Here is a 576,716-nt window from a genome sequence, read left to right on the forward strand (position 1 = left end):
ACAGTAGATAGTTTGTCCTTAAGATATCTTTCAAAACTAGTATGTAAATTACTGTCAACTTTTTTTGGCAGATATTCCGGATGTTTTGGACCACACGGAGCTTCTAAGTGTTTATTCTTGTTTCTGTATTCAGAGATTATTCCTGGCAGTGCTTGTGGTCTCTTTGACCCACTGTCAATTTTTTAATTTTTGACTTCAGTTAGTGCTTCAATAAACATTCTCTAAGCATCTATAATGTATTGTTGGTCTTCTTTGAACCTAAAAGTACAAAGGTAAAAGTGGAGCTGACTAGTCAAGATTATGAGCATTTAGTGATAGCATAGCGGTAGGGCGTTTGCCTTGTGTGCAGCCATCCCAGCCGAGCCAGGTTCGTTTCCTCCACACCTCTCAGAGAGCCCAGCAAGCTACCGAGAGTATCTCGCCTGCATGGCAAAACCTGTTAAGCTTCCCGTGACACATTCAATATGCCAAACACAGTAACAACAAGACTCAAAAAATGGAGACGTTACTGGGCCTGCTCAAGCAAATCGATGAACTATGGGAGGACAGTGACAGTGACTGTGACCCTTGCACAATGAAAAATGGTTCCTTTGGGCACCATGAAAACAGTTTAATGCCTTAAAGCACTTGCCTGACAAATACAGTGTTCTGAGTTCAAACCTTGGTGCCATCTGAAGATGGACCAGTGGATAGTCATGTGGTCCTGAACCTTATCCCCAGTGCCTTGAATGCAGTGATCTGATCCTGATACTGACTGCCTCACTCTGAGGAGGAAATATCTTTTAAGGAGAAAAGGTAATACTTTACAAATAGATTTCTATCTATAGGTAAAAATACATATTTATACAATAAAATAGAGTATGTTAATAAAATGAAAGTAATTCATCTCTTCCCTTAACTAATTTTCAATAAATCATTTCAATAAGAATGTTTTCAATCACAAGTTGTTACTTGATCACTTGATCACTTGATCACTTGACATCCTGTTACTCATCGATTTGCTCGAGCAGGAGCCAGTAATATCTCCATTTGTCCCTGTCGCATGCTAGTGTAGCCCAATGGTGTCTGCTCGTTCTAGGAACACGAAGAGCCTCAAACCGATTGTTCAGGGTCTTGATGAAGAAGTCTGACTATCTCGTAGGCAGGTGGCCATGCAATCTTTTGACATCCCATGGAATTCAGTTGGTAACCGCTCTAGTCCAGCGGTCGTCTCCAAATCTCATTACGTGCCCAGCCCATCTGATTTTCGATGCCTTGGCAAACAAGACAGCGTCCCTGATTCTTTATTTTTCTTTTTGGGTCATACCAAGAAATGCTCAGGGGTTACTTCTGACTTTGCACTCCTGGAATTACTCCTGGCAGTGCTCAGGAGACATACGGGATGCCAGGTATCAAACCCGGGTCAGCTGCAGGCAAAGCAAATACCCTACCCACTGTGCTATCCCTCCATGCCACCCCCCCTCCCCGATTCTTGATCAAAGATCGGACTCTTTCTCTCACTTGAGTGAAGCGTGATACTCCAAGTATAGCTCTTTCGATTCCTCTTTAGGAGACCCGAATAGTGTGCTCATCCTGTTTCGTAGGGCCCAGGTCTCTGAGGCGTATGTTAATGCAGGAAGAACAGTGGAATTGAAGAGACGTGCCCAGAGCCAGAGGTTCTTCATCCTCTTAGCTATTTCTTCTATGCTCTTGAAGGTGGTCCAAGCTACTCTCTTCCTCCTGTGCAACTCAGGTGCCAGGTCATTCGTCATGTTGACTTCTCAACCTAGGTACAGTTAACTGTTGCATTCGGAGATGTTCATTCTGTTGAGAGCGAATGGAGCGTCAGGAACGAGACTGTTTCTCATAAACATTGTCTTTGTGATATTCAGCTGTATTCTGACCTTTCCACACTCACGGTTGAAGTCGGCCAACATTTGTGCCACTTGGCTAATATTTGATGTTATTAGAATGATATCATCAGTGAAGCGGAGGTGGTGTAGTTGTCGAGCATCTATCTTCACTTCCATTTCTTCCCATTCCAGTCTTCGCATGGCGTTCTCGAGGGTGGCACTAAAGAGTTCGGAGAAATGGTATCACTCTGCTGAACCCCTCTCTTGATACGGATGATCACTTCCTTGTAGAATGGTGAGATCATGGTAGTGAATTCGTAATACAGCTCACGGAGGATCCTGATGCATTGAGTTTGAATGCCCTGTTTGGCTAGGGCTTCGATGACCATTTCATTCTCAACAGAATCAAAGACCTTCTTTAAATCAATGAACGTTAGGCAGAGCGGCATCTTGAACTCCCAAGAAATCTCAAGGAGCTTGGTTATTGTGTGGATATGGTCAATTGTGCTGAATCCTTTTCAGAACCCAGCTTGCTCACATGGTTGTCCTTCATCTAGTGTTCTGCCAATCCTATTCAGGATGACTTGAGTGAACAACTTGTAGATGACAGACAACGAGCAGATCGGGCAATAGTTGCCAATGTCATGGATGTCTCCCTTCTTGTACAATAGTACAGTCCTGCTGGTTTTCCACTGGGACGGAACCTTGCATTCAGACAGATAGCGTGTGAAGAGCCAAGCCAGTATATTGATGAGTACCGATGCAGGTTCTTCAGGTGTTCGGATCTGACCCTTGTCTGGGTCAGGTGCTGTTCACTTCTTTACTGAGGAAATGGCGTGTCAGGTTTCGGAAGGGAAACATTGGGAACGACATATCGATCCTGCTGAATTTGGTATGTGGGCAGGTGGACGTGGCTATCAAAGGATCTGAGAAGTCATGGATGATCTTCTCCATTGCCCTTCTGGAAGATGTGCTAGATCCATCAGGACGTCAGATGGAAGTCATCTTAGTCTCATAGTTAGCGAAGGACAGGCAGGCATTGCGAATGCTTTTCCCGGCTTCTGCCACATCTGCTAGCAATGCTGCTCTTCTCTCTTCGAGGTCTTCCTTTATAGCTTCTCTACACTGCTTTGTGAGCTCAGATGTTCACTTGTGGTTGCCTGAGGCTCACGCCAAGCCACGTTGGCAAATGAGCTCAAGAGTTTTTGAAGACAGGGCTCTTTTTGTGGTGAAATGGTATCTCTCTCTGTCATTTATTTATCTCTTTCTCTGTGTCAGTGTTTCTCACATAATCTTGGAGGTGCTGAACCAGTTAATTGTATTCCCCATCAATGTTGTCAATGATGGCATCTTCCCATGTTGCAGCAATAGTGCCAAAGAGCTCCCAGTTGTTGGTTGTTCTGGGAGTTCTTTTTCTAAACTTTGCAGCTCTTTCTCCCCGCTCCATGAAGTAGAATTTTGCACGAATCAAACAGTGGTCTGATCCCATTTGGAATTTTGAGACAACAGAGACTTCGGTCAGGCAAAACCGTCGATTGAATATTATGTGGTCAATTTCATTGTGGAACCGTCCATGTCCATCGTTTAGATTCAACCTTCTGGAACTGTGAGTTACCATGGATGGTCTTGTCAACATGATGAACTCAGACAGTCTGTCGCCCTGTTCATTCCATTCTAGGCCATAAGTCCCGATGTGGAGTTCTTCGGCTGATCTTGGTCCTATCTTGGTATTCAAGTAACTGACAATGATCTTGTAGAAGGTGTGGTCTTCTTTATAGAACTTCTCCAGCTCCATGTAGAACTTCTCAATTTCTCCTTCATCATAATTGGATGTTGGTGCATAGACAATGAAGATAGAAACTGACAGAAGGTGAGCCACATCTATTCAAGTGTTATCATCCAATTCGGGTTATTAGGCATTCGAATGAATCAATTCTCATGGCCAAGTTCATGTTGATAAGGACACGGACACCACCGATGACTCTTGTTGCATGTTACAAGGAACAGTTCTTCTCCAGAGTCGAAGACAGCATGATGTGATTGATGCCTTCTCCTCTCTCAGACCAATGATGTCATACTTGATCTTTCGTGCTTGTACCATCAGGTCCTCGATGGATGCATCTGATGCCAGTGTATGTGCATTGAAAGTACAAACAGTCATTTTTGTCCTTCATTTTGGCATCCTAGTTCGGCCTTGAGATTTTATCAGCCTCTCCTTCCTCATCCTTCTTAACGCTGCCGTATTGGTAGCTCTTTCAGGGTCAGGGGAATGAGACCCATTGTGTTTACTGGTTTTGGCATATCAAATACGCCACGGATAGCTTGCCAGGCTCTACTGTGCAGGCGGAATATTCTCAGTAGCTTGCCAGGCTCTCCGAGAGGAATAGAGGCTTTTAGGGCAGCCTCTAATTGCCCTTGCAGGTGTTCCCATGGTTCAAACCATATTTGAATCCTATCAAGTATGGTGCGGTAATCTTGGAAGATGGGTGTTAAGTGTCTTATGATGTGTCTGGGTGGTGATGAGCTCGGTGACTGTAAGTCAAATGATTACCATGACCAATTCTTTACAAGTAGGTGAGGAACAGAACATGATGGAAACAGACACCTTCTATGGGAGCCAAGTGATGGATCCGGAAGAAAAGTACAAAATGAACCACAAGTGGCAAGGTGTCACTTTGATATTCAACCACCAGCAGTTCTACTGGTACCTTGGCATGCCCAAGCACCAGGGCACCTGCGCACACCAGGAAAATCTCTGACACAGGCTTCTAGAACTAGGTTTCGAGGTGAAATACTGTGACACCTCAGAGCAGAAGAAGTGCAATTAAAATGAATGATGAGTCAACCACCATCACATGGACAAGTTGTTACTAAGTAAAATAATTGACCCTTGCTGCTGAAAAAAAGGTATCATTACACATTTCCCAATTTGTCTCACTAAGTTTAGCTAAAAAATATCTCTGGGAAATACTTCATAAAACAAACCTAAGTCTGTGAATTCCCTAAAGTATTTTTATGCTACATATATCCAGATTTGGCTCTAAAAATGGCATTATCCTGGATACACCAGTGAATACAGATTTCCCTCTTTCCTACCTCCCCCAAAAAGCCTCAGGAAAGGAGCAGCCTAGTAAGACAGAACTTTCTAGAAAAGAAGTTTCTCTGGCCCAACAACACAAACAAAAATATGATAGAAATACACTTTGGCCTTATCTGAGTCAACAAATCATGCATGGAAAGCCTAGTCATTGGCCTTTGCCAGACCATGTAAATAAACCCTCCTTTCCTATGTTGGAGAAGCCTGGCAAAGGATCAGGACTTTCACAGTATTCAGTGATAATAGTCATCCCAATGCTTGTGTATAGAGGTCACTTTTGGGACCTGAATTTCACCTCAAAATAGCCACTACAAGGAGACCTATCCTACGCATTGGTGTGGTAAGCAAGAAGTCGGGATTTTCATCTTAGCACAGCAATATATACCTCCTGAGTTCCTATATTCTTATGCCTGTGAGCTCTGATGAGGAACCACTATCTCTCTCAGCTAGAATATGATATAAAACCTAGATAGGGACTTTACTTTTCACTCCAACCAGCTCTAATCAGCAGACTTTCTTCTTCAGCTATGAATAAATGCGAAATGAAGAAACTACTTTTTTTTTTTTATCATTCACTCTTCCACCACCACCAACTTGGCAATAATGTGGAATCCCAATTTCCACTTCAGGATAACCATCAAAAGATGGCAGAAAAAATGAAAAGATTTTAAGATTCACTATTGAAAAGTAGTATTATAGCCGAATATACAGAACATCCAGATTTTAATGAGAAATCGCTGTTTATACCAAGAGCATAGAGAACTAAGCTTGATAACACAAACAGCAGATATCAACATTGAGATGACAAAGATCATTAGAATTATCTGACAAGGATATTAATGGAACTCTGACAAAATTCTTCAACAAGCAATTATAAACATGCTCAAACAAATGAAAAAGAAATAGTATCAATGAAGAAAGTCTCTTCAAAGAAATAGCACATACTGGAAGCAAGTGTAAAGTTTAGGTATAAATATCTTCATATTTTTCTGTGGCTAATGAGATAGTTTAATAGTGCGTAGGATGCTTGCCTTGCACACAGCCTACCTGGCTTCAATTCCCGACATCCCATATCATTCCCTGAACACTACCAGAAGTAAGTCCTGAGTGCAGAGTCAAGTGTAAGCCCTGATCCTTGATGGTGGGCTAGCCCCAAAACAAAATAAAATTTTTGTATTTTGGGAATTTTTGAAATAAAATCATTGAAAAGTTTAAAACTCAGTCGATGGTTACAATAGTACAGTGAATAAAAGAAAATAGAATCAGCAAATTTATGAATAGTTCAATATGAATTATCTAATATATATACTAGAATATTAACTGATGAAAATAATCAGAATATCAGAATAGAGCTATAAAAGATTTGTAAAAATCATGGTCACAGTCACAGTCCTCCCGTTGTTCATCGATTTGTTCGAGCGGGCCCAGTAACATCTCCATCATGAGACTTGTTGTTACTGTGTTTGGCATATCAAATACATCACGGGTAGCTTGCCAGGCTCTGCCGCACGGGCGAAATACTCTTGGTAGCTTGCCGGGCTCTCCAAGAGCGGCGGAGGACTCGCACTCAGGTCGGCCATGTTGGCTGCTTGTAAGGCAAACGCCCTACCGCTGTGCTATCGCTCCAGCCCCTTGTTAAAAAATAATTACTGATAACTGAAAAAACTTTCAAATGTAAACAAATTAATTTAAATAGCTAAGTCAACCTCAAGGGCCAGAGCGCTAGCATAGCAGGTACGGCATTTGCCTTGCATGTGGAAGACCCAGGATAGATTTCTCCACCCCTCTCGGAGAGCCAAGCAAGCTACTGAGAGTATTCTGCGCGCACAGCAAAGCCTGGCAAGCTACCCGTGACATATTTGATATGCCAAAAAATAGTAACAACAAGTCTCACAATGGAGTCATTACTGGTTCCCACTCAAGCAAATCGATGGACAAAAGGAGGACAGTGCTACAGTGCTAAGTCAACCTCAAATAAAGTATAAACATAAGGGAATTTACAAGAAGACTCTTAATAATCAATTTTCTGATAAAGTATAGACAGAGAACTATGAAACTCAGCATAACTAATGAAACTTTATTGTCTGAGAAGGCTCAGCTGAAGTAATAGTATATTCCTCATAAGAAATGATATAGTAGAGAAGGAAGAGAAATCATTTCTCAGGTATTCAAAAGAAAGAACCTTCAGTCAGGAACAACATCTCCATCAAAAATATCCTTTAGGAATAAGGGGAAGATGTTAAAAAGTAAGTTAGAAAGCATTTTTCAGTAGGACAGCTGTGAGAATTTGTTACTTACAAAGTTATCCTAAACTTATACCTAGAACTGTTTTAAAAAGAAAGATTATAATGAAAGAAAACATTTAAGACATCAAGAAAGAGAAAGAGTCAAGAGGGGATATGGTGCCACCAGCAGGTCACACTGTATCTATAAGATGAATGCATCAGAAGCCTGATGGCACCTTCAAACTTCCAGATACCCCAAAATTGCTGCTGTGCCTTTGGCTAGACCCCCAAAACTTGGGCCAAAGTTTACTAAGAAAGTAAATGGCCACAAGTTAGGTATGTGGGAGACACACCCACAAACCACCTCCAGCTCAGCTATATAATTGGAGGCATGGCCTCTCTCATTCCTGATCAAACTGCATAATGGCCATGATCCCAGAGACTCAGAAACAAATCTCTGCTTTTGGCAGAAATGCGTCCGGTCCTTGCAGTAGGTTACTGGTGCTGGGCCGCCCAAGGTGGGAATAGGTTTTGTGCCTTGGCCTGTTCCCCCTGGCGGCCCAGTGGCCGTCATCCTCCAGAGGCCACTGGACAGTTAGGTTTGGGCCCACAGTGATGAGACACGTGGGGCCTCACGGGATGGGGGTGGAGCCGGCCCTTTCCACCCCATCAAAATGAGACCCTGAGTCACCACCCACGAATGGCCTCTCTGGCTGGATCAAGCCACTTAATGGCCATCATCCCAGAGACTTAGAAACAAATCATGGAACCCAGTGGCTTTTGGCAGAAATACATCCGGTCCTTGCAGTAGGTTACCAGCGATGGGCCACCCCAGGTGGGAATAGGTTTTGTGCCTTGGCCTGTTCCCCCTGGTGGCCCAGTGGCCGCCATCTTCCAGAGGATATTGGACAGTTAGTTTGGGCCCGCAGTGATGAAACACGCTGGGCATCACAGGATGTATGTGGAGCCGGCCCTTTCCTCCCCATCCCAATGAGACCCGGAGTCGCTGCCCACGAATGGCCTCTCTGTCTCCTGATCAAGCTGCTTAACGGCCATGATCCCAGAGACTTGGGAACAAATCTCGGAACCCAGCAGGTTTTGGCAAGAAATCCCTCCAAATTTAATTGTTAAAATTTTGGAATCACTTGGTCACTACTGCAGCCATGCAACATCATATGTTATTCATAACCAGCAATAGAAAACAAATTGTCTACTGTTGCCATTTTAACAGATTCTAGTATTGGGTTAATATCCCAAATAATAATGGTGGATTGGGTGTCAAAATATTGAATGTAATCAAAGTAGAGAGAGAGAGAGTAATGTGGAAATCTTCTGCCCCACAAGTAGGGGGAGGATGTGGGATGGAGGTATACTGGGGTTTTGGGGGGTGGAGAATGGGCACTGGTGAAGGTACAGGTGTTTCATTGTATGACCGAGACTTAGACCCAAAAGCTTTGTAGCTGCTTTCATGGTGATTCAATAAATAAAATTATAAAAAAATGAAAAAAAGTAAGGTGGAGTTCATGCTCAATTCAATCAGCCAATCAGTGACTGAATAAATAGCAGTACTCCTACATTTAAAAAAAAAAAAAAAGAGTCACTTTTCCCAACGGAATCTGTCACACAACTTATCCCTCTAAATATATGGGTAGTAAATATTGCTTTTTAATATTCTGTGCCTTTCTTCTTTGATCCGTAAGACTAATTTTTATGTGTTTTTATTCTTGTAGACATCTCATTTGTCCAGCCACAGTGAATGTGCTCTTTAAAAACGATTTATTTCCCACAGATGAGAAGAAAATCAGGGAATTCTATCAGCATTTCAAACTTACTATAGCAGTATTGATAATGCAGGCCAAATTCCAGTATTTCTCCTAGGTAGAGAGTTATTTTCTGTAATTAATTTATTGATTGAGTTCCTCTAAGAAATCTATGTCCTTGGTTTCTTTGTTTTAAATACAACTATGAACAGTTTAAGTGAAAGAGACAGAATCTATTTCTTATGACCAGATTCTATTGTTGTTTTTGATGTGTGTGTGTGTGTGTGTGTGTGTGTGTCTGTGTGTCTGTGTGTGTCTGTGTGTGTTGGGTGGGTGGGGTGGTGGTGTGAACTGAGGAAGGACAGAATAAGGAAGAAAAATAAGGATGGAACAAGGAAGAAAAATGAATTTTTTGTTTGTATACCTTACTTTGAGAAGAGAAAAATACTATGAGGAGTGAATAAAGAATGTATTTAAGGCCTTTATTCCATTTACAACTTTTTTTTTTATCACATTCATTGCTGTATTCTGGCACTGTGTTAAATCCTCAAGTAAAACCCGTCTTTATTAAACATTGTTCTTTTTCTCTCTGAGACAAAGATAGGTTTGATGAAAATATTTCTCACAATGGACTTGGATGAATGTTTATAAAAAGTGTTCGAACACAAAATTACATGCTATTAATTTTTTTGTTAATTTATTTTGCTTAGTTTTTGGGGACACACCTAGTGGTCACTTAAGGAAGTGGGGGATCATGCAACACCAGGACCAACCCCTTCCTGTAGGCAAAGCATGTGCTTTAGTCCTTTGTGATACATAGAACTCAGACTTTAAACACACATACACACACATTTTTGTTTGTTTATTTGTTTAAATCTGCAATGATGAGTGGTCAGAAAAGAGAGCAATTAGTATGCTTTATCTAGCTTAACCCATTAGTAGGTCTTTGTGTAGATTTTTATTTCTCCAGAACTGGAAACACACAGTTTGAACATATTTAGTTAAGCATGCACTCTAATTTTCTATTCATTGGTAAGCTCTATGACCTCAAACATTCATTTTAAAAAGTCTCACAATGGAGATGTTACTGGGCCCGCTTGAGAAAATCGATGAACAACGGGAGGACAGTGACAGTGACAGTGAATAAAATGTGACTTTCCCCTTAACGTTTCTTGTAGATTTGTAAGTCTTAAGGTAGATGAAATTCTTCTAAAAACAAAATGTAATTATAATTTCATGGATATTTTTTCTTTAGATTAAACTGGTTGTTCCTAAAGTACTTTCAAAATTAGTTTATTTGGTTTTTTTTTTTTCACTTAGACACTGATCAAAATCCAGAAAGTGGCTTCTAGAACTTTTTGTGGAAAATATTCCACTTATCAAAACATACTTATCTTAGAAGATGATTCCATGGTAAGTATACTATAGCCATTTTTTCTGCTAAAATATATGAGAACCAGGAATAAATCACAATTATTAAAATGTGTTTTTGCTAAAAACCAGGAGATAATCAGATACCACTTTGTTCTAAGAAATGAATTGGCATTTATATACACTATTTTATTATTACTTTCTCATGGGGCTGGAGTGATAGCACAGCGGGTAGGGCGTTCGCCTTACACGCGGCCAACATGGCCGACCCGAGTTCGATTCCTCCGCCCCTCTCGGAGAGCCCGGCAAGCTACTGAGAGTATTCGATATGCCAGACACAGTAACAACAAAGTCTCCAATGGAGACGTTACTGGGCCCGCTCGAGCAAATCGACGATCAATGGGAGGGCTTTTACCTTTACTTTCTCATAAGAAAAGAGGTAAATCTATCAATACTATTCTACATAAGGAAAAAATTGAGGCTACAGCAAACAAAATAAAAAATATTCTGTGGTATCTTTTTTGTTTTTCTTGTAGTCATACTCAACAGTGCTCAAATCTTTCTTCTAGCTCTGTGCTCAGGGATCAGTGTTCTGTGGACCTATTTGCGGTGCCAGGTATTGAACCAAGGTCAGCCTCATAGAAGAAAAGTGCTGTGACCCCTGTACTTTGTCTCTGGCCCTCATGATTACGATCACGATCGTCCTGTTGTGGGTCGATTGCCTCAAGCAGGCACCAGTAACGTCTCCTTCATCCTAGCCCTGAGATTTTAAAAAGTGCCATATTCAAGGCTCTTTCAGGGTTAGGAGAATGAGACCCATCCTTGTTATTGGTATTTGGCATATTGAGTATGCCACGGGGAGTTTCCCAGACTCTGCCATGTGGGCAGGTTACATTCGGTAGCCTGCCAGGTTGTCCAAAGTAAGAATGGAATAAAAAGATGTCGCGTGGCTGCAAACGCGGCTGCGTGCTTCTGGGAGCTGGGTTTTGTGGTCTCTGGGTCTTGGCTGTTGATGGGATTACACAGTGCTTGGGGGAAGTTGGTGGGTGTGACCCCTGCCTACTGGACAATGGAGGATCTGGGTGGAAGATGCCCAGCCCCGATCCGAACAGGCTTGGAGATCTCAGTCCCAGGACTCGCATGCCTTTGTTCCTCTGCCAGTACCTTCATGCGTGTGGAGAGTGATCTCAGCATGGTTGTGGCTGGTTCTGGAGGTCTTGGGCTGCCGGAGCTCTGTTCAGGGTGGGGAAGGAAACTCAACCCGCCCCCTCCAAGGGACCCCAGTGAGGACAGCCAGGCGTGGGGGCAGGAGACTCTGTGCTGTTTTCTTCCGGGAGCTGGGTTTTATAGTCTCTGGCCCTCAAATTAAGTTTTTTTTTAATATATTTGCATATATTTTTAATTTGGTTATGTCAACTGTTAAAGATGGGAATTGTGATGAATTAGGCAGGCATAATTAAAGCTCTATAAAACAAACATTATTCTTGATTCCACTGCCATTACTTTTCTTTTAAATACAGTGAGGGAGTATGATATAATATAGATGGCCTTAGATAGGATCTTGATTTCTGATGGGACAACATAAGTCAAATGTCAGATTTCTATTCTTTAGAGTAGGAAATATTTATGTATAATGACTTGTATGTTATTTATCTGTGGTTATAAATCTCATTCAGAGGAGACTAAGTATTTCTATTGAATGTTTCAGGAGCTGTGCTTTGATGTTGCTTGCATTATCCTAAGACCACAGACTTATTCAATTTTTTTAACTTTTTAAATTTTGGTTTTGGAGTCATACCTGGCCATGATGCTTAGTCACGCCTGGCTTTGCATTCAGGAATCACTTCTGGTGGTGCTCAGAGGACCATATGGGATGCTGGCAAAACCATTCTACCTGCTTAACTATCATTCCAGCTCTGAGAAAAGGGCTTATTTTGCTTATTTTTAAAGTGGTCATATTTTATGGTAATTAAAAAAGTGGAGAATATTTTGAACAACTATATGCCCAGAAATTTGATAACCTAGATCAAATTGACCAACTATTTGGAAGGCACAATCTGCCCAAACTCTTGTAAGAATAAAATGTGATCTGCACAGACCCATAACTATTAAAAATTAATAATTATTAATTTTTATAAACACCTCTAAATGAAGTACATAGGTGTAAATTTGATAAAATATCTGAAAATTTGTGTGGGAAAATTATGAGACACTGATAATAAAATCAAAGCCCTATATAATGAATGATAGACTCAATATTGTTAAGATATCAGTTATTCCCAATTTTATCTGTAGGTTCTCCCCAAGTTCCAGTAAATTCTTTAAAGACATGTGACTGATTTCAGAGTTTATTTGAAGAGCAAAGCACTCAGAATCACCAATATCAAAGGAGAAGAAGGAGTCATGCTCCTATTTTCAAGCTTTCTATAGAATAATAGTGGGTAAAATTATATGTTTTTAGAGAAAGAATGGATATGTTGAACAGAAAATATCAGAAATGGATTTCTGTATTCTAATAAGTTGATCTTTGTGGAAGGACTGAAGGCTGTATAATAATGGAACAAAGATAAACTCTTCAACAAATTGTGCTAAATGAATATCCACGTACCAAAAAAAAAAAGCCAAAATGAACCTAGACACAAATTAAATCCTCAAACAAAATTAACTGAAAATTAATCATCGCTTGATCATTTGATACCCCGTTACTCATCAATTTACTCAAGCGGATCCCAGAAACATTCATCCATTCATCCCTGTTGCGTGCTAGGGTAGCCTAATGGCATCTGCTCGTTCTAGGAATATGCAGAGCCTCAAACCGATCATTCAGGGTCTTGACGAAGAAGTCTGACCTTCTTGTAGGTGGGCATCCACGCGATCCTTTTTGCGCCCCGTGGAATCCAGTCAGTAATGGCTCTAGTCCAGTGGTTATCTCTAAACCTCATTACGTGTCCAGCCCATCTGATTTTTGATGCCTTGGCAAATGAGACAGCGTCCCTGATTCTTGAGCGTTGACAAAGATCAGAACCCCGGATTCCTACTCTCATTTGAGTGAAGCGTGATACTATAAGCATAGTTCTTTCAATTCTTCTTTGAGAGACCCGAATAGCATTCTCATCCAGTTTTCGTAGGGCCCAGGTCTCTTAGGCATATGTTAATGCAGGAAGAACAGTGGAATCGAAGAGATGTGCTCAGAGCTGGAGGTTCTTCGTCCTCTTAGTTATTTCTTCAATGCTCTTGAAGGCATTCCAAGCCGCTCTCTTCCTCCTGCATAACTTAGGTGCCAGGTAATTCATCATGTTGATTTCTCGACCTAGGTATATATAACTGTAGCATTTGGAGATGGTGGTTCCGTTGAGAGTGAATGGAACATCAGGAACAAGACTGTTTCTCATGAACATTGTCTTTGTGAGATTCAGTTGTAATCTGACCTTTCCACACTCACGGTCAAAGTTGGTCAGCATTTGTGCCGCTTGGCTGATATTTGGTGTTATTAGAACAATGTCACCAGCAAAGTGGAGGTGGTGTAGTTGGCGACCATCTATCTTCACTCCCATTCCTTCCCATTCCAGTCGTCACATGATGTTCTCGAGGGTGGCACTGAAGAGTTTTGGTGAAATGGTATCACCCTGCCAAACCCCGCTTTTGACATAGATGATTACTTCTTTGTAGAATGGTGAGATCGTGGTAGTGAATCCGTAATAGAGCTCACAGAGGATCCTGATGTATTGAGTTTGTATGCCCTGATTGGCTAGGGCTTCTATGACCACTTCTGTCTCAACAGAATCAAAGGCCTTCTTTAAATCAATGAATGTTAGACAGAGCGGCATCTTGAACTCTTGAGAAACTTCAGTGAGCTTAGTTATTGTGTGGATATGGTCGATGGTGCTGAATCATTTTCGGAACCCGGCTTGTTCACATGGTTGTCCTTCATCTAGTATTCTGCTAATCCTACTCATGATGACTCGAGTGAACAGTTTGTAGATGACAGACAATAGGCAGATTGGGAGATAGTTGCCAATGTCATGGATGTCTCCCTTCTTGTATAGTAGTACAGTCTTGCTGGTTTTCCATTGGGATGGAACCTTGCATTCAGACAGGTAGCGTGTGAAGAGCCGAGCCAGTGTATTGATGCATACTGACCGTAAGTTCTTCAGGTGTTCAGGTCTGATCTTGTCTGGGCCAGGTGCTCTTTGTTTCTTTACCGAGGAGATGGCATGTTTAATTTCGGAAGGGAGAACATTGGGAATGTCATATCCATCCTGAGGAATTTGGTATGTGGGCAAGTGGACGTGGCTATTAAAGATATCTGAGTAGAAGTCATGAATAATCTCCATTGCCCTTCTGGAAGATGTGATAGATTCATCAGGATGTCGGAGGTCAGTCATCTTGGTCTTGTAGTTGGTGAAGGACAGGCGGGCATTACGAATGCTCTTCCCGGCTTCTGCCTCATCTACCAGCACCATTGTTCTCCTGTCTTTGAGGTCATCCTTGATGGTTCTCTGCATTGTTTTGCCATCTCAGACGTTCACTTGCAGTTGCCTGAGGCATGTGCCAAGCCATGTTGGCGAATAAGTTCAAGAGCGTTAGAAGAAAGTCGGTTTTTTGTGGTTATCTCTCTCTTGGCATTCCTTGCACAATCATGGAGGTGCTGAATCATTTGATCATATTCCTCATCAATGTTGTCAATGACGGCATCTTCCCATGTTGCCACAACAGAGCCAAAGAGCTTCCAGTTGGTGGTTGTTCTGGGAGTCCTCTTCTTAAACCTTGCATTCTTTTCTCCTCGTTCTGTGAGGTAGAATTTTGCACGAAGAAGACGGTGGTCTGATCCCTTTTGGGATTTTGGGACAACAGCAACATCGGTTAGGCAAAAGCACCGATTGAATATGATGTGGTCTATTTCATTGTGGAACCGTCCATCGGGAGACTCCCATGTCCAACGTTTAGATTCAGCCTTTTGGAACTGTGAGTTACCATGGAAGGTTTTGGTTGACATGATGAACTCAGACAGTCACCCTGTTCATTTCATTCTAGGCCATGGGTCCCAATGTGGAGTTCTTCGGCTGATCTTCTTGGTCCTATCTTGGCATTAAAATCACCCACAATGATCTTGTAGGAGGTGTGGTCTTCTTTATAGAACTTCTCCAGCTCCATGTAGAACTTCTCAATTTCACCTTCATCATAATTGGATGTTGGTGCATAGACAATGAAGATAGAAACTGACATGCCTTTCTGTTCTTAGGGATTACTCCTCGCTCTTCTGGCAGGACTCAGAGGAACATATGCAGTGTCAGGCTTTGAGCCCAGCCTGACTGTGCAAGTCAAGCACCTTATCCCATACTATCACTCCAGTCATATATATATATATATATATATAGAGAGAGAGAGAGAGAGAGAGAGAGAGAGACAGAGAGAGAGATCTCAGTTTTCTCCTGTGTGTCTTCTACTCTCAACTGGATGTGAAAGTTGATTGGTAGAAGGCGATCTGACATCTTATCACAACTGCATCAATACTTATTTAATCTGTTTTGAATGGGTGAATTAAATGATGTTGAATATACTCAGTTTCTCCTCCTCCCCAACACTCACACACACACACACACACACACACACACACACACACACACGTGCGCGCGCGCACACACGGAGACACAAACAGAAGGGCAGAGCATTCCTTTTAACCCCCACTTTAAGATACACTTGGTCTCTTAGGCAAAATACTTTTTTATACTTTGGGGAACTGTGTTTTCCTCTTTTCCCAAATGTGACTATACAATCATCTTTTTTGTTGAGTCAGTAATATATACTTTATATTAATATCTTTAATATCTTTTTTGTGCCTTTTATCTTTAATGAAGTCATTTGTTTTTTAGAATAGAACATAATATAGATATTTTCCAGAAAAAATTCAAAGAAAAGGGGCATTAAAATGATAATATCAGTGTGTGACTACTTTATAGGTTAGCAGAAACACCTGTGTTTGTCATATTTGTCAATTTTAATGAATCCCTAAAACTCCACTTAATAATCTGTCACTGTTCTCCCGTTGTTCATCGATTTTCTCGAGCGAGCCCAGTAACATTGTGAGACTTGTTACTGTGTTTGGCATGTCAATACGTCACAGGTAGCTTGCCAGGCTTTGCTGTGCAGGTGAGATACTCTCGGTAGCTTGCCGGACTCTCCAAGAGGGATGGAGGAATCGAACTCGGGTAGGCCGTGTTGGCTGCATGCAAGGCAAATGCCCTGCCCGCTGTGCTATATTCATGAAAAAAAAATATGTATGAACTCCTCTTTTGTAACTAGAAAGCTATGTACTAACATTAAGCTAATCTTCTCCATGACCTCTGTCTCTTCAAATAAGATTAGCTGAATATGAAGTAGTTAGTAAATTCAATAATTCAGTATTTTCGACAATAGCTAATAGTAGAAAGGGTGTGAGGTCAGAGACAGAATGGTGCTCTATAAGCATGCCTTTTTTCCTACTGTCAAAAGAAACTACATGATGTCTAGTGTTTATAACCTAAATAAGGCAACTACTGCAACAACCCGTGTTCTCCCACTTACTTTATTTATATAAACAGCACCTAATTTATCCATGTTCTATCAGTTTTAATGTCACAAAGGGAAAAAACAAAGGGCAGTAGTGAAAGTGCTTATTTGATCTCTTCTAGTTAGACAACTGCTTTTCTTCTTTCTACCACAGAGGGGAGTGTTGGGATTATTTAAAGATACTTCTAGTTGTGAAAGTCACTTTTGTAGATGTATAGCAGATGATGTTGTAGTAATACAATGAGGAAAATATCAAATTATTTTTGTTTGATAGAAAATAAAAGTAACATGTGAGCCTGCTATGTTTAATATATTCAGGTGTAAAATAAGACTATACATATGTACATATATACATAGAGTGGTCATAACTTAGTTTTCAAGATTTTAAGTATGGTTTCTGATACCTAATTAAAACAACTATGTCCAAATTGTAGAATATATACTTTCCTAGCTAATTAATAGCTTAATGATATTAAATCTTTAAAAAATACTTTAGCTTTGAATTTTCTAAGTGTCACAATTTGTTCCTGAATATTTAATGTATCATTATATTCATATTTTATATTGATATTAGTAAAAATGCTATTCGTTTTTATCAGAGATAGTTTAATATATTAAGTTAAATGATGGTGGTAGAAGTTTAGATTTTCCCACTTGGATATATGTAACATCTTTTTTTAAATATAATTTTATTTATTCAATCACCATGAGAGCAGTTACAAAGCTTTCGTGTTTAAATCTTGGTCATACAATGAAACATCCATATCTTCTCCAGTGCCCATTTTCCACCACCAAAACCCCCAGTATATGCCCCATCCCACACCCTCCCCCTACCTGTGGGGCAGATGATTTCCACGTTACTCTCTCTCTCTACTTTGATCACATTCAATGTTTTGACACCTAAACCACCATTATTATTTGGCATTTTACCCCAACACTCATATCTGCCGAAAAGACAACAGTAGACAATTTGTTTTCTATTACTGGTTATGAATAACATATGATGTCACACGGCTGCAGTAGTGGCCATGCAATTTTGGAATTCTAAAATTTTAACAATTAAATGTGGAGGGATTTCTGCCAAAACCTGCTGGGTTCCGAGATTTGTTCCTGAGTCTCTTGGATCATGACCATTAAGTAGCTTGATCAGAAGCCAGAGAGGCTACTAGTGGGCGGCGACTCGGGGTCTCATTGGGACAGGGAGGAAAAGACCGGTCCACCCCCCTCCCGCGAGGCCCCGCATGTCTCATCACCGAGGGCCCAAACCTGATCGTCCAGTGGCCTCTGGAGGATGGCGGCCACCAGGGGGAACAGGCCAAGGCACAAAACCTATTCCTACCAGGGGTGGCCTGGCTCCAATAATGCACTTCAGGAACTGGATGCATTTCTGCCAAAAGCCATTGGGTTCCGAGATTTGTTTCTGAGTCTCTGGGATCATGGTATTAAGCAGCTTGATCAGGAGCCAGACAGGCCATTCATGGGTGGTGACTCGGGGTCTCGTTGGGGTGGGGAGGAAAGGGCTGGCTCCACTCCCATTCCGTGAGACCCCGTGTTTCTTATCACTGCAGGCCCAAACCTGACTGTCCAATGGCCCCTGGAAGATGGCAGCCACCAAGCTGCCAAGGGGGAGCAGGCTGAGGGACAACACCCTTTCCCCCCTGGAGTGGCATGGCATTGCAGGGACCGGACACATCTCTGCCAAAAGCTGCTTGGTTCCAAGATTTGTCTTTGAGTCTCTGGGATTATGGCCATTAAGCAGCTTGATCAAGAACCAGAGAGGCCTTGCCTCTAATTATATAGCTGAGCCAGACGTGGTTTGTGGGTGTGTCTCCCACATACCTAACTTTTGGCCATTTACTTTCTCAGTATACTTTGCCCCAAGTTTTTGGGGTCTGGCCAAAGGCACTGCAGCAATTTTGGGGTAGTAACAACAAAGTCTCCAATGGAGACGTTACTGGACCCGCTCGAGCAAATCGACGATCAACGGGAGGGCCTTTACCTTTACCTTTACCTGGAAGTCTGAAGGTGCCATCAGGCTGCTGATGCACTTGCCTCACAGGTACAGATTGACCTGCTAGTGGCACCATACCCCTGTAACATCTTTTTAGTCATAAAATCCATGTTTTTAAGAATGTTCTTTAATAGCATGATTTTTAATTTTAAATATTTTAAACTAAGTATTCTCTTGCCTAATTCCAAAGAGGGGAGTCAATTTGATTTATATTCTTTGTAAGACTGAATTTTGGACACTTGGATTTGTTCTGTCCTATCCCAAGATCTGCAGGACCATTGAGGAGGACATACCTTCTGTGTTTAGCATAGCAGGTACTAAACTTGAATTAAACTATGTAATTGAAGGGGTATATAATAATGTTTCTTTCATCTGTTACAGGCAGAGCTAGGTGCTCAAAATTATTGGAAATTCAGCATATTACAAAATTGAGCACAATTTGAAAAATGTTGTAGAATATAAATTAAGTATAATTTAACAATTGTCATAAATAATCACCCTACTTTCTAAATCATGAAATAAATAACAGAGAGATTGTGGTTCACATGATTTCTCTACTTAAACATAATTTTATATTTATGAAGGTTTATTCTCAAGTCATGATTCCTTACCTCAGCTCAGGTATAAGCCTTAGGGTTTTGAGCTACAAACCTTCAGGTACTTAGGGTTTTTTTCAGACTTGAAAGAAAGTCTTATGTACATATCATAGATCGTTAACATTAACTATGGATGCCAGAAATAAATTATTTTTTAAAAGTTTCCATAGAGGTTAAACCATTTTGATATTTCCACCAACAATGCATGAGGATTCCTTTTCCCTCTGTATCCACAGCAACAATGTGTGTCTGTCTCACTGGGATTAGTTGATATCTCATTGTTGTTGTTTTGTTTTGGGTTAATTTGTTTTTTTTTTTCATTTCCTTAATAACTCATGAGGAGTATTTTTTTCATTTACCTATTTTTCTTTTTTTAAGGAAGTATCTGTTCATCTATTTTCCTCATTGATGGGATTGTTTGGGGATTTTTTCTTTTGTTGTTAAATATTTATCTTCTACACGACCCAACAATTCTCCTTGGAATCTGCCCCAATGATCCCAAGATACTATTTTGAAAAGATGTGTGTGCTTCCATGTTTATTTCAGCACTATTCACATTAGTGAATATCTGGAAATGACCCAAGAACAGATGACTAGATAAAGAAACAATGGTAAATACACACAGTGGGCTGCTACTTAACTATAAGAAAAAAGGAAGCGACACTATTTGTCACTGTATCGAAGGAACTAGTGAGTATATTACTAAGTCAAATCAGTGAGGAGAGGACAAAGACAGAAAAATCTCACTCATATGTGGGATATAAAGAAACTTTATTAAGAAAGCACCAAAGACAATGGTACCTGAGAGGTGGTCCATAGAATGAAAGTTAACAGGGGATATGGGGAAACGATGGTAGAGGGCCTTGGGACATTGGTGATGAAAGGAAGTCAACATTCTGGTGATGAGTGTGGGATTGGAACATTGTATGCATAAAACTGTCATTAACAGTACTATAAATCACGTTGCCTTGATAAAAATTGAGGGAGAAATTTTTTTGTTTGCTTTTTGGGCCACACCTGGCTATGCACAGGGGTTACTCCTGGCTCTGCACTCAGGAATTACCCCTGGCGGTGCTCAAAGAACCATATGGGATGCTGGGAATTGAACTCAGGTCGGCTGCGTGCAAGGCAAATGCTGTACCCACTGTGCTATCACTCCCGCCCCTTGAGGGGAAAATTATTTTAATGTTTAACACAGTTTTATTACTTATTTTCTTATATTTTAATTTTCTTATATAATTTTATTATATTATATAATAATTTTGATATTTTAATTGACTAACAAGTCTCACAATGGAGACGTTACTGGTGCCCACTCGAGCAAATCGATGAACAAGGGGAGAACAGTGCTACAGTTGTACTAGTGACATCAGAAAACTCAACAATTTCCATGTTTGACAATAGGTTAGGTAAAAATCCAAGAAAAAACCCACCTTATCCTAATAGGGGTCAGGAATGTACCTCAAGGGGCTGGAGCACATGCTTTGCATGCTAGTGATCCCTGTTCAATCCCCATTACCAGGTTGTCTCTTGAGCACCACCAGAAGTGATTACCAAGCACTAAGCCAGGAGTAGTCCAAGCAGTGCTGGGTGTAGCCCAAAGTCCAAAAGAATAGCAACAAAAATTACAAACCTTGTTATGTCAAGTTATGATACTGATATCACTGTATCACTGTATCACAATGGATGATCCCATTGTTCATCGATTTGCTCGAGCCAGTGCCAGTGATGTCTGCATTAATCCCTGTCGCATGCTAGTGTAGCCTGATGGCGTATTGGGGGCTCTTTCAGGGTCAGGGGAATGAGGACAGTTGTTGTTACTGTTTTTGGCATATTTAGTACGCCACAGGTAGCTTGCTAGGCTCTCCGAGAGGGATGGAGGCTTTTAGAGCAGCCTCTTATCGCCTTCATATACTGAAAAAGATAAGAAAAACAACAAACTACCCAGTTTTCCCAGAAGAAATCAATTTGATGGTTCGATAAATGGTGCAATTCAAAATAATAGTAATTATACCCCCCTTTTTTTATCATGTTGAAATATTACCTTTGGAAATTTTCCCTAGTCCACATTGACTTAGTATTTTAGTGAGGTAAGCAAAATGGATAAACTTAACCAATATCATTGTATCTAAGCCATATTAATTGATTCTGAGCCTTGAAAGTGAATCAGTAGATACTGGGTCTTAGAGAAATGGTGATCATTGGAATCAAATGTTCACCAACAACACTAGGATGTTAGATTTAAAGATACATTGGTGAGTGTAAAGAGAGGGTGAATTGCCTTTACAGGACTTTGACCATCTATATACAGTGGCTAGAGATGTCCTTTTCTGTATGCCAAAAAATGATTAAAAATGAACGTGTTCTCTCGCTCCCCTTACCCCTTCACTCCAGCTCTATCCCCCAAATACACAACACATGCAACACCTCTGTGGATGCTGGGCTGCTGACTTGCATTGTGCTTACAGTGCAGGTCACTGAAATCAAGACTTCTAGGTAGCTATAGCGGAAGCGGGTGAAGGGATGTAGGCAAATTAATGTATCAGCAGGTAGGCCACCTGTTTTGCACGTAGTCTACCTGGGTTTGGTTCTCAATGCCACTTACAGGCCCCTGATTCTTGCCAGGAGTGAGTCCTTGAGCCCTGAGCACAGCTGGGTGTGACCCTTAAATAAAAATCATTAAGATATTATTAGAATAATTTAGCTATTATTGTTTCTACATAAACACTTTTTATGGTGTGCAGATCTTGGATTTGTTTCTAGAATTGTCAAAAAATTGATTCCAATCATTTCTTTCAAGATCAGGATTCTCATTGATTTTAATCAAAGAGGGATTTTTTTTTCACAGTCTTTGTCTTGCCAATTTTGATTCTCTAGGTATAATTTCAGTGTTCTCTGTGTGAAGGTATTGTGTGAAGTGCAAGAATAGTGCTGTCAAGGAAGTTCATGAACAAAGTGTGCTTGGAGAACATTAACACAAATATGGAAGGATTTGGAAGAGGCTAGGGTAAGGTAAAGGTAAAGGTAAAGGCCCTCCCGTTGATCGTCGATTTGCTCGAGCGGGCCCAGTAACGTCTCCATTGGAGACTTTGTTGTTACTGTGTCTGGCATATCGAATACTCTCGGTAGCTTGTCGGGCTCTCCGAGAGGGGTGGAGGAATCGAACTCGGGTCGGCCATGTTGGCCGCTTGTAAGGCGAACGCCCTACCCGCTGTGCTATCGCTCCAGCCCATATTCCTATTGTTTCCTTGAAGATGTGTACCCACTAATGAATTTTCTAGGTTTTCTCAGGTGCAGATCATTTCCCTTATTCTTTTTCATCTCTCAGTCAGCTTGAATATACTTCCTCAGATAGATTTTTCAGGCATTTCCTATCTACACTCACTCTGCCCTTACTGATTCTTTGTCTTGTCACCGTACTTCTTTCATGGGATTGCTTTTGGGGAGACCAGAGAGAGTTTGAGGTGTTGGGTCAACCCCAGTTCAGTCACTGACACTGCATATCATCTCCATGCAACACCAAAGCACAGAAGTAGCCTCCAAGTACTGGTAAGTGTTCCCCCTCCCAAATGCTCCGTCCCCAATTCAAGAATGTTCTGATCTTGTTTTGAGCAGTATTGGGTGTGCATGGTGGTAGTATGTGAGTGTGTGTGTGTGTGTGTGTGTGTGTGTGTGTGTGTGTGTTGCTTGGAGTGGCAGGGGTGTTAAAGGCAGGAGACATCCATGGAAATATCAGATCCATAATAGGAAGAAGTGATCCCTGGCCCCTGTACACTGTCAGGTAGGTGAAAACGAAAATGATTTTTACTTATTTACTGTGTCACTGTATCACTGTCATCCCATTGTTCATCGATTTACTCGAGCGAGCACCAGTAACGTCTCCATTTATCCCTGCCGTGAGATTTTAGCAGCCTTTTCTTACTCGTCTTTCCCAATGCTACCGTATTGGAGGCTCTTTCAGGATCAGGGGAATGAATACCTGTTATTGTTACTGTTTTTGGCATATTGAATATACCACGGATAACTTGCCAGGCTCTGCCATGCGGGTGAGACATTCTCGGTAGCTTGCTGGCCTCTCCGAGAGGCAAATATATCTATTTCCCTCTATGATTTGTTGCCTACTGTCTGAACCCCATCAAATATGGTGTGTTAATTATGGAAAATGGTTATGGAGTGTCTTATGATGTGTCCAGGAATATGTTCAATCATACGTGAGGCTCAGCCTGAGCACTTGGAAAGCAGCCCATAGCATGGAGGCAGTTGGGTAGTGGAGGTCACCTGCCAGGGCTGGGTCCCTTGGGGTGCGGAGGCTTCTCACCCATCCCCCTCTGGGGCACTCCAAGTGAAAACAGCCTGGCGTGGAGTCCGGTGACATGGTTATGGGGGCCTCATTTTATGCTCTGTTCCAGGAGAAGCAGCCGTGATTTTTACTTATTAGTATATTTATTTATCCTCTGCTGTGTAATCACAAAATAAATGTGATTGAGACAGTGATGGTGGTCTTGCCTGCCACGTGTGTTCAAAGGCCATGTGCCACTGCCCCACCTCAGCCTGCAGACACAGCCAAAGGAGGCATGAAGGAGGAAACAGGACCTCCAGGCTGATTAGTGATTAGTTGCCATTTATTTCATTCTCCCCACACGACTGTTGCAGTCTCATTAAGCTCCACACTCCAGTCTCATACTGCCCCTCATTCCAGTCTCCTCCAGTTCTCAGTGCTCTGTTTGGTCTTACTCCCAACCTTCAACCATTCCAGGTAGCAATTACACCAGGTCAGCTAGCACAATCAACATATGAAAGCCCTTCCTTCCTTCTAAGATAGGACAAAGATCTCCTGCAGCCAGCAGGAGATCCGCTCAAGGGAGAGCTACCACCTAGGGTTGTGTTTCTGCTTTCTGTAGTCCAACAACCATTTACACATTCATCTTGATTCTACTTCTTAATATTATTAGTCATTTTGTATGGACACAGTAAGAGATACATTACACTGGAAGGCTGACTCTCCTGGGGAACGTCTCGCTATAGATCTCAGATTACAGTGTTCAGGCTGAATTAGTCTTTCCTAACCCTAGCAGGGTCCTAATCCAGTTGTTACTCTTTGGATCATTTGTCCATGACCATATTCTTAATTTATATTTAAGTATTATGAAGCTTGGCCTGGCCTGTTTCAATGCTAGGGTACCTCACAGCTTGTACTGGATCCATCTAGCAATTCATCAGGACCATGCTTTTGGGGTGCTAGGAACTAAAGCAACTGAGGCATAAGTCAAGAAAACATGCTGAGGAGTGAACTATTCGGAGTGAATTAACTCCCAATTCACCAAAACATAATTTAACTGTCTTCCTGTGTCTATAAAAAAAAAGGGCATTGCTCTGAAGTAAACTATGCAAAAGGACATAAGGGAAGGAGAAAAGCAATATTTCACTTACAAATACAATATCAGAGATTTCCGAGGAATTTGACTTTACAGGTCATAGGTACTATTTAGGGGGAAATGGTGATTAACTGGTTGGGGAAGAGAGTACAGAGAAGAAGTTAAATATAAACAAAGAGTAATGGGAGTGCCTCAGGAGCACTGTGATGGGTGTAAGCCAATAAGCCTCAACTTCCTGCTGCCAAGTTAAATGGATAATGATAAATGATAACATTTCCCTAAGAATGTGTAAATTATCTTAACTTTATAAAGCATTTTCTTGCCTGCTTTATTTTAGCCCTTGATATTGAGTGTATATTATCAAATCACTCAGAGTCTGATAAAGAATAGATTGTTTTAATATAGAATTTTTAGGTATATTCCTGGAAATTAGTTTTAAATTTTAATTTGTGGATAATGGTATATTGTGTCTATTATCTGTCATAGCCTGAAAAAGTGCTGTGCCTACTAGAGTCAGATGACTTGAGCTTGAGTAGTTTCTGACACTTTTTCTTTTCTTTATTTATTTTTTATTAGTGAAACACCATGAGGTACAGTTATAGACTTACAAATTTTTGTGCTTGGGTTTCAGTTATACAATGTTCAAGTACCCATCCCTCCACCAGCGCCCATCCTCCACCACCGCGGGTCCCAGCATCCCTCCCACCCCCCCACCCCCAACCCACCCTGCTTCTGTGGCAGGGCATTCCCTTTTGTTCTCTCTCTCTCTCCATTTGGATCCTGTGGTTGGCAAGAGAGGCATTGAGTGGCAATCATGTTTGGTCTATAGTCTACTTTCAGCATGCTTCTCTCACCCTGGGAGGATCCTCACAACACCCTTTATTTGGTGCTCTCTTCTCTATCTGAGCTTCCTTTTCCTCTAGCACGTGTGGCTGGCCTCCAAGTCATGGAGCAAAATTCCTGGTACTAATCTCAGCCACCCCTGGGTCTTAGTCTCCCATTTTGTTACTTTATGTTCCCCAGATGAATGCAATCTTTCTGTGTCTATCCCACTCTTTCTGACTCATTTCGCTTAACATGATACTTTCCATGTAGTACCACTTGTATATAAATTTCATGACTTCATCTTTTCTAACAGCTACATAGTACTCCATTGTGAAATGTACCAGAGTTTCTTTAACCAGTCATCTGTTCTTGGGCACTCAGGTTTTTTCCAGATTCTGGCTATTGTAAAGAGTGCTGCAATGAACAAACAAATACAGATGGGTTTCTGATACTTTTTAATTGTATATCCTTTCACAAGTTCTTCAAGCCGCTTTCCTCTTTGGTAAGTAATAAGGTAATATTAATCTTACAAAATTACAAAGTGGATATAGACATAGAATGTATGAAGCAGATAGCACAATACAAGTCAGACCTTAATACTTTTATAATCTTAGCTATTTCCTAATTGAGAAAACTATATCTGTTGGTGAGTTTTTATAATCTCCCCTTATGAAGTTAGTAACTTATAAATTTGAGTTTTTCTATGGCCAAATACTAGTCAGTGTTGCTTTTTTAAAATAACATGGAGTTTTCAGAAAGACATTCAATTACAACAGTACTTGAATTACTTTTATACCAATTAGCTGTAATTTTAAAGGGACTGAAGTGCACCAAAATATAACATGAAGCTATTTATGTCTAACGTTATCCCTGAGGGATAGAAATAACAGTAACAATAATGCTAACAATCGGCATTTACTAAATTCCAGGCACTGTTCTAAGTGCTTTCCTTATTGACTTACTTAATCTTTGATTCATCCCTCCTAAATGTTGTTATTTACCCCCATTTTAAACAAGAGGAAAATGAAGTACCAATTAGGTAAGACCACACAGCTCATTAATGGGTGAATAATGATTTGAGCCAATGTTTGTCTGGCTCCAGAGTTGATAATTAATACAAATTAGCAAATCTCCTTGTTTCAAAATTTTACTAAGTATGCCTAAATTAGGATGCTTAGATTCAATTTCCTATTTAATTCTATTCCAGTTACTTCCATATAAACTTCCTATATCATACTCCTACTTAGGTGGCATGTCTACTCAGAAAATATTCCTGGAATAATAATATTTCTGTGCCTGAACCAGATACTGTGTCACTAATGGTCTGATTCACTTTTGTGTGCAGAGTAACAGACCTTTGCTTATCTTAAAAAAATCCTTAGTTTTTTTTGACGCCCTACTGAGGTCACGAGGTGCCCCCCATGAGTGGCTCTCCAGCACAGCCGTGGCTCCAGAAGCACAAAGACTTAATGCAGAACCCAGCAGCTTGCAGCAGAAAAGTGAATGGACTATGCATTAATCCATGGTACCATGCCTGCCCGGGAGGGCATGACCAAGACTTAAACCTGAAAGCTTTGTAACTTTTTCCCACAGTGATTCAATAAATAAATTTAAAAATTTTTTTAAAAAAATCCTTAGTTTTCTCTCTGCTACTGGCTGCATTTATAACAATAAATGAGGGTTAGGTTTGATACATTTGATACCTTTACGTATATATGTATATATATATATATATATATATATATATTTAATTCTTAAATTCATCACCTTTCTTTCTTTCTTTCTTTTTGGTCTGTTTTTGGGGCCACACCCATCAGTGCTCCCCTAACTCTACATTCAGGAATTACTCCTGGCTGTGCCAGGGATCTATCCCGGGTCAATAATATGTAAGGCAAATGCTCTCTCCCATGGACTATGGTTCTGGCCCCAGGACTTTTTTTCTTTTTGTTGGGTGGGAAGGATTGGGCCACACCCGACAGTGTTCAGGGCTTACCCCTGGCTCTGTGCTCAGGGAAAATTCTTTTTAACTACTCAGGGAGACCATATGTAGTGTCAGGAATCAAACCTGAAAGGCAAGTACCTTACCCATTTTACCATCTTTCCTGTCCTGGGACCTCATTTTTTTAACCAGAAAATATGATTTTCCTATTTCCAACAAAATTAAATTAGGGAGTGCTGTTGGCTCACAGCTGGCAGTGCTCAGGGGCCTCTTCCTGGCTCTGTTCAGGAATGACCTCTGACTGTGCTCAGAACCATGTGTGGTGTGGGGAATCAAACTAGACTATTGTGTGCAAGGCAAGAGAAGCACTCTTGCACTATCTGCACTATCTGCACTATCTGCACTATCTTTTGCACCTCCTGCACTATCTCACCAGCCCTACCCAACAGATTTTCTAAACAATATGTTATGAGTGTCAGGAAAATAAACGTTGCCAAATAAAACAACGGTGACAGATCATACACAACATAAAAGAGATCTAATGTGTGGTTTATGTGTAGAACCATCTTTACCTTTTGACAATTTCTTTTTCTGTCCAAGGATACCTAAACAGGTGGATCCAAATTTATCCAACTGATTGTCTCTATGTATGCATCCATCACCAGTCCTTCTATGTCTCACCAATCTCTCCGGAAGTTCAACTTCTCCTTCTCCACTGACTCCTTCCCTTATGTCTGTCATATCCTATTACTCTGCACTTAGCAACATCCAGTGGCTTCACATTTCGCTCAACATAAAATCTGAAACCTTCGTGTGAACTTGGAGGCTCCTTGTCATCTCAAAAATCGTATCTCTGCCACTCTCCCCATTGTTTATTTCACCACAGTCCCATTTGTTCATTCAATCATTCATTTGGAAAATATTCGCTGACTCCCTATTAAATGCCAAGGACTTTTTTTGAGAGTTTGGGATGTATAAAGAAAGGAATAACGATGATTTTTCTTTTTTGTGTGTGCTCACATTCTGGTGGGGGAGACATACATCAAAAATAAATGTGATAATAAATAAATTTCAAAAATATTTTTTGTGTGTGTACATGCACGCACAGTACACACAGATACACACTTAGTAGAGAGATTCAGGAATGCTGGGAATTGTGTATTAAAGTGGTGTGTTAGGCAAGTTCTTGATGGCAAAGTGATTTTTTTTTCATTATCAATAATTTTAGGTTTTTTAAAAATTTATTTATTTATTTATTTATTTATTTTTTATTAGTGAAACACCATGAGGTACTGTTATAAATTTACAAATTTTTGTGCTTGGGTTTCAGTTATACAATGATCAAGTACCCATCCCTCCATCAGCGCCCATCCTCCATTACCACGGGTCCCAGCAACCCTCTGACCCCCCGTCCCCCCCCATCCCACCCTGCCTCTGTGGCAGGGCATTCCCCCTTGTTCTCTCTCTCTTCTTTTGGGTCCTGTGTTTTGCAAGAGAGGCATTGAGTGTCAGTCATGTTTGGTCTATAGTCTACTTTCAGCATGCTTCTCCCGCCCTGGGAGGACCCTCACAAAAACCTGAGTGCCCGAGGGCAAAGCAATTTTTGAGAAAGGACTTGAAGAATAACCAAGAGTTTGAGAAGTGAGTATTCAGATTCCAGAGAAATAGCTATTTCTGCTGAGGCCACAGTGTGCAAGTATGGCCTTGTTCTTCATGTGATATCCCCTGAAATTACCATCATCAGTAGCATTTATGTGTCTTTTTTTTTTCCACAAACAGTTTAGAGTATTTAAACCAGGCGTAGAGGGAATAGCAGGGGTGTGGTGGATAGAGGAGGGAGAAGGTAGGGAAATAAGTGAAGAGAGAGGGAAGGAGGGGAGAGAAGGAATAACTTGACTTTCAGCCCCTATAGTTTGCCCTTCTCTCTTGACAGATGGATGTCTGGTCCTTTCTGGTTTCCATGGCCATAGACACTGTTAGGCCCTGGGCTTTCAGATGTTCTTTCCAGCTGACTGTCAGCCTCCAGCAGGTGTTTCAAGTGGAAAAGTTCACTGCACTTTAAGCTCAGCAGATAATCAGAGAAGGTTTATCTTCTCTCTGACCAGTGACTCACCTTTGGCAGTTGTCCCTCCATCCATTCTCCTTCCATGCAGTTTCCCATGAGCTGAGCTTTGTGCTTTCTATCTTTTTCTCCACATTAATCTCTCTGATTACTACTCCTGTAATTTATCTACTGTATATTGTGGAGTCAGCAGCCAAACGTAACTCTAGGTGATTTAGTAAAACCAAACAAAACCAAATGTATTTTATTAGGTTGTTTTAGGAAGCTTGGGCGGCCAGGCTTAGAGGGGATATGGCCTGAAATTAGGTTCCAAATTGGTGTGTACAGATTTGGTGTGGCGAGCCCAACACTGTCACCAGTGCCAATTACATTGTGGCCTCTGGCACAGGACACTGGATGACACTGTGTTTCCGGGAACTTAATCCTCCAAAATCACAGTTGCTGCCAGAGAAAATATTTTATTTCTTTATATATCACCATCCCTTTTCCCCAATTCCTTTTTAAAAAAGTTATCTTTAGATATTTTGAAGGTGAGTAATTAGAATTTATTTCAGGCTTATATTCCTATAATTTTTTTTGGTATGATTGACTAGCAATACTATAGAATTTTGTGTGTGCCAGTTAGTACCTCTGTATATGCATAATACTGCACTGCACCAATTAGTTCCATTGCCATCTCAGCACCAAAAAAACACTTATACCTACCCTCATTCCCTCCAGTAACTCCTTATTTTTCACTAAGTCTAGAAGTTACTTTTATTTAGTTTTGCCAGTTCAGTTATTTAGTTTCATTATTTTATAATGAATAAAACCACCCAGTAATTCTCTTTTACGTCCTTACTTCCTTTAACATAATTACCTCAAGTCCCATCTATTTGCTCCAATACCCACAACAGTGCATTTTTAATGTCCTAGTAATATTCCACCGAGTTATACCACATCTTTTTTATTCAGTCAGCTTTCAATGGAAGTTTAGGTGGCATTCATGTTTTGTTACTGTGAATAATGCTGTATGTTGTAGAAATTCCTACCAAAAGCCAGTGGAGAACCAAGCAAAGCAGCAGACCTTGAGAAGTGGGAAAACACTGTTATATTACACTAGGGAAACTATTTGAGCTCATGCTCTAGAACTGGACCAAATCAAGGGGAGAGCTCTGTTTTATAGAATATTTGATGTGGGAATGGGTATTTTCAGGCAGCTGGCAGGAGAGTACAGAAGCAGAAATTCTAAAGCATGTTATTGTGCAAAGCAGGTTCTGGACCACCTCCAGGACATGAGCGCAATTTGTATAAGTTCTCAGGTCACCAAGATTATAAATTATACCTATGACCATCTCAGGGGCATCCCAAATGCACGCTATGGTTATGCCATGTCTCCCAGACTCAGTTACCCTTTAGCAAGACCTTCTCTCTGGTGTTAGCATGCTTGGGTTGAGCCTGTTTGAAATATGGGCAGGGCCGTCTTTTCCTCATAAGTGAATATAGAGTCATAGGGACACAAATGGCCTCTTAATTCAGTGTTTCCATATTCACTGGATAAGTACTAGAAATGATATTGCTGGATTATATGGAACCCTACCATCTTTTTCAGTTTTCATATTGTTCTTATATTGCTCTTCATATTGTTCAACATATAGTTTGTTCTTCATATTCTTCTCAAACTCATATTGTTCTCTATAGAAGTTGCATTGACTAGTTTATGCTTTCTCCACATCTTCAACACTAATCCCCAATACATTTTAGTACTTGTTCAAAGAAATACAGATAGCCACAGATGATTGAAAAAGTGCTCATAGGAAAATTTTATCATAGGAAAATTCAAATGAGATGCATCACTGTAAACTACCTTCCAATTAGCTGCATTATAATGACCTTCACTAAGCCTGGTTTATTAGATCTGAATGGCAAAGTCTTATTTTTGTGGTAATGGCCAAGCCAACAGAGGCAAGGAAAATAAGAATCTCCCTGTGGGGCTGGAGTGATAGCACAGCGGGTAGGGCATTTGCCTTGCACGCGGCTGACCCGGGTTCGATTCCCAGCATCCCATATGGTCTCCTGAGCACCGCCAGGAGTGATTCTTGAGTGCAAAGCCAGGAGTAACCCCCATGCATTGCTGGGTGTGACCCAAAAGCCAAAAAAAAAAAAGAATCTCCCTGTTATCTGCTCTGTGATGTAGGCAAGAGTCTGTTGAAAGAATTCAAATATTGCATAATAAAACTAATACATATAAATAAATGTATGTAAAAAGTGTTTCAGGTGTGTGAAAATAAGCAATAAGTATATATTAATTATTCATAACATTTTATTAATGATCATCTGCCTGGTACTTATAACTTTTTCCCTCTAAGTATCTGTCTTGTACTCCCCTTGCACATCACGTGTGTAGTTCTTGTTTATTCCCAGATGAGGTTGCCCTTGCTCTCAGACACCATAAAAGCCAAAGTACAGTTGACTCTTCTTACCTTTCTCGCACAGATTTATACCTGTCTTCAGTATGCATCACTTTTTTTTAATTTATTTTTATTTATTTATTTATTTTTTTACAGTTGTAGATTTACAATTTTTTTTTTGTGCTTGGGTTTCAATTATACAATGATCAGATACCCATCCCTCCACCAGTGCCCGTTTTTCACCACCATGGATAATATTCCTCCCACCCCCATCACCCCATCCCCCCCTGCCTCTGTGGCAGGGCAATCCCCTGTGTTCTCTCTCTCCGTTTGGGTGTTGTGGTCTGCAAAAGAGGCATTGAGTGGCAAACATGTTCAGTCCATAGTCTACTTTCGACATGCATCTCCCCTCCTGGGAGGATCCTCCAAACATCCTTTATTTGGTGCTCCCTTCTCTATCTGAACTGCGCTTTCCTCTAGGATACCCGGCTGGCCTCTAAGTTATGGAGTAATCCTCCTGGTGCTGATCTCAGCTATTCTTGGGTATTAATCTCATATTTTGTTACTTTATATCCCCCAGATGAATGCAATCTTTCTATGTCTATCCCTCTCTTTCTGACTCATTTCACTTAGCATGATACTTTCCATATTGTACCACTTGTATGTAAATTTCATGACTTCATCTTTTCTAACAGCTACATAGTACTCCATTGTGTAGATGTACCAAAGTTTCTTTAACCAGTCATCTGTTCTTGGGCATTCAGGTTTCTTCCAGTTTCTGGCTATTGTAAAGAGTGCTGCAATGAACAAACAAGTGCAGATGTCACTTCGACTATACATTTTTGCCTCTCTGGGATATATTCCCAGGAGTGGTATTGCTGGGTCAAATGGGAGCTCAATTTCTAATTTTTTGAGAATCGTCCATACTGTTGTCCAGAAGGGCTGAACCAGTGGACATTCCCACCAACAGTGAAGGAGTGTCCCTTTCTCGCCACATCCACGCCAGCATCGGTTGCTTTTGTTCTTTTGAATGTGGGCCAGTCTCTGAGGTGTGAGATGGTATCTCATTGTGGTTTTGATCTGCATCTCTCTGATGATTAATGATGTAGAGCATTTTCTCATGTGCTTTTTTGCCATTCGGATTTCTTCTTTGAGAAAGTTTCTGTTCATTTAATTGCCCCATTTTTGGATGGGGTTGGATGTTTTCTTCTTGTGGAGTTTAACCAGTATTTTGTATATCCTGGATATCAACCCCTTGTCAGATGTGTATTCGGCGAATATCCTTTCCCATTCTGTAGACTGTCTTTGTATTTTGGTCACTGTTTCTTTTGAGGTGCAGAAGCTTCTTAGTTTAAGATAGTCCCATTTATCTATCTCTGTTTTCACTTCCTCGGCCAGTGGCATGGCATCTTTGAAGATACCATTAGCTTCAATGTCATGGAGGGTTTTGCCAACTTTATCTTCAATGTACCTTATGGTTTCTGGTCTGATGTTGAGGTCTTTAATCCATTTTGATCTTACTTTTGTACATGGTGTTAGGCAGAGTTCTGAGCCTATTTTTTTGCATGTAGCCGTCCAATGATGCCAACATAATTTATTAAAGAGGCTTTCCTTACTCCACTTCACATTACTTGCACCTTTATCAAAGATTAGATGATCATATGATTGAGGGGAGATGTCAGTGTATTCAGCCCTGTTCCATTGGTCTGCAGTTCTGCCTTTGTTCCAGTACCATGCTGTTTTAATTATTACTGCTTTGTAGTACAGTTTGAAGTTCGGGAGGTTGATTCCTCCCATTTTCTTTTTCCCAAGAATTGCTTTAGCTATTCGTGGGGGCTTATTGTTCCATATAAATTTCAGGAGTGTTTGCTCCATTTCTTTGAAGAATGTCATGGGTATCCTTATAGGGATTGCATTGAATTTATACAATGCTTTCGGTAGTATTGCCATTTTGACAATGTTAAGTCTCCCGACCCATGAGCAGGGGATATCTTTCCATTTCCTCATGTCCTCTTTTATTTCCTGAAGTAGCGTTTTGTAGTTTTCTTTGTACAGGTCCTTTACTTCCTTAGTTAAGCTGATTCCTAAGTACTTGATTTTCTGGGGCACAATTGTGAACGGGATTGTTTTCTTGAAGTATGCATCACTTTTTTAATAGTGCAGTATTTAACGAAAACATCTGTATGTTGACCAAAGACAAATGCTCCTCTTCTTTATTCTTTTAATTTAAAAATACACATAGTTACTAGTTCAATTTATTAAAAATGTTATTAGTTTATTTTGGGGGGAGTAAGGGGTTACCAGCTGTGCTCAGGGCTTTCTCCTGTCTCTGTACCTAGACATCACTACTGGTGGTAACCAGGGGCCCTTACGTGGAGCCCGGAGATCAGAGTGGGCCACATGCAAATCGATTGCCTTAATCTCTGTATTGTTTCTCTGACTCTCAAACTTAGTTTTATGTTTTGACAAAACAAGATGTTTACCTCAAAATTTCTACCTATATGATTTTACCTGCCCTCAATATAATGAATATTTTGCTATAATCTAAGAAGTTAAAAAAGCTATTTCTACACATTCAACTATTATACACTATACAAAATACACTGAATTCTGAGTATTCACAATTTCAATCTGTTTAAATATAATCTCATTACTCTATTATTATTATTTTAATCTGTTTAAATATAATCTCATTACTCTATTATTAGTATTTTACTTTTTTATTTTGAAGTATGGAAATACATACGTAGATGCTTCTTTTACTTTAAAATCCATTGTCCTTTGTAAAAGAAAGAAATAAAAGATTATTGAATCATAAAATTTTTAATCAGGATAGTATAAATGCCTTCTTTAAAGAAAGAAGAATCCGGAGAGAAAGTATCCGGAGTTCTGACATCTTTCGATGGTCAAGAATCAGGGATGCTGTCTTGTTTGCCAAGGTGTCGAAAATCAGATGGGCTGGACACATAATGAGATTTGGAGATGACCGCTAGACTAGAGCCATTACTGACTGGATTCTACGGGACATCAAAAGACCACATGGCCGCCCACCTACAAGATGGTCAGACTTCTTGGTCAAGACCCTGAATAATCGGTTTGAGGCTCTTCATGTTCCTAGAATGAACAGACGCCACTGGGCATCACTAGCACATGACAGGGACGATTGAAGACATTACTGGTGCCCGCTCAAGCAAATTGATGAGTAACGGGAAGTCAAGTGATCAAGTATAAATGCTTATATTTAGGGGCAACTGACCAAAATAATTTCAGGAATTTACATTTTTTCCAGTTTAAACTGTGTTATAAAGCAATTTTTTCTAATTCAGGACTCTGACTGCAGATGTTTAACTACCAGCAGTGGATCATTCTCTCTGAACCACAGACAAAAAACACAAACAAAAAACTGAATTTTTAAAAATTCAATTTTGAGTTTACATTGACTGTTTCCACTTATGGATTTGCACATTTCTCCCCTGTTTTACTCTATTTAAGAGAAAATTAATAAATATTTTATGCTAAATTTCAAGGGAACCTGATTTATTAATAGAAAAGCACATGTATAGAATTGACCACCGTCTTCCATAATGTTATGAATTATGTATGCATCATGAAAGGAACAGTACAAAAGAATTTCATTGGATTAAATTTAGGACTTTGTCTTATGAGTTTTAATTCTGCCACTCATTATTAATATGACTTTGGGTAAAAGAGAAAATTTGCTCAGAGCCAATCAATAATACCTTTTGGTTCCGTTGTGTCCTGAATGGGAACATACTGACCTGTCAAGCGGCAGATGCTATTACATGGTGATGCTGACTGAGTTGTACTCAGTATACACTGGTAAGAAAAGATTCTTTCTCTGCTCCTAATTATAAACACATTAAAAAAAAACTAGCAGAGTGATGAATGAAGTGCAGATCTTGTGTTAATGTGCTAAATAAATGCCATATTGTTTGCTTTGTTTTAATGTTTATCAGTTTTAATTTCATGGCATTTCAACGTTTTCACTTATTCTGAAAACCTGTAGTCATCTCTTGCCTGTATTATAGCTTATAAGCAATATTTTGCTACATGTTTGTGTCTCAATATTTTCTCGTCATCCAGTAGTAACTTTCTTGGAGGATTCCATGTCAAAGAATAACTGATATCTCTATATCCCTCCAGCTAATTGAAGCAGTTCACTTTTATTATCACTCTGCAACCTCAAGGACTTAATGGCTGATAGTTAAGCGGTGCCTGTTATACAATTTTAGCCCTTTCTCCAACTTTCACCCTTTCACTCGCCCTTTCTCAACACAATACAATGTCTTGCCCAAAAGACTAGAAAGAGATTGAATAACAGAATGAAAAATATTTGGCTAGAGTTATGAGCAGCAGAGTTTCTTATTTGTACTTATTCTTGGCCACACCTAGTGGTGCTTAGGACTTACTTCTGGCTCTGTGCTAGGCAATGCTCCTGGATAGGCTTGGAGGACAATACGAGATGCCAGGGATTGGACCAGATTAACCAAATGCAAGAATGTTGCCCTCCCTAAAAATACTATCTCTCTGGCCCCATTACTTATTTTATTTTATTTAAAAAGAATGGAAGATATATTAAATATCAACAGCACTTATTTCTTGGCTGCAAAATTTAAAATTTTTCTTTTCTTCACCTTTTAACTTTTTTTTATATTTCTAATAAAAATTCTGTTGGGACTTAATAAAGACAGAGAATACAGTCATTCCATTGACCTAAGGTTTGTTTCAGCTATATTTTATTCCCTTTCTCTGGAATTTTTTAAAATTTATTTTTTTATTGAGTCACCATGAGATACATAGTTACAAAGCTGAGCTGTTCATGATGGACTTTCAGTCCATGTTACAAAACCCATCTCTCCACTAGTATCCATTTCTTACACCAATGACCCTATTTTCCCTCCAGCTACCCCTTCCCCTAGCCCCTAGCCTGTCTCTATGGAGGACGCTTTTCTTCTCTCTCTCTCTCTCTCTCTCTCTCTCTCTCTCTCTCTCTCTCTCTCTCTCTCTCCTCCCTCCCTCCCTCCCTCCCTCTTCTTTCAGGCATTGTAGTTTGCAATACACATAATGAGGGCTTATCATGTCTGTTCCTTTACGTACTTTCAGCATGCAGTTCTTATCCAGAGCAATCATTTCAAACTATCTTTGACATAACAGTCCATTCTCTGTCCCCAACTGCCTTCTTTTCCAGCACTTGAGGCAGGCTTCCAACCATGCCAATCCTCCTGGCCCTTGTTCCTGCAGACTTTTATTAGTCTCATATTATGTTTATTTATATCCCACAAATGAGTGCAATCATTCTATGTCTGTCCCTCTCCTTTTTCATTCAGCATGATACTCTCCATGTCTATCCATTTATAAGCGAATTTCATGACTTCAGTTTTCTTAAGTGCTGTATAGTATTCCATTGTGTAGCTATACCATAGTTTCTTTAAACAGTCATCTGTTCTTGGGCACTCAGGTTGTTTCTAGATTCTGACTATTGTGAATAGTGCAGCAATAAACATAGAAATGCAGATGACATTTCTGTAGTATGTTTTTGGGTCCTCAGGGTATATTTCCAGAAGTGATATTGCAGGGACATCTGAATTTACTTATTTTTAAAAAAAATCTCCCATTATTTTTCTGACAATCACTGTCACTGTCACTATCCTTCCGTTGTTCATCAATTTGCTTGAGCGGGTCCAGTAACATCTCCATTGTGAGACTTCTTGTTACTGTGTTTGGCATATCGAATACGTCACTGGGAGCTTGTCAGGCTTTGCCATGTGGGCGAGATACTCTCGGTGGCTTACCAGGGTCTCTGAGAAGGGTGGAGGAATCGAACCGGGATGGGCCTGGTTGGCTGCATGCAAGGCAAATGCCCTACCCACCGTGCTATTGCTCCAGCCCTAACAATATGAAAATTCTGAAAATATGAAGTGAATATACAGTTTTGTGGGAAATATATGATACAGAAAATGTTTTCCATAGTCTTATTTTTCTTTGCTACCAGTATTTTAAATACTGCAGTGAACCCAGAAACTATTAATTTAAATCAGTGCTTCTCACAAGCTACTTTTCATTCATGAATCTTAAAGAACAGACACAGATTATATAAAGGTAAGTAAGACAGGACAGTTTATCTGAAAGTGGTATTTTCTACTCCAAATATGTCATCTTTGTTACCTTTCCCTTGTTTGTCTTATTGAATAACAAGTTCTTCTTAGAGTTCAGTCCAATCCACTAACCCAGATACATATAAAAGTCTTAAGCTTTTTCATAATCTCTGACCCCTGAGTGATTTCTTGGGGAGCTGCATTTAATCTGAAACTCTGTCTTTAATACTGGAAGTGTGTCTTGTGACACTATAACTGGTGATGTTTTGTGACATCACTCTATCCCCTATTTCCTTGCTTCAGCAAAGCTGAAAGAGATAACTCAGGTACATGTAGATCAATTGATATCTCTGTACAAATTTACATTCATGGAGACAAGTCCTTCCCTGGTGCTTCTCATTTTATGAAGTCTTTTACTATCTCACCCCACTTTTAATCTGCCTTTTTTCTATCTTCTACATTTTTCATTTTGACATACTTTTTTTTCCAAAGTTTTTTTGTTGGGGAATCATTCAGACATTTTGATAATCTTTCTTCCTCTTTAGAAACTACTTTTGTAAAGGTCTTAAGCTTGGTCTATATGTCTCCAGAGAACACAGCTCAGAAATTCAGAATTGTTATGCAGAGTTTATAAATAAAGGACATTTCTAAGTCAAAACTTATTTAATATTTTACTATCTGCTTGTATTTTTAGTCAATATCTCTCCCTTTTCCTTACTATAAATTGGTATATGTCCTTCATTGTAAAAATATTATAAATATAAAGCAGGTTTCATTTTATATTATAATAAGTAGAGAAGCTGATAACCTAGTTTTAATATATAAAAGAAATATTCATGAATATCAAAAGCTATTATTTCTTCAGAAGATACTTGGTGTTGTGGTATTAAACTTTTCCTGAAATGATATAATGTGGATTTTAGATATTTTTGAATATGTGCCTAATTGGAAAAGAGTGAGGAAAGTCAGCATGTTGATCCCCAATACTTTATCTTCTATTAGTTGTAATAACCTATTCTAAGTAAAGTTGCCTTCCTTGGTATTTTCTCAATCAATTTTATCACTGCTTTCTTCATATTCAATTTGTTGCCATGAATGTCAAAACTGAAGTTGCTGAGCAGAACCTACTTTCAAAAGATTATTGCTTGAATTTTATTTATTCTTTTAGTGGTATTAACTCAAGCACAAAGCACTGGTTATTGATTCCAGGAGAGAACTTTAATGCACATTGCATTTCCATATCACAGTCACCAAGAAAAAAAAAGAGCAGTCAAGCACTTATAAAGAGAGTAGATAGCTCATTCATCCAGGTACCCGTTCGGCGGCAGGGCCTGTTCCTGGGGCTGGGCATCTAACTAGATCCCCTGAAAACGGCTGGTTTTTACCCTTGGTCTGCAGGGGACAGGAATTGAGGCACACTGTACGAAACCAAAGCTGAACCATTCCGGGCACCCTCTCCTCATCATCCAGGTACCCACCCGGCTGCAGGGCCCCTTCCTGGAATGGTGGCCACTAACCAGCCACGAGTTATTCTCCTCCTACATATCCCATAAGAAGCATAAGTTACCCTCTTAGATGGAACTTTCACTAGATTACCTTAACCACGAGAAACACATTAGCCAATAATTCATTAAAACCATCTCAATTCATTCTGCATCTCAAGGAGAGTAGTTACAGTGAATGTGAATGTCTAAACCAGACAGCTCACAATGATAAAGCCACAGAGAAGCCCACCAAGCTTACTTCTTGAAGAGGCTAGCCCAGAAGACAACAACAGTAATGAACTGCTAGACAACCTCTCTGACAAGGAATTTAGGGAGCTAAAAGAAACAATGGAAAGCAATGCCAATAAAAGACAAGAGGATTTGAAGGTAGAAATGAGGAAAATGCAAAACAAACGGAAATGTCGACCTGAAAAACCTGGTACGCGTATTGAAAAACTCAGTTGAAGGTCTCAGCAGGAGAGTAACAGCTGCTGAGGACAGAACCAATAAGCTTGAAGATGAAGTCCAGAGACTCTCCAGGAAAGAGCAAGAAATGAAAAAGAGATTCACAATTCAGGAACAGATGACAAGAGAAGATAGTGATGAAGCCAAGAGGAGTAACATAAGAGTTATTGGAGTCCCATGGGGACAGGAAGAAAACCCTGATGAAGAAGAAACTGTCAAAGACATCATTGCTACAACGTTTCCAGAGCTGAAGAAATATGCGACCACATTCAGGAGGCCCAGAGGGTACCAGCTAGAAGAAATCCAAATAAAAATACCCCAAGACACATCCTGATCAAAATGAACTAAACTTTAGAGACAAAATTCTGAAAGCAGCAAGAAAGAAAGAAATTTCCTATAAAGGAGCATCCTTAAAATTCACAGCTTATTTGTCTGATGAAACCTTCATGGCCGAAAACAGTGGTGGGATATAGTGAAAAAACTCAATGAAATATATGCCTCACCAAAATAATTTACCCAGAGAGACTCTCATTCATAACAGAAGGAACAACACACAGTTTCACAGACAAACAACAGCTCAGGAACTTCATAGACTCAAAACCATGGTTACAAGAACAACTAAATGGACTACTTTAAGACAGGACAGGCCCCTCAAATACACCAAATTTCAACAGAAAAATGGGGCAAAACCCCATAACAATAATACCTTAACGTGAATGGGCTAAACACACCAATTAAAAGACACAGAGTGGCAGAATGGATTAGAAAATTGAACCCAACATTCTGCTGCCTGCAAGAAACACATCTCAATAGTCAAAGCAAACAGGGCTCAGAGGCAAAGGCTGGAAAACAATCCTACAGGCAAACAGCTCCCATAAAAAAGCTGGGTTAGTCATCCTAGTATCAGACCACATTGATTTCAGACTGAAGAAGGTCACAAGAGACAGTGAAGGATATATCTTATTGAGCAAGGGATCTGTACAACAGGATGAACTTACAATACTAAATGTATATGCACCCAATGAGGGACCAGCAAAGTACTTAAAACAACTACTCATGAACTTGGAGAAAGACATCTATAGCAACACAATACTAGTGGGAGAATTCAACACCACTTTATCACCTCTTGATAGATCAACCAGACTCAAGGCTAGCAAGGATATACTTCATCTGAGGGAAAAAATGGAAGAAAGAAACTTAGTAGATATATACAGGACACTTCATCCTCAAAAAAACTGAATACACATCCTTCTCAAGTGTGCATGGAACATTATCCAAGATAGACCACATGCTGAGACACAAAACATACCTCCATAAAATTAAGAAGATAGAGATTGTATCAACAATCTTCTCAGACCACAATAAAATAATCCATCATATCAACAAAAGAAAAGATAAAAACCATATGATCATATCAATAGATGCGGAGAAAGCATTTGACAAGATCCAGAACCCGATTATGATGAAAACCCTTGCCAAAATGGGTATAGAGGGAACTTTACTCAACATAGTTAAAGTCATCTACCACAAGCTATGGCAAGCATCATCCTCAATGAGGAAAAACTTCCCTCTAAGATCAGGGATGAGATAAGGATGCCCACTCTCTCCACTGCTGTTCAATATAGTACTGGAAGCACTTGCAATAGTGCTTAGGCAAGAAAAAGATATTAAGGGCATTCAGGTAGGAAAGGAAGAAATCAAGCTCTCACTATTCACAGATGATATGATACTATACTTAGAGAACCCTAAAACTTCTACCAAGAAACTCCTAGAGACAATAGACTTGTAAAGTGAAGTTGCAGGCTATAAAAACAATACTCAAAAGTCCATGACTTTCCTATATGCAAATAGCGAGAGAGAAGAAAGTGAGATGAAAAAAAAATCCCGCTCACAATTTTGCCCCAGAAAATCAAGTACCTAGGAATCAGCTTAACTAAGGAAGTAAAGGACCTGTACAAAGAAAACTACAAAATGCTACTTCAGGAAATAAAAGAGGACACGAGAAAAAGGAAAGATAAGCCCTTCTCATGGATCGGGAGAATTAACATTGTCAAAATGGCAATACTTTGCAAAGCATTGTACAAATTCAATATGATCCCTATAACGATACCCATGATATTCCTCAAATAAATGGAGCAAACACTCCTGAAATTCATATGGAACAATAAGCTCCCATGAATAGCTAAAGCAATTCTTGGGAAAAAGAAAATGGGAGGAATCAACCTCCCTAACTTCAAACTCTACTACAAAGCAGTAATAATTAAAACATCATGTTATTGGAACAAAGGCAGAGCTGTCGACCAATGGAACAGGGCTGAATATACTGACATCTCCCCCCAAACATGTGCTCATCTAATCTTTGACAATGGAGCAAGAAATGTGAAGTGGAGCAAGGAAGCCATCTTTAACAAATTGAACTGGCAAAACTGGACTGCTACATGCAAAAAAATGGGCTCAGATCTCTGCCTAACACCATGTACAAAAGTAAGATCAAAATGGATTAAAGACCTAAACATCAAACCGGAATCCATCAGGAACATTGAAGACAAAGTTGGCAAAACCCTGCAGGACATTGAAGCTAATGGTATCTTCAAAGATGTCACGCCACTGGCCGAGCAAGTGAAAACAGAGATAGACAAATGGGACTATCTTAAACAAGGAAGCTTCTGCACCTCAAAAGAAACAGTGACCAAAATACAAAGACAGTCTACAGAATGGGAAAGGATATTTGCTGAATACACATCTGACAAGGGGTTGATATCAAGTATAAGTACTGGTTAAACTCCACAAGAAGAAAACATCCAACCCCATCAAAAAATGGGGCGACGACAGGATGGGAGATGCATGCTAAAAGCAGACTGTAGACCAAACATGATTGTCACTCAGTTCCTCTTTTGCAAACCACAGCACCCAAAAGGAGAGAGAGACAAAATGGAGTGCCTTGCCACAGAGGCAGGGTGGGATGGGAGGATGGGGGGTGGGAGGGATACTGGGATTAGTGGTGGTGGAGAATTGGCACTGGTGGAGGGATAGGTACTCGATCATTGCATAACTGAAACCCAAGCACAAACATTTGTAAGTCTACAACTGTACCTCACGGTGTTTCACTAATAAAAATTTAAAAAAAAAAAACAACAACAACAAAGAGAGAAGATAGGGCATGATCAGTCCAGTAGTGGGCCAGGGCTAGCAGATTGTTCTCAAATTGCAAAACACAATAGTTATCCTGTATGTGTAAGAAATGTGCTGCCTAGGGAAAGGAGGCTTGTTCTCTACCCATAGAACAGTATAAATAGCCATCAAACTGACCTGATTTTCTATATTATAATGATTTAAAGTAATAATGAGATAACATGATAAAGAGATGAAAGAGAGTTCATCGTAACTGGAACAAGAGAAGATTGCCCTTATAGGAGAGTAAATCTGATATGGGATGTGAATGAAATCTTTTTCTTTTGGTAAGGACATATTCCAGGATCAATTTTATTCTTAAGCAGTTGAGTTGTGATCTTAACTTGTATCCAAACATAGGAATGTGCCTGTCTGGTAATTCTATTCTAAATTGTTCAGATGCCAAAAGGGCATAGCCATAGAGCAAAAGGGCTTAGCTAGAAAAAATCAGGAGAAGAGCTGATGTCTCAGAGATGATGGAGAATTTTGAAGGAAACTGGTGCCTAGAAGGGTAGAATAAAATACATGGATTAAGTAGAATATCCTTAAAATCTACAGTTCCTCGTTCTTCATGTCCAGGGATAATCTCTAGGCTTAATCTGCTTAATCTTTGTTTTCATCAGTCTGTATCTATCTACCACAATGCTTCAAGCTGCTTGTTTTTGAAAGCCATCTTTTTCATTTTACGTATGTTCTTCATATTCATTTTATTTCTTTTGTATTTAAAAATTGGGCTTGGGGCCTGGGAATGTATATCAGTAACAGAGTGTATGACTTGCATCCTTGAGGACCTGGGTTAGATTTCCTGCTGTCCCCACCTTGTACTGCACAATTCCTAGCACTGTAACATTAACAAGAGCAATAGTTAAATAGGGTTTTGATCAAATTTAGAAGTTAGAAATATGATACTTTATTATATATATATATACATATATGCACATGCACACACATTGACACTGGGGTGTAGGAACAGTGACTCATGAATATGCTTTAATTAACACAAATTGCAGTGCCAATATCCATGTGTTTTAAACAACTGCCTAAATAAAGAATAAAGAATAAAGAGCACCATATTCTTAGATGGAAGACTTAGCATCCTGAAAGTTAAGCCTTTTAAAATTAATATAAAATCAGTTTTAATGAGAATTCTACTGGTGCTGGGGGTATAGAAATTAACCAAATAAATTCAATATATAGAAGAATAAATAAAATTATTATATAAAAACAAATGAGTAAGGTTAGATAAAAATAAACTTCTTAAAACGCTGTTATAACAAAAGAGAATCATAATGGCACTGAGCAGTGAATCAGCATGAGAATTGTTTGCCCTTTTGCCAATACATAAGCAAATTAAACATTTTATTTCAAATATAAAAGTTACAGAGGAAAGTTATTGTAAATATTTTCTATATTTTAAATTTAGATAACATGTTTACAACTTTTCTTACAGTTGTATAGGCTAGTATACTATTCCATTGTGTATGTACAACACAGCTTCTTTATCCATTTGTCTGTGATTGCATTTGAATTGTTCCCATAAACTGACTACTGTACTAAGTGCTGCAATGAACATAGATATGCACATATCTATTAAAATAAAGGTTTTTGCATAATCACTCAGTCATATGGAAGCTCTTTTTTGACTTTTTGAGAAATCTCCATACCGTTTAAATTCACTGTCCTGTCCTGTCCTCCCAGTTGTTCATCGATTTGCTCGAGTGGGCCCAGTAACGTCTCCATCATGAGGCTTTGTTGTTACTGTGTTTGGCGTATCGAATACGTCACAGGTAGCTTGCCAGGCTTTGCCCTGCAGGCGAGATACTCTCGGTAGCTTGCCAGGCTCTCTGAGAGGGGCGGAGGAATCAAACTCGGGTCGACCGTGTTGGCTGCATGCAAGGCAACTGCCTACCCACTATGCTATTGCTCCAGCCCACCATTTCGGTTAGCACAAACTTATTGTATAATTTAATTTTGGGAAATGCTCTGTCTCCCATTTTTTCTTACAATGTCTTTAGCTATTTAGGTAGTGTTTTGAGTCCATACAAATCTTGGTAGAGTTTTTCCTAAGTTCTTAAAAAATGTTATCAGAATTTTGACTGAATGTCATTGAATCTGTATAATTCTTGGATTCTGATGGTCATTTGACTGTGCAAATTCTTTAAATACACAAAAGTGGAATATTTTTCAAGGTCAGTGTAGTGAACAAGGCATTTGCCTTGCATGCAGTTGACCTGAGTTTGATCCCCAGTATTCCATGTTTCCCTAAGTACCACCAGGACTATTTCCCAAAACATGCACAGCCAGGTGTGGCTCCCGAATTAACAACAGTTGGTGTCTTCTTTTTCCTCCAATAGTTACTAAATCTTTTACATCTTTTATAAAGTTGATTATTAGGATTTTGGACACTATTTTATTAGGGATCGACTCTTTTTTATTTTCTCTTCTGGTTAAACATTTGCATATAAAAACAGCAGACTATTGTGTGTTGCACTTTGATGTACAATTTATTGTTTTTAAGAGTTGGTTTTATTTTTAGTGGAGTCTTTAGGGTTTAGGGTCTTAGGGCTGGAGCGATAGCACAGCGGTAGGGCATTTGCCTTGCATGCAGCCAACTTGGCCCATCTGAGTTTGATTCCTCCGCCCCTCTCGGGGAGTCTGGCAAGCTACTGAGAGTATCTTGCCTGCACGGCAAAGCCTGGCAAGCTCCCCGTGACGTATTCGATGTGCCAAACACAGTAACAACAAGTCTCACAATGGAGACATTACTGGGCCCACTCAAGCAAATCAATGCACAACGGGATAAAATTGATGAACAACAGGAGGACAATGCTACAGTCCTTTAGGTCTTCTATGTATATCATGTCATTCGCTAATAGTGACAATTTAACTTCAGTTCCAATTTGAATCTATTTTTATTTCTATTTTACATAATTGATATGGTGATGGCTTCGAAGACTATAGAGAATAATAAAGGAGAAAGTGTATACATATCTTTGTCTTGTGCCTGGTGTCAAGGGCAAAGCTTTCAGTTTTTTGCTGTTGAATATGATGTCGGCTGTGGGTTTATTATTATGACTGTTCTCCTCTTCAGGTACATTTCTATTTTGTTGAGGTTTTATTTTTTTAGCACGAATTTATGTTAAATATTATCAGAAGATTTTCCATATATCAAATGACTTGGTCATAAGATTTTTAATCTTTCATTTTTTAATAAGGTATATGACATTAATTAATTTGTGTATACTGAGCCATCATTATATCCCTTAAATGAATCCATTTTGATAATGGTATATGAGTCTTTTGGTATATTGTTTATACATGTGTATGTGTGTGTGTGTGTGTGTGTGTGCATGTAACAATACATGTTGATATATATACATGTTGAGGATTTTTGCATTGGTGTTCATCAGGGATCTATTTCATCGATTTGCTTGAGCGGGCCCAGTAACATCTCCATCGTGAGACTTGTTGTTACCGTGTTTGGCATATTGAATACGTCATGGGGAACTTCCCAGGCTTTGCCGTGCAGGCGAGTTACTCTCAGTAGCTTACTGGGCTCACCTAGGGGGCAGAGGAATCGAACCCAGCTCCGCTGGGCTGGCTGAGTGCAAGGCAAACACCCTACCGCTGTGCTATCGCTCCAGCCCTCATCAGGGATATTTTTCTGTTATTTTTTTAGTAGTATTTTAGTTAATTTTTGGTATTAGAGTAATCTTTGTATAGTGGAAACTATTAAGAAGAATTTCTATTTCTTTGAATTCCTGCTTCTCTCTTGAAGAACTTGGGCAGTACGACAGTAAATGAGTTTTGGTAGAACTCAGTAGTAAACACATCTAAACATTAACTTTCATTATTGGAGAGATTTTTTTTAATTCCAGTTTCAGTTTTCTTATTCATTACTTATCTGCTCAAATTTGCTACTAACAATTCAGTATTGGGAAGTTATATGATTCGAAGAATTCATTTATTTTTTCCCCTAAGTTCTCCGGTTTATTGATGTAAGTTATTTGTAGTTATCTCCTATGATCTTTTGTACACAAGGTGTCTGTTATGATCCATTCCTTATTATCTCTCTATTAATATTGGTTTTATCTTCTTTTTTCCTATGTGCCCAGTTAATGATTTGTTGATTTTACTATTATTGCAGAAAAGTATCAAAACTATCAATATTTACAATGAATTAATATTCTAGAAATATAAAGCCATGGAGAGACTATACCTATTACGAATTTATAGAAAATAATAATGGACTAAAAATTTACTTTCATAGGTTTCCCATAGGTTTATGTCATGGACATCATGTGCTGTCATATATCTCTAGAATTTTCCAAAATTTCACATCTCTTTCACGCAACATATTAACGTGCAATAATGGTTATGTGTAATAGATATTTTTACTATATATATTTTTAGAATGAGACCCATCAGTGTTCAGGGGTGCTCAGGAATTACTCCTGAGTCTGTGCTCAAGGATCTCTTCTGAAAGTTCCAGCAATAGAGCACCAGTCAGCATATGCAAGGAAAGCATGTTAACTTCTGTACTCTGTCTCCAAAACCTTCACTAAGGGCATCTATCTTATTAGGAGTAAAAAGAGTAGTTTTTTAAAGTAAAATTGAGGATCTGAATCCTGATTTTAATTGAAACCTTTAAAGGGACCTGACATAATACTCTTACTATTTGTTTGATTGGATGAAATAAGTCCTGTTTTTCAGAAATGTTTTTCAGAAAGGCGGTGATAACTTATCTTTTTTTTAAGAGATTTTTTTTTTAATTTTTATTAGTGAGACACCATGAGGTACAGTTGTAGACTTACAAATTTTGTGCTTGGGTTTCAATTATACAATGATCAAGTACCCATCCCTCCACCAGTGCCCATTTCCCACCACCACGAATCCCAGTATCCCTCCCACCCCCATCCCCCCATTCCACCCTGCCTTTGTGGCAGGGCATTCCCCTTTGTTCTCTCCTGGGAATATATCCCAGAGAGGCAAAACAGTATGATCGATGTGACATTTGTACTTGTTTGTTCATTGCAGCACTCTTTACAATAGCCAGAATCTGGAAAAAAACCTGAGTGCCCGAGAACAGATGACTGGTTAAAGAAACTTTGGTACATCTACACAATGGAGTACTATGTAGCAGTTAGAAAAGATGAAGTCATGAAATTTACATACAAGTAGTACTACATGGAAAGTATCATGTTAAGCGAAATGAGTCAGAAAGAGAGGGATAGACATAGAAAGATAACTTATCTTTTAAACTCGTGTTCTTGCCTCCCTGAGTAAATCTCCAAATCTTGTGCCTTTCCACATGTGCTAGAGTTTTCTCTGAAATATCTGAATGATGTGGCAAGATGTAACTATCCTCTAGAAATCTGACCTGCTTGTTATTAGTCAATTTTACTATTTTTCCCTCTTGCTTTTGTGTGTATGTTTATGAATTATGAAAAATAATGTTTACTCCCTCAAGAAACCATATTTTCAGATTTTTACATTCACAGTCTCCTCCAGTTGTGCACAGAAGGATCAGGGCATTTTCCAAAACAGAAGAGGAAAACGGAGAGGAAGGGGAGAAAGGAGGAAAGCTAGAAATTATAAGACCAGCTTCTGTGGTGGTTTTATAATTTTTGTTTGTTTGTTTGTGGTTTACACCCAGCAATGCTCAGCAGCTATTCCCTGCTCTATGCTGGTGAATTCCCAGGGATGAGGAAGTCTGTTGGAGAGTCCTGAGATGCTAGTGATTAAATCTGGGTCTCCCACATGCAAAGCATGTGTTCAGCCCATTGAGCTACCTCTTGGGTTCCTTTGCTGATTTTTTTTTTTAATCTCAACTCTCTTATACAAGAAAACTCCTGTTTTATTCTTCATGGGTCACTATCTAGTGACCTCCCTATTACTCTGTTCTGCAAGATGTTTTTACTCCTTCTTAAAGCACTTATATTATTTTTCTCATAGTGTTTTGTTTTTTACCTTTTTATTTTATTTTTTAATTTTTATTTTTTAATTGAATCACTGTTGAGATACATAGTTACAAAACTCTTCATGTCTCAGTCATACAATGACCCAACACCCATCCCTCCACCAGTGTCCATTTCCTACCACCAATGACCCCGGTTATCCTCCCACCAACATCCCCCTTGCCTGCCTCCATGGCTCTGTGACAGACACCCCGTCCCCCACCCCTCTGGGCACTATATGGTCTGCAACACAGATCCTGAGAGGTTAGGGATTATCATATTTGTTCCTTTATCTCATGGCATTTTTATTTTACTAAATTTTGTGTAAACAATGTTCTTTTTTATGTAGTAACGATAATATGATTACAATAGTGTTTTATAATTTATAAAATTACTGTCCCTTCACCACCACCAAATTGCCCAGGACCCTCTTCCAGTGTCCTCATGTCTCTTCTACTCACCCTGACTCCCTCCCTCCCCCTCACACTAAGTAAATTTAAAGTTCAAAGGGGATGTTGTCATTGGATACCATCTATTCCTTTCTTTATTGAAACATTCTTGAATCTCCTCTATTCCTTAACATATGCTAAAATTTTTTTATTTAGACTATATTTTTTTCTATTTACATGTAATGGTTGTGGTGTGTACTGCGTCTCACTGATGTCAATGGAGTCTGATCTTGAGATTCACAACACCTGCAGAAGGGCCAGTTCCAAACATATGTAATCCATCCATTAGGGAAGAATAGGTTTAATTGTGCAGAATAATTACGTCCCTCATAATTTCCACCTTGTGAACACAACTTAGTTCTGTGTCCTTGTTTGCTAACCAATTCTTTCATCATTTCTTTTGCTCTCATTCTTGCTCACTTTGTTGCTGCTGGTCTACATCTTACTTCACATGTTTTGTTACTATCTCTTTAGGAATAGAAGGGGGGAAAACAAATTTGGAGAAGGGAAAAGCCGTTTATCCAGAATTTAGTTATTTTTCCTTTCCAAAAATTAAAGACTAGTTTCACAATATTTATTTTCAAATTTGAAAGAACAATTCGAGAAAGGTGCCTATTGTTTTTCTCACTTGGGAAAAAAGTCAAAAACAAACCTTCATCTTTTCATCTGACTAAAAATTTCCACAGATCTGTTGTCAACACATACTTTTGTTGTAGGATCTTTTGACATATGAAACTTATTGTAAATGATATGTTCTACAGCAGGACGTTTCATGAATTCTTTCTATTTGACATAGGTTATCTTTTATCTAGTGAGTGTAGGTTTCTTCTGAGATAAAAGCAGCAATTTAGTAAATATCAGAAAATATTTATGAAATAATTGAAGGTGTAATTTTTAGAAACAATTCTTATCATTGCTTCTCAAAGAAACCTCTCACAAAGTTTTTAAATTTCTTAAATGAGAGATAAAGGGAGGAATGTAGGATAGGTACCCTTTTCCCACCTCTGACACTTTTTATTTGGTATTTTATTTGCTTTTATTTGCTATTTTTCTTCAGCTTTCATACTCTAAAAATGACCTTTTCTTTGAGAGCATCTCTTGAGGTCTCTGCAAGAGAAAGTTGGCAAGAAAACTAGTTTTTTGTTCTTTTTCTGTTAAATTCTTCATCAATTTTGAATAGAAGTCTTTTACATGTCATATATTTTGTGAAAGCTATTATTTTCAAGACTATTGCTATTATAACTTCTTTAAGTATTGGTATAAGGAAATCACTAACTTTCATTATTTTATTTTTAAAAATTACTTTAAAATTTTGGGAGAAAATTTTGATGGAAATCATGTGAGAGCGTTCACACATCACTTTCATTATTTTAAGCTTTTATCTCATGCATTTTAAATCTTGGGTTCACTTCTTTTTACATATATCTGGCCTTTTTTTTTCTTTTTTGGGTCACACCTGGCAATGCACAGGGGTCACTCTTGGCTCTGCACTCAGGAGTTACTCCTGGCGGTGCTCAGGGGACCATATGGGATGCTGGGAATCGAACCCGGGTTGGCTGTGTGCAAGGCAAACGCCCTACCCGCTGTGCTATCTCTCCAGCCCCTATCTGACCTTTTGGATGTATCTTAATGCTTATTTTTTTTAACTTTTTGGGTTGGGTAGGAGTGATAGCACAGTGGTAGGGCTTTTGCCTTGAACATTCCCAGCCTGGCCAACCCAGGTTTGATTCCTCCACCCCTCTTGGAGAGCCCGGCAAGCTACTGAGAGTATCACGCCATGCCTGGTAAGCTCCCCATGACGTTTGCCAAACACAGTAACAAGAAGTCTCACGATGGAGACATTACTGGTGCCTGCTAGAGAAAATCGATGAACAACGGGAGGACAGTGCTACAGTGCAGTGCTACTTTTTGGGTCATACTTGGCGATGCACAGGGGTTATTCCTGGTGGTGCTCAGAAGACCATATGGCATGCTAGGAATCAAACCCGGGTCGGCTGCGTGCAAGGCAAACGCCTACTCTCTGTGCTGTCACTCCAACCCCAACATTAAATATTTTAAAGAAGCTACTGCATGAATGAAAAAGATAATCTCTGTGAAGGAAAGCCTACTTAATAGAATAGAACAGCAAACAGCTGAGAATAGTGCTTTGAAAGTAAAGAGGGAGAGGATGAAAAATATAAGGATAAAGAGAAGGCAAAAAAATACAAAACTATTGAAATCTTAGTAGGAGTTGAATATTGACGTCTCTTCATCTTTTCATACATTTTTTGATAGTGAGTATACCTGTCTTTTGTTTGAAAAATAAAGGCCTACTCGGTATTTAAGCCACCTTCCGATTTAACCTCCTCAGAGTAGTGTCTCAAGGATCTGAATAGAGACTCTCAAAAAGCTGTCAACCTTTCCAGTCTTGGGACTGTTAACTCAGGCCTTTTCACAATGGGAGTGAACTGACTCCCTACCCTTCTAGCTAGGCCCAGTAGCCTCTACACCTGACCTCCTCTGCCAAACAAGTGAACCCAGTTCCATAGCTTCTGAAGCACGTGCCATAGATGTAGCTAACTGACACCTCCTCCAAATTTCACACCACTAAGAGCACAGGAAATTTGATGGTGATGACACATAAAAGCAAACAAAGCTCAGTGACCACAAAGAGTAACACAGAAGATTCAACCGGCACCAACCAGCTTAGTAAATCCGCAGACAGTGGTGACTTTGGTAGCACTATTGTGAGGATGTTCAATGGATTCAAAGAAACTGCAGCACAGGTGGTCATCAAAGCATAAGTAAATATGAGTTAAAATGAGAAAACTATTACTATGGGGCTGGAGCAATTGTACAGTTGGAAGGGTGTTTGCCTTGCATGTGCCCAACCTGGGTTCGATTCCCAGCATCCCTCATGGTCCCTGAGCAGCACCAGGAGTAATTTCTGAGTGCAGAGCCAGGAGTAACCCTTGAGCATCCCCAGGTGTGACCCCCCCCCCCAAAAAAAAAGGAAAAGAAAAAATAAAGCTAATACAATTAGAAATGACAGAAATGAAGGACATGGTAGATGATATTAAAAATTCAGTAGAAGCTTTAGAGGTCAGATTAACAACAGCTGAGCAAAAAATCAAAGAACTCCAAGATGAGATGAAGGAAACAAGTATAATATAACAAAAGGTGGGAAATAATCTGAAAAATAAACAGCATACCAGAGAACTGTTAGATGAATTCGAGATGAAAAATTTAAGAATCATTAGAGTCCCTGAAGAATAGAAAGGCAAATTCTGTGAAGGAACAATAGAGAAATAATCAATAATAATTTCCCAGAATTGAAGAATATAAACAACCAAAGACAAGAGACCTGAAGGATTTCAATGGAAATAGACACAAGTCGGAAAACTCTAGACACATTGTACTCAAGTTGACAAAATAAAATTTAATAGCAGTGTATCACATTTTAGATGCCAGAGTTAAAAACTGATTTAAGTAAATGTGAATAGGCGTAAGATTATAATATGTTAGGTCATTTGAACTTCTTTATTTACATAGGCTAAAATCATTAGCAACCATAAATTATAACAAATTGATTTGTTTAATTTATTTTCTGATTAATTCTATTAGCCATTATTTTATAGCAAACAATATGAAATAAATTTGCTATGTGCCTGCTAAAGGAGCAAGCTTCTGTGTCTGGGGGAGTCGTGGTGGGAGGGAAACTGGGGACATCTGTGGGGGGAAGGTCACACTGGTGTGGGATCGGTGAAGGAACATTGTATGCCTGAAATAATTGAATTATGAACAAATTTGTATTGATGATGTTTTAATAAGTTTTTTTAAAGCCTGAATGGAATTTTTATATTATTTATTTTATTTAGTTATTTAGTTAGATGCTCTGTGTGTGTGTGTAGAGGGAACTTTAAATATAACTAAAATATCAGTGATTCTACTTGATTCCTGCTCTTTTAAGTCCAAGAGATCATTTTTATGATTAACTTTGGAATTTAAGACTCTTTCCTTTCTTTTGGGGTAAGTTCTATCCATTCTTTCAGGCTTAGTTGGTAGAAATTCCAGACCTCGATTAGAGAGGATAAGTGCCATTGACAGTTGAATCCTCTCTTATGAAACTTATACTTATTTATATCCAGATGTTATTTTGTGTCCTTATGTCAAACTCCTTTAAGAGGTGACTGTCTTTCTCTTTCCTTCTTTAAGGGTAAGTGATGAGACACAGTGAATGAGGGTAAGAGCTTTTGCTAGAGACAGATAAGCCTTAAAGGCTGCTCTGACACGTTTAAGCTTATCTCCTTGGACACATTAAACTTTCTGAGGCTTGGACGCTTTAAACACTCTGAGGCAGATAGTGATGAAGAATAAATGAAGTGATGTAAAGTATTTGTGATATTTGATGGCCTATAAATTAGTTCTTATTATTCTCGTCCTATAGGCTTGGACTAGCAGAGAGAAGCAAATTTATACTGAATGAATAAATGTCAGCAGTAATAGGAATTCAGTGCATTACATATTCTGAACAAATATAGTTCATCGTTACAGTATTATAATATGTTTGTCTTCTTGCCTGTGGAATTTCAAGTAATGTATACTATTCAAAAATAAAAAAAGAAAATGGTTATTTTGCTATTTCCAAATGCAAGAATCATTCTTTCTTTTATTTGGTTTAAAATATTCTAAGATTTGGTTTGACCTTTATTGAATTTATGCCAAGAGTTAAACAGATGGTTTCTGAATTTTACCCTAAATCACCCATAGCTTCTCCCTAGTTGTCTTCTGTATGAGTTGGTCTCCGTTAGGCTCTAGCCTGTTTAATGATTACTTTGGCATTCCTCCAAGTAGAAACTTCTAATTTTAGAATCAAAATGCGGGAAGAACAAACCACAGATGTGCATTGAACTATGCATAGTATGGGTACAGAACCATTTCTGAGTTATAAATAAGAAAGGTCTTTAACCTAGCGATGTTGTTTGAAAACTTACTATATTTCCTTTTCCATTTCTTTTTGTAACCCTAGAATTCTACCTTAATTTTCCCATCACACTACACTTTGAGAAACTAAAACTATATTTTTATCAAAACGTGTTTCCCAACGTAGTCTACATCTCAGAAATTTATTAAAATGTGATTAAAGAAGATGATTTTGGTGATAAAAACTTTATTAAATAGTTCATGCTTAATAAACAGAGAATTACAAAGTGGGCAGTGGAAGAAAACCAGAAACTTTTGTAGTCAAAGGAATAAAAGATAACAAAACCGAAGATACCTGACGGACAGGTCATGTAGCCATCTTGTTAGAGGTGCAAAGGAACAAGGAAAAAGAATAGAGCCTAGGGTTTACTTGGCATTGGGATTGATTAGCTGAATAAACCAAATTTATAAGGTCAAGCAAAACATTTTTAGGAATGGGAAAGTTAACTCAGTGGACTTCTTTGGCAGACTGGACAGGAAAATGCATCATGAACCTTAACAGTTATTTCAACAGTTTGTATATCACAATAAAATCTATTCTTTAAATTTAAAAAATAAAATAAAAATGAAAAAAGTCCAACATGATCATTTCCAGCTATTATCATTCTCAGCTATTATTGTCATAACCTTCTCTTCTCTATCTTACCTACCCTGAGCCCTGCACACACTTGTGATTAGTTCCAACCATTGATTAGTTCTCCTAAACCCTGGTGGAATATATATATATATATATATATATACATATATACATATATATATATATCCCAAATGAATGCAGTCATTCTATATCTGTCCCTTTCCTTTTGACTCATTTCACTCAGCATGATATTCTCCATGTCCATTTACTTATAGGAAAATTTCATGACTTTATTTTTCCTGACAGCTGAGTAGTATTCCATTGTGTAGAAGGATGGGTGTTGGAATACTGTATGATTGAAATTCAATCATGAATGGCTTTGTAATCCTTTAAAAATTTTTAAAAATTTTTTTTTAATTAAATGTTTTTGAGGCCAGAGAGATAGTACAACAGCTAAGTTGCTTGCCTTGCATGTACCTGTCCTGAGTTCAATCCCTGGAACTTCACATGATCGATCCCCCAAGCTGCACCACAAGTGATTCCTGAGCAAAAGCCATGAGTCAATCTTGAACACTTCTGAGTGTGGCCCAAAACAGAAGCAAACAAAAACCAAAAAAATTATTTTCAACTGAAATCAAGCCTTTTAATACTGTAACTTCTACAATATTTTTGTTTATTGCAATTTTCTTGTCTACTATGAATACTTAATTTTAAAAATTCAAAATCTCAGAAACTTAACCGGAGCCCGTAGTATTTCAAGATGAAAATTATACTTGTTTCATTTTGGAATTATGCAGATATAATATCAAAATAAATCCTGATCCATGGTAATTATACTAGATCAAGCAGGAAAATATTTATTTTCTATACCATATGGCTGTAGTAAAGTAAAATTTTTAAAATGGAGTAGTAAATTTGTTAAATGTGGAACCTCTAAACAGATTTTTAAAATCGATATTTCAAGTAAAACTCAAAATCTTAATTGAGGGCTGATTCTATTCTCAATAGTAGAATGAATGATTTGAACACATGTGCAAAATCCTGGGCTTACAACCTAGCACCACACACACAAAAAAATAAAATAAAAGGATTAAAAAAGTTAAAGGAATCTACATTGTAGATTACTGCTAATGTATTTATAACATCCATTTATCAATTATCACAGTTTAGTGGAGATTAATCTTGGTTTTAAAGATAAAGTGAAATTGGCCTGGCTCCAATCCCAGAGTTGTATGAATTTTGGTGGTAAGAGTGAGAGGTGCCACAGGAGGACAAGGGCTTATATATCAAGTAGCTTTGTCTTGGCTGTGGGTTCTTACACCTATTAATTTCTCAATTTTTATTCTCACTTTTGCATATTTTCACTATTTTCTACATTACATTGTCTTATTGAACCAGGATCTTTATTTTTCCCTAATGTTACCTTAAAAGTCTGTGTTAGCTGACTTTTAATTAAGATAAAAATCTGGAAACAACTTAAAATTGAGTACCTGACATAAAACTTAATAGTGTCCTGTTTTTAAGAATTTCATTTGGCCAATTTCACCCCAGAGAATTTTCCTTGGCATTCTACTAGGTAATCAGTCACATTTCCTACAGTTGGATCCTCTCTCTCCTCTTGGATTTCCAGTCTTGTCTTTATTTATTTATTTATTTGGAAAACACCAATAGCCCAAATTATCTTTCACTACCTATGCAGAGAGCTAACTCTCATTTGTCTCACCATGAGTATTTAGAGAAGCTCTGAAATCAGAATAGCTGGGCAGGTAAGTTTCTTTATAACCAGTATTATAAGGGCAGTGTCACAGAGGCAGTCCCAAGGCTTAATTATCCACTAGTTAGGTAGGTTCTACTACTACCCATTATAATACCTAGGCTAGTGGACCAGAAGATGAAATAACATTTGGCGTGTCTGTCTGTCTGTCTGTCTGTCTGTCTGTCTGTGTCTGTCTGTGTCTGTCTGTGTCTGTCTGTGTCTGTGAGTCTGTGTGTGTCTGTGTCTTTGTCTGTGTCTGTGTGTTGCTAGTGGTTGAACCCTATGCCTCACACGTGCAACACAAGTGCTTTACTAATGAGCTGTATCCCCAGTCTCAATATTTCTTTTGTGTGTGCTTTTCTTTTGCTTTGAAGGGCTTCTCCTTTAGGTACAATACATTTTCTAAGTGCCCTTTTGTTTGACACCTGGGAGATTTTTATTCCTTAGAGAAAATGTACCAGAGTAAATATAAAGTTGACTGAGACGCATCTTAGGAGAAAGTGGATGTAGTAAAAAGGGGAATTATAAAACTAGTACAGTGTCTTCTTAGACCAGAGTAAATATGGAATTTAGGTATCAGGGAAAGGGTCTACTTATTTAACATTGTCTTATCCGTGAGCCCTCTACATTTATGAATGTAATTTGAAGGCCATTCTGTATTATGAAGATGTTTCTTTCCTTGAAAGGTCGTTTATATTTTTCTGTGTAGAAGAATAATATTTTATAGGATTATTCAGATACTATGCTAAGTGCTGAGACCACTCTCCACACGCATGAAGGTACCAGCAGAGAAACAAAGGCATGCGGGTCCCGGGGCTGAGATATCCAAGCCTGCTCAGATCGGGGCTGAGCATCCTCCACCTATATCCTCCATCTTCAAGTAGGCAGGGGTCACACCCACCAACTGGCCCCCTGGGGCCATGTAATCCCATCAACAGCGAAGACCCAGAGACTATAAAACCCAGCTGCCAGAAGCTTATTATCTTATTATCTCATTCTTACTTTGGACAACATGGCAGGCTACCGAATGTATCCTGCCCACATGGCAGAGTCTGGCAAACTCCCCGTGGTGTATTTAATATGCCAAAAACCAGTAACAATGATAGTTCTCATTCTTCTGACCCCAAAAGAGCCTCGAATGTGGCACTTTTTATAATCTCAGGGCTAGGACGAAGGAGACGTTACTGGTGCCTGCTCAAGGCAATCGATGAACAACAGGATGATGGTGATCGTGACTGTGATGCTCAGTCTTGTTCCCCTGACTTGGTTATAAAATAAATCTGTGAAATAAAGACCCACAGATTTAATAGCACTTGTAGATTTCAAATGCTGAAATAAAATCTGGATTCCTGAGTTATGGGTGGTCAAGTGAGGAGCAGAGGAGAGGCTTGTTTCCTTGATGCCTCTTAGTCAAGAACTGATAAGCTTTTTTTCTGTAAATGACCAGATAGTAAACTTTTTAAGTTTTCAGGAACATAGTGTAATCACTACAACTCAGTTCTGTCACTATAATGTGTAAAACAGCTCCAGATAACTTGTAAACAAATGAGTGCTGCCATATTCCCATAAAACCTTATATATAGAAACAGATGGTAAGAAGAATTTGGCTTACAGGTCAAAGTTCAACAATCTAAGCTCTTAGCTATGGCATCATGTAGCAGAGAATAGGGCTTTATCTCTGTCTGCACAAATCAATGACCTCCAGAGCTTACACTGACATTCCTGTTACCATGAAGATAACAGCTTTGTAGCTATAAAAGTGATACTATTGGACTGTTCTGAAGTCTTGTTGATTAAAAATTCAATTATTCTTAACTGTTACATTTTTCAGTTTTCTAGCTCAGTTCTGTATAATTTTGGGACCAGGATAATTTAGGTATTTCCCTTTTGACAACTTTCATCTCCTTGTTCTGGTATTCTGTATACCACAGGTAGGTGAGATCAACTGGTATTTGTTTTTTTTCTTGCTTGCTTAACTAAGATCTCCTCCAGTTCCATCCAAGTTGCGTATGTACCATTTTCACTGTGTGAGATATCTTATTGTCATTTTGGTTTGGATTTACCTGAGAACAAGAAGTGATGAGAATTTTTTCATGTGCCTATTTGTTATTTGTTTCTCTTCTTCAGAGATGTGTTTATTCATTTCCTCTTCCCATTTTAAAATATGGTTTTTCTTGCTGTTGATCTTTGATCTTTGTGAGTTATTGCATATTTTGGATATTAAACTTTTATCTGATATGTTGAGAACAAATTGTTTTCTCCCATTCAGCTAGCCCATGTTATAGTTATATAACTATAGTTCTTATAGTTCTAGCCCATGTTTCTTTCACAGAAACTTTTTAATTTGATGCAGTTCCATTTGTTTTTTCTTTGTTTTGCTTTGCTTCTGTTCTCTTTGCCAAGAAAATCACATCATTAAAAACACCAAACCTTAGAGCACTCTGCCAATTTTTCCTGAATCTACTTTATAGAAGCTGATATGATCTCAAGATTTTTGGTCCATTTTGAAATGACAGCTCCTGGTTTCACTGACTCTGTAATGCTTTCTTGACTTCTGTTCTAATTTGCTTTACTTCCTTTTTTTTCTGCTAGCTCATTTACTGTTCCTTCTCCAAGTATTTAAGATATGTTTTTAGGTTGTTGGCTTGAGCTTTTTCTTCTTTCTTAATGTAGCCCTGTCTATGAATGTTCCTCGTAGTGTAACTTTTTCTGGGTTCCACAGTTTCTGATAGTTTAATTCTTAATTCTCATTAGTTTCAAGGCATCTTTTCATTTCTCTTTTGATTTCCTCTTTGATTAAGTTATTATTCAGCAGCATTTAGTTCAGCTTCCAAGTGTTAGAAGTTTTCCCACGTATTTTTTTTTACTTGCTTGTTTGATTTTGGTTTATCATTGACTTGTATGACTCTTTTCTATCCTTTCACTCTGAGCCTGTATTTATCCTGTGAATGTAGATGTGTTTCCTTTAAGCAGTAAACAGATGAAATTTGTTTCCTAATCATACAGTCCCTCTTTGCTTTTTGGTAGTAGAGTTTAGTTCATTGACAATCTGCGAGATTATTGACATAAATGGTTTTGTTGCCATTTTTCTCTGCCTGTGTGTTGGCCATTTGCTTCTTATAAGCAGCCTTCCAGTAATTCTTAAGGGGTTGGTTTAGTTATAGAAAATGTTTCCAGCTCTTGTTTGATGGAGAATATTTTTATCCCTCCCTCTAATCTAAATGGCAGCTTTGTAGGGAAGTGAACACGATTTGAAAGTTTTTTATTCCCCCATTCAAAACGTTTAATGTCATTCCATGTTTTTCTTGCTTGTGTGCTTTCTTATGGGGATGTTATGAGTCTTATACGATTTCTCTTATTTGAATTTTCTTTTCTCTTGATTCTTTAAGAAGTCTGTCTCTGGGTTTTGCCATTTTTATTACAATGTGTCTTGGTGGCGTTCTGTTTGAGTCTATGTTGTTTGGTACTCTTTGGACTTTTTAATCTCTACAGAAGTCTTTTCTGAAAGACTTGAGAAGTTCTGAGTTATTTTTCTTCCACCAATCATTCTTCCTTTTTTTCTTTTCCTATCCTGGCATTTCTATAATTATGAAATTATTCTTCTTGCTTTTATCAAGTAAGTACCTTATATTCTGTTTCATTCGTTTGCTTCTCCTTCCTTTTGCCACTTCATTATCAACGCTGACTTGTATTTGGACTTCAGGTTTGCTGGTGCAGTTTCCATTCAAAATTCTGCTACAACTGTTTGCTATTGTATTCTTTAACTCCTTCAATTCCATTTGTATAGATTCTTATACACTCTGAATCAATTCCTCTTTCAGTTGATTAAACCTCTCTTCCAGTGATTGCTTAATTTCCATTTCCAGTGATGGCTTGAATTTTATTGCTAGTGCAGAGAGTGTTGATTTGAGTTCCTCCTCTGCCAGGCTCAAGAATTTTGATGAACTTGAAGACTTGCCTGAACTTCTCTCTATCTTCCAGTGCACCTGAGTTTCTTTGTTTCCATTGTTCCTAGAGTTTTAAGAGTGCTGACAGTGGAGCTTTAGATTTTGGGTTACCTAAAAACTGATTTGATTAGTCATTTATATTAACAGGCTATTCTTATGCTTCGATCATTCAGACTACTTTTATTGCCGGGCATTTGAGTATGACAACACAGTATAAAGTCAGTTCTTCCCATTTAGTTGGCAGGCTGTTATTGGGATGGTTTTCTGTCACTGAATTAGAACTTTGTAGCTCCCCACTGCCTATAGAATATGTAGGCAGTTGTGGATGCATTGGTGTCCCTGCAATTCCAGGCTTCTGTGTGGCCACTAAGGCTTGCAGCGGGGGGTGGGGGGGTGGGGGGCAGGGGGCTTCTTTAGAAGGGACAACAGGGCTGAGAGGAAGGGCAGCTTCCCAGTTTCCTTCAGTGTATCTGGTTTGGAGGTTTTAAAATTTATATTAGCTGACACAAATCAATCCCTAGACTGGAGTTGGGCAGACCTAGATGCTAGCAGGGTACTGGAATTCCCAGTGCAAAGGTGCTCCAATAGACCATCCAAGAGGAAAGGCCCAGCCTATATTTTCAAGTGAATAAAACCTAGTGCTTTTTGGCATCAATATATCCATTCAAAATTTCTCCTTTATGTCTTATGGTTTGCCTACTATGGAGGTAACAATATGTTGACCTTTGTTCTCTTGAAGTGAGAGTTATAAAATTCATAATAAGAATGGTTTTTAATTCTTTGGTTTTCTTTCCTTCTTTAAATCCCATCCAGTGGTTCTTAAAGTAGTTTGCTCCTTCAGCCAGCAACAGAACCATCGCTGTCTCCTGTGACCTACCAGAAAGCCCACGTTAGAGCTACACTTTTGATCTGTTATATCAGAAACCTTGAGGGAGGTGTTCTGCATTCTAATGTTTAATAAACCTCTGAGGTGGTATTGACACCTGCCTTCATAATGTATGAGAACTACTGGTCTCACGTATACCGATTTTATAAGACATTTTTGACTTTTGTTTTGTTTAGTTTGGGGGCCACATCACAATGCTCAGGGGTTACTCCTGGCTGTGCACTCAGAAATTACTCCTGTAGGTACTCAAGTTACCACATGGGATGAAACCCAGGTCAACCACAGGGAAGGCAAGTGCCTTACCCTTTGTACTAGCTCTCCAACCCCTTAAGTCATTTCTTGAGTGTTTAAGGAGTTTTTTTACACTTGGAGCCAGAGAGCTAGTACAAGAGGTAAAATACTTCCCTTGCATGCAGCCGCTTCAGAAGCAGCCCTGATTTCCCCCATGGTACCACAAATGGCCCCTTGAGCACAACCAAGGGTCACTTCTGAACACAGAGCCAAGAGTTGTCACTGAGTACTGTGAGGTTGGCCCAGCCCCTCCCCCAAATAAATAATTAAAATATTGTTCATTCCCTCTCATAATTGTCTTTCAACACCTCTCCATTGCCTACAACTATTTTGGATAGCTTTCATTTATCCATCCAATAAACATACATCTAGTTTACCATATGTCAGGTCCATGGTGTCAGATACCTGGGGAACATAAAAAAATAAAAGAACAATATTATGAAACATGGGATTATGTCTTCCAGTTGTATTGGAGTGTATGGAATATTCTACCCTCAGCAATAAATGAGCACAGAATATTCCATGCATTAATAAGAGCTATTGAAGGAAACAAAATGGACCAATGTTTAAGTAGACTGGTCAGTGAAGGGCTATCTGAGGAGAATATATTTTAGCTAAATCCTAAGGATAAGAAGTAATCAGGCTTTCAAAACACTGGGAGGAAAAGAAATAAAAACGGAAGCCAGAGGGTAGTATAGCAGATAATGCACTTGCATGTAGCTTACCTGGATTTGATTTCCAGCCTTACAAATCGTCCCCAAGAAGTGATCCCTGACCATAGAGTTCTTAGTAAGCCCTCAACCAACTCTGGCCCCAAACAAAACAAAAAGGCAGAAAAATGAAGAGTAATTATAAGTCACGCTGAGTTTTTTGCCTTATGTTTGTTATAGTTTCAGGAGTTTTACATGCATTAACTCTTCTAAAATTCACAAAAACCCATTCAGGTAGATTATTTCAATATTCCCATTTTATAGGTGAGGAAATTATGGCACAAAGATATTTGATAATTTGAAAATATCACACAGGCTCCAGAATCCAGAGTGAGATGATATTAGTAGAACATATAAGGTTTTATTTTCCAGAGTAAGAATTCTAAATATCAATGATGTCTTTAATAAGATCTTTATAGGTCTTGATTGAGTCTGATATACATATGGATTGTAGAGGAGCCATAATGAAACTATTAATATAGACCAGGTAAGATATTGGTGCTGGAGCGATAGAACAGCGGTAGGGCATTTGCCTTGTGCACAGCCAACCCGACTGAGCCGGGTTCGATTCCTCCGCCCCTCTTGGAGATTCCGGCAAGCTACTGAGAGTATCTCGCCCGCACGGCAGAGCCTGGCAAGCTACCCATGATGTATCTGATATGCCAAACACAGTAACAACAAGTCTCAAAATGGAGATGTTACTGGGCCCGCTCGAGCAAATCAATGAACAACGGGAGGACAGGTAAGATATTATGTCAGCTTGGACCACAGTAGTAACTGTGGCAGTAGAATAATGCTAATGGAAGCAGGTACTATTTTTGTCCAAGAACAGGTTTTTTGATTATGTGTGAGTAAAAATAAATGGCCTAGTGGGGGGGGGGGTAGGGGGGGCTTGTCATAGATATATCATAGAAAGTGATTCCTAGCTTTTAAGCTTGAGTAAGTAGACAAATATTGCTGCCATTTTCTGTGATGGCCAAATCAGGACTGTGTTAAGGTGCCAGGGTCCTTCTTTCATCTTTATCCTCAGCTCTCGCACACTGCTGAGTATTTCTCAGTAAATAGCTATTAAATGAATGCAAAAATTTCCCATATCTGTTATCTGGTTAGTATTGAATATTTGCCTTACTTCAGTGGAGATTTCAAGAAAAATAAGTAATATTATTAACTAGGAAGCAAAAGCAGATCAGAAAATTGTGGTTTCTAAAGTCATAACTAAATTTAGACTAATAATAATGATAATAATGATAAATAGTAACTAACTTGTGCTAAACATTTACCAGATCTCCAAGTTTGTGTAGCATTCCCACATTAACAAATTAGAAACTCAGAATTTCTCATTTGAACACACTGTGGGCAAAACATATATCCTTCCTTTTGTTCAGTTTTGGGCTAGAGCGATAGCACAGCGGGTAGGGCATTCGCCTTACAAGCGGCCAACATGGCCAACCCGAGTTCGATTCCTCCTCCCCTCTCAGAGAGCCCGGCAAGCTACCGAGAGTATTCGATATGCCAAACACAGTAACAACAAAGTCTCCAATGGAGACGTTACTGGGCCCGCTGGAGCAAATCGACGATCAACGGGAGGGCCTTTACCTTTACCTTTACCTTTTGTTCAGTTTTATAATTACTCTTTTTAAAACACAAATATCTTTAGCTCTTCAATTTGTCCTGTAATCCTTGATCTTTGCTCTCTACTAAATGCCAAATAGGAGCGATAGCACAGAGGTAGGGCGTTCGCCTTACAAGCGGCCAACATGGCCGACCCAAGTTCGATTCCTCCGCCCCTCTCGGAGAGCCCGGCAAGCTACCGATAGTATTCGATATGCCAGACACAGTAACAACAAAGTCTCCAATGGAGACGTTACTGGGCCCGTTCGAGCAAATCGACGATCAACGGGAGGGCCTTTACCTTTTACCTTTACCTTAAATGCCAAATAAATATTTTTTCACTTGATTTATTAATGCTCTCTGTTGTGGACAAATATCTGTTATATTTTCAAATAAAATACTTCTAATTTTGACCAATTTTTAACAATATTTTTTCTGAGTTTGCTTAGAAAGTGTAGGTATTATTCCCCAAAAGTAAAAAGTAAGTAAAATTTGGGTGTCACTGGTTTTTCATGAAATATTAAGCTTGGCAAGCTCCCTGTGGCATATTCAGTATGCCAAAAACAGTAACAAGAGGACTCACAATGGAGACATTACTGGCGCCAACTCGAGCAAATAGATGAACAAAGGGAGGACAATACTACAGTGCAGTGCTCTTAAGATACCTTTCTGTTAGTAGTCATTCCTTTGGTTCTTGGTAGCTATCACTATCAACAACACTATCACCCCATTGTTCATCGATTTGCTTGAGCAGGTGCCAGTAATGTCTCCTTTCCTCCCTGTCATGTGCTAGTGTAGCCCAATGGAATATTGGGGGCTCTTTTAGGGTCAGGGGAATGAGGACCATCATTGTTACTTTTTTTGTCATATTGAGTATGCCACGGGTAGCTTGCCAGGCTCTGCCATGCGGGTGAGATACTCTCAGTAGCTTGCGGGGCTCTCCAAGAGGAACGGAGGCTTTTGGGGCAGCCTCTAATCACCCTTACAGGTGTTCCCAGTCAGGCATATATGCGGGCAGGATACTCTCAGTAGCCTGCCGGCTTCTCTGAGAGTGAGAACTTGAGAATAAGATATCATGTGGCCGCAAATGTGGCTGTGCCCTCTGGGAGCTTGATTTTACAGTCTCTGGATCCTGGCCGTTGTTGGGTTTACATGGCAGTTGGTGGGTGTAACTGTCTAGCTACTGGAAGATGGGGGATCTGGGTGGAGGAGGCCCAGTTCCAAACCAAGCAGGCTTGGAGATCTCAGCCCCAAGTCCCACACACCTGGGTTCCTCTGCCAGTTCCTTAATGCATAAGGCTCGTCTGAGCTTGTGGAGAGTGGTCTCAGCATGGTAGCTACTTGTATAAAACTGAGCCACCAAGCATCCAATCCATGTTCTGGTAATGCTCAGACTGATCAAAACTAGGATTTTATTTTTCTTAATAATTATCTTACTATAGTAGCACTGTAGCACTGTCTGAGGCTGGAGCGATAGTACAGTGGGTAAAATGTTTGCCTTGCATGCAGAACCCAGGAGACCCAGGTTCAATTTCTCTGTCCCTCTCGGAGAGCCCGGCAAGCTACTAAGAGTATCCTGCCCATACAGCAAAACCTGGCAAGCTCCCCATGACATATATGATGTGCCAAATACAGTAACAAGTCTCACAATGGAGACATTACTGGACCCACAAATTGATGAACAACGGGACAACAGTGACAGTGACAGTGACAGTAATAATCATCTTAGAAATACTCCATGGTCACTATATAATTATAAAAACTTGTCATGCTTCTTGTTGAATAGCTAATAATGGTGCTTGCTTGTCTAGAAAGTGCAGAAAGATATTCATTCATTGATATTCATTGTCCTCCCCTTGTTCATCAATTTGCTCAAGCAGGCCCAGTAACATCTCCATTTTGAGACTTGTTGTTACTGTGTTTTGGCATATTGAATACGTCACGGGTAGCTTGCCAGTCTTTGCCATGCGGGCGAGATACTCTCGGTAGCTTGCCTGGCTCTCTGAGAGGACGGAGGAATTGAACCCGGCTCGGCTGGGCTGGCTGCGCACAAGGCAAACGCCTTACTGCTGTACTATCGCTCCAGCCTGCAGAAAGATATTGTATGTTTAAAAAAAGTTTGGAAACACTGACATAAAGAGAAGTAACTTCCTATAAAAGATTTTAAAGTACTAAACTTTTCAGTTTGGGGCTAGAGCGATAGCACAGCGGGTAGGGCATTCGCCTTACAAGCGGCCAACATGGCCGACCCGAGTTCGATTCCTCCTCCCCTCTCGGAGAGCCCGGCAAGCTACCGAGAGTATTCGATATGCCAGACACAGTAACAACAAAGTCTCCAATGGAGACGTTACTGGGCCCGCTCGAGCAAATCGACGATCAACGGGAGGGCCTTTACTTTACTTTAATCTTCTGACATCTTGCGAATGTGCTCTAGGATACATTTGGGATAGAAATGTGTCTCTCTCTCTCTCTCTCTTTTTTTTTTTGCTTTTTGGGTCACACCTGGCAATGCTCAGGGGTTACTCCTGGTTCATGCACTCAGGAACTACTCCTGGCCGTGCTCAGGGGATCATATGGGATGGTGGGAATTGAACCCAGGTCAGGCTGCTTGCAAGGCAAATGCACTACCTGCTGTGCCATCACTCCAGCCCCTAGAAATGTGTCTCTTAATAAAAATATGTTAAGAGAAAGTGAAATTAGGTGGTTTTTGTTATTGTGTGAATGTTGAAGACTAATATTCTTTAACGTTTTTTTTTTTGTTTGTTTGGTTGGTTTGGTTTATTTTTGCTTTTGGGTCATAACTGGTGATGCACAGGGGTTACTCCTGTCTTTGCACTCAGGAATTACTCCTTGTGGTGCTCAGGGGACCATATGAAGTTTTGGAAATCGAACCCAGGTCGGCTGTGTGAAAGGCAAATGCCCTACCTGCTGTACTATGGCTCCAGCTATATTCTTTAATGTTAAAGAGTTAGATCATTTAAGCCTGTTGGGTCCCCTTACATGTATATGATCTGTCATTGCCCTAGATGAACTATAAGCATACCCAAACTGTTTAGGATGTAAAGGTGAAGAAGACATCTGATCCTTGAGGCCGGAGAGACAGTGGGTAAGGCATTTGCCTTGCATGTATCCAACTTGGGTGGCCTCCTATATGGTCCTCTGAGCACTGCCAGGAGTAATTCCTAAAAGCAAACAGGAGTAACTCCTGACCATTGTGGAGTGTGGCCTCAAAACAAAGAAAAACTAATAATCTTGTGATCCTTGTTAAATTTTTAGTGAGATGATATTCAGACAGGTTAGAATAATAGCGTATGGCTTTTCTTGTCTCCTTTCAATATTAGTTTAGATGTGAGTAAATAAGCCAAAAATTTTAATATAACAAAAGTTCTACATATCACTATTTTACTGTTGGAATTTTCACCCACCTCCCCTTGACCCAAGTCAGGAAGACTCGACATTCCCTCTTCTCTGAATTTTTGAGATTAATATTAATGAGTGTGTCTTAATGGGGCATGCTTTTCCTTTGGTTGGATATGAATGCTTTGAGCTTTAAACAATTCTAAACATTTCTATATCTCATGAACAGCCTAGTTTACCAGTGAACTATTTTTCTCTTATCTTCTAGGCTAAATGTTTTCCAAAGGTAATTCAAATTGTGGATTGACATGTGGGATTGCTTTAAAATACATCTCAGGGTGAAGCAATAATACAGCAGGTATGACATTTGCCTTGCATGGAGCTGACCCAGGTTCAATATTCAGTATACCATATAGTCCCCTAAACCCTACCAGGGGTGATCCCTGGGCATAGATACAGAAGTCCTCAGAATCACTGAGTGTGGCCCCCAAGTGAAAACAAACAAAAAAACCCAAAAAGTTAGATAGCCTCATCCAAAAGAAGACTTGCAACATTTTACAGTGAAACACTACTCAGCTACAAAAAAAGAAAAAAAAGACAATTATTTGTCATTCATAGTGAAGGAAGAGTTCAGGATAATAATGTAATTTATAGGAATCCAGGAGAGAAAAAGCAAATATTGGATGACTTACCTATGTGTACAATATAAAATTCTAAAACTGATGAACAGACAAAACTAAGCAAAATAACAAACCAGTAGATATTAAGTTTCTTAGTATGAGGAAGTAGAGGGATCAACACTCTGTGTGTGTGTGTGTGTGTGTGTGTGTGTGTGTGTGTGTGTAAAAATAAAGGAACAAGAAAATGCTAAAAAAAGAATTAAAAAATAAATAAATTCAGAGTAAAAAATGACCCCTACATTTCACTCTCACTCATTTCCATTATAATTGGGAAGCAAATGTGAAATTTACTTAAACTGATACTGTTGGCTTATTTTGGGGGATAAAAGGGAGGGTGCCCCCTCACCAAGTGGTGTTCAGGTCTTATTCCTGGCTCTTCACTCAGGGATCACTCCTGGTGGGCTGTGGGACTATAGAGGGTACTGGGGATCAAACCCACATCTGCCATGAACAAGGTGAGTGCCTTACATTGCTATATTATCTTTATGGCCCTGATAATGGTGCTTCCTTGTCTAGAAAATGAAGAAAGATATTGTTTTTTCTATTTTAAACTTTTTAAAATTTTATTTATTTTGTTTTTTCTATTTTAAACTTTTTTTTATTTCAAACTTTTTGTTGTCTTATTAAGCAAATAGCACAGCGGGTAGGGCGTTCGCCTTACAAGCGGCCAACATGGCCGACCCGAGTTCGATTCCTCCGCCCCTCTCGGAGAGCCCGGCAAGCTACCGAGAGTATTTGATATGCCAGACACAGGAACAACAAAGTCTCCAATGGAGACGTTACTGGGCCCGCTCGAGCAAATCGACGATCAACGGGAGGGTCTTTACCTTTACCTTTACCTATTAAGCAAATATTACCAAAACCAATTCAAAATCTGGCTTACTTTAAACAACTTTTAAAATGCAAGCACTTAAAAATTACTGAAATATCATTAACTAAATTGTTTGTAATTTGCTCAGAGACTTTGAACATATTTTGAGTGACAGAAAATTTCATCCCAGTCATTTCAGCTGCCTATAATCTAAATATGTGCCAAGATATACACGTTACATCTGGGACATTTATGTACCTCTAGAGGATAGTTCATCTAACCAGATATAATTCACTATCACTTTCCTAATGTTTTTTTCTGTAAAAATATGTAGAACACATTCATATATGTTTACATATATATAAAGTGGCTGGAGCGATAGCACAGCGGTAAGGCGTTTGCCTTGCACGCAGCCAACATGGCTGACCCGAGTTCGATTCCTCCGCCCCTCTCGGAGAGCCTGGCAAGCTACCGAGAGTATCTCACCCGCACGGCAGAGCCTGGCAAGCTCCCTGTGGTGTATTCGATATGCCAGACACAGTAACAACAAAGTCTCCAATGGAGACGTTACTGGGCCCGCTCGAGCAAATCGATGATCAACGGGAGGGCCTTTACTTTTTATATATAAAGTAGACCATGCAATAGCATCTCAGATCTTTCATTCTGTACTTTGATGCTGTTCTTTTACTGCCAGTTATATAAATGGAATGAAAATTTGAATAAGAATGAATTGAAAGGTTGTAAGATAGCTCAGAGGATGGGATTATACACCTGTCTGTCAAGCACAGGGTCTTGGGTTCAACCCTGGAATACCAGGTGTAACCCTTGTAGTCTCTAGCACTAATAGAGAGGTCAAAGAAGCCAAAGAAAACAAAACAGAAGAAGAAAGGATTGAGTAAAATTTGAACACCTTTATGATAGGTATTATTTCTGTCCAAGTTATTCTTTAGTCATAGGGCAGTGAGAACCAAGGCAGGATATCAGTTCATCATGTTACAATAACCAATGATAGTTTAATTTTATCTACCATATATTTTTATATGAACCAATGATAGTTTAATTTTATCTACCATATATTTTTATATGGTTAGGAAGAAAATTATAAGATTCAATTAAATTCAGAAATATAATAATATAATAATATTAACATTACTGTTAGAGGGTTAACCTTCATGAGTTAACATGAAATTAATTCCTATCCTCCTTAAACCCATCTTTTAAATTTTATTTTATTTTTATAAAGTAGTTCACAATATCTGATTACATTTAATATATGAACACCAATCCCACCAGTATTATACCTTCCCACTACCATATTTTGGATGTTTCTATCCCGAACCCCAACCCCTGCCCCAAAGCAGAACTGAAATAATTTATTTTGTATTATTTGTTATGAATAAACCACTGACAATGCTCCAAAAAACTTTCCTTAGAGGAGATTGTATGAAGATTGTTGTATTTTACCCAGAGGCTATTAAGCCCTTCTATAAGAGATTACTAATATGTTATGGGTTGAGCCTTGTGTTCATACATATACATATATATGCACATATATATCTGTAAAAATATATTAACCCTTTAAGATTGGTTGCCTTCTACATTAAACCCCATCAAACACAGAGTATGAGTGGTGTTAGGTATGAGATGTTGCGCGTTCCAGGGATAGGTTTACTCATGAGTGAGGCTCAGTCTGTGCATGTGGAGAGGATTCATGGGCATGGTGGAGGTAGAGTTCTAGAGGTTTTGGCTGCCCAGGCTAGGTCCGTTGAGGTGGGGAGGGCCCTCATCCACTTCCCTCTGGGGTGCCCCAAATGAAGCAATGTGGGGTTCGGTGGCATGGCTATGGCAGTGTCATTTTACGCCTTATTCCGAGAGAAAAGGACAATGTGTCTCTGGATCATGGCCATTGATGAGATTATCTGGCACCAACCAGAGATGGCTTGTGGGTGTAACTGCCAAGTTGCTGGAAATGTTGGAGGACATGGGAGAAGGTCACTCATTCCTGGTTCTGTTGAACCTGGAGTTTTCAGTAACAAGTCCTGCATACCTGGGTTTTCTGCAGATTCACTCATGGGTGAGGCTCAGCCTAAGCAGCCGTGAGCATGATGAATAAACCCATCGTTTATAAATATTTCTGAACAGGTAAAGAAAAGATGGAAGTGTTTGAGGATGACTTGAAAAATCTCCTTCTGATTAAACAGTGCATTATGAAAACCACTCATCTAAGAGACCATGATCTCATTGTTAGAAAAGTGTTGAAGTCACTTGAAATTTTGGCGAGTTTAAGTTTGGCTTAAAAATTATTAACTTTCAATAATAATTTTGGCCCCCCACGAGCGGCTCTCTGGCACGGCCACGGCCCCAGAAGCACAAGGACTTAATACAGAAATCCAGCGGCTTGGAGCAGAAAAGCGAATGGACTATGCATTAATCTGCGCCATCTTGCCTGCCCGGAGGGGAAAGGGTGTTGCCCCATTCGCCCTCTCCTCTCTGGAAAGAAAGATGGCGGCCGCATGGGAACCTTGTGGAGAGCAGGTATGAGCCGGGGGTGGGGCTTGACTGAAACCTCATGGGACGGGGGGGGGGGGGGGGGGGGAGGGGGGGAGGGGGGGCGCTCTGGCCTGTCCTTCACGCCCAACCGAGGTCACCAGTTGCCCCCCACGAGCGGCTCTCCAGCATGGCCACGGCCCCAGAAGCACAGAGATCAATCTCTTAATTATCTGACTCTCAGTAGAAATACTTGCAGGGTTAATAAATAAAATAGCAGAAATCCAAAACATCATTTAATTCTTGAACCCAGCTGTAGAAAGCAGATCATTTCACAATGCTTTTTCAGCATGGCTGAGTTTGGGGGGGGGTAAAGTCTAAATAATAATGGTGCAACTTTTATCCAAACAATGAAGCTAGTCAAAGTAGACAGAGTGTTAACTAGAATTCATCTACCCCACAGACATTGGGGCGGGGGGGGGGTTGGGGGGGGTTTATTGGGGTTATTCGTGATGAAAAATAAGTATTGGTAAAGGGAATTGTGATTGATATTCGCATGACTGAGACCTAAACTTGAAAGCTTTGTAATTTTTTCCACAGCGATTCAATAAATAAATAAATAAATTTATAAAAAAAAATAATAATAATTTTGAGTTGTGGTTTGCCATAAGAATTAGTATACTCCTATTTAAATCCAGCAAATGGGTTGGATTGTCTCGTCTCTGTTGAACCAACCGAAATTATTCTGAAGGAGTTCAGGGTGTAAGAAAAGTTATTTGAGACAAACTGAAAGGCAAATTCAAGCCACAAATTATGAGTATGGGAACAGAGATTAGGATTCCAGTAATAGTAACCAATTGCTTTATATGATTTCATGCAATCAAGTTTAAAGTACTTGTAATGCTTTTTAGAAGAGAAATCACTGTCACTGTATCACTATCATCCCATTGTTCATCTGTTTGCTCAAGTGGGCGCCAGTAACGTCTCCATTCATCCCAGCCCTGAGATTTTATCAGCCTCTCCTTACTCATCCTTTCCAATGGTGCTGTATTGGAGGCTCTTCCAGGGTCAGGAGAATGAGACTCATCTCAGAAAAGAAACACTGTAGCACTGTCCTCCTCTTGTTTATGGATTTGTGTGAGTCTCCATTGTGAGACTTGTTGTTACTGTTTTTGGCATATCGAATATGCCACGGGGAGTTTGCCAGGCTCTGCCGTGCGGGTGGGATACTCTCGGTAGCTTGCTGGACTCTCCGAGAGGAACAGAGGAATCGAATCCGGGTTGGCTGCGTGCAAGGCAAATGCCCTACCTGCTGTGCTATCACTCCAGGCCACTTAAATTTTTAAGTCAATGCTGGAAAATACCAAATAATTAGTGAAAAAGAGCTATCTCATGAGTTCAGTTTGGGTGTGTTTCTTTCAAAGCCCCTTTAATTTCACCTGGTTTTCAGGGAAGTAGTATTGCAAATGTAGCACTTAGATCACATTTCCTGGCATGAGGTCTTTAAGCAACTATAAAATCCCATTAAAATATAAAACTTTGATCAATATTCAAATAAAACAAATGTCATCAGTACTTCTGAAGTATTTGATATGAGATTCAATAGAACAGTAGTTAGTATTAGTGTTCAAGCCATATATGTGTATATATGATGTATCATAACACCAAAAGCAGGTAGTTATATATTTATATTCTATATATGAGTAAAATAATAATCATATTTAATCATTTTACCTTATTCATATTAAAATATAAATACACATAAATATACATACTCTAAATTCTCACTGAAGTGTATCTTAAACAAAATAAGTTTTGTATGAATTACAACTTTAAAAATTAGCATGCCCTTCTCTTCTCATAAACTACAAAAGTAAAATACTCATTAGAGCTTAGTACATACCGATAAAAATCTCAAGGATATTTTTATTCCAATTCATTTATATTTTGACTCAAAATTAAACAAATGTCTATGTGGATTTGAAATTCCTAGTTGATTAAAATTCATTACTAGTTAAAAAAATGAATTAAAAGTTACACAGTTCATAAACTGACTATACAGTTCATAATATGATTGTCTTTATAAAATGCCTTTTACTTCATGCAATCTATAAACCTAGTCACTATCATAGCATTGCCAACATGTCCACCAAGGATCAAACATAATCAAGTTGGCCAGAAACTGTTCAATGGTCAAAAAGTTTTTTCTGGTATCCCTGACAGAAACTGGATTTGGCTAAGTCTGGTCTGAGATCAGTTTATTCTCATGTTTATGAATTTTTAGGAAATAATAGTTCTATCATTCTTCTAAAAACATGTTTTAACCAATTAAGAGTGTCATTCTTTGACTCTAAGAATTAGAAGCTTTATTAAGGAAACCAAATTCTCTTGAGCCTAGAGTGATAGTATAATGGGTAGGGCATTTGCATTGCACACGACCAACTCAGGTTTATATGGAATCATAAATGATCTCAGATACTACGGAAATCCAAAGAAAGAAAAAGAAAATGAAGGTGTTTAATTATGACTTCACTTATGTGTGCAATATAAGAATAAAAATATGAATAAGTAAACTAAAAAGACAAACCACTAGTTATTGAGAAAAGAAGTAACATTATATTAGTAGAAGGAATGGGATGCAGAGACAAAGTGGTGAGCTGTAAAAATAAAAGAAAACAAAATATTCTTCCAGAAAACACTGATAATTGTTTTCTTTGGGTTTGGTACAATTTTAACTTCTTATTACAAGTATACAGATTTAATACAAATGTTGATATCGTTTCAATTTCTGACATAATAATAGTATCTATTAATAAAATACTACCATCAAAATTTTAAATGTCAGATTAATGGGTATAAGATCAATGAAATTAGTAATTACATTTTGTAGTTAGAAACATATTTTGTTTTGAAATTTTATAGAAGAGTTGACCAAAATGTATATGTAGCCTAAAAATATCTGAAGTGAAGAAGTGTCTGATGTTTTCTGAATGTTTATTTGTAAAGGTTTTATATGATAAATAACTTGTGGAATAATATGCTCATGATAGCATTCTTCATTACAAAAGTTACCAATATATAATTACTAAATTCATTATGTTTTAATGAGAGACCAAGTTGCCATTAGAGAGAAAATTATTCACAATGAGTGTATAATGTGAAGGTAAAAAACACCTCCTTAAAAATGTTAAAATAGATTAAAAATAAGATTCATTAAATTATTCAATAGGACAGGTACAAATACAATGACAGCAAAGTATAATATACTCTTCAATAAAAGTACTGAATGGAAGTTTATTCAAATGATACTGTCTTTTGTTTTTGTCAGTGTGCTTACATTATTTTGTAACTACTCCTTTATCTACGAATTTTCCAAAATTTTAATAAAGATGAATTTTTCTTATGTGAGAGGCTCTCATAATTTTCCTGCAAAGAGAGAGAGAGAGAGAGAAAGAGAGAGAGAGTGTGTTTGTGTGTGATTAGAATTGAAACCATCCAAGCTCTGGGCCAAGAGAGCTTGTATTTAAAAAACAATGTGCTTTGAGCATCCTTTTATAGATGCTTTGTGCTTATCTCTTCAAGATTTGACATTCTTGCACCCACTTAGTTCTCATCATCCTTGTTAAATTATAATGGAAAGTCCTGCCCTGTCTTCTCTCCCCTAGACTGCCCCATCTCCAAATGAGTAGATGAAGCTCACTGGATCTTATAAAGAAGTGAGTTGGCCAGTTTCATTTTTTTCTTACTTGAGAGATACAGCTATTTCAACACAGTGAAAAGTGGCTTTCCTTTGCTAATAATCTGTGTTCTGATCCTTGAACCACCTTTTCTCCTTCTTGTTCTTTTTAATCTGTCATGTAAAGAGTGATGGTACTGTTGTGTGCTCAGTGGATTCTTTTGATACAACCATCATCCACGTTCTTTTATATTAGTCACTAGCCCAGTCTTTGCTGCTGCAACGGGAATGTCCTCCAACTGCTTTGAAATCTGCAGTAGTCAGCAGTCTCTGAGTCATGGTCTAGGTCAAAACCACTAAAGAGGACTATGAGAAAGGCAGCTGTTGTCCTGACTGGAGGTCAGGACAGATCTTCCCCCAGCCCTACTTACAAATAGACACCAGGACCTTCCACAGCTGGCAGCCAATTTTAGGCTATAAGATAACAGGACTAAATATCTCCTAGGTCTCTGTACTTTAAAAATGCTAAGAGGTTATTAGCAAAAACCTCAGTTTCTACACAGGATTAGATCTAACACTTTCCAGCTCCCCGGTATAAAATTGTCAAACTCAAGCAATACATAATCTCCATTGGAGCCAATGGACATGTTGCTGGTTTTAAAAAGATAAAAGATGACAATTCTGCATACTCTATTCCATCCCAAAAGACATGCAAATGTTTGGACGTAAGGTGCTGATGCTCTAGATACATGAGATAAAAGTGTCGTTTCAGTGTTCTTGAAGATATTTCAGAATTATTCACGGTGAAATTGATGTAGCTTCTGTTCACCGACAAATGGAGTTAGTCATGAAATAATCTTCATTTCAGTAAAGCTGATAATTATGAGTTACTCATAATCCATGGAACAGTGCTTTGCCCTATAATTCCTGAACATAGTGATGTATCACTGTCACTGTATCACTGTCATCTGGTTGTTCATCGATTTACTTGAGCAGAAGCCAGCAACGTTTCCATTTGTCCCAGCCCTGAGATTCCAGCAGTCTCTCCTCACTCGCCCTTCCCAACGCTGCTGTATTAGAGGCTCTTTCAGGGTCAGGGGAATGAGACCCACCATTGTTACTGTTTTTGGCATATTGAATACACCACAGGTAGCTTGCCAGACTCTGCCCTGTGATGGTAATGTAAGGGTGATGTAACAGCTTTCTTTGGGTGGGGGAACAGTTTATGTCTTCTGAAAGACTGTTATAAGATGAATGGAGAAATGGAGAAATATCATGTAGACTTCACTACTCAGGAAACAATCCCACAACCTCTGCCACTTTAACACAAAACTAGCCAATAGGGAAACAGTACATGCTTGATCCTGTGTCTTCTTAACTAGTTGTCTTCATATTTTTTTCTACCCTAACAGCTGTTGCTGGAGTGAAAAATAAACACACTGTCCTTGCCCTGTCAGCCCTGACACTATGATGAGTGTCTGCAGGGACAGGAGTTGCAGTGCTCTTGCCCTTGATTCTACTATGACAATAGTCCTATCTCAGTGTTAGATTTTTTTTCTTTTCTAAAATCCGAGGACCCACTCTGGGTTCTCCATTGTCAAGATCACTGAATACAAAAATATCCATATCTACATGTTAGCATAGCATACTGCAAACCCAAAATCAAACATCAAAGCTGCATTAGAATTGACTTATATAGCCTATAAAATTCTCAGTTGTATATATTTTTCCATTCAATAAATCTATGTATGCATGCCACCTATGATGAGAATTAGAAATAATTATTTGCTTGAATTGGAAAATAGAAGTGATTTATGCACGAAGTTTTATTTTCTCACCTCTGATATAAAATGTGATGTCTTATCCATAAATGTAGTTGTAATATTTACTTTAATTGACCCAAACTCTTTTAAACAGATTTCCAAAATAACTTGGAACTTGTTTGCTTATTTTTAAATCACAGAATTATACTCTTCCTACTGGTGATTTGCTGGTGTTGTTTCCTTTTTGGTTACATAGAAATCCAGATAATTTTCCTGAATCAAAATTGTTTAATCCTGTAGCAATCTCTTTCAACATACATTGTCCCTTGATTTAAATTTCTCTTTCTTCCAGAAGTATAAATTCATATATTAATTTGAACTATTGCATTAAATAGTGATATTTCTTTGGTTACTCAGAGCCAAGTTCTGGCTACAAAGTACATTATATTACAAGATAAGATTTGTAATATAACTGGTACATCATTTTCAAATAAGGAAGTTTATGGAATACGCTCCCATTACAAAAATGCATCTGAAACCCTTACCAGTTGCATGTTAAAGTAAATAGGTGTGATTCTGAGAAAAGCCTTGCTTCAAGTTCTTTAGGCTACTTCTCCTGTTGCTGGTTCCAAGGAGTATAGAAAAATCACAGTAAGGTACATTGTGCTCTATTTTTAATTGAGGCCAAGGAGATAACTAAGCTGAATGGAATCTTAAGAGGTCATTTTGTCCATACTCTGCCTTTAGTTAAAACTGTCAAAAACGGCATCCAGATGTACTCACTCTGCATCTGAAGCTTCTTCGGTAGACAGAGTTGTCAGAGTCTGGTTACTAAATTTATTACCCAGGGAAATTTTATGATGGAGTCTGAGGCCTCATTATAAATATTCTTCCTTTTGGAGGTCAAGTTTTGTGGTTGATTTACATTATCTTTACAGTTACCACTTAACTGTAAAGATAAAACTGGATAAAAAAGGGTTTTAACTGTTTAAAACCCTTGCTGGATCCCATTCCAAAAACACATTTTTCCTGAAATTAGTAACAAGTTGGAAAAAATTGCCAACAACCTTGCAGCTTTACATGCAAAGGTTAGCTGTGCAAGGTCATTTTTAGCCTAGAGAAATGAAGTTAAGATTATTTATATAAGGCTTATTTGGAAAAAAATCATAAAAAATACTTTCTTCCCACAGGAACGCTGGGAAAAGGCAAATTTAGAGAAGCATGCTTTCTTGGACGGCTTCTTGGGATTTGGAGTGGGGAAGTGAATATGTCCCAGAAGGTCAGTACAACAGCTGGGCAATGTTAACTCAGTGCCTATAGAAAGAAAGCAGAAGGCTCACAGGGGGACAGCTTTGTCTTAATCACTCTTTTCTGTATCATCACAACTAGAAGGGAAATTCAGGAGATCACAGTTTGCTCGGTTGGCCAATCATATTGTGCAATGTCTTTATGGAATAGCTAGAGTGACTTTTGATTGGAGATTTCACGAGAGCTCAGTATTATAGTTGCAGCTATGGATGCCAAGCGATAGCACAGCGGTAGGGCGTTTGCCTTACAAGCGGTCAACATGGCCGACCCGAGTTCAATTCCTCCACCCCTCTCGGAGAGCCCGGCAAGCTACCGAGAGTATCTCGCCTGCACGGCAGAGCCTGGCAAGCTCCCCGTGACATATTCGATATGCCAGACACAGTAACAACAAAGTCTCATGACGGAGACATTACTGGGCCCGCTCGAGCAAATCGATGAACAACAGGAGGACCGTGATCCGTGATGGATGCCAAATGAAATTGGGGCTTATGTTTCAGTTTTCAGAGAAGGGTAATTCAAAATGGTTTGAGCTCTTCCTTTTAAAAAAAGTTCTGTTTTGTTTTGTGTTTAGTTGTGGGGACCTCTCAAGCACTGCTCGGGAATTCTGGGAGCTAATTCCTGTGATACTCAGTCTATTACTCAGTGTTTGGACTGACAAGAATGTGGTTGCATAGTGCTGAGACCTTCGGATCTTCACCAGCAGTGCTTGAATCCCTGAGTATTGCTCCATCTCTCCCAGGCTCTTGACTTATTATTATTATTATCACTATTATTATTAGATGAAAGAGAATGGACTGGGAATAATACTCAGCAGGAGAGTACTTACGTTGCTCATTTAAGGTTCTAGATTCAGTTCCTGGCACAACACAACCCAAGAACATCCTTTCCTAAATAAAAGAAGACAGATGCCTTTATGGAGCAGCAACATTCAACATTATTGTGGGCATCTGCTGTGGTTACAGAATACCTTTAATTTATTTCCCTGGCTTTTGTTTATTGCATAGTTTGGTTCCATAAAGACTTCCAGTGAATATTTTTAATGCTTCATTGAACCTAGCAGCCCAAACTCCTCTTTGTTGTAATGCTTTATTATAGCGTAAGTGTCCATCACTTAATAAAAGTTATTTATGCTTGTTCATCAGGCCTCAAGCTTGATTCTGTAAGTCTAATGAAGATCTAAGGGTAACATCTTTCCTACAACTGAGAAGGTCATTTTGATTTCACAAGAATTATGGAGTGAGAGTTTGGGCTGGGAAACTTGGTTTTGTTGTTTTTGTTGTTTGAATTTTAGGCCACACCTGAAAGTACTCAGGACTTACTCCTGACTCTACAATCAGGGTTCACTCCTGGCAGGGTTCAGGTGAACCAGGGATCAAACCCATGTGGGCCCCTCACAAGATAATCTCCCTTGTTTTCTGTCCCAGAGTTGGGAAATTTTGGAAAAGCTGTTGACATTTCCAAAAGCACTCACCAAATTGATTGATTTATGTTATACATTTATATATTGGGATTATATCAAGTCTGGCAAACTCCCCGTGGCGTACCCAATAGGCCAAATACCAGTAACAATGAAGGGTCTCATTCTCCTAACTCTGAAAGAGCCTTTAATATGGCACTTTTTAAAAAAAAAAATCTCAGGGCTAGGACGAAGGAGACGTTACTAGGGCCTGCTCGAGGCAACCGACAAATAACAGTATGGTTGTGGTTGTGGTTGTGATATAAAGTAGTGCTAGGGGCTATTCCAGATTTCTGCTCAGGGTCACTCCCAGCACTGCTCACTGCACTCCCATGCAGTGCTCTGGAACAAACTGGGGCCTCCTGCATGCAAAGCATGCCCTCCAGCTAATTGGAGTTGACTCTTCAGCCCTTCTGTCCACTTTCAAAATCCATTTAAGACACTAGAAAACCCGGCTTTTGTGCAGCAACTCATTGTTCTACAGGCCTAGATCTTTCTATCCTTCCATTCTGGCATCTTTGCATTGGCTTCTTATGTCCATAGTTTCCTTTCTAATCACCTTGTGAGTGTTGCAGCTGCTGACCTTGCAATCTCAATGCAAAGTTCAAGGTGGAGAGCAAAGGACTTTCTCTCTTTGAATTCTATGTCTTTTATTTGGGGGAAAAAATCATTCTCCAACATTTCTCACAGGTTCCTTCCTTCATATCATTGAAGATCGACTGGGGAGCATAGCAAATCTTACAAAGAGAAAAGGAATTGACAATACCTTGGTAAGGCAGATTACCCGCCCCCGCCCCGCCCCCCCAACCACCACCACCGAATAAAACCAGAGCTCTTTGGGGAAGGAAGAAGTAAGGAATAGGTGGCTGTTAGTGTGAAACAAATGATGTCTGTCACATGTTGTGAACCCTAATGCTATTGGCTAATCTGTAATACATGTAATCACAAAGGTCTGCCCTATGGCATTAATGCCGGCAATTCTCACTTGTTACATTGCTAAGTAAACCTGTGTATACTGCTGGAAAAAATCAAGAAGAAACTCTTTTGAGCATTGCCTTGTGCCAGGCCTTCTGCTATATAAACATAAAAACTAAGGTAGGATACTCAGGAAGAGAGACCCGGCATAACATTTACTCCCTTAATCTAATTTCATCACTGGTGATGGAGAGATGTTTGTAGCATCCTTGTAACAATCTTAATCAGTGACTTTGCAAATACTTTAACAGGGTATATTAGAAAAATTATTCTTTGAGTTAAGAAGACAGTTGTGCTCATTGTTTGAACAATCATGCAAGTTCGTATTTACAATTCCAGTCCTCCTTTGTCTGTGTTGTACAGTATCAGTATATTTTTTGCATTTTAAACCTCCACACCAAATGGTTTTAATTAGCCTTAGTCTACCACAGAGACAGTTTTCTCACTGTTTTAGAACACCAAGAGTAAACAAATGGATGCCTAGTGTTTCCCTGTAGACAACTGTTTGTCCTGGAATAGATTATTAACCTAAAATGGCCTATCCAACTGAATGGAGATTCTATTTTATGTTTCGGAGAGTCTCCTTTTTCTCTCCCTCTGGACATGAATAAGAAGGCATGAAGCCCTACTGTTAGTATCAGTGAGTTCAGGCAGAACAGAGTGCAGAGTCTGAAAACAGTAGAGATATAGAAAGAAAACATTACCAAATGGTTTTATATGGAACCATTGTTTCAATGAATCCTCAATTTTTGGACGTTTATCTACTTCCAGTTATGCCATGTTTCAATCTTTATAACATTTTATACATATATATGTATCTCTAGAATGTTCATTAAAAAATTTAAGTTGAAGGTTTCATCACTTAGAACTGAAAGCCTGAAACAAAACAAAACAAAACAAGGGGCTGGAGCGATAGCACAGCAGATAGGGCATTTGCCTTGCACGTGGCTGACCCGGGTTTGATCCCTAGCATCCCATACGGTCCCCCAAGCACTTCCAGGAGTGATTCCTGAGTGCATGAGCCAGAAGTAACCCCTATGCATCGCCAGGTGTGACCAAAAAGCAAAAAAACAAAAAACAAACAAACAAAAAAGCTTAACTGAAAGCCTGTTGACATCCTTACCCCAGATTCCAAAGTTGAGTATTATAATTGAATATCAGCTACCTGAGGTGCATAGATTAGCAAATAAAAATTAATAGTAGCAACAGAAATCAATCGGATTTGCCCTGTCTCCTTTCTTTCACTTTTTGAAAGCAGCTCTTAAACCAAGAATTAATTTATTTTTCCAGTGGTAGGGCATTTGCCTTGCATGCAGCCAATATGGCTGACCCGAGTTCGATTGCTCCGCCCCTCTCGGAGAGCCCAGCAAGCTACTGAGAGTATCTCGCCTGCACGGCAGAGCCTGGCAAGCTACCCGTGATATATTCAATATGCCTAACACAGTAACAACAAAGTCTCCAATGGAGACATTACTGGGCCCGCTCGAGCAAATCGATGAACAACGGGAGGACCGTGACCGTGACCGTGATCAATATTCTAAGCTAACTCTCATAAAAACAATTAATCTGACTTTTTTTGGGGGGGTCGCTGGCGGGAGAGTCAGGGTGCAGTATACTTTGATGATGGTACATGAAAAAGTAGGGTTCCCAAACCCCCTCTCAGTCTCCAGGGGGTACCACTGTCCTCCCATTGTTCATCGATTTGCTCGAGCAGGCACCAGTAACGTATCCATTGTGAGACTTGTTGTTACTGTTTTTGGCATACATATTGAATATGCTATGGGGAGCTTGTCAGGCTTTGCTGTGCGGGCGAGATACTCTCGGTAGCTTGCTAGGCTCTCCGAGAGGGGCGGAAGAATCAAACCTGGGTTGCCATGTCGGCCAGGTGGAAGGCAAATGCCCTACCCACTGTGCTATCGCTCCAGGGGGTGTGGGATGGAAATTTGAGGTCAGGAGATTCCCTGGGTGTTGGATGAGTGGGGGAAGGACTCTCGAACAGTCAAGCATCTCTCTCTCCCTCTTAGAGCTCTTGTTGGGGGTAATGATCCTGGGGCACTTACTCCTTGAAGGTTGTGTAGACCATGAGGTCCATCAGCCAGTTGCTGTAGTCAAACTCATTGTCCTACCAGGAAATAAGCTTGACAAAGTGGTCATTGAGGGCAGTGCCAGCCCCAACATCAAAGGGGAAGGAATGGTTGTCACATTCAAGTCACAGGATACAATCTGGTCCTCGGTGTAGCCAGTGTGCCCTTTGAGGGGTCCCTCCGGGGCCTGTTTCACCACTTTCTTGATGTCATCATCTTTGGCAGCTTTCTCCAGGCAGCACGTCAGATCCATGATGGACACATTGGGGGTGGGGACTATACTGGTCAATTTTTCTTTTAACTCCAGGATGATTCTGCCATAGCTGGTGTCATGGAGATGTGTTTTGGACTGCTTCTCAACTGTCAGACCAGAGTTTCCCAGAGGGGCCTTTCATGGTCTTCTGGGTGGCAGTGGTAGCTTAGACTGTGGTCATGAGCTCCTCCGTGATGCTTAAGTTGCCATTGAGGACCTTAGTCAGTAGAGGGTCAAGCAACTGGTGGTACAGGAGGCATTGCTGACAGTCTTGAGGGAGTTGTCAAACATCATCACAAACACGGGTGTGTTGGCAGAAGAGGCAGAAATGATCATCCTTTTGGCACCCCCTTTCAAGTGTGGCCCAGCTTCTCCATGGTAGTAAAGAGCCAGTGGACTGCATACCATACTCAGCACCAGCCTCGCCCTATTTGATGCTGGCAGGATCTCATTTCTGGAAGATGGGCATGGGCTTCCTGCTGCTGATGAACTTTCCATTCTTGGTCTTGACTGTGCCATTGAATTTGCAGTGAGTGGAATCATATTGGACTGGAGCGATAGCACAGCGGGTAGGGCATTTGCCTTGCATGCGGTCGGCCCGTGTTCAGTTCCTCTGCCCCTCTTGGAGAGCCTGGCAAGCTACCAAGAGTATCTCGTCTGCATGGCAAAGCTTGGCAAGCTCCCTGTGATGTATTCGATATTCCAAAAACAGTAACAACAAGTCTCACAATGGAGATGTTACTGGTGCCTGCTCAAGCAAATTGATGAACAACAGAGGGACGGTGCTATGGTGCTGCGGAATCATATTGGAGCATGTAGACCATGAAGCTGTGATCAATGAAAGGGTCATTGACAGTCACAATGCTTTTAACTTTTGCCATAGTTAAAAGCAGCCCTGGTAACCAGGAGGCCAATATGACCAAATTCTGTTCATTCTGACCATGTCTGATCATGTCTTGGGGACACAACTGGCACTGCACAAGAAGAGGCAGCTTCTATAGAACTGGGAGACTTTTTAAAGTTCCCTATTCATATATCCCCAATAGCAAAGAGTTTGTTATATTCATCTTTGTTCTGTTGGTTTTGGAGCTACACCTAGCAATATTCGGGATTTAATCCTGGTTCTATGTTCTGAGATCACTTCTGGTAACAATCAGGGGACTAGATGTGGTGCCAGGGATTGAACCAGAATTGGCTACATGCAAGATAATTCCCCCTACCTGCTGCATTATCTCTCCAGCCATTTTATATCCATCTTTGAAATTGGAATGGGAGTATTTTAAATGAAGAAATAGATTTAAAGAGAATTTAAACAAATGTTTTGCAACAAATTGTGTACTATGAGCCAATTTAAAGGATTTATTGATGACTAATGTTTCTAAGAAGGGGTTATAAAGATATTGCAGTATTTTTTTATGCCGGCAGGATTTTTATGAGTCTAAAAGTAATAAGCATAATGGAGAGACCACAATATTCCAATTCGATCAGCAGTATCTAACTTATTCACATTCTTGACACTGTTTCATATAGAGTCCTTGCGATATGCACAGCAGTATCCTATATGTAGTAAGCTTTCAGAGGAAAACTATAGCATGCTTTCAGCCCCCAAAAGACAATATATCAAAGAATGCAGAGTGAATAACAGGTGTTTAAATAGCTACCTGCAAAATTGGGTGAAAAATGCCCAAGAACCATGCTGGAGATTCAAGAGAGTCACGTACCTGGTCAGGGCGATCTGACATTCCAACGTACTGTAGAAAGTAAGTTTTGAAAGTTAATGAACTTCCAGGCTGAGGAAACAGAATGAACAAATGGTCCTTTAGTGCAGGGTTACTCTAATTAGGGAGTTATGATTTTACTGGTTGTGGAGCCAGATATAGGTGGTGCAGAGTAAAATTGAAAAGATACTTTGTATCCAATGGAAAGGGCCCTAAATATTTGCCTTACGAATTATTGCACAGTGCACAAGGCAGTAAGGAATGTTTAAAGGGTATTGAATAGATTGAGTTACAGTGGAACATATTTTAACTCAGATGGTCATACCAATATTCCACATGTGAGATGTGAAAAATAATTATATTTGAAAAATAATTAGAAATGGGAAAGTATTTAAGGATGACTGTAACTTTAAATATAGGTGGCTAGAAATCATAGGGAATAGAAAAAATTTCTCTGGAAGATTTTGAGTCTTAGGTATCTCAAAATAAAAACCACGTAGTCAAAATTCTGTAGATTAAAGATGGATGTTGAGGGGCTGGAGAGATAACACAGCGGGTAGGGCATTTGCCTTGCACGCGGCTGACCCAGGTTTGATTCCCAGCATTCCATATGGTCCCCTGAGCACCGCCAGGAGTAACTCCTGACTGCAGAGCCAGGAGTAACCCCTGTGGATCGCTGGGTGTGACCCAAAAAGCCAAAAAAAAAAAGAGAGAGAGAGAGAGATGGATGTTGAATAAATAAGTCAACTTTAAAACTCCATGGTAAGTTTTTATGATTATTTTTTTATTTTCTATAAGGCCCTGATTTTTCTGTTAACTTCAAAAAAAGTCAACCCATAAAATATTTTGTTTTTCAAACACAGACAAAATACGAAGTTATTCAACAAAGTGAGTGACTTCATTTGGACAATGGAGACTTAGATTTATCTTTACACTAGAAAAGTAATTCCACAAACCCAAATTGTAATCCCCAGAAAATTTCACTCTGTTTTACTTTGCATACCAGGAACCAATTTATTTTTTCAAGCGTCAAATACTCAGTGAATCAGAGAAAGTTATCTAATGGCTGGCAGTCAAAGTCTGTCATGAACACATAGTCTGTATCCTCACAGCTGTCACCCCTTGGAGACCAGGTCCCTGTGACAGTCCAAGTACCCCTCTTACAAGTGAGTACATAAAGTTTGGCCAAATTTATGAAATAAGTATTTGAGGATGCTGCCAGCATGGAATAACTGGACTTCCGCCAAGTCAAGTCAAGGGAGCTCTGAAAATACATTTGGCTGAAGAGCCCCTCTACTTGGCACCTCCTGTGACTGGGAAGCTACTATGTGTGCTGCACAAAACAGGCAGGAAAAAATAGCATAAACCTACCAGACTTCATACTGGTAGCAGGCAGAACTAAAAATGGAAAGTTTCATTATGGTGGACAGTCTTCTCTTAATTTATGAGTTTAACTGGAGGAAACATAGAAGATTTCTATTGTTAAGTGTGTATCTCTGAAAAGAGGTCACAGCACAAAGGCAAGTGCTTGCTCTACCCACCCAACCCACACGTCTGGGAATACACCCCAAAGCCAACAGCTTCATTTTCCTTGTTTCCCGTTCTTGGCAACAGGATGCCTCCTTGTGCTAATTGATTAAAAGGGTTAAAGGACAGTGGTAAACAATAGTCAAGGTCTTTGGCAACATTCTCCAGTTTAGAAAGGCACTTTTGGAGAAAAAGAAAATGCAATAAGAGTAAGACTACTATTCTTCAGAAAATAAAAGCAAGGCTGCTATTCTTGAGAAATTGGGAATAGATACTGTGATTTCTACTTGTCTGTGTGTATTTGACTCTCTTGTGTATCCCAGGACAATAATTAACCACCGGGTCATGAACTTATCTTAAACTACTAAGGAAAATCACAGTTGTTGGGAAATTAACTCAAAGCATAGCTTCGAGGCTAGGGAGATGGCTCTGAAGGAAATTGCACATGCTTTGCATGTAGGAGGCATGGGTTAGATCCCTGGCATCACATGGTACCCCAAGCACCAGCAGAAGTGATCCCTCAAGTTCTGAGCCATAGCTGTTTGCTCCCCAAAGCACTCAGGTGTTACCAAGAACCAAAGAAGAATTAAGCGATAGCACAGCAGTAGGGCGTTCGCCTTACAAGCGGCCAACATGGCCGACCCGAGTTCGATTCCTCCACCCCTCTCGGAGAGCCCGGCAAGCTACTGAGAGTACTCGATATGCCAGACACAGTAACAACAAAGTCTCCAATGGAGACGTTACTGGGCCCGCCCGAGCACAGTAAAACATTTAAAATAAATATATGTTTGATACAACACCTAAAAAAAAGGCAAAATACAGATCCAGCCAATAGTCAATGAGTCATAGTAGTCAATTAGTCATAGCAATTTCAACCTAACAAATAGCTCTTGAGTCTTTAGCACTTATGTGACTATTATTTTTTTAATAAATACTTATCAAGTATAACTATATATACTATTTGTCCCTTGAGAAGTTTATAATTAAACTCATTTTATTTAACATTGGATAATTCAAAGATGGATCATTTCTGAATTGTTTATAATGACTATAATGTAGTTGGGAATCTGAGACAATAGTAACATGTAAAGCAAGCCCTACTTACCAGGATAAAATGGTACATGTTAAATACCAGTTGATGAATAATCATAAATTTCACTGGAGTTCACAGGAAAATGGTATGAGAAACGATTTTAAGAGCTGGGTAGGAATAATCAATAAACAACTTAGAAGAGAAAACACCTTCTTGAGGGGCAATTATACCAAACATTGAGAGGAGAAAGAAATTCATTCTTTATACCAATATGTCAGTGACAGTGCGGTGCCTGCATGTCTGAGGTCTGTGACATCCTGCGCACATTCTAAGTTGACTGGAAAATATTATGTAATTTTACTGACAGAGCCCTATTGAGTTAAATGGTTTTGCACCATCTTGTATTGGAGAAATACTAGATGGAAATTTTCTCCTTTTTATGGAGAATAGCTGATTGCTTTTGAGGAGTGAGCAAGCTTAAAATCCCTGTGGAGTTCAGAAGTTTCAAATTCAATTTATTCTGATGAGTTTGTTATATAAACAATAACATCCCCCTCAACCATAGTAGTTAAATAAAATTGAGTAAGTTGCAATAGCACAGTGGTAGGGCATTTGCCTTGAGCGCAGCCAGCCTGGCCGAGCCGGGTTCGATTCCTCCACCCCTCTCAGGAAGCCCGGCAACCTACCAACCAAGAGTATCTCGCCAATATGCCAAACACGGTAACAACAAGCCTCACAATGGAGAGGACAGTGCTACAGTATTACTTTTATCACTATTTCCCAATATTTTTATTATGGTGTCCCTATGTCTGGCAAGTGTATAAAAATGGCGATGAATGAGGATTTCTTTTTAGCCATGCTTCCTTCCTCTTATTTATACTTTTTAGGGTCACATCCAGCAATGCTTGAGGTCTACTCCTGGCTTAGTGCTCAGGGATACATGCAGTGCTGGGGAGAGTACTCAATGCAGAGCATGTACTCAAGCCCTTTGAGCTTTCCCTCCAGTCCCACTCCTCTCTTCTTACTGCTTTGCTAAGGAGAAATGGTTCACTCAATGGAACACACAACCTTTGACAAAATTGCAGTCGTTGTTTTCCCACCCATTACATTTTGATAGCGCATCCTGTGTTTAAGCTTAAGTCTGTCAGGAACAGAAGCAGCAATTCAAGAGTGATTTGTGATACTTAGACCAATGGTCTAAGTCTAAAATAAAACAAGTTCATTTGGAGTCAAAATTTTCTTTTCCTTTTGTATTTAGAAAATAGACTCCAGCCCCTCTATTGTCCACAAAACAGCTGGGTAGCATTTTGATGGTGGAGAGAAAGAATGGATGTTTGTGCTGGGCATCTCCCACCTCACCCCTTTGTTTGAGGGTTTTCTCAAATAAATTAGATGTCTGCTATTCAGAAGGAGAGTCTAGGGCTACGGGAAAAAAGGTCTGGGATCAATGCCATACAATATCACAATATTGTCCATAAAGTATTATCTCCCCGTCACCTACTGCCTTCTCCTCCTTTTCTAAAAGCACTTTTTCAGGGTAGAGATGGTTATGTCATTTTGCAGGAATTTTCTGTACAACTCCTCCTGTTCTCCTCATTTTTGATGATTTTAAGGGTTTTTTTTTGCTGCTGCTGTTGTTATTTTGTTATTATTATTGTGTTTTAAGAGTGCTTTATGTATCTTGGAGATTAGGTCTTTGTCTGAAGTATGACATGTAAATATTTCTTTCAATCAGTGTGGTGTCTTTATTTTAGACTGTATTTTTCTTGCAGTGCAGAGGGTATTTTTAGGAACTCAGATTGGTAAAGAAGTCAAAATCTCACTATTTGCAGATGATATGATTTTGGACATGAAAGCCCTACAAACTCTACTAAAAAAGAATTAGCAGGCTGAAAAATAAACACACAGATATGTGCTGCATTCTTGCATACTAACAACAGTGTAGAAAAGAAAAAGAATTTTAATTAGAAAAAACTGTCTCTTTTAAAATTATATCCCCTCAAAAATAAAAAAAAATCTCAAGTATCTAGGACTCAATTTTTAAAAGATGGTGAAAGACCTATTTAGTAAAAAATTATAAATCATTTCTGAGGGAAATAAAAAAAAACACAAGAAAATGGAAACATTCATTTTCATGGATTGGAAAAATCAGTATCATTAACATATGATCCTACTCAAAGTAACCGATAGATGTACAGCAATTCCAGCAAAAATTTCTATGGTACTTTTTAAGGACATAGAACTAGTACTTCTAAAATTTGCATGTATCATAATACTCCCAAAATAGCTAATGCAAATCCCAAGTATAAAAAATGGGAGGCATCAGATTTTCACAATTTAATATTTACTACAAAGGTAGAGTAATCAAAAGTGCATGATATTAAAATAATGACACTCTCAGTAAATTAAATAGAATTGAACATCCAGAAATGAACTCTCGGGTGTATAGGTAGTTAATTATGACAGAAGGGTGAGGTGCATGTAGTGGAACAAGCATAATATCTTCAACAAATAGTGTTGGAAAAACTTAATAGACACGTGCAAAAAAAATAGGGTCCTTTCTCACTCCATATGCACTGTTAAATCTTGACCTCAAACCTGTTTCTGTAAAATGCTTGGTGGAAAAAAGGATTATCTTATGTGTACTGCAATCTTCATGCAAATTTCTATGGTATTTTTCAAGGACATACAGCAAGTATTTCTAAAATTTACATGTATCATAAAACTCCTAGAATAGCTAAAGCAAAACCTACATGGTCAAGAAACTTAGACTGTCCTTCAAAGTCTCTTTTCCAGATCAATAACTTCTTAAAGTGTGACCCCAAGACCACCAATACTAATAGTTTTAGAAACTTGCATACAAGGTGGTTGTTGGGCACTTTCCCAGATGAACTGCATCAGAAACTCTGGGGCTGGTGTCCAGAGACCTGTGATTTTGACAAGCCCTCCATGTAATTCTGACACATGCTTAAATTTGATAAGCTTCGATCTGGGTTTTATTGCCTCCGACCATCAAACAGATCTTATTTTTCCCAACAGGTTTCTTAAGGAATTTGGCTCTAGGATATATACTTTCCCTTAAAGTTTATCCATCATGCTTCAATGAAGGATGTCTGTGAAAGTATTCTGTATGCTGCCTTCTCTGAATTCCAGGACGAGATCATTCTATTTTCATAAGCTGCAGCTGGTAGCAACCAGGAATATACTTCAGAGCCCCTGTTCCTGGCAACAGTGGCACCTTTCCAGCCTGGAATGACACTTCCTGCAATGACTTTTAGTAGGAAAAGAGAGATTTTCTTTTTAAATGCTAGAAAGGGTTTGGTCACAAGATCAACACATTTACATGGAAAATCATGAATTTCCCATAATCTTGTTTCTCCTTTGGCATCCTTTGTTCCTTTCACTCTGTGACAATTCTTCTAAGCCTTTGGTCTTTCCCAGTGGCTTTACTCCTTATTGCCCTCTTTGTCCATTGTTGGGCTAGAGCGATAGCACAGTGGATAGGGCGTTTGCCTTGCAAGTGGCCAACATGGCCAACCCGAGTTCAATTTCTCCACCCCTCTCGGAGAGCCCGGCAAGCTACCGAGAGTATCTTGCCCACATGGCAAAGCCTGGCAAGCTACCTGTGACGTATTCAATATGCCAAACACAGTAACAATTGTCACAATGGAGACGTTACTGGGCCCGCTCGAGTAAATCGATGAACAACGGGAGGACAGGGACAGTGACAGTCCATTGTTACCTCTTAACTAAGTCTCCATGCCTGAGCATACGGTGTCATTATTGTTTCCTGATCCTTCTTTCTGGCCCAATTCCTTCTGTCTTCAATCCATTTTAATCACTACATACAAATTAGTTTTCCTTAAATCATCATTCTTGTCACTGTCTTGTGACAGCTCAGGTATCCCTACCTGCAGGCAGACTTTAAGTTTTCTGATGTCATTTGCAGCTTTCAGAACTTCTGAACATGATCCGAGTTGGTGTCTCCCAACAGTGCCCATAGATCCCTTTGCTCCTGATATCTCGTGGGTCTGCAATGCCCTCACTCAACATGCCAACATAGCGTCCGCACAGTCAGACTTTGTGTTCTGCCTGGTGTGGTGTTTCTTGAACATTTATCTACCAAAGGGGAAACTGGGCAAGTAGGAAGTACTTAGGCAGTTTTTAACATGTTTATATTGGAATGTGCTTTGTCAGTGTTATAACGTTGTTCCCGTAAGTGTAAAAAAAATAAATCTGGAATAAATAATATGCCTCATTGTTTTTCACTGTTTTGAAATGAGAAGTACTATGAAAACATTCCTAAAATGAACATAGCTCAGCTTGCTTTGGAATAGCTTCTGTGAAATTACTCACATATGAAACTCCTTGTCTTTGACACAAAAACCTTTTACCATCATAGGTGTATATGTATTAATTTTATTTAAGCATGGAAGAAGAATCAATAATATGACTTCCAAGTTTCTGACCTGTTGAACTAATTCATTTAGGGTTATAACCCTAACGAGAGCTCAAAATACCCCCCACAGAGATGCAATGGAAAAAAATAGCATAATTCCATTTCCAGTTTTATCTCCAGTTTTCAGTTTCTATTTTCATGTCTTAAACATTAGACAGTGACCTAATATGGGAGTGTATAATATTTTAATTACATTTTAGGTAATGTGGTTGTAACAGTGTTTTATTAGGTTTATGGTATTGATGCACAAAATTACTATCCCCCTCCCCCCACCACTACTACTGGAGTGCTTATGATGTTCCATCACTGTCCCTTTGTCACCTCTGGCCTGATCTTCATTCCTTTCACCCTTCCTCCCACTGGTTGGTTTTCAATTTTGTAATCCAAAACCATGGGTTTGTTATTGTTCAATACTGTCTATTCTCTTGTTTTGACTCTATCTTCCACAGATGAATGAGCTCAGCCAGTATTTGCCCTTCTCGCTCTGACTTATTTTGCTTCACGTGACACCCTCTGGTTCCATCTGCATTGGGACAAACTGCATGACCTCATCTTTTCTTACAGCTGCATGGTATTGCATTGTGTACATATACGATAGCTTCTTAAATGAATATCAATGCACTAAGGATTTGCCAATTTGTTTTGCTAAAGATGTGTGATTTAAAAAGAACTTAGAGACATTTGAGTGAAGAATAATAAAAGTCAGGGGAAAATGTTCTTCTATGGGGAATTTGAGATACCAATGGGGACTAATTACTAATGAGTAATAAGTTTTTATATCTGACAAAACTATTCAACAGAACTTTGTGTAATTAAAGGAATATTCTGAATATGTACTGACCAGGATGGTGCTGCTACTGTGGACATCATACTTGGAGGAGCACTGCCCTAGGAAATAGGGGGAAGTTCAACTTCATTTCAAATGTTTGGAAGATATTTTAAAAATGCTAGAAAAAGGTGCTATTTAAACTGATGGTGAAGCACAGAAATTAAGCTTTGCTATCTCATAAAGTATTTTGTGTTTTGATTTATCATTGATATAATATAATAAAGCTCGATATAATCAGGCTAATGTATGGAGGGATAAATAAAACTCTTGGGTGACATTTCAGTAAGAATTATCTAACTGCATAAGTGACACAGACTGTAGGATAACATTGGGTTTGTCCTTTCAGCCTTGCCACAGGGAACTTAGTTTACTTTAAAGCAATGTTCTTTCTGTATGAACACAGAAAGACAGTTAATATTATGCTTTGTAACTTGGGAGTTGATTGACTACGATATTATTTAGTCCTGGGCATCTTCTCTCTTGACTCAGTTGCCCTTAGTTCCTAGCACCCCCAAAAAAGGGTCCTGACAAGGGACTGAATGGACCCAGGGCAAGATGTGAGCTACCCTGGCATCAAAAAGGGCCAGGCCAAAGCACCACAATACTCAACTATAAGTTGAGAGCATGATCATGGACAAATGCTGTCATAATCCAAAAGTAATGATGAGACTAGGACCCTGCTGGGGTTAGGAAGACTAACCTGACCTGAGGACTGTGGTCTGTAATATATAGGAGATGTGCTCAGGAAAACCAAACTTTAAGTTGATATATCTCTTACTGTGCTCATACAGAATAACATTGCTAGAAATATTAGAAGTAGATTTACTACAACTATTCAAGTGAATTACTAGCTGAGGGGAACCAGCCACCACCATGCTGAGACCACTCTCCACAGGCATGAAGGTACCGGCAGAGGAACAAAGGCATGCAGGTCCGGGGGCTGAGATCTCCAAGCCTGCTCAGATCAGGGCTGAGCATCCTCCACCCAGATCCTCCATATTCCAGTAGGCAGGGGTCACACCCACCAACTGACCCCTGGAACCGTGTAATCCCATCAACGGCCAAGACCCAGAGACTATAAAACCTAGCTCCCGGAAGCATGCGGCCACATTTGCGGCCATGCGACCTCTTATTATCTCATTCTTACTTTGGACAAACTGGCAGGCTACTGAATGTAACCTGCCCACACGGCAGAGTCTGGCAAACTCCCCGTGGCATATCCAATATGCCAAATACCAGTAACAAGGATGGGTCTCATTCTCCTAACCCTGAATGAGCTTTGGTATGGCACTTTAAAAAAGAATCTCAGAGTTAGAACGAAGGAGACGTTACTGGGACCTGCTCGAGGCAATCGAAGAACAACAGGATGGTTGTGATGGTGATTGTGACTAGCTGAGGAAAGAAGAAAGCTACACACCTTGGATGGGATCCCGCCCTTAATCAGATCTCCTAGTAATCTAGAGTAATCTCTTTAGATGTGATTTTGTCCCTGAGTTAATCTCCTGAAGGAAGTGGTCTTACCCCTCATTGTTGATTTGTTAATGTTTGACCCACCTCTGTGTCACCACCCTATGTGATTGCTATATAAACTAAGACTGTAAGAGCCGAGGGGAAGAGAGTCAGAATCCAGGGTGTCAGAGTCAGAAGTGAGAGTGAGTCAGAATCCAGAGTGAAGGGCTCCAGAAAGAGAAGCAGAAGTGCTACAGAGAAAGAGAGATCGATTGAAAAAGACCAAAGGAGAGACTGCAGAGACAGAGTCAGAAATAGAGAGACAGACAGAAGCGAGCACAGTGGCACACATGGAAGCAGAGCACAAAGGAGGAACCATCCCAAACTGGTCCATACACAGGGGCTTGAGAGCACCGAATGCAGGCAGTGAGAGAGAGACCTCCAGAGAGCCTGCCGATAACTCACATCTTCCCATTCCATTGCTCGTGCATTTATATTTTTTTTACATCAGACAATATTATATTACTCACAAATAGGCACATTTCAGCACTTCCCCTTGCCTTATTTTTTGCACTTTTTTAAGTACAATTATCAGTGATGACGTACCCTATAGTGAAAGGGAAATCAATACACCTTTCATCAAGGTTCTCAGAAAGGACAGCCAGTTTCATTGTCAAAATGAGGATCAGGGAGATAGCTTAAAGGGCTGGAGCACGTGCTATTTTGGGAAGTGCAGGCTCAGTCCCTCACAATCTGGTCCCCCAAGTTTTTGCCACCAGGGGTTACTGTTTACCGTACTGACAAATAAGAAGCCATGTAATGAGAATTTTGAAACGCCAGCAAGACTTCCAGCACAAGAATGTCCTTTCTTTTCTTCTTTCTTTCTTCCTTCTTTCTTTCTTTCTTTCCTTTCTTTTTTTCTCTTTTCCTCAATCCAATAACTCTTATCAACATCTCAATACTAGTTATTTTTGTATGGACACAGTAAGAGATAACATTGAGGCTTGTAGGGAAGCTCTCCTGGGAACATCTTGCCACAGACTTGGACTACAGCGCTCAGGCCAGATTAATCATTCCTAACCCTAGCAGGGTCCGAATCTAATTATTACTTTTTGGATCATGACTGCATTTGTCCATGACCAAGCTCTTAACTTAGAGTTAAGCATTATGGCGATTTGGCCAGGCCCATCTCAATGCCAGGGTATCACATAGCTTACCGCTTGCTCTGGTTCCATCCAGTCCCTTGTCTTGACTCCGCTTTTGGAAGCACTAGGAAGAAAGGGCAGCTGAGGCTTAGGTGAGAGAACAGATGCCCAGGAGGAAAATGTCACTGAGAATCACATAACAAAAGCATGTCTTCTTGTGTCCTTACAAAAAGGACATTGGTCTGAATAAACTATGCAAAGGACCTAGGAAGAAGAGAAAAACAATATTTACAAGTCAACAGAGCACAAAGAAAATGTTACAAATAAACACAGAGGAATGGGAGCACTGTGATGAGAGCCACCCAATAAACCTAAACTACCTGAGGCTATGCAGGAAGAACAGAACAGTGTTATCCTACATCTCCCTTTTTTCTTTTTACAAAAACAAAATTTGAAACAGAGGAACAATTACAAATACAAAACAGTCTCATTAGTTGTAGTAAGATTTCAGTCCAACCCTGGACCCAGAGCAGTGCTTGTAGTAAAGCATCCAATTGTCCTGCACTGTCCAGGGGTGTTAAGAGTCACCAATGATGATGCTGTTGCAGGAACAATTCTTCAGGTTTGATCCAGACACTTCATGTCTTCAGAATGGGACTAAATGAGTTGTTCCTGTAACAGCATCAGTAGTAGTTGCAGTAATGAGTCCCAGAGGAGTAGCTATTAGGAGTCCAATAAATTTCAGGAAGCACTGGGTCATTCAGGGAGCACTGGAACAGGAGCACCACAACTTCTGGCAGGAGTACTTCAGTAGGAAAATGCAGCCATTCTCTGGTCAGTTTCATCAGCAATCATAGATGTGCAACCTAGCTTATGTTTGAGAAAAAACACTTTTTTAAAAAGTTATCAGAGGCTTTGAACATCAGGGTTTGGTCTCCATGCCTATGAGTAGAGAAAAGACAGAGGGAAGCTCCAATACAAATGGATATCCTAGAGAGAAATGAAAAGGTGTTCTTGTTGAAAGTCATTCTCCTTCAGGAATCTGTGAATTCCAAGGAAAGGATAAAAGTAAAGTAATGTTAATTCAAAATATGGAGGTTTGGCATTGTCCAATCGACAACCTGTAAAAACAGAGGTGCAAGGAATGCTGTAATGTGAACTAATAATGTGTTAAAGGAGCTAGAGGCCTTTGCTTCAGGTCCTCTGACACTGGCTCCTGTTCTTTCCCTTGTGACTTCCAGCTGAAATTGGTTTGGCGATGGCTTGGGGCTGGAATTTGAAGGGTTATGAGTCTCTGGTGGTCTGGAGTCCAAATCAGGTGTATGAATTCAACTTCTGATGAGATGTAACAGGACCCAAAGTTTCTCAGTGGGGTTATCCTTTGTTGAAACAGAAGCAGCTTCACACCCTGCCAAGGCCACAAGTTGCCCCCCACAAGTGGCTCTCTGGCACGGCCATGGCTCCAGAGGCAAAAGGACTTAATCCAGAGCCCAGCAGCTTGTGGCAGAAAAGTGAAGGGACTATGCATTAAACTACGGTGCCATGCCTCCCTGGGAGGGAAAGGGTATCTCTCCCTTCCACCTTTTTCGCCCCCAGCACCAAGGTGCCGCTGCCTCAGAGCTTATTGGAAAGCCAAGTATGAGCCGGTGGTGATGGGGCAACTGCAGCCTCATGGGAAGGGGGGCAGTACCGGTTCGTTCTTCACGCCCTACTGAGTCCACGAGTTGCCCCCCACAAGCGTCTCTCCAGCACGGCCATAGCACCAGACGCACAGAAACCAATCTCGTAATTATCTGGCTCTTGGCAGAAATCCCTCCAGACTTAATTAGTAAAATATCAGAAATGCAAAATCATGCAGCCACTATCGCGGTTATAGTAACCGTATTGGGGCAGGTAATATCCAAGTCTGCGTTTCCTGCCATCACTGGCTGCAGCGATTATACTGATTGGAGCTCTGAAACTCCACACTGGGGAGAGGGGCTGCAGCTGGGAACATCCCCTGATATTGCGGGACCTGGGGCTGGTGCCCTTGCAGGTTTCCCGAATTGGGGTCAACAGCTGCATCAAAATTGAAGCGACAATCTCTGGCCCAACGATTTCCCCTCTTACACCAGGGACAGGACCCAGGAGATGCAAGTCTGGCTCAGCAGTCTTTGGCCCAGTGGTTTCCCCTCTTACACCTGGGACAGGGCCCAGGAGGTGTTCTCACAGTAGCACATTTGGGAGGTGCTCTGCAGTCCTTACAAAAGTGGCCTGATTTTCCACAATTAAAACATCTTTTCTGAGCTTGTCTCTGTACAGTATAGGTCTCCAAAGCCTTCATCTGCACCTTATGTTTAACAGAACCAACATTCCTGCATGCTTTCAAATTCCTGATTATGTGGATTATGTAATTCTCTTTAACGGGTCTCAGAATGGCCTGGCAATCCTCATTAGCATTTTCAAAGGCCAATTGTTTAGTCAACAGCTCCCTAGTTTCCTTACGCTTTACCTGTATTTCAATGGCTTCCATGAACCTTCCCATGAAGTCTGCATAAGGTTCTGAGGCCCTCTGGACAATCTTTGTAAAACTTCCCTTAAATTCTACATCTGCTTCAATCCTCTCCCATGCATGAGGGCTGGTTCATGGACATGAGCAAAAACAGCACGAGGCAAGGTGATTTGCCTCTTTGGGTCGCACCATTTCTCTTCACCCATTAACATCTCATAAATCAATTTAATCCCTGGAAATTTTCGTCCAGCATGACCTAGGCCTTGAAGCTTTGCCTTGGCCTCATCACTGAACCATATCCTCTACTGCATGTACTAAGAACAGCTTAAGCACATCTTAGCAACCATGTGAAAATCTTGAGGTACCCAGTAAGCCTTTCTAGTCCAGTCTGTAAGATACTCCCTACAGTACGGAGCTGTAGGACTGTACGAGGCACAGGTCTTTTTGAAACGATGGAGAGAATCCATTCTTTTTTTTTTAATTTATTTATTTATTGAATCACTGTGGGAAAAGTTACAAAGCTTTCAGGTTTAGGTCTCAGTCATGCAAATATCAAACACATTTCCCTTTACCAATACTTATTTTTTACAATGAAGAACTCCAATAAAACCCCACCCCCCACCCCTCCCAGTCCCTGTGAGGCAGATGAAGTCTAGTTAGCACTCTATCTGCTTTGATTAGATTCATTGTTTCAATAAAAGATTCACCACTATTATTTAGAGTTTACCGCCCCCCAAATCAGACATGCTGAAAAAGCATTGTGAAGTGATTTGCTTTCTACAGCTGGGTTCAGGAATTAAATGTTGGTTTTGGATTTCTGCTATTTTACTTATTAACCCTGGAAGTATTTCTACTGAAAGTCAGATAATTAAGAAATTGGTTTCTGTGCTCTGTAGTCGTGGCTGTGCTGGAGAGCCGCTCTTGGGGGGCAACTGGTGACCTCGGTAGAGCGTGAAGGGCAGACCAAAACGCCCCCCTTCCCATGAGGTTTTAGTCGCCCCCACACCCCCGGCTCATACCTGCTGTCCACAAGGCTCCCATGCGGCCGCCATCTTTCTTTCCAGAGAGGAGAGGGCGAATGGGGCAACACCCTTTCCCCTCTGGGCAGACATGATGGCCTGGATTAACGCATAGTCCATTCACTTTTCTGCTCCAAGCTGCTGGGTTCTGCATTAAGTCCTTGTGCTTCTGGGGCTGTGGCCGTGCTGGAGAGCCGTTCATGGGGGGCAACTGGTGACCTCGGTAGGGCGTGAAGGACGGACCAGAACGCCCGCCTTCCCATGAGGTTTTAGTCGCTCCCGCTCCCCTGGCTCATGCCTGCTGTCCACAAGGCTCCCATGTGGCCGCCATCTTTCTTTCCAGAGAGGAGAGGGCGAATGGGGCAACACCCTTTCCCCTCCAGCAGATTTGATGGCCTGGATTAACGCATAGTCCTTTCACTTTTCTGCTCCAAGCTGTTGGGTTCTGCATTAAATCCTTGTGTTTCTGGGGCTGTGGCCGTGCTGGAGAGCCGCTCGTGGGGGGCAACTGGTGACCTCGGTAGGGCATGAAGGACGGACCGGAACGCCCCCCTTCCCATGAGGTTTTAGTCGCCCCCAAACCCCCGGCTCATACCTGCTATCCACAAGGCTCCCATGTGGCCGCCATCTTTCTTTCCAAAGAAGAGAGGGCGAATGGGGCAACACCCTTTCCCCTCTGGGCAGACATGATCTTTACAGCATACAGCCGAAGAGAAGGGCCACATGGAGGGCTGGCTCCACAGCCCCCGGAGAAAAAACCAGGTTCCAAAAAGAGCCGAGATCATCGGGAAGTCCCAGATGGGGTAGGTGCCGCATCCCGCCTCTCCCAGATGGAACCCCGGTGACCAGAAGCCTCTACAAGCATAGCTCGAGTATGCGGGAACTAGAACTTTTCCTCCAAACTGCGCGGCCGCGTACATCTCTCTATATACAAAGTCAATGGGAAGTAAATCACCCAACGTTTCTCCCTGAAAATCAGAGTTAAGTTTGGAGCATGGCCACAGCCCCAGAAACACAAGGACTTAATGCAGAACCCAGCAGCTTGGAGCAGAAAAGTGAATGGACTATGCGTTAATCCAGGCCATCATGTCTGCCCAGAGGGGAAAGGGTGTTGCCCCATTCGCCCTCTCTTCTCTGGAAAGAAGGATGGCGGCCGCGTGGGAGCCTTGTGGACAGCAGGTATGAGCCGGGGGTGTGGGGGCGACTAAAACCTCATGGGAAGGGGGCGTTCCGGTTCGTCCTTCACGGCCTACCGAGGCCACCAGTTGCCCCCCACCAGCGGCTCTCCAGCACGGCCACAGCCCCAGAAGCACAAGGACTTAATGCAGAACCCAGCAGCTTGGAGCAGAAAAGTGAACAAACTATGCGTTAATCGAGAATCCATTCTTAACCCGTGATAAGATGGAGGCTGCTTCTTCTCATCCTGGACTGGGCGATTGGGAGCATGTCCCGAGCAATCTGAAAGCTGCTCGGCTGAGTCACTATTGGACTCAGAATCTAAGGAAGTAGCAGCAGACTCATAATCCGCATCACTTTCATCTGATGCATTGCAAGTGGAGCTATATTCACCAACCTCAGAAATATTTTTACTACGAAAACCTTTTTGAGACTTAGGTACAGGAGGAGCTGAGGCCGTATTATCCCTAATATCCTCTTCCTCCTCAACTGTGCTTTTCCAAAACAGGAGAATAGAATTAACAATCTCCCATGCAACCCAGAATTCCATGGGGATCTTAGTCCCTTCCTTAGATGCCTTAAAGACATTTTTCTTAACTTCTTTCCAAATCTTGGTCTCTAGAGTCCCTTCATCCGGGAACCATGAGTTTAGTTCATAAACCACTTTAAAGCAGGACCGGAGCTGGTCTCTGGAAATGCAGTGTTCTAGGTCCCCTGTTCTGCGGGAGAGATACTGAATCAAATCCATAAATGGCTTGGTCCGTTCAGTCTGCCTTGAGAAACTATGAAAGATCTTGGGAAGGCCCAGAATCTGCCTGATCTCAGTGGGGGATTGCTGCTAGGATCCTAAATCCCATAAATAATCCTACTCTCCCACTCACTTTCTATTCTTACCTTTAGTTGGTAGCTCATGCTCGCTCAGGGAGAGGCCCCAAGGCTCTTCTCCTAGTCGCCTGGGTTCAGGGGGGCCCAGGCCACTCACCCAGCCTATGCAGGAAGTCTATGCAGGAAGGACAGAACAGTGTTATCCTACATGCAATGATTTAATGCTTATATTTATTTTAGTAGGTGTAAATTTAGGAGATCTAAAATGTAGATAATGACCCTCAAATTAAAAGTGTTTGTAGGAAATGTCAGGAGAGGGGTAGCAGAACATGTTCTGAGTACTCATGTCAAGTGCAAGGCGATTATTGAAATTGGAAATCCATCCCCATCCCCCATCACACACACACATATACACACAAACACACACAAGCATACACAAGCACACAGAAGCACGCACACAAAAACACACAAACACAGACACAAACACACAAGCACACACACAAACACACAACACACACACACACACACACAGACACACACTGAGCATATTTACCCTAGTAGAAAAAGAAAATCAATTTCTGGAATTCCCCGATTTAATTTAGTGACAGTCAGATGTTTCATTTTACCTCAGAAGGTTTTAAGAAATTGATTTAATTTCGATTCCCTCCCATTAAAAAGCGAAACTAAGGAAGTGCTAAAAAAATGTTCCAGAATCTATGATTCAGCTGCAGTGTCCAGATGCTGGGAATGGGGGCTCTTCCATTGTGGGCATTCATAGGAAGACTGCTTTCAGTGATCTTGCAAATGCAATCTTAATTTTGCTAACACCACTGGGTTTTATTTGTTCGATTGTTTGGGGTTTTTTTTTTCCATTTTATCTCTGAGTGATATTGGATCTTCAGAGAACTCATAAAAATCTATGCATCTACTTTCTAGAAAAGTGCATACCTCAAATACACACAAAATCGTGGATGTGATTTCAGGGAGTCCCAGGAACTCCACCAATTCTTGTTATCTACTCCTTTAAATAATCTCCTTGCTGTGAAGTCTGTTCTGTGCCCTGTTACATTCTTCCTTGGCAAGAGACTAATGATCCAAGTTAATCTGACCCCTTCTTTCATTACTCCTCATCTCACCCCAATCCTGTAGGTTACTAGAACAGGTTGTCATATTGTTTTTCTTTTTCATATTCCTATGTCTCAAGAAATATTTATATTATCTGCAATAAATTGACATATTCTTACCTTCACACCTATTTGTCCAGAACTTTTGGAACCCACAAATACCCTTTTGAAAATTATCTTAAGTGCACTGCAATAATAGTTCATACCACAAATACCACGTTGTCTTTTGGACATCTGTAATGTGTGGCATAAATTGTAAATGGGGTGCTATAACTTTGGTTCCCAAAATGTAGAAAACTTCATCTTTTCTTTAGGGTGTCATCTTTTGCCAAAGTGAAGAGTGGGTGGCAATAGCCTTGGGAAGTGCAAAACTGTCACAAGATTGCTACTAGAATAAGAGATTTGCTGCCTTTTCTGTCCCTTGAATGGAACACTAAAATTATATATGACATTATGTAATTCATCATGCAAACTCTCTCAGTTTTTCAAGCATGAAAGCTGTACCTTTCAGAGATAATTACAAGAAAAAATTATCTTAGGCCTAACCTGTTGGCTATGTCTCTTAGTTTTTATATTCTCCCTGCATTTTTGCTTTTAGAGTCCCAACACCTTGGTTGGTATCCAAAAGCCAGAAGGACAATGCTGAATTGAATTTTAACAAAGGAAATGATATCTGCAGGACTTGTGGAGAATGTATACTTTTTGGAGCTATTTCTCCCCTCAAATAGCCAAGGTGCATCCAGATTGGAGAATCACTAATGCTGCTTCTCTTTCTTTTAGGATGTAATCTATCTAAATCAGTCTAAATTAGTCAAAATTTCATTTGTCAGTGTGTGTTTGGTATTGCAAAACTAGATGAATTATCTGACAGCTCCCTCAATGATAGAGATCGAAATACCTGGTCCATGGAAGAGTTTTAAATAATATTCATTGAAGAAACCTTTCTTAAAGAGTTGAATTCCAGTTTCGAGCATAATTATATTAAAACTTTGAAAAGAAATAGTTTTTTAGTAGAAATCCTCTGAATGAAAATCTTAATATAGTAAAATTTACTGAGGGCAACATAAATTTCTGTTTTGGAAAATGCAAAAGTTAGACTTATCCCCACATTTTAAAATGATTCCTAGAGTATTTCTCTTTTTCTCAATATAATTCTTAAATAGCTATTGGAATTCTAAGGTTCTGATAATAATGACTTATTAAACATGTTTAATGCTAGAACTGCAAGTTAAATGAGACCTTTCTAAGACCTGTGACAAAAGAGAATCCTGTCTTACCTAAATTTATGCACTCAATTACACAAATGACAACAATTTCCTTATAGGACTTATTCAATAAATATGCATCGATTGACTTGTTTGTTCTTTAAAACAAAATAACTTATGATATTCGTAATTAGAGCTTAAGAGGTAATTTTGGTTAATGTATAGAAACACAGTAGAGTGTGTCAAGAAAGAAGTTGTTGAAATCTACTAAAGACATATGTCTGAAATCTGTGTTATAAAACCCAGAAAAGAAATCCCATCATCTTCAGAGGAAATATATGACATTAATAACAGAGTGATCAGTTGAGGTCATGATTTGATCTCTAATTTTTTTAAATGCTATTTGCCTCTTTTTATTTTCCTGTAAATAAGGTTTGTGGTGCATGCTGTCTGGATGATGTGCTCCTTGTGCTAGAACTGTCTGTGGGACTGATAATAATTGCTCAGTCATCTATTTCCTATCAGAGAACAGATGATTCTCTGGGAGGAAATGAAATACTTTGGAGTACATTGACTCCTCCAGATTGCTACAGTGGTTTTGAAGCTCAGCTAGCTGCTTGGAACTTAGATTAGTAAATCTAGGAGTCTCCAGACAAGGAGTTGAAGAAAAACGGTTTGGAAGCCCATTAAAAAAGAGGCAGGGTGGGATGGGGGGGATGGGGGATGGGAGGGATACTGGGATACATGTTGGTGGGAAATGGACACTGGTGGAGGGATGGGTGTTCAATCATTGTATAACTGAAACCCAAGCACAAAATTTGTAAGTCTACAACTGTACCTCATGGTGTCTCACTAATAAAAACAATCTTAAAGTTGCAGACGCTTCATGTAGGAGGTTTGGTTAATATGGCAGGTGTGTTCTCAGGGAAGATGTTGCCCCCAAACAGTCAAGGGCCACATGAAAATAGTGTTTGCATATCAGCTTCAGCTGTCTTGGCAGCCATTGAGGACTAGTGTTTATCTTCCCATTCTTGTTTTGTAAGGATTGTCCCCAGAGTATAGGAAAGAGAAGAGCAGGGAATGAAAGAAATTGAGGGGAAAAGGAAGAAGCTGAGAAAGGGAAGGAACATGAAAACTGGTAAGGGGCCTCGGTATACCGGTGGAGGGGAGGGGTAAAGCTATAAATACAAAGCACAGACTCAGCAACACTAAAAATAAAAAACAGGAGATCCAAACTACAACCACTAAACTTTAAAATGTGCCTGTCAATGTGGCAGGCGGTAGGTGTGGGGGAGGTAAATGAGAGATAAAAAGGGAACACTGATGGAGGGAAGTTGACACTGGTGGTGGGATTGATGCTAGAGTATTTAATGTCTAAAACTCAACTATCTATAACATGTAGTAATGGTTCTTTAATTAAATAAAAATTTTAAATTAAAAAAGAGAAGAGTGAACTTTTAAAAATGAGTGCAGTCAATCATTCCCTGTCTATCCCTCTTCTTCTGACTCATTTCACTCAGCTTGATACTCTCCATGTCCACCCATTTATAAATAAATTTCATAACTTAATTTTTATCTCTTTTGTGGGTTACTCAAAAATATAATATGAGACTAATACCCAAGGACAGTAAAAATAAGGGCCAAGAAGATTGGTTCATGGTTGGAAGCCTGAGTCAAGTGCTGAGAGAGAAGACAGTTGGGATCAAGAAGGGACCACTATGACAAAGATAGTTGGAAATGATCACTCTGGATAAGAACTGTGTGCTGAAAATAGCTAAAGGAACAAACAGGATAATCATTCAGTATCTGTATTGAAAATCGTAATGCCCAAAAGGAGAGAGAGAGAGAGAGAGAGACAGACAGACAGACAGACAGACAGACAGACAGACAGAGACAGACAGAAACAGAGAGACAGAGACAGAGAAAGGGAAAGAAAGTGTCTTCCACAGAGACAGGCTGGGGAAAGTGGGAGAGTGGAGGGTCTCAGGAAGGCAACTGGGGACATTGGTGGTGGTAAATGTACACTGGTGTAGGGATGGTATTGGAACACTGTATGACTGAAACAGTATGACCATGAACAGCTTTGTAACTGTGTATCTCATGGTGATTCAATTAAAAAAAAAGTAAAGTCAGAGGACATCTGTTGCCTTTTTTTTTTATAATTTATTTATTTATTTATTGAATCACTGTGGGGAAAGTTACAGAGCTTTCAGGTTTAGGTCTCAGTCATGCAAATATCAAACACATTTCCCTTTACCAATACTTATTTTTCACCACGAAGAACCCCAATAAGGCCCCACACCCCCAACCCTCCCAATGCCTGTGAGGCAGATGAATTCTAGTTAACACTCTATCTACTTTGACTAGATTCATTGTTTCGATAAAAGATGCACCATTATTATTTAGAGTTTACCCCCCCCCCCCCAAATCAGACATGCTGAAAAAGCATTGTGAACTGATTTGCTTTCCACAGCTGGGTTCAAGAATTAAATGATGGTCTAGCTCTTTTGACCAAGGTCATCTGTTGCCTTTTGAAATAATGAATGGCTATAGCCAGAGGAATGTACTTGGAAATCCTAGTTTTCCACTTCTTTTCCTAACTTAGAATTTTATATGATATATATATATATATCCAAAATATACATACAATTATATATACATATACATACAATTATATATACATATATATAAATATACCTGGTCAACCCAGGTTTGATTCCCCCCCCCCCCCCCAGAGAGCCCAGCAAGCTACCAAGAGTATCTCGCTCACACAGCAAGCTACCCGTGATGTATTTCCTATGCCAAACACAGTAACAAGCGTCACAATGGAGACGTTACTGGGCCTGCTCGAGCAAAATTGATGAACAATGGGAGGACAGTGACAGTGACAGTGACATGTATGTATATGTATATGCATATATATAATTTTATGTGTATTTCAGAGGGGTGGGTTTGGTTCCATATCCAGTGATGCTCTGGGTTATTCCTAGTTCCTATACTCAGAAATCACTGCTGGCATTGCTCCAGGGACCATATGAAATTCCGGGGATTGAATATGAGTCAGCTGCAGATGCCCTACCCGCTAACTATTGTTTCTGGCCCTAAACTTGTATATAATTTTGTTTTAAGTTGGGTCTTCTGGAAACCAGAGCCTGAAACAAAGACAATGCTCATTGAAGTTAGTTAGGCTGCAGAGATTTTAGGAGCAGATGCTTCCAAGGAACAGAAGTAAGGGCTGTGGGAAAAAATGCCAATATTTGAGTTATGTTATCAAGCGAGATGCGAAACTCAGTGGGCTTGATTTGATTGGGGCCTCCTGAAAAGCATATGCATCATCACCCCAAATTATCTCCCTGTTGGAGGCAGTGGGAACAAGTCTGGTCTAGCTCTTTTTAACCAAAGATTGTAAATTTTCCCCCAGAGGGCTTAAACTTGCTTCTCCTGGCTGTATTTTTTTTTAATTTAATTTTATTTTTATTAGTGAGACACCATGAGGTACAGTTGTAGACTTACACATTTTTGTGCTTGGGTTTCAGTTATACAATGATCGAGTACCCATCCCTCCATCAGTGCCCATTTCCTACCACCAAGAATCCCATTGTCCCTCCCACCCCCCATCCCCCCCTCCCACCTTTCCTCTGTGGCAGGGCATTCCCTTTTGTTCTCTCTCTCCTATTGGGTGTTGTGGTTTGCAAAAGAGGCAATGGGTGGCAATCATGTTCGGTCTATAGACTACTTTCAGCATGCTGGCTGTATTTGCGTAGGTTTCATAGCATCGGAGGTGATCTGAGTCTGAGAGTGCACGGAACCGTTGAGTGCCGCTAATATTAGAGTTGGACTAATAGGACGTGATACGGGGGCAACTGAGACAATAATTCCCTCCTCTTCAGGTACCATTAGACCTGCTCCTACCTTGCATTAGGTCAGATCCATTACCCAGTCCTCAGAGTGGTAGATGGCCAGGATCTTTACTTCCCACAGAAGAAACAAGGATTAATTTAAGAAGCTGATATTCCTATTGCGTGGAGGGGCTTGCTGTAGTTGAAGCCACACTGAATATTCATGTCACACATTTCCCTCACCCTCAGGCAACACTTAAACTTATTTAGGTTGCTGGCCTGCTGAAATAAACCAGACCTTATCTCTGGGGATTGGAGTCCTTAGGAGCCTTGCTTTTGTCAAGCTGTGATTACTGCAATTTCCTATTCCCATTATTGCAGACATGAAAGCAGCAGGAGGTGTCTCATCATGATCTTAGTTTTGGCAAACGGTTCCCTCTCTCCTTTGTGCAGCAACCTTACCTTCTGCTGGGAGCCAGGGTCAATTTCTCCCTATAGACCGGTCTGTCTTCCTTCTTTGACCCCTAGTCATGCAGCATGATGAGCACCCACCTCAAAAGAGACTTAAGTGGCAGTTACCATTTCAGGCTCAGTAGAAACCTTACTGTGCCACTTGGGAGACACATCCCCTTCTCCCATGGGAACCAGTGCCTCTAAGGATACAGGTAAAAGAAGTGCACATACCTCAAGTAGTTCTTTGCAAGTAATTGGAGAAAAGAGCAAGCCTATTTTAACCCCTGTGTTAAGACCTGTTTATTTTAGCTACCGGGCATTGTTTTTTTTTTTAATTTTTCAATTTTTTTTTTTTTTTGCTTTTTGGGTCACACTCGGCAATGTGCAGGGGTTAACTCCTGGTTCTGCACTCAGGAATTACTCCTGGCGGTGCTCAGGGGACCCTATGGGATGCTGGGAATTGAACCCGGGTCAGCCGCATGCAAGGCAAATGTCCTACCCGCTATGCTATCACTCCAGCCCCACCGGCCATTGTTTTAAATGGACTGAATGCATCAAACATAGAGGAGGATAGAATCATCTCCCCTAAGATGAAGTTGGTGGACCTTATGGGCGGCTTACGTGAGAAAGGGGCGAGAGAAATGGTCACTTGGTCACTTTTTCCCAATCTGCCTCTGCTACCCTGAGACCCAGGTGATTGTCTTGCCTCAAAGAGAAGAATTTCAGGAGTAGATGAGCAGTGAAGTAAAAACAGATTTTAATTGGAGTTTTTTAGGAAGGGGAAGGGAAAGAAAGAAAATGAGAGAGTAGAGAGTAATGCACTCAAGAGAGAGCATGGGCTTCTTCCAAAGGGGGAGAGAGCTCCTACACACATCACAGCATTAGGTATGAAAACATGAAAGTACACATCTCAAGAGGGGAGATGTGGACACCCATGTGCTTGGGTGCTACATGTTCTTGGATGCCACATGTACTGGGCCATGTGGGCACAAGCAGCACATTGGCTCAGGCACCATATGTGTGCACCTCCTTTGTCCAAGATGACTTTTATAGGGTTTTTCTAACCTGCCTCATCATGGTGCTTCTACCTAGGTAAAAGTCCATTGCTAGGTAGCTTGTCAAATGGGGGTGGGTAGTTGGGAGTGGTCAAGGGTTTTCTTTGAAATTCCTTTTCTGGCCTTTTGTTCCTGCTGAAGCTGCTCTCAGAGAGAGAGAGAGAGAGAGAGAGAGAGAGAGAGAGAGAGAGAGAGAGAGAGAGTGGGGGGGGAGGTTCAGCCTTCTCTGGGTCTGTTACTGATGCAAGGTGAAAGTCTTATCAGAACTTAGTGCCTGTTTTTTGCAAAGGCTTTTTTTTTGGCTTTTTGCAGCTCCAGGATTATTGATATTATTTCACAGGAAATTCATTGCCATTGCCTTGGGTGATGGGGGTCCTTTGTTTATATACCTGCCTGCCTACATCAAAGGGGGAATTTTATTTGCTTCCATAAGATTCGGATATATCTATGGATCTCACATTTATGGCCTATTATTGAACTACTTTTGTCTTAGAACTCTTGTATTCTTACATGATGTTCTGAAAGATCTATGTAAATAAAAGTAGGTGTCATGGATAAAGTCTCCTGCCCAAACAGTCCTTCCTATCAAGGGAAATGGGTGCAGTTTCTTCTTAGCTGTCCCTCTGAATGTCAAGCATTTTTTCTTAGTTTCCTAGTGTTACACAGTAGGATCTGCTTGGGCCAAAAGAAATTACACAGTGTGATCTGCTTGGGCCAAAAGAAATTAAATAAAAATGATAAATGTTAATCCCAAACCAGAACTTGGGCAGAGGGATAAAGTCTTTATTTCTCTTTTCCCCTATACCACAATAGGGTGGGTGGACAAGAAAGCAGCAAAATATAGGGCCTCTATCAATCTGTGTCCCCGAGGGAAAATGGAGGGATAAGTGTTCCTTGTCCAGTCTACACCACATGTACAGTGTAGGGACAGTGAGCCATTGCATAAACTAGCCCACCTAAATATTTTGGGAAATAAAATTCTGATTTTTCTTTTTGATGTTTTTATCTTCTTTTTTCTAATTTATTATTTATATACACAGTTCCAGCTTGCTACATACAAGCTACAAAAGTGTCAAAGAATTCTACAAAAATGACTTTATGAATATGCACTGCAATGTTTCTCTGGTTTGTTTTAAAAAACAAGCAAGTTGTGTTTTAGTCCCATTGAGGGAGCAAGACGAATGGAAAACACAAAATAAAGGGAAGGATAACACATTCCATGAGACTCAAACACAAAGAATAAAACCTGTTTCCATCCTTCTTTTCCCAATACCCGTGTGGGTTTCCAGGATCAAGAATTAAGATATGATTGGCACTGCAGCATGGCCAGTGCACCACAAGGTAGAAAGAAGAGAATTTCCCAGGGATCAAGGCTCTAGGTTCAGCAGTTTCCTTAGTGGAGGAAGAATAAAGTTTCTTTGACTTAGTCAGAAGCTGGTTGGCATAAGTCAAGGTTACTCTAGGTAGACTCTGCAGACTGAAGAGAGTCTCAGGATGGCCATCCAATCCATGCTGCTATCTGCTTTCTCCAAGAGCTCTTCTCTTCAGTGTGCAGTTATAAAGAACTTATCTGATTCTTCTCTTTATTTTCAAAGGTAAGAATATAGATGATCATGCTATCCAATCTGCATCTAGGTTACTGAGTTTCTACTTTCTTGACTCTAAAGACATAGAAGCCAACTAATAAGGCTGACTGTTCTTGTGAAAGTCAACTTGAAACATGGGTTGTGTTAGCAAAACTCTCTCTCCAGACTAGTTCATGGTTACCTTGCATCATGTGAGATGGGTTAGGATCATCTTGGACTTACAACAGAGAGATGGTTTGGATCTCCTTCTGGGACTGTCATGGCAGACCCATGCCAGGAGCCATTTCTTGGTAGCAATAAAAAACTCAGGTTCTCAAGGCAGCCTGGGATGGTAGTTCATAAGCCTCAGTAGAGAACCTTGCTCCTTCTCTTCAGTGCAATTCAAATCACACAGATCTGTTTTCCTCCTTGGTTTCTCCTCCCTTTCCAAACTTGGGAAGAAGTGACAATGGATGGGGAATAGCCCCAAGTAGTAAGTTCAAATGATAGCCTGGCCCTTTATCTCATAACAGCAAATCAGTTAAGTTGATTTCAACAGAGCCTTCATCACATTACATGTTTAATGAGCATAATATCATAATAATTCAGAAACTTATGTATGGAGATCCAAGAAGATAACACAGGGGTTAGGGCACATGCATGTGCTTACCTGGTTTGATCCCTGGCACTGCAAGGTCCTTTGAACACTTCAGCGTGTGACACTGGTACCTCTGAGCACCTCAAGTTGGCTCTGACCGTGCTGGGAAACATAGGACCCAAGTAACTCTGTGTCCTTAGACCTAGCATTAGACCACTGGCCAGTTGAACTCAGGTCTCTGAGCACCACTTGGGGACCTCCTTCCAAAACAGTTTATGTGTGGAGAAACTGGGTATTTATGTGCAAAAGAATAAAGTTGGACTCCCACTTCACAGCAGATGTGAGAATAATCTAAAAATAGATAAAACCTAAATCTAAGATTATATCTCTATTGCATTCATCTGGGGGATATAAAGTAACAAAGTATGAGATTAATACCCAAGAATAGCTGAGATCAGCACCAGGAGGATTACTCCATAACTTAGAGGCCAGCCAGGTATCCTAGAGGAAAGGGCAGTTCAGATAGAGAAGGGAGCACCAAATAAAGTATGTTTGGAGGATCCTCCCAGGAGGGGAGATGCATGTCGAAAGTAGACTATGGACTGAACATGTTTGCCACTCAATGCCTCTTTTGCAGACCACAACACCCAAAAGGAGAGAGAGAACACAGGGGATTGCCCTGCCACAGAGACAGGGGGGATGGGGGGATGGGGGTGGGAGGGATATTATCCATGGTGGTGGAAAATGGGCACTGGTGGAGGGATGGGTATCTGATCATTGTATAATTGAAACCAAAGCACAAAAAATTGTAAATCTACAACTTTAAAAAATAAAATAAAATAAAGGGAAAAAAAAAAGATTATATCTCTAAGACCTAAAACTATAAACTTCTTTTTTTTTCTTTTTATTTATTTATTTATTTATTTATTTATTTATTTTTTTACAGTTGTAGATTTACAATTTTTTTGTGCTTGGGTTTCAATTATACAATGATCAGATACCCATCCCTCCACCAGTGCCCGTTTTTCACCACCATGGATAATATCCCTCCCACCCCCATCCCCCCATCCCCCCCTGCCTCTGTGGCAGGGCAATCCCCTGTGTTCTCTCTCTCCGTTTGGGTGTTGTGGTCTGCAAAAGAGGCATTGAGTGGCAAACATGTTCAGTCCATAGTCTACTTTCGACATGCATCTCCCCTCCTGGGAGGATCCTCCAAACACCCTTTATTTGGTGTTCCCTTCTCTATCTGAGCTGCCCTTTCCTAGAGAATGCCCAACTGGCCACTAAGCTATGGAGTAATCCTCCTGGTGCTGATCTCAGCTATTCTTGGGTATCAATCTCATACTTTGTTACTTTATATCCCCCAGATGAATGCAATCTTTCTATGTCTATCCCTCTCTTTCTGACTCATTTCACTTAGCATGATACTTTCCATATTGTACCACTTGTATGTAAATTTCATGACTTCATCTTTTCTAAGAGCTACATAGTACTCCATTGTGTAGATGTACCAAAGTTTCTTTAACCAGTCATCTGTTCTTGGGCATTCAGGTTTCTTCCAGTTTCTGGCTATTGTAAAGAGTGCTGCAATGAACAAACAAGTGCAGATGTCACTTCGACTATACATTTTTGCCTCTCTGGGATATATTCCCAGGAGTGGTATTGCTGGGTCAAATGGGAGCTCAATTTCTAATTTTTTGAGAATCGTCCATACTGTTGTCCAGAAGGGCTGAACCAGTGTACATTCCCACCAACAGTGAAGGAGTGTCCCTTTCTCGCCACATCCACGCCAGCATTGGTTGCTTCTGTTCTTTTGAATGTGGGCCAGTCTCTGAGGTGTGAGATGGTATCTCATTGTGGTTTTGATCTGCATCTCTCTGATGATTAATGATGTAGAGCATTTTCTCATGTGCTTTTTTGCCATTCGGATTTCTTCTTTGAGAAAGTTTCTGTTCATTTCATTGCCCCATTTTTGGATGGGGTTGGATGTTTTCTTCTTGTGGAGTTTAACCAGTATTTTGTATATCCTGGATATCAACCCCTTAACTATAAACTTCTTAAAAGAAAACATTTTCATTGCCTTGAATTAAGTAATGGTTTCCTAGAGCTGGCTCTTAAAGCAGATCAACAAAATAGATCAACTGGACATCATCAATGCTTCAAACCTCTGAGCTTCAAAGGGCATCACCAGGAAGTTAAAGACAGTCCATGGGATGTTCTGTCTCAATGTTTGTGTTTCCCAAAATTCATATGTTGAAGAACTAATGCTCAGGGGGGATGTTATTAGGAGATGCGATTTGAGGAGATATTTAGGTTCATGAGATTATGACTGAGACTTGTGAACTTATCAGAGATCCTGGAGAGCACCTTGCCTCCTTTATACCATGTAAAGTCACAGTGAGAAGTCAGCAATCTCCAAGCAGAAATTGCAACTTCCTCAGAACTGGACCATGAGGCCATTCTGATCTAGGATATACAGCTTCCACAGTGCTGAGAAATAAGGTTCTGTGCTTTATAAACCACCAGTTTATAGTATCCTATTAGAGTAGTCAAAATGACAGCGTGAGAAAGATGACTTGCCAATCATATACCTGAATGAGATTTGTAGCTAAAACATATGAAGAGATAGTTCAACTCTATTATGCAACAGCAATAACCCAACTAAAAAGTAGGCAAAAAGTGCCAGAGAGATAGTATAATGGTTAAGGTGCTTGGCTTGCATGCAGCTGACCCTGGCTTGAGCCTCATCACTAATATGGTCTCTCAAGCAATGCCAGGAGACTGTGCATAGACCAGGAGTAACCTTGAACACAGCCACATGTGGACCAAATACCACCTTCTCAAGTTTTGGAGTGTTTTTGTTTTTTTTTTAAATTGGGCAGATAATCTAAATAGTTGTCTGAAGAAGATACATGAATTTTAGAAGAACCACTCATAAATTTAAAATGCTCAATAGATTAGCCATCAAGGAAATTTAAATCATAATAAATAGGAGAAAGTCTGATAAAATAACTCAAAAGCTAGAGTACATGATTTATATACGGAAGTGTGAGTTCAACTCCTGTCACCTTATTGTCCTTCAAGCACCACCAAAAGAGATGCTTGAACACCATAGGATGATCCAAAATCCAATGTATATATGAAATATAAATTCACACCCACTTGAGTAATAACATCGCCATTAGAAATAAAACAGGGGCCAGAAAGATAATATCATGGGTAGGAGGCTTGACTTGCACATAGTCAACCTGAGTTCAATCTCTGGCACACTATAAGGTCCTCCAAGGCTTCCAAGGAGTTACCTGTGAGCACAAAACCAAGAGTAAGCCTAAACAGTGATGGTTGTGGCCAAAAAATGCAACAAACCAGAGGCTTATCAACATAAGAATGGATAGGTAAAGAGTAGTATGTGGATACAATGAAATACTTGTCAAGCAAAATAAATGAAGAAATGAGAAGCGTTCAAAGTGTCTAAACTTTGAAATATTATTCCAGGTGAATGATACCAAACTCAAAGAACAACACATTACAGAATTCCTTTTACATTAAATACCGAACCAGGCAGATCTACAGAGAGAAAATTGATTAGCAATTGCCTAGGACTTTGGAGGAATGAAGTGATCGAGTGAGCTATGGCTAATTCGCATGGGAGAAGGGGGTTCTTAGAGGAAATAATCATGTTTTCAATTGTGATGGTGTTTGCACAACTCTGTAAATGTATTGGAAGTCACTAATTCTTATCCTGTAATTGTGTGAAGTGTGTAGTATGTCAATTATATCAATAAATCTGTTTTAAAAGATGGTTGTGAAGAACAAGAAGGTGATGGTATAACTCCTCAAACACAAAGCAGATGGCCAAAACTCCTATTTATAAAATGTTCTGTAACATATTATCATGCTGGATTCCAAGGTCTTATTCTTTTAAAAAAATAATAATCACCCTGGTTTACAAAAATGTTTTATAACACAGTTGCTACGGTCTTTGGATGTTCCAACAACAATCCCATCACCTGAAAGACATTCCCTCTACCATTGTCCCCGTTCTCCCAACCAAGCCTGCCCATTAGCAGGCATACAAAAATTTGCTTTATATTGCTTGTGACTAGAGGAATTATCAAAAATACTTCAGTAAAAAAATAATGGTGAAAATTGCTATATCTCACCATGGGGTTATTAAGTCTTTGAAGATTTGCTAAGATGTTCATTTCTAGTTGAGTCTTCCATGTTATTGTTTTTGTTTGTTAAATTTAGTTGACTTCTTTTATGGTACTTTCTTATCTAACTTGGTGTGGCCCTATGGAATTTCAGTACTATGGAATTTGGAGGCGTTTCACAGCAGAAAGTTCAGGATCTGTAGAACTGGGATGAGTCTGCAGAGATTCTTAGTGAAGCTGTGAAGTTAAGCATAGATGGCAGCATGGCAGCAACAGTGGCGTGTGGGTGCAGCTGCTGGGGCTTCAACAGGACAGGACTTGACCCACCCCCCTCTCATGGGTGCCTCAGAGATTTTTGGCCAAGGGACCAAGGTCCTGCACTTTTGCACCAACAGTAAATTCTATGTACATAATAAATTCTTCACCATAGCCTGAGTGTTGTTGCCTGGTGCAGAAAAATAAAGTGCTCCTGGTCGTTGGAGTTTCAAATATGTCTCTGGCATCACCACTATCGCCCCAAAGTAGACGGCTTTTTCTGTGGTTTCTGTGCCTTACCAGATTTATGGCTAGAACCCAGGAGCCTGTGTCATCTTCATCCCACACTACATTGGTCTCAGAGTTCTCCATTCTCCTAGAGATATGCAGGTATTAGCCATCTCACCCTTTGTCTATCTCAGCCCTTATAGTGGATATTCTTTCTAATTAGAAAGAACTTCTCTCTGTTCACTACTTCTTCAAGACATACTGTGGTGTTCCTGGCACTTAATTCTCCTTATTCTTCAAGAGTTAGCCTTCAGGGCTCATAGAATCCACAGCCTAACTAAATGATAAGTACAGAAATGGCCTAAATTTAACATTTTGCAGGAAATGATGAGATACCATTACAATCTTTTCTCCCAGTGTAATCAAAGAAGGAGTAAACAGAAGCATTAAATTGCTGAAGCAGAGCATTCTGAAAAATTTTCTGTCTTGACATGGTGATACCATAAGTTAAAGATAATGATACTGAATTAATGATAATTATAATAAGTGTGGATTGATTTTTTGCATTTGAACTTGTGTGAGTACCTTTCATGCTTCACCTTGCTTCTTTCAACAACAAATAAGAGCCATAGTCAATAAAGAAATATTGATTTTGATACTCATGTCCAAGAAACATGACAAACTCATTCATAAAATAAGCATCCTGGAATTTTTAACTGAGGTAAGACTACATAAATGCATGCATTTTCATTGCTTGCACTAATAGAAATATAGGCAATAGTATTTTATTTTTTCATTTATTTCCCCATCATAAGAAATGAAGGCAGAGTTTTCAGTAAAGAAAAACTCCAAAGGTCATGCGTTTCTTTGCATGTAGAGCAGTCATTCTCCCATTGAGAGAGTCAGAGGATAATAAAAGATCTCATTTCTAGACTGGATTGTTTTGCTTAGAGGGAAGCTGTAACCTGGTTGCCTCTCTGGGTCATCTTTCATGGTCTGATTTACTCCTCTGCAACATAGGAAGGCTGGCGTAGACAATAAGAACAGAAAAGCCCTCCACCAGCCTCCCATCTTCTAATGTTTTACACACATGGCTTTGCAATAAATAGTATGTTAGTAGATGGTCATTAAAGTCAGAATTTGTGAGATAAGTAAATAAGAGTTGTAGACTGTGATCTGTATCTTTTGTACAAGAAAGGGACAGACAGCCACAGAAGGAATTCAGACCCAGACCTACATCTTTTTCCTGGCTGCTGCATCTATTGGTTCTGGTATCCAGTTTTTCTAGTCTATAAAACAGGGAGAATTCTACTAGTCACATCACCCTTGTACTTAAACTGAATCACCTTGTCAGCTTTGTTACCTGTCAAGTGTCATACGTCTATGAGACACAATAATGATGGAAAGCATTTCTAAATGAACCTTGTGACATCATGCACTTCCCTGCAAACTGAAGTTAATATTCATTGCGGCTCTTGGAATTATTAGACCTAGGAAGCTTCTAGCTGTCATCCATTTCAGAAACCCAATTGTATTTTTTTACAGGAACTGTAAGAACTGTCTCTCTACTTTTCATGTCACAAATGTCCTTATTCTTATTGCAATTTTAGACAAACAAGTCTCTTATCTGAGACCCACTTATTTCACAGTCTCCGTGGACAGCTTGCTATGAACAACTTCAGTTCTTTTCTAAGCTGTTTCTGATGTTGCTATCTCCTCTGCTTTATCCCGTGAAATAGACCATAATGAATTCAGAAACTTCCTTTTCCATGAAAATGCTTTTTTTTTGGAAAATGATCTTTTAAAAGATACAAAATATAGAACACAGAAATGTTTGTCTAGCCCTCAACTTGCATTTGCAATGTTCTTCTCCCTTAATGTGTTCATTTTTAATGGACCAAAGGGAAAGGAAAGTATAAAATAAAATAAAAATAAGACACTATTCCACCATAGGTAAAAGAATAATATTTCTAAAGGAGTCCCAAACCATAAAAGAATTTGCAAGAATTTAATCATTGAAATTTTTCTGAACATTTTCTCTATCACATGTCAGGCAAAGTCACTTCATGAGATAACCAGAAACTGTGAGATTCTTTACTTGTTAATTTATCGCCTTAAGTGAACTACAAGAGTGTCAAATGCAGGGACAGAGAGAGAACGCTCTTCCTTTCAGATGTTTCTAATGAGGAATACACATATGAGCAAAAGGGTTAGACCAACAACACATACCTATGACAAAGTATGATGTAGGTATTAACATTCTCTCCACTTTTAAAAAGGAGTAAAGAGACACTGAAAGGTCAATAACTTTCTGTGACTATAAAAAAAAAGGCACTGTAACTTTTCTAAAGTCACAAGGGTTTTAGGTGGTAATCTAGGATTCAATGCTGGATTTTTAGCTCCAGGATCTGTGCGATACGCTCCCTCCTCCCCCACCCACATCTGTAGTCAGTGTTGGAAGTTTACCTCAAAGGAATGGATCATGTAGATATTTCAGAGATTCTTTCACAGCCTATCAAGTTTCCTCTATCTCTAAACATTAAATAAGCAACCAACTCTTTCCGTCATTTATAAGCTCCGAAATACCAGAAACATAAAAAAAAAAAGTTACAGTGCAGTGCTATCCATCAGGACTATGGTTTGGGAATTTTTAGTTCTTTAGCATTTTCCCTAAATGTTTTCGTCACTGCCATCATTGGGAGTAATGACAAATAATCAGAAAAAAAGATATAAACAATAATGAACAGTATTCATTTTATTTAACTTGTCAGCCATGGTCTCAAAATGCTTCAGTGATTTCACTTTGAAAATACTCTCACTGAAATCCGTGAACATTCCATTAATCCACAGGACCAATCTCTAGAGTTAATGTGCGATAGACGGAAATTGCAGTAGATTCTACAAATTTGTGATACATTTACAATAAAGCAGTCTCCAGTAGGCAATAACTAACATTTCTCATGTTTGGTAGTATACTTGGGGTAAAAATTCATTCAATCTTGACAGATTTTCTTTTTTTTTTTATTTTTATTAGTGAAACACCATGAGGTTCAGTTGTAGATTTACAAATGTTTTGTGCCTGGGTTTCAATTATATAATGATCAAACACCCATCCCTACAGCAGTGCCCATTTTCCACCACCATGGGTTCCAGTATCCCCCCCATCCCCCATCCCCCATCCCACCCTGCCTCTGTAGCAGGGTATTTCCTTTTGTTCTCTCTAGCTTTTGGGTGTTCACAGGTTTTCTTAAGCAACTAATTTCTATGTAAGATCACTCTTACTAGTATATCTCAGCTCACTATCTGCTTCCCCTTAAAATCCCTCATTTGTCATCCACACCAGTACACACACACACACACACACACACACACACACACACATGAATATATTGAAATGTAGAAAAAAGATCAAATTGCAGGACATCATAAACACAAAGAGAGCTGTAGTTACTGCTGCTTTCAAACTCCAAGAGTAGTTGAAGATTTGTGCCACTTAAAGGTGGGCATCCTGGCTTCACACCCTACCGGGGCCATGAGTTGCCCCCCACGAGTGGCTCTCTGGCAAGGCCATGGCCCCAGAGGCACACAAATCAATCTCCTAATTATCGGCTTTTAGCAGAAATCCTTCCAGACTTAATCAGGAAAATATCAGAAATTCAAAATCGTGTGGCCGCTATAGCGGCCGCACAACATCATCTGGTCTGCATAACCAGCAATAGAAAACAAATTATTTCACAATGCCTTTTCAGCAGTTCTGATTGTTGGGAAGAAATTCTAAATAATAATGGTGCATCTTTTGTCGAAATAATGAATGTGATCAAAGTAGAGAGAGAGTTAAGTAGAAATCATCTGCCTCACAGGCATTGGGAGGGGTGGGAAGGGGGGTATGTTGGGGTTCTTGGTGGTGAAAAATGTGCACTGGTGAAGGGACGGGTGTTTGATCATTGTATGACTGGGAATTAAACCTGAAAGTTTTGTAACTTTTCTCACAATGATTCAATAAATAAATTTTAAAAAATTTTAATAGGTGGGCATCCTGGTTACAGCTTCCCAAGCCTAGATGCGATTCTAGCATTTGTAAAGAGTGAAAGCTGTTTTTGGTGTGCAAATACTATCATCTTTCAAGCTGGAAAGACAGAAAGAGAAAGTGCAGGCCCTTGATTTTCATCTTTCCCTTTTATTCAGTGCCACTGTTTTCTATCTTGTTTTCCCTTGCTGAGCAAGGAAACTTCTGCAGTCTCATTTACAATCCCCAGAAACATGTTAAGCAGGTAATAGACTTTTACCTTCCTTGGGATCACAGCAACATTGCATTCTCCTCACTTCCTTGCAAGCACATGTGGTCACATGACTGAATTCTGAGCAACGGAATATGGACAGAAACCATAGATTCCACTTATAGACTAACCCATGAATAAACTTACACACACACACACACACACACACACACACACACACACACGATTCTGTCCTTTTCCTTATTCAGAGTTTCTTTGAAGGACTATGAGATCCTAAGGATAGTGGATCCCCAGAAAGATGAAGTTGGATCCCTGAAGGATTGTGTGGATAAGAGTCACCTTGTTTCAGTCAAACCCACATTAAAATGTAGACAGTAAATAGTAAATATTTACTGTGTTTAAAAAACACAAAATTTTTAAAATATTTTCAGTGTTAAAAAAAAGTGTGTTTATTGGTGTCAGCTGATAACCTACCCCATATGTTTATCTAAGAGCCAAATGATATCATTTCACAGATATGCTGCCCTTTGTGTCGGATTTAAGTATCAACAAAACTTGAAAATTATTTTTCTTATCATATCAGAAAGAACAAAAGTCAACTCACAAAAAGGTTGCTTTAGAGAATGAGTACCATAAAATGAAATGAAATAAACTTTAAACCAGTTAAAAGGAAGGATTTCAGCAGGGGTCACTTTTTCTGCTGGGAATGTCAAATACTGAACAATGAACACATTTAAAAGTGCATCATTTACATGTGTATCATAGAAGTTAAAAATTCTCTTTGTATTTCCTTCTTTCTTTCTTTCTTTCTTTCTTTCTTTCTTTCTTTCTTTCTTTTTGGAGGAGAGGTGTTTGGGTTTTTTGTTTGTTTGGTTTTTTTGTTTGTTTGTTTTGCTCTCAGACCCCACATATCTCAGGGTTTTCTTCTGGCTCTGTGATCAGGGATGTCCTCTGATGGGGTTTGGGGTCAGTATGTGGTGCCAGGAATTGAACCAGGCTTGGCAAATGTCTTTCCTGCTGTACTATCTCTCTAGCCCCTATTTTGAATTTCTTCTTGTTAATCACGAATCACGACCATCCTGTTATTCGTCGATTGCCTCAAGCAGGCCCCAGTAACGTCTCCTTCATCCTAGCCCTGAGATTTTTAAGAAAGTGCTATATTCAAGGCTCTTTAGGAGAATGAGACCCATCACAGTTACTGGTATTTGGCATATTGGGTACGCCACGGGGAGTTTGCCAGACTCTGCCATGTGGGCAGGTGACATTCGGTAGCCTGCCAGTTTGTCCAAAGTAGGAATGAGATAATAAGATGTCATAATAAGATTCTTGTTAATACAAATAGGAAAATGGTATAATGTAGACATGTTTACAATTCTTTATGTTCTATTTATAAGAGTTAACAACTAAATCCCAATAAGCTTGATTTTTTCTGATTCTGAGCTCCTTCAGAGAGTAGTTTTGTAGAGAATACAAAATATTGATTGTCACTGAGCATCCATTTTGTGCAAAAGCAATAGCTTAAACACTAGCCTCAAGCACTCAACATGGGCCAGAGAGGTAATACAGCAGGGAGAGAGAGTGCTTGCCTTGCATGCAGCAGAACAGGGTTTTAGAGTCCTGAGTAAACCTTGAGCACAGTACGATGTGGCTCCAAACCAAACCAACCACCCAAGCAGTCAAACAAAAATCGCAACACAAAGCAAGTTTGGGGAAAGGTCCCTAGAGTTACTTTTCATTTTGAATTTCCTTTTCTTTTCCTTAGCTTCTATTTTCTGATTCCTACACCTTTTTTTTTTTGGTCTTTAATGGTGGTACTTTTACCATTCCTTTGCCCCATCCATTTAATGACAAACAACACTTAAACTTGTTTCTTGGGAAGATAATAGACATCAGAAACATAGATGGCATAAACTTTAAAGTGTTGCAGGCATCTGCATATTGCCCTGATAAATCTTTGTACTGTAAGAAGATGCACAACCTACACCTCAAAAAGGTAACCTCAAAAAAAAAAACAAAAGTCACCTCAATGCATAAAGTCAGTTAGAATTCACATGGCTCAAAAATAGGACACAATATTCCCACTGACTTCATCTTTTTTTGTTGTTGTTGTTGTTGCTATTTTTGACTTTTCCTCCATTAAAAATTATTGATTTATACTAATATCACAAGAAGACTGTGAACATGGTAAGAAAATATTGTGGGTTTTGATTTCAGAACTTTGAAACTTCTATTCAGACACTATTTATATACTAATTAAATGTTTGGAGTTAGTTAGTTTCATAATCTCCATTTCATCATGCATTAAGATGATGTAATAGTGTTTACTCTAGAGAGTGGTTGTCAGGATTAAATGAGGTAATACACAAAAATGTTTCTACTCTTAGGCCATAAATAAGTAACAGTAAGCTACAGGAAAATAAGTCCTCTTTATAGAATTAGGTTAATTATTTGCTGATAATTCAAAATTTAAGCAGTAATTATGACTTAAAATACTATATCCCTCCAAATAATGTAAAACATTAATTTTAAAAATCCAAGTGTACAGGCAATTCAAGGAAAAAAGTGATATCTGTCTCAGTTATCTATTACATCTACTTAGAGTCAAAATTATTTTGAGCACATTTTAAGTCATTAGTAAATATTTGTTGAATGAATAAATACATATGTGAGACAGCATTTATTTATTTTATGTATGGTTGGCACTAAACTAGCTACAAAATTATGAATAATAACATTAATAAATCTTGTGTTTTAACTGTGAGCAATCAAGTAAGATGAGTTCAGATAGTGGTTAAGTGATCCGAGGAAACTTAAGCCAATTTATGTAATAGGACTTGGCTCAAGAAATGTAAAATCAGCAAAAATAACTTTTGATTCGATGTTTGAGAAATCCCAAATGATAAACAAAATCAGTTATGGGATAATCTAGGTTAACCAACAGTATTATTGATTTGTATTTGATTTGTATCAATAGAGCTCTATTTTGCTCAATTATTTTCTACGTTTCAAATTTATTTTTTAAATTTTTTTTCAGGTCCACAGACAGTGGTGTTCAGAGCTTTGTTAACGTCTGGGTCTGTGCTCGGGATCACTTTAGGAGGAGTTTGTGGTGGAGTGGGGGGAAAGAGGGGAGCATATGAGGTGCCAGGGTTGACTGTGTGCAAATAAGCGTTTTACCCACTATACTATCACCCTGCCTCTGTTTTGTTACGTTTTGAGCATTTTCTTCCAGTTATTAGTTAAAAGGTTTACCATTACAGAGGTAGCTCCCTTCACTAGATATATCAAAACGTGAAAATCCCTAAACTTTAGTGTCTCTGTGGAATTAATTTTGAAATTGCTGCCTTGGTGAATGTTGTCTTACGCATGTACCAGTTAACACAAGATGGTCACAGATTCATTCCTCCAATACGAGGGTCCGATTATCAAAGTCCTTGTTGATGAGCCCTTGAACAAAGGTATATTAAAGTCTTGGAGAAGTCCTAAAGTTGAGTAACATGTATAGCATTGATCCCAATATTTTTCTTCTTTTGATGCAGTAAATCAACATACAGGTTGTAAAATACTGTTAATATGTAAAAATAGAAATTCTGGGGAAAAGAGAAGGAAGAACATAATTTTTTACAGGCTTTGAAATTTTAAAATGAGATATTTACTTAGATTTAACAGAGGCTTAAGACCTGGATCTCAAATTTCTAAACATTGCCTTTCTAACTCCATTAAATGATAAAAGATTACCTTGTCTATTTTTCTTGCTACTGGAAGTTTGTTAAATTGTTTTGAATACAACTGGAGACATTGGTGGTAGGAAACTACACTGGTGAAGGGACAGGTGTTGTAACATTATATGACTGAAACCCAATCATGAAAAACTTTGTAACTGTGTATCTCACTGTGATTCATTTGAAAACTTGTTTTGATTTCACAGTGGGATTTATGTTATTTTCCTCTAGTTTTGCTTCAAGCTTGTTGAAAGATACAAGCAAGAAGACTGGATTTTTTTATGGCATGCTTTGATTCACTCTAAGAAGTAATTAGAATATGGTAGAGACTTTATAAGTTCTTACATGTGAACTTATTTCATGAGCTTATTTCATCATGTATGAAATTAGAGGTGGTATTAGGTAAATTATTTAGACTTGTGTAACTTTACTTTGGCCATTTGAAAGACCTGATTTTTGGAGGAAGAGTAAAAAGCTGAAATAAACAGTTGGAAGAAAGTAGTCATCCTGGTTTCTTTCCAAAATGTTTGCTTAGAGATAGTATGTCCTCCTTCTAAAAGTCTTTCAGACCTTTCCTGGAGATTCAATGTGTACATGTGTCAGGAGGGGGTGGGTGGGATATTTGATGTTTGTTCCCAAAATTACTACTCACCAATTGTTGATTCATTGAATCATTAGTCAACAAATAAAATTAGTGTCTTTTTTGTTTGATTTTGGGGGAAGCACACCCAATGGTGCTTAGGCACTATTCCTGGCTCTGTGCTCATACGTGTTCTCCCAGCGGGGTTCAGGGGACCATACGTGGTCCTGGGCGATTCAAAACAGGTTTGGCATTATTCCCCGCAAGTTTCTTTAGTACAATACTGTCTCTTCAACCCCAACCGTCCTATTTTGTATGAATCGTCTAGCAGAAACCATGTACCATTGGGCAATATTCTTAGCTGGAGCTTAATGGAATACTTGATTGCTTGATACAAACCAAGTTCATAAGAGAGGTGGCAAATCACTCCCTAGAAAATTCTACAGAATTTTTGTACTTCTGAAGTATAAAATCTCAACAAGTGGGTACCGGAGAGATATTACAGGGGTAAAGTTGTGTGCCTTAAAGAGCACATGGTCAGCTGAGTACTTCCAGTAACCCCCTGAGCATGGAGCTAGAGTGGCCTTGAACACCATGAGGTATAGCCCAACCACACCCGCAGCTAAAGTAAAACAAATTCTGCCTTCTTAAAAACATCTCAACGGTGATGACTGGATTCATCACATCAACTATGAAATGATCATTTTGGACAGCTCCAACTCTTGTTCCCACCATTTCAGAAGAAAGTCCACCTAGCTCTTAGAAGACTGCACTATTTCCTGTGGACCACACACAACCAAATGCAACTGCAATTTAACTTTAGGAATAGCTAATCAAATTAAAAACAACATTTTAGAAGATTATTTTTTATCAAAGCAAATGAGTTTAAGCCCTTTGTTCAGAGAACTACCATATCGCATGAATTGCCTCATGAGTCATTTTTTTAAAAAAATTTTATGTAGGAGTACTGCTATTTATTCAGTCACTGATTAGGCTGATTGAATTGTGCATGAACTCAGCCTTACTTTTTAAAAAAATTTTTTATAATTTTATTTATTGAATCACCATGAGAGCAGTTACAAAGTTTTCGGGTTTAAGTCTTGGTCATACAATGAAACACCCATACCTTCACCAGTGCTCACTATCCACCACTAAAATCCCCAATATACCCCCATCCCACATCCTCCCTCTACCTGTGGGGCAGATGATTTCCAATTTACTTTCTCTATACTTTGATTACACTCAACATTTCGACACCGCACCCACCATTATTATTTGTGATTTTACCCCAATAACTCAGATCTGCTGAAAAGGCAACAGTAGACAATTTGTTTTCTATTACTGGTTATGAATAACATGTGATGCTGTGTGGCTGCAGTAGTGGCCGTGTAATTTTGAAATTCAGAAATTTCAACAATTAAATCTGGAGGGATTTCTTGCCAAAACCTGCTAGGTTCCGAGATTTGTTCCTGAGTCTCTGGGATCATGGCCATTAAGCAGTTTGATCAGGAGCCAGAGAGGCCGTTCCTGGGTGGCGACTTGGGGTCTCATTGGGATGGGGAGGAAAGGGCGGTGACTCGTGATCTCGTTGGGATGGGAAGGAAAGGGCCGGCTCCACTCCCATCTCATGAGGCCCTGCATGTCTCATCACTTTGGGCCCAAAGTTGACTGTCCAGTGGCCTCTGGAGGATGGTGGTCACCGAGTCGCCAAGGGGGAGCAGGCGGAGGAATAGCACCCTTTCCCCCTGGGGTGGCCCGGGGACAGCAACCTACTAAGTGGTCTGGATGAACGATTTCTGCCAAAAGACGCTGGGTTTCAAGATTGTTTCTGAGTCTCTGGGATCATGGCAATTAAGTAGCTTGATCAGGAGCCAGAGAGGCTGTTCGTGGGTGGCGACTTGGGATCTCATTGGGACAGGGAGGAAAGGACTGGCTCCACCCCCATCCCGTGAGGTCCCGTGTGTCTCGTCACTGCTGGCCCAAACCTAACTGTCCAATGGCCTCTGGAAGATGGCAGCCACCGAGCCACCTAGGGGGAGCAGGTGAGGGGCAACACCCTTTTCCCCCTGGGGTTGCCTGGCGATAGCAACCTACTGCGTGGTCTGGAAGCATTTCTGCCAAAAGCCACTGGGTTTCAATATTTGTTTCTGAGTCTCTGGGATCATGGCCATTAAGCAGATTGATCAAGAGCCAGAGAGGCCGTTCATGGGCAGTGACTCGGGGTCTCATTGGAATGGGGAGGAAAGGGCCTGCTCCACCACCATCCCGTGAGGCCCTGCGTATCTCGTCACTTTGGTCCCAAACCTAACTGTCCAATGGCCTTTGAAAGATGGAATCCACCGAGCTACCAAGGGGGAGCAGGTGGAGGGACAACACCCTTTCCACCCTGGGGTGGCCTGGTAACAGTAACCTACTGAGCGGTCCACACGCATTTTTGCCAAAAGCTGCTAGGTTTCAAGATTTCTTTCTGAGTCTCAGGAATCATGACCATTAAGCAGTTCAATCAGGAACCAGAGAGGCCTTGCCTCCAATTATATAGCTGAGCCAGAGGTGGTTTGTGGGTGTGTCTCCCACATATCTAACTTTTGGCCATTTATGTTCTCGGTAAAGTTTGCCCCAAGTTTTTGGGGTCTGGCCAAAAATCATTTCACAGCAGCAATTTAGGGGTATCTGGAAGTCTGAAGGCGCTATGAGGCTGCTGATGCATTCACCTCACAGGTACAGATTGACCTGCTGGGGACACCATACCCCCTCATGAGTCATTCTTAACATTAACCCAAAGTTGTCTAGTGGCAAGTTTTCAGATTCAATCGTTCAATTTCATTCTTAATGCTGATATCAGATTTGTGTTATATAAAACTGAAATGTGGGACTGGAGCGATAGCTCAGCGGGTAGGGCGTCTGCCTTGCTCGCGGCCAACCTGGGTTTGATTTCCAGCATCCCATATGGTCCCCTGAGCACCACCAGGAGTAATTCCTGAGTGAAGAGCCAGGAGTAACTCTTGTGTATTGCCAGGTGTGACCAAAAAAGCAAAAAAAAAAAAAAACACCTCAAAAACTGGAATGCTAGTATTTTTAAGAAGGGTAGGAGTATATCCTGGGAAGTACTAATGTTTCCTAGTATATCCCTCTTTCTTCTAAGCTGCATTTCCTCCCATCAGAAAATGATAACAATTACTAATTACATTCTTTTCCATCAGAATATTCTAGGAAAAATACATCATGTTCAGATGAAAAAATTTCAGACTTATTAGCCTGGAATATGACTTATATAAGTTATAAAAATTGAGTACTGTGGGTTGCAGTATTGAACTAACACTTATCTAACGTTAAGTGCTCTTTGGATAATTCTCTCAGTTTTATTTTGCCTTTACGTAAAATGATACATTAATACATTACTTCGAAGGTATCTTCTAGTTTTAGTGTTATTCATAGTCCAAAATTCACAATATGTTCTGTTTTCTAATTTTTAATAAATAAGTACATTTATGTATAATAATAACTGTGGTAGCTCACAATAAATTGTTAGCAAAATAATTGCTTTAAATACTATTTCAGGGAATATTATAACTTTTCCGTGATTTGACTTCTTTTTTTTTATTAGTGAAACACCATGAGGTACAGTTGTAGACTTACAAACTTTCATGCTTGGGTTTCAGTTATACAATGATCGAGGTACCCATCCCTCCACCAGTGCCCATTCTCTACCACCAATGATCCCAGTAGCCTTCCCATCCCCCTACCACATCCCCCAACCCCACCCCTCCTCTGTGGCAGGGCATTCCCGTTTGCTCACTCTTTCCTTTAGGGTGTTGTAGTTTATAATAGAGGTATTGAGTGACCATCGTGTTCTGTCTATAGTCTACATTCAGCATGCATCTCACATCCAGAGCAAGTCATCCAAACAGCCTTTAATTGGTGTTCCCTTCTCTCTCTGAGCTGCGTTTTCCCCATGCATGTGTTGACAGCTTCCAAGCCAAGGAGCAGACCTCTTGGTACTTATCTCAACTATTCTTGGATGTTTGACTCCCATTCTGTTATTTTATACTCCCCAAATGAGTGGAGTTTTTCTATGTCTGTCCCTCTCTTTCTGGCTCATTTCACTTAGCATGATAATTTACATGTATATAAATTTCATGACTTCATCTTTTCTAATAGCTGCATAGTATTCCATTGTGTAGATGTACCAAAGTTTCTTTAACAAGTCATCTGTTCTTGGGCACTCAGGTTTTTTCCAAATATTGGCTATTATGAACTGTGCAACAATGAACATAGAAGTGCAGATGTCATTTTGACCGTACTTTTTGCCTCTCTGGGATATATTCCCAGGAGTGGTATTGCTGGGTCAAATGCAAGCTCAATTTCTAATTTTTTGAGAAGCGTTCATACTGTTTTCCAAAAGGACTGAGCCAGTCGACATTCCCACCAGCAGTGAAGGACGGTCCCTTTCTTACCACATCCGCGCCAACACCGTTTGCTATTGTTCTTCTGGATGCGGGCCAGTCTCTGTGGTGTGAGATGATATCTCATTGTTGTTTTTATCTGCATCTCCCTGATGATTAATGAGGTAGAGCATTTTCTCATGTGCCTTTTTGCCATTCTGATTTCTTCCTTGAGAAAGATTCTGTTCATTTTGTCACCCCATTTTTTGATGGGATTGGATGTTTTCTTCTTGTGCAGTTCAATCAATGTTTTGTATATCCTTGATATCAACCTCTTGTCAGATGGGTATTGGGCAAATATCTTTTCCCATTCTGTAGACTGCCTTTGTATATTGGTCACTGTTTCTTTTGAGGTGCAGAAGCTTCTTAGTTTAAGACAGTCCCATTTGTCTATCTCTCTTTTCACTTGCTTGGCTAATGGCATGTGATCTTTGAAGATACTGTTCGCTTCAATGTCGTGGAGGGTTTTGCCAAACTTGTCTTCAATGTACTTTATAGATTCCGGTCTGATATTGAGGTCTTTAATCCATTTTGATCTTACTTTTGTACATGGTGTTAGGCAGAGATATGAGTCCATTCTTTTGCATGTAGCTGTCCAGTTTTGCCAGCACAATTTATTAAAGAGGCTTTCCTTGCTCTGCTTCACATTTCTTGCTCCCTTATCAAGGACTAGATGATCATATGTTTGGGGGGAGATGTCAGTATATTCAACCCTGTTCCATCGGTCTGCAGCTCTGCCTTTGTTCCAGTACCACAGTGTTTTAATTATTACAGCTTTGGAGTAGAGTGTGAGGCTGGGGAGGTTGATTCATCCCATTTTCTTTTTTCCAAGAACTGCTTTAGCTATTCATAGTGTTTATCGTTCCATATGAATTTCAGGAATGTTTGCTCCATTTCTTTGAAGAATATCATGGGTTTCGTAATAGGGATCGCATTGAATTTGTACAGTGCTTTTGGGAGTATTGCCATATTGACAATGTTAATTCTCCCTATCCATGAGCAGGGGATATCATTCCATTTCCTCTTGTCCTCTTCTATTTTCTGAAGTAGAGTTTTGTAGTTTTCTTTATACAGGTCTTTTACCTCCTTAGTTAAGCTGAATCCTTGGTACTTGATTTTCTGGAACACAATTGTGAACGGGATTTTTTTTATGTTACTTTCTTCTCTCTCATTATTTGCATATAGGAAAGCCATGGACTCTTGGGTATTGATTTTATAGCTGGCAACATTACTATACAAGTCTATTGTTCCTAGGAGTCTCTTGGTAGAGGTTTTAGGGTTCTCTATGAATAGTATCATATCATTTGCGAATAGTGAGAGCTTGATTTATTCCTTTCTTACCTGAATCTCCTTATTTCTTGCTTGACCACTATTGCAAGTACTTCCAGTATATTGAACAGCAGTGGAGAAAGTGGGCATCCTTGTCTCGTCCCTGACCTTAGGGGGAAAGCTCTCAGTTTTTCCCCATTGAGGATGATGCTTGCCATAGGCTTGTGGTAGATGGCTTTAAGTATTTTGAGGAAAGTCCCTTCTATACCCATTTTGGCAAGGGTTTTCATCATAAACGGGTGCTGGATCTTGTCAAATGCTTTCTCTGCATCTATTGATATGATCATATGGTTTTTATCTTTTCTTTTGTTGATATGATGGTTTATGTTGATAGATTTCCGAATATTAAACCCACTTGCATTCCCGTGATGAATCTTACTTGGTCATAGTGTATGATGTTTTTGATGAGTTCTATTTGCTAGTATTTTTTTGAGAATCTTCACATCCGTGTTCATCAGGGATATAGGCCTGTAGTTTTCTTTTCTTGTGGTGTCTTTTTTTCCTTTTAGTGTTAGAGAGATATGAGCTTCATAGAAAGTGTTTGGGAGGGTTTTTATTTCTTCAATTTCCTGGAAAAGCTTGACAAGAACTGGCAATAGGTCCTCTTTAAATGTTTGGAAAAATTTGCTAATGACTCCATCGGACCTGGGCTTTTGTTTTGGGGGAGACTTTTGATTACAGTTTCAATTTCCTTGATATTAATAAGACTATTCAGGTATTCTAGGTCTTCTTGATTCAGTCTTGAGAGATTATAGGAATCCAGGAATTGATCCATTTCCTCTAGGTTCTCTTGTTTTGTGGAATACACATTTCAAAGTAGTTTTTGATGATCTTTTAAATTTCTTTGGTTTCTGTTGTGATATCCCCCTTCTCATTTCTGGTTCGGTTTATTAGGGTTCTTTCTTCTCTCTTTTTTTGGTGAGTCTTGCTAGTTCTTTATCTTTCTTGTTTATTTTCTTCAAGAACCAGCTCTTAGTTTCCTTGATCTTTCGGATTGTTTTTTGGGTTTCCATGTCATTGATTTCTGCTCTAAGTTTTATGATCTCTTTCCTTCTGCTTGGTTTGAGTCCTTTTGTTGGTCCTTTTCTAAGTTCTTGAGCTGTGAAGTCAAGTTGTTTATGTGGGCCCTTTCTTACTTCCTGATAAATGCCTGCAGAACTATAAATTTTTCTCTTAACATGACTTTAGCTGCATCTTATAGGTTATGGTACCTCATTTCTTCATTCTCATTTGTTTCCTGGTATCTTTTGATTTATTCCTTGATTTCTTTCCTGACCCACTCGTTGTTCAACATTGAGTTGTTTAATTTTCAGGTGTTTGATATGATTTTCTGCATCTGTACATAGTTGACTTCTATCTTCAATGCATCCTGGTTTGAGAAGATAGTTGATACAATGTCTATCTTCCTGATTGTCTTGGAGTATGCTTTGTGGCCTAGCACATGGTCTATTCTGTAAAATGTTCCATGTGCACTGGAAAAGCATGTGTATTCTTTTTTTCAGGAGTATAGAGTCCTGTATAGATGTATTAGTTCTCTGTCTTGTATTTCTTCCTTCAGAGCCATTATTTCCTTGCTGAGTTTTAATCTTCATGATCTATCCAGGGGTGATAAGGCAGTGTTGAAGTCTCCAACTACTATTGTAGTTGTCCTTCTTAAGGTCTGTTAGCAGTTGTTGTAGGTATTTGGCTGGTCCCTCATTGGGTGCATATACTTTTAGGAGTGTGATTTCTTCCTGCTGTACATTTCCCTTGATTAATAAAAAATGGCCTTCACCGTCCCTTCTAATTTTTTTCAACTTGAAATCTATGTTGTCGGATACTAGTAAGACCACTCCAGATTTTTTGAGGGGGTTGTTTGCTTGCACGGTTGTTTTCCATCCTTTGACTCTGAGTCTGTGTTCGTTCTCATTTTTCAGATGTGTTTCTTATAGGCAGCAGAATGTTGGGTTCTGTCTCTGAATCCATTTTGACACTCTGTGTCACTTAATAGGAAATATACCATTGACGTTGAGAGAGATTATTGTTATGGGGTTTTGTGCCATCTTTCTTTAAGGGTTTGTTGTGCTTGTAGGGGTTTGTCTTGTCTTACAGTGGCTCCTTTAACCCATCTTTAGGTTTGGTTTTGAGTCTATGACTTTCCTGAGCTGCTGTTTATCCAGAATATAGTGTACCATTCCTTCGAGTTTGAGTGAGAGTTTAGCCAGATAAAGTATTCTTGGTGAACTGTTCATTTCATTGAGTTTTTTCACTATATCCCACCATTGCTTTCGGGCTTGGAGGGTTTCCTCTGATAGGTCTGCTGTGAATCTGGGGGGTGCTCCTTTGTATGTGATTTCCTTCTTTGACCTTGCTGCTTTGACCTTGCTGCAGTATTGTGTCTCTATCCGTGGGATTCATCATTCTAACTAAGATATGTCTTGGAATGTTTTGTTAGGGTCTCTTTTAGCTGGCACCCTTTAGGGTCCGTGAATCTGGATGCCTGCATTGTTCAGCTCTGGGAATTTTTCAGCAATAATTTGTTTAACTGTGGCTTTTTCATTGAGACTGTTTCCCTGACCTTCTGGGACTCCAATGTTTCTAATGTTGTTCCTCTTGGAATCATCCCCTAGGATTCTGATTCGCTCTAGGGCTATTTTAAGGACTCTTTTTTTTTTCCCCCCTTTATTTTATTTTATTTTTTTTTAAAGTTGTAGATTTACAATTTTTTGTGCTTTGGTTTCAATTATACAATGATCAGATACCCATCCCTCCACCAGTGCCCATTTTCCACCACCATGGATAATATCCCTCCCACCCCCATCCCCCCATCCCCCCCCCCCCCCCCCCCCCCCCCCCCCCCCGTCTCTGTGGCAGGGCAATCCCCTGTGTTCTCTTGCCATTGTTTGTTGTTGCCTGTAGGCTTCCTGCAGCTCAACTTCTAGCTGTAGCCATTCTACTGTTGAGGGCACAAACTGAGCTTTTTATTTCATCTACTGAATCTTTTATTCATTACTTTTATGTGTGTAGTTTTCCATTTTCTGCTCTAATTTCTTCCTATATTTTCCCAATTGTTACTTTCATGTCCTCTTTTAATTTACTGGATATCTTTCTCACTGTTTCATTGAGTTCATTGAACATCTTCATTACTTCATCTCTGAATTCTTTATTAGAAAACTCCCTCAGGTGAGTACCACCTAATGAGGCTTCTGGTCTCTTTTCATCATCCTCTCCTCATGGTGGGGATTTGCCTTGTTTCTTCATGTTGGTGTGGTGGTATGGAGACGGAGATGTTACACGAGATTGCTGGGTATGAGTAATTACCTGTGACTGCGGCAGGCCCAGAATTAGGCCACGCCCACTTCTGTAGAGGCCACACCCCCTACAGGTACCTGGTGTGTGTGTGGGGGGGTACAACCTGGGGGAGGAGAAAGCCCCCCCCTCTGTGTTGGGGATGAACAGGAAGAGGTTCAGGGATGGGGGGCAGCTCAGGGTCCTAGAAGATGCCTGGGCGCCTGCGCAGGGAAATCAGAGTCCCGGGTTCGAATAATGACTGTCCTGGGGGAGAAGAAAGCCGGGCAGTGTGTTGGGGACAAACAGAAAGAGGCTCAGGGATGGAATATTTTCTAATTTTTGAAGTCTTTCAGGAATCTTTTAGGCTACTTTGCTGTCCTTTAGTCATTTCCTTTGTGCTATCGCCTTAACAGGAAGTGCAAGTCACTGTGCTCTATACAATCTGTTACTAATTACTAATGATGGTGGTGGTATTAGGAAGTGTGTATAATGATGGAAACAAATTTTTTTATTATAAAAAAAGAAAATCCACTAAAGGTAGAATCTTTAGTTCTAATCGTTGTTCTTTGTCTATACCTGCTTCAGGTATTATATTCATTCTGGTTCTTGGCAAACATAAAATTAATCATTAGTTGGTGACTATTTCCCCAATGAGAAAGTATCTCTTATCGTCTTCTGTGACCTGAATAAGTCAGGAATTACTAGAATAGCAAGAAAAGGACCTTTGTCTCTATAAACCTTCTCCAATTTTCTTCACACCAATGGCATCATATAATTATTGAGGTCTTTATATTCTGGCTAGAGTGAAAAGGCAGGTGTAAAGAAGTATACATAGACAAGAAGATCAAATCACATGTATGAAAATAAGTTTACAGAAATTCCTACAAAGGAGTGGCATTTTGGGCAAAATGATAAATGCTAAATCTTGAGGGGGGGAAAGGATGGGAATGGCAGATATAATAACGATTGAGGAAAGTCATTAGTGAAAAGATAATGTTAAATTTCAGTGGGTAGAGACACTGACTTCTCATTATCTTCTGGTCTTTAGAACCGATCTGTGCCAAACAGCAGTTTCTAGGACAAAGTACAATTCACTGGCAGACATCCAAGCATGAGAAACTTTCCTGAAACGAAATGGAAAAGGAATTCACACAGGAATGAAGAATGTTGTTTGAAATGAGAAAATCCAGTACTTAATTTGAAGTTCCCATAGCAGTTGCAACAGTTGCTAGTTCACTCTAGGCCAAGAGGATTGTTTTGGAGTCAGAGAGATCTTACTGGCTGCCCCAGTTTTGTAAAGATTAATAGTCACCACCTGGCCAAGCTGCAGGCCCAAGAAGTTGGCAGTTTTGAGAAATAAGTCCTGGTGGGAGCTGCCACTGATGATCTTGATGTTTGGTATCTTGGTCAAATACTCTTCACCAATTACAGCTACTGCAAAAACCTGAACCAACGTTGCTTAGGACATTAATTATTAACCAGTTCACACTACCACACAACCATCTTCCATGTTTTATTTTTAATGGAAGTATTTGTATTATTTTCCCATCCCTCTGCCATAATTCCAAAATTCCCCTTTTTTTGTTTGTTTGTGGGCCACACCTGGCTGTGCTCAGAGTTTGCTCCTTGCTCTGGCTCTGTACTCAGGGATCGCTCCTGGAAGAGCTCAGAAAACTTGTGATGCAGGGGTTGAATCCTGGTTGGCCACCGGATCCCAAATTATTTCTGATTCTCTCCCAAACAGATAATACTTTAACATTTCTTGTATACTCAAATACTTATCCTTTTAGGCTTTAACTTGAGGGAGGGAAATAAACAAGAAAAAATATTTGTCATAGAAAAATCCTAAAATATGGATAAGTAAAAAAAAAAGAAAGTTAAAGTAATATGCAATGCTGCCTGTAGAGAAAACATCTCTTTCTTAAAAGTAAAAAAGTATTTTATGAATGTTTTCATATTTTTCAATTATTATTTGTAAGTTTCCATTGCTTGATCACTTGATCACTTGACATGCTGTTACTCATCGATTTATCCCTGTCTTGTGCTAACGTAGCCCAATGACGTCTGCTCATTCTAGGAAGACAAAGAGCCTCAAACTGATCATTCAGGGTCTTGACGAAGAAGTCTGACCATCTCATAGGTGGGCAGCCACGCAATCTTTTGACATCCTGTGGAATCCAGTTGGTAACGGCTCTAGTCCAGTGGTCGTCTCCAAATCTCATTACGTGTCCAGCCCATCTGATTTTTGATGCCTTGGCAAATGAGACAGCGTCCCTGATCCTTGACCATCGACAGAGGTCGTAACTCTGGATTCTTTCTCTCATTTGAGTGAATCGTGATACTCCAAGCTTAGCTCTTTCGATTCCTCTTTGGGATATCTGGATTGTGTTCTCATCCTGATTTCGTAGGGCCCAGGTCTCTGAGGCGTATGTTAATGCAGGAGGAACAGTGGAATTGAAGAGAGGTGCCTGGAGCGGAGGTTCTTCGTCCTCTTAGCTATTTCTTCGATGCTCTTGAAGGCGTTCCAAGCCGCTCTCTTCCTCCTGCACAACTCAGATGCTAGGTCATTCGTCATGTTGACTTCTCAACCTAGGTACACATAATTATTGCATTCGGAGATGTTCGTTTTGTTGAGAGTGAATGGAATGTCAGGAACGAGACCTTTTCTTATAAACATTGTCTTTGTGAGATTTAGCTGTAGTCTGACCTTTCCACACTCACGGTCAAAATGAGCCAGCATTTGTGCTGCTTGGCTGATGTTTGGTGTTATAAGAACGATGTCATCAGCAAAGCGGAGGTGGTGTAGTTGCTGATCATCTATCTTCACTCCCATTGCTTCCCATTCCAGTCGTCACATGACGTTCTTGAGCACTAAAGAGTTTTGGTGAAATTGTATTACCCTGCCGAACCCCTCTCTTGATGTCAATGATCACCTCCCAGTAGAATGGTGAAATCCTGGTGGTGAATCCACAATAGAGCTCACGGAGGATCCTGATGTATTGACATTGAATGCCCTGTTTGGCTAGGGCCTCCATGACTGCTTCCGTCTCAACAGAATCAAAGGCCTTCTTTAAATCAATGAATGTTAGACAGAGCAGTATTTTGAACTCCCGAGAAACCTCAATGAGCTTGGTTATCGTGTGGATGTGGTCGATTATGCTAAATCCTTTTCGGAACCCTGCTTGCTTGCATAGTTGTCCTTCATCTAGTGTTCTGCCAATCCTATTCAGGATGACTCGAGTGAACATCTTGTAGATGACAGACAATAGGCAGATTGAGCGATAGTTGCCAATGTTGTGGATGTCTCCCTTCTTGTACAGTAGTACAGTCCTGCTGGTTTTCCATTGGGACAGAATCTTGCATTCAGACAGGTAGTGTGTGAAGTGCCGAGCTAGTGTATTGATGAGTACTGATGACAGGTTCTTCAGGTTTTCTGGTCTGACATTATCTGAGCCAGGTGTTGTTTGCTTCTTTACCGACGAAATGGCATGTCGGGTTTCAGAAGGGAGAACTTTGGGAATGACATATCCATCCTGCGGAATTTGCTATGTGGGCCGGTGGACGTGGCTATCGAAGAGATCTGAGTAGAAGTCATGGATGATCTTCTCCATTGCCCTTTTGGAAGATGTGATAGATCCATCAGGACGTCGGAGGGCAGTCATCTTGGACTTGTAGTTGGCAAAGGACAGCAGGTTTTCCCTGCTTCTGCTGCATCTGCCAGCACTTCTGCTCTTCTCTCTTTGAGGTCTTCCTTTATCGCTTCTCTGAACTGCTTTATGAGCTTGGTCATTCACTTGCCGTTGCCTGAGACTTGCGCCAAGCCACTTTGGCGAGTGAGCTCAAGAGTTTTCAAAGACAGGCATCTTTTTTGTGGCTATCTCTCTCTCGGCATTCTTCACACAATCATGGAGGTGCTGAATCATGGAATATCGTATTCCTCGTCAATGTTGTCAACGTTGTATCTTCCCATGTTGCTGCAATAGTGCCAAAGAGCTCCCAGTTGGTGGTCGTTCTGGGAGTTCTCTTCTTAAACTTTGCAGCCCTTTCTCCCAGCTACGTGAAGCAAAATTTTGCATGAAGGAGACAGTGGACCAATCCCATTTGGAATTTTGGAACAATAGCGACATCAGTCAGGCAAAACTGTCGATTAAATATGATGTGGTCAATTTCATTGTGGAACCATCCACTGGGAGACTCCCATGTCCAATGTTTAGATTCGGCCTTCTGGAATTGTGAGTTACCATGGTCGACATGATGAACTCAAACAGTCTCTCACCCTGTTCTTTCCATTCTAGGTCATGGGTCCCAATGTGGAGTTCTTCGGCTGATCTTCTTGGTCCTATCTTGGCATTAAAATCACCAACAATGATCTTGTAGAAGGTGTGGTCTTCTTTATAGAACTTCTCCAGCTCCATGTAGAACTTCTCAATTTCTCCTTCATCATAATTGGATGTTGGTGCGTAGACAACAAAGATAGAAACTGCCTGCAGTGAGCCACATCTATTCAAGTGTAATCGTCCAATTTGGGTTGTTAGGCATTGGAATGAATCACAGTTTATGGCCAAGTTCGTGTTGACAAGGACACTGAAAACACCGATGCTTCTTTTGTCACATGTTCTGAGGAAGAGTTCTTCACAAGTGTTGAAAGTGGCATGATGTGATTGATGACTTCTTGTTTCAGTCAGACCAATGATGTCATACTTGATCTTTTGCTCTTGTACCATCAGGTCCTTGATGGATGCACTCGATGCCAGCGTACGTGCATTGAAAGTACAGAGAGTCATTTTTGTCTTTCTTCATTGTGGCAGTGTTGGTCAGCCCTGAGATTTTATCAGCCTCTCCTTCCTCATCCTTCTTAATGCTGCCACATTGGTGTCTCTTTCAGGGTCAGGGGAATGAGATCCATTGTATTTACTGGTTTTGGCATATTGAATATGCCATGGATAGCTTGCCAGGTTCTGCCATGTGGGTGGAACACTCTCGGGGCTTGCCAGGCTCTCTAAGAGGGATAGAAGCTTTTATGGCAGCCTCTAATCATCCTTGCAGTGTTCCCATGGTTCAAACTTATTTCAATGCAATCAAATATGGTGTGGTAATCTTGTATTATGTTTTATGATGTGTCCGGAAAGCATCCTGGAGTGTATCAGTGGCCGGGTAGTGGAGGTAGTGGAGGTAATGGAAGCCTGCCCGGCTGCTGGAAACAGGCAGAGGATCTGTTTCCGGGTCCATTGAGCCTGGAGTCTGAGATCCAGAGTTCCGCTTCCCTCACTCTGTGGGGCTTCACTCGTGCGTGATTCTTGGACTGAGTGTCCCAAAAGCGTCCTGGAGTGTGTCGGCGGCAGGGTAGTGGAGGTAGTTGAGGTATGGGAGCAGGCAGAAGATCTCTGTTCCTGGATTCGTTGAGCCTGGAGTTTCCATATGAATGCATATACTTCTGTAGCTTTACTCTTAACTGTTCAAAGGACAGTTGAAGTTACTTCTTGGGAGTTGCTTAAACTCATTTCGTAATTTAAATATTCTTCAAAACTACTGAGCTTGCTCAAAAAATGCATTCAGGGGCTGGAGCGATAGCACAGCGGATAGGGCGTTTGCCTTGCATGCAGCCAACATGGCTGACCCAGGTTCAATTCCCAGCATCCTATATGGTCCCTTGAGCACCGCCGGAGTAATTCCTGAATGCATAAGCCAGGAGTAACCCCTGAGCATTGCCGGGTGTGACCCAAAAAGCAAAAAAAAAAAAAAAATGCATTCAACTGTAGATGCACCTAAATGTGAATCTCTTCTTCTTTATAAAGATAGATGACATTATCAATTATTATATAAACTCACTTATGGAACTAGAATAATGCTGACCATGATGTGTAAAGGTGATGCCATGGTGGAAGGTGATTTTTGAAAAATTCTTTGTATAAACAAAGTCTGAACATTTAGAAAACTCTATGCTAGTTTATTTCATTTTCACTTATCCTAAACCTGAGTCGATGTAGAATGTCTACTTTAAAGAGTATAAAATCAAAAAGAGTGTAAAATAAAAATCATTTTATTCTTGGAGATATATTTGTCCACATCTTCTTTGCTGTAAAGTCCTATAAATCTGCTGTGATTGTGAAGTTTTGAAAATCTCAGTTAGCTGTAGGTACCCAATTTTTCTGCATTAGTGGACCTGCTTGTTTAGTTTTGAGCTGAGGCCTCTTTACTGCCCTACATACTGATCTTGTTCTCACCACCATAGCTTAATATTGATAACCTTTTTTAAGTCTTTGGTAAGTCCTTCTCAAGTTCTTCTGCATCTGTCTTCTTTATCTGGAACCCCCTAGCTTTGAGAGAAAGTCTGGTACATAACAATGTGTCTACCTTTACTTTATAGATATATTTATTAGATAAGACATCTAATAAACATATATTTACACATAAACATATGTAAAATATCTGCATATTTATTTATATTTTCATATGTATATACACATGCAAATACACACATTTATGTATATTTACATATAAATTACATATCTGCATATCTAATAAACCTTGTGACTCCTTGTTGGCAACTTTGCATTTTAGTTTTCATTTATATTTTTCACAACAATGTTCATCCATTACATATTAATCACTTGGGAAATGCTTGGCTAGGGGAGGTTGCATACTGTTTCTGCCTGTTACTTCTGAGTTTTTAGGCCATAAAAAAGTTTCTTACTCTCTCTGTGTTCTGATTTTCTCTCTAGAGAAAAAGGCGAAAACACGAACACCATTAAGATGTCACAAAAGGAAAGGGGTCCATGTAAAAAGCACATGGGGAAAATTGCTTAAAATATAACGGAAAATTATCAGAGTTAACTAGTAGACCTGGTTCTTTTTTTTTTTTTTAATTTTTATTAGTGAGATACCATGACGTACAGTTGTAGACTTACAAAGTTTTTTGCTTGGGTTTCAATTATACAATGATTAAGTACCCATCCTTCCACCAGTGCCCATTTCCCAACACCATGGATCCCAGTTTCCCTCCCACCCCCCATCTCCACCATCCCACTCTGCCTGGGGTGGCAGGGCATTCCCTTTTGTTCTTTCTCTCCTTTTGGGTGTTGTGATTTGCAAAAGAGGCAATGAGCGGCAGTCATGTTTGGTCTATAGTATTCTTTCAGCGTCTCCCATTCTGGGAGGATCCTCCCAACACCTTTTATTTGGTGCTCTCTTCTCTATCTGATGTCAAAAGATCGCGTGGCCACCCACCTACCAGATGGTCAGACTTCTTCGTCAAGATCATGAACGATCAGTTTGAGGCCCTTCATGTTCCCGGAGCGAACAGATGCCATTGGGCTACACTAGCACGCGACAGGGACAAATGGAGACATTACTGGCGCCCGCTCGAGCAAATCGACGACTAACGGGAAGTTAAGTGAATCACTTAAGTGATAAGTGATTCTTTATCTGAGCTCCCTTTTCCCCTAGCATGTGTGGCTGGCATCGAAGCCATGGAACAAAATTCCTGGTACTAATCTCAGCCATTCTTGGGTGTTATAGACCTGGTTCTTTTGAAGCATGTTAAAATGTGAGGCAAACTCTAAAATAATTATAAAACTAACAGATATTTTCCACTACTCATAAAAGTAATATATATACATACATATATACTCATATTTTCATGTTTCAAAGAGGACACATATGTAACTTTCATACTATAGCCCATTGCCTGCTCCCAAGACTGGAAATAGATTTGATAATGGATTTCCTTTCCTACCGACCTCTACATGTGCACAGTATACACATATTTGCATCTGCATACAAAAACTCTTACTCTGAGTAATTTAAATTATTAGAGATTTTATGTAAGCTTGCAGATAAGCATAAATAATTTTTTTACTTACTATGCACTATGTATTTAACTAAATGAAGACTTGTTGTCTGCAAATAGCATTGTCACATATTTAAGATCCAAGGGAATTTTTCAATTGTATGTCTATATATATATATTTTTGCTCTTTGAGTCACACCTGGCCATGCACAGGGGTTACTCCTGGGTCTGCACTCAGGAATTATCCCTGGCGGTGCTCAGGGGACCATACAGGATGCTGGGAATCGAACCAGGGTTGGCCGCATGCAAGGCAGACGCCCTACCCGCTGTGCTATTGCTCCAACTCCTGTATGTATATGTTGATTACAATGAGATTTGTTCACACAGTATTCTAAATGATATTAAGTAAATTCTTAAGTAAGATACAGATACATTTTTCTCTCATATTAGAGAAGTTCCAAAATAGGCACAAGAGCACCACGAGTCTGTAAAGCTTCTTCCCCTGTAGCTCCACTATTATCAGCACAGACTTCAAATTCGCAGCCCAAGATGGTTATTTGAGTCCCCAAAAGATATCATATCCATGCAGCAGAAGGAGGAAATGTAGAAGAGGACTAGTTCTCCTTTTTAGGGGAATTCTTAAGTACCACACAATACTTCTACTTCTCTATAGTCGAAATTAAGTGCCTCAACTTACCTATCTAGAAGGACAAGTGGAAATGTGCTCCTTTTCTATTTACCTAGGTTAAAATCATAATCATATTGCTAAAAAATTATGCTAAAAATACCATTACTGTGTCCACAGTCAAATAATTTTGGTTTCTTTCTTTTTTCTTCTTTCTTTCTTTCTTTCTTTCTTTCTTTCTTTTTTTGGTATTTGTTTCACATCAAGCTGTGCTTAGGGATCACTCTTGGCAATACTCAGTAGCTGTATATCTTTTCAGGGATTGAACTAGGATTGACCATGTACAGGGTAAAGGCCCTGTACCCTATACACAATCTTTGTGATCCAACTTTGGAAAAACAAAATGCACTTTCTGAAGAAAGTGATATGAAAAAGGGAATCCTGTTTACAATCATGTCTCAGAAAATCAAGTACCTCGGAATCAGCTTAACTAAGGAGGTAAAGGACCTGTACAAAGAAAACTACAAAATGCTACTTCAAAAAATAAAAGAGGACACAACACTCCTGAAATTTATATGGAACAAGAAGCCCCCACGAATAACTAAAGCAATTCTCAGGAAATGAAAAGATGGGGGGTGCATCACTTTCCCCAGCTACAAAGCGGTAAAACTGAAAACAGCATGGTATTGGAACAAAAACAGATCTGAAGATCAGTGGAATAGGATTGAACATCCTTACACATACACTCAAATATATGAGCATATAATCTTTGATAAGGGAGTAAGAGATGTGAATTGGAGCAAGAAAAGTCTATTTAACAAATGGTGCTGACAAAACTGGACAGCTACGTGTAAAATAATTGGCTCAGACGTCTACCTAATACCATGCACAAAAGTCAGATCAAAACGGATTAAAGACCTCAACATCAGACCAGAATCCATAAGGTTCATTGAGGAAAAGGTTGGCAAAAACCTCTACGACATTGAAGCTAAAGGTATTTTCAAGGACAAAACTCCATTGACCAAACAAGTATAAACAGAGATAAACAAATGGGGCTATCTTAAACTAAGAAGTTTCTGTACCTCAAAAGAAACAGTGACCAGAATACAAAGACAGTCTACAGAATGGGAAAGGATATTCACCCAATTCCACTCCAATAAGGGGTTAATATCAAGGATATACAAGGGGCTAGTTGAATTCTGCAAGAAGAAAACACCCAATCCCATCAGAAAATGGGGCGATGAGATGAACAGAAACTTTTTCAAAGAAGAAATCCGAATGGCCAAAAGACACATGAAAAAATGCTCTTTATTACTGATTATCAGGGTGATGCAGATCAAAACAACTATAAGATATCTCACAACACAGAGATTGACACACATTCAGAAAAACAAAAACAACTGGTGTTGGTGTGGATGTGGGGAGAAAGGGTCTCTCCTTCACTGCTGGTGGGAATGCCAACTGGTTCGATCTTTTCGGAAAAAATATGGACATTTCTCAAAAAAACTAGAAATTGAGCTCCCATTTGATCCAGCAATACCACTGCTAGGAATATATCCTGGATATGCAAAAAAGTACAGTAGCCCTGTAGCACTGTCCTACCGTTGCTCGTCGATTTGCTCGAGCGGGCCCAGCAATGTCTCCATTGTGAGACTTGTTGTTACTGTTTTTTGGCATATAGAATATGCCACAGGTAGCTTTCCAGCCATTGCCATGCAGGTAGGATTCTCTCAGTAGCTATATGCACTTCCATGTTTATTGAAGCACTATTTACAATAGCTAGAATCTGGAAAAATCTCGAGTGCCTGAGAACAGACAACTGGTTAAAGAAACTTTGGTATATCTACACAATGGAATACTATGCAGCTGTTAGAAAAAATGAAGTCATGAAATTTGCATATAAGTGGATCAACATGGAGAATATCATGCTAAGTGAAATGAGTCAGAAAGAGAGGGACAGACATAAAAGGACTGCACTCATTTGTGGAATATAAAGTAACATAATAGAAGACTAACACCTAAGGACAGTTAAAATAAGGGTCAGGAGGACTGCCCCACGGCTTGATAGCCGATCTCATGCACTGGGAGAAAAGGTAGCTGGGATGGAGAGAGGGTCACTAAATAAAATGATGGTTGGCGGGATCACTTCGGGTAGTAAATGCATGTTCAAAGTGGACTTCGGACCAAACATGATGGCTACTTGTTACCTGTATTGCAAACCATAACACCTAAAAGGACAGAGAGAGTAAGAGGGAAAGAGGGATTGTGCCTGCTACAGAGGCAGGAGGTGGGAAGGGGTGGGGGTGAGGGGAGGAATACTGGAAACATTGGGTCTGGAGAATGGACACTAGTGGAGGGATGGGTACTTGAACATTGTTTGACTGAAACACAATCATGAAAGTCTGTAAGTCTGTAAATGTATCTCACGATGATTCATTAAAATAAAAAATAATAAATAAAATGTGAAATGCACTTTTTGAAGTTTCTCTTTGTAAAAATAAATACATATACATATTAATAGGAAAATTGGAATTTTTTAAATGCTTAGAGCACAAGTCACTTAATATACTAAATATATTAAATTTATATTAGTAATAATTTTAGGAAATATTGAAACTCAAAAATATATACTTAAGATATGATAGCTGAGAGACCCAAATACTTTCAAATAATTGGTATACTATCTTAAGCTTTTATTGAATGAAGTTAATTTGATTTTTGGTATAATATTTCTAAATTTAAAACATAGTGTAAAAATTGGTTTCCTTTAGTCCTGAATTAAATTCAAAATAAAAAAATGATGATAAGAAGGAAGGAAGGAAGGAAGGAAGGAAGGAAGGAAGGAAGGAAGGAAGGAAAGAAGGAAGGGAGGGAGGAAAGGAGGGAAGGAGAGTCAGAGGGATTAAGTGAAGGAAGAAAAAAGGTAGAAAGAAAGGGAGGGGGAGAATGAGAGGGAAGGAATGAGGGGATGAAAGAAATAAATGAATGATGAGAGGAAGGACATAAGGAGAAAGAATTACTTTCTGAATCAACACCTACTTTCATCAACTTTTGAATTTGGTATTTATCACCTTATTCTGGTGCAAGGAAGTGGAATCTGAGAGCATAAGAAAAATTTTTCTTTCTTTACATAAAACAGTCTTGATCACAGTGTTATTATATTTTACAATATAAACATTTAAAATCGCATAGAGAGCATTTTATAAGAATTGGGACACATTTCCAGATTAAAAAGAGCCTTGGACCTTTTTTTTCCAGCTAGTATTCTATGTTTCCTGAGATTCTTGGCAGAGATCTCACAGCAAATCAAAAGAAGACAAGAAGAATAATTAATGGATTCCATCTTATCAACAGACTACAAAAGAAGAAAATCACATAATCACGTCAATGGATGCAGAAAAAGTGTGTAACAAAAGCCAGAACTCATTCACAATGAAAACTCTCTGTGAACTAGGAATAGAGAATTTACTTTAATTGGTAAAAAATATACATAAAATAACACAAGTGACAGTATACTCAATGGTAAGAAACTCGATGTCTTCCCTCTAAGATCATGCGTAGTAGTAGAACATTTGCCTCACATTTATGAGGCATTGAGGTCCATCCCAAACTCCAATCTGTAAGAAGAGATGAAGAGACACTTTTCTAAAGAAGACACAGATGAATAACATATATAAGAATGCTCATCACCACATATTATCAGGCATATATATCACACAAAATCACAAATCATCCTGTTATTCGTTGATTGCCTCGAGCAGGCCCCAGTAACATCTCCTTCATCCTAGCCCTGAGATTATATTCAAGGCTATTTAGGAGAATGAGACCCATCATTGTTACTGGTATTTGGCATATTGGGTACGCCACGGGGAGTTTGCCAGACACTGCCGTGTGGGCAGCTACATTCAGTAGCCTGCCAGTTTGTCCAAAGTAGGAATAAGATAATGAAATGTCATAATAACATGTCGCGCGGCCGCGAATGGATCTGGGTGGAGGATGCTCGGCCCTGATCCAAGTAGGCTTGGAGATCTCGGCCCCGGAACCCGCGTGGCTTTGTCCCTCTGCCAGTACCTTCATGTGCGCGGAAAGTGGTCTCAGCATGGTGGTGGCTGGTCCTGGAGGTCTTCGGCTGCCAGAGCCCTGGTCGGGGCAGGGAGGAAAGCTCAACATATATATATATATATATATATATATATATATATATATATATATATATATCAGAACTACAATGGGCTCTTCACCTCATTTCTATGAAGATGGCTGATACCTCAATGATCAGAAATGAGTATTGTTTCTGTGATGTAAAACTGTTGTAAAAGGAAAGGAATCCTAATCAAGTTTTGGTGGAAATGGAGGTCCAGTTTCATTAGAAATAAGTGTGAAGGTTTCTTAAGATTGCTTTTAAAAATTGCCCTACAACCCAGAAATTGCAGTGCAAGTTATTCATCTTAAGAATATTAAGTGCTAATCCTAAAGGAGATAAAAGACATATGCATTTCTGTACAAGTCTATTGTTTCTAGGAGTTTCTTGGTAGAGGCTTTGGGTTCTCTAAATAAAGTATCATGTAATCTGCAAATAGTGAGAGCTTGATTTCTTCCTTTCCTATCTCGATGTCCTTAATATCATTTTCTTACCTAAGTACTTCCAGCACTATATTGAATAGAAGTGGTGAGAGTGGGGATCCTTGTTTTGTCCCTGATCTTAGGGGGAAGATTTTTAGTTTTTCCCCACTGAGGATAATGCTTGCCATGTGCTTGTGGTAGATGACTTTGACTATATTGAGGAAAGTTCCTTTAATTCCCATTTTGGTGAGAGTTTTCATCATAAACAGGTGCTGGATCTTATCAGATGCTTTCTCTGTGTCTATTGATATGATCATATCATTTATTTATCTTTTCTTTTATTGATAGGATGGATTATGTTGATTGACTTGTTTATGTTAAACCATCCTTGCATCCCTGGGATGAATCCCACTTGGTTGTGGTATATTTTGATGAGTTGCTGGATTCTATTTGCGAATATATGTTAAGGATCTTCACAACCATATTCATCGGGGATATCGGCCTGTAATTTTCTTTTTTTGTGGTGTCTCTGTTAGCTTTTGGTATTAGGGTTATGTGTGCCTCATAGTAACTGGGAGTGTTTCTATTTCTTTAATTTTCTGGAAAATCTTGAAAAGAACTGGCAATAGTTCCTCTTTAAATGTTTGGAAGAATTCACAAGTGAATCCATCTGGACCTGGGCTCTCATTTGACCCAGCAATACCACTTCTGGGAATATGTCCCGGAGATGCAAAAAAATACAGTAGAAATGACATCTGCACTTGTATGTTATAGCAGCACCTATTTACAATACCAAGAATCTGGGAAAAAATGAGTTTCCAGGAACATATTACTTGTTAAAGAAACTTTGGTACATATACACCATGGAATACTATGCAGCTGTTAGAAAAGATGAAATCATGAAATTTGTATATAAGTGGATAAACATGAAGAGTATAACGCTAAGTGAAATGAGTCAGAGAGAGAGGGACAGACATAGAATGACTGCACTCATTTGTGGAATTTAGAGTAACAGAATGGGAGACTAACACCCAAGGATAATAGAGTTAAGGGTATCATGCTAAGTGAAATGAGTCAGAGAGAGAGGGACAGCTTGGAAGCTGCCTCACATGATATGGGAAAAGGTAGCTGGGATAGAGAAGGGACTACTAAGTGAATGATGGTTGGAGGGCATGCTTGAGATGGGAGATGTGTGCTGAATGTAGACTATAGACAAAACATTATGGCCACTTACTACCTGCATTGCAAACTATAACACCCAAAAGGAGAGAGAAAGGAGAGTGAGAGAGAGAGAGAGACAGAGACAGAGAGAGTGAGAGAGAGAATAAAAGGGAATATACATGCCACAGAGGCGGTGGGGATGAGGGGGAGGGATTGAGTGGGGGTGACGGGAAGGATACTGGGAACATTGGTGGTGGAGAATGAGCACTAGTGGAAGAATGGGCACTCGATCATTGTATGGCTGAAATGTAATCACAAAAGTTTGTAACTCTGTAACTATATCTCACAGTGATTCATTAAAAAACATTTTTAAAAACGAACATGCATTCCTGTGTTCACAACAATATCACTTGATTGGAAAAAAGAAATTGGGCACAGAAGAAATATGTTTATAGAGGTGTCTGGGTCTGTTGTGAAGGGAAAGTCCTTTTCCCTTTAGCTACTAAATTCTTTGAAAACTCAGCCCATCTACATTCTATTCCTCTGCTGCATCTACATAAAGAGTCAGGCCAATCATATCTGAGTTTTCATTTCCTTCAGCCTAGAATGTCTCATTTCTAAGAGATATCAATTTGAATTTTAAGTTTCAAGTATACATTTTCTTGTTTAGCCTGGATATTACTAATTGTCAGATGCAATTAGACATATGCAATTAGACATATGCTTTGCTAATTTAATGATTACTTACATACAGATTTTTCTCTATTGTTTATATGAGTTCCATCCTCCATCGACGATCAAGGATCAAGGATGCTGCCTTGTTTGCCAAGGCATAGAAAATCAGATGGGCCGGTAAGGTCATGCGATTTTGAGACGACTGCTGGACTAGAGCCGTTACCGACTGGATTCCACAGGATGTTAAAAGAACACCTGGCCGCCCTCCTGCAAGATGGTCAGAGTTCTTCATCAAGACCCTGAAAAAACCAGACCTTGGTTTGATGCACTTTGTGTTCCTGGAGCAAGCAGAGGCCATTTTGAGATGTTACTGGTGCCCGCTCGAGCAAATCAACGAGCAATGGGATGATACAAGTGAGAAAAGAAGGACCATATTGGGTACCAGGATTGAACCTAGGTTGGCTGCATGCAAAGTAGGCTCCCTATTATAGCTTTCTGAACCCATAAAACCCTCAGTATTTTCAAGTCTCATCTATATGTCTATATCTGTTTCAGAAATAATAAGATACTAAATATTTTAAGTTTTAAAAATTCTGTTTCTCTCTCATCTTTATATGTATTTCATATATATTGTAATTTTCTATGAAAAGTGATATCTTACCGTACATGAGTTTGTACTGTACTTTTAATGACTGCAATATGATGAATGCTGTTTTATTCAATTAAATATTTACATGAACATTTTAAGATGTTCTAGAGTATTGAAAAGTAACCTAAGCAAAAGGGCACACTTGGCAGTTGAAAGTATCAAACATCTTTCATATGAGTCAGTAAAAGGAAAGGAAACATGATCAAAATGTAATTTTCTGCTCTAAATATTCAAACAGTAAAATTAGGAATGTCAAAAGACTGTATATAGAGCTTTTAACATCCTAAAAATAGTATTAGGAACATTTTAGAAATCAAGTTATGTTCTCCTTTTAGGAGGAATTTGATTATTTAATTTTATAAAATAAAGTATTAAATTATTTTCCCTCATTTTTTACTTCATGGATATTTATAGAGATAGAAATAGTTGTACTTTATTCCAGGAACAAGTAAGCTTTGAGCTAGTGCTTTGAATACTTTTACAAATTTAGTCAGGATCTGACAAAAGCAAATACACGCCTCTCTTTGGGAGCTTCACCCTAAGCCCAAGGCAGGCATGTTCTTGGCAGGTGGGAGCATAGATGATCACCCACCCTCAAAGACAGTGCTCTGGATGCCTTTTCTAGGGAAGATGAGCATGGTGCCATGCTAGGAAGCTGGGGATGAAGAGAGCAGCCTGTCTTGTCAATTCAATAATATAGAATTGAAGAACCAGGATCCAGGGTTCCAATCCTGCCACTTTACCAATTCTGTGAGATTTTAAGGTAAACCATTGTTGCATACATTTGTATTTTAGAATACCTTTTCCCCCTTCCACACTGTTATCTATTATTTCATGGATTTGTGATTCAACCGAAAGCATGCAATGTTTATATGAGAATATACGTCTAGACTATTCTCTTGTTCCTGTCTTACTCTGCACTGTAATTACCCATTATCTTGTCTTTCTAAGCAATAAAAACTCCATCATAACAATGAAAATAATAAATTCCTTTCTTGTCAACACAGAATCTCCTTTTTCGTCCGGCCGTCTGGAGCTTTCCTTGACTTCCATTTCACTGGTTGTAGGAGAAGCAGACAGTGTCTTGCTTTTCACATGCTAAATTTAAAAAGATAGCTAGCACCTGTCCGTTTAGTGTTTCTAAAGAAGCCTAACCTAAAAATGTCCATTTCTCTCAACTCTTTATCACATGACGTTGAGAAGCTTATCTAGGTTTCCCAGCAGCAAATACTTGGTAGTTTGTCACTTTGTCCAACAAAATATGGCTCTGCTCACAATGGAGCCTGGCCCACGCAGACCCATGCAGAACAACACGATATTATGGGACTGCTGGTGATCTGTTAAGGATTTTGTTTTGTTTTCTAGCTGCTGTGTCATGATCTTGGCTCTCATTGGGTCTGACTTCAGTAAAACCCCTGGATCTTTCAACAGAAACCTCTGCCAAGTCACAGCTCCTTCTCCAATATTTGTGGAATTGATAGTTTTAAAAATAACTCACATCTCCCTTGTAAAAGAAAAGCAATGCGCAGTCATTGAAGGAAATTCAGAGAACTCATCTCTATCATTTGATATTTTGATATGCCTAATTAGTAACAACTTAGCTATCCAAAGATAGTGATAATGAAGGCAGTATAATAGTGGTAATCAAAGGGAGTGGGGAAAAAATTCCAGCAAGGTCAGATAGTTGTGACTTTGATATATGGGCTTATTATTTTTTCTTGTTGCTTTGGGTTGTTTTTTTTGGGGGGGGGGCACATCTAGCAGTGCTCAGGCCTTATTCCCGGCTCCATGCTTAAGGATCATTGCTGGGATGCTCAGGGAACAACATGGGGTGCCAGAAATCAACCCAGGATTAGCCATAAAAGTGCCTGCTTAATGTCTGGCCCCAGGTATTGTAAATTTGTAAATAAGCCTAATCAAGTAACATTAGGGCCTGGATGGCCCTTTAGCCTTCTATCAATGACCATCATAATTTAGGTAGGGTTGCCTCTAACTCTAAAAAGTGATACTGGAACCAGACATTATGATGTAGCTTTATTTCCAATAGGCACTGTAAGTACAGAACTTTATGCGAAATCTCTTTTTATGTGTTAACACATAATTTGTATTGGCCAAAGGATGGGTCCTTGAGTTGCTTGCAGTGTTATCTCTCTTGTTTAAGACTTTCTTTCCACATGTCTGCTCTCAATAGCTCCATCCTCTCTGTATAACACCTCACAATGACTTTTTTCACCTAAGTTAACTCTTGATCTCTTTGCCCTAAATAACCACTGTAAACGGGCCCCCCACTAGTTGTCCCCTTTCTCTTGAATTCACTTCCAGTCCATCCTCTGCACATCTTCCACATTTTCACCACAGAGTCAGGCCATACTGGGTTATATCCCTGCCTGAACATCCCTTCATGTTTCACAAATTAGCTAAAGCATTTCTAACATGATTTGGTCCAGGAAAGGCTACTGTATCTATCACCACTCTCATGCTGTGACCAAGTTCAGCCTTTGGACACTAACCTAAGCCCAAACCTTAATCTGTGCTTCACTGACTTTAAAATATTGGTTGACCTCTTTAAAATTTATTTTCCTTAGATTGTATGTTGGAAATAATAATGTTTATACTATATAGTGGTAATAATAATATATGTAAAGCACCTGGAGAACTCACAGTTATAGTGATATGATTATACTGGGTTTAATAATCAGATGGTTATGCTAATTGGGTTTTAATAATTGGTAGATGCTTATATTCTGTCTAACTTGATAAGATAAAGTTTCTGCTTAAAATATAAACATTGAACAATGAAGAATAAGTAAATAAGTAAGAAGAATAAGTAAGTTAGTAAGATGACAAGTTATAAGCAGGCAACTTCTATCTTGTACAAGTTATAAGATATAACTCTACATACAAGTTATTCCTGTAAGTTTCTGGTAATATAAATAGGAAAGGACTTCAAACTGAGAAAGGGACAAGAGATCTTTTATTGGGGGACTCTTTCTCCAGTGTAATTCTTTATTTTTTGTGCTCCAAAGATGCTAAGATGAGGTACAGTATCTCGTCAAACTGACTTTGGCTTTAGCAATTGGTTACTAAACAGCTTGTTTTTTTAATATGTGGGAAACAAATTATTTAACCCATCTCTCTTGAAAATATTTTTTTCTTACTAGAGATTAGTTATCCAGTGACAGATCTTTCCCTGAACATATTACAAAGGCCTGGAAAGTCACTTGCTGTGTTGCAGCCTCTGCTCACTCATCTGCCCATTAGAAGCTCCATCAAGGCCTAAGTCAGGCAATGTTACATGGTCTTGGGTGTGTGGTAGTTGTCTGATCCAATAATTAACTAAGAAATAAATGATTGGGCAAATAAAAATTCAATGAAGAGAGATTAAAATGTATTTTACTTACCCCTTTCTTCTCCCTGCATTTTACTTGCTCCGTAACTCTGGAACATTGCCTTAATCTCTGGAACTTATTTTTACCTCCAATTTTGAGAATATTGGTGTCTGCCTCTCACTCTGTGTGACTACCAAATGTGTCTTCAAGTAAAAGAAAACCTGACTAAAACTGGTTAAAATGACGAGTACCTTTTATTATCTCACATAATCAGATCTCTAAAGAAAGTTGGTTCAGGAGCTTGTTGATACCTTGGATCTGAGAGAAGAGTTTATCTGGCTTCCGTCATGTCCGGGGCTACTTATCACTTCACATCATGAATACGTTCAATACAGGAAGCATAGAAAATGCTCTAGAAGTTTACAATTTTAGGTTCCACTGGCCAGACTTAAAATTGTAACCAGAGAAGTGGTTGTTATGATTGGTTTATGCCAATCAATACCATGGCTGATACTCCTTTAAACTCTTTGCAGCTCCAAATCTGAACAAAATGGGGTGTTGAACATTTAGGGAAAAGAGAAAATAGTTAATGGGATGGTAAAAATTGTAAATAATGGCTATTATTTGTTGAGTATTAGCTATGTTCCAAATACTATTCTAGAGATTTCACATTTATAAATTTCTATTACTAAGAAGTAGGTGCTATTAATCTTATTTTACACATTGAGAAATAGAGATTAAGTCATTTCTCATTGACATATAAAGAGCAAGTTGGCAAATGAAAGGACTGACTGACTACACCTGATTCAGGCTGACTGATTACAAAGTCAAAACCATTAACCCTTAATCTGTGCCACTTTCCTCCCTGGGGACTTGTACTCTTCCTGTTTGTCACAAATCTCTTCAGTCTCCAGAGCAAAGTTTCAGACAAATAAAATGAGTGTTTGATAAAGAATAGGAACTTGAGTATGATTACCAGAGCACATGCCCAGTGTATTATTTGTAATCACAACAATAAAAATAAAATTTTCTCATCGTAGGTCAGTGATTCTTATAATACCATCTTGTTTAGTTAGTTGATTATTGTATTAGCTATACAATTCTTTCACCTATTTTACAATGAACAATGGGGCTTATTGAAAGTTGACTGATTCTCCCAAAGGGTGAAAGTATGGGTTTGATCTCAGTTTCACTTTACCCTAAGTTTTATACACTAATGATTACACAGTCTATACTGTCACTGTCCTCTCATTGTTCATTGATTTTCTTGAGCGGGCTCAGTAACGTCTCCATTGTGAGACTTTGTTGTTACTGTGTTTGGCATATCAAATACCTCATGGGTAGCTTGCCAGGCTTTGCCGTGCAGGCAAGGTACTCTGGGTAGCTTGCGGGGCTCTCCGAGAGGGGCGGAGGAATCGAACTCGGGTCAGCCATGTTGACTGTGTGCAAGGCAAATGCCCTACCCGCTGTGCTATTGCTCCAGCCTATACAAATTAATGAATTATTAAAGCTTACATTTACATTGGTCAGGAATCACACAGTACCTCTACATGGAAGGAATTCCACCTCTAAAACATCAACCAGGTGGAGTGACTATTTAAGGAGGCAGAATTGTGAAACTAGATGAATTAATCCACTAGTTCACCTATCCATGGAAAATAAGGCTATTATGAAACAAGGATCCTTCATATCAGGAAGTGAAGCATCCTTCATACCTTGCTAGTGAGGTGTTATAACTGTACATCAAGAACATAAATGTTAACACTATTGTAAAAGTTGGGCTGGAGCGATAGCACAGTGGTAGGGCATTTGTCTTGCACACAGCCAGCCTGGCCAAGCCAGGCAAAGCCTGGCAAGCTAACTGTGACGTATTCAATATGCCAAACACAGTAACAACAAGTCACAAAACACAGTAACATGCCAAACACAATATGCCAAACACAGTAACAACAAGTCTCAAAACGTTACTGGGCCCGCTCCAGCAAATTGATGAACAACGGGAGGATATTGACAGTGATTGAAAAAGTGAAATTTCTTTTCACTTCAATTAAGACATTAATTACATTTTGTCCTATTCTTAAAATGTGACAAAACTCCTTGAAGGAAAAGTCATTTCTCATCTCTCTAGATTTTTCATCGTGCCTGAATTGACTTCATATTTATATAATCTAGAACTTTACATGGTATTTTAAAAATTTATTTATTTTGAAACGATTTTACATCTATTGAAACATTGCAAAGATAGTTCAGAGAACCCCTGTGTATTCTTGACTCAATTTGACAAGTTCTAACATTTTATAAAACCTCTGCTCATTTGTCCAGAGTAAGAAATTAAACAAATGGCAGAACTTATTCATATCTACCATCTTTTCCACTAATATCCTTTTCTATTCCAGAAGTAATCTATAATACCACATTGCATGTACAGCATTTCATTCAGAAAATTTTTTTATTACTTAAATGTCAAAATGTGTAGAAAGGGATTAATGTATGTATATAGAATTACTTTAGTAATAACAATAAAAATAATCGGAATTTAGCTGATCTCTTACTAAAAGACAGGCTTAATTCTAAGTACTATCTCAATTTCCTCCCCCACCTTCTAAAATTCTACGAGATGAGATAGATGAGTACTAAATTATAGACTCCATTTTACAGATAAGAATCTAAGCATCTGTATTATAAAAATGAATTTATTAAGAAGTTAAGAAAAGGGAGAAAAAGGTGTGCTACAAGAAATTTAAATACATTGCTGAAGAGTTTTGGGCACTTGAGTGCTAGTGAAGTGTGAAAACTATCCATCAAGAACATAAATGTTAACACTACTGTAAAATTTTTAATTTCAACAATAGAAAAATCAAAGAGAGTAAGGGAAATAACATTGATGTCACTTGGCTACTAAGTGTCATTATTCAAATAGAAACACATTCTTGAATTTTATTTATCAATGTAGTATTTGAGAGTAAACTGTAAAGATGTGAAAAGATTATTAGGTGGCTTGTTTTACAATTGAGTTGTGATAAAAGGTAAAACTGAAAGAATTTCTATTATTTCCATACATTTTGACAGAGTCTTCAATTTTTTTTAATCCACCTCTTCAGAATGAAAGAAGGGCATGGGCCAGAGAGACAGTACACCGGATAGTACACCGGTCTTTCATGCAGCCCACTCTGCATCAATAGCCAGTAGCCAAGTATGGTACCCTGATCTCTCATTGCCAGGAGAGATCCGTGAGCACAAAACCCACACTAAGGCCTGATTACAGCTGGAATGTTTCCCAAACCCACCCCTAGAAAAAAAAATTTTTTAAAGAAAGAAGGGCAGCATGTATGGGGCATGTGACTTGCATATAAATGAACTGAAGGTCCTGACAGCTAAACTCTTAAGCTCCATTCTTGTCTATGTACCAGAATGTTATGTCCAAAACTGGGATATAAATGATAAGTGAATGTGGTTGGTCATCATTTTCCCCATTAGAAACCTCAGCTCAAGGGCTCTCAGTCTGGAAGGGCAGAGGTGTTGAAAGAAAGAATAGAGGTGAACTGGCAGAGTACCATGGAGAGGCTCGAATAGCAGGCTGGCATCTGCCTGACACGGGATGTTCTAAATGTGTCTCAGTTACAGCTACTGAAGCTCCATTTAATTTACAATGAGGAGACTAAAAAAAATCAGCCATGAATAAAACAGAAAACCCAAAAATACACAAGACTATTCTTTGAATTCGAAATTTTTCTCTTTCCTCTTATTATTCAACACAAAAGTCTCTAGAACCACTTTTCATGTGAAAATTCCTATTGGAAGCCTAGAAATTTATTGTATAGGTTCATGGTTATTCTTAGTGGTTGATAAATGATTATGTACATAAACAGGCCCTTATGTATTTTTCTATGAACTATTGCCATGGGACCAGCAGATGTAACTGCGACAAAATGCAAAAACAGATTATAATGAAATCCGTCCATCTTTTCATTGTTTATTCAACAATAAAGACTCGGTTCCGATATGTGTCAATTATGGGCCACATCCACTTTACCTAGAAATGAATAATATATATGTAATTAAGTGATAAATTTTATGCTTTTTCTCCCCTGAAGGGATGATCTACATACAGGGCTTTACAAATGTCAATCACAATCTATTACTGCCTTAAACTAATCCTTTCATTTAAGATTCAAGAAAGATTAAGTCAGAAAGCACACTAATATATAAAATAGAATGGAATAGTGTTGAAAATAATTGAGTCTATCTTACCAAGAAAGTAAAAGTCTTCTTTTATGAAACTTTTGCATTTGCAATATAAATGTGTATGTATGTGTATATGTGTATTTGGGTGTGTTCATAAAATAAATTTCTCGGCATAAACTCCAGTGAATTAATATGAACTTCAATAGGAAAACAAAACTAGAAGTCAAAACTAGAAGTGGTGAGTCTTTGAAACAGAAGGACAGTTAGGAAAGAGTCTCCATGATGCTTGAGTTGAATCTTAAATATTGGTTTTCCACATTTGGATTATATGTAAAGGACAATCTGAACTAAAGAGAGCAAATTGGAAAAGGCAGAGGAGAACCAGCAGAGTGGTTTATTATGGGCACCACAAATTCTGCCTTTCTTTTGAAATTTGAGGAGTAAGATGTCTCTATGCATGTATCCAAGCACTATCAAGGAGGCCAGAAAAAACTTGATTCTGCATATACCTGAGAAAGTTTCTCAAATTCTCTATGCATACAAATCACCTAAGGGTCTTGTTAAAATGCTTACTCTAAGCCAGGTGGCCTGGGGTAGATTCTAACACTGTATTTCAACTGATGCTGATGCTACAGGTCCCGTGACTAATTTTTGAGAATCAGGGCCCTTTCATAGAAAAAAAATAACTATTTTCAGTGTTCTGATTTTGTCCTTTGGCTGTACATGACCCTTGGAATTTAACAATGTGTAGACAGGTTTCTGGTTTGTATGAAGACAGTGAGTTGTTGAATCAGGTAAAAATACTAACAGTTATGAAATATTACCATCTGGCAGTGCTGTTTACTGGAAATCTATAAAAGAAGACTCTGAAAAGTAAGCTGTTTCGTTTGTTTGGTTTTGGCTCACAGTTGGTGGTACCCAAATCTTACTCCTGCCTCTGCTCTCAGACATCATTGCTGCAAGGGCTTGTGGACCATGGGTTGCTGGGGCGAGAATCCAGTTCAGCTGGATGCAAAGCAAGTGCCCTACCTGGTATACTATGTCTCCAGCCCATGGAAGGCATTTTTATTCCCATGTATAGGCGAAGAACTTGAGTAAGTTCCTCATAAGTCATAGAACATGGCTGATGCTGGTGAGCTCCTGGATGACTTATGTGAAGTGGGGAGAAGAGAAGTGATGACCTTGAGAAGGGACACTGTCCTTTTCTCTCTGTTCACCTCTGCCACCTGGGAACAGCTAGGGAAATCTAGGACTGTGAGCCTTGCTCCTTGCAGGAAAGGAAAGTCACTCAGCCCCAAACCTTCCCAAGTCCTTTTGGGTTCTTGCCTTTCTCTCCGAAAAGAGTTTCAGGAGAGGACTAGCAGTGAAGTTTACAAAATAAACATCCTTTACAGTTTTATTTGGAAATATTAAGAAAGAGAGGGAGGGAAGGAGAGAAAGGAGGAAGGGAGGGAGGGATGGAGTGAGGGAGCAGTGCTTAAAGTGCTTCACAGTGCTTAAACTCAAGGAGCTATCATCCAAATGAATAAGGCACATTGGAATTAAGGAAAATAATTAATTTTTAAAAATAAAAACTGTAACATCAATTTTGATTCTTTTGTGGGGGGTGGAAGTGTGTTTGGGTTATACCCAGCTGTAAAAAGGGGTTGCCCCTGTCTCTCTCTACTCAGGGGTCACTTCTCAATAAAAGCTCAAGGAACCACATGCAGTGCTGGGGATGAAAACTGGGTTGGTCGTGTGCAAGGTAAACACCTTTAAACACCTCTCCTAAATCTTCAACTTCCAATTTTGATTCTTCTTAATTTGTTTTTTTTTTTTAAAAAATCAGATGCGATTTCGGGATTTTACTGTCAACTATGAAAAAGGTAGAAGAGCTGGCATACTGGTAAATATTTCACAAGGAAGTAGAAATAACTGTTTTATTGAATTCTAGAATCTTCAGCTGAAATAACTCAGAGACTTTATAAATCACTTTCTTTCCTTAATGAATGAAGAAACGGAGGCCCCCAAATCCTTTTGTAATGTCATACAGTTAATGTATCGACAAGAAAAAATAAGAAGTTAACTAATTCTCCCTTCTACCTTTCACCAGAAATTTAACTCATGACACTCATCCCTTATTCATTCTCAAATTATTATTTGAGGAAAAATTGGTGGTAGTTTCCCTGAAGTTGAAAATATAAGTTGTATAATATTTACAAAATTCATGTGTAGCTGAGAATGTCAGAGATAAGGGTAAAGCATAATTTATTATTGGTGGTATCTGTTATTGTTGATACCTGATCTGATTATCTGAAGACCTTAATCTTCACTCTTGTTAAGGTCTGTGGTAGATATCTAATTCTTGACTGCATAAATGAAAGGAACAAATGTTTCAGTATCCTTAAGTGATAATTTTGTTTTGAACTAAATTACTAGCAGCTACTCTGTATGTGTGTGTGTGTGTGTGTGTGTGTGTGTTTATGTGTGTGCTCTATAGGAGGAAGTACAAATTTGAACCAATTTATGTCCCCATTGTGGTCACACAGTCCAGTCTCACACAGAGTCACTATAGTCTCATAATCCCCTGTTCCAAGTTGGTAGGTCCCAGTCACATTTCCCATGGATGCCTTGTTGCCCATATGAATTGCTATTTCAGACGTAGTGTTCTAAATCAGGTTTTGCATTTTGGCAGAGAAGTGGAACCTTCTTTTCCAATATTACTTCTGTGGGAAAGTGTTTTCTGAATTCCAAACAACACTACTTACAAATACATTTTTGGACTGTAATCCATTTTTATATATTCTAAGAACTGCCTGTTCCAGGGCCCAAAAACCAAACCAAAATAAAACAGAAAATAACTTTCAATGTACAGCTAGATGGTGCCAACTGCAGGAATTTCTTCTGTTTATCTTATTCAAGAAATTTCATGAAATCTTTAGCCTATTTGGGTTTTCTTCCAGGAAGTGTTGGCTACGGGAATAGTTATCCCTGTGTGGGAGGGATTCAAGTACACAGTAAACACCCTTCTTTCCCTGTTTTACCCATCAACTTAGACATATGAAGTTAATCTGAAATAATTGGTGCCAACTAAGGCAATAAGGCAGGGTTCCATGTGTGAAGAATCAGTTGTTGGGCACAACTTTTTCTTAAACCACGATTCTTGTCTACTTCAGTTTTTAAAATACTGATTCTTGCAGACTCTGGTCAAGTAGATAAGGGATAGGATTATCCTTGTTTTTTTTTTTAACTATGGAAAATTGTAGTAAATTATTTTGAGTCAAAATATTTATTTATTGATTCACTGATCAACTCGTTCAACGATTCATTTATCATACTATCCAAATATTTGCCTTTTGCCATAGGGTACTGGGGAAGAAGAAAAACAAGACTTCATAAGAAAAAAGTGACAAGGGGGCTATTGATATTGTCTGCTGCAATGTGGGAGACTAGAATGCAAAATGCTCTACAGAAGCATTGGCTTAAGTGATCACAAGGCTTTGTGGTTGCTGTACTAATTTTCTTGTGCCAGATTTTTCAGCACCATCACTTATCAGTGTAAGACTTCTGTCAAATTGCTTATAATTATTGTGCCTCAATTCTTTTATACTATAACAGAAGCAATATTGTACCTCCTGGAAGGGCTCAACAGGTAATTAAGTAAGTCAATGTAGACAAAGTGCTTAGAATGATGTGCTCAATCTTTAGTGTGCATACATGTCCACTGTGTTAGTCTTACTAAGGCAAAGATTTCTTGGTTTCCACCTGAGTACCTGAATCAATAGATCTTGATGGTCATGGCAGTTTGCATTTCTAACAATCTTCCAGGTGATTCCAAATTTGCACAGGATAACTCTTTCACAATCTTTATCTTCGAGTATTATAATCTCCATCTGTTGCTATTACTTTCCATTAACATTTGATGGAGGGATTTGGATGGTCAATCACAGACACCCAGGCAAAGGAAACTTCTCATACAAAGCAGAAGGCACGCTACAGTCTGAGGGACAGGACATAGTGTGACCACAGAAGGCTTTGAACACATTTCAGTACTGTCATTCCCCTTTAATTGTGGAGATCTACTTCAAGACCCCCGGTGGATACCTGAAATTGTAATAGCATTGAACCCTGTATATTATTTTTATATACATCACTTATATCACTTGTTATCCTGTGACCATCGATTTGTTCAAGGGGGCACCAGTAACCTTTATGTATTTTTTATACATAATGGTTATTAAAGTTTAAAAATGCATTAGCCTTATTAAGAGATGAACAATAATAACTAATTATAAAATATAACAATTGTAATAAAATCTCATAAGTTATAGAAATGTGATCTTTGTTTCTCCCAAAATATCTGAATCATAACATTTTCAGACTGTGATTAATGTGGAAAGCAAAACCATGTCTAAAGGGGACACTGCATAGATATTATCTGAAAGTAACCAGAGAGTTAAATATCCGTCATTAGTCCATTAGCAGAAACTAATTATCATTGTGTTCTATCATCTTGTCAAATCCTGAAGTAACCTGACTCATATCTGGCAAAGTTTGATAGCCCTGTTTGGTGCTGCTTCTTCAAAAACTCACCCTACACTAGTGAGTCACAAGCGTCCTTGAGGGTTCCTACAGGAAACTTATCTTGCATGGGATATGTGAATCTGTAGCAACAGCCAGAATTAGTTTATTGGCATCTGCAGACTCACATGGTACCCTGGTACCCCAAAGCAACTAGATTTTACTTGCATACTCAATAAATTGCAATGACATTAGAAGGCTTCTAATATCGTATTTAGGTCCCTATCTGAATATTTTCCACAGCAAAAGATATATTTGTATGAACATTTTTCTATTCTGTGAACTTGTCAAAAGAGTACTTGAAAAAATCCATTCATCTTTCTTTTTCATTTTGTAATTGTTTTACTCCCATTTGAGACTATCAAGGAGTTGATGAGTTTTAGTTGACTAGACAGTTCTCATATGACATTCCCTTGCACATTTCTGTTTCTGTGAAGATAAGCCAGATGAGTGAAACTACCCTGTTTCTGTGTCTGTCACTCCACCAACACTTTACCTGTACAACTTTACATTCTTCAGACACTCCAAAGTCAAGTCAGAACTGACACAAGCGACAGTGGCTTTTATCCTGGCATGGTGAACGTGGGGCCACTGTGAAAACAGACTAAACTATTTTAGGCATGGCATGCTGTAACGAATGGAAAAAAAGAAATCAGAGACAGGCAGTTTTCCTCTGCCATCTGAGCAAAAATATGGTTGTGTCGGGTTATAATGAATAGAGAAAGAGAGAGAGAGAGAGAGGGAGAAGGAGAGCGAGAAAGAGAGAGATAAAGGGAGAGAGAGGGAGAGTGAGAGCTATATGGAGGGAAATTGATCTTTCTGCTACATCAAAAAGGAGAAGGGAGAAGGGTGTGGGTGGAGAAAAATCATTTCTAGGAGAAAATGTCCTGGTTTGTAGAGAAACTGAAAACTCAACTGAAAGCCTGTAATTGTCTTTACTTTGCTTTTCAAGTCTAGAATACTTTTGTGAGTGTGGGGTGTGAACACATGTAGATACAGGTGAAGGAGACAGTGGCAGTTAAGCAACCTGTGTAGGAGGACCCTATGTTTGAGTTAATGGTTTTCTGTCATCATCTTGAAATCTTGAAATCTTTCTTATTATTCAAGGGGCTCTACATTTTCATTTTCCACTAGACATCCTAAATTATGTAACTGGTATTGGAGACAAAGTCAGTTTCACTGATTTGGCATGGTTGAAATATGGCTTAAATTAAAAAAATTCTTAATCATTTTGTTTTTCTTCTTGATCATACCCAGTGGGACTTAGGACTGACCCCTGGCTCTGCACTCAGGGAATACTCCTTATGGGCATGGGAGACCACAAGGGGTGCTGGGGATTGAACCCAGGTTGTCCACGTGCAAGTCAAATATAGTATATAATATCCTATATACTATCTCTTTGGTGCCCTAATTCTTTTTTTTTTTTTTTGCTTTTTAGGTCATACCCAGCGATGCACAGGGGTTACTCTTGGCTCTGCACTCAGGAATTACCCCGGCGGTGCTCAGGGGACCATATGGGATGCTGGGAATCCAACCTGGGTTGGCCGCGTGCAAGGCAAACACCCTACCCACTGTGCTATCGCTCCAGCCCCAAATTCTTTATTTTTTAAAACAACTCTTTTTCAAGTATTCATCCTTTAGCTTATTTTAATTTGTTTCATTTCTGTTCATTTCTGTCCCTGTGGTTTTCTTTCATGGGAAGCCCTCATAGCTTCAAACATAACTTTAAACACGGTCACTTGACTTTTTCTGCCTCACTATAGAGGTCAGCAGATTTATTTCTATAAAAAGGAGATAACAAGTATCTTCACCTTTGCAGATCTTGAGGTGTTATTGCAACATCTCAGTTGCTATTATAGGAAAATAAACCATAAAGGGTACATCAAGGAATAAGTCTGACCATATTTCAATAAACCTTTATGTATATATACACGTAAAGGTAAAGGTAAAGGCCCTCCCGTTGTTCGTCGATTTGCTCGAGCGGGCCCAGTAACGTCTCCATTGGAGACTTTGTTGTTACTGTGTCTGGCATATCGAATACGTCATGGGGAGCTTGCCAGGCTCTTCCATGCGGGCGAGATACTCTCAGTAGCTTGCCGGGCTCTCCAAGAGGGGCGGAGGAATCGAACTCGGGTCGACCATGTTGGCTGCGTGCAAGGCAAACACCCTACTGCTGTGCTATCACTCCACATATATACATGTGGGGGGCATAATTTAGTGCTCTTCACCTTAGAGCTTTTCTCCTCTTTTTGATGATGATGACGATGATGATGGTGATGTAGCTGGGAAAGTAGATGACAATGATAATCGGCCTCTACTGCTGTTACTGATGCTGGCATTAATGACGGCTAAAATTTATAGACACCAGTCTTTGTGTCAAATACCTTATATGCACTGTCTTTCATTTTCATAAAAATATTTGGTATGATCCTGAATTTACAGTTGAGAAGACTGTAATTTAGAAGAAGACAGTGGCTGTTTTTTCAAAGACATCCTGCGAATAAATAGAGGAGATGAGATTCAAATTCTAGGTCTTCTTCTTCTGTTTATTTTCAGTGTTTCCAGTTTTACTCTTCTCATTCATCACTGGGAACTTGGCTCATATTTTCAATTCAATCCCTTTTTGTATGTTTTATTTTTTGGGGGGCAGGGGTCATACTCCTTGCTGTTTAGGACTTACTCCTGACTCAGCACTCATTATTCACTCCTGGAAGGCTCTAGAAACCTTATAGAGTGACAGAGATCAAACCCCAAGAGGTCATGTGCAATATAAGTGCCCTGCTCACTGTACTATTTTCCTGCCCCGGCCCCACCACCAGGTCCCATCCTGTTTGCTAGAACTCATCCAAGCTTTAAATCAGAGGGATGTTGTAAGAGGCTCTGTCTCATTGATAAAATCTTCTACCAAGCTTTCCTTAGGATCTCTGGAGCTTCCCAATTTGTAACTTCTTGACAGCAATGTGCTTTTTACTGTTATTTTTGTTTGCAGTATTATTTTGAGAGCACAACGAGTCTTTTGGACTGGATTTGGTCCAGTGGTAGAACCAACCTTTTATCCTTCTGCCCCACGTTTTCTCCTCCCTCCATGCCTAGTCAATCTTAAGGGGGAATCTTATTCTGGAGTCTGCCCCTCCTATCTTCCCTATATTATACATTAGAACATAGGATCAAAGCTGGTCCTTTTCAGAACTAGTGTGTGGTTCTTCCCATTAGCAACACCTGTCACCTTCTTATTTTATTCTATAAATTTATTTCATTTTTGAAAGCAGTTCTGCATTTCACTCTCACTAACACTTTCTCACACCACACCAGTATTAACAGAACTTTCCTTCTTTCAATACCTGTGGCACAGATCCATGATTTTTTTCCCTCTAGTTGTCTTGAGAAAAAAAAATTCTATTAAGAGTCCCTTGAAAGGATTCATATTACTCTTGTTTATTTTCTACTATGGAAAAGGTTGTGGACATTATTAGATACTAGATATTGCTGGTTATTATTAGGTATTTTGATGGGTTGGTTATCATGTGAGGTTGCTAAGGTGAGAGAGAGCTTATCCATCATAGTGACAATATCTCACTAGGGAAAAAGAGCAAGCCACCCTGACAGCTGTGAACTCCTAGGCCCAGATCAACTTGGTGCTGGTGTTTTGTTGACTATAAACAGCTCCACAAACATTCCAGGACCATGAGGAATTAAGGCAGAAGCAAGATCTTCTATAATTAAATCTAAACAAAGTGAAAAATGTGAACACAGTCCAAACTACAAAATTGACCAAACATTCCCTTATCTTGGATAATATGCATGACTGCTCTTTTTATTTTTTTACCTGTAGAAAGTATAGCCATGGTTCAGTAAGATTATTACACCCAAGCAAAAAAATTAGAACCCTTTTTAACAGTATTTGGTGTAGAACAAAACTCTGCTTCCTTGCACCATGACCCCGAATCTTAAGCTCAAATCCTGTAAGTCCCTGTTTCATGCCCCCTTGCCATCATACTTACTATCCCTATGGAATGAGTAATATCCAACTGGTTCAATTACTGGTGTGATCTTGGTGATCTTTGACTGGAGGACGTTGACAGCAGAGATTCCTTGGATTGTTAAAAATGCACTCAGTTGTCTTGAGTTGAAAATTTTTTTCCCCCAATATGCTATTTCTGGATGTCTCTAGAAGAGTTGAGAGCAACCCAATCTTAGAATAGAATCAGTCATCCTGTTCGCTGTAGTCGAACCCCCTCCACCCCATTTTAAGTACTGCCCTCCCTGCCCACCCCTCAATGAAAACAAAGTAATTCAGAATACTTAGAGAAAGTTTCTTTCCTTTCCAGTTCTGCAGTTTGACTCAGATTTTTGTGAATTCAAAACAACAAACATGGCAGCCTTTACTTTCAAATGAGAATTGGTCTGCCCCAGTTTATTTTATTTATAAATCTAGCTCATTTTTTATTTTTGGCCCTGAAAAGCACGGACTTCTATGTAAAGGAACATGCATCTTTCTTGCATGGCATTACAACTCATTTGAAATTTAGATAGACTACAAGGTTCTCTTTTTCTATGTAATAAAATGGTCTCAGGTATCAGGTATATATTTTCTTATGCACAGTAGACCCAAAGATCTCAGTTCTATTCTGACTCAATTTACTATGGCTAGGGAATCTATGTGTGCCTTAGATTCCTCATGTGTAAAATGGAAATAATATGAGTATTTGCTCGAGTGGGCCCAGTAACGTCTCCATTGGAGACTTTGTTGTTACTGTGTTTGGCATATTGAATACGTCACGGGGAGCTTGCCAGGCTCTGCCGTGCGTATTTATCTCATAAGGTATTAGGAGGATTGCACTCATATGTAAACTATGGAGACTAATAATTGGCACTTAAGTATATTGAATCTTCTTTTTATTTTGCCTTGCATGCGGCCAACCCGGCGGACTGGAGTTCGATTCCTCCACCCCTCTCGGAGAGCCCGGCAAGATACTGAAAGTATCTCACCTGCAAGGCAAAGCCTGGCAAGCTACTCGAGACGTATTCGATATGCCAAAAACAGTAACAACAAATGGAGACGTTACTGGGCCCGCTCGAGCAAACGCATGAACAACGGGAGGACAGTGCTACAGTGCTACAGTAGTAATTAGCATTCTGCAAATTTCCTCACAAATCCAAAGCCTTTAGCGATCTCCTAGTGACACAGTAAAAAGTTTGAAGTCCTTTCTGAAAAATCTGAGCATGATGAGACCAGAGTAATTGCACAGCAGGTAAGTAAGGCCATGTGAGACCTGACCTGGGTTCTATACCTGGAACCAAATATGGTCCTTTAAACCCTCCAGATGAACTCCTGAGCACAGAGTAAGGATAAGATCTGAGCATCACTGGGTGTGACCCAAAAGCAAACAAAAAATATATAAAAACAGTTATTTTTTAGAAAATTAAAAATTCTTCCAGGGTCACAAAATACTTTTAGATTTTTAAATCTAAACTGATAAATTAGATTTTTCTCTAAATCAGAAATTAAATTTAAATTAATGTAATTAGACAAATCTATAGGGAAGACATTTAATTGAAGACAAAGTAACAAAAAACATTTTTTTAAACAACTGAAAAATATTCCTTGAGAACAGGGACTTTATTGTATTAATTGCTTTGTCTCTAGCATTATCAATGAAATCTACCAGATACAAAAAAATTGTATCTAGCACATACCAGATGCAGAAAAGAATTTGTTTAAATAAATATTTGACACATAAAGACAAAATACTCAGATTATAATTTACTTCTGTTACTTAAATTACATAAAAACAAAGAGTTCTGATCTAATAAATCAGCAAAAATCAGTCAACTTTCCCCACAAGGCTTATATTTTCTGCTTATATTGTTAATGTTGAACTAAAATGCAGTAAGACTCAACTTAGAATAGGATGAAAGAGAAAAGGAGAAGTATGTTTATTCTGTAGGCATATCAAGAAAGAGTCAAGCTGGCACATAGAATGGGAGAAGATATTTGCAAACTATATACTTGATAGTGGACACGTAATGAGATTTGGAGATGACCGCTGGACTAGAGCCATTACCGACTGGATTCCACGGGATGTCAAAAGACCGCTTGGCTGCCCACCTACCAGATGGTCCGACTTCTTTGTGAAGATCCTGAACGATTGGTTTGAGGCTCTTCGTGTTCCTAGAATGAACAGACGCCATTGGGCTACACTAGCACGCGACAGGGACAAATGGAGATGTTGCTGGAGCCCACTTGAGCAAATTGATGATTAACGGAAAGTCAAGTGATCAAGTGATCAAGTGATACTTGATAGTAAGGGAACAATATACAGAATATGTCAACAACTCTTAAAACTCCATATAATGAGGGTAAAATATGCAATTGAAACATGGGATAAAGTCTGGAAAAATTCAATACTGATGCATAAATGTAACAAAATATATGCATAGTTTGAGAAAAACTACAAAATAGATGAAAAATCAAAGAAAAAACTAGATGAATGGCAATATTTTTCATAAGTATAGGTAAAAGACTCAACATGGTAAAATATCAGTTTTTCCAAATTGATGTATACATTCAATAAATACTACAGTCAAAACTCTAGCAAGTTATTTTCTGGGTAGCACTGTGGCACTGTCCTCCCATTGTTCATTGATTTTCTCGAGCGGGCCCAGTAACGTCTCCATCATGAGACTTGTTACTGTGGCATATTGAACACTTCACGGGTAGCTTGCCAGGCTTTGCCAAGAGGGCGAGATACTCTCGGGAGCTTGCTGGGCTTACCGAGAGGGATGGAGGAATCGAACCAGGCTGGGCCGGGCTGGCTACGTGCAAGGCAAATGCCCTACCGCTGTGCTAAAAAAAAAAAAAGTATACACATTAATGTTGTGATTGATCAGTCGTTCAGAGGCGCAGACATAAGTCAGGCCAGAAGAATGAATAATGAAACACAGAGGACCACAACTTTCTCTTGGCTCCGTGGCCCAGAGCAGGGAACCCCTTTGGGAGCCCCTTCTTATTTGCTCTCATATCGTCAAACACCTCCAGGGAACTCAGCAGAAGACAAAGAACTGAGACCAGGCAACGTGAAGGTACAGGGGCAGCATGTATCCAGGTCTACACTGTCCTGCCCTGCTCACAATGCTGTGATAGACAGGAGGGCTGTTTTCTAGTGCTGCCAGGGGTTCATGTCTGACCAAGGCAGATGGAAGAGCCTTGCTCAGCCTTTGCAGATCAGTCGGACTCACATGCTTCAGCTCGCTCACCTAATTCAAAGTGGGGTCCTGGTTCTACTTCCTACTTGCAGGGCAGTGTCCAAAGACTCATCCTCACGATCAGGATAGGCATCAACATCTTCCCCTGTTTTATTTACGGTGGATCACAGCCTGGGCTGCCTTATCTTGCTGGCTTTTAACTTTGTACCGCTGAAACTTAAAATAAAAGACCAGGGGGCTGGAGCGATAGAACAGCAGGAAGGGCATTTGCCTCGCATGAGGCTGACCCAGGTTCAATTCCCAGCACCCCATAGGGTCCCTCTAGCACCGCCAGGAGTGATTCCTGAGTGCAGAGCCAAGAGGAACCCCTGTGCATCGCTTGGTGTGACGGAGGAAAAAGAAAAAAAAAGACATTTGTCGATGGATACTAGCTAGCTGGTCCCTGAGTGATGTAACAGTTGGTATGTCATGAGCCAACTCAGTGTGCATTCCAGAGTCAATCTGTCTTCAAGCAGTCCACAAGTTCTCAGCATTTTCATGCCATTTCTGGACAAATTCCTCAGTCTAGGTTTCTTGTTTCAAGGTCACACCAGCAACCACTGTCACTGCAATGACCCCCTTAATTACAGTGATGAACAGACCCAGGAATCTCTTGGTCCACTGGGAGAGATGGACCATCAACTGTGGAAGCCTGCCTGTTCTCGGGTTGTCTTCCCACGGTCGATGGAGAGTCACGGGCATCCAGACACCCACTCAGGCCCTGTAATGTTACAAGATGTTTCTGGGTATTGACAAACTAATTCTAAAGTTTACACAAAGAAATGGGCTGGAGGAATAATACAGTGGGTAGGGCATTTGCCTTGCACGTGGCAGATCAACGTTTGATTCCTTCGTCCCTCTCGGAGAGCCAGGCAAGCTACCGAGAGTATCCTGCCCGCATGGAAGAGCCTAACAAATTCCCCGTAGTCCCCATGGCATATTCAATATGCCAAAAACAGTAACAACAACAAATCTCACAATGGAGACATTACTGGTGCCCACTCGAGCAAATCGAACAACGGGAGGACAATGCTGCATAAAGAAACAAAGGTAAAGGTAAAGGCCCTCCCGTTGATCGTCGATTTGCTCGAGCGGGCCCAGTAACGTCTCCATTGGAGACTTTGTTGTTACTGTGTCTGGCATATCGAATACTCTCGGTAGCTTGCCGGGCTCTCCGAGAGGGGCAGAGGAATCGAACTCGGGTCGGCCATGTTGGTCGCTTGTAAGGCGAACGCCCTACCCGCTGCCAAAACAATATTGAAGAACAAAAATTGAATTAGTGACTCTATCTGAATTCAAGGCCACAAAGGATGTTATTGGTGAAAAGCATAAATAAATAAATGTAAGTGAATAGAGATCTCAGAAACAGATCCATATAAATATCATCAACTGATCTTTGAGAAGGAAGAGGAGGTAGGGAGGGAGGAGAAGAAGAAGAAACTTAAACACCTCACAAAAAAGTAGCACTGTAGCATTGTCCTCCCATTGTTCATCTATTTGTTCGAGCGGGCACCAGTAACATCTCACAACAAATTATGAGACTTGTTGTTACTGTTTTTGGCATATCGAACACATCACAGGTAGCTTGCCAGGCTTTGCCATGTGGGCAAAGCTTGCTGGGCTCTCTGAGAGGGGAGGAGGAATCAAACCTGGGTTGGCTGCATGCAAGGCAAACGCCCTACCCGCTGTACTATCGCTCCAGCCCACACAAAAAAGTAAATGAAAATTTATCATAAACTTAAAAGTAGAACGCAGAGCTATAACACTCCTAAAAGGTATAAAGAAAACTTCGATGACTTTAGAAAGCATGATTTTCTTCGATAAAATACAAAGGGAACCACACAAAAAATTGATAGGTTGGACGATATTATGTTTTAAAAGATACAAATCTTTTTCTCTGCTCAAGATGATATCAAGAGAATGAGAAGTCAAACACAGGGTTGAAGAAATTGTTTCCAAAATATTTATTTGATGAAGAACTGTTATTCAAAATATAAAAGGAATTCTTAATGACAAAAACAACAGCAATAAGAAAAAAGGCAACACGGTTTTAAAAGGGCAAATAATATTCACAAATGCCTCACCAAAAAAGAAATAGAGATGACAAGCCCATAAAAAAGTCCTTTGGTAAGTAAACAAATAAAGAAATTATTTTCTATTCACACAATGGAATATTATTTCGTGTAAAAAAAAAAACCCAGAGCTATCAGATCCTGAAAATACATGAATGAAGCTTAAATGCATGAACTGTGAATAAAGCCGATATGAAAAGGTTATAAACTGGATGGCATTCTGGAAAAGACGAAGCTGTGGGTATTGAATTAAAACATTGTGGTTGCCATGAGTTTATGGGACTAGACGGATAAAAAGGAGGAGCATATATAACCTGAATGAAATTGGAGTATAGCATGCTGGGTAAAGAAAGCCAGTGGAAACACAAGCATAGAATGATCTCACTTACCTGTGATTGATAGAATAACTGGTCAAGGGAATGTAATTGGGGTATGTCTAGGTCACCCATGATCCCAGAGTATAGGGAGAAGGGGGATAGAGAGGGAGAGAAATCTGGAGGGCAAAGGAAACAGGTGAGAAAGGGAAGTGACAGGGGAACAAGGGTCGGGAACCTTGGGAATAATGGTAATATGGGGGAATACACAGCTAGATATCCAAAGCACAGACTTGACAACGTCAAAAACGTGTGATCCAAACCACAACATCAAACTTTAAAACATGCCTGTGAAGGTGATAGGCAGAGGCCAGGAGATAACCTGGGGACGCTGTTGGAGTGAAGCTGGCTCTGGTAGTGGGAGTGGTGCTAGAATATTATATGCCTAAACTCTACTATCAATAACTTTGTAAATCACAGTTCTTAAATAATTTTAAAAGACCAGAAGTCGAGTGGAGGATTGTGGATAACGCACCCCTGCTCTATGGTGCTGTATTAGTAGGTGGATACACTAACGTTTGGCAATATACACTTGCCAAAACTTAATAGTGAAGATCCCTTGAAAATTGGGACGTTGGTTGGTAATTGTGCGTCCATGAATTCTAAAAAATATACTATTCCAGTGGGGTAAGTTGGTAATCGGGAGACTATGTATGAGAAATCTCTGTGCCAGGAATCAATTTTTCTGTGAATATGAAACTCTGAAAAAAAATAGAATGTGTTTTAAAATGAAAACATCTACATCTGAGTGGTAAGAAAATTGGTCATGTTTATTTTGGGGGCATAATAGCTACAGTACACTGAGAGCTTAGCTTTGTAAAAAAAGTGCTTTGTGTATATTACTTCATATAAGTTTCATATTAAATCCGTGCTTTGCCATCTGAACAACATCTAAATATACACTATATTATTTTTGTTGTCAGGAATCTATATTTTGAAACATCTATCTACAAATGAGATTTTTTTAAAAGGACTGAAGGTGTTCTACATGGAAATGGGGAATTGGGGTGAATGACGTAGAATGGTCTCTTGCACATATTTGCAAGAATCTATAGAAAAGGAACTGGACTGTTGGCATTGCTTCCAAAAGTGAACTAGAACTAATGCAAAAGTATTCTGGAAGCTAATTTGGGTTGGGTATAAGGATGATCTTTGAGACAATTCTACTTAAAAAAAAAAAGTAACCCATCTACATCAATATTTATAAATTTCACACATCCAAAAGTTTCTAAGATGGGCATCTTAGGTCATTCTAAACTCTAAAATTTTGCACTTATCAGTATTAATGCAGATGAGGCAGTGAAAAGCCAAGGACTCCTTTTTAATCCCCACCTTTTTTTTTTTTTTTTTTTGGTTTATGGGCTCCACCCGGAGTCTACTTTAGTGTTAAAAAGAAAAAAAGAAGGAAAAGAGAAGTGAGTTTGAGGTGTAGCTCAACGGTGGAGGTTTTGACTTGAATTGTGAGGCCTGGGGTTTCAATACCCAGCACCAAAGGTGTGTGTGTGTGGCGGGGGGGGGGGGAGGGGGGGGGAGTGACTTTATTCAATCTCGGATAAAATAATGCGGTGTCCGGTGAATGGAGGCTGATTGTGACACTTTTTGCTCCAATGCAGTTGGTATTGCCGTCAGGAAACATACCTCTGGAACAACAATCTAGGGAGCAGAACGCAAAACCGAGTTCAGCCTGGGCTCCCCCAGGGCACTCAACCTTCCCTTCCAGCCCCCTCGTTTACTTTCTCTCTTCCCATCTCAAAGTTCTGCAGTCCCCCGAAGTTCTGCAATCCGAAGTTCTGCAGTCCCCGTTCCTGCCACCCACGCCCCCCCCCCCCCCCCACACATACACACACGTTTCCTCCCTGCTCCGAGGCGCTCAGAGGGAGAGACTTCAGCCGCATGCCGAGTTGGCCAAACGGTAACTGCACCTTCGCCGGGCTCACAGTTCCCGGTTTCGGGGGCCAGTAACTGCACCTTCCGCCGGGCTCACTGTTCCCGGTTTCGGGGGCCGGTAACTGCACCCCTGCCGGGCTCACAGTTCCCGGTTTCGGGGGTCCGGTAACTGCACCTCCGCCGGGCTCACAGGTCCCGGTTTCGGGGGTCCGGTAACTGCACCTCCGCCGGGCTCACAGTTCCCGGTTTCGGGGGCTACCGGTAACTGCACCTCCGCCGGGCTCACAGTTCCGGGTTTCGGGGGGCCGGTAACTGCACCCCGGCCGGGCTCACAGTTCCCGGTTTCGAGGGCTACCGGTAACTGCACCTCCGCCGGGCTCACAGTTCCCGGTTTCCGGGGCCGGTAACTGCATCCCCGGCCGCCCGCGCTCTCCCCCGGGGCCTTCCCACCCCGGGGAAAGCCCCTTCTGCGCCCCGGGCCGGCTGACCGGCCGGGGCAGCGCGCGCCGGGCACCCGCCACCAGGGGGCGCCAGCGCCCCCGCCCGACCCGCCGCAGGACCCTCTGGGGAGGGGCGTCGCGACGCTCCCTCAGCCCGCGCCGGCCGCTCGGGTCCTGTCACCTTGGGAAAAGTCTCCTCCGGAGGCGCCTCTCGCGCGGTGGCCCCCGCCGCCCCCCGTCTCCGCGGCGTCGCCCCCCGCGTCCCCCCGGAGCCTCCCGCAGCCCCCCAGCGCGCTCCGTCACCGCCGCCGGCCTCCGAGGGACCCTCGCGCCGCTTCCCGCACACTCGCTCGGGCGCGGGCCGCGACGCGGAGCCTCGGGGGTCCCCGGCGGGGTGGGTGGGGGTCGGCGCCGGAGAGGACCCGCGGCCGCTCGGGGCGCCCCGAGGGGGACGAGGTAAGAGCCGGCGCGCGCGCGGCCGGGGGCGCGGCCGGGGAGGACGCGGGGCGGCCCGCCTGCGGGGGAGGGGGGTGGGGACCGGAGCCGCGGGCGCGCCGCTGCTTTGTCCCGGGTAACTGTGACGGCGGCGACGGCGGTGGTGGTGGTGGTGGCGGCGGGAGCGGCCGAGCGACCCCCCGCGCCCGCCCCGACGCGCGCCCGCCCGCCCCGGCCACCAGGTGCGCCCGCCGCGCCCGCGCTCCCCGGCCGCCGCCCGAGCTGCCCAGGCGCATCGCGGACGCCCACCAGGTCGGTTATGTAACGGCGCCGGACCCGGGGCGGGGATCGCGGCGGCGGGGGTGGGGGGCAGCCCAGCGCCACCTGGCTAGAAGAAGGGAGGGGTCTCCTGACCTCGCGACCGGGTCCGAGAGCCCCCAGGTTGGCATCCTGGAGAAGGGGCGCGTGGCCAAGAGGAGCACCCCCCACCTTCCCCGCTGACCGCTGGCCCCGGGCTCGCTTCTCAGCAGCTGCAGCAGGTGGATCACTGGGTGGGTTGGGGGGGAGGTGGCACCGGGAATGCAGCCTTGGGTGGTCTCCTGGGCAGAGGTCAGGACGGGACTTTTTGGGGGAGGCAGCTGGGACGCCCCCAGGGTCCCAAGACAAAACGGATCTACGGCTTTTGTGGGCGCCTAAAGGAAAACGCTTGGGGTGAGGGGTTGAGGAGAGGGGTGGGGGGAAGGTGCTGGGAGGCACAGCGGGTTGGGAATTATCCCTGCCTGGGATTAGCGGGCTTGGGTCATCTAAAAATAACTTCAAGTTTTGAAAAGTGAAATAGACGGGAGCGAGCGTTAGTGTGCCCGAGTCCTGCGTGCGGGATGCTTTGCCCTAGAAGTCACCGGAGGGGATGGGCAAAACCCAGCTGCCTGATCCCTCCTCGGCTCCCTCCAGGTCTCTCTGGTTTCCAGGTTGCCTGGGTTAGACTTTTAGTTCATGATTTATTCTCCAAGCAGGCTCTCTTTTTCTTATTCCCGAATGAGCTATAGCAGGCTACCTGTTTTGAATCGCTCCCGTTTCCTACGTTGAATAATAGTGTTCAGTAGACCTCCAGCGAATCCGCTGCCAAAGTTTAATTTTTTTTTAAATTGAGGTAAACATAGATTTACAAAAGTGCACACATTAAATGTGATTTAGGGGTACAATGTGACTACTTCATTCCCACCACCGAATTGTTTTAGTAAAAGCAAAGGTTTCTGGACTCCTTTTAACTTGGTATTCATAGTTGGAGAGGAGAGGATGCTAGAAATTTCTAGCTTTCATTCCTCTGCTTTCAGCCAGAATGCCTCTTAACCTATCACAGAAGAGGCTTTAGGAAAAGTAGGGCACTTTTAATAATGCAACTCAACTTTCACACATATTTCATCAACTTTAAAACGCAGGACAAATGTATCACAGGTACAGGGCAACACTTGCTAACCGGCTTCCTCCAGTGTGGCAGCAAAATGAAGTTTAAAACACCCAAGAGCTGGAAAGGAGAAAGAAGCGGGTCGTGCTAACTGTAGAACAAGGCAGGAGAGTGAATATTTGGCTGCTTTTCAGTCCACCCATTGATTTTCTTTAGCCTCAGAGCTATTATCTTAAGAATAATCAGCCATTGAGTTGCAGTGGTCTAAACATGAATTGCACCTTGTTTTTTTAGATACACTGCAAACCACCTCTACATTTTTTGAGCACCTATTACCCCAATTCAGTTCATAGAATTTGGTGATGGAAAGAGGTTTTCAACTAAAACTTTAGGATTCCAAGAATCTTCAAAATGCTGTATGTGCAGGTCCTAACCAAAGCTAGGAGGATGTGACTCCTGTAATGAAGAGTTAAAAGGCATAAGTGGGAAGTTGAGAGCTTTGTCAATTCCAAGTGCACATCATGCTCTTAAAAATCACTTGCATAATCATTTGCAGCTCATCATATATTGCAGAAATTCACCTTATTGAGATCAACTTTAATAGTCATTGAGATCTCATTTTCTCTCTTTTGAACTTCTATGTCACCCATTCAGTTTATTCAATATTTATTTCTTAAGATTCTACTGTATGCTGTGTATGTGGGCTGGAGCGATAACACAGCGGTAGGGCGTTTGCCTTGTCTGGACGAGCCGGGTTCGATTCCTCCACCCCTCTCAGAGAGCCCAGCAAGCTACCGAGAGTATCTCGCCCACACGGCAAAGCCTGGCAAGCTACCCGTGACGTATTCAGTATGCAAAACACAGTAACAACAAGTCTCACGATGGAGACATTACTGGGCCTGCTTGAGCAAATCGATGAACAACCGGAGGACAGTGCTACAGATGCTACAGTGCTGTGTATGTCCAATGCCAGAGACTGAAAAAATGAGGCCTATGCCTTTTAGAAATCTATCATGGAGAAAAGGATTAAAACAATTAATAATGATCAGTGTGCTGAGTGTTTAATGGAGATAGGAACCTCTTTAGTGAGAGCTCAGGAAGAGAAGGGTGGAGGAACTCTGGAAGTGCTTTAGGAAAAGTTCACATTTGGCCTACATCCCAGTAGTTGTTGGGAGTTGTCTAGAGGATGAGCTTGTTGGTTCACATAGAAGAAAGGTCACATTCGAAGAACACGTAAGTGTTATGAAGCATAGGTGGCAGGAGATTTGGGGGATACTGGTAAGCTTGGGTTGTGAATATACACAAATGAGAAGAAGAAATCATGCAGCTCTTATGAGGAAATTATTTGATCTAACAAAAGTGACTTTGAGTAGGTGGGGGTGGCAAAGAGAGATGAGCTCATATTAGAAATTATTGAAGTAGTCTAGGCAGAAAGTAGAAGTGTGTCTGATGTAGGTAGTATGGGGAAGAAGGAAAGCTGCAGAGAGCTATTTCTAAAGGAGAATTAGTGGCAGTAGGAGGTAGTGCAGTGAAAGTTCTCAGTGGAAGTTTAGATGTATAAATAGATGATTATGCTTTTAACTGAACTGGGAAGTAAATGAGGAAGGGAGATTTGAAAATGATGTGGAATTTTGATTGTTCACTGGAAATTTACCTGTAATGTCAGGCATAGGTCAGCTTTGCACCTTCATGCGACTTTTATATAACATAGTATGCAAGTCCCAATCAGAGCTATTAGATAAGAAAAGAAGAAAAAAGAAAGCAAGCATAACTTTCTCTACATACCTATGACATAAAGAAAATGCAAAGACTTCATCAAAAACTTAACTAGTAAGCAAAGGTAGTAAAATTGTAGGAAATAAGGGGATAGAGCAATGGTACAGTAGGTGCTTTTCCTGCATGTGACTCAGCTGGGTTCAATCCCAGGCATCCCACATGGTCCCCTAAGCCCTCCAAGAGTGACTCCTGAGGGCATAGTCAGGAGTAATCCCAGAGCTTTCCTGAGTGCACCCTCCTGTGCCAAAAAGCCTATAGGAAATAAAATTGATATAGAAAATAACTTGCATTTCTATATGCTAAGAGTGAACTTTCGTGAATAGAAACTAACAAAAGCATTCTGTAATTGCATCAAAAAGAATAAAATGCTGACATAAATTTAGCAAGGAGTTAAAAAAATCTGTACATTGAAATAAGAAATCAGTGAATGAAATTGAAGGAGACAAAAAGTAATGGAAAGATACTGTAAACTGTCATACTAGAATAATTAATAGTAAAACTACCCAAACTACTCAAGGTAATATACAAATACCGTGCAATCCCTGTTAAAATTCCAATGATATTTATCAGAGAAAATGATTCTAAAATTTGTGCAACCATAGAATATCTCAAATAATCAAACATATTGAGAAAGAATAGAAACATAGTGTAAAAAATCTAAGCATGCAGAAGGTTGTGGGTTCGTGGGCTCTCTGGACGGCTCTGTCTCACTGCCCTCGTTCCGTGCTCCTGAGCTGCTGTGCATGGCCTGGATCAGGATGGCTGTTCTCTCTCTCAAGCTTGAGCCCCTCTCGCTCTGACTCTGGATCTCTGTCTGGGCCTATAGTCTTAGTTTATATAGCAATCATGTAAGGCTGTGACACGAAGGTGGGTTGAACATTAACAAATCAACAAATCAACAAAGAGAGGTAGGAGATTAATTCAAGGATAAAATCTCATCTACAGAGATTACTTCAGATTACTAGGAGATTCGCCCAAGGGTGGAATCCCAACAAGGCTGTGTTCTTCCCTCAGTTAGTAATCTACTTAAATAGTTGTAATAAATCTACTTCTAATATTTCTAGCAATGTCATTCTGTATGAGCACAGTAAGAGATATAAACTTAGTTTGGTTCTTCCTGAGAACATCTCACTGTACATTCCGCAGTCCTCAGGCCAGGTTAGTCTTCCTAGCCCCAGCGGGTCCTAGTCTCATTGTTACTTACTTTTGGATCATGACAGCATTTGTCCATGATCATGTCCTAAACTTATAGTTGAGTATCGTGGCTCTTTGGCCTGGCCCATTTCGATGCCAGGGTAGCTCACTGCTTGCCCTGGGTCCATTCAGTCCCTCGTCGGGACCCTGCTTTTGGGGTGCTAGGAACTAAGGGCAACTGAGTCAAGAAAGCAGATGCCCAGGAGTAAATATTATTCGGAGTCAATCAACTCCCAAGTTACAAAGCATAATATTAACTGTCTTCCTGCGTCCATACAGAAAGGACATTGCTTTAAGGTAAATTATTCAAAAGACATAAGGAGAGGAGAAAGGCAATATTAACTGATAATACAAGTTCAGTGCCCTGGGATGGGTGTGACCCAATAAACGTAAGCTACCTGAGGAAGGAAAAACAGTGTTATCCTACACCATAGAAATAAGAACCCTGTATTAAAAAGTTATAGCTATACTAACCAAAAAATTATAATGTTGGAATAAAAGAAGACATCTATCTAAATAGAACTGAATAGTGAGAACAGAAATAAGTCTATTCATGTATGTACTTGAGTAATTTATGACAAAGGACTCAAGAATATGATTCATTTACAACAAAGCTATGTAGGAAAAGGATAGTCTTGTCAGTTAAGGGTTCTTGGAAAACTAGGCAACCATATGCAAAAGACTGAAACTGGAGTATTATTTCACCCTAAACACTTAAATCAACCTAACACGAATTAAATTCTTGAGCACATAACCTTAAAGTTCCCTGAAGAAAACGTATTGAAGATCATTCAAATGATTCTTTGAATTTGTCACAAAAGCCACCGTTACAAAAACAAATGAGTAGGGAAACACTGGTGGAGGGAAGTTGACACTGGCTATGGGATTGGTGTTGAATTATTATATGCCTAACACCCAACTATCAATAACTTTGTAAATCACAGTTCTTTTATTAAGTAAAATTTATTAAAATAAAAATTATTAAAAATAAAAACCAAAAACAAGTCGGACCTCATCAAACTGAAAAAGCTCCTGTTCAGTATAAGAAAATACTAGATGAAAAGGCAGTGCATAAACTGAGATAAGAGATTTGCAGTTCTTTTATATGCACTGTAGCGCTGTCCTCCCATAGTTCATCTATTAGCTAGAGCCGGCATCAGTAATATCTCCATTGTGAGACTTGTTGTTACTGTTTTTGCCATATCGAATACACCACGGATAGCTTGCCAAGCTCTGCTGTGCGGGCGGGATACTCTTGGTAGCTTGCTGGCCTCTCCGAGAGGAACAGAGGAATCAAACCCAGGTTGGCCGTTTGTAAGGCAAATGCCCTACCGCTGTGCTATCGCTCCATCCCTCTTTTATATGATAAAGAGTTAATACCTAAATTATATAAAGAAATCAAATATGGGCCAGAGAAATCGTACAGGAACTTCGGGACTTACCTTGCATGTGACTGACTGCCAATAGATTCTTCGTCTTTTGAACTTCTCCAGAAGTGACCACTGCATGCAAAAGCAGAAGTAAGCCCTGAGTATTGCTAGATATAAACCAAAAAGCAAGAGTAAAATCCACTCAAATAACATACAAAAAAACAAACATTGTCCTCTCGTTGCTCATCAATTTGCTTGTGCGGGCCCAGTAAGATCTCCATTTTGAGACTTGTTACTGTTTTTGGCATATTGAATACATCATGGGTAGCTTGCCATATGGGCTGTATGGGCAAGGTACTCTCAGTAGCTTGCCGGGCTCTCTGAGGGGGCGGAGGAATCAAACCCAGTTCGGCCGGGCTGGCTGTGAGCAAGGCAAACGCCCTAATGCTGTGCTATCGCTCCAGCCTATTATCAAATAACATAATAGCAAAAAAAAAAAATCAACTAGAAATATACAGGGGCACTCAGCATGTGAATCAAGTGATAGAGCACAAGCCTAGTATGTGCGTGGTCCTGAATTTGATCACCAACTCCGATTACTATGGTACCCGATCACTGCTGGGTATGGCTCCTACATTTTTTTTTTAAATAAAAGCACATCAGGAGGGAGGATGTAGCTTCTGGTAGAACTTGTGTACGAGGTGTTTAAATCCCCCCCGCCCCCTCAGCCCCAAACACACTAAGTTGAACAAAATTGAATAAAGGAACCAAATGGACAACTGCCCCCCAGCGCTGTGTAATCCCATCAACAGCCAAGACCCAGAGACTATAAAACCCAGCTCCTGGAAGAGAACAGCGCAGTCTCCTGACCCCGTGCCTGGCTGTCCTCACAGGGGCCCCTTGGAGGAGGGCGGGTTGAGTTCCCCTACCTGCCCCGAGCAGAGCTCCGGCAGCTGAAAACCTCCAGAACCAGCCACAACCATGCTGAGACCACTCTCCACATGCATGAAGGTACCGGCAGAGGAACAAAGGCATGCGGGTCCCGGGGCTGAGATCTCCAAGCCTGCTCAGATTGGGTCTGAGCATCCTCCACCCAGATCCTCCGTCTTCCAGTAGGCAGGGGTCACACCCACCAACTTCCCCCCAGCACCATGTAATCCCATCAACGGCCAAGACCCAGAGACTATAAAACCCAGCTCCCGGAAGTGACATCTTATTATCTCATTCTTACTTTGGACAACCTGGCAGGCTACCAAAGGTATCCTGCCTGCATGGCAGAATACTTGAATAAAGGAACCAAATGGACAACTTCCCACCCACCAACTGCCCCCATGGCGTACCCAACATGCCAAATACCAGTAACAATGATGGGTCTCATTCTCCTAACCTTAAAAGAGCCTTGAATGTGGCACTTTTTAGCATCTCAGGGCTAGGACGAAGGAGACATTACTGGTGCCTGCTTGAGGCAATTGACGAACAACAGGATGATCGTGATCGTGATGACATATTCAACCATAAAAAGAAGGACGGGTTGCTCTGAGGCAAAGTGAATGAACTGAATGAATTATGTTCAGTGAGATAGATACATTATTTTTATGATTTTTATATGAGCAATATTTTTTTAGAAACCACCCAAATACATAGATATGGAGAAAGATTGATGGTTGACAGAGGTAGAGAGGATAAAGATGGATGGGTGTAATGGGTAAAAGAAGACAAAAAGTACAACTTCAATTTCTATCTATACATTCTGAGAATGTATAGCATGGTATCACTGTATCACTGTCATCCCAGTGTTCATCAATTTACTTGAGCAGGCACTAGTAAAGTCTCTATTCATCCCAGCTCTGAGATTTTAGCAGCTTCTCCTTATTCATTTTTCCCAATGGTTGGAGGCTTTTTCAGGGTATGAGGAATAAGATCTGTTATAGTTACTGGTTTTGCCATATGGAATACACCACAGGGAGCTTGCCAGGCTCTGCCTGTGCAGGCGGGATACTCTCGGTAGCTTGCCGGGCTCTCTCTATGATTTTTTGCCTACTGTCTGAACTCCATCAAACATGGTGTGGTAATTATGGAAAAGGGGTAGAAGTGTCTATTCGGCTGCGCCGTCTGGAAAGCAGCCTGGAGCATGTCCGCGGTTGGGTAGCGGGGGTTGGCTAGGTCCCTTGGGGCGGGGAGGGCTCTCACCTGCCCCCCCCCCCCCCCGGGGCACCCCTGTGAAAACAACCTGGTGTGGAGTCCGGTGGCATGGTTATGGGAGCCTCATTTTATACTCCCTTCTGGGAGGAGCAGCCGTGAGTTCTGGAGGGTGGTAGATGAGATTATCTGGTGCCTGCAAGGTGTGGCTTATGGGTGTGACCCCTAGGTCACCAGACACTGGGGAAAGCAGGCAGAGGATCTTTGCTCCTGGGTCCCATTGAGTCCAGAGTTCAAGGTCACAAAGTTCTGCATTACCTGTGTCCCATTGAGTCCAGAGTTCAAGGTCACAAAGTTCTGCATTACCTGTGTCCCATTGAGTCCAGAGTTCAAGGTCACAAAGTTCCGCATTACCTGTGTTCTGTGGGATTTCATTCCCACGTGTGGCTCGGCCCAAGTGTCCAGAAAGTGTCCTGGAGCATGGCAGAGATTGGGTAGTGGAGGTCAGCTGGGTCCCTTGGTGTCTGTAGGGCTCTTGCCCACTCCCCACTGGAGCACCCCAAGTGAAAACAGCCTGATGCGGAGTCTGGAGTATAACATGGCGTATAGCATAAAGTATAGCATGGTGACTATAATTAATAATACTGTATTGATGATTTTTTTTGTATTGATGATTTTTAAATTGATTAAAGTTGACTTTAAAAGTTCTTATCCACAAGAATAAGGAACTGTAACTATGTGAGGTGATAGACATTAATTGAACACTTTGTGGTGATTGTAGTTCAGACATATACTCCACCATTATGTTGTGCACTTTGTTCGTACCAATGCTGTTTATGTGAATTATATCTTAATAGAGCTTGCTGAGATTAAATGACAAAATACAGTCTTGTGAAAAATGTAAAATATTGTTTTTGAGCATTCAAATAAAAGTGGTTAGTTGGTGCTTTCATTTTTAAAGGTAATTTTTTCATTCTTGGTGCTGACATCTCATATTACATCCCTTCATTCCTGAGGCATTTGGGGGGGTTTCTTTTGGAGAAGCAGAAGAATTTTATAGCAGGAATTTTTTTCTAACCTTTCCCCCAAAGTGAAAGCATTAAGTGTCAGTAATATGAAGTAGTACTAGTTGTAAAATTGTGAAAATAATTTCAGAGACAACAATAAAAATGTGTACCATGCCAAACTAAATAAGTGCTTACTATGTACCAAGGCAAAGAAATGAAATATCTTGCATAAATTATTTGCATTGATTCTCATGAATATTTTATGGAGTAAACACAGTTGTTATCATCATATAATTGACAATAAAGTAAGTGCAAAGAGAGGATACTTGTTGAGACTACATAGAGAATAAGAGGTGCATACAGTGTTCAAATCCAGGCAGGCTAGCCAGCATTCTGAGTCATCTGTGTGAATTAACAAGATTACAATGATTCCTCCTATTTCTTCTGGAATGGGTTTTTATTCTACACTTAAGTATCTGCGCCTGAAGCTGTAAAAGCAAACAGGACTGAGTCAGGACTCCTGGCGCTCATCTGGGCACTGCACTGGATTTGTTGTGTCACCTCTACAAAGTCACATCCCCTCCCAGGCTCTTGATCACTTGATCACTTGATTACTTGACATCCTGTTACTCATCAATTTGCTTGAGTGGATGCCAGTAACATCTCCATTTGTCCCTGTTGCGTGCTAGTGTAGCCCAGTGATGTCTGCTCATTCTAGGAACACGAAGAGCTTCAAACCGATCTGTCAGGGACGAAGAAGTCTGACCATCTCATAGGTGGGCGGCCACGCGGTCTGTTGCGTCCTGTGGAATCCACCTGGTAATGGCTCTAGTCCAGTGGTCGTCTCCAAATCTCATTATGTGTCCAGACCATTTGATTTTCGACGCCTTGGCAAATGAGACAGCATCCCTTATTCTTGACCATCAGTGGAGGTCAGAACTCCGGATTCTTTCTCTCATTTGAGTGAAGCGTGATACTCTAAGCATAGCTCTTTGAGAGACCCGAATAGTATTCTCATCCTGTTTTCATAGGGCCCAGGTCTCTGAGGCGTATGTTAATGCAGGAAGAACAGTGGAATCAAAGAGATGTGCCCGGAGCCGGAGGTTCTTCATCCTCTTAGCTATTTCTTCAATGCTCTTTTTTTCCCATAATTTTATTTAGTTTTTCTTCTTATATTTATTTATTGAATCACTGTGGGAAAAGTTACAAAGCTTTCAGGTTTAAGTCTCGGACATACAATGATCACACACCTCTTTCTTCATCAGTACTCATTTTCAACCACCAAGAACCCCAATATACCCCCCTCCCACTCCTCCCAATTCCTGTGAGGCAGATGATTTCCACTTAGCTCTTCTCTACATTGATTACATTCATTATTTCAACAAAAGATGCACCATTATTGTTTAGAATTTCCACCCTAACAATCAGAATTGCTGAAAAGGCATTGTGAAATACTTTGTTTTCTAGAGCTGGTTATAAGACTCATATAATAATTTTGGATTTCTGCAAAGAGCCAGATAATTACGAGATTGGTTTCTGTGTGTCTGTGTTATGGCTGTGCTGGAGAGCTGCCGGTGGGGGGCAACTCGTGACCTTGGTAGGGCGTGAAGGATGAGCCGGTACTGCCCCCCTTCCCATGAGACTGCAATTGCCCCATCACCACTGGCTCATACCTGACTTTCCAATAAGCTCTGAGGCGGTGGCCACCTTGTTTCCAGGGGGGGGAAAAGGCGGAAGGGAGCAACACCCTTTCCCTCCCGGGGAGGCATGGCACCGTAGTTTAATGCATGGTCCATTCACTTTTCTGCTGCAAGCTGCCGGGCTCTGGATTAAGTCCTTTTAACTCTGGAGCCATGGCCATGCCAGAGAGCTGCTCATGGGGGGCAACTCGTGACCTCGGTAGGGCATGAAGGATGAGCCGGTTCTGTCCCCATTCCCATGAGACTGCAGTTGCCCTGTCACTTCCGGCTCATACCTGGCTTTCCAATAAGCTCTGAGGCGGCGGCCACCTTGTATGTGGTCCATATGCGTTTCTGCCAAAAGCTGCTGGGTTTGGAGATTTGTTTATGAGTCTCTGGGATCATGGCTGTTAATTAGCTTGATCAGGAGCCAGAGAGGCCATTTGTAGGCAGCGACTCGGGGTCTCGCAGGGATGGGGAGGAAAGGGCCAGTTCCACCCCCGTCTAGTGAGGCCCCGCATGTCTTGTCACTGCAGGCTCAAACCTGACCGTCCAGTGTCCTCTGGAGGATGGTGGTCACTGGTCCGCCAAGGGGAACAGGCCAAGGCATGAAACCTATTCCCACCTGGAGTGTCCCTGCACCCGTAACCTACTGCAGGAACAGGATGTATTTCTGCCAAAAGCCTTTGGGTTCCGAGATTCGTTTCTGAGTCTCTGGGATCATGGCCGTTAAGCAGTTCAATCAGGAACCAGAGAGGCCATTCCTCCAATTATATAGCTGAGCCGGAGGTGGTTTGTGGGTGTGTCTCCCACATACCTAACTTTTGGCCATTTACATTCTTGGTAAACTTTGCCCCAAGTTTTTGGGGTCTGGCCAAAGGCACAGCATCAATTTTGGGGTATCTGAAAGTCTGACGGTGCCATCAGACTGCTGATGCACTCGCCTCACAGGTACAAATTGACCTGCTGGTGGCACCATGCCCCTTTCTTCGACACTTTTGAAGACGTTCCAAACCGTTCTCTTCGTCCTGCGCAACTGAGGTGCCAGGTCATTTGTCATGTTGACTTCTCGACCTAGGTACACATAACTGTTGCATTAGGAGATGGTCATTTCATTGAGAGCGAATGGAATGTCAGGAATGAGACTTTCTCATAAACATTGTCTTTGTGAGATTCAGCTTTGGTCCAAGCTTTCCACACGCGTGGTCAAAGTTGGCCAGCATCTGTGCTGCTTGGCTAATGTTTGCTGTTATTAGAATGATGTCATCAGCAAAGCGGAGGTGGTGTAGTTGCAGACCGTCTATCTTCACTCCCATTCCTTCCAATCCAGTCGTTACATGACGTTTTCGAGGGTGGCACTGAAGAATTTTGGTGAAATGGTATCACCCTGCTGAACCCCTCTCTTGACATGGGTGATCACTTCTTTGTAGAATGGTGAGATCTTGGTAGTGAATCCTCAAAACAACTCATGGAGGATCCTGATGTATTGAGTCTGAATGCCCTGATTGACTAGGGCTTCGATGACTACTTCCATCTCAACAAGGCTCTACTCATTTAAAATCTGTAGATTAATAGGAGTAGAGGTTGACTACTTGACTTCCAGGATGTCTTAATTTTCTGGTGTCCTTCCATCCTGTTTTAAATATTACTGCTGGAACTGCAGAATTTGGTTAGAACCAGCCCAGTTCTGTCGCTTTTAGGAATACTTACTGAAAAATGAACTCAAAAAGATGAACTGTCCTGAATAGCCTGATATGAACTAGGTTCCAGTGAAGGTGCTGTTGATGTGCCTCATGTTGTGTGAGCACTGTTCAGGAGTGAAAAAGTCACGTGAGCACAAAAGTGGGGTCTATCTCTATAGACTATCTCAAAAGAGTCTATCTCTATAGACTCTTCTGTAAACTCTGATCAGTTTCTTTATTTCAGACGTGCCACTTAAATACTAGCAACTTGGTTTCCTCCTCCTTGGATTATTGGGATGATCACATGCGTTGTCAAGTTATTATGAGGAATGAGGTACTTAAGTAAGCAGGCACCACACCCAAGTTAACCTTATTGAAGATGTTCAGTAAGTGAGGGTAGAACAGTCATGCAGAAAGTCAGCTGAGTGTTTCTGAAACACATTTTCCTACTTCATACTTTCGATATATATTACCCATTCCTTCCTGGGCCTAGAAAGTGGCATAGGTTGAGGAGTTGAAAATGCACAGATCACTAAATACCTTTCAACATGTGAATTTCTCAGGAATTTATTAACAACTTACCTTCTTACACAGAAAGAAGCTCAACATTTTACCACAGTCTTGAACTCTTCTTTAGATAGAGTTTATATAGAGGTTAAGATTACCATAAGAAAATGATATTGCTTAGAGTTGGGAATCCAGGATTTCCTCAGTTATGGCATCAGACATACAAGGGATTTTCTGCTCTGTTTTTCTCTGTGCACACTCTGTTCCTGTCTGCATGTAGAGCTGTCTGCATTTGCCTATAAAATGTTCCATATTCTTTCTCCATTCTTTTATTGCTGACTGTCCATTGTCAAATGTTGTAGATTAAATTATGTTGAGATTTATTTTAAAGATAAAAGCTCTGATTGATAATACAGAGGTTTTGTGTGCATGCATGCATGCATGCGTATATGTGTGTGTGTGTGTGTGTGTGTATAGGAAAAACATGTTTTATTTGAAAGTTTTGAAGAAAGGATGAGAGAAAGAGAATAATGCGCTCAAGAGAGAATGTGGGCTTCTCCAGAGTGGAGAGCCCCAGTACACATCTGTTAAAGTATGAAGGTAAAAGTACACATCTGAGGAGGAGATATGTGGGTGATATACTCAAGTACCACTTGTGCTTGATAGCAATACATGGGCACAGGCAGCACATGCGCCTAGTACAGAGGTTTACCTTGCACATGGTCAACGCAGGTTTGATCCCTGCTACCACATATGGTTCCCTGGGCCCCACCAGGAATAACCCTCAAGCACAGAGTCAGGAATAAGCTCAATACTGCCTGGGGGTGGCAACAAAACCAAAAATAAGATAAAATAAAGATAGAAAAAGCCTTAAATGTATCAGAAGCAGTTTTTAAGTCCTGCTTAAAAGAGTACCTGATTATGAATTATACTTTCTAAAAGTTGAAAGTTTCCAAAAATAGCACAAACCTCCTGCAGTTTAAAGGTCCATAGAAAATATTCTCTACAGTTAGAAGCAAAGAGACTATACTCTCTTTGAGAGCTGCTTTATTATTAAATATGATTGATAGGTGCTGGTTACCAGAAAAATTATAAAGTTCTTTGGAGGATCGAGCCATTCCTTCATATCTGCTTATAATATTTGGAGCACCCTATGCAAAGCATGGGCATGATATGGAAAGGCCTAATTCCCACCCTGGTGCTGTCACTTTCTAACTATGTAATCTTGAGCTTCCCATTGACCTATCAGTCTTAGGAGCTGGTATTTATTGAATGCTGCCTTGTTCCAAGCACTGAGCTCAGCAGGCTATATGCATTGTCTTATTTAATCCTTACAACAACTCTGTCCTGTGGGTATTATCATCACTATGTACAGATGAGCATACCCTGGGAAACAGAGGGAATAAGTCACTCAGGGTCAGTCACTGAGTTGCAATTTTCTTATTTGTAAAATTAGGAAGATAATATCTGCTCTTCCCATCTTACAGAGTTGTGAGGTTGAAATGCAGTAAGTCTGTGACTATGCACTGAACACTGAAATGTTCTGTACAGATGTGATGGTTTGTCATGGTCAGACTCTCCCAAGATATTAGTTATATTTGGACCTGGTATAACACCGGGTCTATGAAGAGAGGGCGAACTTCTGTTCATAATATATTTATGAAATATAATCAGTTTATAATGTAAATAATGACAGTACAGCATCATTATCTTATTATTGTATATTATTCTCTGTATAATAATTATTACTATTATTTATATTATTATAGGGTGGGGTTGGTATAAGGGTTACATGAGATGGTGTATGTAACCTGCCGAGTACAGTGCATGAACCTGGGTAGCAAATGTTATTGCCCTTGTTTTAGGAGACCAGTTTTGTTCAAAGGCAACTTGTTTATTGTCAGTACCAAGAATTGAGTGGGAGGCTGAGCAGGTTTGGGAACTAGATTCTGCTGGTGAAGGGGTGAGGAAGAGACAATTTGCAGAGAAGAGGTATGCCACAGGAATGTTTCAGTAGAAACACAGAAGGCAGAACGTCGAAGTCAAAGGTGTAGGCACGAAGTGAATAAACCAGGATTGGTATCAGAAGTGAGCTACAGGTTAGACATGGATTTTGCTTGAGAAAGAAGTATTTTCCAGTGTCTGCAAGAGGTCTGTTCACTGTGCAGGAGAAATAGAACCATCTGTCCTGACTTTTTAATGGGTTCTTCTTTTGGATGTATGTGCTTTATAAAATTTGTGGTAAATACAAAATAGCATTGAAAGAGAACATTGAACTCACATTTGTTACCATAAGCAAATGATAATTACTATGGTAATTTTGTATATTTGCACTTGACCCTTTACATATGCATGGTTTTGTAGAATTAAGATCATACTCTAAACAAAGAGCTAAAATAATTTTATGTATAATCAGCTCTCGTTTGGGACTTTGTTTTTGTAACCACAGCGCATTTTTATACAGTATTTTACCAAATTTATTTACTCTCTCCCCAAATGTTAAACAGGTAGTTTTCAGTTATCCAAAATGCTATAAATAATACACCGGCAAATTCTGTTAGCATTATTTTCTTCATTTGGATTATTTTCCTAGAATAGTTTGTTAAAATTGGAATTATTGGTTCAAATAGATGGACCTTCTTTATATGTCCACATTACTTTTAATTGTTTTTCCAGAAGGTTGTGCTAATTAACGTTCCCACAAGAGATGCTTGAGAATGAAAATCTCACTGTACTGTTTGTAAGCATTCTTTTTAGTGAGATAGGAACTGGCTGAGCTCAGTGTTTATCACAGACAACCCTCACTCTGGAATTAGTCTGTTTAACAGTCTTTTAAAGTAGCTTTGGCTTTCTTTGCAAAAGAGGAGGATAATTGAGTGTGATAGATTGAACATGCATGTCTTCTTGCAGAGAAGTTGATTTTAGTGGATCCGCTTCTCTTCTGGTAGTTCTTTTCACAAGGATCCAGTATATGGATACTGCAGACTGTGTGAGGCCTGGCCACTGACCACTGCAGTGCAGTACTGAGCTGCTGAAATGGACTTAGATTAGATAGAATAAAGAACCCTTTGCTGAAGCTGAGAACTAGTTCAGGTTGTTTCTGACTTCTGAGTTCATCAAAACTGAGTCTTTTTGTTTGTTTTTAAATTTTTAAAAATTTTAATTTTTTTTCACACCTAGAGAGTGCTCAGGACTTTCTCAGGGCTCTTTGCTCAGGGTTTAGTCCTGACATGGTTCAGGGAATATTTGCAGTAGCAAAGATTAAACCCGGACCAGCCACATACAAGGCAAATGTCCTACCCACTGTACTTACTCTCTGGCCTGAGATTGAATTTTTAAATTCTCCAGAATACCAATGACAAGTGTGTATGTTTGATTTTACCTGGGTCATCTTCCACTGTTGTAGAAACCTTTGGGACAGTTTTGAGGGAATTATGTCTTTTATTTATAGGCAAACAGTTCTAAATAAATAACTAGTAACTTTGTACAGCAGTACCATACACTTTAACACAATTTATCCATGTTTTTTAAAAAAAGAGTAAAATAATTTTTAAAAATAAGATCTAGGATAATCCATTGGAATCTTACTTAAAATTATTTGTTGTTATGCATTTAAAATTATTTCAGCATTCAAATTATGTAAATTATATGAAGATAGTTATTTATATAATTTTGATTTGGGGCTACACTGATGGTGAGCTTGAGACTTTCTCCTGGCTTGAGGATTAAGGCTCCCTCTGGCAAGTGCTCATGGATCATTTCGTGATGAAACTCCAACATGCAAAGCATGTGCTTCTGCCAGTTGAGTTATCTCCCCAGGTCCTTGAATGATTTATTAAGGCAAAAAAGCTTATTTAAATAATTTCCTCCTATAAATTTATTGGGAAGGAAGGCTTAATTAATATAACTTATTATTTTGATTTCTATAATCATTAAAGTAATAAGCTCAGGAATGGGGTCTGGTCACGACAAACCAGTCTAATTTATTTTTCTCTCTTGAGGCTTAATAATTTCCCAGAAATTAATTATTTGATTATAGGTATTAGCTTATGAATTTTAAAATAGTAGTTTCAGAGAAATTAATGATAGTTAAAATAAAATTGTATTTTATTTACTTAACAACAAAGTCCCTTATATTTGACAAGTGAAAGCAAAACGCTAGCTCATGAATATATTGCTTTCCTGCTATAGTAATTACTTGTATTCACTTCGTCTTTCATGATGTGCAAACAGTTTTTTTTTTAAAGCTAAATTTCAGCCAAGGAATAGCTACTGACATAAATGTATTTATTTGGTATCTTTTATTTTCCTCTTTTTTTTTGTCTCTGATTTCTGTTCTACACACAGCTGTTGTTTAACATTAAACTTTAAAAATTGACGAGATGACATTTAGGTGAGTCACTGAATTGAATATATTTTCAGTCAGGTTTTCAAGGTGTACCTTCTGACCTTATGACTTAGCATCAGAGCTCATGGACGCTTAGTAAGGATATTTGGCTTGTACCCCAGATCTTGGGTTGGTTTCAGCCTCTTGAGATAGCCTGAATAGGGGAACTCTTCATTCTGTTATGTTGTCACCCTGCTAGGAGGTCAGGGGCATTCTGGAGGTCAAGGAAGGCGTTCATGGTCTCAATGGCTCCTGCGGACTGGTTTGGAAAGGCTGGTTTCAGGCGGATGTGAAATGAATGGCCAAAACCTAACAGCTCCCTTCTGCCTCCTGCCGTCCAAAGGACCTTGTTTCAAGCCCATAGCCTCTTCCTTTAGGCCATATGAGAATCTCTTAGATCACTAACTGGAAATAGAATGTGAAGAAATTCAGGATGTCTCCAGATGGGCTTTATTATGTACCTATAAAATCTATAGCTTACAGAGGACATGGTTGTTCCACAGGAACCCTGGAGGAAAAGCCAGATTTTGACTGTGTGACCCTCTGTACCTTCATACTTTTCTCTATTAATCTACATGCCTCCTGGAAGGCTTCAACAGCAACCTGCTTTTAGGATGCCTGCATTTTTCAACCTCAGGTGAATGGGCCTCAGGGTCTTCACAGGTGGCAGTCCCTAAGAGTCTCCTTATATGAATTATGTTTTTATTCTTTTTTTTTATTTTTGCTTTTTTGGATCACACCCAGTGATGCACAGGGGTTACTCCTGGCTCTGCACTCAGGAATTACTCCAGGCAATGCTCAGGGGACCAAATGGGATGCTGGGAATTGAACCCTAGTCGGCCGCCTCCAAAGCAAACGCTCTACCCGCTGTGCTATTGCTCTAGCCCCCTGTTTTTATTCTTTGAACTTTCTTTTAAAACCGTTTTATAAAGTATAGCTATCCTTGTCACAAAGACCTTTGTCTCAGGTGTGATCCACCAGACATATGCAATATTTTCAGTGTTTCTTTTCACCTTTTATTTAACCTCTTCCTCTTAGCTTCACAACTGCACCTGGCTTTTGACTTAAAATTCAAGCTGAGATACTCTGAGAAGGATATTTTATCTGAACAAAATTAGAAGCACCTTAATGGATATTTATGAAAACCAATCCCAGTTATTTTTATGACAGTATAAATTTCAAGGGTTTATCATATGGGGGAGAAAATCCGGAGAATAGTTAAGATGAGACATTTTCTAGTTGATATTTAGAAAGTGCTTTAAAATATATTTGGGAGCCCAGTGGGACTTTTTTCCCTAGTCCTTCATGCTAACACCCCTCCAGCTCCAATCCCCACCCCCAATCTACCGTAAATGATTCTATTTTCAGAGAAATGATTTGAAATTGCGGCAGAATCTTCTCTCTGATTGTTTTCAGGGAAGTTCTATTTAGATCTGTCCCCATTCTTCCTCTCATAAACTCTCATTTCATTGAGCCTAAGGCTTTGAAAAGCTCAAACAATATTTATCCCTTTCAAAAAGAATGGAAAAATAGATATAGATGTTTTTCTTCCTGGAGAAAAAGAACAGTCATGTTCAGATGGTAGAATATAAACACTTAGCTAAAGAATTCTTTTAATATTAAAAAAAAACAAGTGGTTATTTGTGGCCATCTATATTTTAGACCATCTACTAAAAGTGGTTTATTTTTTACTTGATGACAAAAATATCCCTGTAATAAGAATTCTTTAATGTTTTTTTATTCCATTTTAATTATTCCTCTTTTGATCAGGCTAGTTCTTGTGGTGAGTTTTCAAAAAAGTCAATAAAATCGTGTCTCTTTTTGTTTTTTGGTTTCTACTTCTAGAGATATTTGTATATATATCCTAGGCATTGTTTAAGTGAACAACTCTTATACCTCTTTATCATGCCTGTATTGATGCTGCTTTATTTTTAAGAAAATATGCTATTCTATGGCAAAGTTATTCTTACATTGTAGCATTTCTGTCACTCTTGTCTCTTGTCTGTCATGTCATTATAAATGCTTCCAAACACTTACATTTCTTTTCCCAATTGAAAATTGACTTGTATGGCTTCTTAGAGAACCCCAGGAGACTGATAGCAATAACTGAGTCATGGCTGTTGGAGACCAGATATTATTTCTTCAGCTTCCTATTCTAATAAATAATGAACTGCAAAATTGTTTATACATAAATAAGAAACAACACGAATAACAAAGAAGCAACTGCATGTAATTTTCAGCTATAAAAAACTTATGAAAATGCTATATATAAGTTTATTGTCATAAAGTTGCTTTGCTAGTGAGAAGCTGGTTAGAGCATAATGCCCTGGATTATAATGGAATGTTCTCTTGTTCTTGATTCCTTGAATCCTAGTCTTCCTTCAGTTCCATCTTTTCTAGATTTCCTCAATTTTTGCGTTCTCAAGAGAGCTATCGCTTTTTGTATTGAACCTGTTAAAGCTGTATTTATGGCCTTTTCTCAAAATTGGACCTTGTGCCACATCTGTATTACACAACAAAGAACTGTGTGCCTAGCATCAGTCTCTATTTCCTGCTGGCATACGTATTGAAGCCTCTGTCAAAAGCTCAGATTCATTTGAAATGCTTCTGACTTAGTAAAACAGTCCATCCTGCCCTCCGTTGTGGAGGTTCAGTGTGGAATAAGTGAACAGAAACAGTTGTGGGTATTTATTGCATATCTTGTTAGCATTTTCCACACGTTGAATCACACATGCTCCTCTCAACAGCTCTGGGAGGTAGATTCTATATTTATTCGTATTTTAATTAGATAAAGGAACTAATGTTTCAGGAGGTTAGGTAACTGGCTAAGACTTCACAAGGAGTACATCAGTTTGCAGTACTTCAGTTGAGTTGGGATTTGGAGGTTGAAAGGAAGGGGCACTAGAGTCCCTGGGGGATGGAGGTGGGTACACTGATGATGAGTGTGGTGTAGGAATTATGTGCATAAGAAAACATCAATACCAGCATTGTAAATCAGTTTTTCAAAGTCAGAGAATAAATATATGAACATCAAACATTTACAAATGAAGAGAAAAATAAAATCACTCCACAGTGGTAACTCTGCCTCCACAGCCCACCAGACCTTTTCAAAGTGGTGTTTGTAGATATGCTCACTGGGAGTAGAGGAATAGAACTTCTAACTGAGAACTTTAAATTTTTGTGTTTTTAAAAAATATTTCAGGGATTAGCATACTCTTGATCATTCAGGCCTCTGTCTCGTAAGAATCATATTGCACATAATTTTGACATGTGAATTTATGTTTTTTTTTTTTGCTTACATCCAATTTGTTCCAATGCTTCTTCAGTTGTTATGGACTTAAAGATGCATTTTTATGTAATTGACTTCAAGGAAAGGCGGTGCCACCTCACTGCTATGGGTCTACGAATGAAGAAATGTAGGAGGAGGATTCTAATATAAGGTGGGTGGCAGGAACAGTCTGAACTTAAAAACACCTGCATCACAGGTTTTCAGTATTAGAGTACTAAAGAAAATGAGGGTTCCTTTTAGAATATTGTCAAGATACACATTTGAATTGGATTAAATTTTTTAATTTGTGTTTGTTTAATTGCATAATTGGGGTTATGGTTGGGACAACTGAAAATATAAGAATTAGTGTTATATAATGCATATTTAAGCATTATTACAATAATTACAGTGTAAAAAATGAGAGCGAAGCAGTGTTTTCTTAAAAAAGCTCTCTGTACATTTTAAAAAAAAAATCTGACCTACCTTAACTTGTATACCCAATGATGGAAAATTTCTTCCCAAAGTGTACTTTTTGCCCTCCAGGAGTCTAACATGCCTCTATTCTAAGTCTTTCGTTAAGAAATATGTTATTGGCATTTCCTTTCAGTCTATAAATGGTACCTGGGAAGGTTAAAGTCTGACCTTGACTGAAACTTTCCATTGCTGTGGTTCTTCATATTTTTCGTTCTCCATTTTTGCACCACACCCGTCTGCATTCAGAGCTTATTCTTGACTCTGCACTCAGAGATCATTCCTGGTGGTGTTCGGGGGAACTTATGAAGAGTTGGGGATTGATTCAGGGTCAACTGCATGCAAAATAAATGCTTTAACTTCTCTACTGTCTCTCCAGTCCCTGCTGGATTTTTAAATCCACCTCAAACTGACCCAGTTGCTTTTGAAATCTTTGTCCCTCTGTGTTGTAATCCTGATGACCAAAAATTGTGTGTGGACAGCACAGATCATTTACTATCATTTTGTCATCACCACCATAAAGACTTGTGAATGTAGGCAAAGAAGTAGTACCAGCCCCACAAAGCATAAAAGATAATGACAGTGTATTGGGGTTTAAAAGATTTTTGGTTTGAAAAGCCTTTAAGTGTGTTGTCCAAAAGGACTGCATTATTATTTTGAGCAAAGAGAAGGAAAATTTTGTTAAATGAAGACACTCTGAGAAGAGGTAATATATGACAAAGTACTTACCCTTAGCTCTTTTTTTTTAATGTAGGAGTACTGCTATTTATTCAGCCACTGATTAGGCTGATTGAATTTGGCATGAACTCCACCTTTTTTTTTCATTTTTTATAATTTTATTTATTGAATCACTGTGAGAGCAGTTACAAAGCTTTCAGGTTTAAGTCTTGGTCATACAATGAAACACCTGCACCTTCCTTCACCAGTGCCCATTCTCCACCACCAAAAGTCCCAGTAAGCCCCCATCCCACACCTTCCCCCTACCTGTGGGGCAGATGACCTCCACATTACTCTCTCTCTACTTTGATTACATTCAATATTTTGACACCTGACCCACCATTATTATTTGGCATTTTACCCCAACACTAGATCTGCCAAAAAGGCAACAGTAGACAATTTGTTTTCTCTTGCTGGTTATGGATAATATATGATGTCAATTTTGAAATTCCAAAATTTTAACAAATAATCTGGAGGAATTTCTGCCAAAACCTGCTCGGTTCTGAGATTTTTTCTGAGTCTCTGGGATCATGTCCAATTAGTAGCTTGATCAGGAGCCAGAGAGGCCATTTGTGGGCAGTGACTGGGGGTCTTGTTGGAATGGGAAGGAAAGGGCCGGCTCCACCCCCATCCCGTAAGATCCCGCGTGTTTCATCACCTGATTGTCCAATGGCCTCTGGAGGATGGTGGCCACCGAGTCACCAAAGGGGAGCAGGCGGAGGTACAGCATCCTTGGGGTAGCCTGGCAACAGTAACCTACTGTGGGGTCTAGACACATTTCTGCCATTAGCCGCTGAGATTTGTTTCTGAGTCTCTGTGATCATGGCCGTTAAGCAGCTTGATCAGGAGCCAGAGAGGCCATTCATGGGCAGTGACTTGTGGTCTTGTTGGGACGGGTAGGAAAGGGCCGGCTCCACCCCCGGTGGAGTGTCTCATCACTGCGGGCCCAAACCTGACTGTCCAGTGGCCTCTGGAGGATGGCGGCCACCGAGCTACCAAGGGGGAGCAGGTGGAGGGACAGCACCCTTTCCCGCTGGGGTGGCCCGGCGACAGTAACCTACTGCTGGGTTTTGAGGTTTTTTTCTGAGTCTCTGTAATTATGGCCGTTAAGCAGCTTGATCAGGAGTCAGAAAGGCCGTTCATGGGTGGCGGCTCAGGGTCTTGTTGGGACAGGGAGGAAAGGAACCCTTAGCTGTTTAGAATGGCTTCTCACTGCTAAGAAGATTTTGGAACCCTAGAACAGAGGACAGTGAATTCTGATGGAAAAAAATGATGTGGTAACTTTCAGAGGCATGAGGACATACAGTGATTTAATGACCAGAGAGCTCTAGAAAGCTGGAGATAAAGACTAGGAGAAGACCAGTGGTAACCTTGGATCATTTGAGTATGGAATCTGTCGTCCTCTTAATTAAAATACACAAAGTTTTCCTACTTTATTCTTAAGTTCTGAACATAAATTTATTATTGTTTTTATTTTCCCCTCCACATTTTCTTTCTTTTAAATTTTTTTTGTTTGTTTATTGAATCACTGTAAGACCCTGTTCATGAGGGTCTCTTCATGATTAGGTTTCAGTCGTACAGTGTTCCAACACCCATACCTTCACCAGCACACTTTTGCCACCACTAGTGTCCCCAGGTTCCCTCACATCACCTCCCCCACCCCCATGCCCCAGCCCCTGCCTCTATGGCAGGTGCTTTTCTACTTCTTCTCTCTCTCTCTCTGTCTCTGTTTTTCTTTCGTTGTTATTGTTGCTGAAGTCACCAGGATCATCTCACATAATCGGTGTTTTCTCTAGCTTTACTTATAGTGTCACAGTGACACATGGCAATCCACCAGGCTTGCAGTTAGTAGGTAGGGCAGTGAGGTTCTCCTGTTTTCACAAAATGTATGGAAAAGAATCATCACTTCAGTGTGACTAATAAGCCTTTGTGTTGCTGTTATCTCTATCATGAATTTTCTTGGCAGCCTTCCAGGTGCAGAGGGCGTGCAGCGAAGGGGGCAGCCAGATAAGTAGATTTCCCCAAGAACCCAAGCTTTTCCCTCTCTCCATTTGGCATCAGTTTTCTAGTTTACATCATTAAGGGGCTGGGCAAAATTATCAGGAACAATCATGCCAGCTCTCTCATCCTTTGTATAGTCTGGTATTTCCAGCAGATTATTATATCATCCTTAGAGATTATGTTTCAGAATTACTTCTGGTTATTATTATTATTAATCATTATTAATGCTCATATTTAATCCAGGCTATTCTTAGGCAAGGGTTATAGAGCTTCTTTTGTCATCTCTAATGATAGAGGTAGTGAATAGCTTTTCAGGCCATAATTAGGAAGAATTTTGAAATACCAACTCATCAAACATTTCTGTGTTTATAGAGTTAACTGTTTTATGGTAAGAATTGTGGCCACTCCTCTCACAAAGGTTCTTAACAGTACTGTTTTCCTCACGTATACTTCCATCTTCAGGAAAGAAAAGTGGAGGGAATCTAACTTTCAACTAACTCTTCAGTGACTGTTTTTAGGCAGAAAAGAATGGAACTGATTTGGTAGGAACTGCTTTCCTACTTTTCCATGTTTCTGAGAACGTTACCTGACACATCTCTTTTTAGTAGATAATATTCATATTAGTAGGTGTCAATGATCTAGTTCATAGAACATATCAGGTGTTCTTAAATACTTTTACCCATAATGTATCTGACATTTGATAGTCACAATATCTTTGGCAGATGAAGAAACAGTCACAAATAGCTTAGATAACTGACCCAAGATTGCACAGCTAATAAATTGTACAGCTGGGGTTGAAGCCAGGCAGCAGTGTTTCAGCATTTGTGATTTTAACGCAGTGTGACTCTTGCTTTTATATATGTTACACAAAGACGGTCACAGACGATCATAGTCCTCCCGTTGTTCATTGATTTGCTCGAGCGGGCCCAGTAACATCTCCATTGTGAGACTTGTTGTTACTGTGTTTGGCATAGTGAATGCTTCACGGGTAGCTTGCCAGGCTTTGCTGTGCGGGCAAGATACTCTCGGTAGCTTGCCGGGCTCTCCGAGAGGGGCGGAGGAATCGAACTTGGGTCGGCCACATTGGCTACTTGCAAGGCAAACACCTTACCCGCTGTGCTATCGCTCCAGCCCAACACAAAGACATTACAGATTCATTTTTTCATATACTAGTGTTCATCCTTTTGTCCCATTTCTTAAAAAGTAGGAGTTTTGCTATTTATTCAGCCATTGATTAGCCTGATTGAATTGTTTTGTCCCAATTTTTTATTTCTTTGTGTAGATTAATATAATAATCTATAAGTTGATAGTCTGTTAGGAGCCCATACAGTCCTTCTATCATTACGTTTCAAAGCTACAGGGGGAGAAACAAAGATTATTTGAAAGTGGAAATGCTATTGAGTATGTTATGTAGCCATTGCCTACCTTGCCACTGCGGCCACTTCCTCTTCCTCCTCCTCCTCCTCCTCCTCTTCCTCTTCCTCCTCCTTCTCTTCCTCTTTCTCCTCCTCCTCCTTTTCCTCCTCCTTCTCTTCCTCCTCATCCTTCTTTTTCATCTTCTTTTCTTCTCTCCCTTCCCTCTTCTTCCCCTCCCCTTCCTCTTCCTTCCCTTCCCCTCCTCCTCCTCCTCCTTCCCTTCCTTCTTCTCCCTCCTCCTTCTCCTTCTCTTTCTGCCTGCAGCAATCATTATTCAAGTATAACTACTGAGTGCATGGTATGGGCAAAGTAAGGTGCAGGATCCCAAAGACCTTTCTTCTTAAGAAGTCATTTGTCCAGGCCAGGATGATAGTACAGTAGGTCAGGCAGTTGTCTTGCATGAGCCAACCCAGGTTGGATCCCTGGCACTGCATACGGTCCCCCAAGCACTACCAGGAGTAGTCCATGAGTGCAGAGCCAGAAGTAAGCCCTGAGTACCACCAGTTGTGACCCCAAAGCAAAACAAAACAACAGACAAACACAAAAAAGTCATGTAGTCTATGAATGGCAGGCAGGAACCAAATTTTGTGATATCATTAATCCCCCATGCCTGAACACCTTGCAAATTTACAAGCTCTCATAAAGTATTATTGAATTTTTGGATTAATTAGATAACTCTTGATGGTCTTCTCATTATGTTATTACTAATATTCACTTTGTGTTTTTTTTTCCCATATGCCAGTGTATGAACAAATATGTAGGCTTCTTTCCTTGCCACCCCCTTAGTTTGGCCTGGTGAGATGGAAAAAAGTGTTGAATCAAGGTTTAGAGGACCTTTATTCTATGCACAATTCTGCTATTCTACCTGTATGGTCTTGAGCAATTTTTTTGACCTCTTTAAGCCTCAGTATTCTACTCTGAAAAATGGAGTATTTTTTACCAAGTACTCTGAAAAATGGAGTATTTTTTACCAATCCATTATTTTCATTGATCTAGATACACAAATGTAATGTGACAATGAAAGCCAGTGTTTTCATTTTTGGTTTTTTAATTTGAAAGCTCAACACTCTCCTTTTGTATTAGGAAATTACATCATGGTTAATCTGAATGTATGTAGTCCCTGAACATTCCTCCATTAAGGGCCATATGAACCCTTGAAATTTTCCACTGGAAACTTTTTCTAGGGAGGAAGGGATAAAAGTAAACTCTATTCACCTCTTGGTTTGAAAGACCACTTGAATTGCATATCAGTTACAATTCTCTATGCATTAATAGAAATCCAACTCAAAGTCAGTTAGGCTTACAGAGAAACCTATTAATCACTTAAATCAAAAGTCAAGATAATTAGCAAAAAAGAATATTGACCTATGAATTCAATATAGATCATTAGGAATCTCTCTCTCTCTCTCTCTCTCTCTCTCTCTCTCCTCTTCTAATTTCTGTATGGATTTATACCCATTGTTTTAGTGATGAAAATATGATAATTCAGAACTCCAGATCTTAATTATCCCAGGTGAAAATCCAATGAAAACAATTTTTATTTGTAACCTTAATCCAGTGAAGAACTCAGAAAAGAACTGTTGGCTTTAGTTACATGTGTATCTCTAAGCCAATCATTGTGGTTGAGAGAATGAAATGAAAATGTAAGTTTGATCACTTCTCTGTGATATTATAAGGCTGCCTGGAAGGCCAAATGGTTTATCAACTTTGCTGATGACAGATAATGGGCACCATTGTTTTTTCATTATATATGAATGTTAACCCATTATCCATCCCTGTTCTTTAATGGTATAACTTATGTCATCTTGTTTCCTCTTTGGTTTCAAAATTTTAAAGGAAATTCATAATAATACCTACAAAATACTGAAAAATTAGAAGAGAAAACCTCTTGAGTGGTTGGTGATATACCTATTTGACTCTGAAAGCAGTGACAACAGACATAATGGCTCATTATTTGATTTGTTTTTTTATAGCAAGCACATGACATACACTCCATATTTGTTGAATGAATAAAGGTAACTCCTGACCTGTAGTACTAGCTCATGGAATTAAGTAGCCATTTATGTATTCAAAAATGAATGCGAAGGCCCGCAGCTCTCTCTTACCACCTGTATTAGGTGGTGTTGGGCCGCTTCCCCCATCCCGGGATGGCTGATGGCCGATGGCAACGGGTGGACAAAGGAGAAAATGAGGGCTAGGCTGATTGGTATCAGTTGCAGTTTATTCCAATCTTGTCTCCATTCTCTTCTGATTCCCCTTCCTCCGATCCTCCTTCATCCTTCTCTCTGGATCCTGCTCTCTCATTCTTCTACCCCCTTGTCTGCTTTTACAGCCTTAATTTTCTCTCCAATCATGTGGGGATTGGGGGTAGCAATTACACATAGGTGTTGTCAAACAATCAAGGAATGTAAGGTCCCTCCCTAATGGGAAGCTTCTTCCAGGACAAACTCTCATTCAGCAAGAAGACCTGCCTAAGGACAAAATACTGTCTATGAGTGTGTTTCTCCTTTTCCTAGTCCAACAACCATTTAAACATTCATCTTCATTTTACTTCTTAATAATAATAATAGTCATTTTGTATGGACACAGTAAGAGATAAATTAAGGTTATAGGATGGCTCTCCTGGGGGACATCTCACTATAGATCTCAGACTACAGTGTTCAGTCCAGATTAGTCTTTCCTAACCCAAGCAGGGTCCTAATCCAGTTGTTACTTTTTTGGATCATAACAGAATTTGTCCATGACCATGCTCTTAACTTACAGTTAAGTATTATGGCACTTGGCCTGGCCCATTTAGATGCTAGGATAGCTCACAGCTTGCCCTGGGTCCATCCAGTCCTTCATCTGGACCCTGCTTTGGGGATGCTAGAAACTAAGGGCAACTGAGCCTTAAGTCGAGAAAACAGATGCCCAGGAGTGAATATTATCAACTCCTGAGTTACAAAAGCATAGCATTAACTGCCTTCCTGTGTCTGTACATAAAAGGACATTGCTCTGAAGCAACTATGCAAAGTATATAAGCAATATTTCACTTTACAAGTCACAGATACTGCTTAGGAGAAAATAGTGATTAACTGGTTGGGGAAGAGAGCACAGAGAAGAGGTCACAGATAAATAGAGGAATGGGAGTGCCTTAGAAGCACTGTGATGGGTGTAACCAAATAAACCTAAACTCCTTGTGGCAAGGGAAACAGGACATACCAATGCTATTCTAAAATGTTTAGAGCTATGTAGCACTGTAGCACTGTCCTCGCATTGTTCATCAATTTGCTTGAGCGGGCACCAGTAACGTCTCCATTGTGAGATTTGTTGTTACTGTTTTTGGCATATTGAATACATCAAGGCTTTGCCATGCAGGCGGGATACTCTTGGTAGCTTGCCGGGCTCTTTGAGAGGGATGGAGGAATTGAACCCGGGTTGGCCGTGTGCAAGGCAAATGCCCTACCCACTGTGCTATTGCTCCATCCCATTTAGAGCTATATTCCCATAAAAAGAGTAATGGGGGTGCCTCAGGAGCATTGTGATGGGTATTATTCAGTAAACCTAAACTCTCTGTGTCAAGGGAAAAAGGACATGCCAGTGTCATCCTACAGCCATTATTTTCTTCTCAGAGCAGAAATAGCAATCATTAGATAATATAGAGTAGTATTCCCGTCACTTCATGTGACTATAGAAACCAACTAGAATGACGAGAAAAATGGTTATAGCAAAGTAGGTTCATGGCTAAAGTAAAAAGCATCCAGCTTACATTTGTTCTGCCTGTTTGTATAAAAGGGAAACCTTGAAAAGTCATCCATAACTTTCCTTTAAGTGCATTGACACTGGAGAAGTGTGTGGGGTGAAAACTACTTTTTCAGATACTTACTCTCATCTCCTTTCAGTATAAAGCACTCCACCCCATCCAAATAGGTTGAACAAATCACCGCCTACTTGATGCTAAAAATAAGTCAGCGATCTTTATTGTATAGAAGTTCTCCAGGGCAGAACATAACTTCATAACTTTTAAATAACAAGAAGTGTACTCAAATGAGAAGTTTTTACAGATGCAAAAGAGGTTTCTTTGGCATTCATTTAAAAATTATTTTATTTATTTTTATTGAATCACCATGAGATATACGTTTACAGAGTTGATCATGATTGGTTTTCAGTCATATAATGTTCCAACACCTGTCCCTTCACCAGTGTACACTTCCCACCACCATTGTCCCCAGATTCTTCCTTCCCACCACACCTTAGCCTGCCTCTAATGACAGACGTATTTCCTCTCTCTCTCTCTCTGTCTCTCTGTCTCTCTGTCTCTCTCTCTCTCCTCTTCTCTCTCTATCCTCTCTCTTTCTCTCTTTCCTTTTGGGCTTTATGGTTTGCAATACAGGTACTGAAAGGTTATCATGTAAATCCCTTTCCTCCTTTCAGTACTCAGTTCTTGTCCAGAGTAATCGTTTCCAATTATCATTGTCATAATGGTCTCTTCTCTGTCCTGACTGCTCTCCTCACCCCACTTGTGGCAAGCTTCCAACTACGGACCAGTCTCTTAGCCCTTGTTTCTACTGTCTTTGGGTATTAGTATTATATTATTTTTTTAAAATATTTCTCCCATTTCTCCATTTCTCTCTTTAATGGTTGTTAATAAATTTTGTAATCCAAAGTTCTTACTGGAGATTATCGCTTCCTTTTTTTCTCTTTCTATGTTTCCATAGATGAATGAAATCATCCAGTACTTTTTCTTCTCCTTCTGACTTATTTTGCTTAACTAGGACACTCTCTTGTTCCATCTACATTGCTGTGAACAACAAAATAAACCAAACAAACCAACAACTAAACTGCTTGTAGTTTAATGATGCTAAGTGCAGGGTGAAGGTGCTAAGGTCGAGAGCAGCACTGTACTTACTGTCCGGCAGCTTTGGATATTACTCAACTCCAAATAACAAAAAAAAAAAAATACTTTCTGAAGTTAGCTTGAAAAGTGCGTTAGCATCAACTTCAGTTAAGTTAAAGAATTTCAAATACGGATCTGGACCAAGAGGAAACATTTCCAAAGCTTCTGAGAGATTCTTATGAGGAGAACCTAAGCCATTTTATTCTAGTTTTTGTCACAACAACAACAGTGTCCCTATCCCCCCACACCCAGTAAATCCTTGGAAATCCTAAATAATGCCCCTCAAAACTAACTGCTTTGCAAAATCAGGATTTTGTAAAAGTAAGCCAGATATATTCACCTAGAGAAAAATAAGCTTTAACTTCCTCCTAAGGGTATAGCAGGGCGTAGGCATTTCACTTACAGAAAGTCTACACCTTCTGCTGCTTGTGTTCCTTTCTCAGCAACTCACCTCTTAATCCCTAGCCTTGTTCAGTTTATCTTTAGTGTCACCATCTTGATAGTGCTCATTTGAAAATTGTGGGGCTCCAGTATGGAAACAAGTTACCTCTTACTCTTCCACTTCCCCAACTTTCATACAGCGCAGATTCCATTGATTATTCTTCTTTACTGGAAATCTACTCTCTTAGTTTCTGTGGGCAGGTGTTTCTCCTAAATTTTCTTAAATGTCCCACTTTTCTTTCTCACAATTCAACTACCATTACCCTATTATCTCAGGCTACCCTTACAAATACAGTAGACAGAGTGACTTAGATAACAGAAATGTATGTATCTTACAGATTAGGAGGCTGACGCATCTCAGATCAAGAGGTGGTCAATTTGACTCCTAGTGAGGACTCTTTTCCTGGCTTGTAGACAAGCACATTCCAGCTGTGTCCTCACATGGCCTTTGTCAATGGGTGAAACAGAAAGAGAGAGAGGGAGACAAAGAGTGATGAGAGAGAGAAAGGGAGATGAAGAGTGATGAGAAAGACAAAACAAAAAAAATAAAAAGGGAAAAGAGAGGAGGGTATCATCTCAACAGTCCTATCTTAGAGCCCCACCTTATGCCCTCATTTACTATTAATTACACCCTATCAGTCTCACTTTCAAACTGGAGGTCAGGACTTCAACATATGAATTTAGCCTACAGATGGGGTCTGGAAAGATGTGGAGAGGTATGCACCATTATCACATGCCTGCAAAATTCTGTATATGTTCCAGCCTATAACCTTTTTACTCTTAGCTGAACTGTCTGGGAGTTTTGTTAAAATGACTTTCTTGATGAAGTGGACTTTTACCAATTAGATAGAAGCTGTGTTTCTGTCTCTGAGAGCTAATGTGAATATGAGCTCATCTTCCTCTTCCCCATGTGTTAGCCTGACGCCTGTGGTTTTACGAACATACCTGGAGCTCTTCCTTCTTCATGCATATCTGCTCAGTATTTTTCCCAGCCTGGAATGCTCTCTCCCTTCTATCCTTCTCACCACTCTGCATTTTCTTTAAATGTCTACTGCTCCCTCACCATCTATTTTCCAATTCCATCTGCTCCTGAATCACTTCCTTGTTCTACCATCCAGCTGAACTCCTTGTCCTTTGAATCCTCCAAGTACTGCCTACCCATCTCTTCTGATGCTCATCCCCTGCTGTCTCCATCCCTGTCCTTACATAATTTTGGTGCTGTTCTCTAGCACCTGCAAAGAAGTGGGTTTGGCTGCCCAACTCAACTAATAGGCATTAAGATCATTAGTTTCCACACAATAGATTCTTATTACACAGTTTGAAAGGAGAAATCTAAACATTATTTTGCAATACTGAAAAGTTGAAATATCTGTTTTATGAATTTCTCCTCCTTTTTCTCATGAGGAGTTGTTTAAAGAGTGCCCTTATAGATTGAAATTGCAGAGGAAAGCAGTTTAATCCCTGTGGATATTTTAAATAAATTATTCAGACCTAAATGGTAACCAGCTGTCTTTCATTAGCCACTATAAAAATAGTTCAGTGATTGATCTGACAACTATCAGGTTAAAAATACTCTAACTTAGTTTTAGGTAACAACATGTGGTTTCATCTATGAAAGTATTACGAAGAATCTAAAATGACTGAGCATATACTATATTAGTATCACCACTGGCATGTTTTATATTTTGTCGTGATATTTTATTTCTGTGAGACAGATAAGCCCTTTATGAATTATAGCTTATCTTTGAAAAAAACGTGAGCAAGAGAGGAAAATTTTCCAGGTAAGTAGCTAAACAATTCATTTCACTGAGTTTTGTTTTTTTAAGAGCGATAGCACAGCGGGTAGGGCGTTCGCCTTACAAGTGGCCATCATGGCCGACCCGAGTTCAATTCCTCCGCCCCTCTCGGAGAGCCCGGCAAGCTACCGAGAGTATTCGATATGCCAGACACAGTAACAACAAAGTCTCCAATGGAGACGTTACTGGGCCCGCTCGAGCAAATCGACGATCAACGGGAGGGCCTTTACCTTACTTTACTTGTTTTTTTAAATTGTGTGCTGGGTTCTGAGATATGTGTGTGTGAAATAATTATTAGTAGTGAGAAACTACAATAATTATTATAGAGTAGACCCTTAAATGATCATGATGGAAAATCAGTACTGGCAACAGAAAGAAAGAAAAGCATGTGTTTGGAAATTTGCAAATTAACAGGAGAAAACATATATATATATATATATATATACACACACACACATATATATCTGTGCATACCATTAAAAATAATTTAAAGACACAAAGGACCATGCATGCATGTAACTAATAAAACTTTTAAAAAAATGTGACTTCTAAGAGTTCTAAGCTGTGGAGCCTAGGAAAATCACTTTGCTGTTTAAGCAAAATGAATAATCATCTGGAAAACTGGAGATCTGAAATTTAAACTTAGACTTTTTAGGCAGTCCTGAGTCTAGTCCTATGATGCTTCTCTCTCTGGGATTTTTTAATTTTTGTTTTCTTTGGGTCATACCTGTCAGTAGTCATGCTCATGGCTCATGGCTCTGCACTCAGGGATAGCTCCCATTGAAGTTTAGGGACCATATGTGGTGTGAGAAATCAAACCCAGGTTGGCTCCGTGCAGGGCAAGCACCTAATCTGCCGTGCTAGATCCTGCACAAACTTTGGAGACACGATAGGAACAAAATAGACATATAGTTCTCATTTATAGAATTAACCAGAAAGAAGGCAATTAACCAATTACTATAAAACAAGATAGGAAATATGATGGAGGCATAGAACATGTTAGGGAAATTTATCTTGGAGATTCATTTTTTTCTATGACCCATATGTTGCCTGGCCAAGCACTAGGTAGTAAGGGTCACAGAGAGATTTCATAAGGTTTAAATACAGGAGCTGAGAAGGGACTGATGGTGAACATTTTTAGTCTTGGTAGGGTATCTAAGCCACATTTATTTGTCACAATGTTGTTTAAAGGAAATTCCCATATACCTGTCTTTAGAAGTTTGTACTTTATGTAAGGAGGCTATGTTGCTTTTAAAAGGTAGTTTACTCTTATGTTGTTTGGAGTTTGGAATGTGTTTACTCAGAGAAATATAATAAGTTATGACCAGGTCACCAGGCTGGCCTCAAAGGTTATTATATGCATGATGTACTTGAGATAAAGTATCAGATGCTTGGTATGAGAAATCTTATGAACTGTTTGTTACTGTGGGAAAATGTTCAGAATTCAGGTTGGATTACAAGCTAAACATGTAGTCTTCAGGAAAACAAGATTTTCTTTGCTCACCAAACAATGTGAAGGAGAGTTCCCTCAGACTCATGTAGCCAGATGAGGGGTAGAGACTCTACTGAAAGTAAGGGCTAGCAGGTAACAGGTGTGTGTGTGTGTGTGTGTGTGTGTGTGTGTGCGCGCGCTTAGTTGCTGATTGTCAGAAGTAATGACTAGTACTGTCTATTTGGGGGAGAAGTTAGGGAGGGGACTCCAAAACAGTGCTCACAGAATCTTGGGGTCACTCCCAAAAATACTTAGCCAACTGGGCCAGAGAGTTGGATATTAGGATTCGTGATGCTTGGGCAAGGATCTGTGCTCTGGCAAGGATCCAACTTGCATCTTTGTGCATGTAAAACATGTGCCTCTGACCCCCGAGGTATCTCTCTGATCCCTAGATGTACTGTTTATTTATTTATTTGGTTTGGGGCCACACCTAATGGTGTTCAGGGCTTACTACTGGACTTTCACTCAGAGATCACTCCTGGCAGTGCTCAGAGGATCCTATGTGGTACTAGGAATCGAACCTGGGTCAGTTACAAGCAAGGCAACTATTATACTATTGCTCTGCCCCCCCAAGCTTTCCTGTTTAAAATGCTTTACATATATTAGCTCCTTGAATCCTTACAAGACATCCATGACGTTCATGAGATACTCCATGGTTATTCATGTAAAATACTGACGGTGTTTCAGGGCTCAGAGCTTACACCTGTTCTTGATGTAACCCTCCACCCCCACCCCTCACCCATAGCACTAAGTTTCATTGGTCACACTCCCTCTTCTAGAACTCTGGATTCAGAGGGCCAGCTGCTTAGGGCATAAATGAGTAATAGACATCCTCAACTTAGCGTGTCCTAATACTAATTTATGCTTTCACCCCTCCAGACTTGCTCTCCTATAGTCTTTTGTATCATAGAAAAATGAAGATTAACTTCTATATTCCTAGGCCAAAACAGTATCCTTGAATCCTCCCTGACGTTCATATCCAACTAATCAGCAAATATTCCTTACAATATCCAGAATCTTCCTCTTCCCATGACTGTTCTCCTTCTGGTCTCCTTCTTCATCATCTCCTGCCAGAATACAGCCAGCAGTTTCCTAATTGGTTCGATCCATTTATCCTTGCTCTTCTGCTCTAGTCTCCAAACAAAAGAAGCAAAGGACATTATTTTAAAACATAAGGCAATTTATGAAACTCCCTTATTCAGAGTGCTCCAAAGACTTGCATCTCAGAGTAAAAAGCAAAGTGTTTTTCCATAGCCTGTAAGGTATTGCTCTTCATGCCCTCCTACTTTTCTGTGAACTTTTTTATTCCCTGGTTCCCTTCTTCACTCACTCAGTCACAGAAGCCTTGCTGTCTCTAGATGTCCCATGTTCCTCCTGCCACTGAGACTTCTTTCCTGCCAGTCTCTTTACCTCATTTGTTGTAAATGTTGCTGTTTACATTTAGGTTGTCATTTCCTCAGATATTCCCCTGGTCAGCCCCTTTCTATATGTTGAGAAACAGTTCTTAAATCCCTATAAAACAGCAAGTTCCCTGTACTACAGTCTTGTCACACAGGCTTTGATAGACCAGAAGTGTCCTGAGAAATATCGGAGGAATGCAAAGGAATTACCATAGGGGGAGTGGTTGGGGGTGGCATAATAAAAGCTGAGCTGTGTGTGTTGCAGACAGATTTCACTCTTTCCACACTTCAGCCAAGGGAAAACTATATTTCTCTGGTTAATTAGATTCGCTTTTTTGGTCTTTTCTAAAGATCCTACCCTAAGTACATTTTTAAATGTTACATTATTTAGCATTTGTTATAATTGCACCTTATAGGTGAAGAGGCCATTAACACCCTGTTTGGAAGAAGGTAATGAAAAAATAAATTTTAATAAGTTAGAAAATAAAAAAGGTGAGAAAACAAATGAACTTGTGGATGAAAGATACATTTTTACAACAAATCTCATTGAGTATCTGCTATGTGACAGACACGGTTATAGGGAAGTTAAAACGATTAGGTGACAATGTACAGAGATAAATGGCCAAGTGTCTCAAAAATACAAGATATCCAAAAGTGATGTTTCCCTCTTTGAGACTTCCAATCCCTGCTGTCAAATTTGGCTTTTGGAATTCAGTGGTGAACACTGATTTTTAAAAGTTTAATAAGAAGCATCTTTTTTGTTGACTCTCAAGATAAATATATGAAATGATGCTGGGTTTTTTAGAAGAGAAGGAAGGTGAAGTGGCTAGTGTTTTGCTCTAATGGGAACAGTTTGAAGTGTCACAATGGCATGTAGTTGAACTTGTGAAGAGCCTGCAAGCTTCATGGTAAAGCTGCAATGTTGATTGCTGTGGTACCTGCCATGATGAGGAAGGTTCATAAAGTTACAAGTGTTTCCATATGTTCTTTTAGAAAAGTATAGGTATGGTATATATTGCCCTCCTGATACATTATCTTTGACTTATGGCAGTGTAGAGGCAGGGAAAATGGTTGCCAATTCTTAAAAGGTGCAGTAACTAAACTCATTTGCTGCTCCTACATGTGGACTCCACTGGATTTGTCTTTTTCTTTAAAACACTCTGTAGCTTTTACTCCTAAACTTGACTAACAACACAGTTCTATCTTCATGAGCCTGATTCTTGGTCAGCTATGAAAAGGTAGTAGATGAGGCAAACCCTGAACCCGTTACGGTACTTAGTCCTTGTAGTAGGCCAGAACTTAGTGTATTTTTTTTCTAAGCTTTTAATTTTCTACAATAAAATCTATAAATAACATGTGGCACCAGATATTGGCAACGAATTATGGATCATTCTGAATTGTGACTCCAACAATGTGGAGGAAAACCACCAAGGTCTTACTGAGGCCTGGGTTGAACAGGTAAAGGGTAGTCAGGTTCATCTACAAGGGAGGAGAAATGCTCTTGTTTTCAATGTCCAAGTTTAATCAACTAATGTTTGTTCTCATGGAAACCAAACTTATTGCAATGGAAATCTTGAAGAAAGAGCAAGAAGTGGCTTTTCTCCTGGAGTGGGGAAACATTTTCAGTCAAATAAAAAGAAGGATTTTTAACGTAATTTAAAGTCATGAAGCACTAGGGGCAGTGACTTATCTTTCAGAGCAAGAATGAACTGCACCAGTAATAAATAATAAGAAAAGGAGGGTGAGAACACTCATTGTTCTATATTTAACACAGCAGGACACAATGAAAATGTGAGATTCAGGAAGTCACTCAGTTGAGGAAGTGGTAATCAAAGGTGAACAAGGCTCTTCTGGGACATTTACTAGAAAAGAAAGAGATAAAGAAAGAGACAGAAAGGAGTGAGAAAAGGAATAGCTCTGATAGAGGCTGGTGGTATTATATTCCATTTGTCTTGCCAGCACCATGCATCAGGAGCCATGCTGGGTGCCAGCCATTACAGGAAGAAGCAAGAATGCTCAACATATGGGAAAAGATGTAAAAACATCAATAAACGGCTTTGCTGTGCCAAACTTTGTAAATAACAACACATGTGAAGACAGGAGAGCAGAACTCTGGTGCTGGGCAACTCTCCCAGGGTGGGGAATGCTTATATGGTGTTAGCCTCAGATTGGGGGAAGGGTCAGACTTTCCTGGGGAATATCCTGATTATCTACTGATGGCATTTTTAAAAGAATTTTTTATTAAAAATTTTTTTAAACTTATTTGAATTCCAGAATTAAAATTGATTAGATAACAAAGCTCCAATATTAAAATCAATAATTAAAATCAAGAAATTAAAATCACATAAAAATCAATTTATGTAAAAATTATTATATCTGATCGCAGGGTTGTTAAGTCCTTGTCCAAGAATTTATTAATCTGCTTGTTGTCAGTTAAGTCATCTGTGTTATTGCCTTTGGTGGTTGAGTTTAGTTGGCTTTATTTTCCCATCTCATTTGGTGTGTTCCTACTGGAAATTCAGTATTGAATCAGGAGGTGTCACATGAATTTCAGGATATGATCTGGGTCAATGAGTTGACATTACTGTGACTTTGGGAGGTGAGCGTGACTGCTGGGGCTTCTGAATGTATGGAGGGTTAGGGGAAAAGTTAGCAACCCTGATTCCAGGAAACACCAGAGTTCTCAGTCAGGGCATTGAGGACCTGAAATTATTCACAGGTTGGTGTCTCAGCAGAGAATATTCATGAAGCAGTGGAGCCTTTGGCATGGCTGCAGTGGTGGGATGTGGGTATGGCTGCAGGGGCTTCAACTGGATGGGTACTCAGCCTACCTGCCCCCTGAGGGTGCCTCAGAGTTTTCAGCTATGGGGACCAATGTTTCTATGAATTTCAGCTGCTTGGCTTGACTGATGACATTTTTATCTTAGTGGGAAAATGGTGCTGAGAGGAAAGAGGACAGTAAGTACTCTTAGTGATGCAAGGATTATGGATTTAAGTGCTAAGTACTAGGCCTGACACTATGAAAGAGAAGTCCTGTTTTTCATCCTAAAGCTGAAATTTGAATCTATCTGACTTTAGAGTTTTTTTCGTTTTGCTCTTTAGTTTTGGGGCCACACTCAATGGTGGTGAGGGCTCACTCCTGACTTTTCACTCAGGGGAGCTTGAAGAACCATATTTGATGCTAGGGGTCAAAGACAGGTTGACTACATGCAAGGCAGGTACCTTACACACTATACCATTGCTGTGGTCCCAGACTTTTGAGTTTTTGCATGGCTCTCAGTGGGAACACATCCTCTTTTTAAATGCTGAAAAAATATAGAACCAATCCAGATAGTGTATGTTTACTTCTTTGGATGGGATTAAATTATGTAGCTCATATTATTCATCTGAATGCTGTAGAGTTGATAAGACCTGGCACAACTGGTACAGTTGTGATCTGCATACTGCCTGAATTATTCAGAGATGTTCAGTAACAAGCCCAAGGCCATTTAATACCAATTCCAAAACTCACATTTTACTTTCCAATACTCTATACCTCTTCACATGTAGACATTGGCAATTCTAGGAAAGAGACCAGTTCCTCTATGAAGCTCTAAGAAAGAACAAAGTCATGTAATTTGCAGAAACATGGATGAAACTACAGGATATCAGACGAAAGAAATAGATATAGAATGTACTCTCTCATACGTGGGACTTAACAATACTCAGCAAGGCAGCAACAAAGGGCCCAAGGAAACACAAAGGGAGAACTGATTCATGTAATTGAATTGGTGGGGTTGGGGCTTGTAAGATAGGGCTACTGGGGTCCTTGGGGGAGGGAGGTGTTTATACTGGTGATGGGTGTTGAAATAATGTGCATGAGAAGTCGTCATCAACAGTATTATAAATCCATAATCTTAATTAAAAATATTAAAGAGGGGCTGGAGCGATAGCACAGTGGAGAGGGCATTTGCCTTGCACGCAGCCAACATGGGTTCGATCCCTGGCATCCCATATGGTCCCCTGAGCACTGCCAGGAGTCATTCCTGAGTGCAGAGCTAGGAGTAACCCCTGAGCATCACTGGGTGTGACCCAAAAAACAACAAAAAATGCACTTTTAAAACATTTAAAAACAATATTAGTAAGAGATGAATTTCTGTGTCATATGAAAGGTAGTTTTGGTATTTCTCTGTGAAGAACCAATTTGGTCAATTCTAACAATAGTTAATATTTCCTGAGCACTCACATGTGTCCCAGGCAATGATCTGAATGCCTTACCTGTATTATCAAAGAGATCATCAAAGATACACATGCCTGTTATCTCTAGGAAATGGGATATAGAGAGGTTTTTTAACTCATCCAGCATCACACTGCTAGTTAGGTTTGAGAGATGAGAGTCAAATTCAAGACTCTTTAGGTTCAATTCAATACAAGAAACTTCAGAAGTTATCTTCCAGAGCATTCCTTTCTAGAAGCTATAGGGATTTTACAGGAGGGAAAGACAATCTCCGCCCTCAATATTGGGTGGAAGAAAAGAAGAAAAGAGAATGAGGAAAGGCAAAACAAAGTGTGAAATGTACAAACACAGGGCAATGGGTGTTCAGAGAGTTATCTTATCTGGGGCAGGGGTGCCTAGAACTGAGTGTGAAGGGTGGCTCCAGATGTGGCTTTATGAATGAAATGTTAACTGGTGACGATGGGGACTAGCCCAAAATTTTAGAAGTGAGGAAAACTTCAATATGTTGCTCAGGGCCACTTAGTTTTTCCTTCTGTCCAGAAAAAAGCCCTTACAACAAAATTAATACCTGGTAAATGTTTGCTGCTGCTATTTTCATTATTATTATTGAAAGATATGCAACTTCATACGGAGATTTGGGATTCTTAAATCTGCACTGGAAGACATCTTTTTTGTGACATTTATTGGTTTATGAGGCTGAAGATTTGATAGATTTTAAAGTAATAAGGATGTCTCATGTGGAAGTGGCATGAAAGCTTAACTGTATTTGAAACATAGTTTTGTTTGTTTGTTTGTTTGTTTGTTTGCTGCCAGGTGGGTTGGAGCAATAGCCTAGCGGGTAGGGCATTTGCCTTGCACGCGGCCGACCTGGCCGACCCGGGTTCTATTCCTCTGCCCCTCTTGGAGAGCCTGGCAAGCTACCAAGAGTATCTCGCCCGCATGGCAAAGCCTGGCAAGCTCCCCGTGACGTATTCGATACGCCAAACACAGTAACAACAATTCTCACAATGGAGACATAACTGGGCCCGCTCGAGCAAATCAATGAACAACGGGAGGACAGTGCGACAGTGATACAGTGCTCCAGTGCTGCCAGGTGTTGAACCCAGGATCCCATCAATGTGAGTCACGTGTTGCACCGTTGGCCTACATCTTTGGTGCCAAACTATATTTGAGGGGAGGCAGAAGCAGTTGCTATAGGGAAGTTTATTTATGTTTTTCCTTTCTACCCATCTTGGATGAAAAGAGGCTGACCGTTTTCTGCTCATCTTAGTAGAGGAAGTGTGACCTGTCTTTCTGACCCTCTAATGGATCCTGACCAGCTTCCCACTCCCAACCCCTCCAGGCAGTCTTCTTACCTGCCTTTTCTCTCTTACTGGAAATTCTGAATATCTCTGAGCCTTCTTGGCTGCATTTTCTTCAAAGATACAATGGCTCTCTGTGCTTTTGTTCCCTTTTCACTCCATTTCTCCACCAGCACTCAATTTCTCTCCAGCACTCTGTGCCCCATTAAAAAGCAGAAGGTGAGATGGCAAGATTAATCTTACCGCACTGCCATAGCAACCTTCACCTGCATTGCTGCTCACTTTTGAAGTGTCATCCTCCTGTGAAAAGTTATTTTGCATGTAATTGCTTGACACATCCTGAGGGTTGGAGCTCTCCTCAAGCTTCATTTTTACAATCTTGGAAGGATGGACTCCTGCTTCCAAAGGTGGCTGGTGAATCCACATTGCATAATGGTATAGGCATCTTGTGGTGGTGCAGAGTACCATATAGAGAGCTTCTCATTCTGCTTTCACTCTTCTGATTCTTAGGGAAAATAGAAACAGTGAGTCTGCGACTATATTATACAGGACCTGGTTTGAACTGTCAGTTCACAAATGATGGAGGTTTACATTTTTTAAATCAAATTCTCTTGACTTAACCTATCAAATTTCTAGACTGAGTTGATGGGTGAGAAACCCTTTTCTTTACTGCCCTGTTCCCTAACCTTCACGTCCACCTGCATTGTGGCTCTTTTCCTCCATTTGAATTTGGCCAAAGTGTGCCAGAGTAAGAGCTTATATAAATGTGAATAACAGCCTATATAAATGTGGTTATACTGACCTAGTTGTGAAAGGAATCAGAAAGCAAATGTTCACTAAAAAGTAAACTCTTGTGCAGGCACTAAAAAACTTAACTACAACACTGTTATTCCCTTAAGCAAATAGCCCTGTGCTTATACACAGGCCAGTTTTCAAACTATACTTTAAAAACTGCAGTTATAGAAAAGTCTTTAATCAGTTGCAATCTTTGATCAATTATTTTTCTGCAAGTCCACACGCAAAGTATGTTTTTACCAATAGAGTTGATGAGCTATACATGCTGGCACCAAAAGGTGAAGATATTTACATTACAGGAATGTTGCTCAGCATCCAGGAGATAGTTTTATAGCTGGAGCGCATATGTTGTATGCAGGAGTTTGAGGTTCAGTTGCCAGCACTACTTTATTCCCTGAGCACTGCCAGGTGCTACCTGGGAGCACTGAATGTGAACAAGTTCTGTAATACACCTGGAAATGGTACCCAAAACAAAAAATCATACCCACATGTATGTGCCATAATAGTTTACAGCTGCCATGGATATGCATAGAATTAATCATATATAGTTAAAGTCTGTGCTTTATTCAAGGAAATCCCTGCTCCAAAAACTTAACTCTTCTCTGAAATTTTCTGAAATAAATAGTTCACTCTTCATGAATTTTTTGTTTACCCTGTTTCTATAGTTAAATAACCTAGAAATTGCCAATTATTGATTTATCCTTGTTTCATAGCTAAATAACCTAGAAATTCTATATAGCTATATTCTATATATATTCTATAGTCTTTATATTCTATATATATTCTATATTCTGTATATTCTATATTCTACATTCTAATTATATATAGCTAAATAACATGTTTCTTTAGAGAAACAGATTGTCTTTTAAGAGCAATGATTTCCTTTCCTGAGTATGCATATACTCTGGTTCTGTGGGTGTGAACTTGTGCATTTAGTAAACTGTCTTAGAAACAATGCTGCTTTCTTTAGATTATGCCCGCAGTCTAATTCTTTGGTGGGCTGGGTGTTGGAGTACACTCCACTGTGCTCAGGGCTTATGCCTGGTTCTGTGCTCAGGGGACCGTATTGGTGCTAAGGATTGAGCCAGGGTTTGTGCAAAGCAAGCAAGTGAGCACCTTAAACCCTGTACTATCTCTCTGTCTCTGGACTCTGATTCTTAAGTGTATATTTTAATGAACAGCTTCCTGTGCTTTTTCCCCCTGTGATTCACTCTCAAATTCTTTCCTGTGATAGAGTCAAGAGCCTGGACCCCTGGGGCATGGCTAATAGCTTCAGTCCTTACCAGACTTTTCCTAGAATAAGAGAAAGATTCCAGGAGATCAGAGAAAGGGAACAAAGTGGTAATGTTTATTCCTTGGCATACTTTATAGTGTCACTATGGATTGATCAGCTCTTCCTCTAGAGATCTGTCCAAGGGCTCTCATCTTGCAGATCTGTGTCTCTTTTCTTCGTTCTTACCTCTTATACCTAGGATTAACACTAATCCAGGGTTGCACCCCCATCTTCTGTGGTTTCCCTATACTGTCCCTACTCTTTTGTAAATAGTGTCTTTATTAAACACTTTTCAAATTATCTGATTTGATGGTGCCATCTGTTTCCTGCTGGGATGCTAATACAATGCCTAAAGCTTTTACCTTCCAGGTGAGTGCTCCAGTGTTGTTTATCCTGTTTAATAAACCTTTGGGTCATTTTAGGTCATTCTGCGTAGAAACAGATTGCCGTTTCTTTAAGAGCAACATTCTCTCCTTCATACTATTTACCAAAAATGTGATGCTTCCTCTTTTTGGCTCTCTTCTCTTGCCGCCAGTCTATTGGAAACACATTTTCTTAATAATGTCAGTTTTATTTGTGAGAATGGAATACAAGTGCTCTCATTGATTGTCTCATCTGCATCTGATCCTGGGTAAATTTCAAGGTCTTCTTTTATTCCATATATGGGAAGATTATGTAAGATTTGCAAACCTCTTGGAAGACTAGGGACAATAAGCATAAGTATTACATCATTATGCTAGGAGGGCTTGTAGCCTTACTGCTATAAAATCCAGTGCAGAAACAGCCGATGAAAGCAACTTGCTTCCCATACCCGGGCTTCATAAAAATTCATAAGAATAGGTTTTCTCAGGGGAATTGAATTAATTGAATTATCATCCTGTGGGAGCTTAGGGTGGAAAAGTGGCTCTAGAAGGTGTCCTGAAGGGAACACGAATGAAAAATGTGGAAAATTTCCTTTGAAAACCATCAGTTGAAGACTGCATGATGATCTTGATTCTTTGAAAACGGATCCCAAATGGTATCAAGAATAGCATGACTTTCACACGGCTCAGCAGGTGTGAAAATTCTGCAGCTGAATTAAATAGGTTCTATTATATTTCAGAAAGAGCTCTAATGGATTTCTATGGAGCATAACCTAAGAATATCATGTCTCTCCTTTGTATCTCAGGATGGCTGGGATGGTTTGTTGTTACTAATATATGCTTCAATCCCTTATAAAATGGACAAAAATGAGGGAAAATGCATAGCCTGTCCCCAAGAGAATCTAGATAGCAAAATGCCAAAAGGATATATCAAAAGGACCTCACCAAAGTAGCAACGAAAGCTAAGGATATCATTTAATTAAAAAATGTTATTGTTATTCAAAGAAAATGATCTTCTAAGCTCATTTTGTCCTAAATATTATTAAAGAATCATTTAATTTTGGAGCTGAAGGGTTCAAATCTTTAAATGAGCTTTCTGTTCTTTTAAAATAAATTGAACTTGATTCATTTAACCTTATATTAAACTTAAAAATAGCTATAGGCATTTCTTCTCTGCTGCTTATTAATGAATCATTGCATTCATACTTTTGATCATTAATATTCAAGCTGATGTTGTCATCTTTAAGTTCTTCCAAACTAACAAATCTCCCATAATCCATTTACTTATTTTTCAATTGAAACTGAATTTGAACTCATAATGAATTATTCATTATTCATTTCCATTTATTTTGCTTCCTATTTATCCTACTCAGCTGGGTCATAACATAGAATTGAGGCATATTTTCCCTGTTTGTTATCTTTATTGCAAGACCTTAATTTGAAAAGCAAATAAATTGAATTTTCAACATTTTTTGGGACTACTTGCCCATGAGGTGCTGGGGGTCTTGGGTGGCAGCAGTGTTTGGTCTGATAGTGTGGCCTTCAGAATTCCGAGCTTGGACCCAGGAGTACTCCAGGGTCATCAGAGCTAAGGATGGCTTACTTTGCCTGGGCTCAAATTTAGAACCTCGTACATACCAAACATGCTCTGTCACTGAAACTATGTCCCTAGCTCTCCATTTTTGTAGTTTAAGGGAAAATCAATCCAAATTTAAGTTGTACTCTCCATGGAGGTGAAGATGAAATTATCAGTGCCCCACTGTCACTGTCACTGTCCTCCCGTTGTTCATCGATTTGTTCAAACGGGCCCAGTAACGTCTCCATTGTGACAATTGTTACTGTGTTTGGCATATCGAATACGTCACAGGCAGCTTGCCAGGCTTTGCTGTGTGGGCGAGATACTCTCAGTAGCTTGCCGGGCTCTCCGAGAGGGGTGGAGGAATTGAACTTGGGTCAACCATGTTGGCCGCTTACAAGGCAAATGCCCTACCTGCTGTGCTATCTCTCCAGCCCATCAATGCCCCACATTTTCCAAAGCAACCTTTGCACTTATCTTTTATTTTTAAAGGTCACTTATCACACTATTAATGGGAAGATTTTTTTTTATAATGATGCTGGTTTGAGCATTTTCATGGATGCTTGCAATTGCATTTTTTTTTGTCATGGCTTCCTACTACTTTTATTGGACATATAATTCCTCCTCCCTTTTTAGCTTCTGAGTCCCCTCTCCCTACAAAGACCAGTATAGAGCTTTCTAGATCAGAGTTCCTATGGGTAAATGCATGGCATCATGTTTTCACAAGATACATATCACTCTAGAATGGGGGAATTATTAAGGATTCTACAGTTCAGAAATTTAAATCTTATGCACATCGAGAACACTGCAACAACAGTTTATTTAATGGAAGCAGATTACTCTTTGAGATTCCTTCCTTTGTTTTTTTTTAAATAAAACTGCTATGGAAATAATAAATATGAAAACTAGGGAAGTTTGAAAATAAGAACCCACTGTGTAGAAACTCAGTAATCTCTAGATTACCTGAGTGTATTTGGATTGGGGAAGAGAATTTCTGAAGTTATTTAGTAATGGAAATTTTCAACCAGTGCTTTTTTTAAACTGATAGGCATCTTTAGGTTAAAGGTGGACGTTCTTCATACTATGAAGAACAACATCTTTAACAACAACATCTTCATTTTAGATCTTTTAATATTTGACCTATAAGTGCTATTTACTTCATGAAGATCTATGTGAAAAACATTTCCGCTTTTTAGAAAAGTCATCAAATAGTTGGGAATCTTTATTTCTCTGACTACATCAAAATGAACCAATCATCTATATTCACATTACCACTGAGACCATCTAAATAAATGTGTTTAGTTTGGAGGAGGACAGTGTTGTTCATTTCTGATTTTAATTAGTCTCCTTTATCTGACTAATATCTTTACCACCTCAGAGTCTCAAAGTACACTTATACCAAATATTCAAGATGAATCTCTACTTGTTTTTCCTACCATGTTCCTCTTCTTTAACTTGTTTTCAATGGGCCTCTAGATAGTAATCTCATTTTCATTCACCTATTGTTTTAGAAACTTTACAAGAAATCCGTATGCTTCATCTACTTTGATATTTACAAACAATTTGAAAGTCATGATGGTTTTTCCATTTTGAAAAACCACAGTTTAGAAGACACATAGCTTTCAGAAGGGCTAGAGCCCAAATATGGCCCTGGTACTATTTTCTAGTATCTTATGAAGATTTATCTTCTTACATCTAAAGAAAAATTGAGGGTCTATATTTTAAAAGTGGATAGTGATTTTTTCCAGGTTCATGTGATGATATGAAATTTTCTTTCCAAATGTCAAATAATAAAAATAATTTAATAAATTATGATAGTTTCATACACGAGGGAATTATAATGAAATATTTTCAAATAATTTGCAGTGATAAATGGAACTGCTCATCAGATATATCAATAGAATATTACACAGCAGGATCCCAATTTAAAATTATACATGTGTGGGACTGGAGCAATAGCACAGTGGGTAGGGCATTTGCCTTGCACGTGGCCGACCTGGGTTCGATTCCCAGCATCCCATATGGTCCCCTGAGCACTGCCAGGGATAATTCCTGAGTGCAGAGTGAGGACCAACCCCTGTGCATTGCCAGGCATGACCCCAAAAGCAATAAATAAATAAATAAATAAAATTATACATGTGTAAGAAACACTGAACCAAATAAACCATGTTAATTTTCTCTGCATAGAATTATATTTTACTTTCACCTTCATTCTTTTCACTATTCTGACTTATCAGGTTTTCTTCAGTGAAAGCATATACTTAAAAAACACTCAAATATTATTTTAATTATGCTTCTCAGATTTTTAATTTTAACTAGAGAAATTCTTTGACTGATTTTTGTGATTTCTACCTATAAAATTACCATTTGTAAGTCATTACATATCTTTTGTAAGTTATTAGGTAGATTATTTTGGTTATTACTATGGTCATGGTCCTCCCGTTGTTTATTGATTTGCTCGAGTGGGCCCAGTAACGTCTTCATCATGAGACCTGTTGTTACTGTGTTTGGCGTATCGAATACATCACGGGTAGCTTGCCAGGCTCTGCCGTGCGGGCGAGATACTCTCAGTAGCTTACCGGGCTTTCGGAGAGGGGCGGAAGAATCGAACCTGGCTTGGCCAGGCTGGCTGTGTGCAAGGCAAACGCCCTACCACAAATGCTTTTATAACTCATTTGCTAGATCCTTATTGCTGAAAGAAAATAAAAACTTTTTACTTATTCATTGATGCAGTCAAACATCATTATGAGGGCTTTCTATAGGTACTGGAGGGAAGATAAAATGAAGATAAACTGATAAAACTCTTTACTCTTCCATCTACTTGGTATAAATAAATCTGGCTTGAGATGATATTAGTGAAGCAATCATCAGTTGAATGAGGATCATTCAGAGAAGACTGTGAAGGTGCTCAGAGAGTATAAAGGAAAGACTCATTAGCCAATGAGAGGTTGGAAAGACTTCCAAAGGAGTTTCCTCTTGTGGTAAAGATGGCTTTTCTTTTGTGATGACTAACCTTCGATTTAGAAATAAGGATAGCACATGTAAATCTTTCAATGCTTCACTGACAAATGCTGTCTCAAGTCTGATAGAGATAATAATATTTTTATAGCTTACATCAAAACTTAGGCTATTTAAATATATTAAATTGAGTCCTGAGTGAGACTTCGAATTTGATCTAGTTAATTAATTTGTTCATCAGTATATGTTGATTTTTTTAAACTTAAGACATTCCCAAAAGACACCTTAAGAACACTTTGGGATCAGTTTTTATTAATTAAAGATTTTATAAATTAGAGGGGGCTGGAGCGATAGCACAGCGGGTAGGGCGTTCGCCTTACAAGCGGCCAACATGGCCGACCCGAGTTCGATTCCTCCGCCCCTCTCGGAGAGCCCGGCAAGCTACTGAGAGTATTCGATATGCCAGACACAGTAACAACAAAGTCTCCAATGGAGACGTTACTGGGCCCGCTCGAGCAAATCGACGATCAACGGGAGGGCCTTTACCTTTACCTTTTATAAATTAGAGGGAAAAATTAAAAGTAAAATAAAATTTAATGCGTAATACCTAAATTTTATATTACTAGATGATTATGACTTCATTATCAAAAGATCGGATCATGGACCATGGTCCTCCCATTGTTCATCGATTTGCTTGAGCGGGCCCAGTAACGTCTCTATCATGAGACTTTGTTGTTACTGTGTTTGACATATCGAATACATCACGGGTAGCTTGCCAGGCTTTGCTGTGAGGGCGAGATACTCTCGGTAGCTTGCTGGGCTCTCCGAGAGGGGCGGAGGAATCGAACCCGGGTTGGCCATGTTGGCCATGTTGGCTGCATGCAGGGCAAACGCCCTACCCGCTGTGCTATCGCTCCAGCCTTATCAAAAGATAATCTTATAAATATTGATGAAATAATATGATAAAATATTACTTTTTAAATACTCTTAGTAATATTTTTACCTGGAAATAATTAACACCTTTAATAATGATAAACAATGCTTGTTCCTGTTATATAAAACTATCTGAAGCAAAAAAATGAATATGAACAAAAATACACATAATATTTCTTTGCACTTTTTTCTTCTAATTAAAAAAAAATCACAGCTTGGATTAACCAGGGAGCAAAATAAGTATTAATGTAGATGCCTATTATTTAAAATAAATATTTTGTTTATTTAAACAAACAAAAGGTGAATTAAAGTTCTTTTAAAGCTTTAGAAAATGTTAATAGTTCTGTTTTATTTTATATAGAATAGCATTTTTATTTGTCACAATCAGAGTGATATTATTTCAGAGTAATTATCTCAAATTTTTAAATTTTTGACCCCTGTCCCAACTAGAACTCAAGATTTTGTATTTAATACATTATTTATGCTGCCATCACATGCTGCTTGGAACCTATGTGGGCTTTATTGCTAGGAGAAGTGAAAATGAAAAGCATAATCTCATAATTATGTTACCTTCAGAGTTCAAAATAGATGTAAACATAAGTTCCTACTTGTCTGGGGATGAACTTTGTGAGAGTAGAATAACGTTGATGGTGCTGACCTTTCCTTTCCTCTGAGGTCCTGCTTTACATTGAGGGAAATAGAATTTACTGAAGATAATCCAGCAGCCACATTGGAATTGACAGTCTGTCTGACCTGTATACCCAATAGCATGTCACCTTTTGGGCTTCAGTTATTGAGCTTTGAACAGACTAGTTTGATAGACATCATGATCACGACCATCCTGTTATTTGTCGATTGCCTCGAGCAGGCCCCAGTAACGTCTCCTTTGTCCTATCCCTGAGATTTTTAGAAAAGTGCCATATTCAAGGCTCTTTTGGGGTTAGGAGAATGAGACCCATCATTGTTACTGATATTTGGCATATTGGGTACGCCACGGGGAGTTTGCCAGACTTTGCCGTGTGGGCAGGCTACATTTGGTAGCCTGCCAGTTTGTCCAAAGTAGGAATGAGATAATGAGATGTCTTATTTGTGGCCACGCGCTTCCGGTAGCTGGGTTTTATAGTCCCTGGGTCTTGGCCGTTGATGGGATTACACAGCGCCAGGGGGCCAGTTGGTGGGTGTGACCCCTGCCTACTGGAATATGGAGGATCTGGGTGGAGGATGCTCAGCCCTGATCCGAGCAGGCTTGGAAATCTCAACCCCGGGACCCGCATACCTTTGTTCCTCTGCCGGTACCTTCGTGTGTGCGGAGAGTGGTCTCAGCATGGTGGTGGCTGGTTCTGGAGGTCTTTGACTGCAGGAGCCCTGGTCAGGGCGGGGAGGGAAACTCAACCTGCTCCCCTCCAAGGGGCCCCGGTGATGAGGACAGCCAGTCGCGGGGGCAGGAGACTCTGCGCTGTTCTCTTCTGGGAGCTGGGTTTTATAGTCTCTGAGTCTTGGCTGTTGATGGGATTACACTGCGCCAGGGGGCCAGTTGGTGGGTGTGACCCCCGCCTACTGGAATTTGGAGGATCTGGGTGGAGGTTGTTCAGCCCCGATTGATAGACATGAATGTAGATAAATAAACACTGTCCTCCCATTGTTCATCGATTTGCTCAAGCAGGCACCAGTAATGTCTCCATTGTGAGACTTGTTACTGATTTTAGCATATTAAACACGTCACGGGGAGCTTGCCAGGCTCTGCCGTGCAGGCAGGATACTCTCAGTAGCTTGCCGGGCTCTCCGAGAGGGACAGAAGAGTGGAACCTGGGTCGGCTGCATGCAGGGCAAATGCCCTACCCTCTGTGCTGTCGCTCCAACCCTTGAATGTAGATACAAAAGAAAAATATAGACTCTCTTTCCAAAGTATGTGGGTAGACTGACAAAATCTTCTGAGTTATGGACCAGCATCACAAAAATTGAATAGATCCCCAACTGACAGCAGTTGTTTAGAATTTCAGATGAAAGGGGTGTGAAAATAAATGATTGAACACTGCTGGATGATACTAATACTGGAGAGTTTCATGATGTGGAGACTCTATGGGCATGGATGTATATATCATGGATCAGGCCAGAAAGTATTTGTTTGTCAAATTTTAGGCTCACAAATTGCATCTTATTCCATATATTTAAATGTATCTATATCCATTTATTTTGGATAACTGTTAGAGTTATAGGACTTAGATAGTAATTAAGTAGATATTGTATAATTTAAAATGTATTTAAAAGTATTTAAAATCTATGTAAAATTTCATAAATAAGCACCTGAACTAATTTTTTATCTTCTAAACCTTTGTGGTTTTGTAGATTAGAACCTGGTAGTATATTCCCTGGCTTTGAATCCAGGACTTTCACTTATCACTGATCTTGTAAAAGTTACTGGTTTTTTTTTCATTTACATAATGTATCAACTTCATAGATTATTGTGGATATTAAATAGTTCCTTGGCTTTCCAAGTTAATATTAATATAATTTAGTATTAACTTCATATACTATTGTGGAAATTTAATAGTTAAGTTGCATATAAGTCATTTATAATAGTTTCTGAAACTCAATAAATGACAGGCATTAGTAGTATAACAGGGGTGGTGGTATTATTTAGTCATCTACCTTATCAAAACACTTTTCCACAAGCATTTTGTGCATTCAGTTATTATATGGAAACAAAGGATCAGAGAACTTGTAAAAATTTTTGAGATCCTATATATATATGTATATATATATATTTTTAAAGTGTGCAGTTGGGCTAGAGTCCTGTCCTCTAGCTCTTATACTTGTTGCTTTTTTTGTGTGTTGTTTTTTCTTTTTTAACTATAGTACAGACTGGATTCTTGCCCAGAAGCAGAGCTCTGTCGGAAATTATGACTTAGGGATCAAGAAAATAATGTGAACTTCCCTTCTCTGATAACTTCTGTTTCTCTCACTAAAAACACTCCTGCATTGCCCTTGCTAATCTCGAACCTCTGTCAGACTGTTTTAAGGACTAGTTTCTGTCCCTTTTTGTATCCCCAGGAATGAGAGGTGAATCTTACTTCATTGATATGAGGAACCCAGGACAGCAGGGGTACATCCCAGAAGATGGAGGACTTTTCTTGCTCTGTTGCATAGACAGAGATTGGGCTGTCACCCGGTGTTTTGCAGAGGAGGCCTTTCAAGCTATCACCGACTTCAATGACCTCCCCAACTCATTGTTCGCATGCAACGTTCACCAGTCAGTGTTTGAAGGAGAAGAGAGCAAGGTAAACTTTTTCTGCTTTCTACAGTTGGGCAGCTGTGGTATTATCTCAAAATATTGCCATTGCTATTTTGTGGTTGATGTTTTGGAAAATATTCAGTTGGTGCTATTCTTAGCATGCATAGCAGGAGAGATGCCTGTTCTATTATCAGCTAACTTTGGAAGCACTCATAATAAGGTTGTAGATAAGAGTGTGTTGAATTGCAGATGATTCTCTAGCAAGAAAATATCATATAATACATTATATGGTCTTCCATTCTGCCCAAACCATCATTAACCTTTCTCAAAACAGCACAGGCTTTCTTTCATCCTTGAACCCTCCTACAGTTTGATGAATGTTTTAAAATGGTGTCTTAAATTGTAACTCATGTCCCATAGCACTTATTTAGAAGGGTAAGTTGATTGGCCATCAAATCTTGCTTTGCTTACTGATAACATGATGGGTGGAATTACTCTGTGTGTGTTGTAAGAATTTGAACCAAAGTCATTCACTCTTTGATTTGGATGATTACTGAGTGAGGTTCTTGATGAATAAATGTTTTATAGAAAATAAAACTTCCTATTTTAAGATAAAAAATTGCGATTAAATTTCTTGGAAAGTTGAAGAAATTTCTGTTTGAAGATATTCCTAAAGTTCATGTCAGATTTTTTGATTCACTTTGTTGTAAGATGTGGACACTATTTTTAGAGCTATCTCCTTTTATCTAAACTAAGGTATGTGGTTCTCTGTGAAGTATCAGAGCTGGTTTATTGATAGTTTATCACAAAGTTGGGCTGTTTTTACCAATTACTGAAGTCCAACCTCTGTTGTACAAAGACCTTTTTTTTTTTTCATTTTATTAGTTTTGTAAGCAATCTTCACATCCTACAAAGGATTCAGATTAGAAATTACTTGAATCCACGTAAAGATACAGATTATTTTTTTCTTCATTTTGGGGCCAAACCTGGTGATGCACAGGGCTTACTCCTGGCTTTGTATACAGAAGTCATTTCTGACGGTGCTTGGGGTACCATATGGCTATTGAACTTGGGTCAGCTGTGTGTAGGCAAGTGCTCTATCCGCTGTATAATTTCCTTGGCCTCAAAGGTATTTTGTAATGACACAGTTTTGTAGTTGAACAATTGAAATGATAGGCAAAACAGCCTGACAACAAATGACCTTTAGTGCTGAGATGACTATTTGAAGCCACAAAATGGCTTCTTTAAAAGAAATTGGCTTTTTTCCCTCTTGAATCATAGTCAATTTGTGACTTGAATTCTTATTTATCCAGAAAAATTATTCTCCTGAAATCTTCTTGCCATTAAATATGAAACAAGATTCCATTTTTTCTCCTTCTATCATTGTTTAGCTAAATATAACCAATTAGAAAGATTTTTCTAAGGTGATTAAAGGGGTTTTGATTATTTTCTGATTGAATACTTCTCAGTAGATCGAAACAATAAGTCCTCAGAAGAAGCTAATCTCATTCAATAGTGCTGCACAGGAATGGCTGATCAATTGCACCAGAACTGGTTATAGAAAATGACAGAGCTTGAGGGGCTGGAGCAATAGCACAGTGGGTAGGGCGTTTGCCTTGCACGCGGCTGACCCGGTTTCAATTCCCAGCATCCCATATGGTCCCACAAGCACTGCCTGGAGTGATTCCTGAGTGCAAAGCCAGGAGTAACCTCTGAGCATTTCCGGGTGTGACCCAAAACGCAAAAAAAAAAAAAAGACAGAGCTTGGAAAGAAATTATGGGGAATCTGATCATGTCTGTTTTGGTATTCTGATCTGTGATTGAATGATAATTATAAAATATTCTAATTTAATTTGTATGCAAATTTTTCAGTTTGACAAATACTATTTTATTTTTAAATAACCTTGATAGAATACTGAGACAAAATCAACGTGATATATTTCAGTGGGGCCAGTTGCAAATGATTCACATGATGTATTATAGGTAATGATGTGAATTTTATTATTGGAAAGCAAGTTGAAAAAACTAAATGTCGCTGAAATAAGTTTAGCACTTTAAACGTTTTAAATCGGTCAGAAATTCCCCTTGGTATGATTCTATAAGCTCCACTAACAAAGAGTTTTTAAGCATGTTCTATAATGTGATCAAGATTCAGGCTTTATTCAATAATATTTACATGTTTAAAGATAACAAAGTAAGATGATCAGATACCAAATGAGTTAATAGTTATGATTTTCCCAAAGAACACCAATTCCAGGGACTCTAGAAATGTTTGGAGAGTCTTGCAGCTCACCATTTGCACTACAATTTTCTCACCAGTTCCAGACCTTTATAGTCTTCTCTTTACTTCCATGTCCTTGACTGTTTTAGTGAATTCATTTGGCTTGCTGGGCTGGAGCAATAGCACAGCGGGTAGGGCTTTTGCCTTGCATGCGGCCCACCTGGGTTTGACTCCTCCGCCCCTCTCGGAGAGCCTGGCAAGCTACTGAGAGTATCCCGCCCGCAGAGCAGAGCCTGGCAAGCTCCCTGTGGCATATTCCATATGCCAAAAACAGTAACAACAAGACTCACAATGGAGACGTTACTGGTGCCTGCTCAGCAAATTAATGAACAACGGGAGGACTGTGCTACAGTGCTACATTTGTCTCTAGGTCATTTTCTCAGGATTTACTTTCCACAGGACTCAGAGTCTATATATTGCTTTCCTAATGTCTGATGACATTTCCCCCCGCCACAAAGGTGGACATTTTAGGCACTGTTCTAAGTTGTGAGGAGATATTTTTAGGCAGAGGTAAAAGAAGAAACATTTTAAGCGCTTGCTTTTTCCTATAGGCAAGGCTGGCCATGGTGGTTGTATGAAATCTTTGGCTCTGGGAGGATGCATTCAGTAGCCAGCATAGAACTACATAAAGGAGCTTAAAGGAGCTAGAATCAGAAAGGAGGCCTACTAGTTACTGAAGAAGTTCAGGTGGGTAGGTAGTTCCAGAGGTAACTAGTATGGACAGAGTCCTTTCTTTTGTCTACTTCCCCCCGCCCCCAAACGTATTTCTAAACATTTTTCTAAATATTTTTAGGCGGGCTGGAGCAATAGCACAGCAGGTAGGGCGTTTGCCTTGCACGCAGCTGACCCGGGTTCGATTCCCATTATCCCATATGGTCTCCTGAGCACTGCTAGGACTGATTCCTCAGTGAAGAGCCAGGAGTAACCCCTGTGCATCGCCGGGTGTGACCCAAAAAAGCAAAAATAAATAAATAAATATTTTTAGGTTTTGTTAGCTTGTTTCATTGCAATTATTTTGATGTTTATTGAAGATTTCTGATTTGTCGTTAGTAATTCGTTAGCTGGTAAGGAATGAAGGCTTTCGCATTCTATCCTGAGTAAGTCTTGTAGCAGTTTCTTGTCAATTTCCAAGCAGTTAGAAACTTTTTTCTTGAGGCCCCTTGTTTTGTTTTTTTCATTTATTTGTTTAATTTTGGTGGGAATGGGGGGAGTGTTTTGGGAGATACTAAACATAATTTAAGCAACACTGCAGGATTATTAGTATCTTCTTGTAATGTTTGTTTTTGATAATCAAAATGATAAATATTCTGATATTCTCATTTCTGTTCTTCCATTTAAGTTCTATGTTACAACACCTAGAGAACATTTTAAAAACAGCATTGTTAGGGCCAGGATGTTCAGTGCAGTGTTCTGCTAGGCAGATTGCATTTTGGTTTGACACTTTTGCAAGGAGTGAGCACATACTTAAGTGTGGCTTGTTGTGGTCCAGATGGTTGGGATTTGTTTATATAACACAAAGAGGAACCAAAACTGGAGGAAACTGGCATCTGAAACCAATAAATGCAGATTGCTGTTTGCATGCTTCAGCTTAAAACATAAATATTTTTGTGATTAAACACATTTGAAACTGGGATTTTCACAGCATCCAACACCTAATTGTTTCTAGGGTACAATTCCCCTTGGCCTGCTCCCCTAGGTTTGACTTTCTGGATCCAGCTGAGCTGCAAAAGTTCTCTCGAGAGTGAAACTGGAGAGGCATCCATGGGCTGTGCTGTCTGTGCTGAAGATAGATCAGGCTTGTTCAAGCGGTATTTGGTCACTCACTGGGAGCTAAAGGAGAACAGTGATAGGACCAACATGAACTTTTGGATGATTCAGCTCAGTAAGGAGAAATCTGGAAAGTGACTTTATGATGGTCACTAGAAAGAATTTAAGACCTTAGAGATAAAACAGTGCTTAAGGCACTTGTCTTGCATGTTGCAAATACTGTTTTTTGATTCTCAGCACTGCATATGGTCCACTAATACCACAAGGAATGACGCCTGAGCAGAGCCAGGAGTAGCCTTGAGTACTATTGGATGTGACCCAGAATCCCCGAATAAGAGTTTTTTTCCATTTAAGAATAGTAATAACAATAATAAAAGTAGTAACAGCAGAACATAGAATATGTATGTATGTATGTGTGTATATATATATATATATATATATGTACATATATGGGCTGGGGCGATAACATAGTGGGTAAGGCGTTTGCCTTGCATGGGGCCAACCCGGGTTCGATTCATTGTCCCTCTCAGCCCAGCAAGATACCGAGAGTATCCTGCCTGCATGGCAGCATGGCAGAGCCTGGCAAGCTCGATATGCCAAAAACAGTAACAAGTCTCACAATGGAGACATTACTGGTGCCTGCTCAAGTAAATCGATGAACAACGGGAGGACAGTGGTACGGTGCTACAGTATATATACGTGTGTGTATCAGTCACATATGATGAGCTTTCAGAGCTTCATAAATATTAAGCCCTTGAACTTTTTAAAAAAATTTTTATTAGTGAAACACCATGAAGTACAGTTGTAGACTTACAAATTTTTGTGCTTGGGTTTCAATTATACAATGATCAAATACCCATCCCTCCACCAGTGCCCATTTTCCACCACCATGGATCCCAGTATCCCTTCCACGCCCATCCCCCCCATCCCACCCTGCCTCTGTGGCAGGGCATTCTCCCTTTTGTTCTCTCTCTCCTTTTGGGTGTTGTGGTCTGCAAAAGAGGCACTGAGTTAAGCCATTGACCTTTAATGAAATTCTTATGGAGAGATATATTTCTTCCCTCTCATTCCTGGGCACATGAAAAGGTTTTATACCCAGGATCCTTCAGACTTCCCAGTGAATAATACCACGTGATCTATGACACTTCCAGGCTAAACATTTAGTTGCCAATGTTTGACCCCGAAGAAGGTCTTTTCACTAGCCCAAGACAACAGATATTGTGCCACGTAGTGTCTGAGGAGGCAGTTTGGTTCCCAGAGGAAAATAACGAGAATCGAGTCCTGGCTACTCTATGACGAACATGTAAGTTGACAAGCAAAACAAAACCGTCTCTGTTTCTGTAAATCACTGACGCTTGGGATTTGTTATTAGAGAACTCTTATTACTGTTAGGTCAGTGTTTCCCAAAGTGCATGATGCTGCCTGCTGTGGGGTGCTGGAGAGATTGGAGGGTAGTAGTAACAATTGGGGGCACATTCTGTTTTTTGTGCTTAAAGAAGGTAGATGGGGGTGGCAATGCTGAGTGACTTTGTTTCTGAATAGGGGACAGTAGGCCAAATATGTTTGGGAACCTCTGATCTCGGTTGATACATAATTATCTTCATTTTTCAGATGAAGGCTCTGGGGCACAGAAAGCCTGTTCATGGTCTCACTGATACTGCATAATGGTTGAGCAGAGGTTCAGACATAGGCTGTCAAGCAACAGAGCCTGTGCATTTGTACAGTGGACAATACTGTCTGTCAATATGCAAGTAGTTATTAAAAATAGATATGCTATATGCTTCTGGGCATGCAGTGGTAAACAAGTTGGCAAAATCACTGAAATAAAGTCTGAGAGAAAGTTCTTTAAATTAAATAAACACAATAAATGTCCTTAATGATGCTGAATCAACAGGGAACTAACATATGCGTGACTACCATCACTGCCTTACATATACATAGATGTTCACAGGTATAATGTTTCATTGTTTTTGTTTTATTTTGTATTAATTTTGTTGATTTTTTTATTGGGTGGGGGAGCTACCCAGCTATGCTCAGGGCTTATTTTTGGCTCTGTGCTCAGGGCTTACTGCTGACAGGGCTCGGGACAATATGGGATGCTGAGGGTCAAACCTGGGTGAGCCATGTGTAAGGCGAGTTCCCTACCTGCTGTACTATATCTGGCCCCTGTATTGATTTTAAAATAAGTGACTTGCCCTCTACTAAAGAATGTATTGCATGATAATGAACACTAGATCAGAGATTTCACTCTCCTGAGCTCTTAGCCTTTTTACTTCTGATAAATGATCACCTGGAAACATAGACAAGGTTAGGGTTTCTAACATGGCAAGATTCACGTGTTTTTTTTTATTTACCCACTCTAAATATAAACCAACAATTTCTTCTACAGCTCAGCTGCAAAAATGGTGCTATACTCTTAACTCTGGCAGCAGAGGACACTCTCAAGGATTTTCAAAGTTAAATCTGATTATTTGTGTTGTTTACTTTATTTCATGTATAAGTTGCCTCTACTCCAGTTTCTATAATGTTCACTTTGTGTTTTATAACTGTAGGTAAACAGTTACTTTTCTGCAGACCTGACACGTGAGAAAGGAAATTCTCTTCATATCCCATTTTGAGACAAAACCTCTTTGATCTAATTTATTCAAAATCTAATGGAAACAGATAAGCAGTACGTAGTATGTATATTAATCCTTTTTTTTCTCCTGCCGAAATAGCCCCATCTTTTACTACTGGCGACTGTCTGAGATCTTGATGGGACATTATATAATGGGAGGCATATTTATCATATTATGTTTACAAATCTGAACTTTCTGAATCCCAAACATATCAGCCCCCAAGGATTTTGCAGCTTGTCATGCACCTGTAGAATAGATTAAAATGCACCCCCTATGCCATGCACATAAAGAATAAATACATTATTGAATTCTGGAGTGACACAAAAAGGAGTGGTGAAATATAACTATCCCATGGTGAAAGAACCATTTCTATAGGAAATAAAGGACATGCTGAAGTATGAGGAGCACATGTATGGAGACTCCCTGTGATCTTCCCTGTACTAAACTCAAATGCTTTTGACTCCTCTGAGTATCTACAGCATAAAATCTCTGCCCTTGACATGTTGTAACTGCCTCCATCCCATTCCTTGTACATCACTAGTTGTCTGGGCTAGGTCTGGAGGAGATTTTCCTAGAAAATCTTGGAAATAGCAATTACTGCACCAAAAATGTTCTCAGCACTCAGGGTCACTTCTGTTGTTAAACATTTTGATTTCATCTGCATTTTCTCTCTCTTTCTCTTACTCTCATTTTTTGGCCACACCCAGCATTGCTCAGGCTGACTCCTTACTCTGTTCTCAGAGATCATTCCTGGCAAACTGAGCAATCATATGTGGTGCCAGGGATAGAACCATGGTTGGTCATATACAGGGCTGTGTAAACTCAAAAAAGACAGCAGCAGTGGCTCTATCTCTCTCCATGCTGGTTCCCCCACCCCGGGGAGATCGATGGCAATGGGCAGGTGAAGGAAGGAAACGGAGGCCAGGCTGGTTAGTCTTAGTTGCAGTTTATTCCATTCCCATCTCCATTCTCCTCTGATTCTCCTGCTTCTTCCTCCCCCATGCTACTTCATTTTCCTCCACGATCCCCCTTCATTCTCCCTCTCGCTCTGGAATCTGGATCCCCTTTTTCCTTCTCCTTCTGGAGTCTGGATCCTGATCCCCTTTTTCCTCCTTCTCTGGACTCTCGATTGAGATCCCCCAGCCCACTCTTATAGTACAGTTAAATCCCAAAGCATGAGGGGTTGGGGTAACAATTACACATAGGTGTGGTCAACATCAATAGGGGTAAAGTTCTTTCCCTTGGGGAAAGCCACTGCTTCTAGGACAGATACTCTCTCAGTAGGATGACCCACCCTAGAATGGAATCCCATGAGTGTGTTTCTCCTCTCCTTGTCCAACAAACTTATAAGCATATATCGTTTTGTATGGATACAGTAAGAAATACCTTAAGCTTATAGAATTTCTCTCCTAGGACCATCTCAATCTCAGACTGTAGTGCTCAGGCCAGATAGGCTTTCCTATGCCTAGCAGGGTCCTAGTCTCATCGTTTCTTTTGGATTATGACAACATTTGTCCATGATCATACTCTTAACTTATAGTTAAGAATCATGGTACTTTGGCTTGGCCCATTTTGATGCTAGGGTAGCTCACAGCTTGCCCTGCGTCCATTCAGTTCTTCATCGGGACTCTGCTTTTGGGGTGCTAGGAACTAAGGGCAACTGAGGCTTAAGTCAAGAAAGCAGATGCCCGGGAGTGAATAATATCCAAAGCCAATTAAATCCTGAGTTACAAATAATTATATTAACTGTCTTCCTGTATCTATACAAAAAGGACATTGCATTAAAGTAAACTATTCATAAGACATAAGGAGAGGAGAAAGGCAGTATTAACTTACAATACAAGTTCAGTGTCCTAGAAGGATCTGACCTTACAAATTAACAGAGTCTATGCGTTTATCCAGGCAATCATGTCTGCCCGGAGGGGAAAGGGTGTTGCTCCCTTCCGCCCTCCTCCCTCTGGAAAGAAAGATGGCGGCCACATGGGAGCCTTGTGGACAGCAGGTATGAGCCGGGGCAGTGGGGGCGACAAAAACCTCATGGGTCGGGGGGGGCGTTCCGGTCCGTCCTTCACGCCCTACCGAGGTCACCAGTCACCCCCCGCGAGTGGCTCTCCAGCACGGCCATGGCCCCAGAAGCACAAGGACTTAATGCAGAACCCAGCAGCTTGGAGCATAAAAGTGAACGGACTATGCGTTGATCCAGCCCATCAAGTCTGCCGGAGGGGAAAGGGTGTTGCCCCATTCGCCCTCTCCTCTCTGGAAAGAAAGATGGCGGCCACATGGGAGCCTTGTGGACAGCAGGTATGAGCCGAGAGTGTGGGGGTGACTAAAACCTCATGGGAAGGGGGGCGTTTCGCTCCGCCCTTCACGCCCTACCGAGGCCACCGGTTGCCCCCCGCGAGCGGCTCTCCAGCACGGCCACGATTCCAGAACACAGAAACCAATTTCTTAACTATCTGACTTTCAGTAGAAATACTTCCAGGGTCAATAGGTAAAATAGCAGAAATCCAAAACCAACATTTAATTCTTGAACCCAGCTGTAGAAAGCAAATCACTTCACAATGCTTTTTCAGCATGTCTGATTTGGGGGGGGGGGGGGGTAATCTCTAAATAATAGTGGTGAATCTTATTGAAACAATGAATCTAATCAAAGCAGATAGGTGTTAACTAGAATTCATCTGCCTCACAGGGACGGGGAGGGGTGGGGGGTGGGGTTTTATTGGGGTTCTTCAGGGTAAAAGATAAGTATTGGTAAAGGGAAATGTGTTTGATATTTGCATGACTGAGACATAAACCTGAAAGTTTTGTAACCTTTCCCACAGTGATTCAATAAATAAATTAAAAAAAAAAAGGAAAAAAAAAACAAATTAACAGAGTCTGATTAGGTGGAAAGGCTGATTAACTGGTTGGGGAAGAGAGCAGAGAAAAGTGGTTGCAGATAAATGAAGGAATGGGAGTGACTCGGGAGCACTGTGATGGGTGTAACCCGATAAACCTAAGCTCCTTGTGGCAAGGGAGAAAGGACAAAGCAATGTCATCTTGCACAGGGCCAGTGCCCCACCCTCTGTACTATGGCTCCAGCCCCTCTCACTAACTCTCAATTCTTTGCAAGCAGACTAAGTTTTTGTTCTTCATATTTCTGGCAACTTTCTTGGGGCAGTAAATACTCAATAATCAAGGTATTGAATCTAGACCCATATTGTTACTAAATTAAGACTCAGAGTGATCACTAATAAGTTACAGCAAATAGGCTTCTTGGCTTCTTGAAATCCAATTCATTACCCACAGTGTTTCACTACTCCTAAATTTAATGAAAGAAACAGGTTTTAGAAATAAACCTAGTTATCCATCATCATAAACTTTCAACTGAAAGTAAGATGAGAGAACTTGGGTGATTCAGTAGCAAGAATCAAGGTAAATGTAACTGCATTAAACCCAAATCGATATAACTAGCACAGTTTCCTTATGTGAATTAATCTGTTTTATATGTTGATTTATATTTACATGAGTTTTAAATTTTTTAGAGGTGACTGGCATTTTTAAAAAGTCATCATTTTTTGAAGTGAATGGAAAAAAAAAGTACTGTGCACTAATAAATTGTGCCAGTGGGGCTCTGTGAGTGAAAAATTATGTCTTAAGAACATTTGTTTTGGTAACTAACCATAGAGAAGGAGGGAAGAGAGAGAGAGAGGAAAATAAAAATGCAGCAATGCAAGCTAAAAAACAGTGCTTTGGCAGACCTTAGAAAATATGTGATATGGAAGATTTAAGACTGGTTCAAAAATTCATGCAAAGTATATGTGGCAAATAATGAACAAGCATCTAATAATTTATTGTGGTCTATGAATATGAACCAAAAATTTTAAATGAAGAGAACTGTGGTCACCCGAGGTTAGGGAAATAATCATCAAGTGTTCCTTTTAAAAATTAAGTCAATCTCTCATTAAATCCCAGATATTTAAAATAATACTAGGAGGTTAATGGTTTTTCTTGGGCTGATCATCCTTTATAGGTGGAAGTGGCATTTACAGACTAGATTTTTTTTGTCTTTAAAGAATGCTTAAATTAAAAACAGGCAGCGTATACCTCCGTTCTTGGTGAGTATAGAGAAAACAGTGAGTTCTGTTTGCGCTTTGTCGGGATGATGACTGGAGACCGTAATTAGTCCTGCTGATCACTTGGGGCACCTGCTAGCTGAGAGGCCCAGCATGGGGCAGATTTGAAAGCTGCTGCAGGACATTCCCCTGGAACCTTAACCTTTCTTGAAGAGATGAAAATAATCCAAGGGCATTATTTAGTGTCTTACTTCCTCACAGCATTGAGTGATCCCCGTGGGGCTCAAGAGACTGACAAGCCACTTGAAATGTCCCACTTAACTACCTGGAAATAATTGAGGTAGTGGAAAGAATTAAGCCCAATGCATAAAGTGTTGAGAGTGTTTGGTTTCTATGCCAAAGAGGGGTTAAGTGTGTATTTTTGATGGCACCTGGGGAAAAGAGGCTGCCATGTTCCAATTAGTCTGGGCGGAGATTAAAGAGGGAAAGGGTGTGTTTTTTTACCTTTGAAAGATGAATTTGCAGGAAGTCACTGCATGTGCTTATCTTCAGAGCTCCTGCTAGCCTAGACAATGACTTTCTGAGTTATTAGAAAGAGCCCCAGTGGGCAGAAGCATCTGAGGGTGCACTGTGGCATGGAGGTGCTTAAGGCAGGTGCATTTAGTAAATGGTGCCTTGTCCTTTGGCTGAAAAGGGAAGGGGGTTCAGCCCTGAATAGTTGTGGGTGACTTGACAAGGGAGAGCAGGCTAAATTTGTCTTTACTCTCTTGTGCAAGAAACCCTGCCTACTCATGCAAGAGGGTTCCATCATTTCACCTGAAAAAGGTGTATCAATTCTAGTATAATTGCTGATTTCTGTTGCCTCAGAACGTTCCTTTGACAGACCTGTGACAAGGCAAGAGAGAGAGTACAGAGAGTAAGGCACTTGGCCTTGCATGCGACCAACCAATTCCTGTTCTAATCCCCAGCACCATTTATAATCCCCTGAACACTGCCATGAGTGATCCCTGAGGAGTAAGCGAGTTTTCCCTGAGTATAGCTAAGTGTTTGTCTCCTGTTGAGTTTTTTCATGACAACTCAACTCAACATGCAATATCATACATAAGAAGTAAGAAACAGAATGGTGGGGTATGGCACAGGCAGGTGCAGGCAGGATGTGGGTTGGCAGTTCGGTGGACCGGGAGTGGCTTCCCCAGACTCTTTCCAGGACAATGGGAGGACTTCCCTTCATCATCCAATCTCTCCCTGTAGGGCTCAGTCCCAGTCGTTATGGTCGTAGTCTTGGTTATCAGAATTCCATCATTCTAGTCTCCTCGCAGACCTCAAAGTCTCCAAAGTCTGTTTTCTTCCTCGTCTTCTTGTCTGCTCTTTGTTGTTGTGCTCTCTTTCTATCTTCTTCCTTCTTTCCTTCTATGTGTGCCGTTGTGCTCTTTTCTGTTTCTCTCTTCTGTCCAGTGCAGATTTTGTAATCTGACTTCTCCCAATCTTGTCACCTGGTAACTTTGTAACTTTGTCCCTTCTCTGTCTCCTGCTCTCTAGTCTCCTGCTGTTGTCTTCTTCTTCAGTCTGTGGTCTCTTCTTCTTCTGACTTCTTCTAAACCTGTGATCATGTAACTTTATGACAATGACCTTGTAACTTCCGGACAACCCTTCTGACCATCTGATCTCTCACCCCTTCTGACCACCCAAGCCCCTTGCAGCATAGTTTATATCATGTAGGGTGGGGACACAAAGATGGGGTTGAACATTAACAAATCAACAAAGAGAGGTAAGGCCACTCCTCCAGGAGATTAACTCAAGGACAAAATCTCATTTGAGGAGATTACTCAAGATTACTAGGAGATCCGTTCAAGGGCGGATTCAATTTTGAATTTTGAATTCAAAATTCAATGGAATCCGTTCAATTTCATTCAGGGTGTGTTGCTTTCTATTTTCCTCAGCTAGTAATCCACTTAAATAGTTGTAGTAAATTTACTTCTAATATTTCTAGCAATGTCATTTTGTATGAGCACATAAGAGATATCAAGCTTAGAGTTTGGTTCTTCCTGAGGACGTCTCACTCATATTCCACACCACACTCCTCAGGCCAGGTTAGTCTTTCTAACCCCAGCAGGGTCACTATTCAATTACTTTTTCTTTTGGGCCATGAAAGAGTTTGTCCATGACCGTGCTCTTAACTTATAGTTAAGTATTATGGCACTTGGTCTGGACCATTCCATACCAGGGTAGCTTACATCTTCCCCTGGGTCCCTCGTTGGAACCCTGCTCTTGTAGTGGTAGGAACTAAGGGCAGCTGAGGCTTAAGTCAAGTAAATACAGATGCCCAGGAGTAAATATTATTTTGGAGTCAATTAACTCCCATGTTATATAGCATAGCATCAACTGTCTTCCTGTGTCTATACAAAAAAGACGTTGCTAAATAAGCCCTACAAATGACATAAAGGAAAGAGAAAAGCAATATAGGATTATTAGTTGTGTCTCAGTTGCTCTGTTGTAGGAGTGGCTCAATAGGCCTTCAGCTCCCTGTGGGAGCAGCACCGAGAGAGAGAGAGAGAGAGAGAGAGAGAGAGAGAGAGAGAGACAGAGAGACAGAGAGACAGAGAGAAGAGAAGGAGAGATCTAGCCTAAGGGAAATATGGGGGGCGGAGGAATAGGTTCTATTAATCTTTTTTTTTTAGCTATCTTTGGGTTAAGGTGGACTGGGTTCCACTATGACTTTCTTTGCCTCCATAATTCTGGTGTCAGTTTGATGGTCCTGAAATTTTTGACCAACTCAGTTAATCAGAGAAAATCAGAGAACTTGAACTTTAAAATTCGCCAAGCTATCCTTCACAGCAGGCCTGACATTTAGCTCAATGCATGAGACCAGTGTAATAGAGATGAACCAGATAACATTTCCATTAATAACATGTGATATTTACTATATAATAGTTATTAGTATGCTGCATATATATTTCATTATCTGCCCACTTATAATTTTATGCAATTGTATGCAAATGGTGCCCAGTTATGCTCCATTACTTTTTAAACAAAATGGGTATACTCATTATACTTCTATCAGTGTTTTGAAGGTAGAACACATTGACCTAGATCTGTACTGGAATATATCTTATACTTTGTTCAAAAACTGATACTGTGATCCTTTCCCCAGATTGCAGTTTCAAATTATTTGATTCTTTGAATTAACTCCAAATTATTTTCTTTATTATTTATGAATTGAGCATACTACCTTATGTCATGGTCCAGTCTTAACTTTCTGGTATGTGGTTTTAAATATCTTGAAGGCAGTAGAGAAAGTTCATCATTAACGTGTATCCTACAATGTCTAACATAGCACCTACAGGGAGATAGAAGAGCTAGCCTGGAGAAGGGGCTTTGATGTCAGAAATGTTTGGGTCCAAATCCAGCTTTGACTGCAACTGCTTCTGTGGTCTTGCCTAGCTTACCTTCTTTGCATCTCACTTCGAAGACTATTCTAAGATGGAGCTAACCTGGGCTGCAGAAATAGTCCTGTGGGTAGGACACTTGCCATGCATGTGGTCAACCTCAGCACCACCAGAAGCCATGAGTAAAGCCGAGTACAATTGGGTGTGGTCCAAAAGCAAACCAAAAAATGAAAAATGAAGCACAAATTAATAAAATGGAGTTACCCAGGTTTTTATAGATCTGTTCAGTGAATAAGTGAGGTGAAATGAACAGAGAAGGTGACAGGGGTCTTGATCTTTGGAAATATTGGTTTCCTTCCTCTTGATCCTGGTTTCCTGCTATATCGTTTAAGACGGGGACTACCTCTGGTTCAAAAGAGAAAGAACTTTTCTAAAAACCAGGTGCTTTTCTGAAAACGTGGACCTAGATTGTGTATGTGTTGTGGCAGGTGGAATAAAGGCTTAGTCAGCTCTTGGTATAATCGGAAGGATGTTTCCCTTTTATATAGCAGCCTATGGTTCAAGAAGGTTTCATTTCAATCTTGGCCATGTGAAAAGTGTTTCTGTATTTGTTATAGGAAACATGTTGTTCCGTATTCCCCATACAAGTTTCCTGTGATGTATTTCTTTTAGAATGCAGTGCCAAGAAAGCTTTGTTTATTGTGGGAATTGTTATTTTTCTCACTGGAAGAATTCTATAGCTTATATATTTCTTTTTCTTCACTTTAAAAGATTCAAAGTTTTCAAAATTAAAAATCCCTCACAGTGTCTTTTTTTATTCTTATTTTGGTACTGTTTCTCATAAAATCTCTTAATTAATCACATGTGATATAAAATTTTTTCCAAGTTATCTGATCAAATTTTGTTCATATTTTTTTGTGAACAGCAACAATCATATTTCAGTAACTAAGAAGAATGGCCACATTTTACTTAAGGACACATTTTTCAGATGCTTTAAATTTTCCATTATGATTAGAAAAATACTTAACTAAATTAATAAGACTATTTTTTCAGAATAATGTGTTATACTAATTTTTGCCATAACACGTTATTCACAAGGATTATTTTTAAACTGTCACTGTCACTGTCCTCCCGTTGTTCATCGATTTGCTCGAGCGGGCCCAGTAACGTCTCCATTGGAGACTTTTGTTGTTACTGTGTTTGGCATATGGAATACATCACGGGTAGCTTGCTAGGCTTTGCCATGTGGGTGAGATACTCTTGGAAGCTTGCCGGGCTCTCCGAGAGGGGTGGAGGAATCGAACTCGGGTCAGACATGTTGGCTGCGTGCAAGGCAAACACCCTACCACTGTGCTATCACTCCAGCCCATTTTTAAACAAGGAAAGAAAAATTTAAATTGGCAAGCACAGTTTGCTACATGTATAAGGTGTAATCTGTATGTTTTTAAAAAAGTATCTGGACACTGTCTTAAGTTTGTCTCTTAAATCTATTGTCATAATATTAATTTGTGAGGAAATATATATACACTTACAATTTGAGTGCCTCTCTATTTACATTCATTCTCCTAATAAATCTGTTTGGAACTTTAAGCGCAAAATTATGTAATGATTATTAATTTTTTACTGTATTTCAATGCCTGACTCTTGATTTGTATTCTTTTCCTCAAATAGATTATTTTCCTCCTGGTAATATGCTCTCTCCAGTTGAAAGACTTGGAACAGCAGTCCACTTAAAATTTGTGCTGAGCAGATGAAGTTCAAGGCTTTGCGAGGAGGCTTATAAGAAGAAAGTAGTTTTTAGTTCTTCAAAGAGTTCCTTTTGAAAATTTCAGAGAAATGAGTCTTCAGTGTTAGAAATATGGCACTAATAACTAGCTTTCATGAAGTCTGTTTCTTACAGATAGTCCTGCTCTAAATGTGGAGGTCCAAAGGGCAGGAGCTCCATGATTTAGAAAAGGGGGCGGGGGAGGAGAATGTGAATGGAAATGGTTTCCCTGCCTTTGTCTTGCTTCCTGTTGGCAACAAGGCTCTTAGCAATGGCACAGTTTCCTTTTTCCTATGCGCATCTCTGAACTTTCATTTTTAAGCAAGGTTGGTCCCTTTTAAATGGCCTGTTCTTTTTTTTTTTTATCATTTTCTTTTATTAGTGAAACACCATGAGGTACAGTTATAGACTTCTAAATTTTTGTGCTTGGGTTTCAGTTTTACAATGATCAACTACCCATCCCTCCACCAGTGCCCATCCTCCCCCACCATGGGTCCCAGCATCCCTCCCACCTCCCATCCCCCCCATCCTACCCTGCCTCTGTGGCAGGGCATTCCCCCTTGTTCTCTCTCTCTTCTTTTGGGTACTGTGTTTTGCAAGAGAGGCATTGAGTGGCAATCATGTTTGGTCGATAGACTACTTTTAGCATGTCTCTCCCACCCTGGGAGGGTCCTCACAACACCCTTTATTTGGTGCTCTCTTCTCTATCTGAGCTTCCTTTTCACTTAGCACATGTGGCTGGCCTCCAAGTCATGGAGCAAAATTCCTGGTACTAATCTCAGCCATTCCTGGGTGTTAGTCTCACGTTTTGTTGTTTTATGTTCCCCAGATGAATGCAGTCTTTCTGTGTCTATCCCGCTCTTTCTGACTCATTTCGCTTAACATGATACTTTCCATGCAGTACCACTTGTATGTAAATTTCATAACTTCATCTTTTCTAACAGCTACATAGTACTCCATTGTGTAAATGTACCAAAGTTTCTTTAACCAGTCATCTGTTCTCAGGTAAATGGCTGTTCTTTTGACATCACTGGTATCACACTTTTGGGAGAATGTTTTGATTAGAGCAGAGTCTTTGTACTGAAAGTGGGTTTGAACTTGTGATTAAAAAAAAAAGCAGTTGTTTGTTTTTGTGAAAAGTCACAGAATCACAGTGATTGAGGTGGGTAACCAATCTGAGTGAAGTAATTCTGCTTAAAAGCAACATATCAGAGGCCAGAGAGATAGTATAGGGGTTAAAGCACTTCCCTCCATGTTGGAACACCCAACACCACACATGGTCCCCAGGACACCAACAGAAGTGATACCTGTACACAGAGCCAGAGGTAGTCCTTGAGCATCATAGGATATGGTCCATGCCCTCTCTCCCACATCCAGTTTAAAAATAAATACAATAATATATACACAATGCACAGATGAGAAATAAGTACGAAGTAAGAGGAATATTTTTTTTAACTTTGCAACTAACTCTTGAGAATTCTAGAAATGCAATGCATGCAAGATTATGCATTCCATAACAATTGTGCAAGATGCTGCAAGGCTATATTTTTGAAGAAAGAAACAGTTGTATGTGTAAAACCTAGTGTATTGAAGTAGATAGATTCAAAATTTTTAACTACTGCTTATAGTTAATGAGAGAGACCAGTTGTAGTTACTGGTTTTGGCATATCGAATACACAACGGATAGCTTGCCAGGCTCTTCCGTGTGGGCAGAATACTCTCGGTAGCTTGCCAGTCTTTCCAAGAGGGATAGAGGCTTTTGGGGCGACCTCTAATCACCCTTATAGTTACTGCACCCAAATGTTGAATTGAAAATCTATTTCATGCTTTTTTGCTTGCTGAATAGAACACACTGTCAGAACTAATAGTTGGGTTCTATGGTGTGAGGGTCAGGCTGTACCCAAGATTTTCCATGTGCTTAGAGCAGGTTTACTAAACTATTTGCACTGAGATCCCTTTTCAATCTCATTTAGTTCCTGCCATCCCCCTATCCTAGCCACTAGTCCCCTATTTCATACCATGGCCTCCCATTTAGGTGTTTTTCACCCTCGAGATATCCTGGGGGCCCTACAGGGGGTCATGTAACTGCTCATTGAGAAATGCTGGTCTAGAGAAGTGGATTCAACCTCTGGACTGCAGACTGGCACAGGGATGCAGGTATAAAATGGTTGAAAACTGGACATTCTCTGCTGTTAGCATCACAACCTGTGATATATGCTCTCTTGCTCTCTCTCTCACTCATGCACTCTCTTCTCCCTTCCCTGTCTCTCTCCCATTACATTATTATTTTTTTAAGTTGAAAATACTGGTCTAGAGTGTTTGGGAACGTGAAGGCTGTTCGCTGACTAAGAATTAAATTTTTCAGGTTTGACTTTTAAGTGCAAAAGCAATGGGATACAATTTTTTCCCCTTGTATTGACTTTGTGACTTTTTTTTTAAAAACACAACTATATCTTTGTAGCTTTATAAAATGTGTTAAAGATGTTAAATGACAAAACAAAGGACATTATCTTATGTCAAAACCCCAACTGTGAATAACTTTGTAATTCACAGTACTTGAATATAATTTTGAAAAACAAAATTGTCATTTTAAAAATTCCATTTTAGATATTATAACCCAAGATACAGTCATTTATATCTAAACTACATAATCTGTGTATACAAGGAAGGACAGTGACTTGTTAATAAACTAGCCAGAGGAAATAGTGCTATATTAATCAGGTTAATCAAGCCATTTAATTTAATTAGAGAAGTTTAATTTTCTGCTTTTTTAAAAAGAAAACAGAGTTAAAGGAAACTACACCCGAGACATAGATGGGGTGACTGCAGCATATTTTCATGGGCACATATAAAAGGAGAGAAGGGAATCTCTGGGATGTCTTTTAGTTCTTGGTTTTAAGCTCATTGAACTTTTGCTTCAAATGGACTCATCCTTCACCTTCAAATGTGCTGACTATGGTGACTTTGAAGACAAGACTTTTCTTGGGCTCATCTCTTCGGTGCTCAGCATGGTCCTGTCTCACAGACCTTTTTTGAAGGAACAACTTATGCAGAAAGATTACAGAAGAAAAGGACTGACTTAGACCAGGCAGGGGCTTCTTCCTGCTCAAGGAAACCAAGCCATGGTGACAGGCTTGGAACATTCTATATGTGACACGTGCTCTAATTTTTTCCCTTGGTGTGTGAATTTTCGCTTTGCTCAGAAGGTGAGCTGTGAGCTTGCTTATTTTAAAAAGCGCAACCTGTGAGCAGAAAGGGTGTTCTTTGACAACATTACATCATTGAAGCCTCTAGGTGTTGAGTCATCATTATTTTTAGGCAGCTCCATGCTTTTTTTGGTTGTTCTAAGAATAGCTCTTCTATCTGGACTCTACAGAAAGTCACCTCAATGAAGATCTTGTCACTGTTCCACAGTTGGAATGGAATGCATTTTAAATTTACAAATTAAGGAAAATTTTATTCTCAAATATTCTATGCCTCTTTAGGTTTCTATAATCAGTGTGATGGTTTTGTTAGGAGCTACCACTTGAAGTTGATCAGCTCTTTTGTCAGTTATAATTATTTTGTGAACAAGAACAGCAAAGTAAAAAGGGGTTTCTTATTGTCTGTTCTCACAACCAGGTTGATCTGTGAATACCTTGAGCAGTGACTTACTCAATTTTTAACATTTCAAGACATATTTCTATGCCTTATGCATTGAGGATTAGGTGCCTCTATATTCTCTCACATTAAAAAATGGACTAAGGGGTGCTACTATTGGCATCTAGCAGGATTACCTAAAAGTAGCCAAAAGAAATGTTTTTATAGTCTGTTAAACTAAATAAGCATATAAATAGTAAGCCATACTGGAACTTGATGACAGGGAAATAAAAAGAACTAAGCAAGTTCAGAAATGGAATTTGTGGGTCAATCTGGAGACTGGTTTTCCCATTGCTTCTTTAGAGTATATGCCCAAATATGATCAATTTATTTTATGTGGCACTTTTAATCCCATGGGAGTACTAATGGGTGGCTTGTAAGTGCAGCTATATGCTCTTCTAACTAAGCATTTATGAGCCACTCACTATGGCTTGGAATAAATGGAGGTCATTTAAAAGTATTTTATTGTGGTGTACCTATTGTTGATGGAGGTGACAGAGAGTCACACGATCTATGTCTTAAGTGTTGCTGAAAGGACTGGAGTGTAATGTGGTGGGTTTGCTTACAAGTGAATCCAGGGAAGACTAAGTGTTGCTTGAGCCATAGATAACAGGTCAGCTTGGCCATTCTTACAGCACATGGCAGTGAAGAAGAAAACTGGCTGGAGGGCCCCACAGCTCCCAGAGAATTATCCGGGCTCCATACAGAGCCGATATCACTGGGAGGTCCCAGATGGGGTAGGTGCTGTCTCCCTACCTTCTCCAGATGGAATCCCGGTGACCATGAGCTTCTACAATCATGGCTCTGGCATGTGGGTACCAGGACTATTTTCCGAACCGCAATGGGGCCGCCCCGGCTCCCAGGCAACCTGTGATTCCAGAAATCACACCCACAACCCGCCCCCAGTGCTATCTTACAGCACACAGCAGCGAAGAAGAAAACCGGCTGGAGGGCCCCATAGCTATCGGAGAATTCTCCAGGCTCCATACAGAGCTGATATCAACGGAGGTCCCAGATGGGGTAGGTACTGTCTTCCTGCCTTCTCCAGATGGAATCCTGGTGACCATGAGCTTCTACAAGCATGGCTCTGACTTGCGGGTACCAGGACGATTTTCCAAACATTTCCTGATATGCAAAGTGATCAATAAATGATCTACCATTTGTCCCTGAAAATCAGGCTTGAATAGTGGTGGAAAAATCTGAGCAAAAGATAATGCCCGACCGAAATACATCTGGACTGTGTATTTAACTATGGTGCTATGCTATGCTGTGGGAGGGGAAGGGTGTCTGTTCCTCCGTCGGTCCCCCTCTGTGGCGGCCACATGGTGGCCTGCATCTTTTAGAGCCTAATGAACAGCCAGGTATGAAACTGCATTGACAAGGCATGTGGGGCTTCATGGAATGGGGGTGGAATCGGCTCTGCTCCCCGCCATGACAGTGCTCTGAGTTGCCAACCTAAATGCCTCCTCTGGCTTTTGATCGACCATGAACCCATAGGCACACATCTCGGAACCCAGGGGCTTCTGGCAATAATCCCTCTAGATTTATTACTAAAATATCAGAAATCCAAATTCACATGGCCGCTATAGTGGCCACACGACATCATATACTCTTCATAATCAGCAATAGAAAACAAATTTTCTAATGATGTCTTTGTGGCAGATCTGAATGTTGGGGAAAATTTCAAATAACAGTGTTGGGTCTTTTGTCGTAATATTGAATGTGATCAACCTAGAGAGAGAGAGAAAGTGGAAATCTGCCACACAGGCAGAGGGTGGGTAGGAGGGGGGGGGTATACTGGGGTTCTTGGTGGTGTAAAATGTGCACTGGTGAAGGGACGGGTGTTTGATCGTTGTATGACCAACCAAGACTTGAACTGAAAGGCTTTGTGACTGTTCTCACGGTGATTCAATAAATAATAAATTAATTTAAAGAAAAAGAAAAAAGAAGGCTCACCTGCACGATGGTAGTCACTATGTGGGAACAAACAGAGTCACCAGCATTCTCTCACTGCTCAGTCTTAGGAAGATATTTGCAGGGTGACACCAGAGTGCTTTTAAGGGAAAAAACTGCATTTGCTTAGGAAGATAATTCTGAAGCAGGTTGAGATGAGGAAGGTGAGGTAGCCAGCGGATGGGCTACAAGAAAAAAAAAATAAGGGCCAGAGTTCTAGTGGGTAGGGTGTTGGCCTTGCAGGCAGCTGACGGAGTTTGATCCCAAGCATCCCATTTGGTTCCCCCAAGCACTGCTGGGAGTAATTCCTGAGTGCAGAGCCAGGAGTAACCCCTTGGCATCAATGGGTATAACCCAAGAAGACAAAAAAACAAAACAAAACAAAAAACAAAGGAAATAAACTGCCTCACACGGAAATACAGAAATTCTGTATTTCAGGTATTAGGGTAGGCTGGGACCATGGGACAGTGGACAGTGGATGAGAGAAGAGTGGAAATGGTGTGTGTGTGTGTGTGTGTGTGTGTGTGTGTGTGTGTGTGTGTGTGTCGGGGGGGTGGGGGAGGGGGAATCAGTGAGATACCAGGCGTGCAGTTTCCTCATTTATCAAAGACATTGGCAACAGCAGCACCCTGTAAAAAAAAAAAATAAAATAAACAGGTCAGTTTATCTCATTCTGCTTTTATTACCCCAGAGCTCACACTTCCTTCATATATGGCTCACATTGTAATGAGGAAATTGGTATGATAAGCAGTTAAGAGAGAGGTCTCTAGTGTCTACCAGTAAAGGTCAGAAACCCAGTTCCATTGCTTATTACATGTGTGACCATGGGCAGTTTATTTTACTTTTCCAAATCTCATGTCTTCACCTGTAAGACAGATCTAGTGATATGTATCTCCTAGACTTGCTGTGAAGATACATGATATAATTGACGACACCTTGACCATATAATTGTGAATGTTGGGCTGTCCAATACTTTATCACCCATCAATTTGATAATCTGCAAGTATTCTTGCAATACTTGCAATAAGTATTTTTCATTTTTCATGCCTATGGTTGTGTATAACTTACCAAAAGTATACCGCACTAGAATTCTAAATAAATAGTGGGCTAAATGACATAACTACCTTTTGAAACCTAAACAAATAGGCACTAGCCGAGAAGAGTTAATTCGTAGGCACTAGCCCAAAAATCAGTTTTCTCTCCCCAAGTTTCATGCCCTTGTTATACCATCAATTGCTTATTATATTTATTATTCTTACTCTCCTAACATTCATTAGACTGCTTCATTTTCTTTAATTTTAAAGTAAAGTTAAAAAGATTATTTATCAATTATCTTTGTATTGTTTAATGAGAAGTCCAATGTGTTTTGGACTTTGTTATCATATAAACAATATCCTTAAAAGTTTTCTGAAAAGACAAGTCCATTTGCCTTCATGATTTTCTTTCCATTTGGTCTAATTTTTTCAACAATATCCTGAGAAAGCTGGATTGGTCAACCAAGTCTTTGTGAGTAATAGGAGTCATTTGAAATTTTAATTTCAGGAAACAAAAGTCTACTGAATACAGAATATTTTTTTCTACTGGTGTTTCATCACTTGCTTGTAGAAAATTTTAAGTATGTGGTTAATTGTGACTCACAATTTAAGCAGGCCCAATTTGTTTAGAGGGAATTAACATTTACATTAGAAAGAGAAGGTAAATGAGAACAGAACCTTTTAAAATCTGAATGTGATGTGTTTTTTTCTTATTCATTTAGTACTTTAAGAATTTGCTTTGAAGATTCACATTTAATCTAAGCATATTTTTCTGAAGAAAATAGCACAGGAAACATAGCAAAATAAATAAATGAAAAGTGACATTTTTGGGGAAGAGAAAAATTACTAAAAAGATGTGAATGTATATGAATGACTTTATTATACTTTCAAAAGTTCTTTAAAATAATTGTCTAATTGTTAGAGAATCCTATATAATCGGTGTAGTATAGGTGACAGTTAATGCCATTTAAGGTAACCTTTAAATTTTCCTTTGGCACAGGTTGTCCTTCATGTAATAGTAATTATTGCCCCCTACAAAGTGTGAACCTTTATATTCTGATTTATAGAGAAATGTCATCATTAATAAATAACACATTGCAAACAATATGTTTAATTGAGAGACTTTTTGTTGCCAGTAAAAGGAATAATGTGAGAGACATAGAGAATCTTTAATGGTCTGTTCTAATTGGCAGCATTTTTCCAGCAGGAGTTCTTGATATTTTATGCTGCTGATTCCTGGTTGGTTCAACCCAAATAAAAATAGTATATTTAGTGAGATCACAGGTTTCTTCCTACTATTTTCCACCAGTTGTAGCAATCAAAAGTGTCTCCAGACTTTGTCAACCATCCCTTGGGGTGCAGAATTATACTGGTTGAAAAGCACTGGTCTAATTGATAGCTTCAAACCACAAATTAAATAAACTGCTGGGCATTTCTTAATATGAATTCTAGGATCTCATCTTATTAGATGAGGGTCTTCTGGGGTGAGTTCCTAGAAACATCACTTTAAAAAAGTTAAATCCCATTGTTGAGTAAAAATGTAATGTAAATCACAAATCTCTCTCTCTCTCTCTCTCTCTCTCTCTTTCTCTCTCTCTCATACACACACACACACACACACACACATATTCAGATTTTCAGTAACTTCATGAAGAAGAATGAAATCGAATTTTAAGCTGACATCCGAGTAATAAGTTTATAGCATAAAATAAATTTAAATGATTTTAAATTTAAAAAAATGTTAAATACAGTTTTGTTTTGTTTGTGCAACATCCAGCAATGTTCAGTGATGTTACTCCAGGCTCTGTACTCAGGGATCACTCCTGGAGGAGCTGGGGGTACCATATGGAGTGCCAGGGATCCAAACCAGGTTGGATTCATGCAAGACAAGAAAGAGTCTTACCTACTCTACTATTTCGCTAGCCTCTGTGTTCTGTTTTTAATATTTCATTCTGAGATTCTTTCTTAACAAGGAAGAAGAAAGCTTTCAATAATCTTTATAAACCTCCTTTTCATAGTGACATGGAGTACCCTCTGAATAGTCCTTCCTCTCTCTCTCAAAAAAAAGAAAACCAACAACAAAAAACACACTGCTCTGTAAGATCACGCTAGAGTGTTTATCCTTGGGTCACTTGAGACATGTTTTGAACTGCCTTTCTCTTCAGCTGCCACTATTACTGCTCCCACAACCAGAGGTTCTAACATTTTGGCCAATGAGGACTTTTTAATGCTTCTTTCACCCCTTTAATTTGACTTGTTAATTTGAAAAATTAATGAAATTTCAGAGATTTAATTTTATGCCTCTATGTCTGATATTTTTATTTGGGATCATTTTTTCACTCTATTACCACTGGATAAATTTCCCCAGCTATACCTGCTGTTTTTATTAGATGCATGGGGCTTGAAGAAAGGTCACACTGGAATATTTGCGTGTGTTGGAAATTTTTTAATAATGAAGAGAAAGCAAAGATCATGTGAGATTTGCATGCAAGTCTTGGGCTGGGGTTCTGAAGGTAGTGGTTTTATTAGTGCTGTTTTATAGTTATTACCCAGTCATAGGTATGTGGAAGTGGGCTCTGATGATTGGGAGCAGAATTTAACAACATGATTTGAAGTTGTCCATGGGAGTATTTACAGCATGGAAATGAGCAAGTTTTAGAAAACTGTTCTCTGTTCTCTCTCCTCCCCCCAACCTTGCAAACGTTTTTATTATCAAACCTCCTCTGACTCTAGTCCTCCCATCCTTCTCTCAGAACTACCCTTGTGATTACAGTGGGCCCATCTGGATAATCTAGGAAAACCTTCTCATTTTTCGGTCCTTAACTTAATATCTCTATGCAGTCTCCAATGTCAGGGAAGGCCACACATTCACAGGTTTTATAAATTAGGACGTGCACATCTCTGGGAGAGAGCATACCATTCTGTTTACCACAATCTGAAAGTCGTTAGTGAGCATACCACAGGATTCTATATTATACTTGGGTTATTTGGATTTGGAAATAGGGGCCAAGCTGAGGTATATGTGTGGTTTAAGATTGCTCCTCTATAAAATTTTCCTCTTAGCCTATGATTTTTAGCATGGGTAAAAGATTTGCTATTATATTATTTATTGCCCTTTATTTAATTTTATGACGAATAGAATTTTAGAAAGTTAGCTGCTAGAGAATATTCATTTGCACCATCTTAATTAGCAAGCCGGGGTAATTGATTTGTTTTTCTTAATAGTGAAGTGACCAGTATGTTTAAAGATTCCAGGATGATTTTCTTTAATAGTTGCAAAAAGCACTCATGTGTTTTCAGATTTATGACAATAAACATTGTCTTGATATTGATAAAGCAGAATGACATATATATCTTGGACTTTCTCATAATTAAATGGAGGAAAACGAGAATTAGATGAACCTGCTCTTGCAGCTTAGTTGTTTTAGTCACAAAAAAATTGTATTACTAATCATTTTAGTATATACTAATTACCTGATGATCACCTAACTGATTCAATGTACACATTCTCTAAATTGGCTGGGTTTTAGTTATTCTCATATCCCATGCATAGTATTTTTCTAAAGATATTGATATTGATTGTGCTTCACCTCTTGACAAAATAAAGTGCACCAGAGGATACATTTTACGTGTACATAAATGATTACGATGGATTAGTTTTCATAAGATGATCAATGCACAGTTAAAGTTTTTAGTACAACTTACATGTTCTCTTAAAGAAAATATTCTAAGATGCATTAGTAGCAAAGTGGACTAACAAAACCTGAGAGAATTTACTATTAGTTGTCTATCTTAATTTCACTTTTGTATCCAGATTTGGTTTTCCATTTGTCCAATTTGAACAGAGAGTCAGGAATTTCATATGTAAATGCACAGATGTAGCTTGTAACACAGTCAGTAAATACCTGCACTCCAGGCATGTGACTCAGTAATGCAGAGGTGAGGCTGAGGCTGAGTCCTATTCCCAGGACCACCCGACATATAATCCTCAACACTGCAATATCTGCAAAAGCATAAATAAATAATCACCAGATTATTTCCCCTCCTGTTAAGTACAATCAATAAAATTATTCTGAGATCATGGAAGAAGAAATTTCTTCTAATCTTCTAATATTAATCTCATTCTTCCTTTTTTTTTCTTTTTGGGTCACACCCGGCAATGCACAGGGATTATTCCTGGCTCTGCACTCAGGAATTACTCCTAGCGGCACTTGGGAACATATGGGATGCTGGGAATTGAACTCAGGTCGGCCACTTGCAAGGCAGACTCCTTACCTGCTGTGCTATTGCTCCAGCTCCACACATTTTTTCTTTTTAAGTCTGTCTGTTGAATAAGTATCAGGTTAAAACGAAAGGACACCAGGATATAGATACTTGTTATTGTTCTGCTTAGGTGCCTTCTTCATCGTGCACTCTTCTCGTAGCTTTAGAGAACAAAGTCTCTCACGAGTTACTGTGATCACCCCAAGAAATACATTTTATTTTTGAGTGGTTCTAATCCTTGAGAGTACCACAAGAAGCACATGATCACCCCCAGCATGCTTGCTGTTGAGTGCGAACCAGGACAAGGCAATAGCTCCTTTAAAATTTGTTTTTCCTTGAGTGAATTTATTAAAGATCAGTAGGTTATTAAATGATAATTTTGGTATACTGGTATTTTTTTTCAAAGGTTTTCATTAGCATATAGAAGCAAGAAGATTAAAAAAAAATAAGGGCCGTTTGACATAACTAAAATTTAACCCAGAAAATAAAAGTATATATATACGCACAAAGCTGTGAAGACAGTAAGTGAAAAGAAAATTCTTTGCTGTTGCTTGAACTTTCCGGCAGAAAGTTCTTCCAAGGTGCCTCCCCGTTTTCAGGATTCTCCCTTCTTTCATTCATTATTTATACCAGCCATCTTCTTTTCTGCCAGAGCTCATTTTCTTGATTGATGGCATCTGGAGCCTCTACACAAAAGTATTTTAAAGACTATATCAGGGAATTTTTTTTTTTCAGTTTTCTCCTCCCTCAATTTTTAATAACCCGTAGCATCTACAGTTAATAGCCTCCCTTGGTTTCCTTGTCTATTGTTTTCTATTTTATATTCTTGGTATACATGTGCTGGGTATTCACTACTGCCCATCTCTTTGAAGAAATCAACCTCCTATTTCACAACCAGAATGAAGAAAAGTGAAATCCCAACTAGTAGAAGAGAGGTAGAAGGGAAGTTTTAAACTAATCATGAAGACTAGAAGGACTCAAGGAAATTGCCCATGTGAGTGCATTTTATCTCTCCTATTCTTCTTATGTTCTGCTTTACTGTATCTCTGACAATTTTTTCCAAGCCTTTACTACACTCTTCTTTTAACTGTACACATTGTTATCTGTGATCTCAGTTATGTCTACTATGTGTGATCGCTCACAAGCTCAGTGAACTCAGCATGTTCAAAACTGAACTCTTGCTGCATCAATCCCTGCATTTATGGGCCAATCTTTTGTTCATCTATTTCTTCAAATCAGAAACTCTCCTCTTCTCCACCTTCATCATATTAACTCTCCCTCCTATGATTGGACCTTTTTCTTTTATATCTGGTTCAGGCTTCAGCTATCTCTCAACTGGATTATTCAGTTGCTTCTTTTCTGGTCTCTGACCATTTTACTCTTATTGTTCTTTTCTTCAATCCATCATGTTTGGTGAACCCACCAAAGTTTTTCCATTCTTTTAAGGAAAAAGGTCAGTATTCTCAGCAGCACCTGTAAGCCCCAGTTAGCACTTTCTCCTCACATCACAGTCTCCTGAGATCTCTTGTTCCAGCTATATTTGCCTTTCTTTCTTTCTTTCTTTCTTTCTTTCTTTCTTTCTTTCTTTCTTTCTTTCTTTCTGTCTGTCTGTCTTTCTTTCTTTCTTTCTTTCTTTCTTTCTTTCTTTCTCTTTCTCTCTCACTTTAAACCAGTTGAGTTGACCAATGAAACTGTTTTTGTAATACTGTTATTCTTTGATATTTAGCATCTTGTTCTTCTAAATGGGTAGTTTAGTTCTTCAGTAGTATTTAGCTTATAACATCTTGTACAATCATAATTTTTTCTACGATTTATGCTGTAAAGGTAAAGGCCCTCCTGTTGTTCGTCAATTTGCTCGAGCGGGCCCAGTAATGTCTCCATTCGAGACTTTGTTGTTACTGTGTTTGGCATATCGAATACGTCACGGGGAGCTTGCCAGGCTCTGCCGTGAGGGCAAGATACTCTCGGTAGCTTGCCGGGCTCTCCGAGAGGGGCGGAGGAATCGAACTCGGGTCGGCCATGTTGACTGCGTGCAAGGCAAGCGCCCTACCGCTGTGCTATCACTCCAGCCCCTGGAGTGAAGTATAATGAAGAATAATTTAATGATAGAAGAGACTAAAGAGATATCCCCAGACAGGAGATCTCAACCTATTTTGAAAAGAAATGGTGGTACCTGACTTAGAAGAATAGAGGGAACAATCAAAATGATAGTTGTATTTCCATGGGAAAATAATCTATAAAGTTCTGGGCTCTGGAACATCAGACCCGTGAAAGTTAAGAGAGAGTCTGCGTAGAAAGGGAAGAGAGAGTCTGCGTAGAAAGACATAGAAAGACACAGTAAGAGTTTAACTATTCTGTCCTGTCCTAACTCTGAACAAATCCAGTTCAATAATTACTTCCTAAAAATTCAATAATTACTTCCTAAAAATTGGAGAGTCTCTGGAAATTCTAAGCCAATTCCCTCAAGAAAATCACAAAAGCATTATTTATTTACTTATCATCATATGTTCAGTGAGCTCCCAACAACTTTCTAGCTTGAATTTGAGACTCTACAAACAGTAAATAAATCATACTACCATAATGGAGTTTATCTCCTATTAGAGAAAAGGAGATAATTAGAATGCATAAAGAAATAAGTAACAACCAAGAAGGTATGAAAAGTGGAAAAATGGAAAAAAAGAGAAAGAAATAAGTAACAACCAAGAAGGTAAATTCAGTGGTAATAAATGAAGTGAAAAAAAAAAGAATGGTTTTCAATGGGAATAAATGCTTCAAGTGATACGGTGGCACTTGGTGTCATTTTGATCTTTGATCAGGGAATAAAAATCTTCCAAAGAATCACTCCTCCCACTTTAGTCTCTACTCACAAGGGTTTTACCTATATCTCACTTACCAACACTGTCAGATGTAAAGTTACTGGAGAAGTGAACATGTATCAGAAGAATGGGCTGGTCAGGCCTAATTTAGCCCTATCAGAATTCTTCGTATGGCTAAATTGGAGCCTGAGAAAATTGTCATTTTTTGGCAATCAAGAGGGTGAGGTGGGAGAGAAAAGAATTTCTTCTGTGGAATCTGACAGTGTCTGCTACAGGCTTAACTTGAATCACATATCTTTAATAACCACACAATCCAGAAGGTACTACTATTCATGCACACTTACATTGGAAAATTAAAGAACAAGTTCAATAATTAGTTCAAGGTCAAGTTGTCACATGGACCTAGAAAATCTGTCTCTAATGCCCACGCACAAAAGCATTATTGCTCTACTGAGAGGATTAAATGGCAATTCTTATGGAGTGCCTGATGATACTAGAGCTAAGAAAAGATTTGATTGCATAAATTTCTGTACTAATACAATTAATATCCCTGTTTTTTTAATGTGGTTCATTATGTCAGTCTTTAAATAATGTTTAAGCATTAATCTAGGATTTCCAATTTGAATATTAAGATACTTTAAATTTGAATATTAAGATATTCAAAATGCTTAAAATGATTATCTTAAAAGGGGCTTAGGAAATCATCCAGGTGAGAGATTTGTTCCTTCATCTTCTCTATATCCTCCTTCTCTCTCTCTCTCTCTCTCTCTCTCTCTCTTTTAAAATTTTTGTTAGTGAAACACCATGAAGTACAGTTGTAGACTTACAAATTTTTGTGCTTGGGTTTCAGTTATACAATGATCAAGTACCCATCCCTCCACCAGTGCCCATTTTCCACCACCATGGATCCCAGTAGTCTCTCTCTTTTTTTGATATTTTCTGTCATCCTACATGGGAAGGGTAGTGTTTTATGTATTCTATTTAGACAAGTGAAGTAGCTTTTACAAGGCCAAATGGCTAATAAATGACATCAATAGGCTTGCTTACTCAAACTCTACCTTGCATTTCTTAGAAGTCTGCCCAAGTTCATATCCTATCTCTTATCTCTTATCCTTATTAATTATGTGGACTTGAGTAAATAACGTAACTTTTCTGTTCTTGATTTTTCTTATTAGAAAAGTAAATATATGGATTAACTGGAGCGATAGCACAGCGGTAGGGCGTTTGCCTTGCACGCAGCCAACCTGGCCGACCCGAGTTCGATTTCTCCGCCCCTCTCGGAGAGCCCGGCAAGCTACCGAGAGTATCTCGCCCGCAGGGCAGAGCCTGGCAAGCTCCCCGTGACGTATTCGATATGCCAGACACAGTAACAACGAAGTCTCCAATGGAGACGTTACTGGGCCCGCTCGAGCAAATCGATGATCAACGGTAGGGCCTTTCCTTTCCTTATGGATTAACTAACAATGAAAATTAAATGAGACTTTTTTAAAAAAGAACTTGAGCTGTTGATGTACTCAGTCGATATTTTTTTAAAAAAAAAGCATTGTTTCTGCTACCCACAGAAGGATATTGCTAATTTATTTTGTTTTTCCCTTCTGTTGTCTTCACTGATTTTACATTGGGGAGAAATTTTCATTTTTATTCCCTAAGCTTTAGAGGTCATTCATTTACTTTTATGTATTCAAGGCTGATGACAAACTGTAGCACTGCACTGTATCACTGTCATCCTGTTGTTGTTCATCGACTTGCTTAAACGGGGTCCAGTAACGTCTCCATTCGTCCCAGCCCTGAGATTTTAACAGCCTCTCCTCTTGTTCTTCCCAACTCTGCCATATTGGAGGCTCTATCAGGGTCAGGGGAATGAGACCTGTTATTGTTACTGTTTTTGGCATATCAAATACACCCCAGGTATTTCTCAAAGTATAGTCTTAAAACTCCTTGTGGGTGCCAAGATCCTGAGCAATCTTTTGGGTCCATAATACTAAAACACTTTGTCCCTTTCACTCTATTCTCTAACAAGTACTTAGTGAATCTTTCTAGAGTCTGCATGACTCTGTGTGGTAAAGTCTGAAGTACCTGTTCTTAAGGCTAAACAAAAGTCCTTTTGGGTCCTTTGTAATCTTTCAGACAGTAAAATTTTGCTGAGATCGTAACATTTAAGAATTCCCTTTATAGGGGCTGGAGTGATAGCACAGTGGGTAGGGCGTTTGCCTTGCACGCGGCCCGACCCGGGTTCAATTCCCAGCATCCCATATGGTCCCCTGAGCATGGCCAGGAGTAATTCCTGAGTGCATGAACCAGGAGTAACCCCTGTGCATCTCTGGGTGTGACCCAAAAAGCAAAAAAAAAAAAAAAAAAAGAATTCCCTTTATAGAAAAATAACAGAATGTAGCATATGCCAGTTAAAAGACTGGAAACTACACACAAGCCTTAGATGCTTGATTTTCTTTCCATCTTTTTTTCTTCTTCCCTTTTTTTTGAGATACCATGGTTTACAGCGTTGTTAATGATAGAGTTTCATTCATACAGTGTTCTAACACCACATCACCAGTATGTCAGTTTCTCTCCAGCAATATCCAGAAGTCCCCTCCCAAACCTCCCCACCCTTGGTAAACTCAGTTCTGCAGGTAAACTCTCAGGTTCTGTTCCCTTTTACCTTTTATTATTCCATTACTATGTTTTCTTACATCCCACATATGAGTGTAATAGGCTCCAGTTCCATTCATGTAAATGGAAAATTGCACCTTTTCATCTTTTCTTGTAGCTGGAAAGGGTTCCATTTTGTATATGTACTACAATTTATCCATTCACCTCTTGTTAGATATTTGGGTTGTTTCCAAGCTTTAAAATGCTGCTGCTGCTGCTTCTTCTTCTTCTTCTTCTTCTTCTTCTTCTTCTTCTTCTTCTTCTTCTTCTTCTTCTTCTTCTTCTTCTTCTTCTTCTTCTTCTTCTTCTTCTTTGGAAATAGAACTTTTTGTTTCTTTACATTTTATTTTAAGCATCATGATTCACAAAACTGTTACTGGCTTGGTTTCATGCATAAAAATTCCAGCACCCACATTCTTCGAGAGTGTCTTCTTTCCTCCACCTTGATCCCTGTACCACCTCCCGTACCCCCATTCTCCCCTGTGGTAGACTTCCTACTGGAAACCAGTTTTCAGTTTCTGTTTCATTGGCACATGTTTATTTATATCCCACATATGAGAATATGAGAGAGATCATTCTCTATATGTTCCTGTTCTTCTAACTAACTTTATTCAGCATGATATTCTCCAGGTACATCCACATAGCAGCAAATTGCATGATTTCATCTTTTTATAGCTGTGTAGTATTCCATTGTGTATATGTGTATATACAGAGTCTCCTGCCACTGCGCCTGGCTGTCCTCAACAGGGTCCCTTGAAGTGGGGTAGGTTGAGTTTCTCTCCCCGCCCCAAGCAGAGCCCTGTCTGCTGAATACCTCCAGAACCAGCCACAGCCATGCTTAAGATTATTCTCCACACGCTCGGACAAGCCTAATGCATGAAGGAACCGGCAGATGAACACAGGTGTGCGGGACCTGGGGCTGAGATCTCCAAGGCTGCTTGGATCGGGACTGGGCCTCCTCCACCCATTTCCCCCATCTTCCAGGAGCTAGGCGTTACACCCACTAACTTCCCCTGGCACCCGTGTAATCCCATCAACAGCCAAGACCCAGAGACTATAAAACCAAGCTTCCAGAAGAGTGCAGCTGCATTTGCAGCTGTTCTACTTCTTGTCTAGTTCTCACTCTTGGAGAACCCGTCAGGGTACTGAGAGTATCCTGCCTGCACGGCAGAGTCTGGCAAGCTCCCCGTGGCGTATTCGATGTGCCAAAACCCAGTAACAATGATGGGTCTCATTCCCCTGACCCTAAAAGAGCTTCCAATGTGGCACTTGCCCAAATATCAGGGCTAGGATGAATGGAGTCATTACTGGTGCCTGCTTGAGGAAATCGAACAACGGGATGACAGTGATACAGTGATATGTACCATAATTTCTTTTTCTGGTCCTCTGTTTTTGAAATTTTAGTATATTTCCACATGTTGGCTACTGTGACTGGTGCTGCGATAAACATAGGGGTATAAATGTCTTTTATAAGTAGAATTTTTGGGCCTTTGGTACAGATGCCAGAAGTGGAATTGCTCATTTCCTAGCTTTTCTTTTGTTTTCCTTTTTTATTTTATTTTATTTTTTTTTCCAAATGCTCATATCAGAGCAAGAGACATTGTACAGTAGGGCACTTGCCTTGCACATGGCTGAACTGGGTTCAATCTCCACCAACCAAGCATAGCCAGGAGTGATGCCTGAGCTCAAAGCCAGGAGTAAACCCTGAGCACAGCTAGGTGTGGCCCAAAACCAATAAATGGATAAAGGGAGGGAGGAAGGAAGAGAGATGAAATGCTTATAATGATTTCCCAACAAGGCTAGGCCACTTGACATTTTCACTAGTAGTGAATGAGGGTATTTTTTTCCCCACATCCCTACCAACACTGCTTGGTTTGTTCTTTGTGATGTGTATCAGTTTCACTAAGGTGAGATGATGTCAAAATTGTTTTGGTTTGTATTTCTCTGATAATTTGTGATGCTCAACATTTTTTTTTCATATACCTATGGGCTGGAGCGATAGCAAAGTGGTTAGGGCATTTGCCTTGCACGTGGCCGACTGGGCCGACCCGAGTTCGATTCCTCTGCCCCTCTCAGGGAGTCCAGCAAGCTACCTAGAGTATCTCGCCTGCATGGCAAAGCCTGGCAAGCTACCCGTGACGTATTTGATATATGCCAAACACAATAACAATAAGTCTCATAATGTTACTGGGCCCGCTTGAGCAAATCGATGAACAATGAGAGGACAGTGACAGTGACAGTGACCTATTCGCCAACAGTAAGTCATCTTTTAGCAAATTTCTATTTCTTTCTTTCTCTCCCTTTTTGATGGTGTTGTTTTTTTTCCTGTAAAGTGTTATCAGAGCTTTATATATTTTAAAGTGATTAATTATTGGTCAAATCAATGGTGGGTAAATATATTCTCCCAGTCTGTAGGGTGTCTTTTTATTCTGATCATTGTTTTCTTTTCAACTTGATTTTCACTGGCAATTTCACTACTTGATGTATATCATATAGTTGCTGGAGAATGGGCTCTGTGTCAGTGTCCGCATAAGAATCTCTATGAAGATTAGGACTCTGTGGGTGTTGTTTACTGCTCCATGTCCAGTGCTTATAACAGAATCCAGAATTTTGTCAATATACATTATTAAGTTAATGGATTTAAACCAAGATATTAAAAATCTTAGAAACTATTATGTGATGAATAGTTTGTATATATTATCAATACTCTTCCCAACAGTCTCTGGTTAAGAGGTTTCTTGTTATCTCCACTGATTCCACTTGCCAGAAGCGACATTACTTGCCTTGTGTCTTCTACAGAGAGACGTGGTAACTAAAGAACTGACTCATAATTTTGCTGATCTCATTCTCTCCACAGTATTATATCTGCTTCTGGCTGAGTTTAAGAATGTGTGTGAGGTGTGGTTATTATCACAAATCTAAGGAGTCCTGTCCGGATAAGTCAACTCATTCAAGGGGAAAGCAACAATAAACTCAAGGTAGAGAAGGCTTAAAATATCTAGTGTCAAGGTCAGGTGAGAAAAGAAATACTGGAAGCTGAAGGATAAACTGTGGCTATGACAAATCCACACAAATTGCTGGCTTATTTTAAGTTCTGAGTTTATGAAACAGAACTCCTGCATAGTTCAGAAGTGATGGCCACCGAAGAGAGGCTGTTCAGATTGGAATCCCAGGGCTGCAGAGATAGAGCAGAGGGTAGGACACTTTTCTTGCATGCAGTCAACCAGTGTTCGATTCCTGGCATCCCGTATGGTTTCCCAGGCATACCAAGAGTTATTTCTGAGTGCAGAGCTAAGAATAATCCCTGAACACTGCCCTGTGTGGCCTCTAAACAAACAAGCAAACAAACAAGCAAACAAAAAAAAAAATAGATTAGAGTCCCAGATAGTCCACTTGCTAGCTTTGAAACGTTAGCGAGTTGCTTAAGTTTTCTGCACTTTAGTTTTCTATGTAAAGTGAGGATGATAATATTCCTACCTTCTTCATAGGCCTATTTGAGATGAAATGAACTATTATGCATTGACTTTCTAGACAGCACCTTTCACTTAATATATTTCATGTACCTCTATGTATGAGCAAGCTTTTTATTCATTGGTGAATGTCTGAAAAGTTGATTGGGTGAAAAAGAGATGAATCCAAATTCCAAGAGAACTAAAGATAGGGCTGTAAGGAGGGTGGCACAGAGTGGATACAAGACAGACTCTGGAACCACACTTTGGTCTCCATTAGTTGTATAATCTTGGATTATTCATCTAACCTTTTAGCACTCTTTCCTCTGTAAAATAGAGAGGATGCATACTTAGCTCTCTGATTTTGGAAAGAAGTGAGTCAATGAATATAAACTGTTTAGATTAGCACTAAACCCTCTCAAGTACTTGGGTTCCTATTGGATAGTAAAATTATATTTTCAGTGATTGGGAAACAGAAATTTAGTTCCATTTCACTCTTCAATTATAGAAGTTGCAAAAGTCATGAATATTTAAGACAATACAATTTTTGAAGAGGCTAATTCAATAAGAAAAACTAATATTAGGTATCCAAAATTTTGTCCACAAGTGGGTTAAAAATTTTTAAAGAAGGAAACACTCTTTTAACAGGTTGCTGAAAGGAAGGGATGCTCCCCTTCAGATAATGACAGTAACACAAGGAAGAGGAAAGGTATAGACAAGAGCAGTGTGAAGAGGGTTCCCATTGATAGGGAGGTAGCAAGAACTACAGAACTAATGTATGATCATAAAAACACCACTTGGAGTCTCCGCATTTGGAAACACTCTCACTGTCACTGTCCTGTTGTTCATCGATTTGCTCGAGCGGGCCCAGTAACGTCTCCATTGTGACAATTGTTACTGTGTGTGGCATATCGAATACGTCATGGATAGCTTCCCAGGCTTTGCCATGCGGGTGAGATACTCTCAGTAGCTTGCCAGGCTCTCCGAGAGGAGTGGAGGAATTGAATTCGGGTTGGCCTTGTTGGCTGCTTGCAAGGCAAATGCCCTACCCGCTGTGCTATCGCTCCAGCCCATTTGGAAACAAAAGGGAAGAAATTAAATTGTGTTTTAAAGCATCATTCTAGGCTAACTCAGGGAATTTGCTTAAAATCTTCTGTAATATTAGGACTTTCTGGAATAAAATTAGGAATCCAGATAATCTAGCAGAGATGGAGATGTTTAAATCCTCCTCAGCTGAGCATTGGATGAAACATCTGGATATCCCTAGGAGCATAGGTCATCCCTACCAACTATTTTCCTGATAACTTCTGTAAGTCTGTGTGATCCAATAGCAAGGAATCCTTAACAAGAAGTTTTTTTTATCTTGACACAGACATTCTTCCTTGTGAAAAGTGTCCTTGAGAGCTTCAGTCATCCTCTTTACCTCCTCATGAGTACTTTATCAGTGGTACAGTGCTAATGTTCCTGTTATTCATCATGTTTTAAAATTAGCTTCTTAATCCTTTTAATATTTTCAACTACACTGCATTGAGGTAAGTACCCAGCCTGAACTCAGTTTTGGGCAGCCTTTGTAGAGTATATAAATAACAAGAATAGGTTGTTCCCATATCCTTGGCTTCTTCACTAAATTAAGTGCATTTACTCATTGATCTTATTTTTATTCTTGTTGGAATAAACCTGAACTTCCTTAAATAAGTTTGACTTTGAAAACTCAATGAATCGTTTTTTATCTCTGTGCATATAAGTATTGTAGCATTTTAAACATTTACCTGGAGATAATGTATTTTTTTGACTTTGTAAACATTATTTTTATTTTTTTTTACTCTAAAATATTTTTTTTCAATAGTAGCTATTGTAGTTATTTATTTATTTATTTATTTTTTAATAGTGAGGCACCATGAGGTACAGTTGTAGACTTACACATTTTTGTGCTTGGGTTTCGATTATACAATGATCAAACACCCATCCCTCTACCAGTGCGCATTTCCCACCACCACGGATCCCAGCATCCCCTCCCCCCCCAGCCCCCATCCCACCCTACCTCTGTGGCAGGGCATTTCCCTCTCTCTCCTTTTGAGTACCATGGTCTGCAAAAGAGGCATTGAGTGGCAATCATGCTTGGTCAACAGTCTACCCTCAGCATGCTCTCCCATCGTGGGCGGATCCTCCCAACACCCTTTATTTGGTGTTCCCTTCTCTTTCTGAGCTCCCCCTTCCCCTAACATGTGTGGTTGTCCTCCGGGTCATTGAGTAAAATTCCTGGTACTAATCTCTGCTATACTTGGGTGTTAGTTTCCTATTTTGTTACTTTATGTTCCCCAGATGAATGCAATCTTTCTATGTCTATCCCTTTCTTTCTGAGTCATTTCGCTTAACATGATACTTTCCATGTAGTACCACTTGTATGTAAACTTCATGACTTCGTCTTTTCTAACAGCTACATAGTACTCCATTGTGTAAATGTGCCAGAGTTTCTTCAACCAGTCATCTGTTCTCGGGCACTCAGGTTTTTTCCAGATTCTAGCTATTGTAAAGAGTGCTGCAATAAACAGACAATTGCAGATGTCACTTCGGCTATACTTTTTTGCCTCTCTGGGATATATTCCCAGGAGTGGTATTGCTGGGTCAAATGGTAGCTCAATTTCTAATTTCTTGAGAATCATCCATACTGTTTTCCAAAAGGGCTGAACCAGTCGGCATTCCCACCAACAGTGAAGGAGTGTCCCCTTTTCACCACATCTGCGCCAGCACCGGTTGCTTTTGTTCTTGTGGATATGGGCCAGTCTCTGTGATGTGGGGTGATACCTCATTGTGGTTTTGATCTGCATCTCCCTGATGATTAATGGTGTGGAACATTTTCTCATGTGTCTTTTAGCCATTCGGATTTCTTCTTTGTCAAAGTTTCTATTCATTTCATCTCCCCATTTTTTTGATGGGGTTGAATGTTTTCTTTTTGTGGAGTTGAACCAGTATTTTGTATATCCTTGAAATTAACCCCTTATCAGATGTGTAGTTGGCGAATATCCTTTCCCATGCAGTTGACTGTCTTTGTATTTTGGTCACTGTTTCTTTTGAGGTGCAGAAGCTTCTTAGTTTAAGATAGTCCCATTTATCTATCTCTGTTTTCACTTGCTTAGCCAGCGGTGTGACATCTTTGAAGACACTATTAGCTTCTATGTCATGAAGGGTTTTGCCAACATTTTCCTCAATGTATCTTATAGATTCCGGTCTGATGTTGAGGTCTTTAATCCACTTAGATCTTACTTTTGTACATGGAGTTAGACAGAGATCTGAACCCATTTTTTTTGCATATAGCCATCCAGTTTTGCCAGCATAATTTGTTAAAGAGGCTTTCCCTGCTCCACTTCACTTTTCTTGCCCCCTTATCGAAGATTAGATGCTCGTATGCTGGGGGGGGAGGGGACGTCAGTATATTCAACCCTGTTCCATTGGTCTACAGCTCTGCCTTTGTTCCAGTACCATGCTGTTTTAATTATTACTGCCTTGTAGTAGAGTTTGAAGTTAGGGAGGTTGATTGAGATAATGTCTTTTTACTATAAGCTTTCACTCAGTTTCTTTTCTTCTTACTAATTTTGCTTTCATCTTGACTTAGCTCTTACTTCCTCTTTCCAAATATTCATTCTTGGAAATCATATCTACTAACATCTCCATAGTTCTCATTAGGCAAATGACTTCTGAATCCTATACTTTGGTATTTAATTTTTTCCCATAAGTTAGTTACATCCATCATTCACTGAGCATTTATTGTGTTCCTGATAGTGTACTAATTAGGTGCTAAGGATATAAAGATGAGTGAATTTATTTTCCTTCCAGCAATCCTAATGCAGTGTAATTGAAGTGACACAGTCTGATTATGTGAACCCAATATGACAAGTGCTAAATAAGTGTATTAAGCAAATTACTTTAGAGCATGAAAAAAAAAGAACCAGTCTCTGGGAACATTCATAAAAAACTTCCTAGAAGAGAGAATGCGAGAGGTAATAGGTCTTGAGGATTCAATAGAAATCTATGGACGGTGCTACCTCCAAGCTTTCTTTTATTTGATATTCTGCTTCTCTGCACATTCAGTGTGCCAAAAGGCAAATTCTCCATCTTTCTCTATAAACTACCACCTACCCAACTTTTCTATTCTGTTCAAATATCCAGGTAATAATTTTAGACATCTTTGTTTCTTTTCTCTCTGAGCCTCCATTTTTCAACTTTCCCAAAAGTCAACTCTCAGTTAACACCCTGATCATCCTTGTCAAGATCACGATCACGATCGTGATGTTGTTCGTTGATTGACTTGAGCAAGCACCTTTGTCCTACCATGAGATTCTAAAAAGTGCCACATTCAAGGCTCTTTCAGGGTTAAGAGAATGAGACCCATCATTGTTACTGGTATTTGGCATATTGGGTACGCCACGAGGAGTTTGCCAGACTCTACTGTGTGGGCAGGTTGCATTCGGTAGCCTGCCAGGTTGTCCAAAGCAAGAATGAGATCATAAGATGTTGTGCGGCCGCAAATGTGGCCACGTGCTTCCAGGAGCTGGGTTTTATAGTCTCTGGGTCTTGGCCATTGGTGGGATTACAGGCCCTGGGGGACAGTTGGTGGGTGTGACCCCTGCCTACTGGAAGATGAAGGATCTGGGTGGAGGATGCCTAGCCCCAATCCAAGCAGGCTTGGAGATCTCAGCCCTGGGACCCGCATGCCTTTGTTCCTCTGCGGGTACCTTCATGCGTGTGAAGAGTGGTCTCAGCATGGTTGTGGCTGGTTCTGGAGGTCTTCGGCTGCTGGGGTTCTGGTTGGGGCGGGGAGGGAAACTCAATCTGTCCCCCTCCAAGGGGCCCAGGCGAGGACAGCCAGGCACGGGGGGCAGGAGTTTCTGCCTTGTCAAGATATTTTTTTTTCTTTTTGTGTCATACCCAGTGATGCTCCAAGCACTGCATTCAGGTGGTGCTTGGGGGACCTTATGGGATAGCTGGGGATCAAACCCAGGTTGACCTCATGCAAGGCAAACACCCTGCTTGCTGTACTACCAATCCAGCCCCTCCCTTGTCGAGATTCTTGCAGAGGATTTCCAGCCGATATGTCTCCCTGAGATTTCTTTAATCTGTCTTTTAAATCATTGTCCCATCAATCTTTATTCAAATACCAGTTTGGTTTTGGCCTTTACCTAATCAGTGACAACAAACTGACATTTGTCCATTATTTTTTGAGGTGATTTCCCTTAAGTTATCTCCTATCATGATAAAAATAGCCATAGGTGATAAATATTACTTTCCAGAATATTTCCTAAATTTACAATCCAGTGGTCTGTGAGTTCCTGGAAAGCAGAGAAGACATGTTATTCACATTAGCATGCTCAGCACAGTGCTGACCACAAAGGACAGCCAATGAATAGAGTGCTGGGCATTTGCTCCCTACAATGTCAGCACATATTTATGAGTCTGATAAAAATTATTTGAGCTGAAGACATTGAAATTGAATCATGAAAGGCAGTCCCCCATCCTTCAGTCCTGACACTGTTTCTGTACATGCTGCTCAGCAATCAAAGCAATGCTTCTTTATGCTGTGATAGCTGCTATTACCAGACAGCTCTTGAACCTCAAGATCTCTAATGGATTTATTTATTTATTTATTTATTTATTTTTTAGTGAAAGACACTTTATTGAAAACTGCTTAGGTACTTAAGTAAACAAGCTGAATGGCGTGTTTGTTTGTTTGCTTTTATTTTGGCTTCTAGTTTTTTTTTTTTTGAGCCACAACCAGCTGTGCACAGGGCTTACTCTTGATTCTGAGTTCTGGAATCACTCTTGGATGTGCTAGGGACCTATGAAGTGCTGGGTATTGAGCCTGGGTCAGCTATGTGCAAATTATGCTGTTTATCCAATGTGCTCTCTCCAGCTCTGTATTATTTTGATTTTAATAGTTTTCCCTTCTTTCTATGCCCTTGACTTCTTTTTATCGCTGATTTTTATTTTGGCTTTTTGGGTCACACCCGGCAATGCACAGGAGTTACTTCTGGTTCATGCACTCAGGAATTACTCTTGGTAGTGCTCGAGGGACCATATGGGATGCTGGGAACTGAACTCAGGTCGGCTGTGTGCAAGACAAATGCCCTACCCACTGTGCTATTGCCCCAGCCCCGTCCCTGATTTATTTTTGAATTTATTTATTATTGTTTTACATTATTATGAAATTTGAGGAGGTTAGCTTCATTCCAAACAATTAGAATTGTCACCTTGCTACCACCGAAGCCCTAATATATTCTTAACATTCAGTGCTATGTAGAGGTAGAGACACTCCTTGCAAATGGTTTTCCTTGATTATTGCAACAAGTGACTCTTTGCAGACTTTAGTTTGTATCACTCTGAAGCTCCAACTCAACTGAACTGCCTTAAGTGCTTTAAGTAGTGTTTTATATTATAAAGCTAATAGTCTATTTAAATGCCTTGGTTTGTTTAAAATTATGGGGGAGGGATCTGGAAGGATGCTACAGTGGGTAGGATGCTTGCCTATCACATGGTTGACCAGATGGTCCCCCAAAACACCACTAGAAGTTATTCCTGAGCATAGAGCCAGGAGTTACTTCCAAGTGTCATTGAGTGTGGCCAAAAAATAAATAAAGAATTTGGAGGATTCTGCGGCTTGATCTAGACTCTTTTATTGCCTCAATTTATGGAAAAGCTGATGTAGAAACAATAATATAAAGCAATTATAATATTGATCCTGTAAAATAAATTAAAAGTTATTATGTAAAATTTAGAAAAATTTAAGTTGTCAACTCATCTTTGTAGAATAATGAGATACTCTATTCATTTGACATGGACTAATTTGTATGAATGGACCAAACGAATTTTGGGAGTTGTTATTATTCCTATGAAACCCACAGGACATATATCTCCAGCATTTCAAAGGGCATTTTGCCAGCACAAAGAATATGATGAACCTCCAAACTATTTAGAAATGTCCTTGGTTTTGCAATAACAATTTCTATTCCTTAGCCAAAGGGCTGGAGCGATAGAGGAGTGGTAGGGCGTATGCCTTGTGTGAGGCCAACCCTACTGAGCCGGGTTCAATTTCTCCGCCCCTCTTGGATAGCCTGGCAAGATAAGGAGAGTGTCTCGCCCGCACGCCAAAGCCTGGAAAGCTACCGGTGGCATATTCGATATGTCAGACACTGTAACAAGTCTCACGATGGAGACGTTACTGGGTTTGTGAGCAAATCGATGAGCAAAGGGAGGACAGTGCTTACAATGCTATTCCTTAGCCAGAATGGTTTGGAGACATTAGAGTTTCTTTCTGGGAGCCCCTGCTGCCATCTGCTGGTTTTTATTTTCAGCAATCAACTTCTAAATGGGTAACAGTGGATGACAGAGCTTTTATTAGGTTGCTTTTTTCTGGGGGAAATATCATTTTGTAATTTAACTATGTTTTTAAAATAGAAATAAGTACCAAAGTAAAATTAGATTACAAAAATTTTTAGAAGGTATCTTTTTATAGAACTAGAACATAAATATGAGAGAAAAACAGGGCTTCATGCTGGAAATCAGAGGAAAGCCTAGCTTCCTGATAGAAGACATACTTTCACAGGCACAATTATCCCTAGGACATTGATAAAGATTTACAGAAAAGAAAGATGCAAACTCATCCTCTGTTTACATGGATGAGGAACAAATCTCTCTGGTTCATGGTGGTCTGAAGGTACTGGGTGATTGGAGAGAGGCAAGAAAATCTTTCCAAACCACAAGTTCTCAAAACTGACTGTCAGAATTCCAGGAAGGCTTATTCAAATAAAGATTGTTGGGTCTCATCCAGTGCTGAACTAAACAATGTTTAGCAATCGACTCACTGGGAAAACAGATCTTGATTTGTAGCAGTTGATAATTTCCATGAGGTAAAATGTTCCTACCAGGGCTAATTGCAAGCTACCAACATTATGTCACTAAAGATGGCACTAGGAAGAGAGGTGTTAGAACCTGCTTTCCTACAGCATGACCACCATCTACCTTCACAAGCGATAAAAAATCTCAGAAGAGGCCAAAATAATAAAATTATGAAGATACATTGAATGATGAAATCATAAATTGGATAGAGCAACTTGGTTAGAACTGAAGGATATTTCTGAACTTACGTCAGAAGAAGAACAAATACTGATGATCTCACTTACCTGTGGTATCTAAAATAACAGGATAAGAATGTAAGGTTATCAAAGGGGGATACTTAGATTAATCTGGACCCATGATTATAGAAATGAGAAGAACATGGAAGGGAATAAATTGAGGGGGGAGTAAGAAAGGTGGAAGAGATATAACGGATGGGAGCCAGGGACTTCAGACACATCTGTGTTATAGAGGTGTGGCATGTGTATATGTCTAAACACAGAGCCAACAATATTACAAGCATGAGACCCAAGCTACAATAACCAAACTTTAAAATGTGCCTATTAAGGAAACAGGTTGGTGGGTGGGAGAGAATAGGGACATTGGTGGAGGGAAGTCGACACTAATGGTGGGATTGCTGTTGAAACATTGTGTGCCTGAAGCTCTCTGATGAGTAACTCTGTATAAATCATGATGCCTTAATAGAAAGATCTTTTAAAGAAATACTGGTAAAACATAGATATTTCATTTAAAAGCATGAATTTTGTGTCTTTATCATTTCCACTTTTTAATTTTGTTATTATTGCAGTGCTGGGGATTGGGCATAGAACTTCACACACTCAAGGTAAGCACTGAAGTGCTGAGATACATTCCTGGCTTCATTTTTATTTTTAATGTAATTAACTTACATGAAAATTTCTAGGATTTAATTTTTGGTCATGGTTGTTTTAAACAACCATTAACTTGTGTGATTCCAATTATTAACAGTTGGTTCTCAGCATGGGTAGAGGCTGGCTCCATACATAGTTGATTCCACCCGAGTGACTCCAGTAGATTTAGGGATTCTGGGGTCGGATCCAAGAATTTGCATTTCTAGCATTCCTAGGTGATGATGACACTAGAGCTGTTCAGTAAACCATACTGAGAGAAACCACTGTGTTAGAACAGAATGCTAAAAAGTGACTGGCTATTTACTTTCATTGGGGAAGTTCTGTCAGATGATAACATTCTTTGGAGCTGAGCCCTAAACTATGAGTAAATTCTAACCTTAATTAAGCCAGAATCAAAAAGTACCATGCCAGGTTTGCCTTGAATAGGGACAGGCTTATTTCATCCATCATGCCAGTTGGGAAGGCCATCGTGGGATACAGACACAGACAGTTATTATGGGAGAGTGAAGGTGATCTAATTTCTGCATGGTTGTTCCTCCCTTCTTGTGAAGTGAGTCAGGTTCATTAGTTTTACACAATAGAGAGGTTCATATATTTGAGAAGTCAGCGAGTCCTTATGGAGTGATAGAAAATGACCCTAAGAAAGCATATTTAGAAATGCTCAGCAATAGAAGTGTTCATTTAAGATTTTTGGCTATGAATTTCAAGTGAGAGCAATTGGCAAGGTACTGTCATATTTCCAAATAACGCTAGGTTGCCAGGGTACAAGTGCTGAGGCAGTGAATGATGGGTGCGCCTGACACTGATGAGGAAAGAGAATTCTGCGTAATTATGGGTATTAGCGAGGCATGTTAGAGTGGTGGGACATAGAATCTAAGTTTTGAAGGCAATGAAAACCTTGGGTGACTTTGATTTTGCATAATGGAAAATGGGAACCTTAAGAATTGGAGAGGTACATGAAGTAGAATTATTGGTAGTCAGAGGGAAAAAATGCTTGATGTGTTTGCTTTAAAATCTCCAGCCGTTTTTTTTCAGATCTAGATATGAGAATAGGTGTCGGCCACCTATAGTTTTTAAGCTATTTTGTCAAGAAACTGATAAATTCTTATTATAATTTTATTTTTTGGAATTCAAAAAAAGAAAATAAGTTCTCTCACAGATCATTAATATCAAATGATATGCAATACAGCAATGGGATTTATGTGAGAGCACTGGAGTAGTGCCAGATGTGTGTTTCTGATCATTTAGACAGCTGTGTGGCTCAGGAAAAAAAATCACGGTATCCTTGGTTTTTTCATCAGGAAAATGGATTTTGCCATTTTTTCTGTGAAAGGTTGTAAAAGCGAATTATATATGTGTCTGTCTTGGCAACACGTAAAGCTCTTAGAAATTGATTTCTTTATTGTTCTAATTATTTAAGAATATTAATACATGGAAAGGAGTTTGTTTCTCTGAATTCCTGCCCCCGCCCTAGTGAATAGTGAGTGGAATAAGTTAGATTTACATCAGTATTTGGAATCTGAGAAAATGGGTCCATCAGTGCTTTAACTTAGCTCTTGTGAATGTTTGGGGATGAAGACCTGAGAAAAAATGGCAAGAAGATTGACAAGCAACCAAGTTGGAGAAGGATTCTTTCCCTGAAGCAATTGGTTATCATAAAAAATCGCTTCTTTCTCTTTACCCAGATTGATATGTTCCTCTGTAGGTTTAGTGGTGCTTAATTTTAATTTGAATTCATTTTTGTAACCTTTCTTCATCGATGTGTTTCTCTCTATTGCCTTTTTAATCAGGAGGCTTAGAAACAAATCACAGATCTTAAAACGAAAAATCTTATGTGAGAGTTCTTTGAGCTAAGATATGCAAATTAAACTAACAGTATGCTATCATTTTTAACACTCAAAAAGGCATAGTGGGCGAAAATAAAATGATAATACCCAATAGGGGAGAATGTGCAGTGAATCCTTGCTTGAAGGATTGTAAATTGCTACAATCTTTCTGAAAAACTACTTATTAATATACAGCAAGAGGGATAAAAATGCCCATGGTTTTCGACACAGCAATTCCCGATTTAAGCATATATTTTAAAAAGAGAGCAAAACAGTATTGAGCAAAGATTTAGGAATAAATATAACCATTATGACAAACAGAAAAATAAAGGGAGATAAACCAAAGTGTAAGAATAGGAGAATGGTTTGAACTGATGCTATATCTACTCAATGGTAAGAGATATGATATTAAATTTTTTTAAACAAGATATAAAATGGAAGATTTTGCAAGACACCAATCAGATACCATAAATAAGCACAGAATTTTTTTAAAAAACACTTATAATATTACGCATTGCTATTTTGGGACAGTGGAAAATCAAATAATTTTTATTTTGTAATCTTTTTCAGTCTACTTTCCCCAAATGCTTTACAGTCAACAATGTGTTCTTTTGATGTTAAAAATGAAAAATTAGGGGCCGGAGTGATAGCACAGTGGGTAGGGCATTTGCCTTGTACGTACTGACACGAGTTCGATTCCAGCATGCCATATGGTGCCCTGAGCACTGCCAGGAGCAATTCCTGAGTGCATGAACCAGTAGTAACCCCTGTGCATCACCAGGTATTACCCAAAAAGAAAAAAAAAGAAAAATAGAAGAATCTTATAACTTAAATTCTTCGCCCTCAGCACTTGGATTTCTTCCATGACTTCTCTTCTGGAAGTGCTCTTTTAGAAGTTATTAAAGCTTAAGTTGTCTGCCCTAGTGACCTCTAATCAGCTCTCAGCTTAATTTATCCACTTCATTTTACACAATCAGTTATTGCTTTATTCTTTTATCATAACAGCATAGTTTAGACATATCACTGTATCACTGTCATTGTCATCCCATTGTTCATTGATTTGCTCAAGCGGGCACCAGTAACGTCTCCATTCATCCCTGTCACATGCTAGTGTAGCCCGATGGCAGATTGGGGGCTCTTTCAGGGTCAGGGGAATGAGGACCATCATTGTTACTGTTTTTGGCATATCGAGTACGCCATGGGGAGCTTGCCAGGCTCTGCCGTGCCAGTGGGATACTCTCGGTGGCTTGCCAGGCTCTCCGAGAGGGATGGAGGCTTTTGGAGCAGCATCTAATCACCTTTACAGGTGTTCCCAGTCAGGCATATATTCGAGCAGGATACTTTTGGTAGCCTGCCAGGTTCTCTGAGAGTGAAAACTAGACAATAAGAGGTCACCAGGCCGCAAATGCAGCTTTGCACTTCTGGGAGTTTGGTTTTATAGTCTCTGGGTCTTGGCTGTTGGTGGGATTACATGACAGTTGGTGAGTAGAACTGTCTAGCTACTGGAAGATGGGGATCTGGGTGGAGGAGGCCCAGCCCCGTTTCGAGCAGGCTTGGAGATCTCAGCCCTGGGTCCTACACTCCTGGATTCCTTTGCTGGTTCCCTCATGCCTGAGGCTGGTCTGAACATGTGGAGAGTAGTCTTAGCATAGCTGAGGCTAGGTTCCAGAGGTTTTCAGCTGCCAGGACTCTGCTCGGAGCGGGAGGAAAACTCACCCTGTCCTCCTCCAAGGGGCCCCGGTGAGGACAGCCAGGCACGGGGGCAGGAGACTCTGCCATAAATAGACATAAATCACATAAAATAAAATATTCTCTTTTATTATTGTTTGCGGGGGCTCTCATGCATATAAAGAGCTCAGAAGACCCAGGGTTCACTCTTCATGGTGCTAGGACGGGGCCATATGGTACTAGAGATCAAACCAAGGTTCCTCAAATACAAAGCATGTGTCTTTGACTGCTGTGCAATTTCCCCAATCCAAGATGTATTCTTTGAATGTATACTGTCACCCCTTTATTATTGTAGTAATATTCATTTTAAATTTCTATAACTGTTGTAAACCCTGGTTTATTAATAAGTTAACTGATTACTTAATATTTTTGTCATTAAATGCCACCTGTGTGCCAGGCACAAGTTCTCCTGAGTTGCTCTACCCTTTCTTTTTAGTCTTCTTTGTCAGGTCCTCTTCCTCTGCTCTGTCTTCAATTGTCAGCTTCCTTGAAGCTCTCTTCTTTCACTCAATATTTTGAATCCCTTCATCTGCGATAGCGCAGCGGTAGGGTGTTTGCCTTGCACGCAGCCAACATGGCCGACCCGAGTTCGATTCCTCCTCCCCTCTCGGAGAGCCCGGCAAGCTACCAAGAGTATCTTGCCCACACGGCAGAGCCTGGCAAGCTCCCCGTGACGTATTCGATATGCCAAACACAGTAACAACAAAGTCTCCAATGGAGATGTTACTGGGCCCGCTCGAGCAAAAATTGACGAAAAATGGGAGGGCCTTTACCTTTACCTTTACCATCTCATGTACCACTAAAGCCTGAAAGTACATGGATCCACAGTCGAACTCATCTTCCTATTCAGTTTAATTCCTGATTCACTCTTTATCATTCTAAACTAATTAATGGTGTCACAGTCCTGCAAGACAATCGCATGGGTATTATGCAAAACTGACACTGAATAAATGCTTAGCATTGGTTATTAGTTCAACATACCCGTGATGTATTCAATATGCCAAACACAGTAACAACAAAGTCTCCAATAGAGACGTTACTGGGCCCGCTCGAGCAGATCGATGAACAACGGGAGAACAGTGACAGTGACTGTATTTGAATTTCTTAATTTATTTGTAATATACGATATTTATGATCCTACAGATTGGGAAATAATCCCTCACCTTCTTGACACTTTTTAATATCTCTGTTGTAAAATCCAATCACTTAATTATTTATTTGGGTGAGATTACTCTGACATCATGGTCTAATTTTCAAAGCCATGCTGAATGGAAAATAAAATCTAGGATTAGTCATCAAAATGATTCAGTCCCATCTCATCTGCCAATGATGTTAGGTGACACTTTTCTCATGGACGCAAACTTAATTCACTCTGCCAATAGTTTCAATGCGCAGTTTGGTGAGCTTTCAAAAATCTGTTCTGATCTATTATCATAAAGATTTTGTTTCCCTGGACCTTCTTATTTTAACATCTTCAGCTGGTGACAATGAGAAAAGGCGGGGACATTTGGTGCTCACTGGTGACAACACTGATTGAAATGATGCAACAACCCAGAATAAATATATATTTTAAAAATAATGTACTATTACATGTTTTTATATCCCCAAGTTTTTAAGTGCATACACACACGAACATAACACACATGTACTCTTGTTTACCCTAAAGACTTCCTTCAATTACACGTTTTTATTTATGTGTTTTAAATACATTCTAGTGAAGTAACATTGATGCAGAAAAGTGTAAATATTTGCATATTCTTTTTTTAAATTAATTTATTTATTTTGAATACCCATCCCTCCACCAGTGACCATTTCCCACCGCCATGGGTCCCATTACCCCTACCCCCACCCCCCCCACCCCCCATTCCACCCTGCCTCTGTGGCAGGGCATTCCCTTTTGTTCTCTCTCTCCTATTGGGTATTGTGGTTTGTATAAGAGTTAAGCCTGATTTTCAGGGAGAAACGTTGAATGATTTACTTTCTATTGATCATTTTATATATAGGGAGAAGTCGCGCGGCCACGTAAGTGGCCACGCGGTTTGGAGTAAAGGTCCTGGTTCTCGCATACTCGAGCTATGCTTGTAGAGGCTCATGGTCACCGGGGTTCCATCTGGAGGAGGCGGGATGCGGCACCTACCCCATCTGGGACTTCCCGGTGATCTCGGCTCTTTTTGGGACCTGGTGCTTTCTCTGGGAGCTGTGGAGCTGCCCAGTGACCTTTCTTCTCTGTGGCTGTGTGCTGTAAAGATGGCGCTGAGGGGCAGGTTATGGGCATGACTTCCGGAATCAGAGGTTACCTGGGAGCCGGGGTGGTCCCGGCAGTTTGGAGTAAAGTCCAAGTCCTGGTTCCCGCATCTTGAGCTATGCTTGTAGAGGCTCTTGGTCACCAGGGTTCCATCTGGAGAAGGCGAATATTTGCATATTCTGAGGCACAAGGTTACTACTCCATGCCTACCACAAAGTGCTGATGTTGCTCCACCACAGCCCTTGGGATCTTCTCAACCCATTCACTCTTCACCTTGGTAACCTCTTTCTGTGGCCAGAGCCTAACGGCTTATTTTCACTGGACAATATTTGTTCCCTTGCTTTGTTCCTTGGTATACAACATATGAGAGAGATTATCTGCTTTTGTGTTTCTTCTTCTAATTTACTTCAATGATATCATTCATTAAGCTATAATTCATCAGAGAAGAGGACTTTTAACTGCTTACAGGACTAGAGGGGATTTTCCATTTATAATTCTTAGCAGCAAATCTGTTTTTTCAAATTAACTGCTTGCATTTTGTAATATTATTAGCCTAATTAATATAGTCAAAACTGTTACTGTGTTTCCAGGATGTGCTTTATTCTCTAAAAGATATACACACTTCCACTTTTGTTTTTGTCTTGATTCAATTTGTCTGGAAAAGTCTTCCATTAGATCCTGCTTTTCCCCTCTTCTTTAAAAAAAATATAAAGTTTTAACTTTACTTCTACATACCATATTCTGAGATCAGTGAAAGTGATTTTCTTAATAAAAGTTAAATATATTTAGTGCCACTCAGTTTATTTTCTGAATCTTATTAGAACAACAGTTTTGATGAAGGAATAAGTTTTAGGAGAATCATTTTTAATATTAAGCAAAGGGATTAAAAGTAAGTGAAAAAATTCAGAAGACTGCACTGTTCTCGTCCGGGATCTGGATTTTATAGTCTCTGAGTCTTGGCCGCTGATGGGATTACATGGCGCCAGGGGGCCAGGTGGTGGGTGTGACACCCGCCTACTGGAATTTGGAGGATCTGGGTGGAAGATGCTCGACTCCAATCCGAGTAGGCTTGGAGGTCTCGGCCCCTGAACCTGCGTGGCTTTGTCCCTCTGCCAGTACCTTCATGTGTGCAGAGAGTGGTCTCAGCATGGTGGTGGCTGGTCCTGGAGGTCTTCGGCTGCCGGAGCCCTGGTCGGGGCGGGGAGGAAAGCTCAACCCGCTCCCCTCCAAGGGGCCCCGGGAAGGAACACCCAGGCGCGGGGGCAGAAGACTGCACTGTTCTCGTCCGGGATCTGGATTTTATAGTCTCTGAGTCTTGGCCGCTGATGGGATTACACGGCGCCAGGGAACCAGGTGGTGGGTGTGACTTCTGCCCCCGCGCCTAGGTGTTCCTTCCCGGGGCCCCTTGGAGGGGAGCGGGTTGAGCTTTCCTCCCCGCCCCGACCAGGGCTCTGTCAGCCGAAAACCTCCAGGACCAGCCACCACCATGCTGAGACCACTCTCCGCACACATCAAGGTACTGGCAGAGGGACAAAGCCACGCGGGTTCCGGGGCCGAGACCTCCAGCCTACTCGGATTGGAGTCGAGCATCTTCCACCCATATCCTCCAAATTCCAGTAGGCGGGTGTCACATCCACCACCTGGCCCCCTGGCGCCGTGTAATCCCATCAGCGGCCAAGACTCAGAGACTATAAAATCCAGATCCCGGAACCGTGCGGCCGCATTTGCGGCCGCTCAACATCTTATCAAAACTTTTTTTTATGACATCTTATTGTCTCCTTCCTACTTTGGACAAACTTGCAGGCTATTGAATATAGCCTGCCCACAGGGCAGAGTCTGGCAAACTCCCCGTGGCGTGCCAAATATGCCAAATACCAGTAACAATGATGGGTCTCACTCTCCTAAAGAGCCTTGAATATAATCTCAGGACTAGGATGAAGGAGACGGTACTGGGGCCTGCTCGAGGCAATCGACGAATAACAGGATGATGAAATGAAAAAAATGAATGAAATGAAAAAATTCAATTATAACTTATTCTTTGCCTATTTGGTGCTAAGTTAATTAGAAATTTGAAAAATAGGCATACCTGAACAGGATAAACAACAAGCTTCTTGATTATTTTATGGACTGAATTTGAATCTAGGGATAAACTATAATATTAGCCAAGAGTAGAGTGGAGACTAATTTTCTTTCCCATTGTGTAACCTCTTAAATTCTCACTGATAGTAAAGAATAAAGATAGTAAAGAATATGGGGACTCCCAGCAGGGAACTTAAAGGACATGTATTACTGACCAGCAAAGTTGCATAACATTAGATTCCTATCTAATTTCTTCCTTCATCAGTCTTTTTTATTTTGTTTGCTTTGTCTCAGCATAGATGAAATGTCTTATGCCACAAATGGCATGCTTTATCTTCTTCTTCTCTTCCCCTCCTCCTCCTCCTTTTTCTGCTACCACTTTAGAAAACAGTATACTGAAAAGCAACAACAGTAACTCTTATTTGAGGCAAAATTTAAGTTTATGTGCAAACACTTGTCTTCTACTACCTGCATTAAATAGACTCAGGATCTAGTGTCTCATTCTCAGTGTTATCCACAGATAATGACTAAAAAATTGATAAGGAATGAAAACAGCAAATTAAATAATTGCAGAACAAAAATCTGGAACATGAGCTACTAAAGAATAGTCATCTATGACCACATAATATAGGGGAAACAAAAAAAGTATGTATTATAACAGAAATAATTATAAGTACAAACAAAGCTGAACATCTGTTACAGACTAAGAGCATTACATATGTTATTTTTAACCTTCAAAGTAATAACAATGGAGTAGTATGCCTATTTTGTAGATAAGAACTCAGAAATATTATATGACTTTACCAAAGGTCTTTAAAAACAAAAAAGAGTAAATAGAAAGCCAAAAGCAACCTAAGAGATTTAGAACTGAGGCTGCACTTGGAAGAACTATAAAGCAGGCAATTTCTTTAAGTTGCTGCCATAAGTTTACCATTTTGATTAAAAAATATCACACTTAAAAATTCTTCTGTACTCCATGTATTTTAATTCTAGTAGTTCTGAAGTTCCTCAGTTAAGTACTCCTTTCCTTTTTATGACTTCAAGTCTTTTTTACGGCTTCACTGTTGTGATGCACCATCTTAAAATTTTCCTTCAGAATGGCCTTACCTTAACTCAGCTAATAAGCCTTTTCCTGAACAGTTGCTGGAGAAAAAAAAATCCATAACCAATTGACTCTCCTCACTTTACATTCAACCCAACAAACCACAAGTGGACATTTAATACTTCTTGGTATTTCTATTATAGTAGTTCACTTATTGACTCTTTAAAATGGTTGTTTCACACTTAAAATATTTTTTTCTCAAAAACCAGTCTAGATGCCAAACACTTCAATTGACAACATAGAAACAAGCATGAATACTCTCATCTTCCCACTACCAAGTCTACCCACCTGACTTCACATAAACCCATGATCATTGCCTTCCCTTCTTTTGCAGACTAAAGGTCTCTGCTTTAGGAAAGGTCCAATTCCTCATCTGTGTTCAGGGTTCCCACCTTCTTGCCCTCTAAAATTTTTGTACTTTCAGGGACCCCTTTCTTGAATTGTTTTATTTACTAGATTATCTTTATCAGTATGTAATATTCTATCCTTAACAAGACAAAAACTCTCTCTCATTCTTTCTCTGTCTCTGTCTCTCTCCCTAAAGAACAATTGGGGTTCTAGAGATTGTACCCACACCAGCTGCATGCAATGCAAGTATCTTACCCATTGCACGCTCTCTGGCCCCTGTTCATTACTTATAAAGCCCAACAATACCACCACTGTATGTAGAATACAATTCAGACTCTGATTATGCCATGCCAAACTTTCAAATCTTTTATTTTCAGTGAGATTAGCATGAACTGTAATAATGATACCTGTGTTTTGAATTATTTTTCGTTTATTATTGAGGTATTACTATTTCACATAGTTTTATGTTTAGGAGTGTTTTTCACACCTCTTCAGAAGTATGTTGTCACACCATGAACACTACCAAAATGTTGACATCCCTTCACCATCTTCTATTGGAATCCCTCACCACTGCACACCCTCCCCCCTGGCAATCTCGTTTCAGTAATTTCAACCCAATGATTAGGTTCCTTTTCTTCTTCTTAAATATGTTCCTTTGATTTTTTTTGTATTCCACATGTGAGTGAGATAATCTGAATTTTGTTTTTATTTAACTTATCTTGCTTAACATAACCCTCTCCAACTTGATCCTTAATGTGAAATTCAAGAATGAATCTTTTCTTACAACTGAGTTTTCATTGCATTGTTTATACCACATATTCTTTAGGTGGGAATGTTTACTTGTTCAATTTCTCTGGAAGTTTGTATGGAGGTTTTTCAAAATGCTGACAATGAAAATACTAGCAATCCCGTTCCCAGATACCAACCAAAACACTCAGCCTGTGCCGAGCACTGTAATAGGCACTGCATCTTCCGCTGTGACCTTCACTTACTGCCCAGATGCTGCTTCTTGTTATGTTTCCCAATTACTGTCACTTTTGTCCATGAACACGGACTTCAGTCTGCATTATTTTTCTAATATAAATATCCAACACAGATAACATAATTTTGATCATTGATTAAGAAGATGGCTGTTCATGACCTATATTGATCATGTCTTATATTATAACAATCTTTTCATTTAACTGTGTGAAGCCCATTAATTGAAACATTGATTCCACACCTATATCCAAAATGTAGTTCATCCCTGAACTAATGAACAAATAAAGAGAACCAATTTAAGCTTTCTGAATTTAAAACCTAATGAAGAGACCTTGTTTCCACTTATCATATAACCATGCATCTTTTGACTATTAAGAACTATCGTGACTTGAATTATGGTAAAGAACTAGAATCAGTGGAGGCTTGGAGACAGATTTGAACTGAAAATTCAGCTCGCCGTTTAGTAACTGTGGGGCCTTCTAAACGTTTCTTAATATCTGTTGGTCTTACCAATGTCAGGAGTGTTAGAATGTAGAAAAAGCTGAAAAAGTAAGTGTTCAATAAATTGTAACTAAGATTAAAATAAGAAACACCATTATTATTATTATTACAAATATTTTAAATTGGGCTAGAGAAATAGCACAACGGATAGGGCGTTTGCCTTGCATGCGGCTGACCCAGGTTCGATTCTTCCATTCCTCTCGGAGAGCCCAGCAAGCTACTGAGAGAATCCCGCCCGCATGACAGAGCCTGGTAAGCTCCCTGTGGCGTATTCGATATGCCAAAAACAGTAACAACAAGTCTCACAATGGAGACATTACTGGTGCCCACATAAGCAAATCGATGAACAATGAGAAGACAGTGCAGTGGTACAGTGCTACTTTAAGTTCTTTTATATTAATTTTAGCGGAAAAGGGACAATTATATCTATTTCTTCTATATATTGGACCTTGAAGATCTACAATAAATTGTAAGAGATCTTCAGGTGAGAAAGGGACTTCAGTTTATGATAAAGGAGTTGAGCGCATGAAATAAAGCAAGGAAAGTCTCTTGAACAAATGTTGTTCAAGAAAATTGGATAGTAATGTAAAAAAAAATTGGATCCGTATCTCACACCTTTCAAAAAATGGTAATTCAAAGTCTATCAAAGACCTAGAAAATAGACTGAAGTGGACTCTATAAAATACACTGAGGAAAACATAGTCAGAACTCTTCAGGATCTGAACTTCAAAGGTATTTTAAATGACTAGATTCATACTGGCAAGCTTCAAAAAACAAAACAAAAAAAGCAAGTGAGACTATGTGAAGTTTAAAAGCTTTTGAATGTCACCAACCAAGCGAGTGGAAGCAAAGATAAACAAGTGGGATTACATTAAACTTAAAAGTTCCTGCACCTCAAAGGAAATGATGACCAAAATACAAAGACAGCCCACAGTTGAGAAGGAAATATTTGCTTGCCACTCATCCTCTAAAGGATTAATATCCAGGATGCATAAAGTATTGGTAATACAGTACAATAAAAACTACATCTAACCCTATCAAAAAAGGGAAGAAGAGATGAATTGAAACTCCCTTAAAGAAGAAATACGCTTTATATCACTAATCTTCAGGGGAATGTAAATAAAAACAACAATGAGGAAGTCTAACACTCATAAAAAAGAACAAGAAGTGTTGGCAAGGATGTAGGTGAAAAAAAGACCCTCATTTACTGCTAGTGGGAATGTCAACTGATCCAATCTTTTGGGCAAATGATATTGTCATTCCTCACAGAAACTAGCAATTGATACAGCAATTTGACTTCTTGGAATATGGCTCAAGGGCCAAAAACTACAATGCAGGAAAAATATCTGCACCCCTTATTGTACTATTTATAATAGTCAAAAAACTGGAAACAACCCAAGTGCTCAAGAACAGATGACTGGATAAAGAAGCCATGGTATATACACAATACACTTGGTATATACACTTGATCATAAGAAAAATTGAAGTCATGGAATTTGCAGCTACATGGATGGATCCAGAGAGTATTATGTTTAGTGAAATCAATCAGAGGGAGAGAGAACAGACTCAAAATGACATCTCTCATATATGGGATATACAAAATACTTTTTAAGGGAACAACCAATGCCCACAGGCAATAAAAACGAAGAGCAGAAGAACTCTTTTATCAGTAGAAAGTTTCAACTAGGGTAAAGGTAGGAGATGGGGGAATAAACTAGGGAATGGAACACTAGGACAATGATCACGACAGTCACAATCATGACCATCCTGTTGTTCGTCGATTTCCTTGAGCAGGCCCCAGTAACGTCTCCTTCGTCCTAGCCCTGAGATTTTTTAAAATGTGCCATATTCAAGGCTCTTTCAGGGTTAGGAGAATGAGACCCATGATTGTTACTGGTATTTGGCATATTGGGTACGCCACGGGGAGTTTGCCAGACTCTGCTGTGTGGGCAGGCTACATTCAATAGCCTGCAAGTTTGTCCAAAGTAAGGATGAGATAATAAGATGTCGTGTGGCCGCAGAGTTTCCTACCCCTGTGCTAGGCTGTCCTCGCCGGGGCCCCTTGGAGGGGAACGGGTTGAGTTTCCCTCCCCGTCCCGACCAGGGCTCCGGCAGCCAAAGACCTCCAGAACCAGCCACCACCATGCTGAGACCACTCTCCACACGCATGAAGGTACTGGCAGAGGAACAAAGGCATGCGGGTCCCAGGGCTGAGATCTCCAAGCCTGCTTGGATTGGGGCTGAGCATGCTCCATCCAAATCCTCCATATTCCAGTAGGCAGGGATCACACCCACCAACTGACCCCCTGGCACCGTGTAATCCCATCAATGGCCAAGACCCAGGACAATGATGAAGGGGGAAATTATCTGCTGTAGTGGCAGACTGGGGGTGAGATGGAAGTGGACACCGGTGAAAGGATTGTTATTAGAACAATGTAAGCCTGAAACTTTATCTTGAATAACTTTGTAACTGTGTAATTCACAGTAATTCGATTAAAAAAATTTTTTTTAAGTTTTAGTATGGCAAGATCATACTAAAAGATCACAAGATAACACCAACTGCCAAGATCCAGAGACTATAAAACCAAGCTCCCGGAAGAGAATAACGCAGAGTCTCCTGCCCCTGCGCCTGGCTGTCCTCACCGGGGCCCCTTGGAGGGGGGCAGGTTGAGTTTTCCTCCCTACCCCAGCAGAGCCAAAAATTGACAAATAGTCTAAGACAGTATCATCCTTGTTAACCGTGGATATTTTTCAAATACCATGAATGTACTTTGCATTCTTCAAAGTTTTGTTTTATAAGAGGTTTTTTTACAAAAAAATAAGATAAGGTTTCAGTATATACTATTCTAAAGGCCCACTCTTTATCTGATATCTCACCTAGATTATATGTTCATGAAATATTTGAATATATTCGTAATAAATAGAGATCTGGGTTGCATAAACTGGTTTATTCCCAGAGAAATTTTCAGACATGCCTTTTTGCCTAGTGGCCAGAAGGTGGAGACATACCATATCTAATCCCCATAAGCTATTTCTTGTTCTGAATTTTACTCACCAAATTTTATTCAGCATTTTTAGCATGTCCTAATTAACTGCCCATAGAATGCAGTTGAAATTTACTTGAAACCATTTCTGTAGTTGAAATATATCACCTCAACTGATATTTCAAAGTATTAGTAGAAAAACATTTTGTAAAGTCTCACATGAAGAATATATTTAAATAGAATGTACACGAGGGAGTAAAATACTGACCTTGTTCCTAGAGCTGGACAGACTTTATATTGTGAAAGAAAGAATGAATGAATGAATGTGCAGTGCATAAGAACCAAATATTGAGGTGATAATTTAATTAATTTAAAAATCTAACACTTTCATGGGCTTAAACTGGAATTTACTTTATGTGGTCTCTACTCTCTTGATCATGTAGAATAAAAGTATATAATTGGGGTGTACATATCTGTAGCAAATGTTTTAAAATTAAATACCACCAAAAATCTATTGAATTTATGAATTTAACTTCTGGAGCGATAGCACAGCGGTAAGGCATTTGCGTTGCATGCAGCCAGCCTGGCCGAGCCAGGTTCGATTCCTCTGCCCCCCTCGGAGAGCCTGGCAAGCTACTGAGAGTATCTCGCCCGCACAGCAAAGCCTGGCAAGCTACCCGTGACGTATTCAATATGCCAAACACAGTAACAACAAGTCTCAAAATGGAGACATTACTGGGCCCGCTTGAACAGAAACAGTAACAACTTCTTTCAAAATTGATTAATATTTAAAGCCTAATATAGCACTGCACTGTAACACTATCCTCCCGTTGTTCATCAGTTTGCTCAAGTGGGCACCAGTAACGTCTCACAACAAATTGTGAGACTTGTTGTTACTGTTTCTGGAATATCGAATAGCTTGCCAGGCTTTGCCATGAGGGCGAGATACTCTAGGTGTTGCCTGCATGCAAGGCAAATGCCCTACCCACTGTGCTAGAGTTAATAAACCTTTGAATGATTAATAATATGAGATTTAATCCTGAATTATAACATTTCTCATTTCATTGTATAATCCTACTTTTATTGGATATGATTTTAAATTAGTGTGTTCATTTTTGCTTATATAATTGTATGTAAAATAGTTAATCTTTAGGACTCTGGGACCCAAGAAATTATTTAGGCTGTCCTTTTTTTAACATAAACATTCTTTACAAAGCTTTCACTATTTCCAGTATTTATGTGCTCTATTTCTAAAATCCTGAAGACAATTTTTTTCATTCAAATTATAAGGAAATTATATTTGTGAGAATAATTAAATATATTTTTTAAATTATTGTAGTTAAAGTAGCAAGTTTATAATGGTGTTAACATTTATGGTTCTGATTATGGTTTCTACACCTCAACACCCTCAAAGTGCCCAAGACCCTCCACAAAAATGCTTTTGTTACTAATAATCCGGTCGGGCATGTTGGCTGCGTGCAAGGCAAACGCCCTACCGCTGTGCTATTATAGGCTGGAGCGATAGCACAGCGGGTAGGGCGTTCGCCTTACAAGCGGCCAACATGGCCGACCCGAGTTCGATTCCTTCGCCCCTCTCGGAGAGCCCGGCAAGCTACCGAGAGTATTCGATATGCCAGACACAGTAACAACAAAGTCTCCAATGGAGACGTTACTGGGCCTGCTCGAGCAAATCGGCGATCAACAGGAGGGCCTTTACCTTTACCTTTACCTTACTAATAACCCACCTTTATTATCTCAGCCCTTCTGCTCAGTAATCTCAGTTTTGTATCAAGATTTAAAAGACATTTTAGTAGCATGTGGTCTGTACTATGGATTATCATGATTATATTTGTATCAAATTCCAAGATCCTAGAAAGTCTCGCAGGACCCAGGATTTCATGTGATGGTTGACCCATTCATAGCTCCCTGACTTCCTGGTGTGGCATTCAGTAGCAGCGTATGAGAACGAACATGATTACCAGGCACCTTTAGAAAGATCTTATTCCTTGACAAGCTCTTAGTCCATCTTTTTCATATTCCACATTACCTGGCTTTAGTGGAATGACTCTTTGAGTTCATTGGATTGATCACACAGAGAGGCCAAGACTCTGAGTTCCTTCTCCATGTGAACTACTCTAACTCTGGACGCTAGTAATACCCATTGATAGTGCCCAGCCAAAATCTGTTATCATTCCCAGAAATAGGAACGGTACTAGAACTTTAAAATGATATATTTATCCCTTTCAGCAGAATTTCCTATACACGAAGGGCAGCACATCTGGTTCTGCTTTTTAGTGGAGTAAAATCAGGCTAAAATGCTTAACTAATTTACCACCATCTTCCAAAGCAGGACAGAGAACCTGTGCCACTGTCTGAGCCGCTCACAGCTGGTACCATCTGTAGCAGGTTGCCACAAGCACCTGCAGACATTGCAGCTGCTTAGCCCCATATTGGATAACTCTAAACATGGAAACAGGTACCAAAGCAAAATAGTGGAGAGCAGAGCTGTCTGAGCTGCCTACGGGGAAGTAATGGGAACGTTGTCAAAGGCGTTTTGAAAGCCATCTCTTCAAGGCATCTGACAGAGCCCGTCTAGAAAAGAGAAAATGTTTTTTGATTCCAGAAGGAGTCTGGCCAGAAATTACCCTCAGAAGTTGTTTTATAAACAGCTTCCCTCCTGAGAAAACAATCACGGATTTTGAAAATCTCAATCTCAACAGACTGATGACTTTGAAAAATCAAAGCTGCTTCTTTCCAGATGGGCCATTTCAGAGTTGGCTAGTAAATTCCATTTCACTTCCCAGTTCTTGTGCAGTTCTTACATTTCTTCTTGTTCTTTATTTTTCCTTTCTCTTTATAGGCGTGCTTCTAAAGTTTTCCCCCTCTGGCAGGTTATACAATCAACCCATCTTTGTTGTTATCAGATAATGTTCAGTCATGCTGAGATTGTTAGGAAGCACCAGAGAGGTGAGGAGGGAACTTCAGCATTTGTGTAGATATGTGGCCGGGCCTTGTGCTTATCACACATTGATCGCTTGTTATAATGGAAATGGAAAGGGAACACTCTTTGGGAGACCTCCATTAGATTCACCCCTAGTCCTAGGCATTTGCATATCTAACAGGTTCCCTGGAGAAAAGGATTCTGATGCTGTATGTCTGGGGGCCACACCGGGATGACCACACCCTGTAGTCTGGTCTGTTGAATATATATGGTCACCTGAATAGCAACAAATAACAATTTCCTGATGCACAGCATAGTATATCAGCATATTCAAAATAAAAATGTGATAAAATTGCAGTTTTCCAATGGATTCCATTCCCCTGCACTACCTATGTTTTTAGAATCGAATCCTTCAAGGTCTAATACCCTCTACATAGTTGCACATACCAAGACGAACTATTTCAATCTTCTGAATCGAGTATTGGGTCAGTCTTGTTCTTGCTACCATTGAATGGTGTTCTTTGGCAGAGGATATTGTCTTAAGTGGTGCTTAGGAGGCCCAGGGCCCCCATCCAGAATTCTCAGCAAACCAAGCCATTGTTTTCAACATGAGTACCTAGAGGCTTGTGGTAATGGGTAGTACCTGGACCACTTTGTGCTCTTGAGGGTCTGCAGGGCTGTACCTGGCAGTGCTTTATGGGCCATGCCATGTAGTGCCAGAATCAGACCCTGGCCAGATGCATACTAGAACACCCTAATGGCTGTTCAAGCTTCTGGCCTGAATATGGGTTTTTCTTTTAATGGACTTTCTGCCTGAGTTTTCTTGGAATTATTCTTGAAGGTTGACATATAGCAGCTGTTTTGTTTTAGCTTTTTATAAGGGTTCACACCTAGCATGCTCTTTTACATGGGGTTTTCCTGGCCTAAGGTGATACTCTGGTGATGGTTTGCTACATCAGTTGGTTGGGATTAAGGAGCATGAGGTACCAGCCATGAAACAAAGCGTTTGGGGCATATCAGACATGTCTTCTACCACTTGAAATACTGCCCACAGACCTTGCTGCAGTTTTAAAGTGTTTCAAGTCATTATTTTTGCTCCCACTTCCACTCGGATATTTATATTTGAGTGGTTGTTACCTGACAGGAAATATGACATTAAAAAAGGAAAATAAATACTGCCCTTGCTCTTAACAACATTATATCAGGACCTAATTGCACTTATTTATTTACACCAAAGAGGTTTAAATGGAGTGTGCCCTGTACCTTTCTGCTGTTGACCGTTAACTTCCTTGGTACTTCTTCCCCTGTCTTCTCTTCCATCCCAGGTCAGTCTCTGGCTTCTTGACTAATGATAAGAAATGAGCAGAAATGGGCCATAACAAGCTTTCCTGAGATACAATGCTATCTCAGCCACAAGCTCTATGAGCTTAGGCTTTTAGAATCAGTTTAGAAAAAATATTTCTTAGCTAGAGATTATATAATCCTGTGTAGGCCTCTGGAATATTCCAAGAAGACCCCAGGTGAAAAACAAGCAAACATGAGACCACAATAGACTAGAGGGTCAAACAGTCGTACTTAGGGGCTGTAAGAAGAAACAAGGTTGGAAGGAGGCCATGGCCAAAAGAAGGCTGAGAAACAGTGATTTAGAGATCTCTGTCACCCTTATTACTCTGTGAAGGTCTTGGCAAGGAACCCAGTTGGGGAACACTTACTATTTGCTCTTGAGTTTCCTAGCATCTATCTAACTGTATGCCTAGTTTCAAATCAAAACACTATAAATTCTATTTGAGAAATCATCAGCTACTTGTCTGATTTTTTTTTTAAAAAATAAAATAATGAGACTAAAGCACAAGATGTCAGGGATTAAGTGCTGTTATTTACACTGAAATTTCCACAATATTTTGTAGTCAAACTACTCAAGAAAGTAGCCACTCTAAGTGGAAATTGTATCTTTCAAATTGTTCACAGCCAACTTACCTTACAGGGTTTGCTAAGAGCAGGGTGCTGAGACCTGTGAGTCATTTGTAACCATTAAAAGAAAGAGCTGACAGAAACATTTGCTTTAAATCGCCCAAAATCACAAACAGCTCTCCTTGGTCTCCCATCAAAATCATGAATGCTGTGAAGCCTGAATGATCAGTGAAGACTGAGCTAAAAGGTTTATTGCTTTGATAAACACATTTGAAGTCTTATAAAGAAATGAAAACAGACCAAAAAATAAATGTCTGCCAGAATTTAATGAGATTTGAAGGAAGAGCTTGAGAAAGATAGATATCCATTCTTTTGCATGGCGTATGCGTGGAAAACCTTTTACCCAAATCCCCCAAGCCTGTTATAAGATGGTAGTGTGAATTTTTGCAGATTACAATTTATTGACATAGGCCATCTTTTATTGCAAAACGAGTTGCAATCAACTATTGTTTAAAATTTGAAATGAGAGTGCAGTTGGTTTCCTTTAGAAGAACAAATGGCTCAAAACTTGAGAGAGTTCTTTTATTCTGGCATATGGAAACAGAAATAAGCCGTGGTCAATCTTATATGGGTTATTTACTTTTCTACAGAATTCCATAAGGGACCAGATAAAGCAATACAGTAAAGAAATCTGCTCAATAGCATGCATTTCAAGTTTCTAGTGCATTGCCTTTGCATATCTAGGCCATTGACTTTGGCTACATTGAGCATTGCAATTTTGTTTAGACAGGGCTAGAGAGTTAGTACAATGGGGAGGGCATTTGCAAGTGCTGTTTGGGAACCCCCCCTCTCCCGTTGTTCGTGGATTTGCTCGAGCGGGTCCAGTAACGTCTCCTTTGGAGACTTTGTTGTTACTGTGTCTGGCATATCGAATACTCTAGGTAGCTTGCCGGGCTCTCCGAGAGGGGCCGAGGAATCGAACTCGGGTCGGCCATGTTGGCCGCATGTAAGGCGAACGCCCTACCCGCTGTGTTATCGCTCAACCACTGATAGGTATACAAATCAAATATTTACTGATTATAAATGTAAACTTTTTGAGACTCTCACATTCAGTTGCTTGACTACATCAAGGGGTCACCCACAACACAGTTTAAAAAAAGCTATATCTTAGAGAATACAGCGACCCTATTTAAAAAAGTTTCCTCTTAAATTCGGAAAACAATTTTGCAATCTATGAAAGGTGTTAAAGAAGCAGGGAGATGATCAAATTCCCATAGTTTTAATGCTCAGTTTAGGAATGCATCTTGTCATCATTAATTTTATCTGTGGTTATTCATTATTAGGGATGTTTGAAACTATCTGACATACTGAGCATCTGACAAATTAGCCTCAAGACTTTGATTTGAAATGTGTAATTACTTTTCGATGTGCTATTTTATTTTGAGAGGAGTATACGAATTTGATTACATTTGTAAATTGATTTTGGATATTTAAGGGATCAGCCTTTGACACAGCTGCCACTTCTTCCAAGCTGCAACATTTTCTTCATCTTATTCTTGGAACTCTCCCTCATTCATTCTCTTCTTTCTCCTTTGCTTATTTTCCTATTCTTCATCTTGATTTGAAGTTCCAGGGACTTAGTTTTGGATCTACCCTCTCTTCTTCCTGACCCCATAGAATCATGATTTTAAATCCCGTAGAACATGATTTTAAAAAATATTACAAATCTTCCCGCCCCGCCGAGTTCCCCCCACGAGCGGCTCTCTGGCACGGCCATGGCCCCAGAGGCACACGGACCTAATTTGGAACCCAGCAGCTTTTGGCAGAAATGTGAATGGACTATGCATTAAGGTACTGCACTGTGCCACACCCCCACCCACCCCCGCCCCAGGAGGGAAAGGGTGCCTGTCTCTTCTGCCTTTTCCCCCGCAGCAGCATGGTGACCGCTGCCTAAGAGTTTATTGGAAAGCCAGGTATGAGCTGGCGGTGAGGGGCAACTGTGGCCTCATGGGATGGGGGGTGGAACCGGCATGTTCTTCCCGCCCCACTGAGACCACGAGTTGCCCCCCCCCCCAGCCCCATGAGCGGCTCTCTGGCACAACCATGGATCCAGCGGCACATAAACCAATCTCAGAGCTATGCAGCTTTTGGCAGAAATCCCTCCAGACTTAATTACTAAATATCAGAAATCCAATGGCATCATGTCGTCTTCATAACCAGCAATAGAAAACAAATTATTTCTCGATGCCTTTTCAGCAGGTCAGATTGTTGGGGTAAAATTCCAAATAATAATGGTTCATCATTTGTCGAAATAATGAATGTAATCAAAGTAAAGAGAGAGTTAAGTGTAAATCATCTGCCTCACAGGCATGGGGAAGAGTGGGATGGGGGGGTATATTGGGATTCTTGGTGGTGGAAAATATGCACTGGTGAAGGAATGGGTGTTTGAGAATTGCATGACTGAGACTTAAACCTGAAAGCTTTGTAACTGTTCTCATGGTGATTTAATAAATGAATTTTTAAAAAATTACAAATGGACTAGTGATTCTAAAATGCATGCATTGTCCTGGATCATTGCTTTGAACCACTGACTTAGATTTTTAGTCTTCCTTGACATCCTTACTTTTGACATGTCACTGCATGTCGAAATTTATTTGTCTAAAACAAAATTCATGATTTGTCCCCATCACTACCCTATCATCACCCTCTAGCAACTATTTTCTCAGTATTTCTCATCTAAAGAATCCAGTAACTCTTCTTTTTGATGTTTTAGGCTATAATAAACATTGAGGATTATTTTCTCACCTTAAAATACATACCCAGTCTATTAACAAATTTATGCAATGCTTCTTAAAAGTTTTTCCCAACACGTTTGACATCTCTGTTGCTTCTGCATTTGTCTAACTAAGAAGACATATTCTTTCACATGAATTATTGGCAAAATCTATTAATTGGTCTTTTTTTTGCCTTGATAGGCATGTGTGGAATACTTTCGTGAAGAAGGCAGATTTTGTCCGCTTTTTGCTCAAAATCATTAAATGGTGCCTTCCTATTTTATTAAAGATAAAAGCAAAATATCTATAGCCACTCTGAAGTCACATGTGATCTACTTTTTATATTTGAAATTTACAAGAAAGATTTTTTAAAAGAGGGCTTGAATAAAAATATCACAATATCTAAGGCACACAAGAACTTTCATCTATCTACTATGGTCCTGATAAATGTTTCTCTTGTAACTCATATCTCTGTAGCACTGTAACACTGCCCTCCCATTGTTCATCGATTTGCTCGAGTGGGCCCAGTAACCTCTCCGTTTTGAGACTTGTTGTTACTGTGTTTAGCATATTGAATACATCATGGGTAGCTTGCCAGGCATTGCCATGTGGGTGAGATACTCTTAGTAGCTTGCCAGGCACTCAGAGAGGGCCAGAGGAATCAAACTCAGCTCGGCTGGGCTGGCTGCATGCAAGGCAAACGCCCTACTGCTGTGCTATCGCTCCAGCCCAAATCATGTCTATAATAAATTTCCAAAATAAGCCCAACTATCCTAACTTTTGAGCCAGATTTTTATTCACTGGACTCTGTTCAATAAACATGACACTCAATGTTTTTATTTCTTTATCATGCTCAGTCACATTTTCAACTAAATTACAAATTTGGAACAGCATAGGCAATAATGAAAAGTGATTCAGAATGTATTCACCACATTTAGTTTACACAAATGCCAAATAATAGAAACTCCATTGGTGTCTCTAGGTCAAAATTTGTGTCTGCAGGCCTTGTTTTAGTACTTTTTTTTTTTTGTCTAGATTGCTACTGAAAAAATGGTGTTCTTCAAAGCTTTTGACCTCTGTCAAGGAATTAAACCTAATCACAATTAATCACATTGCAATAAACTTATCAGAGAAAAGAAGCATCAGCAATTATTATAGACCAATAAATTCTTTTGAGTAGATACTACTGGGCATGTACCCAAAGATGAGCCATGGAAGGTTGACTAGCTCATCTTTCAAATATTTGTCATCGTTCATGTCTCTTGATCTTTCATACTTGAAGTCACTGAGACTAAGAACATACATTTGCACAGCATTCATCTGAACATCCTATTGCTTGCCAGAGAATTGAAGCAAAAATTGTTAATATTAATATCAAAGTTTCTCTTTTGTTTAAAACATTTGCTGAGAGGGTGAAGTTAAAAATGTGTGTCAGAGACATTAAGGTAGTTTCTCATAGTTTTGTTTTTTTTTTTTTTGAGTCTTGGCTTTGAATCCATGGAATCATCTCCCAGTCCTCCCAATCCCCATTATTCATTCTGTCAGTACCCAAACCCCCAACAGTATACTAAATTTTGAAAATATTTTTGAAATATTGGAAATAACTTAGAGAACATTTGGTTTTGTCTCTGACTGATGAAATTTTTGATACCCTATTGCAAAATTAAAAAGGAACAACGTTACAAAATCTTAACCATATCTGGTTAATTTAGAGAATCTTTTATTCTGATAGACTATCATTCCTTTTTTACAGATCTATAAAAACTTGTTTATGAAAGATATTAATTATAGTTAGTAGGGTTTCTGTTAATATACTTAAAAATATAAAACCTTGCAGCCCTGTGTTGCCACCCACCAGTTTTCAGTTGCATTAATATAGGATATCAATATTTCTTGATATTATTGTTCCTGTTTTATCCCCTACTAAGCAGTTTCCCATAACAGCCCTAAAAGATGGTCACACAAATTTTTTTCTAATAATCAAATTCAGTGCTTACTGACATTCTATGCTCTATCAGCATGAAGTTCTTGCCTTTATGACTTACAGTCTAGTGAATAAATGAAACCATTCTAAGTGAATACCTTTAAGTTTGAAGGCAAGTGTGTGAGGGTTGACCCCATAAACAGTTTGACCCTTACATTCTCAGAAGCGATTCTTTGTTTACTTTTTATTTGTAGTCTTACTGTACTCCATCAAATGTTAGTTTCATGAGTTAAGAGACCTTTCCCCCACTATCTAAGACATTCCTAAAACAGAATACTTAGCCAATTAATCTAAAAAAAAAGTAGTTACAGCAGGTCCTAGAAAAATGTCATTTCACTTGACATCATTTTGCTGTAATATTTATTTTAAAAAAAATTCTGACTACTGTGAAGTTTGCATGTTATCCGTATGTCTACTAGGATTTCTTCAGGTACTCTAATTTCTTCTTATTTCCTAAAGAAGTGCAATTAGACTCATTGCAAAATCTCTATTGTTGTCTCTTGTTTCTGTCTGAGAAGTGTGTGTGTGTGTGTGTGTGTGTGTGTGTGTGTGTGTGTGTGTGCGCCACGCACACAATCTTGAGAGGGCATAGAGAAACCTTGCTATGGAAGGGTGTCTTGTACAGAGTCAGTGCCCATTGCTTTCTGCAATTTTTGAATTAGGCTTCAACTGGAATTAGAAGTTAGAAAATAAATGATAAAATTATTGTTTGAGATTAGGATAATTTTGGTATCTTCATTTAGAAGTTTGGTGATGTTTTTTGACCAGAATCATGCTATAGAAAATTAACGCTTATTTATATCAATTAGTAAATTGAGTTCTTCTACTTTACTTAGCTTAAAGTTTCAGTTTCCAGGAATCTGTTGATGATGTTAAGTTTTACTGTATTTGAAAATAACACACTCAAATATTTTTTCAGTATGACAAACCTAATAAATTTTCTACTTGTCAGCACTTCCAATATATAAAAATTTTAATATTTGAAGTCATATTTCATGTTTCCATGGAATCTTCTCTTCCAGACTCAGAAGAATTGGTTCATTGTTTGCTTCTTTATAATTGATTTTTCATGCATTTGTTGCTGATCCACTTTTGCACCAATTCCTAAGCATAAATTGAGTTCTTAAAGCATTATATATTTATTTTATTTATTATGCATCATGGTGAAACATAATTACAAAGTTGTTCATGATTGAGTTTCACCCATACAATATTCCAACACCCATTTCTTCACCAGTGTACATTTCCCACCACCCAAGTCCCCAATTTCCCGCCTGCCCACCTGCCACCACCCCCCCTCCCTCAGTCTGTCTCTGTGGCAGACACTTTTCTTCTGTCCTGTCTGTCTGTCTCTCTCTCTCTCTATCTCTTTTTCTCTCTCTGTCTCTTCTATTTTCCTTTCACACACAGTGGTTTGCAATACTGTTATTGAAAGGGTGTCATTTAAAGCACTGTAGCACTGTCCTCCCATTGTTCATCAATTTGCTCGAGTGGGCCCAATAACGTCTCCATTGTGAAACTTTGTTGTTACTGTGTTTGGCATATTGAATACCTCACGGGTAGCTTGCCAGGCTTTGTTGTGCAGGCGAGATACTCTTGGTAGCTTGCTGGGCTCTCCGAGAGGGGTGGAGGAATCAAACTTGGGTCAGCCAGGTTGCCTGCATGCAAAGCAAACGCCCTACAGCTGTGCTATTGCTTCAGCCCATCATTTAAAACTTAACCTTAAAACAAGACAGATTATCAAGAATCTTAACCAGAGCCAACTTTAGGTATCTATTTTTCTTTTAGAATATCAAAACATTTCTTACATAAGTATGCACTTTTGTTGGTTTGTTTTGGGGATACACATAGCAGTATACAGGACTGACTCCTGGATCTGCACCTAGGGATCACTCCTGGTGGGGATAGGGGAATGACTTTTTTTGGGTGTAATTTCATGATTTTAATCATTCTTCATGATAACTATGGTCACTGATGTTATGGAGCATGGTTAAAAGGCCTGAATGGCCATTTGCTCAGCACTTCTCTAAAATGTTCTTGATATTGTTTGTTTGACTCTCATGACTCCTCATATGCTGTTGGGCACTTTGCACACATTTTTCACTCATCCTTTTACAAGGTAACTGTTATTATCATAGTTTCACAATATATCAGGACACAAGGAGAGAAAGTAATATTCCCAAGATCAATATGCTTCTAAAATGACTCTTATTGCTCCAGGTTATAATTACACCATTCTCCTTTAATCTTCCTACTTCTTAGTTCTCTCTTTGAAGTCTCATACTCTGCTTCCAGCTCTCCCTTATACTGGTAATTTTAACAGAGAGAAGTTTAACGTAATTCAAAGAGACATCTGTCATGAACATTTGTAGTCATCACAGGTTATTTGTTTTTTAATTCTAGAGGTCAAAAATTGATCAAAACCCACCTTGAAACCATTTTAGAAGAAAATATAAAAGTTCTAAATGTCACACTCCTTAGAGAATCTACCTATAGCTATGTCTTATACAACATGTAAAAGAACTAAATTTTATATTCAGCGGCTCTGTTTCTGGATGTTGAATCTGTATTCTGGAAGCTTAAGTTTGGCAGGATTATTTTCCCACTTATACAGTGTACTTATTGTTCCATATGCCTATAAATGTTTACATAATAGTAACAGTTTTAGTAAGATGGTCACTAGGACCACTTCACACCATAGGTCATGTCACAGAATCTACCTTTGCTCTTCATCCTAAGAAATCTTCTGCTTCAATAACTTTTTTCTATGATACCAAATGCCTTAAAATTTCCTCTAATTTCTGTCATTGGATTTTAAACTCCTGTTCTTGTGATGTTAAGTCAACATTCCCTTCTAAATATTTTAACCGTATTTAGTTCAAAGAGAGTTGCCTAGCCAGATTTCAGTGTCTTGTTCTCAAATAACAATGCTATTCAACCAGGTGTGTAGACCTCCCTGGCCCGTTACCCATTCCGTGCATGTGCCCCAACCCGGAACCCCAACAGCAACACCTCCCAGCATCCTGTGAACTTGTAACCCACTTCCTCCACCAGGTGTGTGAACCTCCCTGGATGGTGACCCATTCCCCACGCATGTCCCAGCCTGGATCCCAGGCAGCAACACCTCCCAGCATCTTGTGGAACCTACAACTCAGCAGGGAGCATGGCCAGCAGGGTGGTGGCATTATTTTCCCCTTCCCCAGCACTCTGGACTCACATCTCAATATCCATCACCTAAGTCTATGGAGAATATCCTGGCTATCTCAAACACAATAGGCAATAGTCCACTAGCCTATTCCAATCACACCAAAATAACACAAGAAGCTGTACAAGCCTAATATCAAAGAAAACATCTGCTGAAGCTTCACTAGAGGCGTCACATAAGTCATAGGAGCACCAAGGAGGAAAGTAATATTCTAGAAGGGTAAAAAGGTGACCACCATTGACTGAGCTCATCCAGAATCCTTTCTTGCAGTGAGAGGGGTACACTGATAGTGAAGTGGAGGGTCCCACCTCCATACTACCACCACAACATGAAGAAACAGCGCAAGTCCCCACCACAAGGAGAGGATGAAGAAAAGAACCCAGAAGCCCAACAGGGATTAGCCACAAATACAATCTCTCTGATCAAGAATTCAGAGATGAAATGTTGAAGATGTTCAAAGACAGACAGCCAAGAAAATAAAGGAAGAAATGAGAGCAGAAAAAAGAAAGCTACAAAACAGAAGTGTCAGTAATAAAGGATTCAGTAGATGAAATAAAAACAAACTCAGTCAGTGCCCTCAACAATAGAATGAATAAAGTTGAAGACAAAATCAGTGAGCTTGAAGATGAGCAGAAAGCATACAGGCAACAACATATAATGGGAAAAGACCTCAAAGTAGCTCTAGGGCAAGTCAGAGACCTAGGAGATGATACCCAAGAGGAACAACGTAAGAATCATTGGAGTACCAGAAGGACAGGGAAGCAACCCCAATAAAATAGCAACAGTAAAAGATATCATTGCTGAGAAGTTTCCAGAGCTAGAGAATGCTCACATCCAGATCTGAGGAGCCCGAAAGGTACCAGCTAAAAGAGACCCTAATACAAAGACTCCAAGACATATCATAATCAGAATGATGGATTCCATAAATACTACAAACAGCAAGGTCAAAGAAGGAAATCACACACAAAGGAGTAAGTACCCCTTAGATTCACAGCAGGCTGATTAGAGGAAACCTTTCAAGCCCGAAGACAATGGTGGGATATAGTGAAAAAAAAAACCACTCAGTGAAATGAACACCTTACCAAGAATACTTTATCCAGCTAAACTCTCACTAAAACTCGAAGGAACGGTATACTACTTCATGGATAAACAACAGCTCAGGAACTTCATAGGCACAAAACCAACCTCAAAAGAAAGACTAAAGGGGCTCTGTATGGCAAGAAAAAATCCCTACAAGCACAAAAAACCTCTACAGAAAGATAGCATAAAACCCCATGACAATAATCCCTCTCAATGTCAATGGTCTAAATGCACTAATTAAGAGACACAGAATGGCAAAATGGATAAAAACACTGTATCCAACATTCTGCTGCCTACAAAAAAACACATCAGAACAGTCAGAGCAAACACAGACTCAAAGCCAAAGGATGGAAAACAATCCAGCAAGCCAACAGCTCCCTCAAAAAAGCCAGGGTGGCCATACTAGTATCTGACAACATAGATTTCAGGCTGAGAAAGATTAGAAGGGACAGCAAAGGCCATTTTTAATAGTCACAGGATATGCACAGCAGGAAGAAATCACACTCCTAAACATATATACACCCAAAGAGGGACCAGCTAAACACGTAAAATAACTGCTAATAGACTTTAAGGAGAACATTGGTAGCTTGAAGATGAGCTGCAGCAAGCAACACAATAGTAGTTGGAGACTTGAGCACTGCCTTGTTACCTCTGGATAGATCAATAAGATTAAAACTCAGCAAGGAAACACTGGCTTTGAAGGAAGAAATAGGAGAGGGCTAATAGATGTATACAGGGCTTTACATCCCCCCCCCCCCAATAAAAACGAATACACATTCTTTTCCAGTGCACATGGAACATTTTCTGAGATAGACTACGTGCTGTGTCTCAAAACATACCTCAATAGAATCAGGAAGATAGAAATTATATCAACTATCTTTTCAGACCACGATGCACTGAAGATAGAAGTTAATCACACTCAGATGGAAAGAACCAAATCAAACACCTGGAAATTAAATAACTCAATGTTGAACGATGAGTGGGTTAGGGAGGAAATCAAGGAAGAAATCAAAAGATACCTGGAAACAAATGAGAATGAAGGCACAAGCCATCAGAACCTCTGGGGACGCAGGTAACATCGTGTTAAGGGGGAAATTTATAGCTCTGCAAGCATTTCTCCGAAAGGAAGAAAGAACCCACATAAATAACTTTACTTCACAGCTCAAAATCTTAAAAAAGGACTGACAAAAGGAGCCCAAACCAGGCAGAAGGAAAGAAATAATCAAACTTAGAGCAGAAATTAATGACATGGAAACCAAAAAAAAAAAAAAAAACAATTAGAAAGATCAGTGAAACCAAGAGCTGGTTCTTTGAGAAAATAAACAAGCTAAAGGTATCTTCAATGATGAATTGCCACAGACTAAGCAAGTAGAAACAGAGATAAACAAATGGGACTATCTTTAAGAAGCTTCTGCACCTCAAGAGAAACTAAGAAGCTTCTGCATCTCAAAAGAAACAATGACCAAAATACAGACGGTCTACAGAATGGGAAAGGATATTCACCCAATACCCATCTGATAAGGGTTAATATCAAGGAAATACAAAGCACTGGTTTACAAGAAGAATACATCCAACCCCATCAGAAAATGGGGAATGAAATGAACAGAAACTTTCTCAAAGAAGAAATCCAAATGCCCCGAAGACACATGAGAAAATGCTCTTCATCAGTAATCATCAGGAAGATGTAGATATCTCACAACAGTGAGATACTATCTCACACCACAGTGAGTGGCACACATCCGAAAGAACAAAAGCAACCAGTGTTGGCATGGATGTGGGGAGAAAGGGACTCTCCTTTATTGCTGGTGGGAATGCTAACTGTTTCAGTCCTTTTGGAAAACAATATGGACGTTTCCCAAAAAATTAGAAATTGAGCTCTCATTTGACCCAGCAATACCACTTCTGGGAATATATCCTGGAGATGCAAAAAAGTACAGTAGAAATGATATATGCACTTGTATGTTTATTGCAGCACTATTTACAATAGCCAGAATCTGGAAAAATCCCAAGTGCCCAAAAGATGACTGGTTAAAGGAACTTTGATATATCTACACAATGGAATACTATGAAGCTATTAGAAAAAAATGAAGTCATAAAGTTTGCACTTTCCACATGCTCAGACGAACTTCACGCATGCAGGAACCAACAGAGGAACCCAGGTGTACAGGACTGGGGACTGAGATCTCCAAGCCTGCTAGGATCAGGACTGGGCCTTTTCCACTCAGATTCCCCATCTTCCAGTAACTAGAAAGTTACACTCACCAACTGCCCCCGCGTCGTGTAATCCTATCAATGGCCAAGATCCAGAGATTATATTTAAAAATTAACAATAAATAAAGTTTTTTTTTAAATCAATGCTATTCAATTATCTTTGTTTTTATCATTTCACTGGAGCGATAGCACAGCGGTAGGGCATTCGCCTTACAAGCGGCCAACATGGCCGACCCGAGTTCGATTCCTCCGCCCCTCTCGGAGAGCCCGGCAAGCTACCGAGAGTATTCGATATGCCAGACACAGTAACAACAAAGTCTCCAATGGAGACGTTACTGGGCCCGCTCGAGCAAATCGACGATCAACGGGAGGGCCTTTACCTTTTTACCTTTACCTTATCATTTCATAATACAGGATCATCATTAGGAGTTCTCTTTTTGCTGAAGAGATCATTCTTATTTACAAGTTTTCCACTGTTAGTTGCTTGTTTTCAACCGTGATCCCTGGATAGGAGTACTATATCAATTAGCAGTCAGTGAGGAAAATAGATCTCTTACTAGGTAGTATAACAGAAAGAATTTAATTCTCGAAACAAAAGAAAAGGTGTAAAAGAGCTGTGAGCCTTATAAGGCAAAAGCCAGGCCCCCTCATCATTCATAACTGAGGGCAGGGGAAGAGGTGGTATCCCCAGTATCGAGCAGTGAGGGCCATGCATAGTCAACAGGAGGCTGGTGGGAGTGAGTAGGGGATGGAGCCATTTCCAGGGATGTCTTCTAGATGTAAGATGGGAGATGTGTGAAGTAGACTCTCCGTACATCGTGCTTCTCATCTCCCACTGATGCGTCTGGAAGCTATGGACCCTGGAAAATAGTGCTGAGAGTCAGGAATCCAAAGAGAGGAGGGGAGGCAGTGATAAGCAAGATAATTTGATGTGCACACGGAGGCACATAGACAAAAAAAGGTATATGCGCACCGATTTTAATTAAAATTTTACTCGAGGGCCTAGGACAGCACCGAATTTAAGGCACTTGCCTCATGTGAGACTGGGCTGGGTTAGATCTCCTACACCGCATGGTTCCCAGAGCATTGCTAGGAACAGCCCGGAAGCTCCCAAGAGCCACCAGGACCCCCTGGAAATTTAAATTTAAATTCTGTGTGATTTGTGTTAACAATATTGCTAACAAGAGTTTAATGCATGTGTTGTTCCAAGCACCACAACCATCACTAGCATTTCCTCATCCCTTTCCCTCTGTCGCGAAGGTCTCTTCCATCCACCTCCCCAGCATAAACTCAGTTCTGTGGACGAACTTTACGTTTCTGTAGTTGTTGACCATCATTGTTCCCTTGCTGTGTATCTCTATCAGAGATCATCGTGTAGTCCATTTACTTCTGATGAACTTCACTCCGTACGATGCTTTCTATTTCCATGTATGTAGCTTCAAATTGCATGAGTTAATCTTTTCCCCCAGCTACATCATATTCCATTATATAAGTATCCCACAAATTCTTAATCTGTTCTTCCAGTCTTTAGGCTGAATGAGCAGAGAAGGGCCTCAAATGCAAATCACCCTACAAACAACCTCAGACTACCATCTAGTGGTGACAGAAAGAACTTCATGAGGCCATGTCTCAAATAGTTTTTTCTTTTCTTTTTTTTAAGGTTATTTTGTTCTCATCTGTTTGTTTTGCTTTAAAAAAAAATTTTTTTTATAAAATAGTTCCAAGAAGCAATTGAAATAAAAACTCCTCTCTCCAGTTTTTGTATGCAGATTATTATATTCATCTACAAACATCTTTTATTTTGATATAATATTCTAGACTGCTTTCTGTGTATTTTACTTAAGTAGTTTTAGGAGGCTACAGTATTTAGATCAATCATGAAGTGGGAAACTTTTGTTAAAAGAACCACCTAATTATGCACTTCAGGTTTCTAATTCATTTAGAGTTTGTTTGCTGGATATATATTGAATTGCTCATATGCTATGTATTTACTTTTGTGGAGTACACTTGTTTTCATTTTTCTGGAATTTGTGATCCTCTAACCAAGGGGAGAACATTATACCAACCTTACCCAGTATGGTTTCTTGGGCCTTGGATAATGTAATTTCCCTTACTTAGGAAGCACATGGAGGAACAATGTCACGTCATCATGTTTCAATTGGGGACTCTTATTGTGTGGGAAGTCCTGTTTTAGATATTTAACCAAGAATATCATGTAATATTCTCTGACTCATTTTGGGAAAGACACTAGTACTACATAGATATTTTAAAACATATTGCATAGATAGATATACAGATGTAATATATAGTGCTACACATTTATAAAGTATTATATATGTATATATTATATATATATATCTTAGAGATATGCAAGTCATCCCATCCATTACATGAATTCTTCAAGATGCAAGAGCTATTGGAAGGCAATCTGGTAACTTAAAGTTTCCTAATCACTACATTGCCATAGCCTTATAAACAAGTGGCAAATCCTGTTAGGCAGGATTTCAGGGGTCTCAGGCGATGCGTTTCAGAAAGAAATGAAAGAAATATTTGGTCTGAGAAGGAAATGTCTTGCCTGCTCCAGCCCCAGGCTTGGAATTCCAGTGGCCCAATCAGACTCCACACTAGCCTGAAGCTAGCCTGAATGGGTAAAGTCCTTGTTTTGTACACAGCCTACTCAGGTTTAATCCCCTGGATCCCATATGGTTCCCCTAAGCCCTGGCAAAAGTGATCCCTGAGCATAGAGTCAGGAGTAAGTCCTGAGCACAAAACCAAAAAAAAAAGAAGAAAAAGAAAAGAAAAACCACAAACAGAGACCTGCCTGAGGATTTAACTTCTGATGACCAAGCTAGATCCCCTCAGCAGAGAATTCAGCAGGATAAAAGGCCTGATAAAACTAGCACTGTAGCACTGTCCTCCTTTTGTTCATTGATTTGCTCGAGTGGGCACCAGTAATATCTCCATTGTGAAACTTGTTGTTACTGTTTTTAGCATATCAAATACAGGGAGCTTGCCTGCGGGTGGGATACTCTCAGTAGCTTGCCAAACTCTCTGAGAGGGACAGAGGAATTGAACCCAGGTCGGCCTCTTGCAAGGCAAACGCCCTACCCTCCTGTGCTATTGCTCCAGCCCCAAAGGATTTCTAGTTTTATTCTATGCATTTAGGGAGGACAGGGCTACAGAAATCCTTTATCTTTGACAAAGTCCTAGCTGGGACTCTTATCTACATAGATAGCCCCAAGCCAGGCACATGTGTATAAATCTTAAAAAAAATAAAAACAGACAAACAAACAAACAACAACAACCAAAAAGCCTCGAGGCACATTCTGTTTTAGAATCACCTGCAACCCAAGTTGGTTGGGGTCATGCTTCCTTTCCTTTGTTTGATGGCGCTCCTTCCTTCTCTCCGGAGGAGCCCACACTCTCTTGAGCACATTTTTTCTTCTTGCCCTTTGAATAAAATACTTTATCTCCCTATTTATCTCCTCAAAAAAAAATTTTTTTTTCTGTAAGTGTAGACAGTAAACCTGGGAACAGCCTAATGGACAAGTTGGGGCCAGAGAGATAACAGCTACAGTATGTTTCTTTCTTTGCATGCAGTCAACCAGGTTCAATCCCCAGCACCCTGTTGTTCCCCCAGTCCTGCCCCCAGTCCTGCCCAGGGTCATCCCCCAGTCCAGAGTCTGGAGTAACCCTTAAGCACCACAGGGTGTGGCCTGAAACCACTAAAAGAACTGACTTTTCTTTTAGACAGCTCCCTGAAAACTTGGTAGGGGCTGATTCCTACATACCTAGATCAAGTGTCACTTGATAGCTGCTTAGCTAGGCTGGTGGATCCTACTATCTACAACATACAGGTGCTTGTGGAAGAATTTTTTTATACAATCCTAGCCTATGGCACTTTCCTGGTGAGATCAAGGTGAAACAAAGCAGTTCAGGATCACGATCGGCCTGTTGTTCATCAATTGCCTCAAGCAGGCACCAGTAACGTCTCCTTCGTCCTAGCCCTGAGATTTTAAAACAGTGCCATTTCAAGGCTCTTTCAGTGTTAGGAGAATGAGACCCATCATTGTTACTGGTATTTGGCATATTGGGTACGCCATGGGGAGTTTGCCAGACTCTGCCATGTGGGCAGGTTACATTCGGTAGCCTGCCAGGTTGTCCAAAGTAAGAATGAGATAATAAGATGTTGTGCGGCCGCATTTGCAGCCGCACGCTTCCGGGAGCTGGGTTTTATAGTCAGCACTCTATTAAGATTAGGACTTTAGGGCTGGAGTGATAGCACAGTGGGTGGGGCATTTGCTTTGCACTTGGCTGACCCGGTTCGATTCCCAGCATCCCATATGGTCCCCAGAGCACCGCCCAAGTGCAGAGCCAGGAGTAACCCCTGTGCATCGCTGGATATGACTCAAAAAGGAAAAAAAAAGATTACGACCTCCTTGCTCACTGGCTTCTCATTCTTCCCCCCAGCCCCTTTAGAACAGATAATCCAATCACTCTAAACTCTCTTTATCTTGTTACACTTATTTCAGTCAAGCTTGAATTCATGGCTTTGCTAGGTAAGAAGCTAGGTAAGAAACAAAGTGTCAAAAATTGCTTGGCTAGGGAGAGTTTGCAAACTGTCACCTGTGATCAAGGTGAGGAGGCAGCAGTCAGGAACAGGATACAGTGACCTTGGTGGAGTTTAATCACTGGATTGTGACCATAGCAGAGAGAATTACTCTTGGGACTAAGCTTTCCCTACTGAGACTTTTTGTTTGATAATAATATTAAGCATTATAGGAAATAGAAATAACAGTCATTTCTAAAAGCAAATAAAACTGTCTGTGAGGGGAAACCAAAATATGTAACCAGGATTACTATATTCAGCATCAGTAAATACCCTGAAGTCCGATTCTGATGGTATTTCTGTTCTCCATTGGGTTTTTGGAAAAAAAGATAGTTAATCTCATTTGTTACTCAATTATTAATCCCACTCTTACTTTTAATACTCAGTTCCAAAAACTGAAAAGAAGTTGTTAGACAACTAACTAGAAGAGCAATATTTAGTCTGGAGCAGTTAAAGGGACTTTCCCAACTTGGCACAGTTCAGTAGTGTTAGAGCTGGGAGATCTTTTCATTATTATCATCCTTCTAGATGTCTCTCTATTCTTCGGAAAATACAAACAGCAGATCTGTTTTTGTAGCATTTTGTTAAATAGTTTCTGGAATGAGAAGTCATGGGCATACAAAAATGAATTTATATATGAATATTTCAGTCAGCATTGAACATTTCAATATTGTTATGCTTTAATGTAAGTTGATATGACAGGATCTCTAGAGATAGCAAATTTGAACTAGACAAAAGTTAAGTCTCCTACATAACATTTCTGTGGGCATAGATGTACCATTTTTGATTTTTGACTGGTTTGCTTTCTTTCAGTACATTTCATGGATCTATAATTAACTTTCATTAATTTCACTTAGTAATAGTATAATTTTATTTTTATTTCAAATAACTGATATATGTATGTAGTACCTTGTCACTGATTAAAGCTCTTTTATTGCTAAGCAAAGAAAGGTAGGTAGACCTGCAGCTTAAACGTCAAATTGTTTGTCGATTGCCTTAAGCAGGCCCCAGTAATGTCTCCTTCATCCTAGCCCTGAGATTTTTTGAAAAGTGCCATATTCAAGGCTCTTTCAGGGTTAGGAAAATGAGACCCATCATTGTTACTGGTATTTGACATATTGGGTACACCATGGGGAGTTTAAACGTCAAATTACTAAACAATATGTCTCTACTAGGTAGCCAGGTTCTGGCTATTCCTAAGATAGTGTTTATACTTGAAACTCTTTGGTGATCATTGTCACCTGCTGTGGGCTTCAGAATTACCTGGAGGGCTTGTTCAGCACTGTTTTCTGGCCTCTTCTCCAGAATGTCTGATTCGGAGGGTCTGAGAATTTGCCTTGCTAACACAGTCCCAGGTGAAGTTGTTTCTGGCCTGAGCTGTTTCTGACCAACCATACCACAGCTCTTCATCTTTGCCATAACATCTTTAGAACATTTGGGAGATAATCAATGTTTCAACCACAATACTAAAATTCAAAAAGCTCTGAACATAGAACATAAGCTCCCCCCCCCCCCCGCCCCCCGACAATCAGTGCAATCTCATTTGGCAGCAAAGCTGACCTGAACTACAGTGAGGCTATTTATAGTCTCTCTCTATCCCGTGGTGTGACTGATCATACAGTTTGCTGCAGAAATATTAATATTCTAGATCTGAGAGGATGCCCTGGACCTGTGTGTATGCTTATATGTGTGTGTACGTGTATGTGATAATAATCACATAATAATTCCTTTTAGAATCTGAAAAACTCTGAAATCCAAAATACATCAACAGCAAAGGATTTTCAGGGGACTATAAATTTACACTAAGCTGATGAAATGGGTTGTGTTCTTTTGGCACTGCAAAAAGTGCCATTTTTAGATAGCCTCAGAAATGTACACAGTTGAACCAGATATATAACTTTCTGGATATCTATTGGTAAGATTTTTCAAAAGCTTCTGTGCTTCAGCTGCTGAAATTCTGCTGCCTGCTGAACTGCAAGAAAAGGGGCCAGCAGTTTTCCCCAGTTAGCTAGGCAGATCCCAAGGACACGATGATCTGAAATGAATATTTGCTGAAGCTTAATTACATTGACTAGGAACACCATCAATAACAACAATCACACTTTTGACCGTACTCCCTATAATGCTTTGATTATATCTGGGAATGAGATGTCATTAAGGTTTCAGATCGGGGTTAGGAGGAAGCAGGGGAGCTTAGTACTTTTATTTAATGAATCAGACTTAAGGCATAGAACAATTATTCAAATCCCCCAAACATCATTTCATTTAAAGGAGAAAAGCTTCTTACAGCTATTATAAAAGCATAAAAAGCATAGGAAACACTAACACATCTTGTAACTGGATTATATGAAATTGCCTGAGCTAAATGAGTTAAATAGAAAGTCTATTTTAAACCCTTACAATTCATTTATCTGCAACTTCTAATTTTGTGTTCTATTCCTAGAATCATTAAGATGCACTGCCACCGAGCTGATGTAGTTGTGTTCCCTCGTCACGCTTTTCAGTAACTCCTGTCTCCTGATTAGTGCTTGGAAAACCCAAAACAGTTCATCAGTTTTAGAGACTGGGATTTGGTGTCCAGAGAGTGCCTGGAAATTGCCAGCCATTGGTTCCCAGGAATAAAGGGGCTCTTGGCTTCCTGTGTTTCAGGCCTACCAAGTTTTTTGTACTGACATAATCTGCTAGCACCTTTTAATTTCTTGAAGACCGATATATTTTTCTTTACTCACCTGCCTTCTATTTCTAGATCCATGCATGGTCCTCAACATGATTGTGAGAGTTTATTGTGTCCCCATTTGGCTGTAGTATTCCAGGAGGTCTGTTCTGTTCTGACTATTCCAGTATCTCTTCAAAGCCAATTCTATTCTTAAGAACGTCTATTCTGGGCCGGAGAGATAGTACAGCGGGTAGGGCATTTGCCTTGCACACAGCAGACCCGGGTTTGATCCCTGGCATCCCATATGGTGCAGAGCCAAGAGTAACCCCTGAGCATCACTGGGTGTGACCCAGAAAAAAAATAGAACTTCTATTCTGGGGATTGAGGATGTACTTCAAGTGCTAAAGCACATAATTTACATATGTGGGGCCCCAAGTTTGATTCCCAGGGAATTGCTGAATGAAGCCAGCACAACTAACAGAAGAAACTTTTATTCTGGATTCATAACTTTAATCAGGAACAAGATACTCTGGTGTTGAGCACTGTTTAAAAGGACTCCCACAGTACTGATCAGTGTTCTTTGTATTTGAGGACCACCCCAATCCATGTGACTTGCTTTTTGAGGGATGTGCAGTGTACGGCCTACACAATCACATGTGGCAACTCTGATTTTTTTAATAAAATATCCTACATTTTTTGAAAAATTAATTATACAGGGTTCTTTAAACCATCATCCCCCCACATTTTCCCAAAGATGTATCGGATTACGTAAATTCCTAAACACCCAACATTTTGAACTGGACAGGACCATTTTACCAGAAGAATAGATCTCAAATTTGCGCAGTAGAATTATGCTGATAATAACACCTACCACTTTCCAGGTGGCCTTGGGTCAGGTATTCATTAGCTTTGTTACAGCAGCTCTCTGCTCCTGTTTTCAGTGCCCAGCAATCTGCAAATTGTCATTCATCTTATTCCATCCCCTTCCTCATAAGAAGCTGTTCATAAGTGATAAGACTTGACTTATTTGCAAAGCAATCATGAAACCCTTGGCATCTGTGAGGCAAATCCTCAGCCTTTCTGAAACTACACCATGATTAGCAACTGAGTAGCCATCAATTTGATTGCAAGAGCTTAGCTAATCAATCATCAAATATTTAGTTAATGCATACTACACGCAAGCTGGTATGACAGATACCGGTGGAATGCATCTAATTATAGAAGCAGATGATCTGAGTGTTCATGCATTGCACATTTTAATCTTCTAACAAATTTAGGAGGTCACTGTCAGCATCCCTCTTTCACAGATGAGAGAACTGACATTTCAAGAGGATAGAGTGATCCCACGTCTCAGAATTTAAAAAGTGGTGATATGGGAGTAGAATTAAATAGTGCCCGCATACGGTTTGAACTCAGGTTTCTCTGAGTCTGAGTTGTGTGTTCTAGAAAAAAAGAAATCTGTACTCCTACCCTCCCTAACTACTGGGCTGGTCAGGGAGTATATGCCATCTGTATTACTTCTTCCTTAATAAACAGATATGATTTTAAAGAAATACTCCGCCCCTCTCGGAGAGCCCGGCAAGCTACCGAGAGTGTCTCGCCCGCAAGGCAGAGACTGGCAAGCTCCCCGTGACGTATTCGATATGCCAAACACAGTAACAACAAAGTCTCCAATGGAGACATTACTGGGCCCACTCGAGCAAATCGATGATCAACGGGAGGGCCTTTACCTTACCAATGCTTTACAACAAACAGGAAGTCAATTTCTTATATATGGCAATTAAATTGTAATGAGATGGCACATTTGGAGTGGCCTCAAGCAACATTCTGCCCCTTTTGCTAACTTCTGCCAAAAATAATCAGCTAGACCCCGGAAGTCATATCCTCAATCCACCCCCAGTGCCATCTTGCTGCACACAGCAGTCAAGAAACCTGACTGGTGGGCTCCAAAACACCCGGAGAATTTTCAGGCCCCCTTACCAACCTGCTATCACTGGGAGGTCCCAGAAGGGGCAGGTTCTGTCTCCCTGCCTTCTCCAGATAGAATCCCAGTGACCAAGAGCTTCTACAAGCATGGCTCCAGAATGTGGGCACCAGGACTATTCTCCCGAACCACCGAGGGGCACTGGACCAGGCAGTTCCTTCCTGGCTCCCAGTCAGCCCTGACCACTGAAGTCATGCCCTCAGCCTGCCCCTAGTGCTATCTTGCTGCACACAGCAGTCAAGAAAGCTGGCCGAAGGGCTCCACGATACCCGGATACTTTCTGGGCCCCATACCAAGCCTGTATTGCCGGGAAGTCCCAGATGGGGCAGGTGCTGTCTCCCCGCCTTCTCCAGATGGAATCACAGTGACCATGAGCTTCTACAAATATGGCTCCGGTATGTGGGCACGAGGGCTATTCCAAACCACGCTGCTGCTCACGCGACCACACAACCTTTCCTGATATGCAAAGTGAGCAATAGAAAGTAAATTATCTAGCATCAGCCCCTGGAAGGCAGGCTTGAATGGTGGTGGGAAAATTTGAGCAAAATAAAATGCATTAAACTATGGCACCATGCCACCCCAGGAGGGGAAGGGTGTTTGTCCCTCCACCTTTTCCTCCTGATGGCGGCAACACAGTGGCTACTATCTTTCAGAGCCTAATGGACAGCCAGGTATGAGACTGCAGTGACAAGGCACGTGGGGCCTCATGGGTTGGGGGGAGGGGGGGTGGTGGAACCGGCCCTACTCCCCGCCCTGACAAGGCCCCGAGTTGCTACCCATGAAGGCCTTCTCCTGCTCCTGAATGACCATGATCCCAGAGGCACACAAACCAATCTCAGAACCCAGTGGCTTTTGTCAGTAATCCCTCCAGACTTATTACTAGAATATCAGAAATCCAAAATTGCATGGCCACAATAGCAGCCAAGCGACATTATATGCTCCTCATAATCAGCAATAGAAAACAAATTATCTAATGATGTCTTTTTGGCAGGTCTGATTCTTGGGGAAATTTCCAAATAATTATGGTGGATCTTTTGTCGTAGTATTGAATGTGATCAACGTAGAGAGAGAGCAAAGTGGAAATCTGCCACACAGGCAGGGGGAGGGGTAGGAGGGGGGTATACTGGGGTTCTTGGTCGTGGAAAATGTGCACGAGTGAAGGGATGGGTGTTTGATCATTGTATGACCAACTGAGACTTAAATTGAAAGGCTTTGTGACTATTTTCACGACGATTCAATAAATAAAAAATCAAAAATATAATCAGCTGGGTTCTTGCTTTGAATGGCCTTCTTTGGTTAGTTGCTATTAAATAACTCTGTACAGCAAGTCCCTTGTTCTTTCACTCGGGGCTACACTTCACAGCTGAATCACCCTGGAAGTTCTACTGGGAATTAGGCTATTCTGATGCAGTCCAGTAAGGAAGGATTATGGAAGATTTTCTACTGCCAAGATGGGGCACGGCCCACTTTGAACATTTTCCAAGATAAAATTTTTTCCACTAGCCTCTTTGGAGAGATCTCTGGGGTCTTAATTAAGTCCTTGGGCAAGTTCTGGAGAAACAACCAGTCTTCCCCTTGAGCATCCTGGCAACTTTGTGGGTGGGTTCCCCTGAGCATTTAACCAGTGAAGACTGTGTTTCAGTCCCTGTTTTCAGGAGACAGTATCAATTCTATCTTCCTTTTATTTAGATCATATTCCTTGCTGAAAATCTAGTATGGGGCCTCCAGACTCCAGACATTCCTTGTGAATCTGTGACCTTGAAGAAATATTAGGGAATATAGACTGTAGAACAGAAACCCTTTAATTATGTCTTTATTTCAAAAGAGAATTTCAGAAGACAGAATTCTGGGACTGAAACTCTATTGTCTCCTCATAGAACTGCTTTTGCAGTTCTCATATTGTTCTGAGATAGAGTCCTAAAAATACTCTATCTTTCTCGAAGTATTTCTTGTCATGGAAGACTATATTTGACTTGTCATCGAATGCCCTACACAAATTTCCACATGAGAAACTGTTTTTAAAATTAAATTCTAGGGGAAATAAAAAAAAAAACAGTTAAGAATTTGTCTCTGTTGAAGATTTGGTCTGCTTTCTCCTTCCTGGCAAGACCTTGTCAATGTCATCTTTCCTGTTTGGCAGATCAAAGCCCAAGGGAGGCAACATCTTTGATGATCTGCTTTCCCAATATTTAGGTCTTAGTGCTTTTTTGTGACTTCATTATCTATATAGCAGGACATTTGGGGAAAAGAGAAGGGATAGATATTTTGGGGGAGGGGGACAGAATAGGAGAGATGCTCTCAAGAGGTGCTCAGGAAAACCAGAGGTTTCTCCCAGTTATTCTCCCTTACTTGGGCTAGTGTCTCTATGGGTAAGCCTTAAGATGTGGTACTACTCAGGTCCTGTGGTGTTGGGGATTGTCCTCATCACCCCAGCTATGTTTTGAAGTCTCCATAACTGTACCCAGTGGAACTTGGGGACTCATTTGGTGCTGGGGATCAAACTAGGTGAGCCACATGAAAGGCAAGTTTCTTAATCCTGTCCTATCTCTCTAACACTGAGACTTTTTTAAAAAGTTATTATTGATTGATTGATTGATTTCACTTTATTCCCCTTTCCTCTCCTTTTTTAAATTTTTGTAGTGGTAGTTGTAGTTGTGGTTTTGGCAAGAGGTCACACACGCATGGTTGCAATGTTTCACACAGTTTAGTTGTGATGTTAACATACACTTGGATGCAGTGCACAAGATATGACATACTTGGTTGTGGCTGGAACTCCACACATTAGAGGGGCTATAATAACACTTGAGTATTTGGGCTGTTGCCTGAGATTGAATTTGTACCTCAGATGTGCAAGCCCCTGAGATATCCCTGGGCCAAGGAATAGAATTATATAGTTCTAGAATGTTTATGTGTATAAAAATTATATAGAATTTTTTTTTCATCTGTCACCCCTGCACTAGGAATTATGCAGCCTGGGGAAGAGAATGTGATTTTCATGTGGATTTGATAATTCAAATCAAATTGTAGAAAATCAGAACTAATTATGTTGATATCACATTTTAAAAATTATTATCTACAATGGGTTAGAGCAACAGCACAGTGGATAGGGCATTTACCTTGCGAGTGGCTGACCTGGCCGACTCAGGTTCAATTCCTCCACCCTTCTCAGAGAGCCCAGCAAGCTACCGAGAGTATCTCTCCCACACGGCAAAGCCTGGCAAGCTACCTGTGATGTATCCGATATGCCAAACACAGTAACAAGTGTCAATGGAGACATTACTGGGCCCACTCAAGCAAATTGATGAACAGTGGGAGGACAGTGACAGTGATTATCTACAGTAACTTTCATGCTACAGTGGCAAATTGGATGGTTTTGACAGAGATGGTATAGTTTGCAAAGCCTGAAATATTTACTCTCTGGCCAGGGATAGCAAAAGTATGCAACACATAGAAGTATAAATATGGAGGTCTGTTTTTATAGAATGGCAGGTCAGCTGATGAAATTGGTGCCTGGGGCACAAAATTTGCTAAGAAGAGAGTAGAACACACTTTTGAGATTTTGGTAGGGTTGTGTTCAGGACATCAGTTTACAATTAACGGATCGCCACTGAAGGATTGTAAATAAAATAAATTCTTTAAATAGAAAAAAAAACACACAATCCTAGGGATAACAGGATCATACCTGGACTTGAGAAGAAAAGTATGCAGGCTGAGAGAGGGCAGGGTGGAATTAGGAGACCCAGTATGACAAAAAAGGCAGAAGATCAAGGCATACTGTTTTTTAAGCACAGAGTCAAGAATACCCCCTAAGCAATATGGGTATGGCCAAGAGGTTTATTTTTTTAATTTTATTGATTCACCATAAGATATAGTTACAAGCTTTCATGTCTGAGTTACAATCACACAATGATCAAACACCCATCCCTCCACCATTGCACATTCCCCACCACCAATATCCGCAGTATACTTCCATCTTTCCCACCCTCCTCCTGCCTCCATGGCAGACAATATTCCCATACTCTCTCTTTACTTCTGGGCATAATGGTTTGCAATACAGATACTGAGAGGTTTAACATGTTTGGTCCTTTATCTACTTTCAGCACACATCTCCCAACCCGACTGATTCCTCCAATCATCATTTTCTTAATGATCCCTTCTCTATTTCAGCTGTCCTCTCCCTGCCCGTGAGATAGGCTTCCAACTATGGAGCAATCTTCCTGACCCTTCTATCTACTGTCCTTGGGTATGGGTCTTACGTTATTTTATACGCCACAATTGAGTACAGTCCTTCTATATCTTTCTCTTTCTTTTTGACTAATTTCACATAGCATAATACTCTCCATGTGTATCCACTTATAAGCAAATTTCATGACTTCATCTCTCCTAACAGCTGCATAGTATTCCACTGTGTAGATGTACCAAAGTTTCTTTAACCAGTCGTCTGTTCTCAAGCACTTGGGTTGTTTCCAGATTTTGACTATTGTGAACAATGCTGCAATAAACATATAGGTACAGATGTCATTCCTACTATGCTTCTTTTTGCAGCCTCAAGATATATTTCCAGAAGTGGTATTGCGGGGTCATATAGAAACTCAATTTCTAGTTTTTGAAGGACTGTCTATATTGTTTTCCAAACAGCTGGACCAGTCGGCATTCCCACCAACAGTGAAAGGGCGTTCCTTTCTCCCCACATCCACGCCAGCACGCATTGCTTTTGTTCTTTTGGATGTGGACCAGTCTCCGTGGTGTGAGATGATATCTCATTGTTGTTTTGATTTGCATCTCCCTGATGATTAGCGATGTGGAGCATTTTTTCATGTGCCTTTAAAAAAATATATTTGGGTTACACCCAGCGATGCACAGGGGTTACTTCTGGCTCTGCACTCAGGAACTACTCCTGGCGGTGCATGGGGGACCATATGGGATGCTGGGAATCGAACCTGGGTCGGCCGCATGCAAGGCAAACAACCTACTTGCTGTGCTATTGCTCCAGCCCCTTTCATGTGCTTTTTTGGCCAAGATTTCTTAATGGGAAAAGTGAAGTGTTAATAATTGCTTCATTGTTTTTCACTGGCAAAGTTTAGGCTGCTTTGCTGTGTTAGATCTATAGGATCTAGGAAACACTTTTTATCAAATCTAGATTTGTAGGACTGAAAATGGTTTTGGGTGTTTCTGTATGTTGGACTCCTTTTGTCTATTAATATGTGCCACAAATATCAAGCATATATATATACATATGTAATTATATAGGAGACTGCAGGATAGAATACTAAAGTATTTTTTTTTAATTTTTTCTATTCAAGAGCTGGAACAGCATATAGAAATGTTAAAATAATGGTATAAGAGAGAACATGATTGTACAACATAAAAATTCAGAGCAGGGAGTGATTTTGGGGGCCTAAGATGAAAAGAATTTATTTATCAGGATTAATCAAGGAACGTATTCTGGTAAGAAGCATAACAGCTGGGAAATAAAAGGGTTCTGATGTGACAACAATAGGCAGATGTAGAGGAACTGTGGCAGATTTGGGAGTGTTCATGGAATCAGTAATGTAGTAAATGTGCCTTTTTTCCCTAATCTATGGGCTGGAGCGATAGCACAGCGGTAGGGCGTTCGCCTTACACGCGGCCAACATGGCCGACCCGAGTTCGATTCCTCCGCCCCTCTCGGAGAGCCCGGCAAGCTACCGAGAGTATTCGATATGCCAGACACAGTAACAACAAAGTCTCCAATGGAGACGTTACTGGGCCCGCTCGAGCAAATCGACGATCAACGGGAGGGCCTTTACCTTTTACCTTTACCTATGTGCTATACGGTGGAGAACTCACGTGAATTAGACATTATCCCTTCCCACAGACAGCTTACAGATGCAGAAAGGGGAACAAGCAAGGAAATAACTACAGCACATGTTGATAACTCTCAGTTTGGAGCAATCAAATGGCTTGCTTGGGCTTGCAGGTCATGTTGGGCCACATACTCCAAGCTTCAGTATCCTGCTGCATAAACCAACAGAATGCGACCTATTAATAGAATTGTTGCAAATTAAATAATAAAATGTATTTGAATATTTGGACAGAGAATGGCACAAATGAACTTCTCAGTACCTGGGTAGTTGTTGCTGTCGTGGTGATGACCTCTTTATTTCAACCCATCTGTTTTGTGTCTCCTGTTCTGGTTGACTCTTAAGAAATACAATTATTGTAATCTCCCACTAGTCTTGAGCATTATATTTTCCATGGGTAATAAGAAACACCTTGAGACATGTTTCCTAGGAGAGAATCCTTTCTTTGGTTATGTTCTGTGTACTTAGGTTAGTTTTGATTTAGGGTTGAAAGGGGTCTCTGTGGTTACATAGTCCAGCCTTGGTTCTGAGTCATGCATAGGATATATGGTTCAGTACATTTTGGTTTCTACTTGACACGTATTTATTGATGTTTCATTCTGTTTGCTGCTTCTGAAATTCAGCTGATCAAATCTACATCTGAATCATAGACCCAAATGTTATTTAGCCAGGGTTAGAGTGACATAAAAAAGGAACAGCTTTAATCATGGCAACTATATGAGATATTTTCCTTGTTCATTATCCAGGCTCATTTGATCCCTAAGTGAACAACACGTTTGAGGGAGATATTAGCATTTCTCACATTCAGTCCATATACCTTAGGGTTGGAGGAAACTGTCCTGATCCTGAGCTCCACCAAGCCTGATAACATAAGAATAGTCCTATATTGTCTTGTGAGTGATTGGCTCGCGAATGAGCATCCACGCTCTTGGGGGATGAATGGAGGTTAGTTAAACTGATTTGGAGGGGGCTGAAGCTATAATGTAGTACGCAGGGCATTTGCCTTGCTTGTGGCCAACCTGGATTCAGTCCCTGGCAGACCTGCCCTGCCAGGAGTGATTCCTAAGCATAGAGCCAGAAGTAGCCGGGTGTGGCCCAAAAACTAAAAGATTTTTAAAAATGTTTTCAATTGGCTTAAAGATATGGTCAAGTAGAATAACTAAAATCTAACACACAGTGACAGCTAAGGAAATCATACCTATGTTTACGTTTCCTAGGTGTCACCTGTGATGTTTCAAGTGATAAAATTTGAAATCTTGTGTAAAACACAGAGGAAAAACTGCTATAGTTTATTGATAGAAAGTCTGCCCATCTACACGTCTATACTTGCCCCTGTGGAAGTTGTATAACATAGCTGATGAATTTGGGGGGAAATTTAAAATCCTACTCTTTACTCCCTTTCTTTTCCTTTTTGATTTGGGCTTGCCAAAGGAAGCCTGGATTCTTTTCTATTCTCCATGTAACCTTACGGGGAAAATTCATTGCAGAAAAATTTCTTCTACCCAGCTTCCCCTGTAGTTTGATGAGTACATATATTCAGCTTCCTTTGGCTCTCACTAAGTTACTTAGCTCATACTCAGTTTCTGTGATTAATGAGAGTGATATTTTGGCTATCATCTTCACTAGTTTATCTTGTTCCCCAAGATGCTTATAACCTAGGTTATTTTGGGGAGGCCCAGTTGGATCATTCTCATTATAAATGGAAATTATAAGAAATCACTGTCCAGGGTGAAGCCATTGTAAAAACCAAGCACAACTAATGAAAATGATGGAACTAGTCTCAATTTACATATCTTCTTTTCCATTTTTTTATTAAAATCAATTCTTTATCACCCATATCATTTGGTCCCTTAAAAAGTTATGAAGAATACTAACATTTTCTCCAGAAATGTGTAATACACATTAAACAACAATAGTAATAGTATCAAACAGGAAGATAATTCAACTGGCTGGAGCACAGACTTTGCGTAGAGTCCCCTGTTTGATTTGCAGCATGTACCACGTGGTCCCTAGAGTACCACCAGCAGCAATCTCTAAGCACAGATTAGCACCAAACAAAACAAAGCTGAAATAATAACAAAACCATAATAATAATATCTGGGTATGCATGTATTCCTCCTCCATATCTATTCAAGTTCCCCTTTAGAGTTGAAGCAGGCAGATAATTAGGGAGGGCCCCTGGCAGTGAATTCCTGGGACTTAATAAAACCAAGATAAGAAGTTATTCTGTCACTAGTCCTAACGCATTATTACTGGACCCACTTTGTGGACACACGAACTGAGGTCTGACAAAACTCTAACTGGTACCATGGTTTTTTTTTTCATATCCCACAACTGAGTGCAAATATTCTCTTTGTCCCTCTCCTCTGACTTGTTTCACTTAGCATGATGCTCTTCATGTCCATCCATTTATAAGCAAATTTCATGACTTTATTTTTTTTCCTGGTGGTTGCATAGTATTTAATTCCAGAGAACAGCAGAATTAAATACAAGAGCCAGGAGGGTTGATCAGTGGTTGGAAGCCTGCATCAATTGCTGGGGGAGAAGGTAGTTGGGATGAAGAAGGGAACACTAAGACAATGATATTTGGAAATGATCACTTTGGATAAAAACTATGTGCTGAAAGTAGGTAAAGGAACAGCCATGATAACCTTTCAGTATCTGTATTGACAACCATAATGCCCAAAAGAAAAGACTCTAACTGGTACCAGCATAGGCCCATAGTCCCTTCTAGAGAGAAGTTCCAGCAGAAACAAAGGTCTGTGATAAAAACATGAAGAGAGACTCTTAGAAGTTTCAAACTCTTCTCCTTGATAACACCATAGCAAAGGACTCTTATCAAGTTAGAAAGCCCACATTGGGAGACAGCTTGTGAGAAAATATAAAACCAACTTGCTGGCCCACTTCTGAGATGTGTACTCTCAGCTTTCTCCCTCTCTGGAGAAGCCCGTGTTTGTCTCTTGAATGCATCTCTCTCTCTCTCTCTCTCTCTCTCTCTCTCTCTCTCTCTCTCTCTCTCTCTCTGTCTCTGTCTATCCCCCTCCCCCTCTCCTTCCCTCCTCATAATTTCTAAATAAAGCTGTTTTACTTCATTATTTGCTCATAAAGTTTTTTTTCTGTGAGAGTAAGACAATGAACCTAAAAAACCTGGGTAAGGTCTAGGATTGACTTTTCTACAAATAATTCCTCACTCCAGCCTGAGTTCACAGCTCTCAGAAAAATAAGGTGACAGGGATTATTTTCCATGCTGTGCAGAGCATATGACCTTCAGGTGAAGCTTGTCAGCTCTCTCCTGGAGCTGGTGAGATGTGAGGTCTGTACTGTGCGGAGCTCACAGTCAATTTTCATCAATCCCAGATTTCCCCTGTCACTTCCTGGTGACTAGGGTGGGTAGAGACGGAAATAGTAGACTCCATTATCAAGGCTGCTGTCTCTCTCTCTCTCTTTCTCTCTCTCTCTCTCTCTCTCTCTCTCTCTCTCTCTCTCTCTCTCTCTCTCAATAGTCACCTGCAACAGTCAACATGCCTCAGGATAGGGGGCACCAAATAAAGGGTTTTGGAAGGATTGTCCCAGGATGGAAGATGCATGCTGAAAGTAGACCATAGACCGAATATGATTGCCACTCAATGCCTCTTTTGCAAATCACAGCACCCAAAAGGAGAGTGAGAACAAAAGGGAATGCCCTACCACAGAGGCAGGGTGGGATTGGAGGGATGGGGGGTGGGAGGGATACTGGGATCAGTGGTGGTGAAGAATGGGCACTGGTGGAGGGATGGGTACTTGATCATTGTATAACTGAAACCCAAGCACAAAAATTTGTAAGTCTACAACTGTACCTCATGGTGTTTCAATAATAAAAAATTTTTAAAAAAGAGAGAGATCTTCTGTTACTATTGATAAGCTACCTAGCAGCACGAATTCAAATGAGGAATGTCCTGAGTTATTTTCAGATTTCTTACTGAGCAGTGAGTTTCAGAGAAGAATAAAGCCTGCCAAAGGCAATCATATGATGATGAGTGTGAATTTTGGTGGTGACCTAGGAAAGTCTGTCTAGTAAGAAGACAAGCATATATTTGGGAAGGAATCTGGCTGAGATTTGGGGGGGGGGAAACTAGAAAAGAGAAAGTTCAAGGTGTTGCTCAATAAAGACTAATAGAATCACTTATTATTGATCAAGAAGAAACTTTAATGAAAAAATTTCCTACCAAAACATAGACAATATTAAGGTATGTGCATTAAGGTATTAAGGCAGTATTAAGGATGTGTATATCCTTAAGAGTTCTGAAATGGTGTGTTGAGATGTTACCAGTCCAATAAGTAATGGGGAGAAATAGAATTAGTAGGACAGAGATGGAAAATTCTTCTTGGAGGGAAACTATGTCACATAGGCTCAATTTATTTTTATTGTTGTCCTGCCTATTTATTCCTTGCTGGGGACTACATCTGGATGACCTTTACCAGAATCCAGAAGATAAGGGATATGATGGTGTGTGTGTGTGTGTGTGTGTGTGTGTGTGTGTAGGAGGGTTGTGAATTTTATGGGAACGGCTTCCTCATTTATAAAGTTCTGTGATCTTGGTAGCTTCCTAATTCACATAACAGGGAAGAGAAAACTGGCGAAGAGAAGGAATATAAGAGGGAAACAGAAATCCAGACTAGAGAATCAGACAAACTGAAGAAATGAACAAGATTTGGAGTTAAAATGTTGCATATTGGTGCTGAGAAGGCACTGCCAGGCCTTGGACAAGGTGTGGACATTGGAATATGCCCTGAGATCTAGACCCATAGGGATCCATAGGGATCCAGAGAGATAGTAATCTTACTGTGGAAGAACAAAGTTTTAAGAGGTCTTTCATGGAAAAAATGGGTCTGCTCATGTTCTCGACTGAAATAAACAGCTCTTAAATTATATGTCTGGGTGCTATATGCAATTTAGAACAGATAATAAAGTTTGTGGGAGTCAGTTAAATTTGAAGAGGAATTTAGGAGAATGTGAGCCGAAATACATTTGTTTTAAATTATTACTTGCTTCATACACCCATTTCAGAATACTAGAATTAATTGCCAGCTATGCAAACAAAAATTGGAAATTATAACTTATGCAGAAAAGAGAAGACAAGCATATCAGCCTACATGGAGTTTGTTTTTATGATCTTATCATCTAAATTATATGTATTTCCAAAGTAAGGGAAACTGAATCAGCAAGAAAAATCTCCATCCTTAGTTTAAAAGATGATATTGCGAGATCATCTGTTACTGTTGATAAGCGACCCAGCAGTATGAATGCAAATGAGGAATGGCTCTGTCTTGACTGAAAATAATGGATCAGAATAATTTAATGATTTAGCTTGATCTTGAACTGACATTTCAAATTCATCTTAACCCGCCAAGTCTTTGAAGTTCCAGAGTGGCATAATATTAATACTAGGGCTTTCATGAGCTTTCTAAATAGGTCAGCATTTCATGTAATCATCAGACTGTCTCTGGATATTTAGGATATTTGTTGGTAAGAACAGGTGTTCTTTGAAACTTCTCCCTTACGTCCTTTTTTTTTAAATTTTTGGTATTACTAAGGTTTATTCTTTACCTGTCTTCCAGAATCAATAGGCAAGAATTATTTTATCAAATATTGAGACATATTCTTAAATTAAATAGGAAACTGACATGTTTTGTTATATGACAAGGTAATGATTCTTTGAATTTTTTAAAAATCTGTGGTGTGTGGACATTTTACAGTTTTTTAATTTATCATTTGTTTAAAGCATTAATGAATTTAAGGGGTTTATCTCAGTATAGCTATGTGTCAAATAATCACCAGAATTCTGTTGCTATCCTACCACACACACACACACACACACACACACACACACACACACACACACACACACACACATTTTTCCTCTAGTAAACAAAATAGTTCCCACTGAGTCTAGTTTCATTATTTGGGGGCAGCGGGGGTTGGGTGAGAGTATTTGGTTGCTTCTGGGTCACACTCAGTTTTAGGACTTATTTTTGATTCTGTGCTCAGGGGTAACTCCTGGAGGTGCTCCAGAGACCATATGCAGTTCCAGAGATCAAAGTCAGGTTTGATCACATGCAAAAGGAAAGCATTTTACTCTCTGTACTGTCTCTGTACTAATCAGCTCATTTTATTATGTTTTCCAATTAGTTTATTTTCATTATTTGTATTACAAAGGAATGAGGGAACTATTAAAGTCTGGTTTCTCATGGGAAGGGAGGCATTCCCGGCTCGTCCTTCACGCCCTACCGAGGTCACGAGAGTTGCGCCCCCCCCCCCCCCCCCAGTGGCTCTCCGGCACGGCCATGGCTCCAGAGCCACAGAAACCAATCTCATAATTATCTGACTCTCAGCAGGAATACTCCCAGGCTTAATAAGTAAAATACCAGAAATCCAAAATCGCGCGGCCGCAATAGCGGCCATGCGACATCATTGATTCTTGTAACCAGCTGTAGAAAACAAATTATTCCACAGTGCCTTTTCAGCAGGTCTGATTTGGGGGTGTAAACTCTAAATAATAATGGTGCATCTTTTGTCAAAACAATGAATCTCATCAAAGTAGATATAGTGTTAACTAGAATTCATCTGCCTCACGGGCATTGGGAGGGCTGGCAGGGGCGGGGTTCACTGGGGTTCTTGGTGGTGAAAAATAAGTATTGGTAAAGGGAAATGTGTTTGATGATTGCATGACTGAGACTTAAACCTGAAAGCTTTGTAACTTTTCCCACAGTGATACAATAAATAAATAAATAAATAAAGTCTGGTTTCACTGCTGTTTGGGATGGGTTAGTTGCATTGCAAGAGAGAGAGAGAGAGAGACAGAGACACAGAGAAAGAGACAGAGAGACAGAGACAGAGAGACAGAGAGAAAGAGAGAGATACAGCCAGTCAGTAGGGTATTTGCCTGGTTTGCCTTGCATGCTGTTTATCCTATCCGTTTCCAGCATCATATCTGCTATGTTGAGTGCCATACCAGGACTGATCCCTGAGTACAGAGCCAGCAGTAGTCCCTGAGCACAGGTGAATGTCCCCCCTCCAAGGGAAGGAAAAAAATAGGAGGGGTGTCAGTTGATCAAGAGATGAGGTGATTGTTAACGAAAGAGCTTTATTAGCAACAAACTAGAAGGTTTAGCAGGTTAGGAGGTAAAGGGCTTCTGTCCTAGAGAACCATCCTACCTGCATAGTCACAAGAAGCAGCTTAAAGTAAAGAATAGGGGGCTGGGGCTATACCACAGTGGGTTGGGTGCTTCCCTTGCACGTGGCTGACCAGGGTTCAATCCCCAGCATCCCATATGGGCCCCTGAACCCTGCTAGGAGTAATTCCTTAGTGCAAAATCAGGAGTAGCCCCTGAGCATTGCAGGGGTATGAGCCAAACTCCAACCCCCTAAAAAAAAAGTAAAGAATAGGAAAAGTCTGGTTTGTAGAAAGGGCAGATTGTAGACTGCTTGTTTACCAGGGTCATCAATAAATTCTTTCCTGGGCTGGGTCTTAGAATCTTAAGGATTCAGCCAATGTTATTTTCCCTGTATAAACCTATTCCTATTAGGCCAGTTCCACAATCCAGTAATTTTCTTTCACTCCCTTACTTCTATTTTCTTCATTATCTTACACTCCCTTACATTTCACTTAGTACAGTTACTTAAATTCCAGTTTTTTTTATCAGAAAATAGTTTAATAAAAGTCAATTTGTGATCATTGTTACATTTCACAATGGTGTTACTAAAACTATTGCTTCAAGACTTTTTTTTTAAATTTTTTCTAACTTTTTTTTTTGTAGATATACAATTTTTTGTGCTTGGGTTTCGATTATACAGTGATCAAATACCCATCCCTCCACCAGTGCCCATTTTCCACCACCATGGATAATATCCCTCCCACCCCCATCCCTCCCATATCACCCTGCCTCTGTGGCAGGGCAATCCCTTGTGTTCTCTCTCTCCTTTTGGGTGTTGTGGTCTGCAAAAGAGGCTTTGAGTGGCAAACATGTTCAGTCCCTAGTCTACTTTCAACATGCATATCCCCTCCTGGGAGGATCCTCCAAACACCCTAGAATTGATGGGAATGTCGACTGGTTCAACCCTTCTGGAAAACAGTATGAACGATTCTCAAAAAATTAGAAATTGAGCTCCCATTTGACCCAGCAATACCACTCCTGGGAATATATCCCAGAGAGGCAAAAATGTATAGTCGAAGTGACATCTGCACTTGTTTGTTCATTGCAGCACTGTTTACAATAACCAGAATCTGGAAGAAACCTGAATACCCAAGGACAGATGACTGGTCAAAGAAACTTTGCAACATCTACACAATGGAGTACTATGTAGCGGTTAGAAAAGAGGAAGTCATGAAATTTATATACAAGTGGTACAACATGGAAAGTATCATGCTAAGTGAAATGAGTCAGAAAGAGAGGGATAGACATAGAAAGATTGCATTCATCTGGGGAATATAAAGTAACAAAATATGAGATTAATACCCAAGAATAGCTGAGATCAGCACCAGGAGGATTACTCCATAGCTTAGAAATTCCAGCTTTTTTTTATCCCAAGTGAACCATTTGGGATAATGGTTCATTTGGGATGAAAACTAAATTAAAAAAAAAATCATCGTTTGGTTTTGAGACCACACCCGGTGGTGTTCAGGGCTTACTCCTGGAGGATTTGAGAGACCATGTGGGATGCCAGGGATAGAATCTGGATTGGCTAAATGCAAGGAAAGTGCCCTACCCATTGTTTTAGCTCTCTTGCCAGAATCTTTCTTTTTTTTTTTTTTTAATAGCAAAGTAGTTATTCTACTGAGTGTAAACCACTGCTTCCTTCTCATCTCTAGATGGGCTTTTAGATTGCTTCCTTATTTGGGCTGTTGTGAATAATGCTACTATAAACGTAGGGGTGCAAATCTTTTTGAATTAATGGTGTCCTACCCTTTGAATAAATGCCTAGGTATGGTTTCACTGGATCATAGTGGGAAAGAAAATTGCTAGGATGTTGGCATCTTGTGTTGACCCTCATGCTTGTCTTCCTAGAAAGAATAATTCAGGAGATCCGGAGCACAATAAAATGATAGAAATTTTATTTGAAAATAGAAAGGGGAATTAAAGTAAATCCCTGAGGCCACTGTAGTAGCTAGTCTAAGGGCAGGAAGCCTGACCCCGCTGTTCAGCATGGACTTCCACCTGACCATCACTTTCTTGGTTTCCCAATTTCTGTCTGTGTCTCTGATTTTTTGATCCACAGTTACAAAGTTATTCATGATTGAATTTCAGTCATCTAATGTTCCAACACCTGTCCCTTCACCAGTGCACATTTCCCACCGTCCTTCAGCAATGTATATTTCCCAGCAACAGTGTCACCAGTTTCTCTCCCATCACCATCACCACCACCCCTGCTTGTATCAGGACACACTAATTTTTTAAGGATCCTGACTTTTTTGGCATTTGGGGACTTTGAAATCCCACACTCCATGGTGCTCTGGTTCTAGACAGTTTTCCCTGACTGTGTCAGCATTCCAGACAGGCTCTGGGCAATTCCCTGTGACTAGGAGAGCATCTCTGCACTGCTCATATCTGACTGAACTGCCTATGTAGGCAGTCTCTATGGGCACTGTATGGACAATCACTGGAGACTCCCTGGGCCCCTACTTCATGTTCCCCACATTATGGGGAGGCAGCCATGAAGGTAACAGACAAGACTCTTGTCTTCTTATTGCTTACATGGTGATCATTTTCAGTTTAGGAGAGGAAGGGTCATTTTCTCTGTACCTTTCTGGGTTTTATCAAAACAAAAGTGGTAACTATTCCCCTACTACGTTACTTTATATCCTGCATATAAAGATCATTTTGGGATTCTGTGTCTGTCCCTCTCCCTGACTTGTCTCACTCGGTATGAAACTCTCCAGATCCATCCACATATCAGCAAATTGCATGACTTCATCTTTCCTTCCAGCTGAATAGTATTCCATTGTGTAGATATACCATATTTCTTTATCCAGTGGACTGCTATTGGGCACTTGGGTTGTTTTTTTCCTGTGGCATGTATTGGAAAACATTTGAACAAAAGAAAAGTACATGCAACAGGAATAAACAAAAAAGGTAATTTATATGTATGCATTATGTACGGGCTGGAGCTATAGCACAGTGGTAGGGCGTTTGTCTTGCACGCATCCGGCCTGGCTAAACCAGGTTTGATTCCTCCGCCCCTCTCAGAGAGCCCAGCAAGCTACCCAGAGTATCTCACCCACATGGCAAAGCTTGGCAAGCTACCCGTGATGTAATCAATATGCCAAACACAGTAACAAGAAGTCTCACAATGGAGACGTTACTGGGCCCGCTCGAGCAAATTGATGAACAACAGGAGGACAGTGCTACAGTGCTACCTTATGTATGGGCTGGACCGATAGCACAGCAGATAGGGCTTTTGCCGTTTGCCTGGTACACGGCCAACCTGGGACCAGGGTTCGATTCCTCCACCCCTCTCGGAGAGCCCGGCAAGCTACAGGGAGTATTGCGCCCCCACGGCAAAGCCTGGTAAACTCCCTGTGATGTATTTGATATCCCAAAAACAGTAACAAGTCTCAACAATAGAGACCTTATGGTGCCGTTGGAACAATGGAAAAACAGTGCTACAGTGTTACCTTATGTATACATAGGAGATACACCAGTAAAAATCAGTAAGTTCTCCCCAGTGTGAAAAGTTAAAGATGAAAGAATGTTCTTTGGGGGGCATAAACCATGGGGGGGAGTTACAGGGAGCACAGACACTGAGGCTAAGGGGCTAAGGTTATCAAGTGCCTTTCTTCGTTAGATTTCCTTCGGATTTACAGCCATCTCCTCTTCCTGATATGGGGAAGGAGGCACTTTCAAGTAGAGATTTATTTATTAGTGTAAATTTCTCTTCCAAAAGGGTAACTTCTCTTTTTCAGAGATCCTCCTGTGTCTGCTATTCCTCAAAACCAGTTAGCTCAAAATAATCCTTCCGCCAAAAAGGCATAACTTGGGTGACAAGTTCTGCAATCTTTTGTTTGATAAGAAATAAGTCAATATATGTAGTTGCTAAACTGTGACAAATGAGCAGAGTAGAGTCATAGGAGTGTCCATGGAGGATAAAGGAATGAGGGAAGAAGCCTGCAGGTTTGCTGCTTTAATATCTCTATCTCTGCATCCTCTCACGGTGTGTTCCAACTTACATCCAGTTGGAACAAATGGACTATTCTCAATAGCGTAAAATTTTACATTAATTATTTGAGTTGGGGTGGATAGTACAGGGGCTAAGACTTTTGCATTTTCTGCGGCCGGCCCTAGTTTGATACCCAGCAGCTCATTTGGTCTGTCCAAGCACTATCAAGAGTTATCTCTGAGCACGGAGCCAGGAGTTAGCCTTGAGCACCCCCAAAACCTCAATCCTCCCCCCTTCCCCCAATAATAATAAATTAGCAAAGGCTTTGATAGTATAGAAATTCCTAGCATCCCAGTTAAACAAAAAGTTGCATATTTTGAACTCTTATCTGTGAGGCAGGAATCATTCTAGGTCTGAGGAGGACACGAAAAAAAATTATCATAGGAATTTTGTTTGGCTGTGTATTTGTGGTGCTGTCTTTATTGAAGCTATGATCTTTGGTTAGTGTGGTCTGTTGATGTAGCTGCATCTGGAGGTTGAACTGGAGATAGGCCAACAAAGAGTCAAAAAGGAAAGAGTTTTATTTTCCATGGTTGACTCAAATGTTCTCTTCAAGAACACGTTCTCTGTGCCTGGTTTAGTTGCACAGAAGGCTTCGCCGAGATGACATTAGAGAACTGAGGGATTGTGGTTCATTTGGAGCAAGAGTGATCTGGGGAGAAAGAACAGGCTGCATACAGCCCTTACTACAGTCAATGAGACAGTCAATGAGACTGGTATGACAGTAGAAGAATGAGCAAGAGGGAAGAGGAAGTTCAGAAAGGTTGTTTCTTCTTGGAGGCAATCTACCAAGGGCTTCAGAAGTCATGGGGCCTCCCTGGTCCTTCAGGGCTCTTAGTTTGGGGGACACGGCAGAGGCACTGTGAGGGCACTGTTAGCAAGGGCTACAGGAAGGAACTGTCCAGTAGCTTCTTTGACATCAGTGCCCTCCATCTGCGCTAGAGAAAGAGAAATATATGTTATATGTATAACATATATAACATAGTATGTTATGATGCCAAAGCAAGTTTCTGTTGTCAGGCCGCCTTGGTCAGGAAGGAGAGGCTGAGCACGCAGCACAAGCCCTTCATCATTGTGAACCCAAGTGTGGGGATGGGTATTTGCCAAAAAGGCATATTTTGGGTGACACGTATTTGGGTTATTGAGTTAGAAACAGGCTGTGAGCACTGGGAAATCTGGAGTTTTAGCAAAGTATCCAACTTACCACAGCAAATCTTCTATATTAATTAAAAAGATTGGTTACATTTCCAGGCTTATCATTTTATGGAATATGTCATGGTCATGGTCCTCCCATTATTTATCGATTTGCTCGAGTGGGTCCAGTAACATCTCCATTGTGAGACTTGTTGTTATTGTGTTTTGGCATATCGAATACATCACGGGTAGCTTGCCAGGCTCTGCCGTGCAGGCGAGATACTCTTGGTAGCTTGCTGGGCTCTCCGAGAGGGGCAGAGGAATCGAACTCGGGTTGGCCATGTTGGCCGCTTGCAAGGCAAAACGCCTTACCCGCTGTGCTATTGCTCCAGCCCATGGAATATGTACTTAGACTATTTTTCAACCTAGTTTTAACAATTTATAGGTTTCTTTATCAATTATTTAATAAAAACCTTTTAATTTTATATTATAAAGCAATACAACATATACTTTCTTATTATAAATAATATATTTCATACATATTTTATAAATTATGTAGTGATTACATAACTATTTGTTTTTATAATAGACATAATTTTACTTTTCAAAGGCAAATTTTCATCTTACTATAGCTTTTCCTCTATAAACTTATTGATAAGCTCTCCAAAGGTAATAACCAAATGCCAAAATTAAATACAATCATGTTTCTTCACACTAGATAAGTCATTTCTTTGATTTGGGGTGGGGTGTGAAATCTTTAATGCATACATAACTAAGAAGAAATAAATTATGGATTGGACCCATCATCCTTTCAGCTAAGTACTCTTTCTCTATCTTTAGAATGTCTTTATTATTCTAGTTTCTTGTATTATTTAACTTTTTATTTTTAAAGAAAAATGGGCTTATAAATTTAAATTAACTTAATTGAAAATGTAAGGTTAAAATCATGTTTCTCTACAAAATCCCTAAAATATAGTACATTGTACTGTAGCCTAACACTATTAAAAACCATATCCCCTGCTAAATTACACAATGCACTTGTAATTGAACATTGAATTACAATCTGCAATGCACACAAGAAAAGAAAATTAAATACAGTGGCACATTCAGACACTGGTAGCATTCTTCACTATCTGAAAGTAAATGATAAATTCTCCATTTCTGTACCAAAAGAAGTAATGATTCTTGTAATAATTTGTTTCTTATTAATTTTCCATTTTTTGCTACTGGATTTATTTTTTCTTAGTGAGTTAATTAGTCTAATATTCATAAGGCATAATTATCACATGCCATTGAATAGAAAGTTAACACCATTTTTAAAGTGTCTAATTTTGGACTGGAGTGATAATATAAAAGGTAGGGAATTACTTTGCATATGACCAACCCTGGTTTGATCCCCAACATCCCATATGGTAGTTTTGGTCTCACCAGTAGAGATCTAAGCACAGAACAAAGAGCCAGGTGTAAGTCCTGAGCACTGTTGGTTGTAACCCAAAACCTCTGCCTGCAAAAGTGTCTATTTAAAAAAATTATCTTTTTTTCCGGCATCGTCGATTGCCTCGAGCAGGCCCCAGTAACGTCTCTTTCATCCTAGCCCTGAGATTATATTCACGGCTCTTTAGGAGAATGAGACCCATCATTGTTACTGGTATTTGGCATATTTGGTACGCCACGGGGAGTTTGCCAGACTCTGCCCTGTGGGCAGGCTACATTCGATAGCCTGCATAGAACAATACAAGTACTTTCTGCATTAAATAATAATTCAAAATATATTGGCAATGTTTCATATGTGATAGTGGGAGTGGGCTAATTCAGAAATTAATGGACTTTTCCATGTGTAGGCATGAGAGCAAGATGTCTTGAATATATTTTAGTGTGACAGAATGTATTTCTCCTATTTACTATGAAAATGCATACAAAAGAGAAAATTGATGCAATGTAATTAGCCTTCCCTTTGTGATTGGAAATTGTCAGCTGGGTTTGTAAATGTCATTCTGCCTTTCCAAAATAATTTAGATTTCCTTTCTGGAAGCCAAGTTATGACTATAGAGAGAAAAAACACAAAACAAAGCATTTTTCAAACTACTGGAATAATGCAGGCGCTTACAAAGGAAATGGCTTCCTGGTATGGTGAGTTTGTGATGATAGGGGTTCCCATCTTTTTGAAGATTTATTTGACTCATTATCTCATTGACTGGCATTCCTTACAGCAAATGTATGGTTTATCTTGTGAATGAAAGAAAAATTCTACTGTATTCACAATTTGCAGAAAATTCTTGAGACTCCGTTTCTTTTTCTAAAACAAATTTGTGTTGCTCAGATTATTTCCTCTTGAGCAGAAAAGGAAAAAAGTCGTTAATACCTCTTCCTGCCCTACCTCCCCAAATTTAAGTAGAAAGGCATTTATCTCCTATTACTGAAATGAGCTGAAGCAATCATGGCAGGAGTTTTGTCATTACCCTAATTGAAGTCTCTGGCAAATCTACTGCTCAAGTATGGTGGTTTTGCTAACCCTCAGCATCATCCCAGCACACTTTATATGATTCATCAGAGTCAGTTTGTGAGAGGAAACATAGTTCAAATTCCAAGAGGGTTTTCATCATAAAGGGGTGCTGGATCTTATCAAACGCTTTCTCTGCATCCCATTCACAGTTGTGCACCAGAAAATCAACTACCTAGGAATTAGCTTAACTAAGGAAGTAAGGGACCTGTACAAAGAAAACTACAAAACACTACTTCAGGAAATAAAAGAGGACATGAGAAAATGGAAAGATATCCCCTGCTCATGGATAGGGAGAATTAACATTGTCAAAATGGCAATACTCCCCAAAGCATTGTACAAATTCAATGCGATCCCTATAACAATACCCATGACATTCTTCAAAGAAATGGAGCAAACACTCCTGAAATTCATATGGAACAATAAGCACCCACAAAGAGCTAAAGCAATTCTTGGAAAAAAGAAAATAGGAGGAATCAACCTTTGTAACTTCAGACTCTACTACAAAGCAGTGTAATTAAAACAGCATGGTGCTGGAACAAAGACAGAGCTGCAGACCAATGAACAGGGTTGAATATACTGACATCTCCCCACAAATATATGATCATCTAATCTTTGATAAGGGAGCTAGAAATGTGAAGTGAAGCAAGGAAAGCCTCTTTAACAAATTTGTGCTGGCAAAACTGGATGGCTACATGCAAAAAAAAAGGGCTCAGATCTCTGCCTAACACCATGTACAAAAGTAAGATCAAAATGGATTAAAGACATCAACGTCAGACCGGAATCCATAAGGTACATTGAAGACAAGGTTGGCAAAATCCTCCGTGATTGAAGCTAATGGTATCTTCAAAGATGTCACACCACGGGCCAAGCAAGTGAAAACAGAAATAGACAAATGGGACTATCTTAAACTAAGAAGCTTCTACACCTCAGAAGAAACAGTGACCAAAATACAAAGACAGTCTACAGAATGGAAAAGGATATTAACCTAATACACAACCAACAAGGGGTTGATATCAAGGATATACAAAATACTGGTTGAACTCCACAAGAAGAAAAAATCAAACCCCTTCAAAAAATGGGGTGATGAAATGAACAAAAACTTTTCCAAAGAAGAAATCCGAATAGCTACAAGGCACATAAGAAAATGCTCTACATCATTAATCAACAGGGAGATGCACATCAAAACAGCAATGAGATATCATTTCACACCACAGAGACTGGCCCACAATCAAATGAATAAAAGCAACTGGTGTTGGCAGGATGTGGTGAGAAAGGGACCCTCCTTCATTGCTGGTGGGAATGCCGACTGGTTCAGCCCTTTTGGAAAACAGTATGGACGATTCTCAAAAAATTAGAAATTGAGCACCCATTTGACCCAGCAGTACCACTCCTGGGAATATATCCCAGAAAAGCAAAAAAATATAGTCGAAGTGGCATCTGCACTTGTTTGTTCATTGCAGCACTGTTTACAATAGCTAGCATCTAGAAAAAGCCTGAGTGCCTGAGAACAGATCACTGTTTAAAGAAACTTTGGTACATCTACACAATGGAGTACTGTGTAGCTGTTAGAAAAGATGAAGTCATGACATTTACATACAGGTGGTACTAAATGGAAAGTGTCATGCTCAGAGAAATGAGTCAGAAAGAAAGGGACAGACATAGAAAGATTGCATTTATCTGGGGAACATAAAGTAACAAAATAGGAGACTAACACCCAAGAATAGCTGAGATAAGTACCAGGAGGTTTACTCCATTGCTTGGAGGCCAGCCGCACACTCTTGGGGAAAAGGCACCTCAGATAGAGAAGGGAGCACCAAATAAAGGGTGTTGGGATGATCCTCCCAGGATGGAAGATGCATGCTGAAAGTAGACTCTAGACCAAACATGATTGCCACCCATTGCCTCTTTTGCAAACCACAGCACCCAAAAGGAGAGAGAGAACAAAAGGGAATGCCCTGCCACAGAGGCAGGGTGGGATTGGAGGAATGGGGGGTGGGAGGGATACTGGCATCAGTGGTGGCGGAGTATGGGCACTGGTGGAGGGATAGGTACTCGATCATTGTATAACTGAAACCCAAGCACAAAAATTTGTAAGTCCACAACTCATGATGTTTCACTAATAAAAATCCAAAATAATAATAATAATTATTATTATATATATGAAAAACCACTTAGCTCAGGGACAAACTTCTGACATCAGTTTTGCTAAGAATAGATAAAACTAATTTGAATATCACAAATTTAGGGGGGCACTCTGCTACAAGAAAAAATAGTCCTTTGGTGCTGGGAATGTGACTCAGTAGTAGCACACTTACAGTGCATGTGTGAGGTCCTGGGCTCAGTTTGTGACAGCAATCCTGAGCACAACCAGGAGCAACCCCCAAGCCCTGAGTCTAGAGTATCCCCCATGCACAACTGGGTATGGCCCCTTCTAAAATTTTGCCCTCAGTTTTGAGTAAAGCATGCTATAAGAAGTATTAACTTACCATGCTTGAAAAATCATAAAATTAACACTATTGTAAAACCACTTTATTTCAATAATAATGGCACCACAATCCTCTTATTGGGCTAGGGAGATAACTCTGTGGTATAAAGTCCCTACACAAGTGCCTGGGATCAATCTCCAGAACTTCACGGTCCCCTGAGCATCACTGGATGAAGCCCTGGTGGCTCCAGTTCACCGGAGCTCTGAGATTGTACATTGTAGCATCGGGCCATACTACCTGGTCAGATGTTTCAGTGACACTCGGCCCTGAGCACTGCTGGAGAGCATCCCCCATCCCTAGCTAGCACAAAACAAAACAAAAACAAAAGCATGATTCTCTTCTTTCATGACATTTGTATAAATATAATCTAGACTTTTTCTTAGAGTAAATTGATATAGTCAAGAGCCCCAAACAACATCAGTATAACTTCTGAATAGCTTATCTAATAGTTCAACTAGGTTTTCCTTTTCTAAAATATAGTTGATGATTGCTTAGGCCTAAATATTGGGCATCATGAAAACCTGGTATGAGTTGAAAGTCAAGGTGACCAAGCTGAAACCTGTACAGTTCAATTTATTCATTAAAAACACAACTTCTGTGAAGTGACTGAAATAATTCAGTTTCCCTATGTTCCTACAGATCTGGGCTTGTCTAGCCACTTCTTTCTGCTTCTTGTCTAAAGAGATTTCAGCTTATTTCAATTTGATTTCTATTGAAGATTTTCATTGGTTACAAGCAACTGTACTTTTTCTCATCCTTCCCTCAGATAGAGCTCTCAATGTCACTTCACTGTGTGCCTGCTGAACAGCCAGATTGATGGCTTCTTTAGGATGTCAGGGCTGCAATCCATATGGAAATGATGGAAGAATAGAGATGCTGGGAAATGTTGGCATTCGTTTGGAAGATGGCCTATCCTAAAAACACAGGTGTTTTAACATAAAACCTATTTCTGTGTACAATTGAATTGTTTTTCTGAAAGTATAAATCAGTTTTACACATAATTGAGGGGAGGGATCAGGCCTGTGAGTGTATCATCATTCACAGCCAACATTGTAAAGCGGACTGAAAAGTGCCCAAGTAATAGCGTAGTAATAAAGGCACTTACCTTGCATATGACTGACCAGGGTTTAATTCCCAGGACTATATATAATCCCCAGAGAACCAGCAGGAATGATTGCTGAGTGCAAAGCCAGAAATAAGCCCAGGATACAACCAAATGTGGGTCACCCTTCCCCAGCAAAAGAAAAATTATATATGTATATATATGTGTGTGTGTGTATACACACATATATACGCATCTATGTATATGTATACAATGTATATACATGTATGCATTTTTTCTCTGTTATCAATAGGCAAAACTATTTTCTCTGATTCTTTCCCACTATAATAAGGTGACAATCTACCAGCATGTACTAATTCAAACAAATGTTTTATTTGTCTATGATATCAGACAGATGTTGATTGAATACTTGAGAGCAAGATGCAACCATTTGTCTTGTATTTTATAATCCCAAGTTCTGCTTCCCTTTTACTCTCCATTTCTTAGACCAATGATATTTTCTTCAAAGATAAAAGGGTTCAAGCTGACTCTTGAACAACTGCATATTACTCATAGGAGGATGTTTTTCTACCTGTAATTCTGTATTCACAGATTCACCAACCATGAATGTCGGTTGGTTAAATATAAAGATTTGGAAACTACCATGTGGAACCAGAGAATAAAGAGGGTTTTTATAAATTATAAATGGAGTTTGGGATTTTGACTGCACAGGAAGTGAATACCTCTTATCACCACATTATCATGGGGCAACTACAGTTCTTTGGGAAGTTTTCCTTTTCTCTCATAATTTATGTCAAATTCTCTTTAAACCTGTATCTTCTAAGACCTTAATAGGAAAGTGGTTCATAAACCAGCAGGTTTTGCACCACCTGGGAGCTCCCTTGCAACTGAGGGATCAAAGGTCCTGTCTTAGAATCTGCATTTGAACAAGTTTCCTGGGGATTCTTATCCTACTAAAGTTTGAGAAGCTCTAGATTAGGAAAGCTAGGAATTTTCCAGTGTCACTGAATAAGTGAACCAAAGGGATAGGGTGTGTGTTAAGTGAGATATGTCAGAAAAAGTCTGGGTTTTGGAGACATACACATCCAGATTCAAATTTTGTCTCTCCAAGCTTTGAAAATTTGGACAAATAGCTGTCATTTGTAAGCTTTCATTTCATTATCTGTACATTCAACTTCTGTTATCAAACAGTTTTTAGGAGAATTAGACATAAGATATATTCACACAAAAATGGATATAGTAATCTTATCTGATGTTTAATACATATGTTTAATATTAATGTTAACATTAATGCTTAATATTATTCTCCATATCCATTCCCTACTATGTGCCATTTCCCAATTCTTGTTCATTCAGTCTTTGGAACATTCCAAAGCATTTAGAGCAGTGATTATGAAATTTTTGTGTTCAGCATGATTCATATGTAAAAAAAGATAGATGCCCAGAAAAAATATCCAATGACTCATAAAATATGAATAGCTGAAAGACTATAAGCAAATATATTGACAATTCTGACAGAATGAAAGTATTGATAAAACCTACATGTGCTCATTATCTCTACCTTCTATGACCTGAGTAACAAACAACTCTGAGCTCTAGATCAAGTGTTCACATAGATAAATGAAGTATGTCTTTTCTGTACCTTCACCTCTCAGGCCATCATCTCTGCATTTTAATGCGAGTAGGTGTACACCTTTATGGTTCAGAAGCTGCCTGTGGGATGATCCTAAAAGTTCTGTATAGGTATTTCTCTTCACCAGTCTATTTTTCCCAACAAAAAACGTACTTATTCTCAGTTCTCTTTTCTCTGGTGTAAAATTCTGGTGTTTATTATGATGTAGAACAATGAGATTTCTGAGAAAATATCTCTATACCAGCAGGAATCTCTCTTGAGTATGTTTTAGAAATGAAAATTCTTATGTCCTACTCTGTAACAAATGAATCGGAACCTCTGAAGATGAACCCAATAGTTCATTTTTCCTTCCTTCCTTCCTTCCTTCCTTCCTTCCTTCCTTCCTTCCTTCCTTCCTTCCTCCCTCCCTTTCTCCCTTCCTTTCTTTTCTTTCTTTCTCTTTTATTTTGAGCACCATGATTTACAAAGTTATTTATAATTGAGTTTCAGGCACAAAATGTTCTAATATCACTGTTTTCACCAGAGTCACTTACCCCCTTCCTCCCCCCACCCAATATTCTGTTTCCCTCCCATCACCCATCCTTCCAGTGTTGTAAGCAACTTTTCCTCCTCTCTTTTAGACTCTGTGGTTTACAATAGCAAAAAATCATTTTTTTTAACCTGTTGAGCTTCCCCCATCTTCCAGTAGGCAGTCGTCACACCCACCAACTGCCACCAGTGCCAGGTCCCATCAACGGCGAAGACCAGAGACTATAAAACCCAGCTCCCAGAAGCGTGTGGCCGCATTCGTGGCCATGCAACATCTTATTATCTCGTTCTTACTTTGGACAATCCGGCAGGCTACCAAATGTATCCTGCCCGAACAGCAGAGTCTGGCAAACTCCCCGTGGCATACTCAATATGCCAAATACCAGTAACAATGATGGGTCTCATTCTCCTAACCCTGAAAGAGCATTTCTCAGGTCTAGGATGAAGGAGACGTTACTGGTGCCTGCTCGAGGCAATTGATGAACAACAAGATGATCATGATCATGATTGTGATCTGTTGGGATGTCCCCTTTTTCATTTCTTATTCGGTTTATTAGGGTTCTCTCTCTATTTCTTTCTGAGTCTTGCTAGTGGTTTATCAATCTTATTTATTTTCTCAAAGAACCAGCTCTTGGTTTCATTGACCTTTCGGATTGTTTTATTTATTTTTTTGGTTTCCATGCCGTTAATTTCTGCTCTAAGTTTTATTATTTCTTTCCTTCAGCCAATTTTGGGTTCCTTTTGTTAGTCTTTTTCTAAGATCTTGAGCTGTGTGGTTAGGTTATCTAGGTAGGCCCTTTCTTCTTTCCTTAGGAATGCTTCCAAGGCTATAAATTTTCCTCTTAGCATGGCTTTAGCTGCATCCCATAGGTTCTGGTAACTCGTGTCTTCATTCTCATTTGTTTCCAGCTATCTTTTTATTTTGTCTTTGACTTTCTTCCTGACCCACTCATTGTTCAACATTGAGTTGTTTAATTCCCAGGTGTTTGATTTGTTTCTCGATGTCTTTGTGTGATTTGCTTCTATTTTGAGTGCATCGTGGTCTGAAAAGATTGTTGATACTATTTCTATCTTTCTGATTCTATTGAGGTATGTTTTGTGGCCTAGCACGTGGTCTATTTTGGAAAATATTCCGTGTGCACTGGAGAAGAATGTGTATTCTTTCTTTTGGGGGTGTAAAGCCCTGTGTAGGTCTGTTAGCCCTCTCTCTTCTATTTCTTCCTTCAAAGCAAATGTTTCCTTGTTGAGCTTTGTTCTTGTTGATCTATCCAGAGGTGATAAGGCGATGTTGAAGTCTCCAAATACTGTTGTGTTGCTAGCAATGTCCTCCTTAAAATATGTAAGCAATTGTTTTAAGTATTTAGCTGTTCACTCATTAGCTGTGTATACATTTAAGAGTGTGATTTCTTCCTACTGTATGTATCCTGTGATAAATAGAAAATGGCCTTCACTGTCCCTTCTAATCTTTTTCAACCTGAAATTTATGTTGTCGAATACTAGTATGGCCACCCCAGCTTTTTTGAGGGAGCTGTTTGCTTGCAGAATTATTTTCCATCCTTTAACTTTGAGTCTGTGTTTGCTCTGATTGTTCAGATGTGTTTCTTGTAGACAGCAGAATGTAGGTTTCAGTTTCTGGATCTATTTTGCCACTCTGTGTCTCTTGATTGGTGCATTTAGACCATTGACATTGAGAGAGATTATTGTCATGGGGTTTTGTGCCATCTTTTTGTAGGGGTTGGTTGTGTTTATAACTGTTTTTCTTCTTATCTTACAGGAGCCCCTTTAATCCTTCTTTTAGATTTGGTTTTGAGTCTTTGAAGTTCCTGAGCTGTTGTTTATCTACAAAATGGTGTATAGTTTCATAGAGTTTGAGTGAGAGTTTAGCTGGATAAAGTATTTTTGGTGAGGCGTTCAGTTCATTGAGTTTTTTCACTCTATCCCACCATTGTCTTCGGACTTGGAGGGTTTCCTCTGGTAGGTCTGCTGTAAATTGAAGAAGTGCTCCTTTGTATGTGATTTCCTTCTTTGACCTTGCTGCTTGCAGTATTGTGTCTCTGTCCACAGTATCCATCATTCTGACTATGATATGCCTTGGAATGTTTTTATTTGGGTCTCTTTTAGCTGGCACCCTTCTGGCTCCTTGGATCTGTATGTCTGCATTCTTTAACTATGGGAAGTTTTCAGCAATGATTTCTTTAACTGTGGCTTTTTCGTTGGGGTTGCCTCCCTGTTTGTCTGGCACTCCAATGATTCTAATATTGTTCCTCTTGGCATCATCCCCTAGGTCTCTGATTCTTCTTAGAGCTATTTTGAGGTCTTTTCCCATTGTTTGTTGTTCCCTATGCAATTTCTGTTGCTTATCTCTAAGCTCACTGATCCTGTCTTTAGCTGTATTCATCCTACTGCTGAGGGCACCTAGTGAGTTTTTAATTTCATCTACCGAATCCTTTGTGAGACTTCTTTTGTAGCTTTTTTATTTCTGCTCTCATTTCTTCCTGTATTTTCTCAACTATCCATTCTGCTGTTTCTTTCATTTCTTCCTTTAGTTTTCTGGATATCTCCTCCATTGATTCTTTGAGTAGTTCCTTGACCATCCTCTGCATTTCATCTTGGAATTCTTTATCAGAGAGAACATATTTGTGGATATAGGGCTCTTTTCTTCGTCCTCTCCTTGTAGTAGTGATTTGCTATGTTTCTTCATGTTGTTTTGGTTGTCTAGTGGAAAAACCCTGGAATTCACTAGCACTGTTCCCTCTTATTGTGGAAAGGATCCTGGATAAGGTTGGTCGATTATGATCACCTTTCTCCCTTTTTAGAGTCTGGCCTTCCTCTCAGGCATTACTCTTTTGCTTATGATGGGCATCTAGTGAAGCTTTGGAGGAGATATTCTTTTAATATTGGGCTTATATAGCTACTTGTGAACTGGTATTTTGTTACAATAGGAGTAGGCCAGTGGATAATTGTTGTATTTGAGGTGGCCAGGAATTTTCCCACAGAATTAGGTGATAAGGGCTGGGATAAAAGTCAAGAGTGGTAGCAGTAGCAAATGTAACTGAGGCTGCCCAAGGTGGAGAGGGCCACGCCCACTTCGAGGAGGTCACGCCCACTTTGAGGAGGCCATGCCCCCTACAGTGGTGGTCACGCCCTCAGCCCATCCAGATGCTAGTCCACATTCCTGTTGGGGAGGGGCAGCAACTGGTGGGCTGGCTCTCGCTGCAGAAGTGGAGGCAGTTGCCCAGGCCTGGGTCCCAGCAGAGGCTGGCTTTTGGGGTCCTGAGTTTGGGTGGGGTACGGCAAGCGGGAGCAGACCTGTTGGGGAGGGTCGGCGACTAGTTGGGCTGGCACTTACTGCGAAAGTGGAGGCAGGTGCCCCAGGCCTGGGTTTTGGGTGGGGGGGGGTCGCCAAGCGGGAGCCGACCTGTCAGAGAGGGGCAGCTACTAGTTGGGCTCTACTTTCTTGACTAATGAGAAAAACAAAAAGTGGAGATCTTATCTGAATAAGGGTTATTACAAGAAATAATCTTTCTACCTTAAAACAAATACACTATATGTCAGGGTTAATCTCTTCATGTTGTTACTCTCTGTCTTTTCATCATAAAGGTCTCGCTCCTCTCTCCATGAAACCTCAGACATTACTCTATTCCTGAGGTCAGGATCTATAGCCCCATTCTGCCTCTTGACTTTGGATTCACATGTTTATGTAGATTCTGCATCCTTTTGAGGTTAAATTTGGTGTTTCTCATTTATTTTGATGATAATTTTAATACGTGACCAGCTGGAGAAAAGCACAAGGTGATTCTTCCACCTCCCCATTAGTCTCTGCGTGATTTTGAAATGCTGATGCTTGAGAAGCAGTTGGATTAGAAAGAACCACTGAATGCTAGGGGCTGAAGACACAGCAGGAAATTCAACAGGTGGTTCCCAACCATCACCTCAGTGAGTCTCTCCTCTGGCTGCCTGTTTTTCCAGCAAGCTGGGTCTTTTGAAGATCCTGATTTAATTGACACGGCTATCACCTGGGCAGTGGGAGTCTCTCAAATCACTCAGATGGTCCTAAAATACAGCCTGAGCAAAGAACTAGTAGCCACGTTTCAGGTCTCCTAAAGGTTCTAACACTACCTGGGTCCAATACCTGTACACCTGACTCCAAATGTCCTGGATCCTATTGTTGTAAAACAATAGATCCTAGCCTCTATTGTTGTAAAAAGACCTTTGGGGTTGAGATGTGCACAGTAGTAGAACACAGGCCTTGCATGCGTGAGGCCTTGGGTTCAACCCCACACCCTACAAAACAGAAAAAGAAAGGCCTCTTCCCTGTTTTAGAGAGTAATTAGGAATCACTTATCAGATTTAATGCCTCCAGTTGAAATGTGAAAGAAAAACTCCAAATGTCTGTATTCAGAAGTTTTGTGTTGTTTCTGCTCTCCCGGGTATTTCCATTTCAGTGAGGATTGTATTTGGGGGTACTCACCCAAGGAGTTCCTTATCTACATCTACCTTGGCTCCAGACAGCATAACACAGAAAAACCCTTCTAAGGTATGTTCATGATCACTGATGGACAAGGAGCTTCCAAACATTCATTCATTATTGAAGCCTATTTTTCGTTACCTTAATAAATTCTGTTTTATCTCTGAGGATTTATAAAAGTTAAGAAAAGTATTGCTGCAGCAGGGTCAAATGTGGCTTGAAAATGCCACAACCATCATTTCTAGGACCACAAAAGTGCTTCTGCCTAGATAAATGTCATCCCAGACCTCAAGCAACACCAGGATTATCATGTTATTGAATTTTCTGTCTGTACCTCTAATTTGCATGTTGGAAAAATAAACTAAAGATTTTACACAAAAATCAGTTCTGAGGTGACCAGAAAGGTTTTTGCCCAGCTCACATTCAGCTGTGAAGAAAAGGAAAGAAAGCATTGTCAGGGATCTGGAAGAGACTCCAAGATGTCCCCACCCCCAAGTCTTTTCCTGCCCCAGGTGAAAATGGATCTTGTCTTTGGTCCTTTTATCCTCCTTTCCCCAGCAATTTGCAATTCCTGTAGCTAACCCTTGCCAGCATTCCATTCCCTGGTTCTGCAGTCCTTAAGAACAAGGGAAGCTGAGATAGAATAGTATGTACATAGCCCAAATTGAAATGCAGGCAACTCCTTGGAGATGCAGTGCATCCCCCTAAAATGCTGTTGTGAATCCCAAACCCCTGCTGCACCTGTTGCTTGATTTATCACCTCAAAAGGAAAGACTTAGCCATGTCCTTGAGTAGCATATATGCTAGGAATGCAGGGGATGTTTAACTTGACAGAAGAAATTAGTTCAGATTGGCTTGTGCCAGCATAAAACCCCAAAACTGATCCATCACTGAACTTTTCCACTCATTTTAACACTAAAATGCATACTCATGAGTGTTTAACCTGCTAGTGGTATATGCGTGCTTTGAAGAAGCATCCACGGACTGACCCTGCAATTCCAATTTCCTGAAACTCCAAATCTCCCTATCTAACATGGTTCCAGCTTCTGCCCCTACAATCTTTCTCTGGCTCTGGGAAACCAGCTCAGAAATCTGTTCTTTGCTGTTTCCCTTGTGTATGCACTTATAAATAATAAATAACACCGTGATTTTCTCTTTTGCCTTGTGATTATTTCTATTACTCTTAGAGACTAAGATCCTTGGGTCCTGTAACAAAGCCACAGTAGTTGAACATGTCAGCCTTGAGCATGTCAACCTGCCTGGGTTTCTGCTCCTGTCTTACCTAAATAGGAATAACATTAGCGAATCCATCAAGGGATGCTGAGAGGAAAAGTAATGAATATCAGTGTTAAGTGCTTCATGACTAGCAAATATGATAGTAGATGTTCTATTGTCATTATATATATTTAAGTCATTCACCAAATGTTCTTAACGTCTAACTTCTTAATGGTCTAGTTTTCATGCCATAAACTGTGATTCTTCTGTTAACTATCTCCATATTTTCACATATTTAACAGTGTACCCAGAAAGGGGCTACTTCCTTGAGTCCTCATCAAAGTCTCTTCTGGTGCAAAATTATAGGTCTACCCCTCTGAACACTGGGCTTGTCCTGAGGTTTTTTTCCTCAGATTGAATGACTAATCATCTTGGTTTGCCTGTGACAGATGGGTTCACTGAATGCAAGATCTTTGTTTTTAATATTAGGACAGTCCTGAACACACCTGAAAGTGTTTTACTCTACCTTGCACATGGCTATTCCCCAGCATCCACATGGTCCCCTGACAACTACCAGGAGTGATTCCTGAGAGCAGAACTAGGAGTAACTCTTTGCGTCACTGGGTATAACCACAAAATAAAACAAACCAAAAAGACTATATGAGTGAAAACTGGTCTCAGAAAGATACTGGGATGACTAGAATGTTCCACTTAACTAACTGTTGTACTTGAGTTAGTTCCTTACTTACAAGATAGGTTTCCCTTTCAGAGTTTGGGGTTTCTTCTTTGGTAATATGGGCAGAATATAGTATTCATGGTTGGGGTGGTAAGGGGGGTGGAAAGATGTATCTAAACAATAGGGAAACAGTGTCTCTGTTCCTCTATAAATGGTCCTTCCAAAGACATAAGGTGTGTTTGGGTGAAAAAGAAGACCCTGAGTTAGAATCCTATTTCTGCTATTTACTTCTTGCCCTTTAGATAATTCGCTCCCGTCTTGAGTTTCCATATTCTCATCAGTGACAGTGAGACTTTCAGCATCTGCCCTGCAAAGTTTTTCTAGCTCTTCAGAGGCATAGAGAGTTCATCCAGGGTTCTGGTCCAACCATGAGCTTCCCAGAAGGTATCTGTCCCTGGAAGCAATAGTTTCTCCTAGGAGACTTCTGTCCTGTAGAAAAGTTCTTATCCTTGGAATACATTAGAATCTTGAGGACATGTAAAGAGAGTAAAAGAAAAGAAGAGAAAGGAAAAGAAAATCAATGCTCTGACTTTACTTCAGATAATAAAATCCCCAGTGGTCTGGGATCATTTCTTAAAAATTTCCAGGGAGCTAGAGAAAGAGTCAGAGCTGACTCAAAGATCAGGACCAAGAGAGGGGAGTATCAGCTCCAGATCTGTACATGCTGAGAGAAGATAGAGAACTTCAACTTGGCCTTCCATATTTGTCATTTCCACTTGCTGAGCGGGGCAAGTGCGTGAATCAGAGCACAGACATGGATTCTTCTTTCGGTGCGTCCCACTTCACTTGGTTGCCAATGCAGTAGCTCAGTTTCTAAGAGTGCTTTGTAGAATACGGCTGTTGCCAGTAGGTGCATGGGGGAACTATAGAGGTGAGGTGTGTGTTACTGATGTCAGTGGGCTCCACAGGTGACTTATGTCTAGTGGGGAGGAGAAATCGGTCACTTTCTCCTGATCCGCCTCTGCCACCTGGGACCCAGGGTTACTGGGTTTTTGTCTCGCCTCCCAGAAAAGAATTTCAGGAGTAGACCAGCAGTGAAGTGAAACAGGTTTTATTCGGAGGTTTTGAAGGGAAGGAAGAAGAGAAAGTGGGGGAGTAGAGAGTAATGTATTCAAGAGAAAACCCGGGTTTCTCCAAGGGTGGAGAGAGTCCCTACATACATCCCAGCATTAGACAGGAAAGCGTAAAAGTACACATATCAAGAGAGGAGACGCGAGCAACACGTGTGCTCAGCAACACGTCGACCACATGGGTGCCAGCAGCACATGGGCTCAGGCAGCATATGTGCGCCCTTCTTTTGTTCAAGGTGGCCTTTATAGAGTAATTTCTCGGAATGTCTTGGTCCGCAATGTACTGAAGTCTTTTTTGGGCTGATTCACTAAAATTAATCAGATTAAGGGAGAGGTCTCTTAATCAGATTAAGGGTATTCGGGGAATTTCCTTCATGGGTCAGTGTCCAGTCTCCTGGGGGTCCATTGCTGGCACAAGGTGAGGGTCTTATCAGGTCTTATTTCCTGTTTTCTGCAAGGTTGGCTTTTGCAACTTCAGAGCTATTACTTCCCAGGAAATTTACTGCCATCACCTGGGGAGGGGCCTTCCCTAACTGCCTGCCTGTATACATCATTATTACCACCTTCCTGCTGTACCCCATTTCCCAAGGCCTTCCCTGTGGGGTGCCAGAGGAGGACAGGACTCACACAAGCCCAAAGGAGCTCCTGCAAGGTGTAAACAATACCTGACCTCACCCCACATTCCCAGGCTCATTGCCTATTCTTTTCATTATTTATTTCAGGTTAGCCTTGCAGGAAAGAAGCTCATGAGAAAATACTAAAGCAAAGAAATGTTATTTAAGAGAAAGAAGGCAGTGATCACAGATTCTAGAGTGAGCATGGGTTTCTCCAGAGAGATGTGTATACATAGCCCTAGTTGAAATGCAGGCAACTCCTTAAAAATGGAGTCCAACCCCCTAAAATTAAAGGAAAAATGCAGCAAATCTTGTGAGTTGTGAATGACTCTGAAATAGATGGAATATGCGTCTACTCTTTTCCAACGCTGATCTTATAAGGATTTTTCTGTTACCCCACCTTTGAATCCATTGCTAAGATGTCATTGCCAAGGCTTGCCTCCCAGCTTCAGGGTTATTATGTGGACCTTCCCTGCTTCTAGGATGACTCCTGTCTGTGTCATTTTGAACAGATGTTCTAAAACTATTCTTCAACTTTTCCTTTCCCAAGAAAGCTGGCCTGCTGGCCTCTCAGGTCAAGGCTAGACAGTTTCACATTGTTCCCCACTTTATTTACAAGTGGTTTGACCAGGAAACGTTCTTAGCTCTGCTTCTATAGACCTCCCTTTGTGAAATTATGAGTCTTTACAACTCTTCACTTATTTGCCTTCCTTAGAACTCTAAAAAGTAATTGATTAGTTTCATACATTACACAGCAGACAAGGGAAATGGTAATATTAGCAATTTTCCAAAGCTGAATTAATGACTGCCCACTTTGTGCCACTAGGCTTTGCATGATGTATTAACTAAGTCAAGACTCGGGGGGTTTTAAAATGTCTTAAGCTATAGCATGTAAGCTGAGTGATTTAATTGCATGGATTTAATTACATCCTCATAGCAGGGACTGGATCATAGATATGGTCATATCCAAACTTGTAGAAATGATGCTAAGGGGAAAAACACTAACCCAGGTGTCAGGTTTTCTCATCTGTGAGCCAACACCTCCTCATTTGCTGCTTCCCCCTCACTCTGTCATGGTTTTGCTAAGTCCTGCAGACTCTACTGCTGGGCTTCTAAGGCTTACTGAGGGTCTATGAACCGCATGTTTTTGCATGTTCCTATGGGAAGAGAAGCTTTCTAGTTTTGATCATAGGTTCAGTGATGTCTTTAATCCAAAATAGGTAAGTAAGTAGGGTCTTGGCCCTTTGAACTATAAGAAGATAAGATCACTTGTCAGGTGATCAAGAAGATAAAGGATTTACTAATTTCTTTACTGTGCCAATACCACCAAGTCACAAAAAGTGACTTTATTGTTGTTGGCTTTTTTTCTGCCAGAAGTAGATTATTTCATTCTGAAGTTCCCATAAGAAGCCAGAGCCTAAACTGGAGAGATAGTAGAGTGAGTAAGGCACTTACTGACAAGGGTTTCATCCCCAGAACCACATATGGTCTGAGCACTACAGACAGGAATGATTCCTGAGAATAGAGCCAGGAACAATCCGAAGCAACACAGGATGTAGAGGAAAAAAAAATCAGAGTCCAGAGCTCTATAAAAGCTTCAGTAAGATTTTGAGTAATTCTTCATTTCACATTTCTGTCTGTATATATTTTTAAAGGATGTAATTCTTATTTTACTATCAAAGCAGAAACTAAGTAAATTTCCAATTTATTTGAAGTTAAAGATTTAAAAAAAGAAGCTGGGACATAGCTTTTTCATTTGCTGTAGAAAACACTGTGCCAAAATTACATATATATCATCATCTTATATATGAGAAATCTTTGCGATTTCCCAGAATTTTAGAATATTCATGATAAACATTTAATTCATATTGGAATCAATAATTTATACTATAAAATTAAAATATGTTTTATTACTATTTAAGTGATTAGAAATATGAAAGGAGATTGAAAATCATATAAATATCATCAAAATAATTTTAAAAGATCAGTGACTGTCTTCCTTATCCTTATTTTGTGATATCTTTTTTAAAATTTTTTATTTATTTATTAGCCAAAGTTTCTTTTTTTTTTTTTTTTTGTGAAACACCATGAGGTACACTTGTAGATTTACAATTTTTTGTGCTTGGGTTTCGATTATACTTATCACTTAATCACTTAACTTCCCGTTAGTCGTCGATTTGCTCGAGCGGGCGCCAGTAACGTCTCCATTTGTCCCTGTCGCGTGCTAGTGTAGCCCAATGGCATCTCTTCGCTCCGGGAACATGGAGGGCCTCAAACCGATCGTTCATGATCTTGACAAAGAAGTCTGACCATCTGGTAGGTGGGCGGCCACGCGGTCTCTTGACATCCCGTGGAATCCAATCAGTAACAGCTCTAGTCCAACGGTCATCTTTAAATCTCATTACGTGACCAGCCCATCTGACTTTCGACACCTTGGCATATGAGACAGCGTCCCTGATCCTTGATCGTCGACGGATGTCAGAACTCCGGATTCGTTCTCTCATTTGAGTGAAACGTGATATTCCAAGCATAGCTCTTTCTATTCTTCTTTGGGAGACCTGAATGGCGTTCTCATCTTGTTTGCGTAGGGCCCAGGTCTCTGAGGCATATGTTAATGCAGGAAGAACAGTGGAATCAAAGAGATGTGCCCGGAGCCGGAGGTTCTTCGTCCTCTTAGCTATTTCTTCGACGTTCTTGAAGGCGTTCCAAGCCGCTCTCTTCCTCCTGCGCAGCTCGGGTGCCAGGTCATTTCTCATGTTGACCTCTCGACCTAGGTACACATAGCTGTTGCATTCGGAGATGGTCGTTCCATTGAGAGCGAATGGGGCGTCAGGAACAAGGCTGTTTCTCATAAACATTGTCTTCGTAAGATTCAGCTGTAGTCCTACCTTTCCACACTCACGATCAAAGTCGGCCAGCATTTGTGCCGCTTGGCTGATGTTTGGTGTTATTAAAACAATGTCATCAGCAAAGCGGAGGTGGTGTAGTTGCCGACCATCTATCTTTACTTCCATTCCTTCCCATTCCAGTCGTCGCATGATGTTCTCGAGGGTGGCACTGAATAGTTTCGGTGAAATGGTATCACCCTGCCGCACCCCTCTCTTGACATCAACGATCACTTCTTTGTAGAATGGTGAGATCCTGGTAGTGAATCCGCAATACAGCTCACGGAGGATCCTGATGTATTGGGCTTGAATGCCCTGATTGGCTAGGGCTTCAATGACTGCTTCCGTCTCAACAGAATCAAAGGCCTTCTTTAAATCAATGAACGTTAAGCAGAGCGGCATCTTGAACTCCCGAGAAACCTCAATGAGCTTGGTTACTGTGTGGATATGGTCGATGGTGCTGAATCCTTTGCGGAACCCTGCTTGCTCGCATGGTTGTCCTTCATCTAGTGTTCTGCCAATCCTATTCAGGATGACTCGAGTGAACAGCTTGTAGATGACAGACAATAGGCAGATCGGGCGATAGTTGCCAATGTCATGGATGTCTCCCTTCTTGAACAGTAGTACGGTCCTGCTGGTTTTCCATTGGGACGGAACCTTGCATTCAGACAGGTAGCGAGTGAAGAGCCGAGCCAGTGTATTGATGAGTACTGACGGCAGGTTCTTCAGGTGTTCAGGTCTGACCTTGTCTGGGCCGGGTGCTGTTTGCTTCTTTACCAACGAAATGGCGTGTCGGATTTTGGAAGGGAGAACGTTAGGAACGACATACCCATCCTGTGCAATTTGGTATGTCGGCAAGTGGACATGGCTATCGAAGAGATTTGAGTAGAAGTCATGGATAATCTTCTCCATTGCCGTTCTGGAGGATGTGATGGATCCATCAGGACGTCGGAGGGCAGTCATCTTGGTCTTATAGTTGGCGAAGGACAGGCGGGCCTTACGAATAGTTTTCCCGGCTTCTGCCGCATCTACCAGTACTTCTGCTCTTCTCTCTTTGAGGTCTTCCTTGATCGCATCTCTGCACTGCTTTGCAAGCTCGGACGTTAGCTTGCGGTTGCCTGAGGCATGCGCCAAACCACGCTGGCGAATTAGCTCAAGAGTTTTCGAAGATAGGCGACTTTTTGTGGCTATCTCTCTCTTGGCGTTCCTCGCACGTTCATGGAGGTGCTGAACCAGTCGATCATATTCCTCGTCAGTGTTGTCAACAATGGCATCTTCCCATGTTGCCGCAATAGTACCAAAGAGTTCCCAGTTGGTGGTCATTCTGGGAGTTCTCTTTTTGAACTTTGCAGCCCTTTCTCCCCGCTCTGTGAAGTAGAATTTTGCACGAAGGAGACGGTGGTCCGATCCCGTTCGAAATTTTGGGACAACAGCGACATCAGTCAGGCAAAACCGTCAATTGAATATGATGTGGTCTATTTCGTTGTGGAATCATCCACCGGGAGACTCCCATGTCCATCGTTTAGATTCTGCCTTCTGGAACTGTGAGTTACCATGAATGGTCTTGGTCGACATGATGAACTCAGACAGTCTCTCACCCTGTTCGTTCCATTCTAGGCCATGGGTCCCGATGTGAAGTTCTTCAGCTGATCTTCTCGGTCCTATCTTGGCATTAAAATCACCCACAATGATCTTGTAGAAGGTGTGGTCTTCTTTATACCTTTATGGTGCGTAGACAACGAAGATAGAAACTGCAGGCAGTGAGCCACATCTATTCAAATGTAAACGTCCGATTCGGGTTGTTAGGCATTCGAATGAATCAATGCTCTTGGCCAAGTTTGTGTTGACAAGGACACCGACGCCTCCAACACCTCCAACACTACTTCCACTACCCAGCCGTCGCCACACTCCAGAACGCTTTCCGGACCCGCGCAGCAGCTCCGGCCGAGACCCACGCACAACTGAAGACCCACAGAACAAGATAAGCGGAACTCTCTGAGACCTTGGACTCCAGGCTCGGCGGACCCAGGGACAGAGCTTCTCTGCTTGCTCCCACCACCACAGGTGACAAAGGGATTCTAATCAGGAGCCCCACCCTACCCTGCCCTGTCTGCTTCCATCAACCACCCAGGGATCGAATTGTGCACAGGAGACCCACCCTACCCAGATAAATACCCCACTGGCAGACTTCCACTCTCGACACTACTTCCACTACCCAGCCGTCGCCACACTCCAGGACGCTTTCCGGACCCCTTGCGGCCGCGCGACACATCATAAGACACTAAATACCCATCTTCTGGAATTGTCGTACCATATTTGATAGGGTTCAAATATGGTAACACCTACAAGGGTGATTAGAGGTCACCCCAAAAGCCTCTATACCTCTCGGAAAGACTGGCAAGCTACCGAGAGTATTCCGCCCGCACGGAAGAGCCTGGCAAGCTATCCGCTGTGTATTCGATATGCCAAAACCAGTAACTACAACTGGTCTCATTCACCTGACCCTGAAGGCTTCACCCACATGGCAGCACTGAGAAGGATGAGAAAGGAGAGGCCGACAAAATCTCAAGGCCGACCTAGGCTGCCACAACGAAGGAAGACAAAAATGATCGTCTGTACTTTCAATGCACGTACGCTAGCATCAGATGCATCCATCATTCGATTATACAATGATCAAATACCCATCCCTCCACCAGTGCCCATTTTCCACCACCATGGGTAATATCCCTCCCACCCCCATCTCCCTCATCCCCCCCTGACTCTGTGGCAGGGCAATCCCTTGTGTTCTCTCTTTCCTTTTGGGTGTTGTGGTCTGCAAAAGAGGCATTGAGTGGCAAACATGTTCAGTCCATAGTCTACTTTTGACATGCATCTCCCCTCCTGGGAGGATTCTCCAAACACCCTTTATTTGGTGCTCCCTTCTCTATGTGATATCTTTAAAGTAGACAGATTCCAGAGCCCCACCTGCAAAGCTTTTGGTTGAATTGGTCTAGCATATGACTAGTGCATCAACACTTCATTAACTTTTGTTTTGAAATAATAACAAAATCTCAGAATATTGCAAAGATAATACCTTCCACCCAGATATTTCCAGTGGTCAATCTCTCACACAGCTTCAACACCAAAGCCTAGACTCTGACCTTGGAATCATGTCAACTGAAAGATCACAGGCCTTACTTTGGTTTAAAAGACGTGAGGATTAGAACTTCAAAGAGTTTCCTAGTTAAGGTTTAGAACATCTTCCCTAAATGCCATTTTAGGTACATTTCAGCCATGATATGAATTGAATCACACACACACATACCATACATATTTTCAAATGTAGCCTAGACTCCTACATGTACATTCAAGCGCACGTAAAACTCTTAATAAAAGTGACTGACGTTTAGACTCAAACCTAAATGCCAGAAAATTGCACTTTATAATACTACAAAATATATCCACGTTTAGATCCTTTGTCAAATAAAAGATATCTATCATATCCAAGGAAGCAAATTAGAGTTTATGATCTCCAGAAACAATGTGGAATAATATAAGAAATGAAAAGAAGACTCCATGTGCTTCAAAAAATCATATACAGACACAATGTAAGCTTTAAAGTAATTTTTGAGATTTTCTACGTTCATAATGATATATATAAAACCTCCATGACATTTCCAAAAGAAAATTTGATGGAACCGAGGGGCAGAGCAATTGAACCTCTTGTGTCAGCTTGTGTAACTGTCCTGCTTTGTGTACAGGCCTCTGACATCAGTCCTGACAGGAAGGTGGGATAGGATGGAGGGAAAAAAGCCATTCTCAGAGACCTAGATATAAAAAATCATTCCCTCTCCTTTGTTTCATTTATTTGGCCACTTTTTAAACTTCATTTGCTATGGATTTGCAACAAACTGGGCAAAGTGACTTGAACAGATGACTTTTGTAAATTGTTGTTTTTTTTTTTATTGATTGAGGTTCTGTGATTTACCATACTGTTATTGAGGGCTTCCTATGGACATAATTTCAACACCATACCAATCACCATTTTCTACTCCAAGGAACCCTCCCTTTGAAACACCCACTCCCCTTGCTCTGCACCTGAATTGTTCAATTCTCAGTAGATCAGTTCTCTTGTGTTGTCTTTGGCTTTTTGTTGCTACCTTGCTGTGTATCTTACAGTTCATGTCACTGTCACTGTCACTGTCATCCCGTTGTTCATCAGATTGCTCAAGCTGGCGCCAGTAACATCTCCATTCATCCCTGTCACATGCTAGTGTAGCCTGATGACACACTGGGGGCTCTTTCAGGGTCGTGAATGAGGACCATCATTGTTACTGTTTTTGGCATATCGAGTACACCCCGGGTAGCTTGCCAGGTTCTGCCGTGTGGGTGGGACATTCTCAGTAGCTTGCTGGGCTCTTCAAGAGGGATAGAGGCTTTTGGGGCAGCCTCTAATCACCTTTACAGGTGTTCCCAGTCAGGCATATATGTGTGCATTATATTCTCGGTAGCCTGCTGGGTTCTCTGAGAGCAAAAACTAGTCAATAAGAGGTCATTTGTGGCTGCATGCTTCCGAGAGCTTGGTTTTATAGTCTTTGTATCTTGATTGTTGGTGGCCAAGTTCATACAGTTCATACAGTTCATGTATAATAGATTATTCTGTATTTATTCTTTTTATTTTGGACTGATTTACTCAGCATAATATGCTCTGGTTCCATCCATATTGCTGCAAATCGCGTGATTTTGTTGAACATATGATTACTGTAGACCAGCTGATTAAGGCACCATTGTTTCAGATGGTCATCCGCAAATACCTTTCCTATGACAAAATAAGGTTATTGGTTAATTACCTTGGCTTCAGAAATCCCATTAGGGTACTGCTCTTGGATTTCCTATACCCAAGTAGGAATGCCAGATGGTATTCATTGACATATGCCTTCATGCCTATGGCTTATGCTTTTGAGGGCCTATAGAAGTCCATTATAACCTCGGTTGGGGTAACACTACTTTCAAACAACATTATTTCATGACTAGAAATATTTTAATTACAGTATAATAGGGAGTATTTTATCCTTTCTAGAAGCCAAAGTGGAATAGCGGGAGGAGATAAGGAATAAAGTAAGCCCCAAGAACACACTTTCTGAGGACGTGATGAGGGACATCTAGAGTGCTGGTTATCACAGAAAAAATGTCACAAATCCTTCAACCCATTTCTGAACTTACACAACCCACCCTAACTCTAATTTAAAAAAAAAAAAACAATCTACACTGTCAGTGACCCGGTAAATTCACAGCTGCATGCAAGTCTATTTTACGTGGTTCATCCATCATTGCCAAAGGCATCCATTATCTAGGTGCCCATGAATCACTTCTTTTCCTGTCCATGAGCTGCCCTATTTTGTCACTGTGGCAGTATGTGCTGTTTATAAGGGGAACTATTAAATTTCTCACCTGTGTATCTTATGTGAGCTGCAGTTAGGAGATAAAGCCTCTTGGCATTGGGACATTGGTATGCTCGAGACTTTCAAGGACGTGACTTCCTTCAAATCCCTACAAAGAAATCACAGATTAGAATCAAATTGAAATGTCCACACTTGCTGCCTTTCTAGCTACTCTTCCTCAGCAAGCATGTTCCAGGCTCCAACCATTTTGACTAAATTGTCAGAACATTAGCAGGTTTGAGATATATAGTTAAAACTCAGAGATCACCAAGAAATGTCTGAAAGAGATTAGAAAGGACAGAATGAAAATTTATCAAATGTAAGAATGATGGAAACAATTGATTAAAAACTGGCAAAGGTATAAGAACTAAAGCAAGTGAAATAAATCTGAGGAGACTCTAGGAAAGATTTAGCATCTGTATTTGTTCTGGTAACTCCATTTCAAAGAAATGAACCAACGAATAAAACAGTTTTAGGTAGGATGTTGATCAGGTACCAGCCCATTTTGGTACATTGCATGTGTGAGATCTTTGGAGCCTCACGGATGCTTCAAGAGGGAGTGCTATTGCTGCCTGTGGGAAACAGAGGCATACAGAAGGACCAGCCCAAGAAGAAGTTAGTTATCACTCTCATCATGGGTCTTGGTAAACTGGATTGACTCCAGAGCTAGATGTATTGAGTTGACTTACAACTCTGCAGCTTAGCACCTACACAATAACTAGACTAGTGCCTGCTTCATAAACATTCCTGTATCTTATCCCACTCTGAGGGAGTATGGTCTTTCCGTATTCCATGCAGTGTTCATTGATTTCAAAGTAATTTCTCTTTGAAAAAACAAGAGCTGTTAAACTCAGTTTCTGTAGCTGCAATATTCATGTCTCTCATATTTGTGTCTTTGTTCATCCCATTATTCACCTCAGCATATAAAGAATATGATAAGTTTACCATCCCTATTTTTGGGGATGCAGATTTAAGTGCAAAAAAAAAAAGAAATCCCATGTAATCTCTAAATTATTTTCTTCCAGTGTGTCTCCTGGATCACTGGCTGGCCTCTGGCTCTGCAACCAGTGTGTTTGTATATCCCAGAACTAGGAGGAATGTCTTCCTTCTTCCTCTCTCCCCACAATACCAATACTTTTGTAGTACTTTGTACATAGTAAATGCCCAAAAGATAAGTTAAAAAATCACTTGTATCACTTGTCATCCCATTGATCATTGATTTGCTCGAGCAGGTGTCAGTAATGTCTCCATTCGTCCCTGTTGCATACTAGTGTAGCCCAATGGCATCTGCTTGCTCCAGGAATCTGAAGAGCCTCAAAACATTTGTTCAGGGTTTTGATGGAAAAATCTGACAATCTTGTAGGTGGGTGACCACGAATCCTTTTGACATCCCTTGGAATCCAGTCGGTAACAGCTCTAGTTCAGCAGTTGTCTCTAAATCACATTATGTGTCCAGCCCATCAGATTTTCGACACCTTGGCAAATGAGACAGCATCCCTGAGTGAAGCATGATACTCCAAGCATAGCTTTTTCAGTTCCTTTGTCGGATACCCGAATAGCCTTCTCATCCTGGTTTTGTAGGGCCCTGTTCTCTGAGGGGTATGTTAGTGCAGGAAGAATGGTGGAGTCGAAAAGATGTGCCCAGAGCCGGAGGTTCTTTGTCCTCTTAATAACATCTTTGACTCTCTTGAATGCATTCCACGCCACTCTTTTCCTCCTGTGCAGTTCAGGTGCCAGGTTGTTTGTCATGTTGAGTTCTCGACCTAGGTACACATAACTGCTGCACTCGGAGATGTTCATTTCGTTGAGAACAAATGGAACATCAGGAACTAGTCTGTTTCTCACGAACATTGTCTTCGTGAGATGTAGCTGCAGTCCGAACTTTCCACACTCACAGTCAAAGTTGGCCAGCATTTGTGCCGCTTGACTGATATTTGGTGTTACTAGAACAGTGTTATTAAAAAATAAGTTCAGAATTACGCAACAAGCAGACATTATGCAGAAAATGTTTATTAGTGACTCCAAATCCTTACATTTTTTAATATTTGTTCTGAATTAGCTGAATGGATCCAGATAAATAGTTCACTGATTGAGTCAGTTTTCAAAATTTTCAGAATTACATTGTGAAAAAGGATTCCTCATATTTGCTTTTGTAATATAAACATATTGTCAATACTCCTAATGCTGAGTAGCAAACAACTGGAAGACATGGTGGGACTCTTCAGTTACCAAAAGGGTGAAAGAACAGAGAAAATCATTTGGGAAAAGGATGGTTTACTGCCATCACCACCAATCCCTGCAGTCACTGGAAGACATTGTTAGCTGAACAGTCTATCCTGCAAGAGCTGAAAATGGCCTTAGACTCTTTGTAGACATAGTTCTCCACGTTGCCTTTTCTGCTTGACCCAATGTGCTCTTCTAGTGGTTTTGAATATTGGAGCCCAGAACTAGTCAATGACTTTTCCTAATCTATCCAAGGATAGATTCAGAGTTTGGGTAGGTTCAGAGTGTGTGTTCAGAAATTAATCCTGGCACACTCAGATATCAATCATTCCTGGTATACGACTTGGGAGACCATATGGCGTACTGTGTATCAAGCCTAAGTTGGACACATTCAAGCAAAAAGCATACTACCCACTGTACTCTCTCTATGACCCCTGTAAATTTTTTAATTTAGTTTTTATCTAGATAAAGTATTGGTTTTATAGAATTCCTGTTTGTATTTGTTTGAATTTAATAGATTATTTCAGTTCATGGGCCGGAGTGATAGCATAGCGGGTAGGGCGTTTACCTTTCATGCAGCTGACCCGGGTTTGATTCCTCAGCCCCTTTGGGAAAGACTGGCAAGCTACTAAGAGTATTCTGCCTGCATTGAAAAGCCTGGCAAGCTACATGTGACGTATTCAATATGCCAAAAACAGTAACAACAAGTTTCACAATGGAGACGTTACTGGTGCCCACTCGAGCAAATCAATAATCAACAGGAAAACAGTGCTGACAGTGGTGACATTTTAGTTCACATAAAACTATCAAAGTATATTAGAAGTTTTCCTAACACTTATCTCTAATTTATTCTTCTCCAACTATTACATATAAAATGTAAGAAGACATGGATCTCTTTTCTCATGTGAAGGGCCCACCACTTTAGGGGAATTAATTACTATAGGTTTCTTTCTTCTCAGCTCACTGAGGAATTTTTCCTTCACAATATGTGGTGATGTAGTTTGTGTGGCTTAGCCTTTTAAGAAGTTATATTCTTACATAAAATTTCTAGTTAAATGTAGAAAATTACAGAAAACATGACCTTTTATTTTTGTAATTTTCTACACTTAACTAGAAGTGGAAGTTTCTGTATATATTATTTATTTTTAAATGTTACCTTACAAAAATATTAGAAAGATTATTCTGAGTTACATTTTCCTGAGAGTTTACATTATTAAAAATTCAATTTATAATCTTCCAAAAATAACAGCACCAAAATTTAATGCATATTCTGGAACCATAATAATTAAAAGCTTCCTCTTTTTTTTTTTAATTATTCAACTGCTGGGATTCTATCTCTTTCTCCACTTGTATTCCATGCCAGGTATCCTGGAATGACCGCACAAAAAAATCTCCAACCAAATGCATATTTATTCTTTTGTAGAACATTTACCCTGAAGCTCATTTCTCCTTCACTTCTGATGCACTAAGCTGAGTCACCAAAAAGTAACCTGAAAATCTTGTTCACTGTTCCCTTGAGCCTTCTTGATAGCTAGTTTATTATGCTTGACATCCAGCTATCTGGAGCTACTCAAAAGATATATCTCGGGGGGGGGGGGTGGAGGGGGAAATGGCCATTTCTCAATGTTTTGAAAATTTTCAAAGGTACTACCATGATGTCCATTCCCAACCCAGACCCAATCTTTATGGTTCATTTAATAAACTTATCCATCTATGCCTGGATTTCCTATTTCTAGGTGATTCTTTACCACCTGTTTACCATCAGTTATAGTTTTTTATGTACTACTGCCCTGACTAAGAAAGGGAAAGTTAATGAAAGAAGATGAGAGTTACAAAGAAATTTTACTTTTCAGATGCCTTCCTTCCTTCTTATGCTGAGAATAGTTCGAGCTTCCAGGCAAATCATTTAATGTCCCTTCCTGCCATTTTTAGCCAGGTGAAACCTTAAATGAAGGTCATTAGCAATTCTCAACTTGACAAGGTCCAATCGCATGATTGTAGTGTGTTTCTATTTCTTATTTATGTTTTTTATGTATATTCATGATTATTTATTTATGTGAAATTTGTTGATATCTTGCCTACTATAATGTGTCTATAACTAATTCAACATTCTGAAAAAATCAACCTTGGCCAGAAAATATTTTCTGCTTTTATTTTCTTTCTTACTCTGTCTTGACACGTTAACCTTTATATTTAAAATAATAGCATAGCTCTCTACTCGTTGATTCATTTAAGACGTTTGAATTAAAATTCTGATATTTAATTTTCCACATACATGAACTGAATTCTCTTAATTCTGAGTATACCACTCATTTGTTCTTAATCTATATAAAATTGGATTTTGCATTCACAACACGAATACATCAACACATATCAATGAAGAGGCAAATTTGCTGTATATTTTTTAAAATCTCAGCTATGCTCTAAAATTTCAAACACTTACCAGAGAAAGGTTTATTTCCCATTTATGCAATACCCATTGGTAGTGAGAAGGATGGAGATTGAAGGAAACTGAAGTGTGCTTTATGCAGTCATTCAGAGACCGAGGCTTGAAAGTGGCTCTTCCATCTTCAAAGTTGGGTCTAAAGATAAATTTGAAAAGAGAAATGAGGTTTTACAAGGGATTATTTTTTATAGAACTATGTCTGAAAGTTACATTATTTATGCGGCTACTCCAATAGCCTAAAATCAGTTAAAGATCATTCTTATTCTGTAATTGTAGCTCTATAATCGAAAAATCAGTCTTCCAAAACAACCTTCTACTATGGAACGAACACAGACATATGGTATAACTTGAGTCTCTTTCCTTATACACACAAACACACAAGATCTTCATGGCTATGCTTCTTTGTTCTTCTGATATAAATGCCTAGGAATTTTAGAATTTAAGGAGTTAAGGAATCAGGTAGTAAGGTAGGAGACTTTATGCTAAGCACCATAGATTAAAGCAGATGGAACTCTCTAGGGTAGAAATAATACATTACTAAAGGGAAGTGAAAGGAAGGTATTAGTTGGTCTTGTCTTCCACTTATGCACTCTTCAATTAATATACCATATAGTATCGTGACTACTTGCTTTTCGCCAAATAACATAAGTGCAGAAGATGCAATAAAACATTTAAATCATAAAGTGGGATAAGAGCTATGAAGGATTTATTTGTTTTATGTATATGAAAGTAACATGCATTATTTTAGTGAAGCATAATGGTTTTCTACCCAAGTAGCATGAGAAATTCACAGCACAAAGTCTCAGAGGTAAACAACCCATTGCATTTCTACCTAACTATAATTCTTCGCATTTATACAGCTCAAATTCCAACTTGGCACTCCATTCTCCTGGACAGTAATAGAATCATAATTCCTCAGTAGATGCTCTCTCTGACCACCGATTGTTTGCAGGATGGAACAACAGTAGTGAAATTAGAGGAAGGAAGGTTAGGAAACTATTTGAGACTCTTCACTGGTTCTCTGATGGAATGAAATTTAACTTTCTACTTAAACCCACAAAGCTCTTTATGATCAGGTCTGTGCCTAACCATTATGTAGCATATTCCATAGATTCCCACCCTTAATGCTCTAACATTTGAAGGGGACAAATATGAAAAAGGATATATAAAGTTTATTCACAAGTTACTCTTATCACCAATGTAACAATTATTTTGTTTTGTATTTTTTAATTAAACTGTGATTTATAAATTTATTGATAATTGACCTTTAGGCATATATATCATCACCAATCCCACCACAATTGTCAACTTCCCTCCACCACTGTTCCCATATTTTCTTCCAATCCCAATAACTTCCCCATTCCCACCTGTAAGCTTTACAGGCATATTACAAAGTTTTAGTGGTTGCAGCTTAGACTAATATTGTCAGTTTTGTTGGATCTGCATTTTGGATATATGGCCATACCTCTCACCCATATCACCAGTATAATTGAAGCCCTGATGCCTGTTACCCATTACGTCTCTCCTACCCTTGATTTTTTTCCTTCTCTGTCCTTCTCTCTAACCACTAGGGTTTCCTCTTCTATCTAACACTCATTTTAGAGAAAGTCACCACTTTCTATGTGGAAAGCTATTACTGTCCACCTAGCAATACCTTTCATCGTGCTGCCTTCCCTACCTTTGATCTCCTTTGTCTGGAATCTCCAACCTACCCCTATCATCGGTGCACTCCCTATCCCTAGACTAGCATCTTAACAGTTAATTATTGTTAAATTCTGAACATGTGTCCCCATTGTCTCTCTCTCTGTCTGTGTCTCTGTCTCTCTCTCCCTCTCCCTTTTTCTCTCATTTATTTATTTCTTTATATTCCAATTGAACCCCTATCCATTGTGCATTTATAATTCAGTCTCCCTGTGCTTTTGGCAAGAGTTTGAAATCATCAAGTTCACAAAACATCTTCTAGTTCAATTCAACCTAGTTCATATATCTTCATAAGAATTTGATAGCTTCTGTACTTCACTGAGTGAAATATGCCCCTTCTTCACCCTAGTTGCACTCAAAGTCCTCATCTGTGTGGTCATGACCCTGCCTTGCAATCTTGTAGCTCACCATAAAGCTACTCTGACTTCCCTTTCCAACTAAATGAGCTCTACACTGGCCTTGAAACAGCTCTCTAAGCGGGCTCATAAGAATTTAATCCATCTTAGTTCTGGCCAATGTCCACAGCAAATGGATATCACTAATAATTCAAAAAGTCTTTATCAACACACGCACACACACACACACACACACACACACACACACACACACACACAGAGCTAAAGATTACTGAACAGAAGACAATATATTGAGAATCAATTATAAGGTGCCATATATCCAGGCTTCTAATTGTTCAATGAAATCTCTTGTTCACACAGTGAAACTTGAGAAAGAGCCGGCATTAACCCAATGTCCTTTTTCTTTACAGTTTTTCTTGATTTTGCCAGTAAGGCCCTCCCGTTGATCGTCGATTTGCTCGAGCGGGCCCAGTAACGTCTCCATTGGAGACTTTGTTGTTACTGTGTCTGGCATATCAAATACTCTCGGTAGCTTGCCGGGCTCTCCGAGAGGGGCGGAGGAATCGAACTCGGGTCGGCCATGTTGGCCGCTTGTAAAGGTGAACGCTCTACCCGCTGTGCTATCGCTCCAGCCCTAAGGTAAAGGCCCTCCCGTTGATCATCGGTTTGCTCGAGCGGGCCCAGTAACGTCTCCATTGGAGACTTTGTTGTTACTGTGTCTGGCATATCAAATACTCTCGGTAGCTTGCTGGGGTCTCTGAGAGGGGCAGAGGAATCGAACTCGGGTCGGCCATGTTGGCCGCTTGTAAGGCAAATGCCCTACCACTGTGCTATTTTGCCAGTAGATGGGATTTTTAAAAATCTCTATAAGAGACTCATCCAGGTACCCGCCCAGTGGCAGGGCCCCTTCCAGGGTCTGCGCGTCTAACTAGATTTCCTGAGAACAGTGGTTTTCATACTTGGTCTGTGGGGGATGGCAATTGAGGCACACTGCGCGAGCCCAAAGCTGAACTGTTCCACCACCCTCTGCTCACTCATCCAGGTACCCACCCGGTGGCAGAGCCCCTTCCCGGAGTTATTCTCCTGCTACATGTCCCGTAGGAACCAAAAGTTCCCTCTTATATGGAACTTTCACAAGGATAGCTTAATCACCAGAAACACATTAGCCAATAATTCATTAAGCCCATCTCAATTTATTCTACATCTTAAGCAGAATAGTAACAGTGAGCATGAAGGTCTAAACCACACAGGTCACAATGGTAAAGCAACGCAGAAACCTATCAAGCTTACTTATTGAAGAGGCTAGCCCAGAAGACACCAACAGTAATGAAGTGCTAGACAACCTCTCTGACAAAGAATTTAGAAAGGAGTTACTGAGGATGCTTAGGGAGCTAAAAGAAACAATGGAAAGCAATGCTAATAAAAGACAAGAGGATTTGAAGGTAGAAATGAGAAAAATGCAAATAAAATTACAAACGAAAATGTCAGACCTGAAAAACCTGGTAGGCGAATTGAAAAACTCAGTGGAAGGCCTCAGCAGCAGAGTAACAGCTGCTGAGGACAGAGTCAGTGAGCTCAAAGATGAAGTCCAGAGACTCTCCAGAAAAGAGCAGAAAATGGAAAAGAGACTCACAATTCGGGAACAGATGGCAAGAGAAGATCATGATGAAGCCAAGAGGGGTAACATAATAATTATTGGAGTCCCAGAAGGGCAGGAAGAAAACCCTGATGAAGAAGAAACTGCCAAAGACATCATTGCTATGACATTTCCAGAGCTGAAGAAAACATGTGACCACATTCAGGAGACCCAAAGCTAGAGGAAATCCGAATAAAAATATCCCAAGACATATCCTGATCAAAATGACCAAAACCTTAGATAGAGACAAAATTCTGAAAACAGCAAGATCAAAGAAAGAAATTTCCTATAAAGTAGCATCCTTAAGATTCACAGCTGATTTGTCTGATGAAACCCTCACAGCCTAGAAACAGTGGTGGGATATAGTGAAAAAAACTCAATGAAATAAATGCCTCACCAAAAATACTTTACCCAGCAAGACTCTCATTCATAACAGAAGGAACAACACAGTTTCACAGACAAACAACAGCTCAGGAATTTCAGAGACTCAAAACCATGGTTACAAGAACAACTAAATGGGCTAGTTGCTCTTAGACAAGATAGGCCCCTCAAATACACCAAATTTCAACAGAAAAATAGAACAAAACTCCATAACAATAATCTCTCTCAACGTCAACGGGCTAAAAGCACCAATTAAAAGACACAGAGTGGCAGGATGGATTAGAAAATTGAACCCAACATTCTGCTGGCTCCAAGAAACACATCTCAATAGTCAAAGCAAACACAGGCTCAGATCAAAGGTGGGAAAACATTCCTACAGGCAAATAACTCCCATAAAAAAGCTTGGGTAGCCATCCTAGTGTCAGACCACATTGATTTCAGAGTGAAGAAGTTCACAAGAGACAGTGAAGGCCATTTCTTATTGAGCAAGGGATCTGTACAACAGGAAGAACTTACAATACTAAATGTATATGCACCTAATGAGGGACCAACAAAGTATTTACAACAGCTACTCATTGACTTGGAGAAAGACATCAATGGCAACACAATACTAGTGGGAGACTTCAACACCGCCTTATCACCTCTTGATAGATCAACCAGACTCAAGCTTAGCAAGGACATACTTCATCTGAAAAAAAAAATGGAAGAAAAGGACTTAGTAGATATATACAGGACACTTTAGCCCTAAAAAAGATGAATACACATTCTTCTCAAGTGTGCATGGAACATTCTCCAAGGTAGACCACATGCTGAGGCACAAAACATACCTCCATAAAATTAAGAAGATAGAGATTGTATCAACAATCTTCTCAGATCACAATGCACTGAAATTAGAAGTAAATCACACACAAAAACAGAAAAATAAATCAAACACCTGGAAATTAAATAGTTCACTATTGGACAACGAGTGGCGTAGAAAGGAAATCAAAAGATTCCTGGAAACAAGCAAAAATGAGGACACGAGTTACCAAAACTTATGGGACACAGCAAAAGCTGTGTTAAGAGGAAAGTTTATAGCTCTACAAGCAGTCCTCAGGAAGGAGAAACGAGCCCACATAAGTAACTTAACCTCACAGCTTGAAAAATGACCAACAAAAAGAGCCCAGTCTGAACAGGAGGAAGGAAATAATAAAACTCAGAGCAGAGATTAACAAGATGGAAACACAAAAAGCAATCCTAAAGATCAATGAAACCAAGAGCTGGTTCTTCGAGAAAATAAAAAAGATTGATAAGCCTCTAGCAAAACTCACAAATAAGGGAGAGAGAAAACCCTAATAAACCGAATCAGAAATGAAAAGGGGCTCATTACAACAGAAACTACAGAAATTCAAAGGATCCCCAGGGAGTACTTTGAGAAGTTTTATGCCATGGAACACGAAAACCTCGAGGAAATGGATAAATTCCTAAATTCCTATAGCTTCCTAAGGCTGAAACAAGAAGAACTGGAATACCTGAACAGACCTATCACCATCAAGGAAATTGAAATGGTAATAAAAAGTCTCCCCAGGCACAAAAGTCCTGGCCCAGATGGATTCACTAGTGAATTCTTCCAAATCTTTAAAGAGGATTTACTGCCAAACCTCTTTAAGCTTTTCCGCAAAATTGAAATATCAAAAACACTTCCAAATAGTTTCTATGAAGCAAATATCACCCTGATACCAAAAGCAGACAGAGATACCACAAAGAGAATTAAAGGCCGATATCCCTGATGAACAGAGACGCAAAGATTCTCAACAAACTATTAGCAAATACAATCCAACAACTCATCAAAAAGTTCATACACCATGACCAAGTGGGATTCATCCCGGGGATGCAAGGGTGGTTTAACATTCGGAAATCAATCAACATAACCCATCATATCAACAAAAGAAAAGATAAAAACCATATGATCATATCAATAGATGCAGAGAAAGCATTTGACAAGCTCTAGCAGCCATTTATGATGAAAACCCTTGCCAAAATGGGTATAGAGGGAACTTTCTTCAATATAGTTAAAGCCATCTACCACAAGCCTACAGCAAGCATTATCCTGAATGGGGAAGAACGGAGAGCCTTCCCACTAAGATCAGGAATGAAACAAGGATGCCCACTCTCTCCACTGCTGTCCAATATAGTACTAGAAGTACTTGCAATAGTGGTTAGGCATGAAAAAGATACTAAGGGCATCCAGGTAGGAAAGAAAGAAATCAAGCTCTCACTATTCGTAAATGATATGATAGAGAACCTAAAACTTCTACCAAGAAACTCCTAGAAACAATAGACTTGTATAGTAAAGTTGCAGGCTATAAAATCAATACCCAAAAGCCTATTGCTTTCCTATACACAAAAAGTGAGAGGGAAGAAAGTGACATGAAAAAAAATCCCGTTCGCAATTATGCCCCAGAAAACCAAGTACCTAGGAATCAGCTTAACTAAGGAACTAAAGGACCTGTACAAAGAAAACTACAAAACACTACTTCAGGAAATAAAATAGAACACAAGAAAATGGAAAGGTATCCCCTACTCATGGATCAGGAGAATTAACATTGTCAAAATGGCAATACTGTCCAAAGCATTGTACAAATTCAATGTGATCCCTATAACGATACCCATGACATTCTTCAAAGAAATGGAGCAAACACTCCTGAAATTCTTATGGAACAATGAGCCCCCACAAATAGCTAAAGCAATTTTTGGAATAAGAAAATTGGAGGAATCAACCTTCCTAACTTCAAACTCTACTACAAAACAGTAATAATTAAAACAACATAGTACTGGAACAAAGGCAGAGCTGCAGACCAATGAACAGGGTTGAGTATACTGACATCTCCCCCCAAACATGATCCTCTAATCTTTGACAATGAAGCAAGAAATGTGAAGTGGAGCAAGGAAAGCCTCTTTAACAAATTATGCTGGCAAAATTGGATGGCTACATGCAAAAAAAATGGGCTCAGATCTCTGCCTAACACCATGTACAAAAGTAAGATCAAAATGGATTAAAGACCTCAACATAAGACTGGAATCCATAAGGTACATCGAAGACAAAGTTGGCAAAACCATCCATGACATTGAAGCTAATGGTATCTTCAAAAATGTCACACCACTGGTCAAGCAAGTGAAAACAGAGATAAACAAATGGGACTATCTTAAACTAAGAAGCTTCTGCATCTCAAAAGAAACGGTGACCAAAATACAAAGACAGTCTACAGAATGGGAAAGGATATTCACCCAATACACATCCGACAAGGGGTTGATATCAAGGATATACAAAATATTGGTTGAATTCCACAAGAAGAAAACATACAACCCCTTCAAAAAATGGGGTGACAAAATGAACAGAAACTTTCACAAAGAAGAAATCTGAATGGGAAAAAGGCACATGAGAAAATGGTCAACATCATTAATCATCAGGAAGATGCAGATCAAAACAACAATGAGATACCATCTCACACTACAGAGACTGGCCCACATCCAAAAGAAGAAAAGCAACCTGTGTTGGCACAGATGTGGCGAGAAATATCACTCCTGGGAATATATCCCAGAGAGGCAAAAAAGCATAGTCTAAGTGACATCTGCACTTGTTTTTTCATTGCAGCACTGTTTACAATAGCCAGAATCTGGAAAAATCCTGAGTGCCCGAGAACAGATGACTGGTTAAAGAAACTTTGGTACATCTACACAATGGAGTACTATGTAGCTGTTAGAAAAGATGAAGTCATGAAATTTACATACAAGTGGTACTACATGGAAAGTATCATGCTAAGCAAAATGAGTCAGAAAGAGAGGGATAGACATAGAAATATTTGCATTCATCTGGGGAACATAAAGTATCAGAATAGGAGACTAACACCCAAGAATAGCCAAGATAAGTACCAGGAGGTTCACTTCATGGCTTGGAGGCCAGCCGCACATGCTAGGGGAAAAGGCAGCTCAGATAGAGAAGGGAGCACCAAATAAAGGGTATCGGGAGGATCCTCCCAGGATGGGAGTGCTGAAAGTGGACTATAGACCGAACATGATTGCCACTCAATGCCTCTTTTGCAAACCAAAACACCCCAAAGGAGAGAGAGAGAACAAAAGGGAATGCCCTCCCACAGAGGCAGGGTGGCATGGGGGGGAGGGGGGAAGGGATACTGGAATCAGTGGTGGTGGAAAATGGGCATTGGTGGAGGGATGGGTACTCAATCATTGTATATTTGAAACCCAAGCACAAAAATTTGTAAGTCTACAACTCTACCTCATGGTGTTTCACTAATAAAATTTTTTTTAAAAAGCTCTATAAGAACCCATTCTTGTCATAGCACCATCTTCTCTTTGGCAATAAGACAAAATCTTAACTTGTCCTTTACTTTGCCTGATAACATTATCTCAATATAATCGCCATGTATTCACTTACATTTCTACAATGTCTCTAGTATTGCTCACTCATTGTCTAATTTGGTCCCTCATTGCCAGTGACTAATATAATTCAACAGAAAAATATGTTGCCAAATTGATTTCAAACCTCCTAAAATTCTTTTGAGATGTCAATTTCTTTCCATCACCCTCCTCCTCCAGCATGTGTTTCTTTCCAATTCCAGCCATCATATCACCACTAAAATTCATTCCTTAGTGCATATGTGTTTGGGTTTGTTCCTCCAATTCACTTTTAGAAGAAAAGTCACATTTAATTTATATTCCTCTATCACTCTCCTACTATTTGACTATGGGTAATTACTTCATCTCCAAATGGGAACAGTGGTAAAATTTAAATAATATGATATTCTGTCTCTTGGAGAGCCTGGTAAGCTACCGAGAGTATTTTGTCCGCACGGCAAAGCCTGGCAAGCTACCCGTGATGTATTCAATATGCCAAACACAGTAACAACAAAGTCTCACAATGGAGACGTTACTGGACCCACTCGAGCAAATTGATAAACAACGGGAGAACAGTGTTTTGCTTTGCTTTTGATATTCTCAGGGGTTAGAGATGGTTCAATGGACAGGACATTTATTTTGCATGTAGCTGACTTGGGTTCGATCACCAGCACCCCACAAGCACTGCTAGGAGGGATCCCTAGGTGCAGAGCCAGGAGTAAACTCTGACCACTACCAGATATGGCTAAACACCAAAAGGGGAAAAAAAAGACATTTTCAACAAAAATAGGTGTAGACCACCAGCAGATTTTTAGCGTAGTGTATAAAACTCTGAGGGTAGCCAGGGGATGGCCCTGACGGCTCTTCCCCTGGCTGCCCAGACTCTGGGAGACGAGGGCCAAGCCGTTGGATTGATCAGATGCTGTTTATTCCATTCTCATCCCCGTTCACTCCTGTCTCTCTCTCTCTCCTCTCCCAACCCCCAATCTGGATCCCCTTTCTCCTTCTGGCTTAGACTCTGGATCTGATCTCAATTCTGAGCCCACTCTTACAGTCTAGTTAAATCCCCAAAACCTAGGGGTTGGGGCTTACACATAGTTGTGGTCACAATCAATAGGGGTAAAGTTCTTTCCCTCAGGGGATGCTTCTTCTAGGACAGATTCTCTTTCAGCAGGAAAACTCACCCAAGGGCAGAATCCCATGGGTGTGTTTCTCCTCTCCTTGTTCCACAAACATAAGCATTCATATTAATCATTTTGTATGGACACAGTAAGAGATGCATTAAACTTATAGAATTGCTTTCCTGGGGTCATCTCGATCTCAGACTACAGTGCTCAAGCAAGATTAGTTTTTTCTATATCTAGCAGGGTCCTAGTTTCATCGTTACTTTTGGATCATGATAGCATTTGTCCATGATCAAACTCTTAACTTATACTTAAGAATCGTGGCACTTTGGCCAGGCCCATCTCAATGCTAGGGTAGCACATAGCTTACTGCTTGCCCTGGTTCCATCCAGTCCCTCATTGGGACCCTGCTTTTGGGGGTGCTAGGATGTGAGGGCAACTGAGGCTTAAGCTGAGAAAGCAGGTGCCCAGGAATGAATAATATTCGAAGCCAATTAAATCCCAAGGTACAAAAGCATAATATTAATTATTTTCTTGTGTCTATACAAAAGGACATTGCTTTAAAGTAAACTATTCAAAAGACATAAGGAGAGGAGAAAGGCAATATTAACTTACAATATAAATTCAGTGTCCTAGAAAGATCTGACCTTACAAATTAACAGAAACTGATTAGGGGAATAAGCTGATTAACTGGGGAAGAGAGCATAGAGAAGTGGTTACAGATAAACAAAAGAACAGGAGTGACTTGGGAGCACTTTGATGGGTCTGATCTGATAAACCTAAGCTCCTTGTGGCAAGGGAGAAAGGACAAAGCAATGTTATCCTACAGCATAGATAATTCCAAACTAGTCAAATAGTGCTAATTTAAAAAAAAAAAAAAAGAGGGGTCAGTAGGGAAGAGGTGGAAAGAAGGACCTGTGAAGAGATTTTCTTTGCAGAAAGCCACTCTGGAGCTCTACTGCTACCTCAAAAAGGGAAGCTTAGGAGGGCTCCTTCGGAGAGCCCGGCAAGCTACCGAGAGTATTCGATATGCCAGACACAGTAACAACAAAGTCTCCAATGGAGATGTTACTGGGCCCGCTCGAGCAAATCGACGATCAACGGGAGGGCCTTTACCTTTACCTTACCTAGGAGGGCTCCAGCTCTCTTACTAAAATCTTACAATGGTTAAAGGGAGTTTCCACAGGACCACTTAGAAATCTGAATATGTGGCTTGTAGCAATCAATATATTATTCTCTGTTACTTAACCTAGGTCTATGAATGTGTTACCAGATTGTACACACGTGGTTGTTAGTGACAGAAAAAGAAATCTAAATTAGTTTAGGGATAAGGGAGGCATTGATTAGGACATGCTAAAGTATTTAACACAGCCACAGGAGGATTTGAATGAGACCCTTGGAAGGACAGCGAGCCACTGGACCTCAGAGTGAGAATCTGAGAATTCCAGGATTTCCTTTCTTCTGTTTTCTTTGTTTCTTGAGGAATTTGACTTTCTAATAAAAACCATGGCCAGCAATGATCTTGGTCTTCTAGACTATAGGAGCCTGGCATTCATGTCCCAAATACAGTTTGGAAAAGCCTCACAAAAGTTCTGACTGCCTGACCACCCTAAAGAACGGGTAGTCAAAGCCACTCTCAGATGACTTGAGGGTGGAGGTGGAGAAGGGTTTCCTAAAGAAATCAATACTCAGAAAACAGGTACTGAGCAAACACCCTATTTATTTCCACCACTGCAATTTTTTAACTGTGTTAGTTTCTTAGGCACACATTGCCCAGTACATCTTTGGGACGAAGAGATAGAGCACTCAGGTATGGTGCTTTGCCTTGTGCAGGACTGACCTGGGTTCAATTCTTGAACCCTGCCAAGAGCGATCCCTGCCCATAGAGCCGGAAGTAAACTGAACACTGCCAGAAGTGCCCCTACACCCCCCTCAAAAAGAAAAATAAACAAAAAAAGGGGTATCGTCTGAGTTTGAAATGGATAAACATGGAAAAGGATATGTAAAGTGTATTCACAAGTTACTCTTATCGCCAATGTAACAGTTATTTTGTTTTTATTTTTTAATTAAACCGTGATTTCCACATTTATTGATAGTTGACCTGTAGGCATATAATATTTCAACACCAATCCACCACCATTGCCAACTTCCCTCCACCAGTGTTCCGATATTTCCTTCCAATCCCAACAACCTCCCCATCCCTGCCTGTCAGCTCGACAGGCACATTACAGAGTTTTAGTGGTTGCAGCTTAGATCTCATATTGTCAATTTTGTTGGGTCTGTGTTTTGGGTATATGGCCATACCACTCACCCATATCACCAGTATAACTGAAGCCCTGATGCCTTTCATTTTGTCATGAAAGATAAAAAGTAGGGGAAATGTTCCTAAAAGATAAATCAGGCAGGAGAGATAGCTTAGGAACTGGAGAGGAAGATATGGCAAAAAAGAAATGAAGATGACTTTTTTGGAGAACCCCACTCAAGGATTAGCTGCTGGATATTTGTGAAGTCTCAGCAGGTGCAAACTGGGTGACAGTGGGATGAGGACAATCCCTGAGTTTGATCAAGGATGTCGTAGCTGATGCTTAGCATAGAACCTCTGCAGAATGAGGACGTGTGCAGTTCTCTTCCAGGGTCACCCTCATTCCTATGGATTCCCCTCAAGTTCCACTAGCCCACAATTCACCATCGCCATTACCCAGAGATCCAAGGCACCTTCGTTTTCTTCAACCTCCCTTAACAATAAAACACTTTGTCCTTGTTCATGTCCTCAGGAATACCTGTTTTTAGGGGTCTGTTAGAGCAAAAGAATGCTATCCATTCAATTAATCATTCACACAGAATCACTGCATTCTCTCTGTGTAATTGACCATGTTGTAGACACTTGGAGATCCCACTCTATATAGCTCTTACATAGTGCCTGCCTTCAGGTGTGAGAGACAGAAGTTATTAAAATGAACATATAACATCATGATGATACATACGTGAAGTAAAACACTAAGCCAATCTTATCATAAGAAGCCTGTTATATGTAACAGTGTGACTGCTCATTCTCGCCAGGGCAGCCTTCAAGGTAGGCATTCCAGCAGAGACCCTAATGCTGTGGAGGAGTAAGCAGTGCAAGACTGGGACAAGTGACAGTCAATGAAAATTCAAATGCAAAATCCTTGCAATGAGATTGCGATTGTCAGGTGATGTCAGCCCTAAGTACCATGGAAGAAGTGTATATGGCTCTTGTCTGTGTAAACAACTACTCCATCTGTCTTCTACCTAATAAAAGTAATGCCAACTAAAGCACTGTGATGACTGTGTGTGTGTCTAGGACTTTTGGTGTGTTTATGTCAAAAAAAATTTTGAATGAGCAGGAGGAAAAACAGGAAGGCACTGGTTGGGTCAATACAGTTTACATAATGAAGAATCTTTATGTCATGTTAATGTTTTCACCCCTGATTCCACTCCCCAGGTCCTGGTAACTTCAGTTATATTGTCAGAAAACAAGGAAGTGGGATTCCTAATTGTGCCCATAATAACAGAAATGAAAGTAAATTGATTCAGTGAAACAACTGTATCTACCCACCAAATGACAAGTGCCCAATCCATGTAAAGCACATACAGTCGGATATAACTTTTCTCATAAACTGGTATGACTCCCATGGAAGAAAATGACTCTGTATAGTCAAATACCAGATATATTTGCCTGTTAACCAAGAAACTATAGTGTTCCAGAACCTGGCCAAAGAATACAGTGGCGGGGCCAGAGCAATAGTCTAGTGGGCAGGGTGAAGCACTTGCTTTGCACACAGCTAACCAGGGTTTGATCCCCAGCATCCCATATGGTCCCCTGAGCCGTTTCAGAAGTGACTCCTGAATGCAGAGCTGGAGTAACCCCTTAGTATCACAGGGTGTGGCCCCCAAGCCAAAACAAATAAACTACAAATGCAAAATAAGAAAAAAATATGCACTATGTCAGTAGTTGCTGTGTAATTCAATAGCAAAATGGGAGAAGACAGCTAAAAGTTCTGATCAACAAATAAGAATAAGAATGGGTAAATCCCAGTAGGGAAGTACATATAGAAAACTGTACTAAAAATGTTACCTATCAATGAATGGATAGGGAAGTAATATGCATTTACATATTTTAAATTAGAGGATAATAAACAATAAACATGACGTGACATTAACCTGTATAGAGGGAGGCACAGTGGAGGGTGAGTGGGAGACAGGGGGGAGATATAGTGGGAGATATAGAAGCGAGATATCTTTTATAAGTTTGAGGTTTTGATTTTTTTAACTTTGTAATATTGGTTACAATGATAAAAAAAATCAATTTAACAAGAAAGGCAATCTTGAAGAATAATCAAAAGAAAAATCAAACACATGGACCTAACTTATTATTCAATTGATAGAAAAGTTAAACTATTCTAAAAGACTATAAAACATAATAGTCTGAGGCCAGGGAGATGGTTTGCAAGTTTGGAGTACGTGCTTGCTCGAAGAACTCCAGGTTAATGTCTGGAACTGCATCATCCTCTAAGTACCACCAAAATCAACCCTGAGCACTGAACCCAGAGGAGCCCCAGAATACTGCTAGCTGGCGCCACCCCAAACTGATTACTTATCCCTAAAATAACCCAGAGTCATTTGTGCCTCCTGTATGGTATATACTATATGAATAAAAAACAGGTAGAAAATTTGATTGTTCCTGATAGCATTAATATTGAGAATCTGAGGCTACTGTGTGTGGTATGGGATAAAGCAAATGAACAATTATGTTGTTGGTAAGAACTGAGATAATGGGTTTCAAAGAAAGGAGGTGCATATGTAAGATCGATGACTTTAAGCAACAATGCTGTAGTCGTGAATTTGAACTGGAGTTATCAGCTTGAACTCATGTTTGCCAGATTTAAATATATCATATTTCCTAACACTTCCCTACTGAAAGGCTTTTAAAAAATCCAAGGAACACCTTGTAGTGTACAGATTTTGATTTATTATCTATAAGAATACTAAATGGAACTAGGATTCCTTGAAGAAATGAACGATTCCTTGTCAGGGACAGGAAGTGAAAAGATGAGCTTGGAACATCTTCTCAGGCCAAAAGATAACGGAGCCTGCAAAGACAATTGGGATTGTGTCAAAAAGACTTAGGAACCAACCTAATTAGACTCTAGTCAAAGGAAGTATCAACAAGATAAGGTAACAGTGGATTTAAGCCCATCACACATGTTTACTTGGAGAATTCATAATGATACTTAAAAGAACAAAGCCAGTCATCTTTGAAGAAGAAAGGGAAACAAGTCTCTTTTATATTAAAATGTATTTATTTATGTTTGGCTTAGGGGACATGACTGGCAGTCCTTTGGGATTACTCCAGCCTTGAGCTCAGAGGTCACTCTGGTGATATGATATGCAGTGGCAGGGATCAAACCTGACCTCCTGCCTGCACAGAATGTGTTCAGCCTCCTGAACGATCCTTCTGCCTCCTTTTACCCCCACCCCCACAAACCCTTTTAACCCCCACACACACCTTTTAAAACATTGCTCATACAGTTAAAGAATCAAATGTTTAATTTGCTTCCCTTCCAAAAATGTAGCTTAAGGTAAGTTGAAAGTATAGGAAAATTAGTTACCCCTACTAGAAGTGTTTCATGAACAAATGAAGAGGGATCATTACGCAACTTTTAATGTAACAATGTGCATAGGCATTAATTGTGAAAGATTGTGATTTGCACAAAAAATCCAGGCATTATATTCACTGTGCTGGAAGTATACAAACCATCTCTGAAGTGTTTTTGCCAAACCTGAATCCTTATCAAGCCTCTGGATTTAACAAGATCACAGAACAATCGGGCTGGAATGACAGCACAGTGGGTAGGGTGTTTGCCTTGCACGCAGCCAACATGGCCTACCCGAGTTCGATTCTTCCACCCCTCATCGATAGCCCTGCGGCAAGCTACCGAGAGTATCTCGCCCGCATGGCAAAGCCTGGCAAGCTACCCGTGGCATATTCAATATGCCAAATACAGTAACAACAAAGTCTCACAATGGAGACGTTACTGGGCCCGCTTGAGCAAATCGATGAACAATGGGAGGACAGTGACAGAAGAATCAATTAAATGATATTATGTAGAGGTCATCAAAAAAATCCAGAACAGGAAAAATTTTTTAATACCATGGTTACACCATCAATACAAACTATAAGGGAAAAAAGAAAAGAAATGAAAAGACGTGTCAACAGATTAAGAGACACCAGTAGGGTGAAGGATCCCTGTGTAAATAAATTGTCCTGCCAAGGAAGAAAAGAAGGAAGGGCTATGAACAGTAATAAGAGGACAATGAGGGGACTAGGAGAAAAGAGAACATTTGTAGTACAGTTGGAGTACTGCGAACACTGGCAGGATATTTGATGATAGCAAGAAAATCTGTGTTGCTTGGGAGGGATATCATAATAGGTACTGTGACTGCAAAAGCAGAAGCCCTTACTTTTTAGAGCAATCTAATGGAAGTTGTGTGTATGGGCTGATATGATGCCTGAGATCTACTGCAAAATCATCTGGAGTGAGTGCAGAAGTGAGTGAGACCTGGAGCAGTAGCTCTCTGTCTTAATGAGAGTTGCATGAGAATTACTTGGAGGGCTGGTTAAAATCCAAATACCATCATGACCTCAAGGGTCTTCCAAGGGGGCTAATTCCAAGAGGACAATTACTGGCTCCAAGTTACTTTGACATATGGCTGCTGGATGCATGAAGGCTCATTCTTATACTCTCCGCCTCTGAATATGTTTTCTGTGATAAGCATTAAAGAGCACATGTAAGTGATCCAGGAGGACACATAGAAAGAGCAAAGCCTTTCACAACCTGTAGTTGTAATGGAGACATCTGTGCTCATTAGCAAAATAGACCTGCTGCCTCCTCTGGGGCTGGAAGACATGCATCCTCTCCCACTCACTGGAGCTGAGTGCATTCACTAAGGTGTCAGACCTAGAGAAATGCCTGGCCTACAAGAAGCCGGGAAGTGACCTCCTTTAAGGCATCTTGTCACATCTCATGCCTTAATGTTGTCAGTCCCTGGAAGAGCAGAAGCCAGGACGAAGCTCTGTGCTCCTGTCAGCTGGGAAGGCCTGCAGAGGGCCTCAGGTGGAAGGTACTGGAGGTCAAAAGGTATCACTGAACTCATACCTTCTGTATCTCTATAACTCCCATCCACAGTGCCACCTCTGTTGTTCTGATCCCTCTACTTATGTTTTATTTTACTTGTTAAAATTTGGAGTTTTTTTATTCAAGGGGTGAGCCAGACCTGGTCTTCTTCCTCCATAAGAATATTTGCACCACAAAAACCAGCCAGTGTTACATATTGAGCTGAATTTTCAGAGACCTGAGACTCGAATTCCTACCAATATGTCACCACTGTGAAAACAAGGGGCACTATAGAGCCAGCTTTGAACAATGACAGACACTTGTCTTGAATGACAACTGAGATAGCAAGCAGTGGGAAGAGGTATTGGACTCTCTGGTGGTGATGAAGATGCAGTAACTATGTGTGTCAGTACCATAAATACTAGTGCTATTGTATCCATGTGACCTAAACTATAATTTAAAAGTTTTGTTTTAAAGTCTAAAAATGGTAGCGTTAAGTATGTCTGAGCTACAAGACGAAAGAACCGGATAACTAGTTTACGTAGATATGTAAAGAGAACTAAACAGAAAAGGGGGAGAGGAGTCTTGTTTTAAAGAATTAAAAAATATGATGAAAAGCTTCGTTATATCTTAAAATTTTTAAATCTTAAAAATATTATAAGAAACACTTGGTTTAGGGGCCAAGTATGTGACTAACATAGGTGAGGCCTTAAGTTTTATGATAATGATAATAGTAATATTATAAATGTCTCCATAGTAATAATTTAAACATTATTATTTAAACATCTATAATTGTGATAAAATATAAATAGTGTAGGATTTATCATCTTTGCCATTTTAAAGTATAAAATTTAGTAGCATTGGTTAACTTCAAGTTGATTTTAGAAAATGACCTAAAATAAAATTTGTGGGGGAGAGGAATCATCTTTTGTTTTTGTTTTACCTCTTAAATTCCTGTCACTAATATTCAGAATCATTTTCATCTTTGTGGGTCCTAGACATTTTAGTTAGATTTGTATAGCAACCCCTTTGTCTTTCTAAAAACCTTCGCCTCCCATGCCATGGGTGACCAGATAAGCAGGAGGAGTCTCCCAATCGTATAGGCTGGCTACCCCCAGTTCAAATGGAACCTCCAGTGTGCCTCGCCCTCTGTTCCCCGGTACCCTGCTTTGTTCTTTTTTCTAGACAGTTCTAGTTGGCTCCCCACATTGGAGTGTCCCTGCACCTGTCTGCCTGACTTTCAGGAGCAAGCAGAGGCCCATGTTCTCTGTCTCTGTCCCTGTCTCTGTCCTAATCACCTTCTCTGAAATTTAAGTCCTTTGGATGATAGATTTTGCTTGTTCATTGTTTTACTCTTAAAAGCATCTGGTACAAGGTTTTGCACATAGTCATCATTCGGTGGAATTCTGCGTGGATTTGACTTTATAGTCCCTACAGTGCTCTCCCCTCCCCCCTTTCTCCCTCTCTCCCTTTCTTTTCTTTCTCTTCATTCCCTGTCCTCTCCCCTACTTCTCTTACTTCCCACTCTCCCCTCCCCCTTTCTCTTTTGTTCTCTGTTTCTTTCCTCTCACTCATTCTCCCCCTCTTTTTCCTTTCTCTGTCTCTGTCTCTCTGTCTCTGTCTCTCTCTCTCTCTCTCTCTCTCCCCACCCTCAATCATATAGTTTCATCTGTCTAAATATTTGTATTTGTGGAGTGATTTCAGTTAGCATAGGAAAGGGCTTGTTGAAGCTGAATCCTAAACTCCAGTACAGTCCAATGAGGACCTACCACAGAACTTCTATCTTTAATCTGAAGTGTCACCTTTCTCATGAGCATATAAAATTGAAACACTCTATTCAATCATGTGTTTGAAGGTGACTGTGGCAAAGTCTGATGCTCTGACACCCACTGAAGTTGCAACTGCATTTCTACCTGAGATTGATTTTTCCAGCATGGGTCTGAGCTCTGCCGGGACCTTTATAACTAATGATCAGATCAAAGACAATTCTAGTAGTTTTCCTTTGCCTACTACCATTGTGAAAGAAGGCTATTCCTGTTTAGTTGATTTATTCATTAAACAATTTTTACCTACCGATGCCAGACACTCAGCTAAAGACTCAAGAATTATCCACAGTCCTGCCCTTCAGGGATTCACAATCAGGAAGAGATGAGAAAGCAATCGATATGTTCAAAGTCTCAGGCAAAATTGAGCCCTGAGGCTCAGACAATGACCCACTTCAGTGCATTTGCCCATCAGACTGCCATCTGTCCCCTCATGCTGCATGCTAAGCTTATGCCATCACTCCTTGTCGTGGCCGCTTTGGGCTCGAATGACCTTGGAGGCAGTCTGAAATCAAGCTTGGAAGGCTGCTTAGAAAAGTTACCAGTCGGCACTTTGTGCTTCAAATAGAATTTCACAAACCTCTAATTGTCTTTTCTAAGCAGGATGCCTGAATGACTGCTGTCCAGCTCCTAGTGACTCCAAGTACAGATTTCCATTCAGTCCATGCAGGACACCTTAGGGTGCCCGGAACATGGGTGGCTGCTCCTAGTGGCACAGGATCATAATTAGCACCAGCCAAGCAATGTGCGAAACGTCTCAACCTCCTGCTCCTCTCCGAGGCAGAAAATAGTCTCATCTTAACCTCAAGGGGCTCATCCGCAGAATTATCCCCCTTCCCCCAGCCCTCCTAAACAGAGCCTCTGGTGTCAGATTTTCCCCCCTGCTTTTTGCAAACATAAGCAGTCCGCTGAAACAACAGCTATGACTCAGTTCCTAGCGAACGAACGCTGCTGCCCGAATTGATTTAGTCTGAGTTCAGATTTAGCACATAATCATGTTCAATTTGCTCCGCTGCACTGCCTAGAGATAAAAGGCTTGGGGGGTTGGGGGGAGAATAGCTTCAGCTTGTGTCAGTCTTGGTGGTGATGTCATTGCCGTGAGAGAGCTGCCGGCCGTTCCGTACTCCGCTGTGCAGCCTCAGACGCGGCGGGCTGTGAGCAGCCGGAGCAGCTCAGGTGCTGAGCTCCTGCGAGCCCCAGGGCCAGGCAGTAGCCCCTGCTGTTCTGTTCACAGCAAACCCCCACCTAGAGGCTCCTTCCGTCCAGCGCAACTCAAGGGGCCTAACTCTTTGTTGAAAATTCAGGAGGGGGAATGCCAGCCCCTAGCATGGACTGTGATGTTTCCACTCTTGTTGCCTGCGTGGTGGACATCGAGGTCTTTACCAATCAGGAGGTTAAGGTATGCACCCACAGTCTTCTTTCTCCTCGTTGCTGTTTCTGAAGCTGTTTGTTTCTGCCTGGGGGGGGGGGGGGGGGGCGGGGGGGCTGCAGGAAACCCGACTTTGGTCCATAGTTTCTGGGCTTCTGGCTCTACACTAGAAATGCATGTGAGGAGTAATGCTATCTTAATTTGAATAAGTTAGACGACCCATGGACCTCTGCCCCTTATGTTACTTGTGAATGTGAGAAGGTCTGTCATTGTCTGGTATTTTTTTTGTTTGTTTGATTTGCCTTTTCTAGTAGGTGAACCTAGTTCGGTCCTTTCACTGTAGAAATGTTTTTGTGGTCTCCTATCTATGGCAATGAGACTTGGCCAGTCCTTAATGAGAACAGGGGCTTTGTATTAGTAATGAAATGAAGAAAGCACAGATAATAAATACTTTATTTAGGAACCCTCCCCCCCCCCCCGCCCCAATAATGGGGCAATAACTCTGACCTGTCACATATTCTGATGCGATGTGGTCTTCAAAGTGAACAAAAGCTGTTCTACAGATAGCAATTTCAATTTCTGCCTCCGTGGAAATCGAAGTTGAAGAGCATCTGCCTAAATTTTCTTTGTCGGGCAAAGGAAGCAAGTAATTTTTCCTGAGCAGTTTTTCCATAAAGAAAGTTCAGGCAGAAATAATTTCACCTCTTAAGTCAGTGTTCCACAGTAGGCATTTGATCCTCCCTGGCTGATGCCTGCATCCATTGTCTAATTATTCTGGGTAATTGCCCCCCCCCCCCCCACCATGGTCTTCATCCTCTTTTGTTCTTTCTTTTGGTTTTATATCATGGAACGATTCTATACTTATAAAATGGGAGTTTCGATTTCTTCTCTCATGTTTAATATAAGAACTAGAGGTTTTAATAAAGATTCTTCATATTTACACAGTTCTCTGTCACACACACACACACACACACACACACACAAACATACACAGAAGACAGTTGCCCCTGGTATGAGAGAAAGAGGAATTAATTACATTTTATATAATCAGAGCCCACCCTTATTGTAGTCTTTAAAAAGACCCTGAATTCTTTCTAGTTGCGTTGCTACTGCTCCCCAGGTAAAGATTTCTGTATTTGCCAACATAGCACATGGCTCTGTCATTCAAGATGTAGTTCTGAACACTCTCTTGAAGTCAGGAATCTGGTTTATTGTTGCTGCATATTTTAGATGTGTAGCCCTGAGTTTACCAATTCTCATGCCAATGTTAGGGAAGTGTCTACCACCTGTCATGTTGATGTACAGAAAATTAGAATTGCTAGGCACTGCTTGTGGTTTGTTCTTGAATGGAAACGTGTGTGCAGAAACGAACTGTCCTGACACTTGTGCCTGCCATAAGCATTCCAAAAACTTCCAATTTAAAACCAATTTAGAGTCCACTTTGAGTCATCTTTCAGCAACTATGGGAGCAAAATTAAATATACATAGAGTAAAGCTCTATAGATCCTTCTGTCCTCAATGATTCTTTGTTGTTTATCTGCTTTCTTTAAGAATATCTATGACAATAAAAATTTGAGGGGGTCCAAGACTTGATAGAAAGAAATTTTCATGATAGAACTGCAACATGCCAGATATTGTGTTTATTCATGGAATTTAAAACATGCTTATATGTTGCATTATTTATGATTTATAAAATAATCTACTTGTCCAATGGCCAGTATCTGAGTGAGAATGATGAATGGAATTAGGAAAAACAAAGTTTTTACTCCATCTGGTTGTACTTGAATGGTTTGGATGATGTCCTGAAGAAAGTTGCACTTGAACTTGAAGATGGGTCCATTTTGATACAGAAAGAGTGAGAACATGGGAGACAGGATTCCATTTTGTAGTCCAGTGAGTTAATGCATTTGACTGCAGTAGGATCTTTGAGAGAGATTGGAGGGGAAACAGAGGAAGAAAGTAGATCAAGGCCTGATTATGAAAGAGCTGATGCTGTGCAGTAGAAATTTATGAACTTTGGGGGAAGATTCCCATTAGAAAGATGTGTTGTCTTTCCTTACTACTAACTAGTCTCAACAATGAATTTGTTCCTCTGCAACAAATCACTTAAAATGTTTTAGTTTTTATCTAATTTATAATAAGGGTATAATACTAGTTCTTAACTCCCTGGCTTAATGGGAAATTAAATGAAATTATTCATTCAAGATAATTAACATAGTGCTGAACACATTAGTATTCAGTAAATGTTAGCTATTGCCCTCATTGTCATTGTCATTGTGATCTTTTCATACCATCTCTGAGGGTGATAGGTAACTTTTGCCAGTTAATTGAAATATCCTAACTCCAGCAGAGATTATAATGATGACCCAACATACAGAGTGTGTCCAGCAGAGAGAGAAAGAGAGACAGAGAGAGAGAGAGAGAGAGAGAGAGAGAGAGAGAGAGAGAGAGAGTATAGCAACTTAGAAAACATGGCCCTTCCTCTTAATTATTCGATAGAAAATACTATTGCTGTCATAAATTTTGTGCTTAATAAAATGAAGAAACATGAAAAATTAAAGCAGCCTTTTTCTCAACAAATTTCTTTGTTGAGAAAAATCTGTATGCTTCTTGCTCAAAAGCGAGCATTACTTATTGTCATGATGAGAAAGGTCAAAGTCAAATTCTGTCACCGAACACAGTCTCCCCAAAGGTAAAGTTCATTCACTGCCAATAACAGACTCATAGTGGCCAGGAGTTTCTTTCTTTTCAGTCTTTGATACTTATTATCAGAAAGAAGGAAGGCATCTAGTGAAGGTTTACCTTACCTAGTTGTATCCAGCTTCTTGATGTCAGGATTTTTGCATTTCATACCTTTCCTTCCTATTTGTAGAACCCTTGGGAAATCAGCTTCATCAGTGTGAAACAACCAGACAACATTCATCAACAATGCATGGTTTATTTGAAGAGGTGGAGGCAAATGCAAATCCTGTGTCTTATGATGTCTTAGCCTCATCCTTCACAGTGGATCTTAGCTGATAACACTGTAGGGAGTCTTCAGAATCCAATTTCTTAAATTTTGTCAAAGCTACTACTAAGTAGTAACAAAGAGAGGAATAAATCAAACAAATAACATTCTGCTCTATTTGTTTTCTCCAAAATTTCATTGGTGGTGTTGTGAACTCGGCTATTACAGAGCAGTATTCAGAGAGTTAAAATTTGAATCTTTAATAAAAAGTGATACGATGAGCTGTAGAATTGGGTGGGGAGGATTGTGAATGTGAAGCCCAGTGTTTGTGGGTCATTTCTAGTAGTGGTGGAGTATCATGGATTCTGGTAATAGAACTCAGAGCCTCACACATGCAAGACATGTGCTCAACCACTGAATTATAGCTGCAGTCCCATACTTTGTATTTTTGAGGATTCACCTTATAAAATAATTCATTTTAGAAATTATGGTTAACTTAATTTCTCTAATTCTCTCTTTTTGTTTTAGATCTCTTGACTCTTGCAGAAGAGAGAATTATAAACAGAAATTTGTTCCTCAAATATTTGTTCATGGCTTTGGAATCTTAGGGTTGCTGTAAGACTTATTTATCCTTCTAGAAGATCAGAGATTTTTCCTCTTGACTCATCCTATTTTTCTCTTCTCTGTTTTTGTGAAGATCTGAGTGGCCTTGGGAAAGTCTCTTAACTATTCTGGACATGTGGTATCTTGCTGTGGTATCTTGCTGTGGTATCTTGATTATTTTGTGTATATTTTCCTATTCACACAACAGTATGATATGACTAATAATCTTTGTTATGTGTGAATTTCACTCACACAAAAGACAAAAGAAAGCAGTATATTATGGTTACTTAATACAAAGGATTCTCTGTTGTTCAAGTCACAAATTTCAAATTAGTTGTTTTGTTTGAAAGAGTCACAGGAGAAGGGTCGAACAAAGTTTGTGATGTGTTTTTTACTTTGCTCTGAGGAGAGACAGCATAGGTGAATATGTGGGTATTGGGCTGATTTCAGAAACAAAGCGGGGCCCTTCTCTTGAGAGCTGGACAAACTGCTTGCCTATTTCATGAATGCTTTTTGCAAATGAAAACTAGAGAGAGGAACTTGCTGTGATTGTGACTTTATGTCTCTGCAGATATCTAAACTTCTTTCTGAACTTCACAAACCCTTGTGCTTACTTAATTACTGAAAGAGTTTGAGTGGCGCATAATTTAATTCTCAAAATCTGAAACTTTTTAGAGATTATTTATGGCAACTTCTAGGAAACAAAATGTTAACAGAAATGCTCATTATTAAGCAACTGTTATGTGAAGTAATATTTGTTACATTTCTCCTTCAGTTTAGTTCATGAAAACCAAGGGGAGTGGGAATGGGGTGACATGTTAGTAATAGCTTCTTACCGTCTAGCAAAACAAAAAATTGTTTTTGTCTGATAACAAAATGAGCTAGAATCAAGACCCTTTTGAAAATAAATGAATTGATGCAAAACTAAATATTAATTTGGATATTAATCCTGAAAGTGCTTTAAGAAACGTATCCTTATGTATGCAGTATTAAGTATTTTCTTTTCTCTGAAGAAGTAGTTAACTACTTCCACAGAGTGGGAAGTGATCATATGTAAGTGGTAGTTGCTCCCTGAGACACAGATTTTCGAGACACCTGAGAAAAACCAGCTACATTATTCCGCTAATAGCATTCCTAAACATGAAAGTTAACTACAGAATGCTTATTTGAAGTACTCTCTTTAAAGGGTTTTGTTGGAACTTTAAACTAACCTGAGCGTCAGTTTTGTTTTTTTAAAAAATCTAAAAACCCATTGTTCTCCTAAATACCCCTAGGATCCCAGGTTTTAATGTAAAATTCAGAGAGTTCCATGTGCATTCCACCTGTTAGAGTATGATTACCAACCACTTATAAAGGGCTTGCCAAGCTTACAATTAACAAGTAGAAAGAAAATGATACCTAGAACATTATTATCACTTTATAGGTTTAGGCAACAAGCTTAGTGGACATTGCAATTTGTGGTACATAGGCCAGCTTTCCAAGGGAGATCATAAACTTTCCAACCCACGCATGGCCCAGAATTTACACTTTATGTAAAGTAGACTGTATCCCTCCGCTGCTTTAGATCTAAACTGAATCAAACCAAGGCCTTTAAAACATTGAAGGATCAATCAGTCTTTTTCTTTTAAAAATTTTTTTTGCTGTGTTGGGGATCAAATCCAAAGTCTCACACACAGAGCCATAAGCTCTACCACTTAGTCACAGCCCAAGCCCTAAGAGATCATTTAACTGATTTTTTTGAAGTAGATAAAAACCTACACCCTCTCAATCTAGAAGGAAAAATTTATCTTAAAAGTATTTGAGTGCCAGAGGGATAATACAGTGGGAAAAGTGCTGGCCTTGCATGCATCAACCTGGATTTTAATCCCTGGCACCCTGGATGATGGTGTGTATGTAGGAGGGGGTACCAAGGCCACACTCGTAGCATCGTGGATACCAAGGAAGTTAGCCAAGGCCTTGAATGTGCAAGGCATGTGCTCTGCACTGAGGCCACCTTCCAGGGGCTCTTCACCTATATTTCATCAAAGAAGGAAGTGCTACATTTTTATTAATTGGTAATTAAAATCATTTTTCTTTTATCAATAAATATAATTTTGTGGCAATTCTAGGCATAGCGGTGTTTTGGCTTTTATTTTAAAATGTGATTTAAAATTTGATTATTCCATACAGTTGCAGGGGAGAGGAAATGTGCTGGGAAATGCAGCAGTTCAATAAGAATGAACTCAGGGGCTGGATCAAGAGTACAGCGGGTAGAGTGTTTGCCTAGCACACACTAGCCAACCCCAGTTCGATCCCTGGCATCCTATATGGTCCTCCAAGCACCGCCAGGAGTAATTCCTGAGTACAGAGCCAGGAGTAACCCCTGTGCATTGCCAGGTGTGAACCAAAAAGCCAAAACAAAAACAATAGACTCATACCACAACCATTGATTATGGGATCCTGTTCCTCTCTCTTTCCTACCTAACCAGACACTTTCATAACTGGGTGAAGGGGAGTATTTTAGTAATTGTAGGGCAGTGGTAGTAAAATAATAACTCTGTTTTACTGAAATAATGATTTGGGACAGTGCTTGAAATATAAAGAAGTTGGCTTTCTTATAGGAGAACATCAAAATAAGCAAGGCCACACAATTCATAATAGGTGACTGAAAGTGGAATTTGTGTTCATGATATAAGACAAGATCTGTTGGTGTATTATTATAGCCTATATCAGTAGAACTTCGAATAGGACTGATCTCATCTTCTGTGACTTCATTGCACCGTTAGGTATTGACTAATAAATCACCTTAGGCCACCTTTCCTAGAATTGGATACATAAGCCATGAGCAAACTTAATAATAGCAACAATATATTGAGCACTTACTGTTTGTCAAGCATTATACAAAGTGCTTTTATTCATTCATTCATTCATCAAATATGTATTGAGGCCATTTCATGTTCAAGGCCTCACACCAGTCTCTGGAGATACAGAGATTAATAGTCTGAGATGCAAATAGATGCAAAAGTCTATGCTCTGCCATTAGGCACTGCTAGGCTTTCTTCCATGCAGTTTTGCTCGTCAAAAAAGAGATGCAGTGTTGACCTCTAAAAAGACTTCCTTGGGGCTGGAGCAATAGCACAGCAGGTAGGGCGTTTGCCTTGCACGCAGCCGACCTAGATTAGATTCCCAGCATCCCATATGGTCCCCCGAGCACCGCCAGGAGTAATTCCTGAGTGGATGGAACGGGAGTAACTCCTGTGCATCGCAGGGTGTGACCCAAAAAGCAAAAATAAATAAATAAATAAAGACTTCCTTTGCTGACCTGGGTCCTGAGAGAAGGAAGCTAACTCAAACTCCCAGTTTGGAATTCTCTACTTAGTTTCTTGGCCACTATGTGACTTTAATGTATGTAGCCTTACCCCTCTCTGTGCCTGTTTGTTCAAATATATATATATATAATATATATGATTTATATATATATATATATATGATAGTGCCTACCTCATAAGTTCATTGTAAGGATTCAATTAAATTAAACAACAAATCAGCGTACAACACAATGGCTAACAGATGGAACATGCCTTTATTATCTTTATTATCTCCCTTCCTCTTCATCATCTTACTGCCCCTCATCATGGTGGACTTCCCTGACAGTTTTAACTTAGAACAGGCAGCCGTGACCTCCTCACGCAGTGACAGTCTGATGTCACAGAATGAGAATGGAAAGGGATTGGCTTTCCAGACAAGAAGCAGGGACTTTGCAGCCCTTTGGGAGATGAGGAGGGATAAAGGCCCAAGGAATTTATTGATGCTGAATGAGTTTATGGAAGGAGAGGCCGCCTGAATGAAGTCCCAGTCCATCGAACTTCAGAGACTAGTTGCTTGTATACTCAACTGTGGTGCTCACCATAGGCTATCTGTTTTACTTGCCATGCTTGTGCATATGCTCGCTTGGCATCCCATTTTAAAAAAGAGTGTGACCAAGAACAAAAGCAACCAGTCCTGGCGCAGATGTGGCGAGAAAGGGACACTCCTTCACTGCTGGTCGGAATGCCGACTGGTTCAGCCCTTTTGGAAAACAGTATGGACGATTCTCCAAAAATTAGAAATTGAGCTCCCATTTGACCCAGCAATACCACTCCTGGGATTATATCCCAGAGAGGCAAAAAATTATAGTCGAAGTAACATCTGCAGTTGTTTGTTCATTGCAGCACTCTTTACAATAGCCAGAATCTGGAAAAAACCTGAGTGCCCGAGAACAGATGACTGGTTAAAGAAACTTTGGTACATTTACACAATGGAGTACTATGTAGCTGTTAGAAAAGACAAGTCATGAAATTTACATACAAGTGGTACTACATGGAAAGTATCATGTTAAGAGAAATGACTCAGAAAGAGAGGGATAGACATAGAAAGATTGTGTTCATCTGGGGAACACAAAGTAACAAAATAGGAGACTAACACCCAAGAGTGGCTGAGATTAGTACCAGGAGTTTTGCCCCATGGCTTGGAGGCCAGCCACACATTCTAGGGGAAAAGGCATCTCAGATACAGAAGAGAGCACCAAATAAAGGGTGTTGGGAGGATCCTCCCAGGATAGGAGAAGCATGCTGAAAGTAGATTACAGACCAAACATGATTGTCACTCAATGCCTCTTTTGCAAACCACAACACCCAATAATAGAGGAGAACAAAAGGGAATGCCCTGCCACAGAGGCAGGGTGGGATGGGGGTGATGGGGTTGGGAGGGATACTGGGATCCGTGGTGGTGGGAAATGGGCACTGGTGGAGGGATGGGTATTTGATCATTGTATAATTGAAACCCAAGTACAAAAATTTGTAAGTCTACAACTGTACCTCATGATGTCTCACTAATAAATTTTTTTTAAAAAATTAAAAAATTAAAAAATGAAAGTGTGATGGTCACCCATATCCAGAGATGCACTGGAGATTACACACTCTTGAGGGGCTGGGAGTTTCCAGACAGCAGAACTACTGGGACTGAACACACTCCTCATGTGTGAACAGCGCCAGGGATTTAACTCATGGTTTCATGCTTTTTTTTTTTAATTTTAATTTTTGGGTCACACCTGGTGATACACAGGGGTTCCTCCTGGCTCTGCACTCAGGAATTACTCCTGGTGTTGCTCAGGGGACCATATGGGATGCTGGGAATCGAACCTGGGTTGGCCACGTGCAAGGCAAACACCTTACTCACTGTGCTATCGCTCCAGCCCCATGGCCCCATGCTTCCTAAGGCAGGCACTTTGCTGTTAAAACATCCTCAGGTCTCTCATGCCCAATTCTAATAAGCAGTCAGAAGTAGGTGAGCATGGCAGAATACAAAGAGTTTAAGACAAAACATCCATTCAGGAAAAGATAGGTTGTGTGCAAGACCTACTTCTTCAAATTACATTCGAAACATCTCTTTGAACAGGAATAGGAAATGGAGTTAAGACTATTTTCACCATCGTAATGCTAAACTATAATTGCAGTACTTTCAGTATTGACCTTCACTAGATATTTCTAGTTTGAAACTGTGCAGATGGGTGGAAATTAGATTAATTACTCAAGTTGAGCTAAATTCTCTTTGCTTAGTACATATTTTTCTAGAAAAGAAATGTTTCCTGCCATGCACATCTAACTCTAGCCGCCTATTAACTTGTATCATAAAATTAGTAAACAGTCTGTGGTATTAAAAACTAAGCCAAAAGTTTTACTATTTATTGCCTAATTGAATAACTTTTAGTTTGAATTATTAATGAGAGGGATAGTGCATGGCCTATTTCATGTTCTTACTTTGTAACAAAATGCTCTTTTTGTAGTGTTCAGCAAAATAATATTATATACTCAAATAACATTTATTATATCACTAACAGTAATCAGTCTTTTATGTATGTCTCAGAAGACTTGAACCCCCTTGCAATGATTGTGTCCTCATGTCACCCCTTTTGATGTGAAAAGTATACTCTCAAAAAATTTATGTTAGAAATGTTCTCCCAAACTATCAATAGAAGGATTAGAGTTTACTATATTTTACTTTACATCCTTCATGCCTAGTAGTTGAAGGAGGAAATAATAATCAACATGATACAAGAGGTCACAGACCAGAAAGTGGATCTTTGAGGCCAAAATATCTGAGTTCAGGGCTGGAGATATAGTCCAATGCTTAGACTGATTCTGTTGCCCCTGCTGATCCAGATGCAAACCCCGGCATCCCGTATGGTCCCCTGAGCAACTCCAGGAGTAATTCCTGAGTGCAGAGCCAGGAGTAAACCCTGAACATTGTCAGGTGTGACTCCAAACAAACAAAAATCTGAGTTCACATCAGAAAAAGATATGAATTTAGGTTAAAAGTGATTGGGATAGGGGTGATCACTGAGTTATTACTGATGCCAGTGTGTCACATTAGTGAGACATCTTGTTCATGCATTACACATTTAACAGACATGATGCGGTAGTGTTAGATGGTATGCTTTGCTTCAGTGATGTGCACCAGGAAAAAAATGAAGTCATGAAATTCACTTATAAATGTATGGACATGAAGAGTGACATGAGTGTCATGAGTCTGAAGGAGATGGAGAGACATAGAATGACTACTTATTTGTGGGATATAAAAAAAGAACATGAGACAAATACTCAAGGACAGTAGAAACAAGGGGCCAGGAGAACTGGTTCGTGGAAGTTTTCCACAAGTGGTGGTGGTTGGGGGGAAAGCAGTTAGAATAAAGAAGGAACCTCTATGACAATGATGGAAATGATCACTCTGGACAATAACTGAGTGATGAAATTAGGTAAAGGGACAAAAGTGATAACTTTTCAGTACCTGTATTGAAGACCATAATTCCCAAAAGAAGAGAGAGAGAGAGAGAGAGACAGAGAGACAGAGAGACAGAGAGACAGAGAGACAGAGAGAGAAAGAAAAAGAAAAGTGTAGCCATAGAGGCAGGATAGGGGTGGGACATGGCAGGAGGAAAACTAGGGATATTGGTGGTGGGAAATGGGAAATGTACAGTGAAGGGACAGGTGTTAGAATATTAAATGACTTAAATTCAATCAAGAACAACTTTGTAGCTGTGTATCTCACGGTGTTCAATTAAAATCAATAAGAAGAAGAATGGAACTGTGTTTCCTGCACTCTAGGATGTAGTAGTTTGGTTGAGGAGTGGGGTGGCAAGTAAATGCCTAGAGTTCAGAAATTGCTGTGATTTGAGTGAGCCCATTTATACTATAGAAACTATAGAAACCTATAAGAGGGTTGTCTGGGATGATGAATTACCCAAAAAGGTAATTCTTATTAATAGGTTTATTTAAGATTTGTTCATTGTAGCGCTCTTTACAATAGCCAGAATCTGGAAAAAACCTGAGTGCCCAAGAACAGATGACTGGTTAAAGAAACTTTGGTACATCTACACAATGGAGTACTATGTAGCTGTTAGAAAAGATGAAGTCATGAAATTTACATACAAGTGGTACTACATGGAAAGTATCATGCTAAGCGAAGTGAGTCAGAAAGAGAGAGATAGACATAGAAAGATTGTATTCATCTGGGGGACATAAAGTAACAAAATAGGAGATTAATACCCAAGAATAGCCAAGATCAGTACCAGGAGGATTACTCCATGACTTAGAGGCCAGCAGGGCATTTTACGGGAAAGGGCAGCTCAGATAGAGAAGGGAGCACCAAATAAAGGGTGTTTGGAGGATCCTCCCAGGATGGGAGATGCATGTTGAAAGTAGACTATGGACTGAACATGATTGCCACTCAGTGCCTCTTTTGCAGACCACAGTACCCAAAAGGAGAGAGAGAACAAAAGGGAATGCCCTGCCACAGAGGCAGGGTGGGATGGGGGTGATGGGGGTGGGAGGAATACTGGGATCCGTGGTGGTGGAAAATGGGCACTGGTGGAGGGATGGGTATTTGATCATTGTATAATCGAAACCCAAGCACAAAAATTTATAAGTCTACAACTATACCTCATGGTGTTTCACTAATAAAAATTAATAAATAAATAATGTATTTGACAGATGAAGGATGATGGAAGTAGAGGAAAGAGAAGAGCTGGCAGAAAGACAAAAATGCCAGGGAGAATGGAGAGTAATTATAAGCAGAATCCTATGTGAATATGGTATGATACAGAGGCCAGGACCATACTGTGAAGGAAAGAATGCTCCAATCCAATTCAGTTGTGCATTCTGAAACATTTTCAGCAGAGAAGTGATCCTTCCATCCACCGAGATTAATAGAATGGATTAAATTGATAAAATAGATTTCTGGTTGTAGTATGATCATGGCTTTTCTAAGGCTGCTGCTGCCCAGAGAAGGGAGAGGAAGGCATGGCTACGTTCAACTACAGGAGTGATGGCCTGAAAAACTCAGCTGGAGCATCTAAAGAATCTGGATTACACTGATTGTTATCATTACCTCTCTTTTCTTTATAAAGACGAAAAAAACCCAAAGCATGAAAGCAGTCATCTCAAAGATGTCATCAGGTTTCAGTTCAATAAGTCTCGGTGTTGTGGGGTGATTTTTGGAGTGGGGACAGAGAAGGACTGAAAGAGCACCTGTTGATGTGAATACTATGACAGGACATTCATGAAGTACAATCCATTCAGAGGCTTGTATTATTTTCTGGACCTTGGAATCTACAATCAGGAACCACACCTTGGTTCCGGCTGGGGTCTAACTAAGCCATTGGGTGAGGGGGAAAGCCCTTTAATCATAGGGTTTCCTTTGACCCTAGAATTTGCCCTAGTGCCTCTTTATATTTAAAATGCCTTAGAAATAGAAATTCAGTGGTGATAAACACTAGGCCTAAAATGTTCTGGGCCTTTTCTGAGAGCAGATGCACAGGCAAAAGTAACTGGCAATAGTTTTGCTGACATATTGGTCTTAGGGGCTCAAATTGCCTTAGTTTAGTATGCAAATCAAAGCACAGGACAAGATTACTGTTGCTTCCTTGTACTTGATTCCTACAATTCTGCCAGCAGTCTCACCTCAGTCACAGTAGCCGCAGAATGAAAGTTAACTGAGGAAAGTAAGGACTGCATGACTGTGTGGCTGGTCTTGTTTTCAATGGCAGTGGGATTGCCCAAGGGGCAGGTCAGGAGCCTCTGCCTATCAGGGCAGGCCCCTAGAACTGCCCAGATTACTTCCTCTCATTCAGCTGGACATAGCAGAGTCACATGGACCCTTTTGGGTGCAAGAAGGGCTAAGAATGTCCCCATGTTCCTGGTGTTCCTGTGTCCAGTTAAAAGTCAGTATTCTGTTATGAATAGAAGAGGAAGGTAGATGCTAAGACCAAGTACTACTCTTTAGTTCAGATGACAATGTACCCTTTAAGAAAATAACAGGTAAACAACTTGTCCTATAATTCATATCTGCTTAAAAGCAGCCCAGAAGGAGTTAACAAACCCTCAGAACATACTGCCTTAGGAGTTTATCTCAAGCTGGTAAGATGTGATATGGGGTTTGAAATGCATGGCAATGACCAACTACTCTCCAGCCTGGATTCATCACCCCAGGGGCCACCTCTCCAGACCACTTCCATGGCTTGACATTTTACTGTATTTCCACAGGGATGAACCTTCCCCCACTATTACCCTGCTTCTGTATTGCAACCATCCATGGAGATAGTTTTGACTATTTAAAAACAGATCTTGAGTAACTGATGGCAAGATCATCTCTCATCTGATGCAAAGATTGTTCAGATACCTAATAAAGACCTCAAGTACTGTTGAACAAGTCAGCAAATTTCTGTCCGTGTGGACACTAAAACAACTGAGGGCCTTTTCTGCCCTTCTTTGCTGCAGGGGGATCAGGTCTCTAGGCCACTTACATTAGGCAGGTAGTTTAATCTCTCCTGTATCCCATACAGATAAAAGACACTTCATAGAGAAGTGATGTGCTTGCAGAGGGAATGATTTTAGAACCACAACGACCAGGGCTAGAACTTTGAACCCAGCAATTACCGATTTTGCTATCTTGGAAGCCTATATTGACTTCACTGTTTTCTCATCTGTAAAGTGGATACATTAATGCTGTTGCATTATAAATTCGGCAGTGTAGCAAATGAAATTAGAATAGGCGTGAAGCACCTAGGCACCCAATAAATGGCTGTTATTTCTCTTGCCTCTTTCATTTACAAGCTTAAGTGATAAAAAAAAAAAACCCTACATCCAACTGGATCCAATATATGATTAAGCCCTGCAAAAGACATAACAATTTCTGATACATCGAAAATCACACATTAGCTTTATCCACAAAACACTGTCATTTTTCCCTGAAATTCACATAACTTTTGAGTAATAGTCATAAATGGGGTATCATTAATTTTGGTGTAAGAATAAAAAAATCTGTAAAGTCGCTCAGTGCTATAAAAATGACAACTCAATCAAATTCATCTATGAGGTGATTATATATATATATACATATATATATATCAGTTTCTTCCTTTAGTTCAACAGTGTGGCAAAAACCAAAATTGTTAGAAACATAGTGTTTATTTGCTCGTACTAAGGAACAATAGGCAAGCCAGCAATCTTGTTTTAGGTCAACTAAAATATTTCTTTGGAGAAAACATGAATCAGGCATTCTACATGTTTTATAAATAATTTAAAACAAATTTTTTTCTCTCCTGGATCTGTTAGACCAGGACAGTATGTGCTCTCATTCAATCATCTTTCCAATTTATATGATAGAATGGTAGATTTAAGCACAAAATGTTACAATGGCTCTGGAGGTATTCTGGCTCTAGATTCTTCCTCACGCATAAAAGTGAGGTATACTCAAAACTACTTTAAGCTCTTAGATTCTGAATGGTGCACTCCAATAAATCCTGAATGCCTCAGCTTCCCTTGACCCTTCTGCTTTGTCCTCCCACACATGGTTATTCTAGGCTATTATCATTATTCTGGCGTAGAATTCAAAAACATCTTTACTCATCGACTCCTTTATTGACTTCATCTTAAAGCAAAACCAAATCTTTCCATTTTTGACTGTATTAAAACTCAAATATGTATGCAAGTGCTTAACACATGAATAGAGTGAAAAACTAATTTCCAGTGTCTTTTCTAAGCTCTTTACTATCCCCATATCTTGTTTTTTGTTTGTCTATTGCACTTATACTTTAATAACTACATTATTCTACTTGGGTATTTTCTTTATTTTCTGTTGTCTCAATAGAGTGTAAGCTTCTCAGAGGCATAGCTGTTTTGTGTAGACGTGCACCCCCAATGTCACCCAGAAGAGGGGTACAACACATTTGTTGAATAACTTATGCAGCAATAAAGGAATCCCATTGCCTTTTGACCAAAGCTTTGAGGCATATTCTTCTTAACTGCAACCAGCAGTCCCTGGCTTCTCATTCAAGCCCTCTACTTAACCTCTAGCTAATACCAATTTAGCCCTGAAGCCTCAACTCACTGGATCTTTGAGAACTGCCAGCACCTTAGGTGAGTCTTGAGGGACAAGATTCTCCTCTCCTATTGCTCAATGTCTTGAGTATGTCTCAAGCATCATAATTATTATGCTATGCTTATAGATATTAATTCCACCAACCTCAGAGCTCTTTGAAAGCAGGAACCTTGTCTTTAGGTTTCTGTTCCCAGCACTCGGTGACTGGCATTTGATTCAATTCAATAGAGATAATTGATGACTTAAAGTATGTTATTTTGTAATTGGAAACTTGATCCTATAAAGGAAGGCATAAGCCTGCTCTGAATGGGTTTAAGGAATAGAAATTACCTTTGGGGGCTAGAAATATTTTATTCAGTCCATTTTTACTTAAAGTCTATAATATTTGGGGTTCTGTTCTAGATACAGGGAGATATCAGCCACCACCATCAAAAAAGGGGTAAAAAATGCTTGCTATGGAATATTCCAATGGAAGAGAGAGATGATAAGAGAAATGATAAATAAATAACATGAAATGCAAGCCAGAATAAGGAGATTAGGGGCAGGAATAAGGGAGATTAGAGGGTGGACTTCTTAAGGATATCATGCTCCTTGAGAAAATGGTATTTCAGCACAGATTTTAGAAGCCTTCCAGAAACATTTTCTGAGTTCCTCAGGAGCCAAGCAGTGAGTGGATTCCAAAATAGAACTCACACACGAGTGAGAAGACTGCCGTGTCAGCTAGAGAATGATAAATGCGAGAGAAGCTGAAATAAAAAGGGGTGTCGGTAAGCTAAGTCTAGAGAAAGAACTTATTTTTAAAATGCTATGTGAATGTCACTATTACCATTCTCATCTGTTTCTCTCTTGCGCCCTCCACTCCTTTTTTTCTGCATGCTTCATATTGAAAATCATCTATAGTGCTAGGAGACTAACCCAACAATGTGAACATTTCTTTGGAAGATTATCAGGAAGTTATCTGGGGCTTGGTGAACCCTGAGGTTGAAAGGAGATTGGCATTGTTCGAGAAGTGCTGATGTATCTTCTCCACAGAGTACTAGACACTTTACTTTTAGCTGAAATTCTGAAAGAAAAATGCACTGAGCATGCCAGGGGGGAAAGTATTTCAATCAAACTGTCTACTGACAGGTTTTGTGTTTTGATACTTTGGACAGGAACCAAACTGATCTTGGAGCCACAACATTTTCTGATGCGATTAAAATATTGCCTGCCTCTTACCCCATTACCTTTCATGTGTGTGTGTGTGGGGGGGGGGGGGGGGGATAGTTTTCACACAATGACCCGTTTCATAACATGCTGGATCCACCCACACTTCACATTCTTTTCTGCTTCTAAGAGTGACTGGAAGGGCTCTCTCTAAGTCATCTCAGCAGCACTTTCCCAGTACCTCAGCGAATTAAGAGTGGTGTCAGGTGTACAAAGTGGTGATCATAATAATAAAGACCTCCAGATAGAGAGCTTCTCCCTGCTTGTGGGAACCAGTGATTTCACATTTCCTGGACAATGTGCTTCTTACTATGTTACTCATCTGTTGAATTGGTTTAGCCAAGTTTAATGTCTTGATTAGCTCACGAACCTACAAATTTTGATCCTGTCTTAGCCCCTGTCCAATTGATGTCTAAGAACAGCATTTTCAACTCTGTGACTAACAGGAACTCACATTGATTCTGGAATCAATTATTCGTGTAGCCAACGTGTGTAGCTGATGGGTTGAATTTAATGCTTTATGATATCTTCCTTATAAGAGGAAAATATGAGTCTTCCTTTGAAGTTATAAATGTGTAAAATTAATCCACAGTGGAAATTTAATGAAGTAAAATCCAATCAAGCAAGAGTCCTTTTTCAATGTTCTTGCATTGGCTGTGTTTCTCAGAAAGCAGAATCTGAGATTAAAAACATAAATGCAAGTCCTTTTCAGGTGAGAGGAAGACAGGAAGCAGGGATGGGAGCCAGGTGAAGTGAATCAGGGAAAAGGGAAGGGACACACTGCAAAGTTGGTTCACACTCCTGCAGTGGAGATCAGTTACTGTATCCCACAGAAAACCGTAAACTAAAGGACACATGGTACAGGATCTTTCACCCAGGAAAAGAGGATCAGTCCATTGGCTCCCAATCTACTCTGAATCAAAATATCTGCCACAGAATAGCTCCATGCTCCTCCAAATGGTTTATGTATGCATTCCAAGTATAATTTGGGGAAGCTTGCTTCTGTGTCAGCAGTGAAGCCTGCAGTAGATCAAGAGAAGTGCAGAGTAAAGCAAGGCCTTGAGGTTGCAAATCACTTGAAGCTGATCAGAACCCCCACAGACCTGAATACTGTGGTCCTGGTTTGAATAAGAGCCAGATAGGTCCAAGAGACTATGATATGATGCACTGGAAGTATCCAGTACAAGCCCTGGATACTAATAACTTCTTAACTCTTTATTTGTATTCCACCTTGTCTAGAAAAAAGCAAAAAGTTATTTGCATATCTATTGTTTGTGCAGCACTTTGCTTGAGATTTCTGCTCTAAACCTAGGCAGGAAATTGCAGCAGCTGTTCAGTAAGGTCTGGGCTATTGCCTTATGAAAGCATTGGAATGGCATCAGCACTAGGCTTTATATAGGTTAGTTTTGACTCTTGGTATTATTTTCTTTCAAGGAGAAAGTCTCCCACCAACTCACTATAAGTCCTTGATTACTTCCTTCCTCCCACACACTACCGAGGCATCACAGAAGCTTCCACTTACTTCAGCACCACTGTCCTTCTTCCCCTCTGACCTCTTATCTTTCCTTTTCTTTGCCAGCAAAAACACTTAATTCATGGCATTTTCCAAGGCTGTCAACTGCGCAGTTTCTAAATGGATCCTGAGCTTCATGAATTGAAAGAGGCAAGACTGGTTTTAGACAAAGTTATCTTTAACAAGGTGAAGGGGATGGAAGTCATTCACCATTATAAAGTGATGGGTAAAATTGAACTTTATTCAAAATTAAGAAGTAATATTTATTAACAGCCATCATTCAGATTATAAAAAAGCCACAGTCTTATAGAAGATACTCAAATACTCTTATCAAAGCAGTCATTTCTGGTATATATATAATGTATATGTATATATATACATATATATATAGAGAGAGAGAGAGAGAGAGAGAGAAATCCTGAAGATCAGTCAGAGAAAAATAAACTAAGTTAAAAAGAAGAAAAATACTTGAACAGACATTTTATAAAGGAAATACTTAAATAGCCAGAACCATTACTCATCAGAGAAAGGCAAGTTAAAAGCACAATGAGATACTTTAACACAGCTAACAGCGAGGCTAAAAGCAAAAACACCAATGCCAAGGGTTAAGGACAATGTGAAACAACTGGAATTCATGTATTTCTATAAGAAGGAGAATTATTAAATTACCTTAGAAAACTATTTTCAGTGTGTTCTAGGACTAATTATATGTTTCTTTGAACATTTAATTCTCCTTCCTAAGAGAAATGAGTGCATGTGTCCTTCAGAAAACATGTATAAGAATGTACATAGTAACTTTATTTTTAAGTAGTCCCATAGGAGAAAATACCTAAATATCATATATCATACCAAGGTAATGGATTAATATGTCTGGATATATCTAGCAATGAAATTCTGTGTAGCATTATAAAACAATAAGCTATTATATGCAACATGGATAAATTAAAACTATAATGAAGAGGGAAAAAAAGAACAGTTTTAATAGTTATACACCAATTGTAATTGGCATGAAGTTTAGGAACAGACAGATTTGTCTATTTTGATAGGTGTCGGAATGATGGTTATCTTGCGAAGGGGAAAAGGTGGCCATTGTCTCATAAAGGGAAAGATGGAGCGTTCTAAGATCCTGGAAGCATTGTATCTGTAACTGGGAAATAGTGATGTTGATGTTTATACTGTAAAATAGAATTGGGCATATGAGAGTATGTTTATACAGTATATTACATAAAGGTTGAAAAGAGAAAGTTGATGGCCAATCCTGTTCCATTACCTTATTGTCAAGTGGGAAAGGACCACATTTAGATTGGAAATTACTAAAATAAATAGAGACTCAAGAAATTTCATCCTCAAGTTATAACTTGTCATTAATAAGCTAAGAGAGATAATAAGGCTTTTGCCTTGCACACAGCTGACCCAGGTTTTAATTTGAACATTTCTTATGGTTCCCCAATCCCTTCCAGGAGTGAACCCTGAGTACCACTGAGTGTGGCCACAAAACTTAGACAGATAATTAAGTGATGTAATTCTGGAAATTAACCAGTCTCCCATTCTACAAAGTGGCTGACTTTGGGGGATATCTTGTGTCCCCCACAGCACAGATTCCTGGTGGCCTGCCTGCTCACCTAAGGCCAATAGATGGGTGTGTGTACTCCAGCGAATGACACTGAAGACAGAACCCTAAACAGAATAAAGGACTGTGCTGAGAACTCTATTCTGTCTAGTAGGCTTTGCTGATAGATTGTATACTAGTCAGCCCTGCAGGCACCCAGTAAGTAGGCTGTTCCACCACCATAGTGTAGATGAATTTCTTTCAGGCTCTGACTAAATATTTTATCATGCCAGTAGAACACAAACAAACAAACAGACAGACAAGCAAAAAATTCTGTTCCTTGTAGTATAATGCAGGTGAAAGTGATACACTCTGTGGGGAAACGTCCTATGTTTGAAATCAGTACTAACACATCCTGTTTCTGGGTCTTTAGATCAGTATCATATGCCTCTGGACCTCAATTTTCTTATCAAAACAGGATCATCACCGTAAGTTCAGAGTTAGGGTTAAATGAGATGAAATATGTCAAAACTCTTAGTACAGCACCTCTCTTGTAACCAACAGTCAATAAGATGTAGCCATGCGCTATTAATTTAGCTACTGTCTGTAGGACCCACTTTCTATGCCCTAATGTTCAGGTGACACCATGTAATAGCTCCTTAAGTTTCATAAAGCAGTCAAGGTAGAAAGAACCGAGAAATGATGCTGTTAACATTGGATTTGTTAAGGTCCTTTTGAGTTGCAAACAATAGATGCCAAAAAGCTAGCTTAAGCACAAAGGGGCAATTTATTGAAAGGATGCTGAAGCATCTTATGTAACCTCAGGAAAAATACTAAACAATACTGCAGAATGGCAGAAATTGGGCCGCCCCATGGGCAATTGGGTTTGCAGCTCTTCTCCTGGGCCTCATCATTAATGAACTTAGCTCTAATGATTCCCAATACCAGGACTCAATACACCACTTGATATCTAATACATCATTCATACTTCACCAGGACAAAACAGAGCTGTAGGTGCTTCCCCCAAAACAAAGAAACAAAAACGAAATAAAACCCTATTCCTCTCACAATCTTCCCATTTGAAAAAGTTACATAATCAGCCACCTTGTCTCTCAGGCCATAAGCATTGTTGTTTTCACTACCCTAGACTGTCCAGGTGAGTACATTGTATTGATTTCACCTCCAAACTCCACTCACATCTCATCCCTCAAGTACTAGACCCATCATCTTCCTTCTGCGCACTGAAGTGATTTCCTAAGAGGATCCTCACTTCTCTACTTCCTTTCCATTAATCCAATTCCTAACCGAAAATCAAAATGGTTCAGCCAGAGTGATCTTTTGAAAAACGCAGATTTCATTGTGCACATGACCTCTGTATAATAAAATCTTCCAGTGGATCCCTGTTGCACCGAGAATAAAATCCAAATGCATCTTCCTGACCAACAAGGTCCTCCGTGATTTGATCTGTCTTTTAATTCTTCTTTCATTCCCCATTCTCTATGCTTCAGATCACACTCATATTCTCCTTATTTCTGTTCAGCTAGATTGTCCCTAGATTTTTCTACATGGTAGATTTTTTTTTTTATCATTTCCCAGGGTTGATTTTTCTCACCATCCAAATGGAAACTGCTGCTCTTCTTTCTTCATCATTTCTTAGCTCTTCACCATTGTTCTATTTACAGTGTGACCTAGCATCTTATATTTTCTAATATGTTATGATATGTATCTGACAATAAAATATAAGCATTAAGAGTAGAAGATGCTTGTCAATCGTCTTCAAAGAGCTGTTAAAGTGTATTCCCTTTATTAAGTACTCAGTAGATATTTGACAAATAAATGAAGGAATGAATGTATTAAATTAATATTAAATTTTTTTAATACTAGCTTGTTCCAATTGGGGGGTATAAGGATGGGGCTTTCAGTTTCTGTTTATCCATAAATCATTTACTCTACATTGCAGAGTGCAGGCCTGGGAAGACTCATCTGGAGACCTTGTGTATCTTTGCAGTGCTGACAATCATCCTAAAAGAACTTGATCTTTGTTTTACAAATGTAGTTTTTGAGGCCCAAAGTGAATAATGAGCATTTTCAGTTATTGAATCTTGTCAGTTTGTGTGAACAGAATGTGCTTTATCTATTCTTGTTGAAACATCACGACAGCACTGTCTTTCTAAACCGATAGTGTTAATTACATGTTGATAAATATTTTCCTTCATCTACACCTACTTGATTTCAATAAAGTGTTGAAAATTCATTTCCTCTTACAAGAAAGAAATATGGCCTAGATTTTCACTGTGGTACAAGATGTTTCAGCTTTCCCATGCCAGTTTTTTGTTTTGTTTTGTTTTGTTTTTTTTAGGCTTTTTGCTTTGTTTTGTTTTGTCTTGGCAGTTGTCATTTTTTAATATAGTCTTGCTGTCCCTTGATTGCAAAATACTAGTTCAGATAACTATCTGTTTCATTTTGTTTTGTTTTAATTAGGGCAGTACTAACTGGCAAACTCAGAACCATCTTCTTCTAGCTAAATAAAGTTCTAGAATATGGTTATTTAATAGTGACATATGTGCCTAATCAGTGACAAGAATTCAAATTTGTTTATAGTTTTTTTTAGAATTTATATATAGCTTCAAGCCTCAGTTTTCAGTTTACTAATTCTAGCTTAACTTCCTTCCAGAAAAATACATGCTATAACATATGCTTTCAAAGAACAAAATTAGAAAGTGTTAATAAATTTTATATAGCATCTGTATAGTATGAAATATGAAATGTATGAGATATTAAAAAAAAGTCTAAGGTATGAAATAAGATTAGTATAGCTTTATTCCCTATTCCCACTGATCAGAGATCTTACATTCTTGTTTAGGAGATTGAGATGAAAATACATTTAGATATGGTTATTATATTTTTAATGCATGCTTTTCAATTACTATAAAATAGCACAGCGGGTAGGGCGTTCGCCTTACAAGCGGCCAACATGGCCGACCCAAGTTCGATTCCTCCGCCCCTCTCGAGAGCCCGGCAAGCTACCGAGAGTATTCCATATGCCAAACACAGTAACAACAAAGTCTCCAATGGAGACGTTACTGGGCCCGCTTGAGCAAATCAACGATCAACGGGAGGCCCTTTACCTTTACCTTTACCTTTACCATTAAATTAGTTTTTTATTATGTTACAGTTTCTGAAGTTAAGTAAACAACCCATTTCATATACACAAATATGACTTTGTATTTGAAGTGGATCATTTGTTGAAGACATATAGATAGGTGTTGCTTTTTCACCACTCTGCTGATTTTTGTCTTTTAACTTATTTATTTAGATCATTTGTATTTAACGTATAGTATTGTTCGGAAAAGTCTGTTACATTTAAAATTGTTTTCTGTTCATTCCACTTGCTTTTACTCCCTTTCTCCTCTTTTCCTACCTACTTTTGGTTTAAATATTTTTAATTTTCCATTTTATCTTATTGACTTACTTTAAATCTTCTAAAATATTTCTGAGTTACTTTAGAATTTACAGTAAACATTTAGTCTATTTACATATGATAATTTCATATAATTAATTTCCTTTAATAATTTTTGTAAAATAGTGCTTATTATGATCAATTTATAGCCAACGAAAGTTTACATTTTCAGTTCCTGTCTTTATATTTTCTTTAACAGTTGTATTTATGTTAATGTTAATACTAGCATAACAATGGCATTGATTATGTGCCAGACCCTTATTGTGAGTTTTTTACTTATCTGCTTATTTGATCTAGGTAACAATGAGGCTAGCTCCTATTTATCTCCATTTTGTAGAGGAGAAACATGAGTCAGAAAAGTCAGATATTTAAGGCCTGGTCTTAAAGAACACATGGTAATCCAACTTTAATGTAGGATTCAAAAAACAGCATAAGAAGAGGGTCTTAGTTGCTAGTGTTTTCATGAAACAAAGGAGGAAGCAGTGTGTTCTGCTAACAGTAATGTGGTAGAACCACAATGGAATAACCCTGGGTAGAGAACACAGCACCCCTTTGTCATTGAATTGTACCTGTTTTTTATCTGTATTTAATTTGACTGTTGGTTTTATTTTGTTTGTTTGCTTGTTTGATGGGGAGCACACCTGGTTGTTCTTGGGGATTACTCATGGCTCTGCACTCAGGGATCATTCCTGGTGGCTGGGGGAACAATATGGCATGCTAAAGACTGAACCCTTGTCTACTATGTGCAAGGCAAGCACCCTATTGCTCCAGCATCTGAATGTTCATAGTTTTAAAAGTAATTTTATCAGAGTTTTAAGAGTAAGATGGTTATAACTAGTTCTGCATTCATACATATTTAAATAATAGTAAAAATAAAAGTGATTTAGTCAATACTAGAGATACTTGAAAACTATTTCCTGTGTAAATGGTGTGTGGACACTTCAGTTCAAAAGATAAATTGACCGTCTGAATGTGAAAGCATTGTTTCAGGTTTCTTGATATTGCTTAAGAATAAATTTGTGTTACTAACAAAATGCTTACTAACTTTTTTTATTGCAAGCTTCATGGAGAGATCCTTGAGAAGATGAATGAGATGCTAACATCTGTGAATGTTTTGTTCAGCAACTTTGCTTTGTGTTTTGACACATCATGAAATCATAAAAGAAGTTTTCTGTGGCCTCTGGAAACCAGTCTTAGAACAAACAACCACCAAATCTCTGAGGCTCACTTTTCTCATCAATAAAATAAGACTGAGACTTACCTTAAAAACTTACTATTATATGAAAATCCATAACTCATTAATCAAAATACAAAAAAGAAACGAGATGATGCATAAATATGTTCGAGTCAGGTGTCCAAATGGTACCATTATTATTTCTGTTGCTAAGAGCACTCCTGTATCACGTTCTCCATTTTGAACTCCAAGTCCTAAAAATGTTTGTATTAGAGAGACCAGTAATGATGTTCTTGAAGCCTTAGAGACTGATGGCATGACAGTGAAGATTCATATTTCACAGCTGAGCAATCCTTATTTCACAGGATACTTGCTTTCTTCTATAGATGGAATGTTTATGTCCCACACACATTCATATGTTGAAATCTAATCAGCGTTATGCTATTGTTTGGAAGTGAGGATCTTGGGAAATGCTTAGATGACAAGAGTGAACTCATCACTGATAGGATTAATACTCTCATAAACGTCCAAACAGACTAATAAAGTTGCTCTTTTAAATTGACTAACTTTTTATTTATTTTTTTAATTTTTATTAGTGAGACATCATGAGGTACAGTTGTAGACTTACAAATTTTTGTGCTTGGGTTTCAATTATACAATGATCAAATACCCATCCCTCCACCAGTGCCCATTTCCCACCACCACGGATCCCAGTATCCCTCCCACCCCCCATGCCCCCCCTCCCACCCTGCCTCTGTGGCAGGGCATTCCCTTTTGTTCTCTCTCTCCTTTTGGGTGTTGTGGTTTGCAAAAGAGGCAATGGGTGGCAATCATGTTTGGTCTATAATCTACTTTCAGCATGCATCTCCCATCCTAGGAGGATCCTCCCGACACCTTCTATTTGGTGCTCCCTTCTCTATCTGAGCTGCTTTTTCCCCTAGCATGTGTGGCTGGCCTCCAAGCCATGGAGTAAAATTGCTGGTACTAATCTCGGCCATTCTTGGGTGTTAGTAAATTGACTAACTTTTAAAGGGAAGCACCAGCTGTGTATTAACCAGCATGAAAGTTTTGACCTCTGAGAATATGAAGTTTTACCAAAACAAGAGAAGTATTTAAGTTAGTATAAGTCCCAGTAGTGTTGTATTGTAAAAATTGAGCCATTAGCAGCAAATATATATGCAAATATATATACATATATATCATATATATCATATATATATATATGTATATATCAGTAACCTAAAACAGACTTCTGGAATTAGGATATCTGTTTTGTAGAAAACACTGCTGCTCCCAGCCCAACAATATAATGTTTGATTTGTTGACTGTTGAATTGTTGACAAGATGCTGTTGTCCTACATTGAGTGGCATCTATAATACTCACATAAAATTAATTCAGTCTACAACTAGGAATGAATGTCAACTACATTGGGAAAGTATGTGAAATATCTAAGAGTATTGAAGGAAGAACATGTTATGTATTATTTTATTACTTTAGTCTGTTTAGTCCCTTGCAAAAGGATAATTGCGTTTTAGAAATTGTGACGTTGATTTCAGGCATAGAATGTCAACAAGCCGTAGGTTCCATGTTGTTATATAACTTCCATATATTAACAACTCCCTGTTGGTGAACAAGGGAGCCAAGAATAACTGACTGAAGCTTCCCAACCAGCCCTGTCCAAATTTTCAGCAGGCAAAATTGGTTGTAGGGTGCTGCATTTTTTTTTCCCTTTATTTTATTTTATTTTTTTTAAAGTTGTAGATTTACAATTTTTTGTGCTTTGGTTTCAATTATACAATGATCAGATACCCATCCCTCCACCAGTGCCCATTTTCCACCACCATGGATAATATCCCTCCCACCCCCATCCCCCCATCCCCCTGTCTCTGTGGCAGGGAAATCCCCTGTGTTCTCTCTCTCCTTTTGGGTGTTGTGGTCTGCAAAAGAGGCATTGAGTGGCAAACATGTTCAGTCCATAGTCTACTTTCGACATGCATCTCCCCTCCTGGGAGGATCCTCCAAATATCCTTTATTTGGTGCTCCCTTCTCTATCTGAACAGCCCTTACCTCTAGGATACCCGGCTGGCCTCTAAGTTATGGAGTAATCCTCCTGGTGCTGATCTCAGCTATTCTTGGGTATTAATCTCATACTTTGTTACTTTATATCCCCCAGATGAATGCAATCTTTCTATGTCTATCCCTCTCTTTCTGACTCATTTCGCTTAGCATGATACTTTCCATATTGTACCACTTGTAGCTGCATTTTTTATCTTCACTTGTCGTACCTTAATTCCCCATTGGGAAGGAAGTTATCAACTCGGATTATTTTGTTTTCTTATTTTTTTTGTTTTTATTTGCTTTGGAAAGGTCACACCTGGTGGTGCTCCTGGCTTACTCCTGGCTCTGTGCTCAGGGATCACACCCAGTGGGGTTCAGGGGACCATATGTGGTGCTAGGGATTGAAGCTGAGTTGACTGCATGCAAGATGAATGCTATAACCACTGTGCTATCACTCCAGCTCCACCCTCACTCCCAGATTATTCTTTTTCTATCCATCTCTCTTTAAGATGCTTTGGGGTTTCAAGAATTATGTGCAAATGATTTTCACAGAAAACTAGTGATTTTCACTAAAAAACTGGAATTTATTCTTTTTTTTAACTCCTATTATAGCAGGAAGTCTTGTTTTAAGTCTTGTTTCCCTCTTTTTAACTCCTGTTATAGCAGAAGCAGACTTGCCTCTGCTCCTTGTTTATTCTCTTTCTTCTCTCTCTCCCTCTCCATAAATAGCATAAATTAACAGAATGGATTTTTCTTATACACTCATATAATTAGGCTAGTATTTTTGACGTCCATCAAATAATGAAATCAATAGTGATAAAGGTTGTCATCTTTACTGACAGGTTCAGATTTAATTTGGCTCTTCCAGGAATCTGAAAAAAAATTATCCTATTCCTCTGCCTATTGAGAATCCTGCTACTTTTCACCTTTTTTTTTCCCCCCTCTCCATATTACAGTTTTTCCTTCTTGACTGATGTTACTGGTGCTGGACGGTGTGCTAATTGTCTTTTTAGGCAGACTTTGAGTTTATTAGCGCTTTTGCACCCTCCAGGAGAGGTAAAAGGTGGTTGGTTGTATAAAATCCTTTTGCCAGTCCTACATTAGAAAGCTGAACTCTTGATTATTCTTTTTCCGAGAATAACCCCACTCTCCCTCTTTTTCTCTGAAATGACAAGAGATTGTGTCTTCTCATCTCCAAAGCCTGGTGGAGCACATGCTGAGCCAATCAGTGTCTGCGGAGTCTATTGCACTGAAATCCATTTCTTGTGCAATTGGACGATGCCCCACTGGAGAGTTTGCTGAGAGTGGGCCAATTTCTACAGAGCCACGCTAGTTTAGGATCAGGTCTTGGAACACAATAAAGGGACCTTTCAAGTCGTATGGAGCCTTTATGAAAAAGTTCCCTTAGAGAGAGTTCATAAATAAGAAAAAAATAAATAAAAAGAACCAAAACATTGTTTTCAGTTTAAGGAAAGAAAATAAAGAGGGATTTTAGAGTGCATTTTGTGTAAGGCATCAGAATAAAATGGCAAGATTGGACCTGACTTCTTCAAGGCCAGCTTTTTTTTTCTTAAATTTTTATTAGTGAAACACCATGAGGTACAGTTTTAGACTTACAAATTTTGGGGTTTCAGTTATACAATGATCAAATACCCATCCCTCCACCAGTGCCCATTTCCCACCAACACCAGTACCAGTATCCCACCCCTCATCCCCCCATCTCGCCGTACCTCTGTGTCAGGGCATTCCCTTTTGTTCTCTCTCTCTCTCTCTCTCTCTCTCTCTCTCTCTCTCTCTCTCTCTCTCTCTCTCCTTTTGAGTGCTGTGATTTGCAATGAGACATTGAGTGGCAATCTTGTTCGGTCTATAGTCTACTTTCATCATGCATTTCCCATCCTGAGAGGAACCTCCCAACACCCTTTATTTGGTGCTCCCTTCTCTATCTGAGCTACCTTTTCCCCTAGCATGGCCTCAAAGTTCAAGGCCAGCTTTGAAATGTCTCTGTGACTGGCTACAGGGACAGTAAAAACAGAAACCGACAGTGCTGGGTATGTAGCTGTGACAGAGTGTGTCCCTCGTGTATGAGTTCCTGGGTTTGATCCTTGATAGTGGAAACCAAACCCAAACAGAACAAACCAGAAACTGTCAGTGGTTAAAAAAAAAACTGGAGGTGATATATCTGTTTTACTTGCATAGAAGTTATTTCAATTTTAGTGAATACTGACTTGTTTCCTAGCTAAAAATAGGCCTTAATCCTTTTGCCTTTTAGGGGCATAGGGGAAGTATTTTGCCCAGTGACTAGTTATTCCAGCATGGTCCCCTTGCCAGTGAATCATCTCAAAAGTTAACATTGTAGGACCAGAGGGAGTACCGCAGGAAGGTGCTTCCCTGGCACTCAGCCACCCAGTGTTCGATCCCCGGTACCACATGCAGTGGCATGAATGCTCCATCCCTGCGCACAGAGTCAGGAGTAAACCCTGAGCACTGCCAGCTCTGTTCCCCCCCCCCCAAAAAAAAATAAATATAAGAATTTTAAAATATGAAAATGATATTTGTTTATTCTGTACTTTTTTAAACCTTGAAAACACAATGAAGAAAATAAGTCTTGCATTCTTTCAAAACTCAGCTAGAACTGTTATTATATTGATGCATTTCCACTGAATAATAAGAAGGTATGTGGTTTCTTATAATTGCTGTTTGGAGCATGTTCCACATACCACTTTATTGTTTGATTTATTCATACAACACATAATGCACTATTCCATATCATTAAAATTATTTTTAAATCTAAATTTAATGACCACCTCGTAGTCTAGAAAATGAAACAAATGAGCCTTGATTTTGCCATTCTTTTAGTCTGGAGCATTTGGAATGTGTCCAATTTTTTAGTCATTTTAATTAACAGTAAATGATAAAGTTCATACTTGAATCTTTAGCTCTTCTCATTATTTCCTTGGGATCGATGAATTGTTAGAAGTAGAATTATTTTTTGACGTTTCTATACATTTTCATCCAATTGCTTCCCAGAAAAGAAGCAACAAATTATTTCTGCTGTAATGTTCTAGACTGAACTTCTCACTCAGTGCTTGCCAGAATTGAATTTCCACATTTAAGTAATATGCTTTATGACTCAAAATTGATAAATGAAACCTTGGTGTTTTCTAAATTAAATTGAATATATATTCATATATTTATTATCTAAACCTAGATATCTAACTTGCATATTTCAAAGGTTTAGTTAAATACTGTGTATTTGTATTTTAAGGTTCTATTTTAGTATTGTATTGCTATTGTTGGGCTGGAGCGATAGCACAGCGGCAGGGCATTTGCCTTGCATGCAGCTGACCCGGGTTCAATTCCTCCATCCCTCTTGGAGAGCCCAGCAAGCTACTGAGAGTATCCCGCCCACACAGCAGAGCCTGGCAAGTTCCCTGTGGCGTATTGGATATATCAAAAACAGTAACAAGTCTCACAATGGAGACATTACTGGTGCCCACTGGAGCAAAGCGATGAATAAGGAGAGGACAATGCAGTGATACATTGTTATTGTTGTTCCCATTATTCATTTAGAAAAATGAGTAGGAATTCTGAAATTCAGACTTTTTCTTTAAAAGTCTTTGCTTTACCATATAAGCTTCAAGGTAAAGTTAAAATCCCCTGGTCTGGCTCACAGTGCCCCCTATTATTTTGTCCTTGACCTTTTTTGCCTTTGCTGTGTCAAGATACAGACAGATATGCCATCAGCTATTCTGTGCTCTTTCAGTTCTCAGGATAGCAGTTTTGTTCTCTGTGCCTCATATCTTTCAACATGCCTTTTTGGTCTCCCCAAATAACCATTTTCCACCTGCTACCAGTTTTGCCAAGTAAACACCCACTAGCACTCTTACCCTTGGAAGAGTTGTTTCCCTGAGTAGGAACTGCTCTTGACTGAATAATCTGAATGATATGTCTGTCTTCCGTGCCCTTATGACTTTCTTTACAAACCTGATAATCCTCTTCACACTGTCTATTATGGAGTATGTTTGTCTTTCATGTTCACGAAGAAGGCAGGACTTTTATTTCTACCTTTCCAGGGTCTAATAATACCTAGCAGAGATCAAACAATGAAAGTTGAAGACACAGAAAGGAAAAATAAATGAGATGTTTAAGATATATCTAAAAAGAGTCATATTTGCCTTGGAAATTTTATGCCATTAATAAATTTAATTAAAACCATTAATTTTTTAGTATTATGATAATATATTCTGGTCCTACTTAGATAAGTCCATGGACTTAGATAAGTCCATGGAGATCCAGTGTTTGCTGATTTATTAAGGTCTCTGTCTGTAGAATGATAGTTACCATATATCTCAGAATCTTTACTTACCAATAAAATTATTTTAAAAGGTAACTCTTTGGCATGCACTTGATTATCTCTAACATTCATTTACTACTGAGCACAAAAAACTGGAAACTTTAAATTCATATGATCAGTCACCAGAAAATTTGTTTTCTGAGTTTGATCCCATGGAGAACATAGTGAGATACTAAGAGGCCTTAAAAAACAGAAGTGTGGCATGCTGAGTAGATGGGTAATTGGTCTAAAGCTTATTTGTTGAGTAATATTAATTTGGAAAAGATAAATTTATCTTTTGTGTAAGTCTATTTGGACTACTATAACCTAACAGTCTGAACGGGATGCTTCATAGGCAAACCTCTATTTCTCACAGTTCTGCAGGTTAGAAAGTCTGAGAGCATAGTGACAAGAGATCTGATAATTGAAGAAAACAGGCATTTTCATAGATAGCCATAATCTCTTTGTAACCTCACATAACGGGTCTAGCGACTTCTGTAGGACTATTTCATAAGACACTATTCTCATTCACGAGGGTTCTACCTAAACCATGTCCAAATGCCCCCCTTCTATTAGCATCACATTGGGCTTTTGATTTCAACATTAATTTTTTAGTAAGCACAAATAGTTTGATTATATTCATATTTTATCTAAGAATGCTTCTGTATCATTTAAGGTTCAATTTAATTACATGCTAAGATGAACAATGATAATTAAAGATCTCTAGCACTGCACTGTAGCACTGTCCTCCTGTTGGTCATCCATTTGCTCGAGCGGGCCCAGTAACGTCTCCATTGTGAGACTCGTTGTTGCTGTGTTTGGCATATTGAATACATCATGGGTAGCTTGCCAGGCTTTGGCGTGCAGGCGGAATACTCTCGGTAGCTTGCCGGGCTCTCCAAGAGGGGCGGAGGAATTGAACCCGGATCGGCCGAGTCGGCTGCGTGCAAGGCAAACTCCCTACCTTCTCTGCTATCATCACTCCAGCCAAAAAGGAAATTTTGCTCTGCTGTCAGGACAAGACAAAACTAAACAAGCAACTACAACAAGAAAACAGTACTCTAGAAGCGAGCCAGAGATTATGGTACAGTGGATACCATACTTGGCTGGTACATATACATGGCTGACGCAGGCACCCCACATGATCCTCCCAAGGCTGTCAGGAGCGATCCTTAAGCGCAGAGCCAGAAGTACGCCTGAACTCCACTGGGTGTGGCCCCAGAACAAAACAAAAGAGAATAACTCTCAAGAATCTATCCAAGGGATAGCATAATATGAACATCTTAAACGTTTTTGTCTTAGAGGAAATTGAAACAAATAATTGCGCGCCTATAATTTACTTTATCAGTTTGTTTAATGATTTGTGAATCAACCAATCACTTGAGTATAAAGTCAGCCAAGTTTGTTAGTGTCCAAAGTCTCACTTCTTGGTAATTTTACAACTTAACCTTTTATCTTCACATCCCTGTGGAACAGGAGAGAACTGATGTTAGTGTTATACCACTTGCCTAATGGACTATTTACAGTTTAAATATGTATGCAGTATGTTTCTTGGTGGGAAAGTTTCAGGAGACATTTGCCTTTTAAACCTTTTGTTTATTTATTTTGAATTTGGGGCCAGCAGTGCTCTGTGCTTACCCCAGGTTTATGATCCGTGATCACTCTTGGCAAGATTTCAAAGACCATAAATAGGGTATTATGAATCAAACCCAGGTCAGCTGCATGCAAGGCCTGCTCCTTACCTCCAATATTGTCTCTCTAGTACAATATTCTCAACCTTTTAATTCCAATTTTGGAGTCTAAGAATTATTTATTTACTTAGCAGTACTGGTACTTGAGCCCAGGACCGCATGCATGCAAGCGTTCTACCACTGAACGCTTGGCCCTGTGACACTTGAGACATCAATAAGCAGTTGTAAAGTTCAGAATTATGTGTGCCGGTTCTTGAATACCATCTCATTATTTACACCTTGTTCCTTTTGCAGGTGCTTGGAGACACCACACAATTCACGTCAAATTTTTTTCTCCAATCACTAGTGATTTCTAGTGCTTAAAGAAGGCATGTTTTCCACTGTGCAGTACACTTCTTTCTTAGGCATGCTTAGGGCAGAGCAATGCTGCTTTTTAGGGCCAGGTATATGCTTAGATGAATGATTTAAAAGACATCTACAAAGTTGGAAAACTGCAAAATATTTACTTTTTTTTACTCAATTGTTGACATTTTAAGAAATAAATAAAAGACCTCTTGTAAATATGCTCATTAAATTTATCGAGCCTATTTATTTCATCAGTAGATCCCTTCTTACTCTCTTCTACCCTTTTCTAGACCTTAGAAAGCTGCCTTTCACTTTCTCTGAACCTTTACCCAATCACTCGGGCTCATGGAACCTCAGCTCGTCTATTACAGTCTGTAAATAGTCCTGATCTTACTGTTTCTTTTTTTCTGTATGGAATTGTGTATAAGAGATTGTGAGAAAATAATATTGTTTGTGATAAAATAGTATATACAGTAACAACAAAGTCTCCAATGGAGACGTTACTGGGCCCGCTCGAGCAAATCGACGATCAACGGGAGGGCCTTTACCTTTACCTTTATATACTATATATAAGTATATATTATCTATAGATAATATATTATACATATATTATGCATATATAGCATAATTGTATATTATAGATAGTGATAAGATAGTATAATGCCAACTTATAACACCAGTATGTTCCATGAGTTTTAATCAGGATTCTAAACTCTAGCCAGAAACTTTGTTATTTCCTCAAATAATAGCACTTAAACCTATCATCATAGTCTTGTTACTATTTTTCCTCTTACTTTGACTTGGTAAAATATAATTCTCTCAGGCTTCTGTCTTTATATTTTTAGTCATATATCTTTCGTAGTACCTGTTAATTTGACAGCATCATATTAAAACTACTGTAATGACTCATTTCCCTCTATGTTTTTCCTGAATTTGTTAGGTAGATGTCTTTCCTTTTTTATTTTCATTTAGGCACAATGATTTGCTGAAAATTTAAATTTGATCTGAAACAATAATTCAGAGAAAATTTAGTAGTAACTGTGACAATTATGAGGAGGATAAAAAGTTTAAATAATGTTCAAATTCTCCAGAGATGCACATGTCTCTGAACAAGATAAACCAAGACTAGACAAAGGTCCCTTTTGTAAATTTCATACCAGTTAGTCTCTATATTTTCTCCTTCTCATTGCTTAACATCTTAGCACTAACTTAGCATACCTGTTTCATAAATATCATGACTGTTAATTCCATCTAAAAACTTCGAGTGTCTTTCTAATTCTGCATTCATTGTGAATGTCTCTGTTTTGTCAATGTCTCTATTTTTCCCACGTATTCCAAGAGAGTGGAATGGGTAAAATTATGTATTAGGTATAGGATTAAGCACTACATAGAGACACTGAAAAAATGCAGTTCCTTATGTAATCTTAAATGTATTTTGTCGGCATAACAGTTTAAAAATAGCTGGCAACTTGCGGTCAGTAGCTTTGCTTCACAGTGCTAGCCAAGGACTCTGACAGCAAACCCTGTCATATGAGGCTCCACTCTGCATCTAAAGTGGCTGAGTACTTCTGTTTCTTCTATTGCCTAGCCTAGAAGGGAAAAATATTTAAATAAAAGACACCAAGTTTATTTTAAAGTGCTGTTGAGAAGATGCATACATCCCTTATGTATGCATTCCCATAACCCAAACTTAAGTTATATGACCACACGAGATAAGGAGGAAATATAATATTTATATAAGGTCCTCAGCATCTGAACGCTAATCATTTAACATTATAATCTTTTAACACATTTTTAATCTTGCTGTGGGAATATAGAAGGAGAATATAGAGGGAACATAGAAGGCAAGTAAACTCAATACCTGCCTACTCCACTACTTACTGCCTATTTGTTGGAGCTTGGATTCCCAAATGGGAGGTATTCCTTATCAGTGATAAAGCTTTAGAGCTGAGAAACGCTACCAAAGTCATCACCATATTTGCTTATTTCTTTCAGATGCTTTATTCAATGGGCTGGAGCGATAGCACAGCGGGTAGGGCGTTCGCCTTACAAGTGGCCAACATGGCCGACCCGAGTTCAATTCCTCCGCCCCTCTCGGAGAGCCTGGCAAGCTACCGAGAGTATTCGATATGCCAGACATAGTAACAACAAAGTCTCCAATGGAGACGTTACTGGGCCCGCTCGAGCAAATCGAGCTTTATTCAATTGGATGGTTTTTATTGTTTCTTCATGGGTCTTTTTATAGGGTGTGCAGTTTCTCGCTACCCAGATTTTTTTTTTTTTACTGAAATGAGAATGGAAAGCAGAGACAGGGAACATTGTGGGCAGAAGATTTGACTGCATTCTTATTGGTTACAAAAAAACTCTTGGGAACGTATTCATCTTCCAAACATGAGTTAGACTTCCTATCTTTACAAAAAAAAAAACAGCAGTTTAGGAAACAATGGAAGAAAAATCATTAATAGTCTCAATTTGTATTGTACTTTGCCATTTGAAGAACACTTTCAAATTGAATGACTTCTGATTATTGTATTAATTCAATTTAAGTAGGGGGACAAATACTAATTATAAAGTTAAATTGAAATTTAATAATAGAAATTTATTCTGAAGTTCCATGCTCTGTTTAGAAAAAAGAAATACAGACTCCTAAACTAGGCCCCATGAGGAAATATCACAACCCAGCCTTATGATTTGGTTTGGAATATCCCCTAAATGGCTTAAATTTATGATAGCAGTAGTCTTTTAAATTTGCATATCCTGAAGGATCATGAATATTTCACTTCTGTGAATTCTCACCAGAAAAAAGTTAAATAAAAAAAGGAATCCATAATGGAAACCATGACTCTGACTTTGATCTTTAAATCACAAGACAGAACAATTTGTTCAGCTTTATCTAATATGGAAGATATGTGTGTATTGGAGGATGGGGGAGGAAAAGTTTGTATAAACTGAACCACAGTCTGTGTTTGTCTGATTCATTTTCTTCCACAGAGAACCCAGTCCAATAGCTGAAGCGGGTTCCATTAATGTCTGCATAACTAAACAGAAATTGAAGGTTGATTTGTTCTTCTAAAGGGCTAAGTGAAAACCTAGTTCTATCTTGATGCCAGCAAGGCCATAGAAACTTGGTGTTGCTAACTACAAAGTCACTCTTTTATTTTTAAATGTTTACAATGTAAAAAATTCAGTGGAACATTTTTGGTGAGTGATACTAAGAATTGTTCTCTTTTCATTTGCATACGGCCCTGAGCACAGAGCACCTGAGCATGGCCTAGGTGCCCTAAATCCCCCTTCCCACAAAGTACTGTGATAATGAGTATTTTTGTATTTCTATAGTCATGGTTTTCTTCTTATTGTTCAATTGGGCAAGTTAGAAGCCTTGATGCTGAATATGTTCTTTCTGTTAGCCTCCCTTTAAGAGAAAGTTTTTTTGGCCATAGGAAGGATCTTCCAGTTTCTACCATAGCATGATAAAAGGTTCAACCAACTATTTCTAGAAGATCACAGAGAATAAAGCGTGGTTATGATCTTAAAGTGTCCTTTCTAGATTTGAGGGAATGTCTACTCTTCTTCAGTCACACAGAGAAATTACTGGGATGTTTTCTAGATTCCCAGAATCCACGTATATGCTTTTAGCTTCTCAAAAGTTATGCTAGTTCTGTCATACCATTATGGAGGTACCATCTTGATTTTGATCACTTGATCACTTGATATCCCATTACTCATCAATTTGCTCGAGTGGGCGCCAGTAATGCCTCCATTCATCCCTGTTGCATGCTAGTGTAGCCTAATGGCATCTGCTCGTTCTGGGAACATGAAGAGCCTCAAATCAGTCATTCAGGATCTTGAAGAAGAAGTCTGACCATCTCGTAGGTGGGCGTCCACGCAATCTTTTGACAACCCATGGAATCCAGTCAGTAATGACTCTAGTCCAGTGGTTGTGTCTAAATCTCATTACGAGTCCAGCCGATCTAATTTTCGATGCCTTGGCAAACGAGACAGCGTCCCTGATTCTTGAGCGTTGATGGAGATAGGAACTCCAGATTCTTTGTCTCATCTGAGTGAAGCATGATACTCCAAGCATAGCTCTTTCAATTCCTCTTTGAGAGACCCGAATAGTATTCTCATCCTGTTTTCGTAGGGCCCAAGTCTCTGAGGCGTATGTTAATGCAGGAATAACAGTGGAATCAAAGAGATGTGCTCAGAGCTGGAGGTTCTTCATCCTCTTAGTTATTTCTTCAACGCTCTTGAAGGTGTTCCAAGCTACTCTCTTTCTCCTACACAACTCAGGTGCCAGGTCACTCGTCATGTTGACTTCTCGACCTAGGTACACATAACTGTTGATTCGGAGATGGTCATTCCATTTTAAAGTGAATGGAACGTCAGGAACAAGACTGTTTCTCATGAACATTGTCTTCATGAGATTCAGCTGTAGTTCGAACTTTCCTCACTCATGGTTGAAGTTGGTCAGCATTTGTGCCGTTTGGCTGATGTTTGGTGTTATTAGAATGATGTCATCAGCAAAGCAGAGGTGGTGTAGTTGTCAACCATCTATCTTCACTCCCATTCCTTCCCATTCCAGTCGTCACATGACGTTCTCGAGTTTCGGTGAAATAGTATCACCCTGCTGAACCTCTCTCTTGACATCCATGATCACTTCTTTGTAGAATGGTGAGATCCTGGTAGTGAAGGTAGTGAATCCGTAATACAGCTCACGGAGGACCCTGATGTATTGAGTTTGAACACCCTGATTGGCTAGGGCTTCGATGACCGCTTCCATTTCAACAGAATCAAAGACTTTCTTTAAAACAATTAACGTTAGACAGAGCGGCATCTTGAACTCCCGAGAAACCTCACTGAGCTTGGTTATCACATGGACATGGTCGATGGTGCTGAATCCTTTTCGGAATCCAGCTTGCTTGCATGGTTGTCCTTCATCTAGTGTTCTGCCAATCCTATTTAGGATGATTTGAGTGAATAGCTTGTAGACGACAGACAACAGGCAGATTGGGAGATAGTTGCCATTGTCGTGGATGTCTCCCTTCTTGTATAGTAGTATAGTCCTGCTGATTTTCCATTGGGACGGAACCTTGCATTCAGACAGATAGCGTGTGAAATGCTGAGCCAGTGCATTGATGAGTACTGATGGTAGGTTCTTCAGGTGTTCAGGTCTGACCTTGTCTGAGCCAGGTGCTCTTTTGTTTTTTTACCGACAAAATGGCATGTCATATTTTGGAAGGGAGAGCATTGAGAACAACATATCCATCCTACGGAATTTAGTATGAGGGCAGGTGGATGTGGCTATTAAAAAGATCTGAGTAGAAGTCATGAATAATCTTCTCCATTGCCCTTCTGGAAGATGTGATAGATCCATCAAGACATCGGAGGGCAGTCATCTTGGTCTTATAGTTGGTGAAGGACAGGCGGGCATTACGAATGCTTTTCCCGGCTTCTGCCACATCTACCAGCACTGCTGCTCTTCTCTCTTGAGGTCTTCCTTTATCGCTTCTCTGCACTGTTTTGCGAGCTCTGACGTTCGCTTGCAGTTGCCTGCAGCATGCATCAAGCCACGTTGGCAAATAAGCTCAAGAGTTTTCGAAGAAAGGCTTTTTTTGTGGTTATCTCTCTCGGCATTCCTTGCACAATCATGAAGGTGCTGAATCAGTCGATCATATTCCTCGACATTGTTGTCAATGACGCCATCTTCCCATGTTGCCGCAGCAGATCCAAAGAGCTCCCAGTTGGTGGTCGTTCTGGGAGTTCTCTTCTTAAACTTTGCAGCCCTTTCTCCCCACTCTGTGAAGTAGAATTTTTCACGAAAAAGACAGTGATCCGATCCCGTTTGGAATTTTGGGATAACAGCAACATCAGTCAGGCAAAACTGTCGATTGAATATGATGTGGTCAGTTTTGTTGTGAAAATGACCAACAGGAGATTCCCATGTCCAATGTTTAGATTCGGCCTTCTGGAACTGTGATTACCAAGGATGGTCTTGGTTGACATGATGAACTCAGACAGTCTGTCACCCTGTTTGTTCCATTCCATCATCTTGATTTTAATAAATGAAATTTCATAAATTATTCTTCTCATTTCTATCATATATTTTCTGCTGACTATGCTTAGAAAGTACACTGTTTTGTAAATATGCAACATTTGTGAATAAACATTTTATGCTTTTCAAGCAACAAAAAGAAATTCTTGATATACCATACCTACTTACAGTTGCTACTGATAACATTCTGTTTAGCAGGATTTCACACAATTTATCTTTAATTTCCACAAGAATCAGACAAGAAAATTACAGTTATAATTACAATTATAAAACAGTGACCCCAAAACTATTTTAGGTGAAGTCAAAAGTTTCTTTATGTGATAGCCAAAAACTGGGAAACCATATTACAAAATGTCTGCCTCCAGTGCTATCTCTAGAAACAGCATACAAGGAAGAGATTTTTCTTTTGTTTAATATATTTTTTATTTTAAATTTGTATTTATCTTGGTGATATATATATATATATATATGTATATGCAGAATCCCAGGCTCCACCCATGGAAGTAGAAAAGAGTTCAAATCTGCATGCATTTTTACATATACACTTACAAATTTTCAATGTTATTAAGATGATCATAAACAGATTCAGGGTTTCACTAGAGTTCCAATAGTGTGAACATATATGTTAGAGGTCTCCCCAGCTGAAATAATAAATATTTGAGAAGACTAGGCAAACACGTATTTATCAGTGAGTAGATGCCATAAGACAGAATACAGTCAAATACTGTGAGGTATATAATCTGATTTCAGTGTGAATAGATAAGAGAAAAATCAATGCGTTGGTGAATCAATAAACTTTTATGGAGAAAGGATGTGTTGAGATGCCTTTTTAAAGGCTGGCATTTAGTACTGACTCAATCCCATCATTTATAGGGATTACAGTGGCATTCTATTTTTTTAAGTAAACTGCAGTAAAAAATATTCCGTCAGCTTTTCAGAGCTTGCAGTATGTAACTAATATTGAAGTAGTGTAGGCTGTGGATTCATATAGGCACGAGTTTTCTCCACCTGGATGACTCACACAGAGCTTCATTCTGTGCATCAGCTTTGCGTCATTAGTGACTCAGGCTCCTCCCCCATCTAAATTTCAATTGCTCCATATCCTAGAGCTTCAGGGCTATTCAGGAATAGTCAAAATGCTAATGTCAGTTTTTCCTTTAACAAATGTCTGCTGCAAAAATTCTAACTTATCACTTCTGACTTAGGAAATTTTATTAAAATTGATTGTTTTTCTTCCACTGAGCATGTTTGAAGTCTGTCTTATAAATCACTCCATTCTAAACAGTTATTATATATTCTCTACCATCTGGATCGGGATTTTGCTTTTATTTATTTTGATTTGGTGGCCACACCCAGCAGTGCTTAGGGCTTACTCCTAGCTTTTTGCTCATGGATCACTCATGGCTGTGTTCGGGTGACCATAAGCAGTGGTACGGATCAAATGAGGGTTGGTGCATGCAAGGCAACCACATTAGCTGCTATACTGTTTCTCCACCCAAAGAAATTTTGGAGTGCTATTCAGGTCAGATCATTTACTACTGTTATTGGAAGAGCTCCATATTGCAAGAATGTCATTCTGCCAGAACTCAATGTCCTTATCCTGATCATATTTTCACCTTTGGGTTCAGTCCTCTTAAGTAAATATTCCAACATTTATTATAAATAAATCAAATTAATTACTTTACATACTATGGCTTAGAGTTTTTACATTTTACAATGGTATCTCTAGTTAATTCAATCTCACTTTTTCCTACATCCCTACTCCCACCTAAAATTTAGTCAATCACTTAACTCTCCCCAGGGAATTTGAATTTGAGTCAGATATCTTTTGGGACATGTAGATAACTTCTGCCTCAGATTCTGTCTGATTTGAAAGCTTATTAAAGCAAAATATAGCTGTAATTATTTCAGGTGCCATGCATTTCCTACAGACTATGGTAAAATCTTCTCTATCATCATCATCATCATCATCATCATCATCATCATCATCATCATCATCACCACCACTGACATCATTAAAATCAGCATCACCACTTCAACCACCATCACCAATAACACACTGATATCACTTCCACCACCATTACCATCACCACCACCATCCTCACAATTACCATTGTGACCATCACCATCATTAGCGCCTATATCCACTATCAATATCACTCTCAGTCATTGCTTCCACCCCCAGTATCACCACCTACATCACCACCACATCACTGCCATCATCAACACAGTTGCCACAAACACTGTCACTATCGCCATCACCTCCACCAGCACCATCCTCACTATTGTCATTATCACTACCACTACTACTATCATTACCACTACAGTCACCATCACTACCATTATTACTACAGGTAATCAGCATCATCCCACTAATATCACTAGCATTATTACCACAGGCATAACCACCATTGCCATTTACACCACTATCATCATCACTACATTGTTTTTATTTATTTATTTATTTATTTAATTTTTATTTGTGAAACACCATGGGGTACAGGTGTAGACTTACAAATTGTTGTGCTTGGGTTTCAATTATACAATGATAGAGTACCCATTCCTCCACCAGTGCCCATTTTCCACCACCACGGATCCCAGTATCCCTCCCACCCTACCATCTCCCCCATCCTACCCTGCCTCTGTGGCAGGGTATTGCCTTTTGTTCTCTCTCACCTTTGGGTGTTGTGGTTTGCAAAAGAGGCATTGAGTGGCAATCATGTTTGGTCTGTACTCTACTGTCAGCATGCTTCTCCCATCCTGGGAAGATCTTCCCAACACCCTTTATTTGGTGTTCCCTTCTCTGTCTGAGGTGCCTTTTCCCCTAGCATGTGTGGCTGGCCTCCAAGCCATGGAGCAAAATTCCTGGTACTAATCTCGGCCACTCTTGGGTGTTAGTCTCCTATTTTGTTACTTTTTTTTCCCCAGGGCTGGAGCGATAGCACAGCGGTAGGGCGTTTGCCTTGCACACAGCCAACATGGCCGACCCGAGTTCGATTCCTCCGCCCCTCTCGGAGAGCCCGGCAAGCTACCGAGATTATCTCGCCCGCATGGCAGAGCCTGGCAAGCTCCCGTGACGTATTCGATATGCCAGACACAGTAACAACAAAGTCTCCAATGGAGACGTTACTGGACCCGCTCGAGCAAATCGATGATCAACGGGAGGGCCTTCACGTTTTACTTTTATGTTCCCCAGATAAATGCAATCTTTCTATGTCTATCCCTCTCTTTCTGACCCATTTCGCTTAGCATGATACTTTCCATGTAGTACCACTTGTATGTAAATTTCATGACTTCATCTTTTCTAACTGCTACATGTACTCCATTGTGTAGATGTACCAAAGTTTCTTTAACCAGTCATCTGTTCTCGGGCACTCAGGTTTTTTCCAGATTCTGGTTATTGTAATCAGTGCTGCAATGAACAAACAAGTGCAGGTGTCATTTCGACTATACTTTTTTGCCTCTCTGGGATATCTTCCCAAGAGTGGTATTGCTGGGTCAAATGGGAGCTCAATTTCTAATTTTTTGAGAATCATCCATACTGTTTTCCAAAAGGGCTGAACCAGTCGGCATTCCCACCAGATTGAAGGAGGGTCCCTTTCTCACCACAGCACCGGTTTCTTGTTTTGATATACAGATGGTGTCTCTGAGACTTTCTTTGCTTTCAATTATTTTGGTAAAATCTTAGGAGTTAAGGGGTTCTCCCCTTTTGTTATTTAAAGTTCTGGACCACTTAACCTAGTTTTTGCAGTGAAGTTTAGATTCAATAACTACTAAGGTTCCTTTTAAATAGAGCATTCTGAGGTTTTATTTTACAGACTAAATATTTAGATAAAAGGGGAGACTCCTGCAAGAATTAGGCACTCATCTGTAGACTTTGGGAAAGAGTGTAATGATCTTTTGCATTGAAGTCCAGCAAGTGACTGAAAGCAATTCTCTTTCAGATTGATCTGTAGTCGTTATCTCATCAGTAAATCCCCACATAGAATTATTTATGGCATTGCCCTTGATTCATAAAAATGGATAGTTTCTAGAAGACTATAACTCAGTAGTCCACAGAGCAGACTTTGGTTTTATGACATAACATAGAAAGTAAACACAAACATTTCAGTTGATGAAGATGGAAGACTAATCTGCTCAAGAACCTAAAGAATTAAAACGCATCATTTACTCCTAACAGTTATGTGATCTATTGTTTTTAGATACTAGTAAACCACTGAAGAACAGTAGTTTTATTGCATGTTGGCTCTCTGACTGACTTCCTTTAGATAATAATATTTCAATCATTAGGGTAAATGTGAGTTATTTCTTCACGATAAATACCTTCAAATTGAAATTTCTTCAATTAAAACATCTTAATTGGGCAATTCAGGATTCTGCTAGGCATACGTTACTGACAAAATGAGAATATACAATGCTTGTCATGTCCTTTTTAAAATTTCTTGACATATAGTAAAAACTGATGAAAGATAACTCTAATTATCAATAAGTTAGATTCACTAATAAGAATAAACATAAACAGAATAAAATAACTTTTTAATATTACACTGCATTCTCTCCCTCGATGTCTTTGTGGAACATATGCCTAGCAAAGCTATTTTAAAGCTGTTACACACCACATCTGGGTCTTTCAACTCTCTTATTTAAAGAAAATTCTGATCTTCTCTTTCTCTGTTTTCATGAACAATCATAATTTTCTTATCCCCTGAATGAACTTGTTGAGGAATAGATAAAACATCCAAGTTCCCGAGCATCACCTGGGAATCTTGTTTAAAATACATATTCTATATTCTTTTACCACACAGTTTTGATTATTTAGTTTTATAGTATAATTTAAAGTTGGAGAAAAAGAAGCCTCCCATCTTCTTTAGTAATTTTTAAAGCTATTCAGAGAGGAAAGCAGTTATTAAGCTGCATAAATTTCAACAACATTTGATATGTCTTTAAAACATTGGCATAGTATTTTTATAAAGACTGCATTAAATCTATATAGTACTTTGGGTATATTGTCACTGAGCAGTGGGTGTCTTTCCACTTTTCTTGTGTATTAGCTTAGTTATTTTAGTAGCAGTTAACAATCTTCTTTGTATAAATTTTTTACCTCACTTTTAAAGTTGATTCTCATGCACTTGATTTTTTTTTGAGGTGCAGTTTTTAATGGGTCTTTCAGATCAATGGGATGGAATTGAGATTCTCAGGTGTATGGGCAACTAATCTTTGATGAAGGAGCAAGAAAATATGCAATATACCATGGAAAACTTCTTTGACAAATAATTTTGGAAAAACTGATCAGTCACATGTAAAAATTTTAACATTCACTCCTGTGTCACACCATACACAGTCAGTTCAAACTGGATTCACTGTATCACTGTATCACTGTCTTCCTGTTGTTCATCAATTACCTTGAGCAGGCCCCAATAACGTCTCCTTCGTCCTAGTCCTGAGATTTTAAAAAGTGCCATATTCAAGGCTCTTTCAGGGTCAGGAAAATGAGACCCATCATTGTTACTGGTTTTGGGCATATTGAATATGCCATGGAGAGTTTGCCAGACTCTGCCGTGTGGGCAGGATACTTTTGCCTGCCAAGTTTCTCCAGAGTAAAGAACTAGATGATAAGATGTCATGCAGCCGCAAATGTGGCCATGTGCTTCCGGGAGCAGGGTTTTATAGTCTCTGGGTCTTGGCCATCAATGGGATTACACAGCGTCTGGGACAGTTGGTGGGTGTAATGCCTACATACTGGAAGATGGGGATCTGGGTGGAGGAGGCCCCAGTCCCAATCTGAGCAGGCTTGGAGATCTACGCACTGGGTCCTGCACACCTGGGTTCCTCGGCCGGTTTCCTCATGCGTGAGGCTCATCCAAATGTGTGGAGAGTGGTCGTAAGCATGCTGTGGCTGGAACGGTAGGTCTTCAGCTGCCAGGGCTCTGCTCAGGGTGGGGAGGGAAACTCAACCCACCCTCTTCCAAGGGGCCCCAGTGAGGACAGCCAAGCACAGGGGCAGGAGATTCTGCATTTTTCTTTTCCGGGATCAGGGTTTTATGGTCTCTAGGTCTTGGCCGTCAATGGGATTACACAGCACCGGGGGCAGTTAGTGGGTTACACCCTCTAAACTGGATTAAATATCCTATATCAATTTGCAAATTATATTTCAGAAAGCATGGACAACTTTTCATAACACAGGATCTTGAGGTATCTTTAATGATTAAATACCTATGCAAAGATAAACAGACAGGACTACATTAAATTAAGAAGATTCTGCATTGCAAAAGAAATAGTGACCAGAATTAAAAAGACACACTTCAGACTGGGAGAAAATATTTGCCCACCACTCATCTGGCAAAAGTTTACTATCCAAGCTATCTAAATCATGTATAAAGCTTAACAACAGAAGAACAAGTGACTCCATCAAAAAACTTGGGAGAGGAAATAAATACATTATGTCAAAGGAGCCATGCAGATGGCCAATAGGTATATTAAAAAGTACTCTGTACCACTTAATATCAGTGAAATGCAAATTGAAAAGCAATGAGATATCACCTCACACTAATGAGACTGACACAATTCATAAAGAACATAAATAACCAATGTTGGTGTTGATGTAAAAAAAAAAGAAATCTGATGGTGACAGGATGTCAAGTGGCTCAAACTTTTTGAAGAGCAATATGGATACTTTCCCAAAAAATGATAATTAAGCTTCCATATGATTCAGTAATTACACTTCTAATATCTACTCCAAGGGCCAAAATAATCTATCCAGAAAAGAGTTCTGTGTTCATTACTGCACTATTCACAATAGTCAAAATTTGGAAATAACCCAAGTGTCCAAAAGAAGACTTTTATATATATATTTATATATATATTTTATATATATATTTATATATACTTTTATAAAAAGTATATATATATACTTTTATAAAAAGAGAAACTTTTATATATACATGATGGAATATTACATGACTGTAAGAAATGGTGAAATCATGCAATTTGCTATGTGGATGGATCTGGAGATTATCAAGATGCATGATCTAAATCAGAAGGAGAAGAATAGATTCAGAATAATCTCCCTCATATGTCAGTTATAAATAAACATTGTAAGGGAATAACAAATGTCTAAAGACAGTAGAACCTTAACACTAGTCTGCAGAACTGAGCTTACAATGGCTAGGGACACTGTGGTGCAGGGTGTGGTGTTGGAACATTGCATGCATTAGCCCTATCATTACTGAATAATAAATAACTCGATAAGTAAATTTTAAAAGGAAAAAATTGAACAGCCGTCCGAGGAATTTGTGGCAAGGAAACTCAAGGGATCCTCTTACATAGACCAATCATGGACACAAATCTGTGCACTTTGCTCTCAAGAGCCATGCTTTTAAACTTTGTCTATAAAGTCATACGTAGGGGCCAGAGAGAGACTACACATCAAATAAAGGGCGTGCTTTGCATGCTGACAAGTCAAGATCAGTCCCTGGCACCCTGATCCCTGCCAGGAGTGATCCTTGGGCACAGAGCCAGGAGTAAGCCCTGAACTTCACTGTGTGTGCCCCCAAAATAAAAGAAAATAAAGGCACATACCATAGTCTGAATATATGTGTAGGGCTGATATTAAACAGAACACACCTATTAAAATATCAAGCTTAGTCTCTGTTATTTCTAACGAGCTTCTGATTGTAGTCCTTGAGTGCTACTTCTCTTCTTATTTTTTCCAACTCAAATGCCAGCTACCTGACCTTTCATCAACCCCGACCACAGTGAGTTCTGTGGCCAGTTCTATCATCACTAACCAACCCCCACTACAACCCCCTGTCAACCAATGAGTAACTAAGAGTCTAGCAGAGTATGGGGCTTTCCATAGGGGATATAGCTGACATCTGGTTTAGAACTGGACTGTAATAAAGATGTTAAAGATGTTTGATATAGTCATTGAAAATGATTGATTTTAAAGAGAGAAAAATATGACAGTCCTGTTTCTGAATGAAAAAAAGTCATGTTATAACACAACCATTTATATACTTGGAAAAGTTTCTCTTTGCTCACAGAAATTGAAAGTACTTCTAATAATTTTCTGCTGCCTTGGAAAAAATTATTTTCAGGGTATAGAATTAAGGAATCCAGAATCCTCTTTAAATGTTCATTTGAACAGCATTAGTTCTCACTACTCCGGTTTATAATGATTAGTCACCTTGCCTTTATTGCCAAGTCCTGGTTATTACAGTATTGTCCAGAGATCTTCTGGCTAAGGGTTTTATCTTCCCTGGAATTGTCCAGGATATTTCCAATTTTTGTGTGTGGTAAAGAGAGTTTCAGTCATAGTACCTGAGTTCTGTGGCCAGTTCTATCACTAACCAACTTTGTGACCTTGATCAAGATTCTTAACCCCACTACCAGAATTTTTCATTGAGAAATATGTTGATAATAACTACTGATATATACTGAGTTCATTTTATTTGGGAACATTTTCATTACTCACCACAAATATTTTCATTAAACAGTCCCTTTTTGAGCAGTTACTGTTCATCAGATACATTTGGTACACTATTGTTGAATTCTGACAATAATTTTCTAAAGGAAATATTCTTATTAACATTTTCAGTAGGAATACTGAGAACTTCAAAGGATAAAGGACAAGTTCCCTGAGCAAGACAGGGAAGTGGCAAAGAAAACATTGAAGCTAATACATTCTTATAAATAAGGCTGTGTTAATAATCACCTGTATGCCTCTGCCTTTGATTTAGCAGGTACTAGAGGGCAAGTAGAATTTAGATAAGTGCAGGTGAGTATGAAAAAAAGTTTGATCAAATGCCTAGATGCAGACAAGCACTAAAATAATGGGAGGAATTCCCCCTGCCCCAGGAAAACATTTGGCAATATGTGGGGACAATTTTTACTGTCATGGTTTAGGTGTGCTGTTTGCAGCTGGTTAAAAGAAACTGGGACTGTCACTAAATATTCACCAATGCACAGGCAGCTACACAAAACAGTCATAAAGTTCTGAATGACCAGAGCTTCTAGTTTGAGAAACCTCTGTTTCTGTATCTGCAGAGGAGACAAATGAGCACTTTTAGGTGTTGCCTGGTTGCTTGAATACCTATATATTTCCACTGAATGCTATAAAATTTATCAGGTAATTATCAGAGGGTGTTACAGTGAGAAATAACATACCTTGCCTACAAGCATGACTCTGACTTTTATTTAATCAAGATTAATAGAAGATGGGCTAATTGGAAAGATCTTTTAACTTTGTGGGTTAACACATTTGTCAAGAAAACTTGTTACTTAACTAAGGAGAAAACAGATAAGTCCCTGTCTATACATTAGAATTAAAATTAACAGGAAGGATTTTAAAATAATATCAGTGCTCAGGACTTAACCTAAGAGATTCTGGTGAATGTGCATAAAAGTAAAACCTTTATAGTTCCAACACACGACCAAGGTTATTTGCTAAACTGGTTCAAGAGAGTTGATGAGTATAAATTGGACAAAACAGTATTTTTAAGGATGAGTTGACCATTAAAAGAAATGTTTCATATAAAATGCTTGCAACAGTCTTCCAGTGATGGTCTTTATCCGACTGTCAAGAAATTGCAGAGAACATAAATGAGATTCTGGAGAGATAGTAGAGTGGATAAGGCACCTGGTTTTGTATGTGGCCATCCTGCATTCAATCCCCTGTATCTCTATGGTCCCCTGAGCACTACCAGGAGTGATTCCTGAGTGGACAGCCTCTGAGTATGACCAAGTGTGGCTCAAGAACAAAACACAAAACACAAAATTTGAAAAATATTCTATACAACATCGAACTTATACACTTAAAACAGTGGTAGGGTGTTTGCCTTGCGGCAGCCAGCCAAGCCAAGCCGGGTTCGATTCCTCTGCTCCTCTTGGAGAGCCCGGCAAGCTACCGAGAGTATCTCGCCCGCAGGGCAAAGCCTGGCAAGCTACCCGTGACATATTTGATATGCCAAACACAGTAACAACGAGTCTCAAAATGGAGACGTTACTGGGCCCGGTCGAGTAAATTGATGAACAATGGGAGGACAGTGTTTTGTTTGTTTCTACACAACATCGAACTTATACACTTAAACAAATGTTAATGTCTCAAACTAAGGAATGTTTCTTCCAAACTCAAGAAACGTGATAACTGAATTCAACAAATGATGCAAGACATAAAGGATACTAATAGAACTATTGTAATTAATGAAAAGAAGTTTTTATTATGCTAATTTCCTAATTTTGGTAACTGTGCAGTGGTTATATCAAAGAATGTCCTAGGTTTTAAAACTTGGAAAGATGAAAAACATCTCAAACTTTTCGATATTAGAGTATAAGACAAATATAGTAAAATGTTAACATTTATAATGTGGATGAAAAGTTATGCAACATTTTGGGGTAGTATTCTGACCCTGCAGTTTTCCTGTGAAGTTGGAAATTTTGCCAAAATACATAATTAAGATAAAATAAAGTACTATATATTTTTTAAGTAAAGTACTATAAAGGATAATAGAAAATAATCCCATTTCCAGAGTCCTTTGTGACTATGAAATATATCCACTTTTCATTGATTACTTGGGTGACATCTCTTGTGCAAAAATAGAAAAGGAAGGGAGAGGAATGAAAATGGTTAAGAGTTGGTATGAAGGTTATAAAGTAGTTTCATTTATTTGTCTCTTGTTTTTCTCTTTTAACACTGAGAGAAATTCCATTGTGCCTTCTTAGTTAATGGGTTTTGGGTAATGCTGAATCATCTCCAGATGTCTCCTTCCTCAAACATCTAATGCTGAATCAAGTTCATCTAAGTCAGCACTTGTGGTAATCTAATCACCTAAGTGCTGCAACTACTTTTGACACTTTGTCTTATGAATACATTCTTCCTCTTAAAAGATATTCTTTAGGGCAAGGGGAAGTTTGTACTATACCCAGTAGTGCTCAGTGACTATTCTGAGCTTTGTGCTAAGGATTGACCCCTGGCACTGCTCAAGGTACCATCTATGATGCCTGGGATTCAAACAGAAGTTGGCCTGTTACAATTGACAAGTACTTCTACACTATCTCTCCACCCCTAAAAAAAATTTTGGCAGGATATAAGACAAAAAATGGTAGAAGTTTCTATATAGGAAGAGACATAGATTGAACAATCTATTGATATAATTTACAATTAAATATATTTTCTTTCTGAATCCATCTCACCTTGCCTAATTTAGTTCATTTTGGCTTCAATCAAATGTTTGGACAGCTACAAACATTCTACAACCTCTCAAAGCTTTGGAAATTGGATAGTTCAAGGCACAGATTCAGTTTCTGGTGAGGGTTTTCTGCATCATAGATAATCCTCTATTCTCTCTGCCTTCACATGGAAAAGTTAGAACTTTGGATTCTCTTTACAAGGGTCTAGAGACCTCACACTACAGTGCTCCTGCCTCCTGGTAGACCATATAACTGAATCCCTAACTGAATCCTGGTGGATCAGTTCTGTTGTAGCAGGGTACTACTATTATTCATGAGGGTTCTGCACTCAGGACTTAATCACTTTCTCAAAATCCCACCCCCTATTATCGTCTCATTAGTGGTTATGATTTCAACAAAAATTTTTAGAGGGACCAGACTTAATTAGTAAAATATCAGAAATCCAAAATCGCGCAGCCACAATCGCGGCCACACGACATCATTTGGCTCTCATAACCAGCTATAGAAAATAAATTATTTCACAGTGTGTTTTTAGCAGTTCTGATTGTTGGGCAGAAACTCTCAACAATAATGGTGCATCTTTTGTCGAAATAATGAATGTAATCAGAGTAGAGAGGGAGTTAAGTAGAAATTACCTGCCTCATAGGCAATGGGAGGGGTGGGAGGGGTTCTTGGTGGTGTAAAATAAGTACTGGTGAAGGAAAAAGTGTATGACTGAGACTTAAGCCTGAAAGCTTTGTAACTTTTCCCACAGTGATTCAATAAATAAATATAAAAAAATAATAAATAAAAAGTTAAAAAAAAAGAATTTTTAGAGGGACAAAGCCCTCAGTCCATGACACCCTCTTTGGCAGTTATGTAGAAAAAGTATATAGAGACTCTATTGTCTTTATAGAGAGTAAAACTCAAATTAGGGATCAGAAAGATATTTTAGGGGTTAAGACGGTTTTCCTGTGTGTGTAGCTGACCCAGTTCAATCTCCTGCACCAATATGATTCCCCTATAGGCTCAAGGGTGTGACCCCTAATCACAAAGCTTTATAACACTATTGAGCATGACACCCCGAAATAAAAGTAAATAAAAGTCTAGTTTTTTTAAAAGCAAGTGGAAAAGGTGAAGTAAATGAGAATTTTTAGTCCAAAGATGACTGAGTACTTTGAAGAAAATGATTTTTGAAAAACTGTTCATTGTGACCCAGAGGTAGGATGAATACACGTCTTTAGTTACTCAGTAGAGTCCTGGTAGCTGTCATACTTCCTACTATCTTCATTAGTACTTCCTTTGATGGGTTGGAGCGATGGCACAGCAGTAGAGCATTTGCCTAACGCACAGCCTGGCCAAGCCCGGTTCAATTTCTCTGCCCCTCTCAGAGAGCACCGCAAGCTACTGAGAGTATCTCGCCCGCACGGCAAAGCCTGGCAAGTTATCCGTGACATATTCGATATGCCAAACACAGTAACAACAAGTTTCACGATGGAGACGTTACTGGGCCTGCTCGAGCAAATCTATGAACAACGGGAGGACCGTGATCATGATTCCTTTGATACTCAGAAATGTTCCTATAATAATTTATAATATAATAAATGAACATATTTATAATAAATTCTCTACAGTCATCTCCCTATATAATGAGCTATTCCCTTTCTATAGAAGAATAACTAATATCGTGTAGTATTTTTCTGAGCTCATTAAATTTCCTAACAGGAAAATTAGGATGCTCCTCCCAGACGGGAGTATAAAAGGAGGCCCCCAGAACCATACCACCAGACTTCACTCCAGGCTGTAGGGCGGATGAGAGCCCTCCCTGTCCCAAGCGACTGAGCCCTGGCAGCTGACCTCCACTGCCCAACCACCACCATGCTCCATCCCACTTTCCGGACACATTATAAGACACTTCCTACCCATTTATGCCTCTCGTAGAGCCCAGCAAGCTACCAAGAGTATCCCGCCCACATGGGCAGAACCTGGCAAGATCCCTATGGCATATTCGATAGGCCAAATACAGTAACAACAATAGGTCTTACTCCCCTGACCCTGAAAGTGCCTCCAATCGCTGGGAAAAGACAAGTAAGAGGCTGCTAAAATCTCAGGACTGGGAGGAATAGAGACGTTACTGGCGCTGGCTCAAGTAATTCGACGATCAGCGGGATGACAGTAATACAGTGATAGAGTGAATGGAAAAATTCACCAGATATGAATAAACAACCAGGTGGAAATCTGAGCTTTTTTATTTGGCATTGAACAGGAACAGATAAACAAAAAGAAACTGAACATGTGTTACAAAGGAACAATAAACAATTTGAGAAAAGAAAGGCAATAGAGTAGGACAGTTTTGCTGATTTTTCTTTCCTCTTCAACCATTATTCTCAATTATCTGGGCCGGTGGTTGAGGGGGTAGGGGCTGAGGGGTGGTAAAAATAAGCTGTTTTGTCTTTGTCCTTCTAGACAAAGGCTTGCAATCCCTGCCTGCGTCTGTTTCTCATTTTCACAAAAGGGGTCCTAGAACTCAATGAAATTCACATCTAGTTTCCAGGAAAAAACGGAGGCATCTGTTGGAGGTAGAAAAACTCACAGTTTTTCTAGTTTTCCACCAACTTCTGTGTCTAGCTCATGAAAATGACATACACACTCACTGCTTTGTTCAGCTCATCTGGGTAGAAGTCTCCATCCAGATGAAATAAATTGTGCTTGATGTACAGCCAAAGCGATGATTTAACATAGTCCAGAGAGTTTTCAATGCCGTTTCAACTCCTATGCTCGAGCGTTAAAAAAAGTGTGACTGCAGTTTCAATTATTTATGAGAGTAAGGGATGGTGTCTTTCTAACACAAACAGGCTTTCCTGTTTCAAGTGTTTCCCCCAAAGCAGCATTTTATGGAAAAGACTGTACCTATAAGATCTAAAGGAGAGAAGATTTGATTGTGACTAGATTAGAATTTAAATACCTTCTTCCTGTTTCTGAGGGTAGATTGACAGGTCTCTTTTGATGGAGGAACATTGAAATCCTGTATCCACAGAGACCTTTGCTGTGACTCACGCTCCTGCGAATGAATTCCACTCCTGGTAGCTTTTCTCTCCTAAAAGATTGTGTTTTGGCCAAATCTCTCCTGCACTGGACACTGCTGAGTTCTATCAAGGAAGTCATATTTTATAAATTCTGGTCCGATCCTTTTAAGACATCTTGGATGATAGATTCAGACAGCCACTTCAATTTTACACATAAAACCTTGACCCAGTACATTTTTTTTTCTCTCACTTGAATCTTAACCTCAAAAAAGAGAAACTAATTCACTAAAATGACGACAGACTGACAGTGAATGCGGATCAGGCTTTCATTGTTACTTTTAGTAACCCCTTCCATATTTTGGAAAACTTTTAAATCCACTGGACCATTTTTGGTGTGTCATTTCCCTGGATAGAGTATGAAAAACCCACCAGGGCTTAATAGCAAATATTTCTCTAGCTGTGTGGCAAAGCGAGGCCTTAGTTCTGTGATCATTTCATAAGTGCTTTGTCTTCACGAATCTTTGACAACCTATTAAATCACGGCATTTATTTATTTATTTATTTATTTTTCTCAAGAATTCCAAAAGACTGAGGAGATAACTGAAAAAGGTGAAGTGTACACCTTCATCTTTTTGTATATTTTAATAGCATGCTTAATACCACGGCTCCCAGCACCACCGGGTATAAACTTGCTGCCACTCCTTGGTACCACACTCCCTAATGTGGCCCTACTTGAGCCTAGGTCCACCAGGCCCTAGAAGCACCACATTAGCAGACCTGAGAACCAAAGCATAAGCCCTAAACTCAGGACTAGGTATTTCTAGGAGTGGTTCCCAAAACAAAATGACATTTCTGATTTTTTTTCTTTTTTTTTTTTTTGCTGATAAGCCATTTTAAGACAACAGTGCTTCTCTGTACCATCTAATGGTTTAGACGAGGCCTCCATTTGAGAGAAAGTAGTGAAGTCAAAGGCAATTTTGATAAACTGTTTTTGTAATGTGACTGATTTCTCATCAGGAGCTCTGGAGGGACATAAAAGATACAAAATTTATGGGCCAATGATGCTGGGATATGAAAGCAATAATGCCCTTTATTTTTGTAGCCCAAAATAATAACTATTGTGAAACCCTAGTGTGATGATTGTAATAGCCTCATTTTTACCCCAATTAAGCTTTTCTTGTTCAGGGTTGTTTTATATTTTCCAGTCATTTATGTCTCCCTCCAAAACCGTGATGAATTTTAAAACACTACACATTGCTGAAGTATGAGATATAGATGTTGGTAGTAGGGGTTGGCCTTGTTGAAATTAAGCAACCAAATATCCACTACTCATCCCTGAATCTGTTTTGGCACAGAGCACCCACGTTCTTTCTGCTTTAACATCAACAGTCCCCAGTGATGGAATTTTTTCTTTTTTCCTGATTGCAAGATTTCCTTGGTTCTCCTGCCTGTAACTTCACTCCTTCTAGAAGAATACAACAAGCAATTGGTAGTTTTTTCATGACTCTCTGGAGTGACAGGAAATCTTCTAGGATGTTTTGGCCCTTTCTGCTGACAAGAGCACACATGTCCACTCTGCAGTTCCTGCACAAAACGGGTAGCAGACTTTGAGGGTTTCCTGCTTCCCTGGACACCCAATACTTGTACCTAGTACCTGGAGCGAGACACAAGTGCTATCCATTCTGTGATCTCTATATTAATTTGGGAATTCCCAGGATCTGACCTTCTCTTAAAGGTTTTCTCTAAGTTTGGAATGGTATACAAGACCTCTATTCTGTAGACTCTCTATTCTAAAGTTATATAAAGCATATAACTTTAGTGCTCTCTTTTCCAACTTTCTCTCTCTCTTTCTAATTTAGATCATTTTTAACTTTCTTGAAGTGGGAATGATCTACTGCAAATATTATTCCAAATATTTTATGTCAGTAGCTGTAGCTCAGCTCCTGAACTCAAAAGTCAAAGCTGACTTCTTTGTTTCCTGCTTCCACAGTTGAGAGAATATATGACCCACATTTGTGACCTGAATAGCGTAATGGGATTCAAAGACAGTCACTATCAGTTAATACACTTCCCAACAAATACAACCAACATTTCCCAAACAGAAGTTAAGCAGACCCTTTGTGTTTTTAAACATTTGCAGGTTGAATACCTTCTTGTCTGAACTAAGTTCTTCAAATCATAAATAAGATTAATCACAGAATCACAAATAAGATTAATCGTCAGATGACAAATAAGAATGTAGCAAACATGCTGCTGGAAAATAGATGATAAAATAAACCATAGTCCATATTTTGCTGACTGCATGATCCACAAGAAACTTCTGTGCTGTTTTATTCAACAAAAATTCTCATCATCCTTCTCAGCATTTTATGCATTCAGCTATTTGTAAAGCTGACTATAAGCTCACTTGGCCCTAAGAACCAAATGGAGTAGTTTGACTTGTTTACGAAAGAAATGCACAAGTTGTGGGTGTTTTCTTCTTTATCCACATTATTTCAGCTCTTTAGGGAGATGATCATGTGTCTACCATTAGTTTGTTAGACACAATTCCATTTAGAGAAAATTCCCATTGCATAGCTGGACACAATTTTTTAGCTGAGTCTATACTAATTGTTACCTGTGCTATAGTATAGAAGGAAGAAATAGCTTATGATTCCATTTATATCAATTTATATGTGTAAAATACATGCATTTTAAAATCCTATACAGATAGATTCCTTTATTTCCTTTAATTTTTATTAGTGAAACACCATGATATACAGTTGTAGACTTAAAAATTTTTGTGCTTGGGTTTCAGTTATACAATGATTGAGTACCCATCCCTCCACCAGTGCCCATTCCCCACCTCCAGTGCTCCCAGCATCCCTCCCACCTCCACCACACCCCCATCCCACCACACCCCTGTGGCAGGGCATTCCATTTTGTTCTCCTTTTGGGTGCTGTGGTTTGCAAAAGAGGCATTGAGTTGCAATCATGTTCGGTCTATAGTCTACTTTCAGCATGCATCTCTCTTCCTGGGAGGAATCTCCCTACACCCTTTACTTGGTGTTCCCCTCTCTATCTGAGCTGCCTTCTCCCCCAGCATGTGCGGCTGGCCTCCAAGCCATGGAGTGACCCTCCTGGTACTTATCTCGGCTATTCTTGGGTATTAGTCTCCCATTTTGTTACTTTATATTCCTCAGATGAATGCAATCTTTCTATGTCTGTCCCTCTCTTTCTGACTTATTTCACTTAGCATGATACTTTCCATGTAGTACCACTTGTATATAAATTTCATGACTTCTAGTTTCCTTTTTTAATGTAATCAAAGAAATAGGATGACTTTTAGTTATTAAAACTGGAACAAAGAAATTAACTTCAACAAATGAAATTATTAAAGCTCCTTAAGTCTTATTTTCTTTTCATCAAAAACATAGTAATAATATTAATAGTGCTTCCCCTATATTCATCAAAGGGTTGTATGATATGATTTTGGTAGACGATATATTTAATATAGAATATGTTTAAAAATAAACATATTTACATGAATGAAACAGAAGAGAAATTCTGAATTTCATGTCTTCAACTTTAATTAAAGGAAAAACACATGTTTTGAGGGAGATATCAGGGGTGCTCAGGCACTATTCCTGGCTCAGTGCTCAGAGGTTGTTCCTGGTTGTGTTCAGGAGCCATATGGTTCTGGGGGTTGAACTAAGTCTCCGGCACACAAAGCACGAATTCAGTTCATTGTGCTCATACTGGCCCCCAAATATTCTTTCATTTAAGTTTATCATTCCAGTGACTTCAGGAGGCAAAAGGGAAAAATAATGATTAGTATTATTAGGAAGTAGACTGACTACTGAGGAGAATAGTGTGTGGCATGAGCTTCTCATGTCCAGTGTTCTGGAATATTCTCCTTAAATAAACAATAACACAGTTTTGATAATAGATCTTTAAAAATAAGTAAAACATAACCATAACTACAAAGGCATAAAAACAAAGTATCCTAGATATTCTAAAACATCTGAAAACATTAGTAAAGTAAAAGTAAAGTAAAGGCCCTCCCATTGATCATCGATTTGCTCGAGCGGGCCCAGTAACGTCTCCATTGGAGACTTTGTTGTTACTGTGTCTGGCATATCGAATACGTCACGGGGAGCTTGCCAGGCTCTGTCGTGCAGGCGAGATACTCTCGGTAGCTTGCCGGGCTCTCCGAGAGGGTCGGAGGAATCGAACTCAGGTCGGCCATGTTGGCTGTGTGCAAGGCAAACACCCTACCCGCTGTGCTATCACTCCAGCCCTTCTAGGAACCCTTAAACTTTGAAACCCAAAACAGTTAAAATATGATGCTTTCTTTCCCCTGGGCCCCAAAACACTTTCTGGAAAAGACATTTGTATTCCATTGGTCACTGCAGCACTATCTCAATAGCAAAAGTTTGGATACAGCTGGAAGATCTATGAAGAGATGAGATAAGGAAACTGAAGAGTATTTATACAATGGAATATTACAATGGCTATAAAAGGGAAAAATCATGCAATTTGCTGCTATGTGTATGGAATTGGAGTAAAGTAAACCAGAAGAGGAATACAGAATGTTCTCCCTCCTATGGGTGACACAAAGAAACATAATATGAGGATAGCAAATGTTCAAAGACAACAGAATGAGAACTGGTCTTAGAACTGAGCTTACTAACATTGGGAGTATGGGAGTCTTTGGGAGGGCAAGTCAGGTTTGCTTAGAGTCATATATGCCTCTATAAAGTACCCAAGAAAACCCAAAGTTTATTTATAGCTCACCTGGATCTCACACCCATGCATCCCTAGGTGCTTTCATAACACCTGTGTGCCTGGCAAGTTGATTCCCCAGATTGATAAGACCTCCTCTACAGGCACTGGAGAAGTTGCTCAAAGGGCTGTGAGCAGTCCTTGCATGCAGAAGCCCAGGAACAGATCCCAACATTGCATAGTCCCCAGAGCTGGTGGGGCCTTGAACACTCCCATGTGTCACCCCAAAGCAAATTCCCCCATATTTACTCTATAGACACTGATGGTTTAGAATAAAGTAGGACGCCTGCATCACAACAAACGTTTGTGTCTATGAAACGAATGAAGTAACAGGAAAGACGTTCCAGCGTCATGTCTGACACAGCATTGGGGTATTAAATGACAAGTTCCCTTCTTTGTAATTGAAACATGGATTTTTTAATTCGTTTTATAAAACCTTAATGTTATTTCTTTAAAGGGAGTTATGAAGACATCCCTAGTTTAATCTAGTTTATTCAGTACCTGTGGACTTCCTGTTAGATTGAACCTCATGAAATTGACAATAGTTGATGGTTTCTAGGCCTTCATAAAATGCAATTCTGTGCGCTTCAACCTAATATTATCTCTGCAAGAGGCCCTGGAACCACCCTGCCCTGTGGAAAAATTATTTCCCCAAACCTGGGAAACCACATGAGTTCTGCAAAGTAGCTACCTACGGGCTCCTCTCTTTATTCATACTCTTTATTCACTAGCCTTTGCATTGGCTCTTAGACTGAAAGTATGAGAAAACAATCTTCAAAGTATCGAGAAGCCTTCTGTGGAGGCATGAGAGTCACCTGGGCTGTCAGAGGAAACTGGAAAGTTCCTGAGGGAACTTGAGGCCAAACAGTTTTCACCTCTGACTCCCGGGCAATTCTGTCCAACACAGGCCCTGAACCCATCCCAACATCTCCATTCCTGATTAATCCTAGAGTCTGCACTGAATGGTCTCTTCCCGCGGTCTGCATCATGCCACTGAAAGCTAAAGAGACCAGGAGTATTCTGGGTTTTTCTGGTCATGCTGGCATATCTGAAGGATGACATATCAGTCTCTGAAGTCATAACAGCTGAGTCCCCAAATAGAGAATGGCCAAGGAGAGTTGTAGAACTCCTTCTCAATAGCCAAGTCTCTTCTCTAAGGAGAGTCCTCATCCAATGATTGTCCCAAGGGCATTACACTCCTGAATCAGTAATGCATCTGAAGGATCATCCCCACTGCTACCATGGGTTGTTCGGAGGTCTTTGGGGACTCATCAGTTTAATATGATTTAAAATACAGTAATTCCCCCTTCTCCTGGCTTCCATTATTTGCATTAAATACATAACAAGAATTCAGTCCGGAAACATTATATATAGTAAGATGTTTTTATAAGACTGTAACATACTTTTAATTTCAATGTGTTGTTATAATTTCTCTATTTTATTATCGTTCATCTTTCATGTTCCTAATTTAAAAGTCAAGCTTTATTACAGATATATATGTGTAGGGTAAAAAAATCATAGTTTATATATGTGATGTGGTACCATCTATGTTGCAGGCCCCCGCTGGGGCTCTTGGGATGTAAGTCCTGTAATAAGAGGGAACTTCTGTCCACATGATGAATGCCATGTCTCAGAATGTTTATACCTATCACCTTTGTGTCAGCAGGGGGCACTCAAAGTCAGTTTCCCACAGAATAGGGCACTGTCATCCAAGAAGGATCCTATGAAACACATAAACTGAAATAACCCAAGACTGAGAGGAAAAGTATCTGAGACCACAGTAGAAATTTACTCAATGGAAAGTAGACCAGCATTTCCAAGGATTGTATTTTGCATGACTTGTAGATATTTGAGAGGATAATGCAAAGTAGATAATTAGAAACTTGAAAGTGTAACTTGAAAGTGTAACATTAATGAAATAATGGCAATATCTGTAAAAAGTCATTTAGAAATTCTAGGAAGAAACAGTGAGGCAAGAAGGGATTCTACAATGAGACAAGTTAAATTTGTACTATAAATGATGTGAAAGAAATACTGTTTTCCAGTATGGACGATTCTCAAAAAATTAGAAATTGAGCTCCCATTTGACCCAGCAATACCACTCCTGGGAATATATCCCAGAGAGGCAAAAATGTATAGTCGAAGTGACATCTGCACTTGTTTGTTCATTGCAGCACTCTTTACAATAGCCAGAAACTGGAAGAAACCTGAATGCCCAAGAACAGATGACTGGTTAAAGAAACTTTGGTACATCTACACAATGGAGTACTATGTAGCTGTTAGAAAAGATGAAGTCATGAAATTTACATACAAGTGGTACAATATGGAAAGTATCATGCTAAGCGAAATGAGTCAGAAAGAGAGGGATAGACATAGAAAGATTGCATTCATCTGGGGGATATAAAGTAACAAAGTATGAGATTAATACCCAAGAATAGCTGAGATCAGCACCAGGAGGATCACTCCATAACTTAGAGGCCAGCCGGGTATCCTAGAGGAAAGGGCAGTTCAGATAGAGAAGGGAGCACCAAATAAAGGATGTTTGGAGGATCCTCCCAGGAGGGGAGATGCATGTCGAAAGTAGACTATGGACTGAACATGTTTGCCACTCAATGCCTCTTTTGCAGACCACAACACCCAAAAGGAGAGAGAGAACACAGGGGATTGCCCTGCCACAGAGACGGGGGGATGGGGGGATGGGGGTGGGAGGGATATTATCCATGGTGGTGGAAAATGGGCACTGGTGGAGGGATGGGTATCTGATCATTGTATAATTGAAACCAAAGCACAAAAAATTGTAAATCTACAACTTTAAAAAAAAATAAAATAAAATAAAGGGAAAAAAAATACTGTTTTCTCAGAATACTGTTTTCTTGGTAACCAAACCCTCATAGGTCAAGAAATTTAAGAAGTAATAGTTCTCACACATATTTCTGATCCATTTATTTATGTTTTCCATACAATGTAGTGGCAGTTCTTCCTGAGGCAGCTTTTTTTTTTCTTATCTGTGCTTTTAGATGTTAAAGTAAAATGTTACTTTTACATTGAAAGTTCATCTTTTTCTGTGGCTTTTCCTACCAAGTAGACTCAAGTTTTTTTTTTTTTTTTTTTTTTTTTTTGCTTTTTGGGTCACATCTGGCGATGCACAGGGTTATTCCTGGCTCTGCACTCAGGAGTTACTCCTGGCGGTGCTCAGGGGACCATATGGGATTCTGGGAATCGAACCCAGGTCGACCACATGCAAGGCAAATGCCCTACCCGCTGTGCTAAAGGCTCAAGTATTTTTAATAAAAAATCTTCTATTAATATATCAGCATTAAATTCTGTTATTTTTCATAAGACACATGACTTAGACTTTATACCTAGAAACACAAACCTATTCTTCTTAAGACTTCTATTTAAAGCATTAGTAAAATACCTAAGGAGAATGATATTTCCTGATTTGAAGACTTTTGTTGAAAAACAAAAATTTTGTTTTTATCTACTTTTTAAAATGGAGCAAGTTACTCTGATATCCTTGCTAAGAATGTTGGTTCAAGTGGTTCTAGAGAGAAAATCTGATCACCTGGTATCTTTACTTTTGGGGAAGTAAATTGAATGACATCTGATGTTTGCATTCGCTTTGCAATGCTGAAGACAGCATCACTCATATAAATGATTGGCCTCAAATGTACTTGTTAAGAAACATACAACAGAAATAAATTGTTCTTGATATGTGTGTGGACTGGGAACACTCATGTCCTTTATAGATGTTCACATAAGATGCCCATTGGCAATTATCAATCAGCTGAGCCCAAAACTTAAAAATGCATTGGGGCTATCTGTTCTTGTTTACGGGAACCTTAGACATAATACCCCCGCCTACCCAGAGAGTTCTCTCTGTGGTTGGAAGAGAATGCAGTGAAAATAAAGTGTTAGTAGACAACAAAATAATAAAGTAAAAACAATGTAATGGTTGTAAGAACAAAAAACGAACAACAGGGGTAATTGCTAACCATGATTCTACAAATTTGTATTAATTAATTCAAAGAACTGAAAAACCGCTAATACCCAATGACAGCACTGATAATTCCCACCAGCACACTTACATGAATCAGTTGTTTCAGTGAGTCAGGAAGCTTTTGTCTCAAGCAATCCAACCCATGTCATCTAAGCTGGTACTTCTTAAAACTTAAATGGGATACCGATGATCTGTGGCTCTTGTGAAATGCAAAAATTTTAATCAATTGGTTTAGGAGCTTAGAGCCTGAGTTACTGCTTAATGAGAACCCCACGGAGGTGCTACTGCTGGTGGTGGTCTATAGTCCCCAGATTCTGTTGTCAGATTGGTCTGTGTGCTTAATGTAGTGTGTGCTTTAAAGGGTCTGGGAAGTGTTAGGTCATGATTATTTCTGAGAGGTTCAGGATTATTTGGGGGGGCTTGGGGGTGGTTGATCCATAAGCAGCAGTATTCAGGGCTTTCTCTTAGATCTGTGTTCATGGACCACTCCTGGAGGAGGCTTAGAAACCGTATGAGATGCCAGGGCCAAGTGCTTTGACCCCTGTTTATATCTCTAGCGTCCAGGAGTTAAGACTCCTGGTGTGCAATATGCCCAAGAGCTACAACAATAGTCAGCTTTGTTGAATACTTAACTGGATTTCTCTTAAAAACTCATTATTTGATTTAAAATTTTTACTCTGTAATTATTTCATTAGAAAGCAAGGATGCTTCTAACTTTTTTCTTCGGCCACAAATAAGGAGCACTGGTAAGGACTGTGGTTTGTTTGCATTTTGGGTTTGTTTGGTTGTTGTTTTTGTTTTGTTTGTTTGTTTGGTTGGTTGGTTGGTTGGTTGGTTAGTTGGTTTACTCCTGAAAGGGCTTACTCCTGACTACACTCAGGAATTACTCCTGGTGGTACTCAGGGTACCGTATGGGATTCAGGGGGAGTGAACCATGGTCCTCAGCATGTAAGGCAAGAACTCTACCTTCTGTACTATCTCTGTAGCCCTCTTTTGGGGGGTTGAGGGGGTGGGGCTCACAGAAAGGAGTGCTAGGACTTACTCTTACCCTGTACTCAGGGATCACTCTTGGTGAAGCTTGGGGGATACGGGGTGCCAGGGACCAAACCTCGGTAGGCCACGTGCAAGGCAAGCTACTACCTGTTCTACTATCGATCCAGTCCCAGGACTCTGTTTGACTTGCTGGGAAGATCTACTTGCAGGTGCAGTAACACTCCACACTGCAGGAACATAAAATTTTTTTTTAATGGGCTGAAGACCACAGTTTTAAAAATCACTTTAAATGGCTCCAGGGGGAATCCAGAGCAATAGTACAGCGAGTAAGGTACTTGCTTTTAATGTGGGGGACCCGGTTGGATCTCTGGCATCCCATATGGTGTACCTGCTCCACCCCTGCTTCTAGCTCCCCCACAAGCCCACCCGAGCCAAGACAGGAATAATTCCTTAATGCAGAGCCAGGAGTAACCCCTTAGTGCTGCCAGGTGTGGGCCAAAAACCAAATAAGTAAAATATTTTTTAAAATAAAGTACTCAAGGGATTAGCCAATTGCTGATTGCATAGCCTATTGTTGAGGGCAGGCCTGAGGTCACCACATAACAGATAGACTTGACTTGTAAAGTGTTCTAGCTTTGACAGTATTTTACAGTGATCCTTCTTGTCACAGATACTGATGACCAATAATAGGTTTCACTCAGTTTGTCTCTTTCTCTCCATATTTTTTTACCACCGATAGAATTGTCAGTTAAATGATCCTTCTTGGCTGGCAATAGTTGGCACTCATATCAGTCTTGGATTCAGATTCAATTAACCTGAACATTTATATATAACAAACACATATCTATGCACACATGAATGTGTACATAATGGAAGAAATGTAGTTTCATGATTACAATACAATTTATAGTTCTTCTAGTCTTATGTAAATCTCTCATTCTTTAATAAGAACAGCTTCTTTTCAGGATCAACCATTGTACATAGCTTGCACAAGTTTCTTCCCACTACTTTTGTTCTCTGACATATGCCTGCAAGATCCACATTGACGGAAGAGCCTCCCAAAAAAGTGCTTCTTCATTGGAGAAGATGCAATATAAGGGATGAAGTCAAATGAATCCAGCTTGTCTCTGATATATGTTGAATACCTGGAGGTTGAAACCGTAGCTTCATGAGCCAGATGGTATAGGGGTTAAGATATTTGTCTTACATGTGGCCTACCCCAGCTCAGTCTCCAGCGATATAAGGTCTCCACAGCACCACAGGGATCAACCTTCAATCCCAGATCCAGGAGTAGCCTCCAAACACTTCAAGATATGACCAAAACTCCAAAAATAAATAAATGACAGAAACTACAGGTACCAGACTATCTGGGGTGAAATTTGAATTATATTCCTGACTACCTGGCCACATTAGGAATATATATATATATTATATATATATAGTCAACACACACACATATATACATATATAATAACGCCATGATTTAACACCAGTCCTACTACAACCAGTATGACGTTCCCTATATCTATGTTCCCAGTTTCCCACCAAAATCTGCCCTTTAGCAGGCCACAAACAAATCTACTTCATATTGTTTGTAATAATACTTTAGCAAATGGAATTAACAAACTTAGATCAATATAGATAACTTTATGATAATTGTTGTATCTCACAGTGATGTTACTAAAGTCATTGTCTGAGAATTTATTGAGCTGGTTTGTGCTAGTTGAGCCTTAGATGTCATTGCTTTTTCTCATTGAGCTTGGTGTTCTTCTAGGCAACTTTCCCAGGAGATTTGCTGTGATCCTACTGGGCTGACAGTGCGATGAAATTTAGAGGTGTTGGTCCAGGAGTTTTAGAGCTGGGATGATTTGGCATCTTGATGAGATTCAGTTGTGGAGCTGGGCCATTTCCGGAGGGTGTCAGGTTTGGCTTTGGGCTGATGTGCCATCAGGCAGAAAGGAGAACTGCCTGCCCCCATTCTGTAAAGCCTCCAGAATTGTCAGCACCTAGACTGTCTCACATGGAAAGATTCAGCTGCTTGTTGTTCTTTTAGAGATTAGCAGTTTCTATGTCAGAGGGTGCTGGCTATGACTATTGGCTTCTGTGCCTTCAGGCAGAAAGGGAATCTGGCATTATGAATATACTTAATCTCACCCCATGGCTTCATCTGCCTCAGACATTTATTGTGAGGATGTGATGTGTTATCAGATGTAATGGGTTTTGAAAAGGTATCACATCTAAAACACTAGAACTGTGGCCATTATTAGTCCTACTTGCAGTCTTGATGTTTAAGTGAAGTTTTTAAGCACTGTGCAATTCTGTGATCCAAAGTTATACTCAGTGTTAGCTGCAACCATGGAATTAGTTTTGCTTTTAGTAACTTCAACCACAATAGGTGTTGAACATCATATTGCTGTTGGAAAGGCTAAGTGTCTTCTGCCCCAAATTTGTAATAGGTTGAAACAGTAATTTTTGTTTCAAAGCTCAAAGCGTCTGAACAAGAGAGACTCAACTTTATATAAGGTTTTATTAATACATACTTTCTTTTTATGCCATTGCATGAAGAATAGATGAAGCCTACCCTCAATAAAATAGAAAAGGTATAATTGTGAAGAGGAGAGTAATGGTAAGGAGGACCATCAGGAGCATTAAAAACTCTGTTTTCTTTCTAGCTTTAAAGAATGAGTCATGACTCTTTTGCAAACCACAACACCCAAAAGGAGAGAGAGAACAAAAGGGAATGCCCTGCCACAGAGGCAGGGTGCAATGGGGGTCGGGGGGGGGGGGGGGTTGGCGGGTGGGAGGGATACTGGAACCTGTGGTGGTGGAAAATGGACACTTGATCATTGTATAACTGAAACCCAAGCACAAAAATTTGTAAGTCTACAATTGTACCTCATGGTGTTTCACTAATAAAAATTTTTAAAAAATAATGAGTCATGAAAATAGCTTATATCTGCTTCTCAAAAGAATGCAGATGCCATTTCAGTTTCATGGGAAAAATAGGTTAAGGAGATCATGCTGCCTTTGGAAAGCTTACTTTGACCATATGCCAAATGGCAAAATGAATGTATTAAATTTTAAATCGCCTATCTTCAGAAGAATGTGATGTGAAACATATTTAGGAGTTAGCCCCTTAATTTAACATTAAACATACTAAAAATGTCCTCATCAATTATTGACAGCTCGATATTAAAACAGAGTTTTCATCTTAATCTTCAGAAGATAGAAGCCTAGCTATTTTTAGAATTACATTTCCCCCTACCACTTTCAGCTGCCACACAAGTGACATTCTGAAAAGAATTACCTTCCTAGATTGGTCTGCAGGTAGGTGAGTTATGTGTCCGCTCTGCATCAGCAGTCCGAGGTCCCATAGTCTCGAATTCAAATGCAGCACACTCAGTGAAGCATATTGTTATGAAAATTAATGTTGGGAAATACATTGGAAAAAAGGCCCGTGAATAATCTCAACTCTGTGTACACTTCCTACTATTCTGAGTTTTGTTTTGGTGGCAGTGTAGAGGATCAAACCTAAATCTCATACATAGAAAGTAAAAGTATTTGCTTTACCATTGAACCTCATCCCCAGACTGCCTTTGTTATTAAGTATTTAATAACATTTGAAAGTTCGTAGCAAGGCCATTTCTGAGAAAATGGAACTTAGGACCAACTATTTTTGTTTATTAGTGAATCACTGTGAGGTACAGTTACATACTTACAAACTTTCACTTGCCTTTCAGTCATACAATGATCCAGTACCCATCCCTCCACTAGTGCCCATTCTCCACTACCAATGATCCCAGTATCCCTCCCACCACCCCTACCCCACACCCCACACCCCTCCCTGCCTCAGTGGCAGGGCATTCCCTTTTGTTCTCTCTTTCCTTTTGGGTGTTGTAGTTTGCAATAGAGGCATTGAGTGGCCGTTGTGTTTGATCTATAGTCTACATTCGGCACTCATCTACCAATCCGAGAGGGTCCTCCAAACACCCTTTACTTGGTGTTCCCTCTCTATCTACGCTGTCTTTTCCCCCAGCATTTGAGGCCGGCTTCCAAGCCTTGGAGTAAACCTGAGGACCAATTATTTTTTGTCCTCATGGTCAAGCAAATGACTTTCCTAGAAGTGACTTCAGATTTGAGGAATATGAAAATTCTTTTTACAATGGTGGTCTCCTAACTGAAGCATAACGCTCATTCCAAAGGTTCTCACCATAACTCATATCATACATCAAAATTCTACCCATCTTTCCTAGATCATTTCGTCCCTAAAATCTTTAACACTTAACTCCATGCCCATACCCTCTCATGAATGTGAACTCTCTCTTTTTCTCTATCTTTCTCTATTATGAAAAAATTATGGGATGATTATAAATAACTGAAAGAAGGTGAAATTCAACTTAGATGGAAGGAAGATGTATGTTTTGGGGAAGAAAAGAGGTAATTAATGGTATATGAGAAACAGCATACACAATTTTACACAAGCTCTCCTATTATATTGTAGCTTGGAATGTCTGTTTTGGAGGTGGAGAGCATATGTGGCAGGACTCAGGGATGCCAGAAATGGGCCCATGGTTTCCACATGCAAGTGCACCAATGCTTTGATCCATCTTTACAGTCCCATTATAGAGTATCTTAATGTGTTTAAAGTTTATTTGTTGAATTTATATAAAGGTAGCTTTGAGAGAAGAAAGAATTTACCAACATATAAAGGGAAGAAAGAGAGGAGGAATGTTTCTAGCAATAACATTTTGCTCAGTTCATTATCAAGTGAATCTTTTTAAGAGTGTAAGCATCCTATATGGTGCCAAGTTGGCACTCAATAATGAATACTTGAGCAAATGTATTGCTGCCCCACAAGTTCCCATAGTCCAGTCAAAAGTGAAGCATTTACCTCAATGATAACTTGGTTATGAGATTATTATAAAGAAGGATTCCTCATATATGTGAGGATCATCATTCAATCCTTGGCACATATACCCTCAATAGATAGATATTAATAATATTCTAATTTTTATTTTAATTGATTCTATGATATATAATACTATTAATAATGGTTACTCATGCACATAGTTCTATCACAAATGTACCCTTCCCTCTCCCAAGGACTCCAACACCTTTTTCTCCCAACTTCTTAAACTGTGTGGATCACTTATCCATTTTAAAAGTTCAGGAAACAGAGGGGTCACAGACATAAGTTTCTCAGTCATACACAAATCCCAAATCCTGAACCAGGTGTGTGACTCTAAAATATTCCCTAGTAATGTGATTCTGTACTATTTCTCATTTCCTCTAATAGATCAATATCTAAATAACTTTTAAATGCAATCCTTGTCATCTTAGTACACTAGATAAACTATACAGGAGACTATGCATTTTATCAATTATGTGTGAACAACTGGAGCTGATGACAGGTACCAGCATTTGTACAGATTAATGATCAGAGAAGAGAAGTTGATGGCCCTCAGGAAGAAGGAGGAAGCTGACATTAACCCTCAGGAAAAGTTTCAAACCAAGGAAGCCATTTGATATTGTCAACTGGAATGTAACAACATCCTTGATCTGTGTTTATGAACATGCAGATATGTTTAATTCGGTGGCATATAACCAAAATCTTGCCTACTATTCAGTTTGCCTTGCCTTCCCTAAGTGGGGAATACACTCTTCTCCTGAGGAATTCAGAGACCCCTTAGAGCCTTACAGATGTCCTGGGCTGGCAGATAGCATGACAGTATCCCAAAATAGTACATTTCTCAGCAAATCCAGTCATCCCCATGAGGGCTGGGGGAAGTGCTGGGTGGGACAAGGTGAATCTTCAGTGCAGGTCCTGGCATAAGTTGCTAGGGAAATTTCACATACCCAAAGCGTGGGCAATTGTTGCAGGAAATCAAACCAAATAAGAGTAGGCATATAGATGGTTCTATCTGTGTATCCCTTTCAGACTACTTACATGAGAATTATCACCTATGAACGGCTGCTAGGACAGGTTCTTAATAAACCCCTTACTTACCTCTACTCAATTCACCAATGCTAGTACTCACAAAACAAATGTAAGTGTACTGGGATATATGTCACCATTTATGATATTCATCATACACAAAAATTTTGCAGATCAAGTTTCATTCTAGTCATTAAGATTTTCGGGGCAACGATCCTCATTAGCTTAGAATAATGTTATGTAATTGTTTAAGCTGTTCTGAAAACTTGGACTGCAGACTTTATGGTGATGCCCTGGAAGGTTTGCATGTTGGACATATTTCCAGAGTAGCAAATGAAGCATTTCTTGTTCACCTTATACATCCTTCATTTTATGAACCTCTCCCAAGACCCTAGTAGAGCATGGTCATCTATTTTTTGTAAATTTACAAAGGTTATTTTTTCTTAATGTTTTTCTTTCCATTCTAAAAACTCACCTTTATGTCTAATTTAGGTTTTGTGTGTTTTTGTTTTGTTTTGTTTTGTTTTTACTTACAGGAGGCTGTCAAGTTGTACAACCATTAGGTTCCACCATCCTTAGATACATTCCCCATTGAAGGATTATTCTTGTTTGGAGCTCCTGTATCTTTTCTTAATTTAGGATGCCTTTTCAGCAGATTTGGGATAAAATCCCAAATAACAATGGTGGGTTTGGTGTCTAAATATTGAATGTAATCAAAGTAGCGAGAGAGTAATGTGGAAATCGTCTGCCACACAGGTAGGGGGAGGGTGTGGGATACTGGGTTTTTTGGTGGTAGAAAATGTGCACTGGTGAAGGGTTGGGTGTTTCATCATTGTATGACCGAGACTTAAGCCAAAAACTTTGTAACTGCTCTCACGGTGCTTCAAATAAAAAAAATAAATAACTCCAGCTATATCACCCCATTCAAAATTTTAGAATTCCTGGAATGCATCACCATGACATCTCATACTTTACACCACTTATATACCAGGAGTAGCACACCACATAGGATCGGATGCAACAAATCTCAATTAAGAAAATGTTAACACTCTAGGTTCAACCTGTAACAACATGTTGGTAATCTCTTATACAAGGGCTTAATTGCTCCAGGGTCAGATGCAACAATCTTGACACATTTTTTTTTCAGGAAATCTTTTTTGATCATTTTAAGAAAATTATCCATAACAAGCAATACAAAAATAACTTATTTAGGGCCTGCTGTTGGGGAAGACTTGAGTGGTGGTTGGGAAAATTGGAAATAATGGTGGTGGAGTTGGTGTTGGAATATTGAATGTAATAAATCACTGTGAACAACTTTATAGAAACTTAAAAAAATTCTCTGCTGAGACAAGCTTGCCTTTTCAGGACAAAGCAGATCCTTTTACGGCTTGGGGTCTAGAGTTTAGGGTCTGAGCTCCAGCTCTTTGTCTTTCACAAGGATTTTGGTGAGAGGGATAAAGATTTCTTGTGCAAAGTATCATTTCTCAAATCAGCATGTGGCATGATGTCCGTCCACTTATTTTTAATCAGGGAAGATGGGTGGAGAGCCTTCTTTTCATAATGATTTTCTTATTTAGGTGGTAGCAGGACCACAAATAGAACAAAGCATCATTAGATAGAAGTCTGTGTGACCTAAGAAGCCTGACAGGTTAAAACCAGATAAAATCCTCATAAGCTGGTCTGGTTATTCCTTTCACATGAGAAATTTGCATTCAAAAAAGATTTCCTGAAAAAAAGTGTATCATAGCAGAGGTTTTGACAGGAGGTCCTTCTGAGCAGCCTATAAAATCTAGTATGAATCTTAAACACAGGATTTCCACAAGACTTGTCAGGGGTTTCTATTGAGAGGTGATAAACCTAATGAATTGTTTCATTCTTTGGCAGTTTCTTGGAGGTATTATCTGACAGATGAGAGCCTTGTTATTTTGAGAGATGCTGAATTTCTTATTAAGATAATTTATACCCAAAAGGATCATAAGTATAAAAATTGAAACATGCATAAAGGCTTGCAACACTTTTTTTTTTGAACGCAGATAAAAAGGCAGAAAGGACAAAGCCGTCTCTTTAATAAAAGGTGCCAGGAAAGCTGGCCAGGTACTTGCAAAAGAATGAAACTGAACCACTATCTTATACCCAATACAGAAATTTACTCTAAATGGATTAAAGATTTTTAAAAAATATTTTTATTAGTGAAACACCATGAGGTACAGTTGTAGACTTACAAATTTTTGTGCTTGGGTTTCCGTTGTACAATGATCGAGTACCCATCCCTCCACCAGTGCCCATTTTCCACCACCACTGATCCCAGTACCCCTCCCAACCCCCTAATCCCCTCATCCCACCCTGCTTCTGTGGCATGGCACTCCCTTTTGTTCTCCCTCTCCTTTTGGTGCTGTGGCCTGCAAAAGAGACATCGAGTGGCAACATGTTCGGTCTAGAGTCTAGTCTCAGTATGCTTCTCCCATCCTGGGGGGATCCTTCCAATACCCCCCATTTGGTGCTCCCTTCTACATCTGGACTGCCTTTACCCCTGGAGTGTGAAGCTGGCCTCCAAGCCATGGAATAAACCTCCTGGTATTTATCTCGGCTCTTCTTGGGTATTAGTCTCCTATTTTGTTCCTTTATGTTCCCCAGATGAATGCAATCTTTCTATGTCTATCCCTCTCTTTCTGATTCATTTCGCTTAGCATGATACTTTCCATGTAGTACCTCTTGTATGTAAATTTCATGACTTCATCCCTTCTGACAGTTACATAGTATTAAATGGATTAAAGATTTAAGGAAACTCCTAAACCAATGAAACTCCTAGAATAAAACATAGGTGGTAAGCTCCTTGGTTTTGCCCCTTGACTCTGGTTTCTGGGTGCCGTTTTAAACTTGACCCATATCAGGGCTGAGGCAATAGTACAGTGGGTAAGGTGCTTGTTTTGCATGCGGCCAATCTAAGTTCAATCGTTGGCATCCTGTGTGGTCCCCAAGCCTTCTAGGAGTGATTCCTGAGTGTAGAGCCAAGAGTAACCCCTGAGAACTGTTGGATGTGGCCCCAAAACAAAATAACAACAAAAAAATGACCCAAACCAAAGACAACAAAAGAAAAAATAAATTAACAAGTGGCACTATAGTAGAATGGCTTCAGCAAGGGCATTCAGAAATTCTATTATAAATATTATTATTTGTGCCCCACATTTAAGAAAGGTTCCCAAAATGGTTTATAAAGAACAAAACCGAGTGAACTAAAATAGAAGATAAGTTAAGGAAAATAAAGATAGATCTGTACATTGGAGGCAAGATGGAGATCTATCTACTCAGAAAAACTTAAGAGCTTCACGTGAATCTTGACTATCTGTCATAGCTGAGCCAGCATTTTGTTTCAACGGTAAAATGATGACAACAGTTTTACCATTCTTAGGCTCCAGAATATAAAGATAAGCCTCACTTTAAATGCAGTTGGATGGTCTCTCCAGGTCCTCAAGAAGAAGCTCTGGGTAGAGCAGCACCATTCTTTCAGTGTCAGGTGATTCTCCTGTCCAAAGCCACACCCTTTCCAGAAAGACCCTTTGGTGGCCACTACATTCGTCCCAAACCTGTTTCAGTTGAAAAGAGTTCCAAGTTTTTTCAGTTATGTTAATTGATCCCTCATACTTTACTCTACTTTTTCCTTGTCTACCTCTACAGAAATACATGTACATACACATGCCTAGTGCAATCATACCTGAAATGAAGCAGACATCTACTTAACTGCTTTCCTGTAGGAAAGATATACCATTGTTTTGACTGGCTTTATTAAAACTCAGTCCTCTGATTCACTCCTAGAGCTGCCTACGTTAGTTTCCTAGAACTGCTAAAACAAATATTACAAACCAAGTGACTTAAAACAACAGAAGTATATTGTCTCACAATTCTAAGGAGTAGAAGACTAAGATTCAAAGTATAAGTTCCTTCTGAAACCTTCAGGGGGTATCTTTCTTCACTATTCTTGGCTTTTAGTTATTTCTCTGTTCATCTGTGGCATTATTTCACTAGCACATGATTTTTTCTCCTCCATTTTTATGTGTTCTTCATATATATCTGTCTTCACATGGGGGGGTTTCTTTTCAGTACACCCACAATATTATAGTAGGTCTTCCATTATGAAACCACTGCATTATGACTTCAATTAATTATTCTCTTAGTATATTTATAAATATGATTTTATTCTGTGGTAATGCAAAATTTGACATTTGTCAAAATATCTTGTCATTTGATTTGTCCATATTGACTTTCTGCCTCTGACCAGAGTAGCTAAAGCACCTCAAATCCTCAGCCACCTTTTATCTTCAAGACTCTGAAGAAAATATCCTCCCCTTCTTCATCCCTGAGACTAAAGGAGCCAACTCTGGTATTACTTTTTCTATTTCCAAACATGTTCATCCTTACCTAACCACTTCTTCTCTCATACAGATAAATACCAACAACTCTTTATAAAGCCCTTATTCTTGTCTTAATTATTCATTATTCTTATCCATCATTTTCTGTCTTTTCTCTCTCCCGCAGTTTTATATGTTCAACCAATAAGTGTTTCCTTCATAATGGTGAGGAGTCTTGATCCTGAGTTTCCATGTAGTTCACATCCCAGCTCTTTCTTTCTTACTGACAAACTTTTTCCAACTCCTTCTCTATCTTATTCACTTCTTAATCAATATTTTATCTATATTTCATCTCTTTCAATAGGTTCTCTTTCAGCCAATAACTTAACGCTTCATCGAATAATAACACTTCTTAGATCTCCACTATGTGTTATTCTTAAGAAACTCACAATACCCTCCTTTGTCTCCATGTCTCCATGGTGACTGAATCCTCACTTTTTCTGAAATCCTGTCTGTAATACAGTAAATATTTTGGGAGGAGGCATACCTGTCAGTTCTCAGGGCTTACTCCTGGTCCTATGCTCAGGGATCATTCCTTTCAGGGCAAAGGAAACCATATGGGGTGTGCAGGATTGAACCCAGGTCAGCCACATGCAAGGCAAGCACCTCACCCACTTTTCTCTCTATCCAGTCCCAATGCAGAAATTCTTTAGGTCTTTGGGAGTTCTTTTTTTTTCTTTTTGGGTCATACCCAGTAATTCACAGGGGTTGCTCCTGGCTTTGCACTCAGGAATTACTCCTGGCAGTGCTCAGGGGACCATATGGGATGCTGGAAATAAAACCAGAGTCAGCAACATACAAGGCAAACGCCCTGCCCACTGTACTATCACTCCTGCCTCCAGCCTTTGGGAGTTCTTATTTTACATGAGGTCAAAAACACTTTCATAATAATACTAAGACATTTCTCATCATTTCAGTTGTGCTGATAGTTACTAATGCCAACTAATACTAAAGCACAATAGGTATAAATGATGGTTAAAATAGTGATTAAAACTGCTGGAACTTCGATTCAAGAAAATATCAATTTGGGGGCTGGAGAGATAGTACAGTAGGTAGAACACTTGCCCTGCATGCAGCCAATCCAGGTTCAATCTCCAATATTCCATATGGTCCCTATAGAACTGCTAGGAGTAATTTCTGAGTGCTGAGCCAGGAGTAATCCCTGAGCATCACTGGGGGTGTCTTCCCAAACAATAGGCAAAACATTGATGTTACTTTAAAATACTGTTAATAAGTCAGTCAACTATTAATTTTATTAGCCAACTACCCTTGAATAGATGCATATTTTCTAATCTGAATGGCAAAAGTAGATGTACACAAAAACACTTCTGTGCATACCAGAATTTGTTTGACTTGAGAACTCATTCTAAACTGTGCTATGTTGAAGTATACATTCATAGGACACTATCTTCACTTAAAATAATAACCAAAAAAAGGGGGGGGGCTGGAACGATAGCACAGCAGGCAGAGAATTTGCCTTGCACATGGCTGACCCGGGTTTGATTCTCAGCTTCCCATATGGTCCTCCAAGCACTGCCAGGAGTAATTCCTAAGTGCATGAGCCCAGAGTAACCCCTGTGCATCACTGGATGTGACCCAAAAGCCCCCCCAAAATGATAATAATAACCAAAACCTTTTAGTTATGTAGACTTTCATGCTTTGCAGATGTTTTCTCAAAAATGAGAGTATTACTTCAAGAAAAATAACTGTGTTTGTTGCCAGTGGTAAATAATGCCCTTTCAAATAAAAATTAGAATTTAGGAAAATATTCATCAATATGTATCTGACAGCTTTCCAGTCTCTGAAAACCTTTGGATAAAATAAATGGCAACCCAATTAATGCAGTTGTTTCTATTGTATAATGAAATGTGCAACATTTGGAAAAGCATCAGGGATCAGGGAACCAGTACTTTTCAGATGGCTCAATACTGTTACAGAATCATATTTGGGTAAAAAATCCATTAAAGGTACTGATTATATAAATGGAGTGAAATGTAATCAAATAAAAATGTTATTCCATTATACTTTTAAATTCAACAGTGTAGTGCACTTTAAGAAGTTGCCACTTGACAGTTTTATAAAGTATCAAGAAAAAATATTCACAATTATTTGAAAAGCTATTCAAATTCTCTTTCCCTTTTCCAACTCCCAATTTGAGGGATGCCAGCTTTCAGCTTTCCTTTTCACTCACAAGACAAAACAGTGTGGCATATAGCTAATGTGAGGTCTCAGATATCTTAAGTCAAAATTAGATGGACAAAATTTACAATGTTAACCTCAATAGTTCTTTTCCTTATTTTGGAAATGCTGTTTTGCATTAAAAGACTTTTTGCTCATAATGGCTTTATTACTGTTACTTTAAGATAGTTTCGTTAAGAAATATTTTCATTTCTCAGTTTCAATTTCTGGCACAGTAAACACTGGTTGGATGAAAACCCACAGTGATCTTTAGAAGCCTCTATAATTTTGAAGACTAAAGCAAGATTCTTAAACCAGTGTTCTGAGATCACCACTATAACATTTACTTAGAACCAGTGGCTATAGTAACTCTGGAGGAAAAGGAAGAATTTATTGGGCATGTGAGGTACCAGACTGGAAGAAATGAGCAGCCAGGGGACTACAAAATATGACTGCGAGCCTGGCGGGAGCCTGGCATCAGAGCCACACAAGATTTACTGGAATATCAGTGTGGGACTCCTGCAGCTTGCTCTGTGTGTTACCGTTCTACCTCATGGTGCATCCAGAAGTTAACTGGGTTCAGTGTGCTTCTAGCCAATTCTGTCTGATATCTTTGCCTTGGCAAATGAAATGTTTATCATGTCACTAATGGAAAACAAAGAGTGATGGCCAACAAGTCTCTAACTCTTGGCCTGCTGTCACCGTCATTACTACTTCTCACAGGCTTGTGCAGAATACAGACCAAGTAAATGTTGTTTATTTTGATTATTGTATGGAGTAAAAAACTGGTTCAGTGAGGTCGGGCTGAGCCCCAGATTTGTGAAATATCTCTTTTTTGCCTTATTGGCCTGAACATCAAAATTACTTCTGTCACTTGCCAAACATAGCTTGGTGATGGTAATTGCCTATAGCCCTCTTGGGGAACAGTGCAGAAAAATCTCAGTCATTGTTGACGTCTGCAAAAATTCACAACAGAGGAAATATCTTGCCCATCCCTTGTCACCAGTCACTTAAGCCTGCAGTCAGGACTCCTTGATGCCTTTCCATAATCCTGACTCTGCAGGTCAAACAGCTATAAACAAAAGTCTAGTTGAGTTTTATGTGATATAAAAAAAAAGATTTTAAATGAAATATTAAGTGAAAGACAAGGAATTATGATTCAAAGTGAAAGGTTATACAGTTACTGTCATTGTCCTCATATAAAGCCTTTGAGTGGAATCAGGAATTGGAACTTCCAAACTGGAACTGGAAAAACATCTTATAAAGAAGACCTTAGTATTTTGTCTTAAAATAAATAAATGTGGGGCTAGAGCAATAGCTCAGTGGGTAGAGCATTTGCCTTGCATACAACTGACCCGTGTTCATTTCCCAGCATCCCATATGGTCCCCTGAGCACCGCCATGGGTAATTCCTGAGTGCAGAGCCAGGAGTAGCCCCTGTGCATCGCCAGGTGTGACCCAAAAAGCAAAATAAATAAATAAATAAATAAATAAATGCATGTGTAAAATTCTTTATTGGGGGGCTAGAAAGACATTGCAGCAGGTAAGGCAGTTGTTTTGTATGCCACTGATTCAGGTCAACTCCGGCTCTTAGGCCAACTCAAGTAGCCCATATGACTCCCTGAACCCCACCAACTCTGACCCCTCAGTCCAGAACCAGAAGTAAACCCAGGACAGTGCCATTGTAAGCTACCCACCTTCATCTCAGTTTCGATTCGTTATTCGTCGATTGCCTCGAGCAGGCCCCAGTAACGTCTCTTTCATCCTAGCCCTGAGATTATATTCAAGGCTCTTTAGGAGAATGAGACCCATCATTGTTACTGGTATTTGGCATATTTGGTATGCCACGGGGAGTTTGCCAGACTCTGCCCTGTGGGCAGGCTACATTCGATAGCCTGCAAGTTTGTCCAAAGTAGGAATGAGATAATAAGATGTCATAAAAAGATGTCCTGATAAGATATCGCACTGCCGCAAATGCAGCCGCGCGGTTCCGGGATCTGGATTTTATAGTCTCTGAGTCTTGGCCGTTGATGGGATTACATGGTCCCAGGGGGCCAGGTGGTGGGTGTGACCCCCGCCTACTGGAATTTGGAGGATCTGGGTGGAAGATGCTTGACTCCAATCCGAGTAGGCTTGGAGATCTCAGCCCCAGAACCCGCGTGGCTTTGTCCCTCTGCCAGTACCTTCATGTGTGCGGAGAGTGGTCTCAGCATGGTGGTGGCTGGTCCTGGAGGCCTTCGGCTGCCGGAGCCCTGGTCGGGGCGGGGAGGAAAGCTCAACCCGCTCCCCTCCAAGGGGCCCCGGCGAGGAACAGCCAGGCACGGGGGCAGAAGACTGCAATGTTCTCATCCGGGAGCTGGATTTTATAGTCTCTGGGTCTTGGCCATTGATGGGATTATACGGCACCAGGGGGCCAGGTGGTGGGGTGTATAATAAATATACAAACCTACGACATTTTGCATATTTTCAATTTTTTTATATTTCAAAGCCTATTTATTGGTCTTCTACATATTTCAGAACCCATATGATACTGATTTTGTTACCATGTTTAACAAATACAAAGATAAAGTGATAAAAAATTATATGTGAGCAATGTTCTACTTTATTTTATATGAAGAATGATCAGTTTGTTTACTTGGCTATTTGATTTGTCAGATTTGGTATCATTCTCAAGATCAATGGATTTTTCTTCTGTTTGTTTTCATCAGGAAAAGTTTGAGGGACTGTTCCGGACTTACGATGACTGTGTGACGTTCCAGCTATTTAAGAGTTTCCGACGTGTGCGAATTAACTTCAGCAATCCCAAATCTGCAGCCCGAGCCAGGATAGAGCTTCATGAAACTCAGTTCAGAGGCAAAAAATTAAAACTCTACTTTGCACAGGTAAAGTGATTCCACACTCATTCCTTTGCTTATATTTATTTATCGTCTTTTTAAAATGTAAATGGACCCCTTTCTACATTCCAGTTGGGTTGTAGACTAGAGTTAGTTCACAGAGAAACAAACTTTACAATAATTCCCAGACAGGAGAAGCAGAGCATCAGGACCAGGGACAGATTGTGGGGGGTTAAGATCCTGAGCTCTAATCTGGGAAAGTCCAGTGACCTCAGTGGGCTGTACTTTCCTCATCTGAAAGATGGAGATGGTGATCATTGTCACTGTCACCCCGTTGTTCATCGATTTGCTCGAGCGGGCACCAGTAATGTCTCACAACAAATTGTGAGACTTGTCATTACTGTGTTTGGCATATCGAATACGTCACAGGTAGCTTGCCAGGCTTTGCCATGCAGGTGAGATCCTCTCGGTAGCTTGCCGGGCTCTTCAATATTAACCCATATTATTGTTATAATAATAACATGAATTGTTATGTGTTAAAAGGCCCAGGATTTGGTGATTAATTTTGTTTTATGCTATGAGGACCATCCCCAGCAATGCTCCAAAGCTAGCCATGCATGTATTTGGAACTTGAGTCTAGAGTATCATTACATACAAGTACATGCTCTGCTACTTGAGCCACATCCCTGGTCCTCTGAAGTATTTGGTAAAATCACTGTGAATGCCAGCTATTAATTGCAATAAAAATGCTCTTTCACATCTATTCCTAACCTTCCCGGTAGGAGTAGAATTAAAATTTAAAATATTGGATAGTTTTTGTAAACTGTATACCTTTCAGTTGAATCATGTTCGTGATAAAATTTGTAGGAAAGTAACTTGTAGAAAATAAATTTTGTGTTTTATTTTACCCAAAGGTAATGTCTGACTACTCCCTCCTCAAAATTTATATATATATGTCACTGTATATATGTTTGTATGTATGCATATGCATATATATGTGTATATATGTCACTTTTAGTGACCTATTATATGATTTAGAAAACATGAATGAGCAAAATGACCTAATTATAAGTGAAGTTAGTAGTGAAGGGGCTGGAGCGATAGCACAGCGGGTAGGGCGTTTGCCTTGCATGCAGCCAACATGGTCAACCCGGGTTCGATTCCCAGCATCCCATATGGTCCCCCGAGCACTGCCAGGAGTAATTCCTGAGTGCATGAGCCAGAAGTAACCCCTGAGCATCACCGGGTGTGACCCAAAAAGCAAAAAAAAAAATTAGCAGTAAAGAAGATAAGGGTTGCATGATTTGATTTATATGAATTATATAAAATAGTCAGATCCATATCATGAAAGAGCTAAGAGTTCAGAGAGAGGGGGAACCTCCTCTATTGAGAAAATTAGTAACTAATAAATGATCAAACAGTTTTAATTAAGCAAGATAAGCCAGCTTTAGAGATCTGCAGTACAGCATTGTACCTATAGTCAATAATAATATATTACCCACTTTAAAATTGTTGGGAGTTGAACATGTTAAATATTCTAACCAAAATAAAATAAAATAGAGAGTTCTGAAAGATAATACAGCAGGTAGGGCATTTTCCTTACATGTGACCAACCTGGGTTCCATCCCAGCATCCCACATGGTCCTCCAAGACCACCAGGATTGATTCCTGTGTGCAGAACTAGGAGTAAACCCTAAGCACTGCCAGGTGTGGCCAAAAAATAAAACAAGATAGAAGCTGAGATAAATATAAAATTAAAGAGTTAGTAATTAGTGCTCAAACCCTGCTGGGTCCAACCTGGGGAGTGGTACAAAAAGTGACCAATAGAGAGATAGTTTAGACAGAGCAAAGTCAGTTTATTGAAAGAGTCCACTTGTCAGATACAGTGGAGACCTCACAGAGAGACCTAGTATCATTAGGGGACACATTTCATCTGTGTTGCTTCAGAAGTGGAAAGATTCTGCTTTCCTTTTGTCCTGGAAGGGGGTGAGCAGGAGACATATCTCCAATTTGAGGAGAAAGTAAACTGCATTTAAAATATTCTAAGCCAACTGCATTAAGTGATATACAAATAATAATATGAATCAGCTATGAAATGTTCTAAGTCAATCAGAGAGATAATAGAATGTACGCAGAATAAGCTGATCCCACAAAGGGAACAGTGTGGTCAATTCTAGGAATTTGGGTAGCAAAGGCATAGAATGTATGCCTTGCTAGACACCCACTATTGATAAGGCAGGGGTGCCTAGGCCAGTTCGAGGAGCTGTGGGGCAGAGTGGAGCAATGTAGCCCTCCCGAGCCTTCTGGGCACAGTTGATTATCTTTGCAAGGAGAGTTTCCATCTGCCAAGCCATTGAAATGGGGGTGTATACTATGCATCTCTTTTAGGGGGCTTTTGCTAGACCACTTCAAGGAATGTGGCTGGAAAAATAGTTCAAGGGTTAAAGTGCTTGCCTTTCAATCACGAGCACCACATGGCCTCGCCAGCACAGAGCCAGGAGTGGCCCCCAGCACTGCTGCTTGTGGCCTAACCCGACTTACTCCCAAAGTAAACAAGGAACAGACTTAGTCCCACACTGTTGTTGACTTGTGTGACAAAAATGCAAACTTCCGTTTCTTCACCTCTTAGGGAACCCCACATGGTTTCCTTTGGAAGTTAAACATTTGAACCAGTAATTCTTTTCCTAGTTGGATATCTAAAAATAATTGACCACAGACTCAAAAAAAAAAACCAACTACACACATAGGGATAGCAGGTCTTTCAAAAGATGGAAAGGACCCAAATATCTATTGCTGGATGAGTAAAATAGCTTATCTATCCAATGGAATATTATTCAGCCACCAAAAAAAAAATCCAAGTACTGATATATACTGTAACATAGATGAACCTTGAAAACAAGACACTAAATGAAAGAAGTTAGATCTCAAAAGTCATATTTTCTATGTTTTCATTTGCATTAAATGTCTGTAGGAGGTAACAGCATAGAAAAAGAAAGTAGGTTAGTTGTTGTCAAAGTCTGACTTCTGGCAGAAATGATTATGGCCTTTTGATACTTTGTATTTAGAGAGTCGTGGTAAGTGTATTGGCAATGAATTGCACTTTAAAATGGTAAATGCCATGTTATATGATTATCGCAGAGAAAATAGAGAAAAGGAAAGGCAGGGAGGGAGAGCTGGGGACAGAGACACAGTGGGTGGGGGATAGGGGGGTGGAGTAAGCCCCAGTAGCACCTGGAAACTTGTTAGCAAAGCAAATTCCCAGCTCGTACCCCAAATCTGCTGACTCAGAAACTTCAGGAGTGGGATTCAGCAATCTGTGTTTTAGTACCTTGTCAGGTAATTGTGATGTATGCTAAAGACTGAAGTTCACATTTAAAGAATTAAATAAGATAATTGAGCACACAGGGTGGGGAAAGGAGTAATTATTATTATTATAGTCTGGTTCATTGGTTCATTTGTCACAGGATAGAAATGAGACCCGGGGGCAGAGTGATAGTATAGCTTAAGGTACTTGTCTTGCGTGCAACTGCCCCTGATCTCTAGCATCACAAAGTTCCCTCAAGAACCAGCAGAAGAGACAACCCCCCACCCCACCTCCAGCTCAGAGCCATGAGAATCCCCCATGTGTATGGCCCGAAAGGTGAGACTCTGGCTTAATACACCATTATGGCACAGCTGAGACCATAATGAATAATGTTTCTTTTTCTGTCCCGTTTTACAGGTTCAGACCCCAGAGACAGATGGAGACAAGCTGCATTTGGCTCCCCCACAGCCTGCCAAACAGTTTCTCATCTCGCCCCCTGCATCTCCTCCTGTTGGCTGGCAGCCCATCAGCGATGCCACCCCAGTTCTCAACTATGACCTTCTCTATGCTGTGGCCAAACTTGGACCAGGTGAGCTGGGTGACCCTTTCAGAACAAAAACAAAACATTTATCAGCACCTAGAAAGGTCATTCCGGATTAACCACCTTGGAATCTTGAGTTCCCAGTAACGTCTGCATTCCTAGTAGATTGACTGCTCTATGTGAACAATGAGAGGAGCAATAAAAGGAAACTTGTTAGCAAAGCAAATTCCCAGCTCGTACCCCAAATCTGCTGACTCAGAAACTTCAGGAATGGGATTCAGCAATCTGTGTTTTAGTACCTTTAAACAGGTCTGTACCTGTTTAAAGCACTTTAGGAATTGACACTCATATTGTCTCGGGCCATGCAACTTCTGGATTGCAGTGTAGCAATTTTAAGATTGCAAAGGGCTACCTGATTCTTAATGGATTACTCTGTGCCACAAGAAATTGTCTTCCCAGAATAAGCTAAAGGAACTCTACCATTTGTCGCAGGGTTTCTGCTATAATCCTATTCTACTGCTCCCACAGATATGCCCAGAAAATTTCTATTGCAATACTTTCTGTCCTCCAAAGGGAAGTGTCTAAAGTCCTCAAGAAGCTGGTCACAGGTGGCTTTAACTTCTGAAACATCGAAGGGCATTTTGTCTGTTGGTAGTATGTGTAGCGTGGACGCACTCAGTTTTCGTTGCAGTCCATTCCTTTGGAGCATGTAACTCCATCACACTTTATTCATTATTCTTCCTGTGGGTGGATATTTTGGGTGTCTTTTTCTTGCTATTACAATCAGTGCTATCATTAACACTCTTCTACGTACCTCTTAGGCACTTGTCCAAAAGCATCTTTACATGTTGTGCCTAGAGGTATGTTATATTCTTCAATTTCTTAAGATGCTTTTATCTTACTTGCCATGACACTTTGGCCATATTATAACAGGAGGGGAAATGGTGGGAAGTAGAGGGGTTAGGACCAGTTAGCTGTAAGGTTTTAGTTCATTTTAAGGACTAAAATGAGTCTGTCTGCCGGCGGTTTTTCCCTGGAGGTGGGGGCTTCAATGAATCATCCAGATGCTCTCAACACAAGCCAAGTCTTGTAAATCATTTCCCAGATTAATTCGGCATACTTCAGAATGAAGCAACACACACTCAAACAGACCCCATAAAATCAAGGAGCTTGAAGCTGCCAGTATTATTCCCCAGAAAGGGTATTAACTGCCCATTTGAACGTCTTCTTTTGGGCCAGCAAATGAAGCTTTTCATCTTCATTTGGCTAAGGAATCTAGAAGTTATTGGCCAACCTGGATTTTACAGGAGTGTAAACTGAGGCCCTGGGAAGGGGACCGATCTAGCAGTGACAGTTAAGGTGTGCAGTGCAGTAATGCAGTACTCTTTCTACTTCACTATTTATAGATGAGACCCAGCCTGCATTAGACTTTTTGCCCATCACATCTCTGATGTACTCCTTAGACTATAATCTAGGGGATGAAAATGACATTTTCCTTCTGAGGGGGATAGGAATCCATGCATAGACAGTGTTCACCCAGCAAGAGGCAAAGAGAGCAAATCTCACCAGTAACAATGCCGCAGGTACTGCCAAGACACGCGTGACCCCAGACTGACAGAGGCAGATAGGGAAGATTGAACGGAAGTTGAACCTCAGCGGGAATATTCACAGAGCCTGGCAGAAAGGACCCAGGAAAGAAGGAAATGGAATGTTCTTAAAGAGACTGGAAAAAAAAAATGGTTCATTTTAGAATTGTAAATATCTTTTCAACTATGTTTAAAAAGTGCGCCTAGAATTGGGTTGTGCTGCTGTCCTACGAATTTCTCCCTTCTAGGTCAAATACACTATCGGAGCGATAGCACAGCGGGTAGAGCGTTCGCCTTACACGCGGCCAACATGGCCGACCCGAGTTCGATTCCTCCACCCCTCTCGGACGTCAAATACATGGACTGTCTACTATTTTTATTTTTTTAGCTTTGTATTAGCACTTTTTTTAATTGAGTCACCATGAGATGGAGCTACGAAGCTGTTCATAGTCAGGTTTCAGTCATACATATTCTAATACCCATCCCTCCACCAGTGAACATTTCCCACCACCAGTGGTCCCCAGTTTCCCTCCCAGCCCCTGCACCACACCTCCCCCTCTCCCGCCCAGCCTGTCTCTATGGCAGGCACTTTCCTTCTTTCTGTCTCTATCTCTCTGTCTCTTTGACTCTCTTTCTCATCTACTCTTTTAAAGTGCCCTTCGCTGTGAGATAAAAACTATTACTATCCTATTTTACAGACCTGGAGATAGAACTATAGAGAGGTGATGGAACTTACCCCAGGTGACAGAGCTGGTTGGTCTGAGCCTCACTCTTCTGTCTATAATCAGCTATTTCTAGTGGCCTTCTATTAAAGAGACTGACTCTTTTGGTTAATTTTAGGCCTGCTATGCTGTGCATTGAGCAAAATAGTCATTTTAATTCTGAATTGGCAGTTTAATCAAACACCACTTTAACTTCTGTTGGGGTCCTGGCCAGTTGACTCCGGGACTGGATCATACTGGAATATGATCCCCCGGTTTCCGGACTTACTCCCTATAGGAGAGGGAGTGGAAAGGGGAGAAGCCTCTGCCCTGGCCCTCCTCGCACCCGCAGACTCCCACCACCACCAAGAAAGAACCATGGTTGGGGGGAGGCTGGTAGCCAATCAGCAATCCGTTTATTACCGCTCACACAGGGGCTTCTATACAGACATTTCAGGGGGCACTCCAAGAGAATCACATTTAGCTTGTCAGGCCCAATACAGATGCTAATTAATGATTTACATCTCCTGCTCTCAGGGCCAGGTGTATTAGCTCAAGTAGATGGTGACGGTTACATCCCTCATCCTCAACCAGAGTGCCTATGTGTGTTGAGTGCTGGAGCAAGTTCCTGGTCTTTCTTTCAGGGGCAAGGGATTTAGTCAGGACCAGGTCTTTCTTTCAGGGGCAGGGGATTTAGTCAAAATCTCAGGCCAGCAACTGAGAACAAACTTCCAGAAAGTTCCAGAAACTTCCAGAAAGCCCGAGCAAAGTCTGGCTAGTGTGCAAAAGAAAATCGGTGTGTGAGTGACTGTGAAGGGTCTCGTGCTTTTCAATGATCTTTGATTCTGAATTCCATGAAATCCTTGCAAATGTGATATATTTTCTAGAGTATCTTTCTCTCTTCGTCTCTTGCCAGCAATGTGAGGCTGTTCCTCTTTATTTGGTTATTCCTGGCAGCTTCTTTACCTGACACAGATGAATTATTTGTATGCAGTAATTGAAGTGAAATTACCACCAAGGTCATATTAGAGGCCCAGTCTCTTCAAACTTTTTCAGTTGCAAGGATAGGGGAACAGGACTGAGCACAGCACCCTCCACGTTCATCTCTCTACCTCCTTCCCCAAAGTGCCAAGGCAAGGAATTGTTCCTGTTCTCTGCACTTTTCACAAATGCTCACTTCTCCTTATTGGAATTTTCTGCTTCTGTACTAACCAACCATACCGTGTTTGTTTGTTTGTTTGTTTATTGGGGGGCTATACCCAGTGGTGTTCAGGGTCCATTTCTGGTTCGGTGCTCAGGGGTTGCTCTGTGCAATACATGGAAGACCATGTGTTGCCCAAGACCAAATCCAGACTTCCTTCATACAAAACATGCACTCAGTCCTTTTGAGTTAACTCTCTGCTCCTACTTTTTTGAGGAGAGAACAAATGTTTTATTTATTTTCTATTCCAGTCTGATAACACCTTATACATAGTAGATGCTCAATAAATATTGGATTAGTGCACGAATTAATCAGTTATTAGCCTGCCCACAGATAATTTCTTCACCAGCAAATTGTTGCTTCCTTAGGATTTTAAACAGACTGAGTCAGACTGCACTAAATTAATATTTTCTCAACAAGAGGACTTTCAGCATTTCTATCAGGAAAAATAATGATTTCATAAAATTCATTTTTAATCCTTAGGCAGAATCATTTCAGTAACAAATTGTAATGCCTTCCATGTTAATGGATGACTACCCCAGTTCCAGAAGTACAGAAACAAATTAGAATGAAAGCAGACAAAAACCAATCCAAAATGATCAAAGGATTGGAGTTTTGCTTCAGAGAACTGACTAATAATATTAAATTGGTAGAGCTGAGTGCCTGGGAAGAGATGCCAAAATACTAAGATGCTAAGAAATAGTGAGTCTGAAGAAAGTACATTAAGGAGCGCAAGATGGCATCAAGGCTGGGGCTCCTGCCTGGCTTATGGGACCTTTAACCCAACTAACTTCCCACAGAAGGTGTGGCATAGTGGCATGAGGACCCATTTCCAGAGGGACAGTGTGCACATAGACCTGGGCTCAGACAAGCAGGGCAAATCAGTCTCTCTCTCTCTCTCTCTCTCTCTCTCTCTCTCTCTCTCTCCCTCTCCTCTCTCCCTCCACCCTCTTCTCTCTCTCTGTCTCTCTGTCTCCCTGTATCTCTCTGTCTCTCTCTATATGTTTGGTGAGCAACTTGAACCCATGAACCACTGAGTTCCATCCAGGACACTGTGTCTCTGTTTTTTAAAAAAATTAACAATGCATAGATATCATCATATGATATCATATGAGATATCATGTCATCATCATCATATCATATATCATCCCAATAAGAATTCCCCATATTAAAAAAGATCAAAAGCAACAAGTGCTGGTGAGAGTCCGTATAAAGGAACCCTTATTCGTTGTTAGTGATTTGGCCTCTAGGGACAACAGTATGGAGAATTCTCAAATAATTCAAAATCAAATGTTATCTAGCATCTGCACTCCAAAGTATCTATTTGAAAAGTAAAAACACTAAATCAAAAAGGTATATGCATATCTGTATTTACTGCAGCATTATTTATAATAGCCGAGATCTAGAAACAATCATGTGCCAATGACAGAAAGAATACTAAATATTGTGTTGGGGGTGGGGGGGGTGGCTGGAGCAATAGCACAGTGGGTAGGGCGTTTGCCTTGCACGCGACTGACCCGGGTTCGATTCCCAGCATCCCATATGGTTCCCTGAGCACCACCAGGAGTAACTCCTGGTGCAGAGCCAGGAGTAACCCCTGTGCATCGCCAGGTGTGATCCAAAAAGCAAAAAAACAAAAAACAAAAACAAAAACTAAAACTAAAAGATTGTATTGGGGGCATTTGCCACTCTAGTGGTGAGTTCGGTATGATGTCTGTACTCTAGAACATTTAAATTTTTCCACTTTTATCCACCAATTTTACCTCGATGTAAAAAAATTTTTTTAAAGTAATGCAGGTGACCCTCTTCCAGAGAGGGACAACTCATGCCCCCTAGAACTTTTAGAAGGTCCTTGAAACAAACAAGGAGAGAAGAATACAATTACAACAGATCGATAGCACAGCGATAGGGCGTTTGCCTTACACGCAGCCAACATGGCCGACCCGAGTTCGATTCCTCCGCCCCTCTCGGAGAGCCCGGCAAGCTACCGAGAGTATTCGATATGCCAGACACAGTAACAACAAAGTCTCCAATGGAGATGTTACTGGGCCCGCTCGAGAAAATCAACGATCAACGGGAGGGCCTTTACCTTACCTTTACCTTACCACTGTAAATCCAGACTGTAGATTTCCTTTGACATGTTTTGAAATCCTTAACAAGGTGTTACAACATGAGATCGGGTTACATGTACCTAAAGAAGACCCTCAGCTCAATTTGTCATACAGCGAGAACAAGTTTACATTCTCTAAAATCTGAGAGACACAGTTTCAAATGCTCTTAGTCATTGTTCTCATGTCTGTTCTTCTGGTACCTAAAGTAGCCAGCAATGGATAAAATAGGAGGTGTGGGGATGAGGGTGACCAGTAAAACATATATCAAGGGCATACTCTGCAGCTGGCACTCTTCTCAACACTTTTATCATTTCATTTTGTGCTTACAATAATCTAGGATGCAGCTCCTGTTACTCTTGTCACCTTTATATCTGGGAATGTGGGGCACAAAGTGATGTAAGTAACTTCAAGTAGATAGAGATGTCCGTCTGTCACTGGCAGGAAGTATATAAGTTTCATCAAAGCAGCACCTTTACCCTTTGGAATGAAAGTCTGAGGACAGAAACAAGCTCTTGAATGGTACAATAAATTTATCCAGAAGAAATTCTAGATCCTTGTAAACACAAAATAGCTTACATGTTTTGTTCCTCCACAGTTTTTTTTTTCTCTGCTTATTGGCACCCACTGAAACAGTCACTACTTCAGTCCTCCAGTTAGTTTCCTGTAAGGTCCAGTATCCCTCTATGCAGAATCTGTCTTCCACTGCTCTATCAAAGGGCTATTATGGGCTCTATAAAACAGAGGATTTCGACGTTTATATTAGCATCATGCTTTATGGAAGCCCACTGTTTAACAGTGACCTACATAAAGTAAAATGGACTTTGACATGATGCACGGAACTAATCAACTACTTATTTTCATTTTATATGGTCTATTTTTCCTGATTCCAGAAAGGGCATGATTATGTGGGGTTCTTTGGTTTGGGTTTTTTGGGGGGTTGTTTGTTTTATTTTTTTTACATGAAACAAAATAGCAGAAACAAAAATGCAGTCCAGCAAAACAGATCTATTCCCATCAGCTAAAATGGCAAAATCGAGATGTTTCAGGAACTAAATGGGTGGTACCTCAGAGGTGGGATGTGAGATGCCTGCCTTTATTCTGCTCTCAAGATGGCTGTGGAAGGTCATATTCATTGTCACCTGAAGATGCCTGCAGGGAGCGATATGAAAAGTCATTGTCTAGTCCCTTTTTTTCCTCCTGCTATTTTTGGCTCTTGTTAGGGAGATCAATTTTAGTTAACTGCAGAGGAGGGCTTAAAATGGTGCTCAAGTTTCAAGTTGCCTACATCTGCTATATTTAGATATTTTTCCAAAATCTTCTGCATCAAAACATGCCATAATAAAGCAATTTTGCTGTTTTGCTGCTTGGTATACATTGTGTCCCCAAAATGGAAAATACATTTCATCAATTCATGTACCTTAGAAAGGAAAAAACATTTTCTATTCCAGGCTCATTGATTCAAAGATACAGAAAATTCCGGTTTTAAGACATAAACATCTTTATTTGGAGTACAAGTGCTATGACTATTATATAAGCTTCAGTTCTTGTTCAGCAGTTGCAATTTTCTGATCCCAGATAGGAAAAGCAAATAACACATCCAACCTCCAGCATTCCAAATAGAGCTCTCTATACACACCACCATGCCCCTTCCCCTCCAGAGACTTCGAGTTTTGATTCTAGAACACAGACTCATTATGTTCCATCTTCTTTCAAAGAAATTTTTTTCTGCCAACAAAAATTAAACGGAAGTAGCTTTTCTTAGCACATTTCCAAAATTATCTTAATCACAGTCGAGTGAGAAAAATACTACTTTTACTATTTCACACATAAAACATGCACATTGTAGAAAACTGGAATGGCCGTGGGACTGAAAATATAGGAGGCAGGTTGGTGGGCGTGGGCGCGCGGGGCTGGGCGCACAGGCTGGTGGTTCTCATTCCTTAATTCGGCCCGCGCAGACTGTCAGTACCCGTGAAGTCCTTTTGGTCATGACTCAGGAGAGAATTCTGTCTTGGAAGCAAACTTTTATTGAAATAGATCCCTTATTATAACTGTTAGGGAAGTATTCCCTCGACTCCCTCTCTCAGCCCCACACTTCCATCTTTAATCGAGGACCCCTTTCAATTTCCCCACTGTGATGTGGGCAAAAGTCTGAGGATGGTTGATAAAGAGTAAGAATCCCAGTTAGTCAAATGGACAACAATTTTTTTAAACTGACACACTTAGGCAAGGATGTGGGATGCACCTGAAATGTCTTTTCCATATCACCTCAATCACATTACTTTTTTTTTTTTTGCTTTTTTTGTGGAAGGGGGGGTCATACCCAGCGATGCACAGTGGTTATTCCTGGTTCGTGCACTCAGGAATTACTCCTGGCGGTGCTCCAGGGACCATATGGAATGCTGGGAATTGAACCTGCATTGGCCGCATGCAAGGCAAACGCCCTACTCATTGTACTATCGCTCCAACCCCAATCACATTAACTTTTGTTTGTTTCCTTTTGCTTTTGGCTTTGGGACTAAATCTCGGTGTTCAAGGCTTTTTCCTGACTCTGCTCTCGGGGATCATTCCTGACAAGGCTCAGGGGACCCTGTGAGGTACTAGAGAAGTGCCCTACCCACTATACTATCTCTCCAGCCCCCTCATCCCCCACCACCACATTCTTAAATGTCAGAATTGCTAGGAAGGTCACACTTGGGCACTCAGTACACCCCTGTGGAAAATTTGCTCTGTTTGTGGTGACTGAACCACTTACCTTGGACTTCTGCCCTTTGTTCTTCTCCCAGTGGTGACTTTCGCAATTGCAAGTAAGTAAGAACCGTGTAATACACAATGGCACACTGGACACTTAACACAATCCCTGGCACATAGTAACAATTAGATTCTACTTGGGTGTGTGATCATTCAGATCCAAAGAGGATTGTTTAGCCGTACATCCTCTAAGCCATGTTCCCTCTGCCATTACATGAATTAAGTTACATTACTGTCCCTGGAATAGTTTGTCTCCCAGCCAGGAAGAACATGTGTGTGTGTCTTTTGTTTGGGTGGAGGTTACTTCTATGAGCTGTTCTCTGAACTGCCAATAAAATATTAGGGTGGTTCTATTCTTTGCTTTATGCTTTGTCACCCAGGCTTAGAGGACATTTTTTTTTTAATAGAAGCAGCTGTTACACCAAGGAATCAGGCCAGAGCTGCTTTTCAATGGCTGTTCTCATTCTCAAGTCTACCTGTAGCTTTTTTTTTCTCTTTTTTTCCTCTTTTTTTTTCTTTTTTTTTTTTCTCCCAGCATTGAGTAAGAGTTCATGGAAACACAAAGGAATCAGAGAGGGAAAGCATTTCAGGGACTTTATTCTCTGGAAAAATTAAATTTTTTATCTTGAATCTCTTTTCTCACGTCTGCTTAGAAAATAAGTTCTTTCTCCACTCTCAGGTTGATCTTATAGACAAGCAACTACCAAATATCTATGATTTGCTAAGTTTTTAATGCTTCCCTCTTGTTCCGTGACTCTTCAGATGCAGGAGTAGCATTTGGATTGCTCTAAGGATCATTCCAACTCAGGGTGTGTGTTTGGACACAGGCTTTACCTTTCGTTAGCTACATGACTTTGAGCAACATTCATAACCTCTCTGTACCTTCAACTTCCCCAACAGTAAAATTGAATTGTCGTGAGCCCCAAATGGACTCAGCCTGTGAACTGTATGTCCATACCTGGACATTGAATGCTCAGTGTGCTTTGTGTTTATTGTTAATTGATCTTCATACCATGTATTAGTCTATTAAAACTATTAAAGTATAAGTGTCCATGTTAAGCTCTTAGCTCAGTATCTCTCAGTATATAGTGTAAAAGCTATTTTGAAATTGATAGCCCACTACATTGCAATACATTTGGTATCTTTCTTTTTCATTTTGGGTCACACTCAGCAGTGCTTTCTCCTGACTCTGCACTCAGGGATTACTCCTGGCAGGCTTGGAGAGCCATACGGGGTGCCAGGGATCGAACCTGGGTCTGCCACATGCAAGGCGAGCACTTTACCCACTGAATTATCACTGCAACCCCATATTTGGTTTCTCTTTACTTCACTTAAATACCAATATTCATAACCAGCCCAGTTCCTATGACAGTCATACCCTTCCCCACTTAAAAAAAAAAATTCCAATCTCATCGTATTTCCAGAGACCTCTAGGAGTATAGCACCCTTGCTTGAGAACTATACTAATTATGCTTTTGCAGTGTTTCTTTATCACCTGGTTCTCAAATGTCATCGTTGCCAGAGACACAGAAGCAAGGAACAGTATGCAGGGATCAGAGGTACAGTGTAGTAGTGGACAGTGGACAGAAAAGTCACTGGCTCTCTGCCCTCTTCCTGAATCTACACATTTGCACACACACACACACATGTGTGTTCGGTGCACACATCCACATATGTGACCCCAAATTCTTTCCTCCCTTTGGTAAGCTAAGGGAAGAAGCCAAGTTTTCTGGTAAATGCTTTACAGTTAAATTAAATGACATATCTTGAAGAGAGAGAGAGAGATTATAATAGGTGCTTGCCTTGCAAGTAGCCAACCCAGGTTCAATCCGTGGTACCATACTCAATCCCCTGAGTACCACCAGGAGTGATCCCTGAGAAAGGAGCCAGGAATGAACTCTGACCACCACTGAGTGAGGCCACAAAACCATTACATGAATGAATGAATGAATGAATGGCTTGTCTAGGTGCAACAAAGGGGTGCAACTTTTTGAAACTTCCTGAGTTTTTTCACTGTAACTCAGTCCTTTGATTGAGGGCCACTTTTCAGCCCATTATCCCTACCAAGACTGAGAGTTAAAGACTTAGTGAACACAAACACTGACCCATATATAGCACTGTATAGCACTGTCCTCCAGGTGTTCATCGATTGGCTCGAGCGGGCACCAGTAATGTCTCACAACAAATTGTGAGACTTGTTGTTACTGTGTTTGGCATATCGAATACATCACGGGGAGCTTGCCAAGCTTTGCCGTGCAAGTGAGATACTCTCGGTAGCATGCCAGGCTCTCCGAGAGGGGCAGAGGTATCGAACCGGGGTCCATGTAGTGAGAAGGAAATGTGAGTCATGCCTCACCCATTCCTCCCTCCAGCATGTCACTCCAGCTGTGACTCCCACTGCCCCAGATGTCAGAGAGTTGGTCCATTGCAGGCCCAACTCCACCGTGGAAAAGGGAGCCATAAACCAGGACTTGGAAGCTTGTGGGCCTTCCTGCCATGCCAAATTTGATCAAACACTGAAATAAAATCTAAATTCAAAGCACATTTTAACTCACTCTGAACTCTACTCACTGCTGTGTTCAGTCTCGGCAGCAAGTGGGCTGTTCAGTTAAACTAACACCCACAGAAACTCCATGTTAATTATTTCATTGCCCAGGACTGATGTTTGCTGCTTTCTTGTAAAAGACAAAAACCATGTTTACAATTATTTTAAAAGGAGGAAGAGAGGGTATGGCATATTTAAAATATGACCAAACTTGAAATGATTTTATACAAAAATGTTTATTCTTCTCCATTCGGGCTAATATTTAGCTCTCAACACACATAAGCCAGCGTACCGTCTGTGTTCAAGGCCCAGGAGGAGATGGCCTTGCCCTGACCTTAGTTAAGCCATCACCTGTTCTTCAAACACAGTAGCAATTAGTAACCGACACCTGCTTCTCCCCTGTTTGATTCGAGACTCGCTGAGAGTCAGATAAGAAAGAAGACAGATGCGATCAATAATGCCAGGTTTGTTTCAGATGAAAGGCGACAACTGAGTGTGTTTCAGTGGAGCAACAGCCAGGGCTTCTTAATGCTGACCTCCAGAACTGTGTAAATTTGCTCCCTCCTGCCACAGAGATGGCAAACATACTGCATCACACAGGGGAAGGTCTTTTTTTCTGTGCTTAGACCATCCATGAGCGAAGGGGTGTGAATGCTATAGCCATAGGATCCCTAGTTCAATCCCACTGCCAAGAGCAACCCCTTCCAAGTAATGAGCTTGGAATGGTCCCCAAACACCACCAAGTATTCCCAGGAAGGAAGGAAGCACCATGTATTCCAAGGAAGGAAGGGAGGGAGGGAGGAAGAAATACTTTAGTGTACTTTAGTACCATAGATGTTGATCAGTGATAGAGAAATTGCCTTGTGTGAGGTCCTATGCTTGACCTGTGACACAACCCACACAGACACAACTTGAACATGTAGGCCATGACCAAGAGCAGAGAAGGGCAAAGGACCTTCACAGGCAGGGATGGCTCAAGGAGAAAGGTGGAAGAAAGTGAGTTGAGTATTTCCAGTTCTTTTCCCAAATCTTCCCACCAGATGTTGCTCTTCTTCCAGGAGAGAAGAGTAAAAGAGAGTAGGGTCAGAAGCAAGAGCTCTGGAGCTCCCAGACATAGAAAAAAACCCTTGGAAAAGGTGAGATGCAACTCTCACAGAGCACCTGAGTGGAGAAAAAAATCAGCAAATGGCGATTTTAGTTACAACTTAATTCTAGTGACTTAGCTTGCTTTAAAACAAAGAGAATGTATATGATCTTATCTATCTGCTGCTACATAACAAACTATCCCCAAATATAAAAATCTTAAACTACACCACTTATTTTGCTCACAGACCCAGTCTTCGGGCAGAGCTCAAAGGACAACTGATCTGTACTCCTTGGGATGTAACTGGGCAGTTAAGCTGAGTCTGGCCAGTTTGTCTTCAAGATGGTTCATTTTGCAGGACTGACAAGTTGGTTTGCTTGCTAGCTGGGAGCTTATTTAGGCTGTGGGTCAGGAGTCCTAATCTCACTCCACACAAGTCACTTGGAATTCCTTACAACATGGAGGTGAGTTTCCAAGTGTAAATATCCTGCCGCAGCAACATTGAATATACGGCAATATTCGGACCTAATCAGAAGTCATACTGTTTACTCCTGCCGTTCTAAGTTAATCAAAGCAGTCCGACAGACTACAGAGAAAGATTAAATAGAACATGGTCTATCCTTCAGATATGGGGAGGCCATAGTCATTTAATAAAAGTTGTCAATTTCTTTAAAAATAAAACAGGATAAATAGATATTCTTCAAGTTATCATAGTTGAAAAACAAAATTTTGCACAAATTAAACCATAGGAGAAAAATTCTCATGTGAATATGGACTAGATATTACACAAATAATAGACCAGTTTGATTTTGTTTATTTATCACTGATATATTTTTTCCATGCACCCTAAATTGTGCAATCACCAAAGGAGTTGAAATCCTGAGTTCAATGACTCAGAACATAGATCATCAGATGAAACAACTAATGAATAATACAAAAAGGAATAGAATTAAGCAGTCTAGTAAGGGGTTCATATTCCTCAAAAGAATGATATCAGAGAACTTATTAAAAAAAAAAACACTAGAAGAGTTTCCTCCTTTAAAGGGAAGGAGGGCTCAAGATAGGGAGAGAGAGGAAAACAGAGAGAAATTTATGCATTGGGGAGACATTGGGTCAGAGGAAAGTCTCTTTTCATTTTTTCGGATGGAAACACAGGATGCTGATTTGAACTGTGGGAATCGGCTGGCTCTCATCCACTCGTTGTTACTATTTACAACAGTGACTCCACCAAGGATAAGCTCTCGGCAATTATTCAGCTGCTTAATTCTTTATTATAGGGTACAACTGGATTAGTTCATCATATTGAAAACCAGAAATTACTGAGGAAGCAGCACCAGCTAAAATATATTACCTTAAATAGTGGCATTTGGCATCCAGGGAGGGCATTCTAAAGTATGTGATAGGGCTTATTTCAAGTATCCCAGTAATGTGCATGTTACTCCCGTTCTGCTGATGAGGAAAATTGAGACTTAGGAATGTAAATAAATAAATGCTCCTCACTAGTCGGTGATAAGGTGGGGTCTCCAGATACTGTGTTTAAGAAGTTTATTCTGGCAGGCAGAATAGTGACCAAGAAACTGAGAGTAGGAGCCGGAGCAATAATATAGCAGGTAGGGAGTTTGCATCGCACACTGTTGAGTGGGGTTCGATCCCTGGCATCCCATATGATTCCCCCAAACACATCCAGGAGTGATTTCTGAGTTCATTGCCAGGACTAACCCCTGAGCATGGCCAGGTGTGACTCAAGAAGCCAAAAGAAGAAACTGAGAGTATTCAGCATGTGGTGATAACTGTGGATGGGTCATTACAAGCAAGGAGTGTGAAGGGAAAAATCTTTTTTTTTTTGGGAAAAATCTTTCTAAGCAACATCTAATAATGTTTTGTAACTGACTAACTATCATGAATGAGAGAGAAAAATTAAGAACGACAGATTGATACTTTTGCGCCTGGAAGACAGAAGAATGATAGACCCTCCGAGGGAAATATGATGGTTGGGAAGGAAACACAGACTCACAAGGGAAATAAATAACTCTTTGGTAGTTGTGTGAGTTATATAGGGATGTTAGTTGAGATGCAGGCATCAGATCAGGCCTGGGCGCATAGTTCCTGACAGAGCCAGGAATTGGGAGCTCATGCTACTCCAGAGAAAGAATCTTCCGAGACAGCCTATGTCTCAGCCCATGTCTCTTAACTGCTGTTAAGGCACTTGCTTTGCAGGTGACTGACCAAGAATCAACCCCAGACAGACCATATAGTTCCCCTGGACACTATTGGAAGTGATCCCTGAGTAGAGACACAGTAGTAAGCCCGGAAAACAACCAGGCCCAAAACGTAACAGAATAGAACAAAAATAATCTTCTGAGAAATTGAGTCATAGGTGCTGGGAGCATGCGGGGTGGAATGGGAGACCAAGCTTTAGCCTTGTGCTTGCTAGCATATTGTTTTATTATTCTTGAATAGGTCCACATCTATTTGTGGGACCACTCAATAGTCATACTCATCCTTAAGGTGGGGGGTTTAGGCCCCAAGGTTCTGGGGGCTCCCAGGGCTATGCCTAGCTGTGTGGGGCTAGGGGAATGGCTGAGTGGTACCAGAGACTCCAATCTGTGATGTACATGCTCCCCCACTTCAGTCTGCACTCCAGCTCCTTAGGAAGCCCTTCAGTCTTTGATTTTTTAAAAAAATTTCATTTCAGTCACCATGACTTATAATATTAATGCAGTATTGATAGGATTTTTCACAGCAAATGATCCCAGCACCACACCTTCCACCAGGTCAGCTTACCTCCACTTTGTCCCAGTGCTCCCAGCCCTGCCATCCTGCCCTTCCATTTCCCCCCACCCCATAGTGACATGCTTCCTATTAAAGACCAGGACTCAGTTTCTGTTGCTTTTGAGTACTTGTTGTTTCTTTACTATTTTACTTTATTCATCACATATGAATGGGACTGGAGCGATAGCACAGAGGCCACAGCGATAGCACAGCAGGTAGGGCGTTTACCTTGCACGTGGCGGACCCAGGTTCAATTCTTCCATCCCTCTCTGAGAGCCCGGCAAGCTTCCAAGCATACCCTGCCCTCACAGCAGAGCCTGGCAAAGCTCCCCGTGCCATATTCGATATGCCAAAAACAGTAACCGAGACTTGTTGTCTCACAGTGGAGACATTACTGGTGCCCGTTCGAGCAAATCAGTGAACAACGGGACAACAGTGCTACAGTGGTACATTACATATGAGAGAGATCTTTCTGCATCTGTTCCTCTCCTAACTTCACCCAGCATGATAGTCTGTAGATGCCCCCATTAACCAAAAATTGCACGGCTTTGTCTTATTTTTTATAGTTGAGCAATATTGCATTATGAGTATGTACTACATTATCTTTATCCAGTCATCTGTTATTGGATGCTTGGGCAGTTTCCATATTTGGCTCTTGTGAATAGTACTGCAATGAACATAGACGCAAATGCCTTTCTTGAAGAGAGTTTTTGGGCCACTGGGGTAAATGCCAAGAAATAGAATTACTGGATCATATGAGAGATCGATTTGCTCGAGCAGGCCCAGTAACGTCTCCATTGGAGACTTTGTTGTTACTGTGTTTGGCATATCGAACACTCTCGGTAGCTTGCCGGGCTCTCTGAGAGGGGCGGAGGAATCGAACTCGGGTCGGCCATGTTGGCCGCTTGTAAGGCGAACGCTATTGTGCTATTGTAGCACAGCGGTAGGGCGTTTGCCTTGCACGCGGCCAACATGGCCAACCCGAGTTCGATTCCTCCGCCCCTCTCAGAGAGCCCGGCAAGCTACCGAGAGTATCTCCCCCGCACGGCAGAGCCTGGCAAGCTCCCCGTGATGTATTCGATATGCCAGACACAGTAACAACAAAGTCTCCAATGGAGACGTTACTGGGCCCGCTTGAGCAAATCGACGAACAACGGGAGGGCCTTTACCTTTACCTTTATGAGAGATCAATTCCTTTTTTTTTTTTTAGTAGTAGTGCCAGTCTTTCCAGAAAGACTAACAGTTGACATTCCCACCAACAATGGTTGAGTTTTCCTTTTTTGCCATATCTCCACCAGCACTGGTTGTTTTTGATCTTTGTGATGTGTGTCAATACCTCTGATATTAAGTGGTATCTCGTTGTTGTTTTGATTTTCATTTCCCTCATGATGCGTGATGCCAAAGATTTTTTCATATGTACTTTAGCTACCTAAATTATCTCTTCGAGAAAGTTTCTGTTCATCACTTCCCCCAATTTTTGACCCTTTTCTTTTCTCTTGTAAAGTTCTAGCTGTTCCTTATATATCTTGGATATTAACCCTTGTCAGATAAGTAGTAGAGAAGTATTTTTCTCCCTGTCTGTGGGTGTTTCTATTCTTGTCATCATTTCTTTTGCCATGCAAATCTTCCTAGTTTGATGTAAGTCCCATTTGTTTTTGTTTCCTTTTGCTTGGCCAGTGACATAGAACCATTGAAGATGCCTCTAGATTCAATGTCATAGAGTTATACCATGTCTTTCTCAACATTATCCATGGAATCCAGTCTGATACCAACTTTGATCCATTTTAAATTGACTTTTATGCAGAATATTTGAAAGGGTCTGAGTTCATTACTTTACATGTGACTAATTAGTTTTCCAAGCACCATTTTATTAAAGATAAAATGAACAATATTTGTCTAAACCATTTTCTTGCTCCATTTCATACTTTTTACTTCTTTGTTGAAGATTAAATATCCATTTACCTGCTGCTGTCTCTCTATGCTTTCAAATCTTTTCCACTGACATGAGTTTATCCTTTTTTTTTTTTTTTTTTGCTTTTTGGGTTACTCCCAGCCGATGCTCAGGGGTTACTCCTGGCTCTGCACTCAGGAATAACTCCTGGCAGTGCTTGGGGGACCATATGGGATGCTGGGAATCGAACCCGGGTCAGCTGCATGCAAGGCAAATGCCCTCCTGCTGTGCTATTGCTCCAGCCCCAACATGAGTTTATCCTTATTACTGTACCACTGTTGTTACTGTACCACACTGTTCTGATTGCTACAGTTGTATAGTATAATTTAAAATTAGAGAGAGAAAAGCCTCTCATCTTCTTTTATCCTTAGTATTGCATTGGCTATTCTAGGAGTTTCATTATTTTATATAAATTTCACCCGTGTTTTATCTGTGTTTCACCAGTGTTTTATTGAGCTTTTCCAGGGAAAAGATGGAACACATAATTGGAGCCTTTCAAAATCAAAGACTGGGGCTGCATCAAATCCATATAATGCTTTGAGCAAGATTGCCTTTTTGACAACATGGATCCCTTCAATCCACGAGCAGGGAATGTGTTTCCATTTTCTTGTGTCCTCTTTTGGACACAAGAAAATGTTTGTTTAAAATGCCATGGCCACTTGACTAGAGAAAGAGAAAGCATTTGACAAGATTCTACAGTCAGTCATGATGAAAATTCTCAATAAAATGGGGTGGGGTTGAAGGAACTTTTCTTAACACAAAGTCATTTACTACAACCCCACAGTCACATCATACTCAGTAGTGAAAAACTAAAAGCCTTCTCTCGATGATCAGGCAGAAGACAAGGCTGTCCACTCTCGCTACTCCTATTCAATAGAATATTGAAGTACTGGTAATAGCAATTAGGTAAGAAAGAGATGTTAAGGGCATCCATATTGAAAAAGAAGTTGAACTCTCACTTTTTACAGATGATATGATACTTAGAAAAGACTATAATTAGAAAACCTTAAAGACTATAGAAAAGCTCCTAGAAATAATAGACATGTACAGGCTACACAATCAATGCACAGAAATCCGATTATTTTCTATATGCAGATAATTAAAGAGAGGAGAGAAAATTTTTTAAAATACCATTTATAATTGTGCCCAAGAAAGTCAAGTACCTAAGGAATCAGTTTAGCCAAAAGGTGAAAGGTTTTCTTTTAACAAAGAAAACTATCAATCACTGCTCAAAAAAAGAAAAGAGGATACAAGAATGAAAACATACTCCCTGTTCATGGATTGAAAAGATCCATATTGTCAAAAAAAGGCAGTCTTGCCCAAAGCATTATACAGATTTAATGCAGTCCCAGTCTTTGATTTTGAAAGGTATCAATCATGGGTTCCATCTTTTCCCTGGAAAAACTCGAGTAAGTACTTGTCCAAGGAGATGCTGAAGTTCAGAGAGGATTTCTCCTTCTTTCCATCTCAAAAAATTCCTAATGGGATGCTAAACAGGCTTAACTCTTCTTTAATGCACAATAGAGGTTTATAGCATTTCTCCACTCCTGTCTGTATTATACTCATTTTTACAAGCTGTGAATCATCACACTGATTATTTTAAAGACAATTCAGAAAGGGCCCACTCACAGCCCCTTATGCTAGAGGGAATATAATGGAGAACTTTCAGGGGTGCTGAACCAACACCACCCACTCAGTTTCCTGCTGTAATGCCAGACACACCTGTTCCACCCCCCCAACTCCCCCAAGTTCCTAGTAAGCTCAGGGACATAGCCTCATCACTCTGGAGAACAGGTTTTCCCTAGAGGGCCCCTTCACTTCCTCTAGACTGGCATGAATCAGGGCCTCATCACCACCTGACTCCATTCCCTGCAGGAAGGAGGAGGAGGCAGGTCTTTGGCCTCTAGTGAATGACTAAAGGTGTCTGTCAGTTCTTAGGCTTAAATGAGATTCATTTGGGACTCTGCACTAGAGGATACTGCATTTGCTCTTCTATTTCAGAAGGGCAACCCGAACCATGCTTTCCTTTCTGCCCCTAGGAGCAAGGACAGTTAGAGTCTAAACTCAAGGAACACAAGGGAGGTGGGCAACTCCCCAACTTGTCCTTTAAAAGCAAGGCTGCTTACATGATCTTTCTCACTGCTCAGGGGCTGGACCTGCCCACACCCCACACGCTGGGGGTGCAAACCCTTTGTCCATGACTGAGCCCTATTGGTCCCCACACTGGGTGACAGCATTGACGTCAGCCCCTTGTGATGAGGAATTAGCTAACACCTAGGAGGAGAGAGAGACCCCCCGAACACAAAGCTTAATCTAGCAAGACCAAAAGTATTTCGATTTATTTTGAGGACTCTGCAGCAGTTAAGCTTCACTAGATTTTATAGTAAGAACATTTCCCAAAATAGAACACTGAAATGTCAGAGGGAATGGGGTTACAGTCCAGACAGTGTCTCTCCTCCCAAGCAGTCCGACACTGCAAGTTGCACGTGACTGTTACCCCTCACCCTCACTGACCTCCATGCTTACCGCACCCCAGAACAGCCGAGGAAAGATCTACTTTTGAGGCAGTAACTGCTTTGCGTCTGAAACAATGTTCTTTGTCCAAACCAGGCAAAGAAATCATGTGAGGAAAAGGTTAAGCTCGTTGTGTATATAAAGCTAGCTTCTTTTCAACCAAAAAGCAAAGAGGTCTGGTCAGTGTCCTGGGTTCCCTGCTGTTACCCTACACCCCAAGCTCCATGATCTCCTGCTCCATCTGCTGTGAAAGATTCTTAAGTTGCCTCTGCAGACCACCAGGGCTTCAGCAATGCCTCCCAGCCCACTTCCCGGTACATGCTGGTCTCCATCGAAATGCAAAACTAAAAAACATCAAAACTTCAAAGAAGAAATCTTCGGAAAACTCCAGTTCACTAAAAGAGAAGCCAGGTTACTTTGATTATTCAGAAATAATTTCTTTCTGTCTCTTTTAAAGGATGCCTTCTCAAACTTATAAAATGTTTCTGAAGGAAAGAGAAATTTTACGAAGTCCTGGATATTGTGAACTCATTCCCCGTTTGCTATAGACCTGTAGAGACTAGCTGTTCTCCCAGAAAATGAAGAAAGAAAATAAGAAGGGAAGCACCTTGATGGGTTAGTGCTGAGGCTGACAGTGGGATTCTTGTTGGTTGGTTTTTAATACCTCCACCTTCTTTTCCCTCTATTAATGTTATTATAATGACCAGGGGTCTCAGGCATTTTTGAGTGTCCTTCCCTCCTCTACCTGCTCCATTATCCATTTCTAATGAGAAGTGATGATGCAGAATGGAAGGACCTATCATTGTGATAGAGCAGAACTGTGGGACCACAGACCCTTGCCCACTACCTTGGTCCTGGAATAGTGGCTGCTGGACCCAAAACACTGAGTAGTCCTGGTGATGTGCAGGACCAAGTGGATATAACTCAATCAGAATGCATAGAATTGGGTTCCCAAACTGTACAACTTTGTTGTTAATAAGCAGCTCCAGAAAGTTTTCAGCTGTTAACAAGCCACTACTTAAAACTGCTATTGGGACCAAAGAGATAGTACAGTGGGTAGGGCACTTGCCTTGCATATTTAACGTGGGTTCAATTCTTGATACTCTGTAGGGTCCCCTGAGCCCCCACCAGGAATGGTCCCTAAGCACAAACGTAGGAGTAAGACCTAACACTTACTAAGCACTGCCAGATGTGGCAAAAAAAAAAAACATAAAATAAAATTCTCTTGACCTGTTCTGTCCATCCTTCAGCAGAGCCTTTTAAACGAAACCAGATAAAGAGCCATAGCCGCACATTTTATCATTATATAGCCTCTTGAGCATCAGTGAACATCACTGAAACCTGGTGGTCCCCAAGTACTACCAGGGCAACCCTAGTTGTGTTGTCCAGCCCTGCACAGACAAAAAGTACCTGATTACTCGTTTATCACCAGACTCTCAGACCCATTACAGGAGCAAGTTTCACTTGGTTAGTGCTGAGGCTAGCAGTTGGATTCTTGTTGGTTGGCTTTTAATTTTTTCTTTTCCCTCTATTAATGTTGTTGTAATGACCAGGGGTCTTGGGGAACCCCCAGCAAAAATACCAGCCTCACATAAGTTTTTCTCCTTAGCCATAGCTGAAATGGTTCCCCTACCTTTGATAAAAGTGACTAAATACTTTAGGAAGATGGGAGCTGGCACAATTAAATGAACTCTATGTCACATCAGTTTTTCCACTTCAACTCCTAGAGTCAGATCAGAGTGACTTTGGAGCAGGGTAAAGCATAGTTGGTTGAGTGCTCGCTATCGATGTCTGCCCGTGGCAGGGAGAAGTAAGACCACAAGCCACAGTGTGAATGACATGCACAAGTATCTCTCTCTGGTTCTGCATCATGCCCCCTTGATTTTGTCACTGCCCTGAGTCCAAGAGATCCACATCCATCTGCTTATGCCAGGCATTTAGCCCTTGTTGACACCATCATCTCTAGCTACAACTCTATCAGACTCTCAATGCTAGAGTCTTCATGAACCAGGGAAATGCTGGCATTGACATACTCTATTTGTGTGAAGTATGCATTGCTTTTATCCAAATAAAACATCAGCATGTTCTCACAATAGCCAAAGTCTGGAAATGACCTGAGTGCCCAAGTACAGATGAATGAATAAAGAAACTAAGGCACATTTACACAATGGGATACTGTGCAGCTGTTAGGAAAAATGAAGTCATGAAATTTGTCTATAAATGGATGAACATGGAGAGCATCATTCTGAGTGGAATGAGTCAGAGAAAGAGGGACAGATATAGAATGGCTGCATTAATTTGTGATATACAAAATAGAAATATACACATAAATATTTATGTGTATATATTATACACATATATAATATTAGAAGACTAATATCCGTGACCAGGGAAAACAGAGGCTAGGAGGAGGACTGGTCAGTGTTTGGAATCAACCACAAGTATGTGTGGGGTGGAGAGTAAGAGATATATAGAAGGAAACAGTATAATAATAATAGCTGGAAATGATCACGTTGGAGAAGAACTGAGTGTTAAAGTAGGTAAAGGGATATTCCTCATAACCTTTCAGTATCTGCATTGCAAACCACAATGCCAAAAAGAAAGGGGGGCGGGAAAGGGAGAGAGAGAGGAAAAGTGCCTGCTGTAGAGGCAAGCTGGGGGGTACGGGGGGTAATGGGACAGAAACTGGGAACATTGGTGCTGAAAAAATGTACACTGTGGAGGTATGGGTATTGGAATACTGTATGACTGAAATCTAATAATGAACAGCTTTGTTAAGTGTCTATCTCATAGTGATTCAATTTAAAAAAAAATTTTAATCAGCATGTTGAAGAAGGTCCAAGAAAGATCTCTCTGACCCTTATGAGAAGAGTAACACTCATGCAGGGCATGACTATAGTCATTTACCATATAAAAATATAATAATCCAAAAATCTATTGCCTCATTTCTATTAGAATGCCGAGATCCAGGTTTGCACACAGCCATACTCCCTTGGAAGGTGCTGTTGATGAATCTGTTCCAGCCCACTGCCTGAGTTTCCTATAGTTTCTTATATTATGGTAGAATGATTTCAGTCTGCATGTAGTCTCATTCCCATTTTTACAAGAATGCCAGTCATTTTGACGAAAGCTTATCTTCATGACCTGATCTTAAGTTGATCCTCTGCCTAAATCCTATTTCTAAATAAGAGTAATGGTAATTGGGACTTTAGTACCTTTTATGACAGAGACGATTCAACTCCGAACAATAGCTGACACTGAATATTTACGCCCTTGCCCCATCTCCGAGACATGCTTTGTTGCCTATTGCATTATCAGAGCTCCTCATTCTTTAGATGTCAGCAACCATTGTACCTGGCAAGCTCATGTTTTCACCACTGATACTAAAGATTCTTTTGCTCTAGAACTGACAATACTTGCTCTTTCCATCCAGTCAAGCATCTAGGCATCTTCCACCATGGACAGAGGATGATTGGAACACTTCTGGGCTTAGTGTCTGACTTTGATCCTGGAGGGAGGGAAGAATCTAGGGGACTCTCAGGAAAAATGAGACTATATAAAATAAAGGTAGCTGGCCTGGTTAATATGAAAGTGTGTCTCTTGTATTTAGGGGTAACATAAAACCAGTTTGACCAAAAGAAATAGTGAATGGATGGAAGTAATGTTGTAAAATATTGGTGAGAATTGGTTCAGAGTTTTCTGTCACAGTCTAAGAAATTAGCACTTGATCTAATGAGACCTACGGAACGTCTGAGCTAGAGAATATTGGAAGTCATTGTTTTTATGTTTTCCTGTTGATGATGAAGAAGGAAAGAAGGAGTATACAATTAGAATGTCAACAGTGACTCACTGTGATATAACATGCTGTTTCTTGTTTCATTGTAACACCATTAGGTTCTTGAGAAGGAACAATATTTTTATGGTGCTTTGCAGTCATTCTGCCCAATAATTGGGCACATCATGGGAGATGCCCAGCAAGTGTTTCCTGAAGTGAAACTAAGTCAACTAAGAAGCCCGTTGACTAACAGTGATTTGACACTGTGAGGAACTGTTCAAGAACAATGGAATCTCGGGACTAGGGAGGGTAGGAAGAACCTTAATAGTCATCTCACCCAGTTACCCAGGAACCACTGCAAATCCCAGGTATTCCTTGAGCCCACTTTATTCCCCTGGGGTCAGGTCTTGGTCTTAGAAAAATACAGCTGGGAGAGAACTTAGAGACTGCCTTATTCAAGATATAAAGTACTCTGATTGGTCCAAGGTTACTCAGTAATAGACAGCGCTTCTGGAAAGTAGAAATAAAAGTGACAACTGCCAGATCCTTTCGGTCTTCACCCGGGTTCTCTGGAGAGCAGGACTTTGAATGCTGAGAACTGAGGGAGGTAAGTTGACTTTTTCAGGGGTGTTGAGTTGATAAGAACTGAGATACGACGAGAGCTCAGTCTCATCCCATTTTCCAGTGTCCATCTTTATCCCTGAGTGAGATATCCCAGCTTTCCTAAGACACTGTAAAATATTCTCAGTTGGCAAACCTCGTGGAAGAAAACTCTTCAGAAGTTCCTCTTGCTCTGACTCCCTCTTCTGCTTTTTCTTCTTGATTTTCAGGAGAGAAGTATGAGCTCCATGCAGGGACTGAGTCCACCCCAAGTGTTGTCGTGCATGTGTGTGACAGTGACATAGAGGAAGAAGAGGATCCAAAGACTTCTCCAAAGCCAAAAATCATCCAAACCCGGCGTCCCGGCCTGCCACCCTCTGTGTCCAACTGAGCTCGCCACTCAGCCTCGAGGATATCTGTCTCCTCTTTATCATGCTTTTATTTCCCCCTCCTGTTGTTTGTCAGAAAAAAAAATGCCTTTAAATCCCTGGGTGTTTGGTTGTTTGAGATTCCTTCCTTGTAATCAAGCCTCTCGGACAAAAGGGCTAGGAAAAGGTGATACGTTTCCTGATCATATCATACCCATCAAGTATAATCCATTATTTAGAAAGTTCTAGAGGAAAAAAAAGGTAGTATTTTCTTATTAAGCAATCAGTACAGCCTATATCTTCATTCTCTCATGTTGATCCAAGCCAGAGACATCCGTAACAAATAGCACCTGTGTTGTCTGTGAGCTGTTTCAGTCCCAGTTCTGACTGTGCGCTGTTTTTTCCTGGCCACTTCAGTAGGACCATAAGTAAACCTGACTTTGACTGCATGAGATACCCCTATCTGGTCTCACTCAGTCCTCTGCATCCCAACATTCCCAGGATATGCATGATCACCAGCATTTATTTTCATGATTTGAGGATGTACTATAACTCACAGATAGTCAGCATCCAGCCATGTCCTATCTAGGGTAGGAAAATTATCAGTATCATCCAGCTGAAGAAGTCTGGGTTTATTCACCATTTTGAGTCAATACTCCATAGTTCTGGTAAAATTCCTGGAGGCAAAACTGAGCTTGGCCCCAAAGATATTCCGTAGTAGATTTTGAACATCATTTCCATCTAGAACTTTCCCAGCCTCGTTGGGGAGGCTTGTCCAGGGTGACAGAGAGCGACTTCAGACGAACCTATTTATTACAAAAGTTTCATGGTGTCTGAACGATTGTTTTTTTCTCTTTGTATATTTGTACAAATGTTTCAGCTGTGCTTTTAAAATCTGGATGTTTTTTATTTAGTGATTGTTCAGCTGTTAACTGCTTAAAAGCATAATATGTGCATTGCTTATGAATGCATTCATATATTAATACATAAAGTGATAATATTATACTCTCTTATGGATAATGCTGAATTTTGAAAGGGCACAAAACTTCTCATGCCAATATATAAATGATTAGCCAATATCTTTACTATCAAGACCACTTGTTTTTAAATAAAGATGCAAGTGTCGGTTGTAGACAATTTGGATGAAGCTAAATCTCCAGAAAATAGAAGCTATTGAGCATACTAAAAGGGAAAGTATGAAAAATATCTGCCAGCCAACTCATGCAATGCCTATATTGCTCAAAAACTTATTTGTTTCCATTACATGTGATTTTTCTATTTCTCTAGCCCAAAGTGCATTACAGAAGATACACCTATAGAACCATTACCTTCTGCTATAGTGCCAGGCCTCATCTACTCCTGAACATTAAAAAAAAAAAAATTACTTTAGACGCAATTGCCAATTACGATCGAGTGGGAAAATATTTTCTTTACCCAAGCCTCAGAAAAACACACAGGAAAAATAACATAGCCAACTTATGGGAGGATTGTTGTGGTTTTTGACTAAGGTGTATGTTAGTTTTATCCGAAACTTAAAACGTAGACTGATCACTCAGAAATTAAAGTCCGTTCTACTGTGAATATAGCAATATAGTACTGGACACAGTACAGGTGAAACTGAGGACCGCATTGCTTGTAAACATCCTAAGTTTCCGTTTTTAAAAACATGAAGGCTCCTTTTAAAAATAAAATCTGAGGAGTGTATGATAAGCAAATGCTTTGGCTTTCCTTTGCTGTGGAAGTTTTTGAATTTTTCTTGACAAATGAAAGACTAGATTTTATATGGAGAAACTCTGCCCCCTAGTGGAAGTAATATTGTCCTCAATATTGAGAGCCACAACAGCCGCTTGCAGCCATTTTGTGCTGACTATAGTCTCTGGTGAGTCTTGACTTTTTAACCTACCCAGTATTTTCAGCCGGCGGCCTCTCAGGAAATCTCAGTGAGCAGAAAAGAAAATGATTGTTAACTGTTTTCTTCTATTTCAGGCCAAATTGAGTGGAAGTTGAAATCATCGTGTGTGTAGTTGTAAAATTAAAAAATAATAATAAGTGGTTGTATAGTGTAAATGATCAGCCTTGAAAAAAAAATTATCCAAAAGTGTCAATGATATTCTCTCTGAGATCAGGTCATTCTTCCATTAGGTGGGGTTTGGGGAAAGGTCCAGGAGCTTTTCTCAGGAAAGAAGAAACGCATAGGATTCTGAGTTGTTTCTGTGGAACCTCCTAGCACTGTGAAAGTCAGAATTGCCTCAGCATTTCCATGACGCACATTATGCAAACCTCTTTAGCACTATTTTAAGTTTGAAAAGTTTTAAAATGGAGGGGAAGGGGGAGATTTCCACCAACTGAATCATTTGTGCACGTGTATAGCTCAAAGAGCTTAGACTTCAAATATATCTGGTGAATGAATCCTCTGTGTGGTGTCATTTCTGTGTGGTCTACCTGAATTGAATTTTTCGGTGGGGTCATTGTGGAGGAAGGCTATTTAGCCTGTGGTGTTTCTAAGAAATGACCAGAAGCTGGTATTAACCTACTTGGGCTCTTCCTTAGAATGCCTACTGACAGACAAGTCTTGAAGAAAGCAGAAATTGAATAAGAGTTGGAAAATTGAGGCTTTGATAAGACACCGGAGGAACTCCCAGTGCCAAAATTTTACATCTGTGTTTTGATTCTCTTAGTTCTAGTTTCATCTCAAGAATACATTTCTAGAGGACAGTTTATTTATTTTTTGGTGTGTGTGTGTGTGTGTGTGTGTGTGTGTGTGTGTTTAGTGTTTTGTTTGTTTTTGGTCATCTCCCAAGACTCTACTCTTTAGTTCAAAACACCAGGAGAGATCTGAGACAGTTGAAAATTTCTTAGAAAATAAAATTTACGGTAGCACTGTCCTCTCATTGTTCATCAGTTTGCTCAAGCGGGCACCAGTCATGTCTTCATTGTGAGACTTCTTGTTACTGTTTTTGGCATATCAAATATGCCACAGGTAGCTTGCCAGGCTCTGCCTTGCGGGCTGGAAACTCTTGGTCACTCTCCAAGAGGGTTGGAGGAATCGAACCAAGGTTGACCAGAAGGCAAACGCCCTACCCGCTGTATTATAAAAGATTGATATGTTAAATTTCAAGATCAAAGCTATTGGGCTTTGGGTATGGATCAAAGGTAGAGTTTATGCCTTGCAGGTGTGAAGCCCTGGTTTCTGTCCCTGGCAGTTGTTGACCTTCAAAGTACTGCAAGTTATAGTTCTGGTCCCTGGTACCTCAAGATACACCCCAAACAGTAATGAAAACAACGATGAAAATTAATATTTATTTTGTAATTTTTATTAGTGAAACACCATGAAGTACAGTTACATACTTACAGATTTTCATGCTTGCCTTTCAGTCATACAATGATCAAGTACCCATCCCTCCACCAGTTCCCATTCTCCACCACCAATGATCCAAGTATCCCTCCCAACCCCCATTTCCCCATCCCACAGTGCTTTTGTGGCAGGGCATTCCCTTTTTTCCCTTTCTCCTTTTGGGTGTTTTGGTTTGCAAAAGAGGCATTGAGTGGCAGTCATGTTTGGTCTATAGTCTACTTTCAGCATGCATCTCCCATCCTGGGTGGATCCTCCCAACACCCTTTACTTGGTGCTCCCTTCTCTATCTGAGTTGCCTTTTCCCACAGCATGTGCAGCTGGCCTCCAAGCTGGCCTCCAGTGAACTTCCTGGTACTTATCTTGGCTATTCTTGGGTGTTAGTCTCCTATTTATTTTTTTACTTTATATTCCCCAGATGAATGTAATCTTTCTATGTCTGTCCCTTTCTTTCTGATTCATTTCACTTAGCATGATACTTTCCATGTAGTACCACTTTTATGTAAATTTTATGACTTCATCTTTTCTAGGGCTGGAGCGATAGCACAGCGGGTAGGGCGTTTGCCTTGCACGCAGCCAACATGGCCTACCTGAGTTTGATTCCTCCAACCCTCTCGGAGAGCCTCGCAAGCTACCGAGAATATCTTGCCCGCATGGCAAAGCCTAGCAAGCTACCTGTAACGTATTCGATATGCCAAACACAGTAACAACAAAGTCTCACGATGGAGACATTACTGGGCCCGCTCGAGCAAATTGATGAACAATGGGAGGACAGTGACATCTTTTCTAACAGCTGCATAGTACTCCATTGTGTAGATGTACCAAATTTTCTTTAGCCAGTCATCTGTTCTCGGGCACTCAGGTTTTTTCCAGATTCTGGCTATTGTAAAGAGTGCTGCAATGAACAAACAAAAATTGCAGATGTCACCTTGACTATACTTTTTTGCCTCTCTGGGATATATTCCCAGGAGTGGTATTGCTGGGTCAAATGAGAGCTCAATTTCTAATTTTTTGAGAATCGTCCAAAAGGGCTGAACCAGTCGGCATTCCCACCAGCAGTGAGGGAGGGTCCCTTTCTCCCCACATCCGCGCCAACACCGATTGCTTTTCTTCTTTTAGATGTGTGCCAGCCTCTGTGGTGTGAGATGGTATCTCATTGTTGTTTTGATCTGCAACTCCCTGATGATTAATGATGTAGAGCATTTTCTCATGTACCTTTTTGCCATTCGGGTTTCTTCTTTGTGAAAGTTTCTGTTCATTTCGTCGCCCCATTTTTTGATGGGGTTGGATGTTTTCTTCTTGTGGAGTTCAACCAGTACTTTGTATATCCTTGATATCAATCCCTTGTCGGACGTGTATTAGGTGAATATCCTTTCCCATTCTGTAGACTGTCTTTGTATTTAGGTCACTGTTTCTTTTGAGTTGCAGAAGCTTCTTAGTTTAAGATAGTCCCATTTATCTCTCTGTTTTCACTTGCTTGGCCAGTGGCATGTCATCTTTGAAGATACCATTAGCTTCAATGACATGGAGGGTTTTGCCAACCTTGTCTTCAATGTACCTTATGGATTCTGGTCTGATATTGAGGTCTTTAATCCATTTTGATCTTACTTTTGTACATGGTGTTAAGCAGAGATCTGAGCCCATTTTTTTTGCATGTAACCATCCAGTTTTGCCAGCACAATTTGTTAAAGAGGCTTTCGTTGCTCCACTTCACATTTCTTGCTACCTTGTCAAAGATTAGATGATCATATACTTGGGGGTGGGCGGGGGGGAGATGTCAGTATATTCAACCCTTTTCCATTGGTCTGCATCTCTGCCTTTGTTCCAGAACCATGCTATTGTAATTATTACTGCTATGTAGTAGAGTTTGAAGTTAGGGAGCTTGATTCCTCCCATTTTCTTTATCACAAGAATTGCTTTAGCTATTCGTGAGGGCTTATTGTTCCATATGAATTTCAGGAGTGTTCGCTCCATTTCTCTGAAGAATGTCATGGGTTATTGTTATAGGGATCACATTGAATTTGTACAATGCTTTGGGGAGTATTGCCATTTTGACAATATTAATTCTCCCGATCCATGAGCAGGGGATACCTTTCCATTTTCTTGTGTCCTCATTTATTTCCTGAAGTAGCGTTTTGTATTTTTTTTTGTACAGGTCTTTTACTTCCTTAGTTAAGCCGGTTCCTAGGTACTTGATTTTCTGGGGCACAATTGTGTACGGGATTGTTTTTTTATGTCACTTTCTTCTCTTTCACTATTTGCATATAGGAAAGCCATTGACTTTTGTGTATTGATTTTATAGCCTGCAACTTTACTACACAAGTCTGTTGTTTTCAGGAGTTTCTTGGTAAAGGTTTTAGGGTTCTCTAAGTATAGTATATCATCTGCAAATAGTGAGAGCTTTATTTCTTCCTTTCCTACCTGAATGCCCTTAATATCTTTTTTTTTTGCCTAACCGCTATTGCAAGTACTTTCAGTACTATATTGAGCAGCAGTGGAGAGAGTGGGCATCCTTGTCTTGTCTCTGATCTTAGAGGGAAGGCTCTCAGTTTATCTCCATTGAGGATGATGCTTGCCGTAGGCTGTTGGTAGTTGGCTTTAACTATATTGAGGAAAGTCCTTTCTATCCCCATTTTGGTGAGGGTTTTCATCATAAACAGGTGCTGGATCTTGTCAAATGCTTTCTTTGCATCTATTGATATGATAATATGGTTTTATCTTTTCTTTTGTTGATATGATGGATTATGTTGATTGATTCCCAAATGTTAAACCATCCTTGCATCCCCGGGATGAATCCCACTTGGTTATGGTGTATGATGTTTATGATGAGTTGTTGAATTCTATTTGCTTGTATTTTGTTAAGAATCTTTGCATGCGTGTTCATCAGGGATATGGGCCTGTAGTTTTCTTTTCTTGTGGTGTCTTTGTTTCCTTTTGGTATTAGAGAGATATGAGCTTGTAGGGTTTGTCTTGTCTTATAGTAGCCACTTTAGCCCTTCTTTTAGGTTTGGTTTTGAGTCTATGAAGTTCCTGAGCTGTTGTTTATCCACAAAATAGTGTACTGTTCCTTTGAGTTTGAGTGAGTTTAATCGTATAGAGTATTCTTGGTTAAGTGTTCATTTCAGTGAGTTGTTTTTTTGTTTTGTTTTGTTTTGTTTTTACTATTTCCCATCATTGCTTTCGGGCTTGAAGGGTTTCCTCTGATAGGTCTGCTGTGAATCTAAGGGGTGCTCCTTTGTATGTGATTTCCTTCTTTCACCTTGCTACTTGCAGTATTGTGTCTCTACCCGCGGCACTCATCATTCTAACTATGATATGTCTTGGAGTGTTTTTGTTAGGGTCTTTTTAGCTGGCACCCTTCGGGCTCCTTGAATCCGAATGGCTGCATTATCCAGCTCTGGGAACTTTTCAGCAGTGATTTGTTTAACCGGGACTTTTTCACTGGGATTTTTTCCCTGACCTTCTGATACTTCAATGATTCTAATGTTGTTCCTCTTGGAATCTTCTCCTAGAAATCTGATTCGCTCTATAGCTATTTTGAGGTCTCTTGCCATTATTTGTTGTTGCCTATAGCTTCCTGCAGCTGATCTTTCAGCTCACTGATTCTGTCTTCAGCTGTGGCCATTCTACTCTTGAGGGCAAAGACTGAGTTTTTTATTTCATCTACTGAATCTTTTATTTGTGACATTTTTGTGCATATCTTTCCAATTTCTGCTCTCGTTTCTTCCTGAATTTTCTCAATTGTCTGATCCATTGGTTCTTTCACGTCCTCCTTTAATTTACTGGATATCTCTCTCACTGTTTTATTGAGTTTATTGAACATATTCATTACTTCATATCTGAATTCTTTCTCAGAGAGGTCCCTTAGATGAGTAGCACCTACTGAGGCTTCTGGACTCTTTTCATCATCCTACCCTAGTGGTGGAGGTTTGCGTTGTTTCTTCATGTTGGTGTGGTATGGAGACAAATGTTACATGCGATTGCTGGGTATGAGTAAACTACCTGCGGCCATGTGAGCATCCACAGGCCCAAAATTAGGCCATGCCCACTTCTGAAGAGGCCACGCCCCCACGGGTACCTGGTGTATGGGGGGCGGGGGGGAAACAACCTGTGGGAGGAAGAAGACTGGGCACAGCGTTGGGGACAAACAGGAAGAGGCTCAGGGATGGTAAGTGTCCCAGGGTCCTAGAGGATGCCTGGGGTGCGTACGCGGAGAAAGCCAAGTCCTGGATTCAAGTAATGACTGACCTGGGGGAGGAAGAAGACTGGGCACAGCGTTGGGGATGAACAGGAAGAGGCTCAGGGATGGTGAACGAAAATTAATATTTGAAAGTGAGAGCTAATTATAGAATTATACCCATGGAAGACTAGAAAACCTGAAAAAGATATTTGCAATTACTATCATGGTTAAAATATCAAATATTAAAAGAATGCTTATAAATAAATAAGGCAAGTATAAACTCTTGTTTTTAAAATGGTCATAATACTTGTATGAAAATTTTATACATACAAGCAGTTCACATGCACACGTGTATGATATGGCCGCGTGGCCCACAAACATTAGAAAGATGTTCAGCACCAGTTCTCAGAGAAAGGCCATTAAACCTCAGAGATAGACCTCATACCTATCAGGATAGCTAAAATTAAGTTTAGGGTGGGGGGTGGGGAGAAAGCACAGTGAACAAGTTGGAGAGTAAGGGATGGGGCAGGAGTATAGACTCCAACTGCCATTTTTCAGCACTCTTTGGAAGAATTACAAGAGTCAAATATATGAAAGGGCAGTTCAGATAGAGAAGGGAGCACCAAATAAAGGATATTTGGAGGATCCTCCCGGGGGGGAGATGCATGTCGAAAGTAGACTATGGACTGAACATGTTTGCCACTCAATGCCTCTTTTGCAGACCACAACACCCAAAAGGAGAGAGAGAACACAGGGGATTGCCCTGCCACAGAGACAGGGGGGGATGGGGGGGATAGTAACCATGGTGGTGAAAAGTGGGCACTGGTGGAGGGATGGGTATCTGATCATTGTATAATTGAAACCCAGGCACAAAAAATTGTAAATCTACAACTGTAAAAAAAAATAAAATAAAGGGAAAAAAAAAATATATATATATGCCGGCCTGAACAACTCCATTCCAAGATGGCTACCCAGAAGTTAAGAGCCTTCACACTGTGTGAAGTATTTGAACACGAATATTCCCAGCAACATTGCTCAAAATAAACTATGAACTGGATGCAACCCTAATGTATTTTAACTATAGAATAGATAAACTGTGAGATATCTACACAAAAGAAATATAATAAAGCAATAAAATTTACTAAAACCTGCATGGATCTCAAAATTATGCCTTTGAGCAGAAAATTTCATGGAAGAAATAATATATGGCATATAACTCTATGGGGTTAGTCATCAAAACGAACCCCATAGGCATAGAAACTGTCACAGTGGTTTCCTTTTGAAGAATATTGACTGAGAGGGAGTACCTGGGATTCTGGACTGGCTTTACACATTCAACCTCTCCATTTAGAACCATGCAGAAAGTATATAGATGTAAAACTCACTTAAAATGTGTGAAATAGACTGGATCTAAATTATGCCTCCTCAAAATAAATGCACTGCAGTTAGGATAGAGAAAGGAGCTGTATAGTTAGAAACGATCACTCTGGACAAGAATTCAGTGTTGAAGGGGATAAACATGATAACCTTCCAGTTATCTGTACTGCAAACCATAATGTCCAAAAGGAGAGAGAAAGAGAGAGAGAGAGAGAGAGAGAGAAAGAGAGAGAGAGAGAGAGAGAGGAAAAGTGCCTGATACAGAGACAAACTGGGGACTGGAGGGTTGATGGGAGGGAAACTGGGACATTGGTGCTGGAAAATGTACTCTAGTGGAGGGATGGGAACATTATAGAACAGCAACCCAATCATGAACAACCTTGTAATTGTGTATCTCACTATGATTCAATTAAAACAATTTTTTTAGTTATTTATTGAATCACTGTGGGAAAGGTTACAAAGCTTTCAGGTTTAGGTCTCAGTCATGCAAATATCAAACACATTTCCCTTTACCAATACTTATTTTTTACCATGAAGAACCCCAATAAAACCCCACCCCCCACCCCTCCCCGTCCCTGTGAGGCAGATGAATTCTAGTTAACACTCTATCTGCTTTGATTAGATTCACTGTTTCAATAAAAGATTCACCACTATTATTTAGAGTTTACCCCCCCCCCCCAAATCAGACATGCTGAAAAAGCATTGTGAAGTGATTTGCTTTCTACAGCTGGGTTCAAGAATTAAATGTTGGTTTTGGATTTCTGCTATTTTACCTACTGACCCTGGAAGTATTTCTACTGAAAGTCAGATAGTTAAGAAATTGGTTTCTGTGTTCTGGAGTCGTGGCCGTGCTGGAGAGCCGCTCATGGCGGGCAACTGGTGGCCTAGGTAGGGCGTGAAGGGTGGACCGAAACGCCCCCCTTCCCATGAGGTTTTAGTCGCCCCCCACACCCCCAGCTCATACCTGCTGTCCACAAGGCTCCCATGCGGCCGCCATCTTTCTTTCCAGAGAGGAGAGGGCGAATGGGGCAACACCCTTTCCCCTCCGGCAGACTTGATGGCCTGGATTAACGCATAGTCCTTTCACTTTTCTGCTCCAAGCTGCCAGGTTCTGCATTAAGTCCTTGTGCTTCTGGGGCCGTGGCTGTGCTGGAGAGCCGCTCGCGGGGGGCAACTGGTGACCTCGGTAGGGCGTGAAGGACGGACCGGAACGCCCCCCGACCCATGAGGTTTTAGTCGCCCCCACACCCCCGGCTCATACCTACTGTCCACAAGGCTCCCATGTGGCCGCCATCTTTCTTTCCAGAGGGAGGAGGGCGGAAGGGAGCAACACCCTTTCCCCTCCGGGCAGACATGATGGCCTGGATTAACGCATAGTCCTTTCACTTTTCTGCTCCAAGCTGCTGGGTTCTGCATTAGGTCATTGTGCTTCTGGGGCTGTGGCCGTGCTGGAGAGCCGCTCGTGGGGGGCAACTGGTGACCTCGGTAGGGCGTGAAGGACGGACCGGAACGCCCCCCTTCCCATGAGGTAAAACAATTTTTTTAACGTACTATGGGGCTGGAGAGAGAGTACAGTGGTCCAAACTAAAGCCCAACCAGGAATAATACCTGAATGCAGAGTCAGAAGTAAACCCTGAGCACCACCAAGGAATCGCCCAAAAATGAAAAAAAAAAATACACAGTCCACCCCACCTTTAAAACAAATAATAAAAACAACAACAACCCAAGCACTAGGAGAATAGGAGGAAGGAGCCATTAGTTATGAAGAGGATTTAAAATATCTTTGTTCTTTATTTAAAATATGCAAATAAGAATTTCATAAAATACATAAAGGACATCAAAAGTAAAGAGAGATTATGGGGAAAATTGTCTGCCACCGAGGCACGGGGAGGGTTGGGATGAGTCGTAAATACTACGGACATTGGTGGTGGAAAATGCACTGGTGGAGGGATGGGTGTTCAATCATTGTATGACTGAAACTCAGACATGAAAGCTTTGTAACTATCTCACAGTTATTCAATTAAAAAGAGAGAAAGAACATGTGCACTGGGTGTGACATTTATTTAGGTGACACATATAAAGGACCTATTGTATACCTGCTATGGTTTCCAGTGAACATAGAGAATATTATCCTGCCATTTCAAACATAATGGTCTAGCGTGGGAAAGAGACAGTACACAAACAAGTGAGCAAACTCATCATTCCAAATTCTGATAGGTCTAGAGAAGAAAACCAAGGAGCCAGTACCAGGAGCCAGGAGAGAAGATAAATGTGGAGGATTATGTTCAAGAAAGGTCCTGCTAAGGAGGAAGCTGAACCAAAGGAAAGGCTTCCAGGTTCTAGAAGAGCTCTCCCAGCTCTAGAGAATAAAGCCTGGGGTTCGAAAAGTCTTTCTCATGATGAGGTAAGCTCCTGTGGTCATCGAGAAAGCTAAGGCAGAAGAAAAGCCATCTGCACTTCTATGTTCATTGCAGCACTATACCCAATAGCCACAATCTGGAAACAACCCAAGTGCCCAAGAACAGATGACTGGTTAAAGAGATGTTGGTACATCTCCACAATGGAATACTACACAGCTGTCAGGAAAAAAATGAACTCATGACATTCACTTATAAATGGATGGACATGGAGAGTATTATGCTGAGTGACATGAGTTAGAAGAAAAGAGACAGACAAGGACAGTTGTACTCATTTGTGGGATATAAAAAATGTAGTATGAGACTAATACCAAAAGACAGTAGAAATAAGGGCCAGGATGGTTGGTCCATGGTTTGAAGCCTGCCTAAAGTGCTGGGGAGGAAGGCAATTGGGATAAATAAGGGACCACTATGGCAATGATAGTTGGAAATGATCACTCTGGATAAGAATCACATGCTGAAAGGAGGTAAAGGACCAAACATGATTGCCTATCGTTCTCTGTATTGCATACCATAATGCCCAAAAGGAGACACACAAACACACACACACACACATACACACACGCAGAAGGGGGGTGGGAGGGAATGCCCTCCATAGAGACAGACTAGTGTATCTGAGGAGGGTGGAGTGACGAAAGGGATACGATGGACATTGGTGGTGGGAAATGTAAACACTGGTTGAAGGATGGGTGTTGGAACACTCTATGTCTGAAATCTGATCATGAACACCTTTGTAACTGTGTATGTCACAGTGATTCAATTAGAATAATAATTTTTTTAAAAAAGAAAGATAAGGCAGAGAGTGAAGATCAGCAGAACTGTAGATGAGGCAGGGAAAGCCGGACAAAGAGCCTCGACACCGTGAAGTCTTTTAGACCCGGCTAAGAAGGTTGAGATTCATTTTCAGGACAATGAGAAGGGTTTTTAGCAAGAGAATTAATTATATGTCATTCAGTTTTGACACCCTCTCCTCTAAAATAAGTTTTCTAAAAAAAAGTCAGAGCACTAAGTGCCCAGATACCAAGGTAGGGGGCTTTATTCCTGTGCATTTCAGGCTGGAAAGGAGTCTTGAATGGTTCAGTGGTCATTACCGCATCTCATCCTCCAAATGAATTCTAGCAACCCACGTCATTGTGCAGTGTTCCCATAGTTATAGAGAAGTTCTTAACTCCCCCTTCCTATTACTTTTCAAGTCATTTAGAAGCCCTTGGTGCAGGAAAGGGGGAACAGAGCAGGTGATAAAGAATGATAAGTCAGTGATTCAGGGAAATACTCATTTAGCTGCTGGTACAGAGTGTCCCTGCCAGAAGCCACCATACCGAGCGTCACTGAACACTTGGCAGACTTTCCTCTTACACTAATGCAATCTGAGAAAGGGAAATTTTCAAGCAAAAAAAATCTGTCAAAATCATTCATCTGCTCCTTTCCAAGATAATCTGGAGAAATGTTATTGGAGTTGATTTAGGAGCTTTTTATTTATCTAAAAGAAGCCATACTCTAGGTTGTGTGTATGTGTGTGTGCACACGCATGTTTGTGCGCATGTATGCATGCACACACACACACACACGTGTATGTGACTGTGAGTCTCTCTGTGTGTATATATGTATGCCTAAGAGCAGTTAGTATAAACTAGAAATAGAAACCCCAGAATAAGCTGAAATGATTGGATTACTTTGTGCTAGGAAATGCATTCTCTTTCACATTATTTTCTATTCTTTCTCAGTATTTGAATTTAAAAACATTTATGGTTGGGCCAGACTATGGCACCTCTTTGAATAGTTGTAATAGTGACATCATTGTTGATCCTCAGACCTTGGATTTCTCTTTGGGGGTCTCATGTATATAAGATATATGTGTATATATAGTATGTATACTTTATATCATATTAAATATAATATGCAATATTATATATACATACTATGAACAGTAAGTGTTATTGGTGCTCATGCCCATCCATAAAAAGAGAGAAATTAAGAAGAAAATTGTCTGCCATAGAGGGAGGGGGAGTGGTGGGATGGGGTGGGGGGAAGGGATACTGCAGACATTGGTGGTGGAAAATGTGCATTAGTGGTGGATGGGTATTCAATCTTTATGTGACTGAAACTCAAACATCAAAGCTTTGTAAGTGTAGCTTATGGTACCAGGAGGTTTGCTCCATGGCTTGGAGGCCAACCACATATGCTAGGGGGAAAGGGAGCTCAGATAGAGAAGGGAGCACCAAATAAAGGATGTTGGGAGGATCCTCCCAGGATGGGAGAAGCATGCTGAAAGTAGACTATAGACCGAACATGATTGCCACTCAATGCCTCTTTTGCAAACCACAGCACCCAAAAGGAGAGAGAGAACAAAAGAGAATGCCCTGTCACAGAGGCAGGGTGGGCTTGGGGGGGGGGGTGGGAGGGATACTGGGATCCGTGGTGGTGGGAAATGGGCACTGGTGGAGGGATGGGTATTTGATCATTGTATAATTGAAACCCAAGCACAAAAATTTGTAAGTCTACAACTGTACCTCATGGTGTCTCACTAATAATAATTTTTAAAAAATAGAAAAAAGAAATGTTATTGGTGCTGGTGCTAAATTCACAAATTTTTGTGCCACGTACCTGGATCCAAATCTTAGTTTGATTGCCTAGGAAAATTGGGGTCTTCTGAAACTTTCTTAATTTGGTTTGCCATCTGTGGAGAAGGAAGGACAGCAGGACCATTCTTATAGAGTGAGGAAGGATAGAAAGAGCAAACACATTAGTAGCTGCGTACCAAGGAGGCCATAATCAATGTTCTTTACAGACAAAGTGTAAACAAAGTGTTGGGGAACACTTGGCATTCATTCTTCCCTACATCCCTGTATTGGTGTGTGCATTAATCCCTTTGTCCATATATCATAGAATTTACTGAAAGCTTAAATTGTGGTAGATATTCTTTTAAGTTGTCCACATTCTATCAAATTCTCTCTTCTTTATACTTACTTCGTGATCCTGTGAGGAGGGTATCATATTCCCATTTCACATGTGAGGCAACTAAAACTCTGAGGTTATTCCAGAATCAAGTGCCCTGAGAGTTGGTTAGAAATGGAGGGTCTGCCACCCACCCCTGGCCAGTATACCAGAAACTGCATCTAACAGTTTCCTTTGTTTTCCCATCACTCCTATATAATTTCAAGTTAAAAAGCCCTTAAGATCAAGGACTAAATCATACCCTTAACAGAGCACATACTTTTAAAGGCATCTGTGTGTTACACTTCCCAACAAAGTATATAATTTTCCTCTTCCAGTAATTATTAGTTTTAACAAGTTTTCTTCTCTATACTTACCCACAGTCCATCCTTATCCACATTTTGGCCTTGTTGAAATACAGTAGCAAATATTGCCTCCTTATCCTAAGCTTAGATTAAGCTCTTCCAATGGTCTCCAGTTAAGAATACCTCTAAATAAGGTTCAGTGTGACTTCCAGAAATAATATCACACCAGGATCACAACAAAGATCTAGAAACAGCCAATTCTGCTAGTTCAAATGTACTGAACTGTAATATCCTTGTCCTGGGATTTTTTTTTTGTTTTTGCCACACCCAGCGATGTTAAGGGGTTACTCCTGGCTCTGCACTCAGGAATCACTCCTGACAGTTCTTGGGTGACATTATGGGATGCCAGGAATCAAATCCAGGCTGGCCATGTGCAAGGCAAATGCCTTTCTTGCTGTCCTGATCTCCAGCCCCAGTATCCTTGTCTTTATCTGGGTGTTAGATTGTCTTTATTTAGAGTTGCTGGCATGCATGATGCCAGGCATACCACCTGATTATCAGAAAACCTAGGTCTAGTAAAGCAATATCAGAAAACTCATACAGGTGGAGATTACTGTGGATATGGGGGACTTCATTTGAGAAGAACCTAAGAGGAATCCTGTGTCCTAGGTCAGTAAGTAAATCGAGTAGGAGTGGGCAAGATATGAAAGAAGTACCTTTCAACAGAAGAATGAGGTCCATTGAGTCAGTTCCATTATTATACTGACCACAGTTACAAACTTGCCCTCTGGTCAAACCCCAAGATTTGTTTGCTAAATAAAAGAGTTAATGGTGAGTACACCTAATGGCTTTTGGGAGCCCATCAGAATCTCTGAAAACATGTATGAGAAAAAAGTTTTTTCTTGAATTTTGACATAGTTTATTTTCCTATAGCTTCCCTGGTTGGGAAACATGAAAGGTAAATCTTCAAGATCTTGGATGTCTGACTATACACTTTTATACTCAGATGAGTTTTACCTCTTGGAGTTCCTTCAGGACTTTGAGGGAATCATTTCATTGCTTTCTAGCTTCTTCAAGTTCCAAGTCATTCAACTTCATAATTCTTTTGCAGGGGGGCGGGTGGGAGTGGCCATATCTGACAGTGTTCAGAGCACAGGACTGCTCTAGGGACCATGTGATGCCGGGGATTAAACCTTAATGCTCCCACATGCATTAGCCATGAGCCTTTTGAGCCATCTACCCTGTCCCTGATTCTATTTTTTTTTTTTTGCTTTGGGGTCACACTTGGTGATACTCAGATGTTACTTCTGGCTCTGCACTCAGGAATCACTCCTGGAAGTGCTCAGGGGACTATATGGAATGCTGGGGATCAAATGCAGGTCAGTTGCCTGCAAGGCAAATGCCCTCCCCAGTGAACTATTGCTCTGTTCCCTGTCCCTGATTATTAATTTATTACAAAACCTACATTTTCTGCCTGGAAACTTGTATTACTACTTTGTCCATCTATTGTGAAATTTCACATGCTGGGTCCTAGATCCTCGGAAGCTAGACACAGTTCACAGTTTTTATTTGTGGACATTTTTCTTGAACTAACTCTTGTAAGCATTCCTGTTTTCTAACTTTCTGCCCTCTATTTTGGGACATCTATTGTTTGAATCTTACATCACATGAAATTATCTTTTAACTCTTTTTTTTAAGTCTTTCTCTACAATATTCTCTCCCTTTACCACCAGGTTTTCTGGGAAATTTTTTCAACTTTCTCTTCCAAAACTTCTATTTAATTTTCCTCTCTATCAATAAATAAAGAATAAGAGTATTTTACAATCCTGAACTTTTCTATTTTATTGCCTCGTGTTCTTATTTTAATCTTGTTCAAATCTTCTTTTATCCTTATAGATAATTTTTTCTATTTCCTGCACACTGTCTCTTTTTCCTGTGTCCTCTTTTCCTCTTTATTTAATTCACTCTGCATCTTTCTCTGCCTCATGCATGAGAAGTGGTTGATTCTCAATAGATTTTGCTTCTAGTGTATGTTTGGAAATACCTTCGGCTGTTCTGTCACTGTCACTGTCCTCCTGTTGTTCATCGATTTGCTCGAGAGGGCCCAGTAACATCTCCATTGGAGACTTTGTTGTTACTGTGTTTGGCATATGGAATACATCATGGGTAGCTTGCCAGGCTCTGCCGTGCGGGCGAGATACTCTCGGTAGCTTGCCAGGCTCTCCGAGAGGGGCGGAGGAATCAAACTCGGGTCGGCCATGTTGGCCGTTTGTAAGGCAAACGCCCTACCGCTGTGCTATCGCTGTTCTGTTACAACTGCAAAAATTTTAAAGCTGCAACATAGGTGGGGGATCAGTCAGGGGTGCTACTAACCACCTAACAATGCACAGAACAACACAGGTCCAGCAAGAAAGAATTACCTGACCACAAATATCAGTTGTGTTATAGTGGAAAAACTATTAGAATTATATCCTAAATTTAACTTTATCCCCAATGCCTTGTTGGCTGTTTATTAGCAACCACAGTCAGATTCTTACCACTTAGGAGGCTCCTATGTGTCAACTTATTTCAGCAAAGCATGAAAGACAAAAGAATACGCATACTTTTATCAAGACAGAGGACACATTGTAAACCAATGGTGGAAATTATATCCATCACCTTTGTACCATCTTACTGATTTGTGCCAAGGTATCCCTGGGCACTAGGAGGATTCAGATAACTCAAGGTAGGTATGAGTTAAATACATGAGGATACAAATTTTGGGAAAGTAGGCATAATCAGGGACTACCTTAGAAGCTCCCTACCCAGTGTCATTGAGTAGTAATAAGGTACTCTGATCCATCATCTTTACACATTTGGATCCCTGGAAGAACTATGCATTACCTTCTTAAAAAGGTATTAAAAAGAAAAGGTAGGCGATGGCACAATAGAGATATACACATATAGATTATAAAAACAAATTAAATATCTGCGTAACCACTGTAAGTCAAGGGTCCTGTAAGGGTTGACCAGGTACAAAATACATTGTCGGCAATTGTCTACAATCTATTTAGACCCTCCAATACCTGACTGAAAAGTTATCTTGGGGCTTAATAAAGTATTAATTACACAGCAAGGAGATTGACTCCAGGGCTACAATGGCCACTAGCTTCCTTGGAATGAAACCAGCACCATATGTTGAAGTGAACATATTTGATTTATATTGAAACAAAGTAAAATATCACAAAAACTGGGGCTGGAGGACCAAGAGCAATGCAACAGGTAGGGCACATTCCCAGGGACCAGACCTGGTTCAATCTCTGATACAACATAAGGTCCCCCAAGCCCACTGGCCCACTGGAACTGTTACCCAAGCACAAAGTCAGGAGTATACCTTGAGCACAACTGGGTGTGGTCCCTGAACAACAAAAACATTAAAAAATGGGGTTGGAGAGAGAGTACTCATGCTGTACGGACTCCAGTTCATTCCCTGGTCTCTAAATACAATTTGGGAGAGGCCTTGGAGTCTCCTGAGTACCACCAGGATGGCCCAGAAATCCCTGGGACTACAGAGTCTAACCAGGACTGCAACAAGTATCCTTGGGTCCTGTCACTGAATTACCACTCCAGATGGGTGGCAATCACTGGGAGAGACCCCCAGGCATTCCAAAAACCATTTGGGAGATCTCTGACCCTCCCAAAAATCTAAAATTAACTTTACCTGTTTCATTATCTAGGGGCTACACCTGGCTTGCTCCTACTCTGTGCTTAGGGTTCATTCTTAGTGGTGGCTCAGAAGATCATATGCAGTGCTGAGGATCAACGTGGGGTTTGCCACACACAAGACAAACACCAAAGTCCTGTACTAACTCTCCGGCCCCATTGATTTCACCTCTTTCCTTAAAACAGTTACTAGAATTTTTTAAAAATGGTTTTATGCCGGATAATCAGTATATTTTTATAAGTGAGTACAATTCTGGAATATGATGGTACACCCAACTTCCTTTGCCAGAGGGAAAGAATTGCTATCTAAATAGAGTAAACACAAGATGTGAACAGAATGATTCAGGCAGAAAATCAGTGAAATTTTAATAAACAGAGTGCATCCTGAATTAGGTTTACAGAGTTGGAAAGTGGGGCAAAGGAGAGATTCTTGTTTTTTTTTTTTTATTAAATCACCATGAGGTAGAGCATTATAAAATTCTTCATGACTGCATTTCAGTCATACAATGTTCCAACACCCATCCCTACACCAGTATAATTTCCCAGATCCCGTGTCCCCAGTTTCCCTCCCACCCCTTCAAGCCACTCTCCACCCTAGCCTGCCTCTATGGCAGGCTCCTCTCTTGTGTCGCTCTTTCTTTTTCTCTCTCTCTCATTTTAGGCATCATGGATTGCAATACAGATGCTGAAAGGTTATCATGTATATTCTTTTTACCTGCTTTCAATACTGTTCTTGTTCAGAGTGATAATTTCCAACTAGTATTGTCATAATGGACTCTCCAATATCTTAATTAGCACAGTGGTACGGCGTTTGCCTTGTGCACAGCCAGCCTGGCCGAGCCGGGTTCAATTCCTCTGACCCTCTCGGAGAGCCCGGCAAGCTACCGAGTGTATCTCGCCTGCATGGCAAAACCTGGCAAGCTACCCGTGACATATTCAATATGCCAAAACACAGTAACGACAAATCTCACCATGGAGACCTTACTGGGCCCGCTCGAGCAAATCAGTGAACAACGGGAGGACCGTGCTACCGTGCTACCGTGCTACCCTCCATAAAGTGAGAGATTCTTATAACAACTGGTTTAAAATTGATCTTCATTTTCGTGCAATTCCACCAGAAGCTTATCCCACCGTCTTTGGGTTGTTTCCTAATTTCTGAGTTATTTGTTCATCTCAGTCACCTTCTCAGGGTTGTTTTGAGTGATTTTTTCTAGTCCCTTCCATGACTCCCAGGGTGGTAGAGGATTTTAATGCCCTGAGGTTACTACTGTAAAATTGGAATTCTAGTTGCAAGGTGAGCAAATGGAATTAAAGTGATGAATTTTTTTTCAGGGTTTTTTTTTTTTTTTGGTATAGCAGAGACCTAGGCAATGAACTCAGCTGCAGAGGTGCTGAATTATCCTTAAATGAGTTGCAGGTGGAGGATTTTATCCATCTCCTGCTTCAAGCCTTCGAAGCTCCATCCCCTGTGATGTACTGTCAGTTTCCATTAAGAGTCTAGAGCCCCACAGCTCTTCTCCAAAGAGCCTTGGCTGTGCTAGAGAAACCCACTAAATGAACACATCTACATAGCTTCAGTAAACAATCAGATTAGTAGTCCAATAAGAAAATTACAATCTCATAAATAATAGATTTAAAACTCCACTAGGCTCAAGTTGTGAGTCAGCAGTAACTGTTTTCCTTCAATTCTTTTTGGGCAAAGAGCCATTACAGTGCCTGGAGGTCTCAATGTGCATTATGTGCATTCCTTTTAAATTTAGCCTTGAGTCTCAGAAAAAAGGAAGAAAAGGGGGAAAAAGCATCCTTTGATGACAAGTCTTTGCACTTTATCATGCACTATAAACCAAATCCAACCATCCACATTTTTCAGTTTGGGGTTGTTTTTATTTGGGAAGGGGGATGCTGTTTGTTTGTTTGTTTGTTTGAGCCTTATCTAGTGCTGCTCAGGGATTACTCTTGACTTTGCACTCAGGGATCACTCTTAGTGGTGCTCAGGGAACCATATGTGGGGCCAGGGATTAAACCCAGGTCAGCTACATATAAGGCAAGCACCTTACTCCCTGTACTATCTCTCTAGTCCTCTACCCTCTTAAATGAATAAATCAAAAAGAAAAGGGGGTTGGTTTTGGGGTCATGCCTGATTGTCCTCAGGGTTTACTCCAAGCTCTCCCCTCAGAATCACTCCTGGAGGGCTTGGGGGACCATATGAGTTGCCAGAGATCCAACCCAGATCTCCCATGAACAAGGCAAACACTTACCCATTGCACCATCTGTCCAGCAGCAAATTTGAAAAATGTTTAAATGCCTGGATTGTGGGAATATTCTAGCAAGGACTCCTCCTACCTTTTTCAAGACATTGGCTCAGTGAACAGGAATGGGAGACTAACATAACCACCACACAAGCAAACCTCAATGCAAGAAAAAGAATTGCCTCCTCCCACCAAATCCCTGGGGAGAATCAAATCAGAAAACCCATGCATATGAGGATGGTGTGTGAATTAGGAATTCTCGAAGGTCCAGGCGGTAGTGCAAAGTGCTCAAAAGCAATATCTTGAATTTCGGAGGGTCCCAGGTTTTATCTCTAGCCATCCAAGAACTTCAGAAAATACTAGGTACAGGTTTGGTGACTGCCAGTAACCCTGGGGATCCCCCAGCCTTACTCCTTCACCACCACCACCAAAACTAAACAAATTCCTGAATTTCAAAGGAGTGCAATGTGGAATGTACTTCCCCTGTCTGTGGACACCATCCAGAAAGCAGAGCCAAGAATTAGAAAGCAGAGCAGGACACTGCAGGTAAATACAGCGAAGGAAATATTTGTCTTGCAGTAAGAACTGGCTTGCTTCAAAAAAGTCAGGCAAGCCAGGGCTAAACAGGAATGTCCCCCAGAAAAAGTGATCAGTCTCTCTCTATTCCTCTGTCTCCCTTCCAGGGATCTTGGTAATGTGTTGACTTTAGGTGAGCCCACGTGTGATAAGTGCCCTAAGGCAGGTCTAAGTGCTGGTTCCTGCAACTGTCCCAAGAAGCCCTCCATTCTGCAGCATCACATCATGTTGACATTAACCTCTGTCCTGATTCCCAAGAATCACCAGGGAGGGTTCTTGGTTCTCCTCTGGGCAATTCTTAGGAGCTCATCATTTCTACACACACACACACACACACACACACACACACACACACACACACACATCCATTCCTTGCAAAATGTTTAGCTAAAAGTAGTTAAGTCATTTTTGCCATTATATTTTTCTTACTCGTGTAATATTACTTTTGATTTCATATCCTTTTGTAACTTTCTGATCTAGTTACCTTTCTTGTATGTGTGTGACTACCCTGATTAAATAGTTTGAGGAGGAAAAGGATGCTGAAGTATTTGACTCTCTTTTATAATGAGGAACCTTTTGAGCAATCATCAAGGTACATGGGGACCAAGTTCAGCAACCTGGGTCCAACTGAACTGGCTAGCATGAGGCGAGGCCTGAAGCTATTGGGGTCTCCCAAAGAGTAATCGAAAGAGCTATGCTTGGAATATCACACTTCACTCAAGTGAGAGAAGAAATCTGGAGTTCTGACTTTAATCGACGATCAGAGATCAGGGATGCTGCCTTGTTTGCCAAGGCATCAAAAATCAGATGGGCTGGACATGTAATGCAATTTGGAGATGACCGCTGGACTAGAGACATTACTGACTGGATTCCACGGGACATCAAAAGAACACCTGGTCACCCACCTATGAGATGGACGGTCTTCTTCGTTAAGACCCTGAATAAATGGTTTGATGCTCTTCATGTTCCTAGAGTGAGCAGATGCAACTGGGCTACACCAGCACGCAACAGGGACGAATGGAGAAGTTACTGGAGCCTGCTCGAGCAAATTGATAAAACGATGGGATAACAAGTGATTACAAGTGAAAAATTCATCAAAAGTAGTACTGTAGCATTGTCCTCCCTTTGTTCATCTATTTGCTTGAGCAGGCACCAGTAACATCTCCATTGTGAGATTTCTTGTTACTGTTTTTGGCATATCCAATACGCCAAGGGGAGCTTGCTAGACTGCCATGTGGGTACGATACTCTCGGTAGCTTGCCGGGCTCTCTGAGAGGGACAGAGAAATCAAACCCAGGTTGGCCGTGTGCAATACAAACACCCTACTGGCTGTGTAATCGCTCCAGTTCATTCATTAAAAGTAATTACTAAAAATAATTTTTATTTTAAAAATGAATTCCAATGCAATAATAGAATTTAATATAAAAATTAATAAAATGCTGTTCACATATAATGTCCTCAACCAGAGAGACAACTCAATTTTTTTTCATGCAGGAGGCCTGAGTTCAGGCCCTGGTACCACATAGTCTCCAAGCACTTCTGGGAGTGACCAATGAGTACAGAGTTCAGAGTCACCTGTAATCAAGCACCAGCAGCTATGTCCCCTGCCGCCCCCAACACACACAAAAACAAAACAATAATACAGTTGCCACATTTCCTTCAGTGTTTGTATGGCTCTAAATACTGCAAGTCAAGTAACATAACAGCATTTCTAATACTCTATTTCTCTCAAACACATGAACACACACACGCACACACACACACACACACACACACACAACAGCATTTGATATAGTTTTCATAGCCCTCCACTAAAATATTATCTCCAGCTCACAAATGTGGAACCCATATCACAAAGTTAGCAAAAACCAATGCCATCAGGTACCAAATTTATGAACTAACAAATATGAACAATAAAATCCTCCAAGTAATCTTTTGCAAGTTCCACTCTGGGACATGATATGATTCTGTCAATGTGGCATTTTCCTTCACGGCAGAGGGTCGAATACCCTTAGCTTTGCTAACTTAGGCAGATTTCCTGATGGATTTTGTGGGAGTTGATATTCAACACCACTATCCAGTCTGGGAATTTTTAAATTTTTTCTTTAAACAAAACTCATAGCGTTCTAAATTCTGATCTGGACCAGGAGAAGGACCAAATAAGTGAGGGCTAACAATCAGTTGCTAGCTCTCATCTGACATTTTTCTTTTGTAGCTATTTTAATGGATTCAGTTTCTAATTGTGCTCAAGTTCAAGGCTCCTGTCTGTGGAATAGAAAGTCATTGGGAAGTGTGAAAATTGCTCTACCAAGTAGTCATTCCGGGAATCCCATTTCTTTTATATTCTCCATACCTGGAATAGTACCTATTTTCCAGTTGTCTCAAACATGCCTTAAATGTCCCAAAGCAAAGACCCTGGTTCGATTCCCAGCATCCCATATGGTCCCCCGAGCACCGCCAGGAGTAATTCCTGAGTGCATGAGCCAGGAGTAACCCCTGAGCATCGCTGGGTGTGACCCAAAAATGAAAAAAAAAAGTCCCAAAGCAGAGCATTACAGAAGAGAGGCTCTCCCACATTCTAAAGGATGTTAGCACATTTCTTACAAATTAATAGCAAAACATCCAGACTTGGTCTGCAACCTCTAGCCCACAAAAAGAAGACTACAAGAGAGAGGACAAGGACCAGTGTTATAATCCAGTAGGTAGAGCACCTGCCCTGCACATGGCTGATCCAGGTTTGATCTCTGGCACCCCATATATTACCCCAAGCTCTGCCAGGAGTGATCCCTGAGCCCAGAGCCAGCAGAAAGTTCTGAGAACCACTGTGTGTGGTCCAAAAGCCAAAAATAATATTAAATAAAATAAATGAGAAGACAATATATGTGAAAGTAGACTTGGCATTACAATAGGGAATGAGGTCCAGTGAGAACAACTATTGCATTTCTTCCCATTTTCTTTCCTCTCCAAAGCTGTTTCATTTTGTTTAATTAATTTATGTATAGACAGCAGATAGGTCACTTGCCTTGCACACTGCTGACCCAAGTTCAATCCCTGGCACCCCATGTATTCCCCCAGGCTCTGCCAGAAGTGATTGCTGAGCACGATACCAGAAGTAAGTTCTGAGCACCACTGAGTATGGTTGAAAAGACATAATTTAAAAATAATTTTACATTGAATATCTAGAATTCCACTTTTGATTCTGAAAGAAATCACAAGGTCAAAGTGTGTTAGGCTGACTTGATTTCAAGACTCATAAATTGATTACAACCCACCGTATAAAAATAAACAAAATTTGGACTCATTTCTAAAACTGACTTTGAATTACCAATTTTCAGAAAGTGTTGGAAGAAACAAAAGCTGGTAAACTCAACTCTCTGGCAGAGCTGATTAATCCTTGTAATATAAATTTTCACAATGTCCCCTTTTGCTTTTTTTTCCTTCCATGAATAGTGATTCTAAAAGTCCAGGATGTGCAAATAAAAAGAAAATGTGTTCAAAGTCTCCTGGTAACTAGAAAAGTTGCTCTCTCAATTCCCTATTGAGGACAGTAACAAAGAATGTTCTAGTGGGCATAAAGATGCTTTGCTTGGAAAGAAATGACTCTTTTCCAAGGCCTGGCTGCACACTGTGTGTCAAATTTTCCCTGGGAGTTTGTGCATGCATGTGAAAGCAAACGCTCTTAGCCTATTCTTCCAGAAAATAAAGACTTTTCTTCAAATTTCCTGAGAAAACAAGACATAGAGAAATTTGGTGAGCATCTAAAGATTCTAGTAATATAGAAATTTAGTATGTAGAGACTTTAATTTCTTGTGAGAAAATAACAACATATGTAAAATCAGAAAAATAATTTTTGTGATTTCAGTTGCTGTATACAGAGCTCTTCTCCCATATCTTCTGAAACAAAGACTCTATAACTGTTCTAAACCCTTTCACTGAAGCAGAATGTCACATTGATAGCTGGATTTTAATAGAAATTGTAGAACTTTGATGGACAAATCAAATATAATCTTAGCTCATGTTGAATTTTTTAAGAGGGGGAAAAAAGGGGCAGGACAAAAGGAAATGGGATATGAACTTCTCCTAAGTATTGACATAAATAACCAAACTGATCAAAACAAGAGTGTCTGATACCACAATCGGGTCAGTGATGGGGAAGAAGTGACCAGAGATTATGAACTTATGAAAACTTGAATGCATGACCATTGGTTTAGAGACAACCACATGGTCCAAACCATCAAGCCAAGCATCATTGAACTGTCCATCAATACTTCTCCACACACTTCTCTCTCTAGTAATACACTTCAAGATTACTTTATTTTTTTTGTAGGCCCTCAATTTCATTTCTTTTAGTCTGGGGAGAGGGGAGAGCAGGATATGAAAATTAAAAAGGAACACAGTGTAACGTTCCTATATGAAAGGCCTCAAGAGACACCCAATTGGTGAGGATAGGGGTGAGTGGTGATGAACCGTCCCAAAAGGAACACAGAACAACACAATAGCACTCATAGAACGTTTTTTAAAAATCCAATTGCCATTTTCACGAGCCCCAATGGAGTTCAGTGCTCTGATAAAATACTGAAATTTGACACTTTTTTTTGAAGGGGTCCTATATCCAGAGGTGCTCAGGGCTTACTCCTGGCTCTGAGCTCAGAAATCATTCTTGGTGATGTTCGGGGCACTATATGGGGTGTTGGAGATTGAACCTGGGTTGGCTGTGTGCAAGGCAAATGCTCTATCTGCTTTAGTATCTCTCTGGGTCCAGGATATTATCTTTTAAAAAACACACTAATACACTATTGTATTTTTAAACTTTATGCTAGTACTTGGAGAAATGCAGAACAAAAACAACATTAGAACTATTCCATGACAAGGAAACAAGTCCAGAAAAGTTGAGATTTGCCTAATGTTATTTGTCTAATAAGTAGTAGAACCAAGACTGTAGGATAACACTCTTTTGTCCTTCCTCAGGTAGCTTAGGTTTATCAGGTCACATCCATCTAAGAACACTGAACTTGTATTGTAAGCAATGTCCTTTCTGTGTGGACACAGGAAGACAGTTAATATTATGCTTTGTAACTTGGGAGTTGATTGACCCCAAATAATATTTACTCCTGGGCATCTGATTTCTTGACTCAGTTTCCCTTAGTTCCTAGCACCCCAAAAGTAGGGTCCCGACGAGGGACTGAATGGACCCAGGGCAAGCAGTGAGCTACCCTGGCATCGAAATGGGCCAGGCCAAAGAGCCATGATACTCAACTATAAGTTGAGGGCATGATCATGGACAAATGCTGTCATGATCCAAAAGTAAGTAACGACGAGACTAGGACCCTGCTGGAGCTAGGAAGATTAACCTGGCCTGCGAAATGTATAGTGAGATGTTCTCAGGAAGAACCAAACTAAATTTATATCTCTTACTGTGCTCATACAGAATGACATTGCTAGAAATATTAGAAGCAGATTTATTACAACTATTTAAGTAGATTACTAACTGAGGGAAGAACACACCCTTGTTGGGATCCCACCCTTGGGTGGATCTCCTAGTAATCTGAAGTAATCTCTGCAGATGAGATTTTATCCTTGAGTTAATCTCCTGGAGGAGTGGTCTTACCTCTCTTTGTTGATTCGTCAGTATTCAACCCACCTTTATGTCACCGCCTTATGTGACTGCTATATAAACTAAGACGTAAGCTCAGAAAGGGAGTCAGAAGCGAGAGAGCTCGGGCTCCAGAGATCCAGAGTCAGAGCCAGAAGGAGAGAGCTTCCAAGACTGGGGCCCAGGAGAGAAGGAGGCAAAGAAAGACAGGAGTGAAGAGGATTGGAATAAACTACTATTGATATAGACCGGCCTGGCCCTCGTTTCTTCTTCCGTCTGCCCTTGGCCAACAGCCGTTCCAATCCAGGCCACACACAGCGGCTCAAGAGCACTGAACGCAGACGCTGAGACAGTGTCACCAAGTGAGCCCGTGAACACACAACCTTCGGCGTGATAAGATTTTACACAAGACCAAACCAGTTAAAACTCCAAGGCTCTCTCCTTGTGCAAGAATCTTGGAGAAACACTATGAGGTAAGATGTGTGAAGATATGAGTGACAGGCCTGCCCTGAAAGTCTAGATTTCTCTTCAGATACCTTCCACAGCTGCACTGTAGCTCTGTCCACCGTAAACTAGGAGAGGATAGCACTGTCCTCCCGATGTTTGTCAATTTGCTTGAGTGGGCACCAGTAATGTCTCCATTGTGAGACTTGTTGTTACTGTTTTTGGCATATCGAATATGCCACCGGGGGCTTGCCAGGCTCGGCCGTGTGGACGGGATACTCTTGGTAGCTTGCCGGGCTCTCCGATGGGATGGAGGAATCGAACCCAGCGCTGCCACGTGCAAGGCAAAGGCCCTACTGGCTGTGCTATCACTTCCACAGCTGAGGTTTTGTAATACCAGGAAATACTTCATTTGTGAAAGAGAGAGAATTCTGTTATCCCATGTTCTTACTGCTTAAATACTATGTTTTCCTCTAAATCTACAGCTGGGATAAACTCATTTATAAACAATTTTGAGATGAAGCTATTTAATCTAAAAAAACTATTATGTTTTTTTATTTTATCTGAGAAAAAAATGCAGTCTCTTTACATGTATCTTCTGGGCAGGGTCCTTTGAATTTCAAATGAATTTCAGGCCACTTTCTGAAGGTGTTTAGAAAAGGGACATTCAAATCCATAATCCACATTTTTCTTGAAGTTTTTCTTTTTTGTTTGTTTGTTTTTGCTTTTTGGGTCATACCCAGCAATGCTCAGGGATTACTCCTGGCTCTGCACTCAGGAATTACTTCTGGGCGTGCTTAGGAGACCATAGTGGGATGCTGAGGATTGAACCTGGGTAAGCCGCATGCAAGGCAAATACCCTACCTGCTGTACTATCGCTTCCGCCCCTTTTGAAGTTTTTCTAATGTAGAATATTTCAACCTTAGAATCTTGAGAGGACCCTGACATTCTGTTTCATACAGATAGAATGACTACCCTCCCTTGTGTGGGAAAATTGTGTGTGTTTTACAGAAACTTCCCTTTTAGAACAAAGATTTTTATCAACTGTTTTGTATTCACTTTCGTAAGAATCACTGAGCTGACTGCTGAAGGATGGGTGTTAAGGACACTTTGCTCTCTGCTCTAAAAGTAACAGGTAAGTAGAGGAGGCCAAGATGTAAGCAGAATCTGATTGTGACGCAGTGCATGGTTCCAAAGAGTGCAAAGTGGCAGCCCTTGGGTACACGGGTCCCAGCTTCAGGACTCTTGTTTCTAAGAAAACCAGATCAAAAATCAGTATTATACAAGGACAAGCAGCCTTGCCCCTAAGTCTAAATATGAGGACAGCTTATCCTCATTTACGCATCTCTCTAAAGCCTAACCCTTACTTTAAATCTTTAAATTTGCAATAAAACAAAACAAAACAAAAAACTCAGTGTGCCATTGACCTTCCAACCTGACAGCTGATTGTAAAAAGCTCTTTCTTGACCCTCAGAAGTGTCTCTTTTTTGAGAACAAAAGGGAATGCCCTGCCACAGAGGCAGGGTTGGAGGGATATTATCCATGGTGGTGGAAATGGGCACTGGTGGAGGGATGGGTGTTTGATCATTGTATAGTCGAGTCCCAAGCACAAAAATTTGTGGATCTACAACTGTACCTCATGGTGTTTCACCAATAAAAAAAAAGCAAATGGAAGAGAAGTTATAATAAACACATCAAATAGATAAAAAAAAAAAGAAGTGTCTCTTTTTTGATTGGCCTTCAAAAGCCACTAGAACCAACCTTCACTTTACACTAGTTTTGTTGCAATGAACAAGATCTTATCCTTAATAGATCCATTTTCTCACTTAGAAAAGCAAGTAGCTGTAAGAACTACCTTCTGTGTTTCATGCTGGCCTCTTGCTCAGTTCAGTGACAGAAAAAAGAAATACAAGAATCTGGGGGTATAGCTCACGTGGCAGAACACATGCCTTGCATGTGTGAGGCCCTCGGTCCTATTCCTCATACCATACACACAAAGAAGATATATATATATATATATATGCATATATATATATATAAAGAATCTGAATTTTCACCAACTCTTCCACTATCCAAGCACAGACTATTACGCTAAAATACTCTGATGCAGTGAGAAGTCATTTATGATTAACTCCTAATAAAAATAGCCGAGAATTATTTGGAGGGGATGTTGAAGATATGACTTTGAATGATAAAGGAAAATTTTAAAGAAAACATTAAATAATGAAGATAAGAAGTTGAAGAAAGGAATGTTAACTATAATGTCTTCTCTATTTCTGCCCCTTTTTGCTCTATCACATTGAATCATCTTTTCATAACCCCCATCCCCATCCTATCAGAGTCTTAAAGAAGATGAAAAGACCTTCCTACTTATAGAGACAAATATTATCACAAAAATTGCATGTTTGTTCTACTAAAAACCCATTTGTCCTTTTTGAAACCAGCCCATTCTTCCCATGAAAGATTTTCTCTCTTCATCATTTATTTTCAAATGCCCAGCCTCTGTGTTATGGCTCCAACCTGTCATCATTTATTTTCATACAACTTCTCGCATGCAGCCATTCTACATGGCTCCTAAAAAATAAATCCAAAAATACAAGTTTTCTTTGGGTATAGTCATAATGTATTGCAACCTAAAGTTTTTTTAAGTTGTAAAAATATTATTCATTTTCCCTTACAAAAGTAGAGATTAATTAGAAAACAAAACTTCTATGACTAAGCCAATATTGATTATTTCATAAAGAGCAGACATTTCAGTTTGAGAACAAACCTCTTTTACCTTCTGAGTAAAACATAACCAGGCCCTCAAACATCTAGTAGACTTCCTTGGACAGGCAGAGAGATTCCCCACGCCCAACCCAAACCCATACAAAAAATTGATTCATGGATCCAGAGAGATAGTACAGTGGTCATGAAGCTTATCTTGCACATGGCCAACCCAGGTTCTATTCCCAGCACCATATTTGGTCCCCTGAGGCCTTCAGGAGTGGTCCCTGAATGCAGAACCAGGGGTAATCCTACCACTCAGGTGTGCTCAGCCCTCCAAAAAGAATTTGATTCTTCAGTTTCTCCATTACTCAGAAAAAAATATTACTGGTTCAATGAAAATGACTTTAATTCAAGAGAATAAAGTCTTGAGGGGTTATAGCATTTGGCATATGGTAAGCCATTCCCTTGCATATGGCAGCAGCGGTGACAATGGTACCATATATGGTCCCCTGAGCATTGCCAGGTTTTGCCTTTGAGCTTCACAGATATGCCTCCCACACACACCAAAAAAAAAAAAAAGAGAAATTAAAGAAAGGAAGGAATAGCTACCATTAATAATAGGCTATGTTCTATAATTTTATATGTAGCACTGCACTGTAGCACTGTCTTCCCATTGTTTATCGATTTGCTCAGGCGGGTACCAATAATGTCTCCATTGTGAGCCTTGTTTTTACTGTTTTTGGCATATCAAATATGCCACGGGGAGCTTGCCAGGCACTGCCTTGCAGGTGGGATACTCTTGGTAGCTTGCTGGGCTCTCTGAGAGGGATGGAGGAATCTAATCAAACACTGGTCAGTCACATGCAAACATTCTACCCGCTGTGCTATTGCTCCAGTAGTTATTGTAATTGGACAGAAACGGAGGAAGCAGATGGGGCTTGAGGACTGGTGTAGAGGTGTGGGCAGGAAGCCTATGTTTCTTCAATAGTTCCTCTATCTATACTGTTGAAGTCAGATGTTGTCTCATTAACATGCAAGTTGCGTACAAGTTATGCAATAAGTCTTCCAATGGAACTTAAGTGTCTTTCTATGTAGATCTGGGCAGAATCTCTGGCACTTACTTGAGGCCCTAATGGGTCATTTCATGTCCCATGCCATAATTCAGAGCTGTAGCATGTTTATTTTATAGGCAGATACTAGCTCTGATCATAACTTCCATAACATGTTTTCAGAGAAAGGCAGAGTGATATCTGAACACAATGCAACAATGTTGAATGACCCATATGAAAGGCCCATTTTCATTCTCAGGCTCTCGAAATTGGCACAAACTGTTCTTTGAGTATCTGGGGAGAACAAAGGGCTGGACTATTGGGGGGAGACAAGACCTTATTATCTTGGATACCCTGCTCCAAGTGTGGGTAGTTTCAAAGGAAAGGATACTGAGGGCTTGGAACAACCTGGAACGACCTTGGAACCACTTCACTGTCCCTGGATATGGATATGCGTATCTCCTTAATCCCAAGCCTTATGTGGAAAAGCATAAATTCAAGTTACTAGAAATAAAAGACTATGTATGGGGCATGTGCCCAATGCTTTGGGATGTAGCTTGATAAAATCTGAAGCAAGTATTAGGGTAGGGACTGTAAGAGGCTGAAAGAAAACAACCACCATGGCCCAAATTGTGGCTTCATTTAGTTAAATACCACCTGGAATATCTGTTCATTGTAAACTTCCTAAGAGTTCACCAGCCAGGAAACCCGAGCTCCAGACAGCATCTGCCTTTGGATTTACACGCAAGTTAAAAACTGAAAATTAAAATGTGATAATCCAGCAAATACTACTTCCTATTGCATGATACTCAAGAGATTTGACTTGGGGCCTATAGAGATAGTTCAAAGGGAGAAAGTATTAAATCCCCAAGATTCCATAGAGGAGTGACCCCTAGCATCAGCTGAATGTAGCTCCCCAGCACTTCCAGGTGTACCTCCACCACCCAGTACAAATAAGAAGTTAGACCTGGGAATTGTGTAGATGGACAAAATTATTCAAGGAAGCTCAATGTCACTGCTATCATTTATGATAAAGATAGTTGGGGTCCAAATTTCAAATTACTCACATGATTGATCACATGCCCTCCAGCATAAAATTGACATTGGTTACATTTAAAATTCTTGGGGGAAATAATTGTCCACTATGGTACAAAGATAAAGGTATTAAAATAGGAGGCTTGTTCCTCTTTAACAGATTGTGCTGGCAAAACTGGATGGCTACATGCAAATAAATGGGCTCAGATCTCTGCCTAACACCATGTACAAAAGTAAGATCAAAATGGACTAAAGATCTTAATATCAGACCAGAATCCATAAGGTCCATTGAAGACAAAGTTGGCAAAACCCTCCACGACATTGAAGCTAATGGTATCTTCAAAGATGTTACGCTACTGGCCAAGCAAGTGAAAACAGAGTTAGACAAATGGGACTATCTTAAACTAAGAAGCTTCTGCACCTCAATAGAAACAGTGACCAAAATACAAGAACAAGTCTACAGAATGGGAAAGGATATTCACCCAATACACATCCGACAGGGGGTTGATATCAAGGATATACAAAGTACTGGTTGAACTCCTCAAGAAGAAAACATTCAACCCCATCAAAAAATGGGGCGACGAAATGAAAAGAAACTTTCTCAAAGAAGAAATCTGAATGGCAAAAAGGCACATGAGAAAATGCTCTACATCATTAATCATCAGGGAGATGCAGATCAAAACCACAATGAGATATCACCTCACACCACAGAGACTGGCCCACATCCAAAAGAAGAAAAGCAACCGGTGTTGGCTAGGGTGGGTGAGAAAGGGAACTGCTTCACTGCTTCACTTCACTGCTGGTGGGAATCCGACCAGTTCAGCTCTTTTGGAAAGCAATGTGGACAATTCTCAAAAAATTAGAAATTGAGCTCCCATTTGACCCAGAAATACCACTCTTGGGAATATATCCCAGAGAGGCAAAAAAGTGTAGTCGAAGTGACATCTGCACTCATTTGTTCATTGCAGCACTGTTTACAATAGCCAGAATCTGGAAAAAACCTGAGTGCTCGAAAACAGATAACTGGTTAAAGAAACTTTGGTACACCTACACAATGGAGTACTATGTAGCTATTAGAGAAGATGAAGTCATGAAATTTACATACAAGTGGTACTACATAGAAAGTATCATGCTAAGTGCAGTGAGTCAGAAAGAGGGGGACAGACATAGAAAGATTACATTCATCTGGGGAACATAAAGTAACAAAATAGTAGACTAACACCCAAGAATAGCCGAGATAAGTACTAGGAGGTTCACTACATGGCTTGGAGGCCAGCCACATATGCTAGAGGAAAAGGCAGCTCAGATAGAGAAGGGAGCACCAAATAAAGGTGTTGGGAGGATCCTCCCAGGATGGGAGAAGCATGCTGAAAGTAGACTATAGACCGAACATGATTGCCACTCAATGACTCTTTTACAAACCACAGCACCTAAAAGGGAGAGAGAACAAAAGGGAATGCCCTACCACAGAGGCAGGTGGGATGGGGGAGATGGGGGGTGGGAGGAATAGTGGGATCAGTGGTGGTGGAGAACGGGAACTGGTGGAGGGATGGGTACTCGATCATTGTATAACTGAAACCCAAGCACAAAATTTTGTAAGTCTAAATAAAATAAAATAAAATAGGAGGCATCTTAAAGAGAAAGCAAAACTGAAATTCACAGCTTTACTGAATATTCAGAAACAGGGCTGGAAGAGTCAAGAGCCTTGTGCACCCGCTGGAAGCCTGTTCAGTTTCTCTCCTTGCAAAGTTACCTCGTTTTCAACCAGGCTTCGCCAAATTTTGCGTTCTCGGGTATATTGAGCCACGCTAGTGGGTTGATACCATTGGAAGCAAGTAATATGGTAGAGTACTAGGTGCACACATTGTGGATGCCTCAGAGACTTTACATTGCAATAACCTGAACCACAGTCTGTGTAAAACACAACAGATTCTTTTTATTTGATTCTTCCCCCAAACCCGACACACACACACACACACACACACATACACACGCACACACGCACGCACACACACACCCCACTGAGATAAAGCAGGTAACACCCCAAATAAAGAAACTTTTTAAAAACAATTGGGCCCGGAAAGATAGTACAGCAGGTAAGGCACTTTGGATGCCTTGTATGCGTCCAACTCAGGGTCGAACCCGTATGGTCCACGATCCTGTCAGGAGTGGTCCCTGAGCACAAAGCCAGATGTAAGCCCTGAGTGCTGTCAGGTGTGACCCTCGCCCAAACAAAGCAAAAATCATTTTATAAACGAAAAATTATGGTTCTATTGACATCTTCAGTGTTCCGGACTTTCTGAGAGCAAAGTCCAAGTTATCACTTATGTGTGATAAAAGACAAAGCAAAACAAACACAAATCTTGGCGACGAGTGGTCTGATCATAGGAGCATACTTTGAACAAGATAAGTGCACGGGGTAGCCTTTTTCGTCACTCTGCATCATTGACAGCAGCGCCACTGCCAGTCTGCGCACTGCGGAGCAGTTTGCGATCAGGCTGATTAGCCTGGTCCTAGAGTCAATAGCTTCTTCTCTGCGCCCAGGGTCACCCTCCCGCGTCCTCCGTTACCTGCGCTCGCCCACGCAGACGCCCCAAACCCAGGCAGTCCCCGCCTCCCGCGTTGATTGGCAGGCGGCGCAGCTACTCAGAAGCCGGCCTTCCCCAGGCCGGTTCGCCCCAAGCCCAAAAGGCCGCAGTAGCCAATGGGAGCCAAGAGGCGGGGCCGCGGCGAGGAGGCGGTGCTGGTCAGGTGCTCGGCGCCTACGTTTACGTGCAGGTGAGCGGCTGGGGCTTCAGGGGCGCTCAGGTGCTCCGGGTCTCCCCACTCCTGGCGCGGGTCTTCCGGAGGGAATTACCCCCACCCCAGGCCCTCCGTCCCTTTAACCCAAGCCCATGCGGACTGGTCGGATCGCTGCGAGGGTAAGAGACCAGGGGAGTGGGCGGCCCGGGGACCTACACGGTCCTTGCAGGTTGCACGTCTTAGCTCTTCACCAAACACACGTCCAGCCACCGTCGGCTTCTCCCGGCGTCAGTGAGCGGGAGGTTTGGAGTTTGGGAACATGCCCTGCGCTGCGACCCCTCCCAGAGGCTAGGGAAAATGGGGCACCACATTCACAACACACACACACACACACACACACGTTTGGAGTTTGGGAACATGCCCTGCGCTGCGACCCCTCCCAGAGGCTAGGGAAAATGGTGCACCACATTCACAACACACACACACACACACGCACGCACACACACACGTTTGGAGTTTGGGAACATGCCCTGCGCTGCGACCCCTCCCAGAGGCTAGGGAAAATGGGGCACCACATTCACAACACACACACACACACACACACACACACCACCCTTACTTTCTCTTACTTTTGCCTATCTTGGCGCCTTTCCCTTCCTATCATCAACGCTGTCTTGTGGGGGTGGGTGCGTGTGAAGGGGAAGACTGGAGAGAAGGAGTAGGAACTGGAATGCTGCCCAGTGAAGTCTGGACCCAGAACTGGGGCTTTCCACTGCTAAGAGCAACATTCCGGGCAGGGGGTGGGGGTGAGGGGGGTGAATCTGAGATTTCTTTCACACACACACACACACACACACACACACACACACACACACACTTTATTGCTTTATGTCAGTGATGTAATATTGTGGGTTCTATTTACCAAACATCCTTTTCCATTTTAGCCTTTGTTTGTTCCAGGAAAGCAGTTTTTACTTACTAACCATAACTACTGAATTAGCTTAGTAAGAAGAAAATCGGTGTTTAAGGTTGTTGATTTTTCTTTTAGCCTTAATTTATGTTTGGTTCATGTGTTAGGAAGACAAGGGTAAAGAACTATCCTAAGCCAAATGTGTTAGTCAATATATTTGCATTGCCTTATTGGAAATATTTCTTCATATGTAATGTTCCTTTTAGAATTGCTACCTTTGCTACTATTGCTACTTCAAAGTGGTGAGTTTATTTGTTGAACCACTGTCTGGAGATCAGTATAAAACAATTTAAAGTTTAAGTAATGTTCCAGGTATGGTACAAACATGGTTAAAAACCAAAACATAATTATTGCTCTCAAGCTGATACACATAATGTACATACATGTTGTACATATAAAAGCAAAGCAAGCATGCCAAGGAGTTTTTGTCTGTATCTATAATATAGTAATGCAGAAGTCTTTTTGAGGATTTAAAAATGTTTTCAGATTTGAAATAGGAAGTTAATAAAAGCTTAATTCTAGATACTTTTTGGCATGAATCATTGTCAAGAATGAACAGGAAGGGGCTGGGGCCATATTTGCCTTGCACGCAGAGTGACCCAGGTTCGATTCCCAGCATCTCATATGGTCCCCTGAACACTGCCAGGAGTAATTCCTGAGTGTAAAGCCAGGAGTAACCCCTGTGCATCATCAGGTGTGACCCAAAAAGCAGAAAAAAAAAAAAGAATGAACAGGAAAAAGAGAACAAAATATCCTTGCTTGTTTTAGTAAGCCCAATTAGAACTGACAATTTACATGTGTATTAATTATTCAGATTGCCTCTTATAATAAGAATAAGAACTTTTTTGTATTATACACAGAAGAAAACAGCAATCTTGGTCGAAAAGACATTTATCCTGGGAAACAACTTTCCACACATATCACTGATTAGATAAATGTTGAAATTTTTGTTGATAAATTGTTGAACTTCACTGGAAAGTTCAACATCAAGTTTCAGAATTTGTTTCTATTTAGTTCTAGTTTAGAGTCTAGCTGTTAAAAATGATTTTTGCATTTCTTCTTAATGAGCGAATACAAAGTATAGTTGACAATTACCTTTGAATGTCCTACATTTGTTATTTTCAAGAAATTACTTTAATCTGTTTTCTACTCTAGTAACCAAGCTGACATAATTAATCAAGTACAGGTGCATAGCAGGAGAGATAGTACAGTGGATAAAGCATTTGCCTTGCACATGACTGACCTAAGTTCAATCCCTGGTATCATATGGTCCCTGGAACACTGACAGAAGTGGTCGGTGAACCTAAAGCCAGGAGTAAGCCCTGAGCACCCCCTGACATTGTTCAACAACCTCCTCAAAAAAAAAAAAGAAAATGAAACCAAAACACCCCCAAAACAGGTCCATAACTTTACTTTTAAAACAGCATTATTATTTGATCTGCTAATATTTCCATGTTGCTAAGTTCCTACAGATGACCTAGCCTTAACAGTAAGTTCAGTAGTACATGAGTGTATAAAAATCTGACCCAATAATTCAAGGCATCCGAAAAGTTTGTATGTATGTAAATCATATTATTATATTTTTGAAAGTTTTATTTGGGGAACATATTTATGTAGTTTCTATGAGGAGAGTTTCTAAAAGGTAAGAAAGTTTTAAAATGCAAATAAACATACTAGTTTACAGCTAAGAAATCAATTTAATTTGTTTTCTACTTCTAGTAAAATTGCAGACATAATGAGTACAACTTAAATCCCTTGTTTATGACGGTAATCTGCAACCTAATGTTTCCAGACCGATTTATGATAGAACTTGGATTATTAAGCATGAGCACTCTCGGTTTGGAGTAAATTATTTCCATTAACTTCTGTGTCCTTTTTTTTCCTTTTAATCAGATTTCATTTAACTGATCAAGAACTTTGAAAATGACTTCAAAACTTCTCTGGGTGTCCTTCATACTTGCCGCGTTAACATTTTCAGTTACGTTTTCTCTTCAACCAGATCAGCAGAAGGTTCTAGTTGTTTCGTTTGATGGATTTCGTTGGGATTACTTATATAGAGTACCTACCCCTCATTTTCATTATGTTATGAAGCATGGTGTCCATGTGAAGCAAGTTACCAATATTTTTATTACAAAAACATACCCTAACCATTATACTTTGGTAACTGGCCTGTTTGCTGAGAACCATGGGATTGTGGCAAATGACATGTTTGATCCAGTTCTGAATAGATCGTTCTCCTTGGATCACATGGATATTTATGATTCTGAGTTTTGGGAAGAAGCAACACCAATATGGATCACAAATCAGAGGGCAGGATATGCTAGTGGTGCAGCCATGTGGCCGGCAACAGATGTGCAAATACACAAAACCTTTCCTACTCACTATATGCCTTATAACGAGTCTGTCTCATTTGAAGACAGAGCTGCCAAGATTATTGAGTGGTTTACATCAGAAGAGCCTATAAATCTTGGTCTTCTCTATTGGGAAGACCCTGATGACATGGGCCACCAACTGGGACCTGACAGCCCACTGATGGAGCCTGTCATTGCAGATATTGACAACAAGTTAGGGTATCTCATCAAAATGCTGAAAAAAGCAAAGTTGTGGAACGTTTTGAACCTGATCATCACAAGTGATCATGGGATGACCCAGTGTTCTGATGAAAGGGTAATAGAACTTGACCGGTATCTGGACAGAGACCTCTATGTTTTGGTTGACCAATCTCCAGTAGCAGCTATTTTGCCAAAAGAAGGTGAGTCTGAAATTTGCTCTTTCAAGCCCATGTTTCCTCTTTCTCCCCAAGGCTTTTTCCACTCTGAGGAAGCCTGTGTTCTCTCTTGAACACCTACTCCTCTCTTTTCTCTCACATCTTTCTAAGTAAACTTCTTTCAATAAAAACTCTTTCTTCACTTAAAAAAAATGAAAATTTGACTAAATCTGAGAAGTCTAGCATGAGGCTAAGTTTCTGTGTTCCAGTGTGTTTGAGGAAAGAATTTTATTTTCAATGTGTGTAAGCCTGTTGGTGTCATGTTAATATTCTTCTATTTTTATTCTTAGATTTTGTAAAGATATAAATCTCTTCTCAAAGTCTAATGTTTACTAGAATATTGAAATTGATGCTTTCAATATATATTTACCATATATATTGTACAAATCATGTTCGATTCCTCCGCCCCTCTTGGAGAGCCCGGCAAGCTATCAAGAGTATCTCGCCTGCACGGCAAAGCCTGGCAAGCTCCCCGTGATGTATTCAATATGCCAAACACAGTAACAAGTCTCACAATGTTACTGGGCCCACTCGAGCAAATTGATGAACAACAGGAGGACCGTGACTGTGACCATTGTACAAATATACCATGGTCTGATTTAACCATGTTGGAATCATCCAACATCCAATCATCCATCTTCTCAGAAACATTAAGATGTAAAGAATTAGAATTAGAATGCAATTTCAGTGATTTCATGGAAGCCCTAAAATTTCTATAGAATCTTTGTTGTAACCTGGCCTATTAGGGAAGCTATAGAGTATGGGAACGAGAAATCTTTGGTCCACTTGAGATTAATTTTTCTTCTAAGTAGGGTAAGTAGTACCAGTACTTGGAACTTTTTACAACCTTTCCTCAGAGCCTGACTATAGGCTTTGAGGAAATGATGATTACCTTATAATCATCATTAAGTCTTATGATAATTGTTCTATCATTATAATACTAATAAGTATTATTTCTGTTTTAAGATCTCTGAACAATTTTCTAAGGTTCAACATGTCCAAGTGACAACAAAGTAAATGCAGAATTACATTTCAGTCTTTCTCATTTTTGTTTTCTCCTCTCATGGTTATTGCAGGTATCGAAGGAGAGAATAGGGGGCTGGGTAATAGCAGAGTGGGTAGCATGTTTGCATGAGGCCAACCCAGGTTTGCTCCTGACATCCTTTGAGTCCCCTTAGCACCTCCAGGCATAACTCCTAAGCATCACCGGCTGTCTCCGTCCTCCACCAAAAAAGGGAGAGAATAGATTTTTTTTGTGTGTGGTGGGGAGATGGGGTTTGGGCCATACCTGGGGTTGCTCCGTTGTTATTTATGGCTCTGTGCTTGTTGGTGCTGGGCAAATATATGATGCTAAGAATCTACATATAAGACAGTGAATGTTAAAATATCACATATACATAACACACAAACAGTTCAACACATTCAACATAAAATAGTATTGGTGGTGTTTAAGAAAATGTTCTTAATGCATCCATTTTTCTTAGATGATTAAATGAGGTTCCCATGCTGAGGATGCGTGTGGGAGGCAGGAGGGAAGTCCCCAACATGGATTTGAAAAACTAGAAAGGGTTAAAAAAGAATGTCAGTTTTACTGCTTGTGAACTTAAAATATCTGCAGTTTTACTGCATGTAAACTTAGAATATTTGCAACATTGCCAGTTTTTTAAAAAACTTTTACATTTTCCACACTACCTGCCCCTTCCAACCTCTCCTTTCCAAACCTCATCCTCTAAAGATTCTCTACCTCTGAACTCATAACTTTTATTTATTTATTTTATTTTATTTTGCTTTTTGGGTCACACCTGGTGATGCACAGGGGTTCCTCCTGACTCTGCACTCAGGAGTTACTCCTGGCGGTGCTCAGGGGACCATATGGGATGCTGGGAATCGGCCGCGTGCAAGGCAAACGCCCTACCCGCTGTGCTATCTCTCCAGCCCCTGAACTCATAACTTTTAGAAGTTAACTCTTTGTTTTTGTTTGCAGTTAGCTAGATACTCAACTCAAGGCCAATAATGAATGTCCATTTATGTCTTTAAATTTGAGAGTAGAGATCTCTACTTCCATTCCATAAAATGCTTTCTTAATTCCAAAAGGTGAATTTTCTTATGACAAGTAATTTCTCAGTTTTCTTAGAAAGGAGGGAAGTTCCAAAGTGTGTGAATATTTAGTTGTTTGGCTGGCTGCCTGGCCTTTGACCTCAGCAGAATATTTGCTTTGGAAATAATAGTTTCTCCCTGTTGCCCCAGGGTTGGTTTTTGGTTTTAACCATGAATGACTTGTTCTCAATGCCTCTCTTTCTTCCTTCTGTTTTAGGCAAAATCGATGAAGTCTATGAAGCCCTAGTACATGCTCATCCTAATCTTACTATTTACAAAAAAGAAGAGATCCCGGAAAAATGGCATTACCAACACAACAATAGAATTCAGCCACTCATAGCAGTGGCTGATGAAGGGTGGTATATTTTACAGAATAAGTCTGATGATTTTATGTGTGAGTATGTGAGAGTATTTCTTTCCATTCTGTATTATTGAAGTGGAAGCTTTATAAAGTGTGTCAATAATATAATTACTGATTGAATAACTAGATAGTAGCATACATTAATAGCAAAAAGAATAGCAAATAAAGAGACTTTTAAAGGAGTTAAGCTTGGTGCTGGAGCAACAGTAAAGCAGGTAGGCATGTGGCCAACCCCGTTTGATCCCCGGTACCTCATATGGTCCACTGAGCCTGCCAAGAGTAATCACTGAGTGCTGCCAGGTTTGGCCTCCCACAATAAATAAATAAAATTAAAAAATTAAGCTTATAAGCTTATACTTCTAAACCTCAAGACTAATAATGTGCCCACTGATCTTTGCTAATAATAATGACTGTGTTCCTGAGAAAACTATTACCAAAATTTAAATGACTGCAATTTATAAATTGAGTTCTGTATTATAAAATTATAGTTTTCTAAATTGAGTTATTTTCTCTATTTATATTCTTATCTTTTAATAATTCAATTTCTACTTTTATTTGGAATTGCTAGCTTTCCATTTCTTTTGTTCCTCTGGCTCTACCATTTTGCTTTGCTTCATCTTGGAAATATTTCTTAAAAGATATGTATATGATATAGATAACAGGTTGGGTGGTGGAGGTAGGCTGCTGGGTCCTGGCGGCCGACCTCCACTACCCAACCTCTGCCACATTCCAGGCCACTTTCCGGACTGCACGGCCGTGACACATTAGAGGACACTTTCTATCCATTTTCCATAATTGCCGCACCATATTTGATGGGGGTTCAGACAGTAGGCCACAAATCATAGAAATATTTAACTATATGCTTCTGAGCCTGGCAAGCTTCTGAGAGTATCCCGCCCGCAGGGGCAGAGCCTGGCAAGCTCCCCGTGGCGTATTCAATATGCCAAAACCAGTAATGACAACAGGTCTCATTCAATCCCTGACCCTGAAAGAGCTTCCAATTGTTGGAAAATACAAGTATGAAGAGGCTGCTAAAATCTCAGGGCTGGGATGAACAGAGATGTAACTGGCACCCGCTCAAGTAAATTGGCGAACAATGGGATGACAGTGATAGATAACAGGTCAAGACTTTTCTTTAAAATACATTATAATATAGTTCTATAGATACTTCCACTGAAAAACTGAATTAAAACATACAAAACAAGGTGCTTTCTACCTTAATATGTAATTTTCTCATGGCAGATGACTCTTTTTGTTTGTCCACACCCAGCAATGAGCAGGGCTTACTCCTGGTTTTGTCTTCAGGTATAACTCCTGACAGACTCACCCCATAAGGGATGCAGAGGGTTCTCGCTACATGCAAGGCAAATGCCCACCAGCTATGTTGTTGCTCTGGCCCTGCATTTTTAATAGGGGCCCAAATTCTGAGATGGGACAAGGTACCAAAGCAGGGGTAGAGATAAAAGTCAGGACTTGCATATGCTCAACATGTGCTCTTTAGTCCCCCCCCGCGCCCCCTTACACACACACACACACACACACACGTCAAATAGGAAAGCCCTCCACTAGATCTTACCATATTACCATATTTATTGTGTCCATCATTTGCATATTTTCTCTCAAACTCTTGACCCCCTCTCTCTATAATGTATCATCACTGGGGCTGACTCCTATGGACTCAGTTTCCCAGTCTCCCTTTCAAACTGGCTTCTGGTTAGATTGGCCAATAGAAGATCCTGGTATGAGTTTTGGTGGTTGGGAGTGGGGGGCATGTGTGCACTCTGGGTATTTTTCTCCTACTCTGCCTCAGATCCTGAGCTTCAACCCCAACTAGGGCTTTATTTCTAATCAATCACAAATCATCCTGTTATTCGTCGATTGCCTCGAGCAGGCCCCAGTAACGTCTCCTTCATCCTAGCCCTGAGATTATATTCAAGGCTCTTTAGGAGAATGAGACCCATCATTGTTACTGGTATTTGGCATATTGGGTACACCACGGGGAGTTTGCCAGACTCTGCCGTGTGGGCAGGCTATATTTGGTAGCCTGCCAGTTTGTCCAAAAACAGTTTGTCATTTCTAATACTCAGGAAATACCACTGTCCCATGCTTGCTTGTCTGCCCTCCAACACTTAATAACCACATTGGATATTCCCCCTATTGAACCACTGGTATGGATTCTGCTTTCCTGGGCGATCCAGATATTAACATTGTCAGCTCCCTGGAACTTATTTCTAATGTTACATGAGTTTGAAATACACATATTGCATGAAAACACTCCAAATTTTTCTTCAGACATTAATTTTTGATACATAGAAGATGTTAAAAAGAAATATCTCTTTCAGTAGAATGGGTTCCCATCATGCTTATTGACAAAAAGAAAACCAACTACATATGATGGCCTTTGTAGGATATCTGTGGGTCATAGTAGCAGATGTGTATAAGTACATGGTTTCTGTTTGTTAAAGGGGATTTGGCATACAAATAATGATCTGTAAGGCAATATTTAGTCATACACAGGCTTCTTTTATGAACGTCTTCAATAGATGTATTTTGTAGTGACTTAATTTTGGTCATGCGAATTAGTCCCATTCTTTTTGGGCAAGTTTTTAATGCATTGTACCAGAGTTACAGAGTTTATTCAATAAAAAAGCTGCTACCTTGTAGATTTTTATTTTATGGGTAACATAAATTCAAGGGGCTCTTGAAATCTTGGTTTGATTCAACCGTAGTTACATAGCAGATTTGTCAGCACCTATTTTTTATTTAAAAAAAATTTAGTAAGTCACCTCTTTATTTTCTCAGTTATTAAATTTTAATATACTATTTAGTCATTCTCAGCCTGAGTTCCACAAAAGACTTATATCCTACTATTCAAAATCAGTGATTCTAGGGGCTGGAGCGATAGCACAGCGGGTAGGGCGCTTGCCTTGCATGCAGCCAACATGGTCGACACAGGTTCGATTCCCAGCATCCCATATGTTCCCCCGAGCACTACTAGGAGTGATTCCTGAGTGCATGAGCCAGGAGTAACCCCTGAGCATCGCCGGGTGTGACCCAAAAAGCAAAAAAAAAAAAAAAATTCTGTGATTCTTCAAGTATGTTCCCATATGAATCAGCAATATCCATATTTACTTGGGAAATTGTTAGGAAATGGAAATTCTTAGACCCAGTCTTGAATGAGGACAGAGCCCAGAAATCTATTATTTTATGACTTGTATCCCACTCTCCTACCACCCCAAGGAATGCCCTTAGGTATACATCACTAAATACTGCCCAGTGGACCGGGTATTTATGGTAGTGCTTTACTGCTTTAGAATAAAGCCCCTTTGTGGGAGAAAGGTTTTATAGATTATTATTATTTCATTTAAGGTCTCATTTTCTAGTAAAGAGTATAATGTGGGAGATTATCTTTGCTTTTATAAAAACCCACCTCCTTCCCATGTAATAGAACAAAGCAATTATTTGATTACAAATGATATTGACCTATTTCACAGTCTTACAGTCAATCAAATAGAAAAGCACAATACCTTGTTAGCTAATTACTAGGAATTTCATAAATACAACATGTTTTTACTTAGCACTGTAGCACTGTCCTCCTGTTGTTCATCAATTTGCTCGAGTGGGCCCAGTAACATCACCATTGTGAGACTTTGTTCTTACTGTGTTTGGCGTATCAAATACATCACCAGTAGCTTGCCAGGCTTTGGTGTTCGGGCAAGATACTCTCGGTAGCTTGCCAGGCTCTCTCAGAGGGGCAGAGGAATTGGTTGGCTGCATGCAAGGCAAACGCCCTACCTGCTGTGCTTTAAACTAAAAAAAGACTTGTGGTCTTTGGGAAGACTTTCAATAGTCCTTGGTATATTTGGAATTAATTTGTGATGATGACCAGGTGTTAATTCATGACTTTCAGGAAAATTGATTTAGGATTTTTTTTTAATATTCCCATCCTTTCTTTTTTTAGTAATACTATAGGTATTAAAGAATGACTTGACAATCATTTTTTATCACCACTGATAAACCCTGCTACCTCAACTACCAAACAGTATTTTTAAGGGGAAAAAGTTAAAATAAAGCCCTGAGGGGGGTTGGGGTGCATCTCTAGAGCAATACTATAGTGGGTAGGGCACTTACCATGCACACGACTGACCAGGGTTTGATCATCGGCACCGTGTATGGTTCCCCAAACCCTGCCAGAAGTGACCTTTGAGCAGAGAGCCAGAAGTAATCCCTGAGCACTGCCAGGTGTGGCCCAAAAAGCAAAACAAAAAAGTAATAAAGCCCTAAGAGCTGTTAATCACCAATAACTCCTTCACTTTGCACAATGATATTATAACAGAAGTACTTGCTTTTTAAATGCAGTTTTTCTATTGTAAATTTTATTTTTTTATACTTTAGTTTTGTATCATATGGTAAATCAGAAGATTCCTAAAGGAATTCCTAAATTCCTAAAGATTCCTAAATTCCTATTTATTCCTAAATAAATATATCTAATTTCTAATTCATTAGGAATTAGATATATTTATCTAATTTCTAATTCATTAGGAATTAGATATATTTAATGTGTATATCTAAGCCACATTAAATATACACAGTGTAGCTTAGCCTGGGGTTTTTATCCAGACTACCAAAATGAAGGTCTTATTGATAAGTAGTATCCTGCTTTTTCATTAGCCTATTACAGCTGTAACTAGAGGTTTGATTTTGTGGTATCTGTATTAACTGTTTCCCCCCTATTGTTGGTAATTATGAATCTGTTTCTTTCATGACCAGTGTTTTAAACTTTTTACATTTAGAACAATCACAGGAACAAGAACTTGCTGGTTTACCTTCCCCCTCCTTCCTAAAAATAAGAGTCACTTTCATGTCCCTGGATGTGACTCAGCTGTGTTCTTTACCCTTCCTTCTCCACTGCTTGAAGGAATGTTTGCCTGTAAGCGAAATTTGAAATCTTTTGACTCTTCATTCCCTGAAATGAACCGTATGCTGAAAACAGCAGAGATTGTTTGTAAGAGATTATTTTTAGCCTAAAAGTCAAATTAGATGAAGTTTGCATATCTTATAATACAAGTTATTTCCATTTTAATGCCATCTGTTCAGCTAACTTTCACATGCATTTTATCTTTGCAGTAGGCAACCATGGTTATGACAATGCACTGGCAAAAATGCACCCAATGTTTTTAGCCCACGGTCCTGCCTTCAGAAAGAATTTCACAAAAGAAGCAATGAACTCAACAGATCTGTACCCACTGCTGTGCCACCTCCTCAATCTCACTGCCCTGCCACACAATGGATCACTCAGAAATGTCCAAGATCTGCTCATTTCAGCAGTTTCAAGAACAACTTCTTACACGCAGAGTACAACACTTCTCCGTGGGAGTGGCAAGCCAGGGGAATCTGATCAAGAGGAATCATATGCTTTTTTCATAGGAGTTTCTCTGGGGACCATTATAGTTATTGTATTTTTTGTCATTTCCATTAAATATTTAATTCACAGTCAAATGCCAGCCTTATCAGATATGCAGGCTGAAATAGCTCAACCCTTATTACAAGCCTAATGCTGTTTTGAAGTGAAGAATGCATAATTATGTCAGTGTTTATAGGTTTCACATTCTAGGAGACCAGCTTCAGAAATGTGCATAGACTAGTAAGCAGTTATATTATATATGCATATAGACACAGATGAGCCAAAATACACATACTGCAAAGGATTAAAGATGTGGAATTATGTTTCCATCATTAGCTTAGGAGTAGATAAGATCCTGCTTTATTTGGATTTGGCACATATAATGTATATATTTAGTAATTTTGCACTATGTAAAGTACCTTATATATTGTACTTTAAATTACTCTCCTAGTGGGTACTTTGATATAAGATGCACTTTATTGGTAATGTTCGTATAACTTGTTTGAAAAGCCACTTTTTGCACCCACGTCATTGATTACTTGTTACTCATTGACTAATTGAATGGAATTTCTAATAATTCATGAACAATGTAGAAATATATCTCATAAAATTGGGAGAATACAAAGGAGGTGAAAATTACTTAAAACTAAATTGTAGCAAACTTTGTGTGCTGAATTTGTGTGAGATGTGTTTCCAACAGCAGAATGCATCCATCTTTGGTTATTCTTTAGTAATTTCTTTCCCAAGGATACGGATTTCATTTTATTTCCCATCCTTCAGCTCACAGCACATATGCAAGGTTAAAATGCACTGTAGCACTGTCCTCCCATTGTTCATCGATTGGCTCGGACACCAGTAACGTTGCCATTGTGAGACTGTTTTTGGCATATCGAATATGCCACGGGGAGCTTGCCAGGCTCTGCTGTGTAGGCAGGATTCTCTCGGTAGCTTGCCAGGCTCTCCAGAGGAATCGAACCCTGGTTGGCCACATGCAAGGCAAACACCCTACCCGCTGTGCTTTCGCTCTAGCCTTATTGACAGATTATTGAAATATTTAAACGTGCATTTCTCTTCTTTGTCCAGTCCTGAATAGAAGGGATTGAGCACTATCTCAGTAACATTTGAATCTGCATCTTTAATCATGTTTAAAATAAAATTAGATAAGTATATTTGTTTCTTTCTAGTAAGAGAGCACAGGCTCAAATTTGAGCTACTGAAGATCAAAGTTGATGCAAGAGAGCACAAACTTTACTAGTTAAAACTTATTTGACTGTTTGATCCTTGAAAAATCTGGAGCTTGGAGAATGAAATTCAGCAGAAGTATATCTGAATTGTTCATACTCAGAACAGTACTAGGAGCTGCATTTCTAATGACAGGAACTAGCAAAATAAGTCTACTACAAATACTGAAGTAGCCTGAAGTTAGACTATTTTTAAGGAAATATTTGAATACCTAGTCCCCGAGTGTTCAGTGGAATTGAAAATTAGTTCAAGTTCATAAATACACTTCAATCTCCTAGGGAATACTTATCTCAAACAAACTACCTTCTGGGTATTTTCTTCAGTTATTCATTCCCCAACCCAAACCGTTCTTTGCTTCTCTTAAGTAGTTAGGTGATGGTTCCATAGAGGCCAGAGGAGGCCCTGAGCCCTGGAAACAAAGCTTTCTTTGAAGAAAATGGAAAACAGTCTGTACACATATCCCATATAAGTAATACTATGCTTACTTACCATATAGGTGATTTTTATGTGTGCTTATCCACCAGTTTACTAATTACACAAAATGGTGTATGTATTCCAGAAAGAATGGATAAATGTAAAATCAGAAGTGACACAAGAAAATATAATTTTAGGGACATCTTAATATACGGTAAATGACTTTATAATACCAATGATGAATGTTAGCACCTAATTCTTCTTCATACAATCCGTACACAAGATAGGTTGTCATTACTGGGAATGTAGACTCAGAAGCTGGGACGTTTGATGATAGAGAGCAAACACCGAAGGTCTGAAATCTGGATTAGACGGTTTAGAATGTATTACCACTGGCGTATTTTGCAATCATTTATTGAAACATTAATGCCAAAAATGATATTGGTCTGTCTAAAAGTGTTACTATTCAAGTGCAATCTGTACATTTAAACTAATGGTTGCATTAAATTTATTCTAGAAGGTGCTATGACTGTAAAAAAATTTTGTAAGGTTGATGAAGTCATTAAAATTCTGAATACTAAGATTCGATGGGTTAATAGTTTCTTTTATCAATGATCAATTTTGTTGTTTTGTAAACTACCAGCAGGGAAATTTGAAACAAAAATTTAAAAATGTAACTTTGCTGGGAAAATCTCATCATTCTTTGGTAGCTCTTTTGTTTCACTTGTGTAGCTTCAAACTATGGAGCATATATAAATAAATTTTAGACTTAATCTTATTTAGGTCATTTGCATTCGGAGATGGTTGTTCCGTTGGGAGCGAATAGGGCGTCAGGAACAAATGACCTGGCACCCGAGCTGCGCAGGAGGAAGAGAGCGACTTGGAACGCCTTCAAGAGCGTCGAAGAAATAGCTAAGAGGACGAAGAACCTCTGGCTCCGGGCACATCTCTTTGATTTCACTGTTCTTCCTGCATTAACATATGCCTCAGAGACCTGGGCCCTACGCACGCAAACAGGATGAGAACACTATTCAGGTCCCCCAAAGAGGAATTGAAAGAGCTATGCTTGGAGTATCACGTTTCACTCAAATGAGAGAAAGAATCTGGAGTTCCCAAATCCATCGACGATCAAGAATCAGGGACGCTGTCTCGTTTGCCAAGGTGTCAAAAATCAGATGGGCTGGTCACGTAATGAGATTTAAAGACGACCGCTGGACTAGAGCTGTTACCGACTGGATTCCACGGGATGTCAAAAGACCGCGAGGCCGCCCACCTACCAGATGGCCCTTCATGTTCCTGGTACGAGTAGACGCCATTGGACTACACTAGCATGCGACAGGGACAAATGGAAACGTTACTGGTACCCACTCAAGCAAATCGACGATTAACGGGAAGTTAAGTGTTAAGTGTTAATCTTATTTAAAATGTTAAAAAAAAAAGTGCCCTTTGGGGCTGGAGCGATAACACAGCAGGTAGGGCATTTGCCTTGCATGGGGCTGACCCAGGTTCGAATCCCTGCATCCCACATGGTCCCCTGAGTAATTCCTGAGGGCAGAGCCAGGAGTAACCCCTGAGCATTTCTGGGTGTAACCCAAAAAGCAAAAAAAAAAAAAAAAAAACAAACCAAAAGTGCCCTTTTCCCTCACCTTGCCATTTTTCATCAATATGCTTCATCACATATATAATTGTGTATATACAATTTATTCATTTTTCTTACCATTATGTTTGCTTTGCAATTTATTCTCCCTTCATATCCTACCATTTAAATTTAAAATTGCTTTACAGGATCCTTATACAACTTAAGGCAAGGCACTTGTACTCTTTAGCCAACTCTGATTCAATCCCCAGTACCACATTGGTCCCTCAAGCATCACCAGGGGTCATACCTAAACACAGAGCCAGGGATAGTTTCTAAGCCCTGTCAGTTCTTCCCCCCTCGCCCCAAAACCCAAAAGGTGTAAATGCTTTCAAAATGCTTTCTGACTTAAGGTAACACTAGGATACTATGTTTGGTTTCTTACAAGGACATACTATTTCTAGAAATTCTCATGCAGAGAAAGGGATCAAATGATGCACCCAGATCTGTTGACTACCCCATCTCTTTTTTTAAGATATTCAATAAATCATGGGGGTTCACTTGATGACTTGACATCCCATTACCCATCGATTTGCTCGAGTGGGCACCAGTAATGTCTCCATTCATCCCTGCCGCATGCTAGTGTAGCCCAATGGCGTCTACTCGCTCCAGGAACATGAAGGGCCTCAAACCGATCATTCAGGGTCTTGATGAAGAAGTCTGACCATCTCGTAGGTGGACGGCCACGCAATCTTTTGACGTCCAGTGGAATCCAGTCGGTAATGGTCTAGACCAGCGGTTGTCTCCAAATCGCATTACGTGTCCAGCCCACCTGATTTTCAACACCTTGGCAAATGAGACAGCATCCCTGATTTTCAATTGTCAACAGAGGACATAACTCCAGATTCTTTCTCTCACTTGAGTGAAGCATGATACTCCAAGCACAGCTCTTTCAATTCCTCTTTGAGAGACAGGAAAAATGGTGGAATCAAAAAGATGTGCCCGGAGCCATGGGTTTTTTATCCTCTTACCTTTTAGCTATTTCTTCGGTGCCAGGTCATTCGTCATGTTGAGTTCTCGACCTAGGTGCACATAACTGTTCCATTCGGAGATGTTCGTTCCATTAAGAGTGAATGGAATGTCAGGAATGAGTCTGCTTCTCATAAAAATTGTCTTCGTGAGACTCAGCTGACCTTTCTACACTCATGGTCGAAGTCGGCCAGCATTTGTGCCACTTGGTCAATGTTTGGGATTATTAGAACGATGTCATCAGCGAAGTGGAGGTGATGTAGTTGCCGACATTTATCTTCACTCCCATTCCTTACCATTCCAGTTATCGCATGACGTTCTCGAGGGTGGCACTGAAGAGTTTCAGTGAAGTGTTATCACCCTGCCGAAACTCTCTCTTGACATGGATGATTACTTCCTTGTAGAATGGTGAGATCCTGGTAGTGAATCCATAATACAGCTCATGGAGGATTCTAATGTATTGAGTTTGAATGCCCTGTTTGGTTAGGGCTTTGATGACCACATCAGTCTCAACAGAATCAAAGGCCTTCTTTAAACCAATGAACGTTAGACAGAGCGGCATCTTGAACTCCTGAGAAACCTCAATGAGCTTGGTTACATTGTGGATATGGCCTATCATGCCGAATCCTTTTCAGAACCTGGCTTGCTCACATGGTTGCCCTTCATCCAGTGTTCTGCCAATCCTATTCGGGATAACTCAAGTGAACAGCTTGTAGACAACAGACAACAGGCAGATCGGGCAATAGTTGCCAATGTCGTGGATGTCTCCCTTCTTGTACAGTAGAACAGTCCTGTTGGTTTTCCATTGGGACGGAATTTTGCATTCAGACAGGTAGCATGTGAAGAGCCAAGCCAGTGTATTGATGAGTACTGATGGCAGGTTCTTCAGATGTTCAGGTCTGACCTTGTCTGGGCCAGGTGCTGTTCGCTTCTGTACTGACGAAATGGCGTGTCGGATTTCGGGAGAATGTTGGGAACTACATATCTAATCCATCCTGCGGAATTTGGTATGTGGGCAGGTGGACATGGCTATCAAAGAGATCCGAGTAGAAGTCATGGATAATCTTCTCCATTGACCTTCTGGAAGATGTGATAGATCCATTAGGACATCAGAGGGCAGTCATCATCTTGGTCTTGTAGTTGGCGAAGGACAGGCAGATGTTGCGAATGCCAGCACTGCTGCTCTTCTCTCTGAGGTCTTCCTTTATCACTTCTCTGAACTGCTTTGTGAGCTCAAACATTCACTTGCGGTTGCCTGAGGCTTGCGCCAACCCATATTGGCAAATGAACTTGAGAGTTTTCGAAGACAGGTGTCTTTTTGTGGCTATCTCTCTCTTGGCATTCCTCGCACAATCATGGAGGAGCTGAACCAGTTAATCGTAATCTTCATCAATGTTGTCAAGGACGGCATCTTCCCATGTTGCCGCAATAGTGCCAAAGAGCTCCCAGTTGGTGGTCATTCTGGGAGTTCTTTTCTTAAACTTTGCAGCCCTTTCTCCCCACTGTGTGAAGTAGAATTTTGCGCGAAGGAGATGGTGATCCGATCCCTTTTGAAATTTTGGGACAACAGTGACATCAGTCAGGCAAAATTGTCGATTGAATATGATGTGGTCAATTTCATTGTGGAACCATCCACCAGGAGACTCCCATGTCCAATGTTTAGATTTGGCCTGGAATTATAAGTCACCATGGATGGTTTTGGTCGACATGATGAACTCAGATAATCTCTCACCCTGTTCTTTTGTTCAGACCTCCACTACCTCCACTACCTAGCTGCTACCACGCTCCAGGCCGCTTTCTGGACTGGAGAGCTTCTCAGCTATGACACATCATAACTTTTTTTTTTCAGGGCTATTGCACATTTTTATTGGGGTTCCTGGCACAGATGCCTTTTGTGTGTCATGGAGGCAAGGCGCTCACAGATTCTTCAGCCACTCCAGGCTCCGACCCTGGGGGTCCTGGGGATGGCTGGGCACATCTGGCATGTTCCCATTGTCTCGGACGGGCACTGGGTAGTTGTAGGGTGTCACCTGGTTGATCATGGCAGCGTACTTGGTGTAGGGGCTCAGGGGGGGGGCAGTATGACAGCGAGGCCCGCGATGGCGAAGGACACGACCAGCACCGGCTCCTTGGCCCAGGCATCTTTGAGGAAGGCGGCGAGTCTCCCGGCCATCTTGGTCTCACATCATAACTTTTAATACCCATCTTCCAAGATTACCGCACCATATTTGATGGAGTTCAAAAATGGTTTGAACAATGGGAACACCTGCAAAGGTGATTAGAAGCCATCCTAAAAGCTTCTTTCCCTCTCTGAGAGCCTGGCAAGCTACCGAGAATATCCTGCCCACACAGCAGAGCCTGGCAAGCTATCCAAGGCATATTCAATATACCAAAACCAGTAAATACAATGGGTCTCATTCCACTGACCCTGAAAGAGCCACCAATACGGCAGCATTAAGAAAGATGAGGAAGGAGAGGCAGATAAAATCTCAAGGCTGAACCAGGCTGCCAAAATGAAGAAAGACTAAAATGACTGTACTTTCAATGCATGTATGCTGGCATCAGATGCATCCATCAAGGACCTGATGGTGCAAGCGTGAAAGATCAAGTACAACATCATTGGTCTGACCGAGACAAGAAGACATCAACCACATCACAACATTTTTGACACTGAAGAAGAACTGTTCTTCGGAACATGCTACAAAAGAGGTGTCGGTGGTGTTGGTGTCCTTGTCAACATGAACTTGGCCATGAGCATTGATTCATTTGAATGCCTAACAACCCAAATCAGATGATTACACTTGAATAGATGTGGCTTACTGCTGGCAGTTTCTATCTTCGTTGTCTATGCACCAACATCCAATTATGATGAAGAAAAACTTGAGAAGTTCTACATGGAGCTGGAGAAGTTCTATAAAGAAGACCACACCTTCTACAAGATCATTGTCGGTGATTTTAATGCCAAGATAGGATCGAGATCAGCCAGACAACTCCACATCGGGACCCATGGCCTAGAATCGCCTAGAATGGAACTGATTGGGGTTAAACTGGAGAAAGTACTAGAGCTAGAAAAGTTGTCGGAGACCTATCAAGGACCCTTGCAAAACTTTGAATGGAGCAGCTTCAACTGGAAACAAGATCCAAGTTTCCTAGTGAAGTTCGGGGATTTGTATTTAAATAAAATGAATTTAGAGGGCAAATAATTAGGGATGTAACAGAGAATGAAAAATCACGAAAGATTCTTAGAAAAATTTGAAGTTATGTTGATTTCCAACTTGATAATGTCCATTGTCTTCCTTTCAGACTGCTAATAAGACTACCTTAAGTTCTCTCTCTACTCCCTCCCACAATATTGCTTTCAAATCCTCAGTTTTTTCTTTTTCTTTTTTTTCTTTCTTTTTTTTTTTTTGCATCACACCCGGCAATGCTCAGTGGTTACTCCTGGCTCTGCACTCAGGAGTTACTCCTGGCTCTGCACTCAGGAATCACTCCTGGCGGTGCTCGGGGGACAATATGGGATGCTGGGAATCAAACCCGGGTGGGCCGCGTGCAAGGCAAATGCCCTACCCGCTGTGCTATCACTCCAGCCCCTCAAATCTTCAGTTTCTTGAAATGTTCAAGTTATCTAAGATAATCTACTCCTTATTCAGTGGACTCATTTTATTTCAGCTTTGGGGCTACACCCGGCGATGCTCAGGGGATCACTCCTAGCTTTGTAGTTGGGAATCACTCCTGGTGATGCTTGAAGAACCATATGGGATGCTGGGATCAAATACGGGTCAGTCAAATGCAAGCCCTATCTGCTATACTGTATCCTATACCATCTAGCCTATACTTTCTTCCTATACCCTTTTCCTATACCCTCTGGACCCTCAGAACCATTCATTTAGAATTTTTTTTTATCCCAACAACTTTTCAAAGTATTATTTGTAATTATCCTTAATTTCGTATTTTAATCTTTGGTATTTGGCATTAGTATTAGTAGGATAGTAAACCTTTTTTGAGTAGATTCAGCATTTATCATTTTTCAATTCTTAACATCAGTTGAGCTACTTCATTTTCTAACTTCACTTTTTATACATTGGAAGTCTAATTTTTTAAGCTTGTTTTGGTTTCTTCATAATAATGGCTATTTAACTTTGTTGTGTTTGGGGGCCACACCCAATGGTACTCAGGCTTACTCCTGGCTTTGTACTCAGGGAACACTCCTGACAAAGCTCAGGGGACCATATGGGATACTGGAGATCGAAACCAGGCGAACTGCATACAAGGCAAGCACCTTGCTGTAGTATCTCTCTAGCCCACTTTATTTAACTTTTTAGTTGTTGGGCCAAACCGGAAAGTTCTGGAGGCGGGGCAAAGAGGGTATGAATCATGTAGTGCAAGGGATTGGATAGGGCTTCCACATGCAAAGCCTGTACTTCTGACAGTGGAGTCATTCTAGAACCCTTGAACCTTTTTTTTTTTAATGATGTAAAACACACTCAAAATTGTACAACAAACAGTAAATTCAGACATTTCTGAAAGTGCACAATTCATGTAACTATCATTTTAGGAAGGAACCAGAACATTATCAGTAGAGTCAGGTAGACCTTTAGACTAAATCACTAACTTATCTCTAAACATGGTGCCATCTTGACTGTGTATACAAGTTTTCCTTTAAAAATGTTATGTACAGATAGTGATGAAAAGTTCCAGGTGTGAGTGAGCACAGCAGCCTCCCATGCAGAGACCCAGGCACAGACCCAGTCAGTGTGCCCCTGTCAGTTCACAGCAGCGGGAGCCCCAGGAGGAGTGACTCAAACCACAACCACAGGATTAGCAGGGGGCAGAGCCACAGCCCCCAGACAGAAGAGCACCAGGAATAATTAAAAACTGAAAAAAAGTCAACTATGTCAAGAGAGGGAGATAAAGGTTGAGAAAGTTCTGCAAGGACATCATATCTTTTTTAATCTACCTGAAGACCCCATGTTTAAAGGACCTGAAAAATAGCTGAAAAATCAATTTAACTTAAAGACGGTCTGATGGAAAAAAAATGACAGAATTTACTCAAATAGGAGCTCAAGAATACAGTAGTCTCAGCAGGAGACTGGGTGAAAAGCAGATCAGTGATCTTCAAGTATGGTAAACAGCTCCATTAATAAAGTAAGGGCAATAGAAAAGAGAATGTGGAGAAACTTGAGGTTGTAAGAGATTATTATTGACAATAGCAGGGGGAACAGCCTCAGAATTACAGGAATCTCAGGAGACAAAAAGGAGAGGAAGATTGCTAAGTTGAAGCAATTACAGGTGAGAACTTAGCCATTATGAAAAGGCATGTTGGAGCACGGATCCAAGAGACCCATTCATAGAGCACTAATCAAAGTAAACCCAAACATAAGGGTGGGCCTACATTAGGGTGAGGGTTAGTATTAGGGTTAAAGTGAGAGGTTAGGAATAGGATTAGGGTTCAGTTTTGGTTACAGTTAAAGTCGAAAATGTAAGTATTAGGGTAAATACTAAATTTAGGGTAACTTGTAAAGTTTTTGCTAGAGTAAGGGTTAATATGAAGGTCAGGGTTATGGTTATGGTTTAGATTTGACTATGGCTGAAGGGAAAGAAAGTAAACTCAAACAGGGTCAGGGATATAGTACTGGGCAAGGCTGGTTCTAACCCAGGGACCACACATAATCCCCTAGAAGTGATTCCTAAGCACAGAACCAGGAGGAAACCCTAAGCATAGTTGTGTGTGCTGTTCTCTCAAAGAAAACAAAACAAAATAAACCCAAACAGAACAATACCAAGGCATATTGTGATCAAAATTGCAAGACCAAAAGTAGACTCCTTAAGTAGCAAAAGAGAAGCAAAATCTCATATACAAGGAAAAAGCTTTTAGATTCATAGTATGTTTCTCTAATGATGGGGGGAAATGAAATATCCAGAGATTTTTCTTATGAAACTCTACAAGCAAAAATGAAATGTTTTATATAGCCATATATCTCCAAAGTATTCGATAAAAAGAACCTCCAGTCAAGAATCCTCTATTTTATCATCCAGATTTGAAGGAAAAAACCAATCCCAGAAGAATGTCAGCCTGAAGATATTCATAGCATCTAAACCAGCTGAACTAGGGATACTGAATGGCCTCATATTAAAAGCAGAGATATTAGTATGCCAAAGTGATAGGTAGGACGCTCTCCTTGCATGTGGCTGACCCAGGTTCGATTCTTGGCATCCCATATGGTCGCCTGAGCAAGGCCAGGAGTAACCCCTGAGCATCCCTGGGTGCGACCCTAAAAACAAAACAAAATAAAAACCAAACAACAAAGTAGAGATTTAACAGCAAAAACAATCAACTCCTCATAGATACATGGCAACACTTTGCTTTGTGGCAATAATTTCTCTAAATGTCAGTGGACAGACAAATAACATACAATCCAAAGAAAATAACCAAGTAGGAATGAACACTACATACTGTTTAAAAGATTAATAGAGCAAGACTACACTCTTACCAACATATATGCATCACATAAAGGGGCAACAAAACTTATATAGCAACTGCTAACAGATCTGAGGAAATACAATGACGGCAACACAACAGTAGGAGAGTTTTAATACCTCTCTTACATCACTGGACAGATCAACCAGACAGAACATTAATAAACAAGAGCCCTAAATGAGGAACAGGAAGAACTGAGACTAACATACATAGGAAGGACTCTCCCCAAAGCCAAACAGCTTCCCCTCTACTCTAAGCCAATAAGTTATAGCTCTGGAAGCTCTAAAAATGTTATCTTGATTTTCTTTGGAAAGATAGACTTATGCTGAATTGTATATGTATGTGCTTTAAAACTTTCTGTATGGTGCTGCAAAAAAAAAAATCTCAATGGTATAAATCGTAACTGTCATTGTGGATTTTTACAGTATTACTATATCATTTCAACACTTACAACAGTAAATATATTTTACGGGGTGACACTATCAATGACACTGTATTCTATAATAATTACAACAAAAGGTTTTGGTAGATTTTATTCACGTAAAGTATTTTAATCACAGGCAAAGTCATTAACTATATTCAAACAATATAGTAAAAATATATTTTACTTTAAGGCACTACATATAAATTTCTTTAAAGTATACACTCATTTCATTTAGTTTAAGAACTTTAGACACTTCAATCTTTGTCCTTCATTTATACATTTATGGATCCTTCATGGAGTAAAATCCTCCAAATAAGAGGAATTACATGCAACCATCTTTAGGTCTGACCAGGTACAGGCAAGAGAAAGTGCCCAGGAACAACACAGAGATATTTTTAGTCTAATATGCCAAAAATTGATCTTTTACATTCTTAAACCACTTTTAAGGAGCGATAACACAAAGGACAGCACATTAAAATAATTTTTATTATACTGAGAACAGACGATCTTGGACATTATTAACAGCAGAAATGCCCCTTATATAACATAAGAACTGTACTTACTCTGTAGCTACTGTACTTCACTCACAGAATTAACAAAAAAAAGGTTTTTTCTATTACCTGTAAGTTTTATTATCAGAAATAGTTTTTCCTAGAACCAAACATTTTCCACTATCCGAAGAACATAGCAGCATATTAGTTAATTAACAAAATATTCACCAAACCTCAGTGTATAAAGGCTAATTTTACTAAAAGAGTTTCTCAGAGTAGTAGAAGAATCAGTGACTTGAAAAGTGATAATTTTTAAAGATACAAACGATGTAATATAAAATTCAATATAATATATAAACTCTGATCAAATAAATATTGTTCTTCTTGTCCTGTCAACATATACATAAAAATGTTACAATTTTAATTTAATTTAATTTAATATTTTGAGGATGGAACAGAAGTCGAGATGAATAGGAAATGACTTTCCTACAAAGGGTTAAGACACTGGCAAAGTATCCCTTCCTATTATAGCCTATATATAACTCACAGGCTAAATGACACTTACACATTCTGAAACTTTAACCACCCATCAAGCTAATGTACGCTCAAACACTGACACCACTAGAAAGACCAACTTCTACTCAATTAGTATAAAATATTCTTCTGTGATAAAATAATTCAAAGTATGTCTATGACTTTAAATGTAATCTTTCTATTCTTTGCTCTGCTTTCAATAGAAACCAAAGTGGAAAAAAAAATTCTATTATTTTGTACATATCAGCTCTTATGTGAGAGAAAAACATAAAAAAAAGTATTAAAAGGCAAAATTAATCCTATTGATTTCCTCTTATTCATTTGTTATGTTGGTTTTATTACAGGACCTTGTGACCAATAGCATGGGTTACTAACACAAAGAGTGGAAATGCTTCTCAATATTTCAAATACATAGGGCACCAAATACTAGGACGAGGAAATTAGCAGAGGCCAAGCAAGATAATTACAGGTTTGATAACTGGCATCATTTTGCACTCTTTACCACTATTTAACTGGGCTGTCCATTTGCTATAGGTTACTTGTTGTATTTTAAAAGACATTAAATTGCCAAACATTATGCTATTAATATTAATCACTTGTCCCAGGTACTGATAATTGGTCCCTGAACTTAATTTTCCATTTTGCAGTTACAATCTAGTCTGCTGCATCTCAGTTTTCTTCATATTAATATTTTGTTTATCACAGCTGCTGCCTAGCAAAGATAGCCAAAGCTATCTCTATGAATCAAATATTGGAGAGAGAGGTAGCACTCAGGGGACAGAAAGTTAATAGTGCTAAGAGGTTACTCGGTGACTTAACAGATGAGTAAGGTATATGATCCTGAATTCCATAAAAATAACTATTGCCAAAAAGATAAGACATGAAGTTTCAAAGGTAAGCATAAAAATCTCTCTTCCTTATTTTGACCCAGTCAAAACCAGATCTGTGCTCAGGATAGAAATTTTTCTGTAGAACTTCAAAGTATTCTAGTTACAGTAAATAATTTGAGAAAATGGCAACAAATTTAATAAAATGTTTTCCCTTTGGTTTTTTTTTTGGGGGGGGGCATACCTGGGGGTGCTCAAGGCTTATTCCTGGCTCAGTGCCTGCGAATTGCTCCTTGGCACAGAGGATCTTATGGAGATGCTAGAGATGGGAACTGGCTTGGCCACATACAAGGCAGACACTCTACTGGCTGTACTATCACTCTGGCCTGAAACTTAATGAAAAAATTTCAAATTATGATTTTTAACTTGTGGATCAGAAGAGAGCAAGTTAATATAGCAGTGTAAAAACTACCTTTCTCGAGATCTCTGTTCTACAGAAATGTGTAAGTCCAACTAATATTCTGTTATCTTCTATCTCTGATTATGTAACTTTAAGTCTACACACCCATACGTTCAAGCAGAAATGCGTTACACACATGCACGCACGCACACTTGCACGCACAAACACAAACAACTAAAATACCTACACACAGACACTGAGCACAAAGAAAAGTACTTCTTTCTATTAATTTCTTATTAGCAGTTATCTTCAGAATATACCTTTCGAGATCAACAACAGTTTTAACAAAGACGTAAGATGAAGGCTTAGGTATTATATTACATGGTCATTGTTTTTCATGAAACTTTTTCTTGAAATTTAAAATTTCTTTGTATTCCAGCTCTTTTCTGACTAGCTAACAGATTTTATTAATCACTACAGAACTGCCTATCCCTCGGCTTGGAAATACAAAATCTACTAAAAGTAAATATAAAAATATAAGGAAACTTTTCCCCCTGATACACAAACCCCACTAATTGTATAAGGATTTCTGTTGTTTCATTTACAAGTATAAAATTAGAAAAGCATGCCCACTGAAAGTTGGCACATTTTTCATCTAAAGATCTAGCAGACCTTTGTTGCAAAAACCAAAAACAAAGTGCATATGCAGTATTTTTCTCAAAAAAGACTTTCTAGAGAAAGCACTGATGTCAATCAATGTATTATTAGCAATTTTCATAAAACCAGGGTATGCATTTAATGCATCAAAACGTAAGGGAAAAACAAAATAATTTTAGCATGTTTGGTATAAAATTTTTGTCCCTTCTTCAACGTATATATTTTTTACAGTTATAACACCATTTTCTGGGTAAATACTTGGCTTTGTGACTAACCAAAGATACTTGGTATAAACCCCAACACATTACCCAATTAAAGGATCATCATCTTCATCTTGTAGCTGAAGTCTGGAAAACGGACGAGGCACAGGCAGTTTATTTTGCAAGATTATTATGAGGCACGTTAGAGTAGTTAAGACCAAGAGTGCACCAGTAACAATTCCAATGGCTTCTGGGAGATTAATGCACCACTGGTCAGTTAACATACACTTGGTATGGCCAAAGGTTCCATTATTGGGATGTGGGTTCAATCTCAAGATGTGGCACATCATTGGATAAATATCCACAACATTAATTGTGTTCTGTTTGTAGCCTTTGTGAAATGCAGGACCATGGGCGGCTAGAAATGGATGCATGCTAGGCAAAGAGTTATCATAACCATGGTCACCTACTGAAAAAGAATAAAACCGCATTAGTCTTTCCATACAAAATAGCTTTCTCCTAGTATAAATATGTCAACTTCTTTCCAGTGTTACCCATCTATTAAAATCCTCATTAGCTGGAGCAGACAGGGATCAGAAATAAAAATTTCAAGTTTCTTCTACTTAGTCATGTTTCTATTCTCAAACTCCTCTCTCTCTCTCTCTCTCTCTCTCTCTCTCTCTCCCCCCCCCCTTCTAAGTACTTCATAACCACAGGATTTAACACTATTTCTCAACCTGATATATTTATCTTCTAGTCCTATTATACTTATTCCACCTTCTAATCTCCACAACTGTTTATTAGAGTGATTAAAAAAAAAGTGATAGGGCTGAGGTTAATGACTAAGGAGAAAACAGATAAGAAGAAAACAAGTGAATGTGGGAGAAGTAAATCCGAAACCTCACCTATGGAAATTATTTCTTTTGAAAAAATTATGATTACAGAAGTTACTACTGGTTTAATGACAGTTAATGAAATACCCTAACATCTGAAGTGCCGCATATTGAGAATGTTTAGAAAGATTTCTTGAAGTCTCTTATTGTTGAAGTTATCTCTTCAACTTGTGATTCAAGTGAAATCACAAAGAAAAACGTGATGGTCCTCTGGTAAAACTCCAGTATCAAATTCTGAATTTTCAGTTTTATTTTGTAAAATCCTGCCTTTTGATGGTCATGAGCAGGATACAACAAGCTTTCTTGAACTGCAAGTGACTGAGAGATGAGTGATCATTATTGTTCATTGTTTTTTTGTATCTTTGAATATTTCCTAATAAAAAAATAGGCACACGAGTTGAAAGATCTGAAAGGGACAACTCCTCAATTAACATTTTCAGTATCCTTGTCTTGAGGGATTATGAATGGGTTCTATTTCTATTCCCTACCTTTGTCATTTTCCAAATTCTTAATAATATATAGATAACAGAAACTGAAATTATATACAAATTCCACTGACCCTTAGTCTTATCTTTGCCTGATGCATATGAATTGCTTTAAGTCAGGAATGAGCAGACTACAGCCCATTCAGCCCTCCACCCGATTTTATAAACAAAGTTTAACTGAAAAATCCCATGGCAATTTGTTTACATAGATTTATGGCTTCTTAGGCTTTGTGAAAGTTACTGATAACTCAAATTTTAGAAAGTGAAAGTACACCTTCACCCTTTTTACCCTTTTTATCTTTTAGGTCTGAGGGTGTGTGTGTGTGTGTGTGTGTGTCTGTGTGTGTGTGAGTGAGAGAGTGAGAGAGACAGAGAGAGAGAGAGAGAGAGAGAGAGAGAGCGCACAGTGGGTAAAGCACCTGCCTTGCATATAGCCAACCTGGGGTTGATCCCCAGTATCACATATGGTCCTCTGGGCACTGCCAGGAGTAAGTCCTGAGCACCATCTGGTAAGAACCCAAATAGCCCAAAATTATAGACAAAATAAACGTGGGGTGAAACTGTGGTTACTCTTAATTGCTAGTAAATGAAAACAGAATAAAGACCTAGGAATTCTACAGCCAAAAACTGAACTACTTATTCTGTGTGACCATGTGTAATCAAACTACCCTGCTAACAGAACCATTTTACATCTGATTTATTCTTAGCCTGCAAAAGAAACATCCTAAATAAATACTTACATTTTGTTAAAGACTTATTAAGCACAATTGTCCAGCCTTCATCAGCAACTAAAATAATAGGCTGAATTCGATCATTATGTTGGTAATGAAATTTGGCAGGAATGTCTTCTTTGAGATAGACTTTCATGTGACTGTTACAGTTTTTCAATTTGTTATAAACCTCTGTTCTATCTGTAAGAAAACGGAAATAGCAAAAGGAAAAAAGGAACTATTAGAGCTAAGGTAATAAGGAAAGCATACTTCTAACTAGAATAATTAAAAAAAATCGTGAACAATTTTATTATATCACTTTATATTCTTTAAATATAAACCCAGAATAATAATTATGTGATAGTGTTAGGGTGTGTGTGTATGTGTTAGTTTATATAAAAATATATATTTATAATATATATTATATATGAAACAACACACACACACATACATACACATACACCGCCTTTCTTTTTTTAATTTTCTTTTTTTTTTTTTTTTTTATTAGTGAGACACCATAAGGTACAGTTGTAGACTTACAAATTTTAGTGCTTGGGTTTCAATTATACAATGATCAAGTACCCATCCCTTTACCAGTGCCCATTTCCCACCACCATGGATCCCAGTATCCCTCCCACCCCCCATCCCCCCATCCCACCCTGCCTCTGTGGCAGGGCATTCCCTTTTGTTCTCTCTCTCCTTTTGGGTCACATACACCACCTTTTACAAACATTTAAATATTTCATTTTGTGACTGTCCCTGGGACAATTTGCATCTAGTTTCCTAAGTAAATATAAAAAGGTAAGGTAAAGGTAAAGGCCCTCCCGTTGTTCATCGATTTGCTCGAGCGGGCCCAGAAACGTCTCCATTGGAGACTTTGTTGTTACTGTGTTTGGCATACCGAATACGTCACGGGGAGCTTGCCAGGCTCTGCTGTGCGGGCGAGATACTCTCGGTAGCTTGCCGGGCTCTCCGAGAGGGGCGGAGGAATTGAACTCAGGTCGGCCATGTTGGTTGCGTGCAAGACAAACGTCCTACCGCTGTGCTACTAACTAAACATCAATAAAACCCAAGAATTATGTTTGTTTCTGGGACAGAAGTTAATCCAGGCAGATCTCGGGAGACCACATGTGATGCCAGGAACTGAAACCACATCGGCCAGGTGCAAGGCAAGCTCCCTACCCGCTATACTTGCACTCCAGCCCCCAATTTTCCATGATATTTTCTTTTCCCTTTTTCCAATTGGGGGGGAGGGGGGAGAGGGAATCAAAATACTCCCATTCTGTACCAAGTATAAGAGTGACGTGGTTCCAGAATCTGGAAACAACCCAAGTGCCCGAACAGAACAGATGACTGGTTAAAGAAACTTTGGTACATCTACAGAGTGGAATACTATGCAGCGGCTAGGAAAGATGACATTATGAAATTTGCTTATAAGTGGATGGTCATGGAGAATACCATGCTAAGGGAAATGAGTCATAAAGAGAGGGACTCAGGGCTGGAGCAATAGCATAGCAGGTAGCGCCTTGCATGCAGCCAACCAGGTTCGATTCACAGCATTCCATATGGTCCCCAAGCACTACTAGGAGTAATTTCTGAGTGCAGAGCCAGGAGTAACCCCTGTGTAATGCCCTGTGCACCCCCCCCAAAAAAATAAATATAAAGAGAAAGACAGACACAGAATGACTGCACTCATTTGTGGAATATTTGTGGAGAGCCCGGCAAGCTACCGAGAGTATTCGATATGCCAGACACAGTAACAACAAAGTCTCCAATGGAGACGTTACTGGGCCCGCTCGAGCAAATCGACGATCAACGGGAGGGCCTTTACCTTTACCTTTACCTTTATCAGACTGACATCCAAGGACAGTAAACACAAGGGCCAGGAACACTGCTCCCTAGTCAGAAGCCTACCTCAAGAGCTGAGGGAGAAGGCAGCTGGAATAGATAAAGGGATCACTAAGTCAATGATAGTTGAAGGGATTGTTTGGGATGAGAGATGTGCGCTGAAAGTAGATAAAAGACCAAACGTGACAGCCTCTCAATATCTATATTGAAAACCATAATGCCCCAAAGTAGAGAAAGAGTATGGGGGAACTTGTCTACCACAGAAGCAGGGGGAAGGTCAGGATGTGGGGGGTGGGGATACTGGGGATACTGGTGGTGTTTCCAATGTGCCCTCGTGGAGGGATGGGTGTTGGATCATTGTATGACTGAAACTCAAACATTAAAACTTTGTGACTGTATCTCAGGGTGATCCACTTAAAAACAACAAAAACACATGAAATCTGTAGACTGAAACCTCTAAAGAATATTAAAATAAACATTATTTACTACCAAAAAAAGTGATGTGGTTCTGGGGGCTGGAGTGATAGCACAGCGGATAGGGCGTTTGCCTTGCATGCAGCCGACCCGGGTTGGATCCCCAACATCCCATATAGTCCCCCAAGCACCACCGGGAGTAATACCTGAGTGCGTGAACCAGGAGTAACCCCTGTGCATCGCCGAGTACGACCCAAATAAAAAAAAAAAAAGAAAATAGAAAAAGTGATGTGGTTCTAAACTACAAATGTCAGAGCTTCATTCTTTTACAAAGCCCTCCCTCGATTGCCCCATTCAAATCATCCTGACTTTCAATATCCCTGGCTATTTTTTACTTACTTGTTTTGGGAAGTATTGCAGCAACTGGGGTTAAATCTATGACAGTGTAGTTTGAGTGGTCAATGCAGAGGTCCAAGTTTATTACTCTTTCTTCAGAACACTGGGTCATCCCATGATCACTTGTAATGATCACATTAAGATTTTCCCATAATCCTACCGTTTTGAGTTTATGAACCAGATCCCCAATAAGGTCATCTACTCCTTTTAACACTCTGCTCATGTTTTCTTTATCTTCAGGTCCGTATTTGTGGCCACTGGCATCGGGTTCTTCCCAATAGAGTGCTGCAAAGGTGACTGGTGGGCTTGAATTGCTCAGCCACATGATAATATTATTTAGTCTCTCCTCAAATGACACTGAAGAGCTGTAATTCATAAAATATGAAGGTGTAGTATTGTGAATGGATACGTCAGTACCAGGCCACATAGCAGCAGCACTTGATCTGTTTTCCTGAAGCTGATTGGTCACCCAAATAGGTACTGCTTCATTCCACCAAAAAGGATCCTTGTCATTGAAGTCAGAAAAATGTTTCTTTGTGGTTGAATCAAACATGGAATTAGCCACAATGCCGTGGCTTTCTTCATACAAGCCTGTCACAATACTGTAGTGGTTTGGAAATGTTTTTGTGATAAAAACATTTTTAACATGCTCTATCAAGGCACCTTCTTTGATAAAATTCTGGAGATGGGGAAATTCATAGTTCTGCAAATAGTCAGCTCTGAATCCATCAAAGGACACCAGTAGTAACTTGGGTGGCAAACTGTAGGAGGAATTTTCTCTGTAGCCAGTTGTAAGTCCAGAAAATAAAAGTAATATTAATAACTTCATAATGCACATGTTGAAGGAGAGCAATCAGGGCTCCTAAAACACAAAAAAACACAATTCATACGCAGAAATGCTTTTTGATCTGGATCAGTTTACAGAAGTGTTGCCACTGGGAGAAAATGAATGTTTAAAAAGTTTTTATATATCAGCTTTTACCTACATTAAAAATTTAAAAACTAAAGTCATTTATTCAAAGATAACAGTATGAAGCTTAGGTTGGAAAAAATTTAAGTTGACTCTATTTATCTAATTTTCAATGTATAAATGTCCTACCAAATCCGTCATGCTCTGAAAGGGAAGTGAGCTATTCCTAGCCTCCATATAAATAATCCTGTATGGCTGCTTTGCTTGTCTGCAGCAGCAGGTATTTTTCTAAGGGTTTAATAAGAACAGATGAGGAAACAAACAAACAACAAAACAACAAAAACAGAAATGATGCCACATGGGATGCTGGGGATTGAAACCACATTGGCCATCTGCAAGGCAAGTTCCCTACTTGCTATACTATCACTCCGGGGCCCCAATTTTCCAAGATAAGTATCTTCTTTTTATTTTGCCAATTGAAGGGAAATCATATAATCCTACACTGTGTAAGAGTGATATGGTCTAAGGCACAAACAACGACGGACCTTCATTTCTTTTTAACTCACAGAAACAAATAGTTGAAAGTCTACCTTACTGGTTCACGGCCAATTCCTGTTGAAAAAAACATGACCATCAAAAGTGTGTGTGTGTGGGGAGGGCATCAAAACAAAAGTGACTTTTAAAAAGATCACACCCACCTCAATCTGGACCAGTCCAACAATTCACATGAGAGTTGCTAGCACCAGGTAAAAGCCTAAGGAACTTATAGACCACAATTCCTTTCTAAGAGACACTGCATCTGGAAGAGAATTTTATTACCACCTTCCTCTTAAATAAGCATCCTGTTTACTGTCAAAGACTTAACTAGTTTACATAATACTTCAGGTTCAGAGTTTTGCTGATTTTTTTCTTTAAGAATCCACCGATTGAAACAAACAAACAAACAAACAAGAAGTCTTCCCTAATAAATCTCCCTGTCTCAGTAGCGACCTTAGTCCCTTTTAAAGTATGTTAAGCAATTTAGGTAGAATGATTCACTGTAGATGGGCTGGTACCTTATGCATTATAACATGAGAAAAGGAATAAATTCTACATAAGCTAGGAGATTTGAGGATGGGAGATAAAGAGGGTCTCATTATTCATCTAGAGAAACAGGTGAATTATTCAGAAGAAACAGAAGCAGCAGACATTTGAGGGACACAAAGCACGTCTGAAATGGCCAATATGAAGAATGGGAGTCTATGAGAAAACAGGATTGGTGGTGAACGTTCACAGCCAAGGCAATGCATTTTTAAAGGACAGTTTTGAATGATCTAGGCAATTCAGTGTCCTGGCTCAGGCATGAAGAAAATATGCAAGGTGATCCTACCTGGCCTTGAGATTCTGCCAGAAACTTAGCATGACTAAGGGAATCAGAAGACATCAACTAAATAGTGGGTGAAAACTAAACTACCTAAACTGAAATTTTTCTAGATACAAGAAGCAGAGATGGGTGTAGACTAGAGATTCTAGTGTTGGTTGGTTTGTTTGCTTTCCAGTGTCTTAGAAGTGATTTTCTGTGAAGGTTGCTATGACATGGGATTGTACAGGTATGTCCACAGAGCTATGCACCTAGAGGTCATATGAAGTAGCTAGTGAACAGAATTAAGCCCATGAATAATTTTATTGTATTCTTTCTCTCAACTATAAAGCAATACTCTTGAAGTTAAGAGACATTCTTTCAAACTTACAGCTTAGATGACATGTATTTTATGAAGTAACTCAAATACTTACTAGTTGAAATGTAACCCTCTGAATATCAGAGGCTTAAAGGTTTGAAGAATGATTCTGAAGTGTTAAGAATTAAAAATAAATGTCCATCATGTGTAGCACTGTAGCACTGTCCTCCCATTGTTCATCGATTTGCTCGAGCGGGCACCAGTAACATCTCACAAATTGTGAGACGAGACTTGTTGTTACTGTTTTTGGCATGTTAAATAAGTCACAGGGAGCTTGCCAGGTTTTGCTGTGAGGGTGAGATACTCTCGGTAGCTTGCCGGGCTCTCCGAGAGGGGTGGAGGAATTGAACCTGGGTCGGCAATGTCAGCCGTGTGCAAGGCAAATGCCTTACCCACTGTGTTATCACTCCAGCCCATCATGTGAGGAGTGAATAAATAACTGGCATATAGAATGGAATATTAAAAATAAATCACAAAATATCATGCTTAAAATACACAAATCTACAGACACAAAGGATCTTAATAGCAGCCTACCAGGGACAAAGGATTGGGGAGAAATGGTGTAAGTAGCAATGGATATAAGGTTTCTTTAGGGTAATAAAATGTTCTCAAGTAGTCTGTAAGTGATGGTTGCATAATTCTATTAAATTATATGCTTTAAAGCAACAGGGGTGGTACTGGAGCCAGAGCAAAAGTACAGTGGGTAGGGAGTTTGCTTTGCAGGAGACTGACCGGGGTTCAATCCTGGGCATTCCATATAGTCCCTGAGTACTGCCAGAATTGCTGAGCGCAGAGCCTCAGCAATTCTGGCAGAGCCAGGAGTCAATCCCCAACCACTGCAGGGTATGGCCCAAAACCAAACAAACAAAACTAAGCAAAAAACCAAAACCAAGAAGCAACAGGGGTACTGCATTTGAGTTAATTAAGTCAGCTCTAAGTGTGAGCCACTGGTGGTACCTGCTTGCATTAATTTGTTAACAAAGTAAATAGTACAGCAGGTAGGGTACTTGATTTGCATGTGGTTGGTCCCAGTTCTTACCCCTGGCTTCACATACAGTCCCCCAAGTACTGCCAGGGGTCACTCCTGAACATAGGGCTAGAAATAGCTCCTGAGCGTGTGACCCCAAAACAAACAAAACAAGAATCCATAATCTCAAACTTTTAACACAGAACTTTTCCTGCCAGAATGCCTTTTATCAGTAATACCTGGATCTGCTTCATTCAAAAAGAACTATTAAATGGCAAAGAAAACATCAGTGAAATAGCTAGGTGCTTTGGAGGAGGGACTGGTAGGGTATGATTTCACTTTTCAAATTAGTGAACTCATTTCAAAGGAATAATAATCACTAATTGTTATGTTATCCAATACTGAAAGAATTTCTGTAAAATTCCATATATGCAGACCCATCTGGATTAAATCCAAATATCCCAAGAAATACTATGTAGTTATGTATAAGACAAGAAACAAAACACATTCTAGCTGCGGGGCAGTGACTTTCCTACCTGGATGGAATGTATTTCAAGCAACTCTCACTGGCATTCTTAGTCCTTGAGAAGTGGGGTATCAACTACAGATATAGTGAAGGATACTATAACCATTAGGGGAGGCGGGCCAATAAGCATGCCATTGGTTCTGTAGTACTAATGCCTTATTCCAGAGAAAAACTTAACAGCTTGAAATTAGCATTACTGTCTATGCACAGTAATTTAGATAGTTTCCTTCAGATTATTATTAATAATTATCTTAAAAATAGTCTAAGGGGGGAAAAGTCATCCCCTAAATAACTTTCTTGTTCTTTAAAATTCTAAGGTGCTAAGTAACTCTCCCAGTTTTCCAGTGCACACATGAGTCTCTAGTAAGTATTTTCAAACACCTACACCCCCTAAATGATATTCCCATTCTTTAAAATTCCAGGGTGCTAAGTCATTCTCCCAATTTTCTAGTGCACACAAGGGTCTCTAGAACGTATTTTTCAAACACCTAAAGATAGTTTCTTTTTCCCTGAAAAAGTTCTTCTATGTACTCCCTGTGTTTTCTTCATCAAAACTTCTCCCAAATTATATTTTGAAGCTAATTTCAAGACAAAAGGTGTTTGAAGTAGCTATACTATAGTACTAAAAAGTACTCAACATTGCTTTTCCATGTCTTATGTCCTTAAAACTGCCTCTGGGAGGAAAAGGAGTAAAAATATCAATGTTGTAACATCAATATTTTTTTTAAAAAGCAGCTGACTTCCTATTGGCCTTGGTAGCTTTCAAGTAACCTGTGGGTTAAGCAAAAACAACAACCCCACCCCAACCCCACCCCTCCTGGGGGACTTTTCGGAGCCTGACTTTACCTACAGGGACGGAGAGTCACTCATAGGGTCTATCTCAAGGGGTCGTCGTGACGACAGAAAGAAGAAAAAAAGGAGGCCTCCTTTACAAAGCGCTTGAGTGCGCTCCCAGCTACCCAAAGTGACTGGAGTCCTACCTTTGCTGCCTGGTTTGCAATGATTCTAGCATGTTTCCAAAGAACAGAAACCAATGCCAACGCTTCCAGCAGCTCCTCCCCCGCACCCCCGGCCCGGGTCAAGCCGACCCCCCTCCCCTCCTCTACACCCCTTCACAGTCCGCTGGCCCTTCCCCAGGACCCCCCAGCCTGCGTGCCCGGGTCCAAACCCACCTGCTAGAAGCTCTCGCCGCCTTCTCGGGCGGCCCCCGGCCCCGTCCCTCCCGGGCTTCCGAGGTAGCACCCGGAGGGGGGATGTAAATATCAGTCGTGTGGGGATCGGGCTACAGGGCATGTGTTGTCCCACCACCTCTCGGGCCGAAGCCCCTAGGGGCACCGGGGAGGGGGTGGCATTGCTCTGCAGAACGCCCGGGCGCGCGCTCACACTCACCCGCCGCCGCGTCTTTCCAGCGCGCGGAACTCGGCGCCCGCGGAACCCGGCGCTCTCGGAACCGGCCGCTCGTGGGGCCCGTGGGCCAAGGGAGACCTGAACGGACAAGGGCGAGGCCGCAAACCCCGAGGCGCCTGCGCAAACGCGGGCGCCCAGGCTTCGGTTAACAGCCCCAAGCTCCCCGCGCCCCGCGCCGCCGGGCTCGGGCGCTCCCGGGTTTGCGCAGCCGCCGGGCGCGCGGCCGTAGAGCCCCCCGGGACACGGCGCGCGGGGGTTCTGAGACACGCCCTGCGATTGGATGCCAGGGCCGGCTTGGAATGTAATACTGTTTTCGATTGGTTGGATCTGGGTACCCCCGCGAGATCGCGGCTGTGATGATCAGATTGGATCTAGGGTTAGAGACTCCGTCCTCGTTGTCACTTTCCTGTAATCACAGGACTGAGTAGCCCGAGAAACGAAGTGAGTCCTAGGAAAGCCCCTGGTTATTACCTTCTCTCGCGTTATGGCCTTTTTTCTGCTTCTAGTTTACCCACTTAATCTGCCCCCAGCCCTCCACGCCACGGATAATTTAGGTGTCTGGTGGAAAAAGAAAAAACTTCCTTGGCTTCACTCGCTCCTAGGATGAGCAGCTCCTGGCTGCTCCAGTAAATTGGGATCCATGCCCTTGGTTCTGCTAGAGCAATAAGTGTCTTGTCTTACTGGATAAGTGAATATCTCTACATGTGAAGTTGAGCCCTAGGCACTTACAACGAAGGTTGTAAAGAAAAAAAAAACACTGTACTTGTAGTAGGGAGCTAGGAATGGTACCAACTGGAAAAGGTACTTCTTTTTACAGATATAGATGTGGGATTGTTTTTCTGCCTTTGCCTTAAATCTAAACATGCTAAAGTAACTCTGACCTCCCTAGCGTGAAGAGAATTTACCAAACAGAAGTAGATTTATTTGTTAACACTTGGCTTCCCCAGGGCATACTTGACAAAGAGTATATTGTCTTCTTCCCTCTTTGTATCTGTAGGGACAAAAGCAGAAGTAGGCACGCACTCAATGCTGAATTTAATAGAACATCTCAGATGCTCGGAAATCACTGCTGTTCCCCAAATGCAGGATCCAACAGGACTTTTCCTTTCCTGTTCAATGTTGTACTTCTAGCAGGTGTTCGAAAATGTACAATTAAATTAAGAATGAGTCATATGTAATATTCCCAGGTGTGAAGGGTTTTGTAAAATGTTAAGTGCAGTGCTGGATCATGATCATGACCTTCCTGTTGTTCGTCGATTACCTCGAGCAGGCCCCAGTAACGTCTCCTTCGTCCTAGCCCTGAGATTTTCTTTAAAAAGTGCCACATTCAAGGCTCTTTCAGGGTTAGGAGAATGAGACCCATCATTGTTACTGGTATTTGGCATATTGGGTACGCCACGGGGAGATTGCCAGACTCTGCCATGTGAGCAGGTTACATTCGGTAGCCTGCCAGTTTGTCCAAAGTAAGAATGAGATAATAAGATATCGCTTCCGGGAGCTGGGTTTTATAGTCTCTGGGTCTTGGCCATTGATGGGATTACATGGCACCAGGGGGCCAGTTGGTGGGAGTGACCCCTGCCTACTGGAATATGGAGGATCTGGGTGGAGGATGCTCAGCCCAGATCCGAGCAGGCTTGGAGATCTCAGCCCTGGGACCCGCGTGCCTTTGTTCCTCTGCCAGTACCTTCATGAGTGTGGAGAGTGGTCTCAGCATGGTTGTGGCTGACCTCCAGAACCAGTGCAGTGCTAGGTTTAGTAATCTGTAGTAGTGCATCACAATGTTCTCTGAATATTAGAAGTCAGAAGTTTGACCCTTGGACTAAGAAGAGCCATTACCAAGATACTGGAATTTGGAAACAGCTGTAACGACTGTTTGCAGCTGGAGATATTCACCTGGTTGGTAATGTGTGCGTTAAGTTCTCTGCAGTTTCCATGTCCCCAGTACATTGGTCAATTTGGGAAAGCTAGTTCTCTAGTCTATCAGAGGGAGGGAAAGATCGGCAGATGTCTAATAGTTCAATCCCTGTAATCAGCCACCTCAGTTTTAGTACTTACTCCGCTCACTCTGTAGCTGAGCCATAATCCGAACCATGTGTCAACTAATTTGAGTCCCGGTGGGTTTTCTTAGAGTACCCTCTTCTTAGAGTTAGTACTGTAGCACTGTCCTCCCGTTGTTCATCGATTTGCTCGAGCAGACCCAGTAACATCTCCATTGTGAGACTGTTATTACTGTGTTTGGCATATAGAATACCTCATGGGCAGCTTGCCAGGCTTTGCTGTGCGGAGCGATATACTCTCGGTAGCTTGCTGGGCTCTCCGAAAGGGGCAGAGGAATTGAACTCAGGTTGGCATGGCAAGGCAAATGCTCTACCACTGAAGCACTCAGCACAATGTCTGACACATGCTATGTTCCAAAGATTCTGATACATGCTATGTTTCAAAGATTATTATTATGACCACAAAAAGTATGGAACAGTTCAAACTATATACTATATTCAGAAGATGGATGGATTCTGGGCAAAGTTACATTAAATATTCAGCTTAGTGCAATTTGCTTTTTTTTTTAAATTTGGGGTATATGGTTATGCATAGACAGTGTGTTCATTCAGTGGGTACATGATTGCTTAATAAGCACCATCTAGAAAGATAGGAGAAGGAAAGAAATCGTCTTGAGGTTTGAGAGGTGGGGGAAGAAGAGTCATATGTGAATCAGTGGGGTTGGGGAGTGGGTAGGGTCAAGGGGATTCAGATACATCAATGGTGTTAAGGAATGATAGAGTTAAATATCCAAACAACTGAATAAACAACACTGAAATCATGAGACCTGAAATTTAATAACCAAACTTAAGAAGATGCCTGTCAAAATGGCAGTCTGAGGGTATGGGCATAGGGAAAGGAACCTGGTAAAAGGAAGTTGGCAATAGTGGTAGGACTGGTGTTGGAACAAAGTATGTCTAAAACTCAACTATGAATAACTTTGTCAATCACAATGCTTTAGTAAAATTAAACCAAAGGTGCCATCTAGGCACTTTTCCTTAGCACTGATTACTGATTGCCACCTAGCTAAGATTTGTAGAGGAGAGAGCTGGTGGGTGGGTGTCGGGGGAGCAGGCTCCCTTCATCTGCCGTCACTGTCGCTGCCCCTTCCTCTACCCTGACACCTTGGTGAGACTGGTGAGTCCTGTGCATGCTGATGTCCTTTTCTGTAATGTCTGGTCAAGGACATAGGGATAAAATGGCTCATAAGGATCTTCTGGGCACCAAGTTTTGGTTATTCTCTAAATATTTATTATGAGAACTGAAAACTTGTTTCAGATGGATTTAAATAATAAAAGATATTTATGATCTTGTGAAATGAGATGTTCAGTGACAGGGTAGGGTTCACAATTGGTTAAATAGCAACTCAGGGGCTGGAGCGATAGCACAGTGGGTAGGGCGTTTGCCTTGAACGTGACCGACTCTCTACTGGATGATAAATACGACTTCAAGGCTGGCCCCTTTCCCTCCTTTCTCTCAGAAGCTTCCAGTAGCCATCGTATTCATTCTAACTATCTTCAATCATCAGTATTCACTTTGACAAGAATTGTATCATATGCCCTAAACCTAAACAAGCCAGAAATGTGGACTTGCCAGAAGACAATTCAGCGTACACTTAGAGGTGAGATTTTTTTTCCCCCTGCATTACTTGTTTTCTTAATGGGAGTAAGGTGAAATGGGTTCTGTGAAGTCGTGATGTATATATTGGAGGAATGTAGGATAGCAATGGGTTTGTCCTTTCAGCCTTGCTGCAGGGAACATAGTTTACCTTAAAGCAATGTCCTTTCTGTATAGACACAAGAAGACAGTTAATATTATGGTTTGTAACTTGGGAGTTGATTGACTCCAAATAATATTTTCTCGTGGGCATCTTCTCTCTCGACTCAGTTGCCCTTAGTTCCTAGCACTCCAAAAACAGGGTCCCGACGAGGGACTGAATGGACCCAGGGCTAGCTGTGAGCTACCCTGAGATCTAAGTGGGCCAGGCCAAAGCGCCAAAATACTCAACTATAAGTTGAGGATATGATCACGGACAAATGCTGTCATGATACAAAAGTAAGAAACAAGCTACCAGAACCTATGTGATGCAGCTAAAGCCATGTTAAGAGGAAAATTTATAGCTCTGCAAGCATTTCTCAGGAAGGAAGAAAGGGCCCACATAACCAAATTGACTTCACAGCTCGAGTTTAGAAAAGGACCAACAAAAGGAGCCCAAACCAGGCAGAAGGAAAAAGATGGTAAAACTTAGAACAGAAATTAATGACATGGAAACAAAAAAAAATCTGAAAGATCAATGAAACCAAGAGCTGGTTCTTCGAGAAAATAAACAAGGTAGATAAACCTATCTCTAAATACTAACAAATAAACAAGAAAATAAACAAGATAGATAGATAAATACTATAGATAGATAAATAGATAGATAGATACTAGCAAGACACACAGAAAAAGAAAGAGGGAGAACCCTAATAAACCAAATCAGGAATGAGAAGGGGAATATCACAACGGAAACCAAAAATATTCAAAAGATTATCAGAGACTACTTTGAAAGTCTGTATGCCACAAAACAAGAGAACCTAGAAGAAATGGATAAATTCCTGGATTCCTATAATCTCTCAAAATTGAATCAAGAAGATCTAGAATACCTCAATAGTCATATTAATATAAAGAAAATTGAAATGTAATGAAAATTTTCCCAAAAAACAAAACCCAGGTCCAGATGGATTCACTATCAAAGTTTTCCAAACACTGAAAGAGGACCTATAGCCATTTCTTCTCAAGTTTTTCCAGGAAATTGAAGAAACAGAACCTTCCCCAAACAGTTTCTATGAAGCTCATATTTCTCTAATACCAAAGGAAACAAAGACACCATAAGAAAAGAAAACTACAGGCTAATATCCCTGATGAACATGGATGCAAAGATTCTCAACAAAATACTAACAAATAGAATTCAACAACTCATCAAAAAGATTATACACCATGACCAAGTGGATTTCATTCTGGGATGAAAAGATTTTTTAACATTCGGAAATCAATCAACATAATCTATCATATCAACACAAGAAAAGATAAAAACTATATGATCATATCAATAGATGCAGAGAAAGCATTTGACAATATCCAGCACCTGTTTATGATGAAAACCCTCTCCAAAATAAGGAAAGAAGGGACTTTCCTCAATATAGTTAAAGTCATCTAAAACAAGCCTACAGCAAACATCATCCTCAATGGGGAAAAACTGAGAGTCTTCCCTCTAAGATCAGGGACGAGACAAGGATGCCCATTCTCTCCACTGCTGTTCAATATATTACTGGAAGGACTTGTAATAGTGGTTAGGCAAGAAAAAGATACTAAGCATATTCAGGTAGGAAAGGAAGAAATCAAGCTCTCACTATTCACAGGTGATATGATACTATACTTAGAGAACCGTAAAACCTCTAACAAAAACTCCTAGAAACAATAGACTTATATAGTAAAGTTGCAGGGTATAAAATCAATACCCAAATGTCCATGACTTTCCTATATGCAAATAGTGAGAGAGAAGAAAGTGACATGAAAAAAACAATCCCATTACAATTGTGCCCCAGAAAATCAAGTACCTAGGAATCAGCTTAACTAAGGAAATAAAAGACCTGTACAAAGAAAACTACAAAACACTACTTCAGGAAATAAAAGAGGACATGAGGAAATGGAAAGATATCCCCTGCTCATGGATCTGGAGAGTTAACATTGTCAAAATGGCAATACTTCTCAAAGCATTGTACAAATTCAATGCGATCCTTATAACGATACCCATGACATTCTTCAAAGAAATGGAGCAAACACCTCTGAAATTCATACGGAACAATAAGTACCCACGAATAGCTAAAGCAATTCTTGGGAAAAAAGAAAATGGGAGGAATCAACCTCCCTAACTTCAAACTGTACTACAAAGCAGTAATAATTAAAACAGCATGGTACTGGAACAAAGGCACAGTCCAATGGAACAGGGTTGAATATACTGATATCACCCCCCAAACATACGCTCATCTAATCTTTGATAAGGGAGCAAGAAATGTGAAATGGAGCAAGGAAAGCCTCTTTAACAAATTGTTCTGGCAAACTGGACAGCTACATGCAAAAAAATAGGCTCAGGTCTCTACCTAACACCATGTACAAAAGTAAGATCAAAATGGATTAAAGACCTCAACATCAGACTGGAATCTATAAAGTACATTGAAGGCAAGGTTGGCAAAACCATCCACGACATTGAAGCTAATGGTATCTTCAAAGATGTCACGAACTGGCTGAGCAAGTGAAAACAGAGCTAGATAAATGGGACTATCTTAAAACTAAGAAGCTTCTGCACCTCAAAAGAAACAGTGACCAACATACAAAGACAGTCTACAGAATGGGAAAGGATTTTCGGCGAATACACATCTGACAAGGGGTTGATATCAAGGATATAAAAAGTACTGGTTGAACTCCACAAGAAGAAAACATCCAACCACATCAAAAAATGGGACAACGAAATGAACAGAAACTTTCTCAAAGAAGAAATCCGAATGGCAAAAAGGCAGATGAGGAAATGCTCTACATCACTAATCGTCAGGAAGATGCAGATCAAAACAACAATGAAAGATCATTTCACACCACAGAGACTGGCCCAAATCCAAAAGAACAAAGGCAACCAAAGCTGGCACGGATGTGGCGAGAAAGGGACCCTCCTTATCTGCTGGTGTGAATGCCGATTGGTTGAGCCCTTTTGGAAAACAGTATGGACGATCCTCAAAAATTTAGAAATTGAGCTCCCATTTGACCCAGCAATACCATTCCTGGGTATATATCCCGGAGAGGCAAAAAAGTACGTTGAAATAACATCTACACTCCTATGTTCATTGCTGCCCTGTTCACAATAGCCAATATTTGGAAAAAACCCGAGTGCCCAAGAACAGATGACTGGTTAAAGAAACTTTGGCGCATCTACACAATGGAATACTATGTAGCTGTTAGAAAATATGAAGTCATGAAATTTACATACAAGTGGTTCTACATGGAAAGTATCATGCTAAGTGAAATGAGCCAGAAATGAGGGACAGACATAGAAAGACTGTACTCATCTGGGGAATATAAAGTAACAGAATGGGAGTTGAATACCCAAGAACATTTGAGATAAGTACTAGGAGGTCTGCTCAAGGGCTTGGAAGCCAGCAGCACATGCTGGGAGAAAAGGAAGCTCAGATAGAGAAGTGAACACCAAGTAAAGGATGTTTGGAGGACTCGATATGCGAGGTGCATGCTGAATGTAGACTATAGATCGAACAGGATGGCCACTCAATACCTCTATTGCAAACTACAAGACCCTGAAGGAAAGAGTGAGCAAAAGGGAATGCCCTGCCACAGAGCTGGGGTGGGGAGTGGGGTGGAGGTTAGGGCTACTAGGATCATTGGTGGTAGAGAATGGTCACTGGTGGAGGGATGGGTACAAGATCATTGTATAACTGAAACCCAAGCACTAAAGTTTGTAAGTCTACAACTGTATCTCATGGTGTTTCACTAAAAAAACAAAAACAAAACAAAACAAAATAACTGGTTTCAAGACTATGAATCCCTTAAGATGTTGTCAGTTCCTGGAGCTTCGTATGGGTTTTTCACATCTGAATGATAATCTAGATGGAGTATTCTTGGTAAGATGTTCATTTTGTTGGGTACCACTTCCATCTCCCTTATAGAGGTTCATTTGATAGACCTGCTATGAATCATATGGGATCTCCTTTATATTTGTTTCACTAGTAAACTTGCTGCTTTCAATATTCTGTCTCTTTCTTCAGAATTTTTTGGGGGTGGGGGTTGTGCCAAACCCAGTATTACTCAGGGATCACCCTGGTGGACTCAGGGTATCACATAGATGCCTGGATGTAACCCAGGTCCACTGCATGTAAGGCAAGTGTCCTATCCCCTGTACTATTGACCCCTTCCCTCTTTTATTTTTTAAAAAAGTGTGATAATTATTGGTATTCATTTTTTAATGTTTGATTGGTTAGGCAGAGCCTGGCAAGCTACCCGTGGCCTATTTGAAATGCCAAAAACAGTAACAAGTTTCACAATGGAGACGTTATTGGTGCCCGCCTGAGCAAATTGATGAATTTGATGACTCCTACAGTGCTTGATTGGTTAAAGTCATCTAGATTGGACTTTTGTATTGTGGAAAGTTCAGCTTTGATTAGAAAAATTATGTTAATATAAATCTTAAAATGGTGGAGAAACTTTGAACTCATTTTGTGTTGGAAATTAAACTAGAAGCAAGAGTGTAAACTACTATTTACAAATATGATGTCTTTGAAGAGAGAATTGGTGTGGCAAAAATAATTATAAAAACCACTTAGAACTAAAGTCTCTGCCTCTGTATAATGTGAAGTTTGGAAGCAGCACATTAGAGGTATTTTTCATACACAAAAAACACCTTTATTTATTAGACACAGGTCTAGCATTTATTTGTTAAAACTAACATATTGTAAAATATGTTTCTTATTTTCAAAATAAAGATTATAGCTCTTTATAAAGTTATTTTGCTTTAAAATTTCTAATTGTGACACATAATTCATTGTTGGCAAGACTAGGACAAAGTTAGAAGTTACAGGAAAAGAATTTCAGAACAAAAGCCACACCCTGCCCAAAGAAAAACAATTCCTGTCCGCTGCTTACCAATGAATAAATGATAAAGCTTAAAATAGTGAATCAGAATTTAAATCATTGAAGGTATTTTAAGTTTAACTTTTAAAAATATATATTGATATTATTGTAAAGAATATATGTTTATCTTAAATATAAAAAGAAACAGTACTATATGAACATAGTACTTTAGTAATTTTAAAAGTCTGTCCTTTATTTCTCTCCATTCCTTCACCCCATTTCAACAAGATTGATTTTGAATCGTGTCAATAAAGACAAAGCATAAGCTATTTTCAGATACTCCTGTTAAAAGCGGTTCTGTATTTTCACCATGAACTATTTTAGTGTTAGTCATTCTTTTTTTAATGGGAAGAATAATTCTTCAAGTATTAAATAAAATTTTAAAAATATATTATTTTGAGGCTTTCCTCTGTGCGAGGCAACGTGCTCAATATTTCAAAAGATACAAAATACATAAAATTCAGTCCTTTTTCCAAGGTTTCTTTAATATAGAGAGGAAGTAAAAAGGATATTAGTCTGTTGCATCCCCCTTCTCAACATTCTTTTCACTTTCTTCTGGTGACTGCTGAGAAAATCAGCCCATAGTTTATTAACTAAGTGTGACTACACATCTCTTTTTCTCTGGTACAGTCTTGTAGGATGGTCAACTTCCATGGCTTGCCCTAAACAAAGGGATTTCCTGGGAGATGTAGAACCTTTATTGCTGAAACTTAAACATATCCTAGGGATATTGGGATGAGTTAGCCTTTACTCTGATCCAAGTCTTACAAGCACAGGAATTGGTTCAGAGTTGAGAACCTGCTGTAAGTCAGACCAAAAATATTCAGTTCTGACACTTTTGTTGAAACAGTTGAGAATTAGTTTGCCAACAGCAGCTGTTTCTTAATAGAAAGAATATAGTTCTATGCTTCTGGTGATCCTGACTGCAGCTATAAAGGGAAAATCCACCTGGGAATGAAGCCAACACAGAGACCTAGAGATAAGAGATGAGCCTGATACCTGATAACAGTGAGCACTAGATCCAGATTTACCTGAAGCTTTCTCCTGGGATTTTCCCAGCTATATGACTATATTCTCCTTTTGCCTAAACAAGTTTTAACTGGGTTCCTATTGCAACTAAAAGGGACATAAGAAAAGTGAACTCTTGTTTTCCTTTTTGGGTCACACCTGGCGATGCTCAGGGGTTACTCCTGGCTCATGTACTCAGGAATCACTCCTGGCGTTGCTCGGGGGACCATATGGAATGCTGGGAATCGAACCTGTGTTGGCCATGTTGGCTGCGTGCAAGGCAAATGCCCTACTTGCTGTGCTATTGCTCCAGCCCCTGAACATTATTTACATGAAACTTTCAAATAAATGTGATGAGAAAATCAAAAGAGAGGTCCAGGCATGTGCATTGTGGGTGATGCCAGCCTCTGGAAGGTGCTGGTATGATCCAGGGTGCAGTTGGGAATCATATTCTGTTTTTTAAAGTAAATTAAAACTAAATGTTAATAATATTTTAATTAATTTTTGGCTGTTATATATTCAATCAATTGTTCTTCCCTTTTCTCATCTTCCTTTCTTTTCAAAATTCCTATAGTGTTATGAACTGTTTTTTCAAAGAAAGTTGATTTTCAAGAAGAGATGCTGTATGATTTTTTTTAAGAAGGTGGTAGACCAACTAAATTTGTAAGCCTATACACCGTGAAGATTTAATTTAACCTCCTTCTGGAGTTAAGAAATATTGTCTCTGTCCTTTAAAAAGGTTATGATCTAGTAAGACATAAAGTTTGTTTGATTTTTTAGCATTGCTGAAGGCATTCGGGGCTTACTCCTGGCTCTGTGCTCAGAAAGGGATCATTCCTGAATCCCATGCTGTGCTGTAAATCAGATGTGGGTTAACTGCATGCAAAATCAACACCTTAATCCCTGTACTGTCTTTATGGACGGAGAAAATTCTTTTTCTGTGGGTTGTTCACAGTTTCCCAGGATAGTCCTGCTTTTTCCCCCTGATGTCTTATGTACATAAGCATAGTATTAACTTTTGCTCTCACATATGCCCTTGTTTATATGATAAAGACTATGATCATCTATTAATATGCCAACATCACAATATTTTTAAAATACAGCACCAGGTAAGAAACTCTGTGCTACAGTAGAAATGACATCTGTACCTATATGTTCATTGCAGCACTGTTCACAATATCCAAAATCTGGAAACAACCCACCCAAGTGCCCTAGAACAGATGACTGGTTAAAGAAACTTTGGTACATCTACACGGAATACTATGCAGCTGTCAGGGGAGATGAAGTCATGAACTTTGCTTATAAATGGATAGACATGGAGAGTATCATGCTAAGTGAAATGAGTCAGAAAGAGAGGGACAGACATAGAAGGACTGCACTCATTTGTGGAGTATAAAACAACATAACATGAGGCTGACACCTAAGGACAGTAGATACACGGGACAGATGGATTGCTCCATAACTGGAAGCCTGCCTCATGAGCAAATGGGAGAAGGCAGCTGGAATAGAGAAGGGATCACTAAGAAAAAGATGGCTGGAGGAATTAGTCGGGATGGGAGATGTGTGCAGAAAGTAGATAAAGGACCAAACATGATAACCTCTCAGGGTCTGGATTGCAAACTATAATGCCCAAAAGTAGAGAGAGATTATAGAAAATCATGTCTGCCATGGAGGCAGAGGGAGGGTGGGAAAGAGAGGGTATACCAGGGATATTGCTGGTGGGGAATGTGCACTGGTGGAAGGATGGGTGTTTGATCATTGTGTGATTGTAACCCAAACATGAAAGCTTATAACTATCTCACGCTGATTCAATAAAATTTTTAAAAAATTCAAACACTTCAGAGCTTGACCAGGAATATCAATGTGAGCTTGTAAAAGACAATAGGAAATGAGGAGATCCACACATTAGATGATGCCTATCCATCTAAAGATATTCAAATAGATGTATTTGTATTGAAGTAATGTTTATTTGTAGCATCACATAAAATCAGTATCTGTATATAGACATTATGTCCACCACTACAAGTCTTGTTTTTAACTATTTAATCACCTGGTATTATTCTATAAGGCAAAGATCATGGTAGGTACTAGAAGTTAAAAGGCAGAGTTTAGGGTGTTAAAGAGTTTTAGAGTGTCTGTCTAGTCCATTTTCTTTTGAGTTGCAAACAAAAGGTCAGTTCATCAATAAAAGAATTGTGGTTTGATGAGTTTTGGAGAACAAGACCCCTGCTCTGGGGTATTTTTAAATGCTGACTTTCTCAGTTAGTCAAAATATTCCATTGAGAAATGATCTGAGTACCTACTTTGAAACTAGGAAGAATAAAAGTGGTCAAATTTACTTCTGACAAAAGATTCAGAGATGTATATGAAAATAAGAGCATTTCCCCTGCCACAGAGATGGGGTGGGGTGGGTGGGACAGGATGGGGATGGAGGGAAGGATGCTGGGAACATTGGGGGTGGAAAATGGGCACTGGTGAAGGGATGGAGACTCTATCATTGTATGACTAAAATGCAAGCACTGAAGTTTGTAAGTCTGGAAGTCTGGAACTGTACCTCACGGTGATTCACTAATTAAAAAAAAAAAAAAAGAAAGAAACTCTGTGCTAGGCCCTGGGCAAGATCATGTTTTCTGTGTTTAAGTGTTGACCATCTTAGCTCTAGTGTCCAAAGATGTTTACAGCATGATGAGCAAAAACTTAGTTGGTGAGAAAGGCCGCAAGATAAATCCATTTCTTTATTTTACATAATTTTATAATCAAAGGTTAATTTTATGCAAGGGAACAAGAAATTGATATTTTGGAGAAAAAGAGCAAGGAGAAGAAGCAGCAAGGGTGGATTTGTTGGCTGCTAGAGCTTCCTGTGTGGTCACATTCGTGCAGGTGAGAAATTAGTGAACCACCCAAACAAGAGGACACACTTAGGTCATTTTTATGTGTCAGTAGAAACAGAGAAAAATAACACTGCCCTGTGTTTAATATCAGTATCGCATTGAATCTAAGGCAGCTTCTGATTGTTGAGAAGTCCCATTATCTTTGTAGCACTGAAAAACAAATGTTCTAACTAGTTGTAAGTTACATTTTTACTTCAGAAATCGTGAAGAAAATGTATATGTTATTTGATTAACTTTTTCTACCCACACCTGCCAGTGCTCAGGGTTTATTCCTGGTTCTGTGCTCAGGGATCACTCTTCACCGTGCTCATGAGACCATTTGTGGTTTCAGGGACTAAAACCAGGTTGACTATGCAGGGCAAGCACCTTACTTGCTATAGTAAATCTCCGGTCCTAAAAAATTTGTACATTTTTAAATTAATGAAATGAAAATTAGTGAAATCAATTTTGAAAACTCTATTGTATGTTGTTTACGTTGTTATGTGAGACTTAGTTTCTCTCTAACCACTTTAAGAAGTCTGTGTCTCTGGTTCTTGCCATTTTGATTTCAGTGTACCAAGGTTTTCTGTTCAAGTTTGTTTTGTTTGGCATTGTTTGTGACTCCTGGGTCAGTGCTTAAATTTTCCTCCTCAGATTGGCAAAGTTCTTTGTTGTTATATATTCCACCAGTTGTTCTTCCCTTTCCTCACCCTCCTTTCCTTTTGGAATTTCTGTCTCGTTATGATATTCATAGGTAAAGGTAAAGGTAAAGGCCCTCCCGTTGATCGTCGATTTGCTCGAGCGGGCCCAGTAACGTCTCCATTGGAGACTTTGTTGTTACTGTGTCTGGCATATCGAATACTCTCAGTAGCTTGCCGGGCTCTCCGAGAGGGGCGGAGGAATCGAACTCGGGTCGGCCATGTTGGCCGCTTGTAAGGCGAACGCCCTACCCGCTGTGCTATCGCTCCTAAATTTTCTTTATTTAAAAGTCTCTTTGGGAGCTGGTGTGGTGCGGTGGATAGGGTACTTGCCTTGCACTTGGCCTACCCAGGTTTGATCCGTGGCATCCCATATGGTCCTGGGATCCCTGAGGGCAGAGGGGGGAGTAAGCCCTGAGCACTGATGTATATAGCCCAACATTGTCCCCATGAATAAATTAAAAACAAAATAAAAAGATTCATTTTATATTATGATTTTATTGATTTTCTGGGTATGTGTCTTGTCTTCAACATCACTGACTCCATTTTTGGCTTCATTCTACCACTTAGTCTTGCTACTGTACTCTTTAGGATGTCCCTTTCTGTTTGAATGAGTTCTTTCATTCTTTCCATCTATATTTCTCAGTTATTGATTCTCTGTTCTAATGGTTTCCTTAGTTCAGTGAACACAAAGAGTATTGTTCCTCTGAAGTCATCCTTGGGCATTGCAAACAGTCCTGATGTAATTGAGGGCTATCCTGGACTGCTGTTCCCATCTATTAAATGTAGATAAATTCTTTTTATTTTTTCGCTTTCCCAGTTTTTTTTCATTATGCCTGTGTTTTGTAGGGGCAAGTATGAAACTCCCAGATTCAGCTGACCTGGGCACAATCTGGTGTTCTCTTTTGCAATATCAGATAAATATCTGCAGCTCTACTGATTTCTGGCAGCCATGGATGCCTTGTGAGGATTTCTTAAATGCTTACAAGATCAAATTGTGCCTGTAACTCTGAGCTGAGTAACACCTGTTGACTGTGGGGGATTTGTGGTATCAGTCCCAAGAAGTTGCTATTTCGCCAGGATCAAGCTGATCAAGGTCCCGGCCCAGGGGTCACAGTTGCTGGTTTCGAACAGTTGATGTGACATCACGTACCAGTTGACTTGGGCAGTTTCTGGAGGTTGTGGTCATGTGCACCTAATAATCACTGTTCCACAAGCTGATCTTCATCTCTATGGGGTACTTTTATATTTACCAATGTCAATTTGGGAGTGAATGCCCTGATGGGTGGAACTTACCTTCAGCGAGTCTGTTTCCTGGTGCTGCCTCTGGGATGATAGCTCACAGGAGTAGCTTTAAGAGTGGAGCAGCCTGGGTACAGCAGTCCTCTGTATCCAGTACTGCCAGTCCTGGGCTCTTTCTAACACAGTGGGTGTAGGCGCAAAGCTGAAACTCCGTGGAGTGGATACACTCAATATACTCCACCTTACTTTGGAGATGGTCTGATGTTGTACCCAGGCTGGGAAGCTTACATTAGTTTTCAGGTGGCCACAGCTACAACGTGGCCCAAGGCTCTGACCCTATTGTGGTGAAGCTGAGGCAGCAACCCTGAGGCTTTGCTGGGTAGGTTTCACCTTGAAAAAAGTCACTTCAAGGGGCTGGAGCAATAGCACAGTGGGTAGAGTGTTTGTCTTGCACACGGCCGACCCAGGTTCAATTCCGAGCATCCCATATGGTCCCCTGAGCACTGCCAGGAGTGATTCCTGAGTGTATGAACCAGGAGTAACTCCTGTGCATTGCCGGGTGTGACCCAAAAAAGCCAAAAAAAAAAAGTCACTTCCAGTCTGGGCTAGGGATGGTCACATCATTTGCTGGGTTTCACAATTTCCAAGAATTTGAAAATTTTCACAATTTCACAGCAACCCAATGTGTCTGTGTCATTAATGGCCCCTTTGTCATTGGAGATGTGAGTCCTGGCTTCAGTCACTGGTTGGAGGATGCTGGTTCATGCAGACCTCGGAGATCTTGGCACCCACAGGGAAATCTCCAGAGTGTTGCCTGCTGTAGTTCAGATTAGTGTGGCATCTCTCCTCGACCTTCTGATTATTGAGGCTGTATAGTGGGATATATCTATATAGTGTATAATATAGATAACTATATTATCTATAGTTAGGCTGATAATTAATAATAAATTTACTACGGGTCAAGAAAAAAATATGCATAATTTTATGTTTCATACACATTGAATCGGAGCCAGAGTCATAGTACAACAGGGAGGATGTTTGCCTTACACACGGCCAAACTGGGTTCAATCTCCAGCATCTCGTATGGTCCCTCCCTGCATTCCTGAGTGCAGAGCCAGGAGTAACTCCTGAACATTGCTGGTGTGACCCAAAACGCCAAAAACAAACAAATAACAAAAATCCCCATACATGTTGAGTTTATAATCATTGGAAATTTTTGTCTGCCACATTTTTATTTAGTAGTGCAAAATAACTTTAAAATACAAAACATACACTTTTATTTTTTTCAGTTGTTTTGGGAACTACTCCTGGCACAGTTTGGGGGAGCCATGTGGTGCTGGGGGTGAACTCAGAGCCTTGCATATATAAGGCATGTGATTTAGCAATTAATTCATACCTGGTTCCCTCAAAATACAAAACATACATTCTTAAACCCCAAATTAATTGTCATCTAAATAGATGGTATCATTTACCTTGTTAAGTTAATATTCACAGAATTCTTTCGTGGGCCACTGTTGTACATGTTTATTAAGACAATAATATTTATCATCAGGTTATAAGACCTGGGACACTTGCTTAAATATTTGAGTTTTTTTAAGCAATGAAAATTACAAGGCTATTTAATATTTCTTTAAGCCATTGACCATTTTTCAAAAAATATGTAGACACTGGGGGTATGGTGCTGCCAGCAGGTCAATCTGTACCTGTGAGGTGAGTGCATAAGCAACCTGATGGCACTGTCAGACTTTCAGATACACCCAAATTGCTGCTGTACCTTTGGCCAGATCCCAAGAACTTGGGGCAAAGTTTACTGAGAAAGTAAACAGCCAAAAGTTAGGTATGTGGGAGACACACCCACAAACCACCTCCGGCTCAGCTATATAATTGGAGGCATGGCCTCTCTGGTTCCTGATTGAACTTCTTAATGGCCATGATCCCAGAGACTCAGAAATGAATCTCGGAACCCAAAGGCTTTTGGCAGAAATGCATCCTGTTCCTGCAGTAGGTTAATAGTGCTGGGCCACTCCAGGTGGGAATAGGTTTCGTGCCTTGGCCTGTTCCCCCTGGTGGCCCGGTGACTGCCATCCTCTAGAGACCACTGGACAGTCAGGTTTGGGCCTGCAGTGACGAGACACACGGGGCCTCACCAATGGGAGTGGAACCGGCCCTTTCCTCCCCATCCCAAAGACACCCTGAGTCGCCGCCTACAAACAGCCTCTCTGGCTCCTGATCAAGCTGATTAACGGCCATATTCCCAGAGACTCAGAAACAAATCTTGAAACCCAGCGGCTTTCGGCAGAAATGCATCCGGACTGCATACAAGGTGGCTGCTGCCTCAGAGCTCATTGGAAAGGCAGGTATGAGCCAGCGGTGACGGGGCAACTGCAGTCTCGTGGGAAGGGGGCAGTACCGGCTCGTCCTTCATGCCCTACTGAAGTCACGAATTGCCCCCCACGAGTGGCTCTCCAGCATGGCCATGGCTCCAGAGGCAAAAGGACTTAATCCAGAGTCCAGCAGCTTGTGGCAGAAAAGTGAATGGACCATGTGTTAAATTACGGCACCATGCCTCCCCGGGAGGGAAAGGGTGTTGATCCCTTATGCCTTTCCCCCACCCCCCAGGCAGCAAGGTATCCACCACCTCAGAGCTTATTGGAAAGCCAAGTATGAGCCAGTGGTGACGGGGCAACTGCAGTCTCATAGGAAGGGGGATGGGACTGGCTCATCCTTCACTCCCTACCGAGGTCACGAGTTGCCCCTCACGAGTGGCTCTCTGGCACAGCCATAACACCAGATGCACAGAAACCAATCTCATAATTATCTGGCTCTTTGCAGAAGTCCAAAATCATTATATGATTCTCATAACCAGCTATAGTGATAGCACAGCGGTAGGGCGTCTGCCTTGCACGCAGCCAACATTGCTGACCCGAGTTCAATTCCTCCGCCCCTCTCGGAGAGCCCGGCAAGCTACCGAGAGTATTTCGCCTGCACAGCAGAGCCTGGCAAGCTACCCATGATGTATTTGATATGCCAAACACAGTAACAACAAGTCTCAAAATGGACATGTTACTGGTCCTGCTTGAGCAAATCGATGAACAACGGGAGGACTGTGGCAGTGATTGATTGAACCAGCTATAGAAAATAAAGTATTTCACAATGCCTTTTCAGCAATTCTGATTGTTGTGGGGGGGGGGGGAGAATTCTAAGCAATAATGGTGCATCTTTTGTCTAAATAATGAATATAATCAATGTAGAGAAGAGTTAAGTAGAAATCATCTGCCTCACAGGCATTGGGAGGGATGGGAGGAGGGTATATTGGGGTTATTGGTGGTGAAAAATGAGTACTGGTGAAGGAAAAGGTGTTTGATCATTGTATGATCAAGTTTTAAACCTGAAAGCTTTGTAACTTTTCCCACAGTGATTCAATAAATAAATATAAGAAGAAAAAATAAATAAATAAAATTACAAAAAAACAACAAAAAATATGTAGTCATGATTATTTAATGCACAACAGCTAGTTTAAAATTAGATGGTTTGAATTAAATTTACATCTGAATAGAAACAAAATTTGGAGATTGATCTCAGTGTGATGAAAGATTCTGAGTATTCTTTAGTTATAAATTGGTCCCTGCATCCTTGTAAATGACCATATTTAAATAATCTGTTAGGTTTAGTATCTTTTCAGGGTAACTGGTTTCCTAATCAGATCTTGAAAGGATAATTAATAGTTTACTGTAAACTTTAAAGTTTATTTATATAATTTAAAAATGTTAGCTTTAGTAATGGGTATTTGCAAAAAAAGCTTATTCAAAAGAACTTTCAAAAATGTTTAAAGCAAAAAAATCACGTGATTATTTTTTAAGTTTTATGGTGCTTTAAATTTTTTACTGCTATTGAGAAATTAAACACATTACTTTTTTGTTTTACCTAAATGATTTGTTTGCATTTAACTATTATCTATTATTAAAAACTTTTTTTAATGGAATCACAGTGAGATACAGTTATAAAGTTGTTCATGATTGGGTTTCAGTCATATAATGTTCCAATACCTGTCCCTTCACCAATGTACATTACCTGAATAATTTTTTTAATTTGAATTTCTTTCTCTTGTGAAAATAATGTACACTTATAAAAAATTAACTTGAATTCCTAATTCCTAATAGTTTGATGCTTCAAATTTCATTAAAACTTAAAATATTTCAGTGGATTTAATTGGAAATATTATTCATTTGCATGATTCCAAAGAGTTATGTCACTCCTAATTATCTCCTTGATTTTGTTCCTCCACATACTGTGTACCAATTAAATTCTTGTCAAAGTAAGAGTATAGTGATAGTTACCAAAGTGATTTTGTACTTTAACTCCAACATTATCAAAGAAGAACTCATTTAAAGAGCCAGATTTTCTAAACAAAAAATAGAACCATAACTTTAGAGATTTCTTACAGTACAGGTAAGTTGCTGAATACCTTGGAATCTTAATTGATATTGCCTTACTGCACAGAAATTTGTACTTCCTCAGGGAGGTTACGAGCAGTTTTATGATAAATTTGATTACTGCACCTCTGCCTCCATTCGGCATGAAGATTTAGTCCTGGAACCCGTATACCTGGGTCTTGTTTGTGGAAGCTCTTGGTTGCCAGGATTCTATCTGGAGTAGGTGGGGAGAGCACACCTGCTTCACCTAGGGTGCCCCGGTGAAATTGGCTCAGTATGGGGCCCAGAGAGATATCCGGCTCTGTGGTGTCTTCTGGACTCACTGCTGTGTCTCTGGATCAGGGCTATTGGTGTGCTAAGATGGCGCCTGGAGGCACATTGTGGGCATGACAGCCAGACTGCCCAGTGGGCAGCAAGTGGGGACGAACAGCCCCGTGCCTCTGCCACGGTGCAGCATGGAGATTTAGTCCTGGACCCTGCATACCTGGGCCTTGCTTGTGGAAGTTCTTGGTCGCCAGGATTCCATTTTGAGTAGGCATACTTGCTTACTCTTACATCATCTAACAGTAACAACAAAGTCTCCAATGGAGACGTTACTTCAGTCAACATGTTTAGAAAACCAGTTGGATTTGTTTAGCTCCTACTGTCCAAAATATTTATTTTTTAAACAGGTTAGAATTTGTTATTAAGATGAAGGCAACACCAGTGTAGTATTTAAACTTTTAGTTTTGATATTTTAAATGGCTTCCTTGTCTAGATTTTCAAAACTAGTTTTGTGGTGTTTTTAGCTCAACGCTTATTTAGTTCATTTTAATTAACTTATTTGCTTTTCTAATTCTCATTTTGATAAATTTTAACATAGAGTACCTATATTATGTTTAAGTGTGAAGTTAAAAATCTTTGTGTGTGTACATGGCTTTGTGTATAGGCATGCATAAATTTATGGCTTTGCTTGACTAAGGATTTTTTTTTATTAATCTGCATAAAGCCTTATGTGTAAAATTTGCTGTAATTATCAGTGAAGTGTAAATGAAACCATGTTGAGTTTTATTATCAAAAACAAAAGATCCTGTGGCCAGAGCTACAGTACAGCAAGGAGAGCATTTGCCTTGCATGAGGCCAGTCTGAGTTTGATCCCTGGCACCCCATAACATCCCTTGAGCACCATCAGAAGTAATTCCTGAGCTCAGAGCCAGGAGTTACCTCTGAGTATCGCAGGGCGTGGCCCCCAAACAAACAAAAAAACAAAACAAAAAAGAATAAGAAAGAACCTTTGCACATCTACAACTTCAGGTACACAACTGAGTTCTGAAAAAACCATTTGCGCTTAGCACCCCAATATGAACCTCTCTGGTGGAACTATGACAGCTCAAGCAGCAAGTGAAACAAGTGAGCTGGTATAAGTTTGGAGCTGAAACTGCAACCCTGTTGCTTGGGAATGACTCTTCCCAGTTTAAGCCAGGAAATGGTGTTCCACTGCTTTGGGCTTAATACTTGTGTCCATCTTCGTCTCAGGAAGTGCTAGTATGCAGTTGAAGTTCTGTAAACCCTCTGCTTTTGGCAACCTTTGGGCTTCCGGGCATTTTGTGGTTAATACTCGCTTGCTAGTCTTTTCTCTCTATCTCTACTTTTCTCCTCTTCCCTCCCAGAGAATGCTGTTTTGGGCTTTGAATTTGTTGGCAATTCCGTGTTCTGCAGAGTTGAGTCTCCCTGATGTATGACTATCTCTTCTAGGGAATTTTCTCAGTGATACCCCTCATACGCTGCTGTGATTGGTTCAGTTTTAATGCACTTTTTAATGTTGATTTCATGGGAATGCTCACACAGAACTCTTCCATTATGGCTGTCTTGCCCCAGTGTCAGAGAACATTTTTTTTTCAACAGATTTTAAGGTTTGGTAAGGTAGCTATCATTGAACTTAAATTTAATCGCTTTACATTTATACTTTATTATTTCAAATTATTTGATCTTACTGCAACTTTTCTACCAAAGATGTTCATATATCACTCAAACTATAGACGTATCCTAAAAGTATATAAAATTTACAATAATTTTCTCTATCAGTGATTTAAGGATTGCTTTTTGTCCATAAATCTCAACCTATGGCTCTGCTTGAAATCTCTAAAATTACCCTAACTTCTTTAGCGTATTTAAAAATCTGAGCATTTTAATTGTTTTTTTTTCAGATTTAATATGTAAACTGATTCATGCAGATGTATTAATTAGTTAACTAACACAATTTTATGCATCAGTTCACAGATTTTCAGAGTTGTCAATCACAGAAGTCACCTCTCCTTCGGTTAAGATATCCAGATCCTCCCTGAAATATTTAGAACCAGCAAATTTTGAGTAGTATCTGAGAACTTTTTCTTCCAGGCTCCGGGCATCTATCTCATGATTAGGCATGTTCAAGAATAATGCTGTGCCATAAAGATAGGCTGGGGCGGGTGAAAGATGGAGAAACCAGGGACATTGGTGACAGGAAGTACACACTGGTAAAAGAAGGATGTTGGAACATTGTATGACTGAAACTCAATCATGAACAACTTTATAACTGTGTATCTCCCAATGTCACACACTGTCACACTGTCCTCCCTTTGCTCATCGATTTGCTCAAGCAGGCCCAGTAACGTCTCCATTGTGAGACTTGTTGTTACTGTGTTTCGCATATCAAATACATCATGGGTAGCTTGCCAGGCTTTGCTGTGCGGGTGAAAAACTCTCGGTAGCTTGCTGGGCCCTCCGAGAGGGATGGAGGAATTGAACCCGGCTCGGCCGGGCGGGCAGGCAGTGTGCAAGGCAAACACCCTACCACTGTGCCTTTGCTCCAGCCTATCTCTTGATGATTGAATAAAAATTATTTTATAAAGGATTATGGTTTATGTAGCTATTGGTAGTCTGGTATTCTGTGTTGCACCTAACAGGACACCTTGGGGATACTTGGAGCTATGGAGAGCCTGTTATGTGAAATACAGAGCTCTCTGCACTAAATAAAGAGCCTTGGATGGACAAGAGACAAATTGAGATAATTAAATGCTTAAGGTGGGAACCAAACCTAGGATAGTAATTGAGCCTCGGATCTAGTGCTTCTATAGTCTTTGTAAAAGAACTCTACAAAGTTCCTTTACATAAGGGTCTTGCTTACTAAGCTGGTCTATAAACGAGCATGCCCTTTATACCTGACTTCGTCCTGAATCACAGGTGCTCAAGATTCTGTGGCACTGGCAGAGTAGAGTCACCATTCCAGATATGACCCAGCCGTGGGACAGTCTCTCTGACAGTGCAGGAAGGAAGGGAGCCCACTCTCCCAACCCCCATCCTCTGGCTATCTATCTCTTTTACCCATCTAATCTACATGGCAATAAGTGCTATATTCTCTTTAAGCAATCATATACCTACTGAATGAACACACTGAGAAAATGTCAATTCCCTAAAGTGGGTACCATGCTATTCTGTTCAGAACTCAGCCTTCCTCTGACTATTGTTTGTGTTGGCCTTTGGGGGAAGTTATAGTGTGATAATACCCTCTAAAACACACATAGATGCTATGAAAGCACTTTGTTTGTGTACTTCATTTGTTTTATCTCATTTCTTTGAGAATAACTCGAAATTGAGCACTTTGAGGAAGCCCATTTTTCAGATGAGGAGATGAGAGCTCGAAGCGACATTGGTTCAGGATACTCAGCTACTGAGTAGCAGAATGAGTCTTCAAACTGAGTCTAACCTATGGTAGGGATCGAGTCACCTGACCTCTGCCAGCTCTTCCTCACCTCTGACAGCCTACAGAGCCAGAGCTAGCTGTGCCAGTTGCCCAATAAATCGGGGTCACTGAGATTGTAATGGATTAGTTAAGGCTCAAGCTAACAATCAACAGACTGTTTCCAGCTCCAAAGTGTCTCTGCAGCTGTTTCCAGACTTCAGAGTCTTGGTTATGTCTAACCCTTAAAATTTAGGACAGAAAGTCAGAACTTAGCTCTCTGAAATGGTGAGGCATGCACCCAACAGGGCCATTAGGTATATCTTAGAGGAAGATGAAAACAATCGAAGTTTTATAATGTACTGAGGACTTCCTGGTAATCTCACTCTTGCTTTGAACTTCTTTGGCTTATTTTAGGCTTATTTTCATTCCTGTCCATACCTGTCTCCTCTTAACCTAAACAAAACTAAGTCTGGTTTATTTTTAATCTGTGGCACAAGCAGTTTATCTTACTTAACCTAGAATCTGCTCATTTATTTAATTATAGCTTTATAATTAGGGATAATAGCTTTAGCTTGGTATGAAAGTGCTAGATATTATGATTCTTTCAGATGAAAATATACATGTTACTTTGAAAAAAATATTTCCAGAGATAAAAAGAAGGCTGCTTTTCTTTTTAGAAGTCACTTTCCCAGAAGGTGTACACAGTTGCTTACAGTAGTAGCTTAATTGTTGATACTTTCTGAAGGTTTAAAAAAAACCTTAATTTTTAAAAATTAATTAATTTATTTTGAATACCCATCCCTCCACCAGTGACCATTTCCCACCACCACGGATCCCAGTATCCCTCTCACCCCCCACCTCCTCCCCATCCCACCCTGCCTCTGTGGCAGGGCATTTTCTTTTGTTCTCTCTCTCCTATTGGGTGTCGTGGTTTGTATAAGAGTTAAGCCTGATTTTCAGGGAGAAACATTGGATGATTTACTTTCTGTTGATCACTTTGTGTATAGGGAGATGTCGCGCGGCTGCATGAGTGGCCATGCGATTTGAAATAAAGGTCCTGATTCCCGCATACTCGAGCTATGCTTGTAGAGGCTTCTGGTCACCGGGGTTCCATCTGGAGGAGGCGGGATGTGGCACCTACCCCATCTGGGACTTCCCGGTGATCTCAGCTCTTTTTGGGACCTGGTGTCTTCTCTGGGAGCTGTGGAGCCCCCCCCCCCCCCCATGCGGTCTTTCTTCTCTGCGGCTGTGTGCTGTAAAGATGGCGCTGGGGGGCAGGTTGTGGGCATGAATTCCGGAATCAGAGGTTGCCTGGGAGCCGGGGTGGAAAAAACCTTAATTTTTTAAAGAAAACTTTTAACACATGTAACTATTTTTTTACCCAATATGAAATTTTGAAATTTTATTACACCTAAAATGTAAAGGGTTAAAATATTTATCCTTTAATAGTCTCAAAAAACTCCATCCACAACCTGCTCCTTCAACTTAATAGCTTAAACTATTAGGTTTTTGAAACAACTAGCATCTTTGTTCTATCTTTTTTAAAAAAATTTTTATTAGTGAAAAGACCATGAGGTACAGTTGTAGACTTACAAATTTTTGTGCTTGGGTTTCAGTTATACAATGATAATGATCGAGTACCCATCCCTCCACCAGTACCCATTCTCCACCACCAATGATCCCAGTATCCCTCCCAACCCCCCCATACCCCTCATCCCACCCTGCCTCTGTGGCAGGGCATTCCCTTTTGTTCTCTCCCTCCTTTTGGGTGCTATGGTTTGCAAAAGAGGCATTGAGTGGAAATCATGTTCGGTCTATAGTCTACTCTCAGCATGCATCTCCCATCCTGGTAGGATCCTCACAACACCCTTTACTTGGTGCTCCCTTCTCTATCTGAGCTGCCTTTTCCCCCAGCATGTGTGGCAAGACTAGCTGAGATAAGCACGAGGAGATTCATTCCATGGCTTGGAACACATGTAACTCTTTAAACCCAAAACTTAAAAAAGAAGAAAAATCCTTCCTTTACAACACTTGGGTTAAGTGAGAACACAGAATTTGGGGTAGACTCTTGCTAGCTCTATTGCCTGTCCAGACTGGACTGGATTTTAAATTGTGCACACCCAGAAACAGAGAGCAACAAATTTGTTAAAGAAAACGTGTAATGAGAAAAGAGTCAGATTCTGCCCTA

At 40.1% G+C, this 576,716-nt stretch overlaps 3 protein-coding genes and 2 pseudogenes across 6 annotated transcripts; 2 read left to right on the forward strand and 3 right to left on the reverse strand.

Annotated features, from left to right (window-relative positions):
• Positions 1–82,983: 82,983 nt before the first annotated feature.
• LOC130034399 (glyceraldehyde-3-phosphate dehydrogenase-like) lies at positions 82,984–115,555 on the reverse strand (annotated as a pseudogene).
• A 57,630-nt stretch (positions 115,556–173,185) lies between these two features.
• RCAN2 (regulator of calcineurin 2) lies at positions 173,186–483,471 on the forward strand. Of its 2 annotated transcripts, XM_056126138.1 has the most exons (5): positions 173,186–173,293; positions 224,471–224,697; positions 453,133–453,306; positions 456,980–457,151; positions 480,925–483,471. In XM_056126138.1, exons 2-5 carry the CDS (start codon positions 224,473–224,475, stop codon positions 481,083–481,085), a joined length of 732 nt encoding a protein of 243 aa, XP_055982113.1. In that variant the 5' UTR covers positions 173,186–173,293; positions 224,471–224,472; the 3' UTR covers positions 481,086–483,471. The 2 variants fall into 2 exon arrangements, with proteins under 2 accessions (XP_055982113.1, XP_055982114.1); XM_056126139.1 differs by lacking the exons at positions 173,186–173,293; positions 224,471–224,697 and adding an exon at positions 375,313–375,661.
• A 32,296-nt stretch (positions 483,472–515,767) lies between these two features.
• Positions 515,768–527,807, forward strand: ENPP5 (ectonucleotide pyrophosphatase/phosphodiesterase family member 5). The gene is made up of 4 exons (XM_056126131.1): positions 515,768–515,905; positions 518,590–519,448; positions 521,778–521,954; positions 527,049–527,807. The coding sequence occupies exons 2-4, from the start codon at positions 518,620–518,622 to the stop codon at positions 527,474–527,476; spliced, it is 1,434 nt and encodes a 477-aa protein (XP_055982106.1). The 5' UTR covers positions 515,768–515,905; positions 518,590–518,619; the 3' UTR covers positions 527,477–527,807.
• A 5,629-nt stretch (positions 527,808–533,436) lies between these two features.
• LOC130034539 (NADH dehydrogenase [ubiquinone] 1 alpha subcomplex subunit 3-like) lies at positions 533,437–533,759 on the reverse strand (annotated as a pseudogene).
• Positions 533,760–538,955: 5,196 nt separating this feature from the next.
• Positions 538,956–552,079, reverse strand: ENPP4 (ectonucleotide pyrophosphatase/phosphodiesterase 4). Of its 3 annotated transcripts, none has more exons than XM_056126135.1 (4): positions 551,854–552,079; positions 546,347–547,205; positions 543,716–543,886; positions 538,956–542,063 (listed from the first exon to the last, which is right to left on the reverse strand). In XM_056126135.1, exons 2-4 carry the CDS (start codon positions 547,179–547,181, stop codon positions 541,702–541,704), a joined length of 1,368 nt encoding a protein of 455 aa, XP_055982110.1. In that variant the 5' UTR covers positions 547,182–547,205; positions 551,854–552,079; the 3' UTR covers positions 538,956–541,701. The 3 variants fall into 3 exon arrangements, with proteins under 3 accessions (XP_055982110.1, XP_055982107.1, XP_055982109.1); XM_056126132.1 differs by having other exon boundaries at positions 538,956–542,066; XM_056126134.1 differs by lacking the exon at positions 551,854–552,079 and adding an exon at positions 550,011–550,031 and having other exon boundaries at positions 538,956–542,066.
• Between the last annotated feature and the right edge of the window lie 24,637 nt (positions 552,080–576,716).

This window comes from Sorex fumeus, unplaced genomic scaffold (assembly GCF_029834395.1).
Source record: "Sorex fumeus unplaced genomic scaffold, SorFum_2.1 ptg000061l, whole genome shotgun sequence".
NCBI lineage: Eukaryota > Metazoa > Chordata > Mammalia > Eulipotyphla > Soricidae > Sorex > Sorex fumeus.

Bases quoted from the DNA above. Each gene is read 5' to 3' on its own strand.
- ENPP5 (XM_056126131.1), top strand. From the start codon at position 518,620: ATGACTTCAAAACTTCTCTGGGTGTCCTTCATACTTGCCGCGTTAACA. The intron at 519,449-521,777 runs GTGAGTCTGAAA...CTTCTGTTTTAG, and splicing joins AGCTATTTTGCCAAAAGAAG to GCAAAATCGATGAAGTCTAT. The intron at 521,955-527,048 runs GTGAGTATGTGA...TTATCTTTGCAG, and splicing joins TAAGTCTGATGATTTTATGT to TAGGCAACCATGGTTATGAC.
- RCAN2 (XM_056126138.1), top strand. From the start codon at position 224,473: ATGAGAGGTGAATCTTACTTCATTGATATGAGGAACCCAGGACAGCAG. The intron at 224,698-453,132 runs GTAAACTTTTTC...TGTTTTCATCAG, and splicing joins TTGAAGGAGAAGAGAGCAAG to GAAAAGTTTGAGGGACTGTT. The intron at 453,307-456,979 runs GTAAAGTGATTC...CCCGTTTTACAG, and splicing joins TAAAACTCTACTTTGCACAG to GTTCAGACCCCAGAGACAGA.
- ENPP4 (XM_056126132.1), bottom strand. From the start codon at position 547,181: ATGTGCATTATGAAGTTATTAATATTACTTTTATTTTCTGGACTTACA. The intron at 543,887-546,346 runs GTAAGTAAAAAA...GTTTTCTTACAG, and splicing joins TGCAATACTTCCCAAAACAA to ATAGAACAGAGGTTTATAAC. The intron at 542,067-543,715 runs GTAAGTATTTAT...ATTCTTTTTCAG, and splicing joins TAATAAGTCTTTAACAAAAT to TAGGTGACCATGGTTATGAT.